The 534,669-nt window shown below is 58.6% G+C and overlaps 43 protein-coding genes across 135 annotated transcripts; 20 read left to right on the top strand and 23 right to left on the bottom strand.

Moving 5' to 3' along the window:
- The first annotated feature begins 25,704 nt into the window (after positions 1-25,704).
- ICAM4 (intercellular adhesion molecule 4 (Landsteiner-Wiener blood group)) lies at positions 25,705-32,340 on the top strand. 4 transcript variants are annotated; one of them, XM_090060463.1, is made up of 5 exons: positions 25,705-25,790; positions 27,368-27,640; positions 28,473-28,790; positions 30,133-30,456; positions 31,417-32,340. In XM_090060463.1, the coding sequence occupies exons 1-5, from the start codon at positions 25,730-25,732 to the stop codon at positions 31,563-31,565; spliced, it is 1,125 nt and encodes a 374-aa protein (XP_089916589.1). In that variant the 5' UTR covers positions 25,705-25,729; the 3' UTR covers positions 31,566-32,340. The 4 variants fall into 4 exon arrangements, with proteins under 4 accessions (XP_089916589.1, XP_089916592.1, XP_089916590.1 ...); XM_090060464.1 differs by lacking the exon at positions 25,705-25,790 and adding an exon at positions 26,755-27,104; XM_090060462.1 differs by lacking the exon at positions 25,705-25,790 and having other exon boundaries at positions 26,756-27,640; positions 31,417-32,339.
- A 1,957-nt stretch (positions 32,341-34,297) lies between these two features.
- Positions 34,298-44,770, top strand: ICAM5 (intercellular adhesion molecule 5). 7 transcript variants are annotated; one of them, XM_090060458.1, is made up of 11 exons: positions 34,298-34,495; positions 34,855-34,913; positions 35,490-35,768; positions 36,110-36,424; positions 37,131-37,409; positions 37,495-37,764; positions 38,200-38,442; positions 38,832-39,074; positions 39,622-39,864; positions 40,681-40,944; positions 41,854-44,770. In XM_090060458.1, exons 2-11 carry the CDS (start codon positions 34,862-34,864, stop codon positions 42,069-42,071), a joined length of 2,406 nt encoding a protein of 801 aa, XP_089916584.1. In that variant the 5' UTR covers positions 34,298-34,495; positions 34,855-34,861; the 3' UTR covers positions 42,072-44,770. The 7 variants fall into 7 exon arrangements, 5 of the variants coding, with proteins under 5 accessions (XP_089916584.1, XP_089916587.1, XP_089916585.1 ...); XM_090060461.1 differs by lacking the exon at positions 34,298-34,495 and adding an exon at positions 39,201-39,443 and having other exon boundaries at positions 34,703-34,913; XM_090060459.1 differs by lacking the exon at positions 34,298-34,495 and having other exon boundaries at positions 34,704-34,913; positions 41,854-41,964; positions 44,409-44,770.
- A 27,215-nt stretch (positions 44,771-71,985) lies between these two features.
- Positions 71,986-79,221, bottom strand: ZGLP1 (zinc finger GATA like protein 1). Its single transcript, XM_090061582.1, has 6 exons — positions 79,078-79,221; positions 78,733-78,839; positions 78,273-78,680; positions 76,565-76,671; positions 75,113-75,206; positions 71,986-72,164 (listed from the first exon to the last, which is right to left on the bottom strand). The coding sequence occupies exons 1-6, from the start codon at positions 79,219-79,221 to the stop codon at positions 72,029-72,031; spliced, it is 996 nt and encodes a 331-aa protein (XP_089917708.1). The 3' UTR covers positions 71,986-72,028.
- A 1,618-nt stretch (positions 79,222-80,839) lies between these two features.
- FDX2 (ferredoxin 2) lies at positions 80,840-83,676 on the bottom strand. Its single transcript, XM_090060208.1, has 5 exons — positions 83,535-83,676; positions 82,774-82,834; positions 82,120-82,226; positions 81,924-82,011; positions 80,840-81,461 (listed from the first exon to the last, which is right to left on the bottom strand). The coding sequence occupies exons 1-5, from the start codon at positions 83,638-83,640 to the stop codon at positions 81,305-81,307; spliced, it is 519 nt and encodes a 172-aa protein (XP_089916334.1). The 5' UTR covers positions 83,641-83,676; the 3' UTR covers positions 80,840-81,304.
- Positions 83,677-84,783: 1,107 nt separating this feature from the next.
- Positions 84,784-98,994, bottom strand: RAVER1 (ribonucleoprotein, PTB binding 1). The gene is made up of 14 exons (XM_090060525.1): positions 98,688-98,994; positions 95,445-95,511; positions 93,937-94,406; positions 93,106-93,297; positions 92,262-92,391; positions 91,542-91,642; positions 89,637-89,748; positions 88,961-89,211; positions 88,732-88,825; positions 88,232-88,374; positions 87,951-88,031; positions 87,502-87,636; positions 86,542-86,625; positions 84,784-86,441 (listed from the first exon to the last, which is right to left on the bottom strand). Exons 1-14 carry the CDS (start codon positions 98,925-98,927, stop codon positions 86,295-86,297), a joined length of 2,247 nt encoding a protein of 748 aa, XP_089916651.1. The 5' UTR covers positions 98,928-98,994; the 3' UTR covers positions 84,784-86,294.
- A 1,097-nt stretch (positions 98,995-100,091) lies between these two features.
- TYK2 (tyrosine kinase 2) lies at positions 100,092-120,665 on the bottom strand. 4 transcript variants are annotated; one of them, XM_090059071.1, is made up of 24 exons: positions 117,195-120,665; positions 114,154-114,366; positions 113,453-113,576; positions 112,715-112,859; positions 112,198-112,361; positions 110,721-111,099; positions 110,135-110,329; positions 109,338-109,495; positions 109,071-109,194; positions 107,882-108,074; positions 107,650-107,756; positions 107,202-107,378; positions 107,009-107,096; positions 106,350-106,477; positions 105,806-105,941; positions 105,023-105,174; positions 104,541-104,691; positions 104,264-104,361; positions 103,739-103,931; positions 103,234-103,352; positions 102,772-102,944; positions 102,371-102,488; positions 102,164-102,274; positions 100,092-101,892 (listed from the first exon to the last, which is right to left on the bottom strand). In XM_090059071.1, exons 2-24 carry the CDS (start codon positions 114,338-114,340, stop codon positions 101,758-101,760), a joined length of 3,555 nt encoding a protein of 1,184 aa, XP_089915197.1. In that variant the 5' UTR covers positions 114,341-114,366; positions 117,195-120,665; the 3' UTR covers positions 100,092-101,757. The 4 variants fall into 4 exon arrangements, with proteins under 4 accessions (XP_089915197.1, XP_089915196.1, XP_089915198.1 ...); XM_090059070.1 differs by lacking the exon at positions 117,195-120,665 and having other exon boundaries at positions 114,154-117,012; XM_090059072.1 differs by lacking the exons at positions 110,135-110,329; positions 117,195-120,665 and having other exon boundaries at positions 114,154-117,013.
- Positions 120,666-120,797: 132 nt separating this feature from the next.
- Positions 120,798-130,503, bottom strand: CDC37 (cell division cycle 37, HSP90 cochaperone). The gene is made up of 8 exons (XM_090059074.1): positions 130,319-130,503; positions 124,458-124,739; positions 124,244-124,349; positions 123,350-123,465; positions 122,761-122,883; positions 122,024-122,206; positions 121,480-121,551; positions 120,798-121,293 (listed from the first exon to the last, which is right to left on the bottom strand). Exons 1-8 carry the CDS (start codon positions 130,418-130,420, stop codon positions 121,150-121,152), a joined length of 1,128 nt encoding a protein of 375 aa, XP_089915200.1. The 5' UTR covers positions 130,421-130,503; the 3' UTR covers positions 120,798-121,149.
- Positions 130,419-140,936, top strand: LOC149858771 (uncharacterized). Its single transcript, XM_090061581.1, has 5 exons — positions 130,419-130,751; positions 133,997-134,210; positions 136,490-136,665; positions 137,873-138,105; positions 140,767-140,936. Exons 1-5 carry the CDS (start codon positions 130,419-130,421, stop codon positions 140,795-140,797), a joined length of 987 nt encoding a protein of 328 aa, XP_089917707.1. The 3' UTR covers positions 140,798-140,936.
- Positions 140,937-141,416: 480 nt separating this feature from the next.
- Positions 141,417-166,972, top strand: LOC149858770 (3',5'-cyclic-AMP phosphodiesterase 4A-like). Of its 2 annotated transcripts, none has more exons than XM_090059748.1 (15): positions 141,417-141,968; positions 157,030-157,215; positions 157,288-157,324; positions 157,471-157,544; positions 157,722-157,771; positions 157,964-158,076; positions 161,635-161,728; positions 162,606-162,784; positions 163,067-163,165; positions 163,585-163,749; positions 164,070-164,169; positions 164,820-164,974; positions 165,682-165,804; positions 165,990-166,172; positions 166,555-166,972. In XM_090059748.1, exons 1-15 carry the CDS (start codon positions 141,688-141,690, stop codon positions 166,900-166,902), a joined length of 2,187 nt encoding a protein of 728 aa, XP_089915874.1. In that variant the 5' UTR covers positions 141,417-141,687; the 3' UTR covers positions 166,903-166,972. The 2 variants fall into 2 exon arrangements, with proteins under 2 accessions (XP_089915874.1, XP_089915875.1); XM_090059749.1 differs by lacking the exon at positions 141,417-141,968 and adding an exon at positions 151,843-152,301.
- A 120-nt stretch (positions 166,973-167,092) lies between these two features.
- Positions 167,093-177,677, bottom strand: KEAP1 (kelch like ECH associated protein 1). Of its 3 annotated transcripts, none has more exons than XM_090059752.1 (6): positions 177,540-177,677; positions 175,767-176,388; positions 174,346-175,031; positions 173,714-173,919; positions 173,451-173,627; positions 167,093-167,229 (listed from the first exon to the last, which is right to left on the bottom strand). In XM_090059752.1, the coding sequence occupies exons 2-6, from the start codon at positions 176,307-176,309 to the stop codon at positions 167,222-167,224; spliced, it is 1,620 nt and encodes a 539-aa protein (XP_089915878.1). In that variant the 5' UTR covers positions 176,310-176,388; positions 177,540-177,677; the 3' UTR covers positions 167,093-167,221. The 3 variants fall into 3 exon arrangements, with proteins under 3 accessions (XP_089915878.1, XP_089915876.1, XP_089915877.1); XM_090059750.1 differs by lacking the exon at positions 167,093-167,229 and adding an exon at positions 172,556-173,092; XM_090059751.1 differs by lacking the exons at positions 167,093-167,229; positions 177,540-177,677 and adding exons at positions 172,556-173,092; positions 177,044-177,267.
- SPC24 (SPC24 component of NDC80 kinetochore complex) lies at positions 170,015-172,618 on the top strand. Of its 3 annotated transcripts, none has more exons than XM_090059780.1 (7): positions 170,017-170,155; positions 170,621-170,709; positions 171,163-171,360; positions 171,708-171,853; positions 171,949-172,040; positions 172,209-172,285; positions 172,374-172,618. In XM_090059780.1, the coding sequence occupies exons 3-7, from the start codon at positions 171,195-171,197 to the stop codon at positions 172,556-172,558; spliced, it is 666 nt and encodes a 221-aa protein (XP_089915906.1). In that variant the 5' UTR covers positions 170,017-170,155; positions 170,621-170,709; positions 171,163-171,194; the 3' UTR covers positions 172,559-172,618. The 3 variants fall into 3 exon arrangements, with proteins under 3 accessions (XP_089915909.1, XP_089915906.1, XP_089915908.1); XM_090059782.1 differs by having other exon boundaries at positions 170,100-170,194; XM_090059783.1 differs by lacking the exon at positions 171,708-171,853 and having other exon boundaries at positions 170,015-170,155; positions 171,950-172,040.
- Positions 177,678-179,196: 1,519 nt separating the features above from the next.
- CRB3 (crumbs cell polarity complex component 3) lies at positions 179,197-182,505 on the bottom strand. 3 transcript variants are annotated; one of them, XM_090059785.1, is made up of 4 exons: positions 181,991-182,505; positions 181,219-181,414; positions 180,109-180,167; positions 179,197-179,942 (listed from the first exon to the last, which is right to left on the bottom strand). In XM_090059785.1, the coding sequence occupies exons 2-4, from the start codon at positions 181,292-181,294 to the stop codon at positions 179,742-179,744; spliced, it is 336 nt and encodes a 111-aa protein (XP_089915911.1). In that variant the 5' UTR covers positions 181,295-181,414; positions 181,991-182,505; the 3' UTR covers positions 179,197-179,741. The 3 variants fall into 3 exon arrangements, with proteins under 3 accessions (XP_089915911.1, XP_089915912.1, XP_089915910.1); XM_090059786.1 differs by lacking the exon at positions 181,991-182,505 and adding an exon at positions 181,776-181,897; XM_090059784.1 differs by lacking the exon at positions 181,991-182,505 and adding an exon at positions 180,505-180,619 and having other exon boundaries at positions 181,219-181,411.
- Positions 182,506-184,700: 2,195 nt separating this feature from the next.
- On the top strand, positions 184,701-195,223 carry SLC25A23 (solute carrier family 25 member 23). 2 transcript variants are annotated; one of them, XM_090059754.1, is made up of 10 exons: positions 184,701-185,003; positions 186,539-186,665; positions 188,362-188,449; positions 189,267-189,378; positions 191,418-191,576; positions 191,698-191,850; positions 192,218-192,325; positions 192,693-192,860; positions 192,989-193,139; positions 193,299-195,223. In XM_090059754.1, the coding sequence occupies exons 1-10, from the start codon at positions 184,851-184,853 to the stop codon at positions 193,481-193,483; spliced, it is 1,404 nt and encodes a 467-aa protein (XP_089915880.1). In that variant the 5' UTR covers positions 184,701-184,850; the 3' UTR covers positions 193,484-195,223. The 2 variants fall into 2 exon arrangements, with proteins under 2 accessions (XP_089915880.1, XP_089915879.1); XM_090059753.1 differs by having other exon boundaries at positions 189,264-189,378.
- Positions 195,224-195,318: 95 nt separating this feature from the next.
- RAB3D (RAB3D, member RAS oncogene family) lies at positions 195,319-202,670 on the bottom strand. The gene is made up of 7 exons (XM_090059779.1): positions 202,617-202,670; positions 202,367-202,471; positions 202,058-202,224; positions 197,150-197,377; positions 196,718-196,836; positions 196,457-196,581; positions 195,319-196,082 (listed from the first exon to the last, which is right to left on the bottom strand). Exons 2-7 carry the CDS (start codon positions 202,464-202,466, stop codon positions 195,895-195,897), a joined length of 927 nt encoding a protein of 308 aa, XP_089915905.1. The 5' UTR covers positions 202,467-202,471; positions 202,617-202,670; the 3' UTR covers positions 195,319-195,894.
- CCDC159 (coiled-coil domain containing 159) lies at positions 202,156-206,085 on the top strand. Of its 17 annotated transcripts, none has more exons than XM_090059776.1 (12): positions 202,156-202,291; positions 203,049-203,132; positions 203,308-203,335; positions 203,545-203,633; positions 203,760-203,841; positions 203,922-204,072; positions 204,516-204,583; positions 204,937-205,013; positions 205,161-205,310; positions 205,424-205,491; positions 205,664-205,778; positions 206,043-206,085. In XM_090059776.1, the coding sequence occupies exons 4-12, from the start codon at positions 203,559-203,561 to the stop codon at positions 206,058-206,060; spliced, it is 804 nt and encodes a 267-aa protein (XP_089915902.1). In that variant the 5' UTR covers positions 202,156-202,291; positions 203,049-203,132; positions 203,308-203,335; positions 203,545-203,558; the 3' UTR covers positions 206,061-206,085. The 17 variants fall into 17 exon arrangements, with proteins under 17 accessions (XP_089915902.1, XP_089915887.1, XP_089915900.1 ...); XM_090059772.1 differs by lacking the exon at positions 202,156-202,291 and adding an exon at positions 202,721-202,887; XM_090059765.1 differs by lacking the exon at positions 202,156-202,291 and adding an exon at positions 202,721-202,887 and having other exon boundaries at positions 203,308-203,404.
- Positions 206,083-210,085, top strand: PLPPR2 (phospholipid phosphatase related 2). Of its 6 annotated transcripts, none has more exons than XM_090059758.1 (9): positions 206,083-206,133; positions 206,927-207,004; positions 207,332-207,520; positions 207,781-207,907; positions 208,167-208,414; positions 208,779-208,952; positions 209,069-209,206; positions 209,496-209,593; positions 209,768-210,073. In XM_090059758.1, the coding sequence occupies exons 2-9, from the start codon at positions 206,945-206,947 to the stop codon at positions 209,871-209,873; spliced, it is 1,140 nt and encodes a 379-aa protein (XP_089915884.1). In that variant the 5' UTR covers positions 206,083-206,133; positions 206,927-206,944; the 3' UTR covers positions 209,874-210,073. The 6 variants fall into 6 exon arrangements, with proteins under 6 accessions (XP_089915884.1, XP_089915882.1, XP_089915883.1 ...); XM_090059757.1 differs by lacking the exon at positions 206,083-206,133 and adding an exon at positions 206,388-206,747 and having other exon boundaries at positions 209,768-210,071; XM_090059756.1 differs by lacking the exon at positions 206,083-206,133 and having other exon boundaries at positions 206,387-207,004; positions 208,278-208,414; positions 209,768-210,085.
- Positions 210,086-213,694: 3,609 nt separating this feature from the next.
- SWSAP1 (SWIM-type zinc finger 7 associated protein 1) lies at positions 213,695-216,022 on the top strand. The gene is made up of 2 exons (XM_090060054.1): positions 213,695-214,316; positions 214,711-216,022. Exons 1-2 carry the CDS (start codon positions 214,092-214,094, stop codon positions 215,218-215,220), a joined length of 735 nt encoding a protein of 244 aa, XP_089916180.1. The 5' UTR covers positions 213,695-214,091; the 3' UTR covers positions 215,221-216,022.
- Positions 216,023-216,083: 61 nt separating this feature from the next.
- EPOR (erythropoietin receptor) lies at positions 216,084-220,442 on the bottom strand. The gene is made up of 8 exons (XM_090060053.1): positions 220,259-220,442; positions 219,856-220,003; positions 219,395-219,567; positions 218,804-218,955; positions 218,554-218,707; positions 217,815-217,902; positions 217,485-217,584; positions 216,084-217,247 (listed from the first exon to the last, which is right to left on the bottom strand). The coding sequence occupies exons 1-8, from the start codon at positions 220,341-220,343 to the stop codon at positions 216,771-216,773; spliced, it is 1,377 nt and encodes a 458-aa protein (XP_089916179.1). The 5' UTR covers positions 220,344-220,442; the 3' UTR covers positions 216,084-216,770.
- On the bottom strand, positions 219,867-226,745 carry ODAD3 (outer dynein arm docking complex subunit 3). 3 transcript variants are annotated; one of them, XM_090060047.1, is made up of 14 exons: positions 226,290-226,494; positions 225,890-226,011; positions 225,531-225,608; positions 225,008-225,166; positions 224,574-224,675; positions 224,369-224,494; positions 224,083-224,205; positions 223,834-223,989; positions 223,223-223,383; positions 222,950-223,106; positions 222,592-222,747; positions 222,126-222,210; positions 221,063-221,236; positions 219,867-220,003 (listed from the first exon to the last, which is right to left on the bottom strand). In XM_090060047.1, exons 1-13 carry the CDS (start codon positions 226,372-226,374, stop codon positions 221,106-221,108), a joined length of 1,641 nt encoding a protein of 546 aa, XP_089916173.1. In that variant the 5' UTR covers positions 226,375-226,494; the 3' UTR covers positions 219,867-220,003; positions 221,063-221,105. The 3 variants fall into 3 exon arrangements, with proteins under 3 accessions (XP_089916173.1, XP_089916174.1, XP_089916172.1); XM_090060048.1 differs by lacking the exons at positions 219,867-220,003; positions 226,290-226,494 and adding an exon at positions 226,620-226,745 and having other exon boundaries at positions 220,970-221,236; XM_090060046.1 differs by lacking the exon at positions 219,867-220,003 and having other exon boundaries at positions 220,970-221,236; positions 226,290-226,493.
- Positions 226,658-234,238, top strand: PRKCSH (PRKCSH beta subunit of glucosidase II). Of its 3 annotated transcripts, none has more exons than XM_090060052.1 (18): positions 226,658-226,779; positions 227,767-227,879; positions 228,415-228,531; positions 228,852-228,947; positions 229,257-229,314; positions 229,559-229,676; positions 229,956-230,085; positions 230,372-230,459; positions 230,554-230,632; positions 231,184-231,270; positions 231,552-231,680; positions 231,798-231,882; positions 232,398-232,467; positions 232,707-232,796; positions 233,187-233,261; positions 233,385-233,484; positions 233,709-233,850; positions 233,956-234,238. In XM_090060052.1, exons 2-17 carry the CDS (start codon positions 227,792-227,794, stop codon positions 233,847-233,849), a joined length of 1,551 nt encoding a protein of 516 aa, XP_089916178.1. In that variant the 5' UTR covers positions 226,658-226,779; positions 227,767-227,791; the 3' UTR covers position 233,850; positions 233,956-234,238. The 3 variants fall into 3 exon arrangements, with proteins under 3 accessions (XP_089916178.1, XP_089916176.1, XP_089916175.1); XM_090060050.1 differs by lacking the exon at positions 226,658-226,779 and adding an exon at positions 226,875-227,027 and having other exon boundaries at positions 230,375-230,459; XM_090060049.1 differs by lacking the exon at positions 226,658-226,779 and adding an exon at positions 226,875-227,027.
- An 871-nt stretch (positions 234,239-235,109) lies between these two features.
- Positions 235,110-248,772, bottom strand: ELAVL3 (ELAV like RNA binding protein 3). 4 transcript variants are annotated; one of them, XM_090059476.1, is made up of 7 exons: positions 248,639-248,772; positions 241,237-241,456; positions 240,904-241,007; positions 240,599-240,752; positions 239,999-240,224; positions 239,634-239,672; positions 235,110-238,906 (listed from the first exon to the last, which is right to left on the bottom strand). In XM_090059476.1, the coding sequence occupies exons 2-7, from the start codon at positions 241,439-241,441 to the stop codon at positions 238,558-238,560; spliced, it is 1,077 nt and encodes a 358-aa protein (XP_089915602.1). In that variant the 5' UTR covers positions 241,442-241,456; positions 248,639-248,772; the 3' UTR covers positions 235,110-238,557. The 4 variants fall into 4 exon arrangements, with proteins under 4 accessions (XP_089915602.1, XP_089915601.1, XP_089915600.1 ...); XM_090059475.1 differs by lacking the exon at positions 248,639-248,772 and adding an exon at positions 246,505-246,745 and having other exon boundaries at positions 235,110-238,885; XM_090059474.1 differs by lacking the exon at positions 248,639-248,772 and adding an exon at positions 246,505-246,744 and having other exon boundaries at positions 241,237-241,453.
- Positions 248,773-249,258: 486 nt separating this feature from the next.
- On the bottom strand, positions 249,259-254,912 carry ZNF653 (zinc finger protein 653). 2 transcript variants are annotated; one of them, XM_090059467.1, is made up of 9 exons: positions 254,503-254,912; positions 253,404-253,447; positions 253,001-253,135; positions 251,810-252,343; positions 251,354-251,507; positions 250,928-251,039; positions 250,552-250,666; positions 250,080-250,179; positions 249,259-249,650 (listed from the first exon to the last, which is right to left on the bottom strand). In XM_090059467.1, exons 1-9 carry the CDS (start codon positions 254,808-254,810, stop codon positions 249,473-249,475), a joined length of 1,680 nt encoding a protein of 559 aa, XP_089915593.1. In that variant the 5' UTR covers positions 254,811-254,912; the 3' UTR covers positions 249,259-249,472. The 2 variants fall into 2 exon arrangements, with proteins under 2 accessions (XP_089915593.1, XP_089915592.1); XM_090059466.1 differs by having other exon boundaries at positions 252,920-253,135; positions 254,503-254,907.
- A 303-nt stretch (positions 254,913-255,215) lies between these two features.
- Positions 255,216-260,352, bottom strand: ECSIT (ECSIT signaling integrator). Of its 4 annotated transcripts, XM_090059469.1 has the most exons (8): positions 260,277-260,352; positions 259,751-259,918; positions 259,067-259,472; positions 258,021-258,244; positions 257,551-257,608; positions 256,969-257,117; positions 256,305-256,410; positions 255,216-255,804 (listed from the first exon to the last, which is right to left on the bottom strand). In XM_090059469.1, exons 2-8 carry the CDS (start codon positions 259,847-259,849, stop codon positions 255,569-255,571), a joined length of 1,278 nt encoding a protein of 425 aa, XP_089915595.1. In that variant the 5' UTR covers positions 259,850-259,918; positions 260,277-260,352; the 3' UTR covers positions 255,216-255,568. The 4 variants fall into 4 exon arrangements, with proteins under 4 accessions (XP_089915595.1, XP_089915597.1, XP_089915598.1 ...); XM_090059471.1 differs by lacking the exon at positions 260,277-260,352 and having other exon boundaries at positions 258,021-258,299; positions 259,067-259,165; positions 259,751-260,110; XM_090059472.1 differs by lacking the exon at positions 260,277-260,352 and having other exon boundaries at positions 258,021-258,296; positions 259,067-259,165; positions 259,751-260,110.
- Positions 260,353-261,046: 694 nt separating this feature from the next.
- CNN1 (calponin 1) lies at positions 261,047-272,427 on the top strand. Of its 3 annotated transcripts, none has more exons than XM_090060226.1 (7): positions 261,047-261,161; positions 269,715-269,836; positions 269,968-270,034; positions 270,106-270,243; positions 270,697-270,807; positions 270,892-271,038; positions 271,586-272,427. In XM_090060226.1, the coding sequence occupies exons 2-7, from the start codon at positions 269,772-269,774 to the stop codon at positions 271,802-271,804; spliced, it is 747 nt and encodes a 248-aa protein (XP_089916352.1). In that variant the 5' UTR covers positions 261,047-261,161; positions 269,715-269,771; the 3' UTR covers positions 271,805-272,427. The 3 variants fall into 3 exon arrangements, with proteins under 3 accessions (XP_089916352.1, XP_089916349.1, XP_089916350.1); XM_090060223.1 differs by lacking the exon at positions 261,047-261,161 and adding an exon at positions 265,363-265,689; XM_090060224.1 differs by lacking the exon at positions 261,047-261,161 and adding an exon at positions 266,824-266,975.
- On the top strand, positions 261,073-265,443 carry LOC149858755 (TLC domain-containing protein 4-like). Of its 3 annotated transcripts, none has more exons than XM_090060227.1 (7): positions 261,073-261,161; positions 262,664-262,828; positions 262,959-263,048; positions 263,409-263,467; positions 263,614-263,708; positions 263,975-264,048; positions 264,275-265,443. In XM_090060227.1, the coding sequence occupies exons 1-7, from the start codon at positions 261,103-261,105 to the stop codon at positions 264,558-264,560; spliced, it is 828 nt and encodes a 275-aa protein (XP_089916353.1). In that variant the 5' UTR covers positions 261,073-261,102; the 3' UTR covers positions 264,561-265,443. The 3 variants fall into 3 exon arrangements, with proteins under 3 accessions (XP_089916353.1, XP_089916354.1, XP_089916355.1); XM_090060228.1 differs by lacking the exon at positions 261,073-261,161 and adding an exon at positions 261,251-261,357; XM_090060229.1 differs by lacking the exon at positions 261,073-261,161 and adding an exon at positions 262,179-262,212.
- A 639-nt stretch (positions 272,428-273,066) lies between the features above and the next one.
- On the bottom strand, positions 273,067-278,417 carry ELOF1 (elongation factor 1). 3 transcript variants are annotated; one of them, XM_090061235.1, is made up of 4 exons: positions 278,306-278,417; positions 277,593-277,714; positions 275,053-275,123; positions 273,067-273,516 (listed from the first exon to the last, which is right to left on the bottom strand). In XM_090061235.1, the coding sequence occupies exons 2-4, from the start codon at positions 277,706-277,708 to the stop codon at positions 273,452-273,454; spliced, it is 252 nt and encodes an 83-aa protein (XP_089917361.1). In that variant the 5' UTR covers positions 277,709-277,714; positions 278,306-278,417; the 3' UTR covers positions 273,067-273,451. The 3 variants fall into 3 exon arrangements, with proteins under 3 accessions (XP_089917361.1, XP_089917360.1, XP_089917362.1); XM_090061234.1 differs by having other exon boundaries at positions 278,221-278,376; XM_090061236.1 differs by having other exon boundaries at positions 278,171-278,338.
- A 1,323-nt stretch (positions 278,418-279,740) lies between these two features.
- ACP5 (acid phosphatase 5, tartrate resistant) lies at positions 279,741-284,786 on the bottom strand. Of its 2 annotated transcripts, none has more exons than XM_090061101.1 (5): positions 284,659-284,786; positions 282,334-282,591; positions 281,516-281,643; positions 280,822-281,167; positions 279,741-280,417 (listed from the first exon to the last, which is right to left on the bottom strand). In XM_090061101.1, exons 2-5 carry the CDS (start codon positions 282,589-282,591, stop codon positions 280,175-280,177), a joined length of 975 nt encoding a protein of 324 aa, XP_089917227.1. In that variant the 5' UTR covers positions 284,659-284,786; the 3' UTR covers positions 279,741-280,174. The 2 variants fall into 2 exon arrangements, with proteins under 2 accessions (XP_089917227.1, XP_089917226.1); XM_090061100.1 differs by lacking the exon at positions 284,659-284,786 and adding an exon at positions 283,199-284,578.
- A 225-nt stretch (positions 284,787-285,011) lies between these two features.
- On the top strand, positions 285,012-294,146 carry LYL1 (LYL1 basic helix-loop-helix family member). The gene is made up of 5 exons (XM_090061099.1): positions 285,012-285,211; positions 287,023-287,092; positions 291,225-291,594; positions 291,690-291,784; positions 292,525-294,146. Exons 1-5 carry the CDS (start codon positions 285,014-285,016, stop codon positions 292,842-292,844), a joined length of 1,053 nt encoding a protein of 350 aa, XP_089917225.1. The 5' UTR covers positions 285,012-285,013; the 3' UTR covers positions 292,845-294,146.
- A 145-nt stretch (positions 294,147-294,291) lies between these two features.
- Positions 294,292-374,424, bottom strand: NFIX (nuclear factor I X). Of its 9 annotated transcripts, XM_090061090.1 has the most exons (13): positions 374,220-374,422; positions 362,805-362,963; positions 328,189-328,259; positions 326,929-327,460; positions 309,335-309,397; positions 308,999-309,073; positions 308,657-308,777; positions 308,251-308,387; positions 305,760-305,882; positions 304,691-304,866; positions 303,551-303,698; positions 301,243-301,334; positions 294,292-298,547 (listed from the first exon to the last, which is right to left on the bottom strand). In XM_090061090.1, the coding sequence occupies exons 3-13, from the start codon at positions 328,189-328,191 to the stop codon at positions 298,533-298,535; spliced, it is 1,485 nt and encodes a 494-aa protein (XP_089917216.1). In that variant the 5' UTR covers positions 328,192-328,259; positions 362,805-362,963; positions 374,220-374,422; the 3' UTR covers positions 294,292-298,532. The 9 variants fall into 9 exon arrangements, with proteins under 9 accessions (XP_089917216.1, XP_089917214.1, XP_089917215.1 ...); XM_090061088.1 differs by lacking the exon at positions 328,189-328,259; XM_090061089.1 differs by lacking the exons at positions 328,189-328,259; positions 374,220-374,422 and adding an exon at positions 371,856-371,875.
- A 23,459-nt stretch (positions 374,425-397,883) lies between these two features.
- On the top strand, positions 397,884-399,223 carry GADD45GIP1 (GADD45G interacting protein 1). The gene is made up of 2 exons (XM_090060021.1): positions 397,884-398,323; positions 398,538-399,223. The coding sequence occupies exons 1-2, from the start codon at positions 397,983-397,985 to the stop codon at positions 398,854-398,856; spliced, it is 660 nt and encodes a 219-aa protein (XP_089916147.1). The 5' UTR covers positions 397,884-397,982; the 3' UTR covers positions 398,857-399,223.
- Positions 399,224-400,885: 1,662 nt separating this feature from the next.
- Positions 400,886-408,721, bottom strand: LOC149858748 (tetratricopeptide repeat protein 39A-like). Of its 7 annotated transcripts, none has more exons than XM_090059858.1 (18): positions 408,092-408,446; positions 407,121-407,225; positions 406,860-406,991; positions 406,434-406,498; positions 406,097-406,218; positions 405,823-405,887; positions 405,419-405,518; positions 405,270-405,335; positions 404,839-404,947; positions 404,680-404,747; positions 404,493-404,552; positions 404,162-404,323; positions 404,002-404,093; positions 403,586-403,706; positions 403,089-403,200; positions 402,808-402,922; positions 402,376-402,513; positions 400,886-402,079 (listed from the first exon to the last, which is right to left on the bottom strand). In XM_090059858.1, exons 1-18 carry the CDS (start codon positions 408,109-408,111, stop codon positions 401,962-401,964), a joined length of 1,770 nt encoding a protein of 589 aa, XP_089915984.1. In that variant the 5' UTR covers positions 408,112-408,446; the 3' UTR covers positions 400,886-401,961. The 7 variants fall into 7 exon arrangements, with proteins under 7 accessions (XP_089915984.1, XP_089915986.1, XP_089915987.1 ...); XM_090059860.1 differs by having other exon boundaries at positions 402,397-402,513; XM_090059861.1 differs by having other exon boundaries at positions 402,397-402,513; positions 406,097-406,164.
- Positions 408,722-408,924: 203 nt separating this feature from the next.
- Positions 408,925-414,628, bottom strand: RAD23A (RAD23 nucleotide excision repair protein A). 2 transcript variants are annotated; one of them, XM_090059863.1, is made up of 10 exons: positions 414,433-414,628; positions 414,229-414,270; positions 412,920-413,081; positions 412,490-412,659; positions 411,914-411,969; positions 411,541-411,668; positions 410,954-411,029; positions 410,741-410,871; positions 409,798-409,962; positions 408,925-409,342 (listed from the first exon to the last, which is right to left on the bottom strand). In XM_090059863.1, the coding sequence occupies exons 1-10, from the start codon at positions 414,502-414,504 to the stop codon at positions 409,229-409,231; spliced, it is 1,116 nt and encodes a 371-aa protein (XP_089915989.1). In that variant the 5' UTR covers positions 414,505-414,628; the 3' UTR covers positions 408,925-409,228. The 2 variants fall into 2 exon arrangements, with proteins under 2 accessions (XP_089915989.1, XP_089915990.1); XM_090059864.1 differs by lacking the exon at positions 414,229-414,270.
- Positions 414,629-415,226: 598 nt separating this feature from the next.
- On the bottom strand, positions 415,227-421,629 carry CALR (calreticulin). The gene is made up of 9 exons (XM_090060545.1): positions 421,462-421,629; positions 419,814-419,915; positions 419,219-419,422; positions 418,668-418,762; positions 418,346-418,555; positions 418,122-418,235; positions 417,045-417,188; positions 416,620-416,712; positions 415,227-416,166 (listed from the first exon to the last, which is right to left on the bottom strand). Exons 1-9 carry the CDS (start codon positions 421,547-421,549, stop codon positions 415,972-415,974), a joined length of 1,245 nt encoding a protein of 414 aa, XP_089916671.1. The 5' UTR covers positions 421,550-421,629; the 3' UTR covers positions 415,227-415,971.
- A 4,997-nt stretch (positions 421,630-426,626) lies between these two features.
- Positions 426,627-431,973, top strand: FARSA (phenylalanyl-tRNA synthetase subunit alpha). Of its 4 annotated transcripts, none has more exons than XM_090059443.1 (13): positions 426,627-426,818; positions 427,539-427,676; positions 428,322-428,420; positions 428,550-428,668; positions 429,020-429,112; positions 429,405-429,533; positions 430,028-430,143; positions 430,281-430,365; positions 430,454-430,571; positions 430,656-430,824; positions 431,046-431,123; positions 431,261-431,375; positions 431,571-431,973. In XM_090059443.1, the coding sequence occupies exons 1-13, from the start codon at positions 426,654-426,656 to the stop codon at positions 431,674-431,676; spliced, it is 1,530 nt and encodes a 509-aa protein (XP_089915569.1). In that variant the 5' UTR covers positions 426,627-426,653; the 3' UTR covers positions 431,677-431,973. The 4 variants fall into 4 exon arrangements, with proteins under 4 accessions (XP_089915569.1, XP_089915571.1, XP_089915570.1 ...); XM_090059445.1 differs by having other exon boundaries at positions 426,628-426,818; positions 430,472-430,571; XM_090059444.1 differs by having other exon boundaries at positions 426,628-426,818; positions 430,472-430,571; positions 430,653-430,824.
- A 6,219-nt stretch (positions 431,974-438,192) lies between these two features.
- SYCE2 (synaptonemal complex central element protein 2) lies at positions 438,193-448,232 on the top strand. Its single transcript, XM_090059456.1, has 3 exons — positions 438,193-442,034; positions 444,504-444,714; positions 446,699-448,232. Exons 1-3 carry the CDS (start codon positions 441,922-441,924, stop codon positions 446,891-446,893), a joined length of 519 nt encoding a protein of 172 aa, XP_089915582.1. The 5' UTR covers positions 438,193-441,921; the 3' UTR covers positions 446,894-448,232.
- Positions 448,233-448,387: 155 nt separating this feature from the next.
- Positions 448,388-459,715, bottom strand: GCDH (glutaryl-CoA dehydrogenase). Of its 8 annotated transcripts, XM_090059449.1 has the most exons (13): positions 455,553-455,853; positions 454,518-454,598; positions 454,138-454,249; positions 453,935-453,961; positions 453,662-453,796; positions 453,281-453,343; positions 452,787-452,957; positions 452,404-452,533; positions 451,690-451,906; positions 451,255-451,358; positions 450,784-450,909; positions 450,349-450,509; positions 448,388-449,644 (listed from the first exon to the last, which is right to left on the bottom strand). In XM_090059449.1, exons 3-13 carry the CDS (start codon positions 454,232-454,234, stop codon positions 449,571-449,573), a joined length of 1,305 nt encoding a protein of 434 aa, XP_089915575.1. In that variant the 5' UTR covers positions 454,235-454,249; positions 454,518-454,598; positions 455,553-455,853; the 3' UTR covers positions 448,388-449,570. The 8 variants fall into 8 exon arrangements, with proteins under 8 accessions (XP_089915575.1, XP_089915572.1, XP_089915577.1 ...); XM_090059446.1 differs by lacking the exons at positions 454,518-454,598; positions 455,553-455,853 and adding an exon at positions 459,571-459,715; XM_090059451.1 differs by lacking the exons at positions 454,518-454,598; positions 455,553-455,853 and adding an exon at positions 459,556-459,695.
- Positions 454,548-465,159, top strand: DNASE2 (deoxyribonuclease 2, lysosomal). The gene is made up of 15 exons (XM_090061580.1): positions 454,548-454,586; positions 454,688-454,794; positions 458,437-458,554; positions 458,884-458,934; positions 459,131-459,208; positions 459,287-459,343; positions 459,436-459,495; positions 459,687-459,751; positions 460,189-460,229; positions 461,242-461,353; positions 461,750-461,912; positions 462,380-462,476; positions 462,699-462,860; positions 463,302-463,499; positions 463,984-465,159. Exons 1-15 carry the CDS (start codon positions 454,548-454,550, stop codon positions 464,316-464,318), a joined length of 1,683 nt encoding a protein of 560 aa, XP_089917706.1. The 3' UTR covers positions 464,319-465,159.
- A 6,419-nt stretch (positions 465,160-471,578) lies between these two features.
- LOC149858741 (nuclear factor interleukin-3-regulated protein-like) lies at positions 471,579-474,192 on the top strand. Its single transcript, XM_090059455.1, has one exon. The coding sequence runs from the start codon at positions 472,199-472,201 to the stop codon at positions 473,381-473,383; it is 1,185 nt and encodes a 394-aa protein (XP_089915581.1). The 5' UTR covers positions 471,579-472,198; the 3' UTR covers positions 473,384-474,192.
- A 2,861-nt stretch (positions 474,193-477,053) lies between these two features.
- On the bottom strand, positions 477,054-504,617 carry MAST1 (microtubule associated serine/threonine kinase 1). Of its 3 annotated transcripts, none has more exons than XM_090059438.1 (27): positions 504,321-504,617; positions 501,613-501,644; positions 496,698-496,786; positions 496,456-496,531; positions 495,617-495,695; positions 494,912-495,075; positions 494,118-494,193; positions 493,297-493,506; positions 492,835-492,936; positions 491,555-491,687; positions 490,901-490,968; positions 490,572-490,654; positions 489,758-489,966; positions 488,773-488,911; positions 488,341-488,473; positions 487,725-487,890; positions 487,392-487,493; positions 486,544-486,666; positions 486,021-486,130; positions 485,385-485,530; positions 484,771-485,015; positions 483,681-483,965; positions 483,044-483,273; positions 482,605-482,727; positions 481,878-482,014; positions 480,899-481,086; positions 477,054-479,823 (listed from the first exon to the last, which is right to left on the bottom strand). In XM_090059438.1, the coding sequence occupies exons 1-27, from the start codon at positions 504,357-504,359 to the stop codon at positions 478,004-478,006; spliced, it is 5,307 nt and encodes a 1,768-aa protein (XP_089915564.1). In that variant the 5' UTR covers positions 504,360-504,617; the 3' UTR covers positions 477,054-478,003. The 3 variants fall into 3 exon arrangements, with proteins under 3 accessions (XP_089915564.1, XP_089915566.1, XP_089915565.1); XM_090059440.1 differs by having other exon boundaries at positions 483,681-483,872; positions 504,321-504,616; XM_090059439.1 differs by lacking the exons at positions 501,613-501,644; positions 504,321-504,617 and adding an exon at positions 499,432-499,543.
- Positions 504,618-507,851: 3,234 nt separating this feature from the next.
- LOC149858739 (riboflavin-binding protein-like) lies at positions 507,852-513,760 on the top strand. Of its 3 annotated transcripts, none has more exons than XM_090059427.1 (5): positions 507,852-507,923; positions 510,680-510,837; positions 511,229-511,319; positions 511,413-511,541; positions 511,812-512,352. In XM_090059427.1, the coding sequence occupies exons 2-5, from the start codon at positions 510,684-510,686 to the stop codon at positions 512,218-512,220; spliced, it is 783 nt and encodes a 260-aa protein (XP_089915553.1). In that variant the 5' UTR covers positions 507,852-507,923; positions 510,680-510,683; the 3' UTR covers positions 512,221-512,352. The 3 variants fall into 3 exon arrangements, with proteins under 3 accessions (XP_089915553.1, XP_089915554.1, XP_089915552.1); XM_090059428.1 differs by lacking the exon at positions 507,852-507,923 and having other exon boundaries at positions 510,000-510,837; positions 511,812-511,920; positions 512,210-513,760; XM_090059426.1 differs by lacking the exon at positions 507,852-507,923 and having other exon boundaries at positions 510,000-510,837.
- Positions 513,761-513,915: 155 nt separating this feature from the next.
- RNASEH2A (ribonuclease H2 subunit A) lies at positions 513,916-517,953 on the bottom strand. Of its 3 annotated transcripts, none has more exons than XM_090059423.1 (8): positions 517,797-517,953; positions 517,391-517,462; positions 516,867-516,993; positions 516,021-516,108; positions 515,737-515,874; positions 515,195-515,282; positions 514,506-514,629; positions 513,916-514,133 (listed from the first exon to the last, which is right to left on the bottom strand). In XM_090059423.1, exons 1-8 carry the CDS (start codon positions 517,906-517,908, stop codon positions 513,995-513,997), a joined length of 888 nt encoding a protein of 295 aa, XP_089915549.1. In that variant the 5' UTR covers positions 517,909-517,953; the 3' UTR covers positions 513,916-513,994. The 3 variants fall into 3 exon arrangements, with proteins under 3 accessions (XP_089915549.1, XP_089915550.1, XP_089915548.1); XM_090059424.1 differs by having other exon boundaries at positions 515,803-515,874; positions 517,761-517,939; XM_090059422.1 differs by having other exon boundaries at positions 517,761-517,931.
- A 64-nt stretch (positions 517,954-518,017) lies between these two features.
- On the top strand, positions 518,018-522,386 carry PRDX2 (peroxiredoxin 2). 3 transcript variants are annotated; one of them, XM_090059429.1, is made up of 6 exons: positions 518,018-518,038; positions 519,483-519,588; positions 519,889-520,042; positions 520,631-520,753; positions 521,296-521,426; positions 522,156-522,386. In XM_090059429.1, the coding sequence occupies exons 2-6, from the start codon at positions 519,486-519,488 to the stop codon at positions 522,239-522,241; spliced, it is 597 nt and encodes a 198-aa protein (XP_089915555.1). In that variant the 5' UTR covers positions 518,018-518,038; positions 519,483-519,485; the 3' UTR covers positions 522,242-522,386. The 3 variants fall into 3 exon arrangements, with proteins under 3 accessions (XP_089915555.1, XP_089915557.1, XP_089915556.1); XM_090059431.1 differs by having other exon boundaries at positions 518,031-518,051; XM_090059430.1 differs by lacking the exon at positions 518,018-518,038 and adding an exon at positions 518,428-518,579.
- A 1,483-nt stretch (positions 522,387-523,869) lies between these two features.
- Positions 523,870-526,036, bottom strand: JUNB (JunB proto-oncogene, AP-1 transcription factor subunit). The gene has a single exon (XM_090059425.1). The coding sequence runs from the start codon at positions 525,463-525,465 to the stop codon at positions 524,575-524,577; it is 891 nt and encodes a 296-aa protein (XP_089915551.1). The 5' UTR covers positions 525,466-526,036; the 3' UTR covers positions 523,870-524,574.
- Positions 526,037-534,669: the final 8,633 nt, after the last annotated feature.

Raw genomic sequence — 534,669 nt, 5'->3', positions numbered from 1 at the left:
TGGCAGTAGAGTACGGCAGGGTCATATGGCTGAACTGCACGTCAATGTGCCTGGACTCTGATGCCCAGCATAGCCCAGAGACCTCTCTCACAAAGTGCCAGGTTGAGATGGGGCCTGGCTGAGTGGCCGTGGAGCTGGCCAGTGTCAGCCAGTGGGAATCCCAGGTCTGCTGCTGGGTCTCCTGCAGCAAGGAGAGAAAAATGGTGTCTGCAGCTATCTCCATGTACCGTAAGTGTCCCCATGTAGCCTGGCTGCTGGCTCTAGGGTCCAAGCAGCATTGAGAAGTGGACAGCTGGGGTGCAGAACTAGAGAAAGTTTCAGAGAAGGGCTGCAAAGAAGGTTAGCAGTAAGGGTGGTTTGCATATGAGGAGGGACTAAAGACTGAGCCTATTCAGTTTAGAAAAGGGGTGCTTGAGGGGGGCATGAGAAGGCTTTACAAAATACTAATGGGTGAAGAGAAAGTGAATAGGGATTTAATATTGACTCTCAATGCAAAAGCGAGGTGTCACAAAATGAAACCAGCAAGCTGTTAGTTTAAAACTAACAGGAAGTTATTTTTCACACTGCCTAGCTGTAAAGTGTGAAACTCATTGTGGTGGAAGCTGAGAGTTCAGCCAGACTCACAAGGGATTGAACATGTTTTTGGAGCAAAGGGGCATCAGTCGCTATTGAGCACAGGAGTGAGGGACACAGCTTATGAATCAGACCTTCCTAGACCTCAAATAACTGGAAACTACAAGTGGGAAAGGAACAGGGGGAAATTCCTGGTCAGACCCAGTTCACTCTCCCTCTCCACATCTGTTTTCTGCTGCCCTGTGACACAGGCTTATTTGTTGCCTAGGGAAGGTGAGCAATGCCCACAAGGAAGTGCTATAAGCCTCCCATAGAAAGGGAGATCACTAGGTACACAGCAACCAATTTCTGGGGACAACTAAAGGCAATAGGGACAGAAGTGAGGTGAGAGGTTTAAAACTAGTGTGGCAAGGGGTGGGGGGGGCACCAAGCAGAGCACCCCAGACAGAGCCCACTGGCCTGCAGATGAGTCCAAGGAGCCAGTGAACATTGCCCAATGATGCCTGGAGACAGGATTGCTCAAGGCATGAAAAAGTGAGCTTGCGGTCCCTGGTCATCCTCCCAGGTACAGCCTCCTTCCTGGTGAGATATACCACTAGCTTAGCTAGGGCTAGAAGAAGGTTGACCAGGAGGTCCTGGGACTTGGTTGTGCCACAGGTGAGGAGTGCATAAATAAACAGGTGAGGAGAGAAGTGCTGAGGTTCTGGAGGAGATGGTGCAGGAGCTGCAGCCCGGTGCACTTCAAATATGCATGCGCCAGGTTGTTTCTCAGCTCACAGAAGGGGCAGGTGTTGAGGGGTGTCTGTGAACTGTGCCAGATACATCCGTGTGGCAACAGCTCCATGCAGAAGCCACCAGGGTGGTTTGTGGGATCAGGGTAGAGCAAGATTTGTCCACTGGGGACCCTTGCCCTCACTCTTGCCTAGGGTGTCCCAACACTTGTTCTCGGGATGGGATGCAAGAACGGGATGGTGGATTGTGCAGAGTACAAGCGTGTAGAGCTGGCAGCAGTGGGCTGTTTGGAGGCAGATTGGCTTGGTATCCCCCAGCCTGATTAAATGTTATGGTGGGGATTGTGGTGGAGCCTGCTGAGGCACGGGCCACTTGATGAGCTCTGGAGAGTTGGGGGATATGGGTGGGGGGGAGGGGAGGACAGCCTTCACACAGGACCTGGTCAATGTAGACAAGGACATTGTCCAGCAGGGCAGCCTTGACCTCCTGGAGTAGGTAGAAGGGTGCATACAGTGTGGGCAGTTCCATACACCAGGCCAGCACAGCAAGAACTGTCCAGGAGGTGTGTCACAGGTATCTGATACAGGTGATGTTGGCCAAGACCACCCTTTGGTGCACCCAGGGCACCTCCATTACCAGCACTACCAGTTGCAGGTTTTTCAGCAGGGACTTGGCAAAGATGTTGGTGTCCTGTCAACCTGGAGACGGAAACTGGCTTCCAGGCGCTGTGGAGGTCCCTGTAGAAATGTGGAAGGTGCTGCTTGGAGAGCACTTACAGGTAGAAAAGTTACCAGCTGCATTGGAATCCTTGGCAGGGGAAGGTGTGTCCTAAATGGCTCCATGCTGTTTTGCTACCGCCACCATGCAAGAGTCTCTGCAGGGCCTGCAGGCAGAAGGTGTGAACCTGGCTGGGGAGGCAGATCAGGCCCTGCCTGGCCTCCTGTCTGGGGATGCTCAGAACCTCTGCAGAGACCCAGGGCCATCCTGGCCAGAAGTACCCCAGTGCCTATCTCTGCTTCTGCCCAAGAGCTCTGGGGGCATGGCCAGTGTGTTGAAGTGATGCCAGTGCATGAACAGGACCAGCTGGTTGATGACCAGTGCTTTCCCACAAAGGGAGAGACAGTGCAGAAGGTCTGTCTACACCTGCAGCTGCTCCAACCCTGACCTCTAGCTGCTGCCAAGTCTCTGGTGGGACAGGATTGCTGTGGGACAGGTGGAACCCCAGACAGAGCAGAGAGCCCATGCCCCATCAGAAGCCCTAGAGTGCAGGTGGGAACAAGCCCACTTGCCACCCATCACCTACCGCCAGGCCAGAGCTCTTGACCCAGTTGACCAGGGTAGAGGAAGCCACTGAACAGATAGTCATCTGCCACAGCTGGCCTGGCAGAAGTGGCTAAGTGGATGGAAGGCAGCTGGGAGCTGAAGCCAGAGCCCCATGTGGTGGGACAGGAGCCACACAGCTGAAGCGTCTGGATGCTTTCCACTCACTTGGCCACCTGTGACAATCGGGCAGAGTGGGTGGAAGGCAGCTGGGAGCTGAAGCCAGAGCCCCGCATGCTGGAGTAGGAGCCACCTTACTGAAGCTTCCTTCTGCCCAGGAGCTGCACAGCAGAAACAGGTGGAGAAGCCGCTGGTGAAGGCTACGGGGGTGGAGCAGAACCCAGGCAGCTGCAGCCACGCTGAGAGCAGCCTAATGGAAGCTGCGTGCACTGGCTGTAGCTGGGCTGCAGGTGTGGCCTGGAGCATGGTGTGGGCTGCCCCAGGCTAGGCTTGGTCCCATGTGTGCTGCAGGGGCAGCCGCAGGCTTAATGGCGTCGAATGGTGGGCGCATCCTGCAGTCAGAAACCAATCACTTGGTGGCCTGGATCCGATTCACAAACTGCATTTTGCCCACCCCTGACCTAGTATTGAACCCAGGACTGTAGACGGAGGGAGAAAATATTTGGTGGGGATTGAGTGCATGCGTCAACCTGAGAATGCACAGTGTGACGCATGTGTGGTTAGCCTCTTTTTCCTCAGCTGCAAGGAGCTGAGTGTGTGTGGGGCACTGGCCTGGCTGCACAGCAAGCAGTGCTGTGGTGCTGCTGCTGGCTGCTGCAAAATTAGTTTGGTGGGGCTAAGCCCCCTTCCCCCCACCACCACCTTCCACTGCCTATGCCCAGGACATGGCAATTCTTCTGTTCTTATGTAGGAAAGCTGGGATTGAGGTCGGGGGAGAATCTGGCTGTCACAGGAGCACCAAGGTGTCCTGTGCCATGTAAGTGAAAGTAACAGAGCTGTCAATCAGCAGGGCAGCTCAGTTGTCGGTTGCCATCACAACCAAGCAGGTCAGGTGGCCAGAAGGGGGCAGGGTTGGGCCTTTATAAACAGCCCAGGCCGGAGCCTGAGCAGCAGTTTCCTTCTGGTAGCTGTAGGAGGGCTGAGCAGCAGGGTCAATGATGGTGGTTTGGTTGGCTGTGATGATGCAAGGGGAGAGACAGAGAGAGTCTGGATAGCTGTATGACTGAGAGTCAGCACTCTGTGAAATTTGGATTATAAGCTGGTAGGCCTTTTGTTGTGTCGTAGCTGGCCGGCTGACTGTTTAGTTTATTTATGATTACGCCGGAGGACTGGGTGAGGCTGTAGGGGCGTGAGGAGGCCTCACAGGAGTGCCCCAGCAGCTTGGGGGGCTCCTGATGCCCAGCGGGGGGCACGGAGTGTGTGACGCAGTCGGCACAGCAGACGAGTGTCGGAGAGGCGCTCAGCAAGTAGGGGTTGTAGCCCCAGCGCGGGAAGCACGGAAAGGCCCTGGAAGGGGGCAGTGGGTGCGAGAGGTGTGGCATAAGCCCTAGGGAGGGCAACGGGCACACAGACCGTGGCATAGGCCCCAGAGACGGGCAGCAGGGCGCGTGAGGCGCGGCTTAGGCCCTGGAAGCAGGCAGTGGCCGCAAAGAGCGCGGCATAGGCTCCAGAGTGGGGCAGCGGGCTGAGTGGTAGCCCAAGGGCGCGACAGGCCTGGGGCGCCGGTAACAGGGCGGTGGCTACGTGCCAGGCCCAGGGGCGCCGGTAACAAGAGAAGTTCTAGAGAGGGGTGCTGGGCGGGACAGCCTCGGGGTGCCAAGAGTGTGGTAAGCCCAGGGGTGCCAGAGAGGGGCACCAGGGCATGATAGGCCCAGGGGTGCCAGAGAGGGTGCTAGAGGGCAAGGGGCCAAACAATGTCCAGAGAACAGCTGTGAGGCTTGGGGCATGCTACAGGGGAGGTAGGAGGCACACGCTGCCCCTAAGGCTGGGGTGACAGCACCCCATTTTGGAATGGAAGTAATACCAGCATGGTGTCATGGGTGCAAGTAGGCAGCCTCCCATACTGAACCTAAGATCAAAGACATGGCGGGCGAGTCGAGGGTGCTGGATTGCCTAATTGACACAGCAGGGGGGCGCTAGCGAGTACACGGCGGCTCGTAGGTTCCCGCTCCGTGACACTGGCCCAGCCCTGGGGCAAGCACCTGGCCTAGTGAGGGCCTCTGGTTGTGACGCATTTTACTGCTTAGGTGCCACAAGCTCCTGGATCTCGGCTGTCTCTGCCCACCACTCTCAGGGGCCCCAGAGTGGGTGACACTGGAGCTGTCACCATGCTGGAGGAGGGCAAGACCTACCCCATGACCTGCAAGATGGGTAGTGTCGCATCCATGAGGAACCTCACTGTGACCCTGCTTCTCAGGGACCAGGTGCTGCACATGGAGAACATCCAGGGGGATCCCAGGGTTGGTGCTACCACATCGTGGCCATCTTCAACATGAGTGCGCAGCAGCGGTACCATGCCACACGGTACTGGACCTGCAGCCCCGTGGTCCTCTCCTTGAGATTGCTGAGGCTGGCCAGGGCGTAGGCATGCGTGCTGAGCTTGGGACCAAGCTGGGGGGCTCTGCCAGGCACTGGATACTCTGTGGTCCAGTATTTATTTCCCCTTGCTGTTTGAGGCATGGGTACAATGCAGTCTATTTGTAGCCTACTCCATGGACCACTCATTCTCTGTTGTCCACGGGGTCCCTTAATTATTTTGGTATTGAGATTATTTGTTGCACATAAGCAGTTGTCAATGTATTGTTTCATTTCCTCCTCCATACGTGGCCACCATTCCACTGCCTGTAGTCTTGTCAGGGTTTTGTCTATCCTCAAGTATCCATGTTTATTTGCCAGAGTTATTATTTCTACCCTTACTACTTCAGATACCACCCACACTGGAGCTCCCTCCTCTTCTTGTTTCTGGGCTAAAGCCAATCCTGATGACCCTTGCCAAATTTTCCATCCTTTCTACTGCCCTTTGTTTACCAAGACTTTTATTTCCTTGCTTTGAGCCTGTAATGCTACCAAATCCACTGCCTCTTGGGTTCTCTTAGCTCCAGCTGCTATTAATGCTTTATTAAGTATCTGTTCTGGTCCTTCTGTGGCTCCTATTTTTGCCTGTGAGTCAGCTTCTCCATTTCACTTGGCTTCTTCAGTTCCCTTTTTAGGAGCCATTACTTTACTAATATAGGTGGGTTCAATCCTTTTCTTTGCTAATTCCCACACATGCAATAAGTTGGTGGTATGTGCCACCAGTGTTCCACCAGCTGACATTATACTCCTCTCTTGCCACACTGGGAGCTAATGCAAAACAACTCTTGCTACCCAACCTGAGTCAAAAAACACTGCCACTCATTCATCTGTTGGAGTATTCTCTAACTAAGCTGCCATGGTCACAATTAATGGAGAATGCGTCTCTCGTTTTGTCTTAGGCAGTGAACATTCATGCTCTTCCTCTATAAGCAAGATATATGGGGCTGGAGATAATCTGGCTTGGCTTTCCACACTGATGTCTTTATTGGTGCTAAAGTTAATTTTGCTAATCTTGGATTAGATACACAGCCTTCATTTGCTTTTCCAGACAGCATGTATTTTCCTGGGGTGTGTGTTTGTTCCTAGTATTTCTGGAGCTGTTATACCCAGACTTTGATCACTAATTAAGCAAAGTCTACAACTGAAGGGTTGGGCGCAAATGTGTCCCTCAGAGCATTCACTGATCTAATCCACAGCGCCACTCTGGGGTGATTTGGGGATTTACATAAATTACGAACTGAGACCTGGATAGTAACTGGAACAAATCTAATGGTTTATTAATAACCACACAACTATATATATAAAATCACAATAACAGACTAAATCCTATATTTTATTTTTATATATATATATATATATATATATGATTTAGTCTGTTATTGTGATTTTTTTTTTTATAGTTATGTAGTTGTTAGTGGTTTGTTAGGATATATTTATATATATCCTACAACTAAGGTACTATATACAATATCTATACAAATATACAACCGCAGATATGAAAATTGCCAGACTCACAGAAATACAGATCTGCATGGGTACACCCACAATTCCCATACCCTGGGATTGGGTATACGTACCCTAAGGCCTGCCAGCTGCTTAAATTAGGTAGGTGATGCCTAAGAGCCAACTGGTTTCAGTGCCTTATCAGGGGAATAGAGAAGATCTTCAGATGGTCACTCTGCTGGCTGTCACTGCACACCCCCCACAGTTATAACCACACTACTGAAGGCCAGCAGCCTGACTGCCGGGTCCAATAGGGCTGTTCACAGGTCCAATCTGGCAATCAGGGATGACTTAATCAGGGACCTAATGATCAAAGGGAAGCTGGGTGACCCTGACCATGAGCTGATCACCTTCACCATCTGCTATAAAGCTGGCAAGTCAGTCAATAATACAGAAGTCCTCAACTTCAGGAAAGCTGACTTTGACAAGCTCAGGAGGCTTGTCAGGGAGGCCCTAAAGGGCCACAACCCAAAGGGGAGGGGAGTTCAGAATGAGTGGCTGCTTCTCAAGGGAGCAATCCTAGATGTGCAAGCAAAGTCTAACCCATCTCAGAGAAAAGGCAGCAAAAGGGCACAGCATCCCCCTTGGCTCTCCAGGGAACTAGCGGACCTCCTGCATCTTAAAAGGAAGACTTACAGAGGATGGAGGACTGGAACCACCACCAAGGAGGAATACTCTGCTCTAGTCCGGACCTGCAGAGAGAAAACCAGGAAAGCCAAGGCTATGATGGAACTCCAGCTAGCTACAAATATCAAGGACAATAAAAAGTCCTTTTTTAGATATGTGGGAAGCTGGAGGAAAAGCCAGGGCAACATTGGACCCCTACTAAACCAGATGGGACAATTGATGCCCAGGAAAAAGCAAACTTGCTAAATGGGTACTTTGCATCAGTTTTTCACCAGCGGCCATGGGATGCCCCTGCCCACTGTGGGACAGGGATGCCTGGGTGAGGAGGATTCCTTACCCTCCATTGAAGCCGACCTCGTGAAGGAACAAACACCTTGACAAGCTGGATACCTTCAAGTCAGCCAGCCCTGGCAGTTTACACCCCAGGGTACTCAAGCTGGTAAGCATCATAGCTCAGCCCCTAGCATGGATCTTTGAGAACTCCTGGTCCTCCGGTGATGTGCACAAAGATTGGAAGAAGGCCCATGTGGTGCCTATCTTCAAGAAAGGGAGGAAAGTAGATCCGGCAAACTACGGGCTCATCAGCCTGACCTCTATCCTGGGGAAGGTCTTGGAAAAGATTATCAAGGAGGCCATCCTTAACAGACTAGCTGACAGCAATATCCTGAGGGATACCCAGCACGGGTTTGTTGCAGGTAGGTCTTGTTTGACCAATCTCATTTCCTTTTACGACTGGGTGACCTGTCACCTGGACAAGGGGGAAGAAATTGATGTCATACATCTTGACTTCAAAAAAGCCTTTGATCTGGTATCCCATGATCACCTCTTGACAAAACTGGCTAACTGCAGCCTCGGCCATACCATAATCCTCTGGCTGGGGAATTGGCTCCCTGGTAGGACCCAGAGGGTGGTGGTTGAAGAAAGCCAATTGTCTTGGTGTGCAGTGACCAGTGGGGTCCCTCAAGGCTCTGTCCTATGGCCTGTACTGTTTAATATCTTCATTAATGTAGACATTGGTGTCAGAAAGCAGACTGGCCAAGTTAGTTGATGACACCAAACTCAGGGGTAAAGCATCCACACCTGAGGACAGGAGGGTGATCCAGGCAGATCTTGACAGGCTCATGAAATGGGCGGATGAGAACCTGATGGTGTTCAACACTGAAAAATACAAGGTTCACCACCTTGGGAGGAAAAACCTGCAGCATGCTTATAGGCTCGGCAGTGCTACGCTGTGTTAAAGTGAATTTATTCAGGCTTTTGGCCTTTCTGACTAAAAAAAAAAAAAAGAGACCAGAATTGCTAATACTGCTTATTTCAGTTATATGTTTTAAGGTAAAAAAAAAAAAAATCCTGCATTATTACTCTGTGCACAGGTGTCTAATTAAGTAAGTTTGCTTTAGTTTTTTCAAGGTTGTATTTTTTTATCTGTCTTAAGTATAAAAATGCTTAGAAACTTAAGGAGGGGAAAAATTCTTTTGAAACAGACAAGTGAGTGATTCCCCTTGCTGTATGAAATCCTCCCTGTAATCCCAGTATAACCCTAAATAAAGAAAAGCTGGCTCTGTCAGTTCTGATTCAACCACAACACGAAGTTTGATTTCTTCCACAATTTGGTGCTGTGACTTGGATAGAGATGCCTGGAGTGATCAGTTGGGACACAGACATCTCTTCACTGAAGCCCTGGCACCAAACCAAGGTAAGAGACCTTCTGAAATCTCTTTTGGGGCTTTTCAGTGAAAGGCTATCTCTGTATCTTCCTGATTCACTGCTTGAGGCTCACCCTATCCGAACTTTTTCTGCCACAACTGTCAGACCCACCGTGTAAGTAGTAACTGTGAGTAGAAAGAGTTAAGGTTAAAGACTCTGTGTTGGTGTTGTCAATGAAAGTATTTCCCTGTGTGAATTGAATTAAGTTCTGTAAAGAACTAGGAGGTCTCTCTGAGGCCAGAAGTGGAAACCTTGTGCAGCCATCCCGAAGACACCGGACTTGTTCTATGTGCTCTTCAAAAGCAAGGGTGCAAGGTGGAAACTCTTAGAGTGTGAGTGTTTTCCATGATAAGCGTTGACCAAGGCTGAGGCTAGAGATGCTCTTGAACCTCGTGCCTCAACGCATAAATTCCCCTGTGTGAACTGAGAGTATAAATTGAGAAATATAAGCCACTGACCAGGTCCGAGACTAAGGTTGAGTTCAGCTGCCCCAAGGCTGTCCAGAAGGGCAGTTTTGAATGCAAGGGGGCCCAACTGGAACCTCATGACCCAGTGGACAGGTTTACCCTTTCCCCACCCTCATAATGAGCCATGTCTAACCATGAGTAACTGCATTGTGTGCTGTTACTGCCATGGAGTCCTGTCTTTGGACATTAGCCACAGCATCTCTGTGCCACTAGCAAATCTCACAACCTGACCAGACTCCCTGAATAAGCCATTCCTGTATGAAAGACCTGTGTGAATTGAGTTTAAAGATATGGGGAGCGGAGAGTCTAAAGACATACCAGCTCCGCCAAAAGGGACTCCAGCATTGTACATGTAGGTTTCCAGATAAATGGAATTGGTATACCAAAGGTGATTTTAGCCGGCCATTTCCCCTGGAGGGAACATTTGATTTAAGTAAAATTGTTCATCTCTGCAGAGACCTTGAGTTAAGAGGTAGTAATATACCACAGACTCAGTGGGACACATTTTTTTGATTGGTATGAAGAAGCTTTCAAAAGACATCAAGAATCTCAAGTTTGGTGTCTTAAGGACTCCCAAGAGAAACTGAAATCTCAAATAAAAGAATTAAAACAGAAAAGTGCACCACAAGGGGGCCCCCATGAACAGTATCATCACCACCAAAACAACTTTATCCACAAATAACTGAGAATGAATCTGCAGAAGATATAATAGATTTTCTTAATGTGCCACCCCCATATCAGTCCCAGGCACAATCTGAACCTGAAGAAGTCCAAAGTAACCAAATAGGCTCTTCTGGCAGGATTAGCCCACCTCACCCGAAAACTATCACTCAACAACCATCACCTGCCCACAGGGCATGCCCACATTCACCAGAGGCATGGCATCTGTCTCCTGAAATCTCAACCCCCTCCTCTTGTTTAAGGTCTGGTACCCAGTATGGTCCAGCCCCTTCTTTAAAATCTAAAAAGGCTCAGCTTATGCCTTCACGCCAACTTCCAGGACAAGGTCCAAACGGGAAAACTACAATCACAGTCCCTGTCCCCTGGACCCCAGGAGATCTCCTAAACCTTGTTAAACAATTTCCCAACATCAGAGAGGAACCCCAAAAATTTAAAGATGAATTAGACACTGTAATCCAATGTTATGATCCAACATGGGCAGATTTGAACCAATTAATGAGAACTGTTCTGCCGTCTGAGGTCCGCAACTTCCTCATCGCAGCAGGCTACTTGGCCTACTCAAGACCCCGGAATAGGAAATCACTTAAAAGATGCCCAAAGACACCTCCTTGAGGCTGTGCTTAAAATTTGCCCCAGGAAAACTGACTGTGCCAAAATACACAACTGTAAACAAAATAAAGGCAAAACCCCAGCAGACTACATGGGCCGCTTGAAACTAGTCTTTGAAAGAGATTCTGGTATTGAAAATGCAACTAAAACTGCCCCAGAATCAGTTGTTTCCACTTTTGTCCACGGACTTCTTTCTAAAGTCCATGAACAGTTGTGCACAATTGCTGTAGGTTGGCAGACTAAGCCACTAGCAGAACTAGTCACCATTGCAAATCATTGTACAACCTGCCAGGAAAAGAAAAAGGAATCCACGGAAACTAAGCTAATGCCACTACAATTACAGACTTTAGGCAGGGGCAAAAGCTGAGGTTTCCATCAAGGACAGTTCAGAGGCAGGGGACGTGGTCATGGAATGGGACAAGGAGGATTTCAGTCACAAAATAATGACAGTTGTCATTGTTGTGGCCAACCAGAACACTGGAAGGCTCAATGTCCTCACCAGCCTGGCCAGCCGGAGATGACGTTTGACCCGCCACCACCTCCCCTCACTCAATTCTTTGTTCCGAACCAGGGAGCTTCCTGTTAGGCCAGCCTGAGGAATAGTAACATCATCACAGCCCCGCTTCTCCCACTTAATCAGGATGATCTCTTTGTTTCCTGCATGATAAATGGCATCTCTACAAAATGTTTAGTAGATACCGGTGCAAGCTGCTCTACTCTTTGAGTTGAAGAATTTTCCACAACTCCCCTCTCCTCTGCTGTTGTAAACGCTGTAGGAATTCCAAATCAAATAGTTCCTCACCCTGTTTCCCAACCACTACATGTTTCTCTTGGTCCTGTTTCTGATCAACATGCCTTTCTCCTTAGTCCTTGTTCTCCTGTTAATTTATTAGGCAGAGATTTGCTTTGTAAACTCGGCTGTACTATCTATTGCTCTCCTAATGGTATTTATTTAGATGTCCCCTGTGATAATGAGATAGCAGTACTTGCCGCTTTAGCTAGTTCACCTCCTAAGCCTGAGTTCCCTAATCTTTCTGTGTTGCAAAAAGAAATCATAAAAGCTGTCCCTTCGTTTCTCTGGTCCCAGCATGCTAATGAAGTAAGACAAATCCACACTGCCCAGCCTGTAAAAATTAAATTAAACCCAGCTAAGCCTTTACCCAAAGTTGCTCGATACCCTTTACGTCCAGAAGCCGAAGAAGGGATATGCCCTGTTATAACTGCCCTTTTAAAACAAGGTATCATTGTCCCGAATAAGAGCCCTTGTAATATGCCTATTCTTCCTGTAAAAAAACCTAAAAAGAATACCTATTGCTTTGTACAAGACCTTCGTGCAGTAAATTCTGCTGTTTTACCTCCTTTTCCTGTTGTACCAAATCCAGCTACTAACTTAGCCTGTATTCCTCCTCAAGCTTGTTATTTTACTGTTTTGACTTGTGTTCTGCATTTTTCTCTATTCCTATATACCCTGATAGCCAGTTTCTTTGTGCATTTACCTATCAAGGACTTCAGTATACCTGGACACAATTACCCCAGGGTTATACTGAATCCCCTTCTCTTTTTTCTCAAATTCTGAAAAAAGATCTAAATGACATAATATTTAAAGAAAATTCTGTGCTTGTGCAATATACTGATAATTTGCTCTTGGCATCTACCTCCCTTGAAGCCTGTCAAACTATTTCTTTAATTCTCCTCACCTTTCTTGCTCTGAAAGGCCATAAAGCATCTAAAGAAAGGCAGCACACCTCCCTTGGGGGCCGTTTGTAAATTTACAATTAAATTTTATTCAAATGCAAAAATGTTGTTCTTATGAATATGTTCTTGTTATTGTAGGTATGTTTTCTGGATGGGTAGAAGCCTACCCATGTGCAAAAGCTGACACCATCACTGTAAGCAAAAAGTTCCTCAAAGACTTTATTCCAAGGTTTGGTATTCCTTTATCCCTAAACTCTGATAGAGAAACTCATTTTACTGGACAGATAATTAAAAAAATATCTGTAAAGTCCTGCAGATCCAACAGAACTTTCATTGCCCATACCATCCACAGGCCTCGCGCCAAGTGGAACGCCAAAATGGCATTCTAAAAAATTAACTAGCCAAAATTTGTGCTAAAACTCACCTAAAATGGCCAGATGCACTTCCCATAGCCCTTATAAGTATGAAATCTACTGCCAACCGAAAGACTGGGCTTAGCCCACATAAAAATCTAATGGGAAGACCCATGAGGCTTTCTGCCTCGCCACCTGTTGCCTCCCACTTTTGCAATATACGTTCACTTAATGATACTATTCTGGACTATTGTAAGGCACTAATAAAGTGTGTTAAGGCTTTTCATTCACAGGTACAAGCAGCTCTCCCCAAAAAACCAGATAAGCTGTGCCATTCTATCCTGCCTGGAAATTGGGTCCATGTAAAAGTCCATCAACGAAAGTCATCGCTGGAACCTAGCTGGAAAGGCCCATTCCAGGTACTCCTGACCACCAACACTGCAATAAAGTGTCAAGGACTCCAGACATGGATTCACACTTCATACAGTAAGAAAACATCAGCCCCATTAAACCCAGAGTCTCCTCTATATCAATCTTGTAATCAGCCTCCACAGACTGGTAGTGAGCCTAGCGCCTGCCAGCAGGAGAGCTCAAGACCAGTAGTGAGCCAAGCGCCTACTGCCAAAAAGAATTTGCCACTACAGAGCAAAAAGGATGTGCCCCAACAACACCACTATGCCCTTCAGGACAGGAAAAAGGCCTCTACCTAGTTCCTGGTTCCTGAGGTGGAGTTGGTTAGTCGTAATTTGGGTAGTTCTCAGTATTTCCTTTTGGGCCATCTTATATGAACTTGACTCATCAGTTATAAAAAAACTCTGTAAACCAAACTACACTTCTGCACCAACAAAAAAATCATTCCATGAAAATATGTTCTTATCTTTAGTTAATCAAATTGAAATAAATTTAAATGTCTCTCGTTGTTGAGTATGTAGTCATGTCCCTATGTATTCTACTGGAGAAAAACCCATGATACCAGTACCCTTGAATGCAACTCAGATGTTAGCCCTTTACTATTCAGATTTTCATGGAAACGAAACTTGGCAGAATGTAAGTTGCAGCCGGTCTGACCATGTACGATTAGCTTATGCCACCCCTGCAAAGTTCTGTTGGACCTGTAATGAATCTTGTGTTGCAGTAGGAGTCAGTGAGTGTGAGGTAGAATTTAAAATAAATGGTGCTTGGTTTTCTAATGGTTCCTGGATATCTAATTACTCCCCTGCAGGTCAATTTTCAGGCTATTATTCACAATGAATGATGTCCCCCCACTTGTAATACAGGTGAATATACTGCACTAGCTGGTCACTATTTTGTGTGTGGAGATAAGGCCTATAAAAATCTCCCTCTGGTTGGAGAGAAATGTGCTGTCTCTGCAGCCTATCCTGCATTTACTATTAAATCTCACTTACCTAAAGAAAGAATTTGCAATGTTCACAAAATTACAAAAAATCAAAGGTTTTGCGGTATAATGTTCCCCAGCTATGGTGCAGGCTTAGCTTAGCTATGTCTGAAATAAAAAAAGTTGCAGCATCTTTAAAAAAGATTGCTAATGCTACTGCTGATAGTTTAAATAAAATACAGAAATAAAAAAACAAGGCAAATGACATTGCAAAACCAACTTGCATTAGATTATATACTAGCTAGCAAAGGAGGAGTCTGTGCTTTATTAGGTAAACAATGTTGTACTTATATTCCTTATAATTCAAAAGAAATCCAGGATTTAAGTAAACACATTCGAAAAGAAGCAGCTAAATTGCATAAGTCAGATAGTTGAAATTTGAGTTCTTGGTTTAGCTCTATTTTCAGTTCCTTAGGCTCTACTGTCATTCATAGTTTGTTGATATTGTTTGTTGTTTTTATTGAAGTATGCCTAGTGTTTATATAATTCAGTGTTGCTTAACCTGTGCTGTTAAGCAAATGAGGAATAATAGCCCATCAACCAAAAACCAAGTATATAATTTGTATGTTGAAGTAGCAGAAGTAAAAAAAACAAAAAACTAAAAGTTGAAAGGCTAATGGCTTTATAAATATCTAACTTGTTGAAAGAAAAAATTAGGGAATGTTAAAGTGAATTTAGTCAGGTTTTTGGCCTCTCTGACTGAAAAAAACAGACAGAGACCAGAAGTGCTAATACTGCTTATTTCAGTTATATGTTTTAAGATATAAAAAAAAAAAAATTCCTGCATTATTACTCTGCACAGGCGTCCAATTAAGTAAGCTTGTTTTAGTTTCTTCAAGGTCGTATTTTTTTCTCTTTATCTGTCTTAAGTATAAAAAAGCTTAGAAACTTAGGGAGGGGAAAAATTCCTTTAAAACAGACAAGTAAGTGATTCCCCTTGCTATATAAAATCCTCCCAGTAATCACAGTATAGCCCTCAATAAAAAAAAGCTGGCTCTGTCAGTTCTGATTCAACCACAATGCAAGGTTTGATTTCTTCCACAGCTGGTTAGCACTACAGTTAAAAGGGACTTAGGGGTCATGATTGACCACAAGATGAACATGAGCCTTCAATGTGATGCTGCAGCTAGTAAAGCAAGCAAAACGCTGGTTTGCATCCACAGATGCTTCTCAAGCAAATCCTGGGACATCATTCTCCCCTTGTACTCAGCCTTGGTGAGGCTGCAGCTGGAGTACTGCATCCAGTTTTGGGCTCCACAATTCAAAAAGGATGTGGAGAAGCTTGAGAGGGTGCAGAGAAGAGCCTCGCACATGATCAAAGGTCAGGAAAACAGACCTTATGATGACAGGCTGACAGCTATGGGACTCTTCAGCCTGGAAAAGCACAGGCTCAGGGGTGATCTGGTGGCCGCCTATAAGTTTATCAGGGGTGTTCACCAGGACCTGGGGGAACATTTGTTCACCAGAGCACCCCAAGGGATGACAAGATCAAATGATCACAAACTCCACTGTGACTGATTCAGACTGGTCATAAGGAAGAATTTCTTTACTGTCTGAGCCCTCACGGTCTGGAATAGACTGCCGCCGGAGGCAGTTCAAGCACCTACTTTGAATGCCTTCAAGACACATTTGGATGCTTATCTTGCTGGGATCCTATGATCCCTGCTGACTTCCTGCCCCTGGGGCAGGGGGCTGGACTCGATGTTCCTCTGGGGTCCCTTCCAGCCTGAATATCTATGAAATCTCTCTCTCTCACAAGCCACAAAACACAGTCCACCAAACCAAATCACCAGACAGAGTCAACTGTCAGAACCCACATTCCCAAGCCCACATGTAGGGTTACCAACTCTGACTGAAGCTGTCCTGGGAGATTTTTTTTTCCCCCAGCATGACATAATGTCATTAACTGTACTGTTCAACCCATTTACAATATCAGTCTCCTGGATTACTTTCAATGGTCACCAGGAGATCAACACTGATTCTGGTAGACTCCAGGCCAGTCTGGGAGGGTTAGCAACCTTACTTACACATGATCCCTCACACTCGCTATTTAAAGCCTCCTCTCAGAAGGTTCTAGAAAATTACATCATGCACACACATGTGCACAGCCAGTCTTGCACCTTCCAGCCTGTCACACATGTGCCCTCACATCACAGGTCAATAGTTCAGGGCTTCCAGCACCTTCTACATTCACTGGGCCTGCATCAGTGACCTACATACAACAAGGGGATCATGCAGGGGTCATCATACTCTCACATTACATCAAACATGGGGATACCTTAACATAAGTGTAAGGGAGCTGGGTTGTGCTGCCTGGAGCCAAGTTGTGTCTCTTCTGTAACAGTTGTGTTCTGTCCTTTGAAAATTTTCTGCCACGCCTTGAATGGCTGATGTCGGAGAGTTGAGCACGGACAAGGTCAGCAGGGTGTGGAGAGGGTTGGTGGGGAAGGAATGGAAAGGGGAGCACGAGGAGCTGGCCTGGAGGGCCGTGAGAAACGCACTGCCAGTGCGACAAGTACTATATCGATGGGGACTCACACGGTCCCCCAAGTGCCCAAGAGAACTTTGTGACGAACCTGAGTCCGTGGCGCATGTTTTGTGGGGTTGTTTTTATGCACAGAAGGTGTGGGGGAGGGCAGGGGCTTTTTTGAAGGAGACAGGGAAGGCAACGGGGATCACGAGTGAAAATGTGCTCTATGGTTTGACAGAGGGGACGGATGGGTCATGGGGTGTGAGGGTGCTTGTCACATGTATTAAAGTAGCAATTTGGAAAGTGCGTTCCCTCCTAGCACTAAAGGGCTCGTGCTTTTCAACGGTAGAGTGTCTGCAATTAGCTATGCACGAGTTGTATTTCTATAGAGGAAGAGGAAAGCAGAGAACGCAAGGAGGGGATACAACGCCCTGGGAAGGGCTGGACTTCAGAGGGTTGTTTCAGCCCCGCGTAGGCATAGGGTAGTTTAAGCGACAGCATATTTGCCAGCAAGGGGGGGGGGGGGGGCTTTCAGCAGGTCGAATGCGACATTGAATATGTGAATATTATGTAATAAGGTGGGATTCTGGTTCCACAATGTGTTTAATAGTGCCTGTTTTTGTTTTTTTTCCCCTCTGATAAAATGGATAAGGGGCTCCAAGAGTGGGTGAGGGAACTTGCATTTATATAAGAAACAAGTTAAATGATTTCTAAATGGGTTTTTAGGAATTCACAAGTGATTTTATTTCTTCTGTGAATGTTAGGAAATTTTGTAAAAGTGAGTTTGTATTAACTTTGTGAAACCTCAGGTGCGTTTTGTTTATTTGTAGTTTTTCTTAATGTGTTTCATAGTGACAGCTTTTTCTAATAAAATGTTTTTAATATAAAAAAAAAAAAAAAAGCCTTGATGATTAGAAAGAGAGCTCGGTTAAAGACTCAAGAGGTTGGCTTATCTTCGCAGGGCTCCACCATTCTCATGCCCTGCCCTAAACACACCAGATGTTCCCGGCTTGTTGTTGCTTGCCTACTGGATGGAGAGTCTGGTCTTAGTCCCACGAGCCCCTTAGTTGGGGTCTTCTGCTAAGTTGGCTGCTTGCCCTGTTCTTCCCCTCACAGGTCCCAAGACAGCTGCTTCTCAGTTCTAATCTCACCCTTACCTTCAGGGTCAGGATGGACTCACCCCTCCTGGAGGTGTAATCTCATCCATGTCTCTTCTTTCTTCTAGGGTCCCAAAGCAGTTATCTTCACCCCTCGGCACTGGACCCACTGACACAGTGGTCTCCTTTGTTGCTTTGCTGGCTCTTCTCAGGTAAGTTCAGGGACTGAGGCTTTCTTCCAAGCCTCAGGGTCGGTTCCTCCTCTCGTCTTCTATCTGCACCTCACTCCCCTTTTCTCCGGACCAGCCCCAGATGCTCCCCAGCATCCTTTTAAATTCCCTTTTTCCTCCTCTGCATTCCCTGTGGCTGCATCTGAGTCTCTGTCTTCTGCACACAGCTGTTTTCCTTCTTCTTTTTCAGTGTGTTTTTCCTTTTTTCCATGTGCCACGCTGTTTCCCTTGTCCTGGACTCACACTCTGGCAGCCAGCTGGGCTTGCCACAGCAGCCTTTGAACTGCCATGGCCCCACCTTGTTCCTTTAATTAGTCAGGGTGCAGAGTCTTTCCCACCTTAGCTTAGCACATTTTCTTCAGCATCCCCCAGTAAGTTTTGTTGCCTTATATTCTTCCTTGCTTTACTGTGACAGGGTGTCTTGTCCACCCTGTCACAATAAGCAAACAGCACAACTCTGAACATTATCAACTTAGGAGACAAGGTAGGGGATACTGAACTGTGGCTACAGGCCAGACCACCTAGGTACTCCCAGTGCTGCAGTGCACAAAGTAATACCAGAGCTTCCTTCTCACATTTAGAGTCCAGGAAGCAAATGCTACAGGCCAGATTCACGGTCTTGACTCAGCACTGCTCCGGGTCCTCGCACAGTGGTTACTGACTGGAGGACATATGGTTCATTCACTTGCGGATAAGCCCGAGGTGCTTGTAACAAGCCTTCCTTAAGGGTCTTGACTACTTCTTGTTGCTCCACACCACCATTCCCATGGAGATTCCTTTTTTCAGAGCTTGTATTGAGGAGCTGCTTTTTCTGCATACCCCTCTATTAACTCCTGAGAGAATTCTGTCAGTCCCAGGAATGACAGCAGGGTGGTAACATCATTTGGGGCTGCTAAGTTCTGTATCAGCTCTATCTTTTGCTGGTCTGGGGATCTCCCTTCTTGCCTAAAAGTTACTGGGATAGAAAACTTGTCGCTGATGTAGCTGTGTCTTGCTAGGGCTAACCTTAAAGCCTGTCTGTTTTATCAGTTGTAGGACCTATCCTAACAATTCTAAATGTTCTTCTTGCGTACTGGAGTGTATCAAGATATTACTTACATATAAACTCACTTTTCCTTGGTTATCCAATTTATTCCATATGCTCATTACATGAGCATGGCATATAGCAGGTGCGGTATAAAATCCCTGTGGTATCTGAGTAAAGGTGTACTGTCTCCCCCTGAATGTAAATACAAACTTATACCAGGAATCAGGGTGAAAGGGAATGGCAGAGAAGGCATAAGACAAATCTAGCACCAATGACCACTTTGTTCCTCCAGCAGTTGCTGCCATCACTTCAGAGTACTTTGCTAGCACTGGGGTTGTCATAGGTGTGACCTTATTGAGGGCCCTATAATCACTGGTTAGCCTCCAGGTTTTCCCACCTGCTTTTCTTACAGGTCAGACAGGGGAATTGTTGGCACTCTGCTGTTCTACCACTACCTCATGTCCTAGCAAAGCCTTTATGGTTTCCCATCAGCTGCTTTCAGCCTCAGTTGGATATTTGTATTGTTTTTGGGGTGGAGGATCAGGTCCATCAGTTAACCCCGGGCTTCAATTCTCCTATATTCCAATTTGTGCTGTGCCCAAATCTGCAGGAAATTATTGGTTACAGTTTGGACATCTTTTTTCCTAGGGTTTAATTTTGCCTTCTTTAGCTTTGAGAGCAGAACATCTATACCTTGCTGCAACTATATGGGGGAGCTCATCCACCACGTCACTTGCCATCTGACAAAGCACAGTGTTATTACTCAAATCCACAGTTATTTGTAATATTTTAAAGCTATCTATGTCCAGTATTCTTTGCTGCTCCAGTTCATCTTTCCAAATGTGCCTTGGGGACATTGGGTCGCTATTCCAAATTGCTTCCCCTGTGAGAAGGGGACCAATGATTCTTTTCCATTAAACCCTTCAAGCCACTTTCCATCTCCTTGCTTCCATTGTGAGAATGGAGCCTTCTCTACATTCACAATTGAAAATGAAGCACCCATGTCTCAGTGCTTGACTGTTTATATCACTTTCAAATTGCACATTGACTAGAGGACGCTCCCATGTCATATTTTGTGGGTGCTAGAAAAAGGAGGCTATCAGACTTCAGGCTGTCCTAACACTCTGGAGGTACAGCACTAGATTCTGGCCTTACTCTTTCATGATGGGCTAACTGTCATCATCACTTCGGAGTAGGCAAGCCATCTATCGCTTCTCCTTTTCCATATTTACTAAGGCGATGCCAGATTTGTGCTCTCCAGGATTCTGATTTCCTGTTGGTTCCCTAAAAACCTTTCCTTTTTTCACCTGCAGACTGCTCATTTCCCTTTGGTCTGTTACTACGTAAGGTGACAGCTGAGACTTTTACTTTCCCTTTTTGAAAGGCTTCATGACTGCATCGCACACTCAAAATTGCATTATGAATTGTCTCCCAGTCTGACCCTAAATTACACAGCAATGAGAGCTTGCTTTTAGTTTCCCTCTTAAGCACCCCAAATAGGAGCTGTTTAAACAACAGATTAGCATACCTCATATCTGGCTCCTGTCAGGATGTGGTTAATTTGCCCCTCAGCGGGAAGGGTAGCAAGAACTTAGTTGTAAATATCATAGCATCTTCACCTGGTTTCTGCACATGCCTGGCCACCATAGACAGAGACAGCATCCCATCCTTTCCCACAAATATCCTGCAACATCCCTCAGGATGGCCATTACACTTTTTTCTTCATCCTTATAAACCTTTTCAGACAGTCAGGAACTATTTTCCTCCATGACCACTTTTACAATTTTTACCATTTCTCCCACTGTCATCTTATCTGACTCCCATACCTGATTTAGGGAATGTAACCAATCCCATAAATTTATCCCCATTCAAGGGTCCCAGATTTTTAGCCGAGATAATCAGCTCCTATCTGGATAGGAGCTGGGTGATGAGAGTGGCAGAAGGCCCATTCCCTTCTGGGTGGAGGACTTTAAAGAAATGGGAGCCATAGTTCCTTGACAAGCATTATTCAAACTTTGCAAATTTCTTTTTAAGGGGGCATATGGGGATGGTGGACAAGGAATTTCACCCCAATGATTATTTTTATAATCATAATAAGGAAAATTTATGTTTGGGTTGTGGTCATCCCAATCCTCCAATTCATTTTCATTAGACCCCCCTGCTCTCCCCCTCCCCCAGCCATGCATCCCACTTGTATTGCTCCATGATTCCTCATTATGTTTCCAATCTAGTTTCTAACTCCCTTATCTTCTGGTGGCATTGTTTATGATGAGAACCAGGTCTATTTTCTCATCTGCCCACACTGCACTTTAGGTATTCAGTGCTTTCCATTTCCCCAATGCCACTTCTTTATTTGCCACCTCCTTTTGGTTTTTTAAGTCTTCCACCTGTTTTTTCTAATACTGTAATTTCCACTGCATCCTTTAAAGGTGTTCCTTGTGATGCTTTTACTTATGCCTTCAAGATGACTGCTTTTTGCTGCAGCATCTATGACTCCCTCTTTTGCTGTCTTTTAACAGCTATACCTTTTATTGGAGCCCTTTAAGTTAAAGTTTGTATGTCAATAGCATCCCTTTTAAGTGATTCATTTCTTTGTCTGTTTATTCACCTAGGGTTTATGCCCGGAGATGATCTAAGACCACTGGCCACAAAATTGTACAAACACATCTGGTCCACAGAACATATCCTTATTCCAAAAATCCAGAGCCATTTTACTCAATACCAATTTCTCTAGTTCCAACAGCTCAAGAGGGATGTCGACAGCATGGAGAGGGTCCAGAGGAGGCCACTCGTATGATCAGGGGACAACAGAGCAGACCCTATGAGGAGAGGCTACGGGACCTGAACCTGTTCAGCCTCCAAAAGAGAAGGCTGAGGGGGGATCTAGTGGCCTGTTATAAACTAGTCAGGGGGGGATCAGCAGGCATTGGGGGAGTCCCTGTTCCCCCAAGCACCGCCAGGAGTGACCAGGAATAATGGTCACAAGCTGGCAGAGGGTAGGTTTAGGTTAGATATCAGGAGGCGCTACTTCACGGTCAGGGCAGCTAGGGTCTGGAACCAGCTTCTAAGAGAAGTGGTGCAGGCTCCTACCCTGGGGGTATTTAAGAGGAGGTTAGATGAACATCTTGCTGGGGTCGTTCGACCCCAGTATTCTTTCCTGCCATGGCAGGGGGTCGGACTAGATGATCTGCTCAGGTCCCTTCTGACCCTAGAAACTATGAAACTAAGCTCTTTTATTACTGAGCCTGCCATATCAAGTCAATCCAAAAAGGGGGGAAGAAGGGGGAGGGGGTGCTCCTGAATTCTTAATCTGAGCTCTCTTCCTTGCAAAAACAGTTTGGCAAGTTTAAGTGAATAAGCCTCCTAGCCACAGGATAGATTTGGAAATCCTCAACAGCTCTCAATCCAAACAGTTTTCAATTTTTAAGTCCAGTGTTCAACAAAATTTCCAAGTGCACAATAAAATCTTTCAGTAAGCAAATTCAGTAGGCCCACCCAGGGACATCAAAATCTGTTACCATACTTAATATTAGACTTTAGGCAGTGGCACTGAATTCATAAATGCTTGAACCAGAATAGTCCATTCTCTGAAGAGAGCATTTATTGAGCACAGTAATTTGCAACTTCAATTGCATGACAAAGAACAACAGAAAAACTTTGCCAAAGCTAAGACATTGCCCATTAAGACACAGCAACAGCACACACAATTTAGAGTAACTTAGAATACCACATAATAAGCCAAAAAGACAACAGAAAGCCTTGCATAGGTGTGGCAGGTTCATGCCCCAGGGGTGCCTATTATAGCCCTCCCTTAATTACTTGCCCACCCTGCCTTGTTCTTACTAGGGGTTAAATGAGGAAGGCTGCCACAGACCTTAGAGCGAGTCTTAGTCCCACTGCAGTACCACTGCGTCCCTCCTGCACCCTCAGCTGCCTTGATTTGACCCTTAAGCTCAATAAACTGTCTCAGCTAGCCTGTGCCCCTGCAGGGACCCTGTAGCTTCAAGGGCTACATGTGTATCTGTGCCCCTGCAAGACACTGGTAGCTTTAAGTGTTCAATGCATGGCTTTGATTCCTCCCCTACACCATGCCCCAAGCCTCACATGTGGTCTCTCTCTTTGTTATCAAGTATTTGTACACTCAGCCCCCTTAGATCCCCTGGTCCCTTATGTAGTCTCACTCTGAGCTCTTGGATCCCTGGCCCTACACGCAGCCCCTCCTCTGCGCTCTCAGACCATCTAGTCCAGCTTAGCCCACTCAGGTTTGCAGACCCTCTGATCTGGGTTTCGGCCTTTTCCTCAGCTGCTGGACACCTGATGGGGTCCCAGCCTGACGGCTCCTGAATGAACAGTTCTCTAAATAGGCCTTGCACTTCAGGGCTCAAGGCTAAACTCTATCAGTGTACCTTAAAGAAACAAGAAGCATCTCAGACCAGTAGGGGTTTAACATAAACAAAGGCCACTTGGCTGTAAAACCTAATCTTTCTTAGCCCAGGGGACTTGCCTTTGTTCCCAGGCCTGCAGAGCTGTTTAGAGAAATCTAGGTCCCTTCTGGGGCCCAGCTGCTTTGCAGCAGGAGCACCTCACTTTGTGATGGTCAGGGAGAGAAAGACTAACTGACCCATGCAGGATCTGGGCTTAGCGTAAGCCTGAGCCCTCTTCTGGTCAGGTGAGTGCCTCATTACCTCCCCCTGCCACTAGCAAGCAGCCTAAGAGCAAGCACATACCAGTCCCCTGCTACAATAGGTCTGATGTAATCCCTAGGGCAGAAGGTTTCTTTGCAGCCAGGGATTCAGGGAATCCTTCTGGGGGGATCTGTAGGTCTTCTGAGGTTTTCGTAGATTTCATAGACATTCGGGCTGGAAGGGACCTTGGAAGATCATCGAGTCCAGCCCCCCCCGCCCAAAGGGCAGGAAGTCAGCTGGGGTCATAGGATCCCAGCCAGATAAGCATCCAATTTGCTCTTGAAGGTGTTCAGTGTAGGTGCTTGAACCACCTCTGCTGGCAGACTGTTCCAGGCCTTGGGGGCTCGGACAGTAAAGAAATTCTTCCGTATGTCCAGCCTGAAACGGTCTCGCAGTAGTTTATGACTAATGAGGAGGAGATCCAACAGGCTTCATCTCTGCCTGGGTTGTTATAGGTGAATTTGCACCTCGTTTCCCACCTTGGGTGCCTTGACTATAGGATACTTCTGATGTACCTCAGCTATGGCATACCCCACACCAGTCTCATGTATTCAGTGTCTCTGTCTTAGGTATTCCAGTCTCTTGCCCCTTACAGGTTTTACCTTGAAATGTAAACGTAGTTCCCTGCTTTCTTTGGTCACAGCAGCCCAGGCAGTGTGGGGCCATCCCCTGCTACCGTGGGTCTGTTACATAGCTTCAGCCCACATTTGTGATGACTGTGCCAGGTCTTTGTAAATAGACCCATGCCCAGGCAGAATAAGGCATCCTGGGTGCTGCTGCTGTCCTCAAAGCCGGGGCCCTGGAGCCTCTGGGTGGCTGAGATCCTAGAACATAGAGGGGCCGGGACCTACCATTAATACTAATGCGGGAGCAACAATGTCTTTGCAGAAGGGCCGAGCCCCCACTGACACTACAGAACCATGGAGCAGGAGGGTACAAGTGTCATGGACACAGTGATCCAGGGTAGTAATGGGCACCTCAGTCTCTTCCTGCTTGGGAGGAGATCTCAGGGCAGCAGCCTGGCACCCTGGTATGGGCTGAAGGGTTCAGGGACCTCGGCTTGTGTGTGAATATGAATTAATGTTACTGCTGGTTTTAAGGTTTGGGGGAGGAACTCCCAAATAAACAAGCTTTAACCAATGGCTTGAAGTCCAATTGCAGGGCCCAGCACCCAGAAACTTGCCGGGCCTAGAGTGCTGCTGAGCCCAAGGAGCCAGGCAGTGGGACGGAGATGGAGCTGGGCAGCTGGGAGGGGTGGCAGCACCCCTTCGTGGCTCCCTGTGGGGACTGCGCTGCCAGCTCCACCCCAGAAACAGCTACATCTGGGTAGTGGGAGGTGGAATGAGGCAGGCGCTTTCTTTGCACAACTGCCCCTGGGAGCTGTTAGCTTATCACAACCCCCAGATGGGCCCTATCCACCCCCATCCCCACCCTCCAGGACTGTGCAAAACAGTGTCTTGCCTACCCTGTGCCCTTCAGCCATGACAGCCAACAGCCTCTGTGGTAGGACTCTTGGGTTCTCTCCCTGCTCTGGAAGGAGAGAGCAGGAGCGGGGCAGTGTGGGACCAGGACAACTGGGTCCTCTCCAGTGATGGGAGGGAAGGGGGAGCTGAGAGTAGGAAATCCAGATGCCAGGTTTCTCTCCAAGTGGGGCCTATGGGGCAAGAGCAGGCACAGGCTGGGAGCCTGGGCACCTGGGTTCTCTTCAGCTTGGAGTAGGGGGGCAGGGGAGCAGGGGTGCAAGCTGAGGGGAAGCTGGAAGCCCAGATTCCTGGTTCTCTTCAGCTCGGTGAGGGTAGTGGAGGGGATGCAGTAGGGGTGGGGGGCTAGAGCTAGGACACCTAGGATCTCTTCCTACTCTGGGAGGTGAATGGGGTCTGGTGAGGTAAGGGGGGGAGGGTGGACTGGGGGACAGGACGCCTGGGTTCCTTCCTTGGCTGTGGGAAAGGACATGAAGGAGAGATGCCTGCTGATGCCAGGCATCCAGCCCAAGTTACCAGCCACCCTCTCCCTGCAGTCACGATGCCTTGGTACTGCTCCCGGCTCCTGCTCTTGTCCTTGCCCCTGCTCCTGGCCCTCTCAGGTAAGCACCCCTCCCTCCATGAGGTGGTAGTGACTGGCTCTGGGGCTGGAAGCCAGGACATATGGGTGCCATTCCTATCTTGGAGTTGGGGTTGCAGAGTTTGAAGGCTTAAAGAGCAAGGGGCTGGGACCACGGGTTCTTGGCTTCCCCCCAGCTCTGAGAGAAGCGAGGGGTCCGAGCAGGGAGGAGCTGGGAAACTGGACGCCTGGGTTCTCTCCCCGGCCCCGAGAGGGGAGAAGAAGTCTGGGCATGAGCTGTGCACTGACTGCCAGGCTGGCAGGGGCCCCTGGGGGCTGCTACAGAGAAGCCCGTCGGGGAAGGGTGGAGGCAAGATCCGGGGCGCGGCGGGGCTCGGAGCCTGGCTCCGTCCTGCGGCTGCCTGCCCCGGCTCTCAGGCCCGGGCCCGGGCAGGGTGCCCGCGGGCTGGGAGGAACCTCCACGGGCAGCCGCTGGCTCCCAGCCCGTGCCCGCGGGGGCGGGGCGGGGGCGCTCGGCCTGTGCCCCGCGTCCCACGGCGGGTCCCGGCGGCTGTGCTGGGGGGGGCGGACGTGCCCGGCCGCGCTGGGAGGCCGCCCCGACGGGCCCCGTGGCCACCCGGGAGCCCGCGCCCCCGCACTCGGCCGCGTCCGGCGTTTACACGGGGTTGGGGCCGGGCTCCGACGTCACCCGCAGGAGTGCGGGAGTCTGGAGAGGGGCTGGGCCGGGCTCCAGCCTCCCTCCCCCGGGAGCTTTCCGGGAAGCGGGGCGGACTCGGCTGGACTTCCTGGCGGGCATTTCCAACGTCCCCGCGGGGATTCCCCGTGGGGTCAAGACTGAGTCAGGCAGTGCCTGCCTCTGGCCCGCGGGGTGGGCGGGGAGCAGGGGGCCCCGCTGGTGTCGGCCCCTCCCGTGCAGGGCGCTGTCACCAGGAGCCTCCAGTCCACCAAGAAGGCTGGATCCCAGGGTTTGGCCTGTTAAGTGCTTTGCTGGGGGTTGGGAGTGGCAAAGGCAGGATCCGGGCCAGGTCCCACACCGGGCGTGGCCCAAGCTGCAACCAAGGGACAGCAGAAGGGAGCTGGGGGTTGGGGCCTCAGTCCCAAAGCCCTCCCTGGAAACAGCCCTGGAACGTGCCACTAGCTGCAGGCCTCCTTCCCCGCTCTCCAGCACCCAGCAGCATAGGCCCCTCACAGCCCCTTCCCGAGCTTGGCCAGGGTCTGACAATAGGGGCTGCACTGCCTCAGCCTGCAGCTGCCAAGGGGTGGCTTTTTGGCAGCCTGGAACGTGGCCCTGGGCCCTGCATGGACATGAAGGGCATCCTAGCAGCTGCACGAGTGTGTGAGGAGATTGCAGGCTAAACTGACAAAGCAGTTTCGGGGCTGGGGGAGCAAAGGAGGGGGAACTGCTGGGCTGAGCCATGCAAGGACTTACCCAAGGTCACTGGAAGCCCATGGCAGAGCTGGAAACCCCACACAGAGCCTGGGATCCTCCTCCAGCCTCCTCAGAGCCTGCCCTTGCTCAGTCTGGCCCCATTGCCCTGGGCACAGTACGGCGACTGTGGCAGGTAGAGCTGTTGCCTGACGGGTGCATGTGTGTTGCAGTTGCAGGAGCCCAGGTGGAGGTGAGGATATCGCCCAGCAACCCGTTGGTTGAGTACGGCAGGGCCTTGAGGCTGAATTGCTCGTCAACATGCTCAAACTCTGGTGCCCGGCTAGGCCTGGAGACCGCACTGACAAAGCACCTAGTGGAGACAGGACCTGGCTGGGTGGCTGCGGAGTTGGTCAACGTCAGCGAGTCGCAATCCGTGGTCCAGTGCTGGATGGCCTGCCATGGCACTGACAAAACAATAGTGTCTGCCGATATCATAACATACCGTAAGTGCCCCTGTGCGGCCCGGTCACTAGCTCTGGGGTCCGACCAGTGCCAAGAAGCGGGCAGCTCAGAGGAGGAAGTAGAAGAACTAGAGGAGGTCCAGAGAAGGGCAGCAAGGATGCTTAGCGGTATAGGGGGGCCTTCATCTGAGGCGAGACTAAAGACTAGCCCTATCCAGTTTACAAAAGAGGTGCTGGGGCGGAGGGGGTGGGGTGAGAAGGGTTTACCAAATACTGTATGACGAAGAGAAAGTGGGTCGGGATTCAGTATCGAGAGAGAGTCAGTGGAAGAGCGAGGGGGTCACAAAATGAAACCAGCAGCCAGTCTAAAACTGACAACAGGAAGTTCTTTTTCACACTGCCTATCAGTCAAGTCATCATCAGCGGTGACAACAATGACCAGTAACAGTGGAAGCTGAGAATTCAGCCGATTCACAAGGGATTGGACACGTTCTTGGAGCAAAGTGACATGAATAGATATTGAGCACAGGAGTGAGGGGCACGGCCTTTGAATCGAAATGTCCTGGACCTTAAATGCTGGAGGCTGCCAGTGGGAGAGGAAGGGGGAAAATCCCTGGTCACACCCAGTTCACTCTCCCTCTCCACATTGGCTATCTGCCACCATGTAACACAGGAGACTGGGGAACTTGGACTTTGGGTCTGACGCAGGTCATAGCAGGTCTTATGTAGGAAAGCAGGGACTGGGGTGTGGGGAGGGTCTGGCCCAGACCTGGGCCAGGGGTCCGGCTGAGTGAGGGGTTCTGGCTGTGACTCATTGAGCTGCTTAGGTGCCATTAGCTGTTGGGTATCAGCCTGCTTCTTCCTTCACCCTCAGGGGTCCCAAAGCAAGTGACACTGGAACTGCCACCCCTGCTACAGAAGGGCATGACCTACCCCGTGACCTGCCAGGTGATCAGTGTGGCACCTGTGAGGAACCTCAGTGTGACCCTGCATCTCGGGGGTCAGGTGCTACACACAAAGAACTTCCAGGATTATACCCCAGCTAATGCTACCGACGTCAAGGCCACATTCAACGTGATTGCAGAGCGCGAGTACCATGGGCAGGACGTCACCTGCCACACGGTGCTGGACCTGCGGCCCCATGGGCCTGTCCTCAAGAATGCCTCCACCCCAGCCAGCCTCAGTGTGTACGGTGAGTTTGCGATTGAGTTGGGTGCTCTACCAGGGGCCCCCGGAGCTCTCTAGCCTGGGGCCTGACACATTGCTCTGCCTTCTCCAGGCTCCGAGCTGGTCCCTGGGCCTGAGCCGCTGTCCCAGGCACCCTCTGCGCGGTGCTGCCTCAACCACAGCCAGGTGCCCCCCATGAGCAGACTGTTGAAAGACAGGATGCAGTGGGTACTGCTGGGGCCTGCCTGGACATGTAAAGGGGCAGGGTCCTCAGAGGGAAAACATGCTGGCCACCCTCTGTCCAGCATCCGTGGGGGCAAGGTCTGAGCATGAGTGGTACCTAGGGTGAGCAGGGGACTATGATGGAGACAGGGCATGGGAAGCCATGCAATTTCGGAGACCTTGGTGCTTTCCCGGGTTAGCTGGAGGGGAGATAGGGAGTCTACATGTGAAACTGAGCAGATGCAGGTGGGGCAGGTGCTGAGTTCAACTTACTTAGGGCCTGTCACTGCCCAGCTGCGCCCCCAGGCCAAGATTTGGGCTGTGCCAGGTACTGTACAACCCCTCCAAATCAAGGACAGGGCCTTGTCATTCTGGGCACTGGCCTTACCACCCTGAGCCAAGACTGGGGCCCTGCCTTGTCCTCTTCCTTGTTCCCCGTATGAACAGCAGGTGACTTGTTCCCAGCAGGCTTCCCTGGACCCCTCCTAACCACAGACCTGTTGGAGATCATGAAGGAAAAAAACATGAGCATCTGGTGCATGAGAAGTAGGGGGCCAGGAAACCCGAACACCTGGGTTCTCTTGGCAGCTCTGGGAGGGGAGTGGGGTTATCTGGTGGGTTAGTGCTGGGGTTGGGCAGTGCCCGGATGTCTGGGCTCTACATGCCTTTTGGAGTGCTGCAGCCCAGTATGTGTGCCCCACCCCACCTCCACTGCAGGTAGGCCAACACTGGGCTTTGTCCTGTCAAAGACTGTGTCACAGGCAAGATGCAGGCCCAGGAAACCTGAGTGGTGTTGTATGGGAACTCCATATGGATTGACCAACATGCAAGGACCCCAGTGCTATGGGTGATGTGGAGACTTCGCTCGCCAAGCGCTACCTGGACATGAGGCTGGGCTGACTGGCTGTGGAGCTCCTCAACATCACTGAGTGACACTTTGTGCCCCCATGCATCTTCCACTGCTTCGGGCAGCTGGAGAAGTCAGCAGCCCCCATAATCCCATACCATATGTGCCACATATGGGTGGGTGGGAGGTTTTGGGGGGGCCTGTGCTCTGTGCTGCCTCTAGGAGGGAGCGGGGTGAGGAGCCTCTGGGGTGCAAAGAGTGCCCCTGTCTCAGCCTCACTCCCCCTGTCTGCCTGCAGAGACCGCAGGTCGAGTGGTGCTAGTGATGACCCCAGAGATGCAGCAGGGCAGGACCTACCCCGTGAGTTGCCGGGTGGTCACTGTGGGGCTTCTGCAGAACCTCACTGTGATGCTGTACCGTGGGCACCAGATCCTGCATACAAAGACCTTCAGTGATGACCTGGGGGCTAGGCCCCATGACAAGCTCATGACCTTCAACATGACTGCGCGGCTCTACGACCAGGGCCAGAACATCAGGTGCCATGCAGTACTGGACCTGGACCTGCATGGGTACAGGCTGGTGGTTGAGGAGATCAGCCCTTCAACCAGTGTTAGAGTTTATGGTGAGCTCCCACACCCATGCCCTGGTCCCCTAGTTTCCTGCCTAAGCCCCCACACCCCGGGTTTCCCCACTGCCGCCAGTCCCCAGCTTCTCCCTCTGCCCCAGCTGCTCCCTGACGAAAGCAGGAGACTTCCCCCTCGCCCCAGGCAGCAGAGTCATGTGCTAGGGCAGCACAACATATGGGGTGGGCGGGGGTGGGGGGGCAGAATTTCCTATGGGTCCAGATCCCATTCCCTCTTAGGAGTGGGTAGGAAAGGGTGTGTGGGATTTAATCCTTCGTGTTTCCCCTTGCAGCCAGGGGCAGTACTATGCCCCCCTGCTGGAAGCCAGCAGCTCCCCTGGCTCTGAGCAAAATGATGTCTATGTTACATGTTGAGAAGGTCCAAAGGAAGGCCACTCGCATGATCCTGGGACAGCAGGACAGACCCTATGAGGAGAGGCTATGGGACCTTAACCTGTTCAGCCTTCACAAGAGAAGGCTGAGGGGGGACCTGGTGGCCATCTGTAAACTTACTGGGGGGGACTAGTGGGGAATGGGAGAGACCTTGATCCCACAAGCACCTCCTGGAGTAACAAGGAATAATGGCCATAAGTTGTTAGAGGGTAGGTTCAAACTAGACATTAGAAGGCAGTACTTCACAGTCAGGGCGTCTAGGATCTGGAACCAACTTCCAAGGGAAGTGGTGCTGGCTCCTACCTTGGGGGTCTTTAAGAGGAGGCTTGACGATTACCTAGCTGGGCTCATTTGAGCCCAGTTTTCTCTCCTACCCAGGGCAGGGGGTCGGACTAGAAGATCTGCAAGGTCCTTTCCGACCCTGTATCTATGAATCTATGCTAGGGCAGCAAGACACAACTTGAGGGAAAGGGGAGCGCGGGAATCCTGTAGGTCCAGATCCTGTTCCCTCTTAGGAGTGGGTCAAGGAAGGGGCACGGGGTTTAACCCTTTGTGTCTCCCTTGCAGCCAGCAGCCAGGCGCAGATCGTCGCGCTCAGCAGCATTGTGGCCTTAGTGACACTGCTGTTGGTCACTGCGGCTAGGGTGCTGGGGTGGCGGCTCCAGGCCCAGCGGAGAGAAGAGTGGAAGCCTAGGAGCCTGACACCGAGAGAGTGAGGACAGAAGCCTCAGGCTGCTGGGTGGGGAGTGGGGAGTGGAGCCCAGAGGAGACATTGGCGCAGGATAGGACAGAAGCTCTGTTTGTGGGGTTAGCAAGGCCTCATTTAGCAGTGAGCAATAGAGATTAAAGTTCTTAAGTATGTGAAGGCTAGATCGTGTGTGTTCCCTGATGTGGGCATGTGTGTCTTGTGGCATATGTGTGCGCACCCTGGCATGTGTGCCCTGATGTGTCTGTGTTCCTTGCATGTGTGTTCCCTGGCAAGCATCTGTGTGTGTGCATGTGGTAGGCATGTGTGTTTTGGCATGCAAGCATGTGTGTGTGCTCGCGCCCTGGCATGCATGTGTATGCACCCTATCATGCAAGCATGTTGTGTATGTGCTCCCTAACATGCAAGCATCTGTGTGCACACACGTGTTTCCCAACATGTGTGTGCATGCATGTGTGCATGTGCTCTGACATGACTCCACCACCTTGCTCCCAGGTCTGGTGCATGCAAGGTGGCCATGCCAGGAAGGTACCAGAGTGATGCAGGCTCCCCCTGCTCACAGTTTTCATGTCTAGTCCACAGCTCCAAGCAGGACACCTGGGCCATGCCACCCTAACAACTGGGGGCACCTACACCCATTGAGGACATCGTGGCAGCTCTGAGGTTGCCCTGGGCTGGAGGCCTCCAAGTGCCATACGGAGGCTTAACAGTATCACCGGCCCTAGGCACTGCCAGTAGCAGCTGCAGGGCCAGGGCCTGGCCACGAGATGGTGCCAGGGGCCTGTGCAAGGAACCAGCGCTTGTTAGTAGTGATTCACCGGCTGCAAGGAGTTCAGCTGCCCCAGGCTGAATGAAGGGGGGCTGGGCCCAGCCTTAACCCACACTTCTCCCTACCCCCACCTGCCTGTGGCCAAGGGCTAGGTTTGCAGGGAGATCATTACCTGCTAATAACACCTTGGCATCCTGCTCCCCTCCTCACCCAGCAGCACAGGCACCAGGCACTGGTGCAAGCCCTGGAACTGCAGAATGGTTTACTATGCCTTCTTGCAAGCGCCTGTGCCATGATCATACACTCATGCAAGCACCAGGGCTGTACATTACACACTCCTGCAAACACCAGGACTGAGCACTCAGGGGAGCCCTGGGACTACATGCTTGTGCAAGCCCTGAGACCATGCACTAATGCAAGCACTGGGACTGCACGATGCACCCATGCAAGTACCAGGATGATGTGCTGCACATTCATGGAAAGGCTATGACCGTGAATGTGACTTCAGGGCTGTGAGCATAAGACCTTGGTACCTGCACCAGCTCTGCTGCTGCCTGAGTGGGGACCTTGGGTGCTTCTTCCCTTTCCCTTCACCCACCAACTGCAAAGCTCCTGGGGGTAGGGCCTGAGTCCAGCCCATGGATCCCATTGTCTGCAGGGGGCAGACCCTAGGCAGTAGCTGGTCTGGTGCAGAGCAGGGCCTACAGCCTTCTGCCCTGTGCCAGGACCCCCACCCTCGGTCACCTGCCATCTCAATTTCCTCCCTCCCAGGCACCTTCTGGGAAGCAGGTGATACCTCCTCCACCCCGGGTTGCTGTGGCCTTTCATACCCCTGTTGCAACAGCCCAGGCAGGGCAGCCCACACTGCTGGGGAGGGAACAAGCAGCCAAGGCATCTTTAGCTGGTTGCAAGCTCCCTAGAAGCCTGGCTTTCTGCCAAAGGCAACAGGAGAGGCTGGGCCCAGCTCAGGAACCTTGTTCCCCACACCCTAGAGCTGCATGGGCCAGCGAGGGGAGGGGAAAAGGAGCCAGAGGGGCCATGTTTTGGGCTGTGTGGGGCACAACGTACTGGGTGCCTGGGCTGGGGTGGTCTGGGCTGCTTTTTATATAGGAAACGCATCACAGAGAGAAACAGTGGCTTGACTTCAACAGCTGTTTCTAAAGGAGGGAATGAACCCCGCCCCTCTGGAGAGCTCTGACCCCCATGCAGCAGCAGAAGGAGGAGGAGGAAGCTAGGCACAAAGCCTCTTTCTTCTTCTTTCTTTTCTAGAGGGGAAATAAAATTCTTTTCCCCACAGCATCCCTCCACCCTGCCCCCCGACTGCCAGCACCTGTGGCCCAGCTGCCTGGGTCATACTGAAAGATGCCGGGCAGTGCCAGCTCCTTCCCTGGCATCTGCTGGTACTGTCCCTCCCTCCCTGGCCTGTCACCAGCCCCTGCTGCGGGAGAGGCCATGCTGGGTGGACAGAACCCCCCCCAGGCCCACATGGACATGCATGCCCATGCTTCTTCCCCTCCCCCTGCAGCCATGGGCGACACATGTTGGCGCAGGAGGACTCATGTGCAGGGCCCTGGGGGGGCGTGTGGGCAGAGGCCCCCGTTGCCAGGCTGCGTGGGCTGCGCCAGCCTGAGCACTGTGATACAGGACTGCTTTCTTTTCATTGTCACGCGTGAGTCATGCACTGCCAGCTCTTGCTGCTGGCAGCTCCCACGCGGGGTTGGGGGTGGGGGGTCTGCCCTGCCTCGGGGGGGAGCCCTGAACTCATGGCACAGGGCTGGAAGGAGCCTTGTGAATGTGAGAGGACCCGACTAGAGGCAGCCATGCACTCAGCAGCCCATGGGCATGAGCGAGCCTTTGCCCACACTGATGGGGACGTATGTGTTGGGAGATGCTGCCACATGCGCACGGGCTGCCAGGACATACACAACACCCCTGCTTCTAGCGCTGAGTGTCTGGCCTGCAAAAGCCAGGGCCCAGCTCCCCCGGTGCCACCTGTAGCCCACCACAGAGCTGCCCCCCCGCTGGCCCCTACCCGAGGAGCTGCCTCCAGGGCTGCAGCTGCCCCGCCCTGGGCTTGAGTGGGGAAGTGCTGGGAGACAGAGTCCTGACTGGAACAAGCTGAACGCCGCTGAGCCGGAGCCATCTGTGCCCACCCACGAGTGGGGAGAGCGGTACGGTGCCCGCCTCCACCCCCACCCCCTCGCTGGCACCTGCCCCAGGCCCAGCCCCGGCCCCCTCCAGGCTGGGGCCCCGCGCTGGGGCAGGGTCCGGGCACGGCGGCCCCGCGGGGGTCCCGGCTCGGGGAGGTGCATGGAGGCAGCCGGGGGGCGGGGGGGCGCTCGGGGCCCTGGGGATGCCTCGCCCGGCCCGGCCCACCTGGGCGGAGCAGGTGCTCGCAGCGGGGGACCCCGGCCCGGGCCCGGCGCCGCGGGTTGGGAGCTGCGCCGCGGGGGCGGGACCCGCGTGGCCCCCCCGGGGCCGGGGCTGGCGCCGCCTCGGAGCGCTCAGCGCTGCTCTCCTCCGTGCACAGCCCGGCCATGAGGCTCCGCGCTCCGCCGCCGCCGCTGCTGCTGCTCCTGGCGCTAGCGGGTAGGAGCCGGCCGGATCGGCGCCCGGGGGGCAGGCACCGGGGAGAGGGTCGGACCGGGCGGGGGGAGGGGGCGAGGCTCCTGCCGGGGCGGGGGGAGGAGTGGTTAGAGCGGGGGGAGGGGGCGCGAGGGCTGCGAGCCCCGACGCCTGGGCTCTCTCCAGCTCTGGGAGGGGAAGGGGCTGGGGGCGCGAGCGGGGCTGGGGGGCTGGGAGCCGCCGGGGTTGTGTCCTCTAGTTTGGGCAGGCGGGAGCTCGGATGCCGGGTTCCTAGGAGGGGAGACAGGTTCGGGGGTGGACGGAAAGAGGGGCTGGGGGTCGGTGAGGTGAGGCGAGGTGAGGTGAGGCAGGCTGGGGGACTGAAGCGCTTGCCAGTCTCCCATGCAAGGGAAACTCCTGTCACAGATTTTCTCATGAGGTTTGTGTGTCACATGCTGCTCTCTGGGGAGGCTGGGGGAGACGTTCCTGGGGTTGGACAGCAGCCCAGGGCATGAAGGGCATTGGCCCGGCCCCACATCTCCCCAGGCAGGGACCCCCTGAGCCTGAGTTGTGGTGTGACAGGGCCGTGGGTGTGCTCAGTTCCAGGGCCCACGTGGGGGGCCTTTGAGGTGGACGTGTGGCCGGTGGAGGCTGTGGTACCATTCGGTGGGACACTCTGGCTGAACTGCAGCACCACATGCCTGGATTCCAGCACCCATGGCAGCCTGGAGACATCCCTTACTAAGGGCCAGAGCCGCCGTGGGACTGGCTGGGTGGCCAGGGAGCTGGTGGGTGTCACAGAGTGGGAGTCTTCCCCCCTGTGCTACTTCAACTGCGGTGGCACCAAGAAGACAACGGCGGCACGGATCTCGCTGTACCGTGAGTGCCAGGCTGCAGAGCTGGGGGATCAGAGGCCCATGAGGAGTGGGGGTTGCCACAGAGAATGCCTCTTTGCAGGGGGGTGAAAACACAGATCCGGGGCAGAGCGGGTCTTGGGGACTGGGCTCCATGCTGCAGCTGCCTGTCATCCTGGGTCTTGGCAGGCTGTGCATGGCTGTGTGGAGTCTCATGGGTGTGTAACTGGGAGGAGCCTTCATGAACAGCCACTGGCTCCCACGCTGTGCCCACCAAGGCAGGGGTGGGCTGGACACCTCAGCCACATGCCGCACTGTAGGAGTTGCTTCCCTCATGCTGCTACTGGAGTCTCTACCCTGTTCCAGGGGTCCCAGAGCAGGTGATGCTGGAACTGCCACCTGTGCTGGAGGAGGGCAAGACCTACCCTGTGACCTGCTGGGTGAGCAATGTGGCACCCATGAGGAACCTCACCGTGACCCTGCATCTTGGGGGCAAAGTGCTGCACACGAACATCCAGGGGGATCCCAGGGTCAGTGCTACCAACATCACAGCCACCTTCAACATGACAGCACAGCATGGGTACCATGGGCAGGATGTTGCCTGCCACACAGAGCTGGACCTGCGGCCTCACGGGCCTCTCCTCAAGAACACCTCTGCCCCCATCAACCTCAGCGTGTACAGTAAGTCTCCTTCCCTGTGAGTTAGAGCCGGGGGGCTGGGAGCCCAGGTGCCTGGGCTCTCTCCAGCTTGGGGAGGGGAGTAGAATCTGCTGCACTGGGGCATAGGCTAAAGCAGCATTTCTCAATCCATGGATCACAACCCAGATTTGGGTCACAAAAATATATGAAAGGGTCATAAACAACCTTTAAAAATGGATTCTCCTTTAAAGGAGAAAAACGTGGGAAATGGTGGCTTTTCCCTTGCATCTGTCAGAGTTCCAGCCTACAAGGGGCTGCTTGGGGCCCCCCATGTGACCTACACACATACACCCCTGCCTCATACACTCTGGGGCTAGGGCCTGGGGCAGAGAGGAAGCAGGTTGGGAGCGAGGGGCACTGAGTCAAGACTGGCCACTGATGCTTACAAATGGGTCCTGGTACAAAAAAGGTTTAGAGCCACTGAGCTAAAGAACCTAGTACAGCAGCTCTCATTTTGCTGCCTGGCTGGTCCTAGCCCAGCCCTGGGCTGAGACATGAGCTCTGCCCTTTGGGGCTTCCCTCTACCAAGACAAACACCAGAGGGTAAACTGAGGCATGGAGAGATGATATGACCTGGCTGTGAGACACCCAGGGGGCAGTGGCAGAGGCCTCCAGCTGCCTGCATCCTAGGCAAGGGGTCTCTCCAGCTTCCTTCATGGCCAGGGCTGGTTCTTTTCACCCCCTGCAGCCTTCCCAGCAGCCCCACAGCTCCGAGCCCCACACCGCGTGGAGGCTGACACAGAGGCAAACATCAGCTGCTGGGCATCTGGTGTCTTTCCGGCTGTGGTGGCCCAGGTCAGCCTGCGCCTTGAGAACCAGAGCCTGGAGGTCTCCATCACTACCTCAGGGGACATGGTAATGGCCGAAGCCACAGTGCGGTTCCTGGAGCCTGGAGAGCAGGAGCTGCACTGTACTGTATCCATGGGGCCTGTCACCAGAGCCACTGAGGGCCATGTGGATGTTTACCGTGAGTAACCAGTACTCTGCCCAAGCCGTGGTGGGGTCAAGTGACACTGCCCCCTTGTGCAGCCTGACTCTGCTCTGCCTCACAGGCTTTCCTGCCCCCATCCTGGAACTCAGTGACCCTGAGCCCCTTGTGGGCACCAATGTCACCGTGACCTGCCGCTCCCCAGCCACCAACCCCCCTGGCGTGTGGCTGCAGTTGCTTGAGGCAGAGCAGATCTTGGCATCTGGGTCACAGCCCCAGCTCCAGCTCATGGTGCACAAGGGGGACCATGGGCGCCAGTTCATGTGTGACGCAAATCTCACTGTGGGCAGTGGGTCCGTGGTGAAGAGAACATCTGCTCAACTCACCGTGCACTGTGAGTCCTCATGTCTGCTCTCTGCTGCCCCAGGTCCCTGGGAGCCCTGACACCTGGGTTCTTTCTCTGCTCAGGGAAAGGAGTTTGGTGCAGGGGTTGAGCGTGGCTGGGACCCTGGACGCCTGGGTTCTCTCAAGCTCTGGGAAGGGAGTGGGGCATGGTGGGGTTAGAGTGGGGGGGGGAGGGCTAGAAATCTGGATGCCTGGGTTTCACATCCAGCTGTACCTCTGGCACTGAGAAGTCACACTCCCTGGTCTGTGGCTTGGTTTGCCATCATCATCCCAGCATTCGCTGACTGCTAGGCCAGATCCAGAAGGGAAATCTCTGGCCAGGGGGGATGGGGAAGGGAGGGGCTGTGTCCCATGTGGGATGTGTCTCTGGGTGTCAGCCTGGACCCACCCACAAGAGATGCCTTCCCTCCCCCATGCCTCTCAGCACCTCCAGAGCTGCCTGAGGCCAGTTGCCCAAGTACCGTGACGTGGGTGGAGGGGACGCAGCACGCCCTTCACTGTGTGGCCACAGGGGTCCCAACACCGGCTGTGGCCTGTTCCAAAGACGGCATGGAGCAGCAGGTGGGCACAGAGCTGCAGGTGACCCATGACCACGCCGGCACCTACATCTGCCATGCCACCAATGCACTGGGCACCCAGAACCGCAGTATCATGGTCCACGTGGAATGTGAGTGGCAGCACCATAGGGACCACATCCAGTGGGGGAGGCCAGGAGAGAGGCTACAGCCAAAGCGTCCAGCCACCCACAGGGGCCTTCATGTGGGGGGATATGGACCCTGGGAGCTCCCCAGACAGAGCTGGGGGCTGGTGGGGAGGGATGGGGAGGGATCCCAGCATCTTCAACCCATAAGTAATGGCAGGAGCATGGAAGCCTCAGGGACCTGTCTCCTCTGGACTTGCTGCAGCTCTCGAGAGAACATGGCAGGTGGAAACATGACCTGAGGTTTCCTGCAGGCTCCAGGAGACATAGATAGTCCCTGCCTGGCCCTCTCCACCTTGCCTGAGACCTCTGGGGAAGTCAGGGCATTGTCCCACATGCTCCCCTTCCCACCACAGACCCGCCACATCTGGATGATGCCGGATGCCCCCCACAGCGCACGTGGCTGGAGGGCCAGCAGCAGCAGCCAGTGTGCATAGCTGATGGCAACCCCAAGCCCAGCATGGTCTGCAGCCTGGATGGCCAGCCATATGACATCGCCCAGGAGCAAGGCACCACGCGGAGCCAGGCTGGCATCTACCAGTGCCATGCCACCAACACCCATGGATCCACTGCCCGCAACGTCACTGTCAGGGTTGAGTGTGAGTGCCAGGGAAGCTGGGTCGGGGGTTTTGCTCGGGGAAGGGGAGGTTGGCCACAGCTATGGCCTTGAGGGGAGTACTACCCCACGGCCTGGCTACAGCAGATCACAGCTCTGCCCCTTCCAAATGGGCCTGAGATGGATGACACCAGCTGCCCGCAGAACTGGACCTGGGTAGAGGAGCTGGAGGAAGCCCTCACCTGCGAGGCCCAGGGCAACCCCACACCCAGCATTAGCTGTAGCTGGGATGGGGAGCACCAAGCCCTTGAGGTGCCACAGCTGATCACAAGGGAGCAGAACAGGACCTACATGTGCATCGCCACCAACCGGCATGGGAATTTCACTCAGGTTGTTTCTGTCCATGTAGAGTGTGAGTGGCAGGCACACACCGTGCCCCCTACCCCTCCTCTCCCCTGCACCAGGCACTGCACAGACTGACCACTGCAACATGGGATGGGGGAGCCCTGAGATCTAAGCACCATGGGGTGGGGGCCCCCGGGGACCTGAGCACCAGGGGATTCCTCAGTTTGTCTCCCCATGCCTTCTAGACAAACCTCACATGGATGAGTTGAGCTGCCCCAGCCACCAGACATGGCTGGAGGGGACAGAGCTGGTGCTGGCCTGCAGAGCTGATGGAGAGCCATCCGCATGGGTCCAGTGCACCCAGAATGGGACCATGCGGACACTGACTGGGTACCACAATGCCTCCAGGAATGACTCTGGCCTCTACTCATGCATGGCCACCAACAGCCATGGCTCAGCACAGAGGGCGGTCACCGTACAGGTGGACTGTGAGTCCTGACACCACAGGCCTTACGCAGGGTGGGGAGGAGGGACATGGTACCTTTGTGAAAGGGGGGCATGGCAGAAGGGCTCTGCAGCCATGGGAGGTTGAGTGAGTTAGAGTAGCGCTGAGGCTGCTCCAGTTTATGCTTTAAGTCTGGCACAAGCCCTGCACTGGCAGCACTGCAGGCTGTGGAGAGATGGCCCTTCTGTGCCTGTACTCCCAGCCTGCCTCACCTGTGTCTCTGCTTGGTCCCAGGCTCCTTGCCCCTCCCTAGAGCTGCTTGAAGCCAGCTCCCAGGTTCTGCAGGCTCTCTTAGGCCCTCTGTGCATGTTCCCAGCAGTGCACTCACCACCAAGGACTGCAAGATGCCTGTCTAGAGCTTCTTGCACTCAGAGCAGCACAGAAATGCCTGTGGAGTGGAGGCAAGGGTAACTGGGAGCGACCAGGATCGTGGCAGCAACAGATGTGGTCTGACCCCCAGTGGCACCAAGCACTGGATACGTGGAGAGAAGAGAGATGGCCCCTGCCCTGGTCCCAGGGCTGAGTGTAGAAGGAAATCCCTGCTCCCAGTCCCACGAGCCCCTTGTCTTCTGCAGCTCTATCTCCCACTGTCTGGGCAGCCCCATACACCAAAGAGGAGGCCAAGGGAAGCGCCCAAGGTTGTAGCAGTGCATCAATGGCAGAACTGGGAGCAGAGCCCACATCTCCTCAGCTTGTCTGGATGCTGAGGGATGGGGAGGGATGGCACCCTGGGGGCTGGGTCTAAATGGAGCATGGACCAGGGTCTGAGCTACCTACAACTGCCACCCTCTCTTCCCAGACAGTCCCGTGGTCTTGGCCCTTGATGTCCAGCCATCCCCTACTGTCCCACAGGGCTCTGACTTCAGCATCCACTGCAGCGCTGAGGGCTCTCCAGTGCCCACTTACAGCTGGGTGCTGCCTGTGGCCCCTAACCTCAACTACTCAGCTGACAACAGCACCGTGATGATATTGGGTGCTGGAACTCACAACTCTGGGTCTTATGTCTGCACAGTTGCCAACCCCTACGGTTCGCACATTCGGAACATCACCATCCAGGTGGCAAGTAAGGATGTGGAAAGGGGCTGGGGGCACAGGGGAGATTGGGGGTCCTTTCCCTTTTCCCTCAGGAAAAGTTTCTTTGCTGTCAGAGGAGGGAGGTCGTGGAAGAGACCCTCAGGGAAGCTGTGGCCTCTCCATCACTGGAGGGGTTCAAGACAAGGGTGGAGAGCCCTGGTGGGGGATGATCTAGGTTCAGCCATGCCTGTGCTCTGCTGTGGGGATTTCTCAGGTATCTGGGCTTTGCTGGCTTGCTCCCCACTCCCCCCTTTTCTGCTACATGTGTCAGCGGGGTTTTAAGCCTTCCCCAGAGACACTGGGTGTTGGTTGCAGCCCAGGCTGGGGATGGGAACTGGGCTGTGCCAATGCTCCTGCTCCAACTCAACCCCAGAGGTTCCTGGCTGGAGGGCATTGCCCTCCACTCAGGGTCAGACCAACACTGGCTTGGGGTCAGGAAGGAATTTCCCCCCCCAATCCGATAGAAACAGACTGGGAGGGTTTTGCCTTGCTCTGTAGCAGGGGCACGGTCTCTGCCTGGGATCTTTTGAGCATCTATTAACCTTGTATAGAAGCAGGACATTTGTAGCTGCAGTTCTCCAGCTTTCCATGCAGCAGGCTCAGGTGTGATGCCAGGTGCTGTGTCAGGGCTGACAGTACTTTTATGTAGAGGTTGGATGATGGATGCATCTGAGATGGTTTGGACATGGCTAATTCTGTCTCAGGGAGGGGGTTGGACTAGATGTAACCCCATAGGTCCCTTCCAGCCTGTATGTCTCTATGTTTCTGCTCTCTCCTCAAATACTGGAGCCACTTGCAGCCAGGGCAGTGCTGTGCAGGAGTTGTGAGCCTTTCTCTACTACTGCCCCACTCATTAACCTTTGTCATGTCCTCTTGTCTCCCTTCCCAACTCTGGCAGGAAGCTGGCAGTACAGCCTGACAGTGGCGGCAGTTGTGGTTGTTGTGGTGCTGGCTCTGGCTGGAACAGGCGGCTTCATTTACTACCTCAAGACCACTGCCTGCAAGAAGGGTGAGTACAACGTCCGTGATGCAGAGAACTCCTCTGAAGCCACCTGCCTGCACCGCGAGCCGCCGGCTGATGGGGAGGTCTACGGCATCCAGCTCACCCAGACCTGAGTGGGCCAGGAGCCAGCCTGACCCCTCCTACCCTGCCCTGTCCTGGCCAGCAGCCCCCAGCCCTCCAAGACCCTTGGATCCCTGCCAGGCTCCTGCTCTGCAGCTTGTGGCCCTCCACAGGGGCTAGGCACTGTTGGCTCTGCGCTGCTTCTGCCATTTCTCTCCTGCTCTCTCCAACTTTGGGAGGGGACTTTTGGCCTCAGCGATATCTGACAAGATGCCAGGAGATGCCTGCCTTCACAGGATATGCCAGGAAGTTGCGTCGAGTTCCCCGGGGTGGAGCTGGCAGCCCTCACTCCACCACCCACAGCACTGAGGTGCAATGAGTCAGGTCTCCACTGCATCCCTGGCAGGTCCCTTGCGCCCTCCTCCCCCAGTGCCCAGAGCAACTTTTACCTCCTCAAGTCCTGAAAACTCATGCCAGGAGGGCACCTTCCCTGCAGTGCTGGTCACTGCTCATGCCTGGTCCCAACCTGGGACCAGGGACCCCCAGTTCCCCCAGACAGTCTCCTCAGAGGTCTCCCTGAGCAGAAAAGCTGCAGATTCTCCATCAATGGAGTGGTTCAAGGAGAGGCTGGATAGCCCTGTTTGGGCAGGATCTAGGTGCAGTGATGCCGGTGCTCTGCTGTGGAAATTTCCAAGGCATCAGGGCTTTGCTGGTTGCCTTCTGCCCTTTTTCTGCTACCTGTATCAGGGTTTTTAAGCCTCCCCCAAAGGCGCTGGCTGTTGGCTGTAGCCCAGGCTGGGGGTGGCGACTGGGCGGTGCCAATTCTGGGACCAAAGTCTGAAGTTCCTGGCTAGAAGGTCTTGCCCCTCTGCTCAGGTCAGACCAACACCAGATTTGGGGTCAGGAAGGATTTTAACCCATGGTCAGATCGGTATGGGCTCAGGGATGGGGGAGGAGGACGTTGCCTTTCTCTGCAGCAGGGCCATGGACTCTGCCTGACATCTTTTGAATGTATATGAATCCTCTTTACAGCAGGATTTTGGTGGCAACAGCAACCCAGCTGTCCCTGGGGCAATGTCTGGTGCTGTGTCAGGGGTGACTGTTGTGTTGCTCAGAGGTCAGACAGTGGGTTTGTCTGGGATGGTTTGGATAGGGCTGCTCCTGCCTCAGGTTGGGGTTTGGACTCAGTGTGCCCTCTGGAGTTCCCTGCCAGCACCACTTCTCCACGACTGTATGAATGCTGTGAACACAGCTCCAGCCCAGGGCTGAGCAGAGCTGCTGCATTACTGACGACACTTGAGGGGCAAGAAGATTCTCCCTGAGCTGGCTGGGGGTGGGGGACGGGCCGCATGCGTTATTTGCTGCCCGCCTGGTCTCTAGCAGCTGCCGCCTTCCATGTGGCGGGGATGTCTCAGGGATGCGCCTGCAGCGATGTGGGGAGCAGAGAAACACCCCCCACCATGGCCTCAGCTTGTGGCTGGCACAACCTCTCCTAGCAGCTGGGACCTGAGTCCTCTGGGGCTAAGGGTGCTCTGGGAGCTGGAGCACTGCCGCCTACCCTGCTGCCTTGGACCAGCCCCCAGCGTGGATCTGCCTGGCACAAGGGTAAGCTCTGACTTCCCTTCAAGGGGGAGCTGTGGGAATGGCCTGGACGCAGCCCCAGACTGGTGCCTTGCCTGCCCAGTGCTACTAGTTCTTGATGCAACTGCCAGAGGCCCCTTTTTTCTCCCACTATTGCACAAACAAAACAGGCAGCACTCAGCCTCCCTCCCCTGCCTTGGGCCCAGGCCCAGCCTGTCCTGGGGCTGGGTTTGAATCTAGTGTCTTCCTAGATGCACTGGGTTCAGTGCCTGGTGTGGGAGGAAGAGGTCAACCTGGAGGTCCTCTGTCCAAACCTGGGACAGCCAAACTGTTGCTTCGCTGCTTTCTTGCACTTGCCATGGGCTGGGAGGGAGAATGCAGGCACCTTGAGGCAGAGGGAGACCAGGTTATTCCTTGGTGTACGCTAGATCAGCCCAGGTGCTGCTGACTTGGCTCTCTGCCTTGGTGCTTCTCTGTGGCCCTGACCTGCTCTGGTCCCCTCCATCCTCTGCCCCTGCTCCATGGGGGAGCTTTCGGGAGGCTGCTCGTGGGGGCATGGGGTGCTCCAATGGGAGGGGGTTCTGGCAGGGGGGTCCATTGATGGGAGGCTTATGGGGTGCTGTGTGTGTGTGTGTGGGGGGGAATCTATGGGCAAAACCCGTGGGGGGGGTCTCCATTGCAGGGGGGTCAAAGCAGGGAGGCTGAGGCTGGTGCTGCATGTAGGTTTGAGGGGACAGGACCGAGCCAGGCGAGGTCCGGGTCCATTAAGGGGCTCAGGTCCATTAAGCAGAGCCCATTTCTCACTGCAGACACTGAAATGGACAGCATCATGCTGTCACCACGCCTTTCCTAGACACAACTCCAGGGAGCAGAGCCCCTGCCAGCCTGGTGAATCTCTCAGCTGGGGGTCTCTGCACTGTCACAGCTCCCAGTGAAGATGTGGGTGTCACCGCTGCTTCCTGCCTGTGGGGCACTTGGAACAGGCCACGAAGGGAACTGTGCAGAGCAGGGACTTGACTGGAAGGATGAACATGAGGACACTGCTGTTCCCCCAGTGCTGGCCACATCTGCAAGAGATGGATTTGGCTGCATTACACAGGTGCTGCATAGACCAGACCCTCAGGCTTGAGTTGGTATTAAAGTAAGCGGCGAACTGGCAAGGTCCATCCCAGCAGCTGTGAGTGTCTGTGAAGCGTCAAGAGCAGCCACATCGTGCGTGGCACTTCGCACATATGTATGAGTTTCCTTGCATGGGTCTGAGTCCTTGGGTCCAATGCAGATTTGTGCTCGTCACAGCTGCAGCGTGCAGGTGGAGGGCAAGTCACCCCATGTGCACAGAGCTGCACATCACAGCATGCGTAGCAACAGCTTCCCACAAGCCAAGCCAGCTCTGTGGGGTAGCTGTGTCTACACTAGGGTTCCTGCCTTCACATTGTGCCCCCTGGCCTGGCAGGAAGCCTTGCTGGTGTCCCTGGGGGCAGGGACAGTGCCCTGCTCAGCCTCTCTTTTTTGGCACTGAGTGGCCCCACTCTTCCCTGGCAGGTTCAGTGCACAGCACACTCAGTCTTTATCTCCCCCCACCCCCAACCCAGCTTCTCCAGGAGTTGCTCCCTTCCTTCCTACCTGGTATCACCCTGAGTGAGCCTCTCGCTGAGCTGCACTGGGATTGTCTCATCCCCCTGCCACCTCTTGACTATTACTTTTGAGTTCCCATGAAGTGCAGGGAGATCCAGATACCAGCCCCATGTGCATGTGGAGCTGCCTTCACTCAGCCCCAGAGCTGACTCTTGCCCCTGCTGCTGGGGCCTATGGACCCTGAAAAGCCCATGTGCATCACATGAGTGAAACCACACATGCCCAGGTCCCTGCCATATACAGACAGCAGCTTTGAACATGCTGCCACAAGGCTTCAACAAGCACCTTCCCCCCACCCTGTGCCAGGTGCTCCTCCAGAGCTTAGGGCACACGCTTAGTGTATGTTAGGTCCTGGGTGGGCAGCTGGTGCCTGGTCTAGGCGTGGTGAGGCATGTGCTCCATGTCCCTGGCTGCCAGGCTCCAGCTGAAAACAGGAATCTGTGCAGAGGAAAAGCTGTGCCCTCTGTTCTGCAGGGTGGAGGGGGAAACCATTCGCCTTGTGCAACTTCCAGGAAAGCTGTTTCAGAGCCTCCAAGTGGTAGAGAGAGCAGCACCATGCTGTGGCCTGGCTCTGAATTGCAGGACATGCCTAGGCTACACCAGGCACATCCAGCCCAGGCCCCTCTGCAGCAGGGCTGGGTCCTGGCTTTGCCCCCCCAGGCAGGGAGCTGGACCAGGTGTGAGCTCCTGTGGTCCCTTCCAGCTGGTATTGGAGCTGTGGCCTCTCACCCCACTCTGGCAATGGTCCCAAGGATGGAGCCTTCCAGCAACAACCAGGAAGTTTTATTGCAAAGTACAATGCTGCTCACAACACAACTTGCTGCCATGAAGCCTCCAGAACATTCCCTGTCTTACCCCTGCCCCAACCTTGCCCCCAATGCCCCCCTTTTCCCCATGCAAAACTCATGCACCCAATAGGATGTGAAACATGCACCCAAAAAGAAAACATGTCACCACTTCCAACAGACCTCGCACCATGATGTTGCTGTCCAGTGCCCTGCTGCAAAAATACAAAGGCAAAGGATGCACATGCATGCAAAGCACACACATGCACCATGTGTGATATGAATGGGCTCTCTCCCAGGCTCTGGAGGCTCAGAAAGGGCATGGGTCCCCGGGGTGGCCACGGCATGAAGGCAGCTCCATGGGACTACTCCACCTCACCGGCTTTGTGGCTGAACAAGAAACTAAAAAATTTGCTTCAGTCCAAGCTGGAGAAAAAAACTGTTGTACAGAGCCCAGAAGAAACCCACACATCACATGGGGAAGGTCTCTTCTGTGGGGATGGTGGACATCACTTTAAAAATGAGGCAAACTCTGGAGTAAAAGTCATCTTTGTTCCATCGTTGCAGGGCTTTTTCAGACTTCAGCAGCATTTGCCTCAGGCTGCCACACAGGGTGGTTGCCCATGAGATGGCAACGAACCAGTTTAGTGAAGCAAGCTTGCTCTTTCTTTCTCCTGAGTGCCTTTGGCAGCTTGTTCCACTCTCTCTATTTGGATTTGTGTGCTGGACCAAGGGGCTCCAGAAAGAGCTGGCTGGCAGAGAGCTCCAGGATCGTCTGGGCAGAGAAGCCAGATTGCTGCTCGGCTGGGGGACGATGGTGCTGGAAAGTTTCCTCTCCCCATGGCCTCACATTCTGCTGTTGCTCCATAGCTGATCTCAGAATACAGTCCCATGATGTCTTGCCTCCAGTGCTACCTTTGAAACGCTCTCAACCCTGCAAGACTGGGGGGTTGCCATCATCCTCTGCCATCCAGGCAGCCCGTGCAAGCCAGATCTGTACTCATGTGCTGCAAGGTCAGGGGAGGTTCATGAGGGCAGCCAAATGGAGCTGGTGCCTGCTTTGTAGCCATGCCCAGTCCTGAGAATGATGCCCTGGGCCTGCCAAGGTGGCCAAACCCTTCATCGAACTGCCCCCATGCAGTTAATAGAGGACCTTGATGAGAGGTCTCAGGATGTCATCATCGCCTTTTCTGGAAGACAGAACAGAAGGGGCCTCCTTGAAGCTGATGGCTTGTAAAAGAGGGGTCAGGCCAGTGGATGCCTCCTTTACAGAAAGAGCCAGGGGTCCTCATCTACATGTGCCACAGAAGCCCCTAGAGGCTTTGGGAGAGATTGGAAAGCAGGAGCTGTACAAGCCCATGGGCAAAGAGCATCCCCAGCCCACAGCATTCACCATGTAAATAGTTGGGGAGTAGGGGCTGGAGGGGGGAACTGAGGCACAGCAAGTAGTGACATGGACAAAATCACACAGTCAAGTGGTGGTAGAGCCCATATCTCCCATGTCCTGGCCCAGGGCTCTCTGCAGTGGGCCAGAGAATGACAACCTGGAAAGACTTCTACAGCAATGCCGCCTCTTGTAACCAAATCACAGAGTAGGAATTCCAGCAGGGGGTGGATGCATGGGGGAAAGTGGTGTTTTCCAGGGAAAAAAAACCTATCTTTGGGCAAACTCATGTGCACCAGGCCACTGGCTCCAGTGGAACCGCAGTGCCTGGGCATTATTCAGGGAAACTGCCCAGTTCATTTGAACACAGACACTTTGCTGTCGCCTGGAATGGGGGCTTCATTTAGAAGCACCCTCCCCTCCATACTTCCCAGGTCAGGCCCAGGGCTTCAGCAGCACAGGGAAGAGGGGGAAAGCCCCTGGGAAACAAGGCTGAGACTTCCCCAGCCTCAGCACAGTTTCAGAAGTAAAAGAAAAAGGAGGAAGTCCCCTTTTCCTGCTTCTCATCATAGCTGCTGCCAGATGGAGATTTTCCCCGCCCTTAGGGCACGATGAGCATGACTCCGTTTTTTCCTCAGGATGTTCCAGCAGCAGAAACATCAGATCCGGTACTTGTACCTGTGGGGAAATCCCCATGTTGCCATTTCAGAGAAAGAGTAGAGGCGAGGCAAGAAAAGGGCCAGGAGAAGGGGAACGATTTTTGGAAATGAGCCTCTAAGATGAGCTTGCTGAGCCCATGCTGAACTTGGTCACCACCAGCAGTGAAATGTGGACCCACAACCATGAGATCCACTCAGAAAAGGAGAATTTTACAAAAAAGACAAAACAAACATTGGTTTCCAGCCCAGCAAGGCATAAAAACTTTGCTGTGGGGGAAGGTCACTTAGTATCATAGAATCAAGGCAAAATAGGGCTGGAAAAGGTCCCCAGAAGTCCACCCCTCTTCAAAGTAGACTCATGCCTGAGCCATCCCAGAGCTGAGTGTGTCTAACCCATGGGGGCTGGAAGGCTGCAGCCCTGCTTCTCAGGTGCCCACGGGCTGCACCTGGTATTTGTCATGGACACCTGTGATCTCTTCAGCTGGCTCCATCTGCACTTGGATGCACATTATGTATTTTGCACCTCACAAGCCAGTTTCAGCATCTCTCAACCCTGAAATCTGTGGGTCTATAATACTGTGCTGCAAACTGTTCTTGGGAGGGGGGGATATTATTTATGTTCAACAAACACTTCCTGCAGCTCTTGGAAATGGCACAGAGGAATTTGAAACAATGAGCCTTCTGCAAGCACTTGGCTTTCTCTAACCAATGCCCCTGGACGTTTGGCACCTCTCGGCCACAGCTACCTCCATGAGTTTTGCCAGTGAGGTCTGTGCTGTGGCAATGGGAAGCTACAGTGGCCAGAGCCAGGGCAAGAGCTTGCCAGGCAAACGTGTGACAGCCCTGGTCTGAGCTCTTCTAAAGACCTGTAGAAGTAAGTGCTCATGCACTGCATCAGTCTGGGGCTGGGGCTGGGGGCTTCACATGGCTTATGATGGAAACTGAAGGAGTCAATTGACTTTAAGCTCATTGTCATCTCCCTGGTTCCTGCTAATCTTTCTCTACTCCACAGGTGGGAGTGACTCTCTCTCCTTTTTAGTGGTCTTGATTTTCCACTATTCAAACTACCCTTTCTTCTGCAAAGCTCCTGTCTGCTAGTCCTTCTGGTCATGTCTCTGCTATTTCACAGCCCTGCAGACCACTTTTAGCTCTAGCTAAAAATCTTAACTCAGGTGTGGTCCTGTTAACTCAGGTGTAGAAATGACTAGGGTTGGCAAGCTGGCCAACTGACCAGTCCAAAATTGTCAATGGACCAGTCAACTGACTGCATATTTTAAACACCCTTAAAATGATCTTGCATCATCTTGTGGAGCAGAGGTTAAGAATTTCTCCTCCAGCCCACTGACAGGCCGCATGGATCATTTCTGAAGGTTGGGAGGGAACTGGTAGGGGATTCAGACCTCATGTGGGATTTTCTTTTTTTTTTAAGGAAAATTTTTCATTTTCTGAGCCAAATCAGCCAAATCAATTCAAAATCTGTCAGTCATTCAAGAATCATATATGGCCCTACTACTAGCAAACATCCTCCACCCCCACCTGAGGCTTCAGATGTTTCCAAGTGATTTGGCCAGCATCCTACATGTAGGCCCAAGCCCAGAGGCTTATGCTTCGGATGCCTCTGGGTTTTGCTTGCCCTCAGCCATATGGCCACAGGAGCAAGCTAGGGAGGAGTCTCTCAGTTCTCTAAAGAGGGCACAGAGCCAAGATCTTCCCACTGGAAATGAAAGTGGGAAAGTAACATTACATAGGCCAATGTAGTGCCTATCTTCAAGAAAGGGATGAAAGTGGATCCAGCAAACTACAGACCCATCAGCCTGACCTCTATCCTGGGGAAGGTCTTGGAAAAGATTATCAAAGAAGCCATCCTTAACAGACTGGCCGATGGCAACGTCCTGAGGGACAGCCAGCACGGGTTTGTTGCAGGTAGATCTTGTTTGACCAATCTCATTTCCTTCTACGACCAAATAACCTGTCACCTGGACAAGGGAGAAGAGATTGATATCATATCTTGACTTAAAAAAAGCCTTCGACCTGGTATCCCATGATCACCTCTTGGCAAAACTGGCCAACTGTGGCCTCGACCTCACCACAATCTGCTGGCTGGGGAATTGGCTCCATGGCAGGACCCAGAGGGTGGTAGTTGACAGAAGTCAATCTTCATGGTGCCCTGTGACCAGTGGGGTCCCCCAAGGCTCTGTCCCAGGGCCTATACTATTTAACATCTTCATTAATGATGTTGACATTGGTATCAGAAAGCAGACTGGCCAAGTTTGCCAATGACACCAAACTCTGGGGTAAAGCGTCCACACCTGAGGACAGGAGGGTGATCCAGGCTGACCTTGACAGGCTCAGCCAATGGGTGGATGAGAACCTGATGGTGTTTAACACCGAAAAATGCAAGGTGCTCCACCTTGGGAGGAAAAACCTGCAGCATCTTTATAGGCTTGCCAGTGCTATGCTGGCTAGCACTATGGACAAAAGAGACTTGGGGGTCATGATTGACCACAAGATGAACATGAGCCTGCAATGTGATACTGCTGCTAGTAAAGCAAGCAAAATGCTTGCTTACATCCACAGATGCGTCTCAAGTAAATCCCAGGGTGTCATTCTCTCGTTGTACTCGGCCTTGGTGAGGCCGCAGCTGAAGTACTGCATCCAGTTTTGGGCTCCTCAGTTCAAAAAGCATGTGGAGAAGTTTGAGAGGGTGCAGAGGAGAGCCACACGCATGATCAGAGGTCAGGAAAAGAGACCTTATGAAGAGAGGCTGAGAGCCACAGGACTCTTCAGTCTGGAAAAGTGCGGGCTCAGGGGTGATCTGGTGGCCACACATAAGTTTATGAGGGGCGCTTACCAGGATCTTGGGAAACACCTGTTCACCAGAGCACCCCAAGGGATGACAAGGTCAAATGGTCACAAACTCCTCCATGATCATTTCAGGCTGGACATAAGGAAGAACTTCTTTACTGTCCAAGCCCCCAAGGTTTGGAATAGACTGCCACCAGAGGTTGTTCAAGCGCCTACTCTGAACACCTTCAAAAGACATCTGTATGTTTATCTTGCTGGGATCCTATGACCCCAGCTGACTTCCTGCCCCTGGGGCAGGGGCCTGGACTCAATGATCTTCTGAGGTCCCTTCCAGCCCTAATGTCTATGAAATCTATGAAATTACCTCTGTGGGTACTACCCCATGCCAGAAAAGGTGGTTATTCCCTGTCCCTGGGAAAACCACTGTGTTGATCATGGTATTTCATGTGGGATGGGGTGGGGAGGCCACACAGGGCTGTTTCTTCCAGAGACACAGGCTCACTCCTGCCATGACAGATGCCCTAAAATGCAACTTAATTCTGTGCTGAGAGGGAGTCCAGGTCATCCTCATAGCTGCTGGCTCTGATGAGTTCCCTTGATAGGCAGAGCTGCTTAATGAGATTAGCTCAGTGGCCTCTTCTCCTCCAGCGTGATGGGCTGGGAACAGAGGAGACTGGTTATGTCTCACGGGCATCAGGTATTGCTTCAAATCCAAAGCAGCAGTGAAAGACCAGGCAGTTGAGTGTGGTTTTAAAACAGCCTCCAAAGAAGAGAAAACAAACCATCAGTGGTTGAAAGACAGCTTCCCTGCCTCCCCTCAACACATCCACATGCTTCCAGACCTGACCACAGCACATAATGACAAGGGGCCACATGAGCACAGCACAACAGGAACAGGTCAGGCCCACAGTGCAGTGCCCAGGCACTGGCCTCTCCAAAGGAAGGAGCCAGGAATGTGGCAGGTGCTGCCCCATGGACCCCCAGTTCCTGGAGCTCTGGTTTCAGGCCTGGAGTTTGGCATCCCTCCTCCCATGGCTCTGTCAGCCTCTGGCCAGCCATAGCTGTGCCTGGTCCCTCCTGTTCCTTTGCCAGACTCAGGGCCTCCACAGAACCCCTGGCAGGGAGTTTTCCAGCTGTTTTGCCCCCTTCTCTGCTCTCCTGGTCTGTGCTTGTCCTGGGAGCTGCTGGGGAGGGTAGCTGAGAAACTCATCAATAAATAAGTAATTAAATGCCCTTTGCCTTCAAGGAACAAGTAGTTCCTCAGTTACAGGCTGAGCCTGGTGAGGGCAAATCAGCCCTCAGCCTCTTGGACACCTAGGGAGAAGGTCTCCACCAACCGCTTGCAGGGAGATAAGGGCAAGATCCCTTCCAGGAGCCTCTCTCCAGCAAGGCAAAGGCAAACTCCTGCTTCTGGGTACTGCTGGGCTCTGCTGCCCCCCAAAGCCTCCCAAGGTGCTGGGCTCTGCTCTGAGCCAGTCTTCCCCCCTGCCATCTGAGGCACCACCAGAGGCACCATTAGGGACCAGCGCAAGGTTGGAGGGAGGAAGAGAGAGAAAGAGACAGACAGACAGCCCAACAGGTGCATAAGGGGATGGGCTAGATTTACAAACTGGCAACAGGGACAGAATCCAAAACAACCCGCTTTGTGAAGAATATTGCAGGGCAGCTACTGTGACAGGGCAGGTGTACACAGCAACCAACATGAGCCCATGGGCCGTGGAGTTCCTGTGGTTCTGCGAGGTCCTGAAACGCTTCCAGAATAAATACAAACTTCACAACAAGGCCCCAGCAACCCTGATGAACCACTGGAAGATGCAAGAGGTGGTAAGGGCAAGAGACATTATATCACTCTTGGAGTTACTACCTGGGTGACAGCTGCCAGGCTGTGTAGGAGCGAATCTTCCACAAGGACCTGCAGAAACAGCACAAAGACTTGAACTGGCAGGCAGCCCACTGGATACTCCTCATGCAGGCATGGAGAAACAGGGAAGAGAAGTCCATCCAGCTGCCCAAAGTAATCCTGACAGTGCCAGGAGAAAACAATCAACCATCTCTTCTGGGACTACCCATACACCAGAGAGGTGTGGAAGGAAATCTGTGCACTCCTCCTGGTGGTGACAGGTTTCATAACCCTGACTAGAGAGGCAGTTCTGTAAGGGCACTTGATCAAACAGCAAGGGACCCCGACAGCCACTTTGAACAGTTCAGCTCCTGCTTCAGGTATGCCCTATGGAAGACCAGGAACTTGCTCATAAATAGGCACACAGACTTCCCAGTCAAGGACTATATTAAAATTGGACTGAGTGAAATGTACTGGTACTAAAGGAAGATAGAAGATGATGACAGGAAAGAGACAGTGGACCTCATATGGAAGACAGGGGACTGGCATAGGCCTTTCCAAGGTGAGCCCTCTGGAGAGAACAATGAGGTTGATGATGGCAAGGACAGCAACGATGACGGCAATGAATATGATGATGAGTGAAAGGACTGGACATACAGGAGGAGGATTTGGGAGCGGGGAGGAAACTGAAGTATTCTTTTATGTAACTGTGATGTTTTCAAGGGGACGGTGATGTGTGTATGGGCATGCGGGCGTGCAGTGCGGTCTTTGTAACAGGACTAAGAATGGTGTAACAGTAAAAGTGTGTTTTTGGATTGTCAAGTGAACCACAGCAGTCACAAGACAGGTATTTAGAGGTACAGTTGCGTGTGTAGAAATAAATATTTTTGCAAAAAAAGGATAGACAGACGGGGTGTGAGGGGATGGACAGAAAGACAGATGTGTAAGGGAATGGACTGAATGGATCCCTGCTCCACTACAAATGCAGGTGGAGGGACAGAGAGAGGGAGAGAGACAGACATGCTTAAGGGAATGGACAGGCAGACAGGTATGTAAGGGAATGGATAGATAGATAAATGCATGAGAGAATAGACAGACATGTAATGGAATAGACAAAACAGACAGGCACATAAGAGGATGGACAGACAGGCAGACAGGGGTGTAAGTTAGTAGACAGATGCCTAAGGCAATGGACAGGCAGCTGCACAAGGGGATGGACAGACAGATTGACAGGTGAGGGGGTGGACAGACAGATGGATGTCTAAGGACTGGATGGTTTTACGAATATCAGCAAACATAGTGCCCATATTTAAGAAAGGGGAAAAGGAGAATCCAGGGAACTACAGATCAGTCAGCCTCACCTCAGTCCCTGGAAAAATCATGGAGCAGGTCCTCAAGGAATCCATTACTAAGCACTTGGAAGAGAAAAAGGTGATTAGGAACAGTCAGCGTAGCTTCACCAGGGGCAAGCCATGCCTGACCAACCTGATTGCCTTCTGTGATGAAATGACTGGCTCTGTGGATGCGGGGAGACTGGTGGATGTGATGTTTCTTGATTTCAGCAAGGCTTTTGATACCGTCTCCCACAACATTCTCAACAGAGGCTTGAAGAAAAGGAGACCCAGAGACTGCTGGGTGTGGGGCTGCTGCTTTCCCAATAGAGGTGGCTGGAGCCTAGGGCCTATGGAGGTTCTGTGACTGCTTTGGCTCCAGGTGTGCTGCATCCCCTGGGCAGAAAAGGCCCCTCTCCAGCAGCTGGGCCAGGGTGGGAGTGGGGGGACTTTTCTAGGGAGTGGGGCCCATGCTAAGAGCTGGCCTGAACTCAAGGTTGAGGGTTCTCAAGGTGGGGAGGGTGTCCCAAACCAGTGCTCCCCTTCCTGGCAAGCACTGTCACTGGGCTTGGGCACTGGGGGTCCTCCCAGCATAGACCATCTCCCTGAAGACCAAACACCGGTAAGGCAGAGCTGCATCTGGGGTTGGGGTGGCTGACAGCTTGGGACAGGAAGTGTTGTGGGGCAGTAGGAACTGCCTGCAGCACAGCGGAGGCATCACTGGATGCCCAGGGGCCCAAGGCCCCCACACACAGCTCCCTCCACTACTGTAAACACAGCCCAGCTCACTGTGGGGTGGGGGGTCTCCACTTTATGTTAGCCAGGTAGGACCAGCAATGAAAACCCCACATGTCGTACTGTGCTGCCCCACTCCCCAGCCACCCTAGTCTGTGGGCAGCTCGGACCCTTTAGGCCCTGAAGCACCAGACCAGAGACTTCCACAGGGCTGGTCCTCCACTGAGTGGCACCTTCCCATCAGGGCTTCACTACAGCCCAGTTATGAGGACCCAGGTGTCCAGAAGGCCTCCCTGGCCTTCAATGGGACTTGGGGATGTGGCCACCCACATAGAAGTTCCTGGTGATCTTGGGTGGGGTGAACTCTGTCCTCTCCAGCTTTGGGGTGAGGATGATCTGGCAGCCCAGGCAGGAGTTCTCCTGCAGCAGTGGGGGCTGGGCCATGTCCAGCATGTCCTCCTCCCTGTGGGGCGAGAGGTGTTGGGACTGTGTGGGGGAAACAAGACTCCTCATGGCTGCTGAGATGGGGACATCCACTACACCAAGGAGGGGGAGCCCCACAAAAATGGGGTGCCACAGCTGGTCACACTGGATCAGAGCAGGACCTATAGGACTGAGTAGAGGCAGGTGTCAGACTTAGGGCCTGAGGGAGCCCCTGACAGGGCTGAGTTCCACATGCTTGAGGGCTAACAGAGCTGGGAGTAGGATACAGACCCCAATAGTTGGGGCCTCTCACTGCCCAGCCCCCGCCCCCAGGCCAAGATTTGGGCTACACCATGCACTGTACATCCTCTCCAGACAGAGAACAGGGCCTGTCATGCTGACCACTGGCCAGATCACTCTAAGCCAAGTCTGAGGCTGTGCCTACCATGACCACTGGTCCTGTTTTCTACCAGACCATCCTGTTTTAAACCCTTTGTCCCCTGTCCATTTCTGAACGAGAAAAGGACTGCAAAACATCTTGTTTTTCGTTCATTAGTGGAAATACATGTCAATCATTTCATAATTCTAGAGGTAGAACCAGGAGGAGCGGCATTTGTAGCCATCTAGAGAGGGAGGTGGAGGATCCCAGGCGCTGGTCCTTCTGTGCCTGTGGAGGAGCCACATGCAGGCACCATGAGAGCCAAGGCGCTGCTGCACCAGAGGTCCCTGAGCCTGGGCTGGCGTGTGCAGGTGGGCCTGGGCCCCAGGGCCAGCTGAGCTGAGCTGCCAGGGCCAGGCAAAGCAAGGTAATGGTTTTGAGAGCAGGCAGGTGGAGCACTGCATTTTTATCTGCTGGAGCACGGGTGGGACTGGGAGGAGGCTCTTCTTACCATCTTGGCACCCACAGAGCAGTCCAGTGAGTCCCTGAGGTGTGCTGCTGTAGGGGGAGAGGGAGATTTGGGTACAGGGGCTGCTGGACTCCTGGGAGGTTGGGTCAGCTCACTGAGCCATTATTTCTCCTCTGGGACAGGCAAACCTGTCTGTCTCCCAGGGAAGGAAAAGGAGGTCCTGTCGGGCAGCTGGCTGCACTGACACAGGCATCCAACACCCACCAACCCACTCAGCCCATCTTGGACCAGAATGTGGCCAGAGCAGATAAATATATTTATTTATTTATTTTTAAATACAATGTTTGTGTTCCAAACCAATCAGCCAAATCCAATCCAAATCCAGGAGCCAGTCCAGAACCATAAGTGGCCCTAAAACCAGCAAACATCCTCCACTCCCACCAGGGGCTTCAGATATTTCAGAAGTCTTTTGGCAGGTATCCTACCTACATGCAGGCTCAAGCCCAAAGGCTGGGGGTTCAGATGCCCTCAAGTTTTGCCTGACTCTCAGCCATATGGCTGTAGAAAACATCTAGGGAAAAGCCTGAGTGAGATGGTGGCAGAGGACATATTCTGACCAGCATTCCCTCTAAGCTGTGTGGCATGCATAGCCACGCAGGCGCGCCTGGCAGCATGGCATGAGCGCACCTGCATGGCCACTCACACCACGTAGCTGAGAAAAAACACTGACCCTGACCAAGGTAGTGCAATTAAATTGGCACTGTGTAGTGGAGGGTTGCACCCTTGTCTGCTTGTGGACAGGACTCTTTACAAGAGCCCAGTAGCTAGCTTCCCACTGGCCAGATTCTAGTGGGAGGATCTCAGCTACACAAAGACTGTATGGAAATGGGAGACTCCTCCCTAGCTTGCTCCTGTGGCCATACAGCTGAGGGCAAGCAAAACTCAGAGGCATCCTAACCCCAAGCCTCAGGGCTTGAGCTTGGGCTTGCATGTAGGATGCCTGGCAAAGGATCTGGAAGTATCTGAAGATCCAGGCTGGGGTGGAGGATACTTGCTGATAGCAGGGCCACATATGGTTCCTGAATTATTCAAACAGATTTGGACCTGGTTTGGCTAATTTGACTTGGGATACAATTTTTTTCTTTAAAAAAAATGTAGCTAGAGCAGATTCGGTGGGGGGGGTGTTGTTTTACTTTATTGGTATAGTATTAAAATGAATAAGTATTATCATAAAAATAGTTATAATCATTACTGTTTATTAATTTGGTTCTCGTGAACCAAATGGCTACTGTCTGCATTCAGTGTCGTTAAAAGTACACAATAACAGAGTTAATATTTTATTATAACAGTCACCAATAACCCAAGGCTGGTGCCATTTTCCCAGTATTTTTGTGGTGGCCCACCCCTTGCTGCCGATTGGCCACAGGGCCAGTGATCCTGTCCTACCCCTCAAAGAGTGGTCCTGTATTCTGGGGGTGCATCAGTGGCCACCCTAGCTGCACTGGGTGCTGTACAATCCCCCAAGCTGAGATTGGGGCTGTGTCAGGCACTGTACAACCCCTCCAGGCAGAAAACAGGTCCCTGTCATACTGGGCACTGCCAAGACCCTTCCACCCCACCCCATGCGACCTCCCTGGCCCCAAACCAATATTAGAGCTACACCAGATGCTGTCCAACCAGGTACTTCAGCAAGGCCTTTGACACCGTCTCTCACCCCATCCTCGTTAAAAAACTAGGCGACTGTGGCATTAATGCCTACACAGTCAGATGGATTGCAGATTGGCTGAAGGGTCGCACTCAGAGGGTGATGGTGGATGGGTCATATTCAACCTGGAGGGATGTGAGCAGAGGATTGCCCCAGGGCTTGGTCCTTGGGCCTGCGCTGTTCAATTTCTTCATCAGCGATTTGGACGACGGTGTGAAATGCAACCTGTTTAAATTTGCTGATGATACCAAAATCTGGGGTGAGGTGAGCATGCTAGTAGGGAGGGAAAGACTGCAGCAAGACCTGGATAGGTTACAGGGGTGGGCTAACAAAAAGAGGATGCGTTTCGATACTGACAAGTGCAGGGTGCTGCACTTGGGCAGTAGTAACCAGCAGCACACTTATAAGATGGGAAACCCCCTTCTTGAAAGCATGGAGGCAGAAAGGGATCTTGGAGTCATTACTGACTCCAAGATGAACATGGGCCGACAATGTGAGGTCACAGTTGGCAGGGCTAACCGCACCTTGTTGTGCATCTACAGGTGCATCTTTAGCAGGGCCAAGGAGGTGATTCCCCCCCCCCCACACACACACACACACAACACTGGTCAGACCACAGCTGGAGTACTGCATCCAGTTCTGTGCGCCCCATTTCAGGAGGGATGTGGACAACATGGAGAGGGTCCAGAGGAGGGCCACCCGCATGATCTGGGGACAACAGGGCAGACCCTACAGTGAGAGACTGCGGGACCTGAATCTGTTCAGCCTCCACAAGAGAAGGCTGAGGGGGGGAATCTGGTGACAGTCTATAAACTCACTAGGGGGGACCAGAAGGGTTTGGGAGAGACCTTGTTTCCCCTTGCACCCCCCGGCATAACAAGGAATAACAGTCACAAGCTGGCAGAGGGCAGATTCAGGCTAGACATCAGGAGGCGCTACTTCACTGTCAGGGCGGCTAGGATCTGGAACCAACTTCCAAGCAAAGTGGTGCTGGCTCCTACCCTGGGGGTCTTTAAGAAAAGGCTTGATGCCTACCTGGCTGGAGTCATCTGAGCCCAGTTTTCATAGTTTCATAGTTTCTAGGGTTGGAAGGCACCTGAGCAGATCATTTAGTCCAACCCCCTGCCATAGCAGGAGAGAGTACTGGGGTCAAATGACCCCAGCAAGGTGTTCATCCAGCCTCCTCTTAAACCCCCCAGGGTAGGAGCCAGCACCACTTTGCTTGGAAGTTGGTTCCAGATCCATAGCTGCCCTGACCATGAAGTAGCGCCTCCTGATATCTAGCCTAAATCTATCCTCTGCCAGCTTGTGACCGTTATTCCTTGTCACTCCTGGTAGTGCTCGGGTGAACAGGGCCTGCTGGTCCCCTCTGACTAGTTTGTAACAGGTCACTAGATCCCCCCCACAGCCTTCTCTTGTGGAGGCTGAACAGGTTCAGGTCCCATAGCCTCTCCTCGTAGGGCCTGCCCTGCTGCCCCCTGCTCATGCGAGTGGCCTCCTCTGGACCCTCCCCATGTTGTTCACATCCCTCTTGAAGTGTGGCGCCCAGAACTGGATGCAGTACTCGAGCTGCAGCCTGACCAGTGCTGCATAGAGGGGGAGGATCACCTTTTTGGACCTGCTTGAGATGCATCTGTGGATGCATGACGAGGTGCGGTTGGCCTTCCTGACTGCATCCCCACACTGCCGGCCCATGTTCATCTTGGCATCAGTGTTGACTCCAAGATCCTTTTCTGCCTCCGTATTGATGAGAGGGGAGTTCCCCAGCCTGTAGGTATGGTGCTGGTTTTTCCCCCCCAGGTGCATCACCTTGCACTTGTCAGTGTTGAATCCCATCCTATTCTCATCCACTTCGTCATCTGGTGTGATGACCAAATTTTTCTTCTGCCCAGGCAGGGAGTTGGACTTCCCTCCCGACCCTACTTCTATGATTCTATGAACCCCCCAGACTGAGATCAGGACCCTGCTGTGGCTGGCACTGTGCAGACCCTGGCCATGAGACCATCCTGGCCCAGAAAGCTCTTTGTCTGTGCAGAAGCTCTGGGGGCCAAGAGGAATCCATGGCCAGCAGAAGGGAAGCTCAGCTGCTGGGGTACATCCCTGGCAGTCAGCACAGCCTCACCTTGCCTTCTTGTCCCTGCAGTTCATGATCTTGACCTCCTCCTTTTATGATCCTGCCTATCTTGGCTGTGGCCACAGTTTTGACTGGTGGTAGTGCCACCTACACTATCTACCACTGCAAGCAAGCAGAAGATCCACAAGTACAAGCAGCAGTTATTATGGGCAGGGGCATCTGGAGACCAAGTGCCCCTGACCCAGTGCCAGTGCCCCCAGGGCCACATGCCTGACACCCGCATGAATGTGGTGTGTTACCCAACATAATATTAGATTTATTTAGTGGCACTGCATTCATAAATGTTTCAACAAGAATAGCCTGTTCTCTGAAGAGAGCATTTACTGAGTACAGCAATTTGCAGCTTCAGGCACACTACAAAGAACAACAGAAAAAATGTTGCCTAAGCTAGACACAGCCCAGCAACAGCACACACAACTTAGCCCAACTCAAAATGCCATATAATAGGCAAAAACACACACACAACAGAAAGCCTTACATAGATCTTATGTAATCCTGAGGGCAGAGTGTCTCTTGCAGCCAGGGGTTCAGGAAGTCCTGCTAGGGGTATCCACAGATCTTCTGAGGTGAGGAGGAAGAGATCCCATAGGCATCATCTCTGCCTGGGCTTTTATAGATGAATTTGCACCTCCTTCCCCACCTTGGGTACTTTGACTATCGCATACCCCTAACAATTCTCATGCATTCAGTGTTTCTGTCTCTTCTCAGGTATTCCAGTCTCTTGCCCCTTACAAGTTCCACTCTGAAATATAAATGTAGTTCCCTGCTTTCTTTGGTCTTACCAGCCCAAGCAGTGTGGGACCCTCCCCTGCTACTCTGGGTCTGTCACATAGCTCCAGCCCACATTTGTGATGATTGTGCCAGGTCTTTGCTAACAGACCCATGCCTAGCCAAAACAAGGCACCCTGGATGCTGCTGCTACCCCAAGGCAGGGAGCCCAGGTGGCGAAAGCACCAGGACATTGCAGCTGCAGGGAAAGTGGGAGCTGGTAACTTGGGCTGGATCCAGACCCCTGGCATCAGTGAGCATCTCCCCTTCACATCTCTTCCCATAACCAGTGAAGGAACCCAGGTGCCTGAGCTCCCAGCCCCCGCTTACCCTGCAGGACCCCATTCCTCTCCCACAGCAAGGAGAGAACCTGGGTGCCCTATCCTTAGCCGCCCCCCCCACCACCACTGCCGTACCACTCCCCACATACCTGTACTCCCCTTCCAGAGCTGAAGAGAATCCACTTATCTGGGCTCCCAACACCCACAGCTCACACCCTCCAGCCCCCTTCCCTTCCCTTCCCAAGCTGGAGAGAACCCAGGTATCCCAGACACAGCCCACCCCAACCTGCTCTCACCCCCCAGCTCCTCTTCAAGAGCAGGGAGATAACCCAAGTGTCCTAGCCCCAGGCCCCCCTCCTCTCACCTCCCAGAGCAGGGAGAGAACTCAGGAATGCTACCACCAAGGTTGCTGGCTGTCAGTGGAGACGGATGTGGGGAAGGCAAGACACTGCCCTGCAACATCCCAGAGGGTAGGACTGCCTCTGGGGCCCACAATAAGCCAATGGCTCTAGGGGGCAGTTATGCAAGGGAAGTGCCCACCTACCTCTGTCTTGGACTACCAAGATGCAGCTGCTTCTGGGGTGGAGCCAGCAGCGCAGTGGAACGGGGTCACAGGAATCCTTGGAGCTGTCCCAGGTGCAGCTCCCACAGGGAGCTACGAAGAGGTGCTGCCACTCCTGCCAGCTGCCCAGCTCTGCTTTTATCCCACTTGCTGCCTCAGTTGCCCCTCCCGACCTGGCCCTCCTTGGGTTTGGGAATACGCCCTGGGCCCTGCACCTGGGCTTCATTCCATTAGCTAAAACTCATTTATTTGGGGGTTTTCCACTCACCTTAAAACCAGCTGTAGCAGGGGCTTAGGCAGGAGCCCTGTTTCATAGATTTCATAGATTTCATAGACATTAGGGCTGGAAGGGACCTCGGGAGATCATCGAGTCCAGCCCCCTGCCCAAAGGGCAGGAAGTCAGCTGGGGTCATAGGATCCCAGCAAGATAAGCATCCAATTTACTCTTGAAGGTGTTCAATGTAGGTGCTTGAACCACCTCCGATGGCAGACTGTTCCAGACCTTGGGGGCTCAGACAGTAAAGAAATTCTTCTTTATGTCCAGCCTGAAACGGTCTTGCAGGAGTTTGTGACCATTCGACCTCGTCATCCCTTGGGGCGCTCTGGTGAACAAACGTTCCCCCAGATCCTGGTGGTCACCCCTGATAAACTTACAGGTGGCCATCAGATCACCCCTGAGCCTATGCTTTTCCAGGCTAAAGAGTCCCATGTCTCTCAGCCTATCATCGTAAGATCTGTTTTCCTGATCTCTGATCATGCGCGTGGCTCTCCTCTGGACTCTCTCAAGCTTCTCCACATCCTTTTTGAATTGTGGAGCCCAAAACTGGACGCAGTACTCCAGCTGCGGCCTCACCAAGGCTGAGTACAAGGGGAGAATGATGTCCCGGGATTTGCTCGAGAAGCATCTATGGATGCAAGCCAGCATTTTGGTCGCTTTGCTAGCCGCAGCATCGCATTGCAGGCTCATGTTCATCTTGTGGTCAATGATGACCCCCAAGTCTCTTTCTTCTGTAGTGCTAACCAACGTAGCACTGCCAAGCCTATAAGGAAGCTGCAGGTTTTTCCTCCCAAGGTGGAGAACCTTGCATTTTTCGGTGTTAAACACCATCAGGTTCTCGTCTGCCCATTTGCTGAGCCTGTCCAGGTCAGCCTGGATCACCCGCCTATCTTCTGGCGTGGATGCTTTGCCCCAAAGTTTGGTGTCATTGGCGAACTTGGCCAGTCCACTCCTGACTCCAATGTCCACATCATTAATGAAGATGTTGAACAGTATGGGTCCAAGGACAGAGCCTTGAGGGACCCCACTGGTCATAGGGCACCACAATGAGTGACTGCCATCAATCACAACCCTCTGGGTCCGACCACGAAGCCAATTTCCCAGCCAGCGGATCATGGTGGAGCCAAGGCCACAACTGGCCAGTTTGGCCAAGAGGTGCTTATGGGATACCAGATCAAAAGCTTTTTTGAAGTCAAGATATATGACATCAGTCTCTTCTCCCTTGTCCAGGTGATCGGTCACCTGGTCATAGAAGGAAATGAGATTGGTCAAACAAGACCTACCCACAACAAACCCGTGCTGGCTATCCCTTAGGATGTTAGCCTGGGCCAGTCCCTCAAGGATGGCCTCCTTAATAAACTTTTCTAAGATCTTCCCCAGGATAGAAGTCAGGCTAATGGGCCTGTAGTTAGCTGGATCCACTCTCCTCCCTTTCTTGAAGATCAGCACCACATTGGCCTTCTTCCAGTCTTTGGGCACTACACCAGAGCGCCAGGAGTTTTCAAAGATCTGTGCCAGGGGCTGGGCTATGACACTCGCTAGCTCCCTGAGTACTCTGGGGTGCAGATTGTCAGGGCCGGCTGACTTGAAGGTATCCAGCTTCTCAAGGTGTTACTTCATGAGGTCAGCATTGAGGGAGGGTAGGTGATCCCCTTCACCCGGATCTCCCTGTCCCATAGCAGGCATGGGCGTCCTGTGGGACTGATGAAAGACTGATGCAAAGTACCTATTTAATAGGTTGGCTTTTTCCTGGGCGTCAGTTGTCAGTTGCCCCATCTGGTTTAGCAGGGGTCCAACATTGCCCTTGCTTTTCCTCCGGCTCCCCACATATCTGAAAAAGGACTTTTTGTTGTCCTTGACGCTTGAAGCTAGTTGGAGTTCAGTTGCAGCCTTGGCTTTCCTGGTTTGCTCCCTGCAAGACCGGACCAGCGCAGAATAATCCTCCTTGGAGGTGAATTCCGTCCTCCATCCTTTGTAGGCTTTCCTTTTTAGCCGCAGGAGGTCCGCTAGGTCCCTGGAGAGCCAGGAGGGCTGCTGTGCCTTCTTGCTGCCTTTCCTCCGTGTTGGAATAGATTTGGCTTGTGCATTAAGGATTGCTTCCTTGAGAAGCAACCACTCTTCTTGAACTCCCATCTCCCTGGGGTCATGGTCCCTGAGGGCCTGACCGACTAGCCTCTTGAGCTTGTCAAAGTCAGCTTTTCTGAAGTCAAGGACTTCTGTGTTGCTGACTGACTTCCCAGCTTTACGGTGGATGGTGAAGGTGATCAGCTCGTGGTCGCTGTCACCCAGCTTCCCATCAATCACTAGGTCGCCAATTAGGTCGTCCCCCGTAGCCAGTACCAGGTCGAGCAGCGCTTTGCCTCTCGTTGGCCCATAGACTTCTTGAGTCAGGTAGAGGTCATCCATGCACGAGAGAAAGCTTTGCGACCGCTCGGATTTTGCTGAGTGATCTTCCCACGAGATGTCCGGGTAATTGAAGTCACCCATGACAACCAAGGTCCTGGAGCAAGCGGCCTCAGTCAGTTCCCGGGCGAACTCCTGGTCAGGCTCAGGACTTTGAGTGGGAGGTCTGTAGTAGACTCCCACCGGTGTGTCCCGTGCCGTATTCCCCACAAATTTTTACCCAGAGGGTCTCTAGCTGTCCATGCTGGTTGCCAACATCAGCTTGCAGGGACATGTAGCTTTCCTTCACATAGAGAGCTACACCCCCGCCCCTGTTACTGTACGGGTTTCAGGTGAGGATGACCTGAGATTGCACCCCGAAGTGACAGGAGTGTCACATCAGGGGCAGGGCGGGATGCTTAGCCCGCCACAAATCCGGCCACAGGACAAACATCTTTTGCCTTCGAGCCCTGGAGGATGGAGGAGAGACCGCTGGGACCCTGGGAGAAGAGAACCCTTACCTGTGACCCTGAGGAAAGCCGGGATCCTGGGGCGCCGGACGACGACAAGTCGCCCACAAGTCTAAATCCCCCGCAGGAACCCCAGCCAATGCGTGGAGAGGCTGCAGCTCCGGGATACAGCTCTGCTGGGCGCCTCCGAGCTCCAGAGAGGCCTCGGCACGGGGCTCGGGCGGCAGGAGCTTGCGGAGGCCAAGGCGCCAGAGCGGCGACTCGAGCCAGCGGGGCAGCAGCAGAGGCCGGTCCCGCACAAGCCGGGGAGCACGTTCCGCTCCCGAGACTCTGGTCATTACACAGTATCCCTCGGGCACCCGGAGCCGAGAGTCCTTATCTCGGCGTGGAGTGAGGCAGTTAGCGAGGACATTGTTACAACACAGTACAGACTCCTGCTGTGCAAACAGAGGCTACTCTCTGGGAGTTTACTAGCCAGGTGGCTGAAGTGATTCCTTGCTCAGATACCGTCACTGGATCCCTCTCTTCTTTTTATCTAAGTCGTGGCGGGTGAGTTCAAAGGGAGACTGAGCTGGGAGTGATCCCCCCACAAAACTGGTTTAAAAAAATACAAATTCTTCTAAAGCTGACATCTTCGGCCTGCCTTGGCCTGGTGCTCCACGGTGTCATCTTAGCTTCCTTCCATGCAGGAGGGGAAGCCGACTTTCTCGCTCGGTGTCTTGCTGTAAAACAAAAGGGTTGTAAGGCCAGGGACCATCGCAACAGTCTGACGTTATCCAGCTTGGCTGTTCGCAGCCAGCACAGAGGGGTATGATCTGTAGTTAACAGGTGCCTATCTAGTCTCCTCTTGAAGATCTCCAGGGAAGGCGAGAGCACCACTGCAGGCTGTCTTGGCCCCTCTGTCCATGCTTCCAGCAGTGCACTCACCACCAAGGCCTGCAAGATGCCTGTCTGGCACCCAGAGCAGCATAGAAATACCTACAGAGCAGGGGCAAAGGTGGCTGGGAGCAATCAGGATTGTAGCAGCAGCAGATATTGTCTGACCCCCAATGGCACTGGGTGCTGGACACTTGGGGAGAAGAGAGATGGCTCTTGGCCTGGTCCTGCAGCTGTGTGGAGGGAAACCCTTGCTCCCAGCCCATGTGCCCCTTCGCTGCTGCAGCCCTAGCTCCCGCTGTTTATGGAGGCCCTCTGTGGCCAAGCAGGAGGCCAACAGAAGCAGGGGTGCCCCCTAGGTCATAGCAGGGCATCTGTGGCAGAGCTAGGAGTAGAGTCCCAGTCTCCTGAATCCACATCAGCCTCAGCCTGGCTGGAGGCTGCGGGATGGCACCCTGGGGGCTGAGGTCTAAGCCCTGTGTAAGTGGAGCATGGACCAGGGCCTGAGCCCACTATGACTGCCATCCTCTCTTCCCAGACAGTCCTGTCGTCTCAGTCCTGGATATCCAGCCATCCATCAGGGCTCTGACTTCAGCATCCACTACAGTACCAAGGGCTCTCTGGTGCCTGCCTACAGCTGGGTGCTGCCCATGGTCCCCAACCTCAACTACTCGGCTGACAACAGCACTGTGTAGTACATCACTATCCAGGTGGTAAGTAAGGATGCAGGCATGGAGGAAACTGGGGATCCCTTCCCTTTTCCCTCAGGAAAAATGTCTTTGCTGTCAGAGGAGGGAGGCAGTGAAAAAGACTCCCAAGGAGGCTGTGGCCTCTCCATTACTGGAGGGGTTTGAGAAGAGGGTGGAGAGCCCCTGGTGGGGGATGATCTAGGCTCAGCGATACCTGTGCTCTGCTGTGGGGATTTCCCAGGCATCTGGGCTTTGCTGGTTTGCACACCCCTCCTCACCGTGCCCCCTTTCTGGTATGTGTGTTAAGGGGTTTTAAGCCTTCTTCAGAAGTGCTGTGTGCTGGCTACAGCCCAGGCTGGGAATGGTGACTGGGCTATGCTAGTGCTCCTACTGGGACTCAGCTCTGGAAGTTCCTGGCTGGAGAGTCTTGTGAGCCTTTCTCTGCTATGGTCCCACTCGGTAACTGGTCTCCCCTCCCCAGCTCTGTCAGGGGGCTGGTGGTATGACCTGACAGTGGTGACAATTGTAGTTGCTGTGGTGCTGACTCTGACTGGGACAGGCTGCTTCATCTACCTCAAGACCACTGCCTGCAAGAAGGGTGAGTACAACACCCATGATGTAGAGAACTCCGAAGCCACCCACCTGGACAACGAGCCACCTGCTGACAGGGAAGTCTATGGCATCCAGGTCACCCAGACCTGAGCGAGCCATGGGCTGACCCAAGGCCCCTACCCTGCTTCAGCTGGCAGTCCCCAGCCCTCCAAGCCCCTTGGATCCCCACCAGGCCCCTGTGCTGTAGCTTTCAAATCCCCACAGGAGCTGGGTCCCTGCTCCCCTGCTGTGGGGAAAGGCCTAGCTGAAGCTGTCAGAGCACAGGCTTGAGGGAACAGAATCAAGCCAGCTGGGGCTTGGGTCCATTAAGCAGAGCCCATTTCTCACTGCAGACACCACAATTAACAGTATCAAGCTGTCACTGCAGCCTTCCTAGACATGGCTTCAGGGAACAGGGCCCCTGCCCACCTGGTGCAACCCACACCTGAGTCTCAGCTAGGGGCCTCTGCACTGTCAGGACTCCCATCGAGAATGTGAGAGTCCTGCTGCCACCTGCCTGTGGGATGCTTGGAACAGGCCACAAAGGCAACTGTGCACAGCTGGGACTTGACTGGAAGGATGGACGCTGTTCCCTTAGCACTGGCTCCATCCATGGGAGATGGATTTGGCTGCATTGCACAAGCGCCATGGACACTGCATGGACCAGACTATGGGCTTGAGTTTGGTATTAAAGCAAGCAGCGAGAGCTGGCAGGGGCTATCCTGGTGTCTGTGAGGTGTCAGGGGCAGGCCCTGTCATGCATGTCACTTTGCACGTGCATGTGAATTCCCTTGAACAGGTCTGAGTCCTTGGGCCCTGTGCAGAAATGTGCTGGCCATGGCTGCAGCATGCGGGGAGAGGTCAACCCTCCTCATGCATGGAGCTGCACCTCACAGCATGCCTGGTAACATCTCTCCACCCCTTCAAGCTAAGCCACCCTTTTGGGATAGCTGCATCTACACCATGGTCTCTGTCTTCCCTTTGTGTCCCTTGGCTTAACAAGAGCCTTGCTGGAGTCCCTGAGGGAAGGAATGGTGCTCAGCTCAACCTAGGGCTGCCCCTCTTTGTCACAGGGACAGAAGAGCAGAGCTGACTTGTGTGCAGAGCATGGGGGTAGGACTTGAGGGCTCTGGCAGCACAGGGGGTCTGGAGCCATTTGGGGCTTGGGGCAGGGAGTCACCATCTGAAGGGGGCAGCTGTGAGAAGGGGCCTTGAGTAAGCCCAGTAATAGGGTAAAATCCAGGGGGGCTAGAACCTGGCTCAGGTGCTTTCCCACTGGAGCTAGGAGAGGTCCGGAGGCAAATGCAGCCCCAAGCAGTTGTGGGGGGTTGGGGCCACTGGTGATGGGGATTTGATGGGGGGCTCTGTCCCAACCTCCAGAGGTTATGCCCACTCCCTTCTCCTGGTGGGGGCAACTTGGACCCCCACAGACCGCTCCTCCCCCCAACACTAGGCTGCCCTGATGAAGCCACAGTGCAGCTGTCTCCTGAGGCCAGACAGCCCCCTTCAACCCTGGATATTCCCCACACACACACGCACACTGCCCACCCCCGCCACCTGCCCAGACACAGGCAGAGCAGCACCCCTAGCCACCACCCCCTCAAGAAATACTGTGACTCCCACCCTGCCAGCACCACCCCCTCAACCTGAGTAGCCTCACCATAGCCATCCCCCACCAGATGCACACATTCCCCTCCCATTGGGACCAACCCATGCCCCCACCCCCATGTCTCATCCCCTCTCAACCTCTTCCAGACACCTACATGACCCTCACCCACAATGGACACCCCCTTCCTTGGACCCTGCCCAGAGATCCCCCATGCCAGATTCCCACCCCCACAAAGAACCCCATGGCTTTCCACCCCCTACAGAGCATCCCATAGGACCCCATCAATAGATTCCCCCTGCCAGACCCCTCTCCCATTGAAGCACCTCATGCTCCCCAACAACCCCCTAAGACCCCCCCCATGAAGCACCCCATGGCCCCCCCTGCTAATGGACTCCCCCCACAACCAGGTGTCCCCACCATGGAGAACCCCATGCCCCTGGCTATTCCCCCACCAACTCCCCACTATGGAGAACCCCTGCCCCCAACCCCTTCCCAATCAGCAACGTGTACTTGCTGCCCTGTGGCCACGGCTGCCATAGCCAGCATGAAGTACTGCCCCGCTTCCAGCCCTGCTCCCCACCCCTGCACCTCACTCAGACCCAGAGAGTGGAACATGGCCTTGAACATTGGGCAGGTTGTGTGCGTTCAACCCCACCTTGGGCCAACACTAGTGCAGAGCCCAAAGAGGCTGCAAAAGCTAGAGGTGGGAGTGGGGGGACACTTCCTGGGCTGCTGCCATGTAGTGGGGTGGTCCTGACCCCCCTCCATACTCAAATCTTCTTTCTGCCTGCTCAGTCCCCGGTTTGGGGAGCTGGCAGTGCCCTTCCTTTTCCCTGCCCAGGCTTAGTGTATCCTCAGTACTTGTCTCTCTCCCCATATGCACCCAGTACTCCCCGCCCCCATCTCTGAGAGCCACTCCCTTCCTTCCTCCCTGTCCTGTCTGGTGCCACCCTGAGCTAGCTCTTGCTGAGCTGAGCTAGGACTCTGCTACCTCCTTCCCCTTCCCCTTCCCCTGCCCCTTGACTTTGACCTTAACTCCCTGCACTGAGCTCCCAAGAAGGTTGGGGAGATCCAGGCCCAGCCAGGCACCAGCCTCCCACCCCCAGGTGCATGTAGAGCTGCATTCGCTCAGCCCCAGAGCTGACTCTTGCCCCTGCTGCTGCGGCCCATGGCCCCTGAAAAGCCCATGGTTATCACATGAGCAAAGCCACGCGTGTGCCCAAGTCCCTGCCATGTGCAGACAGCAGCTCTGAACATGCTGACACAGGGCTTCACCAAGTGCCTTTCCCCCCATCCCGTGCCAGGCGCTCCTCCAGAGCTCAGGCCATAGACTTAGAGCGTGTTGGGCCCTGCATGAGCAGCTGGCGCCTGGTCTAGGCGTGGTCAGGCGTGTGCTCTATGTCCTTGGTCACCAGGCTTCAGCTGAAAACAGGAATTCCTGCAAAGGAAGGGCCTTGAGCTCTGCTCTGGGTGGGGCAGAAATCTTCCTGCAGCTTCCAGACATGGTTTGGAGCCTCCAGCTGGCAAAGGTGGCAGCACCACCCTGTGGCCTGGCTCTGAATCACGGGACACACACCAGGCGCATCCAGCCCAGGCCCCTCTACAGCAGTTCTGGGTCATGGTTTTGCCCCCAAGCAGGGAACCAGACCAGGTATGAGCTCCTGTGGTCCCTTCCAGCTGGTGTGGAGCCCTGGCTTCTCACCCCACCCCAGCACCAGCCCTCAAGAGAGAGACCCCAGGGCTGGATCCCTCCAGCAACAACCAGGAAGTTTTATTGCAAAGTGTAACTGCAGCTCACAGCATAACTTGCTGCTGCAAAACCTCCAGAAGTCCCCCTGCCCCAAACTCCTCCCTCTCCCCACCCCCTTCACCACCGTGCAAAAACTTGTGCACCCAAAAGGAAAACACATCACCGCTCTGAACAGGCCTCGCTCCTGGACACCACATTCTGGTGCTCTGCTGCAAAAATACGTAGTTCCACTGATACACAAGCATGCAGAGCATAGGCATGCACCACATGTGACATGTGAATGGGCCTCAACCTAGGCTCTGGAGGCTCAGAAAGGGTCCCCAATGTGGCCAGGACATGAAGGCAGCTCCATGGGACCGCTCCCCACCTCACCGGCTTCCTGTTTAAACAAGCAACTAGAAAGCACATTTTGGTCCATGCTGGAGAAAAAGTACTCTTCCGAGTCTGGGAGACACCCACACGTCACATGGGGAAGGTCTCCACTGTGGGGGCAACAGATGTCACTTAAAAAACTGCACAAACCCTTGAGGAAAAGTTGGTTTTGGTCCATAGTTGCAAGAGTTTGTTGAACACTGGCAGCATTTGCCTCAGGCCAGCAGCCAGGGTGGCCGCTCTTGAGACAGCAACAAACCAGGGTCACAGTTTAATAAAGAAATCTTATTCTTTCTCTTTCCCAAGTGCTTCGGCAGCTGGTTCTTCTCTCTCTGGGTCTTCACGCTGGACCAAGGGGCTCCAGAAATAGCTGGCTGGCAGGGAGTTCCAGAACTATCAGGGCAGAGGAGATGCAGATTGCTGCTTGGCTGCAAAGTGACCAGGCTGAAACATCTCCCCTCCCCACCGCCTCACATTCTACTGTTGCTCTAAGGATGATCTCAGGATCTACCTTTGCAGTGCTGTCAGCCCTGGAAGACCCAGGGGTTGCCATCAACCCCCACCATCTGGGCAGCCCATGCAAGCCAGAGTTGTGCTCTCGGTACTGAGCGGCCAGAGTAGGCTCAGGAGGGCAGGTGAATGGAGCTGGTGCCTGCTTTGTAGCCATGCCCAGTCCTGGGAATGAAGCCCTGGGCCTGCCAAGGTGGCCAAACCCTTCATCGAACTGCCCCCACACAGTTAACAATAGAGGACCTTAATGGGAGCTGTCAGGATGTCATCATCGTCTTTTCTGGAAGACAGAACAGAACAGGCCTTCTTGAAGCTGACAGCCTGTAAAAGAGGGGTCAGGCAGTGGGCGCCTCCTTTACAGAAAGAGCCAGGGGTCCTTACCCCTTATCTACATGCACCACATAAGCCCTGAGAGACTTTGGGAAAGACTGGGCAGCAGGAGTTGTACAAGCCCACGGCCAAAGAGCATCCCCAGCCCACAGTGTTCACCATGTAAATAGAAGAGGAGTGGGGGGCAGAGGGCAAAACTGAGGCACAGCAAGTAGTGACATGCCCAAGGTCACACAGCAAGTGGTGGCAGAGCCCACATCTCCCATGTCCAGGGCTCTCTGTAGTGGGCCAGAGAATGACAACCTGGGAAGATTTCTACAGCAATGCCACCTCTTGTAACCAAATCACAGAGTGGGAGTTCCAGCAGGGGGTGGATGCATGGGGGAAAGTGGTGTTTTCCAGGGGAAAAAAACCCATCTCTAGGCAAACTTGTGTGCATCAGGCCACTGGCTCCAGTAGAACTGCGGCACCTGAGCATTATCCAGGGACACTGCCCAGCACATTTGACCACAGCCGCTTTGCTGTTGCTGAGAATGGAGGCTTAATTCATAACTATGACCCCCAGGTCAGGCCCATGGCTTCGGCAGCACAGGGAGGAGGGAGAAAGCCCTTGACAACAAGGCTGTTGGACTTCCTCAGCCTCAGCACAATTTCAGAAGAAAAAGAAAAAGGAGGACATCACCTTTTCCTGCTGCTCGGCATAGCCACTGCCAGATGGAGCCTTTCTCCGCACTTAGGGCACCACGAGCGTAACTTTCTGTTTTTCCTCGGGATGTTCCAGCAGTGGAAACACCGGATCCGGTACTTCTTGTACCTGTGGGGAAACTGCCATGTTGCCATTTTGGGGAAAGGGTGGAGGCAAGACAAGAAAAAGACAGAAGAAGGGAAAAAATCTCTGGAAATGAGCCTCTAAGATGAGCCTGCCAGGCTTATGCAGAGCTCAACCACCACCAGCACTGAAACATGGACCCACAGCCATGAAATCCATTCAGAAAAGGAAAATTTCACAAAGACAAAACAAACACTGGTTTCCAGACCAGTGAGGCATAAAAACTTTGCTGCCGGGCAGGGGGACATCACTTAGAATTGAAGCAAAATGGGGCTGGAAAAGGTCCCCAGGCGTCCACTCTCTTCAAAGCAGACTCATCCCTCCCTGAGCCATCCCAGATCTGGGTGTGTCTAATGCATGGGGGCTGGAAGGCTGCAGCCCAGCTTCTCAGGTGCCCACAGGCTGCACCTGGCATTTGTCATAGACACCTATGATCTTCTTGGTTGGCACCATCTACACGTGTATGCACATCGCTATTTTTTTTGCACCTCAAGAGCTGGTTTCAGCATCTCTCAACCCTGAAATTCAAGGGTCTATAAAACTGTGCTGCAAACTGCTCTCAGCAGGGAGGATATTATTTATGTTTAACAAACACCTCCTGCAACTCTTGGAAGTGGCAGGTAGGAGTCTGAAACAATGAGCTTGCTGTGAGCACTTGGACTCCTTTCACTAATGCCCCCAGAAACCTAGCACGTCTTGGCTGCAGCTGTCTCCACAAGATTTGCTAGTGAGGTCTGTGCTGCCATAGTGGGAAGCTACAGTGGCCAGAGCCAGGGCAAGAGCTTGCCAGGCAAATGTGTGACAGCCCTGGTCTGAGCTCTCCTAAAGACCTGTAGAAGCAAATGCTCATGCACTGCATCAGTCTGGGGCTGAGGGATTCACATGGCTTATCATGGAATCTGAAGGAGTCATCTGACTTCATGGCTCATTGTCATCTCCCTGGTTCCTGCTAATCTCTCTCTACTCCACAGGTGTGAACAATCCACTCTCCTTTTTGTGGCCTTGATTTTCTGCTGTTCAAACTACTCTTTCTTTTGCAATGTTCCTGTCTGCGAGCCTTTCTGGTCATACCTCTATTTCACAGCCCTGAAGACCATTTTTAGCTCTAGCTAAACATTTTAACTTGGGTGTGGTCCTATTACCTCAGGTGTAGAAATGACTAGGGATGGCAAGCTATTCAATTGACCAGTCAAATATTGTCAATTGACCAGTTAATTGACTGCATATTTTTGACTAGTGAAAGATGGCAATTTTTCAAAAAAAACCCCACTTTTTGTAGTTTTCTTGACAGAAATATGTTATTTTATTGTTTTTGACACATTTCTTAATGGAAAATGTGTGCTTTTTCTGTGCATTATTGGGACCTATTGACAATTTTTTACAATGTTTGATCAATATTTGACCAGTCAAATACCCAAGCACGGAAATGATGTATTGGCAGTATTGATGCAAAGTATTGGAGGTACTGTCAAGACGCACAAGAAGGCTAGTTTTTGTTTTATGAATCTGAATAAGAGACATTCATGTAACTATAATAACTCCAGGACTAATGAGACAATATCCGCTGATTACATTTTACCTAGTTTTGTTTTTTGAAAACTTTACAGATATTCTAGCTAATTAGTGCATGTTCCAGTAGCTGGATCCTAAACTGAATTATACAGTGCCAACCACCCTAACATATTAGTGAAGCATCTGGTTTTGCTTTAACTGGAGAAAAGTGTGCATGTTCATAGATTCATAGATGTTTGGGTTGGAAGAGACCTTAGCTGGTCATGGAGTCCAACCCCCTGCCCTGGGCAGGAAAGAGTGCTGGGGTCAGATGACCCCAGCCAAATGCATGTCCAGTCTCCTCTTAAAGATGCCTAAGGTAAGAAGCCGACTCCAGATTTTGGCAACCCTTACCATGAAGAAGTTCTTTTTGATGTCTAAGTTAAATCTGCTCTCCATCAGTTTGTGGCCATTGTTCCTAGCTACTCAAAGAGGTGCTCTGGTAAACAGAGCATCTCCTACACCCCCTTGATGAATTTGTAGGAGACCACAAGATCATCTCTCAACCTTCTCTTGTGGAGGCTGAAGAGATCCAGGGCCCTCAATCTCTCCTCATAGGGCTTTGCCTGCAGGCCTATAACCATATGAGTGGCCCTCCTCTGGACCCTCTTGAGGTTGCCCACATCCCTCTTGAAGTGTGGCACCCAAAACTGGATGCAGTACTTCAACTGCAGCCTGACCAATGTCTCATACAGGGGGAAGTATCACCTCCTTGGACCTGTTTGTCATGCACCTGCTAATGCATGATAAAGTGCAGTTAGCTTCACTTATCACTTTGTCACACTGACAACTCATGTTCATCTTGGAGTCAACAGTGATTTTCTGCTGCTGTGCTGCTGAGAAGGTCTTCCCCCAGCCTGTAAACATGCTGGTTATTCCTTCTCCCTAGGTGCAGCACCTTGCATTTGTCCTTATTGAACTGCATCCTATTCTGTTCTGCCTACTTTCCCAACATATCCAGATCCACCTAGATTTGTTCCCTACCCTCTGGCGTGTTAACTTTACCCCATAATTTGGTATCATCTGTGAATTTGGACAGAGTGCTTTCCACACCCCCATCCAAGTCACTGATGAAGACATTGAACAGCACCTGTCCAAGGACTAAGCCTTGTGGGCTGTGTTGTTAGATGTGCCACCCATCTTCACTCCCCTTTTCAAAATCCTAGATCTGTCCATGGTAAATGGTTTCCTGTCCCAGTGCTGGATGGGATGAGCCTGTGGTACCCTGCAGCCCTGGGACACCAGCGCTGTGTCCACGGAAGCCACAGGGCACTGGGCCCTCAAAGCCTAGTCACTTAAATTAGTACCTTAATCTGGATTAAGACCCCTGTCCTCCTCCCACACAATCAGAGGTTGGGGTGACTCACTGTCCCCCCAGGTACCTGATGCCACAAGCATTACAAAGCGGGGTCCCATCCTCTGCAATTCTCCACAGAGGTGTCTTCTGCGTCTTGCAGGAAGCACAGCACTTGCCCCCTGAAGGAAGAGAGGAAGTGCTGAACCCAGGCTGCCCTGTGGCTGTGCTGTAGCAATCCAGCCAGACCAGGTGCTGCCATCTCCCCAGACCAACCTCCCACCTGGTCCCCTGGCACAGAGCCCCATCACCTGTCTCTGGCTAAAGGCCTCTTCCAGAAAAAGCCTCCAGTCCAGGCCTGGAAGAATGAAAAAGTGAGGACTTGGCTTCTGGCCGCAGCTGTCCCAGTAGCCAATTGCCCTCCTTGGTAACGATGGATACCTCACTTCCAACCCGCGTTCTATCCTCACAAGGGAAGGCAACAGTTTGCTTTCGAGGTTGTTCGCTGGGTGAGCCTGAAGAAGTGGTACCTAATAGACCAGTGATTCCCGGTCCCGGTAGGGCAGTGCCTTTGGTTGCCTTGAGATCTTTTCAAGGGTGCTGTGGGAGGTGGAGGAGCATGCCATGGTAGCATGGTGAAGTGTGCAAACCAGATTCCACAGGGGAGCCCAGAGATTTCAAAGACTCCATTATGTTAAAACCTGTCTGACCTGTCAGGGTCTACCTGAGTTCTTTGCAACAGAAAAATTGCTCTAGGATTTTCTGGAGTCAAAAACAGTGTAAAATAAGAGCAGGGATTTTTCAAGAGGAGCCCGGAGTCTACCAAGGTTGAGAACTACTGCTGTGGATTAACAGTAATGAATGCCTCTGCAACAGTTAGTCCCTCAGGTGCCCCTGCCCTGCCTTTGTGTCATTTGTGCTCCCAGACACAGAGCAAAACAACGCAGGGTGGTAGCAAAGAGGCAGCTGCAACTTTGCCCCATTCCATTCCCCCCAGGTCAGCTGCCTCTCTGAAATGAAGGAGGGCACCACAGCATGGGGCTACCCACCTAGCATCAAGCCTGGGGGTCTCACCCCTTTCAGCCTCCAGACTCTTATTTGTGACTTCCCTGAAGGCAGCAGCACCCTAGTTTTAAAAAAACAAAACAAAACAAAACAAAAAAAACAACTTCACCTGCTTCCTAACTATGGAAAAATCCTACCTAGAGCCATTCACAGAGCAGCAAAGCACTTGGACAGGCACCAGCAGGGCCTGTGGATTCCTCCTGGAAATTGCTGGGCTTATCTGGGGAAGGTGGTGCAAGGTTTGCATCCCTAACAGTGCTAGTACTGTGTGGCACCCTTAAAATGATCCTGTGTCTCTCCGATTGAGAACTTGTGCTCCAGCTCACTGACAGGCCACATGGGTCATGTCTGAAGGCTGGGAGGGGACTGGCAGGGGATACAGACCTCATGTAGGATTGTGGGGTGGGGGACAGGACTGTTTCACCCAGATACTGGCCCACTCTCCCCGTGACAGATGCCCTGAAATGCAACCTACTCTGTGCTGACAGGGAGTCCGGCTCATCCTCAGAGCTGAGTTCCCTTGATAGGCAGAGCTGCTTAATGAGATTAGCTCGGTGGCCTCTTTTCCTCCAACGCGCTGGGCTGGGAACAGAGAAGATCGAGTAAGTCTCACTGGCATCAGGCATTGCTTCAAACCCAAGGCAGTGACAAAATACCTGCAGCCAAACATGGCTTTAAAACAGGCCTCCCAAGCAGAGAAAACAAGTCATCAGCAATTGAGAGGAAGCTTCCCTACCTCCCTGCTTCCTCCCAACCACACATGCACATGCTCCCAGACCTGACCACAGGTCAAGGGGCCATATAGGCATGGCACAGCAGAAGCAGGTTGGGTCCGTAGTGCACCATGCTTAGGCGCTGGTCCCTCCAGGGGAAGAAGCCAGGTAAGTGGCAGCCAGCAGGTGCTGCCCCGTGGATTCCCAGTCCCTGGAGGTCTGGTTTCAGGCCTGGAGTCTGGCATTCCTCCTGCCATTCTTCTGTCAGTCTCTGGCCAGCCACAGCTGTGCCTGGTCCCTCCAGTTCCCTTTGCCAGTGTCAGGTCCACTGTGGCATTCCCTGGCAGGGAGCTTTCCAGCTGTTTTCTCCCCTTCTCTGCTCTCCTGGTCTGTGCATTGTTCTGTACTTGTCCTAGGAGCTTCCCTGAGCCTATGCTGGGGAAGGTGGCTGAGAAACCCATCAACAAATAAATAAATAAATGCCCTTTGCCTTCAAAGAACAAGTGGTTCCTCAGTTCCAGGCTGAGCCTGGTGAGGGCAAATTGGCTGCCAGCTGCCACGACACCCAGGGGAAAGCCTCCATGCCCTGCCTGCAGGAAGCCAAGTGCAAGAGCTCTTCTGGGAGGCACTCCAGCAAGGCAAACTCCTGCTCTCAGGCTACTGCTGGGCTCCTTCACTGCCCCCCAAAGCCCCACAAGGCACTTGGGCTGCACTCTGAGCCAGTCTGCCCTCCAAGGTGCCACCAGGGACCAGTGCAAGGTGCAAGCCCCCAAAGACCCACCCCTCAGCCCAGTCCAAGCACAGTGGGTGCAGGAGGTGGAGGGAGAACTCAGCCAAGGGAGGGATGGATGGATGGACACACACTCACACACAGGGTAAAGGAGAAGCAGTCTTGCACAAGGAGCCCTGTCTGCTCCCACCAGTACCTGGACCCTAGTTGGATCCCTACTCTGTGACCAGGGTGGGGGGAGGGAGAGAGAGACACACAGACAAACAGGTACATAAAGGGATGGACAGGCAGACACCCAGGTGTGAGGGGTTGGGCAGACAGACAGATGTGTAAGGGAATGGACTGAATGGATCCCTGCTCCACTAACAAAAGGGGTGCAGAGAGAGGAGAAAAAAAATGCTTAAGAGAATGGGCAGGCAGACGGACAGGTATGTAAGGGGTCTGAGGTAACAGATGCCCAAGGCAATGGCTGGGCAGGCAGACAAGGGTGTGAGGGAATGGACCGACTGAATTCTTGCTCCACTGTCAAGGGGGTGGAGGGTCTGAGACAGACAGGCAGACAAATGCTTAAGGGAACGGTCAGACAGGCAAGTGTAAGGGGATGGGCAGGCGAACGTGTGAAGGGGCCTGAGGTAACAGCCAGACGAGGCCTAGGGAATGGAGAGGCAGGTGGAGGGGTGTGAGGGGAGGGAGGCAGGTGTGTCAGGGGCCGGAGACAGGCGCGGCCAGGCGGGCAGTACCTGCTGAACCGCGGGCGGATGAGGAGCGCGGGGCCGGCGGGGCCCAGGCGGAGCCGCATGCGGAGCGTCACCCCGCAGAACGAGGGGTCGCGGGGGTCAGCGCCGCGCCGCGGTCGGGGCTGCTTGCGGGGGACGCGCCGGCCGGCCGCGGGCCCGGGGCCCGGCTCGGCGCCCAGGCGGCGGCACTGCAGGCTGATGAGGCGCAGCGCCTCCATGGCGCCGCGGACCGGGCGGTGCTCGGCGCTGCGCCCCGACGGCCCCGATCCCGCCGCCGGCCCGGGCGGGGGCTGGCACGGGCCGGGCGCGGGGGGCAGGCGCCGGGCCGACTCCCGCAGGAAGCGCAGCGCGCCGCCGTCGGGGGCCGCCGGGCCCGAGGCCGCGGCGATGGGCGGCGGCGGCGGCGGGCGCCTGCGGGGAGACGACACGCGTCACGGGCCCCTCAGGGGAGCCACCCACCCACCGCACCCCCGCCCCGGCCGATGACAGCGGCGGCAGAGGCTCGCGGGGATCCGGATCTGACCCGCGCCCCTTGGGCGGGCCAGGGTGGCGCAGGGGCCGGATTCCTCCCTGCTCGGAGCAGCGTCGGGGCCTGATCCTGACTGACACCCCTCCCTCCCCGTCCCCCGGGAACAGGAGCACGGGTCTGATCGAGATTGAACACCCCCCTCCCGCCGGGAACAGGAGCACGGGGCTGGTCCGGATTGACCTCCCTCAACCCCGGGAACAGGAGCACGGGGCTGATCTGGGTTGAGTCCCCCTCCCTCGCGCTGATCTGGACCCCGCCATGCCGCCTGCTAGGCCTGACCTGGGTCCCCCCGCCGAGCTGGGCGGGGCCGGGGGGGGGGGCGGGAGCCAGGCTCCAGGGCTCCGGCTCCAGGCAGAGCAGCTGCTGCAGGACGGAGAAGTCCGGAGGGGAGCCGTCGAGGAAAAGCTCCCAGGAGGGCTCCATCCTGGGGAGCCGGGCGCGACACCCAGCTGGGCCCCGGACAGGGGCGGGGGACGATAGGCCGGAGGCGGGGGCCTTAACCCGGCACACCTGGGCAGCCGGTGCCGCGGCCATAAGGAGCCGCAAGGAATGGCACAGCCTCTGGCCCTGGGATGTTGCCCTCGCCCTGCAGCCACTGCCCCGGGCACCACCATGTAAGGGTGAATCTCATCTAGATTGGGAGCAGCAAGGGGATTCCCCCCTCATCACTGGGAGCAGGCAGGGGGGCTTGGGACAAGCCCAGGAGACTAGCTGGGGCCCTGCCCGGCTCTTGGGTGCCTGTGGAGGTGTCCTGCCAGCACTGGCTTCCCAGGACCACATAAGTGGAAGTCCATTGTCTCACCCCAGCCCCGCAGCAGGGGTGGGGGGAGAAAGACTGGAGGGAATCTGGGCAGAGGAGGCAGCTGGGGTGGGTTCCAGACTTCCTCCCTCCCACCTACCTCTGAGCCCCATCCTGACTGGCATCCAAGGCTCAGGTCTTGCCCTGGCAGCTGTAAGCAACCTGGGCTTTGTTGGGAGGCTTCCTTGTGCACCTCAGGACCTGCCTCAGTTTCCCTGATTGCCTTCTTCCCTTGAGGAAAAGATGAACCAGCACCTGGGAGACTGTCTGAGCTCCTGAGTACCTACTAGGTGCTGAGACCCCAGGGGAGGAGCCATGTAACACTAGCAAATCCCCACACCTGTTTCCTAGGGGAGGTTTCCAGCCAAGATACAACCTTCTACCCTGCTGTAGGTCCCTGGAGGCAGAAGTGAAGTTATTCTCATTTCTCTGCAGTCGGATACAGCATAGAAGCCGAACACTGGGGCTCTCTCACAGGAAGGGGGTCTTGGTGTAAGCAGGGCGGGGGGGCTCTGGTCTAATGAAGTGGAGAAACACAGGCCTAAGGGCTTCATCTGTGTGTAATTGGCCTGGGCTGACCCCATTAGCAAGCTCCAGACAAACACCTGCTGGGACCAGCCTAGCCTCAGAAGATGGGATGCTCCAGTGCCCTAAAGAGGCAGACACCCAGAGACAGGACCGTGTAGAGCAGTGAGTGTGGGGCAGCTGCTTTCCTGGTGGAGGAGGCTGGAGCCTAGGGTCCATGGAGGTTCTGTGCCTGCTTTGGCTCCAGCCGCACTGCACCCCCTAGGCAGAGAAGGCCCCTTTCCAGCAACTGAGCCAGAATGGGAGTGGGGGGAGTTCTCTGTGGGGCTGGGAATCATGTTAAAGCTGGCCTGGACTCAAAGTGGGGGGTACTCAAGACAGGGAGGGCCTCCCACCCCAATGCTCCTCTTCCTGGAAGGTGTCATGAGTTACAGGCACTAGGGGCACTCCCAGCATAGAACCTCTTTGTGAAGACCAAGCCCTAGGCAGGGGTCCTTTGCTCACTGGTACTGTGGAACAGCCTCTGGGGAGGGGGTGGCTTACAGCTTGAGACAGGAAGTGTTGGCAGCAGGGGCCACCTGCAGCATGCAGGAGGCATCGCTAGATGCCCAGGTCCTGATGCCCACATGCACAGCTCTGTCCCACTACTGCAAACCCACCCCAGCCTCATGTGGTGGTGGGAGGGGGGTGCCTCTGCACTCCCTGCTGCCCAGGCAGGGCTGGCAATGAAGAGTCCATATGTCATGCTCTGCAAACACCAGCTTTATTGTGCAGGAGGGCTGCAGCCCTCATGCTCAGGTCCAGCCTGAGCTGCAGGCACTAAGGGAGCGATAGCAAAGGGCCCCAAATGGCTGAGAAGCAGCAAGTGCTGCCTGCCAGCACCCCACATCCAGCCAGCCAGCCCCGGGCTGGGCGTCTCTCCCTGCCTCGGCTCCACAGTTCCCTTCCAGACACCCCTTGGTGTGTGGGGGAGGGGGGGACCCTCTAGAATCACTGCAGGCCTGCTAGCTGGGGCTCTGCTGCCCCACTCCCCAGCCACTCTCTGGGCAGCTTGGACCCTTTAGCCCCTGAAGTACCAGAGTGGAAACCCCCATGGAGTCAGTCCTCCATTGAGCAGCACCTTCCCACCAGGGCTTCACTACAGCCTAGCCACAGGGACCAAAGCGGAGGCCCCCTCCACCTTCAGTGGGGTTTGGGAACATGGCCATCCACGTAGAAGTTCCTGGTGATCTTGGGCAGGGTGAACTCTGCTCCCTCCAGCTCCGGGGTGAGGATGATCTGGCAGCCCAGGCGGGAGTTCTCTTGCAGCAGCGGGGCCATGTCCAACATGTCCTCCTCCCTGTGGGGGCGAGAAGGGTTGCTTCTGCATCTTTCCCACCCAGGGAAGGTAGGGAAGCTCCTCCTGGCTGCTGGGACAGAGGCATTTTGGGGTGTGCAGCAGTGGGGAGGATAGGAAGGGGCCTATATTCATCAGGGTCTGGCCAGCACTTGGCATGACGGAGGCTCCCATTTCTGGTCCCAGCTGCAAGAGTGGGGCATGGTGAAAGCTACAGCCTGCAGGAGCCCCTGGAGCACCCAGCTCCTGTTCGTGATGCCCCATGGAGGAAGGGGATACCCTGGCTGAACACAGCCAGCTGTGGGGGGAGGACATTACCTGGCTCCTAACACTCATGCTGGGGGTGTTGCCAGCCTGGAATCCTCTTTTCCTCCTGCCAGGCTTGGAGCCCACAGAGGGAACAGGGGGAAACTGGGGTGGTAGGGGGAAGGACACCAGCTGGACTGTGGGTACAAGGGCCATTACCTCTCATCAGGGTTCGGCAGTTTGTCCACAAAGGCCTCTTTCACATAGACATGGCAAGTGGAGCAGGCCAGGGAGGCTTCACAGGCACCTGGGGGGGCAAAGTAGGGTTCACCCAGGGAACCTTGCACCCAGAAGAGGAGGAGGCTGGAGTCACCTGCCTCCCTGCCCTGCTGCGGGGTCAGAATGGGTCACTCACCTTCCAGTTCAATGCCATGCCTCTGTGCCAGGTGCAGCACATTGTCTCCCACACGGCCCTGCACGGGGATGCGGTGCCCGGAGCGGTCGATGAACACCACATTCACCCTAGAACAAAAGACAGGAGCATCAGGGGAGTGGGACCAGGCTTGGGACTTCTTGCCAGCAGCAGGCACTGGCAATCGCTGCCTTTGGGGCTATGGGGAAAGGAAGGGCCCCACATGGGGGTGGCCTGGACACAGGAAAGCTAGATAAGAGTCCAAGCAGCAGGGCTCAGCTTGGGTGTCAGTGCCTTGCACTTCCCCTGGGGCTGGGAGACCTGCCCAGACTGACTGCAGGGTGGCTCTCGCGCTCAGCAGCACCTAACTTCCAAGAGCCAAAGTCAGTTGTACTCTGCATGGGAGAAGCCACCAAGGGACGGCTGTGCCCAGGGCCAGCAGAAGAACCCAGGTGTCCCCAACCCTCACCCCTCCTATCCTGTGTAAACAGCAGAAGGATTGGGGGCAGGGACAGCCCGTAGGGGCTGGGAGGAAAGCAGAGGTCCCTCAGCTCTGCCAGGCTCCTGACTAGCCCCAGACCACTTGGACCTCCCTCCCCCTCCAGGATGGCTGCAAAGGGGCCATGGGTGTGGCTCTACCAGGGTCCTGGTACTCACAGGGCACCCACAGTCTTGGCTGGGCAGGGCTCCTCCTCCTGTGCCTGGCTCTGGGATGGTCCTGGGGAAGACACTGCTGTTAACCCCATGTCTCCCACAGAGGCTTTATCCTCAGGAGGATTCTGTCTCACCAGTTCCATCAGCCCCTCCCAGCACAGGACTAGGTGGGAGGGGTTGAGGAGCCAGCTGGTTCCTTTCACTTTCGCTCTCAGATATTGTTTACATGAAGCAGTCTGGAACTGCTCCCCCAGCCAAGGGAGCGAGCTCTACCTGCCAAGGGCCTCTAGCCCCCCCACTCTCAGGGGGGACTCAACCCTCCCCTCAGCAGTCCTGTCTGCTCCTGGGGTCCACCCACACCCCATTTCCAGGGGTATCAGGTCCCCCAGCCCCCACTCTCCTGGCCTGTCCCAACTACACAAGACCCCCTAGATATTTCTCTCCATGACAGTGAGCCCTGCCCCACTGCCATCTCTGTGGAGACCAGGGACCCAACCCCAACTCCCTCACCTGGCCCTTCCCATCTCCATGGAAACCAGGTCCCCCTATCCCTCCATCTCCACAACAAGATCTACCCCCACCCTGCCTCCATCTACATGGATACGAGGTGCCCCGCCCCCAAGATTACTCCTCCTCTGGCTCCTTCCATCTCCAGGTCCCCCCACACCCCTGTCTCTCCTTGGAGACAGGTCCCCCACCTTCGTCTCCCGGGAGACCATATCCCCCCACAGCCTGGTCTCCATGGCGACGACCCCCGCGCTCACCCGCCACGCGGAAGCCCCGGACAGGGCCCAGCCGCAGCCCCCGGCTCGCGCTGCGCAGCAGCCGCCGCGTGACACCCACACTGCCCCCCACCATGGAGGCCGCCATGACGGGCGTCACGTGACTCGCGCTGCGGAGGTCAAGGGGGTCACCGGCAGTCGCTACTTCCGGGCGGGGAGCCAATCGGGGCGGAGCCGAGAGGGGCACCTAAGACAGGAAGCGAAGCCTCGAAACATGGGGGCGGGGTATAAGGGCATCGGGGGCACCCAGGGGTGGTAGATGGGGCAGGGCCTGTGGGGCATTTGAGGGTGGCAGCACCCCCTCCCCCCTTTCTGGGAGGCACCAAGGGGTATTTTATAAACTGCCCCCTCCACCCGAGGGGTTGGACGGAGCAATGGCAGGGATGGGGGCAAGGCAGAAACAGTACCACTGCTCCCCAGGGGCAGAGGTAGACCAGGCACCAGCACCCCACCCCACCCCTGCCAGCAGCCCAGGTGCTAGCTTACATGAGCAACCACTCACTTTTAAAAAGTTAGTGTGGAAGGTGCAACTGCCCCGGCTGCTCCCAGCTGAATGCCTCAGAGCTTGGGGGATGGTACTCAGCTCCCTGCAGCATCAAGGGGCAAAGCCAGGCCCTCGGCTGTCTGCTTTTCTCTGGAGACGGGGGTTGGAGTAACACCAGGTCCTAGGGGCCCCAGCACTCAGCTCAGACTGCAGCTCGCAGGCAGGAACACTGCAGCTGAGCTGTGGGCTCCAGGCTCAGGGCAGGGGCCCAGGAGAAAGCTCAAAGCTCCAGTGCAGAGGGAGAGTAGATGAGCTGCTGGCCTTTCCTGACCTGTAATTCTATAGAGCCCAGGTCTCAGCAGGCCTTGGCCAGTGCTCACAGCAGCTGTACCATGTGCCCCCATTTCTGCCTCCCCAATGAGGACAGCAAAACTCAGACACACTCAGGATGGAACGACTGTGCCTTTCTGTGGTATGAAGGGATCCCCACAAGCCAGCAAAGCACGGAGGGGGCCCAAATAATTCACTGTCACACCCACAGTGAAGCAGATCTGGCAGTGCCCTGAGGGGTCCAGCTCATTGGTAGAGGGACACATGAACAAGCCCCTGTCAACCAAACACCTGAATCACCGCTGAAACCAGCCCAGCCAGCTCCTGGACCTGGCCCAGCCTGAAGTGGAAAGTGGCTGCTCTCAGTGTAAGGAAAACGATGACATGGCTGCAGCACGTGTACAAAGAGAACAAGGCTTGATATAAATATAGTTTTACTTTAGAAAGGCAAGATCCAGCTCGGGAGATTCTGAATCCCCAGACAAGTACAGCAACCCAGACCATATCTACAGTAGAAACATGATAGCAAGTTTAGAAACCCAAAAAAAGTGCTGAGGAAGGGAGGCTCCACAGGCCCAGCACCACACACACACCCACTCACAAAGGGGCAGGCAGATCCATCCCCAGCGCTGCACTTGGTCCTTGGCCACTGGGGGTACAGCCCTGCTTTGGAAATCCGCAGGCTCCACCCAGCGCTCAGAGCCAGCTGTTTCTCTGTAGCTTGCAGTTAAGATTGCAACACCTGAAGCTCCTCCTGGTCTGCCACTGCAGCTTCAGGGAAAACGTAGCTGCAGAGAGAAAGAATGCTAGCAGCTTGAATGTTGTGCTCCATGGGCCTTGGTCTGCCCCACTTGGGCTTCAGCATGGGGCTGGGAGGTGTGGACACACCCTGAGATCCAGCTGGCAGGGAGCCACATCCAGGATGGCTGGCACACAGTAGTGGGTTCCAAGTACCAGCCATCACTGGGAGAGCACACGGGGGACCCTTGCCCCCAACAGGAATCTCAAAAACAAGGGCTCCTGCCCAGTAGAAAAACTAAGGAAGCTCCACTTCCAGCAGGCCAGGATCTCTGCCCTAACAAGTCAAAAAAGAAAAGGAAATAAAAGCAAGCGGGAAATTACAGGGCCAACTTATAACCCCCATTGGCAGCAGCACTGCAAGCAAAAGGCAGCGCTGAAGTTATTAAAAAAAAGGGGAACAGGAGTGCAAAGAGTCAGAGGCTGGGCTGAGCCACAGGCTTGACAAGGCCCACAGTGCACTGCATCTTGGGCACACACTGACGGATCCCACAGGGCAAGGCAGGGAACCCAGCAGTTCCACCTTGGTGCTGCAGCATCAACAGGATCCTGCATGCTTCTCAGTTGTCCCCAGCATGGGGCCCACAAGAATCAATGCCACTGCAGGCATCACGGTTGCAGCAAGGAACCTCAGAGAGTCCAGTCATGTTTCTTTCTCTGAAGCAAAGTTTTTAAGGTTGGAAACACGTGGGTCTTCCTGAGGCCTCCTGTCCTGACCCAAGACCTCAGGCAGGGTGGAAATACAGCTCCCAGTGACAGCACTCCAAACCCAGCAGCTTCTTCAGGCCATCACTTAGGATCCCTGGTAATGCCAAAGGTGGCAGACACGGCTCTGCTCTCGCAGGGATGCATCTCCATGGCTGAGGGAGGTCCAGTTCAGTCCAGACATCCACCTCCTCTCTGCTGGTATCACAGGGCAAGGAAAACAGCAACCACTGCAGAAAAACCCTGTCCCCTGGCTGGGAAATGCGTAGGGCAGCTGAATCTGTCACATGCACACTTAAAAAACTCAAAATCCAGACGATGTTAAAAAAAAAGGTTTTTACAAGATTTACACTTCAGGGGATGGAGAGGAAGAAGGGGAAAGGGGGTGGGGGGCTAGAGCATGAGTGAGCTTTGGCGTGAAGGGGTTAAAATATCCTCTTCCGCTTCAGGTAGGAATCTGCATAGTGGCCACCTAGGCCCTGAGAATGCTGCCCCACGTAGCCACCCTCTGGGCTGGGCTCTGGAGATGGTAGCAGGTGGGAAAAGGCCCGTTTCTGCCCGCCAACTGGAGTCTGGAAGAGACAGATGAGGGGGGGCTGAGTGTGCAAGCATGGGCAGGGGAACCTGCAGAGCCAGCAGCCAGCTACCCCCCCCCAGCTCCCAGCCACTCACCTTCATGTGGGAACCATGTGAGTGACTGTTTGGTCCCAGACCCAGGATGTTGTCTCCAGTGCCCACTGGGGGCATCCCAACAGCCTGGAAGAGAAGCGGAAGGTCAGACTATACTTTCAGGGATTATTTAGATGAAGTGTAGATCAAGTGGGGGTATCTCAATCCCAAGATCCTTGGGTTTAAGCCTGCACATAGGATGCCTGCCAATGGATTTGGAAGTATCTGAAGTCCCAGAATGAGAGCCTGGGATAGAGCATGCTCACCAGTTATAGTGCCATACATGGTGTTTAAAATGTTTGAGTTCTTCCTGCTCAATCAATATGGGTTTTGGAACAACTGAGCTCTGGTCAATCAATGTGATTTGGAACTGATTTGGCTGATTTGACTTGGAACATGAAATATATTAATAAAAATAAATAAGTAAAAGAGATGAAATAAAAAAAGGGGAATGTCAGTGCTGCCATGTTGTGCCCAGGGGGCTCCATGCCTCTTTGCTGTGCCAGGCTCCATGCCCTATGGCAGAGGCAGCCATGCTCGTGGCCAGCCTGGCAGTGAGGGCCAAGCCCAGGGCCCAAGTAGGCACCAACTACCCTGTGGCCCAGGGATGAGGGACACAGGGGCCATTCAACCCCAGGTGGGGCTGAGAACCACATGAGCTAACTGGACATGGATGGTCTACAAGGGGATGTAGAGCAGCAGCCAGGAGACGCCTGGCAGGGGAGTCAGGTTCTGCCTGCCCCCTGCAATCCAATGACACCAGACAGAGCATGATCAGTCCCGTGTTGAGCCCTGCCTGCTTTAACAAGACTGGGACTCAGCCCCAGCCCTGCTGGAAGGCAGCTCAGACTGGGAATGACACCTCACCATCCCAGCTGGAAGCAATTGCAGATAAAGTCCTCACTTTGCCTCAGCCCCAGTCCAGTCTGCACTAAGGCCCAAATGCCGCAACAAGTGCCTTACTTTGTTCAGGTGGCTTTGCTTCAGCCCTGCTTGTAGGCCACTGGTGAAGTAGGAGCTGGGGGACCCTGAGTAGAAGGGTGGCAGGGGCGACCCCAGACTGCTGCGCTCAAATGCAGGGGATGATGGTGCCGGTGCCTGGAAGAGAAGCAGCTCCACGTTATGGCCCTGGGCAGAACTTGGAGATCCGTGTGCCCTCCCCACCCTGGTGCAACAGACAGGACAGCAGGCCAGAGGCAACTGCCCCAGCACCCCAAAGGCCCCATGGATCACTTGGAATGGCCCAGGCACCACAGGCTAGAGGTGTGTAGCAGTACAAGCAGAAGTGGAAGAACAGGGCACTGAGGAGGGCAGAGGTGGAAGCAGCAGGTGGATGTGGGCCCGGGCACCCCACACACAAGTGGTAACTGACAGCTTAGTTCCTGGAGCTTTGGAGCCTCCCCGGCACTCACCTTGTGCCGGCTGTGCCCAAAGCTGCCCAGCAGGGGCCCTGCAGGCTCTCTTGTTGTGGGGTACAGACGGGATCCCAAGTCCTGCCCGGAGAGAGAGATAAGGTTTGTACACAAGCAGCAGCCAGAGGGAACCCTGTTTGTAGGCTGCAGCAGAAAGAGGGGGAACTAAAGGAGAGGAATGTGTGTGTGTAGAACTTAGGTGTCCCACACCATTGTATGCACCCCACTCCCCTTGCCCCATGCCTGCAATCCTGTCTATGGGGCAGATGCTACACACTCACTGGCTGGTAGTCGAAGACGTAGCTGTCTCCTGCCAGCCCAGGTGAGGGCAGCAGTGGCTCTGACAGGGATGATGGTGGAAGCCGGGGGTTGGAGACATTGCCCAGCATGCCAGTTTTGAGGCTGAAGGTTTTGCCAGCTGCACCTGCAAGTAGAGCAGAGCCCAGCATCATTACCAGCACCCAGACAGGCAGCCAAGGGCAGGCTGAGCCAGTTGGGCAGGAACAAAGTAGCAGAGGAGCTCATGGCACCTCCCTGCTACCCCTCTCCCCCAGGGAGCAACTGCCTCACCCCAGCTGAATCAGCCTTGCTGTTCCTTTCCCTGGCAGGAATCTGCCTGCCCAAGGCTGGTCCCTAAAGAGCAGAACACCCCTGGATCTCAAGTCAGGGGTGGAGGATCCTCACCCATGCTCATAAGCCCAACACAGGGGGGCCTGGACTTGCTGTCGATGGAGGTGGGACAACCAGCCCCTTGCAGCACCCCCTGCCCCTTGCTGCTCACCTCCAAGGCTGCCAGCAGGCAGGAGGCTGTGCAGGTTCAAGTAGGGGTTCAGAGGAATTTTGAAGTCTTTAGGTGGCTCCCCCAGGAGCGAGACCTGCAGGACAAAGAGCCTGGGTGTGATTCCCAGTAGCACTGAACTGCTGTGGCCTGCCATGCTCACAGGATGGTCAGGGTGGTGCTGGCCCCCACTTAAAGGCCCAAGAGGTGGGGGTGCTGCTGCCCATCTTACCCCAGATGCAGGAGATCCATTCTCACTCTGCTTTGGTTTCTGGAGCCCACTGATGACAGATCCCAGGAGGGAGGAGGTAAGGCCCTGCAGGGCTGGTGGTGTGCCTGGTGCTGGACTCAGCTGGGCACTCAGCACAGGCGTCTCCCGCTCCACTCCCATGGGCCCCAGGAAGGGTGCCAGGGGCATGTTGGTGGAGGGCAGGATTGGCGACTTTACATGCCCCTGTGCCATGTCAGCTGGGAGGGGCCCACCTGCAGATAAGACAATGCGGCTTCACTGACAAAGCCCCTGGACGGCTCTAAGCAGCCTCCAGCCAGGACCTCCCTTCACACCTCAGCCCGCACCCTGCACAACCCTGCCCCAGAGAACTGCCACTCCCACGCAGCCCTGGCCATAGGCCCCATCTGCCACCCAGAGGCAGTGTTGCTGATGTGCCAATGGACTCAGACCCAGAACCTACAGCTCCCCCCACACCCTTGAGCCACAGCTAGCCCAGAAGCTATCTGCTGCCGCTCAGGGGCTATTTCTCCAGCCAAGGAATGTTGAGTTGCATGAGCAATGCACATAGTGGCCAGCTGAATGTCTGCACCACTCGCCACAGAACATCACTGCCCCCACATGGCTAGGAAGGACAAGCAACTACTAGTGGAATCCCTGAGCCCTGATGAGCCATTACCTGAGGGGAGCTCTCCCAGCAGCTGGCTGGCAGGCTGTGCTGCAGTGCTTGCCATCCCCAGAGCACTGTGCTGCAGCGAGCTGAGGGGAGAGTCCCCCAGGATCCCAGGCTTCTGTGGGAAAGACACAAGTTAAACATCAGGGCAAATGGCACAGCTGGAGCCCTCAGCTCTGGATGCCAGCATGGTGTCAAGCCAAGGAACCCTTGTTAGAAGCCACCCCAAACATGTGGATGCCCATGGAGGCCCTGGGCTGTGAGGGTGGCAGCATGGCACCACCAGCTGCATCTCAGGTAAGCAAGAGGCTAAACTCCTTTGCCCTCCAACCCCAGGGCAGTGGCACCCAACCCCATGCCCAGACAGTGCTATCGCAGAGGCACGTGTTTCCTCAGTGCAGAGAAGTGAGGCGTTTATATACATGCAGAGACGTTGGGGGAAGAAGGTCCTGGCATGCATTGTGCTCAGGGCCTGGCAGTGTGTCCCTGCTTGGAGGCTCAAGGCTCTCCTAAAGTAGAACAGGAAGACTTGGGCTGCAACCATGTGGGATTGAAACCAGAGCAGCCAATGCTCCCAGCCTACCGAATTCCCTGCCCCGGCCTGCGAGGACGCAGCAGTGGCACTGAGGCCTGTGTGCTCTGGCTGCCGTTCTCCCAAGCCACACATCTATGTCACCAACGCATCACACAGTTGCTGACCTCAGCCAAACCCAGGAGTTGGCATGGCTTGGAGTCAGGCTCCAGAGCCCAATCAAGCAGCCCGTCAGAGCTCATCAAGCCCCTACTGATGTTCAGGTCATTATGGGCCAGGCTGTGACAGGATGCCTGCCCTCAGGTCCTGGCTCCCTTGATCCAGTTCATAGAAGTCTGCTGGCTGCAGCCCTGCCTAAGTCCTACACTGGGCCAGCAGGTCAGAGCACCCTGGCTGTGCTCCCCTGCAGCTGGGCCAATGGTGAGGTACATTGCTGCTACCATCAGGTGGATAACAGGGGCAGATGAGCTTCTGGGCCAGTACCATCCACACCTGCTCTCAGCCCTGGGTTGGCTGCAGCCATGGCCAGGCACAGGGCACTGCATGGCACAGGCTGCCCGACCTCTGCTGATGTACATGTCACACAGAGGCCACTCCTACCTTTCACACTGAACATAGATTGATTTTCCTTGTTCTGCAGCAGCCTGACAGACCTGGGTATGTAGTAGTAGGGCACTCCTCAGCCTTGCCAGCTAGGGCACAATGCAGAGCAGGAAAGACTAGAAAGATATAGGTCACTTGGGGACGGCTGAGGGAGCAAGTGGAAGACAGCAAAAGCTGACATTGTGCCAGCCTCAGCATGCTGCGTTTCCCACTCACTGTCTGGCACAGAGCATAACACTACCAGGGGACAAAGCCAGGAACATGGCAAGGCAGTCCGCCAGAAGTGGAGGTGGTGTGACGCTGGTTGGAAGGGAGGGCTTGGGCCTGTCCCTCCCCCTATGGTGCTGGCAGCTGAAGAGTTGTGATTAAACCTTTTGGAGTAGGTGAGTGAGTGCTGCATGCCTAAATTGAGATGCTGGGTGTGGGGTGGGACACGGACACTTGCAGTGCATGTACAAGAGGAGAGGTCTGCTCCCCAGCCAGTGACAGCCTCCTAGAGACCCAGCTGGAATAGAGTGTGGGAGGGAGAAGCCCATTCCCCTGTGAGTCAGATGCTAACCACAGCTGAGAGGGGACAACCTGGCAGGCAAAGTTCTCGGCACAAATCCTCACAGCCGCAGGTTCAGTATGTTCCTACCCAGCGCAGGTTGGCCTTTGGCCCCCAGGGTGTACTCATCAGTGCTTCCCAAGCACTACCAGCACCCAAGTATGGAGGCATAAGCAGCCGAAGGCAGCCCAAGAACCTGCCGAGGTAGAGGCAGGGGGTTGCCCAATACCTGCTGAGCTTGTGTCTGGTGCTGCAGTGCCAGCTGGAGCAGAGCTGTGGACAGAGCTGGGCTGGTCATGAGAGGCAGTGACGGGGCAGCACCGAGGATGCCTGAAAAGAAAGCGGGTAGCATGGTCATTTTGGCAGCCTCCTATGATGGAGCATGTGCAGCTATGCAGGGATATCTCATCATCCAGTGTTAAATGGTCTCCAGAGTTGGGACTCTGTGCCCATCTGCTCCCTTACTACCTTTCAAAGGCCTTCACAAAGGAGATGGTTTGGAAAGCCCCAGGCAAACAGGCAGGAAGTCCCCCTACCTACTGCCTGCCTGTGCCCTGACCCAGTATGGCCAGGCCACAGAAAGAGTAGCCACAGTATAGGATGGGGGGGATTGATGAACACTGAGCCTGCCCAGGGGTCAGGTTCCTGGGAAAATGTGCCTGGCTCATACATGAGTGCAAGTCTCCCTGCCCAGGGACCAGCCTGAAGCCTACTGCCTGGCAGGTTCATTACTGGGTCACTCTGCTTCATGCACCAGTTGTCATCCTTAGTGTAAAAGGAGAAAGCCGAAAAGTGCCACTGATGGCTCACAGCCACCCCCAACCACCCTCAGCTCATGTAGCCCAGAGCCACCCCCACAGTGGCCCTCATGAATGAAGAGCTCAGCGCCCCAGCATAGAACCTGTAGGGCCCTTGGGTGCCCCACAAGAGGGGCCAGACTCAGTCTTACCCTGCTTTCCGCTGACGGCACCATGGAGCAGGGGGTTGAGCAGCAGCTGGAGTGAGGCTGGGTTCCCCAGGCTGTTGAGGATCTGGAGGAGGTTAGGCTCAGGCAGGAGGCCTTTCCCACGGTTAAGGGCCTGGGGGAAAGGTCAGAGTCATAATCAAGTGCTCGCTTTCACCCGTGCCCATGGTTGGACCCTGGATGCTTCTTGCAGGTTCTCAGGGAGGGCAAGGAGTTTGCAACAGTTCCAGAGTTGATACCTATGGCCAACGTAAGGCCAACGGCTTTCCACATCTAGCCCTCACAGTGGCTGGGCCTACGAGACCTTTGATGCCATGGCTGCCAAAGGCAAATGTGCCACTGGGAGGGGAAGGGAAATTCCCGAGTTCTGCTACTCCATGGTTTGGTTTGTGCTGAAGTAGCATGGACACCCCTCCCCCCACACAAAGAATACAAGCATCAGGGCCCTCTAAGCTTCTGCTTCAACAAAATTGCCATTTTAGACCTTGCTGCTGGCACCCCTGATCCCCATCTCAGCCATGGGGGCCTGTGTTCCCCACTGCCATCAGCCAGGTTGAGAATCAGGCAGAGCCTGCCCAGTCACAGCAGCCAAACCAGCCTGCGCAGAGCAGCATACCCCAGCTTCCTGGAAGAAAGCTTGGGACTGGGCTGAGGGACGTTTGCAAGGACAGGTCACTACGTCCATCAGCTGGACAATCAACAACAGCCTGCTCTGGGCTGCAGCAAGGACAGCGCTAGGACCAGACAGGAAGGGGAGCAAGCAGGAGGGAGAGAGCAGGGACAAGACTGAGCTCTATGAATGTCTGAGAGGGGCCAAGCATGGCCTTACCGTTGCTTGGGCAGCAATTAGCGCAGCTAGCATGCTGCGGCCAGGGGGACCTGGGGCACAGAAAGACACTCGAATGTGGTTCCCAGCGAGCAGTAGCCCATCCGTGGCCTGTTGGACCGTCTCTGTCATCTCTGCTGACTCATACTCCAGTACTGCAAAGCCTTTCAGCTGCCCATCCTGTCCATAAGCCAGCTACACAGGGATGAGGTTGGGAAAAGACACTGAGCACAAGAGAACATGGGCTGCTAGCACAGAGACTGCAAAGTCAGAGAGGGGCACCTATGCCAGCTGGACCTGCAGGGGCTTTGCATGCTTAGGGCTGCCCATGTTCCCTGCATCCTTGCGCTGGATTTTGCCCTTATACCAATGCGCCTGGCCCCCTGCTCCAGCATCCAGATACCACGTGCACTGGCAAAAATCTCACAGCAAGCTGGAATGCAGCTCAAAGCCCACGGCTGAGCTGGAGGTGGTGCCACAGCTTCGACATCAATTACAGACAGGACACACCTCAGGCCTGGGGCAAAGGCCAAGCTCAGTGGGGCTTGAGCTCTCTGCTCCCCTGCACTGCTTTGAGTCCCAGCCCCAGAGCTCCCCCTAACCTGTGGGTCTCCCATGAAGGCCCCCACTAGAGGGATATGAGCACATTTGTGCCCTATCAGCCTGGATTTGCTTAAGTGGGAAACAAACTCAGACTGAGAGGGAAATCTCCCTTGCACAGCTGGTGAGAGCATGTCTGCAGCAGGCACTGAGCTGTGGAGAGCACCAGCTGCTAAGTCCCTTGGGCTTTGGTGGCTGCACCCTTCAGGGAAGCCCTCCCCTCCCATGGCTCACCTGGCAGAAGGTGGGGGCACCAGCAGCCGAAAAGGCCTGGCGCAGCTCCTCCAGGTCCCCATAGTTGTGAGGCAGCTTGTCTACGCACAAGCACTTGGAGTGCAGCAGGTCAGGGGTGAGCTGGCTGACATCTGTCCAGTGCACATACAGTGTCCGTGTGCCCAGCTGTTTGCCTAGCAGGTCAGACTTGGCACGGGCAGCCGAGTCCTTCTTCATGTACTCCACAAAACCATAGCCCTTGGAATGCCCACTGTGGGCACTGTACACAAGGAAACAGCGCTCCAGGTTGCCAAAGGGGCGCACCAGCTCCTCAAACTGCTGTTGGGTGTAGAGCCGTGGCAAATTGGCAATGCAAAGCAGTGCATCTGTGGGCTGCAGCTGCACCGAGATCTCTTTGTCCCGCAGCTTGCTCAGGTGGAACTTGTGGATGGCTGACTCTGCCTGCTCCCCATTCAGCAGGGTGATGAATGCTGTCGGGACAGTCAGGCCAAAGAAGGTGGTCAGCGCTTGCCAGCCATGTGTGTGGACCCACCCTCCACCATGGTCCTCAGGCCCAACATCACCACCCCCATCCCCCAAGATTACAGGAAATGTTGTGCTAAGGGCTCCAAGTTACTAGGAAGGACTCCACTTGCCAAGAGGCAGTTCCCGCCCCACTGGCGTTTTTCTGACTACCTCCATACACTCATGAGCCCCTGAAGGACAAGCCAAAGCCTTGGTTTAAGCTGGGGGAGGTGCCCTTGATGTCCTCAGAGCCCTCTGCTCCCCAAAGCCTAACAAGTGCAGACTCATGCAGTGTGTCCGACAATCCAGCCCCAGCACTTGCTGCTCAATCTCTTGGTTAAGGGCCTAAGGGGACAGGTGCCAGGTAGACTTTGGCTGTGCTACCCAACCATGGCCAAGGGTTCTATCCAACCCCAATTTAGTTGCCTCCACAGCAGGCACACAAGCAGCCACGAGCCACAGAGGTCCCATGCAACTCCCAGAGCATTTTCTGGCCACAAGACTGCTGGGCAGCCAGGGCTGAGAGAGCACTCAATGGACCTGGGCAGCCAGGAAGGGCAGTCTGGGAGAGCTGGGACCTGAGCAAATGCCTGTGGCTCAGCAGCCAGCAGGAACTACAGCCCTGGAGTTTGGAAAGCAAGGCAAACCCATGCTATACATAAAAATCTGCTGGGGCTTGAAGACCCACAGCTCCTAATGTGCCTCCTGCCAATACTAGCTACATTGTTAAGAGGATCTGAGGGGGAACTGAAGAAAGCCCACATACAAGGCACAGTGAGACCCAGACCCGCAGCTCTGTCCTGGCACAACACCCCAAGCCCAGCCAACCAGGTCAGCCCTGAGACTGCACCATGGTGCTGAGCCACTGCCTGGGGCACTGGGAGCCCATTCACTCCTGCACCCTGCAGGGGCCAAGCCGTCGGAACCCCTACGAGGCGCTCCCTATGGGAACTCCATGCCAGGCAGTCTGGCCTGTACGTGAGGTGCCTGGGAGCCCAACTCACCCGTGCCCTTGTACTTGTCCACAAAGCAGTACTTCAGTTCGTAGTCGCTCAGCAGGTCGTGAACTTCCTGCGCAGACAGCAGAGGTGAGAAGAGGGAAGCCATGTCACCAGCCAGCACAGTGCAGTGTGCTACCCCTCAACCCCAATAGTACAGGCAGCCTGCAAATGCCACCACATCCTGACCCAACCCCAATGCTATGTTCCAAGCACCCTGAAATCCTGCTCAGAGCCAGCTGCAATAGCTCTCCTCCAGCAGTCTCCCCTGCCTACAGCAAAGTCCATCCTTTCTGGCTAGAAGCAGCATCTGCCAGAAGACACCAGAACCAGGGCTAGTGCTTCTCAGGTGCCAAGACAAACGTCTCAGCAATTCCTGTCCAGAAACGCCCCATATGCTCAGGCAGGTCTGGGCTCTGTGCTCAACCAAACATAGCCTGACAAAGCTCACCACCTTCCAGCAGCTCCAGTCACTTCCTTCTGGTCAGCAGAGACCAAGGTTTGAAAAGGGCTTGCTGCCAGGAGTCTGAGCTACAGCTCCATGAGAGGCCAAGACTGGGCCCTGCTGCCACTGCCTGGACATTTTCACCATCCCTAGTTCCTGGATGACTCAGAGCTCTTTGGGCTGCACTCGCTTCTGGGCTCTCCATGCTCAGTGTCATCTCCGACAGCCCGAGACTGTCTTGCCTGGCCCAGAATAGGGGGGCCTCCCAAGCCATGCTCAGGGGATGATACCACACAGTAACAGGCAGCTTCACTGCTCTGCCTGGAGCAAAGTTCTCTGGTTGGGACCAGTCCGGGAGCCAGGAAATGTTTTTGCCATGGGACAGGAGAAGCTGAACCCAGGACAGGAGACTGGGGGCAATATGAACAAGGGGGGGGCCACAGCCTGACCCACAACAAGGAGGCTGGATTTCCCAAGTGACTAAGTTGACAGAAGCCCTGGCAGTGAGGGAGCCCTACAGCACCTAATCTCCCATTAAAAGTGGCTCTGGCAGGCAAAATCATCTTGGGCAAGAGGCCCCCCCACATGCTTTGGCTGCTTCCCAGGGCAAAGAGGTCTCAGCACTCCCAGAGAGATGTCTCAGCTGCTGGGTGCAGTAGGCTTTGGCAAGACAGCACAGGGTGGAAGGGGGAGGGGCAGGCTCCACCTTCCAGATACGCCTCTGCACTCAGCTGCTGCCTCGGGGAGTACTTTCATCCAGCAACCTGCTCAAGACTTTGCCCTTTGGAGCGACACTGTCAAGTTCCACGCCTAAAGTCTCCCAGTTGCCCAGGGGAGAAGTTGCCTCCACCAGCAGACAGACACGAGGGGGCAGGGAGGGAATGGAAACCTCATGGCACAGCCAGGAACAGAACCCTAAAATCCCACCACAGGCTCCCTGCCCCACCACAAACCTGCCTGCCTTGGAGGAAGGGCATGGGCAGAGTATAGTGGAGACAGGAGCCTTCTCCACAGTAAAGCCAGGCAGCACCAGATGTCCCAGCCACTGTGCTGCCCACAGCTGCCTGCCTGCCCCCCACCCCAAACAAGCCCTAGCCCAGGCCATCAGCACAACTTAGCCCCTGCGAACTGCTGCTGCAGAGAGATCCCAGTACATGCTTCTTGCTTCCGGAAATGCTAGTGGCTTGACTTCTGGGGCAGTGGACTGTGCCAGGAAGTCAAGTGACCCCCCTACAACAATGAGGGCAGGTCATGGGACCAGGCCATTACCTGCTGAGCTCATCGGAGGAAGCACAATAGCCATGTGGTACACAAGGACTTCCTGCAAAGTCTCATTGTTCTTCCCAGGTGCCCTCCACCAAGTGCCTGTGGGCAGAGCTGGGCATGTCAGCCAGGCAAAGAGAGGACAAGGAAAGGGCATGATCTCACAGCAGTGAGTGGGGGCAAGAGCCGTGTCAGGTTTAGGAAGAAAGCAACCCCCCCACCCACACGTGAATTTTGCTAAACAGGGTCTGAGTTCCAAGATGCTCCAAGCAGCGCATGACTAAAGCCATGAGACACTCACAGCTTCCTCACAGGGCTCGGCATGTTAGACACATGCAAGGCCCTGGGCACTGTGCAAGGCTCAGCTGGTTACACAAACACATACGTGTGCACACACTCATAGACTCAGGAGCAAAAGAAGACACAGCAAAATACAGTGACTTTGGCTTCTTCTTCAGAACTACCAGGAGCCAGGCACAGTTTGCTAAATGCAGCTTAAACTACCCAGGCTCCCTGCCACAAACTCCACCCAGCCACGCCCTCAAATCCCAAACCGAGGGCCATATGCTGGAACCAGTGAGTAAGACGCACAAGATGCAGAAATCTCAAGAGAGAACCAACTAACCACTGGGGCAAAAGGAACTACTGCTCAGCCAGGTTGGCTGGATAGCAGCTCCCCAGACGACAGAGATTTGTTGCTGAGGGGAGAGGCTGGTAATCGTAGCAGAGCAGCACAGCCAGCTACTGCTCGGAGATGCCCCAGCCTCACTGTGTTCCCAGCGTGCTGCTGAACCCTACCTATGGCTGCACCTGTTTCAGCACCACAGCGTGCATGACTCAGAACTTGAATGCTGCTGCCTCTTAGCTTTGGGCAAGGCATTTTTGCTGCTCTGTTGCATCTACCTGCCAGGAGGAGTGTGTGAGAAGGGATTAACCGAGGCCTGTAAAGGGCTCCTGAGCACCATGGGGGTGGAAGAGGTAGGAGCTCAGGTCTCAGCCAGAGAACGAAGCAGCAGTGTCGAGTAGCACCGAGGCCTGGGGAGCTTGTTAAGCTGACAGTGCCCAAGGACCCTGGGAGGAAGCTGGGACAGAAGTGGCACCCCAGCAAGCCAAGGAGAAGTGGCTCACCTCAGTTTAGGGAGTTGCCGACCTCCCACCCCAGCACCTGGACAGTCGCATCCTGTAGTCTTCTGCTGCTAAATGCCACTCCCTGGTGGGACCCACACCCCAGGCTGTCTGGGCTGAGACCTGGGCAGTCACAGCCCCCAACCACAGCCCTGCCCCACACAACACAAGCACCTGCTAAGCAGGTTCCCAAGGAGTCCCTGCATGGCCTCCTCCTGTCCCATCCCAGCCGCAAACCCTGACAGATACCTGCCCCTCCATGCCTGATGATCACACCCCTCCCTCCCACCCACAGCCCCAAAAACCGGCACTGCCCCGGCAAGGACCTAACTGTCCCCCCCACGACCCGGTATCTACAACCACCCCGGCAACCGCCGCTGTGCGCCTCCCCCCCCGGCCCCGTTAACCGCCCGCACCTGGTTGGTGACGTCGGCTGGCAGCCCACGGATCAGCACCTTGCGCCGGTTGCGGAACTGGCGCGCACTACGCTCCAGGCGGCTGTGCACCTCGGCCGCGTCCAGCGCGGGCAGCTCCTCCTCGGGCGCGCGGGCTTCGCCCGGGCCCGGCCCCGGCCCCGGCCCCGGCAGCGCCCCAGGGGGCTCAGGACTGGGAACTGACACGACGCCCGCCGCCGTCACCGATACCGCCGCCGCCATCTTGGGATCTCGCCGCCGCTCGGGACCATAGAGACGGGGCTAGCAGCAAGAGCGGCCCCAAGATGCCGCCTCCCGATTGGACCGACGGGGCGCTGCGCGGCCACTAGTACCGGGGCCACTCATTGGCCTAGGCCAAACCCAACCCACAAGGATTCGGGCAGCGTATTGGCCAGAGAAAGCCTCTCCCGCCTGGTAGCATCGCGCCTCTTGATTGGCTGGGCAAGGGTCGGCCCGGACGTCCAACCCTTAGCATACTGGGGGGCGCGCAGAGCCCCCTGGGTCGTCCAAAGCCCACAATCCCCTGCATTAACTTTCCAGTCACCCAGTATCCCACAATGCCTTTCATTGACTTTCCCAGCCCCGCAATATGCCATAACTCCGTGCCTTTGTTGCCCCCATTCTCCTGCATTGATCTCCCCTCTTCTGCCACTCCCCCACAGGACCTTCTCTGTTTTAATAACCCTCGTCGGCACCCCCACTTCTCTCCTCTCCTGGGGCTTGAGTTGTTTGTAGGATCCAGGCCACCTGGGAACTAAACAGGGCTGGGCCTGGCAAGCACTGGAATGGGAATCCCTGGGAGACTGGACAAGGAACCATGACCTGACACTTGGCCATGTTGGAAGCCAGCCCAAGACATGGTTCCAAATCAGGCCCTGCTACCCTCGCCAAGTAGATCTCCCACCACCCATGAGCACAAGGTGCTGTCCTGGCTGGTACTATAGTTATTTTCATACCACGCACCTGGCTCTGAAAGGGCATAAAGAAGGACGAGCTTCCCTTTGAACCAAACTGCTGAGAATCGCTGCCTCATGAGATGCACCTCAATTCTTGATCCTTTGCTGGTGGGTAAAAGCCGAGCATTGTCCGCTAATAAATCAAGTAGGACTTAAAGTAGCTAACAAATAAAGTAGCTTCCCATCCAGAACTGGCCAGGAGTGAACATGGCTGATCAGCTGCCCTAGCCATGCAATTGAAATCCTGCAACAAAGCAAAGCCTGCAGGCTGTAGGGCAGACTGCATGAGTGTAAGGGAGCTTACAGCTGATCTCACTTCATACTGCAAGTGCAGCAGCAACACAAACACCCAACACCTTTGGCAAGAGATGGCCTCCTTCCTCTGCCAACTGCCTTGCAGCCCATCCCCACACAAGACAGGAGTCATCACCATTCTTGACAGTGATTTATTTGGAGACAATTGAGAGTGGCACCAGCAACAAGCTAGCTTCCTCAGGGAGCAGCTATGGCTGGGGCAGCATGAGGAGCCGTAGGTTCAGTCAGGTGATGTCTCCCATGCCCTGATAGAAACCTGATAGAAAACAAGTCTAGTACAATAGCTCAGGCAGGGCAGGGAGGCTGTGGTGAGCAATGTGCCCCAGGCCCCTACAGGGCCAAGGGAGCCGTAGCCTCTGCCCAGTGACAGAATGCAAGGCACGCAGCTGGGTTGTTTTTGCTTAAAAGGCTCAGGCACAGGCTGCGGGAAGGTGGGCTTGGGTGGCTGGCAGCTCTGCTCTGTCCTCCAGACAATGACACAGGTGAGGAGGATTCAGTGACATTTGCAGGGCAGACAACAATAAATACAGGGGAGCTGTACAGAGGGACAGTGTGGATTGGGGGCCAGTAGCACAGGCTGGGAGCAGCTGGACATTGGCATGATCTCTCCCTCCTCCATAGGGCATTGTAGTCACCTGCTCTGTCCACAAGTGGGAGCTGACAATGCACTGAAGGACAGAATTCGAGAGCCAGGCAAGCAGAAGGAAAGGAGGGTGGAAGGAATGATGTATGGTGACCGGCTGCAAAAGGGTTTCCATAACATCTGCCCCTGCTGTGCTCATGGCCCATGGTAGGATCCCCCAGCTGCAAGGGATGGGGACAAAGAACTCAGAGACTCACATGTGATTAGAGGAGTGAAGTTAGGGACCCCCCCCTCCAAATAAAGTGCCATAAACATTGTTTGCTAGGGGCTGCTTTCCCCCCACAGAAGGGGGGGGGGCTGCTGCCCTGGAGAAAGCCCAAGCCAGGTGTGGGTAAGGGAGACAAAAATGCTGAAGGGAACTGGCTTGGAGGTAGGTGGAGCGAATGCCTCAGGATACCATGGTTCAGGGCATGGCCCCAAAGGCCTGGTGTCATCACAGCACTGGGTGCCAGGCCTGAGACCAGAAGGTTACCAGCCAGATTCACAATAGGTGTATGGCCCTGGCCAAGGGCCTCTGGGCTTTGGTCAGGCTGTGTACAAAGGCAGCAGGTGGGCAACAATGGGTGCTGCCAGGGCAGGCACAAAGGTGATGGGGAAACAGACTGAGGTGCAGGAGGGCACTGCAGAGACCAGTGGGGGCTGCACAGGGCTTGCCCTAAGGCTTTGAACCCCAGCTCTCCTCCCCTTCTGCCAGGTGCTGCAGAAGGGTCCATGCTCCAGTGGCCTCAGCTGCCACTCTCCCATCCCGCCAGGCAGAGGCAGCACAGCTTGGACCCCAGACAGGCAGAGGCTCTTCTCGAAGCCTGACAAGCTGCAGCAGCTGATGTGCACCAGGCTACAGCCACACCTCCAAAGCCATGTCCAGGGCCAAAGAGACCTGCAGGAGGGCAAGGAGCCACAACTGGCTGCATCCACGGCACTTTCCTACAGTCCTGGTTGGACTGCAGACCAGAGGCCTCATGTCTCGTCTGCTCCCGCAGGGCTGGTGGACAGAGGCTCTGTGCCAGGGGAGCCAAACTCCCCGGCCTCTGGCAAGGTCCATGGGCAGCTGCCTGACCCAGCAGCAGCCCTGTGCTTGAGGCAGCATGCAGCTGGACTACGTGACAGCCATCCCCCGAGCACATCTCAGGTATGCAACTCAGCACAGGCTGAAGACTGAGGGGGCCTGAGCCTTGTACTTCTCATGGAAGGCCCTGAGCACAGGGACCAGGTTCTGGAAGGCTGGACGGAAGGAGGCTTCAGCCTCCCAGCAGTTCTTCATCAGGCGGTAGATCTGGGGGAAGGGAAGGGAAGAAATGGGAATGGTCTGGGGACCTTTGATGCATGTCCACATACACACTCTCTCCCTCCCCCTACCCTTCACAGCCCCAAGCAGCTGCCTGCCCTGATCCAAACCAGGTATGTGCTAGGCTGCAGGGAAGTTTCTCCCCAGCCAAGATGGACCCCATGCCTCTGCCTGGCACCAGGAGCTCCCTGAGGCCATAGAAGCACCCATGGTCCTACTAGGTTCTGGGATGGGGAGGGAGGGACGTCGGAGACCTCACCTCACAGGGACAGTCCTTGGGGCTAGGCAGGCGCTTGCCACGATCCAGCAGTTCGATGAGGCGCAGCACTGTCATCTGACCCTGTGTAGCCCCGATCATTTCAAGGAATTTCTAAGGGGGCAGGAAAAGTGCAGGCCGTGAGTGAAGCTGGGTTGTAGCAGAAGAAACATTCCTCCCTCCACATGCCCTGTGCTGCTGGGAACTCACCGCTGGGGGACTCTGGCTGGGGTCACAGCGCGTCAGGAGCTCATAGAGTGTCACCCCAAAGGACCAGACATCAGAGGCATAGTAGAATTTGCACTCCTTCAGGCACTCCATCGCGTACCTGCCAGGGGGGGCCGGAAGGTGGGAATCATGCTGAACCCACTGCTGCCTGACAGTGCTGCCTGGAGCTGGAAGAGCCCTGGGGGGCTCAGTGCTGCCTGCAGTCATGGCAGTTCCTGTGCATGGCAACCGGTAGGGACCCTGAGCAGAGCAAGGCCCAACAGGCAGGGACATGGGCCGCTGCTTCCCTGAGCCACACCAGGTTGGAGGGGGTATACACTGGCTGCTCTGCCCCAAGTTGGGGCCCCCTGCCCTTCCCTCCAATGGCCCCCATGCCCACTCACCAGAAAACAGGGCTGTCGCCATCCTCACGGACCCGGTAGTACTCGTGGCCCTCAGGCACAGCCTTGGCTAGTCCAAAGTCCCCAATCTTCACCACGTTCTCATTCTCCACCAGCACGTTGCGGGCAGCCAGGTCCCGGTGGATATAGTGCAGCGAGTGCAGGTATGCCATGCCCTGCATGGAGCACCAGCAGCCTCAGCTTCAGGACATGAGGTTGCACAGGCTCAGGAAAGAACCCAGGTGTCCTGATGCCCATCCTCTGACCATGGGACCCCATTGCCCTCCCAGAGCCAAGAGAACCCATGGTGTCCCAAAATCCACTAGCCCCTCAACTTTACAGCTGGGGGAGAAAACACAGGTTTCCTGACTCCCAGCTCCTCCCACTATGACCCAGAGACCATGCTCACTTCCTCTACCTTAGCCCCTGGGAACCCAGCCCCAACTCTCCCCCCAGGGCCATCACCTCACAGATCTGCTGGGCAAAGAGGAGGATGCGGGCCAAGCCAACATTGTGCTTGGGCAGGTAGTCCCGCAGGCTGCCCAATGGTACATATTCCATGATAAGCTGCACAATCTTGTCCCCTGGAAGAGATGCAGGAGGCACATGAGGCCCCAGCCCCGTCCTGCCTGAGGCTGAGCCCCACACGGCAGCACCACCACCTCCCACCAGCAGCCAGCCTCTGCATAGCCATTGGGGCAGCCTGCTCACACATCCCTCCTGCCCCGTGGTGCCATGTGCCCCTGCCCAGAGGCCAGCTGGGCCTGCGCCTGTTGCTAGTGGTACATCTGGAAGTCCTAAGCAGGCACTGCACTTCCCTCTTGACAGGTACTGAAGGGACAAGAGGCTCGGGGTGGGGGAGGCACGGTAGCTAAGGGAGTTGAGAAACCCAGGGCTGGGCAGTGCCCCCTGTACCTGGTCTAGGGTTGGGGACTAGGTCAGGCCAGGGCTGCGTTGAGGTGGACAGTACCTTGTTCACTGCAGCATCCCTTGTACTTGACGATGTTCTCATGATAGAGTGTCTTGAGGATCTCTATCTCCCTCTTCCAGCTGGCCAGGAGCTGCTGGCTGCAGCCAGACTTGAGTGACTTCACAGCCACCATCTCACCAGTGCTATCATTGGTGGGGTCATAGCAGTACAGGCTGACCTTGCCAAAGTGGCCCTGGGGAGGGAAAAACATGGGCTCTGAGCTCCTGGCATAGGGCATGGTCTCCTCATGCTGCAGCCAGAGCCTGCATGGGGACACCCTGTGGTCCAGTACTCCAGGCTAGAGCAGCACTGAGACATGGGGCAGCTGTGATAAGTAACTGAGCACAAGTGCAAGGGCCCTGTCCCTGCCAAGCTCCCGACCAAACTGGCACCACCCCATGGCCCAACATCTGCATCCAACCCCCCGCACTCAAGGTTTAGCTTGTGTCTTGGGTACACAACAGCATTTCCACCCCCCATTCCCCTCCCATCCATGGAGCTCAGGGCAGTCACAGCCCCACTCACCTCCCCCAGCTCCCGGATCTTCTTCAGGTAGCGCTTCTGGAAAACTGTGGGGTCCGACACAGGGAACTCAGGGTTCACAGAGCTGATGTCCAGGAGGTCTGCAAAACAGTGCATGGGCTCCAGGTGTCAGCTCAACATGCTCCAGACTCACCAGGGAGAAGCATGGGATCTCAGCACCCTGCACCCAGCTCCTCCCCTGGCCAGACAGACATGGAGTCCTGGGCACAGCTGGAGCAGGTGGCTGCTGGGGGAGTGAAGGGGACAGTAAAGCTCTTACTGTGTGGCTGCAGCTGAGTGAGGTCCCGCAAGATGGTGCGGAAGGAGGGGCGCTCTCCAGGAGCATAGTTCAGGCACTGGCTGATAAGTGTGGCCAGCTCCCGGCACGAAGGTTCAGGCAGGTGATGCCTCTTCTCGTAAAAGCGCTCCTTCTGTAAGGCGGCATGCACCCCGTCAGCCCCTTCAGGCTGGATGGTGGCTCCATGTCGTCCAGTCCCACACCCCACCCTCCCCCACCTGGCTCCTTTCAGGCCCATGCAGCACCCCCCTCCCTCCATCTGTCCCGAAGCCCCATCTGCAGTCCCCAGAGCAGTATGGGGCTGGAGGCTTTGCAGTGTGGTTCTACACACATGCCACAGGGGAAGACGGGACTCCACAGCTGAGTTGGACTCAGAGATGCTAAGCAGTGTGTCCAGCTGTCAAGGGCATCATGTCAGGGCCAGTGGGCAAGCGCCCCTAAGGCTGTTATCATGCGGGCCTTACCTCTGGCTGGGTGCGCTCCTTCAAGGGGACATCAGCATCAAAGCAAATCTCTAGCAGGGTGGTGCCAAAGCTCCACTTGTCAGCTGCAGGGCTGAGGCTGCTCACAACCTGCACGCACTCAGGTGCGATCCACGGGATCCGGTCCACACGCTCTGTAGGGAAAGGAGGAGCATATAGGGTTATGTTTGGGGCTGTGCTGGTGGCGGTGGGGGAGAGGACAGCTGCTACACCTACATCCAGGAAAGGAACCCCTCCTTCCATGAAGGGCTGTGGGGGACTGCAGGCATTTGTCTGTCCATACAGACATGCCAGGCCCTCAGGATCTAGGACAGTTCAGGCTCCACACTCAGCTCAGCCCATAGCCTTGTGCCTTCAACTCCTCCAGACACATTCTCCATATAACCCACTTCCTGTCCTAGGCACCATTCACAGCAGCTGTTTTCTTAGTCCTCAGAGGCATTCACCTGTCAAGTGGTGATGACACCTCCCCACCTATGCTCAGGGCCCCAGAAGTGGAAAGCCCTGGCTTCAGCTTGCTGGTGATTCCCAGAACTAGACTGATGCCTGTACCATCAGCCTCACTGGGGCTCAGGATGGAATGGGGCTGGGGGCTTGGGGTGCCTTCTCAGCACAATTCAGCCCCATGCATGCTCCTTACCCTCATCTGTGGCAGGCTGGGAGACCCCGGGGAGCCAAGGGGGAGTTGGGGGCAGCAGGCGCCAGACCTCTGAACCAGTGAGCTCCAAGCTATGGCCCCAAGTGCCTGGAGAAGGGTGGTATTACCTTCTCGAGAGAGCACAGAGAAACTGATGCCCGGGTCACTGAGCTTGATGAAGGGCATGGCCCCATCCTCCAGCCCCCGCCGGGCCAGCAGGATGTTCTTGGCACATACATTCCCATGCACCAGGTTCTTGTCCTCCTGCCAACACACAAATGCAAAGTCAGCCATCCCTGGCCCCACATAGACCGCTAGGTCCTTCCTGCCCCACCCCGATGTGCGAAGGAACAGCTGCCCTGCCTCAGTTTTCCCACCTGAGCAGCAGCAAAGGAGCAAGGGGGACCTGAGAGGTAGGAGGACAACTGCATTCCTGGTTCTCCCTGGGTCTGCCTATGGTGGTCTGGCGACTGGAGACTGAGTGTGTGACCTGAGACGCTTCACCCCCAGGTGAGGGGAAGGGACCAAGGGACCAGTAGACAGGACTCTATGTTTGGACACCGGATGCTGGAGTTCCAGCAGAGCAAGCCCTGCCATCCACTGGCTGCTGGTACAGCCCCAGGACCCCACAGCCACCCTGGGGGATGCCTGGGGCCAGATGCAGCCCCTCACCAGGTAGCTGAGGGCACTGGCCAGCTGCTTGGCCACAGTGATCTTCCAGCTCACGGTTACCCGGCCCTTCTCCTTGCGCAGCAGGACATCCAGAGGGCCATGCTCCACAAACTCCTCCACCATGATATCTGGGGAGACAGCACAGGGGCTCCTTATTGACAGCCCAGGGCCCTAGACAGCATCACAACCACTCAGGCTGGCAGCCTCACCATCTGGTGCTGAGGGCAAGATGGCCCTGGGGAGGAGAAGAGGGGGAGGGAAGGAGAGGGGAGGGAAAAGAAGGGCTCCCCGGCACTCTGCAGCAAGGGGAGAAGAGCAGGTGCCACCTCTGTGCATGTGTTGTGTCTGTGCATGCTGTGTTTCCGCATTTCTGCATGCTTGTGCCACGTCTCTCCATAAGCCACATCACATCGCTGCATGCTGTGCTGCATCCGAGTGTGTGCACGCCACATCTCTGCACTTGCATGTGCCATGTTCCTGTGTGCGTGTCTGGATGCTTGGGCCGCATCTCTGAGTATGAGCCATGTCTCCACTTGCACATAAACACAGGTGGCACATCTCTGAAAACATGCCATCTCTCCACATCATGTCTGCATGTGCCACATCTCCATAAGCAGTACCACACAGCAGGGGAGGGGGGCACTCATGCAGATACTCACTCTCAGAGCCCCGCACACAGACACCGTGCACAAAGGCCAGGTGCACATGTGAGACCTGGCTCATGAGGCTGGCCGTCTCGAAGAATGCCTGCAGGCACAGGACAAAGATCAGGACAGGATCCACAGAGGGAGAGGCACCCTCCTGCTGCCTCCCTGCCACCCCACCCCCACCCTGTGCCCTACGCTTGCTCACCAGCGCGATGTCCCTGTGGCTTGGGTCCAGCACCTTGAGCACCACACGCAGCTCTTGCCCGTTGTTATTCGGCTCAGGGGGGAAGGGCTCAGCCTCATCATCGGCTCCCACACCCCCGCACACATGCAGCAACCCCTCATAGATGTTGGTGCATGTGCCCTGCCCCAGATGCGCCCTCTGTGGGAGATGCCTGTGAGTGCCAGGCTGGGCATAGCCCCCCTCCCCTTCACTGACACCCTGCAGTAGAGCAGAGCATCACCCAACGGCTATAGGTGCCCTTCAGGTGCCTCCCTCCAGTCCAGGCCTGGTCTCCCAGCTCCCTCAGCCTCTTCTGCTGAGAGGCCAATCTGCATCCCACAGAAACACGTGCCCACATTTATGCTGTTGGGGCCCCCTGCAAACCCTGCAGTCACCTACCAGGTGGAGGTGAGAAGGGGCATCCACCCACCTGAGTGATCTCATCCTTGCGGATCTGGTGGAAGCGCAGCTGGGTAAAGTTCAGCACAGGCTTGGCACCAGCCTTCACCTTCCGTGTGATGATCAGGTCTGAAATCTCTGTAGGTGAGAGTGCCCCTCAGCCTGGTGACCCTGTACCTTCCCCTGCCCACGTCAATAAGAAGCCCAGGGGCAGAGATCAGGCCGCATCCCCAGTGCCCACCCCATGGCCTCCTGACTCCTACCTCCCGGCTTGGGTGGGCAGCAACGGCACACAGTGAAGTTCTCATTGCCTGACTTGAGGGTGCAACCCTTGAGTGTGTCCAAGAGCTGGCGCACAGAGAGGAAAGCCCGGTCCCAGCCCTCCAACACGAAGGTGTCGCCCTTCTGCTGGATCCGGAACTGCCTGTACTGCAAGGAGGCCTGTGTCCCAGAGCCCTGGGATGGGCAGATGGGAGCAGGGCCAGGCATCAGGGGCTGAGTCAAAACCCCATCAGGCAGTAGGAGGTAGCGTTGAGCCTCAATTGCCTTGCCTGGGCAGCCACAGCTGAGCTGACAGCCATGAGCACCAGGGCAGCCAGATGAAGAACATGTAGATCCCTTACTCCCCCGCAGCTCCCTCCCAGAGGGGACAGGGAGGCACCCACCAGCTGTACACAGCTCAGTCCTAAGGAGACCGGCCCTCCCCATGCAGCCAGCAGCTCAGGGGGGTGAACTTCAGCCCCAAGGATGTGTGGCTCCCAGGTGAACCACCATATGCGGCCCAGAAGCTTGCCTCAGTGGTTCACAGCAGCTGCTGGCTAGAATATGCAGCCTGCAGGCGAGCCTGAGAACTACAGGACAAATCTTCCAGCCCCAAGGCACAACCCCTTCAGACAGATCCCCACTTCTCAGCCCTGCAGAAGCCTCAGGGCTCTGTTGAAAGTCTCCACTCCTAGTTCAGTTGCAGCTGTAAGGGCCAGTGGGCCACCCCATCCACCCCAGAGGTGGCTGCAGGCCAGTGGAGGAGCAACAGCTCCTGGTGAGGGAGCGAGGGGGGCAGGGGAGGACAGGCAAACAAATTCTAGAGAGCTGGAACACAGACCAGCCTCATTGCACCAAGAGCCACATGTTGGCTCTGGGGTAAGTGGCAGGCTCAGGCCAAGGCCAGATAAGGGAGAGCTGAGTTCCAGAGACTAGCAGCAACCATAGCATGACAGCTCAGAGTAACACCCCTCAGTACCCTGCTACGGGGCTGAGCTTGGCTCTGCAGAAGACAGAGTCCAGAGAGCTGGGACCAGCGTGACTCTCACCACCTCCGCTTCCTGTGCTAGCACCAGGCCCATAACTCAGTCACCTAGAGGCCCCACAACCCATGGTCAGCCTGGGCCAGGACGAGGCAGCCAAACCAGCAGCCGGGGCAGAGACCCCACACCCGGGAATCCCTCACCTCACCTGGGGGCAGCTCCTTTTAGCCACCAACAGGATCATTCTGTCAAAGTCCATGCCACTCCAGCGCAGCATGTACAGCCCATCCTCCAGTGGCTCCCGCCGCAGCTTGGCCAGCACAAACTCCTCCCTAGGGCACAGAGAAAGAGCAAGGGAGATGCGTCTTACAGGCCCTGGTGGTTGCTCCAGCCCCAGCACCACACAGGGCTCTGGGCCATGCTTCCTGGCCCCGGCACCTACCCCTGCCCCTGCTAGCAGGAAGCAGCCACTTACTGCATGGGGCCATGGATGCCATGGAGGATGCTCATGATTAGGCGAGGGGGGGCCACCTCGTGGCAGAGGTAGTGGCTGGCATCAGCTGTGAGCCGGAAGTAGCCATCCACCAGTGACACCAGGGACAGGGCGACCTCAGGCGATGGCAGCACCAGCTCCTGGGGGAGGGGGGACAGGGGTGTTGGCAAGTCTCAGGGCCCTGCCAAGTTACAGCCATTGAGTGGGGCTGGGTCCCCCAGCAGCAACTCCCACAGGCCCTGATAAGGGTCAAATAGAGAGTCAGAGCTGTGGTAGAGTCAGGGCACTGCGAACTTGGAATCTATCCTGTGTACACTGCACCCAGCATCACATGAAAACATGCATATACAAATGTCCACAGCAGCCACAGCCGTGACTGCATTTTGCTGCTCCTCCATTCTGGTGTAACCGATGCAGAAGGAACCAACTGCCCTGGGGGTGCTGGGTGGAGCTGGGAGAGAACCAGGTGTCTGGGCTCCTAACCTTCTTGGTTCTCACTCCCAGCCCCCACTCCCCTCCCACAGCAAGGACAGAACCCAGGTATCTGGGCTCTCAGACCTCTCAGCTCTAACCCACCAGTCCCCAAAACCCTGCCCAAAGCAGGGAGGGAACCCAGGTGTCCAGGGTCCAGCCTCCTCAGCTCCAACCCACCAGACCCCACTCCCCTCTCCCATGGCAGGGACAGAACCCAAGCATCTCAGCTCTCGGTGGCCAGCCCCACCACTCTCCCCCAGCAGAACATGAGGGGTGGATTAGGGGCATCGGGGACCAGCACCCACTAGGCACTGATTGTCCTGGCGGTGGATGCCAACACAGGCACCGGTGAGGACGACATGTGTGATCTCCTGGAAGTCGCAGAACTGCACCCACTTGGGCTCGTAGTGCTCAGCCAGGGTAGGGGGTGCCCGGGAACTTGGCTCCTTGCTCCTTCCCTTCCGCCCAAAGTAGCCCCGGTGTGGGGGACTCTCTGTCACCTGTGGGGCCAGAACGTGGCTGGGTCACAGTCATGGCCCCCTGCATTGGGTCCTGTCCCCCCTTCCCTCTTACAGCTCCTAGGGGTCTCCTTCTCCCAGGGGGCTGGGCTATACTGTCTGCAGGCCTGGGAACGCAGGAGGGCCCAAGGGAGGTGGGAGGGACACATCCATGGTTCACACCAGCAGTGAAGCTCCATAGGCCACACCAAGGACCCTTCCGTAGCCAGGGGTGGAAGGGAGGGCTGGGGTCCCCCACGCACTACCTCTCTGTGTTTCCCTGTCTGGGGAACCCTGCCCTGGTCCAAGTAGACATGGCGTTAGCTTGAGGCGGGGCTGAGAGAGGCAGGTGTCTGTGGGGGGAGGGGGGAAACTAGCATGGGGTGGCACTTACCTCAACAGGCACAGACCGCCACCGGATGCCATCAGTGCCGGTGACCAGGACCTCGTGGGTGGACAAGCAGTCACCGGGTGGGATGGCATCCACAGGCATGGGGGGCCCCCCATTGACATATAGTGGAGTCCGGTCATCCTCACGGGAAGTGTTGAGGGCAAGAACAGGATAAAGCTCAGCACCAAAGCGGGGTGCTAGGGTCTCCAATGTAGCCAGGTATTTGTACATGACGTCCTGCTCTGTCAGCCGTCCGGCACCCACTGTGTGCCGTTGGAAGTGCTGCACGAACCTCCGGAAGACACTGCGCAGCCGCAGGCGGGTCAAGGAGCTGCTCTGCTGGATCTGCCGGCGAAAGGACCGCGGAATGCAGTCCTTGAAGCTGTTGGTGGGGGCAAAGCCTGTGAGTATAGTCATCAGGCCATGGCCTTGAACCTAGGACCTTGGCCTATCTGGCAGCACTGCTACCTATCCTGGTCTACCACCTCTTCAGCAGTGCACTGGGCAGATGAGGGCCCAGCTAACCCTTCACACCTTCCAAAAGAAACCCCGGAGCTAGAAGAGGAAGTATCTGGGCAGCAAGGCTCGACCTGGTATTAAGGCTGCTGCACCCTCTCTTTGTGCTGCTCCTGGTTCCAACGGATTCTCTAGCTACCTGGCCCCACTTGCTCATGGACCCTGAGTCTGGCTAATCCTCCAGTTCTCCAACTCAATGGACTTGATCTCCTGGCTCCTTGACCTGATTGCCTCCTGACGCCATGCTCACCCCAACCCTTTGGGGTTGATGACTTGGTTCCCCAGACAGATCTTCCCCACACAGACTCTGCATATTCCCCTCAGGTCTTGGCTGCTTCTCCTGACCCTAGGTGACCCCCAGGCTGGACTGCCCATGGCCTGGCACCACAGCAGCTCCAGCACCACCGTGTATGACAGGGAGGGCCATGGCCATTGCAGAGGGGATGGAGGGTGGGACAGCTCAGGCCAGACACCTGCTGCAGCCATGGCTCTAACCCACCAGCCTCTACACTGTGCCTAGGGTGGGCCTGGGCCCCATGACCAGCAGCTGGAACCCCTCCCCTCACCTCCATTATGCATCACTATGGGAAAGCAATGTGAACCAACCTTGTAGCAGCAGGACTAAGCATAGAACCCAGGAGACCAGGCTCCTACCCCAACCCTGTGCTTCCCCCCAGACAGGGAGTGAGTTGGGCAACCTGGCTCCTGGGCATGTGTGCTCTAACCCCTAGCCAATCCCCTAGTCTGGTGGGGACACTAATACTGACCTGGACTGCATTGAGATCTGCTGCACCACCCTTCTGGGTGGCTGATCCCAGGGCAAAGCCCATGCAGAGGGAGCACAAAGCATATGGCCATAATCAGACCCATGCAGGCTCCATCCCAGAGGCATCTACGGGCTCTACCCATGGGGTGGAGGGGAGGTAGGAAGAGAGGGAAGAAAGGCTGGGCCCCGGGCACTGACCTGCACTTCTTGGCTGCCTCCTCAAGGGAGAGGCCACGGCGGAGAGCAAGGTGGGAGAGGTGCAGCACAGCCATGCCCAGGCTCTCGTTCTTGAAACGATGAAGGTCCTGTTCAGTTGCCAGGTCCCGCAGCGATGCTACATCGTTCACAAATTCAAACTTCCCCTGCCGGGGGTCATGCAATCATAATCAGGGGGACCTACTTTCCCCACCCATACTGAGGCCTTCTTCACAGGGGGATGGGAGTGCCTGTAAGGGCCAAGTCCTGGCCTCCTACTAGCTTGAGGCAAGGGGGCGCAGATACAGGTGTGCTGACTCCTGGGGCCCAGCATGACCTGTTGGAAGTCTGAGCCCTGGGAGCGGGGGCTCCTGGCACATGCTGTGGGAAAGGGGCAGGAGCTGGGAGCAGGGTGGCAGCCTCATCTTTGGAAAGCAACAGCCACATCCAAAGGCCAAAAACCCCCAGCTTTAACCCTTTGGGGCATGTAGCCCTGGCCTAAACCCCCCCCCAGCCCCACCTGCTCAAAGAGGTACTCAAAGGAGGCACGGTCCAACAGCGCACTTCCAGGCGAGCGCTTGTCGGGGCCATCGCTGTGGCGCAGGGCACTGCGATACACAGTTGGCTCCTTCTCACTCAGTCCATGCCAGTTGCGAAAGTAGAACCTACCAATAGGGGATAGTGGGGCAGTGTGAGGTATAGATGCTGTAGGGCCCTGGCAGGCTAGTGCCAGTGCCAGAACTCACCCTCACTGCATTGCCTGCCCCGAACAACCAGCAAGGGAGAGAAGCTATAGCTGCAGCAAGCTCTGATCTCCCGCTGTGCTTAGGGCCTGAGACTCCAACCAGCTGCACTCCTGTACCCCAAAGGCCACATCACAAGAAGCATGGGCCCCTCCACCCACAGGCAGCTGTAACTGGGTCTGGGGAAGTCAGGGGGGCTAGTGACAGCCCTCATGCCTGTCTCCTACAGCCACAAGCAGCTCTTCATAGAGGTGTTCACAAGGCAGCTGTAACAGGCTGAGCTTGGCAGTGCCTGCATTCTAAACGGGAAGCTCTGAGCCAGGGTTGGCAACTCCTTCCTCATCCCCATGGTGCCCAGTGTACCTCTGTGGGTCTTGACTAACAGCAATGCACATTGTGCTGCAGTTGTCCCCATCCCTCCTGAGTCCCTCCTTGCTCTGCTTTGGGGGCCTCAGCCTGGGCATCATACTAGATTTGCCCAGGGTCCCTGCTGCTGCCCCCACCCCCCTGTCCACCTCATGCGGAAGAGCAGGCTAAGGCTGGTGTCCTTGCTGATCTCAAAAATGTGGTTGGGTGGGAACCAGAGCCGCGCCTGGGGGTCGTAGAGCGCAAAGAGGTTGTAGCACAGTGGTGTGATGCCTGTGGGAGAGAGACAGCACTGTCAGCCATCCCCATGGACCACCACTCCTCTTTCCGCTGCCCCCCCCCACATCCTCCAACAGCCCCACAAGAGCAAGACCACTGCGGGGGCTCAGTGATCCAGGGCTCAGCATGAACCCTGCCCCGAGAACATGGGGCTGGTTTCCTTCCAAAGTGCTGGAAGATCTAAGCAGTGGCTGCTCAAGGCAGCCCATGTTTGGTGACCACCCCACAGCTCCCCTGTGGAGGGAAGGAGAGAGGGCAGTGATGACAGGGCAGGCAGTGGAGCCTGTGGGACAGGAGCTGGGCCATGAGTCGAAGGTGAAGTCACCACTTGCTGACTCAATCAGTGCCAGTCACTCAGCCTTCCAGGAAGCACCTCGTTGCCAGAGCCAGGGGAAGACACTGGCTGATCACTGGGGACCCCCATCCTGCCCCTGCCCAAGCTCTTCTCCCCCCTCACCCCTTATCTGGATCCTAGGGATGGCACCTAGAGGCCAAGCGGCTGAGCTCCCGCTACGCCCTGTAGCCCCCAACCTGTACCCACCACCAAGCCAGGTCTGAGCTCCCTGCTCACCAAGCCTGCGGGCCACATCGATGCAAATGTCCTCAGCACAGAGCCGGCCTGGTGCGTAGCTGCGGTGCCGCTCGGGCTCATCTGGGCCACCCCAGTGCAGGTGCACACGCAGGCCACTAGCTGCTGAGAAGCAGCAGCCCTCCATGTCCGACTCACTGCGCTTGGCTGCACACTGGCACAAGGGCATCGTGCCTGCACCACTGGGTCTCCCACCTGCCAGGGCACAGGGTGTGAGGAGGGGGCACAGACATGACTGCTGGTAGCCCAAGCCAGGAGAGTGCATACACAGCTGCTTCCCTCAGGTCCTTGACCACTACTGACTTCTCTCACCTCCATGCAGCAACACCCTCCCCAGCAGGGGACAGTCCCATGTCCCCCGGATGCAGTTACCAAGGAGGCTTGGAGCCATGGGAAGGTGCTCATCCCCCACCCCCCTCCTCCCCAGTCTGCAGGTCCACACCCTGACACCAGAGCTCTGGGGCTTCCTCAGCTGTGTCCCTCACCTCCTGCAACAGGGCAGAAGGGTCCACATACTCCCATCACCACCTGGGAGGAGTCCTGGCTTCAGGCTCTCCTGCCCTACCCCAAACCTAAGATTCTACCCCCAGCTCTGAAAGAGAAGTGGAACCCAGGCATCTGGGTCCTCCCACACCAGGTTAATCTGTGGCTCATGCTGCCCATGGTTATAGTAACGCTTCCTCCTGTGGGGCTATGTCCCTACCAGGGCCCCAACCCCACGCCTGTCAGCACCTTTTTGCTGATGACTGGAGCCCTGAGGCAGATGACACTGATTTCCTCTGCCAGCGAGAAGCGCTGGAGTCAGCAGGGAAGTCCCACATAGGCAGAGAAGTCCTTGACTGTCTGCCCCAATGCTAAGAAAGCCTGAAAGGGGCCCAGCAGCCACAGGGACAGAGAACTGTGCTACCACCTTCCACCCTCTCTCATGCATCAGCCTGGGCCTGGGCTCTGCCCCGCTGCATGCCTGCCAGAGCTCCAGGGTGACGAGCACAGGATGCAGTGTGGCTGCAGAGGCAGCCCCCGGCCTCCACGGGATATGGCCACAGCTGGAATCAGGCCTGGCCATGCAGAACCAACACCCCCTGCAATTCAGGGAATTCAGCTGTGTGCGTCTAGGATGGCTGACAAAGCCCAGCCGAATCATGGCACTCGTCAGTGCCCAACCAAGTACTCCAGGGACAGGGGGTTCTATGGGAACCTGCCTCCCTCCTGATTCAGCTGCATGCACAGGTCTGGGCCTGAGCTATAGGTGCCAGATTTGTGTGATCCAGTCAGAGCAAAGAAATCCAGAAGCGGGGCCGTTCTTCTTCTCAGTGCCAGCTTCCTCATTCCTGTAACCAGCAGCTGCAGGACACGCAGGTCTGTGAGACAAGTGCTGAAGCCAGCAATAATGGACCTGAGCCTGGAGGGCACTGTTGGCTCCTGGAGCTGTGACACTGACAGTTGTCAAAGCTACTGGCACCAGGGTTAGGGATCCCATGCGTCTGAGCATGCCCCCCTTCCCCTGGCCCTGAGCAGGACCAGGACAGATAACCTGTTGCCACAGCCCTGCGACATCTCCTCCAGCTCCTGCTCTTCACCCAGAGCACTTCCCCACCCAGAGACAAGGTGATGGCCAATTTCAGCCTCTGGCCTGACCTGACAGAAACTTTTATCACTGCTGCAACTCCAACTCCCAAGACCATAAGTAATGCGAGTGCCAGGACAAATGTATCCCAAGTTCAAGGCTCCCAGGTACAGAGGGGGCTGCACACAGGCCCAATGGAAGGTCCACTCACACCTTCCCCAAACCCATGGTCACAGAGACAATATCCTGACACTTTGCCCAGGCAGACACACCTAGGCTAGCCACAGCCAGTCCAGAATGTCTCAGCTGGCATATTCAGGGGGAATGCTGCCCCTGCCCAGCCAGGCCTGGCCTCACCCAGGCAAGGAGATGGTCTAGAACACTCAAGGGCCATGAACACTGGCTCTGAGCTTACAGGACACACCCCAGACTGACCCAGGCCACTAGGATGCCCCACAGCCCTCATTACAGCCAGACTCATATCTCTGCCCCTGCTGAGTCATCGCATCATAGATCCAAAAGCCATGAAGGACCTAGGCTCATCCCGCACAACTCAGCCTGTTGCCCAGGCTCCTCTACACCAGCTGGGCAGACAGCCAAGCAGCATGGGAAGGGCAGAACACATGGGCATGTCTATGTGACCTCTGCCAGCTACTGAGTGGTGGCAGAAGCCTGCTTTTGCTAAGGGAGAATGAGGTAGGGTCACTGCAGGCAGTGGAGGTGGGCAGCCACCACAGAGGGGCCAGAAGAATGGACTCCATAATGCTCTGGGGGCAAGTCTGGCACAAAAGGTAACGCAGGGAGCAAGTGAGGAGCAGAATGAGCCTGTGGCTTCCCCAAGCCACAGGCCTGGCTGGGAACCAGAAGAGAGGAGCACCTGCCAGGCACAATGACCCAAGCAGCTCAGAGGAGCCCTTGGGCAGAGCATGGGCACCATAACCAGTCCCAGCAGCCAAGGGGCCCCAGTCTGGTAGCCCGGGGGGAGTGGGGGGAGGGCAGAAGAAAGCTGCACCAGGTAGGTAGAGATCAGCTAACATTTCCCCCCACCACCCTGCTCTGCAGCAGCCGGCCTGGCCCCTCATCATCCTTGACACCCTCCTGCTCCTCTCTCCACCCAGGTGAAGGACAGCTGCCATCAGACTGAACACCGGGCTCCAATACCACTGCGCCCACACTCCCCGGCCTCCAGCTCACATATGCCTGCACCTTTGGAGCCACAAGTACACCCCACAGCTGCCCCAGCCTCATTATTACAGCCCACTGTCCCCTCACAACTCCCCACCGCCCATGCCCTCGCAGGACTTCCCCCAGCCCCAGAACCCCCCAGCCACTACATGGCCATGCCCATAGGACCCCCCAAACCAGGGCCCCCAACTATAACCCCCCAAGGACCATCCACTACAGCCCCAGTGCACACCACCCGCAGGGAGCCGCGGCCCCAGCAACGCCCTCGTACCTGGGAGCGATCAGCACCCAGCCAGAAGGCCCGGCCGCAGCTACTACCCGAACGTCCTCCGCCCCCCTGAGACGCCACCTCCCATTGGGCCGCTGAGACAGCTGCTGCCATTGGCGGACGTATCAAGTGTTCTGCCCGCCGCTTGCCTCCCTCATTGGGCGGCGGCCCAGCTCAGCCCGCCCCAGCTGGAGAACCCGGGCAGGGAGGAAGGGGAAGCCGCGCCTTGCGAAGAAGAGCGAGTGATCGGCCATTGGCGGCGGGACGGGCACCGCACGTCCGGATTGGCCATGGTGCGGTTGAGGGGGCGGGGCCGGGCACAGCTGGGTCAAAGGCATGCGCACACCCATCCAGAGGCCAGCTGGACTGTGGCTCTCCGTGAACGCACAGCTGGAGAGCAAGAAGGTACCACTCTGCCTCTATGTGCGCTGGGGTAGGGCAGGACAGTCGGCTGCGGAGCCTGTCTGCCGCCTCTGTGGAGTGAAGCTGGGCCCCCCGAGACAGGCACCGGCCTGGCACTCGCGCGGCCAGGGTAGGTTCTGCAACCAGGCGCACATGGGCAGAGTCGTGCCGAGCCGTCCATTGCTGCGCACCGCTGGAACGACTCGGAGGCAGCAGCCTGGAACCTTTCCAGCACCCAATGGCGACTCTCGGGTCACCCCCACCAAGGCAATGCTCGTAGCTACATTAAGGGGACATCAATTTGTTCTGCTAGACATCTCACACGAGGTGCCCAGCCTAATCCTAACCCTGGCACCTTAGGATGGGGGAGTCCAGGCTGAGGAAAAGGAGGGCAAGACAAAGCCCTATGGCATGCCCCACTCTCCCCGGAGAGCCCACTGCCTCCAAGGAAAGCCCCTGTGGGCAACACTTATCCTCCCCAAGTTCCCAGCCAGAAAGCTACCCACCCCAACACTGGGTTAAGATGGGGTTGGTCTCCAAACTGGGCCCTGCCCTGCTCACGAGTGCTGGATAACTGAGCTGTTGTTAACCCACTCTCTCCCCTCACAACTGGCAGCTTCATGGAGAAGCCCAGAGGCAGGGTGTTAACACAAACAGCTGGACTGCAATGCAGCTGGGTCCCACATTACCCCTCCACTGTGGGCATTTACCAAAGAAAGGCAGAATTACCCATCTCTGCCTGTGCAAAGATGCCCATGAATAGACCTGGTGGAACCTACACCCTGGCCCTGCTCTTACTCTGTTCCCTCCCACCACAGAGGCCTCTACACCCTTGGCTGGCAGGCACAGGCAGGTTGGCATGTCTTCCACTCCTGCTTCTTTCTGTCCCAGCCCCTGCTTGCCAGGTGACTTGGGCTGTTCCTTAAAGGCTTTGGCTGCTATCTATCTGCCCTCCCCTCCTAAGAGAAGTTTCTGAGACAGGCCTATTCAGGCAGTGTCTACAACAGGTGCCTTTAATTTTCCACTCAGACCCCGCTTCTCCTCTGTGCTTATTCAGCAGGGAGTGAACACAGGAGCCCAAGCCAGGGAGCAGGCCTCCATACAAGGGAGCAGCAAGCAAGACAGGTTCCACTTTGGCACATGGGTCTGCACCAGGCAAGGTCTAAGCTCTACAAGATTTCCTGAGTCTGCCGCTTCCACCCTCCTCCCTGAGCCCAGCTGATCCACAGCTTCTTGTGAACAGCACATAGGGTTTTCACCATTGCCCACACAGCCTACCATGCAGCTTCCCGCTGGCAGAAGGCCCTGCAGAAACATATGTGGGCAGAGAAGTGAAAGGAGCTGGAGGGAGGGCACAAACAGAGGTTATAGCAACAGGGGAAGCCAAGGAAAAGGCAGGGGAGCTGGGTGGGAAGGAGGGAGAGAAAAGGGGAGGCTACTAGTGCCAGCTTGGAGCAGGGGCTGACTGGTTGGGCAGCAGCTCTGCAGAAAAGGAGCTGGGAGTTACAGTGGACAGACGATAAGCTGAAAACGAGCCAACAGTGTGTCCTTGTTGCCAAGGCTAATGGCATACTAGGCTGCATTGGTAGGTGTGTTGCCAGCAGGGAAGGGAAGTGATTCCTCCCCTCTACCGAACACTGGTGAGGCCACATCTGGAGTCCCGTATTCTGTAGTAAGGGGTCCAAAACTGAAAGGACGTAGACAAATTAGAAAAAGTCCAGCAGAGCATAATGAAAATGGTGAGGGGGCTAGGGCACATGACTTGCGAAGAGAGGCTGAGGGAACTGGGTTCATTTAGTCTAGAGGGAAAAAAAATGAAGGGAGATTTAATAGCAGCCTTCATCTACCTGAAGGGGATTCAAAAGAGGATGGAGCTAGACTGTTCTCAGTAGTGACAGATGACAGAACAAGGAACAATGGTCTGAAGTTGCAGCTAGAGAAGTTTACATTAGATATTAGGAAGAATTTTCTCAGTAATAGGGTAGTAAAATACTGGAACAGGTTGCCCAGAGAGGTTGTTGAATCTCCATTCTTGGAGGTTTTTAAGACCTGGCTAGACAAAGCCTTGGCTGAGATGATACAGTTGGGGATAGTCCCGCTTTGAGCAGGGGATTGAGCTAGATGACCCCGAGGTCCCTTCCAACCCTAATTTTGATTCATGAGACTGGGATCCAGCTGCTAGTTGCTCCGATAACTCTCCATGCCCACATGCTGGTAAGAATCCTCCAGCCAACCCTTTCACACTTGGGTCTCTAGGGATAGGGAGCCAGTACGTGGCTTGCCCTGGTAAGCCTGTAACCCACAGCCCTTCCCCAAGCAAAGAAATGGTGAATGCTCTTGAAGCAGGCTGGAACCTGCTCCTACAGAGTTGGGATTGGGCTACCTGATGCCACCCCATGAGTTCTGTAAACCTTCACCTCTGTGACTTCCTAATCTTCCTTCTGTCTCATGTCCTACAAGGCCAGGGAAGGAAGACAGATGCTCAGGAAGGGAGCCAAGGCCATGCACAGCTGGCACAGGAAGCATTTATGGGCAGTGTGGAGGGGCCAGTTCCCCATTAAGCACACTGAACCAAGTCTCCTGTGGGAAGGTTTTTCAGCCTGCCCCTGCAGCTGTACCCAGCATGTGCTGGCATTCAATGGCTGCAAAATGTCAGCATTAGGTACACAAACTCCCAGAGTCAAAGGAACCCTGTGCAAGCATGGCTCTGATCTGGGCTATCGCCTGGCTAGTGGCTTGAAGGCTGATGGTGCCAGCTGTACCAAGGCAGAGCTGCCGCCCAGGTCAGGGGCAGATCAGCATGGTTGAAGAAGGTGCCAGGCAGTACATGCAGCAGGCCAGGAAATAACAGAGGCACTGAGCTGCCTACCCTGGCAGAAGCCTAAGAGAGGCAGACAGCCAATGCCTCCTCCAAAAACAGTGCAGCCACAGGGCCAGGAGACAGCAACTCCCCATGGCCGACTGAGGATACAGACCCTGGCACGGGACTGCCTGGCACAGGACTGCCCACGCAGCTGGTTGAGGTGCAGAGACCCAGCAGGTGCTGAGTAGACACCATGTCATGTCTCAGAGGTTGGTCCCACTCCCTCCCCCACCAGAAGACATTCCTGGAGCCAACACTTCTGCATCCAGCTGCCCTGAGCAGCCACAAGCCCAACCCAGTACACTGGGTTCCCCCTGTTCCCAGTCTAGGCGCCAGATAGCTACGTCAATCTCTTTATTCAGGTAACAGCCTCACCAGTGACTGCAAGAAGAGAGACAACAGCACATGTGTAACTATGGTGCCAAGGGCATTGCTGGAGCAGCACCCCACAGCCTGAGGGGTGCTGACAAGTTCCCGCAGGCTCCTGTAGCGCCAGAGACTGCCCAGTGCCCAGAGCAGGGGTTCCCGCTGGCTCCCAGAGGTTGGCAGGGGGAGCAGGACACCGGGCACCAGCAAGTGAGCAGCTCACACATTCACCAGCGTCTACGCATGTCAAGCGTGTGTCGCAGGGGTTGGTGCGAAGGGGGTTGGAGCCATGGGGGTGGGGCAGGACATCCCACTTCACACCTTTCCTCACTTCTCCTCGCCGCCCTCCTTCGACAACTCCTCGTAGACGGGCTCAGCTTCGGCGCCACCCTTCTCCGCACCCTCTGTCGCCTTTGCATTCGGCACCCACAGCCCAGAGTCAATGCAACGCTGCATGTGGTACTTAGCTTCCTGCAAGGGGAAGGGGCTGCTCAAGGCCAGGTCCCTTCCAGGCCCAGCTGCCCACTCCCACCCCCACAAAAGGCACCTGACATCTTCCCACAGCTGCACATGTTGAGGGGACCTGAAGCAGACCCATCACAACAGGCAGGTACAGGCTGCCTGGAGCTGGACACCCAGAGGTCTTGGGGTACTCACAGTTGGGTCCATCTTGCTGATGGTGTCCTGAAGCATCTGGACATCCTTTACATCAAAACACTTCTGCAGCTCCTGGGGGGAGGCAGGACGATGATAAGAGGAAGAAGAGCAGACCCTGAAGGGAGCCCAGGCCTGAAGGGCAGAGTCCTGCCTTGATGCCTAGCATTTAGCAGCTCCTGCCTCAGGCCTCAGCTTGGCTAAGACACGAGGCCCAGGATGGGGCAAATGTGCAGGGGCCTCATGTGCCTCAGCCCAGACTTCTGGGCATGGATCCCTGTCCACTGTAGACCATGGGCTGGCAAGGCCAAGTTCAAGTCCTGCTCTGCCACTGACTGCCCATGTGACCTTGGGCAGAGCCCTGGGACCTCAATGCCTCAGCTTTCCCACTCGGCTCAGCACCCCCCCCCCCACTCAAGTCCACTGAGGGAGGGCAAGGAAAAACCAAAAGGGGGACAACGAGACACAGCAGATAGCAGAGGCCAGGAGATGAGGCAGGTGGGAACAGAGCCCAGGGGGACACAGGTGCAAGCACTGCATGACTCACGGAAGGGAGTGACTCATAGACCTCCACAGGGTCAAGCCCACCAGGGCCCAGCCGCTTCTGCCGCTCCTCCTCCTCATACTCTTTCATGGCCTTCTCGATGCGCACCTTGGCACGGCCTCGTACCCGCTCCTTGAAGGCTTCCAGCTCATCATTGAAGCCCTCCATGTACTGCTGGTCAGCTGTCTGCAGGCAACAGAGGCAGTGGGTCAGGGGAGCGAATGCAAGGGTCAACAGGCTGCCTGGGCAGGGGTTACTGAGTACCTCCTCACAGGGACATGTTCCTCTGCCCCATGTAATGCCATCAGCCCTCATGCGACTTCCACTCAAAGCCACCACCCAAGACCCTTGCCAGGTACAAGTGCAATGGGCTCAGGCAGCAAAACCACAAGGTCCAATGGGGTTCTTGTGCTAGGGGTGCCTGGGAAGCAGTGGCCAAGAGGGACTGAGTATGGAGGACAAGGGCTGCCCAGAGAGGGTGACTCTGGCCACGTCCTCCCCCCAGGTGGGGCACATGGGAAGGAGGGGGGCAGGGGGCCACCACATGGTACCAAATCAGAGGCAGAACCAGGCCCCAGACCCAGTGAGCCAGGTGCTCAGACCAGTGGGCCACTGGGAGGGGGATGGCCCTGGGGTGGCATGACACCCCTACCTGTAAGCTCCGCAGTCCCTCAGCACCGGAGAAGGGAGCAGAACCCCCCATTACAGTGGACAACGAAAGAGAGCAGAGTTGAGCTCACCTTGATCTTGGTGAAGAACTGCCTGAAGCAAGCCCTGGGATCCACCTTGAGGCTCTTAGCCAATTCCAGGATGAACTGCATGACGATGGTCTGGTGGGCCACCTGCTCCATCAGTGCGTGTTTCTGGGGGCAGGGAGAGAAGGGCACTGGTGACTGAGCTGCACACTCCCAGCCAGTGCAGGACCAGGAGGGGCATGCCCCCAGCCTCCTCCACACCCTACAGCATCTAGGAAAGGGGACACTGGCTGGCCTGGAGCCACAAGCCAACCCAGGCGAACTCATCTCATGCCCTCTGTAATGGCAACCAGGGATTCCTGCTGTGGGGCCAGCCCCAGAGCCATCCTCCAGGAGGGCAGCTGCAGAGTGAGGGTGTGGGCCTAGTCCAGACTAAATTATGATTGTTCCAGAAATGCAACCACAGCTGGATCAGCTCTGCAGGCAGGTAACACATGAGCAGCACCAAGTTCAGGACTGAGCTGGAGCCAGCACCAGGGGAGGGACTCAGGGTAGGGATGCTCTCACCCAAGGCAGGCCAGAGCCTGGCATGTCTCATTGAACTGTGAGCAGCCACACCCCACATGGGCCTCACCTCCTCCACCTCCAAGTCGATGCACCAGATAACCAAGTAGTTGGCTGTCTCTTCACATACAAGGTGTGGGTTGTCAGACAGGTACTTCTGGCTATCATCCCAGCGCCGCAGCATCCCTGAAAGCAAAACAGTCCCTTCAGCCCCTGTCTCCAAGAGAGACACCTCTGGGCATGCACTGCTGCATGCAGCCTCAGTGGAACCAGGCCACAGCCAGGGCTCAGGACACCACTACTTTCCTGGGCCAGGCATATGGGGGGCTGATGCCATCTACCACTATGCCAGAGATGTGCTCTGGGGCCCTGGCAGTGGGATGGCAGCACTGCCCAACTGCATGGGGCTGCAAGGATTGACACTGGGAGACCGAGGAGCTCAGGGGCCAAGGACAGACCAGATATGAGCAGGGTTAGCCCTTTTCACAGCTGACTGTGATGGTTGCTGTCAGCAAGGATAGCCAGGCCCCAGCCAGGATTGCCAACTAGCACCATTCGTTTGGGCTGGGCAGGAGCGGAGATGGACATGACAGTGATGGTGGCAACTCAGTTGAGGAGTACAAGATATTCCAGGCTCATTGGTTGGGGGCCCAGGCAAAGACCCCAGCCCAGCACCCTGCAAGGGTACAGAGCAGACATACTGCCTCCCCAAACCAGGCAGACCAAGGGGGTCTCAGGGGCTGGGTGTTAAGGCATGGGGCAGGGGGAGGCCCTCAGGACTCCACCCAACTGCCACACATCAGAGGACCCAACACACCTGAACCTCAGCCCTATGTAGTCTGGACCACATGTGGCAGCATGGCCTCGCTCCCAGCCCTGTGCAACCAAACACAGCAAAACTGCCTGCATGGCTCCCTCCACCAGCCCTTCCCTTCCCATTAACCGACCCTGGGCACCACCTCACCGAAGTGCTTGATCTGCTTCTCGTACTTCTGCACGAAAGTCTTGTGCTTCTTCTCCTTCTGCTCCTCTGACTCCTCCTTCTCCTCAGTCTTGATGTTGAAGACACTCTGCAAATGGGAAAGAAAGGGAGGGATGGTGCAGTGAGTGAGGTTGTGCCATGCGCCCCCTCCCCAGCCAAGCCATGGCCCAGCTCAACCCTGCCAGGCAGACCCTACCTTGCTGAAGCCATCCTTGCTGAGAGTGTCCACATTCCATGGCATGTTCTTCTCTTTCTTGCGCAGCTCCTCCAGCTTGTTCTCCCAGCCCCTCTCCTCACTGCGCAGCTGCTGTGCCTCAGCCTGCAGCCGCTGCAGCTCAGCCTGCCCACTACCTGGTGCTGCCAGCTGCAGCTCCATCATCTTTCTCTGGCACTCAGCCAGCTTGCGCTTGCACTCCCGACAGCCCTTATCCAGCTCCTCCTTCTCCTTTTGGAACTGCTCCATGCGCTCCATGCGGGCCTGCCAAAATGGAGACCTTACAGACACCTGCCCTCACCCTGCACCAGGCTCCGGGCACTTGAAGACAGGGGCAGCAGAGCAAAGAAACCGCTTCCCCACCAACAGGACTGCAGCAGCAAGGAGCTGGACTGCCCCTGCCCCTGAAGGGATCCAACAGAACAGAGTGTGGGAGGAGTGAAAGCTATACTACCACAGCCTAACATACAAGGCTCTGGAGAGATCTGAATTCCTGCTCCTGCTTTGAACCCAGGGTGTGCCCCGCCATCCCTGAGGTGGTTCAGGGAAGCTGAAGGCAATGCTGATAGCCCCTCTGGGATAGGGGCCCATAACTACACTTCCTAGCTCTCTGCTTAGCCCAGGATCAGTGAGTGCATGGCAGGTCTCACTTGTTTGCAGGATTCCCAGTGCCTCCCTCCTGCCATGTCACCACCCACTGAGCTGCCCCACATGGCTGGAGAATGGCTGCAGGGCCCAGTGCACCAGGGTGGATCCACACTGTGTTGGGTAAGGGGAAGCCCAGGGGGGTGGCAGAAGAACAGACTCCCCTCTCCCAAGGTCTCCCCTTCCTTCATGCTCCAGTTGCCCATGTCCTGCCTCCCAGCACTGAGACTCCCAGCACTGAGGGAAAGACTGGGAGTGAAGTGGCTGGTGGGCCACTCACAGGCCCAAGTATGCACAGGCTGGGGGTGCAGCAGAGAAAGAAGGGGATTTCTAACCAAGCCACAGACTCAGTCTTCATCTCCTCTGCCTGCTTTTAGTGCCACACACACCGTGCACCGCCTTAGGGGGGTCCAACCAGTGGCCCAGGTGCCACAGAATGGTCTGTGTATGTGTAGTACATGGTGGGCTGGGGAGAAGACAGGCAGCACAGGGAGGGGAGCAGAGCAGCAGATCTAGCAGGGAACTGGACTAGAGCAGCACTGAGGGAGGGCAGGGGGTTAATGTGAAGGGCCTTCTATGTGACCCAGGCACTCTACCCTCAACCACAGCCCTTTAGGGCAAGGGATTTCCCCTCACTTGCAAGAGGGAAAGGATGCAGTAATCCACTCAGCAGAGCACAGGTTGAGTCATGTCTGGAGCTCAGGGTAGCATTTTCTCCTTTGGGAGCATCTGGAGGGGGTGGAAGGCCAAAGCTCCTGCCTGCCACCCAAGGCCACTGGGAGTGCTCTACCACAGCAGCCATGTGCCAGAGCTTCAGCTCTGGTGCATATCACCGCTGAGGCTGGAGCCACCTCAGCCAAGGGGGTGGGTTCCCAGCCCTGGACACAGCTCCAGCCAGGACCAACACATGTGAAACACAACCTCTGCAGTGACCTGGCCCAAGCACGTGGCTCTTTTAGTCCCTAGGGCACGTGGGATGCTGCCGTCGGATGTCATCTGCTAAATGGGGACCAGTTAAAAATACATGGACTTGGCCCAATGCCTTCCTACACCCCAACCCCCAGGCTGGATTGCAGCTAGTAAGCTCACATTCATATCTCAAGCTAATAGCAGTATCTACAGCTATGGGGGCCAAGCTCCTTGACAGGCATGCCATTCGTCACCCCTACACCCTCCCCAGGTGCCACTGTGATCCCCTTCCTGATCTGCTCCCTGCCCCACCTGCTGCTGTGCTGCTTGTATCCTCCCTGATCTGCCCCATGCCACAGCTTAGCCACCTCTGATCTAACCCTCTTGCAGAGGCTAGTGGAATCTTGTAAGGTTAGTCTCTTTCCTGCTGGCAGCTGGGGTGAGAGATAGGGTTACCAGCTGAAGAACAGGTCTCCACCTAGAGAAAGATCCCTGGTTTGTCACAACAGAGCTCAGCTGGGATATTCCTGGTGCTGTGTTAAGCCACTTCCCCCAGCAGGGACTGGGCCCTGAACCACACAGGAAGCTCAGGTTTCTCTTCCAGGAGCTGCCACTGACCCACTGCAAGGATTCAGGCCTTGCCCAGGGGAAGCACCAGTTTCCAGCTCCCGCTCTACCCATTTGGTCTCCCAAGTGCCCAGTTCCACTATTCCTTTGTACAGCTGCAGTTGTCTACAGCCCCCACCCCCACCTCCCCCTCTGCCAGCATTGACCCCAGCAGCCTCTAGTACCAAGGAACATGTTTGAGTCATGGAGAAGAGGTCAGAGGGGGACAGACACCAAGTGACTACAACTGCAGGTACACAGAGGCAGTCAGGCAGTCTCTCTCCTCCCCTGCGCTTCAGTCTCCCTGCCTATACTACAGGTCTTTACCTGCAACTCAGGCTCCACATTGTAAGAACATATAAGAAATGCCATTTCCTGGGTTGGACTATAGGTCCATCTCACCCAGTCTCCTCTGTCATACTGCGCTGCCCAGTGTGCTCTGCTCAGTGTCCCTCCTTGGCACTCTTGTTTTGAAACTATGACCAACACTCCCATCACTGTTGTTTTACCATGTGTCCATGGAATCTGTTGGCACCTTTTCCTGTAGCCTCCGCACCTGAGGGAGGCTAATAAAACACTCGGTGAGCTATGCCTATGTTCTTAAAGGTGACAAATAGGCCTGTCACACTGCAACAGAGAGTAGATGCTAGAAGGGAAAATGAACAAGGGTTTTCCCCACTGTTCCTCTCTAGCTTGCAGCCTCCAGCATTTAAGGCCTACGGAGTTTGGATTCAGAGGCTCACACCTGTGCTCAGTCATAACTAATGCTCTTTTCCTCGATATCTTACAAAGCAGCTGGGAAAAGAGGGGTCACCAGAGAGGCCCTAACAGTATGGCATATACTTGGGGGGGGGGGCGGGAGGGAGATCCAAGAGACACCCCTGAGCATGCACTGCTACATGCAGTCTCAGTGGGGCCAGGCCACAGCCAGGGCTCAGGGCACAACTACTTTCCTGGGCCAGGCACATGGGAGGCTGATGCCATCCCCCACTATGCCAGAGATGTGCTCTGGGGCCCAAGCCAAGTTCCTCAGCCCCACAGCTTCCAGCTGCACAATGGGATGGCAGCATTGCCCAACTACATGGGGCTGCGAGGACTGACCCCGTGAAACCGAGGAGCTCAGGGGCCAAAGACAAACCAGATAAGAGCAGCATTGGCCCTTTCCACAGCTATCTGCAATGGTCAGTCAGTCATGATAGCCAGGCCCCAGCCAGGACTGCCAGCTGGCACCATTTCATAGATTTTTAGGGTCGGAAGGGACCTCAATAGATCATCAAGTCTGACACCCTGCCCTGGGCAGGAAAGAGCGCTGGGGTCAGACGACCCCAGCCAGGTGCTTGTCCAGTCTCAAATATATAATAATACTATATGTACAATGCTATACCTTAGTATAGCCACACTTAAACCACTAGAACTATATTTTAACCAATACAGTTCATTGCACCCATGGGTATGGTTCTACTTTACCTGCACAGAGCTCCCTTTTCCTGTATGGTATACCCGTATTCCTATACCAATAAAATGCTTTCCATGTAGGCACAGCCTTAGCCAAACAAGTTACTGGGCTCAGTATAGAGGAAATCGGTTGAAATGTATACAACCTATGAGGTACAATCATAGAAAAGTAGGGTTGGAAAAGGGCCTCCAGTCTAGCCCCCTGCCAGGAGGCAGGACCATTGCTATCCAAACTACCCCAGGGAACCCCTTTTCTAACCTACTGCTAAAATACACAAGCAACCTGCCACACAACCATAAAGCATAGCACCCTAACTTGCCACAGGTAAAGCAGGGGGACAACAGCAGCCAGTGCCTGCTGCTCCAAGGGCTGTTAAAATACACTTGCGATATCCAAGGGAAAGTCACAAACCACGCTACAGGGGAACGTAAAAACCCTTGTAGTCTGCACCAATTTGACCATGGGGTAAAATTCCTTTTTGACCCCAAATGTGGTGATTGATCTGACCCTGAGCAGAGCAGCAAGACCCTCTAGCCAGGAGGAACCTCTGGGATTTAGTCCTAGAAGAACTGGCACAGTCCAGTTAAAACCCCAAGCCTTGGCTGCAGCCAACACCTAATGCTTCCGAGACAGGTGCAAAATCAAAACCAAAAAAACCCATGGGGGAGGGGGGGAAATTCCTCCCCAGCCCAGTACAGCAAATCAGCAAAACTCAGAAGCTTGAGAGATAACCAAAGTAGAATTTACTAGATCATCCCTGACCTAATGATCCAGCCTACAGTTGCCAAACCTCCCAGATTGGCCTGTTGTCCTATGGGGTCAGGCCAACTCTCAGAATCTCAATATTGCACTGTTAGACAGGAAGGTGTGACAATTGCACATATACAAACACACAAATCAATTAGGTACATACACACACACACACACACACACAAAACCAGCTCAGGCACACATACATCCAAACCAACTTAGGTACATGCATACCTATCACCAATTCAAGTACCTACACTATGCACCCCAAAAGTTAGACACAGATCACCAATTTGTATGCACACAATGACATACATATACATACATATATATACACACACACACTCACCAGTTCACACACATACAACCCATCTACACATACACACAGGTAAGTTCCTAACTTGGATGGTACAGTGTGTATGTGTGTGCTTGGGGTACCTGGGATACTTGGGGGAAGGTTCAAGTGACAGAGAGAGAGAGACACACACAGTGAGTGAGTTAAAGTGTGGGATGTGAAAGTTGCCAGAACCAAGTTATTTCTCCCTCCGGCATCCAGTGGTAGGGACAACAGGGGACTTATTTCCCCCACAGCGACTGAGCGGGCAGACCTGGCTGACAGTGGGGTAGAAGGGAGACTAACCCCCTCCCATTTGTTTGGGCTGGGCTGGGCTGGGCCGGGCCAGAGGGGAGATGAACACAACAATGATGGTAGCAACTCAACTGAGGAGTGTGAGATATTCCAGGCTTGTTGGCTGGGAGCACAGGCAAAGACCATAACCCAAAACTCTGCAGGGGTAAAGTGGACAAGCTGCCTCCCAAACCAGGCAAGATGGGCCATACAGGGGGTAGGGGGCTGAATCCCTCGGGGCAGGAGCAGGTCAGTCATAGCACTGACACAAGGGCACAGATCATAGAGCTTCCTTGGGGCCATGCATCTGCAAGCCCCAAGGAGACCAGGTCTATGCTGGGCTAGAAACACGATCTTGGGAGCAGGGGTCCTTAGGGGAGCCAGCCCCACAGAGAGGAGCACATGGGACGGTGCAGAGCACAGCACCTGAGGTGCAGGGCAGTTGGAGGGGGATCCCATGGAGAAGTAGGGGGGAACCCTGAGGACAAGGATGCAGCACAGGGGGATACCTACAGAGTCTCTACAAGGCTGCCCCCACCAGGACCTAGTTTCTATGGAAACGGGTCTCCTCAAGGACTTGTCCCTGGGGGAGAGGCTTGTTCCCATGGGGAACGTGAACCCTGGGCGGGGCGGGAGCTGGCTCCCATGCAGAAAGACCTCCCAGGGGGTTTGCATGGAGCTAAGGGAGGGCTCCTAGAGGAGGAGACAGAGGATCTCCCCAAGGCCAGGCCCGGGACGGGGGTTCCATGGAGAAGGGACAGGGCTCCTGGGGAAGCCCTCCATAGCCTGGTGCGGGGGAGGTGGTTGCCATGGAGGCAACCATGGGGGGGAGGGAGGCTATACAAGCACCTGGTGCCTCCATCGGAAGAGGCTGGCGGTGTCGATGTTGGGGTGAGTCTCATCCTCGTCGTCCGACACCTCGATATGATCCCACACGCTATAGTCCACCATGGTTGCGCAGGACCAGCCCGCGCCGCTCCCGCCGGGCCCTTCTGGAACCCTCCAGCACCGCGCACGCCCACTTCCGCCCGGCCTCTCATCACTTCCGCTGGCCTTCCCCCCCTTTCCGTTCCGCACCCAGTTTCGGCTTCGCCGGCGCCACTACGCACGCGCGCCGGTGTTCACCCTGTGTCTGCCCTGCGTGGAGCGGGTACCTCCCTGCCTTGACTTTGCTGCGCATGCGGGCGACCAAGAGGCTCATTCCCCCTCCCGGTTGCTGAGTGTGTACGCGTCGTCGTCCCAACTCAAGATGGCGCGCGCATTAAAGGCGTACACACCTCAAGTATAGTGTGATGGGAGGGCTTCCCCCCCATGTGTCTAACATGGTGGGAGAGGGAGGAGAGCCCCCTAAAGAGGCAGATGCTGGGGCACCACTCCAGGACACATGCGGGGTAGGGGAGGGGACTCCTCACTGCTACCCCCAAAGTGAGCTATGCATACAGTGGGGTGGGACAAGGGATTGCCCCTCTCCCTCCCCCCACCCCTCCTGCCATGCACATAATGGGGGAGAGGAAAGGTCAGTGTGCCCTTGCCCTAGCCCCCATTTTGGTGCTTATAGCCCTCCAGCCCTCATCCTGCTTTGGTGCTGGGGCTGGCCACGAAGGGCCCCATCTGTGGTACTTTGAGGCTTACCTAGCGACTGCAAGCTGGGAGGTCAGGGCTGGATCCTTCAAGGCTGGACATGGGAAAGCCTCCTGGCCTCACCAGGGTCACAGCTACTGGCGCCTGCCATGAGGAAAACCCAGTGCCTGCAACCATAGGGGCTGGGATGGGCAAACCCCTCCCCACTTGCATCCATGACCAGAACCTTGCATGGACTCAGGACTGGTCCCATCCATTGCATTGGTCGCGGGGTTGCTCTAAGCCTAGTAGCCGCTAGCAGGGCAGAAACAAATGTGCAAACAGATAAGTACATGTTCCCTGCTGAAGGATCTCAGCCAGATATAGATCCCCCTTGGCTGTCAGCAGCCCCCAGAGCTGGGGGGACTGGCTAGGAATTACCCAGACTTCAGGAAAACACTTGTGCCCAGGTCCTGAGCCTCTTTAGTGGTGTTTGAATTATGTCTCCCTACCTCCAGAGGCTGGGTGCAACCCCCAGCAGATCCCCAGTGTTTTCCCCATTAGCTTGGTCCCCACAGTTGCAGGTCACCCAGTTCTCTGCCCCACCTGCCTCTCAGTAAGGAGTGTGGATCTAGCCATGCCAGGACTGTCATTGCCTCATCAAGGCTGCAACCAGCCCTGCCTGCAGCCATGAAGCTGTTGCTTGGTATTCCAGCATTCACCAGCTCTGCACCGCTTGGAGACTGCCTCCACTCAGAGTTTCATAGTTGGTAGGGTCGGAAGGGACCTGAGCAGATCATCAAGTCTGACCCCCTGCCATGGGCAGGAAAAAATGCTGAGGTCAAATGACACTGGCTAGGTGATTATCTAGCCTTCTTTTGAAGACCCCCAGGGTAAAGAAGACCCCTCCTTTTGAAGACTCCTTTTGAAGACTCCCCAGCTCTGTGCTTGGACTCAGTGGGCCTTGATGCAATAATATCTCAGAACCAAGGTCTGGAGACGGATCCCTTCATGGCCTGTGGCTGTGATGGAATATAGGACACAGGATGGGTGAAAGGAGCTGCAGGAGATTCTTCCTGCACCAGAGGTAGCTGCATGTCAGGGTGGTGGGCAGCATGGACTTCAGCTGGGTCCAAAGCCAGCAATGCTGAGTCCCTGCTTCATTCCACGCTCCCAAACCCCCTGGATCAAAGCTTTCTAGCCCTGGGCCTGTGATGAGACCTCACTCCCTGACCTGTTCTTCATGACCAAACTGCTCCTAGAGATGCTTCCAGAGCTCTTAGCTGTCTCCCAGGCAGCCACGTGGAGGAGCAAGGCAGGCCTGCAGATCCCACACCCCCAGTACCATCATCCAGAGCAGCAGCCAGGGCCAGACTAGGGGATCTTCCTGCTCAGGCCCAGATCCAGATGCTGCACTGGCCCTCAGTGCCTCCCAGCCAGATCTATACCCCCTCCAATGCAGCACTGGCCCCACGTACTTGGTCACTTCCTATCATGCTTCCTTCCTCCTCCCCTGAACTCCAGCAGGGCTTTGTGCTGTTTCAAGGCTCTGCAGACCAGGCAACAAATGCTGGCAGATCCCCCTTCCCCAGGCTCCTGCTTTTTGCCATCCCAGACCCTCCCCAGCACAGCCAGGCCAGTGCAGGGCTGCAGCTGATCTGGTGTCTGGCCCTGGTGCTAGCAAAGGCTAGTGCCAGGCCATGCTGTGGGGCATCGGCTGTGTGCCAAGGCAAAGGTCTGGCATGGCCAGGACAGGGCCTAGGGGAGCAGGCAGGTGGTAGGAGCATATGGCAGAGGCCATGGGGAGCCAAGAGGACTGGAACGAGGCCTGCTGGTGGTGAGCACTGCACTGCAGCCACTGAGGCCTGGCTGAACTGGTGGGGGCAGGGCAGTTCAGACCTGCCACTGCCTCCCTGCATGGCTGTGGCCACATCCCCTGACCCCTGCAGGTTGCAGGTGTGACCTATTGAGGTGCCTTGCCCTCCCCCAGGCCAGATCCAGATGCAACAGGGCTGCTGCAGCATGGTGGCTCTGCCAGGGACCCCTCAGACTTTGGCATGGCCTGCCTCTCACAGGGCCTGTGCAGGGCCTGGTACCACCAAGGCACTACCAGGGCAGGCCTCCTGTTGACAGCCCTGTGACCGGATCACAAGGCCATAGGAGGGAGTGGAGAATCAGATGGGGAGGCAGTATGCCTTGGTTTTGCCCCTGCCCTGTGGGGTGACTCCCCTCCCCCCCAAATCCCTGAGCCTCAATTTCCTAGCCTGGTCTGTGTCCCACAGCTGCACTACATGGGCTGCTTGTCTGGTGGGGAGTCTCCCCAAGGTTGCATGGTCCATGCAGTCCCATGGCTGGGAGGAGCAGCTGCTATTCACCCCAATGGGCATCCCCAGGGCCCTGGGGCTGGAAAGTGTTGGCATTTCTGCCTCCATTGATTTCCCCTCCCCCCACCATGGTCCAGGGTGTGGTGCAAGCCTGACTGCCCTTGACATGTTGCTGCATAGGACAACTGCCCCAGCTGCAGCTGGCTCTCAGGCAGGAAGCAAGTAGCAGCCCCTAAACCCCCTTCCAAAGTAGGGGGCAGAGGCAGGGAAAGACAGAAGGGCTTTCTTACAGAAACCCAGGCCTGGGACCCCCAAGCCCCAGCCAGCATGGGGCTAGTGGCCACAAAGGCCTGATCCCAGCCCCCATCCTGTCCCTGGCAGCTGGGGAAGGGTGAGTTAGAGCAGCCCTGAGGCTGCTCTAGGTGACACTCAAAGTGCCGAGGAGCCCCGGGGGGAGGAAGAGATGCAGCCAGAACCCAGACCCGGCCCCCTGCCCCCGAGCTGCGAGGGGAAGAAGGGAGTGAGAGAGGCAGGGCTGGGCGCAGGACCACCCGGGGAGACAGTCCTGCCCCCGCTCCCCCGCCCCGGGGACCTGCGCCGGCGACTCCGTTCACACGCTCTGGCCGCTGCCCTCTGCTCCCAGCGCCGAGCACTCGCTGGGAGCCCCGGCGTCCGGGACACACGCGTCCCCTCCCGGGGGAACCCGGGCGTCCGGGGCACGCACGCACGCACGCATACCCGGGGAACCCGGGCGTCCGGGGCACACACGCGCACACGCGCGCGGGGAACCCAGGCGTCCGGGGCACAGCGGCGGTGCCTGGATGGGCGGGCGCTGCGCGGCGCCCCGGCCCGGCGAGGTAAGGGGCAGAGCCGAGGGCGGGGGGTCCTGGGGGCGGGCCGCAGTCTCCCCCCGCCCGGGGCCGCTGGGGCGGGGGGATGCTCCGGGGCTCGATGCTGCGGCAGCACCTGCGGGTCCGGCATCCGCAGGCGGCTGCATGGGGAGAGCCTGGCTCTGGCTCCGGCTCCAGATCCCTCCGGCCCGGGCGCTGGAGCCGGGCAGGGACCCCACCTCCGCAGGGAGGCGGCACAGGATGGAGGCGACCACCACCCCGGTCCCTGCCCAGCTCCCCACACTCGGTGCCAGCCCTCTGCGGAGGCCGGGCCGGGGCCAAAATCCAGCCTCCCTCGGGGGTGGGGTGGAAAGGGTTAACGCAACACCCTACTATCACCCCGGCGGGGTAAGCCTCGGCTCCAGTTGGGAGGGAGGTCTTCCTACCTCCACCTGCTGCTCCTGCCTCAGTTTCCCTTCATGAGGGTCCCATGCTTGCCTGATGGAGCCCAGCCTACCTGGCTATGGGTCAGTGGGGGGCATGGGTGGGGAGCAGGCAGGCTTATGGGGGCCTCGGGCCCTCCAGCCTCTCTGCTGCCCCTCATGTGGCACCTCAGACCATCCCCAGAGGAAGCTGCATGCCCTAGGCCTGCCCCCCCCCGGCCGTCCCACCACTACACCCGGGCTTCCACAGTACCAGGCGGAAGCAGGCAGCTCACATATGCTAGTCAAGTGTCCCCTGACAAACCTGCTGCATCACATAGACCCCACATTGCAGGCACCGTGTGGGGAGTTCCCTGTGGCTCCAGGAGCAGCGGATGGGCTTTCCTATCCTACCCATGGGAGGTAGAGGCCCGGTGCCCCTGGCCCCAGCCCCTTCTGGCTTCATCCAGCCCTTGGGGGTGGGTGGGGGTTCAGTGAAGCTGCCCTCAGGTCCAGCCCTGCTGGAGCCTTCTAGTTCCCTGCACCCACTGCCAGGTGCCTTGGGCACAACTGCTTTCCCAAGCCCAGGCCCCTGGCTGCCTCAGCTGATCTGGGGAGAGGGGCTGGTGCCATGTCCTTGCAGCAAGCCAGCTTTGGGGACCCATTGAGCCCCTGTGACCCCTTCACCTCCCATAAGCCTCTGTGGTGCCCAGGCTGGCACAAGCTGGGAAAATACCTATGGCCAGGCAGGTGGGAGGTCCAATTTTTCCACTGATTGCTGAGGGGCCCCAGATGCCTGGATTCCAAGCCTGGCTCGGCCCCTTTGCCTCCCTAGGGCACAGGTGCTCTGGCTGTAAGACCCATCCTGGCCCAGCTAGCCCCATCCCAAGTATCTGTGCCCTGCTGCAGCTGCTCAGCCATGGGGCGAGGGGCAGGGACAGGGGCAGGGGCAGGGGCAGGGCCAGCGCTGGGGTTCCCCCCAGCGGGGACCCGTGATGCTGAGATCCCAGCCCCAGGTTTCCTTGGCAACGCTCACCAGGAGGAGCCGCGGCACGCACAGGAGGTCTGACACAGCTGCATGGGGCTGGGGGGCAGCAGGGAAGACTTGGGGGACAGCAGCTCCCCCTGCTCGTGGGGTGGAGCACAGCCCCTCTCTGCCTGGGAGCAATTTGGGGGCCTGGGGAAGCGGCAGGCTGCGCTCCTGACTCCAGGCCTTGGCCCTGCTACTAGGAGCAGGCATCACATTTTCAGCTGGAGGCAGGAGGAAAAGGGATGGCTCTGGCCCTTGGTCCTTAACCCCCATGCCCAGGACCCCCAGAGCTGTCAGTGTCAGACCCTGCATGTCCTATCCTGCCCCACCCCACTATACACACATCTCCCTTGCTGCCTACTTCCTGCTTTCCCTGTGCTCCTACTTGGCAGTGGGGTCTGCGTTCAGGGGCTCCCCTAGGACGCAGTGCTTTCAATAGTCTCCCCGGGAGGAGCTCAGGGCTGGGGGGGCAGGGGGCTGCAGGTCAGGAATGAGGGGCACCAGCAGGGGGCTATGGATCAGGAGTGAGGGGGCAACAATAGTGCTGGGAGTTTGGGGTGAAGCTGTGGGTCAGGAGTGAGGGGCACTAGCAGAGCTGGGAGTTTGGGGGGTTACATGTCAGGAGTGGGGCACTGGCAGGGCTGGGAGATTGGGAGGAGGTATGGGTTAGTAGTAAGGAGCACCAGCTGGGCTGGTGGAGCAGAGGACTGTGGGTTCAGAGTGAAAGACACCAATAGGGCTGGGGGAGAAGGAGCCAAGACCCCTAGCTGGGACAAGACCCTGGGGAATAGCGAGGGAAGGAACAGCCTCTAGTCCTCCCCTCCGCAACTCCATACTTCTGCTCTCTGTTGCAGGCTCCAGACCGCCCTGGGACACCTTCTGGAACACAGCTCACTTGCCCTTGAGCCCTGGGTACTCCTGGCCTGGGGCAACTGGGGAGGTGCTGCAAGCACGGGGGAGCTCAGGGATTGCCAGGCCAGAGGGAGACATGAAGAAGAGCCGGAGCGTCCTGGCCATGACCCCAGACGAGGTGAGATCCCTGGCCAGGGAGCAAGGGGGTGGGAAGGCTGTTCAGGCCTCGCACACGTGTGTGTACAGCTTTGCCCACACATGGACTTGTTGCCCAGCTGCTGATGCAGCAGGTGCCAGGAAGGGCAGTGTGGTGTGCCAGTGCCCTCCTGTGCCTGGAGCACAGAGAGATGCTGGGAGAAGAGAAAGGGAATACAGTTATAGCTGCATGGGGGAAACTGAAGGGGCTTTGGGAGCACATTCATGGCAGCATGGACCCAGCCCAGGGGTGGGGCTGGGAACCAGGGCTCCTGGCTTCCCTTCCTGGCTCTGAAAGAGCAGGGTCTAGTGCTGAAAGGCACTGAGTGTCCAGAGTTCTGGGCTCTGCTGCTGGGAGCAGCTGCTAGTGCAATGGCCTCGATCCTGGCTGGGCTGCATGTGTGTTTGTTTGTGATGGAGGGAAGGGGGTTAAGGGAGGGGGCATCCTGCAGTACCTGTGCTCCCGCTATAGCCCAGCAGAGGGCAGGGCTGCCCGTCTCTGCCACCCCTTCCCCGGGATGTGCTGCTTCCTCAGGCTTGCCAGTTAAAATGCAGCAGCAGGAACCCGGCCTGGACCAGCCTGCACTGTTGGTGAGGCCAGAGCCTGGGGCTCTGCACCACAGGGGTGCTTCCCTCTAGGACCTTACATGGCCTTGCTGCCAGCCCACACTGTCAGGAAGGGCTGGAACCCAGGTGACTGGGCTCAATCTCAATCCCACCAGACTCAGTCTCACCAGATCTCACTGTCTCCTAGAGCTGGAGAGAACCCAGGTGTCCAGGGTCCCAGCTGCTCCCCACTGTCAATCCCCACTCCATCTCTCCAGACACTACTGGTTACTAGCCTTGGAGAGAACCCAGGTGTCTGGGCTCCCATCCCCTCCCCGAGCTGAGATGGGATGGGGACCCTGGCATCCTGGTTCCCTTCCTGCCCTGGACAGCTTTCAGACTGCAGCCACATCCCTCCCCAGAGATGGCTGCATGGGTCTGCTCCACGCCAGCTCCACTAGCCATTGCAACTCCTGGCTTCAGCACTGGCCCCATCCTCTACCCTAGCGGGATCCAGCTGGTGGGAGAGACTGGGGGGGGGGGCTGTGAGGTGCCCCCTTCCTATGCAGGGGGAGGCTGGTGCTGAGGGGAGAAAAGGAGCCAGCAGCCACCCAGTCTCCCCACAGCTATGCTGTGCCTTGCAGAAGCCAAGGGAGACACCGGAGTCAAGCTGCTGCAGCCGGTCATACACGTCCTCGAGCCTACTGGGTGCAGAGCTGCGGCGCAGCCGGCGCCGTCTCTCCTGCAGCCTGCAGGTGCCATCCTGGAAGCCGATGGAACGGTCACGTTCCCCTGAGCCCAATTGCGTGGCCCGACCCACGACGCTGCCTCTGCGCATCCCACCCCGTATCTCCATCACCCATGCAGAGCCAGACAGGTAAGGTGCACTGGTGCATGAGGCCGGGGGTAGCGGGGCTGCCAGGAAGGGGTCAAAGGTTGTGGGGAGTGTGCAAATACCCTTGGAAGGGCACCTGAGGGACAGGACCTGGTGCTGGCTCCATGGGTGACACAGGCCACAAGAGGATGCAGCAGGGGTGGGCAAAATGTGGCCTGCAGGCCAGATGTGGCCCACCAGGCCATTCTATCTGGCCCACGAGGCCCCTAAAAAAATTTGGAAAATTAATATTTATCTGCCCCTGGCTGCTTGTCATGCAGCCCTCAATGGCTTGCCAAAACTCAGTAAGCAGCCCTCTGCCCAAGATAATTGCCCAACCCTGGGACGCACAGATAGACAGGGTGGGCAGGGAAGAGTGTCTGCAGTGCTGCCTCCTGGCCACCCTGGGGGGTTTGTTGCTCACTGATTAACATAATGAAGCCAAGTCAACACTGTGCTTCTTGGATCCCCAAGGCCAGGACGAGCTGTCCAGACAGCTGCTAGGTCTGAGGGGCATCAGGATGGATGCTGGGGCTTGACTCCTGCCTCTGCTGGGTGCAGCCCTTGCACCACAGCCAGCCCTGCCTGGCCATGCCAAAGTCCCCAGGTCCCAGCCCCATCCTAGCCGCCTGCTCGCACAGGAAGGAAGGAAGGAAGGAAGGAAAGAAGCTTCCCGCCGCCTCCATCTGCCAGGCTGCAATTAGCACCACTATGCAGAGAACAGGTGCTCCCCTTCCTGTTCCCAGCTGGTGACACAGGCCAGGATCTGCCTAGGGGAGGAGCGGAGCATCGCTTGAGGCCTCCAGCTTTGAGCAGGGACCTGGTGGTGATAGATAGGCTATGGGGGTCTCTGCAGGCTATGGGGAGCCCTCCAGGACCTGTGGGGCTACTTGTGTGCTGGACATGTGGAACAGGGGCTGGGAGCAGAGCTACGTGGGGGCCAAGAAGGGGGCTGAGTTTGGGTCTGCCTTTTGGGGAACCCCATAAAGCTCCAGCACTGGGTCCCTGCTCTTCAGTGTCACCCTGGAGAGTTGAGGACAGGGAACCCAATGTCTGGGCCAGTGCTGGAGTCCATATGGGGCTTAGGTCAAAGGACATTCTACCCTGCTCACCCCAGGGGATGCTAGGGAGGGGTGGGGAAATGGAGGATTCTGCCCGCCTGCTGCTGCTGGCGTCAGCCTCCTTCCCAGCTCATCCTGGCAGTAATTGGCTGTAATTATCATGCCCTTTTCACTCACCGCCCACACGCCACTTGCTAGAGCTGGGCACCACCGGCCGTGGAGGCGATGCACCCAGGTACCAACCGAGGCTCTGGGGCTGCTCTAGCCTAGCCGTGGTGGCCATCTCAACCTCTGCCTTCCTGCCATGCCTTGGGGCTCCCAGCCTGGGCATAGCTGTCACTGAAGGGTCTGCTCTGTGGGGGTCAGGACCTCTGCTGCCATGAGCAGCAGGGCCTGGCTTGATAGACTTGGGCTTCTGTTCTCCAAACATCTTCTCTGGCGCTGTGACCCCCCCCCCCCCGGGGCCTATAGCTGAGGCTGCAGCTATCCCCCAGGGCCATAGAGCACCTGCTGGCTGTGCTGGGCCTGTTGAAGAATTGCTGGGCAATTATGGAACAATAAGCCAGTGAAAAAGACATGGGGGGCCTGGATGGGATGCTGAATCCTGCCCCCCCCTCCCCCAGCCTGAGACCCTAGTCTATAAGCCAAGGGCCTGGCCTAGGCATCATGTCACCCCCCCTCCTCCCCCCACTGCTTCTGGAAAGTGCAGATGGTGCTAGCAAGGAGCTGGGTGAGCAATGAGGGATGGCTGGGACGTGCCTGGGAGAACATGAGTGTGCTAACAAGTGCCCTGGACATGGCATCTTGGCAAAGCTGGGAGAGACTGCAGGGCTGTCTGGGGATGGGAGCTTTGTGGAGGTGTCGGGGGAGATGGTAGAAGCTCCTTGTCCTCAGTGGTGGCACTCGTGGTCCAAGCTGAGATGGGGGGCACTGCTCAAACCCCACCTTCCCTTCCTAGGCTTGGATGGGGGCCTTGCATTCGAACCAGCCCCTCTGCTCCTTTTGGTGGCAGGAGGGGACACATACGCCCTCTCCTCGCGTGGCTGCTGCTATATTAAGCGTGCGGCTCCGGGTGGGTGACGTGCAGTGACGTGGGAAGGGGGAGGAAGTTAATTGAGCCCGATCAGGGCTGTGCTGCCTTTGAGCTGCTGGGGGGGGGGGGTGCTGAAAAGAGCACCCCAAGGCAAACCTGTGGCCAGGTGGGGGCAGGGCTGGGATCCCAGGGTCTAGCGTTAACCCTGGGAGCTGGAGCTGGAGCTGGGGATCGGGACATCTGGGTTCCATTCCTGGTTTGGATGCTGCCTGACCCTTTCCCCATGTCCTGTAGCACCTGGGTGCCTGGCCATCCTGCTGACAGTGTGTGTGCACATGTGTGCACAGATCTGCCACATGACCTGGGAAGGGGCAACTCCTTTGCTCCTTGTTGGGCCCACAGCTCCCACCACCCCATGGAAACCCCAGCAGGAGCTACCATCTATTTCCCTGGTACCTTGTGCCCTCCAGGAGGGATCCACCCCCCTCTGGCTCTGAAATCCTCCTTCCCTTTGGCTCCAGCTGGGGCTGCCCCTGGATGCTAGGCTTGCCTCTGTCCATGCCCATGCAGTTCCTGGCACGTGGGGTTGAAGGGATCCTGATGCTCATCACTGAGAAGGACCCACAGATGCAGCACCAGGCCCCTCCAGCACCCGGGGCAGGTGAGCACTTGTGGTGTCCATGCCAAGGTGCCATGCTGCACCCCCCCAGTGTCCATGACCATTCCCCAGCCCTGGGGGGCATCAGTGCCGAGGGACCGTGAGCTGAGCCGGTGGCAGCTGTGCTGGCAGTGACTTGCAGAGGAACAGACCCCAGGGGAGGGACCCTGCCCAAGTGGTGGCTGGCACTGGGGTCCCCAGGGCCCTGCTCCCAGCGGCGCTGCCAGCCGTGTCCCGTGGGGTGGGGGAGAAGCAGGCCACGTGGGCGCGGCCAGGGCCGGGGACACCGGGTCTCCTTGTGGGGGGGTTCCCCTCCCCCGTCCGGCTGGCGGCTCGCTGGGGCTGCAGCTTCGGGGGCCCGATCGTGGCCAAGATGAGTCGCCCGAGGACTCGGGGGGCACCCAGCCGGGCCCGCTGCCGGGGGCGCGGCTCCGTGCGGGGGCGGGAGGCAGGTGCTCGGTGCTGCGGCGCGGGGGAAGCCGAGCCCCGGCCCCGCCCCCGGCTCCTCCCAGGCGCGGGGCTGCGGGGGGCGGAGCGGCGGCGGCGGCGGCTGCGGGCTCGGCCGGAGCATGCGGGGCGCGGCGCTCGCTGCCTAGAGCCGCCCGGGCCATGCTGCCCCCCGGGCCGGGGCGCCCGCCGCCGCCGCCGCGCCCCGCCCCAGCCCCCGGCGCGCGGGGCCCCCCCCGGGCTGCGGAGCTCGCCGCCGCCACCCCCTGCCCGCAGCCGCCGCCGCCGCCTCCCGCCGGGGCCATGCAGCGGGAGCCCGGCGCCGGGCAGCCGGAGTCCCGGCGCGCCGCGCGGCTCTGAGCCCGGAGCTCGCAGCCGCAGCCGCGATGGAGCCGCCGGCGGCGGCCAGGAAGAGCCTGTCGCTGTCCCTGCCCGGCCCCGCCACGCTCAAGCCCCCGCAGCACCTGTGGCGGCAGCCGCGGACGCCGATCCGCATCCAGCAGCGCGGCTACTCGGACACGGAGCGCGGGCGCCCCTCGCACCGGCCCATGGAGCGGGCCGACGCCCTCGACGCCAGCGACCGCCCGGGGCTCAAGAAGTGCCGTATGTCCTGGCCCTCCTCCTTCCAGGGCACCCCCAGCGCCGGCGCCCACGGCGGGGCTAAGCGGTAGGTGCCCGGGTAGTGGGGGGCCCCCCTGGGCTCCGGCACAGCCCGCCCCAGCCTGAGCACAGTGGGTTGCGGTGCAGTAGCGTGGGCACCCGGCACGTGGCTGTGGCAGAGTAGGGGGGGCACACATGTGTCTGCGACGTCTTGGGGGGCTCCTGGCCGCCAACACCTCCAGGTTTGGGAGCCCAGTGCCCAGTGACATGCACAGGGGCTCCGTCCATCTGCCATGTGTCACTGCCATGTCCCCCCGTCAAGGAATCGGGACTGGTGGCTGTGGCTAACCCAACCCAGCTTTGCCTGGGTTCACAGGGGCCCAGTGGCAGAGTGCCACTGTCTTGCTCTGGTCTCATCCAGCAGGGGGAGGAGGGGCTGGTAGTGGCCTGGGAGAGCTCCTTTCTCAGGCCCTGCCAGCTCGAGAGCACCGTCTGTCCCTCGCCATCACCAGTGCCTTGGGCTTCCCTGTGGTCACCTAGCTCCAGGACCTGGCGGTTTGTTGACCCCCACGTGCATCCAAGCTGCCAAGAGGGGTCATTCTCCCAGTGCTGACCCGCCTTGGCCACATGTCCTGCTGCTTGGGGAATGCAGGGTCTGGCATGCTGGCCATGGCTGACTGGATGCTCCAGGCTAGTCTCAGGAGTTGGCCATGTTAACTCCTGTCTGGAGCAAGATGAGGGCTTCTCCCTGGCCTCTCCAGGTATCCTTTGTGCTAGCAAAGCCCTGAGCCTTTGATGTCTCCTGGGAGGTTGGAGGATTCTCATCCGGCCAGTGCTCTCTGGACACCCCCACCTGACTCTGTCCCAGGCAGTCTGGACTGGAGCAGATGTGAGGGGTCTGTGGGGTTCTTCACTGGGGAAGGGAGTGGCACTCTGATCTGGGGAGGGGGCTGGAATGGTACCTTTTGGCCTGGTGGGGACGAAACCCAGGAGGCAGTCAGGGGCTGAGTCCTTGTGCTGCCAGTTGCCTCAGTTTCCCCTGTTGGCCATGAGGGACAAGGACACTGCCTGTGCCCACAAGCTTGTACACTGCATGGTGCCATAGCCAGAGCCTTGGGCAGCCCTGGGTTCTCCTTGTCATGAGCCAGCCAGTGTCAGTAGGGCTGGGGTGGATGGTCAGGCCCTAGCTGGGGAAAGCTGCACCTCGCTGAATCCCTGCCTCTCCTCCCAGCCTTGCCGAGCCTGGTGCCACCTGAGCTCCTCTGCCAAAGGCCCCCAGCCCAAGCTGGACCCCGCGGACAGCTCCCATCCTCTTGCCTGGCTCTAATGGTGGTGGCCAGGCCTGCAGAAGGGAAGTGGGCACCTTGGTGTCTGGTGCCCAAAGGTAGCAGCAGACAATGCCTGGGAGTACCTGACCCAGCATTTTGGTCCAATGGGAGCTGTTTCTGCCCATTGCCCTTATCTCTAGCAGCTCCAAGGCCTCACTCAGAGTCATTCTTCTCCCCTTTCATCCCTTCAACCATTCAGAGTGGTCCCGGCAGTCAGGTCAGGCTCTGTCTGTCACAGGCTGTGAAGCTGAGGGAGGTTGGCTGTGGACAGCTGACCTTCAGTGTCTGCTGGAGCAGGTGCGACTTGCAGGAGCTTCTTAGTCAGTCTGTATTTGCACCACTCCCCTCTTGCCTTCTGCTGAGTGTTTCTCCATGCCAGGACTTCCCCCCCTCACTAGCATTCTGCTGTCAGGAGCAGGAGGGATAGAACCCATGAGTCCTGGCTGCCAACTCTAACCCCTTGGCTCTGCTGCCCTCCCGGATGTGCGTCTTGCAGATGGCCCCACAGAGCTGGGTGCTGGGTGGGGAGAGCGCACTGCTGCCTCAGGGCCTGGTGCCATGGGGGCGGACAGACAGCATGTGAACGCTGGTTAAACAGGATTGGGATAGGGCTGGGGGGCGTGGGAGTCAGCGTCAGGTTCCTAGAACAGCTTCATCCCTGCAGTGCCGGGGCAGTTCCCCCCCTGTGCTCACGGCCTGGAGTAAGCAGATACCCCAGAGCTGGTTACCCCAGGGTAACTTAACACTTGGGTCATAGCTACGTCTGCCTGAACCTCTGGGTAGGAGGGATTTGGGGCTGGATTTTGGGGGGGAGGGGTGAATTGGTGCAGCTCCAGTAGGCGAGCTTGTGGCCCCCACGGGGTTGAGCAGCCTTAGGGCTGCCTTGGGTGGCCACCACAATACCACCCATCACTGCTCTGTGTCCCCACCAGCCATGGAGGGTTGTGACTGCCTACCCCGTGTACACATGTGTTCAATGGCTTGTGGACATGGTGCTCTGGGCAATGCACATACATGTAGATGGAGCCAGGTCCTGACTCCAGAGTGAGGCCAGTTGGCACTTGCCGTTCCCCTCCCCCCTCTCTGGAACCCACTGGCAGCCAGAGCCGGCGCCCAAGCCGGAGTGGAGCCGGTAGCTCTGACTCACTCCGCGCCTGTTTACCAAGCCTCTCTTTCGGCAGGCAGCACCGGCCCCACCACCCTCCCCTCTCCCACAGCAGAGAGGAGCCCAAGGCAAGCCCGAGTCTGTGCCCAGGCCTATGTGTGCCATTATGGCCGGAGCTGCATGTACACACATGCACATGCTCCATATTGCTGCAGGGCCCTGCCCAGAAATGGGGTTTTAGGGCAGGGTGCATGTGTGTGCATGTACCCCCTGTGCCAGGGGCTGCACAGACCAAGAGCAGAAGCCCTGGCCTCAACATGGCTCTTTGGCTACCACCACAAGCATTTATCTGCACGGCCTCTGTCCTATTTCCGCCCCTTCCCCCACTAATCCCAGATCTGCAGTTGCTTCATCTTGGTCCCCAGCTCCCTAATGAACACCTCCTGGGGTGCCCCTGGCTCCCAGATAATGAGGCTCGGGCAGTCAGGCTACTGGGGCTAATGGCTGGTGCCTGGGCATACTGAGTTAACAAGCTCTCCCATCCTCTGCTTATTAAGTGGTGATGGAGAGGAGAGGCCTGAGGCAGGGGTAGCAGGCTTGAGAACCTTGTAGCCTTGCCACTGATCTCCTCAACAGCCTTGGCCATGTCTCTGTCCTGCCACCCAGCACCTACAGGAACCTCCATCTCCAGTCCAGCACTGCCTCTGCCCCAGGGGGCTCTGGTGCAGGGGTTGGTGGTAGCAGGGGTGGGGGGGGACGGCGGCGCAGTGCCACCAGTGCTGGCTGGGGGCAGGGTTAAAGTGCAGAAGCCTGGCAGATGGTCAGACATGCTTCTCTTTCCCATTTCCCCTGGTCCCCATGAATGTAGCAATTAGCATGACAAGCAATTTCCTCTCCCGGTGCTTGTGCCAGGGAGGTTGGGGGGTGGGGGCTATAAATAACCAGATGCATCACATGTGCCAGACCTGTCATGGACCCTTTGCCCTAGTCTGAGCTTCCCCTCCAGGGCCACAGGTGGCTTGTCTGGGCCATGCTCTATGCTGGGGACAGGACAGGGACAAGTGTGTGTACATTGACTCTGTTGGGGTGTCTGGGATGGGGGGACTTTAAAGAAGGGGGTCTGGGAGCCGCCTGGATGCCTGGGTTCTCTCCCAGCTGTGGGAGGCAGTAGGGGCTGGTGGGATGGAGCAGAAGAGCTGTGAGCCCAGATGCCTGGGTTCTGTCTGGGGTGGGAATAGGGTGTAGTGCTTCCCCGCCCTGCCAGGTGCTGGGCCACTGCCTGATGGGATAGGGCCTTCTCTTCGTGCTTGCTGCCAACTGCTTGCTCTGCCCCAGAAGCAGCCACATTTCCAGGGGGCAATGGATCTGGGCAGGCAAGCAGCTCCAGACCAGAGCCACAGGTGAGGTGGGTGTCACGACCCTTATAGCAATAAGGTAGCACTCACATGGGCCCCAGCACCACAGCACAGAGCTGGGGGCTCTGAGAAGCTGGCATGAGTGAGTCATCATGGCTGGAGGGAGGGGGGGAGATTTGATGCGGCGTCAAAGAGCTCCAGCATGATGGAAAAGGTGGCCCTATGCCCTGGGGAGTTGTGGGACCTGGCTAGAGCAGGGACCCATGGGTTTTATCCCCAGCGTAGGGAGGGGAGTGGAGGAAGGGAGAGCAAGGAGCCAGGACTCCTGGGTCCTGTCCCTGGCTCTGGCCTCACAGTCAGGAAAAGAAGGGGTCACATCCAGGATGCTTGCATTCTATCCTGGGGGGTGAGAGAGGAGCAGGGTCTAGTGTCTGAGGGCAGGGTAGGGGTCTGGGAGTCCAGACATCAAGGTGGAGCTGCCTTCCTCCAGATGGGGAAACTGAAGCACAAGGGAGAGGAGCATATTATCTCTTGGCTTGTGGAGAGAGCAGGGAAAGGACCCAGGGGTCCTTATCCCCCCCATCCCTGCACTAACCTGATAGACATCCGATGCTGCCATGCCTAGAGCTGTGTGGTGCCCAGTGCTGCACATCTGCCAGCCGCTGGGAGTTCAGAGGGAGGAGGGGCCTTGGCAGGGGAACCCAGGTGTTCCCATCTCCCCCGGGCAGGGTAGCCTGGTGAGCACCTGGAGTGCGAAGTGAAGTGCTGGCACTGCATAATGACATGCACAAGCTAATTGGCAAGGCACAGCCCCCACAGAGCTGGTGCCTGCCCAGGGGCTCTGATACCTCCCTTGCCAGGCTGGGGATGGGGGCTTCCTCTGCCCTGTGCCTCAGTTTCCCCTGAGAGATGGCTCCGGCAGAGGGAGACTGCTGTTTGCAGGCAGGGCCACAGCAGCTGCAGCCCCATAATGAAGATGGATGAGCTGCTGCATGGGGACTCTTCATTAGCAGGATCGATGGAGGCCTGGCACGGCCGGGGGAAGCTGCTGCTGCAGCTATGTGGCATGGCTGGGATTGGGGCCCTGGCAACAGATGCCCCCCAGCCAGGATCAGGGCCTTGGTGCTTTCTTTTGGTGGGGAGGGGTGGGGGGCATCTGAGCCATGCTAGGTACCCTGCCAGTGAGGGATGGCTCCTAGAATTGGGGGAGTGGGACAGTAGGCTGCCATCTTCCCTCCTGCCAGGTGGGGTCCCGGCCCCCCTAGCACTTTTGGGCAGGGTATTTGGGGACTTAACTCCTTCAGAGCCAGGCTGGACTGGATAGTGTCAGGGGCCCTGATGCCCAACTGTCCTGCTTGACCTGTCACCACTTGGCTGCGGCTGGCTTTGGGGAGGAGCATTCCCCAGGGGCTGACTGCACTACCCTGTGCTTCAGCCTCTGCACCTGTGTGTGCTGCTGGATGTGTGTTTGTATGTGTGCACTTGCTCAGGAGTTGCACAAGAATGCCTGGGCATATATACACACACCTAGCTGATCCGGGGGCCTGTGCATGTGTCTGTGTGTGCATGAGTGTACTTGCTTGGGGGGTGGGGGGGCAAGCATGTCTGTGTATATATTGTACACATACCTACTGGCCCTGGCGGGGGCTGTGTATGTGTGCACATGTGCATGGGCACGCATGTACTTGCCTGTACAGGTGGTCAGGAAGGAATTGGAATGGGCTGTTCCCTGGCACTGAATGGGATGGCAACAAGGGGCCCGGGCTCCCCATGTGCTCGCACACACTCACATGACTGTTGGGCCTCTTGCCACCTCCTCCCCCATCTGGTGCTTTCCAGGGCCAGGATAAATAGATGCAGCAGTAAACAAACAAACCTGGTGGGGAAACCAGGGCTGTGGAGCAAGGGATGGAACCCAGGCATCCTGGCTCCCCGGCCTCCCCTTCCTGTCTTAGCTGGTGGATGCCACTTGCCCACCCAGAAGAGAGAACCAAGGCGACCTGGAAGCTCCCAGCCTCCCCTGCTCCAGCCCAGGGGACCCTCGGCCCTCTCCCAGATGGGGGAGAGAACCCAGGCATCCTGGCCAGATCCCTCTCTCTGCAGACACCGCCCCCCCCCACAACACCCTCCGCCCCAGCCTTCATGGTGCTAAATTTACCACCAGTGACTCAGCCTCTGCCTCTGACGCAGCCGCGCCCCCTCCCCGCTGCCACTGCCACAGCTGCCATGGGGCCACATTGAGCCCCCCCCCCCCCCAGCACTGCACAGACCCTGGCAGAAACCCCCTCTGTCCTTGTGGCCACCCAGCTCACACCCTAGCAAGGTGGGTAGGGTGGAGGGGGGAGTGTCCTATCACCTGCCGTTGGCTGCTCCACTAGGCCCACCCCCCGGGATAGGTGTTTCCAACATGACCCTTGGCATGCATGTATGCAGGTGTACATGTATGTGTGCATATGCATGAATGTACTTGCATTCTCTGCTGGTTTGGGTTGGGTCTGTCCACATTTGAAAAGCAATGGTTGGGGATGTTTACCTAATCTCCATCTCTAGCCCATCTGTCTGGCACTTCATCCATCTATCCCTGGGCCATTGGTGCTGCCTGGAGCAGGGACCCAGAGGAGGGGCTGGCTGGGCTCAAGGCAGCCTCCCCCACCCCCGCCCCATTCAGACACTCAGGCCCTGTGCAGAGCTGCCCCAGCCCAGGTGGCTCTGGCTCTCAGCCTGGCTCCAGGTGGCTCCAAGTGTTTCTTGGGGGCTGTCGAGGGTTGGCACAGGCTGCTTGGGCAGTGCAAGGGGCACTGAGGTGTGTTCTACTGTGACAGCCATGTGAGGGCACTGGGGTTTGCATGAGTGTGATGGCTATGCAAGGCCACTGGGACATACACTGGTGCAATAGCTGTGCAAGGATGTTGGGGTGTGCTCTAGTGTGAGGGCATTGGGGCGTGCACAAGTGCAATGGCTGTGCAAGGGCTACTGATGTTGCACTAGTGCCATGGCTGTGAGAGATTGTGAGGGACAGGTTGGGGGCAGGGACACATGATCAGGGCCCCCTCTTCCCCCTCCCCCCAAACAGCTGCTGTCCTTGGGAGCTGGCTGATATCACTATCATCCCCATAGCAGACCAGTGTGATGTCACCAGGGAGTGGGGGGGTGGGGGCTTGGGGAAGAAAATCTCCCACCCCCATGGCCTCTGAGAGGAAGGAAGTGGCCGGTGGCTGGGAGCCCGGGTGAGGGTGGGGTGGCTACTACACACATTACAGTAGCTTCCTTCACCCCCCGCCAGGCCCCACAGAGCCTGTGTGTATGTGTGTGTGGGGGGGCGGGTGGCACTCCAGAAACGGGACACAGGGAAACTGAGGCACAGGGGGCATCCTCCACACCTGCTGAGTCCAAGCCACCTGGCACATGGGGGAGGTCCTTGTCCCCACCACCATTCCCATCCCCTCCCCCATGCCCTTTCCTTCCAGGCCAGGGTCACATCCTTTCAGCTGGGAAACTGAGGCAGGAAGGGGCCTGGGCTGTGGTTCCTGTTTCATGTTCCCCATCCCCCTGCAACATGTGCTGTGCACACACATGCATGCACATGCACATGCACACAGGGCTCCAGAAACAGCTGGGCAGGGCCCCGTGCAGGGGGCGGGGCGGGATGGGGCGGTGGAGCAGGCAGCACCCATGGTGCTGACTGGTTGCTTGTGTTTGTACTGTGGGGGCTCAGCCCAGTCCTGTCCTGCCCAAGGTCACAGAACAGGCGGGAAGGAAGCAAGTGGAAGCTGCCAGGCACTGGTGCCAGGAGGAGGGACTGGGCTGAGCTGGACTGGACTGGGCTGGGCCTGGCTAGCAGGATTCCAGGCAGGGCCAGGCTGTGGCAGAGCACAGTGCCCTCCTGGCTGGTGACTCCCTAGTGCCCACAGAGCCTGGGCCTCTGCCCTGACTGTGGTGTTCCCTGTTACCCAGTGCTGGCACGGTCATGGCCCAGGAAGGCAAACACAGGGCTCTGCCACAGATCCCAGAGCTGGAGCAGCTGCCCCAGACAGACGAGGATGCCTTCCTGCCTGGCCCCAGCCCTGGCCCCAGCCCCGGGTCTGGGCAGTCCCCACTCACCCGGCGTGGCTCAGGCTGCCACTCACCTCACTCACCCATCTTCTTCCCTGGCGGCTCCTCCAGTTTCCTTCAGCGCCTGCGGCTCAACCGGAGCATCCAGGAGCACGGCCGCAAGCTGAGGGGAGGGTAAGGAGCAGGCGTGGGTAGCCCAGGGTTAAGCCCCCCTCCTCCACAGGGTCCTCAGTGGGCCACACTGGGGTGCTGGGGAGGGAGAGAACCCAGTTTTCTGGGTTCCCAGGCCCCCCCTACTCACCTTCCAGTCACCCCCATTCCTTCTAGTGCTGGAAAGAACCCAGGTGTCCAGGCTCCCCAGCCCTAACCCATGAGATCCACTTGCCCTTCTGAGAACCCAGCAGGGAAAACCATGGGCTGCAGCATGGTATTGCTATAGAGAAAGGGGGAAGTTTGTTGCTACTGTAACCACTGGTCCCCACTGCCTTCCCAGAGCTGGGAGAACCCAGATGCCTGGGCTCCCAGCAGACCCTGCTCCAAGCTCCTAACCCCACTGCCATCCCAGAGCTAGATAGACCCCAGGTATCCAGGCTCCCAGTCCCCCTGCTCTGGCCTGGGGTTCATTCCTCTCTGGGTAGATGAGACCTGGATGCCAGAGACCCCCAGAGGCAGCTGCCTGGGCCCAACTGGCCCTGGGGCCTGTGGCCTTGCCTTCCCCTCCCCCAGCCTGGGTGGTCCAAATGTGGAACAGCTGTGTCTGTCATAAAAGGTCTGGACAGAAAGCTGGGAGCTCTGGACTGTCCTGCTTCCCTCCCCCCCTTAGTGCCAGCAATCCCACCAACATCAGCAGCTGGGACCTGGGACACCTAGGTCCTCTCCCTGCCCCCCATCCCCACAGCTGTGCTTCAGTTTCCCACCTTGGACCATGCAGCACCTGGCATGAGATGGGGGCGCAGGGCAGGGGGGACAGATGGACAGGCAGGTGGGGAAATAGCGAGAGTGGGAGGTCGGGTATGGGGTTTCCCTCCTCCCCCTGCCCGCATGTCCTCACCCGCCAGCTTATCGTGCTTGAGGCCCGGACAGGGCAGGATGTTGCAGTGCCTGGGAGATCAGGACTGATAGCGGGTGGGAGGGGGGCAGCTGTGAGCCTTGATGGGTCTGGGGTTTCTATTGGGCTGGAGGGGGTTAATCCCCCTCCCCAGCTGGCACATGGCCTGGGCAGTGCTCTTGTGGGGCATGGTGGAGGGGGAGGCAGAGGGCCCAGTGTTGCTGCTAAGGGGGTGGGGTGGCTGTAAGTGTTGATGATAAGTGGTGGGTGGTCCAAAGTGTTATTACTAAGGGGGCAGAGGGCCCAGTATTGCCGCTAAGGAGTGGGGGTGGCCCTGAGCCTTGCTGCTAAGGGGTGGGGAACCCAGTGTTGCTCGTAAGGGGCAAGTGGCCCAGAACGTTGCTGCTAAGGGGGCATGGGGCAAGTATTGCTGCTATGGGGTGGGCAGACCCCAGTGTTGCTGCTGAGGAGGTGGGGTCGCCCCGAGCATTGCTACTAAGGGGCCGGGTGGCCCAGTGTTGCTGCTAAGGGGCGGGTGGGTGTTGTGTTGCTGCAAAGGCGGGAGCTAAGCCCTGTGCAGTCCCCGATGTCGTCCACCAGGGGGCAGCGCAGCCGCGGTCCCCGCCTGACCCTCGAGCCCCCGGGAGGGACGGGGGAGAGCCGCCAGTGGGACCCACATTTCCCCTAACCCGGGCCCGTCGCTGCCCTGCCCCCCTGCGCCGAGCTGTGCCCAGGGCGTTGGGGCAGCGGAGCTGGCAGCCGGGACGCCTGCGGGGAGCGGGGGCGCTCAGGGGCTGAAGCCCGGGCGCCTGGGTTCCCTGCCCAGCTTCGCTGCCGCGCGAGGGGGGCCGGGGCCGGGGCCTCCTCGCTCCTGCCTCAGTTTCCCCAAGCGGGCGCGGGGCAGCCCGGGGGGCGAGGAGGGATGCCGGTGGGGATCGTGCCCTGCATGCCCCGCCCGGGCAGAAACGAAGGGGTTAACCCCCTCATGCTCACACGCGTGGCCCCGCGCCCGGCCCCGCCCTCTCCCCCGTGGGTCCGGGATCTGCCGTCAGCGCCGGGCCGGGCCTCGCCGCACTCAGCCCCGCGCCTGGCGGCTGCCGAGAGCCGGAACGGAGCCGAGCCTGGCTGGACCCCGCCGGCTCGCGCAGCCCGTCGCCCCCGGCCCCGGACTCCTGGGTCCCCGCAGGGCGAGACACCGGTCCCGCCCCCCGCTCCGAGCCCGGACTCGCGGGTCCTCTCCCGGTTTTGGAGCGGGGGCAGTCGCGGGGGCCCGGACGCCGGGGCTTTCCGGGGGCGGGGGGAGGCAGCGGTGTGCCCCGCCCTGGCTCCACCCCGCGATCCCGTCCCGGCTTTGCGGCCGGAGCCGCGCTGGGGCCGCCCGGGGCGCAGCCGGCCCGGCCCGCAGGCCCGATGTCCCCGCGGCCCGGGGCCCGCCTGGGGCCACCCCGCGCCATGCACTTCTCCTTCAGCGACGCTGACATCGAGCGGCACCGCCTGGCCAAGGCGCGGAGGTGGGTGCCCGGCCTGGCCCCCAAGCTGCTGCGCCCCCTCCCCGTCTGTTTTCTGCTGGCACTTTGGATGGGGCTGGGGGGCCTGGCTGGCCCTGGGCAGCAAAGCCCTGCTGCCCCCTTCCTCCTCCTGCCCCAGTGTAGAGGGGAGCACACGCAGGTGCCAGGTGCAGGGTCACGGTGAGCAGAACCGGGAGCTTGCGGGGTGCTGCTTCATGCGAGGACATTGGGAGCTTGTGGGGTGTTGCTTTGTGCAAGGACATTGCATGCCCCATGCAAGTGATTTTCATGAGTGGCTGCAGCTAGGACTGGGGGCAGAGGGGACGAAGCCCTGGGGACCCCCCTGCCTGCTTCAGCCCCTGGCCTTTAGGGGCTGGCACATGCGTGTGTAAGGGGTAGCCAGGGGAATCATTGGCTCTGCTCCCTGCCTGTCTCTGCCAGCCAGGAGCAGCTGGGCTCACTGGGAAAGGTCAGGCTGGAAACCAGAGTCATGAGCTATATATAACCCCGGTCCAGTGCCTGGGCCAGGCCATGCCCCCCAGGGGGGCTGGAGGGTGAGTCATGCTTTGCTGCAAGGCCCCATTGTGCACCAGAACTCATGACAGGTTTGCATACTTGTGTGAGCACACTGAGGCTGTATGGTGGCACCATCTGTGCAGGGCTGGGGGCAGTGGGGGTAAGTGTGTGGCACACAGCTCTGAGGCAGAGGCAGGCACATGGCAAGGGTAGGTGTGAATGCATGCATATGTGATTTGCATGCACATGCAGAAGCATGCATGGACACACGTGCAGAGACAAATGTTGGTACATGAATGTACATGATAAACACTTCACAATGGGCACAGAGGCACCTGCTAACACACAGGCAGAAACCTTGTGCCATCCAGCAGTGCCCACAGGGACACGCATGCCCACAAGGGATGACAGGCACCAGGGCCCCAACTCTCTCCTGGTACCACGGGAGCACATGGATGTGCTCCCACACACCACTGCACACCTGTATGCACCCAGAGGCACCTGGCCACACTCACATCAGTGCACATGGACTTACACACCTGCCTGCCCAGGAACATGCACGCAGACACACAAATGCAGAGGGGCAATGTGCCCACTGGTACAGAACCCCATGCTGGTGCATGTGGAAACACTCTTGTGCACACACACACGCACATGTGCATGCACCACCCCCTCTCCTCACACCCAGACACACCTCCCTAGAACAAGCACATGCCAAACTACCCTGTGCACCAGACCCTCCCCCAACCCCGATGCCAGGATTCTGTGACTGGGATGAGCCTGGGGTGTCTTGCTTATGCCCCAGGTCTGGGGGGGAAACAGACTTTGGGGAAAGAGCTTCCCCCACCACAAAGGGGGAAACTGAGGCATGGTTGGGGACCCGCACCATCCAGGGAAGATCACAAAACTTCCACCCCCTGCTCACGTTTGCTCTAACCACTAGGGTCCAGGGTCCTCTCTGTGCCAGATGGAAAACCCAGGAGTCCTGGCTCCTGCCCGGGGCACTGCCCTGGATTAACCCCCTCCCCAGACCAGGATCAAGGCCCCTTCTCTATCCCAGGCTGCCTAGGGTCCCTTTGAAGGCTCTGTACTCCCCCCAGGCCGTACTGCTGTGGGGCAGCCAGGGACAAGGCCGAGAGCTGTCAGGGCTGTGCTAAGCTGATCAGTCCTGACACCAGCGGCTTTCACCAGCACCAGCTGCACCCTGGCCCCCCTCCCCCCCTCCCTGCATTCCCACTCCTTCAGCACCCCCTGCATATGCCTCACCATGCAGGCGGTGTGGGCTCATGCATGTGCTTGGCCTGGCTCCCCAGGGCAGGGAGTTGTGGCCAGCAGGAGTCCTGTCTATCATCAACAGCTCCCCCCCCCCCGCCCAGAGGTCACCTTGAGGCCAGCACTGTGCTCCTGGTGAGACCTAGAACTGGATTCTCTGGGAAAAGAGAGGACTGGAGCAGGGAGGCTGGGAGCCTGATGCCTGGGTTCTTGGGGGCAGAGGCACAGTTGGGGATAGTGGTTAGAGCAGTGGGGGCTGGGAGCCCAGATGCCTGGGTTCTCTCCCCACTCTGGGGAGGGGTAAGAGTGTATTGGGGAGGGGTTGTCGGGATGCCTGGGTTGTCCCCCACAGCAACCACACGGTTTCCAAAGCCATCTATAGAACCCGGGTGTCTGAGCTTCTAACCACCACCACCCCTCCTGCCCCACAACTACCACCCTCTGTGCTTCAGTTTCCCTGTGGGGGGGCAGGGAGGGGGCACGGCAGTTTACAGCCCCCCTTCCCACCCCAAAGTAGGCTGAGACTTCCCCCTCCCCCCAACTTCATGCAGCGCGCCAGGGGTTGTGTAACAGGCTTAGCTGGGGGTGGGCCAGACCACGTGTGTTCCCGGTCTGCGCCCTGGTGTCTCCAAGAGCGCCCCCCCCAGCTGACGTCACAGCTGGAGGGAAACCCAGGCTAAGGAGGGGGCACGGGGCAGGCTCTGTGCATGGGGGGGGCTGCATATGCCCTGCACATCTGTGCATGTGTATCACGTATGTTCTGTATGTGCATGCCTGGCACACCTGTGAGGCACGTGTGCATGCATCATGTATGTGCTGTGTGTATGTGTGCTCTTCATATCCCTGCTGAGTGGGCATGCTGCGTGTGCAAGCATGTGCCCCCTTGCTATGCACATTCAGTGCATGTATGTGCCTGACCTTGCAAGTCCCAAGCCATGCCACCCCCACACACACACACTGCTGGGCAGGCCTGTCCAAGCAGTGTCTTTGGAGGGAGATAGCAGGGGGGTTCCTCAGGGTCTCGCTCCACCTTGTGGCAGCAATTGGCAGCTGTGGGCAAAGGCAGCAACAGATGAAGGGTTAATGCTGGGTGCTGAGTCATGCAAACACCTGGAGCCTTGGGGGTGTGGGCTAGGAGCAGGTGCTTCCCCCACCACTCCAAGGCCTCTCCCTTTCCAGGTGCAGCAGTTTAGGGGGGCAGGGATCCCCTGACAGGAGCCATGTCAGGCACTGCACAAACAGCCCCTGTCCCATGGAGCCTGGACACAGAAACTGAGGCACGGGGAGGGGGCAGCTGCGATTCCGAGCGGGAGGGGAGCAGTGAAGCCTGCCCAGTCCTCCACATCCCTTGGCTGGGTCCCTCCCAACCCCCCCCATCTCCCGCCTTGCATGGCCCATGACTGACACATGCACACACCAGCTGGCTCAGGCCACATGCTGATGTCACTATTGCCACAGACACCGAGACCCAGGCGGGGCCTTGGGCTTCCTGTGAGAGTTCCAACCCAGCCCCCGGCTCCCCCTCTACCCACCCAGCACCTCCCTGGGTGTGCGTAGGTACACACATGTGCATAAGAGGGATTGTGTGCACCCGCATATGCGTACATTGAGCTTGCACATATATGTGTACATGTGTCAGGCTTGCCCAGCGCAGGTGTGTGCCCCAGGCTTGCACACCCAGTGGCTGCTGGCACATTGGGTATGCAAGGGTGTATGTGCTGGGTTTGCACACCCATGCTGGATTCATTGCATGGGAGGGAGTTTGCACAAGAGGGAGCTGGGCCAGGATGTGTGAGGGAAGGGGGTGATACATGCATGTGAACTGGTGCAGGTGCCTCAGGCTTGCACGTGCAAGCGCAAAGGACCATGTGCTGCTGCCCTCTGCTGGGAGACTCCAATCCAACCCGGTCAAAACTGCAACCCAGGACCCTGATCCAGGCCTCCTCAGGCCTTGCTAATGAAGACATAGCCCTGAGGCCAGTGAGATGAGGGCTACGGGTCAGGAGTGAGGGGCAGTGGCAGAGCTAGGACCTCACAGGGCTGCGGTTCAGGAATGAAGCCATGCCAGGCTATATCAAACCCCATCACCATGGTCCTGTTGGCACCAGGGCAGGACCCTGAGTGCACGGGGCGGGGAGCCTGGGTGGGGCGGGGCTGAGGGGGGGCAGGGCGGAGCCAGGGGGGCAGGACAGGGGGCTGAGGCCTGGGGTTGCTGCTTTCTTTCTGCTGCAACTGAAAGTGAAAGGGTCCTGGGGCAGAGGAAGCCCTGAAGCAGGTGCTTCCGGGTGCTTTCCCTGGCCCCCGGCCCTGGGGGGCCCTGTCATTGGGGACAGGGGGAGCTGTGCTCTACAGCCAGGCTCCCTGGCCCTTTCCAGCCTGGTCGCGGGCACTTCTGCCCTGCACAGAGCCCAATGTGGCACGGCTGGGGAGTGGCCAGGCACCCGCATGGCTTTGGGCTGGGCCCCACGGGATCCCCCCCCACCCCGTAACCCCCTGGGCCCTCCCCCCTCCATGGCCCTGCCCTGCACTTCACTGCACCCCCGCAGGTGAGTGGGTGCCACCACTGCCCATGGGCCCTGGCCTGGGGGGACAGGGTAGCACCCCTCTGGCTCCTCCCTTCCAGGGAGCAGCAGCTGGAGGGGAAGGAGTCCCCCCAGGTGGGGGCAGGAGGGGTCTGTGCTGCACCGTCTCTGAGCAGGCCTGCAGGAGTGAACGGGCTTATGGAACATCCGCAGAACGGGGCTGTCACTGGGTTGTGGGTTGGGAGTGAGGGGAACTGAGTTTGTGGCAGAGGGCTGTGGATCAAGAGTGAGGGGCACCTGCTTGGCTGGGGGCTGTGGGTCAGGATGGTGGCTGCAAGTCTGAAGTGAGGGGCACCCCCTGACATGGGTCAGGAGTGAGGGGCACCATTTCACCCATTCTCGCCCCTTCTCTTTCCTCTAGCCTGGAGTCAGAGAATGGGCCGTGGGGGGGCCGGAGCCCACTGGAGCCGCAGGCGAGCCCAGGGCTGGTGCTGGCCCCCAGCTTCCCACAGAGCCAGCGGCGTGAGTCCTTCCTGTACCGCTCTGACAGCGACTACGACATGTCGCCCAAGACCATGTCCCGCAACTCCTCAATCACCAGTGATGCGTGAGTCCCCCTTGGCCCCTCCCCCCCAGCTCTCCCCCCACCCCACACTGACCCCCTTTCCTTCCCCCACAGCCACGCCGAGGACTTTATCGTCACCCCGTTTGCCCAGGTAGGTCAGGGTGGTGGGTGGAAAGGTCGCAGAGGGTGGGAGTGGCAGCGCCGCAGGGCCTGTGGAGGAGCCAAGCAACAGGGGTCTCAGCCCTCAGGGGGGTCCTGCCCCGCCCCCCAGCACTAATCTCCCACCCTCTCCTGCAGGTGCTGGCCAGTCTGCGCAGTGTCCGGAGCAACTTCTCCATCCTGGCCAATGTGCCCACACCCACAGCCAGCAAGTGAGTGACCCCCATCCCCCAGGGACTCCCAATCCAGCAGAGCTGCCCTGAGATCACCCTGGGAACTGGGCCTCTGCTGCACCCCCAACCCAGTGCCCCCTAGTGCAGAGGCATCCCGTGTGCCCTTTGGGGGAGTCGAGGGACCAGCGGGCGCTGAGGGCATGTCGTTCCCTGCAGGAGGTCGCCTGTGTGCAGCCAGCCGCCTGTGTGCAAGGCCACACTCTCAGGTAATGGGGTACAAGGGGTTAATTTCCCCCTCCCTGGTTGGGCCTGGGTCACCCCAATGTGGGGGAGGCACCTTTTGGTGCCCCCCTCACCCTATTCAGTTAATTTTCACTATGCTGGGATGTGCAGGGAGGCAGCCTCTGCCCCCGTGCCCCCCCCGAACCCTCCCTCACTGGTCCCTGCCCCCCGCCCAGAGGAGACATACCAGCAGCTGGCCAAGGAGACACTGGAGGAGCTAGACTGGTGCCTAGACCAGCTGGAAACCATCCAGACCTACCGCTCCGTCAGCGAGATGGCCTCCAACAAGGTGGGCACAGGGCGGAGGGGCAGTGCAGGCAGCCCTACTGCATTGTGGGTCACCTGGGGTGGGTGGTAGCAGTGGGATCCCTGGGCGGGAACTTGCTTAGCCAGGCATGTGTCCACATGTGGAACAGTGCCTGTGGGGATGTCCTGGCATGCGTGTGCCCTGCCCCTCCGTGGGCAAGAGCGCACAAGCCCTGGCACATGTGTGTGCGTGTGCGGGTACCTGCTGCTGAGTGTGCAGGGGTGGGACGTGTGCAAAGGTCTGAGGGCATGTGTGGGCGTGACTCCATGTGTACGTTCCTGACTGCATGTACAGGGGCGTGACTGCTTGTGTATGCATATTGGCATGGAAACAGCCCCCACTTACACCAGGGTTTGGGGCAGGGGCCTTTTGAGGGAGACTGCAGAGGGGGCAGTGGCACCCCCTACTGGAGATGGCGGCTGTAGCTGGTGCAGGGACCACTGGGGCTGGGGGCTGGGGGCAGGAGGCTGGGGCACAGCTTGTCTGGATGTGCCGTGGGACACATGGATTCTCAATGCAGTTTAAGGGTCCTGATGCCCAGGCCATGATGGGGGAGTGGGCGGCTGGAAGCCCAGATCCTTGGGTTTTCTCCAGGTATAAGAGAGGAGTGGGATTGGGGTGGGGGGGTTAGAGCAGGGAGGGTGGCTTTGAACCACATAGGGGAGGGGGCTGGGAGCTCAGACACCTGGGTTCTCTCCAGCTCTGGGAAGGCAGGAGGGCTGAGGGATCAGAGCAGGGGGTGGAGGGAGGGCCTGGGAGCCAGGACACTGGGGTTCTTCTGCCAAGCCCACCCCTCCCTATGTCTGGGGGGAATCCCATGTCCCTGTCTTGCTGTCTCCTGGGGGGGCAGTCCCTTTCTCCCCTATTCCTGGGGATCCCCCCACCCCCAAGTGCACAGGCCCCTCCCCTGCCGGTGCAGCCCCTCCCCCCTGACATCACAGCCGGTGCTGCAGTGAGCCAGGCCTGGCCGGGATGCGGCTGCCAGGGCACCCGTCGCCCCAGTGACCACGGCCCGGCGACGGGGGCGGAGCCGCCGCATCCCCCATCCCGCTGGTCCAGCCCCCCCCTCCCCCAGTGCCCCAGTGCATTGTGGGCATCTCCCTGCTCCTCTATCACCGCGGCATCCCCCCCGGCGCAGGCCACGGCCCCCCCCAGCCCCCAGCCTGCCCCCTGCCACCATGTGAGGGGTCGCCGGGGCCTGCGCCGTGGGGGGGAGGCCTTGCCCCCCCCCCAAATCCCACCATGCTGGGGGCCGGCTGGGGGCAGTGAGCGGGGGCCAGGGAGACACGTCAGGGGGGCCAGGGGGGGCCCCAGACCCGCGGAAGATGCCCCTGGTCGACTTCTTCTGCGAGACCTGTGCCAAGCCATGGCTGGTGGGCTGGTGGGATCAGGTAAGGGGGTGCTGGGGGGGGCACAATGCAGGTTGGGGGGACCAAGGGTTGTTTTGGGGACCTTGGCAAGGTCCAGCGGGGGGGGGTGCTGGCACCAGGTGTGTGGGGGGGAGGGATGTCACGTCCTTTCAGCGACAGCACAATGTCACATTGGTGGCGCTGAGGCCCCTGCAGCCCCCGTTGGTCCCCAGCTGTCCTGGGGGCAAGGGCAGGGACAGGAGCAAGGTGGGGGGATGTGGGGCCTGGAGTGGGGGATACAGGCTGGGGTGGAGGTGGGTGTCCAGGCCCCTGATGTTTGGAGGGTGCCTGTGCATCCGGGGGGGCTGGGCTGGGCTGGGCTGTGTGCGCGCACGCGTGCGTGCGTGCGTGCGTGTGTGTGGTCAAGGAAGGCTGGGTTGTGTGTGTGTGCGCGTGCGCTTCAGAGGTTGGGCTGTATGCATGTGTATGCGTGTGTGTGTGTGTTCAAGGAAGGCTGAGTTGCATGTGTACGTGCGGTTGTGTGTGTCTGTCTGTCCAGGGGATGCTGGGCTCTGCGTGCGCATCTAAGTGTGTCTGTGAGTGTGTGTGTGTCCATGGGGGGTAGGAGAGAAGGGCTATGGGTCTGCATGCCTGTTGTGTGTGCATGTACATATACATACGTATGTGCACCCAGGGCCTTGGTGCTGGGAGGTTTTGAGGCACGCCTCCTGTAGCTCTGGGCATGTTCCTGGGGGTTGTTTTGCTCCCCCCCACTCCCTTCCTCCAGGCCTGGCAGTGGCAGGAGTCCTGGCTGGGATGTGACATGGGGACAGGGCTGTCCATTCCTGGGTGGAGGGGAGACCTGTTACCTCACAGCCCCACCCTCCATGATGTTGTGCCCCACACCAAGCCCAGCTGTCCCCACAGCCCCAGAACCAGAGAAAGACCCAGGCATCTGGACTCCCAGCCCTCCCTGCTCCACCCCAGCCGCCACTCCCCTGTCAAAGAACACAAGTGTCTGGGCTCCCAGAACCATTGCCTAGTTGGCCATAGTTTCCAGGGGGGGACCCATTGCAGGGGCCCCTTTAACTCCTCACCTGCTACACCCAGCTAATGCCTGGCTGCTGTGGGGCACTGGGCTGGCACTGCCAGGCCCAGGCCAGGGGTGGGGGACAGGGAAAGGGAGGCCTGGCCCAGCCCAGCAGGAGTGGTGGGCACTCAAGGCCTTATGCAGCACCACCTTTGCCTGGGTCCCAGGAGGAGGGGAGAGGGGGGCTGAGACCCGATAGGCTGAAGAGAGGGGAGCAAGTAGGATCTGGCACCACCTATCTGCTGGGACCCCTGTCTGTTCCCCTACCACAACCCCCAGCCACATACACTGCTGGGTTCCAGACCCAAGTAGGCATGGTGGGGGTTAAACTATCTTGGGGATGGGCAGCATGGCAGGGGTTAACACCCCCACAGGCTCTGGGCAACCACAGCCTGGGGAAGAGGAGAATGGGGCAGTTGCTAAGGAGATTCTAGTCGCTATGGAGATGGGGCAGAGGGCTCTGATTGGCTGGTGAGGAGGAGGAGCCCTCCCCCCCTCCCCAGACTGGAGTTGGGGGGATGCTCTGGGCTCTGGGGGAAGGCAAGGAGACAGGTCCCCCGCTTCCCCCCCAGCCACTGTCCAGCACCAGGATGAGTCACCACGGTGCCTGTGCCTCAAGGACAAATGAGGACTTGCTGGCTGCCCACCCTGCATCTTGGGAGGGGAGTGGGACCTAGCAGGCAGAGCAGAGGGGTCTGGGAGCCTGGATTACCTGGGTTCTATCCTGCACTGAGGAGGAGAGTGATTGAAGCTGGGGGGATGGGGAGCCTGGACATCTGGGTTCTCTCCTGTCTTGGGAGAGGAGTGATTGGAGGTGGGGGCATGCAAAACTTGGACACCTGGGTTCTCTCCTTGGCTGTGGCCATGTAGGGGTGGGGGAAGGGGCGACAGGTCTCCTGGGTTCTCTCAGTGACCTGAGGCTCCGTCCATGGGAAGGGGACAGGACAGGGTCCCTCCAGCTCCTCCATCTGGATCTCAAGGGAATCCTGCCTAGTGGGGCAACTGGGGGAGAGGGGGCCCTCTGGAGCAGTTTGGTGGGGCTTGCATGGGGATTCATGGGGAAGCGTGCAAGGCCTGACTCACCCGCTCCCTCCCCCCCAGTTCAAGAGGATGCTGAACCGTGAGCTGACCCACCTGTCCGAGATGAGCCGCTCTGGCAACCAGGTCTCTGAGTACATCTCCAGCACCTTCCTCGGTGAGGGCCCATGGGAGTGGGGGGGGCCACCAGAGGCCTGGGTCCTCTCCAGCACCCAAGGGAAGGGGGGCACTGTGCTCCTTTGCTGAGGCCTGGCAGAGCTCCTTGTATGCATGCACCCTCCCCTGCATGCATTCTCTGCTCTTGCACATGTGCCCCAATGCACATGCCCCAACATACCTGCGCACATGTGTGCTCTTGCATGCAGAACAGTTCTTTCACATGCAGCCTCCCATGCACATACACATGCACACACCCAGCTCACATGTGCGCCCAGTGGCTGTGCCACCATGCACATATGCTCCCTCATCCTGTTGCACATGGAGAAGTCCTGTGCACACCCCACTCCAGCACATGCTTTCACGGATGCCCTGCCTGTGTGCACATGCACACATATGTGTGTTCTCGCACACATGAGCATAATCTCACACTACCTCCTGGGCTGCTGCCTGCCTGTCCTTGCACATGTTCCCCCCACTGCCTCTGGCCTGAGTCAGTGTTGATGTAGTGCCATCAATGGGACCTTGTGAGCACTGGGGCCAGGGCCAGAGCTGAGCCTACGTGGCTGGGGCAGTGCCAGCCCTCCTCACCCTCCCTGCCCAGCCCTGCTCCTGCCCTCCTGGTGCTGCCTTTCAGGCCAGGGGCCCGCTGCCTGGGTTCTCTCCAGCCCTGGGTGGACAGTGGGGGTGGCAGAGTTGGGAGTCTGGAAGCTTGGGTCCTCTGAGACATGGGGAGGGGAAAAGAGATAGGTCTTGCCCTAGCATGTATGCCTGTTTGTGCACCTGCTCACACATCTGGGCATTCATGGGTTTGCACAAGGGCTCCAGGCCACTTACCTGTCCTGATCCTGCCCCTGCCCTCCCCCCCCCCCCCCCAGACAAGCAGAATGATGTGGAGATCCCATCACCGACCCCCCGTGACCGTGAGAAGAAGAAGAAGCAGCAGCCGATGGCCCAGATCAGCGGTGTCAAGAAACTCACGCACAGCTCGAGCCTCAGCAACTCCAGCATCCCCCGCTTTGGCATCAAGACTGACCAGGAGGAGCTGCTCAGCAAGGTGGGCTGGAACTGTGGGGCAGGTGTGAGGGGCACCAGCAGGGCTGGAGGGGTGTGTGTGCAGGGGGTTGCAAGTTGGGAGTGAGGGGCACAGGCCAGGCTGGGGGCTGCAGGGCGGGAGTGAGGAGCACTGTCATAGGGCTGTAAGTCAGGAGGGGCACTGGCAGGGATGGGGGCTATGGGGCAGGAGTGAGGGTCATCGACAGGGCTGGGGGTTGCAGGGGGCTTCAGGTCGGGAGTGAGGGGCATTGGTAACCCACACCCCTGCTCTTCCTCTCCCCAGGAGCTCGAAAATTTGAACAAGTGGGGCTTGAACATTTTCCATGTGGCTGAGTTCTCCAACAGCCGCTCCCTGAGCTGTATCATGTACACAATATTCCAGGTATGTGCCTAGGCCTGTGGGGAGTTGGGGGGTACATTCCCCCATCCCATCCCAGCAGAGTCCACCCTACCCTGCTCCACCCCACACTGGAGCTGGGACCCATCTGATGTGGTCTCCTGAGGGTGAGGATGGCAGTCTGGACACCTGAGTTTTCTCCCTGCCGCTCTGTGAGGGGGTGGGGTCTAGTGAATTAGAGGAAGTGGGGTGGGGAGCCGGGATGCCTGGGTTCTCTGGGAGGGAAGTGGGTTTGGGGGTTGGAGGAGGTGCTGTGAGCCCAGATGCCTGGGTTCTGCCCCAGCTCTGGATCAGGATCAGGGTCTCGTGATTAGAGAAGGGCTGGGGGCCTGTCCTGCCCCATGGCATCCCATGCCATGGCACTGCCAGGTCACAGCCCCCCCTCCACTCCAATTCCTATCCAGGAGCGGGAGCTGGTGAAGACGTTCAAGATCCCAGTGGACACACTGCTCACGTACGTCATGACGCTGGAGGATCACTACCACGCCGACGTGGCCTATCACAACAGCCTGCATGCCGCAGACGTCACCCAGTCCACGCACGTCCTGCTTTCCACCCCTGCCCTCGATGTGCGTGCAAGCTTGGGCTGGGGGGCTGGGGGTTGAGAGTGAAGAGCACCAGCAGGGCTGGAGGGGCAGGGTGCTGTGGGTAGGAAGTTGGGCAGGGGGGTGTGGGCCCTGTATCTCAGTCCTGCAGAGGGCATGGGCAGAGTGGCGGCCCGGACGCCTGGGTTCTTCTGCTGCCAGGTGCTGGCAGCCCACAGATGTTGGCAGGTGGCCAAGGCCCTTCCCACAGGCCACCTGTCTGTGTTGGCTAATCAGGCACTGAGGGTGAGGGAGGGGCAGAGCCAGGTGGGATGTGGGTGGGGCTCACACACAACTACTCCCAGGCTGTCTTCACCGACCTGGAGATCCTGGCCGCGCTTTTTGCCGCCGCTATCCACGATGTTGACCACCCAGGCGTTTCCAACCAGTTCCTCATCAACACCAGTAAGTACTGGAAGGGAGGGAGGGGCCTATGTGCCTCCTGCCCTCACTTGTGCATGCACACACACACACATGCAATGTTTTGTGCACTTCTGAACATACTTGTGCACTCACCCCCCCGTGCAAGCCATACTTCCTGCTCAGCTCCTGCATGTAGCCCTGCCCCCAGCTAGGACAGACCTCCACCCCCCAGAGAGAAACCCTGGTCTTCCCCATAGTTTCATAGTTGTTAGGGGCTGGAAGGAACCTTACAGAATCATCAGGTCCAGTCCCCCTGCACTTGGGCAGAAAAGACTGCTGGGGTTAGATGACCCCAGCACGATGGGTGTCAAGTTGTCATCCCCCAGGGGCCTTGGTGAATAGATGCTCCCCCAGGCCCTGATGTAGGCCTCTAATATACTTACAGGCTGCCACTAAATCCCCTCTGAGTCTTCTCTTCTTCAGGCTGAACAGTGTAAAGTTTTTTAGCCTCTCCTCATGACCTGATCTCTAGGCCTCTAATCAGGTACATGGCCCTCCCCCCTGTCCCCCAGGAATCCCAGCCCAGAGCTCTGGGGACAGGGGAGTATGCAGGGACTGTATCCATACAGCTGGGGAGGAGTGGGGAGAAGACCTCTGAGCCCCCCCACCCAACGCTGCCCTGTACCCCACAGACTCGGAGCTGGCACTGATGTACAATGATGAGTCAGTGTTGGAGAACCACCACCTGGCCGTGGGCTTCAAGCTGCTGCAGGAGGAAAACTGCGACATCTTCCAGAACTTGAGCAAGCGGCAGCGCCAGACCCTGCGCAAAATGGTCATCGACATGGTGAGGGGGTACTGTTAAGCAGGGAGAGACCAAGGGAGGGGAGACCTGTGCCCCCCCTGTGTGTATGGGCGACCAGTGCGTAGCTGAAGCTAAGCAGTGCCTGGCAAGTTCCATGCCTGGGTGAGAGACCACATTGGCTGCTTTCTCTCTTTCCCCCTTGCCCTTCCAGGGCTTCTCTGAGGAAGAGGCAGGGTCCAGTTCCCAGGAGTCCCCAGGGGTCTTGCTTTACAGCCATGCCCGGAACAGGCACTGAGGAGTGGGTTTTGAGGGCTGAGCCTAGGTCACTTCCCTCTGCTGGGGGGTTCTTCCATATGGTTTAGATCAGTGGCTGGGAGGAAGCAGCCCTGCCAGGGGGCTGGGGGCTTAGATACCTGGGTTCAATCCCAGCTCTGGAAGTGAGATGAGGAATCTGACAAGTTAGAACACTGGGGGGCTAGAGGCCTGGAGGCCTGGGCTCTTTTCCTCAGCTCCTTGAAGCAAGTGGGGTATAATGTGTAAAGTGGGCGGGGAGTGATGGTTCAGAAGCCTGGGTTTTATCCCAGCTCTGGGGGTGGAACTAGCAGCCAGGACTTCTGAATTCTTTCCCAGCTTGGAGTGCGGCAGGAACAGGCTGGCAGGTTAGAGCTGGGGGACTGAGACTGGCAGTGTGGGGTGATGGTCTCCTTCCTCTTCCCTGTCACTCTCTTCCCTCTCTCCCCGCAACCCAGGTCCTGGCCACAGACATGTCAAAGCACATGAGCCTCTTGGCCGATCTCAAGACAATGGTGGAGACCAAGAAGGTGACAAGCTCAGGGGTGCTGCTGCTGGACAACTACACCGACCGGATACAGGTGGGGCTGGCTCAGAGACTACTCCCACCCAGCCAGGCCTGCCCCTTCCACCTCTGACAGCCTGGATGCATGCACATTCCCCTTGGCCCCTCAATCTAGCCAGATCGTTCTGTGGGTCTCCCAGGCAGACCTCCTGGCAGGGGAGTGGTGGTGATGGGCACCCCTGACATCTGCCCCTGGCCCAGGTGCTGAGGAACATGGTGCACTGCGCAGACCTGAGCAACCCCACAAAGCCACTTGAGCTGTATCGGCAATGGACGGACCGCATCATGGAGGAGTTTTTCCGGCAAGGCGACAAGGAGCGGGAGCGTGGCATGGAAATCAGTCCCATGTGCGACAAGCACACGGCCTCCGTGGAGAAGTCCCAGGTGTGTGTGTGGGGACAGGGCCTCTGAGCAGCTCAGACCCCTCTAGCTGGGATCAGGGCCATGTTGGGTGCAGTACAAGCCCCCCCAAGCTGAGATATGTGGGCCTCAGGCACTTTACAGACCTCCCAGCCTGAGATTGAGGGGTGTTGGGTGCTATATAGACCCCACAGGCTGGGATCGAGGCCTCCATCTTGCCAGTCACGGCCATGTCTCCATATCCTTCAGCCTCTCTGACCCTTTCAGACCTGTGTGACCTGCCCACATCTGGGTGCTAGACCCAGGTATCTATCCCCAAGCCCTGTGTGACCTGTCTGCAGCCAGATGCGGGACCCAGGGATCCAGGCTCCCCTGGCTGATCCATCACCTGCCCCCCCGCCCTCAGGTTGGCTTCATCGACTACATCGTGCACCCCCTGTGGGAGACATGGGCTGACTTGGTGCACCCAGACGCACAGGAGATCCTGGACACGCTGGAGGACAACCGGGACTGGTATCACGGCATGATCCCGCAGAGCCCATCACCACCCCCGGAGCCTGGCCCTGGCGTCGACCCCACACTCGACAAATTCCAGTTCGAGCTGACACTGGAGGAGGAAGCCGAGGCTGAGGACTCAGACCTGCCCAAGTGCGCCCAGCCCCTGCCTGGCACTGCCCTGGAGCCCCTGGGCCCTGGGGACCAGGAGAAGGACGGGAACACAGGACAGGACACGGCCGAGCCCGGGGGCTCGTGACTCAGGGTTCGGCCCTCCCCAGCTCATGGGGCAGAGACTGAAGCCACAATGCTGCTCTCCTCTGTCTGGATCTTTCTTTTTATGGGTTTTTTTTGCGTTCCGGCTCCGGTTCCGGGCTCTGGCCTCTGGCTCAGGTTCCTGCTCTGGTTCTAGCTCTGGTTCTGGCTCCAGTTCCTCATTGTGGTTCTGGCTCCGACTCCAGCACGTGGTTCTTGCTCCGGTTCCATTTCCAGCTCTGGTTCTTGGTTTTGGTTCTAGGACCAGTTCTGGTTCCCAGTTCCAGCTCTGGGGGGTTTTATCGTCTCTTTTTCTTTTTTTTTTAAAAAACTTTGGAAAAAGGAAAAAAAAACAGGAAAAAAAACCAAAATGGAGAACACGACAAAAAGGGAACACGCACATGCACGCACATGCGTGAGCCTACGCCCACGCACTCACACACACCAACTGTAGAGGTGGGACCCCCCCCCGCCCCCTGGCACTCTGGACACTTCTTGTTTCAGTTGTTATTAAGGTTTGTTCCTGCTCCTGTGTGTGTGTGGGGGGGGAGGTTGGGAGGATCCCTGAGCAGCTCCCCCCTACAGCCACACCCCCAAGCCATGTCCAGCCCCAGAGATGCTGATTTTTAAACTGAGTGTGCATTGATGCTGGGGTGTGAGGGAGCAGCCACTTAGACCTCTCTCACCCCACCCCCCAAGCCTCTGAGCAGTCCCCTCAGACCCAGCGCAGTGCCTTGGGCTGCCCCCCACCCCCCTAGCACCTCTCTTTCCCTCCCTTAACTTATGGGGAGGGAGGTCCCTGGGGGGGGGGTTAATCCTTTCCTTCCCTTTGCAGTGGTGAAGCCTGAGAATTGATCTTGGAGGGGGAGTACCCTCCCATGGGGGGCAGGGTCTGTTCTCAAGGGTGACACCCCCTGGTCCCCCCCATGCCACAACATCCCCCCCCACCGCCAAGTCTTCCTGTCTCCACCTCTTTGCACAAACTCGGCAATACGGCCACAGGGGACAAGTGAGAACAGCAGGAACCTCCTGCCCCCGCCACAACCCCCTGCAGCTTCCCAGTTTGCCCTGACTTTTGCCTCATGATCAAGCCAAGATCCCATCCCTGCCCCCACCAGCCCCTGCCCCACAGAATGCCCCTGCCCAGTGCCTCCCTCCCCTCAAGAGGAGCTCCAGGCCTTGTCCCCCACATCCCTCTCCATTGCTCCAGCCTGGCTTAACCAGGGGACTTGGGGAGCACATTCTCCCCCAACTCAGTGCAGCTGGATGCCCCCATGCAGTAGGCAGGAGGAGAGGGTGCCCAGTGCCCCTGGGGTCTAGCTGGGGATGTTTGGAAGGGGGACGGTGAGGCCACAGCTGGGCCCCCCCTTGGGGCAAAAGGTCAGTGCAACCCCCCCCAGTGCACCCAGACCCTGACCCCCGCCCCCAAGCTCTTGAAGCCATGTCCCTCCTTTGCATGGAGAGGCAGCCCTTGCCCCACACTGTCTGGGCCAGACCCCACCATGCATCCCCACTAATTAGGAGCGAAGCAATAATAAGCACCCCCACTCTACCCTGCTTTATCCAGCTTGCCACCAAAGCATCTCCATGCCAAGTCCCCATCCCCGCCAACCCTCCCCTCCAGGGCTGCAAGGGGGGAGTGGGCTGGGGGCTGCTCCCCCCCAACACAGTACTGTAGCAATCGATGTGTCTGCTCCAGCCTCCCGGGGGGGGAGGGGGGGGCATCCCCTTTCCCATCCCCCCTCCCCACCGTAGAGCTTTTATTTTTGTATGCGGGTCGGTCCGTGCGGGGCCGGGGTCGCCCTGTACATACTGTGAATAGCTGCTGTAAATGCCCCCCTGGGAGAAGGGAATGCCCCCCTCATGGGGGCAGGGCTTGGGGAGCGGTGCTACCTGCACCCCCTGCCTGCCCCCCACACCTCTTGTACAGCCCCCCACACCATGTATCATACCCCCCTCCTGGGCACTGTCCGTTCTCCGTCACAATGTCCTTGTGATGTTTGCCCCTCTCCAGCCGGTCACAATAAAGCCAGGAGGAAGGGAATTGCCTCTGATTGCTGGGGGGTGCAGGGTAGGGGCATCAGCACAGGTGTGCACCACCAGGAGGCAGGTGGGAGGGCAGGCAGGGCAGGGGTTCTAGGTGTGCAGGGTGGTGCAGGTAGTGCAGAGTGGGGGCAGGGGCAGTACCACCTGGGTTTGCAAGGGGGTGGACAGCAGTGTACCACCTGGACAGGGTGGGGGCACAAATATGTGCCACTTGGGCAGGGGAGAGGCACAGGTGTTTACCATCCAGGTGTGCAGAGCAGGTAGGGGGACCATGGCTATGTACCACCTAGGGATGCAGGCTGGGAAGGGGGGGAACGCGGGGAGGGTTCGGGGGGAGGGGGCCATAGGTATCACTTGTGTGTGCAGGGCACAGATACACAACAGCCCAGCTACACGGGGCGGTCCCCTTAACTGTGCCCGTCCTGCCCACTGCCCCAGCCTGGAGCTAAGAGCGAGCCCTCTGTCAACCCAGCCCCAGCGCGGCATCCAGAGAAGACGCCAGTAAAACACCCGCCCAAAGAAAGAGCTACTGCCCCTGCCAGCCTTCACTAAGGTGATCGGTACCTGCCCATAGGTTCGGCCAGCCAACCCTATACAGGCTCCACGGCCCCCTATAGGTCCAGCTGCCCTTTAGGTAGGGTGCAGGGGGCACCTATAGCGCGGACTCTCCTAGGCACCGTGCAAGAGGCTTCTTTAGGCTCGAGTTCCCCTATGCACAGTGCGGGAGGTATCTATAAGCCTGGGCCCCCCTATGCAGGGTCCAGGGGCACCTATAGGCGTAGGGTCCCCTATGCACGGTGCAGGAGGCGTCTACGGGCCCGGGCTCCCCACAAGGTGCTGCATGCTCTCCTGCCATCTGGTGGAGGTCGACTGTGACAACACCCCGATCAGACGGAAGCAGTTAGCGCATGCACTTCAGCCCTCTGACTGCAGAAAACGCGCAGGCGCAGTCGGACCCGGCACAAGCAGGGAGGCATTGCGCATGCGCAAGGGCCGCTGGCGGTTCGTGGCTTTCGAAAACGCTAGTACTGTTCATTGGGCGGCGCGGGACGCGGGCGGCCAGTGGCGTGGGTGGGAGGGGCGGGGGCCGCGCTCCCATTGGGCGGCGTGGGCTGCTGGCAGCCAATGACATGGCGCAGGTGGCTGGGCGAGAGGCAAGGCTCCGCTCCCTGAGGTGCGGTGTTGGCATCGTATAGGGTTGGGGTGCAGCGGTGAGTGTGGGCTACCGGGACCGGAAGACCCCTGACCGGGTATTTCTCCTCCTCTGTGTGGGAATCCTACGTTTCTGGGACCCCCCTCCTGGAATCCCCACTTCCGGTTTTCCTCCCCTCAGCCGGACCAGAAGCTCCACTTCCGATCCCCCTTCACCCCCAAGGTCCCCGCTTGCCGCCCCCCAAGGCCCGTGGGTCGGACCCCCGGGGTTCCCTCTTTTTCCTTGGGTCTGGAGGTGCCCAAATTAGGGTCTTGCAGGCAGGACAGGGGGCCTGGTTTCAAGCCTTGAAAGGGTGCTCAGCTTTCCTTTCCTTCATCTTGGATCAGAGGGGCCCTAGACATCCCTACTCAGCAGAGCCAGCCAGATTGTGTCCCCTCCAGACCCGAGCCTGGGGGGGTGGATGAGAGGCTGCCACTAGGGGGACTGCACCCATTCTAACAGCCCTGTCAATGTTTTATTGCAGACCCAGCAGGGCCACAGCCCCTGGACACCTTGCTCTGCACAGGTGACATTCCTGCCAGAGCATAGGGAGTGCTGGGACATAGCTCGCAGGTGGGTGAAATGGGCTGGGGGGTTGAATCACCTTCCTGGATGAACTCAACTGAGGCTCTGGGGAGAGATGTGGGTGGGTTGGATGTGGGCCCTGAGCTGGGGGAGGTGTTTGTCATCTAGTAACCTAGCCACATCACTTGTTGGGAACCCAGGGGGCTGGGCTGGGGGTGGGGGGGTCAGGGTTTGTGCTTAAGACCCACTGCAGCTGCTTCCAGGAGCTCCCAGGGCTACATGTTGGGGTCTCCAGCACATTCCTTCCTGAGCCAGTCTGAAGACCCAACCGCACCAGGCTGGGAGCAGCCAGGATAGGACCCAGGGTGTGCTCAGCTTTGAACCCCTGTATCCCCTAAGTGCTTTGAACTAATTCCTGGGGCTCATCCAAGCTGTTGGTGTGAGGCATGGGCAGGGTGGAAACTATAGCAGGAGCTGTACCCACCCCCCTGCCTCCCACAGGGCTGGAGCCAAGGGAGGGGCCAGGGGCAGCTATGCTCAGTGAAGGGATGCAGGAAATGGAGGTCATCAGCACAATGCTGCTGAAAGTGATGGCATCTGGGCGTGTGGAGGCCCAACTGCACCACAGCCTTGAGCAACAGGAGCAGGTGCTGGATGAACTCCTGGACACACAGGCCACTGCTGCCCAGCTCGTGAGAGGTACACCCCCCTCCCCCATGCCCTTGAAGGGTATGGCTGGGCCCTTTCAGGCCATTGGACCAGCCATATCAAGGACATCTAGCCTCTGCTGGGAGCCCTGAGGTCTTCTGTCTGTGTCAGGGGGGAGGTGGGGACACGATGGTTCAAACAGGGAGGTGGGGCAGGGCAGCTTGGACACACCTGGGTTTTCTCTTGGCCATGGGACCAGCCATGCCAAGGATGCCCAGCCCCTGCTAGGAGCCCAGATGCCTGGGTTCTCTCCCAGCTGTAGAAGAGGGGATGGTGGAGTGGAGACTAGTGGCTAGAGCAGGGTGGTGGTGCTGGACATTTGGATTCTGTCCCTGAAGACCTCATGGGCACGGAGGAGAAAGTAGCCCATCAGCTTCTAGCCAAAGAGGAGGAGTTGCAGCACTGCCTTCAGCGGGTGCAGGCTCTGGAAGCCAAGGCACAGACAGCCACTGAGGAAGGCATAAGGCTGCAAGGCAGTATGGCATATCCTTCCCTGGTGGGAGGTGGGGGGCAGGTGGGGCTCCGTGGGTTGTGGGAAAGGGCCCAGCCACAGAGGAAGCTCCTTCACTGCCTGGCACAGCACTGCGCCTGGAGCTGGAGCAGCTGCAGGAAGAGATGCAGCGCCTGGACCAGGATGTGCAGGAGGATGCCAGTGCTGTCCCACCAGCCACGTGAGTCAGGGACAGGGATGGGGGGTGCACAGGCAGGGGTGGCACCAGGCCCCCTCACCTGCCTGGAGGGGCAGCACTCTCCTCAAGGCCTGGCTCAGCCCCTGTAGCTACAGGTGAGCCACTCCTGCTGCCGCCCCGCCTCCCACAAACTGACACACACTATCCCAGGTACACAGCCCAGCTGTACTACAAGATCAGCCGCATCGACTGGGACTATGAGTGTGGCCCTATGCAAGTTAAGGGCAGTATCCTTTCCTGTTGGGGGGGGTCACCACCTCCCCTTTCCTACCCAGCTGCTGTACCCTGAGTTTCCTTAACCCCACCCCTCTCCAGTTCATTACGGTCCAACCATTGCACAGCCTATCAGTATTGACAGCAGCCAGCACTCACGCAGCTTTGTTGCTGACTACCTGTGGAGCCTGGTGGACACAGCCTGGGATGGGACGGGTGCAGGGAGGGCTGGAGGTCACAGTGCCCCCCAAGGGCTACCCCTTGCCAATGCAAGTGGCTCAGGCTAATTGCAAAGGGGTTTATTGGTGTCATGGTGAAAATCAGATAATTAAACAGCCAGGTCCAGCCCCACAGCCTCATGCCTCTTTGGAGCCGGGGGGGGCATCCTGGGGACTTCCAGGCCCTGAGAAAGGAAAGAGGCCACGTTCCCCAGCATCCTGATTTGTGCCTGAGGGTGCTCAGTCCGGTCCATGCCAGTCAAGGCCTGTCACTGTAGTCCTGCCCTGGGGCCCAGGGGGGCTGCACACAGCTCTACCAGCAGGCAAAGGGTCCAGAGAGCAACGCCGCCACGGGGGAGGGCGCCCAGAGGCTCCAGGGGCACTAGGAGCTCTGCATTGGCAGCCCCAGCCCCTCCCCGGCCCAGGCACAGTGGCGTCGCCAGTGCTAGCAGCGGCAGCCAGGCTGATCACGGCAGGGCTCCATGGTGACAGCCACCCCCACGCCACTGCGGCCCGACGTCATGCATGTCACCTCAGTCCAGGTGTCAGTGGCTGGGTCATAGCACTCCACGCTATCCAAGAATGTGTGGCCATCATAGCCGCCTGCCAGGCAGAGATGGGAGGCATGCTCAGCATCAGGCCTGGGTCACACCCCACAACCCTGCACAGGAACCTCTGGGGTCATAGATGAGTCAGACTGGCAGGGTGCTTGGGGTGGGGTCACCTTCAGCTGCAGAGACACAGCCCTTCCTGGCCTGCAGGTCCAGTCACCCCTGACCCCAGCCCCAGCAATGCCCAGGCCCAAGAGCCACAGGTTTCACACCTAGGACCCGAGCCCAGGGATGGCAGCATGGTACTGGGGGAGACCAGTGTCTATGGCTGCCTGGAGCACCCTCCCCCACAATCCAGGAATAGAGTCCCCCACACAGGCAGCTCTTGGGGGAGGCAGGGAGGGGCTCACCCAACACGTAGATCTTGCCCTGGTACATGGTGACGCCAAGGGCGCTGCGCCGGTGCCGCATGGGGGCGACAAAGGTCCAGGCATCAGCCTCCACATCGTAACGCTCCGTGCTGTTGAGCTGGTCTGTGCCATCATAGCCCCCCATGGCGTAGAGGCAGTTGTTCAGGGCGCAGATGCCTGGGGGATCACAGTAGGGGAGTCAGGACTCTGCACGCTCCCCCTGCCTTCCCCTGCACCCCCATCAGCTCCCCGCCCCTGCTCACCAGCGCCACTGCGGATGGTCTTCATGGGGGCAATAGGATGCCACTCATTACGCTCAGGGTTGTAACACTCAGCTGAGCGCAGCCGGGCACTGCCATCAAAGCCACCCACAGCATAGAGCAGTCGGTTGAGCACAGCCACACCCACCCCGATTCGCCTTGTCTGCATGGGTGCCACACGCTCCCACACATCACGCTCTGGGTCGTACCTGCAGTCCAGGGAGACAGGGTCAGGGCCTGGGAGGTGGGGGTGGACAATGAAGCCAGGCTGGGCTGATGCCTTCCTGGGACTGGAGTCTTCCAAGCCAGCTCCCCTCAAACTCTGCCCTTGCTCCCTTCCTATTACCCATACGCCCGGACTCTACTTCCCCCTTGAGTACCCAGATGCCTTGCTCCTTCATTCCCACCAGGACCCCTGGTTTTCCCCCACTCCAGCAGCTGGACACTTGGCTCCCCTCCACCTCTGTCCCTGCTTCCCTAGGCCAGGACAGCTTGCTCCTTGCCTTCTCTCTCCTGCACCTGGATACTTAGCTCCCCTTGCCCCTGTCCCTCCATCCCCACGTCAGGTCCTCAGCTCCCAACCCCAGGGCCCACTGGCAGCTCTGAAGTTGGGCTGGGACCAGGACCGCCCTGACCTCTCGACGCTGTCATGGTGGACACAGCCGTGGGAGCCGCCGACAGCGTAGATGAGGCCGTCGATGACGCCGACACCGATGCGGTTGCGGGGAACGCTCATGGGGGCACAGGGCGACCACTGGTTAGTCATGGGGTTGTAACAGTCAAGGGCACCTGAGTCTGTGTTGCCATCAGGCGAGTTGTTGCGCCCGCCCACGGCGTACAGCAGCCCCCCCACAGCACAGCTAGCCAACCCGCTGCGAGGCACCTCCAAGTCAGCCAGTCGCAGCCAGGCACCATCATGGGGGTTGTAGGCTTCCAGGAAGCCAAGGGACTGGCGATAATAGCCACCGGCCGCGTAGATAAGCTGGCCCACCTTGGGCGTCCGGCTGGGCAGGCGCTGTGTGGGCTTATGCAGCGTCAGGTCCTGGAAGATCTGGGCCAGGTAGTCCTGGCAGCGCGTGTCACCCTGCAGCACCTCACACTCGCGAAGCTGTAGTTGTAGGAAGCCAGGGCTGAGTGCATGGCACCGTACAGCCTTCAGTAGCGCCTGCACATAGGGGCGCCGGCTGGCGCAGTCGTAGCGCACCCAGTCAATGCAGGCATGGAAGACCTCAGACTCACAGCGCACATTCAGCTCATCCCGGCTGATCAGCGTCACCAGCTGACAGTGCGACAGGTTGAAGAACTCCTCCTGCTTTGCCACCTGTTGACAATGGCGGCATGATGAGGACATTGGGGGCACCAGCCCCATGGCCCCCTCCCCCTTCCAGTTCTGGAGGTATGTGGTATACAGAGGCCCAGGTCCAGCCCCCACTGCCCTGAGAAGGGGGGCACTGAGAGGTCCTGAGATGCCCATACGGGCAGGGGGAGGTCAGGGCATCTTCTCGCCTGCTGTTTTGATACCTCTGTCTCTGCAGATACTCTGAGTGCCCCCGTCCCCCAGCTGTGGCCCACCTGTGCCCACGTTCCCCCATCCCAACTCCAGGCTACTCCAGCCTTACTTCCTATATGACCCTGGTTGCCCCTTGTCATGGCACATCACTAGCGCCCTTATAACCTCCATCACTCCCCCATTACTGACTCCCAGGAACCCAAGAGGCAGCCCCTTGCTCTGCCCTGCCTGGGTCAGCCACCAGGGTGAGCTACACTGACCTGAGCAGGCTGCACTCCACCCCAAACCAAGGAGGGAGTCTGGCCAGAGCCAGTCCCTCACCCTGGACTCTCCCAGACGTGGAGTGAAGCCTATCTCTGTTGTGTTAAGGCTGTTGACTCCCGGCAACCCCGCCATGCCCCTCTCCTCCCGAGAGATGTACTTACTGAGGGCCCCTTCCCTGCCTCCCACCCCTCCTCACCTGCCCAGAGTGCATGGAGTTGTACTTGCTGCAGCCCCCTCCTGCCCCCTGGCACCCTCCTGCCCTGCTCTTCAGCCCCCCCTGACCTCCGCGAAGTGCCTGTAGATGTACTCCCGTGCCCGTTGATGCAGCTCGCTGCAGTCAATCTGCTCAGCAAAGTTGGCGATGCCAATGGCGTTGCTGGGGTCTAGCTGTTGGGCAAGGAAGTCAGCACAGGCACGGACCACACTGTCGATCTGGTACATGACAGCGCCGTTCATGACATGCAGCACACACCGCTCACCCACAGCGATGGAGGCTGTGTAGGCGAACTCAATAAGACGCTCCATGACCCGTGGGTGGATGCCCTCGATGGGCACCACCTCCATGCCCTGTTCCCGCAGCCCTGCCGTGAACATGGCACGGAAGACAGGGCTGGATGAGGCCAGCACCACCTTGTGGGCCTGGAAATCAGCAGGCGGTGCATCGCGGTAACGCACACGCAATGTCACATCGCAGAGCTGCTGGCTCAGCCGTAGCTCGTTCATGATGGCCAGTGCTTGGCATGGGTGCTCATCCAGTGTGTAGCTAAAGGAGCGTGGCCCTGCCGGTGAAGGTGTCACCTCTGCCTGGCACTCAGGTGCATACATCCTGGCAGCTCTGGCGGAAGGCAGCTACACAGCTGAGGACAGCACTGTGGAGCTTGGATGCTGAATGGTGCCATCACACCTGCAGGGGAAGAGGCAGGGGGTTAGAGGGGGGACCTCAAAACTGCTCCCCCACTTAAACCAGAGGGAGCCCAAATCTGCCACTGCACCCCACCCCCAGGTCCTGGAGTGTGAGGACTACAACACCCTGCCCAAAGTGGGAATAGGGGACCCAGATGTCTGGGAGGGAAGTAGGGCCCAGTAGGCGGTAGGCATGAGGGCCTGGACACCTGGGCTCATTTCTAGTTCAGGGACAGCAGTAGGACCCAAGGGGTTAGAGCAAGGAGTTGCTGGGAGCTCGGACACCTATGTTCCCCTCACTCTGGGTCCTAGATCCCCCTGTCAGGTTGGTTTCAGGGAGGACCCTAAACCTGCTCCCCACCTAGAACCAGGGGGACCGCAACCCTGAAACCAGGACAGGACCTGTCTGGCACCCTCTTAATCACCAGGCTGGCATCACAGCTTTGGCCTGTGGGGACTGGGTGACCGGGAGTGCAGGCCCAGCTGTTAGGTGCATTATGGTAGCAGGCCCCAACCACCTTTAAAAGTCAGGGCCCTCCCATAGCCCCAGGCACTGGGCAGACCCCCTATGCCAATGGTCCCCCCAGGGCTGAGCACCGCGGGGACTTCCCCCCCAGGGTTAGGGGATACACCTAGGACCTTGGCCCCCCACCCACCTGCCTCCACGCTTGGGGGGACTCGCTAGCAGGCAGGAGCAGCACCGGGCCCGTGACACAGCCGCCATGCTGAGGGTGGCGCCTATTCCTGTCTCCTCCCCAGAGCCCTGGGCCGGTATGGGCTGGCGTAGGGAAACTGAGGCACGCTCGCAAGAGGGCGGAAACACGGGGCCCAACGCCCCCAGCTCCATCCCTGGGCCGCACTCCCCCCCCAAACCAGCGGAGAACCCAGGCGTCCGGACTCCCAGCTCCCCGCCCCGGGCCCTGCTCCCCTCCCACCGCGGCGGACTGAACCCAGCCGTCCGGACGGGGGGCGGGGCCGGACCCCCCACTCCGGCGAGCAGGGCGCGATGACGTGTTGCAGCCGAGGGGCGCCCCCCACTCAGTGCCCCGTTGTCTGACTCGGGGAGGGGGGGAACCGCCCTCCCCCCGCAGAGCCCCGCTCCCCCCACAGGATCCGGCCCCCCAGCCAGGGAGGGGGGCGGGGGGCACTCACCCGGCCATGGCTGCGCTGCCGGGCCCGGCTGCCGGGGGGCGGGGGGAGTCACCGTGACTAAGCAGAGCGCGCGGCGCTGTCAGAATAAGAGTCCAGTCCCGCCCTCCCCAGGCCCCGCCCCCCCGCCCCACCCCCTGATAGAACGCGGCGGTGCCAACTTTCGACCCGGCCCCGGCCCCGGGTCCGCTTGTGGGAGCGAGGGGTCTTGCCGCGGGGGGGGTTCGGGGTTCGCCCTCCCCCGGACCAGGAAGGAACTCCAGGCGTTCAGCCTCCCAGCTCTACCCCTCCCGGAACCCAGGCGTCCGGGACCCCTATTCCCACCCCAGGACGGGGGGCGGCGGGGAGGGGAAGGGAGGACGAGCGAGCTCCCAAGCTTCTCCCCATCGCCCTGCCCGGAGCTCTGCTCGCTGCTCCGCCGAGGTGGGGGGAAACTGAGGCACGGAACGCCACCGAGGACTCCTCCGTGAATCCGGGTGTCTTCCGCGCAGGCTCGGCGCTCTACTCTCCTCCCCGAGCCGCGGAGGGAATCCAGGAGGCCGGGACGGGTGTGCACTGGTGTGTGTTGGAGTTTAGGCTGCTGCTGGTGCTGGGGTTTAGACACAAGGGGTGGGGTGGGGTGGGGGGGCGGGGTTGTGAGGTCCCAGCCCTGGGGGGAAGAGATGCAGCCACCTCTGGGGGGGGGTGGGGGGCTGGGAGGAGAGTTGGCCCTGTCCTGGGGGCTTCCATTAACACCCTGAGCTGGATTCAACTGGGATGGGAGGAGGGCACCACTTGCCCGGGTTTAGGGGCAGGCAAAGGTCACAATCCTTGGATAAGATCACTGGGTACCAAGCTCAGCTGCCTGGGCCTTAAGGGAGAGGAGCAGTGGCAGGTGCATGGCTAGGAACCACCTGGGGTGGGGAAAAAGCACCAGGGCTCCCCAGCCCTGAGTGCTGCCTTCCTCCCCCGCAGCCCACCCCACCCCACCCCACCCATGGCTGTAGGATCTTGGCCCCTTAACACCAAGCCCACCCCCCACTGTAGGTCCCAGTGCATCCTGGAATGCTGGGGGTTCCCTGGTGGGGGGTGGTACAAAGCAGGGGGCAGTGCTGGGGGTTGGACCAGAACCTTTGGGGCTCCCCCACTGTTGAAGGGTCTCTACGGGTAAAGAACCCCACCCTGCCAGGTGCTGCACCTCAAGCCAGGTCAGGGGGGTGCCCCCCCACCCTATTCCCCAGCCCCTAGTGACACTGGCTAGCAGCTGGGGGTGGAGGGGTCTCTGCCCGTTCTTCACTTCCCTGCTACAAGCAGGACCCAACTGGGTAGGCCACAGGGGATGGGGGACAGGCTCTCAGCTGTGGGGCAGCAGAAGAGGATTCGGGTGGGGGTGACCCCTGCTCCAGCTCCTGGAAGGCAGGAAGCTCCCTGCTTGCTTTGACCTGCTGCCCCAAGCAGGGGTAGCTGAGCCTCATCCCCCAACGCAATATGCAGCAGCAGGAGGAAGTTATTATCCCCCTCACACACACCAGCCTTGGGTAGGGGGTCATCCCTGCACCCTCAGAGCATTCCTGGAAGGGGACATAAGCACCACTTCCCACATAGGCATGACAGGGTATGGAGGTGGAGCCAGCTAAGGCTGGAAGAGCAGCATCCCCACACCCCAGTCCCCCTGTGACAATTCAAAAACAAACCCAGGATTTTATTAAACATCCATTCAAAGCCATTAAAAGGGGAGGGGAGTGGGGGGACAGATTAGAGCAGCATCAGCCTGACCCCCTACTCCCCCTCCCAAGACAGACACAGGAGGCTGCCCCCAGGGGAGCAGGGGTACAGACCAGTTCAGCGGGCAAGGAGCAGGACCCCACCTATTGCTTTGGCCACCAGGGAGCATAAGTCCAATCCCCACCCAGAGCCTGGACAGACAAAGGGACACTGGAGAGACCAGTGTGGGGTGGGGGGCTGTCAGAGACCCCCTTCCTTGGGTTCAGCCACCAGGGAACACTCATGGGGGCAGATCTAGCCCCAGCCTCTTCTGCAGGACAGACAGACAGATGCAGGAATAAAGACCAGTCCGGAGGGGGTACTGTCTGGGTCCCCCCTATTGCTTCCACCACCAGGAAGCACCACAGGGTAGCAAGGCAGCTGCAACTGCCCCTGGCCCCAGCATGGTTCCCCATAGATGGGGGGCAGGAGTCCAAGGTGGGGCAGAAGTCTGGGAGGATCTCAGATGAGTCGCTCCTCAGGGGGCAGTTTGAGGTGGGGGCTGGGCCCAACGCGGGCACCTGCTTGCTCCTCGCTGCTGGGCCGGTAGGTGCCCTCTGTCTGCCGTTTCTCCCGCAGCTTCAGCACCCCAAAGACCAGGAGCCCCAGGAGCAGCAGCCCACCGAAGATGCTGCACACACTGATGGCTGCCACCTCCCCTGCCTGTGTGCGGACAGAGGTGGGGCGGGGGGGAAACAAAATCAGTGGAGAGTATTGGACCCCCCCAGCTTCCTCTGAGGTAGGACCCAGAGCCCACCACCACTCCCACACCCTGCACCCAGTCTGGCACCCTCCTACCCTAATCCCCCCTGCACTCCTCTACACTCACTGTGAGCCCTGAGGAATCAGCGGGACCATCTGTGCGGTTACTGCTGGTGGTATTGGCCTCTGGGTTGGAGGGAAGCAAAAGAAAGGAAGGGGTTAATCTCGGGGGTGGGGGGAGAGGAATAAGCAGCCGTGAAGAGGCATCTGTTGGAGTCACCCCTCCCCACACACAAGGCAGTGCTGTGCCTGGATCCACCCCCTCAAGATGCAACCAACTCTGGGGTGGGGCAGCAGCCCAGGGGAACAGGAAGTGAAGGACCCCCACACACACCCCACAGCTGGAGGCAAGCAGCACATGCCCCAGCCCCCCACCCCCAAAGGACAGGTGCCCCCAGGCCTACCACCCCCCACAGAACCCAGATGTCCTGTCCCCCCACCTCACCAGCTCTGCCCCACCCACCTGACGTCTGCCCGAAACTTCCAGGTCTTGAGCAATGGGTAGGCTGGTCAGGCCTGATACCATCCTGCAGTTCTTGAGGGACCCATCTCCCGGGAGAGCCCAGTTGTCTGGCCTCCTGCACCCCCCACCCCCAGTCAAACCATATCCCCAAAGTAGAAGAGTGGAGAAGCCAGGCAGCCTGGCTCCCATGCCCCCCTGCTCCAGCCCAGCAGACCACCCCCACCCCACACAATTGGAACACAGGAAACCCAGGTATCCTGATACCCCCCATGCCTGGGAAGTGGGAGGTGGGCATTTACACAGGGGTCCATGGAGGGGGTCCACCTACCCCAGCAGAGCCCCTTTGTGCCTCACCCACCTGGCTCTGCTACTGACATATAGCCACCTCTGGAGTGGGGCAGTGGCAGTCATATAGCACAGAGAAGGGGGTGGGGGTCCATCCTCCATCCAGGCCCACTTCTCTGGCCCCAGGTGCAAGGCACTGTACATTTTCTTCTCCCCTCTCCCATGAGCGGCCCCCTAACCCATCATCTCTGGGGTGGCTGCAAGCTGCTTCTGGCTCTGGTGTGGAACAGAGCAGCTGCACAATATGAAGCCAGCTCATCCTGACTTGCAGGGACTGCCCGGGACCCTGGCCCTCACCCCCTCCCCTCCCTCTGCCTGGAAGAGAACCCAGGTGTCCTGGCTCCCATCCCCCTTAGCTCATTCACTTACCATGGCCCAGGGCTGGATGGACTGTGGTCTGTAGCATCGCTGCTAGCAGGAGAGCCAGGGGGGGCAGTTCTGCCATCGCCCCCAGCTGGGGGGGATATAGTGACCCCCCCAATTAACCAGCTGCTCAGGGTGGTATACGTAGCCAAGCCTTCTGTGAGATGCAGCTGCTTCTGGGGAAGACCACAGGGTCCCCTACCTGGAGAAGGGGCAGGGGTCAGGCTCAGGAGCAGTGATAGTAGTGGGGGAAGGTGCAGCACAGGGCGCTGTACGCATAGGGCAGAGACCCCACTGCTCCCTGTGCTGCAGAGGGAGGGGAAACTGAGGCACAGAGAGAGGCCGCAGCACACGCAAAGACTCCCCCGGCCCAGGGCATTCTGGGATATGCCAGTCTCCCCCACCCATCCTGATGGTCAATTTTTAAGCCCGCAGAGGCGGCCCCACGCGAGGGGGTAACCCCTTGCTTGCCGCCCCGCCCAACCATGGGTGTCCCGGGGAGGGGGGAAGAAGTGTAGGGGTGGTCTTTCTACTCCCTGCACGGAGAAGAGGGGAAGGGGCACCTGTTCCCGGCATGAGTGGGCTCCAGGCTACGCGATCTCCTGGGTTCCCGACGCGGGGGAAGGGGTTAACCCCTGCTGTACCACGGGCTGAAGGACACGGTCCCTTCCCCTCAGCCCCCGGGTCTGGAGTCCAAGCCACCCCCGGGGCAAGGGTTACCTGGCGGATAGGAGGTAACCTCTACGCCCCGCCCCCACGCGTGCCCCCTCACACTCACCCACCGCCGCGTCCGTCGGTGCGTCCGTCTGTCCAGCCCCGCTCTTCCTCCTGCTCACGTGACCCGGGGCCCCGCCCCCTACACCTGAGACCGACAGGTACCGCCCCCCTGCACGGGGCGGGGCGCACACCTGGCTGCCAAGGCCCCGAGGGAGGGGCTCACCTGAGAGCAGGTGCGTGCAGCCGAGCGGAGAAGCCCGGCGTCCGGGCAACGGGAGCGGGGGGAACCCAGGCGCCCGGCCTCCCCCGCCATGCTCCAGCCCTTCTCAGGGAACCTGGACGTCCTTGCTCCCAGCCCCCTCCCAGCTGCTCTAACTCCGCTCCTCTCCCAGGCTGGAGAAAACCCGGGTGTCCTGGTCCCCCGCCGCGCTCCTTCCTGGCTAAGTGCGACGACCCGAAAGTGCCCCCCACCCCCCGCTCTCCAAGCGCTTGGCAGGTGAATGGCCCCGCGCGGGGGTAAACCGAGGGGTCGGGAACCCAGGAGTCCTGGCTTGGCATCGCTTCCTTCAGCTGGGCTCCACTTCCCTCCCAGAGCAGGGAAAGAACCGAGGTGTTCGGGCTGCCTGGTCTAGAGGGAACCCAGGTGTCCGAGGCACCTCCCTACCCCCTTGAAGCCTTCTTGGTCTGATCTCTTCTAGGGAAGATTTTGGGGTGGGTGACGCCTCTGAGATCCCCCCCAGACTCCGCCCTGGTTCTGAGGGGCCCTGGCGCTGGAGGCGGGGCGAGGGGGGTTTATCCCGGGCTAAATGCATGTGTCCGGGCCCTCAACACCGATCAAATGAAACGGACCCTAGAGAGGCACGCTACCAGGCTGCCTCAGTTTCCCCCTGGTACCACAGTGCTGTGCCCCCCCTCAGGGGAGGTGGCTGGTTTAATCTTGGGCGGGTTAATCCAAGGTAACTCGCTAACTGCCTCCTCCAGGACCCCGGGTTAAATGCGGACACACGTAACATCTAACCCCCGCGGCCGCTGCGCCCTGGGTTCTAGGGGCGGTCCTGGATCCCGGATGCCTGGGAAGGGGGGACAGTGATTGGATAAAGTAGGGGTGGCAGACAGGGCCCAGATACCTGGATCCTAATTCCCCAAGGCTGAGCCCAAGTCCGCAAGGAGCGCTCCCTGCCTCAGTTTCCCCAGATGTAAGAAGCAAACAAGTCGCTTTGGTGGGGGGGCTGCAGGCAACCAACGCGCCCGGCGTCTCCCACGCAGGAAGGCGGGGTACCCATATTTCATGGATGGAGTTTGGGGGGGAGGCTCAAAAAAAGTTGTCTGTATCTTTAAGAGGGACAGGCCCTTGCCCTCTGTAACGGCCACGGAAGGGTTAATGGCGCCTAGCTCGCCCCTCACGGCTGCAAACCGCTGGGAAGGGGGGGCGGCTCCGCCAATCAGGAGGCGGGAGAGTGGGAGAAGTGGAGGCGGCGACATTGAGTTTCGTGTCTCCTCCGGGAGGGCAGCGCGGTGCGGGCGGGCGAGAATTCCCCTCCCTTGCCCCGGGAGCGGGCCCCATGGCCCCGGCTGCCCCGGTTCCTTCCCGGACCGCTGCTAAGCGACGCCGCTGGCGGAGGAACAAACCGACCCATTCACGGCGCCAATATCGCGGATTAAACCCATTCCCCCCGTGACCGGCTAATACGCTGTAAAGGGGATTAATGACGTCACCAGGGGCATCGTGGGAACCTTTCTCCCGCCCCCAGCTCCAACGCCTCTTGGGTGCGTTGCAGCCGGGGCCGGTATCGCTCCCTCACCAGAGGTGGCTGCATCCCAGCCCCCGCCAGCACCCATGCCTGCATTCCCTCCTCTGGGTCTCTGCCCCCGCCCCCACCTGTTTCCCCACGTGACCGGAGCTGCCCTTTCCCAGCCATTGTTGTGCCACACCCCAGAGCTGGTTGCATTTCAGAGCCCGGGAACGACGTGCACCTGCCCCCGCAGGTGGTTGCACCTGAGCTCAGGGCCAACAATTGTGTCCACGGTCGTCTCCCCGTCCTGGCGGGGCCGTGGCCCACCCCAGAGATAGCTGCTTTTCGGCGGCTTTTTTTTTTTTTTTTTTTTTTTTTTTTTTTTTATTAAAAACATTTTATTAGTAAAAGCTGTCACTATGAAACACATTAAGAAAAACTACAAGTAAACAAAATGCACCTGAGGTTTCACAAAGTTAATAGAAACTCACTTTTACAAATTTTCGGCGGCAACTCAAGCCTAGAACAGAGCGCCCCCCAGCTGAGCCTGGTGGGCAAACCCGAGCACAGAAGGGGGGAATCCGCGTTTAGCTTGTAGGATATGGTGGGTAGTCTCTAAGGAGAGGGATTAATTGTACCACGAGGGCGCCGGGGAAAGAACGCAGGAGTCCTGCCCCCCACTCCCAACCCACTCCATGTGGTTCCCTTCCTGGAGCCGGGGCAGCGGTTCAGAACCCAGGTGTCCGGGGTACCGCCCCTCCCAGAGGGATCCCAGGGGTCCTGCCCCCACCCCCCATTACCCCTTAACCGTCTAGGCCCCACTCAGCCTGGAACAAGAGCCCAGGCATCCTGCCCCCCACCCCTTCCAACTCCCCCAGCCCAGAGGTAGAACCTAGGGTCCTGCCCCCCAACTGCTCTGCCCTTTTGACTCCACCCTAGGGCTGAAACCCAGGCGTCCTGACTCCCTCCCACTATCCGCTCTAACCACTTGACCCCACTCCTCCAGGGCTGAAACTCAGGCGTGTCTCGAAAAAGCGGGGCGGGCGGCGACGCCAAGCAGCGCGTGGCGCAGCGGCAGCAACCGGTTCCGTACCCCCCAGCCCCGGCACCAGGCTCCCGGCCCCCGGCGGGCATGGCGGGACGGCTGTGCGGCGCTCGGTGCTGCACGGACCAAGCTTGAGCGGGGCCATGCGGGGCGCGGGCGGGGACGCCGAGCGCCGGCGGCAGTGGGGGGCCTTGTTCGACGAGCTGGACGCCAATAAGGACGGGCGGGTGGACGTGGAGGAGCTGCGCCAGGGCCTGGCCCGCCTGGGCATGAGCGCGGGGGCCCGGGCCGAGGAGGTACCGGGGCGCCTTGGACCCGGGAAGGCTGGGACCGGTCGGGTTCCCTATCGGGGTGGGGGTTGTGGGGAAACTGAGGCAGGGGGTGGGACCCAGGCGTCCGGGATGCCGGCTTTGCCCCCCCCCACCCGCTGGGCCTCCGTCGGTCTCCCACAGCTGAGCAGGGAACCCAGGCGTCCGGGCTGCCGGGCCTCCGCCCCCGCTCAGACCCGTTAGATCCACGCTGTTGCCGGCACTGGGCGGGGGGAACGTCGCTGGACCCTAGTGTGCTGCCAAGGCTGGAGCTAGTACCCAGGCATCCCGGCTGCCGGTCCCCGCCCCGAACCTGCTCCACTCAGAGCTGCAGAGGGAACCCAGGCATCCAGCTGCCCCCTACCCCTCTGACCACTGGTTCCTGCTGCCTCCTGCAAGGAGTGGGGGGAAGGGCTTGATACGGAAGCGGAGTGGATGGCGTGTGTAACAGGCCTAGACACGTGTGCACCCATGGGGTCCAGACACGCGTGTGCAAGGCGAGCCCAGTACCACATGCTTTCATATGCCTGGAGGAGGCACATGCATGTGCCCTCCCTGCCTTGCGGAGGTGGAGGGAATGACTACCCATGGGGGCTGTGACACACCTGTGACGTGTGTGACACATGTGGTGTACAAAGCCCCAGGCTTCCTGGGCCAGTGAGAGCAATGGGAGCCTGGATACCTGGGTTCTCTCCTGCTGTGTGTGGGGAGGGGGTGTGGGGCTGCCAGATGCCTGGGTTCTTTGTTCTTCTTGCAAAGAAAGAACCTAGGTGTCCAGCGTGCCGGGGGGCAGCAGGATCTGGGGAGGGAGGTGCAGCACCCCATGGCAGAGGTGGGGGAGTTGGCTGGGCCCCATGCAGTATAAATAGTGCCTGGCATGGGGCTACACAGTATTTTTAGTGCCTAGAGTATCTCCTCAGGGCAGAAGAAAGTGGCTGACGGTGCCCCAGGCACTCAGGACTTAAAGGAGGCACCCCACAATAGGACCCAGGAGTCCAAGCTTCCAGCCTTCCCCTGCTGTAACCACTAGTCCCCCCTTCCCTGGAGGGAACCCAGGCATCTGGGCTCCCACGGGTGCCCCTGCAAGCCCCAGTGGTCCCGTGACTAGCTGGGCACGCACGGAATGTAAACATATGGGGCCCAATTCTGCATCTGGATCCTGGCCTGAGCACACGGGAAGGGGTGGGGCTGAGGCTTCTTTATTCTATAAGCTGCTGGGCTGGGGGCAGAGCTTGACGGGTCGGAGGGCACCTGAACACCTGAGTTCCCTCCTGCTCAGGAAGAGGGGTCCGGTGATTAGAGAGGGGGGTGCTGGGAGCGCAGACACCTTAAACCCTCACTGCCTGTGGTGCTGCCAGCTGATTCCTTCCACTGTGAGGAGCTGCAGGGCACTGAAAATACCAAGCAGCCCCAATGGGGGGACAGTGAGACAGAGGCAGCCCCAGCTTCCCTGTCCTGCAACCCCCCATGTTTGTCCTGTGCACTGACTCCCACACTGAAACCAACCCCTTGTGTCCCCCCAGGAGATCCTGCGCGAAGGTGACACAGACCACGATGGGCAGCTGGACTTCGAGGAGTTTGCCCGGTTCTTGCAGGAGCGAGAGCGGCGCTTACGCCTCATGTTCCACCACCTGGACCGCAACCGTGATGGTACTGGGACCCCCATACCCTCCCCATGACCCCCTGTCTGCCCCTCATGTTCCAACAGTACCAACGCCCACCATGGGACCCCCCCTTGACCCCTGACTCATACCAGAACCCCTTGGGTCCCCCCATCCTGTCCTAAGCACTGTGGTGATGGGAACCCCTCCCAGACCCTCCCCACCCCCAACTAGCATCTCATGTTCCACCCCCTCATTTGCAGCTGAACATACCAGCACCCCACAGGACCCCTTGGACCCCCTGCCTGCACCTCATGTTTCACACAGCGATACCAGGACCGTGGACCCCACCACAGCCTTCTCAGGCCCTCTCCCCACCCCCAGCTAGTGCAACCACAATGGTACTGGGGGACCTCCCCTTGCCCCCACTGTGGACCCTCCATGGACCACCCCCCCCCGGGACACCTCCCCATGTGTGCCTCATGCTCCACTGCCTAGACTGCAACCACAACAGTACTGGGACCCACCCCTCTGCTCCCAGGGACCTTCCCCAGTGTGCCCCATATGGATCCCCCCTGCTGCTCCCAGGACCCCTATGTGCCCCATGTTCCAGCCAGTACAGTAGTGGGGCCCTCCACCTTCCAGGGACCTCCTGGGACCCCTCCCCTACCTGTGCCTCATGCTTCACTGCCTGGACCACGGCCAAAATGGTACCGGGACCCCCCTTACTGCCCCCACACACCCGCTGCCTCCATTCCCTAACCTAAAGCCCTCTTTTCTGCCCCTCAGCCTTGAGCTTGTGTGCTGCATCCAAGGGGCACAGACCACTCCCAGACCTCCCAGATCAGGACTCCTGGGTTCCCCACCCCGCCATAGTCCCCACCCCATTCCTGGGTGGGGGCAGCTAGGGGCTGGTGGGGGAACCTGGAGGCTGCTGCCTGGGTGGACTGAGGCTGATGGAAGCTGGATGCTGCCAGCATCACCCCCCATCAATCCCGTCTGCCTGGGCATCACCAGGCTGGAGTTGGGGGCAGGGGCAGTTGGTCTCTGGGGCTGTCACTGATGCTGGGGCAGGCTGGATCAGGTCTCAGTCTGGGACATGGGGGCATCCCCACCTCCAGGGGCCCCTGTGAGCATTGGGCTGGCCCCTGTTGACATGTGTGTAGAGGGTGGCACACTTGTGCTAGATGGGCTGGAGGGGTTTGCCCAGGTCTCCCAGTGAGCAACAGTGAAGCTGGAGGAGGGGAGGAGTTCTGTCAGGGCCTGAGTGGGGAGGCATGTGAGTGCATTCTCACATGTGTGCGAGCAGGACCAACCACTCCCTGAGCAGTGCGTGATGCCCAGTGGGCACGTGCCTCAGGTGACAGGGGCACTGGCTCCTGCTCCCAGGGGCCAACTTGTATGCTTCACACACCTGCACACATGTGCATGAATGACACATGCCTCTTCAGGCTGGGGGGCGCGGCAACCACCTGCAGGTGGTGAGTGGGGACTGCCTGTAGGCACCTGAGGTGGTGTCAGTGGCGAGAGAGGGAGGGTGGTAGGCAGTAAGGGGTCCTAGCAGTGGGGGGAGGGGCAGCAACTGCCCACAAAAGCTGGCAGTAGCCTTAGCAGTGGCCAATCTCAGGGGTGGCACATGCCCCCCCATGCCTCCCCTACGCATTGTATATGAACATGTGAACCTTTACAGTTGTACACTCTCTATACACATGTGCTGATCCCCACCCTCCTGTACTTGTCCCCAGGCCAAATTGATGTCTCTGAAATTCAGCAAACCTTCCGCAGCCTGGGGGTGCCCATCACTCGCGCCCAGGCTCAGAGGATTCTTGCCAGGTGAGTGCGGACCTTTGAAGCCCTCTGAAATCCCTGTAGCCCTGGTGCCCCCCCGCACTCGCGAGCCCTGCCAGACCCCTCAAACCCTTAGGTCCCACCCAGAGCCCTCCTAGCCCTCCAGACCATCCCAGAGCGTCTGGACCCCTCCATACCCGTGGAGTGCTCCCAGCACCCCCCCTGCATTCTCCTGGGACCCTCTATACCGCAAAGATGCCCTAGACCCCCAGACACCCCTGTATCCCTGCCCCCTTTCCCATAGTGCCCCCACCCCTTTGGGACCCCCTCTCTGGCCCCCACACCCTTGGGACCTGCCCCCAAGCCCTGCTGGGGTCTCTCCCCTCCCCCGATGGTTGCCACTAGCGGGGGACAGGTCAAGGGGGGCTGGGAGCCTGGACACCTGGGTTCAATCCCTGTTCTGTGGGGCAGTGGGAGCTGAGAGTCCAGATGCCTGGGTTCTCTGGGAGGGGAGTGGGGGACTGGGAACCCAGATGACTCATTTCTCTTTCTGCTCTGGGAAGGGAGTCAGGACTGGTGGGGAACAAGGGGAGCTGGGAGTCCAGACACCTGAGTTCTCTTTGCAGCTCTGGGAGGGATGGCGGGGGGTGGCCTGGGAGCCCGGATGCCTGGGTCCCTTGGCCAAGTCTTCCCTGTAGGGTGGAGTCCTGCCACAGCTGCAGCCCCAAGATAACCCAGTCCTGCGGCAGGGGGGGTCAGGCAGGGCCGTGGCCTTGGCCTTGGCCTTGGCCTTGGCCGTGGCCATGGCAGGGGCAGCCCCAGGCCCCGGCGCAGCCCTCATGGGGTCGGGGGGTGGCGGCAGCGTGGACCGGGATGGCACCATGACCATCGACTGGCAAGAATGGCGCGACCACTTCCTGCTGCACCCGCTGCACAACATGGAGGCTGTGGTACACTACTGGAAGCACTCCATGGTGAGCCCCTACTTGCCTCATCTTTGGGAGGAGTGGGAGCCCAGGCTCCTGGGTTCCCTTGCTGGGGGCTGCTGGAGGCAAGGAGAAAAGGGAACTGGATGCCAGGGTTCCAGAGTTTGGTTTCTGCCTCTGAGGAAGGCAGAAGGTGGGTCCAGGACGGGGGACCTGGAGCCCCGACTCTTGAGTTCTGTTCCCAGGGTTGGGGAAGCTGGGGTTGCATCCAGCTCTGGGGTGGAGCCAGGAGGAAGGTCGGGACTGGGCTCTGGCCTGACACTGTGACACTTAAGGAGCTTGGGGAGGCTGGGGGGTGGGAGGGAGGAAGGTGACACTCCTGAGCCAAGCAGCAGTGGTCAGGGGTGGAGGGGTTCCATTCCCTCCTAGCCCTATCCCAATCACCCTCCATCTCCATGTTCCAGGGCTCTGGCCTGGGGTCAGGGAGGGCTTCCCCCTCACCTCCCCTTCTCCTGGGGCTGGTCCTATCAGGGGGAGTGGGGATGTCACCTCAGAAGCTCATCTAAGGGGGAGGGAGGCTGAGAGCCAGTGGGGCTCGCTGCCCAGACTCCTGGGTTCTCTGGTCAGGCCAGGTGGAGATTACGGGTTATAATTAACTGGGTTGATCCCCTGGCAGGGACTGGGGGCGGGGATCATGTCCTGCCTCCAGCATCCTGGGGACAAGCAGTGGGGCTCAGGATGGGGTGGAATGATCTGGGTCCCCACTCAGCAGGGGGTGGGGAGTAGTGGTTAGAGCCCGGATGCCTGGGTTCCATCCCTGAGTTTGGGAAAAGGGTGGAGACGAGTGCTTAGAACAGTGTTGGGGGCAGGGGTGGGTCCAGGAACCTAGACATCTGGGTTCTGTCATAAGCTCTGGGAGTGGAAGGGGGTCTTGTGCTTAGAGCAGACCAGATTGGACACCTGGGTCCTATCCCAGATTAGAGAGGGGGTGGAAGTCTGGGAAGCCAGAACTCCTGGGTTCCTCCTTCCTCAGCTCTGGGGGTAGAGGGGCCTGGACTCCTCAGTTTCCTCCCCAGCTCCTCTTTGTATCCTGTGACAGCCACCCCATCCTCCACCACCCCCCTTGCCTTTTTCCTCTTTGGTGACACAAGAGGTGGGTGGAAGGGAGGGATGAGCTGAGCAACCCCCAGCTTTGATTGAGCATCTGCCCGGCTGATCCCATTAGGGGGATTTCACGGGGTTTATTGCCCAGCACTGCCCTGCACCTGCCCCACTGCCCTGCGCCTGCCATGGACAAGCTGGTGCCCCGACCCCTGCCAGACCCTGAGCTGGTAGGCTCCCAGATACCTGGGTTCCATCCCCAACTCCAGGAGGACACTGGGGGCTAGAGCTGGGGGGGGGGGTGGGCAGGGAGCCTGGATACATGGGTTCTATCCCAACTCTGGGCAAGGAGTGGGGTCTGTGGGGGGTGAGGTGGTAGAATAGGCTGTGGGAGTTTGGGAGCCTGAACACCTAGGTTCTCCTTAATTTGGGGAGGGGAGGGGGGCCTAGTGAGTTAGAGTAGGAAGGATGAGAGACTTCCATCCCTTATGAGCACGTTGGGGAGTCACCGGCCACTGCCCCCCCCCCCAAATTCCCCCATCCTCCTTCACTCCCTGCTTTTGTTTCCCCAGCTGCCCCCCTCCCCCTTCCACACTCTTCTAAGCCCTGAACTGGGATCTAGGTGAATGGGACATTCAGGACATCTCCCTCCCACCTGCAGATGCACCTGGTCTCCATGAGGGGGTATCACTTCCATCCTGGGAGGGGGGATATGGGTCGGTTGGGTCTCAGCCACCTCAGGTCCCATACTGGGAGGGACTGCTGGAGCAGGTAGGGAAGGGACAGCCTCTCCCCCCCCCCCCCCCTCCTCCCATCAGGGGGAAGGGGGCAGTTAGAGATCAGGCTGTGGTCAAGCACAGGCCGTGGGTGGGCCTTGATCTGGCCCCAGGGTGGAAGTGGAGCCAGGCCTGGTGTCAGTTCTCAGAGCTCCCGGGGTAGAGAGGTGGGCTGTGGTCCTGATCCTGATCCCCGCCCCCCCCCACCAGGTCTTGGACATCGGTGAGAGCCTGACGGTGCCAGACGAGTTCTCGGAGAAGGAGAAGACAACGGGGATGTGGTGGAAGCAGCTGTTGGCTGGAGCCGCGGCCGGGGCCGTGTCCCGTACTGGCACCGCCCCCCTTGACCGCCTCAAGGTTTTCATGCAGGTACCGCCCCCAGTGCTGCCTTTGACCCTGCGCCCCATGCTGCGCATCTACCTGGGGCGGTCCTGGCCCGCTCCAAGGGCCAAGGACCTGACCTCTGACCTCAGGCATTTGCCCCCACCAGGTGCATGCCTCCAAGTCAAATACAGTGAATGTGCTGGGGGGGCTGCGAGGGATGGTGTGTGAGGGTGGCATCCGTTCGCTCTGGCGCGGCAATGGCATCAACGTTCTCAAGATCGCACCTGAGTCAGCCATCAAGTTCATGGCCTATGAGCAGGTGGGGGCTGGGCTGGGCTGGGCTGGGGGAGGAGGGCAGAGCAAGGTGGGGAAGGAGTAGCAGTCGGAGGAACACATCTCATGGACTGTCCAAGCTTTGGGTTTAGCCCTTGTAGAACCTGTGTCTGTCTGTCCTTCTCACCTCCCAGGCATCTGCTCACACTGGACTTTTAGTGCAGCTCCGTTATAAAGGGGAACCCAGGTGTCCGGGCTCCTACCCCTGTTCTCCTTCCCACCCCCCAGACCCCACCCCTCTCCTAGAATATGCCCTCCCCCCGACCCCACCTTGAAGCTTGCCCCTCAGGGAAAGGGCTGGGGCAGGCCCCAATCCATGATGCCGGGCAGAGGTGATTCTGTTTCTTCCCCAGATCAAGCGGGCAATTCGGGGGCAGCAGGAGACTCTGCGGGTGCAGGAGCGCTTCGTAGCTGGGTCACTGGCTGGCGCCACCGCCCAAACCATCATCTACCCCATGGAGGTAAGAGCTGAGACAACAGGCAGGGGAACTGCCCCTGCCTCACTCCCAGTGCCTGCTGCTTGCCCTTGCTATAGCAGGGACCTCTCTGGGGTGTGTGGGGGCAACTGGGGATGCTGTGCTGCAGTGGGGGTGGTTTTGGGGGAGAAACACCCTTCTCCCATCCCCAAATCTTCTTATCTTCTTACTTTCCAGCCTCCCCCCTAGGGCAGTGCCTACCCTTCACCATCCTCCACACTGCATCCCAGGCTCAGCCACATCTTAGTTCTTAGACGCCCTGCTAAACAGCACTCCCGGGGCAGCTGTTCTCCTCCCCTCCCCAGGGGTCTGCTGGTTCATGCCTCCTCCCCTCCCTGATTTCATCCCCCAGGTGCTGAAAACACGGCTGACACTGCGGGCCACGGGGCAGTACGTGGGCGTAGCTGATTGCGCCCGTTCCATTTTGCGCCGTGAGGGTGTCCGGGCCTTCTACAAGGGCTACTTGCCCAACATGCTGGGCATCATCCCCTATGCCGGCATTGATCTGGCCATCTATGAGGTGGGACACAACCAGCACCAGGCACCTAGTCAGGGAGAGCAGGGGGAGGGAGGGGGAAGGCTGGAGAGCTTCCTCCTGGCAGCTGGAGATCATCCACCCCCCATTTTCTGACCCTCCTCCTCCCCCAGACCCTGAAGAACACCTGGCTGCAGAAGTATGGCAAGGACACAGCAGACCCAGGCGTCCTGGTGCTCCTGGCCTGTGGCACTGCATCCAGCACCTGCGGGCAGATTGCCAGCTACCCCCTGGCACTGGTCAGGACCCGAATGCAGGCGCAAGGTGAGGGGCTGTGTGTAGTTGTGACCTTGGTGCCTGCCACATTTCTACCCCAGAGGTGGCTGCAGCACCAGCCAGCTGCCTTGGGGATGCAATGAGAGGCTGGGGGGTGACTGGCCCCAGGCTTAACCACGTCTTCCCCCCCGCCCCCTCTTTGTGCAGCGTCAGTGGAGGGGGCCCCGCCGGCCACAATGCGGGGGTTGTTCCGGCACATTGTGGCACGTGAGGGGCTGCTGGGGCTATACCGCGGCATCGCCCCCAACTTCCTGAAGGTTATCCCAGCCGTCAGCATCAGCTATGTGGTCTATGAGAACATGAAGCAGGCACTGGGTGTGGTCTCCAGGTGAAACTGCCACCCCCCCTGGTGGGGGGCACCACAGAGCCCTCCCCCAATGGCCTTCTGGAGCCCCTGCACCTTGGCTGGATCGGGGTAGAGAGTTGCAGGGGTGGGAGGGCAGGAGGCCTCAGCTCCCCTGTTGCTGCTCAGAGCTTGCTGCATGTAAGTAGAGGCCTCCCAGGCAACACCCCAGTGGTGGCTGCATGTCAGGGCCCTGGAAAGGGGCTGGGAGTCCCCAAGGTGGAGCTGCCTCCCTCTCCCCAAAGCCAGAGCCACTCTGTCCATGCTGGATCCCAGCAAGAGATCCAGCCAATCAGCACTTGCCTGTGTAGAGACACTGGATCCCATCCTGGGATCCCACCTGTCAATGCTCGCCTTGTGTGGTGTCAACGTTGGATCCCAGCTGGGGATCCACCCAATCAGCAGTAATTTGCATAAAGGCACTGGATCCTAGCCTGGAAATCCCATCTATGAGCACTTAGTGACAACACTGGATCCCAGCTGGGAATCCTGCCAGTCAGCACTTACCTACATGGTGATGACACTGGATCCCAGCCCAGAATCCACCAGTCAGTGCTCAGCTCTGTGCAGGTGCTGGATCCTGGTGGGGAAATCCCGCCCCCTGAACCTGCTTCTGTAGTGATGTCACTGGATCCTGCCCATCAGCACTGGATCCCGGGGGGTCCCCACCTCCCACACAGGCCCCCAAAGCTCCATGCGCCCTTCCCTTCTGACTCAAACTGGCCTGGAGTCCAAAGGAGGAGCAGCAGGGGCCACTTGCTTCCCCCTCCTCCCATGAAGTATGCACCCCTGCTTAGCTTGGAGGGATCCCCCCTCAACCTCCCACATCCCAGGGGCTGGGGCCCGATGAAGGAGCTGAGCTGAGTGAGAAACTGGGGGGGCACTGTACATACATACACTGCCAGAGAACCCAGGCATACCAGCCACCTTCCCCACCCCAGGATTCAGGTATCCAAGCACATGGAGGCAGCAGGTCACACACACACACACACACACACACACACACACAGAGTCTCACCCCCACCCCTCACAACACCCCCCCCAGGCTAGAGACAAATGTGTGCATTACCCCCCCCAACCTCAAGCCCTTTCCCCACTCTGTATATGTTGCATGTGGATTGCACTGCATGTGTCCCACTCCCCCTCTGACCCCCATGGGGGGGCACATCCCCCTGCCTCCCCCCAAAGCAGGGGGTCCTGAGGGCAGTCTGCAAGGGCTATGGGGGGGTTCACCTTTGTTTCCTCCCAACATTCATTCCCCAGCCCCTGGTCCCATTCCCCGTTCTGGATACAGCCTGGGGGGAGTGGGTGAGAGGGCGTCGTGACCCGACCCCCCGCTCCAGCCCAGCGCAGATGGGGAGTCGGGGTCGGGCCGAGGATCGCTGCACAGCGCCGCAATACCCTACACTCGCCGCTAGGCAGCGCCGCGGGGGGCGGGGCTTCCAGTGTCAGGCAGACTCGTACCCCCCTTCAGCAGGGGCAGGAGGACGGGGGCGCTGTGGTCGGAGGGTCAGAGCACGTAGCTGAGGACGCGGGAGATCGTGACGCGAGCGGGGAGGAAGAAACCTGAGGCGTGGGACGACGCTTCTGGAGTGTTTTGCATAGCTAGTGAATTAACATTAATGTTATGTAAATGAAGCTAGTGTTGTGGAGCTGATCCGTCCGGTGGGCGGGGATCGCAAGGGGACAGAGATGAGGACAAAGCCGCTAATAAAGGGTTTGAAAACGTCCCGGCTCACTTGGGTTTTCGGCGGGGGCAGGAGCGAGGCATGGGAGCCAGAGGGGAAGGGGCTGGGGGGGGGTCATTCACACAGTCACACGCGTGATGCTCAAAGGACGTTTCCTCTTTACTCGGTGCCCGGCGCTCCACAGCCAGGGGCTCTTTGCCCCCACGGCAGGCCCCGATCCTAGCTGGACGAGTCTAAACCTCCCCCCGGCACATACACTTCGGGGAACCACCTCTTTGGCCACTCCCACGGGCGGGGAGAGGCGTTTAAATGGCAGACGCTTGCGGGAGTGGAGGGTCCTCTGGGCTTCCAGAGCCCAGCTTCAGTCTCCTTTAAAGGGTGAAAAGTGGGCGGGGCCAGCCCCCTCCCTCCATTGAGAATTCTTAAGGAGGCGGGGCCTCGGTTAATGGGGAGCTGCGAGGCGCGGAGCGGACCCCCGGGGGCTGCTCTAACTCGCTCTCGGCTGCAAGGGAAGGGGTTGGGGCGGGGCTTCGAGCCCCCCCAACCCAGCAGGGAGCGAGAACCCAGGGGGGATCCTGGTTCCGCCCCCGCGCCTTGAAAGGGGTGGAGCCAAGGGGGGACTTGATGCCCCACCCCTTTCAGGCCCGCAAAAGTTTTGGAATAGGTGGGGGATTAATGGAGGACGGGGCTCCGTAGTGGGCGGGGCCTGCCCCTAGCAAGCGCAGGAGCGGGTGGGTGCGGCCGAGGCTTCGCTGAGCCCCGCCCCATTGCCGTCGGCAGCTGGGCCATCGCTGACGTCGAGGCTCTCGTTCATCTTCTCGCAGATGACGTCGACGAGGCGCTCGAAGACCTGTTTGACGTTGATGTTGTCCTTGGCACTGGCCTCGAAGAACTCGAACCCTGTGGTGGGGCGGGAAACCCGGAGGGCTTGCACGACTGGGCTTTGCACGCCTGGATTTGCACAATGGGGGTTGCTTGCATGGCTTTGCACGACTGGGGCTTGCACGTCTGAGCTTGCGCGTGCGGATCTGCACGAGTGTGATACCCACGAGCGGGGCTTGCAAGCACGGCCCGGGGCGGAGCTCCCCGAGCAGCAGCTGCAGTAGTACGGCTCTTCTCTCCCGCAAAGCTGCGGGAGGGGGCGGGGAAGCGACGCGCGGGAGCTCGGCCTGGAGTAACCCTTCCATGCCTGGCGTGAACAAGGATGCCACGCAAGGATAGGGCCCGGAGAGCGGGGGGATGCCCCGGATCGGCGGCGGGGGTTGGGCACCTACCGAGGTCGTGTGCCAGGCGCCTGCCCTCCTCCGTGGGCACCGCGCGGTCGTCCTCCAGGTCACACTTGTTGCCCACCAGGATGACCTGGGCGTTGTCCCACGAGTACGTCTTGATCTGAGTCGCCCTGGGGGCGGCGGGGGCGGGGTGAGATCCTGCAATCCTGTTTCCCCCACACCGAGCCCATCAGCCCCCACGCCTTTCCCGCAGCTGGGAGAGAACCTAGGCGTCCGGGCTCCCGCCCCCATCCCCGTGGCCCTCACCAGTCCTGCACGGCGCTGAAGGACTCGGCGTTGGCCACGTCGTAGACGAGCAGGAAGCCCATGGCGCCGCGGTAATAGGCTGTGGTGATGGTGCGGTACCGCTCCTGCCCTGCCGTGTCCTGCGAAGACGCCGCCCGTCCCTGTCTGAGTTTCCCTTTCTGCTCCAGTGCGGCCGGGAAGGGGTTAATCCTTCCCTTGGGCCTCCACGTTCTTGCGGGCTCCGCCAGGAGGCTCGGAGCCGGGGGCTCCCCCTGCTCCCCCCTCCCCGGAGTCGCCGAGATTCTCCCATGCCTCAGTTTCCCCTTGTGCCCCAGCACAGCCTGGAAGGGGTTAATCTGCAAGTGCTGACAGTGAAGGAGGGGCCGCACCCGTTGGCCCGGCTTGTATGTCCCCCCCACCCACACCCCCCGTGGTGCGCGGGCCTGGCCATACCCATATCTGCAGCTTGACGCGCTTGGCCCGCCGGTACACGGTCTTGACCTTGAAGTCGATGCCGACGGTGCTGACGAAGGAGGGCGTGAAGGTATCCTCGGCGTAGCGGAACAGCAGCGATGTCTTGCCCACACTGCTGTTCCCGATCAGCAGCAGCTTGAACATGTAATCGAAGCTCTGGTCCGCCGCGTCGGGCGGCGCCGGGCGGGGCTCCCCGGCCGATGCCATCTGGGCGGGGAGGGGGACAGGGCACCTGGCTTCTGTCCCTGCTTCGGGGGTGTCCTGGGTACCCGCACGCCTGGGTTCTTTTCCCAACCGGGTGATACTGGTCAGCTCATTCCCTTGCACCGTGCCTCAGTTTCCCCTCCCGACCCATGCCCTGTTGCCGGTGATGTGCAAGAGACACTGCGTAAGCCGGGGGTCCCCGTGGCACCTGGTGTTGCATGTCCACAGCCTACCCCACCTGTCTAGGGGTTTCCCCCTCTCAGCCTGGGGGGGAGAGGGGATAAGTGTTATGCCTACATCCCCGTTCGCAAGTGTGGAAACTGAGGCGGGGGCCTCAGTGACGTACCCGGGGTCATCGGTGACAGAAGGAAGCAGCCCAGGTCATACTCCTTCCTCCCTCCCTCCCCCAGTGCTAACCACTGCACCCCCACCTTGCGCTAACCACTGCACCAGATGACCTTTCCACGGGATCCTCCCCGGCAGCTCCAGCCTGAGTCACGGTGTGTGCACAAGGCTTCGCTCACCCGGAACCAGGTAATGCTGGTGCTCCCCACCCCTATTGATCCCAACACATGGTGGCTACAGGGCCCAGTTAAGCCGTGCCAGGTGCTCAATCCTGGGAACCTGCTTGGGGGCCTGGGCAGTCCCCAGAAGCCCCCCTCCCCCGCCCAATCCTGGCCTGGGGAGCCATGGCCCTGTCACTGCCTAGGTCACACAGTCCAGCCGCAGCTGCCTCCCAACCCGCCTGACCGGTTCTGAGCCTGGGGCACCGAACCAGGGGCCTTCCCCAGTCCTACCCTAGTGTCTCCTCCCCATGCTGCCCCTGCCCAGAGGTGGCTGGATTTGAGGGTCTGCTACACCTGGGGCTTGATCCCAGCCTGAGGAGTCTGCACAGCTCCTGGAATGGCCCTTATTGCAGCCGGCGGGGGCGTGGAGAGTGTACAATGCCTGGCATGGCCCTGATCTGAACCGCGGGGATCAGTACAGCGCCTGGCACAGACCTGATCCTAGCCTTGGGTATGGCTTGGGGGGGCAAGCTGCCTCTTAGCCCTGGTCCTGAGGGTAGCAGCAGTCGGGGGCTGGGCGGGTTGCAGCTGCTGGGGCTATTTACCCTTCTTGCCCCTCATTGTCTGATGCTGGCGGGTTCCCTGAGGTCATAGTGACCTCGGAGGCCGCTCAGCCAATCCCTACCTCCTCCCCCTTGCCCGGTCCGCAGGACACTCTTTGATTGGCTGGCACTGCGAGGGGGAGGTGTTCGCATTGGTCCACGGCACGGCCAATCTGTAAGGAGAGGGTCTTCGTCGCACAGTGGGCATGTGGCGGGGCGGGGCCCCTCTGGGCATCAGGACAGGGGAAACTGAGGCAGGGGCCTCATCAGGGACTCAGGGAGGGCCCGATTCCTTCCTTACTCCTTGCCAGTGCCTGTCAGTGTCCGCCCCTGCCCCACAGGGGTTGTGCCCCCCCGCCCGGGCCCTGTTGATTCTACAGGGAAGGGCCTGTTGACACATGGCGCGGCTGCTCCTGGTGCCGGGGGCTGAGCTGCGGTTGTCTCTGAGGTGTGGCAAGACCAGGGCTGGGTATAACGGGCCTAGCTGTGCTCCCGTCTCCTGGCACAGACCCCCCCTCAGGGCAGGGTTGGTCCTGCCGCACCAGGTACTATCCAGAGCAAGCTGAGGGCAGCACCGAGCACCCCCCAGGCACTCCTGCCTGGGGCCCGAGCCCCACAGCGCGGGGTGCTAGAGGTCTCTTCCCCACCCCGGTTCCAGCTGGGAGCTCCCTGGAGGCCATGCCGGGGTGGATTTACTGCCAGCTTCCGGGTGTCTTATCACTCAGCACCCAGCCAGGCTGGCTGGGAGGGGGGGCACTGGGGGCATCCCCCAGGTTGAGAGCAGATCCCCTGTCCCCTGTACCAGGTGTTGCACATGCCTTGCTTACATCAGGGCTCCGAAGGCAAGCACCCCTCCACCCAGTCCTCTCCCCCTACACACGCCCATATCCCAGGTGAGGAAACTGAGGCAGGGAACCTCCAGTGACTGAGGGAGGGGGCAGCACCTAGCCCCTCTCCCCAGAGACCCTGTCTGCCCCCAACTTTCAGTTCTACCCCCGCTAAGGGCCACCGCCGCCCCCTCCACAGCCCCTCTTATCCTGAGTCAGCAGCGCCTACAGCCGAGGGAGGGGGCAGGTTGCCTCTACCTACCCCCTGGCCTTGCGGAGGCGGGGAGGGGCAGGAAGCAGGCGGGAGCAAAGCAGAATGTGCTGGAGGAGAAGGGCAGAGGTTCCAGTCCAAAAGGGGGGTGGTCTTGCCTCCCCCACAGCCGCCAGCAGACCCTCTACCCCCTCCCCTCCCCTCCCCAGTACCTGGCAGGCGCCTCTGCCTTACGTGACTGCTCCAGGGGCAGGAAGGCAGCGCGGCGCCAGCGCTGGGCACCGCCTCCCCGAGCTCCTCCCAGTGGCCGGGCGTCTGGCTCTGGGCGGGGGTTGTAGGGACGGGCTGGCAGGTGCGGAGTGGGGGCAGGTACGAGGCACAGAAGGCCGGTACGAATCAGCCCCGCGGAGCAAGACCCGAGCCACAAAGATTTCATAACCGGCCGGTGGGCGGGTCGCCCTGGCCCTGGCCCTGGCCCTGATCTACCTCTTCCGCCTCCCGGGGCCGTCCCTGCTTGTGGGGTGGGGCTGGGACACCCCCGGTCTCCAAACTCTCCCATTATAGAACCTGTCTCCGCCCCCACCCAGCTCCTTACAGGTCCTGCACCCCGCCAACCCGGTACCCCCTCAGAGGCAGTTGCCCTCCCCCTCATCGAGGCCCCTCCCAGCAGCCAGGAGCCACGAGTGCCTGGGTTTGTGCAGCACCGAGCACAGGGCTGCCCTGGGAGGAGTGGGTGGCGCAAGCCCCCACCTATATTGTGGCAGCTACGGGGGGGAAGCTGGCACCACCTGGTGCCCCCTTGAGGCAGGGCACGTGTCTGTCCCTCTGAAAGAAGGATGGGGGCACTGGGGCACGAGCTGGTCTGCGACCCCACCCCCACTCAGCACACATACACCGTGTATTCCAGCCACAGGCACATAGGAGAGTGGGTGTGAGTGCACATGTGGGTGAGCATGTATGAATGGGGTGCAGACATACGTGTGTGAGCATGTGCAAGTATGGGAGTGAGTGCATACGAGTGTCAGTACATGTGCATGTATATGAGTGCACATGTATGTAAGTACATGCATGAGTGCACACGTGAGTGCATACACATATATGAGTGACTGCACATACGGCTGTATACGAGTGCAGACGTGTAAGCATGGCACTAGCACACAGGAGTGCAGATGTGCATGTGTGAGTGCACGAGTGAATTGCACATACCTGTGAACACATGAGTTTGAGGGAATGTATGGGTGAGTGCCTATGAGAGCACGGGCAACCAGACGTCAATATGAACAAGTGCACATGTGTGTGCGCATCTGAGCAACCGTGAATTTACAGAAATGTGTGCGCCCAAAAGCGTGAGTGCACACAGGTGCAAATGCATATGCACGCAAGCATATACCAGTGCGAGTGAGTGTGAATGCAAGTACGTGTGAGCATGTGAGTGCACGTGTTTCTATCCGCTCTTCCCGTCGCGCAGGCCCAGCTCCAGATACTCTTGGATGAATCTTTATTGACACTAGAGAATGGAAGCCGCGGCGCCGGGAGCATGGATCCGCTACCAGACCCCACCAGGGGGCGCTGCACAGCTCGGGGGCCAACACACCCGGGTTCCCTCCCCAGCTGGACCCCCACCATCCTGGGGGGCTATTAGAGCTCCCCCCTCGCCCACCCCACGTGGGGACAGAACGCCTGGAGAACGGCCCCCTGAGGAGGCGGAACTACACCTCGATGTGGGCAGGGCTTCCAAAGTACATGCCCACCCCTGCGGAATTGGCTCCACCCGATGGGGGCGGGGTTAGCGGAGAACTCGCCTCCAGAGGAGGAGGGCTCAAACCCGATATGGGCGGGGCCGCCGCACTGGGGTGGGATTTACGGGGAACACGCCCACCAATTCCAGAGGCGGGGTTCCGCAAGGCTCCACCCTGATGCGGGCGGGACTTCCGAAGGACCCGCCCACTCCTTGACGGAGACAAGGCCCGCCCCGGGTCGCTGCAGCTGGCTAGGAGCCGCGACGAGCGGCGATGAGTAGGGCGGCGCCGTTGCAGAGCAGCGCGCCCAGGTTGCCCAGCGCCGAGAGCCCGTGGGCTGCGGCGAAGGCGCGGCGGAGCTGGGCGTAACGAGGATCGGCTGCCCGCAGCTCCTCGTAGGCAGCTGCCCGCGGGCCCCGCGCCGCCTCCGCACCCAGCCCCCGCTCCCGCTCCAGCGCCTGCAGCTGTGCCGTGGCCCGGGTCGTTGCCGGAGCGAGCCAGCGGGCATTGAGACCGGACAGCACCAGGGAGCCGCCGAACAGCCACACCTGCGGGGGGAGAGGCGGCGGCGTGGGGTCCGGGACTGCTGGGTCCAAGCCGCTTCAGAGCCCCGGACGCCTGGGTTCCTGCCTTGGAGCCGAGAGGCCTGGGTTCTACTCCCGCTGAGAGCCAGGACTATCCCCGCCTGGGGCGGGATAGCTACGAGCTCCGACGCCTGGGTTCCACCCCCGTGGCAGGCTGGAGCTCGGCCCCCTGGGTTCGGTCCCCACGGAGAGCAGGGGCGGGGCCAGGCGGTACCTGGAGGGTCTCGGCGGAGCTGAGCTGGTGCCAGGGGCGGCCGGCGGCAGCAGCAAGGGCCAGGTTAAGGGCGGCGCAGACCAGCAGCGTGTGGAAGTACCAGGGGAAGAGCTTGCTCTGCACCTGCCCGAACACGTGGCGACCGACCCCACGGGCCAGCACGAACCCTGAGGGGGCAAAGGGGAGAGGGCGCGGGCAGCCGGCCTCCTAGGTCCTCTTCCCAGCAGTGACAGGGTAAGGGGGAGGGGGTAGTGGTTCCAGCAGGGGGGAGCCTGGACACCTGGGTTCCTCGCCCCCAGCCGCCCCTACCTGAGATGAAGGTGACCCAGACCTGCATTCCCCAGGCCGTCGCTAAGACGAAGAGCTGGGCCACCCCCGCCAAGCTCCCGCCGTCCCCGTCCATCTGCATGCTCCCTGGGGCAGAGAGGACAGGGGCTGGGGATCGGGCGGGAGACGGAGATCAGGGTCCCCGGGCGGGGCGGGGTGCAGCGCGGCAGGACTCCTGGGTTCTGCCGGCGCTTCCGGGGGGACAGTCGCCCCCGCCCTACCACGCACCTACCTCCCTGCTCAGACCTGCTGCCCCGGACACGCAAGCGCCTGCTGCCCACCAGGCCCCGCCCCCTTCCGGGTTCCCACCCAATCCCGACGCCAGGGGATAGGCGGGACCAATGGCTGGACGCCGCGGTGGGTCCGTGTCCCGTGCCCCACCCCCTTTGTGACAGTGGCGGGGATAAAGGGGCGGCGGGGTAGCCCGTTTGAGCCAAACTTCATGGCCTGGTAGAGCCGGGCGCTGTATGGAGGCGCTGCGGGGCTTTGTCCTTAGCACCACGGTACTGGTACCGGCCCGGCGCCCCAGGAGGGGCCCCGCAGCCCCCTGGCCCCCCTTCAGCCTTGCTACTACCCCTCGCTCTAGACCGGCAGCCCCCTATCCCCAGCCCTGCCGGTGCCTTCAGCCCCTAGTCCAACTGGTCCGAGCCTCCATCTGTTCCAGGAGACGACGCTGATCCAGGGGGAGAAGAGCAGAGCCCCCGGGCCCAACTGCTATCTGTCCCGAGCCAGCAGCAACACGGGCCTGGTAAATGCCCCTGTCTCGGGGGTGTCCCCCACCGCCTCCCACCTGCGGGGGGGGGGAGGTACGTGGCCCTTGGAGAAATATACCCCTGCCCTTAATGTCTCCTGGTGTGGATGGAGCTCTGCCTGGGCCGGCTTTGACCCTTCCTTTCTGCTCCTCCCGTCTGCCGCCCGGGCAGCTGCAGACAGATGCCTTCAAGGCTGATGGTAAGAGGAGCCTGGGGACTGGACCGAAATCAGGGGCGCGGCCAGTCTGGTCACACCCCCTTGGGGCAGGTGGGTTGCGCCAGGTACTCTGAGCATCCTCTACTGGGAAGGGGTAGGTTCACGGCAGGATTGTGGGGGCAGAGAGACCCCGGTTGCGGGGATGGCAGCGGCCACCCACACAACTCCCAGCTTCCCCTGCTCCGTGCCAGGTCTGATCCCGCCCATGCCCCCCGACACCCAGACACCCCTGAAGGATGAGTTGGAGATTATCAAGAGTCAAATGCAAGCCCAGGCCCAGGTGAACCCGGAGTGGAGGATTGGGGGTGTCAGGCCCGTGACTGAAACCCAGGAGTCCTGGCTCCTCTCTAGAAAGCCCCTCGGACCTCCTAGGTAAACTGAGGCAGTTTTGCCCGGTCCCCTACAGGCGTTCGAAGCCCTGAGCCACTCGCTGTCGCTGCTGGAGCAGGAGAGTGGGCAGCAGCAGCAGAAGATCCAGCACCTGGAAGGTGAAGGGGGAGACCCCATCCTCCTGCCCCAGGGCTTGGGGGTCTCTGCTTGCCCTTCACCCCACTTTCTTCTCCCCCAGAGGAGTTGCGGCGGGCAGGGCCGGAGCGGCTGGAGCGAATTCTGGAGCAGCGGCTGCAGGAGCTGCGGTTGGCGCTGAGCCGGGAGCTTGAGGCGGCCCAGGGGCAGCACCGAGACCCCCTGGACGGGCTGGCCAAGGACGTGCTGCAGAGGTGCGAGGGGCTTATTTGCATTGGCCACGCCCTAAGTTGCAGAGGCCTTGCGTTGGCACTGCTGCGGGGCGCCGCTCCAGGACATTTGCATTGTGGCCACACCCCACGATGTCCCGCCCTCTGCAGCTGTAGACAGACCCGAAGGGCAGCGCGCACTTCGCCCAGCTATTTGCATTAGCCCCACCCTCTACTATTAGCCACGCCTCCTCCGGTTAATTGCTTACCTGAGTATCACGGCTTACTTTTGCCCACGTATTTGCATTAGCCTCGCCCCCTGCTAATAGCCGTACCTCCTCCAGCCATGGGGAGATTGCCCACCTTCTCCCAGCTATTTGCATTAGACCCCCCCCATCTCCGTAGCCACTCCCATTACACCATGCCTATCCGCCGTCCCCCACCCTCTTGGTGGGAGGTAAAGTGACCCCCAACCCATGTCCCCCCAGCAAGAAGCTCCTGTGTGAGGAGCTGGAGCTGGTGCAAGGGGAGATGCGGAGGATTCACCAGAAGCTCGGTAAGTACCCGCGGCTCCCCTCCGTCCCTCCAACCCCGAGGGGAGGGCGCCCCTCCCCGGCACAAACCCAAAGCGAACAGCCCTGAGCTCAGCCCCGCCTGCGGAGCGGAAGTGGCCCAGGGATTTGAACCTAGATGTCCCAAAACGCAGCCCTTTCCCGTGCTCCCACTTGTAGCCAGTAGGCCATAGTGCCTAACCCCGAACTAAGAGGGGGCGGGGAGCGGAACCCAGGCGTCCGAGCTGCCAGACAGCTGCCCCCTAGTCTGCCCCATCGCCCCAGCTACCCCCAAGTCTCCCCCTGAGGCACGGGGGGAGGGGGGCAATGGGGGCCTAGGTGTAACCCATTCTCGCAGAGGAGCAGGAGAGCGACATCACCCGGAACCTAGCGAGCATCAGGCGGATGCAGGAGAACCAGGTGAAGTGCCGGAAGGTGAGCGAAAGCCGGGGACCCCACTCCCCTCTCATCCCGGTAGGGCACCTCTAGTGGTCCCGAGGGGGCTGCACCCCAGCCCTATGCCCCCCTCCTGTACCCCCCAGTCTTAGCTGGACCCTGATACCTCGTGTTCCCCCTTCCAAGATCCTGACCCAGCTGAAAGCCCGGGGGGCAGCGGGGTCCCCGGAGCCGCCGGGAGGCAGCGGCCGGCAGGTGCAGGTGGAACTGAGCCACATCTGGTACCTCCCCCCCTTCCCGGCACTTGGGACCCCGATCCACCCATTTGCCTCACTGGTACACTGAGGCACACCAGCCTGGTGCGGCCGGCCCTCTCCCGGGAGGGCATGACTTATTACACGGGGGGCAGGTTGGTAACCAGGGGAATCCCCCTTTCTACCCGCACTCAGGTCAGCCCTCCGCACCCTCCAGAATTCCCTGCCCGGGAGCGAGGCCATGGGGGGCATGAGGGTGACGGGTGAGTAGCAGCACCTTTGGGCGGGGGGAGCAGAGTTGGGGACTTAGGGGCAAAGTAATGGTGCAGAGCTTGGGGGCAGGGAGCAGCGTGGGGGGAGCAGACTGGGAGATGATTTGGGGCGCAGGTAATTAGGGGGCAGAGCTAGGGAGCAGCTAATCCCCGTCCCCTCCAGGTCGGAGGAGCCGCCGGCTCCGTCTCTCGCTGTCGGCCACCTCCCCGCCCCCCGAGACGACAGCAGCTCCGAGTGCAGCTTGTGTGACGTCCCCAGCCCCTATGGGCGCCCCGCGGTGAGTGAGTCCCCCCGGGCTCGCCCCCTCGTGAACACGGGGTCGCAAGAGTGTCAGGAGAACCCAGGTGTCGGAGGGTGGGGGGTGCTGAGGGAAGGGGAACAAAAGATCTAGGTGTCCTGGGGGGGGTCACTGGAAGGGAAAATGGAACTGAGGACCCAGGCCTCCTGCCCAGCCCCCCAGGGGCTGGATGTGATGGGAGGCGGGGCACTTGAACGATCAGCACCTTCATTTCTCTCCCATCCCCCCTCCCCGTGTCTCCAGCAGGAAGCAGAGGCTTGAGGCTGATTAAACTGAGCTGCTTGGAGCCACCGGACTATTGGGTTCCTTGGAGGCGGGGAGAGGCGCAGAAGAGGTCCTTAAGGCGGGGGGGGGCAGTGTAACCACCCCCCAGACCCTGGTGCCTCTTCACCCTCCGTTGCCTCAGTTTCCCCGTAACCGATACCTACCAGGCCCCGCGGGCGGATGGGGAAGCCGGACCGGGGGGAATGGGGAAACCTTCGGCGATGGAGCTGTTCTCTCAGACCGCCCCCAGCCTGGGCTCTTGGGGAGGGGGCGGGCTTTCGGAGGGAGGAATCTCTGGAGGGGGGAAATATCCTTTGGCAGTGGAAAAGGGGAGGTGGGGGGAGGTCTGCGGGGTAGAGGCTAGGAGCCCGGACGCCTGGCTTCCATCCCTAGCTCTGCCTCGCTAAGAGAGCCCCCCGTCCCAAATGAAGGGCATGGATGTCGTCGGAGAGTACGGTCACAGCCCCAAGCAGGATCCTACCCCACCCCGCCTCGAGGGCAGCTGGGGTGGGGCGGTTTTATCCTAATGAGGGCGCCTGATGCGCGCGCCCACCCCCCATCGCCGCCCCTCTCGGCGCCTGCGCGCTGAACCCGCGGGGCCGGATCAGCCCGGGATCGGGGCCGCCGCCTGCCGGGGAGTGATGGCGGCGGCCTGAGCGCAGAGGCGGAGCGGAGCGGCCGCGGGTTGGTGCAGGGGCCGGATGGACAGACTGGCCCCACTGGCTTCCAGCCCCTTCCTCTGCAGGGCCGCGGGGGCAGGGTCCCAGTTACCCAGAGTGGGGGAACGGGGAGGCCTGTCCCCCAGGAAGGGGCGTTGGGGGGTGGGAGAGGCTGGGGGAGCACTGACCTCCCCCGTCCCGCAGCCCCCCAGCGCCTCCGCCATGGCCGGCGCGAAGCCGAAGCGAAGCGTCTCCATCATCCCCTGCTTTGTGTTCGTGGAGGTAAAGGCGAAGCGGGTCTGACTCCTGGGTTCCCCGGGCCAGGCTGGGGTGGGGCGGTGTAGAGCGGGAGGTGGAGTCGTATTAGGGGCGGGGGCTCGGCAGGGGGCGTGACAGCGTTGCAGATGGGGTGGGACCACAGAGAGGGGTGGGGCACGTTCCACGAGGGGCGGGGCCGTGTAGCGCATGGGCGGGGCCTAGTGCTCTGGGGCGGGGCCGTGTTGCACAAGGGGGGGAGTCACGAGGGTCAGGGGCTATTGCACGAGGGGGCGGAGCATCAGGAGGGGAGTGAGCTGCCCTTCTTCCTCCGTGCCCTTCTTCCCCCTCAAGCTGGGCATCCTTGCGGGCACTGTGCTGTTGGCCTACCAGCTGGAGTTCACCGACACCTTCCCAGTGCATGAACGCGGCTTCTTCTGCCATGATGGCGCTGTCGCCAAGCCCTACCCAGGCCCCGAGGCTGCCAGCCGTGCTCCCCCCCACCTGGTGCATGCCCTTGTGGCTGCTGTGCCCACTTTGGCTGTGAGTGTGTGTGCAGGGCCAAAGGCTACAGGTCGGGAGCGAGGGGCACCAGCAGGGCCAAGGGCCACAGGTCAGGAGTGAGGGTCACCAGCAGGGCTAGGGGCTGCACATTGGGAGTGAAAGGCACCAAAGTGGGTACTGGGGTTTGTCCCAGCCTGGAAGATGGGACCAGAGGCAGGGGGATGGCAACCGGGTCTGTGGATCTGAGTACAGCAGGATCATGGCCCCAGGCACTAACCCCCCTTCTCCCCATCCCCCAGATCCTTGTTGGGGAAGTTGCTGCCTTTGTGCGCCAGCCCCGGTGGCGCCGGGATGAGGAGGAGACAATCGTGTCGGGGGCCTGCTGCGCCTTCACCCCCCTGCTGCGCCGCCTTGTGCGCTTTCTTGGTGAGACACCCTCCCCACCCGGCCAGTGCCCCTCACTCCCAACCCACAGCCCCTGCCCTCCAGCCTTGCTTGTGCTCCTCACTTATTCCCTGTGATTCTCAGCCTTACTTATGCCCCTCACTCCTGATCCACAGCTCTCCATCCCCCACCCAGGCCCAGCTGATTCCTCTTCCTCTTGCCCCACAGCCCCATCCTCCCTAAGCCCTGCTGTTGCTCCTTGCTTCTGCCCCACAGCCTTGCTGACTGCCTCCCCCTGCAGGTGTCTTCTCCTTCGGGCTCTTTGCCACAACCATCTTCACAGGCGCCGGGCAGGTGGTGTCGGGTGCACAGGCCCCACATTTCCTGGCCGTTTGTCGCCCCAACCTCACAGCGCTGGGCTGCCACCTGCCTGGGCCACGCTACGTGGCTGCTGCCTGCTCTGGGGATCCCGTGCTCGTGAGGGCTGCGCGCCGTGCCTTCCCCTGCCGCGATGCTGCTCTGGGCGCCTATGCCAGCATCTATGCAGCTGTGGGTGTCTGGGGAGGGAGAAGGCATGGCTTAGGAAATGGAGCAGTTGGGTTGAGGAGAGGGTGCAGCTTGATGGCAGAGTCAGAGCCTGGGAATGGAGATGGCAGGAGAGGTCTTGGCAGGTGGGCCCTGGGTGGTGAGAGGGTGTGGCCTGGTGTCAGGGGCAGAGCTCAATGCAGGGGGTGGGGCATGTGGGTGGGGCGGGGCTTGGGTGGTGAGGGTGCGGCTTTACAGTTGACAGGATACAGCCTACTGTAAGGGCAAGGCTTAGGGTGCTTATGGGGGAGAATTGGGGTGGGGGCAGAGTCCTGGATGGGGACAGTAGGAGGGGCTGATGCCTCCCACCTGCTCTCCCTGCCTTCAGATGTATGTGACCCTGGTGGGCCCACGGGGTTCCCGGCTGGCACGACCTGCGCTGTGCCTGGCACTTCTGGCTCCCACCTTCCTGCTGGGCGTTGTACGTGTGGCAGAACACCGCAACCACTGGGCCGACATCCTGGCTGGCTTCCTCACTGGCACTGCTGTCGCTGCCTTCCTGGTGAGTGGAGGCTTGGCTGAAGGCTCTGTGCTGGAGGGGACTAGCTGGTGGGAGCTGATAAGGAGGTGTTCTGTGCTGGGAGGCTGATGTGGGGCCTCTGTCACTCTCCCCACCAGGTGACGTGTGTGGTGAATAACTTTGGCAGCCGGCCAGCAGGGCGCCGGGGCCGAGAATCGGGGCCGGTGGGGGGTGAGGCCCCAGCTGTGGTCTCACCATGCCCCCAGAGCCCCCTGGAGAAGATCAGTGTGGCCCAGGTATGGATGGACCCCTGTTAAGTCCCCTTCCCCCACAACAGGAGCCTCAAGGGAGCAGCACACCTACCACCCCTCCTACCCACTCTGTGCCATGAGGCTGCAGCTGCTCGGTGGGACCAGCAGGGGCCTCCACTGGGGGGGTCAAGGGGGCTCTATTACCTATGCTGCCTGGCCTCTGCCTCCCCCAAGCAGCTGGGATCTGGGGGACAGGCCTGAGGTTGGGGGGTCCACCCTACCTCCCTAACCCTTGTGCATGCGCTCTCTCCCTCTCCTCCCTGGTGGGTGGCAGGGAGTCCGGGCTCCGCTGGATGAGCCAGATTTCTCCACCCTCCTGACCCGGGGGCTGGAGCGGCAGCTGCGCACAGTGCCTCCCGGAGGGGCCTACCCGTAAGTGCCTGTGCCCCTTTAGCTATGCCCTCTACCAGGGAGGCCATGCCCCCAGGGGGAAAGGGGAGGGAAGGAGGGGGCTGCCTTGAGGGTCCCCTAAGGGATGACCCCTGCTACCTGGGGGGCGAGGGGGCCTCTCACTCCCCTACTAACTCCTTCCCCACCCCCCCGCAGAATCCCGGAGTTGGGGCCATGCCTGTCCCCTGAGGCCCGGCTGAGCCTGCTACTGACACCTCCCGATGTGCTCCTGGCTGCCCGCTCCGTCACCAGCCAAGTCTGACCCCTTCCTCGTGGGGGGTCTTACTCAGGGCGGGGGCCAGCAGGGGGGGGAGAGGCTCCCTGATTCCCTGGCAGATCCTGCACCCAGGCAGTGTGTAATAGGGGGTTGGTCTGGAATGGGGGCTGATCCTGAGGCTGTCTGGGGGGCAGCTCTGGCTTGGAGGGGACTGGTTACCCCTCCTAGAAAGAGGGGGGTGGTAAGCTATGAGGGGGGGAGGGTATGGACACGTGTGCTCTGGCTACCTGGGTTCCCTGTGTAAGTGTGGGCATTCCTGCTGGAGAGAGCAAGGACTGTGGGGTGGGAGTGGGGGTGGGGGGGGACACAGAGTGGGTAGCTGCCATCAAGCCTGGACTCTTCTGCCAGAAGCTCAGGGTTGCTGGGAGGAAGGGAGGCCCCACACACTTGATAAGCTCCTCCCACCTGCTTGTGGGGCTTGGTGTAAGGGGGGACTTGGGGCGTTCAGGCCTGCTCCTCAGATGATTGAATAAAGCCCATATTTGTAACCGTGCCCATCTGCCTGCCGCCTGCTTCCTTGGGGGAGATACCATAGACCTGCCCCTCACAACCTGCAGCTGTGCTGGAACTACTAGCTTCCAGCCCCGCTGTCCCCCTTGGCTGCCTTCATGCTTTTCTGCCACCCTTGAACCCCCAAGGGATCTTCCATCCTGCTAGTGCCTCTCACTCTGGACCTGCAGCCTTTCCAAGCCCTGCCCCCGGTGCCTACCCCACAAGGAAGGGGCTCCTGGTGCATCTGTGCCTACTGTCCCCAGATCTGGCCCCGTTCCTCCAGGGGGCAAAACCCTTTCCCAGACCCCCACCACAGCTCCATGGCAGGGGGCTGCTATTCCTGACACCGGAGCTTCTACCACAGGCTACAGGGTGGGAGTCCTAATCCACACATCCATCGGCACAGGGCAGGGGGCGGTTTCTGGGGCATCCCCACCTTCCATGGCGGGAGAGTATGGCTGGGAGCCGGGACAGACGCCTGTTCTCCCCTTCTCCTTCAGCTCTGGGCAGGGCTCAGCTTTGCTGGAGTGGGGGGTGAAAATCTCAGCTACCGCCGGGCTGTGCTGGACTGGGAAACTGAGGCACGATGCAGGGAAGGGTATATTCAGCCGGGACCCGAGCGCCGTGAGAAGGATCCACCCACTGCACCGCACTGTTCCCCCCGCGTGTGCGTGGGCCCCGCGTGGGCAGCGGCTGGGGCGGGGGTGCGCACGCGCGTGTGCAACACGTGTCCCCCCCTGCGCCTCAGTCCCGTGACTGCCCGGCTCCGCCCCCCCCCCAAGCCGGGCGGTGCCTCCCTGCCCAGACCGGGGCCGCCGGGAGCCGGCAAGGGGGGGCCCGCTCCACCCCCCCGCGCGGCGGGTGCAAGGTGCAGGGCGTGGCCGGCGGCACCGCAGCCTCGGCTCCTCCCCCGCTCGCACCGGGCTCCGGCCGCCGCGGCCCCCCCCCGCCCGGCGCAGCCCCCCCGGGACTGCGGTGCCGCTGGGGGGGCACGGGGGGGGCCGCGCCCGGGGCCGCTGGGGCGGGGACGCGCGGACTGAGCCCCGGAAGCGGCGGCACAAAGGGAGGTGAGTCCGGGCCGGCCCCGCGCGGCGGGTCCATGCTCCCCGGCCCTCAGCCCCCTCCTCCTCCCCAGTCCTGTCTCCTCCGCCCTCCCGGTGCGCCCCCCGCCCGCGCCCTGTATCCGGCCCCCTCCAGCAGTGCCATCTCCTCGCACCACCTTATCTCTCCCTCCAGCTCCCCCGCGCTAAGGATGGAGCGGCCCCGACTGCCCCCCCCACGACCCCCTCTCGAGCGCGGCGCCCTGGGTCGATCAGGGCTGGGAGGGGTCGGGTCCCAGTCCCCCTGTTCCGCCGCACCCGGGGCCGAAGGGCTGGGCGGGGTAGGGCACTCTGGCCCCTGCAGGGCACCCTCCCCTCCCCCGCACCACCGTCCTCTGCCCCGAGGCCCCCGAGGTTGCCAGTTTGTGCTTTGCTCTGTGTGTGTGTGTGTGTGTGTGTGCAGGGCAGCACGTGTGTGCAAGCGTGTGTGTTTGCGTCTATGTGCGTGTGCCAGTGTGTGCGTGTGCAGGCCGACGTGTACATGCGTGTGCACGTGTGTGTGGAGGCGAGCATTTGTGCGAAGGGATGCATGTGTGCAGGGAACACACGAGCGTGTGCGAGCGTGTATATGGCTGCACGAGTGTGTGCCGGCGGACATGTGTGTACTCGTGCGTGTGCGTGAGCGTGGGAATTTGGCCGGGGCCAGGCGGCTCGGGGGAGCTGTCCGCGGTGCTGAGGGGAGCGGCGGAAGAGGCGGAGGACCCGAGCTGCCCAGGCGGGGCGTGGGCTGGGCAGGGCCCCGATCCCAATCCCGGCCGCGGGCGCCGGCCCCGCCCCGCCCCGCCCCGCTGCTGCCAAGCCGGGGACGCGGGTGGGGCCGGGAGCCCGGACCACTGGGTTCCCTCTCCGCTGCGGGAGGGCGGTGGGGTCGAGCGTTTGCCCGGGCAGCAGCCGGGCTCACGACTCCTGGGCTCTCTTCCCAGCCCTGGGAGGGAAGGGGCTTCGGGTGGAGAGTTGGGGGGTGCAGACTGATGCTGGGCCGGGGGCTGGGAGTCCGGACTCCTGGGTTCTGCGCCAGAGTCTGGGTGGGGAGGGGATCTCAGGGCTTCGTGTCAGGGCTGGGGAGGGGGTTCTCTCCCGGCTTGGGAGGGCCCGATCCTGCCTAGCTGGGGGAGGGAGGGAGGGGGAGGTCTGTCTGTCTCCGACCGGGTGCGTTTGTCCCCGCAGGCCGGCGAGCCCGGAGCCAGGAGGCGGAGGAGGCTCGCGGAGCCCAGCTCCCTTCGATGACGGGTATTCTTGGGTAGATAATACGGCTGGCGTTGTTATTGCTTGAGAATACGCGTAGTCGAGGGGAGAGACACTCGCCTCCCGCCCGCTGCGGCCCGGGGGGGCGGGGTGGGGGCCGGAGCCAGGCTCCCCTCCCCGCTCGGCCCTGCCCCCCCCAGCACCCGGCCACAGGGCGCCAGGCACCGACGACAAGGGGGCACCCCGGGGAGGAGGAGCGCGGGGGACTTTCGGGCAGTACCAGGAAGGGGGGTGGTCCTGGCGCCTTCTAGAGGGCCGCAAAGGGTGGGGGTGTTTGGAGACGAGGGCTCCCCAGAGGTCAGGGCGCAGCCCCCCCCCCCCGCCCATCCCAGCAGGACACCAGCGCCTCGGGTGGGACGGGGCGTAGCTCTGGGCGTCGCCTGCCTCCATGCGAGCGGGCGGGGGCAGCCCCAGAAAGTTAATAGGGTTGGGGGGGTTATGCCCCCTTTATAGGTCCACACCGCGCCCCTCATCCCCTTCCCAAGTACTGGGCCTGTGCACGAGGGCCACCCTGGGCAGGGATTCAGGGCCAGCGGTGCTTGGCTTCCATCCCCCGCGACCCCTGAAAGCTCTGGGGGTTCCCGGGCAACCGGAGCAGCAGTCGCTAGGCAACACAGTTGCTAGGGAGCGCGGGTGATTGACAGCCTGGAAAAAAATGGCACTGGGCATGAGCAGCCGGAGACAACCCAGCCGCCCCCCGGCCCCCGCCCCTGGATGCGGGGGTAGGCGCTACCGCCACATCCTGGCCAGGATCCACGAGCCCCAGCGTGTGCTTGTACACACGGGGCTGCGGGTCGGGAGTGAGGGACACTGGCAGTGCTGCGGGGGAGCGCTGCAGGTCGGGGGGGGGCAGGGGGCAGCGGGTAAGGAGTGAGGGATACCGGCAGGCCTGGGCGGAGCTGGAGTAAGGAGAGGAGCCTCCCGGACTCCTGGATTCCCTCCGCGGATCTGGCCCGGGTAAGGGGCTCGGAGACAGGGCGGGTGGGTTCCTCCCATGTGTGCCCCAGTCCCGCTTTGTGGCACCGCTGGACTAAGGGCAGGGACTGGGCGTGCCCTCCTCCCCTTCTGATTGGTTGAGAAATCGAGTGGGCGGGACCAATAAAAGGGCGGGAACCCTCAGCCAACGGTATCGGATTGGATGAGCGCGGGCCAATCGCAGGCGGAGTGCGAATGTCGTACTAGCGCAGCGTTAGAGGGACTGACTGCTCGGATTGGCTGTGAGCCCAGTCAGTAAGCCATTGCTCCACACGGATTGGCCAGAAAGGGGTGAGCGTGGGATCCCTGGGGGGGGTGAGCGTAATCCACTGGCTCTGATAGGCCCCGTTGCGGGTGGAGGGCGGGTCTTTTTCGCGTATTGGCTGGACTGATGGCGGAGGCGCTAGAGCGGGCGATGGGTGAAGCCGGGGCCCCGCCCGCTGCCCAGGCCCCAGTGCTGATCTTGGGCCCTCCCCGCTCGGGCCGCTCGGCGCTGCTGATGCGGGCGGCGCTGGCTGCGGCCGGGCCTAGGACCCGCGTACTCTTCCTGGCGCCCTGCGCACTGCAGCAACTCCCTGGAGTTCCGGCCGGAGCTGGCGCTGCGCATGCACTACAGGTGCCGGGGGTGGGGCCTGACAAGTGAACGTGTCGCGGTTGGCAGGCAAACCCAAGCAGGGGCGGAACATTGGCGGGAGAGCGTGTCGTGATTGGCTGGAGCCCCGAAAGGGGGCAGGATAAGGTGGAGAGGGGAAGGCGTCGTGATTGGCGGGAGGATGCAAAAGAAGCAGAGTAAGCTCTGATTGGAGGGGACTTGTAAGGGCGGGACTACTAGTATAGCAAGGACAGGCAGAAGGCTCGAAGCGAGGTTGGGGGCGGAGCTTAGCGGGAGGGAGGAAGCAAGGGGGGGACTTTGGAAGTAGTCGGGGTTTAATGAAGGGGAGGGCCTTAGAGGAGGTGGATTTGGGGTGGATGGGTCTGGTCCCCCGCGGCTCACACCACCTCGCCCGCAGCACGTGCAGTTCCTGTACCCGCCGTCGGTGCGGGCGCTGTTGTCCCTGCTGGCCGCCCTGCCCGGGGTGTTGCCCCGCAGCCCTGCCCTGCTGCTGCTGGACGGTCTGGAGCACTACGTGGATGCCTGCCCCTGCCCGCGGGGGGCCGCCCGCCTCGCCGCCCTGCTGGTGGACACTGCTGCGGCCTGCGCCACCTGCCGGCACGCCCCGGGTCTTGGCTGCCAGCTCATCGCCTCGATCTGCAGTCCCGGGAGCCCCGACACTGCCCAGCGCCTGGCCACCCTCGTCCGTTACTTCCCGGCCCGCTGTCGGCTCAGCCCTGCCCCGGGGGAGGAGGGTCCTGGGCAGGCATGGACGGCCCACCTGTGCCAGCCGGGGGCCCCCAGCCACACCTGGACAATCCTCTTCAGCCCCTATGGGGAGCTGAGCGTGGTCCCAGCACATGGAGAGGAGGCCCTGGGGCTGGGGAGCAGCTGGGGGGAGGGAAGGGAGCTGGCAGGGGTGGATTGAGATTCAACCTCTGTCTCAGATCCTGCCCCTGCCCTGGCTGCTTCTGTGGGGCTGGGGTTTGGGGGATTACAGCTGGGGCTGGGTGTTTAGTTAGAGTTATAGCACCCATGTGTGCCCAGGTGTGGGGATGCCAGAGCTGCTCCCAGACCAGGTGGAAATGGGGGGCAGTTGGGTTGGAAGCTGTATGCAGAGCCCCATCTCTTCCCTGAGTTGAAGAAACCTAGGCATTTGGGTTCCCAGCTTCTCCCCACTCTTACCTATCCACACCCCAGGCATCCGGTGTGGTTGGCAGAGTGCCATGGCTCTAACCTGGATAGGGCTGAGCCTGGGCTGTGGGGGTGGGGAAAGGGGGGCAGCTGCAGGTTCCCCGGCTCCCCCCAGCAGCCTGATGGCCCCTGAGGAACGGGAAGGGCTGGGCCTGAGGGCCTTGATCCCTGAAGTGCCCTTGCCTAGGCTGGGGCTGGGCTTCCCTAGATGGGGCCTGATGATAAGGCCCCAGTGATCTGTACCCTGCAGATAAGTGCTATCAGCAGGGAGAGGCCTCCTGGGTTGAACGGTTCTTAGGATGGAGGAGGGGCCCACAGCCATGCCAGTGACCACCACCCTCCCAGAGCTGGAGGAAATCCAGGCTCCCAGCCCCTGCTTAGCCCAAGAGCCCCCTGCATCCTCTCCTAGAGCTGTTGAGAACCCAGGAATCCCAGCTCAAAGCTGCTGCTTAACCCCCCAGCCCTCACTCCCCTCCCAGAGTTGGAGAGAACCCAGGCATCCAGGCTCCCAAACCTGTTCCCCCCCCCAAGCCATCTCCAATACAAAAAACCTCCATTTTCAGAGTTGCCAGGGTTTTTTTTTCCCCCATTCTCCTTTAATACAAAGAAAACAACAGTAATGGGGTTTCCATAGGAACCCAGTGACCCTGGCTGGTGGTTGGGCTGGTGCTGGGCCTGGCTGGCACAGACAGGCAGCTGTGGTGCCCACCTTCCTAGGAGTTGCTCCAGGCCGGTCTCTGACCCCCCCAACCCCCTTTTCCCTTCATGGGGCAGCTCTGCCATTAGCCATCTCAGGCTAGTTTGTCCTGGTCCCAGTTCCCATGGGAGACTGGGTAGGGGTGGGGCTCCGTGGCAAGTGGGTAGGAGAAAACCTAGGTGTCTGGGCTCCCAGACCCTCTGCTCAAGCCCCTCGGACCCTGCTCTGCCCCAGAGCTGGGAGACAACCCAGGTGTTGGTGGCCCCAGCCCCTGCCTGTTCTCTGGCCCTGGTACCTGCTGCAAGGTGGAGGATTAGGCTCTGTCCTGGGGTCCTGGGGAGCAGTTGCCCTCGCCCCCTGCTGGCTGGAGGTGGGCTCTGCACCCTTCCCACCCCTAGGGGCTGCTCTGTGCCTGTGAAGTCTTCCCTGACCCCCACACAGGGGCTCCTCTCCACGCCACTGCATGCTCCTAGACTTCCCCAGCCCTTTCCAGGATGGGGTCATGCCGCGCTTCATCACCCTCCCAGCTCCACAGGGGCCTAGTCCCCCCCGCCTTCCCCCAGTGCCCAGTCCTATGAGGAGGCCATCTAGCTAGGCAGAGGTGGGGAGGTGAGGTTGGAGTAGAGGCTGGGCAGGGAAGATGAGGTGCAACTGGCTTTGGAAGAGATGCCCAAGTTGGAGAGTAGCAGGTAGCTGTACTTGAGGGCCCTGTGGGCTTGGGGGCTGGGTGGGCAGGGCTGCAACTGGGCCGAGTGGGGGTCAAATTGTGTGTACTCGAAGCTAGATGAGGGTGAGACCTGTGCCAAGTGGGTCACTCCAGAGGAGTTCAGCTGCCCCTCCAGATCAGGGGACAATGCCATGTCCTGGACAGGGGGGCAGGGCACCAGCTGCTCGTCCAGGACCAGGTAGTCTTCAGTGGAGGCAGGAAGTATGTGTGAGGGTGGGTAGGGGATGTCAGGAGGGTCAGAGGCCTTGGAAAGAATCTCCAGCGGGACCAGCTTCTCCTCTGCATTGTTGGCATTCTGGCTCTGCCTCCGGTAGGAGCTGTTCTGCCCCACCCACAGCTGCAATGGGACAGTGTCAGTGTGGGGTTCTGCCCCGCCCCATGGATTCCAGCTTCATGGTTGGCCCCTGATGTTTTGGTAAGGTCTGTGTTTGGCTTCGTGGAGTATGAGAGCCCAGTGCTGGCTCTGACAGGGCATGACCAGGCCCCCTAGACCAGCCTCCACTGATGACCTGCCCCAGCTTCTCCCTGCACCTCCCCCACAGCTCCCCAGCAGGGCTTGGGGGACGGATCTTGCCTGGAAATTGCCCTTGTAGACATTGAAGAGCTCGTCAAAGCTGCGCTCTGGGCTGGGGATCACCGGCCAGATCTTATTCTTCAAGAACCTGGAGGGAGAGCTGCCATGAGAGGGGTGAGGCCTTCTCCATGGCCCAGCATGGGGGGGGGGGTTCACACTCCAACCCCCTCTCTGTGCACAGCAACATGCATGCACATGCACATGTGTGATCCCACCACCCTGATGCATGCACATGCACACCCCCACTGGCAGCCACACACTCATGCACGCGCATGACTGGACACCTGGGGTTTTGGGGAAGGTGGGATGGTTGAGGTCCCCAGGAGGTACCTGCAGTGGCAGAACGGGGTGATGAACACCATCAGCAGAGTCAGGAACACCACGATGAGGGACAACGTCAGCACCAGTGGGTCCAGGTCTGCAAGGCAGGAGGGTAGGGTCAGCCCAGCTGGGACCCAGGGAAGTGGGATGTGGTGGCTCCCACAGCACTACCCACTCTGTAGCCAAGGAGACAATGGGCAGGAGGCCAGCAGGCTGACTTCCCTGCCACCCCACCCCATGCCCGGTTCCTGCCCCTGCCCCTGCCCCTGCTGTCACTGGTACATCCATCCCTGCAGACCACGGTCCATCCTATCCCAATGGCCTTTCCCACCTCCTTCTCCAACCCCCAATGGGCCATCCAACCCAGTGGTGCCATTCCACACCCCCATCTTACCTCAGTGGGCTATCCCGACCCCCCAGCAATGGTCTATTCCACCCCCCTTTCTCAAATACCAGTTTTATTTCATTTCCCTACCCCAATGGTCCCTCTTACTCCCACATCCAACCTCCAATGGTCTATTTCCTCTTCCAACCCAATGATCCATCCATAAACCAATGGTCCGTCCCTGTCTCTTTATCCCTGTGGCCCATCCCACCCTCCAGCCCAGTGGTCTTGCTCATCAATAGTTCCTCCAACCCAGTGGTCACGCCCATCCCCCAGGCCACTCCATGGCTGTCCCATGGTGCTACCCGCCCAGCTGGTCCATCCATAGCTGCATTCTGCACCCATCCCGGCCCAGTTGCGCACCGCTGGGTGTGACTAGGCTCACTGGCTTGGACCAGGCGCTCCAGTAGCCTTTGTAGCTGATGCCATCGGGCTTGACACGGATGGTGAAGGTGTACCGCGTGTGCCCGCGCATGGCCAGGGACAAGCACTTGGGCCCGTTCGCAGGGAACTGCACCTGGGGGGCAGAAGGAGGTGAGTGCCGAGGCCCTGGTGCCCCGTGCCCCCACATCCCATCCACTGTCTAACTCCCGGCAGGGCCAACCACACCTACCATCTGGGCGGTGGCCCCAGGGGCAGCAAAGGACAGCTGGTAGCAGAGGCTGGGTTCCAGGTACCGGTTGCGAGGTAGCTGGCAGCTCACGCACACCTGGCCCCGCATCTCGGTGGGCCGCACGCTCAGGTTCGACGGCGGCTCCAGCAGGACTGTGGGGGGCAGGCGTTAAAGGGTGGCCCCAGGGCACCGGCAGGGAAAAGGCCTGGGTGCGGGAGAAGGGGCTCGGGGGAGCGTGGGGTGAGGGCCCTGATTCTGGCACGCGGGGATGGGACAAGACCCCCATTCGAGAACCGGGTGGGACTTGGGGGCAGGGCCCCGATTCGGGCCTGATCCGGGAACGCCAGCCGGGTCACGGGAGGCTGGATTAAGGGCACGATCCTGGCTGGGTCCGGATCCGGGCCCGTTTCAGAAACACTGGCCAGGGCTGGGGACGGGCCCCGGTTCTGGCCCAATCCCAGGACACAGGCTGGGGCGCTGCGGGGCTGGGTGCGGGCCCCCATCCGGGCCCCGTCCCCGGCTCCTGCCTATGGTACGTGGGGGAAGGGGCCGGCGCTGGAAGACCCCCAATTTGGGCCCAACCCCACCTACCCACTTGGTCCACCTGAATGGTGCGGTTGTGCAGGAGGCTTCCGTCGCGCAGGACCCGCAGCTGCAGCGGGGTGAACGCGGGCGTGTAGAGGGCGGGGAAGGCGCAGCTCAGCAGCGTGCGGTTCCCGGGAGCCCGCGCTGCGCTCAGGTTGCACGAGCGCCAGGCCTCGTCCCTGAGGGGACAGAATCAGCGGGGGTATGCTGGGGGGCATGGGGCAGTGGTTGGGGGTACATTAACCCTGTTTGCCCCTGCTCCTGCCTCTTCCACTCTCGTGTCCTGCCGTGCAGTCTCCTGCCCCCACCCCCAGCCTGGTCGGTGCCCCTCACTCCTGACCAGTGGCCCCTTGCGCACCCCATCCCAGCAGCGCAGGGAGAGGGGAGCACAGGGTAATTGGGGGGGCTTGCCTTAGGGGTGGGGGGGCTGGTGATAGCACTGGGGGATACCCCTGGGGTGCACTCACTCCAGGCGGTACTCCAGCTTGTAGCCGCCGGGGCTGAGCTCAGGCTCCGACTCGAGGTCGTCTCTGGTCTCCCAGAAGCAGGTCAGATCGTCCTGCAGCCGTGTGAAGCACTTGGGGTCCCGGGGCTCCTCGGCCAGGAGCAGGGCGGCTGCGGGGGGGTTGGGGGCACCTATTAATGCTCTTGGGGGGCAGGAGCCCGGGGGCGCGCGTGGGCAGGGTTCGGGGGGAACCAGCCAGGTCCATCCCTCCCTGCTCCGGAAGGCTCAGCCCCCCTTTCTCGGCAGGACTGGGGGGCGGGAAATCTGGGCTCTAGCGCCGGGGTCTGGATCGTTGCTGCAGACCCGGACCTCGATCACGTGTGAACACACGGGTGACCCGGCGACCTACGGCCCCCGGCCGGTACCTTCGCGCTGGAAGCCCCCCGGGTCCCAGGACGCCCCCGCGGCGCAGAGCAGCAGGAGCCCGAGGACGGCGGCGCTGGGGGCCATGCCGAGCCCCGCGGCTCTGCTCCGTCTGGCGGGCAGGCGCCCGCGCGGCCCCTGATAAGCGCGGGGGGGTGGGGACTGGTATAGGCCCCTGGGGGCAGGATTTCCCCCGCCCCCCCCCAGCAGCTCACCCGAGGCCGCGTCACGTGGCGCTGTGGCACGCCGGCAAGGGGCGGGGGGGGGGCAGCCGGGGCTGTGGGGCAGCGATAAGGCCCCCCCCCGCACGGTTTACAGCCGCTGCCCGGGCCGGGGGGAGCGGTATCGCACCTCCCCGGGCAGCTGAGCCTTATCTCCCGCGGGAGCAAACAACGTCCCCGCGTCCAGTCCCCACCCCACCGTTAACCCTTCTGGAGCCGGCGGGGAAAGCAGGGCAGCGGGCTGGGATGCCCGGCTCTGCGAGGGTCGAGGGGGCAAGGGATGGGGAGAGATGCGGTCCTTGGCAACGGCTCTCCACAGAGCGGGGGTTTCCAAGCTGTTGGTTACCGTAGCAACGGGGATGCCAGGGCGGGGCTTGCCCCCGAGGTTCGGAGGGCCCAATGCCCCCTCCTCTGCCCAGGGACCCACCAGTGTCCCTCCCTCCTGACCCACAGCCCCCTTCCCACCCCAGGGGTGGCACCACACCGTACGGGGGCTGTAGGGTTCAGCTTTATTGAGTGTGGGGGGAGGGGGATGCGGGGGACAATGCCTAGGCAGGGTGGGCTCTAGGACTCTATTCCTCCTACCACCACCCTGATTTTTGCCCCATGACCCCAGGGCAGGCAGGCACTAAGCCTTGGGCTCCTTGCGGCGGGCACGAGGGCGGCGTGGGCCACGGGCATCCAGGATCTGCTGCGCCTGGCGCTTGAGGGCGGCACGAGTCAGCACCTCAGTTTCATCCTCCCCACTTGCCTCCTCCTCTGTGGGGGGAAAGGAGGGTAAGGGGCAAAGGGACACCTCCCCCAATCACCCTCATTCCCCCCCAGGGGCTGCACAGGATATGCAAGCTCCCCCATCATGCCCGTGCATGTGCCTTCTGCCACCTTGCCTGTGCTTGTGCCTACATGTGTGGCCCATGCTGCTGTACACACACAGTTTCATAGTTGGTAGGGTCAGAAGGGACCTGAGCAGATCATCAAGTCCAACCCCCTGCCATAGCAGGAAAGAGTACTGGGGTCAAACGAACCCGGCAAGGTGTTCGTCTAGCCTTGTCTTAAAGACCCCCAGGGTAGGAGCCAGCACCACTTCTCTTGGAAGTTAGTTCCAGATCCTAACTGCCCTGATGGTGAAGTAGTGCTTCCTGATGTCTAGTCTGAATCTACCTCTGCCAGCTTGTGACCATTATTTCTAGTCACTTTTGGTAGTGCTCGGGGGAACAGGGACTCCCCAGTGGCTGCTGGTCCCCTCTGACTAGTTTGTAACAGGCCACTAGATCCCCCCTCAGCCTTCTCTTGTGGAGGCTGAATAGGTTCAGGTCCCGTAGCCTCTCCTCATAGGGCCTGCCCTGCTGCCCCCTGATCATACAAGTGGCCCTCCTCTGGACCCTCTCCATGCTGTCCACGTCCCTCTTGAAGTGCAGCACCCAGAACTGGACGCAGTACTCCAGCTGTGGCCTGACCAGTGCCGCATAGAGGGGGAGGATCACCTCCTTGGACCTGCTTGACATGCATCTGTGGATGCATGATGAGGTGCAGTTGGCCTTCCTGACTGCATCCCCACACTACCGGCCCATGTTCGTCTTGGCATCAAGATGCTTCCTTGCATGTGCCCCTGCCCACACATGTGCCCCCTTATATGTCCCCTACTCACCATAGTAGGCATCTGGCTTGCGGGGGCTGGGCAAGGCCACGCGGACATTGGCGCTGGGCAGACACTCCTCCAGCTGGGCCTGGAACTGCAGGAGATGCCCTGTCAGCTCAGGCACAGTGCAGGGGGGGACTAGAGGGGTGACAGGGACAGGATGGGGGACATGGACAATTGGCACGTGCCATGTGACACAGGTGCAGTGGGTGTGGGGCATGTGGGCAGGGCTAATGCGAGTCAGGGCATGTAGGCCTGGTAGTGGGGCCTGCAGGGATGTGGGTGGAGCCAAAGGGGTGTGGTAGTATGGAAGCAGGTAGGGCTTGTGGTGGGGTGTGGCTGGGGTGGGGCCTAGGCAGGGCCTGGCACTTTCTGGGGCAGGGTTTGCTGTGCGATGCAGCTGGGGGCAGGGACAGGCATGTGGTGGCCAGGGCTTGCTGGGGCACAGCCAGTGCATGTGTGGGCTGGGTCTCACCTCTTCATGGGCCATGGCTTGACACAGCACAGTCTGATCATGCCCCTCCAGTGCTTCCTGCAGCTGCTGCAGCCGCTCTCCCGTGCGCCCCAGCAGCTCAGGCAGATGCTCACGGGAGCCTGGTGGAGGCAGTGGTTCTACCCAGCGCCCACTCTCCTGGAGGGAGAAGGGGGCTCAGGTCTGTGCATGGTGGGTAGGAGAGAAATTGAGGCATGCAGAGGGGCTGGACACCCCTCCTGGAATTGGGGAGGGAACCCAATTATCTGGGCTCTTCACACCCCCTCCCCACCCCATGCCAGCTGTGCATGGACCCCCAGCACTGATCCCATGCCCCAGAGGTGATCAGGGGGGCACTTACCAGGGGCAAGTGCTGCACCTTGCTGGCCAGGTGCTCCAAGCCAGCACCAGCTGCCAGCAGCACCTTCGTAGCCCCCTCCAGCCGCTGCCGTGTTGCATCACGCCGCCCCTCGGCTTCCTGCAGCTGCCTCTGCAGTTCCCCCAGCAGCCGCTGGGCTCTGGCAGGGGCAGGGAGGAGAATGAGTAGGGGATCCTGGCCCCACTTTCTTGACCAAAGAATCGAGGCCTTGGGCCCTGCTTTGTGCAGTGTGGGGGGGTTCCATGGGGGGCTTACCCTGTGTGTCGGGCATCCCCCGAGTAGGCCAGGGCCTGACGTTTGACCTGGAGCTCAGCTGCCTGCACCCGCCGCCGCTCCAGCTCCTTGGCCTGGGCCTGGCCCAGCTGTCGCAGTCGTCCCTGTGTCTCCTCCTGCTCCCGGAACCGTGCCAGCACATCCTGCCGCCACAGGGGGAGAAGGGGTTAATGCCCCCCAGCCCCACTCCTCTGGTAGAGCTGGTTAGCTCCCCCCACCCAGTCCCCTGCCCAGCCAGCTACTGACCTCTGACCCCATCCCATTCCAGTTCTGGGGGACAGTAGTTATGATGGAGAAGGGGTCATAGTGCACCCAACTCTGGGCAGACACCTGTAGCTGCCCTTTGATTCTGGCTGGGGAGGGGAAGCTGGGGGCCTGGACTCCTGGGTCCCAGTCATGGGGACGACACCTCTGAATGCTGTTACTGCCTTCAAGAACCAAGCAGTCCGTTGAGGTGGCAAATGGGAGGGGGACCCAGGTGGGTACTGTGGGGCAGGTCTCAGCCACCTGGGTTCTGCCTCAGCTCAGAGAGGGCAGTGGGTCAAGCTGGGGTGGGGTAATCCCAGATATCTGGGTTCCCCCTGTCCTGTTACCTGGGCACGGGCCACACCAGTGGCTGCCTTAACTTTGTCGAAAGTCTCCTGGGCACCAAGTAGGCGCTGAGCAGTTCCGGGAGAGGGCCCTGTGGCCCCTGCCCCTCCGCTGGCTGCCACATCCTCGCCTGGCACTGATCCCCGCTCCCGTGGCACCTGGGGAGGATGTGGGTCAGTGCAGGGGTTCCCCAAGCTGGGGCTGGGGGGGCCTGGGGCTGGCCATGTCCTGGAGACGCAGCAGGTACATACCCGGCGCTCAGGCCGTTCAGCCTGTGCCCGCCGCTCCTCAGCCTGGCGCCGCAGCTCAGCCAGTGCCTGCTCCCGGTTCTGCCGTTCCCGCAGTGCCCCTGCCTCCTGCACAGCCAGCTGCTCCTGGGGGGCAGATGGGGGTAGTGAGTACCTGCAGGGGGCAGGGAGTGCCAGGGGCAGTGGGGGGTTAAGACCCAGGCACAGATAGAAGGGGCCCTGTGGTATGAGGGGGGGGGGCAGGGCTCCCTGTGCCCATGGGGGGGCCCAAGACAGCCCTTTCCCGTACCCGTGCAGCATCACGGGCAGCCTGGGCCTCAGCCCTGGTGCCCTGTAGGTCACAGAGCTGCTGTCGCAGGTGCCGGAGCTCAGCCTCTAGTACATCCAGTCGGGGTCCCCTGCTCAGGCTCTGCTCCTGGAGGGCGGGGGGAGGGACAGCAAAGGTCAGTCTGGGGGTCCCAACTTGGCCCCCCAGCCTCCTCTACTGTGCCCACCTGCATGTGCGCCTTGAGCTGCAAGTACAGGGCACCCACGCGTGATGCCTCCTCCACCTTCAGCTGCGCTTTCTCCAGCCGGTTCTCCAGTCCCCGCAGCACCTGGGGGGGGACATTTGTTTCCACAAGGCTCACAGAAAGCCCGTGCAACAAGGGATCCCCTCACCTTTCCCCCACAAGGTGAGGCATGCATCCTAGCAGCCCCCAGGGCACCCCCACTGCATCCAGCTGGGGCAGGGGGGTAAGAGGGGCATGGGGAGCTTGGTACAGCTGGCAGAAGGAGGGATCTCCTCTTTCCCTTCCCCCAGCTTCATGCCCAGGCTCCTGCCCCTGCAAACCCACAAAGCCGCAGCCTGCCCAACTGCCTGCTCCCACACCCCAGGGAGCTGCCCCACTACCCAGCCTTGGGGACCCAGCCCCTCCGTGGGTCTCACTGTGGCAGGATGGGGCTGGTGTGACTCCTCCCACACCCAGGCATCCCATTGCAGCTGCAGCTGGGCCAGGCGCTGCCTCCGTGTTCCAGTCTGATGCCGCAACAAGTTCAACCGGTTCTGCTGCTCCGCAAGGCGGTGTTGCAGCAGCTCTGCTGCACCCTGTGGGGGAAGAGCAGGAGAGGAAGGGGGCCGAGGGGAAGCTCCAGTCCTGGTGCCCCCCAGCTTTGCTTGGTGTCCCTCACTCTCGATTCACAGTCCCTGTCATTCCCCCCCAGCCCTGCCAATACCTCTCAGTCCAAAGCTAGAGCCCCTCACTGCCTTCCCCCAGCTGTACTGGTGCCCCTCACTCCTAATGCACAGCTTCACCCCTCTCCAGCCCATCCAGTGCCTCTCACTATCGACCCACAGCCCCCTTGTCCCTGCAGCCTGGCCAGTCCCCTCACTCCTGACTTGCAGCTCCTTGCACCCCCTCATCCCTGCCAATGCCCCTCACTCCTGCCCCACAATCCCCTGCCCCACGCACATCTCCAGTTTTGTTCTTCATTGCAGCCTTGTCTGCTGTCCGGTCCTGGAACACTTCTCTGATCAGCTTCTCATCTCCCTGCACAATCAGACACAAGGGGTGTGGCACTCCCAGCCATCAGGTGGGGTGAGCTATAGGTGGGGACTGGGAGTGAGTCCACCCTGTGACCAGGATCAGCCCAGGATGAGGTGCTTCTGCCAGGATACCAGGTGCTGTACATTGGTATGTGTCATCTCCTCTTGCAGCCCCCAGAGTGTTTCACCCCCTCTCCCAGCCCAGAACCAGGCCTGGATTGCATCTCTGAGGGTGCTTCCCCCACTCCCTTGCACTCCCAGCCCAGCCCCCTTTGCCTCACACACCACCAAGACATCTGCCAGTCTCTTGCGTAAGTGCTTGTTGTCGCGGCGCAGACGCAGCACCATTTCCCGGTTCCTTTGCACAGTGCCCTGGGCACTCTCATAGAATGCCTTGTGGTCACCCTCTGTCATGGGAGACAGGAGGCACCTGGTTACTGCTGCACGTAACCCACAGGTGTCCCTAGCTGGAGCTCAGCACCTGGGGGCCAATGAAGCCTGCCCAGCCCAGCTGCCTTTTGACCTTGCTTGAGCCCTGATCGGTGATTTGGGGGAGCAGCTCTGCAGCCCCGATCCCCATGGACATCAAGTTTCTTTTTGTATTGCCCCCACCCTGGCAGTGCCCCTCACTCCCGATCTGCAGCCCCACCCACCCCCGGTTTCCCCCAGCCTCGCCCCCCCATACCCAGCAACTGGATCTTGCTCTGCAGCTCCGAGATCTGCTCGGGCACCGAGCCCTTCACCCCGGCGTGGTCCAGTGTGGCCGGCATGGAGGCGGCGAGGGCCGGCAGGGGCGCCCCGGGGCAGCTCAGTTATGGGTCAGCGAAGGGGAGGGGTCTGTCCCCCCTGCCCTGGGCTCCTGCCCCTCAAAACTGACCCCCCAGGATCTCCCCCCGAAAATCTCCCCCCTCAGGATCTGCCCCAGAGATCCCCCCTCAGCCTCCCTGGCTCGCCATGACAACCGCCACACAAAGCTTCCCATTGGCTGTTCGGGAGGGGACGTGTCGCCAAGCACCATGGGAGGAAGGTCGCTTCTGGGTCCTCCCCACTCTCCTCCACTCCGCCGGCCCAGACACGCGCGGGCGGGAGGCCACTCGTCATCTGGGCAGGTCCTGCCACACTCAACATGGCCGCCAGGCGCGGCGCGTCCAACCTGGCCACCCTCCGCCGTCATGGTAACTAGTAGGGAACACAGCTTGCCTGCGCGCCGCCGCCACATTCAAGATGGCTACCCTTTCCGGGCCTTCGCCACTCTCAAGATGGCGGCGGAGCAAGGCCGTTCCCTTTGTGTCACCCTCCCCCAACCCCTCCGCCGCGCGCTTTCCTGAAATCCGTCCAAACCGGAAGTCGCTGCGCTGTTCGCTTCCGGTTTGTTGAGCGTGCTCCTGGACTTGGCTCTGCACGACTCCCGCCCCCGAGACGGGTACCAGGAGGGGCGGCGCGCGGGGGCTTGGCCCCGAGGAGGCCTGATGGGGGCGGGATGGTGGCTCCAGGGCTGGGGCGGGGGTTGCTCTATAAGGGTTAACGGGGGCTGTTCTAAAGGGGCCCAGCTGGAAATGTGATCTGGAGGTTTTATAGGGATCTGGAGGATCTATAGGGATCTGGAGGTTCTCTTATTGCGGCCTTACTGGGTGTGAGGCAGGATCTGTAGGGGCTGCAGTCTGGTCTATAGGGGCCTTGTTGGGCCTGGGGTGGGATTTATAAGGGCCGGAGAGGGATGTTCTCTAGCCGTCCTGCTGGGTATTGCCAATAGGGACTGCAGCTTGGTCTGTAAGAGGCCCTGCTGGGGCGGGGCTGGCACGTATGGGAGCCATAGGAGGTGTTTTCTAGAGGCCCTGCTGGGTGTGTGGTTTGTAGGGCTGCAGTTTGGTCTATGAAGGCCCTGCTGAGGGTGAAGCAGGATCTATAGGGTCTATAAGGGGGTGTTCTGTAGGGGCCTTGCTGGGGTGGGGTAATATCTGCAGGAAGCAAGCAGTGAGGTGGCAGAGTATGGTTTATAGGACTCACCTAGGGGCAGACAGAGCTGGATCTACAGGGGCTTTGATGGGAAGGGGATTTCTATAGGTGCCACAGGGGAGGGGCTGGCTCTGCAGGGTGGCCTTTCCTCCATAGGGGTCTATATGGGATATGCAGGGAGGTACTGATCCTCTCTCTGCCCCCAGGAAGTGGCCCTGTGCGTTGACTGTGATGCTGCTGACGCTACTGCTGTACCCCTTGCTGGGCACCCTGGCTTGTGCTGTGGAGGTGATGCGGCCCCGGGGCGTCTCCCTCACCAGTGAGTGATGGGACCCTGGTAGCAGGGGGGAGACTGAGGCATGGTCCAGCCAGCCATAGAGCCCAGGAGTCTGGCATGGTGCCTTGCTATCCACATCCGCTAACTGGAAAGGAGAAGTGAACTGGCATCTGGGCCCCCAGTGTCCCCTGTTCTAACCCCTCCAGCTCCCATTCTCCTCCTACAGCTGGAGAGAAGCCAGGTGTCCAGGCTTCTGCCCCGCCCTGCTCTAATCCCTCTGCCCCAACTCCCTTCTCAGGGCAGGGAGAGAACTCAGGTATCTGGATTCACAGCCATTTCTGCTGTACCCACAAGTCTGTGCACCTGTAGCTGGGGGGGAGAACCCAGGTGTCTCAGCTGACAGGGGAAACTGGTGGGTGCTGGGGAGGGGTGCGAGCAGGTAAAGGTTCCTCCTCACAGGAGGCAGCATGCCTAGTGGGCAGAACTGTCCTGGGTGCTCCCTCTGTTTGGGGCAGGCTCTGGGGAACTCTGGGCTGGTCCCTGCTCAGGTGGTTGACTCCTTGTTTTTGCCCCCAAGATCATCAGTTCTATGATGAGATGAAGCCCTTCACATGCCTGGATGGGTCAACAACCATTGCCTTTGAGTGGGTCAATGATGACTACTGTGACTGCCCTGATGGCTCCGACGAGCCAGGTGGGGAGGGGCCCTGCTTGGGGAGAGGGGGGCAGGAGGAGGTAAAGCTCTGAGCTTCCCATCCAGGGGACCTGTGAGGGGGACCTGGTCTACTTTGTGCCACACCAAGCAGGATTGTGTGAAGACCCTGGAGGATTTGTTGGGAGAGAGGGCATCTGGGGTCCCCAGTCCTATAGCCCTGGGATTGGTGGTGGGAACCCATATGATCTATGCCAGCAAGCGGGGTATGGTTCCATTGGCTGCCCCCTTACCCCTGGCAATACAGACATCCTCCCCAGGGGGGTGGGAGTAAAACTCAGGTGTCTTGACCACCCCCCCAGGGACTTCAGCCTGTCCCAATGGACGTTTCCACTGCACCAATGCTGGGTTCCGGCCCCAGTACATCCCCTCGTCCCGTGTCAATGATGGTGTCTGTGGTGAGTGGGGGAGGAGTGGCTTGGGAGGTCTGTAGGGGTCTAGGGGGGTCAGGAGGGGGATGGGTAGTTCAGGGGGGCAGGAGGAAGCTGGCAGGGGGATCAGGAAGTACACAAGGAGGTCTGCAGGGGCAGGAGGGGGCCTGGCAGGAGTAGAAAGGAAGCAAGGAAGGCCTAGGGGTGTCAGGAAGGGGGTGGGAAGCCTGTGGGGGCAGGAGGGGCCTTGGGAGGTCTATTGGGCCAGGAGGGGGATGGGGTCAGGAAGAGGTTTGAGGACCAGCTGAGCTCTGTTGCCTCCCCTCCACCCCCCAGACTGCTGTGATGCCACAGATGAATACAACAGCGGCTCTGTGTGTGAAAATACCTGCAAGTATGGCTGGGGGGGGGCGGTAGCTACATGGGGGGGAGCAGGGGCTAAGCCCCATGAGTCAGGCTACTGGGCAGATACTTCCTTTGGCTTGTCCTTATGGGAGGGGCACAGGCCTTGGCCCCATTTGAGGCCCCAGCACTGTTCCTTGGGTGCCCAGCACCTGGCAGCTGGTGCTTAGGGAGTGGGTGGGGTCGGTCTGGGGTGCACAGGGCTCATGGGGTCACCTCCCCCCTGCCTCCCGCAGGGAGCTGGGCCGGCGGGAGCGCGAGGCACTGCAGCAGATGGCTGAGGTGGCACGTGAGGGCTTCCGGCTCAAGCAGGTGCTGATCGAGGAGGCCAGCAAGGGCCGTGAAGAGAAGCAGGTGAGAGATTGGGTGGGGCTCCTGGATGCCTGGGTTCCTTTCCCAGCTCCATGCTAGGGTGGAAGGTGATGATGGGGTCATGCTGTTGTGGAAGGACACCTGAGTCTTTTCTTCAGCTCAGGGGTGGGGTGATGAGATAATGGAGGAGCTTGGAGCCTGCACATCTGGGTTCCTTTCCCAGCTCTGGGGGTGGTTGTGGGGTCATGCTAGGCAATGGAGGTGGCTGGGCTGGGGAGGGGGAGCAGTCAGCTGGCTCACCCTGCCCCCCATCCCCCCCAGAAACAACTGGGGGAGCTGCAGGAGGGCAGGCGGGTGCAGGAGGAACGGGTGGGGGCACTGCGCCTGGCTAAGGAAGCAGCCGAGAAGCCTGAGAAGGAGGCCAAGGACATGCATCGCAAGCACTGGGAGGGTGAGTGTGCTCCCCACATCTCCTTGCTTCCCCCTTCCCCCCTAACTTGGGGCAGTGGAGGTTGGGGAAAGCCAGGGGGTGGGGCGTGGTAGATGGACAGTGCCAGGGACAGGGTTTGGAGTCAGCATCAATTGGGACCTGTTTCTGTGCTGGGTGGGGTCTTGGGAGTGGGGCTTGCAGGGAGTGGCGTTGGTGCTGGGTGGGATGTAGGCTTAGTCCTGGGTGGGCCCAGGGTCAGGGTGGGGCCGGGTCAGTGCTGGGTAGGCCCTGAGTCCTGGTGTCCCAGCAGAGCAGCAGGCACTGGTGCAGGCAGCCCAGGAGCAGGTGCAAGCCCACGAGGCCTTTGAGGAGCTTGACAGTGACAGCAATGGCCTGTGAGTGGGGATGGGGGTGGAGGGGGGCAGACATGGCCCCAAGGTTGCCCCAGCTACCCCTGGCTCACATTCTGCTCCCCTCTGCCCCGCACAGGGTGACACTGGCTGAGCTGCAGGCCCATGCAGAGCTGGATGTGGATGGCGACGGGACCCTGTCAGAGGCGGAGGCCCAGGTAGTGGGGAGGGGGGCAGGGAAACTGAGGGACCGGCCGTGGAGGGGGCTGTGCCGAGCCTGGAGCTGCCATGTGCCCCTGCTGGGGAGAGAACCCAGGTGTCTAGATTCTCTTTCCTATCCTATCCCAAGCTGTTCAGTCCCGTTGTTTTCCTACAGCAGGTGCCACTCCTGAGCATCTTGACTCCTATCTGTGCTGTCCCTAACCACTAGTCCCTTTTCCTGCTCTTTGTCTAGCCACTAGGTACCACTCCTGTTTCAGAAATGGGGTGAACCCAGATGTTCTGAACAATCCCTCTCCTCCCCCCATCACTTGCAACCCTAGACTGGCACCAGTATGTGGTGATAGCAGCTCATAGCCATATCCAGCCCCCAGCCCCTTTGCTGCTGGAGGAAACTAAGGCACAAGGGGGTCAGTGTCAAAGCAGGACACCAGCTGTTCTCTGCCAGAGCTTGGGCTCCACAGGAGTCCTGAGGCCCCCTTTGCAGGGGGGCGGGAAACTGAGGCATGATGCAGCTGAGAGGCTGTGGTGATGGGGCCTTGTCTGGCAGACGCTGCTGGGGGACACGGTGCAAACTGACCTGCCCGGCTTCCGTGACACCGTCTGGGGCGCAATCAAGGAACGCTACAAGTCTGAGGTCAGTACTGGGGGACAGAGCTCTGGACACCTGGGTTTCCCCCTAGGGGTAGGCAGGCGTGTATGCATAGAGCCCTGGATGCCTGGGTTCTTTCTACTGGGTGGGGAGGGGCAACAGAACAGACCTCTAGACACCTGGGTTCTCCTGTGGGTTGGCTGTCCCTTCTTCCCATGGTGGGAGATGCTGTGAGCCCAGGTGCCTGGTCCCATCCCCATGATGGGGGAGGGTGTGGAGGGGGCACTGGTGTCTGGGTGCTGTGCCAATGCCTCCTTCTGCCCCAGGGCCCAGCTGAGGTGGCACCTGAGCCCGAGCCCCCCACAGCTGAACCCCCAGAGCCAGTGCCTGAAGAGGAGGAGGAGGAAGAGGAAGATGAGGATGATGATGAGGGGGGCTCAGAGGATGACCCCATGGTATACACTCTAGGATTCCCCACCTCCAACTTGTCTGCTCCCCCAGGGGACAGTGGGAAGGTGCTGAAGTGCTGCAGGGGCCTCCCTTGGGCTGATCCCCATTTTTCCTGCCCCCAGGTGGCCCCTGCTAAACCCCCCTCACAGGAGAGCGAGGAGGAAAAGATGCCGCCCTATGACGCTGCCACCCAGGCTCTCATTGACGGTAGGGGAGGAGCATGTCCCACCCTGGACAGCAGAGACAGGCCCAGAAGGGTCTGCCCTCTGTGTATGTGTCCCTAGCTCCTCCCACAGCTGGTCTTGCACGTGTGCCTCCCGCTTGCCACACATGGGAGCCCCCAAGGGTCAGCAGTCGGACATGTCTGCACTCGCCAGCACTGTGGCACCAATACTGATGGGCTACAAGCCAGTGAGGGTTGAGTTGGGAGTAAAAGGACTAGGGGAGGGAGTTGAGGGCCCAGATGCCTGGGTTTTCTCCTGGCTCTGGGGGCCTGAACACCTGGGTCCCCTCTCTGCAGAGGGGCAGAGGCCTGGGGTATCTGTTGGGGCACACAGTGAATCCCCAAGGCAGCGAGCAAAGTGTGGGAGTTGTCAAGAGTCTTGGATTTTCTCTTTCCTCTTGGTGGGCTGAATGCTGGGACCTGAAGTGGGGAGAGGGGGAACTCCTCCCATCCTAGGCCTGCCACCTCTCCCCTCATCTCCTCTCCCCTCCCTTTGCAGCTGCCCAGAAGGTGCGGGAGGAGTTTGAGGAAGCTGAGCGGTCCCTGAAGGAGATGGAAGAGTCCATCAGGTAGGAGGGCCAGGGCAGGGGCTGCTTTTGAGCTGGGGAGCTCCAATTCCTGGGTTGTTCATCTGCCTTGAGCAGGGGAGAAACCCTGGGTTTCCAGGGTTCCTGGGTCCTATCTCCAGCCATGTGTCTCTCTCTCTCTCTCCCCTCACTTGTGTCATGGGCCCATGGCCTGTTCTGCCCCCCACCGAGGCCACAGGGATGGCATGAGCTGACCCTCTACTCCCTTCTCGGCCTTCCAGGAACCTGGAGCAGGAGATCTCCTTCGACTTTGGCCCCCATGGGGAGTTCTCCTACCTCTACAGCCAGTGCTATGAGCTCAGCACTAGCGAGTAGGTGCTCAGGGGGAGGGCAGTGGGGGGCAATGGGAGACCTGTGGGAGGAGCCTGGTTCAGTTGTCTTAATTTTTGTCAGGGGCCCAGACTCCTGGGTTCTTGGCCCAGCCTGGGAATGGGTAGGCGGGGAGGGGCATGAGAGTCTCAGGAGAAAGGTTGGGGGTTACAGCTGGGAGCCATGATGCCTGAGTTCTTTCCTGATCTTGGGGAGAAGCTGACAAGCTACAGGTCCCCTGCAGCCTCTTTGCGGCCCGTCCAGAAGGGAGGGGGCTCAGAAAACCTGTCACAGCAACGATGAAACTTTAATGTTTGAGAGGGGACTGGGCTTGTGAGCCCCCATAGGAGTGGGCTGGGGCTCACTGCCTCTCTCCCATTGTCCTCTGACAGGTACATTTACCGGCTCTGTCCCTTTAAGAGAGTGTCCCAAAAGCCGAAACACGGAGGGTCTGAGACCAACCTGGGGTAAGAGCTGCCTCCCCCCCATTCTCCCTCTACCCCTTGGGCCACCCCTCTATCCCCCACCCCTGCCCACCCACCTTGTGCTGCGGGGGTCAGATGCAGCCTGTGGTTCCCCTATACCCACAGGACGTGGGGCTCCTGGGCTGGCACTGAGGATGACCGGTTCAGCATCATGAAATATGAGCATGGGACGGGCTGCTGGCAGGGCCCTGCCCGCAGCACCACGGTAAGACCTGCCCCTGACCCCGTCCCTGCTTGCAGCACTAGTGTGAGTGCTCCTCCCCATTCCCCTGCCACTGCTATGACTGCCCACCCCACCTCCAGGCTGGCATCCAGAGGCTGTGGGTCTGGTCCAGCACTGGACCCACCCCTTTCAAAGCAAGAAATTGCTCCCCCCTAGCCCCAGCAGGGTGGGGCTGTAGCCTGTGCCCCTGGCTTCCCTCACCACAGGTAAAGCTGTTGTGTGGAAAGGAGACAGTGGTGACAGCAGCCACGGAGCCCAGCCGCTGCGAGTACATGCTGCACTTGGAGACCCCAGCCGCCTGCCAGGAGCCCCATGGAGTCCCCCCTGGTGACCATGATGAGCTCTGAGGTACCACCTGCGGAGGGGCACTGCCTGCCTGCCTTCATTTTTCCCTTGGGAGCCCTGTTCCTCCCCCAGCAGGATCTCAGGGTCTCTTCCCTCCCTACCCTGCAGGCCCATGGATCAGTGCCAGAAAAGCCACAGAGGATGTTTCCCTGCCAGGACCAAGGCTGTGCTCCCTTCCCTCACCTTGGAACTACCCTGCACAGCACCTGGCTGGACCTGTGGACAGATAGACAGATGGGACCTGCCTCAGTGCCTCTTGCACCCCTGCACTGATGCGTGGTGGGGCAGGGAGCAGCCCCCACTTCATCCCAGGAGCTGCTGCTCCCAACTGAGCCAAGCGGGGTGGCTGGGGGTGGGAGGGAGCATCTTACCCAATAAAAGAGCCCTTCTTTCCACAGTCCTGTGTATGTGTGCATGCATGTGTTTGTGCACTGGCGCTGTGGGTCGGGAGTGACGGGGACTGGCAGTGCTGGCGGGGTAGCCCCCCCCCCAGCTGCCAGCTGCCTGGGGCGGGGGGGGGCACATCCCCTTTGTTGGACCCTTTCACCTGCTCCCTCTTATTTCCATGACAAAGTGTAGCCCCTTGGGAGGGTGGTTTCCTTGCTCCCACCTGCCTCTGGGGGAGGGGTGCCCTCGGCCTGCCCTAATCCGACCCTCCCTAGCTCAGCACCATCCCCCAGCTGGGACCCCCAGCTCACAATGTGGGGGCAGGGCTGTATCCCAGACAGTCCCCACACAGGCAGTCTTTACACACACATCCACCTGCCCATCCCTCTATGCACATGCAGGCCTTAACCCTGAGGGCCTCCCAGCCCCCCTCCCCCCACGGGTTTCACTCCCAACCTGGAGGGCATCTTTGTCCCTTACTTAGCCCCCCATACACTCTCCCACTGACACTCCCTTCAATTAAGGGGCTCTGAGCAGTGGCTGGTGTGATAGGGCCCTGATTGTAGCCTAGGGGATCATGCTCCCTGCACAGCAGAGGGAGTTCTTGAAATCTATACACACATGTGTACGCACCCTTGTGGGCATCTGGGAAGCATCTACTACAATGGGGACCCAATCCTGGCCTTGGTGGGGATCTTGATCCCAGCTTGGGGGTGTCTGGCCACTCACCCAGGCACCTCAGCTTCTGCCCCCAGCCAAATCTTCCCGACCCAAGCCATTCCCCCCCCTCCAAAGACGCATCCCGAAATAACGTGGCTGGGACCCTCGGCAGCAAATTAAAAAATAGTTTCCTTTTTAACTTGCAAAGGCGCCGGGGCAGCGCCGCACATGGCTCCGCGCGGCAGGAGAATAAATAGTGACATTAACAATAAGTTAAAACTACAAGAAGCTAAAAAAGGTCCCATCCGTCCCCACCACAATGCCCTCCCGGGGCCAGGCCTCAGCTGGCTCTTGCCCCCTGGAGGGGAGAGGGGTGGGCAGTGGGGTTTTTTTTGTCCTTTTTTTGTTTTTGTGTTTTTTGGGGGTTTTGTCCATTTTGGGGGGAGGGGGGTTGGGGGGGGGTCTTGCTCATTTTTCCCCGCAAACAGTAGCTCCCACGACGGCACAAACACAAGTGAAGCAACACGGCGAGAAACTCAGGAGAAGCCTAAGAACTAAGGCAGGAACCGAGGGAAATCGGAAACGAAAGCCAAAGGTAGCAAGGAACTAGAGGGCTGAGTGTCCTTGTGACAGCAGCTGGCGGCATCCATGGGGGGCATCTCCCTGGCACAGGCTTGGGGGGCAGCTCAGGCCCATCCTTGTCCTGGGCAGGGGGCATCTCTGCTCCCACGGACAGACACGACGGCAAACCAAAGGCAGAATCAACTCAAGGCAAAACCCACAAAGACGGCAGCAAACGCAAAGAAGGAAAAAGAAACACACGGCGGCTCGGGCAAGCAGTGGTGGAGCCGAGCGGGGACAGATGGGCTTGGGCATGTGTGTGGGGGGGGGGTCCCGGACACCTGGGTTCCATGTGCATGTGTGTTGGACACCCAGGTTCCTTGTGTGTGCATGTGTCCCAGACAGCTGGGGGTGGGGGTGGGGTGTGCGCGCGCATGAGATGCCAGGGTTCTGCATGCACACGCATTGTGTGTGTGTGTGGATGCATGCAGGCATTTGTGATTTGTGTGTCTTCCTAGATGCCTGGGGGGAGGTGAGTGTGTGTATGCATTCATGCCTATGTGCATGTGCATCAGACTGTGTACTTGTGTGCATGTGGACAGATGTGTCCCCATACTGGCTTGTGGTGTGCACATGTGGATGTGTTCCATACTCCTGGGTTCTGCATGCATCTTGGACAACTGGGTTCCATGTCTATGTGCAGGTATGGGCTGTATGTGTATGTGCATGCATGTACACACATGTTCTATACTCCTGGCTTCTGGGTGGGTGTATGTGCATGTCTTACACACATGAGTTCTCTGTGTGTGTGCACACGTGCATGTCAGTTTGCATGTCCATGTCCTGGATGCCTGGGTTCCATGGGTGTAAGACACTTGTGTGTGTCCCCCACATGTCTGGCGTGTGTGTGCGCACGCATGTGTGTGTGTATCTCAGCTGTGGGTGGGGGTGTGAGTGTCCTGGGTTCTGGGTGTGTGTGCATGTGTGTCCCCTAGATGCCTGGGTTCTGGATAAGTATGTGTCCCCTAAATGTGTGTGTGTATGTGTCCATCCCATGACCCTGCTCATTAGCTCCACCATCAAACTCCCACAACCCCACACCCCTCCGCTCGCCAGGAGCAGCCAGCACGGCCAGGGGCAGACAAGGTTTGTGGGCATTGGCCCCAGCCCCAGACCCAGCCAAGCTGCCTTGAACAGAAACAAGGGGCAGTGTCTCGTCGGTTAAACGGGGGTGGGGGTTTTTTTTGTTTTGTTTTTTTGTTTTTGTTTGTTTTTGTGGATTTTTTCCATTTTTGTCGAGAATCCCAGTAAAAAGCCCGGCAGGCGGGCAGGGGAGGGTTTTTTTTTTTTCTCCTTTTTTATAAAAATAGAGGTTTTTCCCTTTTTTTTTTTTTGTCCCTTTTTTACATTTTTAAACTGTTTTCAGCCTTTTTATTATTATTATTTGTTTCGTTAGTATTTCTTGTCATCTTTATTTGTTCGGCTGCAACGTGGCATTGAGGGAGGAGGAGAGAGAGGAAGCTCTACCCTCCCTTTGGCAAAAATCACACCCCCCCTCGATTTTTTAAAGGGAGGGGTCCCTTCCTCTCTCTCGCCCACCCCCAGTTTTTGGCCAGTACCACCCTTTGACATGGGGGAAGAAGGGGGAAGACCCCCAATGCCAGTCCTGAGGCTGGGAAAGGGTTCATGTGGCATGCCCAGCAGAGGGTGCTGGGCCCAGTTCAGAGGCCAGAACCAGCTCTACTAGCTCTAGGGCAGGCTGAGGGGGGGGGCAATGGAAGGCAGTGCCCCACTGCCCCCGAGCCCCAAAGGAGTTCAGGGCCTGAATCCCAGGGATCAGAAGTCCCCCTCCCCGCTGCCCCACTGGAGCTGATACACCTGGGGCATGGAGAAAATATGCCCTGTTCTGCAACTGAGAGATGGAAAATGGCCAGGCAGAGCCAGGCCCTGGCTTCCCCACACCCCAGCCCCTGGCTTCCCCCCCAGCCCCACCCCCAAGCCCTGCCCTGACTTTGGGGTTGAGCTGGGGGTGTTAGAAAGCATGCAGATCATCCTCGGGGGTGGACCAGCCACCAGCAGAGGGCAATAGCAAGGCAGGGGGTGTGGCCTGCTTGCCGGGGTGGTGGGACTTACACACCAAAAAGGGTGCATCTTAGCCCCACTCCCTGAACACACACAAGCAAGCACCTACTACCACCCCTTCCCCCCAGCCTTGAAGCCTGGTGCCCCCCTCTGCCCCCCAACACATTCCACTCTGGGCATTCCTGTCCCGTCCCCCACCCCCCCGTGGTGGTCTCCTCCACCTCTGGCCATTGGGGGCAATTACCCACACCTGGGACATCAAGCGGAGGAGGTGGGGGGGGTGAGCCAGGGGAGAACAACAGAGAGGCTGTGTGGTGTGGGGGGACACCCTTCCCAGAAATGCTTTGTGCATGTCCCTGCCCACACTAGTGGGCTGGGCCAGAGGTTGGAGGGGGGGGCATTACTACAGCTGTCCCACTGTTGCCCATAGCAACTGGTGATACAACAGCAGCACATGCCCCCTCACCCCCCCCCCACGCCACTGTTTCTCCATGAACCAACCCCCCCACCCAAAATGGCAGCAACAGGGGACCCCCCCCCCCACAACCCTTGTTCCACCAGTTTGGAGTGGTGGGGATAGGTATGGCAGGGTCTCCTGCCCTGGGGGCGGGGGTTGTACCTGGCGGGGGGCAATATTGTACCTGCAGAGGACACCACCTCCTGCCATCCCGCCCAGAAGGACTGGTTTGCCCTTCCACAAATGGGGCTGTGGGCATCTCTCAAAGACCCCTGTTGGGGGAGGGATCGCCAGTTTATTGCCCCCTTCCACTGGCATTCAGGGGGAAATATCCAGCTAGCAGGGGGCACCACACCCCCCACCCCACCTCCCAGTTGGGGAGAGGCTAGGGCAGGGGGGTGACCCCCAACCTGGGAGAGGGAAATAGCCAGACAGCAGAGGGTGCCACCCTCCAAACCAGAGCAGAATGAGGAGGCTGCCTTGCCTCCTTCAAAGAGCCGGGGGGGGGGGCACTGCTCTGTTTCCCCCTCCCTACTGGGGGGGGTCGTGGGGGCAGGGGGGGCTCAGGCCTTGTGCTGCTTGCTGGTTTTGAAAGAGACCTGCAGCACACGGTCACCCAGGCGGTAGCCGTTGAGGGCAGCAATAGCCATGGCGGCCTCTTCATAGTTGGTCATGGTGACGAAGCCGAAGCCCTTGCACTTGTTGGTGGCGAAGTCACGGATGACCTTGACATTGGTGACGGCGCCGAAGGGCCCGAAGAGCTGCCACAGGACGCTCTCGTCTGCCTCAGGTGCTAGGTTGTATACGAAGATGCACCAGCCGGCGCTGCCCGCGCCCGCCAGCCCCACGCCCGCCAGCCCTGGCACGCCCTCCACCGCCACTGGCGAGAACCTGGAGAGCAGCGACAGCGGACTACCCTGGGCGTCACGCCACCGCACACCCGGGCAGGCCCCCCCCACATGTGTACCCACACACACACACCCATGCACTTGCATGTGGGTACAGCCACCCCCTCAGCACAGTCCCCACCACCTCCAGGCTGGGGTGGGCACTGCCCTGCCCTGGCTCACAGATATCACCCCTCCTCCACATGCCTCCACATGCAGCAGAGACAGGTCCCCCCCACAACTATGAACTGCTCTCCCCCAGCTTCCAGGCTGGAATAGCCCCTTCCCACCCACCCACATGCTGGTGTGGGCATCACCCCCCCTTCCTGTCATGCACATAGACCCCCCACCCCCAATTACTATGAGAATGCCCCCCCCCACCAGGGCTTGGTTTGGGCACAGGTGCCCACCCCTCTCGCCCCACCTGACTTGTGCATGCATATGCTCACACACACATACACATGCAGCTCCTCCCTTTTACCCCTGCCCCCACCCTGCAACACATATATATTGGCATAGGTACATCCCCCGCCCCCCCAGCATAACTGGAACCCCTTCAACAGCTTTACCTCCTGCCCCATCCCCACAAATGGCCTGGCCTGGCCTGGGCATGCCCCCTCCCCCGCAACGAAGCTGGCCTGGTCACAGCCCTCCTCCCCTCCTTTCTGGGCAGCAGGCCTTTGGCAGGAGGGGTGGGGGTCTGAGAGATGCCCAGGCTTGTTGAGTGGGGGCAGTTGCAGGGTGATATTTACCTCTTGACACCATAGGCCATGTTCAGCAGGTTGTCAAGCCTGTGAAGCAAGTGTTGGGGGTGGGGTGAGTCAGGGCCAATCCCAACCGGGGTGGAGGTAGTAGGGAGGGGGCCAGGACCTGTGTTGGCTGGGTCAGGGGCACCTCATACATATGTGCACACACACATGCGGGGTGGGGGGGGGCAGGTCTAGCAGCTAGGAGTGATGCCGAGGCAGGGGGGCTGGCAGCAAGGTGGAGGGGTCTAAGGCCAAGGGGTCGGGGCTTACTGTGAGATAGGCATGGCCAATTCCCTGGGGCCAGTCATGAGGTAGGCACAATGCGATGCCAAGTGTCTCCCCGAAAGGCGGGCAGGGGTGGGACTTACCGGAAACGCTGGGCATGGTGGTGCAGGGGCCCTGGGTAGCGCCGGGCTGAGCCCTGGTAGAGGTGGCTGAGCAGTGCCTGCCCCGTCTTCTGGCTTGGGCTGTTGGCAAACTTGACGGTGATAGGCTCAGCCGCACCCAGTGGCTTCTGCCCATTCAGCCCCTTGATGGCCTCCTCAGCCTCCACGCGCTTGTCGAAGCGGATGAAGCCCACACCGCGCGACACTCCTGCCAGGGGGCATGGTGGTCAGGCCTGTGGAGAACCCAGGCATCCGGGCTTCCTGCCCCTCCTGACAGCCCCAGGGCTGGCCCTGATGTCCAGAGAGAACCCAGGCATCCAGGCCCCTAGCACTGACTCCACTACCTAGGGCTGTCTCTCACTGAGGGAGAACCCAGGCATCTGGGTTCCCTACCCTCCAGCCCTGGTACCCTAGGGCTGGTAAGACCCCAGGTGTCTGGACTCCCTGCCTCTCCCACCAACCTGAGTTGGACCCTGCACTGAGAGAGAACCCAGGTGTCTGGGCTTCCAGCCTTCTGACCCTGGTGCCTATGGGCTGGTGAGGACCCCCAGCATCTGAGCCATGCTGGGCAGGTGGGGGTACCTGTAACCTGGTCGACCAGAATGCGGGAGGTGATGATACGGCCGTACTGAGAGAAGAGCTGCTCCATCTCCTTCTGGCCCATGGTGCGCGGCAGCCCACTCACATACAGGTTGGCATCGCGGATAGAGGCTGAGCTGGGCCGCGCGTACGACACCTGGGGGTTGGGTGAGCATCAGAGGGGAGGACATCAGGGGGTGGCTGAGCCCCCAACCCACTCCCTTCCAGAGCCCAGGCACACCCCAGCCCCCACTGCCCTCCCAGAGCTGGAGAGAACCCAGGTGTCTGCCCCCCAACTCAGAACCCACCTTGATGGTCTTAGTCTGCAGCTTGAGCCCGTTGAGGGTGCTGATGGCCTTGTCGGCGTCATTGGGGTCCACGTAGTTGACGAAGCCATAGCCAAGGCTCTGCCCTGGGAGGGGGGAGGGGTTGGGGGAGGCCTTGCATGCCCCTGCTGATGCCCTTTACTCCTGACCTGCAGGCCCCAACCCACCCAGTGCCCCTCACTCTGGACCCACAGCCCTTTGTATCCCAAGTGCCCTTCACTCCCAACCTGCACCCCCCTGAGTTGCCAGTGCCCTTCACTCCCAACCTGCAACTCCCTGCCCCATGGTGCCCCTCACTCCTGACCGCAGCCCCACCAGTGATCTTGTCGCGCACGAGCTTGCAGCTCTCAATGTCGCCGATGCTGCCGAAGAGGCTCTTGAACTCCTCCTGCGTCATGTTCTGGGGCAGGTAGTTGACAATGAGGTTGGTCTTGGAGTCATCGGCCCCGTTGGCAGCCAGGGGGGGCCCGGTGCCAGTGCCGCCCGTGCCTGCGGGGCCATTGGACGCCTGCGTCTCCATGGTGCTGATTATCTGCTGGAGACAACACAAGGCCGGGCCCATGTGACTGGGAGGGCAGGCATGGGGCACAGGCATCCAGGCTCCCAGACCCCTATGCTACTCTAACCCCGCTCCCAGAGAGCCCAGATGTCTGGGCTCCCAGACTTCCCCCTCCCCCCCCCAATCCAATCCTTTCCTCCCAGAAAACCCAGGCATCTGGGCTTCCACATCCCTGCCCTGCTCCAACCAACACTCAGACAGTGCAGGTGTCTGGGGTCCCAGACCACGTGGTCCAACGCCTCCCAGACCCCACTCTCCCCAGGGAACTCAGGCATCCAGACCCTGTCCTCAGCTCCACTCCCAGAGAATCCAGGTGTCTGGATTCCCAGACCCCCAGTCCACACCCCTCCCCACTCAGACTCCACTCCCCTGCCAAAGAACCCAGGCATCTGGGCCCAAGCCCCCAACCCTAGTCAAAACCTCCCTCCCAGAGAACCCAAGCTTCTGGGCACCCAGCCTCCTTGTTCTCACCCATCAGAGACCACTGCGCTCCCAAATGTGGGAGAGACCCCCAGCCCAGGCCAGTCTCCCCTGCCCTGCAGTGGCTTAGCCCAAAACCCACAGATCCAGCCCAAAACTTGCCAAGAAAATAGGCTTAAACGCCTCATTTCTGCCCAAAAAATAATTTAAACACCTGCATGTGAAGTGCTCAACGGGGATCTCTCAGCCCCACACATGGCCCCCTGCAAGCCCCCCTGTGACTTCCAGGAGCAGGTTTGATCAATATGGCCCCAAATCCCCCCATCTGGGGCCCCTGGAACTAGCTGATGCTGGAGGCCAAGGGCAGGAGGGCAAGGGGGGGCTTTATGGAGCCAGCTTGGCATTAACCCTGGGACCCTCAGGCCAGGGCCTGCATATCCCACAGTGCACTGCACAGGCTTCACTCCCCAACCCCAAGGGCTGGGCAGGGCCCCGGGTGCAAGGCAGCAGCACCTGGGCCTGCATCTATACCAGGGATCCCCAGGGCCACGTCCTCTGCAGCCTGGCACCCCTGCCCCTGCCAGCCCCCACAACACTGCTGGCCCCCTGCTTCTCCCACCCCCACCTGCCCCCTGGACAAAGCAATTGGCTCCTGCAGAACCACTGATTGAGCTTCATCGATGCCACTGTAAGCCACAATGGCACCTTGGGAGAGACACTGACGCCAAGACAGCCTCCCCTTACAGTCCTGCTGGTGCCCCTCACTCCCGACCAGCAGCTTCCAGCCCTCCAGCCCTGCCAGTGCCCCTCACTCCTGACCCACAGCCTCTGGCCCCAACGGCCCTTCCGGTGACCCTCAGCCCCCGCCTCCTGGATGGATGGGTGGACAGATGGAGGAACAGGCCCAGTCCCCCGCCCCCCCTCATAGTATCAGTGTCGCCTGAGCCCCCTAAGCCGAGCTAAGCTTCTAACAAGCGGATCCCGCAAACGAGCTTAGTGCCCCCCCAGAGCACAGATGCCACGGGAGGGGGGGAGGGGCCAGGCCCCGCATGCAGCCCCCCTCCCCCCTGGCTGGACCCCTGTTCCCACATGATGGCCATCTGTCCCAGCCCCCGGGCCCCAGTTGCTATGGCAACCATTCGCCCAGCAACCACGCAGCAACCATGCGGCCATCCCCCTAATCTGGGGCCCCCCCAGCCCTCCCCTCCCCCCCAGCCCTATAGGCCCCTAGGCAACCCCTGTGGGATTTATAGGGGGCCCCAGAATATCAGCAAGGGGAGCAAACCTTCTATAGGGGGGCTCACACAGGGAGAGGCAGGGCTGGGCCTCTGTTAGCCACCATAGGAGACATTCCCTATAGGTCCTGGTGACCCCAGAGGGGTCCCAGAGAGCCAGGAGCAAGGGACGGTTTATGTGCGCACTCCTCTGCCAGAAGCAGGGCGAGAACCCAAGCATTCATATGCCCAGACCCCCCTACCCAAGCTCTAACAGCCCAGAGCCCCTCCTCTCCCACTGCTGGGCGAGAACCAAGGTGTCCGGCTCCCGGCCCCTGTCTGCCATACTCCAACCCCACCACAACCCCAGGGTTGGAACCCAGGTCCGGGCTCTTGGCAGGTCCCTGGGCTAACAATCCCCCATTGTGCGGGGTGGGGGGGAGGGGGGAGCTGGAGGCCCCGCCCCTGCCTGCAGGGGGGGTGGTGCACTGGGTACCACTAGCTCCCCACCTCACACAATGGGCCTTTCAGGCCCAGCCTGGGGCTGCCAGCCACGGAGGGAAGTGTTGGCCACACATCCGACCCCCCCCCCATGACTGGGTTCCTTGGTGGGGAGCAGAGGGTGAAGAAGGCAATGTAAAACCTGTGGTTGGCCCTAGGGAAGGAGCTATGGGCACTAGTGGGAGGGAAAAGGCTGGACACCTGGGTTTCACAGCTGGCTGGGGGCAGGGGTCCTGAAACCTGGGTCCCTTCCCTTCCAGGCTGGGAAATAGGGTCACAAGACATGTATAAAACATGCATGTGCTAGGTACTGAGCACACCAGGTGGGCCTACATGCTTGGGGTCACCTGTGTGCATGTGCATGCACATGTGTATGCTGGGGCCAACACTGCTGACTCCCCAGGAGACTCTCTCTGCACAGCAGGAGTCAGGACACAGACTGTGCCAGGGATACTAAGTCATACTGGGGAGGCAGCTGGGAGGGAACGCAGCCATCCAGGCTCCCCCCAGCCAGAGCAGGCCTGGAACCCTCATCTAGGTTCCCAGAATCCCCTGCTTTCACCCGTCCCAGAGCAGGGAAAGGGACTGGGATCCTGGATCCCTGGGTTCCACCCCAGCTCTGGGAGGGGAGTGGGGCCCCAGAACCACCCCCACCCCCCCGCCTAATGCTGAGCGGTAAACAAGCCATGTGCATGTCCCCAGGGTTCCTGGCCCTGTCACGTCGCCCAGGGTGACCTGTAGCCAGGAGATCTGGGTCCCCGGTCGAGAGATGGCACCTGGGATTTGCTCTGAAACCAGCTGTACAGGCTCCTGGTCCTGCTGGTGCATCTCACCCCTGAGCTGCAGCCCCCTTCCCCCCCTCTCACCCTGCCAGTGCCCATCACTCCTGACCCGCAGCTCCCCCCACCCCCTGCGCCATTCCCCCCCAGCCAGTTCAGGCTTTGCAGCAGAGACCCGAGTTGTGGGGGCAGGTGCCAGGCAGTGCCAGGCCAGCTGGACATGATGGTGGCAGGGCTGCCAGGCAGAAGAGACTGCCCCCCCACCAGCATCTCCGGAGACAAGGAACCCAGGCGTCCAGGCTCCCCCTCCCCACAGCTGCCACCTCCCAGCCCCCACTCCCCTCCCAGAGCAGGGGGAGAACCCAGGCGGGCAGCCATGGTGGCTGAAAGAGATCCAGGCTGGGAATGACACTGATGGGGGTGGGGGAGGGAACCCTCGTGGGCTCCTGGGTCCTTTGCCCCTCACAGCCCCCAGAGCCATCAACATCCTCTCCAGGAGAGATCGTGATACAAAGACCCCAGTGTTAGAGCAGCAGGAGGTCAGGCTGGCTCTAGGAGGGCTTGGACACGTGTGTGTGTGAGTACATGTGTGCACTTGTCCATGCCAAAAAACCCACATGATCCCTCATTCATATGGGGACTGGTGGGGGGGGGGGCTCAGCCCCACTGAATTGGGTGGGCCAACACACAAGCTGAGGGAGCATGGGCATATGTGTGTGTATGTACACGTGCATGCAAGTGCATAGGGCATGGGGGCACGACCTGCTCCCATGGGGGAGAACTGGGGCTTGCCAAACCAAGCACCAATGTGTGAAACTAGGCCATGAGTGCAACACACGAGTGCCCCCCCTTCATACATGCGTGTTCAAGGCAGGAGGAGGGACCTGCAGGCTCTGCACAGGAAGGGAGGAAAAAACACTGGATGGACAGGCAGAGATATACACGGGCCCTCCATGTATGTGCAGGCGTGTGCATGTGTGTGCGAGCCCAGAGCCAAGGTGGCACCACCTGACCTCATTACCAGGCCCAGCTCCCCCCCTCAGGTGCTCGCTCCATGGGGGGCAGGAGCAGGCCCCAAGTGTGGGGGGAATCGGGGGGGAGGGGCTCCATGACACACGCAGTTGACACGGACAGGCCGTGTGACCCCCCGCCCATCCCCCGTGCTCCCCACCATCACCATGCATGTCGCCTCTTCGCCCAGCCAAAGCCAGCCGGATCCGGCACTGGGCACATAAGTGTGCGCTGGGCCCCAAGCACGCTGCACACGCGAGAGCCCATGGCCACGGATGCACACGGAGAAAACGCTAGCATCCCCTATAGAGACGTGCACAGAACCCCTATACAGAGCACGCAGTCATTCCCTATAGAGCCCACAGCCGCCCTTTAGAGATGTGCATAGAGACCTCTATAGCTGCACCCGCCCATCCCCTAAAGAGACACGTCGAGCCCCCTACAGGGCACGCACAGCCATCCCCTATATGTGTGCATCGACCCCCTATAGAGAACACACCCGGCCCCCCCAGAGCCAGTGATGCCGAGCACACGGCCACCCCCTACAGATGTGCCGAGCGTTTCCTCCAGCGAACACGCAGCCAGCCCCAACCCCCTACAGAGAAGTACATCCATCCCCTATAGATGTACCCCGCATCCCCATGGAGAACACACCCCTATCCCTATAGAGATAACCGAACTCCATATAGACGACACGTAGCGCCCCCCTTCCCAAATGTTCCCCGAACTCCCTATAGAGGACACGCAGCCATCCCTATAGAGACAGCCATAGAAAACCTACGGGCGTCCCCTATAGAGCGCCCCCCCGGAGCGCTCAGGGCCGTCCCCTATGGATGCGCAGCGCCGCCCGGAGCTCCCGCCCTTCCCGCGGCAGGACCCTATAGCGAGCAGCCGCCGTCCTCTATAGACCCTCCCTGCCTTCCCTCGCAGCTATAGACGCCGTGCAGCCCCCGCGGTCCATAGGCGCCCCCCCCGGTCCCCTATGGATGCTATACCGCAGCCGGCGCTGAAAATGGCAAGGGCGAAGCCGCGCAAGCCCCGATGGCGGCGCCAATACAGCCCCCTCCCCCCGCTTCACCCGCCCGCCGCGAGCCCCTACCGTGACCATGCTGAGCGCGGAGCCGGGTCCCCCCCGCTGCTCCCCGCGCTCCGGCTCCGGCTCCGGCTCCGGCTGCGGCTGCGGCGGCCCCGGGCGCGGCTCTGCGCGGAGCGGGGGGGCGGGGAGGGGGGTGGAGCCGGGGGGCGGGGGTGCCCGGGGGGGCCTCGGGGGCTGGAGCGGAGGGAACAAAGCGGGGGGGGCGGGTCCCGGTCTGTACTCGCGGGCCCCCCCAGCGCTGCGGCCCCCGTGCTGCTGCTGGATCCGGCCCCGCCGCCCCGCGCCCCCCGCGCCCGCCTGTAGCGGGGACCCCCCCGGCCCGGCTGCCCAATGGGCTCGCGCCGCCCGACCCCGCCCCGCCCCCCCCGCCCCCACGACGCGCGCGCAATCCGCTCCCCCCGATGGCACCGCTGGTGGCGCCCGCAGCCCCCCCCCCGCAAGTGCCCCCCTCCCCCGCTCTATGGCACGCGCAGCTCTCCCTCCCCGTGGCACGCCCAGATGTGCCCCCCCCGTGCCTAGATGTGCCCCCCCACCCCTCCGGGTTCCATCCGGGGTAGGCAGCACCCCCCCACCACAAGCTGAGTGGGGCGGGGCTGGGGGGCGCGTCTCTGTACTGGGAGAGAAAGAAAGATATAAATAGAAGCGGGATATAAATAGCCCGGGAGGGAGAGACCCCCCAGAACCCAGGCATCCCGGCTGCCCCCCCCCCCCACTCCCCGCGGGCTGCAAGCCCCAGCCACTCCCCGCCGGGAGAACCCAGCATCCTGGCACGGCGCAGCGGCAGGATCGGCCCCAGCTTGGAGTAAGGAAGAGGCAACAACTGGAAAGGGCTGCCTCTCTCTGCCTCCTTGTTCGAAAACCTAGGCTTGTGGAGGGGAGGGGAGCTGGGAACCCGAAAGTCTGGGTTCTTATTCTCAGCTCCTCCCCAGTTTATAGCCGCCTCCCACCCCAAAGCTGGGAAGGGAACCTACGAGTCTGGGGCCTCGACTCCCGCTCCCGGCCCCGCTGCCCCTCCTCCCCCGCGGCGGAGCTAGGGATGGAACCAGGTGTCCCGACTCCCAGTGCCCCCCCGCCCATTGCTTCAGAAAAACCCCAGGCATCCTGCTCCCCTCCCGGACCTGACACCGGCCCCCCTCACACACACACCCCCCGCACCGCCCCCAGAGGACCCAGGAGTCCGGGTTTCTCGCACTCCTCGATGCCTGGCCCAGATAGGACCCAGGAGTCCGACTGCGAGCGGGAGGGAGCAGGACTCTCCGGATCTCGCAGACACTTCTCGAAAGTTGCTGTCCCTCCGGAGCCCGGAGTCCTCCTCCCCGGAGGCCAGGACATCTGGGTTTCCCCCCCGGGGCCGGGGCCAAGACGCCTGGATTCTCTGGGAAGGGAGTGGGAGCTGGTGGGATAGAGCAGGGGGCTGGGAGAGAACGCAGGCGTCCGGGATACCCTCTCCCCATCCCCTCTTCAACTGCGGGGAGAGAACCCAGGCGTCCTAGCCCTAGGGCCCAGCACCCCCCGCCCAGCCCCGCCCCGCACTCGGGCCGCATTCAGGACCGCGGACAGCGCCGAACGGCGCCGCAGTCCTCCAGGCACCAGGGGCTGGACTGCATCCCCCCCACTTCGGGAACAGAACCCAGGCGTGCGAGCTCCTAGCCCCTCTAGCCCTCAAACCTCCCCCAGAACAGGGAGTGAACCCAGGTGCCCGGACTCCCAGCACTCCCCACCACCATATCTTGAGGGCAGGGCCATATGCCGCAGATTCGCCTGAAAGCGCGGGGGCGGGGGGCGTGCAGAGGCAAGAGAGAGCGTCCAAGGGCCTTATGGGGAGAACGCGCCTGTGGACCTTCCAGACTCCTTCAGCAGAGAACCCAGGCATCCTCCTCACCCCCAAGGTCTGGCTGGAGTCTGGGGGTCTATTCCCTCCTCCCAACACTTGCAAAGGTCAATTGCCCCCACCTGTGCCCATCTTGGTTTCCCTGCTGAAGCCACTCCCTGCACTGAGTTGGGGGAAGCAGGAGCTGGGAGACCACCTCAGACCCCTGAGATGACCTCCTACCCCCCACCGGCATCTTGGGCCCAGCCCAGTCACCCCTAACGTGCCTGGAGGTCATTCACAGAGAGGGTTTCAATAAGCCCTTACAGGAGGAGGCTTAGCTGGTGGGGGGCTCCTACCCCCACATCCACCACCTGCTGCTGGACTGGGGTCAGAGACCTGTGGAGGGAGGGAAGAGGGGCAGCAGGGGGGAATGCTCTGCAGAAGCTGTGGAGGGGGGTCAGCACCCCCAGGCTGCAGCTGGAACAGTTGAGACCTCCAGTGCAAGGTGGCCCCACTGCCCCAAGGGAGAAACTGAGACAGGGAGCAGGGGGAGGGGCAAGAGCCAGTCTGCAGCCCTCCAGGACCACCCCCCTCATTCAGGCCCCCTCACAGCAGCAGACCTGGCCCCTCCTGCTGCTGCACCTGGTGCCCTCATTTCCACATCAAGGGCCCTATACTACCTTGGTGAGAGGGAAACAAACTGGTACCACAGCAGGTGCCAGCACTGGGGGAGGTGGTATCAGCAAAGCAGAGGCCCTGACCCAGCCTTCCTCTGTGCCCACAGCCCGGGGCAGTGGGGTAGGTGGCAGGTTCAGTACCCCAAGGCCAACCTGGATACCACCAGTAACCAAGGGGAGGGTGACCCACAGCCTGGCACCCCCCTGCAGGCCTGGCCAGTGTTCTGGTGCCCCTTTTGCCCCCCGGCAGGAAGATGCTGGCAGGCGGCAGGTAAAAGTAGTGTTGCTTTAATGGGCCAGGCCTGGCTGATGCCAGGCTGTGCCCGGGCTGGGGGCCGCAGTCCTGTGTGAGGGGAAGGCTGTAGCTGCCCCCAGCCCCGTCCCCTCAGCTGCTGGGGACTTGGGGTCATCACAGGTGGCCACAGTCTGGGTGGGGGGTTGGGGGGGCAATAAATAAGCTGTGGGAGGGGGCTGGGTGGGGTCAGGGCGGCTTGGGCTCGGGGTGGCTCTTGAGCTTGTGGAACTTGACGCTGTCAAGGCGCTCAAAGCGTTTGCCGCAGAGCTCGCAGGGAAAGGGGTAGTGCAGCTCCCCCCGGTGCTTCTTCATGTGCCAGTTGAGGGAGGCGCGCTGCCGGCACTGGTACCCACAGATCTCGCACCTAGAAGGGTATGGGGGGAGAGGGGGTCAGGCTTGGGCACAGACCCCCACCCCACTCCTCCACAGCTCCCAGCATGCAGTGACCACAGACAACACACCTCTGAAGTCCCATATCCTGGCCCCGGCATGCCTGAGGTGGGGATCTACAACCCCTCCACCTCCAGTCCCAGCTGGTGCCCATGCCAGGCACCCCAGGCTCTATACAGTCCCTAGCATGCTCATCTTGAGGGCACCTATAATCCAGATGCCCCAATGTGTGCTCTACAAATGCCTCGATACCGGCTCTATATGGGCACAGTGGATGACTTGATCCCAGCTCAGCAGGTGCTTCCACATGGGCTCCGTAGGTGCATGGGAGAAAGCAGCCGCATGGCCAATGCCTGGAGAGGGCCCAGCCGTGCCTCCAGCTCCCAGCCCAACCCCAACTCACTGCAGCGGCGTCTCCCCGGTGTGCGTGCGTCGATGCACCTCCAGGTGGTTCTTGCGCTTGAAGGACTTCCCACAGGTCTCACAGGTGAATTCACGGACACCTGTGGGGGGGTGGAGTTCATGGAAGGCCTGGGAGCAGGTCCCCAGCAGGGCAGCCTGGCCCAGCACCCAGACCTGCCTGAAGGGGGCAACTGGCAGGGTCTCTGCTGCCCTCTAGTGGCTGATTGATGCCAGGCCCAGAGCCCAGGCTTGTAAGGAGCTACCAAGAGGGCACCTACACCTGGGTCCCCGCACCTGTGACACTCATGGGGGGGGCGCAACCCTAAAGGGTTGTGGGGTGGGGAGCAAAGCATGGCCTGGGGAGTGGAGGAGACTCCCTGCAACATCCAGACAGGCAGTCTGAGGAAGTCAAGGTAGGGAGTTGGGAATCCCACAGTGCCCTGGGGACGGGGCAAGGTGGGGAGCAGCCACACCTGAGTGGATGATCATGTGCCGCCGCAGATGGTTGGACAGGTAGAACTTCTTGCCGCAGCCCGGGTGGGGACACACCTTGGTCTTCCCTTTTCGGTGCACCAGGTTGACGTGGTTCTGGGGTGAGGGGGCAGGAGAGGCTGCCACTGAGCCCTGCTGCCCCAGCCTGCCTCCCCAGATCTGGACCCTTCATGGCAAGAGATTTAACTCCCCCCTGCCCCCCAGCTCAGCTCAAACTCGCCCTGCATAAGGTGCCACTGACAATTTCCAAGCCCCTGTGAACCAGGAAGTGAAGCTAACCAGAGCAAGGGCGGTTCCCCCTTCCTATGGTGGTGGAGAGGGCACAGAGCCAGGGATCCCCAGAGGCAGGGCCCTTACCTGGAAGCTGCTGAGGGCCACGTAGACCTGGCTGCAGCCCTCGTAGGGGCAGTGGAACATCTCCAGTAGGCCGTCAGCATCTGTCACCCGCCCCCGCTTGCTGCGACGCCGCCTGTATACAAGACAGCCAGGGCACATGACACGCAGCACACAAGTGCTTACATGTACATGCTGGCCCATGAACCCAGCCTGTCTGGCAGAGTTGCTGTGGGAGGGGAAGGGGCTAGTGAAGTCACTGGGAAGTGAGTGGGGGGTCCTTATGAGGCAGGAGCTACAGATCCCCCCAGGCTGTGCCCATAGGAGGGAGGTGTGAGCACCTCCCTGGCCCAGCAAGGGAAACTGAGACAAGAGCAGGGGCCAGGGCCAGGGCCAGGGCCTTCCATGCCTGCTGGGCCAGGATGCCATGGCACCCCACCCCACACTCACTTCTCAGGCTCCTTGGGGATCTCATAAATGATGGCTGACATGTCACTGGCTTCAGGCTCCATGCCCTCAGGGGACAGCTCCGGCTCAGGGGGCAGCGCTATGGCTGTGGGGGGCAGTGGCTCCTCCTTCTTCAGCCCAAACAGCTCATCCTTCTCTGCAGGGGAGCAAGGTGCTCGCTGCTGCCTGGCCCCAACAACTCCCAGCCCCCCTCTGCAAAGGGAGACCTGGATGCCCCCAAATTGCAGCTGCTTCCAGGACTAGGGGCAACTCCAGCTGGGTGCCCTGTCAGCTGCCCTCGCATCCCACAGCACAGTGGCACCGGCAGGGGGCACCCCTACTGTGGCCCCCCTGCAGCACAGCACCCATGTATTCCCTCCGCCCCCTACTGTGCCCCCCCTGCAGCTCAGTGCCTGGGGCCCCCGTGCTCCCAGGCCTCCCCTACCCCAGCCCTGGTACCTTTTTTGGTGTGGATGTCGCTGGGATCAGGGCCAGGGCTGGGGGCAGGAGGGCTGGGGGCAGGGGGTGCCGGCTCTGGCTCCGTCTGGGTGTAGGCGGTGACACCCTCGATGAGGGCACAGGGTCCATCGTTGAGTTGCAGCCCATCGTAGCCAGGGCCAGCAATGATGATGACCTGGGAGCCGGGCACCACGCCCTGCACAGGGCAGCCAGCCACCACCTCGCCCAGTGCGTCTCGTGCCACCCCCTCGAAGAGGGCACCAGGTGCTGTGCCCACCTGCATGGGCATGGGCACACAAACCACTGCTTCCAGTGCCTCGGTTGCACCCAGCCGCCGCCCACCACCCACCTCGCCCGCCTCAAATGGGATGTGGATGCCGTCTGGTGTGATGAGCCCGCTGCTGGCACCTGTGCCCCCCTCTGTGGCTGCTGGGCCCTGCCCTGGGGCCTGGCGCGGCTCTGTGGGCTCTTCCGAACTGGAGCTGGAGCTGTCGTCTGAGGAGGCCGAGCTGCTGGGTCCCACGCCATTACCAACTGTGGGGGGGCAGGGGTGGGAGCAGCACTGAGTGTGATGTCTGCCCCCAGGAACCCTCACTTTTCCCCATCAGCTCCCAGGGTGCCCCACCAGTGCAGAGGGACAGGCTGCCCCCATCAGCACCCCTCACCTCATCCTGGTTGCCCCAGTGCTCCAGACCCCTATCAGTGCTGGGGGCAGGAACAGCCCTGGGGCAAGGGGTTTAGCTCCCACCTCATCCTAGTGGCCCTAGTGCCCAGTCAGGCCCCTTTGGGAGCCAGGGGGGAGCCCTGGCATGGGAAATTTACCCTAGCACTGACCCACTTCTACCAAGGGATCCTGTGAAAGAGCTGCCCAAGGGCCCCCATCTTGTCCCAGTTACCCCAGTGCCCACTGAGGCTCCTCTGTGTTTGCAGGGGCACAGAGCTACAGCCCTAGCACCAGAGGCTTAGCCCAGCACTAACCTGCTTCCACCAATGGAGCCCATGCAGGAGCTGGGGCAGCAAAAAAGATGTAGTTGCCTCAGGTGGAATACAGCAGCCCTGACAGTGCCCTGCAGACCCCCCACCCCACGATCACCCCAAGTCTCCCCTGACCGTCATCACTGTCATTCTCCGAGTCGCTGAGGGGCTTGAGGGGCGAGTGCAGGTCCTGGAAGTAGCGGTGCCCAGCCTCACATTGCCACACGGCTGTGGTGTAGAGCCCGAAGGTGGGGTCCAGCTCCGCCAGGTGCGGCTCATACGGGCACCGGTTCTTGTGGTCCTCATACCAGATCACCATGTTCTTCAGGCAGTTCACATTGCGCCGCCTCCCTAGGGGCGGGAGACATTAGGGAGGGGACATGGGTAGAGAAGTCCTAGCACAGTCCAACCCCCAGCCTGCACCTATAGCGAAGGGCAGGGCCAGGGCTGCCCAGGGCTTTGCTCCCAGACTGGAGTCTCCCAGTTCAGGTCTGGGTAAGGAGAGTGGGGAACTGGCCCCAAGGCAGCCCTGGCTGTGGGAACTAGGTGACCTAGGGGGGTGGGAGGTCTCCATGCTCCAGCCCAAGCGCCCCATGCCAGCACTGTGAACACCACTTACTTTTCTTCCGCTTTGGCTTCTTAGGGATCTGCTCCCAAGGCTTCCTGTGACAGGGTGGGCATGAAGAAAGAGGGAGTCAGCTCAGGGCAAGGCCAGTCCCTGTCTGTGTGACATCGGTTGCTCAGTACATTTAATAAGCCGAGGCCCCAGACAGTGGGGGAGATGCAGCTCTAGGCCCAGCAAAACTCAGACCCAGCCAGCAACAAGGTCATGAGCCTTGACAGCTGGCCACTTCCTCACCCTATCATGACCATTATGCAAGAGCCCTTGACACCCACTGAACCCCATGGGAGAAGAAGGTTGCAGGGAGGTGCAAATAATGGGACGGTATTGGGGGATTGTAGATGTGGGAGGGGATGTGGGTACAGAGAAGCTGCAGGTGGGAGCCAAGACAGAGCACAGGTGCAGGGGTGCTGAGGGGGGTGCAGAAGGGGGGGGGCACCTCCCCTGCAGCACCTACATGCTGCCCATTCGCCAGCCCCAGCAGAGGGAAAGGTACAAGGGTGTACAGGGGTGGGGGCAAGGGGCTGGAAGTGCAGGTAAGGGGGTGCAGGGGGCCCATCTCACCCAGGGCAGCCCATGTGCTGCCTGTGCTCCAGCCCCAGCAGGTAGAAGGGCTGTGGGTGCCGACGACGTAAGTGCAGCGTCCAGGGAAGACACAGGAGTCTCACCCATGGGCTCCCACGTGCTGCCCGTGCTCCAGCAGGTGGGAAGGGGCTGCAGATGCAGGTGATGGGGCACAGGTGCATGCGGGCCCCACTCCAGCCCCAGCAGTGGGAAGGGGGAAGGGGCTATAAGGGCAGATGATAGGGGTGGGGAGGTTCCAGCACAGGAGGGTGCAGATGCAGTGCAGGGGAGGCATCTCACCCACAGCAGCTGCCTGGCAGCCCCGGCAGGGGGTCAATCCGGGGGGGGCTTCCCTCGACACCCATGTGCCACCCATACTCCAGCCCCAGGAGGGAGGGGGGGGAGGCAGGTGCGATGCAGGATGGGGCTCACCCCGGCGGCCCCGCAGGTCGGAGGAGCCGGAGGCCAGGGCGAGGGGGGTCGGGGCCGAGCAGAGCCCGGGGACGGGCCGGGGGCGGTGCGGGGCCCCTACCCGCGGCGCCCCGCGCGCTGGCCGCGCTCCAGCCCGAGCAGGTAGGCCGCCAGCTTGGCGTCGCTCCAGCCGCTGCGGCGGCGCAGGTCGACCCAGGGCCCGTGCGCCTCGCCCAGGTACACGCGCCGCACGTCGTACTTCTTGCGCGACTCAAGGCGCCGCCGCGCCCGGTCCGACTCGGTGAGGCGGGGCCGCCCCCGCGCCTTGCGCCCGCCCGCGCTGCTGCCGCCTGCTTCGCCCTCCTCCGCCGCCGCCTCCCCCTCCCCGTCGGCAGCTGCCGGGGCCGGGCCCTGCTCCGGGTCGCTCATCCCCCCCGCGCCCGTTGCTACCCAGCGCCAGCCCCGAGTGGCCCGTTGTTAGGAGCTCCCGGCGCAGCAGCAGTGACGTAAAAGGCCCGCGCCACGTTTCCGGCTGGAGGGGGTGGACAGGACGCGACGATGGCACGAGAAAAGTCACTCCTGCTCGGGGGGCGCATGCGCAGGAGACGGGGAGCGTGACCGCTAACAGGAAAGTGGGTGAGGTGCGCGTATGCGTCGAGTTTCACGCTTGCTGCATATGCGCTACGGGAGGAAGGGGCTCAACAGGTTCCTCCAAGTAGTAGAAGCATGTTGCCCTTACTCTGGTAAGGGTATTGCTGAGACACAGGGTCCAGGGAGCGCCCCCCATTGCAAAGCTCCACTTACACCCCAGACAAAGGGCAAATGCAGGCAAACTGAGGAAGGAGCACACTGCTTTATTGGAGGAGCCTTAGGGGCAACACCAGACCCACACTGCCACAGGCCAGGGGTGTCCCCCAACACTCCAAGCATCTCTGTCAGGCCCTTGCCCTCCCAGGCAGGCACAGGCCCCATCTAGCATTTCTGCCATCACAGCAAGTGCCTAAACCCAAGGCAGCATGGAGATTATTAAAAGCCCTGTTTCCACAGAAAAGCAGCATAGAGCAATGTAACCAACTGCTCCTCTCACCCCCCACCCCCTCCAGGGTGGCTGGAGCAAGCTGACCCCAGCTTCTAACCATCCCCTACAACAGCTCTGAGCCACTCAGTCTGTGAGGCTGATGAGGGTTTTAAGCTTCCCTGGTCCTCCATTGTGCCTGTGCCTCTTCCTCCTCCTCTTCTTCCTCCCTGCTCTTGGCTGCACTGGGTGGCAGCTGGAGCTCCTGGGGCCCTGGGCTGAGGTGGAAGATGACGGAAGTCTGGCTCAGAATGGGGTTGGTTTCCTGCAGGCCCACAATCCACTTTGCCAAGGTGACCTGGTCTCCTGCACCCACCATACACATGGCAAATAAGGGCCCCTCCTCCACTGTGGGGGGAAAAACAGCATCAGCTTGGAGTCATGCAAGACCGCAGGGAGGCAGTATAAGGGAGCTACAAGTTCTGGTATTCCAGGCTTGGGTCTTGTACAAAGGAATCAGCCCCAGCAGGGGGCAGGAGCTACAATCTGCTCTGTGCAAAGCCATCAGCATCTCTGTGCCCCTCCTCCAACCAAGTCCATGCATCCTGGGATTAGCCAAGCCTGAAACGAGGCCAGTACTAGGGAGTGTGCTGCAGCTACAATAGATCACCCAGGCAAGCAGATGACTGCTGGAAGTCCTGCTGCTGTTTCCAATTTCAGACCATAAATTGGGCTGACGGGAATTTGATCTTAGGGCCCCTTCTCTCCCAGGGAAGACCCAGAGTATAAGGACCCTTCCCCACAGGCTGGCCTCATCACTGCCCAAAGCAGTGGGGGAGTGAAGAGGCAGGAAGCGCACAGGGGCCCCAAGAGCCACAGAGAAGGTTCCCACCCCTCTTCCCCCCCACCTTTTTCCACGTCAAAAGTCTCCTTGTCCCAGATGCCCCGGTCCAAGTCCAGGTCCTGGTCCAGCTGTAGTGGGTAGTAGAAGCTCCGCTCCAGATCTATCACTTCCTTGGGGGAAGAAGCAGAAGGAGGGGGAAGATGGGGCAGCTGCTACCTTGGGATCACCTACCCCTGCCCCACAACTAGGACCTGCAGCCCAAACCAGGAATAACGGTCACAAGCTGGCGGAGGGGAGATTTAGGCTGGATATCAGGAGGCGCTACTTCACGGTCAGGGCGGCTAGGATCTGGAACCAACTTCCAAGAGAAGTGGTGCTGGCTCCTACCCTGGGGGTCTTTAAGAGGAGGTTAGATGAACACCTCACTGGGGTCATTTGACCCCAGTACTCTTTCCTGCCATGGCAGGGTGTCGGACTAGATGATCTACTCAGGTCCCTTCCGACCCTAGAAACTATGAAACATACCCCCCACAGTAGGCCCCCACAGTTTACCGCCTGCTAGGAAACAAGCTGAGACTTGACAAGCTTGCTGCAGGCTGGCGATGTGGTGCCACCACCCTTGAAAGGCTTCCACCGCATCTGTACCTTCCAGTCCTGGAAGTGCCCCCTGCCCAGCTGCTGTCTCCCCCTCCCCAGCTGCTGTCTCCCCCTCCCCTGCAAAGCCATACCTGCTGTTCCGGGGGCAGAAGCTCAGCACGCAGGATGTAGTAGTAGACACATGTTGTCTTGAGCCACAGTCGGAAGGGGCCCTCCACTAAGACAGGCTGGGCAGGGTTGTGGCGGGCCAGGAGCTCCTGCTGGTCAGGACTCTGGATGCCTGGAAGGTGGGGACACAGGATGAGATTAGCAGCCCTACTCCTTGGTGCAGCTGCTGAGATTTGCTATCAGTAGTTCCCAAACACTGACAGATTGGACACCACCAATTTAAAGCAACACAGCCTTAAGTACCACCAGCAAATTTTTGTTATATGAAGTAATTATAATAAATCTGTTAACATATACCGCAGACAGGTTATCTGCATACCGCTGGTGGTACACATACTACAGATTAGGAACTGCTGTGCTACATTATGGGTGGGGGAAGAGACCATATCAGGGGAGGGGGAAGACCATGGCCCATTGCAGCCTCTCACCAGCCCATGGCTGTAGGTGGGCCCTCCTGTCAGCACCTACCCCCTGGTCCAACGTAACTGCCCCACTCCCACTCCCCGCCCCCCGCCAACAATGCACCCAATTGCAGGAATCCCTACCTACAATGTAGGGCTGTGCGGGATCCATCCCTGCTTCCTCCTGCTCTGGCAGGGGCATCTGCAGGGACATGAGCACTATGAGACCCACCGAGCAGTGCCAGGCACTCAGAGGTCACTCCCAGCCCAGCCCCTGCATCCCATCCCAAATAGCCCAGCTCTGGGACAGTTAGAGGACCCCCCCCCTCCCCCAGACCATCCCTGGTGCCTGTCCCAGCACCAAATCCCCCTTCAAAGAGGGAAGTTCTGCCTTGTTTCCAGCCTTGACTTCCCTGCTATAGTGCAAGCCCATTGCTCCTTCTCTTGTCTCCTGTGGGCAGAATCCATTCCCTCCTGCCATAGACTGCCCCCTGCCTCACCCAGCAGGACTAAGAAGCCTGGCACCCCCCTCCCCCACCACCAGGGACCACAGGGTGCATAGCCTGGAGTCAGGAGGGTTCTGAAAAAGGTAGGGAGGCCAGGGATGGGCTCACCTGGTAGATGGTGACACGGGCACTGGCATCAGCAGCGATCCTGGTTAGGCTATGCCGTGCTAGGTCAATGGGGTCGTGAGGCAGGGGATTGGGCAGCGGGTAGGGGTTAATGTGCTTGAACTTTGGGAACCAGTACATGATGCGCTGGTACTTGTATGCAGGGTGACTCTGCTCCCCGAAGATCTGCAGCAGCAGGAATCTGGTCTTCTGGTCAGGCATGATGCCTGCAGGCAGGAAAGGGCTGGCACTGAGGCAGGGCTCCCTGGCACTGGGGTGCTGCTGCAATGGGGGAAGCTGAGGCACAGACCAGCCAAGCAATGTGCCTCACTCACACCCTGAACCAGTGCTGGGATGAAACCCAGGCGTCGAGACTCCCAGTTTTTCTTGCTCTGGCCCACCAAACCCCACTCCACTCCCAAATTGGAGACAGAATCCAGGTGTCTGGGCTCCCAGCGCCCGTTGCTCTAGCTCCTCCTCCTCCAACACTGATGCTCTTGGTCTGCAGGCTGAACCATGAAGGGTGCTAACAGCCTTGTTGGCACTGTTGGGGGAGAACTCAGGTGTCTGGGCCCCCAGCCAGCCCTTGCCCTAGCTCCCCACTCTCTCCCAAAGAAAGACTAGAACCCAGGCATCCAGGCTCCCAACACCCCCATTTTAACCTACCAGATCCTGCTCCCCTCCTACAACTGGAATGAAACCCAAGTGCACTGCCCCACCCCTTTTGCTCTAAGCTAACCAGCTCCCTGCCATCTCCTAGACTGGGCCCAGGTATCTGTACTCCCAGCCCTCACTGCTCTAACCCAATGGGACAGAATCCAGGTGTCCTAGCCCTAGCACCTGCCTTCTCTAACCCACCAGGCCTTGCTCCCTGCATACAACTGGGATGGAACCCAGGTGTCCGGGCTCTCAGCCCACCTTGCTTTAACACCCCCCAGCCTCCCAGTCCCTTCCTACAACTGGCATATAACCTGTGTCCTGGCCTCAGCCCCACTTCCTCTAAACCCTGCGTCCCCGTGCCCTCCAAGACCCCCAGCAGCTGGCCATACCATAGGTCTCCATCTGCTCAAGCACCTGGATGCCGCACAGCTGCTGGCGTGGGTAGTGGTGGAACATGCGCTGGATGTAGTTCTGGGGCACGAAGACACCTTTGGGGAAGACATCCAGCAGGCAGTTGTAGGCGTCAAGGTCACGCTCCACACCGAAAATCACCATGTGCCGCAGTGCTGCGTATATGAACTCCACATGCTCGCGGCGCCGCACATCCCGTTTCTGGAAGGCCTCCACCACCTGGCACCAGGTTGCCTTGCTGCGGCCCTCCTGGGCCGCCTGCCAAAATATGTTCTCAAAGGCCACCAGCTCCCGGGATGTCTGCTCCCCATCTCCATCATCCCCAGGCCTCAGGGTCAGCTTTGAGCCACTGCTACAGCTGCGCAGGGGCCCTGCCCAGAAAGCCTGCGGGGCACAGTCAACAGGGCATAAGGGCCGCACAAGCCCCTACCCTTCACCCTCCATCCCATCTCAAACCCTTCCACTCCCCACCACCCCTGGCAACTCAACATGCCCCCTCCTTGTCCTGGGCTGGATAACCCAGGACAGGGCAACTTCCTTATGTCATAAGCCTGCTGGGTCTCTGCAGCCCCACATGCTACCCCAGCCTCCTCCACTGCCCACCCCACCAAGCCCCTACCACACCCTGCCGCAAGCCCAGCTCCCTGCACTGCCCCCAGTACCTGAACACAGCCAGGGCTCTGCAACCAGGTGTAATCCCGCCCCAGCACTGCCCTCCACAGTGTGCCCCGGGCTGTGGTGAGCAGCCGCACACTGTTCATGGTGGAGGGTCTTAGGGACCCGCGACAGGTACAGGAGCTGGGTCACTCACGCTGGATGTCCAAGAGTAGCTTGGGACAGAGCCGAATGGTGCCTAGTTTAGCCATGGAGGGCCCTGGCTTGGCTATACCCCACAGGATGCCCTGGTATGGCTTGCACATGTACACACATTGCAGGCACGTGCACCCTGCGTCCACACTCCAACCCTCCTTCAAACCTTCCGCAACCACCCCCTGGAGCTGAGGGTTCCCTGTTCCCCCAGCGCCCCCACTCCCTGCCCCCAATATGTCCCCCGGCCTCAGGACACTCCAGGCAAGACCCCTGTCCCAAGAGCCCCCACCTCCGAGCAGGACCCCTACCTCGCTGAATCGCCCCAACTCCGCGCCCCACCCCCGCAATTACCCCCAAGACAGTCAAACCCAACCTCACCCCGCTACCCTAGACCACCATCTTGCCCCGCTGCCCACCCCCGCCGGCAACCAATTCCGGGTCACAGGGAGAGGGGGCGGAGCGAATGCGGGAAGACGAAGCCAATCAGAGCGCGCCGCCCCCAGCGGGCCCCGCCCTGCATAGAAGCCCCGCCCCTCCTCGGCAAGGGGTGGGGCGACCGGGCGCCTGGGTTCCTCCTAACGCGAGTCTATCGGCCTAGTGCCTCAGTTTCCTCGTGACCCGCCCCGCCCCGCCCCGCCCCCGTCCAGCCGGTCGGAGCCTGCCCGGGGCTACCGGGAACAGGCCGCCGCGCCCCGCCCGGCCCGGGGCTGAGCGGCCCCGCCTAGCGCCCAGCCACCCGCGGGACGGGTGGGTGGAAAACAGAGGTGTCCGTGGGGCTGCGCGTTTGAGCTGCAGCTCAGAACCTAGGCGTCCGGGGCGGGCCCCTCGCCTCCCAGATCCAGGCGGGAGCCCAGGCGTCCGGGCCCTTGTCCCAAAGGGCCCCCGCGCCCCACCCGGGCAAGGCTGGCATCTCCACGACGCTGCCGCTGCCCTGGGGACAACCGGCGCCGCCGTGACCAGTAGACCCCACTCCCGTCCCATAGCTGCGAGAGAACCCAGGCGTCCGGGCTCCCCACCCCCACCGCGGAGCTGCGAGAGAACCCAGGCGTCCGGCCCCTCCCCCCATCCAGGTGGCGCCGCACCCCGGGAACCTGCCCCGGCTCGCAGGGAGGGGGCGGGGCTATCCCAGGAGGTGGGCGTGTCCTGCGCGGGGATTGGGTGCAGCGCCCCCACTCCCCCTCTCAGCTGGCGGGGGGGGGTCTCTATGTGGCAGTCAAGGGGCTGTACGCGTGGCCGGGACTCGTGTGACGCAGGAGCGGGCAGGTGGGTGCCCCGTGCGGGGGACGGAGCGGTGGTGGGGTGGGAAGCCTGAGCCCACATGGGAGGAGCCCCGCACTGCCGCTCCCCCACCCCACGCGTGACGCCCCCGGCTCTGGGATGCCCCCCGGATTGCCCGGCTGATGCCCGCCCACCCCCCAGAGCCCCTCGCCCCGCCCGGGAAGGCCCACGCGTGACTCAGGTGAGAGCGACGTGGACTGGAACTGGACCTCGGGCCTCGTTTGCATAAGAATTAATATTAAACAGCCGGTCCGCCCGCGCCATTGGCCGTCCAGTCCCTCAGAATATTCCGCTGTTAAACAAAAAAGCCCCCGCGCACATTTTTCGCCACCCCTTTATTTAAATATGCAACAAGCCCCTACAGCCGCGGTCTTTCATTTGCATATGATCACTATGTAAATAAGGTGCCGGAACAAATCACGGCTCATAGGGGATTCTGCGCCTTATTTGAATATCGGCTCGTGACAATGGCTTTTTGGCTCCTTATCTGCATATGCAATCAGCACCCTCCGCTTTCCCTGTCACTGACAAATCCAGGCCGCGGCCAATAGGCAGTTCCGTGGGTGCATATTAATTAGGCCAATGAGGCGCTGCTCTCAGCGATTGGTCCGGCGCCCGCTCCCGGTTCCCCACGCGGGACTGCAGGGCCGCGCTGTATTTGCATGTCCGTGAGGTCTTATGTGCATAGATTTGCATAAAGCAGCAGTGGCAGCAGCCTCCCCCCGTCCCCTAGCCACACATACACACGATCCACGCGGGACCGGGGTCATGCGGGGCAGGCGGGACGCGGCGGTCCTGGGCCGGCACCAGCTTGTCCGCCGCCGTGTGGGGCAATAGCCCGCCCAGGGCGAGTCACGTCACTGGGTGGGTCCCAGGCGTCCGAGCTCCCAAACGCCCCACCACCACCACCACCGCAGCCGTGGCCTTTGCTCCCGGGGGATTATCTTTGCTCAGCCCCGCACACGTGGCCGGACAAGGGTCGCCGGGTTCCGGTGACAGCAGTGCAGGGCTGCGAGCCGGACCTCTGCGTCCTCTGGTCGGCTGGGGGCATGTGGGGATCTGGGAGCCCGGACTCTCAAGTTCCGCCCCGAGCTGGGAGAAAGGGGTAGAGGGCGGGGTGGGGCCTCAGGGCCGAGGGCTTCTGGGTCCTTTCCCCAAGCCGAGGAGGGGGCTGAGGTCCGGGGGGCGGGAGGGGGCAGCACCAGGCTGGGCGCCAGTTGGGCCCTGGTCCCAGAAGGTCCCCGCCCCCCGCCCGGGCAAGGCTGGCATCTCCGCGGCGGTGCCGCTGCCCTGGGGACACCGCGGCTCCGACTGCCCGGGAAGGCGAGAGCCAGGCACCGTCGGGGGTGGGGGGCGGCTGCGGGTCCGGAGTGAGGGGCATCAACAGGTCTAAAGAGGGTGCTGCAGGTCGGGTGTGAGGGGTCCCGCGGGGCTGAGGGTCGGGAGTGAGGGGCGCCGCAGGTCGACGCTGACGCGGGCCCCCGCAGGCCCCCCGCCATGGAGGACTCCACGCGTTTCGGCTACTGCGTGGTGGCCGCCAGCTTCGTGGGCTTCCAGTTCTGCTTCTCGGCCGTGAGCCCCCGGCTGTCGCTGGCGCTCTGCCCCCCGTACTGCGCGCTGCCCCCCGCCCGCCGCATCGAGTGGGACTCCAGGTACCGCCCCTCCCCCGGCCAGGATCGGGACCCCGGAGCCAGTAGAGAGCCCAGGTGTCCGGGCTCCCCGAGCCCGAACGTCAAGGGATGTGGGGTTGACCTGTCCGTGACGGCCCCGCGCTGCCCCCAGGTGCGTGTCCACCCTCCACGCGCTGCTGGTCGGGAGCTTCTGCCTCTACATCCTCTGGTACGAAGAGGCCGTGAACGCGGATCCTATATGGTGAGACACCCCCCGCCCGCCAGTGCCCCTCACCCCCGACCCGCAGCCCCACCGCTCTGTAACCGCAGCCAAGTCCGCGAGTCGGGCAACTTTCCCAGCCCCTCTCTGCCAGCCGTGGCAAGAGGGTGGGGGGCGTGGGCGGAGGTGCCAGGCCTGGACGGCGGGGTGGGGGTGGGGGGGCGTCGTCACATGGCACCGCGGGCATGAAAAGCCGTTTTGTGCTGGGAAAGAAAGAACTCCTTGTTCCCGCGGCCGGAGTCGACCTAGAGGAGCGGGGGCAGGGGCCTGGCATTGCGGGGGAAGCTGTGGGTCCCTGCGAGCTGCCCTTCATGAGCTCACCCCCCCATCCTGTGCCCGCAGGGGCGACCCCCGCCTAGTGAAGCTGAACGTGGCCATCATCAGTGGCTACTTGCTCTATGGTACGTGCCCCCCCCTTGAAGCTGGGGGTCCCCCCCCTCTGGAGCAGGTCTGAGCCCCCGCCCCCCCCCCGGACCCCAGAGCAGCCGGGGCTGTTTGCAAGGGTTGGACCCAGGGGATGACTCCTCCCTCTCACCCCGGCCCCTAGACCTGCTGCTTCTCGGCCGCTACTGGAGGACGATGGGAGACGCGCTCTTCGTGTGTCACCACGTGGCGGCGCTGTACGCCTACGGCTACGTGCTGGTCAGTGTGGAGGGAAGGGCTGCGGGTCAGGAGTGAGGGTCGCCGCCTGGGGCAAGGGGCTGCTGGCCGGAGTGGAGGCACGTTCCAGCCCGGTCTAGGGGTGTCGGTCGGGAGTGAGGGGCATCGGCTGGGATAGGGGGCAGGGGGCTGTGGGTCGGGAATGAGGTGCATCCTCCAGCCTGGAGGATGGGGGCTGTGGGTTGGGAGCGAGAGGTAGCGGGTCCTGGAGGGGCTGGGCAGGGGCTGACGGTGTCCTTCCCCTCCAGAACCGCGGGGTGTTACCCTATTTCGCCAATTTCCGCCTCCTCTCCGAGCTTTCGACCCCATTCGTAAACCTGCGGTGAGTTTGGGGGGATCTGGCCTGGCCCGTCCTACAGCCCCCTCCCCACCTCTGCTGCCCCGGGGCGGACCTCGCCCCAGTCTGGGGGGTCCCCACCCCCCTCCAGCACCAGGCGCAGGCTCTCAGCAAATTCAGACAGTTAAACCCCGCCCCCTTTCTCCTCAGCCAATCCCCTGGCGCGGAGGGGGGGGGTCTTCTTAAAGTGACAGCGCCCCCGTTGTGGCAGGTGGTTCCTGGAGGCGGCGGGGTGGCCGCGGGGCTCGGGGCCGGTGCGGGCCAACGGGGTGGCCATGGCCGTGGTCTTCTTCGCCGTGCGCATTGCAGTCATCCCCACGTACTACGCCCGCGTGCTGGCCTGGCACGGCACGCCCGAGTACGTCCGCCTGGGCCCGGCCGTGCAGGCCGCCTGGATCGGGCCCAGCTTGGCCCTGGAGATCCTCAACCTGGTCTGGATGTACCGCATCCTGCGGGGCGTCTACCGCGCCTGCCGCGCGCCCCGCAAGCAGCTCTGACCGGGGACCCCCGTGCCACCCACCTCGCCCCCGCAATGACCCGCACCAGCATCCGCGAAGCCTGGGGGCGTCTAAACTGGAATTGCCTCCTAGGGGCACCTGAGTTGGAATTACCCCTAGTGGGGGGTATCTGGCTAAAACTGCCCCCACCCAGGGAAATCTGGATTGGAATTACCCCCCAGGAGTATCGGGGCTGGAAGTGCTCCCCCCTGGGGCTTCTAGGCTGGATTTACCCTCCCAGGCATCTGGTCTGGAATTACCTCCCCAGGGGGCAACTAAATTGGAATTGCCCCCAAGGGGCATCTCGGCCCGTGTGGTCCTCCCTCGGTCCCTCCCAGCTGCTGGGGGCCGTGCAGAAAAAGTAGCCCGGGGGAACCTACCATTGCCCCCATCATGTCACTGCACCATCCTCGTGCCCCTCTGCCAGGCTGCGTGCCTCAATTTCCCCACCTACAGGGTAGCAGTCCTGGCTTTCATTCGTTCCTTCCCTGGGACCTCCTCTGCTCCGGGGCCCCGATCCTGACGCGGGGGGGGGGAAGAGTATCGATCCTGGCTGGGGTCTTGAATTGGTCAGGTCGTTCCCTGCCTCAGTTTCCCCTCCAGGGGGCTGTGCACCCCACGCCCCGGGCCCCGATCCTGCGTGGACCATCTCACTTCCCCCCACGGGGGTGCAGGGGGTGGGGAGGGGCCGACCCCGGGGGTCCCTGGCATACGCGGACGATGACGTCACCACCGATGGCCAGGGGGGCTATACATGGCCATGCTGCACGGAGAAGGGAGCCCCCTACGTCACCGTCGCGTCATCAGGGAGGAAGGGAGAGGCTGGGCTGTGATCTCACTCTAGGTGTGTTTCCCCCCTCATGAATAAATCACTAGATGCTAATGAGCCGTGCACGCCCCCTGGCGGCCGGGGAGGGAACTGGGGGCGTGGCTTGTTATGCGATGGGCGTGGCTTGGTCGAGGAGGGACGTGGCGTGAGCAAGCCGCGAGTGGGCCATACCGGGCTGTATGGACCTGGCACTGCGAAGCCCCCCGGGTTGGCCCGGCCCGGCCCGCGGGCTCCATCCCCGCCCCCCTCCACCCCCAGATTTATGGCGTGCCAGGGCCACGAGGAAGCCGGACTTATAAGGCAAGAGAGGCCAAGGCTGGGGGCGGAGCTTGGCTAGGACGCCTGGGCTCTCCAGGGTGGAGGGTCTAGTGGTTACAGTTGTGGGGAGGGGGCCTGGGGCCTCTCCACAGCTCCAGATGGGGGGGGGGCTAGGAGCCCCAACACCTGGGTTCCAACTACCTCTGGGAGTGGGGGTGGAATACATGGGACTAGAGCAGGGGGTCTTGGGAGCCGGGATGCTTGGCTTTTCTCATCAGCTGGTGGGGGGAAATGGGGAGGCCTGCGATCAAGCCGGAGGGCCTCGGGTTCAGGACTCCTGGGTTCTGGTCTGGGGGTCTTCTCCCAGCCCCAGCCCCAGCCCCAGGCGCTGCTACTGTAGAGTGGGGAGAGCTGAGATGCAAAGGGGGGGGGGCTGCTGGACAGCTCCCCCCCAACATAGCATGAGACAAGTTTGCTGGGTCTCCAGCCCCTTCATGCAGCATGTCCCCCCATTAATCCCCAGCCCTGGCTCACTCCTGTCCTGGCCCCATCCTCTCCTGGACTCTTCTTGGGGGAGTGGGGAACACGAGCGCACCCCACTCTTCCCATCGGGGCTGACTCAGCACAGTCCAATACAGTGAAGGGGCATGGGCTTACGTCAGCTGAGGGGGGAGGGCCTTGCTCCTAACCCCCCTTGCCTCTCCACAAGGACCCTACTCCATAGGGAAACTGAGGCAGCGGGCAGTGACTGCCCCCCCACCGCATCCTGAGTGAGGGCATGGTGAGTGGGTGGGAGAACCCAGGTGTCCTACAGCCCAGGTGGCTGCCTGATAAGTATGGGGAGGTGGAAAAGAGAGGCCCCCAGAGTAGCCCCCAGGGGCTGGGGAAGACAGGAGTTGAGCAAGTGGGGAGGGAGGAAGAGAAGAGAGGAGGAGCAAGAATGGAGCATGGGAGGGAGGAGAAGGGAAAGCAAGGGAGAGGGACAGATAGCAGGGGAGAGAGCAGGGATGGCAGGAGCAGGAGTGGGGCTGGGGGGCAGGGGAGCACCTTGCCCCCCTCTGCCCGCCCAAGCCTGCCCCCCCACCTTGGAAAAAGTGACACCATCCTGCTAATACCAGGGGGCTGAGATCAGCTGGGGGGAGCCCCGCCCCCAGCTTGCGGGGAGAGGAGGGGGGGTTGGGTGGGGGTGGCCGGGCCCAGCCGGGGTCTTAAGGGCTGGGGCAGCAGACGAGCAGCAGCTGGGCAGAGCAGGTCCAGACAGCACCATGTCCAGCGCCCACTTCGTCCGTGGCCCAGCCTATGGGCTCTCCGCTGAAGTCAAGAGCAAGGTAGGGCCCCAGGGCTGGCCTGGGGTGCTGCCTCCCCCAGCAGGGCCCTGGGGGGGCACATGGGGGCGGGGAGATAATACTGGGGTACATGGGGCAGTGGTGCGGGGGCTGGGGTGGCAGCAGGTCCCAGCTCAGACTGGCCCCAGGGCCTGAGGATTGGGCCTGTTCATTCTTAAAGCCCCACAGTACAGCTTGGGGCACCCCCAGGATGGATATGGGGCAGACCACCCTGGTGTCCCCTGGTTCAGGGGCTTGGGGGAAGCTTGGCACCCTTGGGAGGATTCATGCCCTCTCCCTGTATGAGACTAACCCACAGGGGAGGCATCTCACCCCATTTACCCCAGGGGGGGCAGGGCCTTGCGGCAGCTGAGTCTGGGGAAATGGCAGGTCAGGATGCCAAGGTCTGTCTCAGTGGTGACTCTGGCCCTTCCCTGCCCCTTGCCTCAGTGTCCCCATTGATGATAATGTGGGGCAAATCAGAAGTCAGAGGTCAGAGTTCAGGGCCTGTGTTATCCATCCACTCTCGCCTCCCACACCCCCGGCCAGAATGCAGCCACTTCTGGGGTGGGTGCAGCCAGCAGTGGAGTGGTGGGAGTGGGATAGTGAGGACTGGCTGGAGCTGACCAAGTGCTGACAGACAGATGGACTGAGCCTCCCCCCCACAATGGGCCCTCAGTGCCCCCCAGCCCATCCTCACCCCTGGTAGGATGCTACCATCCTGCCCATGTGCTGGGCCCAGTAAGGGTTAAACACACACGTGTGCACACACAAGTACACTTGCAGCCCCCACACCAGCCATGCCCAGTGCCTTGCCAGTGACCCCCTCACCCCTCCTGACCCCTGCTCCCCGCAGTTCTGGCTGCCTGGCTCCCCCTCCCCTAGTCCCCCCCAGTCCCCCCAATGCCCCCCCATCCAGATTCCTGCTGGAGCTGCTGCCCATATAAGGCCGGCTTTGGGGAATCTCTGTGGCGCAGGGAGACACTATATAAGGCTTGGAGCCACATTCAGACCCTGGCGCAGGACGCCCCCGCCCCCAGCGCCCCTGCCAGCTGGCCAAGGCCCTGCTCTGACCCCCCGCAGGAGACTGAGGGACCCCCTAGTGGGGGCACAGTGACTCTCCCTAATCTTCCCCTAGCCAGATGTAGGCAGGTATTTGTCCTCTGTGGGGGGGGTTGAGAGCAGTGGGGGCTGAAAGCCTGGATGCCTGGGATCTTGATTCTGGGAGGAGGTGGGGATTGAGGTGTTAAAGCAGAGGGGTGTCCCTGGAAGCTCGACACCTGGTTCTTCCCAGCTCTGGGAGGGGAGTGGGGGCCTGGCAGGTGAGAGCAGGTGGGGCTGGGAGCCTGGACATCTGGGTTCTCTCCCAGCTCTGGGTGGGGTGTGGAGTGCAAGGGTTAGAGCAGGATGTAGGAAGCCTGGATGTTTGGGATCTGTATGTGCTCTGGGGAAGTGGCAGCCCAGGCCTTCACTGTGCCAAGGCCCCATGGATGTAACCGGGGAAGCCAAGGCCCAAGGATATCAATTCGCTTCCCACCCGCCCCTCAAGGAAGCAGCACTGTGCACTGGGATGGAACCCAGGCATCCGGAGTCCCCATGAGAGCCCCCCTCCCAGAGCAGGGAGAGAACCCCCCCATCACCCCCAGCAAAGGTTCACCCATTCCCCAGCACTGCTGGGGGACACACCCAGTTTGGAGGGGGGTAAGACAGGCAATCATATGGCCATGGTGGGGCTGCCTGGGGTGGAGAGGCTTCGCGGGGGAGCAGAGCCAGAGGTGGGGGGGTGCCAAACAGCAGGGTCTATCACCCCCTCCCCCACCTCTAGCTCCTACGTCTCCCTCCCCCGCCCCTCGCACCTAGGGCCAAGGCTCCAGCCCCATTTTTCTCCCTAGTTTGGTGAATTCCTCCCACACAGCGCCTGCTGCTTGCCTTGGCAGGCAGCCCTGGCACCAAGCACCGGGAGGGGGAGAGGAAAGGGGCGAGGCTGGCCTACCCAGCTCCACTTTTGTGCCTCAGTTTCCCCACCTGGTGCCAGACCCAGGGGGCTTCAGGCACGGAGCAGTAGGAACACCCAGGAGTGTCTGCAGGATGCCAGGGCTGTAGCCGAGGCAGGGAGGGGGGAGTGAGAACTAAGGCATCCTTGAGCTGCACCCCCCACCCAGCAATGCTCCTCTCAGGGTGGAAGGTGACATAAGCAGCACCGGTCTCAGCTGGGATCAGGCAAGGCCCCAGGGCCCTCAGCCTTGGCCAGTGCCAGCAGCTTGTTAGTGAGGAAGTGTTCTCCTAAACCCTACAGACAGTGGACCGGGTCCAGTTTCATGCCTGGGCAGGCAGGCAGCTGGGAACAGGTGCAGTGGAGGCCTGACCCCTACAGGGCAGGAGGGAATGGGAACCCAGATGTCCAGGGCCATCTTAGACACCCCCACCCCTCGAACACCTCAGAACTTGTCCTAGCCTAGAGCTGGCTACATCTCAGCCATGCCAAGGATTGTCCTGGCGCCAGGCATGGGAGCCTCACCCCCTGACACCCCATAGGCACTGTGGGCTCATAAACCAGTCAGCCCTGGGCTGTCACTTTTCGGGGAGAGTGGAGAATCCTATGGGGGGCATGTGGAGTCTAGCGCCCCCCCACAGGCACAACAGCCCAGGAGTGCGGGGTGGGGGGCTGGCAAGGGGCAAAGGGGTTCACTCTCAGTGTAATGAGGGGCCAGGCTGACCTCTGACCCCTGTCCCTCCCACCAGCTGGCCCAGAAGTATGACCCCTTGCGGGAGCAGGAGCTACGGGCCTGGATTGAGGCAATGACAGGCCGGCGCATTGGAGACAACTTCATGGAGGGGCTGAAGGACGGTGTCATCCTGTGCGAGTGAGAGCCGGGTGGGGGGTTGCTTGGGGGGGGGGGGGGCACCACTGGGAGGCACCATTCCCGGCTGTGCTATGGTGGCTGCCTGTGCCCTCCTCAAAAGCAGTCACATTTCAGCCTCCACCTGTCCACAGACTCATCAACAAGCTGCAACCGGGCTCCGTACGCAAAGTGAATGAGTCCACACAGAACTGGCACAAGGTAAGTGGGAAATGCCATGGGGGGGAGGGACAGGGGGTGGTGACTGGCAGTGATTCTGTGTCCCGTGGCAGCTGGAGAACATTGGGAACTTCATCACTGCCATCTCACGCTACGGCGTCAAGGCCCACGACATCTTTGAGGCCAACGACCTATTCGAGAATGCCAACCACACCCAGGTGCAGAGCACCCTGCTTGCCCTGGCCAGTCAGGTAAGATCCCCCCCTTCCTCCGATCCACCAGGTTAGACCCCCCCCAACCTCCCCAGCCCCTGCCCCTGCCCCCAGTACACCTAACCCCAGCCAGGTGAGACCCTCCTGATACCCCTGCCCAGTCAGATGAGGCCCCCCCAAGCACGTGAGACCCTCACAACCTCCCCAGCCAGACAAGACCCCCAACCCACCCAAGTGCCCAGCGTGCATAGACAGGAGACTTACTGTGCTTGGAAGAGCTGCCCTTGGACAAATGCTATGGGTGTCCATGCCAGCCCTGGGTGAGTGGGAACTGCCCCCACACACCAGTCCCAGCCACAACACTCAGGGTTGGAGGTATTTGCCCTAGAACAGGATGTGATGCCAGTTGTAGGAACCCCAGCTTTGCAGTGGCTGGGGCAGCTTTTACTCTTCCCCCTTGCCCTTCTCCCCTGGGGTCTCCCCATTCTGCAGGCGAAGACTAAAGGGAACCAGGTAAATGTGGGGGTCAAGTATGCAGAGAAACAGCAGCGCCGGTTCGAGCCTGAGAAGCTCCGGGAAGGACGCAACATCATTGGGCTGCAGGTGAGGGGGCTGGATGCTGGTTTATGGGAGGGGGATCCTGGATACCCCCACGGCTTGGGATGAGCCCCCTCTGCCCCCCTGCAGATGGGCACCAACAAGTTTGCAAGCCAGCAGGGCATGACGGCCTACGGCACCCGCCGGCACCTCTACGACCCTAAGCTGGGCAACGAGCAGCCGCTTGACCAGGCCACCATCAGCCTCCAGATGGGCACCAACAAGGGTGCCAGCCAAGTGAGAACCCCCTCCCTCACCCCAGTCAGGGTGCCAGCCCCAGCTCCACCCCCAGTAAAGCCTCAGGTCCCTGGTTCTTGGATCCACCCAACTCGGGGCAGATGGAACAGGATGTGCTGGGGAAAATCCCCACCCCCTCTGCCTTCCAGCCTGGCCTGGGGTCAAGAGTGAGTGCCCCCTCAGTGCCATGGACCGGGGGGGGGTGCACAGAGTCCAGCCCCTATCCCAGGCAAGCTCAGCCCAGTCTGCCTCAGCCCAGGAACCACTCTACACCCCCTGAACCCACTCCAGGATAGCCTTGAACTCCCCCATGTCTTGCCCTCCCTGCCCCCCAGGCCAAGCATACATGGGTTCAGACCTAACCTGGTGCCCTCCGCCCCCACCCCCCTAGTCCAGGCCCATTCCTGCCTCACCCCAGTGTAACATCAGGCAACTCCTCCCTGCCAGGGTCCCAGCTGCTGGCAAAGGGAAACCCCAGACCCTACAGCAACAGAGTGGGGGTGGGGACAGCCTGTGGGGCACCATTAACCACTTCTTCCCCCCGCAGTCCGGCATGACAGCACCAGGCACCAAGCGGCAGATCTTTGAGCCAGCACTGGGCATGGAGCACTGTGACACCCTGCATGTGTCGCTGCAGATGGGCAGTAACAAGGGCGCATCCCAGCAGGGCATGACCGTGTATGGGCTCCCACGTCAGGTCTACGACCCCAAGTACTGCCTGAACCCTGGCGACGAACAGCTCTATGAGCTCTACAACTCCGCCTGAGTCCTGGGGGCTGGGGATAGGGAGGTGTTGGGGGGTGGGGGCTGAGGGGACTGGCCAGGGCCCCCCTGCTTGGCTGCAGCTTTAGGCAGACAGACAGCAGCTTCCCACAATTCACAGCCCCCAGCCCAATCCCTACCCCCCCCTTATTTTAGTGCAAAATACAAGCAGAGCCCCCATGGTAGGACCCCCAGGAGCAAAGCAGAGAGGAGAGGGACTCACCAGTGTGTGCAAGAGCCTGGCTTCAGGGACCTGAGGTTGAGGGGGCAGTGAATGCTGCTCACTAGTGCAAGGTGGGGAGGGGGTGGTGGGGATGCTGGGCTGGGTTGGGTTGGGCTGGGCCTCCTCACGTGGGGATCTGTCCAAGCAAGGCAGTGGGTGCAAGGGGCCGGGGCTCAGGGCCACGGGTGAGAGGGAAGGGGGAGGACACCTGTACTTGACCCCCCTGCCCCCAACACCTTCAGGCCTGGGCAGCTCCTCAGCTGGTGCTCGTGAACTAACCATGCAGCAATGCAGACGCTCGGGAGAAGCCTCTGGCCCGAGCCCAGTCCCGCCTGCATGTGCTGAACACCCCCTGCTCCCAGCACTGTTACCCTTACTGTGGCACAATAAAGAGAGAGAGAAAAGCTGTGGTACTGCTGGTCTCTGCTGAGGGCTGTGGGTGGGTCTGGGGACCGAGGTCATGGCCCCAGGTGGGGCAGAAGGGAATCTAGAACCTGTTCTAGAGATACCCTAGGAATGGGCATTAGCCACACACACACCCTAGCTCCCTGGCACCAGGGGCTGGGGAAATGAGTATAGGATGAGAGGGAAGAGCTAGGCTGCCGGGGGGGGGTAGGGGAGCAAATCCCACATGTGCACACACGTCACTGCTGACAGGCACTGGGGAAGGCTGATGCAAAGGCATTGGCCGCTAGAGGGTGCAACGCTCCCATGGTTTAGCTCCAAGGTCAGCTGGCACCAGGGGAGGAAGAGGCATGGGGCATCTACAGCCCCCTGCACACAGGGATGATCTCCAACCTAACACCACACCTTGCCACCAAAGGTAAGAACCTGGGTTCCCAGCTCCATCCTGATCTTCCCTTGTGCTGGGCACTCACCCCAGGACTGGAATGAAGCTAGGGGCAGGGGTACCAGCCAGTGTCAGGAGCCCTGACCTAAGGAAGACCCTGGCTACAAACTGCAGGGCAGAGGCAGGGAGCAGTCTGTAAAATGGGGCTGGGGAAACCCAGGCCAGCAAGGATAGAGCAAAAAAAACGGTCAAGACACAACAAGAAGGGAGTTTATTCACTGCATCGTGCCTGGGGGAAAAGAACCCAGGAGTCTCCAGAAGGCTTGGTCCAGCCTGGCTGCCCAGGTGCCAATGCCACAGCTGTGGGGCCACACTCCCCCTACCCCGATCCAGGCCGAGCACAGCACGACCCCCACCTCCCCTCCTTTAACTACCACAACAGTGTCTAAACTGCTCCCAGCCCCCAGCAGCACCCCAATGCTACGCCCCAGTCCCAGAACAGCCACATAACATAAAAATTGCTATAAAAAGGCCCTTTGCTTTCCTAGCCCCCCCAGGCAGGGGCCTGAGCTCCCTCTGCCATGGAGGAAATACTACTGGGGGCAGACAGAAGCTTCTCCCTGCCCCCTCCACCAGTCCTATTGATTAGCAGCTTCACAGGCATCGATCCAGTCGCTGTACACATCCACCGGCTCCGAGAGATCTGAGGGCCACGGTCAAGGGAAAGGATGGAGAGGAGAGTGCTTTCCTCAAGGCTCCAAGGAAAAGGGTTCCAAGGCCTTTTGGAGTCTTTCCTGGCCCTCAAGTTGATTAGCAGTGAATCTGTGGACTAGCAGGTTCAGAGACACGGAAACTGAGGCACAGAGCTGAGCTGGGTCATGCCCAGATAAGTATGCTCCCAACCCTGAGGGAGAGAAGGCTGCGGCTTCTCACCAAGGTAAGAGGAGGAAGGAGTGGTGTTTTTACTAAAGGTGCACCCGCACATCACATATCTGATCCGATATCAGATCAGCACCAATATAAAGAAAATGGATGGCATTAAAAATCAGCTTTTTTTGCCTGATGTGGCCGATAACGTGGCTGATAAATGCCCCGTGCAGCCGTAGCATGCATGGAGCCAGGAGCACAGCCCAGCAGCTTAGAGAGCTACATCCAGCTGGTAAGTCTGTTGTGGTGGAAGGGGAGAGGGAAGAGAAGGCACGTGGGCACAGATCGAGGCCTTCACGGTGAGGAAGGGAGTGGGGCTAGGGCTGGAGACACTGCCCAGCTGGGGTGGGGCATGAGACGGAGCTGTGGCTTGGGGGGAGAGGGGGTACACCAGACAGATGTGTGGGGCAGAGCAGCTGCCATTGTGGGCTGGGGCTCTTTCCAGTGGGGCCTGGGCTGTGCTCAGGGCAGGAGGTGGCAGCACTGGGAAAGGGGTACGGGGGGGACAGGGCTACGGCAAATTTTGGGGTGGCTGCTTCTCCCACCCCTGCAGCCCTCCCTCCCAGCGCTACCCACCCTGAGCACAGTGCAACCCAGCCCCCGCCAGAAAGAGCCCAACACTGGCTCCAGCCTGCAGCAGCAGCTGCCCAGCCCTGCACAGATCTGGTGGGCATGCAACCCCCACCATGCCCTGAGGTGTGTGCAGCAGTGTGCCCCACCCCCGCACTTCCCAGATGAGCCGCAGCTCTATCCCATGCCCAGCCCTGCCCCAGCAGCACTTGGCCCAGCTTCTGCCTCACTCCTTCCCTCACTGCGGGGCAGGGGGTCTCAATCTCCAACCCCTCCATATGCCTTCTCTTCCCCCTCCCCTTCCATAAGAGACTTAACAGCTCTTCAAGCTGACGGGCTGTGTATCAGAAATTGGACCAGTATTGGCTGATATGCTGCCTTAAAAACTGGCTATTGGTATTGGCCCAAAAAATGTCTATCAGTACACCCCTAATTTTCACCCCCCAGAGGCTCTGGTGTTTGGCCCTTCCTGCCCAAGACTTTCTGCTGGTGTCACCTGCTTGCCCACATGACTGGTCAGGACCTTGCTGCTGCCAGACACTTCCCATTTCCAGGCAGGCTGAAAGGAGAAGTCCTGGGGGGGAAGCAGCTCTCCATACCACAGCCCTGGGTCTGGGCAGTGAACATCAGGACCTTAACAGAGCAGGACACCTCCAGACACTCCTGGTGACAAGACCCACTCAAGCTGCTCCCCTGTACTGAGACCACACCCCTCCCCACCAGCCCTGCAGCACAAGGATACATGTTATGGGTGTCTGAAACTCTTCCAAGCACACGGTGCAGGAAATGACGCCTGTGTTTCTAGCCCGGTCCCTGGAACAGAGACAAAGAGCAGGCCAGTCGTGAGCAACCCCAGGCAGAGGGAACTGCAGCTCTGATGGGGATACATGGTAACTGCCCCCAATCTGCTGTACCTCCAGTTACTCCCAAGGAGACATGCACCACTTACAAATCCAGCATCATCCCCCATCAATCCCAGCCCTACATGTCCCAACAGCCTGGGAACAAAGAGGAGGTGAAACCGCAGGGCCTGGCTTGACACAGTGAGGCTGAGGCACTGAAGGTGGGAAACTGGCTGTGGGTCGGACCCAGAGAGTACTAACAGATGGATCTGTGTCGACCTGGTGGAAGGTAGCCAGGGTTCAGTACTTAGATCAGTGCTTTTCAACATCTACATCAATGATCTGGATGTGGGGGTGAAAAGCACACTGACAAAGTATGTTGATGACATTAAGCTTTGGGAAGTGCAACCACACATCAGGATAGGTTGACAATCCAGGAGGACCTAGATAGATTAGGTAAATGGGTGGACCAGAACCAGATGCTGTTCAAAACTGAAAAGTGTAAAGTGCTCCACCTGGGGAGGAAAAATCCACAACAAACTTAGAGGCTCAGTGGTGCTACACTAGGTAGCACCACGTCCGAAAGGAACCTCGGGGTCATAATTGACCACAAAATGAATATGAGCCACCAGTGTGATGTTACAGTTAGCAGAGCAAACAATATGCTGGCATCCATCAACCGATGCATCTTAATCAAAACTAAGGCAGTTTTCCCACTCTACTCAGCATTGGTGAGGTTGGAGCAGGAGTACTGCATCCAGTTCTGGGCACCACACTTCAAAAAGGATGTGGAAAAACTTGAGAGAGTCCAGAGAAGAGCTCATATGATTAGAGGCCTGAAGAGCAAGCCATATGAGGAAAGGCTGACAGATATGGGACTGTTCATCCTAGGAAAGAGAAGACTTTGGGGGGATTTGGTGGCAGCTTACAAATATATCGGGGGGCATCAAGGGCTAGGCAAATATCTATTCACCAAAGCACCCCAAGGAAAAACCAGGGGCAATAGTCAAACTCCTAGAAGAAGGTTTCAGACCGGATAAAAGGAAAAACTTCTTCACAGTTCATGTGACCAAACTCTGGAATAGGTTCCCAGCAGGGGTCGTGCAGGCACCTACCCTGGAGATCTTCAAAAGAAGACTGGACATATACCTTGCTGGGGTTACTGGACTCCAGCAGTTTTTCCTGCCCAGAGCAGGGGAGCTGGACCTGATAATCTCACAAGGTCCCTTCCTGCCCTAAACTTCTGTGAATCTGTGAAGATGATATCCTGAGAGTCCCAGCTGACAAGAGGGAAGATGGGATCCGGGGAGGGAAGGGGCCTGCTTAGATCCCAGTACAGTTGAGTGAAGACTTGGGGAGGGAAGCAGGGACAGGGGAGGTGGGATTCCTTATGGGGAAGTCATGGGCAGCCACATGCCATGGGGCCATGACAGCAGAGGCTACAGGTAAAGGGTCACATGAGTGCTTGCTACTCCCTGGTAGCTCCAGCTACACACATCATGCATGTGCCCCACACATCAACCATCAGGTGCTTTTTTCTTTTTTTAAACAGAAAATCTGTTGGTGTCCCAAGTCAAATCAGCCAAATCAGTTCCAAATGCATGAGAGTCATTCAAGAACCACATGTGGCCCTTTTACCCACAAGCATCCTCCAACACTGCCTGGGGCTTCAGATACTTCCAAAACCTTTGGCAGGCATCCTACATGTAGGCCCAAGCCCAGAGGCTTAGGGTTTAGATGCCCCTGAGTTTTGCTTGCCCTCAGCCATATAGCTGCAGAAGCAAGCTAGGGAAGAGTCTCCCATTTCCATAAAGTTGGCACGTAGTCGAGATCCTTCCACCGGAAGTCAAAGAGGGGGGTTAACTATGCATTACTTCAGTCAGGGTAATACCCCCTGCCATGTGTATGGTTTTCCCCGGCCAGTAGGAAAACCACCTTGGTGGTCATGGTATTTCCCCTGCCAGGTAACAGGTCTACACTTGTTCTGAGCCAAAACACCAACACGCATCAGGCACATGCTGATCAGAGCAAGGGGGGCCACAGAACTGGTTGCAGCCCACCTCCCCTCCTGGGACCAGCCGGCCTCAGTCAGAGCTGTCGTACTGGCACAGGTCACCCCACCCCCAGCTAGGTCTGGGCTTGGCTTGGCTCCATGGGTCTCTCATCCCAGATCAGGCCACAGGGGCCACTGGGCCCCTCCCATCCTCCAGGCCCAGCTGAAACACACCAGGAGTCCAGGGCAGGGCACCTACAGCCCCACATCAGCCCTGGTGTCTCCCAGTCACACCCAACAAACAAGTCCTGGAAACCCTTCCTGCCTGGCCCGGCCAGCACCAACCAGGTCACCCCTGGCCCTTGTCACTTCCACCCCACACCCCAGGATCAGCTCTCTCACGTGGAGACCTCTCTACCGCCTCCCCCAATCACGCCACCCACTCACATCTTGACATCACAGGACTTCTCATGGTTGCAGAAGGGGCAGGTGAACTGTGTCTCCAACGTGCCTGTCATCTTTTTCTTGGGCGGCGGCTTACGCTTTGACTTCCGGCGCCCCATCCCAGCCTGGGGGCAGAGGCAGGGCGGGGGTCAGGCACTGACTAACCAGTGGTGACTCCTGTTTCAGGGCACCCAGAGACTGACTGGCACGCAGGGCCATGAAGGGACTCCCCAGGACTGGGGGAGGGGGGACCAGGAGTGGGAGCACCTGCACACCAGAGTGGTCAAACTTTCTCTCCTGGGAGGGGGAGGCCAGAAACACTCTGGCCCCCAGCCAGGCCAAGCCGCTCCCAGCCTAGGGTCTATACCTCCCAGGGACCAAAACCCCCTCTCCCACTCCACCAGGGCCCAGCCCCCCTTTCAGCCCAAATCGGGGGTCACAATCCAGCCCACCCCTCCCTCCCCGTCCCCAGCCTAGACCTGAACCCAACCCCTCAGATGCAGGCGCTCTCCAGGCCAGGGGACCCCACCGCCACCGCGGGACCCAAGGGGCTCGGCCCATTCTGAACAAACAGGGCTCACAGATAAGGCGGGGCCGGAGCCTGGGCGTTAAACCCTTCGTCCCCACACACCTGCTCCCCCGCCCAGCAGCCCCTCCGCAACTCCAGATCCGGGGGGGGGCACTTCCGGGTCAGGGGGGTCGCGCCGAGCCCCCACCTGGCTCCAGCCTTGCACCTAGGCCGCGTTTCCAAGAAACCAGTACTTCCGGTCCCGGCACCGGAACCAGAGCAGAAACGCTCTAAGCCCACCCCACAGCAGCCAATGAGGCTGCAGGACTTTGTGTGATTGGCAGGCGGGGCTAACGAGGGGTGGGGCTCCCAGGAGGCGGAAGTGGCCGCTTGTGACGGATTTAGCGGTGGGAGACCCTTCAGGACCTGGCTGCAGCCTAACCCTTGTATAAGCATCTGGCTCGCCCCCCCCCCGGCCGGCTGCAGCCTAGCATCGCGGGGGCTTGTACAAGAGCTCCCTGGTTCTGACTCCCCTGGGCACAGGCCTGAGTGGGGCTCTGCTGCAGGCACCGGGGCCACAATTGCCCCAAATACACTCTAGAGCCTGGAGGGGGCCCAAAACCCCCAACACTGGCCACGGCACCAGGGCCACTCTGCTCCCACATCAGGAGACCCTGGACCCCTGGCTACCACTGCTCCCCACGCTTCTGCGCCGGAAGTCTCTGAGGTGCTGTTCCCTGCCTACACCCGGGGTTATTCCAGGTGGTGCCTGTATGGGTGGGGCTTCAGGAGGCTGGCTGATAAGGGGCCGTCTGCCCTGCCCCGTGCAGCTGATAAGTTCCCAAGCCAGGCAGGCTGTTCTCAGCCCCTTTCTTCCCACATTGAGAAAACCCCTGCTGAAACCGCACTCTCTCTGAGATTGACCCCCACAGGCCCAGAGCATGGCTGCCCAGTGTGGACAGCAAAGGGTGGCCCTGGAAGGGGCCTCCTCACACTCCCTTACAGCCTCCCTCCCCCAAGCCCCTCACACCCCCAAATATCTGCAACCCACTTTGGCCCAGTATCTCTGCAAAGAGCCTTGGCTCCAAGGCCCCTGGAAAGAAGCTGCCTGCCCCTAACACAGCTGCCCTGGGCTGGGTGGGGATTCAGCCACTCTGTCTCCTTCAGGGCTGGTTTGGGAGGGGGATTGCAATCCCTCTGAGATCTCCCTGGAGGAGCTGGGGTGGTTGGAGATCCCCCTGGGAGCTAGGAAATGGGTAGAGGTAGGGGAGCTAGGGGGAGGCTGGAGCCAGACTAGGACTTATCTGTGCCCCAGCAGTGGATGGAGGAGGTGCCTAGGTCCAGCCTCCACCCAGTGCAGAGCCTGCAGATCCTGCCTGCCAGCAGAATTAACACCCCCCCTGGCACCTAAGCTGGGCACAGTGCTGGGGTCTCACCTCCCCAGGACCCTCTGTGCTCTGCTTCTGTCAGCTCTGGGCACAGGGGTTTGGGGGGCAGGCACAGGAGTCCCCAGGGACTCTGCCTGGGGCTGGGCAGCCACTATGGAGTGGGAGGTCCGGACCCAGACAGCAGGGCATGTCCGAGCTGCCCCCTCCCTTCCTCCCTCCCCCCTCCCCCCCCAAAGCAGACACAGGCAACAGCTCCATAGGAACATCCTTTATTGATTCCCATGGCAGTATCCAGTCCCTCCCCCAGCTTGGGGGTGGGGGTGGGGATGGGAAAGGGGAAGGCTGAGGAAGGAAAACATGAGCCAGGTTTAAAATCCAGCAGTGCAGAGGCTTCTAGCAGCACTGTCTATTCATCCTGCCCAGTCCTGGGCTGGTACCTGAGGGGTCTGGACTGGGTGGGTATGGGGGTTGGGGGCTGAGGTGATGCCCTCCCACAGTCATGGGGGGCAACTTGGGATCCCCAGAGTGGCACCTCAGGGGAGCTGCATGGGGGTGGGGATCAAAACAAGGATTGGGACATGAACTGGTACACTGCCACAAGCCAGGGCTGCAGTGGGGATCCTGCCCCCTGTCAGCTGTCCTGGTCCAGCTCGGGGGGGGGGGGCAAAGCCAGCTGCCCCAGGGAGTGCTCAGGGGTGGGTGCGGCGGGACAGGGCTGTCTTGTAGAGGACCTTGCCGCCAGCCTCGATGTAGGTAACGCTCAGCTCCTTGCCATTGGCCTCCAGGTAAGCAAAACCACCAAGGGAGCTGGGCTCACCATAGAAGAATTGCAGGTAGCCGGGTGGCACGCGGCGGGCATGGCTCCGTGACCGCTCCATGAAGTTCCCTGCACCACTCAGCACGTAGCCAATGCCTGCTTTGTCCTGCAGGTGCTGGGGGGAGAACAGGGGGTGGAGGGGTCACAACCAATTACAGGGACGGCTGCAGACCCTTCCCCACCCCAACCGAAGTGGGATGAGGATGCTAGAAGCCTGGACACCTGGGTTCTCTCCCATCTCTGGGATGGGAGCAAGGGATGTTACTATGAGAGTGGGGGTTTCTGGGAGCTTGGACACCTGGGTTCTCTCCAGCTCTGGGAGAGCAGTAGGGGCTGGGGGTGAGAGCAGAGCCCAGCACTCAGCACCATACCACTCAGGGGTTCAGTGGCCAGAACTGGGCTGTGCTGGGTGCCCAGACTCTGGGTCCTCTGCTTCTCAAACCCACCCCTGGGCATCACAGAGAAAACTTCTGGCATCAGCCCCCCTCCCCCAAACCCTGTCCAATGCCCCCAACTCACCTGGAGGTTGTGGTCATGGCCACAGAGGTAGGCGGTGACATGGTACTTGAGCAGCAGTGGCTGCAGGTGCTTGAGCAGGCAGCGTGTGGGGCCATGCTCAGCCACTGACCACACGGGGTAGTGCCCAGCCACCAGCAGGTAGTCATCACGGGAGGCAGCCAGCACCCGCCGCAGCCAGCTCAGCTGCCCTCGTGCTGCCCTTGCATCCCGTGGCCCCTCTGGCTCCGCACCCTCAAAGTCATCTGTGTTGCCACACAGCAGCACTGTGTCGATCAGCACCAGCCCCAGCGTTGCGTTGGAGCCCGGCACTGGGAACTGCTTGCTGTAGTAGTAGTTGGGGAAGTTCCTGGGCAAAGGGACAGAGATCAAAGGTTAAGGGAGGGATTCTTACCCCCCGCCCACGCACACAGCATCCCCTGCTTCCCAGTCCCTCTTGCCACTGGCAGCAGGGGACAGTGGCAGGGCTGGGGAGTGGGGGTAGGAGGCTGCAGGTCAGAAATGAGGGGCACCTGGGGGCTATGGGTCAGAAGTGAGGGGCACAAGCAGGGCTGGCAGAGACAGGAGGGGCTGTAGGTTAGGAGTGGGGGCACCAGTGGGCTGCACCATAAAGCTTTCATGTCAAGTCACCACCCTCATCCCCTGCCTCCATGGCAGCTGTGGGGGGGAAGGAGCGGGGGATAGGGCAGGTCCTCACCAACGTTTGGAGACCTTGCTGTAGGCGATCTGGGCTGAGACATTGCCTGAGTGGTCATGGTTTCCAGCCACCACATACCAGGGCACCTTGCGCAGGGACTCAGCTTTGAACACAGACTCAAAAGTGTCCTGGAGGTGGTCAGACAGGATAAGGCCACATCTGCCTGCCCAGCACAGCACCTCCCACCCTGACACCCTCCACTTGGTACCATGGTGCAGCCAGCTCTGGGGGGGGGGTGTTCAGCAGGGGCCTGACAGCCCCCAGGGCAGCAGGATGGGGCCCACAGATGATTTGATGCCCAGCCTGTGCCCCCCATAGGCAGCTGTACTTTTCAGGGCCCAGTCAGGTGCCCTGGGCAAGTAGCCCCTTCCCACCCCAGAGGTGGCTGCATCTCAGCCCTGGGCAAGGGGGCCCTGTATGAACACTCTCCCCCCTCATTGCCATCTTCCTCCCCAGCTGCATCTCAACACCCAGCAGGGATGCTGTCTAAGCAGCACTCCCCAACCTGCTCCACCCCAGAGTCAGTTGCAGCTCCTGGGCAAGGGGTCTGAGGATAAACAGTGCCCCCAGGTTCCTCCCCCCCAGAGCCAGCTGCATCTAAGACCTGTATAAACATCCTCTCCAAGAGCCAGCTGCATCTCTCCCTTGCCCCAGTTCCCCTCTGAAGCCAGCTGTATTTCAGCCCCCAGCAGAGGCCCTGTCAAAGACCCCCCTACACCTTGTTGCTCCCCAGACCCAGCTTCATCCCTGCCCTCAGCAGGGGCCCAGTCTAAGCCTTTGCCCTGGCCCCCCAGTGCCAGCATCCTCTTGGCCCGTACCTGGAAGCGGGTGTCGGTGACGCTGCGCACACCACTGTAGTAAAAGTTGTCACCCAGCGCCAGCACAAAGTCGGCACCCCGCGCAGCAGCTGTGCGCCCCATCTCGGCGGCTGTGGCCACCTCCCGTGCCGTGTGGTACGGCGGGTTTGAGACACCCCCCCAGTCCCCCAGCACCAGGAAGCGCAGCCCAGGGCGTGCGCCTGTGGTGGGGGCCACGGCCAGGGCCACGGCCAGGGTCACCGTCAGGGTCAGGGCCATCTGCAGGAGAGACCAGTGTGAGAGGCCAGCACTCCTGGCTGGGAGGGGAAGCCTGGGAGCTGGGACGCCTGGGTTCTTTGCTCTGGCAGCCGGGACACCTCGGTTTCCTGCCCAGAGGGGAGGGGAGTGTGTCTAGTAGGAGGAGCTAGGAACCAGGACGCCTGGGTTCCCTGCCAGAGCTGGGAGAGGAAGCAGGTCTGAAGGTGGGGGTGGGGGGAGAGGAGAGGCAGGACGCCTGGGTCCCCCGCTCTCGCGTAGCTCCGTGCCTCAAACCCCCTTCCTGCCCTGCGCCCAGGCAGCACTGGGCGAGGGGAGATAGGAGCTGAGCCCGCCACGGTGCCTCCACCTGCCTCCACCCCCACCCTCCGGGAGCGCCCCGCCTGGCCCATCGACCTCGCCTGTGCACCGGGTGCGGAGGCAGGTGCTTCCCGGTGGAAAGCGAGGACGGGCCGAGCCCTGCCAGGCCCCGGGGAAGGCGGCCAGGGACCGCCCGAGGCAGCGGGACCCCCGGCCAGGATCGGGCCCGACGCCCCAGGCAGGCGGAGCCGCGAAGAAGCCAGGCGTCCCGGCCCCGAGGGGGGGGGGGCGGGGAGGCTCGCAGCGGTACCTGCTCGGTGCGAGGGCCCCGATCCGGCGTCTGAACCGCGGGCGCCGCCGGGAGCATCTTATCAGCCCCGAAAGGGGAAGTGCTGGGGGGGACAGCAACCTTCCCCCCGCCCGCGTAGGCACGTGGCTGGGACCGGGCGGGTGATGGTAACGTCCCGTGTATCCCCCCGCATGTGACCCCGAGCCCGGGACAGGGACTGCGGGTCGGAAGTGAGGGGCACCGTCGGTGGGGGGGGAGCCCGGAGCCGGCGGAGCTTGGGGCGAAGGTCGCTCGTGTGACTCAGCGGCTCCTGCGCCCCCGCCCCCCGGAACCGTCCCCAGCTGCCCCGCGGCCCGGCCCGGCCCGGCCCGGCGCAGCCCAGTCCGGGACAGGCCCCGGCCCGGCCCAGGCCGCCCCCTCGCGGCCCCCCGCGGCGGAGCAGGGCGAAGAGGCAGCAGTGGTGGTAGGAAGCCGGACACCTGGGTTCTCCGGGGGGAGTGGGCGCTGGGGGCCCGGATGCCTGGGCTCCCGGGCCTCGTGGACACCCCGCGCCCCGGCCCTGCCCGCAGACACCTCAGCCTCTCCAGCGCCGGGTATTTTTAGCGGGGCAGAGACCAGAATAGCGCAGCCCCGATGGTCCCCGAGGCTCCGCCCTGAGCAGGACAGGCCTTGGTTGGGAAGTCAGCTGGGGGCCAAGTCAGAACCGAGCTCGCACCCCAACTCCGCTCCCAGAGAACCCAGGCATCCGGCCTCCCAGCCCCCACTCCCGCTGTAACCATCAGCCCCCAGGTGTCTGGCAGGCCCGGGTCTGATCCCATTGGCCCATGGTCTGGTCGCCACCCCTCCACCCCGACGGGGCAGGTCCCAGTGACTCAGCCCCACGGGGCTGGAAGGGCTAGCTCACGGGGTGGGGTGGGGTGGGGTGGGGTGGGGGGCGGTCTTTCCACAACGGGACTCCTGGGTTCCACATCGGGGGGTTTCCAGAGGTGACACTGGGGGCCCGGACGCTGGGTTCCATTCCCAGCATGGTAGGGGCGGGGACTCCTGGGTTCCCTGCAGGCCGAGGGCAGCGGGGGACACGCACATGGCTGCCTCGTGCGGCCGGAGACAGGGACCCAGCGCGGGCCCCTCGGCCTGGCAGCGCCCCCGTGCCCAGACGCTGCCCCCACCCTTGGGGCGGGGCCAGCTCTGACCTGGTTTGGCCTGGGCGGAGGTGGGGGGCCTGGAATGGGAGCCAGGGTGAGATCCCTCAAGGCTCCCTGAGAGAGGGCAGAACCCGGGCGTCCGGGCACCAGCCTCCCTCCGCTCTAACCACTAGACCCCGCTTCCCTCCCAGAGCTGGGAGACGACCCAGGAGTTCAGGTTCCCAGCGCGCGCCCCCCCCACCCCAACCCATCCACTAGACATCACTGTCACCCCGCCCCACCCCGAGCTGGAGAGAACCCAGGCGTCCGGGCACAGGCCCTACCCCCTTCTCTGACCCTCAGCCCCGACGTCCCCGGTAGCTCCTTGTAGTCGGGTCACGGGGGGTCGGACGCCTGGGTTACATCCGCGGCTCCGGGAAGGAAGCCCGGTGCAGTAGTGAGCTGGGCACACCGGGATGCCTGGGCTCCTTGCCCAGCCCCGGCCACGCCCCGGCCCGTTGGTGCGGAGCGTCACTGTCGGGGCCCGGCCCAGAACTGGACGGAACCCAGGAGTCCGGGCTCCCAGCCCCCTCCACCCAAAAAGACCCCATTTCCCGCCCAGAGCTGCAGAGAACCCAGGCGTCGGGCCGACCCGGGGCTGTGGGCGGGGCTTGCACTCGCATTACCCGTGCAGAAACACGCCCCTTGTCCGATGCCCCGCCCCTCCCCGGGGGTCCCCGCCACCTGCCCCCCCTCTGCATCCTGCCCCCCCCCGCTGCAGGAAACACCCGGTCCCGGCCGCGTCCGCTCCGGGGCCAGGTGCGTCCGGCAGGAGAGGGGGGCGCCACGCGCGAGCACCGCCACGCGAGACACCGCCTCGGGACCCAAGCGTCCGGGCCCCCTTCACCCGGTGGGGCCTCTGGGGGTCCCTTTGGGGGGAGCGTTGCTGGGGGGGGAAGCATCCGTCGCTAGGGGGAGTGGCCGTTGCTAAGGGCAGCGTTGCTAGGGGGAGAGTCATCTCTATGGGCGGAGTGTTTCCATGGCGCCCCCCAGCCCCACCCCAAGCCGGGTGGAGAGAGGGAGGGAAACTGAGGCACAGGGGAGACAGCACAGGCGCTCGGGCCCCCTACTCGCCCCCAGCCCACCTCGCAGAGCTGGGAAAGAACCCAGGCGTCCGGACCCCAGTTGGGGGTGGGGGGAGGGCTAGCAGTTGGGGGCTGCCACAAGACAGGAACTGCCAGGGAAGCAGAGGAAACCGGGAGTGAGGCCCGCTCCCTCCACTCTGACTCAGTGCTCCCTAGTCACTAGCTCTCCCGGCTGCCCTGCCCTCCCCCGCCCCCTCCGCGGGTCCTACCGGCCCTGTCCAGCTCCCTGCCCCTGCCTGCCACCACCCGGGTGCTGAAATGCAGCCACCTCTGGGGTGGGACCCAACAGCAACAGAGAACAGCAGGCAGCCAGGGGGAGGGAGGGGCACCTGCTGAGCTGGTGTCATGGAGACAGGGAAAACTGAGGCAGGGATAGGGGCTGGAACTCACCCCCCTTCCTGCAACAGGTAGAATGGAACCCAGGTGTCCTGGTTCCCAGCCCCTCTGCCATCTCACAGCTAGATCCCACTGCACCCCCACAGCTGGAAGAGAACCCAGGTGTCCCAGCTCTTACTTCTAACCTACCCAACCAGCCCCTTTTCCCAGAATCAGGATAGAAGCCAGGCATCTGGGCTCCCAGCCCCCAGCTCCTGGTGCCAGGCAGGCCCTGGGCACAGAGGCCTCTTTAAAAAGCAACCTCCAACACACTAGAAACTGAAACTTCTTCTGATTTAAGAGGAACTTCCCCAAAACACCCGTTGGAGTGGGGGTGGGGAGGGGACCAGGCCTGGGGGGTGGGGGGGAGCTGGGGGGCTCCAACCCCAGGGCAGTGTTTCAACCTGGAAGAAGTACTGGGTGCTGTGGATGGAAACTATCAGGCGACTCTGATTCCAGGTCCAGCTCCAGGGGCTGGGGGTGGGGGCCAGGAGACAGACAGACAGGGTGGCAGGCCGTCCAGAGTGGGGTCCTGGCCAGCCTGACCCCAGGAATCCCGCCTTCCCTGAGCCCAGGCACCTCTCAACCCCTGTTCCCAGGTCACCCTCCTGCAGTCAAGGGCCTCCAGGCAGCCTCCACAGAGTGGAAACTGAGGCAGGCCGCAGCAGCCTGCCTGACCAAGGGGCCTGGAACCCAGGAATCTGGCCTGTGTGTGCATGGGGAGGAGATTTCTCCAGCCCTCCATTTTCCGCCTGTGCCCTGACATGGTCTCCTGAGTGACCCCCCAGCCCTGCCCCAAACCAGGCCCCCCCTTTTTCATTTGCCACTGGGCTAATGAGTAGCACCCCCCCCCCCGCAATAACGCTTCCACGACGGTTTCCTCTTATTTCCCTTCCAGGCCTGGCCCGGGAGGGAGCTTCCTTATCAGCCGGGCACAGGCAGCTCCGGGCCTTATCAGCCGGCGGCAGAGAGCAGGAAACATCCCAAAGGGGCGGGTGGGGGGGCCGGGGGGGCGGAGCAGGGAGGGGGGGGGCGGGGGACCAGACTTCTGCAAAGCAGCTTGCAGTGACGGAAAATCACCATCCCCAGCAGCACAGCGGGGGGGAGGGGGTGCCTGGGGGCCCCACACCGCCATCCTGCACCCAGTCCCCGCCACCCATTTGGGGGGACACTCTCCTGTTACCCCACCCTTGATCCCAAGGCAGCAGCTGGCAGAATACGGAGCCCAGGGACCCCGAGACGGCCATCGGGCCCTGGGGGTGACAGTCACGGTGAGTGTAGCGTCCACACGCGGCTGGAGAACCCCCCCAGGTCCCCTTCCAAGATGAGGGCGGTGTCCTGCTGCTGGAGACAGCCCCCCCATTGTACACCTCTCTCCTTGCAAAGATACCCCTTTTGCAAAGATTACCCCTCCCAACCAGCCTGGGGAGCTGGAGCCCTCCACCTGCCCTCAGGGGGGTTGCTGGAGGGGGGCAACACATGCACAGGGGATGGGTTCCCATGTGTGCACGTGTGTGCAACAGGGAGCCTCCGGCAAGGCAGGCCAGGATAGAGCTGATGACCACGGTGCAGCCCCTGAGACCAGGCCTGAGGGTGGCTCCCAGCCTTGGCACAGGGAGTAATGGGGGTCCCATGGCATGGAGAATGTGGGCGTGCTGGGAGTTGCCCCCAGGTGGGTTGTGTGGGTGTCAGGAGAGGCCACCGGGGACACCTGTGGGGCAGAAGCTGCCTGAGAGTGGGGTACAGGCCCTGGTGGCTGTGGTGGGATTTTGTCCCCTAGGAGAATTTGAATCCAAGCCCCAGGTTTAGATCTCCAATCTGAGGCTCCAGCGAGTCTCCGGATTTGGGTCCCAGCCACTTCCCGAGCCCATTGCTCTGGGCTCCAGCCCCATCTGGCTCCATCCGGGCTCAGGCTGAATTCAGGCTGGGGCAGGATGGGGGCACAAACACACACCCTTTGGTCCCAGTTCAAGGGGCACCTGGGAGTGTTTTGGCTGTGAAGAGGTCGGGCTGCATGTGTTTGGTGTGTCAGGTGCATGTGTATGTGTATGCCTGTGTGGGTGTTTCTGGGTGCATCCTCCTATCCCCCAAACATGTGCCCTGCTCTCTAAACCCCCAGCGGATGTATACACGTGTTGTGTAAACCTCTCTCATGTCATCATGTGTGCGGTGGTGTCCTATGTGTTGCCCACACAGACTGCATGCACCAACATGAATGGGTATCCAAGGTGGGTGTGTTATTTCCCCACAATTAGATATCACTTGTCTACTTGTATATAACAATACATAACTACAACCACATAGTAAGGGGATATGATCATGCAGTCATATTGTAGACAATCACACCAAATTCTATTTAAAATTATAAACATATAAATGATACACACCAGTATTATATCTATCTATCTAGAGATGTGTATAGACAAAAATAACATTATACATAGAATTATAACCACATCTAAATAGGATAGTATTATGCAATTTTGTCATCGTCATATAAAATGTGACCTACAATTATATCACATCTATAATTGTAAATATTATAACCACACATACATACAATATAATTATGCAATTGTATCTGATACCATCAGCTTGCCCTTTAAACACAGCTATAACTATGTAAATACAATGTGTAATGATAACATGTATATCATCGCATATAATTATGAATATGATTACAGATATGTTGTCATGTTTTCTCGTATAGAATCCTGTCCTATAGGATACACACACATAAATGCATGCATGCATCCTGTATGATGTATGTGGTTTCTACATATAGATATCTATATACACATGTATATATGTGTATGTATATGGATTTTATATTGATATATATATACACATACATGTATGTATCTGTGTAACATATCTATAGCAATGCATTTTTGTAAAACTGTATTGTATTACAATATATTATAATTTCCCTGCAGTGCAAAAATACATTTATATTCTGTTTATTTTTATGTGTAATATATTGACTAACAATTAAAATAGGTGCATGTAATATAATATAATATAATATAATATAATATAATATAATATAATACAATATAAGCACTGCGCAGCTCTGAGCACTGAGAGGGAGCCAGGACCCACACACCAGAGCTTTGGTGTGTGGGTCCTGGCTCCCTCTCAGGTCCGTGGACCTATTACCCATGGCCTCACCTCACTGTCAAAGAGGGGGAGGACTGGGTGAGGGAGTTAGTTATAATAAGGCCTGTGCACTTGAGGCTACATCCCCAGGAGCAGAGGCCAGGACCACCTTGTCCGTGGGAAACCTCACAGATGTCACAGCCGTGTGGGGCTCAGCTTGGGTTGTCTGGCCACCCAGACCCCTCTGTGCCACCCCAACGCCCCCCCCGCCTTCCTCCCCGAGTCCCTTTGAATACCCCCCAGGAGGAGACAGGCACAGAGGGGCCTGGAGCTCAGAGCTGCGTGTCAGCAAAGCCTCCCACCACTTCCCTCCAGTTCCCCAGACCGCACCCCACCCCCAGCCCCAACCCCCTGCCTGCCCTGGGTCGGGGAGTTCCAGGACAACTTGGCCAGGGCCAGTCTCGGCTTCACACCACCATTTTCTTTGCTGCCACCACTGGCTTTTATCTCCATTGGGCCCTGCCCAAAGATTGCAGAGACCGCATGAAAAGGCCTCAGGGTGGAAGTGTGGCCGGGGATCGCCTCGTGTACAGATGGGTGCATGTGTGGGTGTCCATGTGCACATGTCAGAGTGCGCATTTGTTGCCTGTTAGAGTGTGGTTGTGTGTGCATGAGTGGGCCAGAGTGTGGTTGTGTCAGAGCATGTACACTTAAGTGTATATAGGTACATGTGGGGGGGTGCATGTGTCAGCATGCACGTCAGAGCATGCACGTAGTGTATATGTATACAAGCATGTGGGGGCAGGTGTCAGAGCATGTGGGTCAGTGCATATGCATATGTGCACAAGCATGTGGGGGCAGGTGTCAGAATGTGTGTGTGCATATGCATGTCACAGCATGTGTAGGTGTGTGTTAGAGCCTGTGCCTGTGTGTGTGTGGCTGTATATACATGCATATACACAGAATGTGTGTATGTCTGTCAGAGTGCATGCGTGTGTGTGTGTGTGTGTGAGCATGCCCATATGCCCCATGCACCACCAAAGTTTACATGCATCCTTCACGCACGGGGCTATTACACAAGAGCCCATACACATAACACATGCACAGATGTGCAAGCGGTCTGTGTGTGTGCATGTGCCTGTGCATACAATGTTGGCAGGGGGCAGTGGGGTGTGCATGCAAAAGAGGTGTTTGTGCACGAGATACAGGCATGTGAATGTTTTAATTCTCCCCACATTAACTCCAGTCCACACATTCTCACACGCATACAGTCTCACACACACACTTGATCACATGCACAGCTTACATTCACACACATGTTCACACTGGCATACTTTTATGTACATTCACAGAATGTTCACACACACATTTGCATACATTCACCCACACATGTGCATAGTCACACATGAATCCACAACCTATGTTCACACACTCATTCACACACTCATGTGTTGACATGCTTGCATACACTTGTATATGTTCACTCACATGCACACATACACTTACACACACATGCAACTAGTCACACATGCACACATGACCTATGCTCACACACACATGCACACACACTTGTGTAAATTCTCACACGTTTGGTTGCATAGATGCACAACCTGTTTACACATGCATGTACACCACACACATTCACACATGCACACACACACTTGCATACATTCACAAACACCCATGTTCATGCTCACGCAGGCACACAAGTGTACACTCATGTTCACCCACCCACACACGTGTGGCCCCCAGGCCCCACTCTCCTTCCTGTGGGATGATGCCCCAACTACGTGTGTATTTGCACACGCATAGGCCTGTGCGTCCCTGCACATGTGTGTGCCCAGGTTCGCACCAGCTGTGTCCAGGTTTGCATACACGCCTGTCTACGGATGGGAGTGTAAGCACACACGTGTGCAACAGGTTCACCCGCTCGCTTGCGCACGGGGCTGGCTGGCTGGTGCTCCCCCCCACCTCCTGACAGTGATGGGGGAGGGTCGGAGAGGGCGTGCTACGCAGCGGAGAGCCACCAGGGGCCGCCCCGCTGCCGTGCACACCGGGCCGGTTGGCACACGCGTGTGTGCGTTGGTACACGAGGCTCCGGTGTGTGTGGGGAGGGGCTCGAGCCGCCCATGCCCCACCCAGCCTACAAGGGACTTTGCTTCCAGCCCCACCAGCGCTGCCTGCCTCAGTTTCCCCAACTCCGGATGACATCAAGGAGGGGGGAGTCCCATCTGGGCAGGGAGGAATTGGAGGAGGTGGCAGGGATGCCCCCCCGGTCTCAGGCCTGTCCCCCTCTCTTCGCAGATGCCCCCCAGCTCCAGCAGGAGGCACCACCGCCGCGACCCCCCGGCCCAAAGATGATGGAGAAGCTGAAGGACGCTCCGCCGGGCGGGCGCCCCAGCCCCCCCGCGCCTCCCCGGCCTAGCCCCCGCGTCAGCTCTCCCGCCCCCTCGCCGCCCTCCCCACGGGCCAGTCCCGGGGCGCCCCCCCCGCAGCCCCCCGAAGTGCCCGTCATCAGCCTGGCGCACAGCAAGCGCCCCCCGCCGCCGCCCGTGCCCACCACAGAGCTCACGGCCCTGCGCCCCCTGCCCCCCCTGCTGCAGCTCTCGGCCGCGGCGCCGCCCCCGCTGCCCCTGCTGCCCCCCCAGTACCGCCCCCATCCCTTCCTCAACAGGTCAGTGCCGACCCGGGCGGGACTGGGAGGGCGGGGCTTCCTAACCCCGCCTCAACTGGCCCCGCCCTCACCCCCCATTTCTACCCACCCCCCAGCGTCTACATCGGCCCCGCGGGGACGTTCAGCCTCTTCCCCAGCAGCCGCCTCAAGCGCCGGCCCAGCACCCACTTTGACCAGGACCTGGGGGACGGTGAGTGCCCCCAGGGCAGGGACCCAGGCGTCTGGGCTCCCGGGTCGGGGGGGGAGCAGTGTTGGGTGAGGGGCCCCGTTTCCCCAGCTCCGACGGCCCCCCAGAGCCAGCTGCACTCCAGGGCCAGGCAACCGTCTCCCCAGCCCCGACATCCCCTCCAAAGCCCCCGTCGCGGGTGGGGGACAATTCCCGGGAGCCCGGGGCACTGGGGGAGTCACGGGGCCTGTCTCCTCAGTCAGGACCCTCCCAGAGCCAGTTATACCCAGAGCCAAGCAAGCGGGGTCCCCGTCTCCACAGCCCTGGCACCCCTCTCCCCCAGAACTAGCTGCACGCTAGACCCAGCGAGGGAGGCTGGGGGGGCAACATGCCCTGGGGACCGGGGAAGTTAGGGACGGCACGGGGCCTGTCTCCTCAGTCCTGATGTGGCCCCCCAGAGCCAGCTGCACCCCAGACCTGGGCAGGAGGGTCTGGGGGGGTAAGATGCCTTGGGGGGCGGGGAGATTGGGGGAGGGGAACGGGGCCTGTCTCCCTAGCCCTGATCCCCCGACCCAGAGACAGCTGTACCCCAGGGCCAGGCAAGAGGGTGGGGGCCGGGGGGATGTCGGGGGCACGGAGCTTGTCTTCCCCCCCAGACCCCGCCCCCCCGCCAGCTGCAGCCCAGACCCGGGCAGGGGGGCTGGGGGGCACGGTGCTCTGGGGCCGGGGGCACGGGCCTGCAGCTGACCCGCGCCCCCCACCAGGGCAGCCGCACAAGGTGGCCCGGCGGGTCTTCACAAACAGCCGCGAGCGCTGGCGGCAGCAGAACGTGAACGGGGCCTTCGCCGAGCTGCGCCGCCTGCTGCCCACGCACCCGCCCGACAAGAAGCTGAGCAAGAACGAGATCCTGCGCCTGGCCATGAAGTACATCGACTTCCTCGTGCGCCTCCTGCGCGACCAGGCCACGGCTCCCGGTCCGGCCCCGGCCCCCGGGCCCAGCCCCGGCCCCGCAGCGCCGCCCATCAAGCAGGAGCGGCCCCCACGGCCCCAGGCTGAGGGCGCGACGGAGACCAGCCCGCGGTGATGATACTGGAGGAGCCATCGGGCCCTGAAGTGCGTCCGGTCTCAGCTGCTGTGAGCGGGGCGGAGGCCAGCGGCGGCAGAGGGCCCCCCGCGAAGGATAAGGCAAACTGTTACGGTGGGGGGGCAGCACCCCCTCCCCCCACGCAGCTCCGTGGCTCCGGGACATTGGAGGAGTCGTGGGTGTGATGAAGTGCGTTGCTTCTCAGCTGCTGTGTGCGCTTGGGGGGGCGGGGTAGCGTGGATGAATGCCCCCCCCCGTTCAGAAAGGCAAGGCAACCTGGGGGGGGCACGAGCCCCCCTGCCGCCCCGCCAAGATCCGTTGGAGGAGCCATGGGTGTGACGAAGTGCGGTCTGGTCTCAGCTGCTGGGGGATGGTAGCCCCCGCAGTGTGCACGGATGGAGCTGCCCCCCTCCCAGTGGAAGGACTGAGTCCGTCCGTCCCCCACTCAAGCTTTGAGCTGGAAGATTAACCCTCTCCGTGCTGGAGAGGGGGGTGCCCGCCCCCCCGCACTAAGTAGAAGGGACTATGACGTCAGCATCGGCGGCCCAGAGAGGTGCCCGCAAGGGCCACAAGAGGACGACAGCGACTGGAAGCGGGGGGATGGGGGGGCTGCAGGTCGGGAGTGAGGGGCACCGGCAGGGCTGCGTGACCTTCCGCCCCCTCCGTGCCTTGTGGGCGCCCCGGAGGTAGGGGGTGGGATGGGGCTGCTTAACCCCTCCGTGCCCGCGTCTCTGCCGCTGTAACGAGTTGGGGACGAGAAAGAAAAGCCGAGAGCGCCCAGGCCAGCATGTCAGTCTTTCTTTGGTGTCCTTCTTTTGAGAGGCGACACCTGGGCGGGGGGTTCGTCGGGGCGGAGCGCAGGAGGGTGACCTGCCCCTGGTGTCCCCCAGTCCTGCAGCCCGCTATGAGTCGAGAGGACGAGTTTCCATGGAGGGGTGCACCGACCACCCCCAAACTCCTGCTGAGACGCTGCTCCCTGCCCGGATCCACCCCCCACCACAGGCCAGGCCCGAGACCCGCCCCCCTAGGCCAGAATCAGGGATGCCCCGTGGCCAGGAAAGGCCCCATAGCTTGAGAGGCTGCCAGGACGCCTCAAGCCCTGGGGCCAGGATCAGGACATCCCCAGGCTGGCTCAGGGCCCCTCTACTGGAATTAAGACCCCCTCAGGCTGGGATCAGGACCTTTCAGCCGGGATCGGGGTCCCCAGGCTAGAATCAAGACCCCCCAGGCCAGTTTCAGGACCACCCAGCTGGACTCAACCTCCCCAGGTCGGGATCAGCCCCTGCCCCAGCCGGGCTCAGTCCCCCAGGCTGGGATCAGGACCCTTCCCCAAGCCAAAATCCACGCCCCGCCAGGCCAGGCTCAGGAGCGCCACCCTCCCAGGCCAGGATGGGGACTCCCCCCTCAGCCCCGGCCGGGCGCTGTGAAGAAGGCGCAGAGGCGGCCCTCAACGAGAACTACGCTTTATTGTGGATGCGGGGAGGAGCGGGCGGAGAGCGAGCGGGGCGGGCCGGGCGATATCATACTGTACTGCACGGATACATACTGCGTCTCTTCGCCTAGGAAGAAACTTGTTCGCGAGAGCGGGGGCGGGGGGCGCAGCCCGGGGGCCGCGGCCAGGCCGGGGGCGCACGGGGCTTGGCCTGGAGCGAGAGGCGGGGGGGGAGCAGCGGGAGCGAGGGGGCGACCCCGGGGCGGGGGGCTGATGGGGGTGGGGGATGGAGGCGCCTTTCAGGGGTCTCCTGAGCCCAGCTGGGGGGCGGGGAGGGACAAGCACCCTCTTCCATCCGGATCAGGATCAGGACCGGGATCCGGACCGGGATGCGGATCGGGGCCCCCCAGCAGCGCGGGGCGTCCCCTGCCTGACCCCGGATCTTATTGCTTTGCGGGTGGGGTGGGTTCGATGAGGGGGGGTTGGGGGAGGGGGGGTCGATCGCAGCCCCCCACCCCCTCCCCGCCGGAGCCAGCTGTCTGGCCGCCCCGGCGGGGGGCGTGGAAGGCACAGCGGCCGCGGCCGGCCGCGATAAGGCACCCGCGGGATCGGGCCCTCCCGGGGCGGGACGAGGAGGGAAGGGCGGGGGGGCAGCTCCTGCCCCGGGGGGGGGGCAGCTCCTGCCCGGGGGGGTGCTCCGTGGGGGTGGAAATGCTGGTGAGATGAACTTGGCGCTTGGCTCCAAAGAAACCCACGGGGGGAGAGGGAAGGGGCCCCGATCCCGATGCGGGGCGGACCTGCGGGGCAGGTTTGGCGGGGGTTGCTGAGAGCGGGTCAGGGCCTGGGGAGGGGTCGGTCCATGATGCACCCAGTGAAAGGGCCGGTCCCCGCCCCCTCCATAGGCCCTGCACAGGGCCCGGTCCCCGCTCCATGGGCCCTGGAAAGAGATGGGTCCCCTGCTCCATGCGCTCAGGACAGGGGCCAGTCCCTCTGCCCAGTGCCCTGGGGAAGGGTCTCCGGGGTCGCTCCCGCTGCTCCAGTGCCCCCTGAGCCCCCAGCGCTGCCCCAGCCCCCCAGGCTGGGGGGACCCCGGCTCCGGGCCACTGCTCGGCCCTGCCTTGGCCTTAACATAAAGGAGGATAATGCGTGTTGCCTAACATGTGCTTTATGATAACAATTAATTGGTTCATAAACTATGTATAATAGAGTCTTAATGTCCTTTATATTGGAAAAGCACCAGGGTTTGTGGGTTCAGTTCTTCTTCTTTTTTTGTCTTTTTTAATCATTTTCTCTTTTTTTTTTTATATATATATGGTTTTTTCAGCCTCTTTTTTTGTTTCTTTGCGGCTTTGCTTGATTTTAAAAAAAATTTTCTTTTTTTTATTTTCTGTTATTTTTTTCCCTTTTCCCATGGTTTATTTTTTTATTTTTGCCTTATTCCTGTCCAGGTCCAGAGGGAACCTTGCTCTTTCTTTTTCTTTTTTTTTCTTGGTGGGAAAAAAGCCTCCCCCCCATAAAAAAAATGAAACCCAACCCCTTTTGCCCCCCCCACACCAAAAAGAAAGAAAAACATTCCCAGGAGGACAAAGAAGGAGGAACAGAAAAAAAAAGAAAAAAAACCAACAGAAAAAAAACACAACAAACCCAACAATAATGACATGGCTCCTGGAGGAAGAAACCAGGAGTCCTTAGGAGGAAAAAATATATGACAACAAATGAGAAGGAAAAAAAATTATATATATATATATATATATATATATTTATATATATATATGGGAAATGGATGCAAAAATAAAGGGACAAGAACTCCCCCAAGAAAAGGGCTTTTCCCACACTTCCAAAGGCTGGGCATCCCCGCATTTTTAGCGTCCCCGGGATGTGGGACAAGCACAAGAAAAAAAATAGACTCTTTTTTCCTCTTCTTCTTAACAATCTTTTAACATACAAAGTTATTAAAACTAGGCGATCATTGCACTTGGCTCGAAGGAAAACCCCGTGGGTTCATTACTGGTCTTCCCATATATAGCTCTGGTTTTAGCTCTTTTTTTATTTTATTTTTTTAATTATTTTTATTAATATTATTATTTTAAGGGGTTTTTTTGTGTGTGTGTATGTGTGGGGGGGTTTTAAAGCGGTTTTCAATAGTCCCACGGGGGAGGTGGGGAATCCATGAGTGATCACGGGACCCCGTGGAAAGCTCCACTCAGTGCCCCCGCCCCAGCCCAGGGATCCTGGCTGAACCTGGGGGCAACAGTCAACAGCTCCACCAGGGTCTGGAGCCTGGTGCCAGCTGGCTGAGGCCCCCTCTCATTCAAGGAGGTGTCATACCACAGGGGTCTGGGGTCGGTGTGTCTAGAAGAGGGGCTGGGGTGGGGGGGAACTTGAGACTGCAGGGCATCAATCTTGCAGCATCAGGTCAGCTCTGGATCTCCCTCCCCACCCTACGGGGGGCCTCTTGGATCTCCTAGGAGCCTAGTTCCCAGCTGATTGAGGGCAACCCTATGCCCTTGGGGACAGGTTTATTCTGGACCTTGCCCCCACCCAGCTGCCCCAGGGGTGCCCAGCTGTCCTGCAGCTGTGTGCTGGGGTGGGCGCAGGGGGGACTGGCAGGGCAGGGCTCCAGGCTTCCCCCCAACAAGCTGGGAGCTGCTCTGTGCCAGGCTCTGACTCCTACCTGGGAGGGAGCTGTGGTGGGGAGAGGGGTGGGGACTCAGTAACAGCACCCCAGTCCTCCCATCATGACCCTGTTTCTCCACTGGGACTGGAATATCATTGCATTTCAATTCAGGGGGGGAGGCAGGTTTCTGCCCCACCCCCCAGCACCTCCCTGCCCCCTACCCAGGTGAGCAGAGCAGGAGGGAGCGACCCCCCCATGCCAATGAGAAGAGGGGGGAAGGCAGGTGTCAGAACTGACAGACCATACACAGCCCAGCAGGCAACTCATTGGTTTCTCCCATGATCCTTTGAGGCAGGGGGGCAGAGGGGCAGGGATTCTGACTACAACAGGTTTCACTTTTAGGGGATTCCAAACGAGAGCCCATAATTAGGGCCAAATTCTCCCCTTTTCCCCCCAACCTGTCCTCCCTCCTGTGGTTGTTATATGCGGCTGCTGCAGCATTCTGCCCCAAAGGCAGCTGCTTTGGGGCAGCGGCTGCCCCCGTAGGGGGAAGTGGTGGGGAGGTGAGGGAGGGCCCCATCCTGTCTACACTGGGTTTCCTTTGGGTTTTTCAGTATGCGAAGGAGAAGATGCGGTGTGTGTATGTGTGTGTGTGCGTGTGTAGCCATGTGATCGCTGCATGTGTGTGCGTGCACGCGCGTCATCGGCACAGATCCCTTTCCGCCCGGCCCGGACGGCACCAGGGGCTGCGGCGGGGAAGGGGGTGGTGGGGGGAGGGTCCCGGCTCTCGCCCACGGTTTATGGCTGGATGGTGGCAGCCAGGACCCCGTGGGCAAGGCATGTAGGTGGAGGGGGCGCACATGTGTGACCATCCCCCACCCCAGACCCTGGCCTAGCGGCTCGCTGTGGTTCAGGGAACGTCACAGAAACGCGTCGTGTCAAAACAATCATCATAGAACTCAAACACGGGATCCAAAGCGCGGGTGGGAGACACAAGGGGGGGGGCAAGGAACCGGCCAGTCACGCCTGACACAGAAGGGAAGCAGGGGTAGGGAGGTGGGGGGGGGCTGCCCCAGGGGACTTAGCTTGGGGGCCTCTCTGCCCCCCCCCCAGCAGAGACCCCTGCTCAGGCTGTGCCCCACTCCCAGCCACCAGCACCCCCTGGCCTCTGGTTGTACTGGTGCCCCCTCCCCTGTGGGGGGGAGGAGGGCTGGCATGCGGGGAGCCAGATACTCCTCCCAGGTCCTGGTGCTCATGTTTGCTGGGAGAAGCCTCTGGCAGCCCCCACCCTACGTCTTGGCTGCTGAGCATGCTGGGAAATGTCCAGAATCCTCAGCGGCCCTGCTCGTGGATGGCAGGGGGAACTCACTCCCAGCACACATGAGTGCTCTGAGCCCTGGACGCTGCTGGGTCTGGGCGAGGGGGCGTGATCCCCCCCCACCCCAAGCTGCCACAGGGGCTGGTGCCAGCAGGTCCAGAAGGCGTTGGGAGTCTCCAGGTTGGAGGGCACAGACCTCGTCGGTGGTGGCTGGCTCCGGCGTGCGGGGGCAAGCGAGCAGGTGGGGACCCCAGGTCTGGACGGAGGTGCCCGCGGGCGGTGGGGATGGGGGCGCAGGGGGTCTCTCCCTGGGAGATTCCATCAGAGGAACCAAGACTGGAAGAGAGAAAAGGGATGGGAGAGAGGGCAGGTTAACGTGGGCAACAGGCCTAGCTACTCACACCCACCCCTGCCTATCCCCATCTTCCCATCCCCACCCAGGCAGCTCCACGTACCTCTCTCCATCCTTCCATCCATCCATCTGCCATAAAGTCAAAGTCTGTCATAAAGTCTTTCTTTCTTTCTTTCTTTCTTTCTTTCTTCAATCTGTCTGCCTGTCCTTCCTTCCTTCCTTCCCATCCATTCTCACTTCTATGTCTGGCTGTCCATCCATCTGTCCATTTCCACTTATATCTATCCATCTGTTCACCATCCCCAACTTTATCTGGCCTCCCCTCCCTTGCCAGCATCTCCCCTGCTGTGCTCTGAGGCCCCCTCCTTCTCTCCGTCCCCTCCCTCTGGATGCCGGGGTTCCTGCTTGTGAATTTGGGGGAGGGGAGGAATCCAGGGAAGGGGAGGAATGCAGGGAGCCGAGAAACCACTGGGGTGTGGATGGGGTGCAAGGTGCAGGCCTAACCACCAGGGGGCGCCCACAGTCTGTGACTGGGGATTTCCCAGCTGGGGCAGGCTGGGTCTGCATGCCCCATCTACCTCAGGGTCTAGGGGGTGCTCTCTGGGGCAGCTCCACACAAGGGCAGAGACAGGCAGAGAGGCAAAGAGTCCAGGTGTCCCCCACTTCCCCCTTTGCTCTAACCCCTTGGGACTCCTGCTCAGATTTCAGCAGAGAACCCAGGAGTCTGGGCTACCACCAGCCCCCTGCTTTAGCCATGAGGCACCACTGGTCATTCACGGGTGGCAGGGCTGCAGGAAGAACCCAGGTGCCCGGGCCCCCTGGCTCTGCCCACTAGGCCACACTCTGCTCCCCTGCTCTGAACTGGGAGGAGAACGCAGGGGTCCTGGCTTGGACCCTAGACTGTACTCTTTGTTTCAGAAGTAGGAGGAGAACCCAGGCATCCAGCTCCCAGCATCCTCTGCTTTCTGGCTGGTGCCCAAGGACCAGGCCTTGTCCCCCCCACAGAGTGGGGAGAAAACCCAGGTGTCCAGGCTATAACCACCGGATCCTGCTGCCTTTACCCTAAGGCTTTGTTGGCCCTTTGCTCCTCAGTTTCTTCCCATTGGCTACCCACCTCCCCGCACCACTGTCCCTCAGCCAATCCTGATTCCTCCCACATGCTGCGGTGCCAGTCTTGATGCCAAGCGGTGCCCATGCCAGCCAATGAGATGGCAGCTAATCACTCACTGTCATGATACCCTTGGCCAATTGGGTGCCACCTTGCCCTGGAGCCAGCTTCCCTGATTGGATGGGGCAGCAATGATGCCCAACCCTCCCCAACCAATGGAGGGGCACTATGCCAGGTGGCCTGGCCAAGCCAAACCCAGCCTGGGCACCATCCCTTCTCTGCCATTGGCTGGCATGGGTGCCGCGTGGATGGCTACAGCCAATCCAACAGTGGCGATGCTGAGAGGGGCCAATCGGGAGTGCTCACGCCACTTCTGCGCAGCCAATCTGGTGGCAGAGACCCGTTTCCCCACCCCCGGGTACCACGGGACCAGGCCACGGAATGGGTGGGGCTTGTGGCTGGGGGTGGAGCCACATGGGGCAGGTACACTCACTCTGGGGTGCCACAAAGGGGTCCTGGGCACTGCCACAGGGGTTGTCCTCCTGGGTGCCACTAGTTACCATGGAAACAACTTCTTAGCCCCCAAGAGTACCCCCATGATGGAGAGAACGGGAACGAAGCTGGGAGGGGGGGCAAGGCCCCCCCCCAACTGTCTCCCTCCACCCCCACACACACCCTGGCAGGGCTCTTGGGCCCTGCTCCAGCCGCGGCTTCGGCCCATTGTTTCCCTGCTCAACACCCCCAAGTCCAAGTTCATCTGGGTGTGACATCATGTCTGGTTGCTATGGGAAACCAGACGGGTCAGACGTGACTGGTTATGGGATGGGGGGGTGAGCCCCTGGCCACCCCCTCAATTCTCCTCCCCCAACCCCCTGCTCTGGGGATCTGGGAGCCCCAGAGGGTGGCAAAGTTTGAGAAGGAGGAAATGGGTCAGGGCTAGGGTTGGGGGGCTCTGCCTGTATCCCCCCACTGTGCCTTAGTTTGCAAGGGGGCATTAAAACTGCTCTCCACCCAGCCGGGATGAGGCAGCATTACCCCAAGAGAGGGGTAACAGCTTGGGGCAGGGCATCCTTTTTGTCCCCTGGAAGATGGGGTGGGGCATTTGCAGGTGCGGAGGGAGTTAATAGCTCTGTATTTCAGGGCAGGAAATGGAGGGGGTGGGGGCTACAGCTCGGGAGTGAGGGGCACCAGCAGGGCTGTAGGCTGTTGCACTGAGACTCTCACCTTTTTCACAAGACCCCCCTACCAGTTTCTCAGCCAAGGCATGGGTTTTTGCGGGTCCTGGACATGGGCACCCCTCTCCCCCCCTCATTTATTGGCTAATTATCCAATTAACTTATTACACAGTAGAGTAGGGAGGTTGCTGGGGGCAAGAGCCTGGGGGAAGGGGGCGTCAGAACACCGCCCTGCCACAAGAGCTTGACAGAGGGAGAGAGAACCCAGGCATCAGGTCTCCTGGGTTACCCCATTTCAATACACCCACATTCCAGTCCCCTGCTGGAGCTCGGAGAGAACCCAGGCATCCAGGCTCCTAGGATGGCCCAGGGTCTGAGCCCAGGGGTGCCTCCTACCTGAGACTGCTGGGGGATGTTCAGAAAGTTGCCGTCCCGGGGTCCGATGCCGACAAACCGGTTGGCAGTGGAGGAGCCTGGCGCTGCGAATGCTGTGGAAGACATAGATATTAAGGCCAGGGCAGGGCAAAGAGCAGCCGTCACTCCTGGGGCTCAGATCCCCACTCCCAGCCCAGGCCCTATGTGGGTCAGGAGTTAGGGGCACTGGCAGCGTTTGGGCGGGGGGGCATAGGGCTGTGTTTTAGGAGGGAGGGGCACCAGCAGGGCTGGGGGGAGTAGGGGGCTGTGGGTTGGGAGGGACCCTGGGGCCATTCCCTCCTGGTCAGCGTGGGGGGGGCACTGCTTCCCTCCTGCAGCTGCGACTCCCCGTGCCAGAAATAACTGAGCTCAGGGCTCTGGTATTCAGCTGGGGCTGTGCAGAGGCTGGGGCAGAGAGGGCTGGGCCCTTCACCCCCATAATATCCCCCCGGCACATAACACACCCTGGCTGCCCCCCCGCCCCCAGCCTGGGGAAGATGTGGAGTGCCCTGTGTCCCTTTCAGATCTGTCCCCAGCCCCCTCCCTCTGCAGGACTCTACCCTCTGGGTTGAGGGGAAGAAGAAGACAGACCCAATCCCAGACAATGTGATCGATCCCGATCCTGTTCCCCCCTCATCCTCCCCCATGCAACCTCCTGGGCTTACCTCTCCTCTGAGCTGCCCCCCCATTGAGGGCAAGGCCGGCCGGGCAGTGGTGGGCATACACAGATTTCCCCCCCCCCCAGCCCCCACGGCCGCCAAATGGAGAATGCAGAGGGGATGTCATGGGGACGCATGGAGAGATTGAAAAAAAGGAAGGAAGAAAGAAAAAGAAAACTCAAAGAGACATCCCCACCCCCCACACACACTCCCAGGAGGGGTGACAGACCCCTGGGAGCAAAACCCAGGCCCCGCCCCCACCCAAAGCTGCTCTAACCACTAGAACCCCAGAACCCCATCCTCCCATCTCGGGAGTTGGGAGTGAACCCAGGCATCCTGACCTCCCATCTCACCTGCTCTAACCTGCCAGACCCTGGCCTCAACCTTCCCAAGCTGGGAAGGGAACCCAGGAGTCTGGCCTCTGGCTCTTGGTGGAGGCCAAGGGAGGGGGAGGGGGAGGGGGATGTGGGGCCCGCGCCCCCCCCCCCACGTCCCATGGAATAAACATTCCTCTGAACTGTGACCAGTTTGGGATATCGATACGTTTATTGTTGGTGCTGGATTAGGCCCCGCCCCCGAGTCGCCATGGCAACGGACAAAGGGATAACGCTGAAAAATAATAATAATAATAATAATAATAAACAAAAGGAAACCAAAGGGCAGACGGGGAAGGGGGGGCGGCGCCAGCCCTGGTGGTGGGATGGAGCGGATGGCACTGGCGGACGGGACACCAGGATGCACAAGACGCAATGATGGCATGGACGGCCGGCCCTGCCCCCGCCCTGCCCACCGCTGGCCCCGCCTCCAGCTGTCAGTCCAGCCATCTGGCACAGGCACCCCTCTATCTGTCTGCCACATGCACTCACTCACTCTGTCCCGCCACCTCCAGACCCCCATCTTTCTCTTGGTCCAGCCCTCTATTCATCCATTTATCCATCACACAGAAACCTCCTCCACAATCTTCTGCTTATCCACCCTCCTAGACATCTGCCTATCCATCTATCTGTCCATCCATTCACTCTACAGACCCCTTCTCCATCCATCCATCCATCCATCCATCCATCTTTCCTTCCAAACCCTCCCAAATATCCATCCATCAGAAACCCATTCCACACACTTGTCCGTCTGTCCAACCATCCATTCACCCCACACATATATATCCATCCATCCATCCATCCATCCATCACACAGGAAACCTCCTCCACACAATCATCTGTCTAGCCACTGACCCACTCTTCCAGACACTCATCCCTCCATCCATCCATACACCCATCCAAAAACACCCTTTGTCATCCATCTATCTACCCCCCCCACTGCTATCTGCCCATCCATTCATTTCTGTAGACACCTCCTTATCCATCTATTCCCACACACATCCATATCTATCTATCTACCTATCTGTCTGTCTAAACTACCCTTCTCCATCCATCTATCCATTCACCCACCCCCGCACACATCCCTATCTATGTATCCTTCCATCCAGACTGCCTTTTGCCACACACCCATCCATCTGTCTGTCTCCTGTCCCCTCCAGCCTGTCTGCCTGCTTGTGTGCCCAGCGTGGTGGGTTGGCGCCGCAGGGCCCCGAGGGCGGGGGCGCATGGCCCGGCCATGGCGGGTCGTCCACTTACAGGGTGACGCCGGCGTCGGGGCTCCGCCCTCGGGGTTGGCGCTGCTGGCCTTTGTGTCGGGCATTGGAAGGGGCACGGGTCTGGCCACGGGTGGGGGCGGCGGCAGCAAAAAAGACCCTGGGACTTTGCCCTGCCCGCCTCCGCTGGGCTGTGAACGACACAGATACAGGGGTGAGCGGCAGCCAGCACTGCCTGTGCCCCACAGCCACGGGGGTGAGGCCGTGGGCCAGGAGGGCTGGGCTGGGCCGGGCTGGGCGGGCATGGAGGGGCCTCAGCCCCGTAGTCTGTGTGCCTTCCACGGTTGGCTTCAGCTGGTGAATCCGGCCTGCGGGCATGGGAGGGGTGGGTCGAGGGCTTTGAGAGGCTTGACATCTGTGGGGGCTCCATGGCACGCAGCTCCCGGACGTCCCAGCAGGCACTGTGTTCCACGTTGTGGCTCTTCTCCGTGCCCAGCAGAGGCTGCCGACAGCCTCGGACTGGCTGGGGCCACGGGCTGCAGCCATGGGGTGGCCCCTGGTGCTTGCGGTCAGCTCTGGACCACACTGCCCTGTGTCCCCCATACCCAGGGTGGCGGGGGAGTATCAGAGGCCCTGCCTCCTGGCCCCACACAGTGATGCTTGAGGTCCTGCCTCCTGGCCCCCCTGTGATGCTCAAGGCCCCACCTCCTGAGTCCCCCAGTGATGCTCAAGGCCCCACCTCTTGAGGCTGCATGATGTATGAGGCCCCATCTCCTGGCCACCCCACTGATGCACAAGACCCCACCTCCTGGCTCAAAGCCCTGCCTCCTGGCTTGAGATCCTGCCTCCTCAGTGGATGTCCCTGAGGCCCCGCCCTGGCCCCCATCTGCTCTGCCCCCTGGGCCCCCACCTGCCTAGAAGCCCTGTGGATATAACAGCCTGGTACCTCCTTGTGCCCTGGGACTGGGGGGGCCTGCAAAGCCCCCACAAACCCATGATGCTGTGCCCTGGAGCACACACAGCCCTGCCCCTGCCCTGGGGCTCCCAGCGCCCTCAAGAGACACAGAGAGAGACAGACAAGAAACAGAGGAGGAGAGAGGGGCCGTGGGGGTCCTGTTGCCCGGCCGGCGTCCACCCCATTCCTACCCCCCCATGGCCCACAGCACCCCTGCCTGGCGCATACCTGCCCGGCGCCCTGCCCGGAGCCGTCAGAGCAGACAAACTGCACAAACTCCTTGAGCGAGTCCTGCCCATGGTGGTGGTGGTAGCGGATGGTCGGGTGGGTGAAGTAGGGGCTGGACTGTTGGATGATGGACGTCGAGGGGAAGTGCAGGGCCGAGGCCGTAGCCCGGGGGCTGCCTGAAACCAGAGAAGAGAGAGAGAGATGGAGTCAGGGGGGGCAGCTGGCATTGCCTCCCCTGCCCGCCATGTCCTGGTTGGTGGGGTCTGTCCAGGGCCCCTGGGGTTGTTACTAGGGAAGGCTGGATAGGGCCCCAGTGCCTGTTCTGGTTACGTACTGGGGTAGGGAGTGCCTGTGGGAGTTGGGGAGGGAGAGAGGGAGGGCTAAGGGAAATGTGGGTCTGGGGGGGCTACTAGAAGTGACCCCTCCTAGGAAACAGCTATGGCTGTGAGTACACGCTTGCACTGTCACACACTCGTAGCACACGCACTGGACACACGAGGCACAGCCAGCACTGCCCATGCATGAACATGCATTTCACGCAACCACGGACAGACACCGCCCCCCCAAAGCAGCCCAGACACCCCTCCACCTCAGCCTCAGACACTGCCTGACGCCTGCCCCCCATGTCACACTCAGACAAACTGCACCCACTCACCCCAGCCCTGCCAGTGACCTTCATTCCCAACCTGCAGGCTCCTACTCCCCTGATGCCCCTCACTTCTGACCTGCAGCCCTTTATCCCCTGGTATACCACACTCTGGACCCATCCCTGTCACCCACCAGCCCTGGGAGGAAGGACCCCAGCCTTGCATTATCCAGAGACAGACAGGAGTTGCTGCAACCTCCTAGCTAATCTGGAGTCACTCTGGTGTCACTCCCAATTGGCTGTGCCCCAGGGTTGTGGGAGTGATGCCCAGCTCCAGCCCCCTCCCCTGTGACCCTTGGGTTGAGTGAAGAGAAAGAGAAAGAGGGAAGAGAGGAGGAGACAGAGGGACCCATTGCCAGAACCGCAGGGCTGAGGGCAGGAGGGGGGCAGTGCCCGGCCCCACCTGCCCGCACCCGTTCTCACCTGGTCGGACTCCAGCCAGGACGGGCAGCGGGTGGTGGCTGAAAGCCATTCGCGGGGAGCTGGTGTGGGTGGACAGGGCGCTGCAGAAGTCCAGCTTCCCAGACTTCTTTAAAGACGCCGGTCCTGGCAGGGAATCAGCGAGAGAGGCCGGGGTGAAAGGCAGAAAGATGGTTAGTACTTGGCCCACAGGATGCCTGGGGAGGGGGAAAGAGGGCATGGCTGGGGCCCCCAGGATCGCAGGATCACCCAGGGAGATCTCACAATTTGCTTTAAGGTCATGTGTGGATCAGACCCCACCAAAGAGCTGGAGGTCCCTGGCCTGGTCCCATGAGCACACACTAGGCTGGAGGTCCCTGGCCTGGTGCCACCAGCACACTGGAACCCCACCCTGTGGTCTGCTCTCTTCCCTGAGCTGGGAACAGAACCCAGGCGTCCCAGGCCCACAGCACCTCCTGCTCTACCTGTAAATTGCCCACACCAGTCCCAGAGCTGCAGAGAGAACCCAGGAGTCCTGGCTCCTAACTCCCCACTCCCCTTCTCTAGGCACTGCACCCAATTGTCCCCCCATCCCATCAGAGAAAGGGTATTTACTTATTTATAAAGAACAGCTCAGACCTGCATGGCTGGTTGGATAGATGGAGACAGACAGACACTGCAAAATCCCAGCAGACCCCAGCTACCTAATGCTCTCTGCCCCTCTCCCCACAAGCCCTGCCAGCGTCCCTCACCCCCAGCCCCCTGCCACCCCTACTCCAGTGTCCCTCACTCCTGACCCACAGCCCCTTGCCACCCCTGCCAGTACCCCTCATTCCCAACCCACAGCCCCCTACCACTACCCCAGCCCTTCTTTCCCCCTGCTCCAGACCCCTGACAGCCTTTGTTGATGTGCTGGCCCAGCCACACCTTGTCCTGGGATGTTCCTGTACTTCTAGGAGCTCAGAGACCAGAGTGGGTGATACCAACACTGTCCTGCTCCCCAGCCCAGTTCAGCTGCCCCCTGCTGCAGTGCCTTCTGTGCCCCCATCTCCAGCCTTTGCAGCAGCCCCAGCTCCGTTCAGGCCCTGGGGTCTCCATTCTATCCTCCTGCCCCTAGAGCTGGGCGCCGGGGAAGGGATGGGGCAACTGAGACAGGTGGGGGGGTCCAGCTCATGAAGAGAGAGCAGAAAAGCTCCCCAGGGTCAGGGCTCGGCTAGGCAAGGGCTGGAGATGTCACAACCATCTGTATACAGATGCCTACACCTCCAGCTGTCCCCACAGATCCATGCACACACACACATGCATGCATGCACACAAACAAGGACATGCAAACACACTACTCACATACCAAGGGGCTGCAGTTTGAGAGTGAAGAGTACCAGCAGGGCTTGGGTGGGGCAGGGAGCTGTGGGGCAGGAGTAAGGGGCACCAGCAGGACAGGGGGCTATGGGTTGGGAGTGAGGGACACCAGTAGGGCAGGGAGGCAGGGGGCTGCAGGTCAGGAGTGAGGGGTATCCATAGGGCAGGGAGGCAGAGGGCTGTGAGTAAAGAAGGGCACCACATGCTCTGGCTGTTCTCCCTTGTCCCTGGCTGGTGGGTGTTCTGGGGGAGCTCACACCCACCGAGGGGATGCCTAGCACTTGGGGCCATGATACACTATGGGCATGGCTGGCATGGTGAGATTACCATGGCTGGGCCAGGAGACCGAGGGTTGACCCTGATGAGGTACCTTGGGTGGGCACTCAGTCTCCCTGTCTGCTGCCCTGCCAATGTGCCTGGAGGGGGTCCCACAGGGAGTCACCAAGCTAGGCCATGGGCAAACATCAGCATCAGATGAATAAATAATCATGGGGCTGCCAATCCACTCACTCCACAGAAGGAACCCAAGCGCCTGGGCTCCCAGCTCCCCCTCTCTTTACCCGCTGCAGCCTGCTTTCCTCCCAGAGCTGGCAACTGAACCCAGGTGTCCGGGCCCCCAGAGCCTCTTGCTCTACCTGTAAATTGCCCACACTAGTCTTGGAGCTGCAGAGAGAACCCAGGAGATCTGGCTCCCAATTCTCCCCTCCCCTTCCCCGGGCACTGAATCCAACTGCCATCCCCTGCCCCGGTCAAGAGAGGGTGTTTGCTTATTTATGCAGAACAGCTCAGACCCGGATGGACAGAGACAGGCACTGGCAAGGTCTAAGCTCTAATGCTTACTGCTTCCTGGCCCTGCCTCAAGCCCTACTGATGCCCTTCACTCCTGACCCACAGTGCTCTGTCCCCCTCCCAAGCCCTACCAGTGTCCCTCACTCCCAACCTGCAGCCCCCTGCCCTGCACACCCCCAGCTCTGCTGGTGCCCCTCATTCCTGAACCTGGAGGAGAGGGGACCCATCTCCTTCCAGGGTGCTAAGGCATGGAAGGTGAGAGGAGGAGCAGGGCTCTGCTGAAGGATGCCCAGGGGTGGGCCAGGCCTGCTGTTGATGGCTGGGCTGGGGGTCCACAGTGGGGGGATCACTGGGAGAGGGGCTGTACCTGCGTCCACGTCATTGGGCCAACCGCTGGCCTGGCTGCTGCCAGCGGCAGGGGAGCGCCCGGTGCCGGGGTAAAAGACATCATCCACGGGACTCTCCATTTCACTGTCATCGATTGACTTTGGGCGCTTGGTGGAGCTGGGGAGAGGGCACAGGGTCAGGGGGGACCGTGAGCACCAGGCGGTGGGGGGGGCTGGCCTGATATGGCCCTTATCCAGGAGTGGGAATGGGGCAGAGGTCCCGGGTTGGTTACTACCCACCCCCACTCTGCACCATGAAGCTGTGGTGCACACAGCGAGGTTGGCAAGTCTCTGCAGCCAGGTCCTGGCTGGCACTGGCAGGGACAGGTCAACAGCTGGACCCCCCCCATGGGTGAGGGGTGTGGGGGTACAGGGAGCTGGTGGTACCTGGTGGAGGGCGGCGAGGTGATGGAGCGCCGACCCAGGGTCACCTGGTTGATGTTGTAGTAGCTGGGGCTCTCCAGATCTGCCAGTGAGAAGTTAGGGCCTGACGCCGTGGCCACGGGCGCTGGGGGAGGACAGAGCAGTGAAGGGCATGTGGGCACTGCCAGCCCCCACCCCCACCCTGCCCCCTCCTGAGCAATGTGTGCAGGCTCTCTGTGGACCCCAGTAGGTAGCCACAATCCCTCCCACACCCCCTGCCTCTGTCCCTGTCCTCTACCCCCTACCCGCTTTCCTACCTCCTGCCCCCACCTGCTCCCCCCTCACCCACTGCCACCTGGCACTTACTCTGTGACACTCTCACCAGCTCGGTCACATTCCAGACGCCCGACGTCACGAAGCAGTCCTGGAAGGTCAGGTGCCCTGGGGGGGCAGATGGACAGACAGATAAACACAGGTCAGAGGGCAGTGATACCTGTCCCAGCTCCCCCCTCCTCCGCCTCACTGCCAGGGACTGTGGATACCTGGGGGGGTCTCCCATGACCACTGGGAAGGGGTCTGTGGGGTGGGTGAGGGGTAGGGGGCAAGGGCAGGGGAGTAGTGGGTACCTGGGGGTTTCTCATGGTTGGGCAGTGGCTTGATGTGGGGATGGGGGGCAGAGGTTGGGGAGGGCAGGTTTCTCACCGTTGGGCAGTGGTTTGATGTCCGCATCACCTTGCTGGTTTGAAGTGTCTGATTGTCCGGATTCTGGAACACAAGCAGAGGTGGCGGTGTCAGGGGGTCACACTGCCAGCACCTCCTGAGCCCTGAAGCCCCCAGCCCTGCCCCAAGCCCTGACCCCTGCTTCTGCCACACGGCCCAGGAGTCCGGGTGGGGTGGGGCTGGCAAAGCCGGAGCTTGGTCTGTTGTGGCTTGTGCCTGAGCCACGTGTGTGGAATGACAGGGCCCTGATCCTGGGGAGGCACTGCCACAGGGTTGGGGTGGGGGGAGAGAGAGGGCTCCTACATGACCTCTCTGCATTCTGAGGTAGGGCCTGGACACTGTGTCGTGGGTGCTGGGGGGCAGATACCCCCAACACTGGGCAGGGGGCACCAGAGCCACAGGCCCCATGGGGCCTAGTCAAGCCTGGGAGACGTGAGGAGGCCTTGGCCTACTCATGCCAAGTAGACAAGCGCTGGCCTGGGCAAGGAGGGTGTCACTAGTGTGGGGGAAACTGGGGGGGGGCTGGTAGCTCCCCTCCCAGCCCTGGGCTCCCCTCAGGGCCAGCCTCAGCCCTGCGGCGCCAAGCTGCAATGGCTGGCAGCCATCTTAGGTCTTGGCAGCCATCTTAGTGCTGGCGGCTCTCAGCCACCTCGCCAAGCCAGCAGCCGCCAGGGGCCCGGGGGGGTGGGGAGGGGATAATTGGAGGGGCGGTCTGCAAGGTCCACAGGATATGACATGGGGGGGCAGCTGTGCCACAGTTGGGATGGGGGTGAGGGCTGGCAGCCAGGACTTCTGGGTTCTTCTTGGGGAGCAGAGGGTCCAGTGATAAATGAAGGGGAGGGCAGGACACCTGGGTCTCATTCTCCACTCAAAGGAGTAGTGGCCAGGAGGTTATAAGCAAGGGAGGCATCACGGTGGCAACTGCTGACACCCCGAAGGCCAAGATCAGGGCCCTCGCTGTGGTCTTCCCAGCCACAGCCCACTCCACACACCCTGTCCTCCCTGCCACACTGGGAGCTGAGGGGCTTTATCTTCACCCAGTGGAGACATGAGGCCAAGATTACTGCGGCCCCACAAGCCAGGAAGGGGCCTATGTCCCCAGGCCATGACAGGAAGGGGCCTATATCCCCAGGCCATGACATCTCCACCCCAGGGCCAGTTGCATCCAGGCTCCATGGGGTGATACCCCTGAACACGTCTGTACACACCAATCTCCCCCACACATCTTAGCCAGCACACACTCTCACTGGGGTACACAACATTTATGAGACAGGTGTACAATGAAGGGCCCATCTCAGGGCCGTAATCAGTGGGATGCAACATGCCAAGCCCATGGGGCTGGTACCTGTCACTGGCATGTCTGCGGCTGGTGGCAACATATGGATGCAGGGAACACACGTTGCACACACCCCAAAGCAGCCCCTGAGAATCACCCCCTGCCTTGAAACTCGGAACCCCCCATGACACCATCCAGTAGGAGGCGCTGCACTGCAGGGATAGGGTTGGGGGCAGGAGCCCGGACACCTGGGTTCTCTCTCTGGCTCTGGGAGGAGCAGAGTGGGGAGTGCAACACAGGAACCAGACTGGGGGGTGGCATGGGAAGGGCGCAGAGCTCCAAGCCCCCAGTCTGTCCCTACCAGCAAGAAAGGGGTGCATGTGCCTTTAAGAGGAGACTTGGCACTGCCCAGTGCCCGCTGGCAGCTGGGCAAATGTGCCGGCTGCAGCCATTTGATGGAGGGAAGGAGGCAGTGGGGGGGGGTGCTCCCCTGAAATGGCGGCATGGTCACGGGGCCCTGCCTACTCCCCTAACCCCAGCCCAGCTAGTGCCCCTCACTCCTGACCCCAAGCCCTTCACCCAGTCCAGGAACCTGGTAGCCCCAAAGCCCCTCAGCCCAGCCAGCGACCCTCACTCCAGACCCCCAGCTCCCTGCTCTGCTGCTGCCCTTCCCTCACAACCTGCCCCCTGCCACCCTGCTGGTGCCCCTCACTCCTAACCTGCAGCCCTCTGCCCCCCACCTGGCCCTGCTGACACTTGACAGCAGCCCCCAACCCTGCCGATACCCCTCGCTCCTGACCCATAGCCCCCTGCCCCACCTCAGCCCTGATGGTGACCCCTCACATCTGACCTGCAGCCTTCTGCCCTGTCAGTGCCCCCCATTGCCAACCTGCAGCCCCCAGGCCCTGCTGGTGCCCTTCACTCCTGACCCACAGTCCCCTGCCCCCCCCCCATTTGTGGGCAGCCCTGGAGCAGGGGTCCCAGGGAATGGGGCTGCAGGAGTTGTGGGGGTGCCCCCTCCCCTGCTCCAGGAGTGGTGGCCCAGTCCCTCAATCATCTTGGGCTGATACCAGACCTTCACCTGCTTAGCAGGCACCCAGTGGGGGCAAAGGTTGCAGTGCAGGGGAGGGGGCTCTGGCTGCTGGGGCAGGGGGGCCTACAGCCTGGCCTGCTGAGCGCCCCCCCACTCCAGCCAAGCCCCAGGGCCTTGTGCTAGCCCAGAGACACTGACTGTGGCCCCCAGGCAGGTCACTGGGAGTGGGGCTGGGGTACAAGCAGAGGGGGCTGAACTAGGCCCAGCTGGGGGCGGGGAGGAGGGGGGAACCATCCACTAGGCCTCATGCCCTGCCCCTGGCCCTGGCCAAGTGAGGCAGACAACCCTGGCATCTGGGCCCCCAGCTGCTCTAAACTACCAAGCCTCCTCCTCCTGGGGCTGGAAGGGAACCCAGGAGTCCTGCCCTCCCCCGGACCTCTAAAGGGAGGCAAGAGACCCAGCACCTGGCACAACCGGGCCCTGCCCAACCACCTCCAGTTTCCACCCCCCAGGGAGGCAGGTGCCTGCAGTTCCTCCTGCTGGGGCTAGGTGGCGCCAAGGCCCAGAGCACAGCCCAGGAGCCTGCAGCCCCCAGCTCCCTCCCTCCCTCCACCCAGCCCTGCTGGTGCCCCTCACTCCTGTCCCCATAGCCCCTGTCTCCCTCAGCCCTGTGGGTGCCCCTCACTCCCACCCTGCAGCCCCCTGCCCCCCTCAGCCCTGTAGGTGCCCCTCAATCCAGACCTGCAGCCCCTTACCCCTCCAGCCTTGCTGGTGCCCTTCACTCCCAACCTGCAGCCCCCTGCCCCATCCTGTCTCCCCTGCAGAGGGTGCTGTGGCTCTGTGCTGGGGGCCCTGTCCCCCCACCCCAGGCGCTGCCAAACCACCCCATAAACCTCCCTCTGTGCCTGCATCAGGCTGATTGGGAACAGCTTGTGGGGCCGGGGCCAGGCGGGAGGAGTGTGTGGGGGGAGCCAGGCTGGGGGCCAAGGCTGGGGCTGTGCCAGCCTCCTGCCCCTCCCCCCTGCCCGGGAAGGTCTGAGTCACTGGGGGCTGTGGAACAACCTGTGCCCAAGGGGGGGGGGCGGGCCTCAATGGGCCTTTGTTCAGTGGCAGGAGGTCACCCGAGGTAACGGGCTTCCAGTGGGGCAGAAGCTGTGGGTCAGAAGTGTGGGGCACTGGCAGGGCTGGGAGGAGGGAGCTGCAGGTCAGGAGGGGCACCAACAGGAGAGAGAAGGGCCAAGGGGCAGTGGGCACTATGGAGGAGGGGGGCACAGGCCCAGCCTGGGCAGAACCCAGGGATCCAGACTCCCAGCTGGTCTCTGCCCAGCAGCCCCCCCGAGGCCAGGATAGAACCCAGGAGTCTGGGAGCCCAGATTGCCCTTCCCACTTCCTTCCAGGACAAGGGAAACCCAGTCATTCGGGCCACACCCCCCCCTCACTCCCTGCTCCTGTCTGAGGAAGTGGGTGGTGTCAGGCAGGCACTGGCATAGGGTCTGGGCCCCCCAGGGGACCCTGTCCTGATCTGTCCACAGGGCTGGGGAAGTAGAGCAGGACCCAGTGGTTAGAGCAGCAAGGTGCCATCCTGCCAGGGAGGGCTTACCAGCTGCCCCCCTCTCCCACAGTACCACCCACCTGGGCCTAGAAACACCATGTCCTGACAAGGCCCCTCCCTGCCCCCGCCCCCAATAATTTAATTAGCTGGGAATGAGACAGGGGTCAGGTAGGGAAGAGGGCTTTGAGTCGGAAGCGAGGGGCACTGGAAGGTGGGAGGGGGGCAAATTCAGAGAACCCAAGGATCCCGATGCCTCCCCCGCCTTCATAGAACCCAGGGCACAGGGAGAGAACCAGGCATCTGGACTGCCTGTCTTCCCAAATTCAAACCATTCAGCCCCAATTTCCTCCCAGAGAGAACCCAGGTGTCCCCATGCTGAAATGGTTGGGGGCTGAGGTACTCTGCGTTTGGGACAAGAAGCGGGGTGCCTAGCTTCCCGCCTGCTGCCCAGCCCCCAGGCACGGAGTCTGGGGCACCAGGGAACCCAGGAGTCTGGCCTCCCAGCCACCCAGACCAAAGAGTGCCAGGGAGCCCAGGAGTCCAGCCTCCTGGCCTGCTCCTAGAGCTGTCTCACTGCCAAGGCTAGACCAAGGACCCAGGTGTCTGGGCTCCTGATTCTCCCTGCTTTCATTCTGACCCCCAATCCCCTTTCAGAGGCAGAGAGAACCCAGGTGTTTAGTCTCCTCACTCTGTCACCCCAGGGTGGGGAGGTGGCAGCCAAGGGCCTGGCAGATGCAGCTGGCTCTGGGGTGGAGCAACCCAGCTCCATCCCCCCCACCCTGGGGGCTGGAGGCTGCAGTGGGGCTGGTTGTAATTTGGAGCCTGGAAGCAATTTGCTCCTAGTAGCCCCCAGCTCCTTGTTCTTCACCTCCCCCCAACCCCTGCAGCCCATCCCCACCCCAACACAAACAGCACCCCCACCTCGGCCCACTGGGCTGAACGGCTCACCCCCCTAGAAGGAAGCACCCCCTCGCCAGGGGAAACTGAGTCATGGAGAGAGCTGGACCAGCTCCGGGCCCTTGGCAGTGGAAGGGGTGGAGAATTCAGCTGTCCTGGCCAGGAGCCCCTCCTATGGGTATACCTGGCCTATCATGCAAGGCCAGACACGGGCACAGAACCCAAGCATCCAGGTTCCTAACAGAGCCTCTGCTCCCTGACCCCCTTATTAAATCCCACACGCGCTGTTTTCACCTCCATTTAATGAGCAAAGAGGCAGTGCCCACCCCCAGCACTGGTCAGGGACTCATTAAGGCCCAGGTGGGGGAGGGGGGATATGAGCCCCCTGCCCCCGCAAGTCTTGGGCTTCCTCCACCCCCAGCCCTGCTGGTGCCCTTACTTCCAACCTCCAGCACCCTACTGCCCTCCAGCTCAACTGGTGCCTTTCACTCCCAACTCACAGCCCCCTGGGCTCACCTGGTGCCCCTCACTTCTGTCCCGCAGCCCCTGCCCCTTCAGCCTTGCCAGTGCCCCTTACTCCTGCCCCACAGCTCCCTGCCCCCCCAGCCCTGTCAGTGCTCCCCCCCGCCCCACAGCTCCCCAACAAGGCTGTGGCTGCATCAGGGGTGTGGGGGGGCTGGGCAGGGGCCGGCGCGGGGGCCAGGGCAGAGGAAGTGTGTGAGGAATGTGCCTGGCGCGAGGCCAGCGGGGCCAGCACAAAGACACGATTGTTGATGTTGGGTCCCCAGGGCCGGCACCGTGCAGAGCTGCCTCCAACCCGGACGCCTGGGTCCTTGGGGGAGACAGGCAATGGCCCCTCCAGTGCTGGCCCCCAGCTCTGAGGTGAGCCCCTCACCCCCTTGTAAGACACCCTCACACCCCCCCTAGATCCAAGACCCAGTGTGGGGGGCCCTCCTGTCCTACCAGGGGGCACAGAGGAAGAGCAAAGCCCCCACACAGCAGGGCCACAGGCAGGATAGGGCATCAGGATGCTAGCAGGAGCCCAGGTGCCTGTGTTCCCTGCCCCTTCTATGCGGGCAGCAGGGGCCAGAGGGTTAGAGGTGGGGGCTGGGATCCTAAACACTTGGGTACCCTTGACTCTGGCCTTGTCATTCACCTTGGTGCTGGCTGGGCACAGGGCTGAGTATGGGTGGGAAGCATGTGCAGTCCCAACCCCTCACCTCTGACCCCAGCCTGGGGGCACTAATTACCCTGTCAGGAGGCACGTGGCAGGTGGACATGTTCCCCGCCCTCTCCCAGATGGATGGATAGATGCAGGGAGGTGGCAGCCCTGGGCTCCTGGACCCCTGGGGGCCTGTTGACACAGATTAGGTTGGCGGGGTCAGAGGTCAATAGAGCGTGCCAGGGTCATGACCTCGACAAGTTGAGCAATAAAGAGGCGTGTGGCAGGGGGAAGGGGGCGGGGGAGGAAGCGGGGGCAGGGCTGAGGAGGAAGACCCCGCACCCCCTTCCCCCACACACAAGCACAGTGATAAGGGCAGGACTCCTGGATCCTATCCAGGCTCTGAGGGGGTTAGTGGCAGCCCCAAAGCACCCCCAGCCCTGCCAATGCCCCTCACTCCCGACCCTCACCCCTGCTTTGCCCCTTCCTAAGCCCTGCTAGTGCCTCTCACTCCTGACTCTCAACCCCTTCTGCCCCACTATGCCCCTCACTCCCAATCAGCAGCCCCCTCACCCAACTACCCCTATTTACTCTCCTCTAGGGGGCACTGTGCTATAGGGAGTTGGGCAGGGGACTTCCAGTGGGGGGGTGTCCAGACTTACCCACCCTGATGCCCCAGCCCTAGAAGAGGCCCTGCTGCGGGAGTGGGGGCACCAGATGCCTTCCCCTGTCCCTGCCAAGGGGATGCAGGTATGGGAGTCGTCCCAGGGCCCCCAACCTCCTGGAGGTTGGGAGCAGTGGCAGTGATGCCATCTCCCCCATCCCCTGCACTGCACTCTGCTCTGGCTCCCAGCTCGCAGATGGCCCCCGGCTGCGCCCAGCAGCTGCCACTCTGCGTTGGCAGGCATCCGGGGAGGCACAGGGACTGGGGGCAGCATGCGGCACATGGCCCAGGGTGGGGGGAGGGCTGAGGGGCAGCTGGCTGGCAGCTGCCCCCTCCCAGGGCACAGAGCTGGGGAGTGGGAAGGGCTGGATGCACAGAACCACAGGCTAGAGTGTCACACACCTGAACACGTGTGCACACCAGGCCATACTCCCTGCCGCTGCCTCCCCCTCCCCACGCCCTGGCCATTTCCACTGTCCCTGGGTTTCCCGCACATCTTGCTCATGACACCAGCACAGATACAGCTCCCATTGCTATCTGCCCATCCTCTCTGTCCCGCTCCAGCACAGTCCCGGGCTCAACCACATCCAGCTCCCCTTTGCCCACTGCTGGCAACAGGTGCCAACATGGGTATATGGCCTTTCCTGGTAAGGACCCCTTCTGTGGCCCAGGCTCTTGGGGATGATGGCTGAGGGCTGCAGGGTCACCCAACCTAGCCTGGCCCCCAGGGGTGAGTGCCCTCAGCTTAACTGGGCCAGCACAGTACCCACATCATCTCCTGGCCACCCCCCTATCCCCAGCAGTGCTTGCACTTTGCGTCCCTGCTGAGCCTGTGATGGTTCACATGGTTTGTGTCGATCTCTGGCTTGGTCCAGCCTCTGGCCCTGCTCTAGCCCCTGCCCCAGCCCCAGGCCAGTGCGAAGCTAAAGGGGCCAGGTGTGAGTCGTGCCACATATGTCTGTGCTAGGTCCACCCCTCCCCATCCACGTCCCCATGCAAGAGCTGTGGGTGCCGAAGAGCCTGGGTGCCTCAGGGGAGCCCGTCTGTTCAGTGGTGGAGAGGTGCCCACCACGAGCTGGGGCAGCAGACGGTAAAGCCGGCGCATCGGGTGCTGGGGGGCAGCTGCTGGGCTGGGAGCCCCTGGAGGCTACATTCCTGCCTCCACTTACAGCCAGTGAGGCCAGGGAGCGGGGCAGAAGTCAACACCTGCCGCTGGGCTGGCTTGTGCAGCTGGCTTGGGGTGCCCGTGCAGCCAGACGGCCCCAGGCAGGGCCCCAGGAGGGCGGTGAGGCCACCGTGCCAAGTACAGACAGAGCCTGGGCACTGTGGAGGCCATTGAGGCCAAGTCATCAGGAGGCAGCAGGGAATGCAGGGGCCTGTCAGGGAGCTGGGGGGGAGGGAGACCAGTGGCAGGGAGAGCATATGGGGCCAGGCACAGTGAGGTATGTGTGTGAGCCATGCACCCAGAGAGGGAATTGTGACAGGGCTGCCTGATGCTATGGGGGGGGAATCTAACATGTGTGCACACATGCAGAGACTTATAAGTGTGCGTACACGTGTGCAGAGCAGCTTGTGCATGTGTGTGCATGCATGTGTGCAGAAAGTTTACACGTATGTGTATGCAAATATGTAGGCAGAAGCTTGTGCATGTATACACACATGCAGAGCGGCTTGCACCTGAGCGTATGTGTATGCATGTGTGTGCACATATGTGCAGAGGCTTGTACACAGGCCCCACACACAGAAACAAGACCACTTGTTTCAGGGCTGTGTGATATTCTTGGGGGGGTGCATGTAAGCATATGTGTGTGCATGTGAGCATGAGCACATATGCATGCACATACAAAGCCCATGCAAGAGGCCCACATGCTGCCAGAATACCTGCACAACATCAGCATGAGTCCATACACCCTGAGGTCTGATGATGCCAGCAGGTGACATGAACTGGCCAGGTCTCAGCCTGACACTGCAGCCAGGGGGAGACACAGCACTGGTCTCCAGCCTTATTTCAAAGCTTCCTGGTGTCTCCAACACTACTGGGCATGGAAGGGATGAAGCTACCAGGCACCTGTGCCATTTAGCCTTGGCCAGTACTATCTAGAGGATCCTTCCATCACTGACACCCCCCAAAAACTAGAACAGTGTCTTGCTGGGGTAAGAGGACAGGACCTGGGTCAAGGAGTTGGGACCCCTCACAGGCAAGACGCTTCCACCATGAGTCCTGAAACAGCCCCAAATGCCACCCAGCACAGCCTGGAGCCGGGGCCTACATGTCCTTCTGCCATGCATGACTGCATCCTGTGCCACATGAATAAGACAGAGCCTGGGGCACTGCATCAGAGCTACATAACATCCCTTATCCAAGTTGCCTGACAGGCTAGATTTATACCAGTGACACCTCATGCAGTGATGGCTCTGGTGAAATAACCCCCTGGCCTTGGTGGTACCTGTCCTGGGTGCAGATGGGTGCTAAAGTGGGCCCACACCATGGAACAACACCTAGGGTCAGCCTCCCGGCATGCACAAGGACAGCGGTAGGGGCAGGTGTCAGGCACTGATGCTTTTTTGATACAGAGAAACCCATGGCATGGGAAAGAGGGCTGGCTTCGTACATACGCGTAACATGCACACACCAATCTGAACTGAATGTGGATAGCTTCATTCACAGGTAAACACTTCTTGGGAAGAGGTCGACATCCACAGTAATTTTAAGGTGGAGGAAAAAGCCCACACCTGTTGGTTTTACCCTCCCGCAGCTTCAGACAAAGCCAAAGTAGCTGCTTGAGCCCCCCCACCCCAGGTCCTGGATCTCCAGGTTTAACACCACCACGTGTCATCACCTCTCTAGGCATCTGCCTTCCCTTCCTGGAATGATTTAACAGAACGAAAAGGAAAAAAAAGGGGGCAGGGATAAAGGCCAGGGGAGTTTCTGTGCTGCCACCCTGCCCCTGGGGGACTCTTACAATCCTCTGTCATGTAGCCGGGGAAATTTCCTCCCCACAATAGGGACCCTGTTTTACAGCCAGGGCTAATCTTAACCCCGCACCTCTGGTGCCCATGGCTGGCTCTGCCCCCCCAAGTCTGGGCAACATCTCAGCTTGGATGGACTCAGGCAGGCTGAGGCCATGGACTGAATGATGCAGCTGGGTTCCTGGCCCAGCTGCCTTGTCTTGGGGCCAATGCCGGGGTGCCAGCGGCGGGGGGTAAGAAGGGTACTAGATTGTCCTGAGGCTGTGTGAGGCCCATGGCAGGGCCAGGCTCTTCCCACCAGTGGCTGCGGCCCTGCACCATGCCTGGCAATCAAAATTTAATTTTCTGTGCACTCCATGATTGTGGGTTGTTGAAGTAATTGCCCAGAGGTATGTGCGGCATGCAGGGAAAGCCAGGTTCTGCCTCCAAGGGCCCGAGAACCCGGCCCTGCATGCAGCCACCACCAGCAAAATGCCCAAGAATGCCGAGGACAGTCCTGGATGCTGCGTTATCCTGTAGCCAGCACCCTAGGTCCCCCTTGTCACCCTGCTGGTGCTTTCTGGCCTGCAAATAATCCCAGTGCCTGCCACAGGTGTGGGAGCTGGAGATGCCCTGAACAGCAAAACCCCTAAGCCCCCAGGGTCAGGGGTCCAGCCCCCAGGGTCTGGAGTTCAGGCCACATGGGAAAGCCCCCAGTCATGGGCGGGGTGCAGTTACCTACCCTGAGGTAACAGGAACCCATCCCTCCAGATGCTACACCAGTGCCAGGAGTCTAATGGGGCACAGGGAGCCAGAGGAAACACTGTGTGGAGGGGACGGCACCAGTCAGGGAAGCTTGGCCCCATGTCCTGTACTTGGGGGATCTCACAGAGGACCTGGGCCTGGACTGCCCATATAGTCAGAGGGCTCTGAAATGAGCCCTAGCCTGGAGGCTGAGCAGTGGCCAGTGTGTACCTTCTTCCCTGGAAACTCAAGAGGAGACTACATCTTCCTCTCTGCATGGAGATGCATACATACACACATGCATCATCATGCACACACAGAGGTATGTGCACTCATGCACACACTCGCATGCTCATACTCCCACATGCAAGCTCGTGCGCACACAGGTGCTCACACGATCATGCACATGCACACACATATGCAGGCACCCATATGCACAAGCAGGCACATGCAGTTATGCATGCACCCACATAAATATGCACACACAAGCAGTCATGGATGTATATGCACACATGCATGTACACAAGTGCATACACATATGTGGATGCATGCACATGAGTCATGCACAGACAGATGCACACCCCAACACACACAAAAGAGAAGGAATAAGAACCTCTCCATGCCATTGCATGGCTGGGACCCCCCTGGCTGTGACCATAGCTGGACAGTCTCTGGCCCATCACTGGAGCTGTGCCATAATTCTGCTTCACACCAAAATACCGGAGTAGAAAATCGAACAGGGGGGATACCTGGTTCCCCCAAACCTACCCAGACCCCAGAAGCCAGAGGATCTGCACCCCAAAAGGGGCCACTGGATGCTGCTGTCCTGGATTCCCCACACACTGGCAGCCTGTTGGGGTCAGTCCCCAAACTAAGCAGTCTTCCCCTAAACCCCCTGGTCCTGAAGCACAGGTGTTAGGGTGGCACCAACTTCCAGCAACCCCCCAGTTGCAGTGTCTGACCTTTCCTGAAGGAGTTGGAGGGCATGGGGGCAGGGGCAGGAGGGGAGTTCACACAGAGGCATATGGCACTAAGGTCCCCACCCTGCCCTCTTGCTGGCATCTGTTTTCCAAGAACCCAGAACTCCTCTCCACCCATTAGAGGCCAGTAAATAATTACATTTACAAGCCCCATGCATTGCTGCCATCATCTATGTGCTCAGAGCTGCAGTCCAGCTTCATGAGCCAACCAACCTAACCAAGGGCCCAGCAGGCACAGCCTCACTCCCAGCCCCCATGCATCAGAGGTGAGAACAGGAAGTCAGACACAATAGCACTGGGGTTATAGGGAGTGGAATGAAGAAGAGCCAATGCCATCAATGAGGACATCTGGGTGAGACAGATGCTAGCAAGGAATGGTTTCCCTGGCCAGGGGGACACAAGAGATGGGAGACAGCACAACACTGGGAGTGGGAGCCGGTCTGGGCAGGTGAGATGATGCCCACCGGGCATGTTGGGACTGGAGCAGAGCTGTGTCAGGACACCCAGAGGGCAGGGATGGGCGCTTTGATCTTCTGTAGTGTCATTATGAATACTTAATAATTCTGATATCATATAATACTTTATCTTAGCATACCATACCATAACATCTTAAATTGTCATATCTTATATAATCTTAGATTATATGGCAATCCCTTGATTTGAGGATGATTTCTACCATGGCTCATTGATGGGGTATAATATAATACAATATAATATAATATAATATCCCCAAGGCTGTCCCCAGCTCACCCAGCTGGGCAGTTGCCAAGAGCCCTTGGTGTATGTAAGGATGATGAGGGCTCATTTCAGGTGCTCATGGGCTCTGGTTGTGGCCTCCAGGTGATGATGGCCATAAGCAGCATGTACCCTGCAGGGTGGAGAAGCCATGGGGGTGCATGGGGCCCCTGGGAAGAGAAATGGGGTACAGGGGTGGCCAGGAACTCAGGGTTTTTGTCAGGTCTCACATAATATAAGGAGGACAAAGTCCCCCCTGCAGTGGGATCCACAGAAGCCAGGCCACAGGGAGCAAGGCCATGGAGAGGGGAGGCATGGAGCCCAGCCAGGCAAGATGCTCATCACCATGGTAATGCAGCTCATGGGGAAGTGTGGCTATAGAGATGCTACTCAATCCCACTACTGCCTTCTGAGCCAGAGGGCTCCATCCTACTACTGCCCTCCGAGCCAGAGGATTCCCCGCCCCAGCTTCCTAAATCCATTACACTCTTCCTCTTGGTCACGCTGCCGGGCCAGTACTGGGGGGGCATGGGACAGATGTGCTCACAACATCCTCTGCTGCCCCAGGGCAGAGGAAACTGAGGCACGGCCATGGGGACAGGCTGAGCCATAATCACTTGGCAAAACAACTGCACCACAAGGAAGAAGTGTCTTCACTCTAACCATTAGGTCCCAATCTCCTCCTTAATGCTAGGAGCAATTGCCAGGGGCCCCAACTAATAACACTTCCCACCCCAGCAGGACCCCTCTTCAAGCTGGGAGAGAACCCAGGAATCCTGCCCCACCTCTGTAGGTACCACCCTGCAGCCCTACTCCCGAACAGTCTCTGTGCTACGTCCTATGGAGAATCTCCGTCCCCTGCTGTCTCACAAGGCTGCTACTCGCTGTCCCATCAGGATGTGCATAGTTTCTGCCACTGCTAAAACACTAATTTCTCAGACGAGTGGAGTTACAAGTGTTTGTACCCACAGAGGCAGTGGCCAGGAGGCACAGGATGGAGGTGACCAGCTCAGGGCACCCATGACCCAGCCAAAATGTATTCCAAAAGCAGGGCAGTTGGAGCCTTGAATGCTGACTGTAGAATCTAACCCAGGCCCCAAGCTGGTCACAAGTGTCAGGCTGGTCTCTTGGTGTGGCTGCTGGCCCTGTTGGGGGGCCAGGGACTGCCAAGGATGGGGGCTGACATCTAGGCACAGGCCAGCTACTTGATGGTCCATGGAGAGGGCAACATATGTAGCATCTAGAAGCTCTGGGCAGGGCCCATGTGTCCCCGGGGTCTCATGCCAGCCCATGCCCAGTTGATACCAGCCACTCAATGGGGTGACTGTGAATGACCCTGGCGAGACCCTCAGGGCTACAAACAGGGCAACGGGAAGAGATACTCAGGTCATGTCCAAGGCTGTGTCTGTGGCTCTATGATTCAATCCCCCCCGAATAGTAATGATATGGGTTAGATGGCATCAGCAGCTGGACTGGCCACCATCCTCTAGAGCCACCACTGTGAGGGGTACAAAGCCCCCCTCCCCAGGGAGCTGGGAACGTGACATCATGTCCTGTCCATAGGCGAGCAGCAGCTGTGCCTGAAACCCGGGTTTCCTCCCTGACCTGGAAAAAGCCATGGTTCAAGCTGGATCCATGGCAGGAGCACAGAGCAGAGGGGGAGTGAGCTGCAGCTGCGGGGATTCCCCGCCCCAGCTTCCTAAATCCATTACACTCTTCCTCTTGGCCACGCTGTGGGGCCAGTGCCAGGGGGGGCATGGGACAGATGTGCTCACAACATCCTCTGCTGCCCCGGGGCAGGAGAAGGGGGAGAGAGAGATCCCCCTGCTCGGGGTGAAGGGAGAGAGTGGAGTGGAGCTGGGGAATAGGGTCCCTACGGCACTAGGTACCCCCCCTCTTCCAGTGCTGCCTGGTCCCTCTGCCTGCCACCCACTCCCTGGTGTAAACACAAACACACACAGGAGAAAATCAGGCTTTGTGGGGCTGTGTTGATATGGCCAGGCCCCATGAAAGGCACCTTTCAGGCCGGCCCCCTCAGCCAGGGAGTGCTGAGCCCTGAGCAGGCCAGGGACTCTGCACAGGCTGCACCTAGCATCACCTGCACCCACTGGCTACATGCTGCCTGGATCCCATCCCCTGCGAATGCTGCCCAGTGCTGGAATCTGGAGTCACTCCAGTGCGACTTAGACTGGACCTCACTGTGATCAGGCAAAGCCCCCTGCCCTCAGCTAGGGAAGCAGAGCAAGGGGCTCTGGCTGGGTGGAAAGGGACTAGGAGCAGCAGTGAGACCTGGTCTGGGCTTGGCCCCACTTGTCCCAGGGGTATCACAGCACCCAACGCCCCTTGACAGGCCCAAAGACCTCCTACAAAGCCTTGGCCTGGCCCAACCTTGGCTCCCAGGCTACAAACCCCTGCCCTCAATGCATCCAGGGGGACGCCCTGTTGATGAACAGCCTGCCTGGCAGGGCCTGGTGGGGATGGCAGCTGAGCCCACAGGGGCTGGGAGGGTGTTGATCTTAACTAGGCTGGCCCAGCCCTGGCACCTCCCTGATCCTCATCTCCGCCTGGATCTGTGCCAGCTGCCCCAGCACTTCCAGGAATGGGTGCGCACTGGCAGCTGAGGAGTGAGGAATTTGCCTTGGGGACAGGGGTGGGGAGGGTGCCCAAAATTCTCCAGCACATCTCGTGCCCCCACCTGCCCACTGCAGGAGTCTCCACTGTCTCCTGATCCCTATCTCAGCCTTTCCAAGCCCAGGCTGTGAGTCAGCAGAACCCAAGTGTCCTGGCATGGGGCTCCTTCAAACTCAGGTGTCCTGTCATCTGGGGCCTCCCTGGCCTGCTCTACCCAACAGGTTCCACTCCCTGCCAAAACTGTGAAGAGGCAGGGAGGCAAATCCTACCAGGAGGGCAAGGGCATTGGGCTCCCAGGAGGGAACATGACACTGCAGGGGATCCTGGTCTGCTTGGCCCCTACCTGCCAAAACTGGGCACCTGCCCCAGGATCCTGCTGGGGATCCAGCAGGCTGCAGCAAAATGTCTCCCAGGACTCTCAGCACCCTCCTTCCTGGGTGCAGAGCCAGCAGCGGGGACATAGCAGGATGGACAAGGGAGGCCGATGCTGTGTTCCCATGGTGCCGTGATGGAAGGACACTGGGATCCCTACAAACTGGCCAGGGCACTAAGTGCCATCAGCCATGTCCCTCCAGCCACACAGTGCCTGTGGCTGAAATCACTGACAACCAGAGGCTGAGCCACAAGTCACAGGCCCCCAGGGGAAAGGGGGCAGTTATGGACGCTAGCCTCTGGTCACTCCTGCCCAGGGCAGGTTCCTCAAGTGACATAGTTCACCTCAGCCAGTCCCCTTCCCAGGCCCCAGCCCCACCACCATGAGGTCCTGCATCAGACAGGCCATGACAGGACAGGAGGGGCCAGAGGCTCCAACCACCCACAGGTGCCTGGGAAAGGGACTCATGTTAGCATGAGCCCTGCCATGGTGTCCTGGTAGCCCTGGGAGCCCTAGCTGGAGGAGACAGCAATAAGGCTACAACCAGCAGAGCTGCCTTGGGTTTGTGGCGGGGACCTTTGCTCACCCCAGGACCTGCGAGGCGGAGGGACAGACATGCATACAGTATCTGCTAGGCCCCTGCGCTTTTGTAAAGAAACGGAGGGCAAGGATGGGTTCATGAGGCCCCAAGCAGCCAGCACAGCTGGCCCCAAGTGTGTGACGGCGCTGACAAGCCAATGGCATAACTGGGTGCTCTGGGGCCTGATGTGAGCAGAACCAGGCTGCACATGTTGGAAGCACAGGGAGGAAAGACCAGGGCAATCAGGCCAGGCAAAGCTGGGACAGCTCCCTCCAAGATGCAGCAATAAGGGGTGAAGGTTACCAGGCCAGAGCAGCCAGGAGGGAAAGCAAGAGAATTACTAGCATGCAACGAACATGAGATAATGTCACCCTGAGCATGTGGCATCATGTGCTACTGTGAACACACGCATGTGGGTACAGTGTATGCACGCACGGGCTCTGTGTGTGAGTGCATGTGCCCACGGTGCCACTCTGGGTGTGCCTGTGCACACGCCGAGGGGGGGTGCTCTTTGGTGCACACCTGAGCAGGCAGGTTGAAATGACGTGAACGTGGTGCACACACATATCGAGGCAGCAGAAGATCATGGGATACAAACCACTGCAGCCCTGTGAGTCGGCACGGAAAGGATCTCGCTAGGAAGCTCCAGAGCTAAAGAATTAACGCAGCTGAGATTTGCTCTTATTCTCCTCTGCTTCCTGAATGTGACAGAGGGGCGAGGGAACAGGGAAGGGAAGAAAAGCAGGGTTACAGCAGCAAGGAAACATGTGAAGCTGGCAGGGAAGTCGGGACACCAGAACCCGGCAAGACAAGAAAGAGACGAAGGCAAGAGGGAAGACAGATCGAGTTGGAGCTGGAAGGGGAAAGGGGGAGAGAGGAGAGGACAGCAGGTAAAGATCCCAGGGTAGGGGGAGAGGGAGACAATAAGACTCAAATGGAAGAGGCACAAAAACCAGAGGGAAGAAACTGCAGGTGGCTGTGGCCTCACAAGTGAGCCCAAAGAAACCTCCACGAGCTCCCATTCCCGGAGCCCAGAGCCAGCAATGGGCCGCGTGTCAGCATTGGCTGGAGCCAGAGCTGGCATCTCGGGTGCCGTGGGGAAGAAACAAACAAGACTAAGGAGATCGGAAAGCCCCAAGCTAGCCCTTCAGCCTGACCTTCTGCCAAAACACCCCCTGATTTCACAGCACGTGGTTAAAAAAAATAAGAGGAGGCCCTGAGGAGGAAATCCGAGGCATAATGGTTCACGGAGGTGGCAGCGCACGGCGTAAGGGTTTTAAAAGGAAAGATTAGGACTCAACCCCCTACCTCCCCTGCCTCCCCCCTGCAGCCATTCCCTCATTCCCCTGCCATAGCTCTCTGGTGAAAGAAAGAGAGAAACTTTTCCTGGCCTGGGCCAGTGCCTTTGGCAAATGCCTGGTACTTCTTAGAAGTGGCTGTGGCGAGGGCCGGGAGCCGGGTTTTGTGGCTGGTTTGCCATTGCTGCCACCCTGCCACCCCCAAATCTAGGCAACAAAAGAAACAGCTGATGCAGGGAGGGGAAAGAAGAGAACCCCCCCTCTCCTCCCCCACCACCCCCAGGATTCAGAGACAGTAAAAGAAAACACAAGAGCAGGGAAAATTCCCATCAGAATCAAATTGCTTCTCACATCCCAAGTCATTTCTCTCTCTTTTTTTTTAGTACCTCCACCCCCCACCCTGGTTAGCCTTAACATTTGCCCAACATTCAGGTATTTCACATGCATGCACATGGCCCTGTTGTGTGAAGAGCAGGCTTTTCACAGGGGCAGAAACCATGCATCCCAGGGACATGGGCAGTCGGAAGGTCTCCATGAGGTCGTTTCCCCTACCCTTGTGTGGTGGGGGGAAGGTTGTGGATAATGAGAGGCCAATTAATGCCAGGGTGCAGGGGCAGGTGGGAAGGCACCTCTGCAGTGGGGACAAGGGGGTTTTACGCAGAGGGGGGAGGGGGGAGGAGGGGATTTTAAAAGAGGACTTACCAGGAGTGTGAACAAAATACGCCAAGTAAAGATCCAGTTCTTTAATTGTGACTCCAATGTGGTGGGGCTGGACGCAGAGGCCCGGGTTTGAGCACTGCGGTGATTTGTACAACCGCTCCCCATCAGTACTTTCGAGGGGGATCCCTTTGAACAATATGACCATAACCAGGTCCAGTCTCCACACCTTGTCGGCCTGCCGCAGGCAATCGATGCGCCGGATCTTGCCTTTCTGGTCGGGGTTGGAGAGGACGCAGCAAGGCGGCTTCTTCCCAGTGATGGTCAGCACGAAGTCCTCGCGGAACTCGGGGCGGATGTCTTTGCGCAGCTTGGCCAGGAGCCGGGACGCCCATTTTTGCTTGATCTCAGGCTTCTCGCCCAGCAACTCATCCTTCACAGCACGCTCCTCGTCCTTGGACATCCGCTTCTCATGCTTCTTGAAGTACTTGCGCTTGCGGGCTTGCAGGTTGAACCAGGTGTAGGAGAAGGCACGGACGTGAGGGAGGAGGGCCTCGATGAAGGGGTGGAATTCATCCTGGCAGGAAGGGGGGCCACAAGAGAAGGGGACGAGACAAAAGGTGCGGGGGGGAGAGAGGAAAACACCGTTAGGTGGCGGCGAGCAAAGAAACACGAGTCCAGCCCAGCCCTTGCCACCCGCCTGGGCCCCGGCACTACCGAGAAGCCGAGGTAGAACCGAGGCACTGTGCTGGCTGACATTGCACTGGGTGCCAGGGGGGTGGTGATTTGCCTTCCCAGGTCTTTTACCTCCCCCACCAGCCTACAGCCTTCAGCCTCAATGTGGGGGTGGGAAATCGCCAACCAACCCATCCACAAACACACCCATCCAGCCACGAAAATTCTCCCGGATCAAAACAAAACTAACGATTTTCTCTGCCTGGATTTTTGTCCAAAAAAATAAAAGGGAATAAAATTAAACAAAATAATATCAAAATGAGTAAATATAAATAAAATAAAATAAAAATAAATTAACCAAAATAAAATTAAATCAAACAAAATTAAATTAACCAGAGGAGAGTTTCCTTTGGCAGCAGTGGAGTTAAAGACAAACCTGACCCCACTATGCTTCCTTTCCGCACCCCCCTCCCCCCGCCCCTGGCTGTACCCCAGTGCCTAGGTTCAATGGCAGGTGGGAGTCCAGGGTGGGAGGAGAAGGAGTTGCCTGGTTTCGTTCAGGTGTCGGAGATCCAGTCTCACCCGAGCGAATGACCCCCCAAAAAACACGAGCCCGCTGCACATAATTACCATTGCTCCTTCTCATCCCGGCAAAGCTAGGCACCAGGTTCTGAAATTCTGGACTCAACGGAGTTGCGGGGCTGGGGGGGAGTGGAAAAGAGGTGGGGGCTGTGAGGTGGAAGCAGGGAGGAGGGGAGAGAAAGGGGGAAGGTAAAAATTTTAAAGGGAGGAGGGAGGGAGCGAAGAGAAGAGAATGGGGGGGCTGTGCTAGGGGCGGGGGACTGGGGGGGCCAGGGTTTTAGTTGCCACCCGGCACGCGGGAGAGAGGGGGAGAGGAGAAAAAGAGAGAGAGTGAGAGAGGGAGAATATTTCTTCCTTCCAAAAAGGTGGGAGTGGGGGATAAAAAAAGGAGGAACGAAAAATAAATAAACGGAGGCAGGCGGCTCGTGATGGAGGCGTCAGGCGAGAGCAGCCACCACCCCCCACAGCAGTGGGGAAAATAATAAGAATAAATTCCCCAAACAGCTCCGGGGGGGGGGCAGAGAAAAAATGAAATAAATAAATGGAGGAAGGAAGGAAAAAATAAAAAAGCCAGAGAGAGAGAGAGAAGGGGGGGAGCGGCAAGCAGGGAGGGGGAGGAGGGAAGGAGAAGCAAGGAGATGGGGGGGCAGAAAAATAGGAGGCTTTTTCGGCGTTGGCAAAGGCGCAAAGATGCAAACTTAGATGCGTCTCCCTCTGCCCGGGAGCAGCCGATTGCCGGCCGGGGGCAGAGGGAGCGATGGCAGCTGGAATCGGTGGCCCTGGCCACTGGCACAGCCCGCATGCCCAGGCGGCAGGGCCAAGGCTGACTGGTTTTTTTGTTGGGTTTTGGGGTTGGTTTGGGTTGGGTATTTCCCGCCTCCCCGGCTGGTTCCCCCCTTTCCCTTTCTCCTCTCAAACTCTCTCTCTCCCGCTCGCTCCTTTCATGCTCAGCCCTCAAACGGTTTGCCGGTGCCAATGCCAGAGGAGGAGAAAAAAAATAGAAAGAGCGAAAGAGAGAGAGAGAGAGAGAGAGAGAGAAGGATCCACCTATTTGGCAAGGAGACACATTCGCAGAGCAGCCAATGGCTGCATCAAAGGGACTGGGAGGCAGTGGGGGGGGGGAGAGATTGGTGGAGCAGAAACCGAGCAGGGCGGGGGGGCAGCTGGCTAGGGGGGCCGGGGGGGCCAGGGGCAGGGAGCCTGTGCCGTGAAGAGCCTGCGAACAATTTGCCAAATCGACAAGTTTCTATCTAATGAATAAGCAAAGTCCGGCCACGATGAATTTTTTATTGGGTGGCGGGTTTTTGGCACCGGGGAGCCCGGCGAAATCTTGCTAAATAAATAAATAGGCTCCTTTCCATTGCACCCCCCCAAGCAACCGAAAAAAAAAAAGGCAGTCCCACAAGGCTTCGGAAAAAGCAGCTGTTCTCTCGTTCGGTGGCTCCGAGGCCCGCGCTCACTCGCTCGCGCTCTCTCACTCGCTCACTCTCTCCCCGTCTATTTATAAAAAAAGGACAGAAGAAGATTTCATTCCAAAACCACCCCCCCCAACACACACACGCATGCACACACGCGCGCACACACGGTTCCGATTAAGCCATCGGTACTTTTTTCTCGGCAATAGAGTTGCCGAATCCTAACCCCCACCCCTCGTCACCGCAGCACACAGAAAGCTGGCTGCCGGGCCTCCGGGGACAGTGCGGCCCCAGCCCATGCTGTCAGGGGGCTGCAGGATAGCCCCCCAGACCAGCCCTGCCTGCCTTGTGCCGCAGAAGGGAATGTCAGCTCCTGCCCTTCCCCCTGGATCTGCTCTCACACGCAACACCACAACGGGTCAACACTGTCCCGAAGCCCGAGTCCCCGGCAATCCCTGTTGGCTAAAAAAGCCCCCCGCAAGATAATGCCCCCATAAATCCCACTACACGAAAGCCTCCAGGTTTAGTGCTCCCTGTGCACCAAGTCACCCCATTTCTTGCCCCCCAGTATGGCCCTCTTTTCAGGGCGTGGCTGTGGGTTGTTCTACTGAGAGGAACTGGGGGGCCAGAAGAGGGGGAAAACACCCCCAAAGGCAGCAGAACTGGGGATAGCAGGGCACCATGTGAGGACAGAGGTAGGATAAAGGCTAAAGGGAGTGTTTAGCCAAGGAGGGAAGGAGTGAAGAAGGGGGGAAAGGTGGAGGAGAGAAGATGGTTCTGGAAGTGGGGGACAGATGAAGGGGGAGTGAAAGGGAATAGATGAGGAAGGAGGAAGCAAGCAGTACCGGGATTTGAGGAGCAGCCCTTGGCTTCCCTAGCGATGCCACAGAAGTGCATAGAAAGGGCCAGGCCATGAGCAAGCACGACTGCCATCCCCGCCAATCCCCCAACCTGTCCACCTGCCTATCCCACTGGACACTTACATGGCTCCTGTGGCTGTAGTATCGCAGCATCCTGGGGCCCAAGGCGGTGCGCCTAGAGCAGCCGGCCAGGCCAGCGGCAGGCTGAACCGTGGCGCTCTCCTGGCGCCCGCAGCCAGGCCCAGGCCACGCTGCCAGGCTCCCAGCTCCCAAGCCAACTGCCAACGCTGCATGCGCGTGGCTGGGGGGGGAGGGCTGCGATGGGGGCGACGGCCTGCATTCCCCCCACCCCCTATCCCAAACCTACTGCCACCCGGTTGTCCTATGGTAAAGCCGGCTGCGGCAATGTTTGCCTGCCAAGTCTCCCCCTTGCACACACGCACACGCACATGCAACACACACACGGAGCTGCAGCATGTCAAGGTGCTCGCTGGGGCCTGGCTGTGTGGGTACCTGCAGCCACGGCCCAAATGAGGCAACACGCCCCTGCCAGGAGCCAGACAAAGGTGCACCGGCTGTTCCCGGCCCCCGCTTTGTTCGGGAAGTGAAAGGCAGTGTTATAAAATACCTGTCCCTGCCAACTCCCCTCCACCAGTGAGATTAAAAGAAGGCTGGGGGGGAGGGATGGACTGGTGCCACTGGGCACAAAAGCTTTGGAAGGTTAAAAAGAAAACAGAAAGAGAGAGAAGGGGAGAGAGGGAAAGTGAAAGTGAAAGAGAGAGGGGGGAAAGAAGTAAAGAAAAGGGGTTGCCCCCCAGAAGAAACTCTCCCCAGGGTTGGGCTGGGCCATGCCACCAGCTGTCCAGGGAGGGCTGGGAGCCTCTCCCTGGGCTGGGGATCAGAGCAGGGGACACAGTCACAGCTGCTGGTGTTACAGCAAGACGAGCGAGCGGAGCGTCCTCAGCCGAGCCAGGAGCGTGAAAACAGCAGCCGGCGAGAGAACAGAAGGAGCAGAGAAGTGGTGGAGAAGGAGGGGGAAGAAAACCCCAGAGACCACAGGGGAAAAGAGAAGTTCCCAACCTGGACAGAAGAGGAAGAAGGGAATGAGGACAAAAAGATGGAGGGAATACGGGAAGGAAGAAGGGAGAGAAAAATGGAGGGAGAAGGGGGAAAGGAGAAGAAAGAAAAATGGAGGGAGGGTGGGCACGAGGAAAGAAAGGTTTCGCAGGGCGTTCCTCTCCTCTATTGTGCTCTCCCACAGCGCAGCCCAGGCACAGAGCCCTCGCCGGCGCCAGGAGACGGGGCGCTGCCTGGGCATGGGGCCCTAGTGCTGCCCACCCCAAGCTGGCCCGCTTGGCATGTGAGCAAAGGAAGGAGGAGGGGAAAAGCCCCCGGTGCCCCCAGCTGCTCGGGCCCTGTACTGGAGAAGCCCTGATGGGCACTGCACAGTGTCTGCAGGGCTGGCCCAGAGCCACTCTTGTTAGCTAGGAAAACCAGAAAGTACCAGGGCAGGCGACATCGGTGAATCTGCCATGTTCAGCACCAGGACCGTGGTGGGCACGGGCCTCTGGGCCGCAAGTGAGGCTGGATGGCAGGGCCTGGCCAGCCTCACCTGTCACCAGTGCTGGGACCAGCTGAAACTCAGGGGCATCTTGCTTTGTAGGGGGCACAAAATCAAGGGGCTTGGCCTATAATTTAGCTCCTCGTAGGGGTGTAGAGAGGTTCACCAGGGGGGTGCAACCTGGCCCCACGGAGGTAGATGCCCCCCAAGGAGGCAGGGGGCTGGACAGGGTGAGAGTGGGTGTCTCTCTGGTCCCGGGCTGCAAAAATTAAAACAGATCAGCGGGGAAGCTTCTCTCTGGGAAAGGAAGGATTGGAGAGGAAAGACGACAGAGAAAAACGGGATGGCAGGGTAGGTCTAACAGGAAGGGGCAGCTAGACATAACCTGAGAGTTGGAGAGAAAGGGGGATGCAATGGGACAGAAAGAGGAGGGATAAAAAATCATTCAGACGGGGTGCAAAACGTCCTGGATTGTTTAGCCCAGCCCCGGAGCTTGGCCCGGCTCCCTTGGCTGTACAGTGCAGGGTGACGCCCTGCTGCCCTGAGAAAGCCTTTTCTTTTGGCGGGGGTGTGTGTGTGTGGGGGGGGGGGGACGACACACCCAGATCCCCCCCCCCCGGGACTTGCCAGGATTTTAATATCATGGTTTTAAGATACCTCTTTCAGATCCCCACACCCAAGGACCTGCTCTGAGCCCATGGGCTGGCTCCCAGTCTCTCACTCCCACCCCGCTTCCCTCTGCTGCTCTCAGGCCCAGGAGATGGTTTATGAGTTTTAATAACTCCCAAGTCAAACTTTCCAAGTCTGCCCCCCACCCCCGCAACACATGCGCATGTGCGTGCGTGCACACACACACACATACATACACACAAACACACTCTTTTCATTTTGGGTCTCACTCTTTTGCAGCGGCCGCATGTAAAGCTTTCCCAGGGTTGCCATAGAAACAGCCAGCGGCACCCTGGCTAACGAATCCCCCCCCGGGAATGAATAGCGTATTGCCACTGGCTCTGAGCTGGGTTGAGCAAGACCTGGGCCTCAGTGGCCTGCAGCTTGCACTTGCTGTTCGGGTCTGAGCCTAACTGGAGGAGGAAACAGCGAGAGGTGGGGAGAAATCTTAGACCCAGAAAGCCGATGGCGAAATGCAGGAGGCCTTCTGGCAGACAACTGAAGGACCAGGAGTGTGGAAAGGGCATGCCAACTTCTTTGCAAGAGTTTTTTTGGGGGGGCAGGAGGGGGAAAAAAAGGCTCAGAGCCTGGAATAGTTCCTGCAAACTTTCTCCGCCACGCACACACTTTGCAGCCGCGGCTGCCCAACCACAACACACACTGCGAGCAAACCGCTCCCTGCCTACAGAAATCAACCACCGGGCTCTGGTGTGGGGGTGGGGAGTGGTCTCCCAGGCTGCCATAAGTCAAGTGTATTTCTCTTGCTTCTTTTTTCTTAATGCTTGTCTTCCCCCTATCCCACAAAACCTCCCTCAGAATGCTGGGCCCAATGCCGGCACTGAATTGAGGGTCCCTCGGTGGTGAGAATCAAGCAGGATGTGCAGCTCCATCCTTGCCATATCCCCGTACACGCGTGGCCCACACGGCGCTGGAGCTGTATCCCCTTCCAGCCCCACGCCAGCGCCTATACGTCAGTGCAATAATTATATCGGTCTGTTTTCTCTCTGCATTCTTTCGCTCTAACACAAAGTGTTTGCTTGGTAAGTTTTTTCCCTCTCTGACCTGCTTTGGGTCGCACAAGAGAAAACTGCAGCAGACTCAATGTCCTAACGAACTTGAGTTAATTAATGCTAAGAAAGAAAGAGGCTCCCCTCAGACACTTGAATCATGGTTCACTAGCCCTTTCAGCGGGCTATTTGCAAAAAAAAAGGGGGCTGCATTCAAATATTTTTTCGTGTGTGAGCAGAGAACACAAACAACGCCAAGAGCAGCAGAAGGGGAAAATCCGATAGCGGCGGCAAAGCCCCTGCTTGCAGACACTTATGTGCAGTAGGAAAGAAAAGGCCTTGATGTTCAGGGGATAGATCTATATATACATTTTTCTCTCTCTTTTTTTTTTTTCCTTTCGCTTCAGGACTGTTGGCAACAGCAAGCAACAACTAACAGAGGAGAGGCACAAGCTCGGCCGACATCCCCACCGTGCCGGCCGGGCACGGCAACAATTCATACATAATTGAAGAAAATGTTTTTAACGCTCCGGCATGGGGGGTGGGGGCTGAACCAGGGGGATCCGTCGGGAGCTCAGGACACAGCAGCGGATGGGGGAAGAATTGCACAGGTGGCTCAGTAAGAGGCAGGGTCGGGGCAACGAGGGAGAATGGCTGTTGTGATGCCGGCTCGTCATCCTGACCTCGATGAAACTTTCCGAAACCAAACTCCTGCCAGGAGGATGACATTGGGTCTGTTCTCAGGGGAGAACTAGGAAGGAGCGTCTAGGTCAGGAAGGACGGTGGGGAAGGAAAAACCAGCCCTATGGTGCATGACGATAGGAACATCAGGGCTACAGCCTCACCCCAATTTGAAACAGACAGTGAGACGGTGAACCCAGGGAGTCATCCCTGAGACAACTGCCCCAAGATAGTCCCCCCGCCAGTCCCCTCGTTACTGCCCCAATTGCAACCTGGAATCTGTTTTATAATGTTCAGGTGGTTGTAGCTGCTGTGAAAAAGTGGGATGCTCATGAACCCAGCCCCCCACTGGCTCTCAATCTCCCATCGGCCCTGTGAACACCATGCCAAGTTCCCTGCCTCCTGTAGGAAGTATGGGGCTGTGTCGACCAGGGCCCTACACAGAGTTCAGAGCATAATGGATTTTGCTGGCACAGTTCGATTAAAACACATTTAGGCTTTCAAGGGGCCTGGAAAGCCCCGCTCAGATGGCAAGTGAGCCTCATCTCCCGCTTCGAGTTAATTAACGAGCATAAAGTGCTTGGAGGATGTAAAGCGCTATATAAATATTATCATTGTTATTATATGATTAGGGGCTCCTTTTGTGCTCGTTGCAAAACCACTCCAGAGGCTGGTGCAATGGGTTCTGGGCGCACCAGGGCTTGGGAGGGAAGGCAAGACTGAGGAAGCAGGGAGGATGGCAGCCCAGTGTGGAGGGGATGAAGCAGCCGTAGGTGCAGAAAGTCAGGGCTATGGCCTGGGATGAAGGGATGCCTCGGCAATGGCATGGCTGGGCTGCAGACCGGGATGAAGGGACGTGTATGTGTGTGTACACACGTCAGATGATGGAAGTATGTGTGTATATAAGTATATACACATGTATACACACACACAAGGCATGTGGGTATACACAGACTCATATACATGTGTGTATAGGAGTATACACATGTGAATATGTGTGTGTATATATGAGTATATACATATACGTGTATGTGCGTGTGAGTGTGTCTATATATGTACATACATACGTACGTGTGTATATACATACACATGTATATGTGTATGTGCATGCATGTGTGTATACACACACACACACACACACACACCCTGGAGCCAGGGCCAAGGGCTCTGTATGTCAGAGCAAGTCTCTCCAGCCGACTTACGACGGTTGGGGAAGAAAAACAGCTACCACAGCTCTGGCCAGCCCCCCCTGCCCTTTGTTCCTATGAGCCCTTAAATTCACTCCTCGTTTTAAGAGAGGAGGGAAGCCAAAATAATGGAAGCACTGAAGGCAAAATACCTCCCACGATAGCTCTGCCTCAAGCTGGAAAGAAGGTTTCGCTCCTGTAAAAGCCCAGGCAAGGGATCTTTGGCAGGCACAGAATCCACCACAGTCAGGAGAGAAACCCCAAAAACTACAGGAATTTAATTAAACGTGAAACGGCTGAGAAAAATAAAAAGAGAAAGCCAATCCCCCCATGTGAAGAGGAGCCGGGCCCAAGAGCTGCTGCTGAGGTTGGGGCCCACACCTTTGGTGGGAGCTTTTTTGGAAACACAATATTGTTCCACAGCTGCTTTTTTTTTTCTGCACAGAGTAAAAAAAAATCCTCCGCACAGCCACTGCCTGCACCTTGGCCAACCTAGGGTGGCAGCGCGAGGCCGCCGAAGAAACCCAACGGATTTGCACCAGCTCCATTTCCCTTCCAGGCACTGGTAACTTACCATTGGAGCTGCTTTTATTGCCCCTTCTTCCCTCCCCCCCAAAAATAACATGCCCAGTGAAAATCTTCCAGCTCCCTCTGAAATGGGTGAAAATGTTCCCTGAGAATTTAGCCATAAAAAAAAGGAGAAATTTGAAGATGTTACTGAAGTTTCTTTGATAGAAAATCAGAGCTGTTATATTATGTATATGTGTGCATGCATATGTGCACATATACATGTGTATGTGTACGTATATATATGTGTGTGTGTATATACACAGACAAGTGTGTATGAATGTATGTATATACGTGTGTGTGTATACTTATATATAACATATGTGTGTGTATGTATGTATATATACATACATACGCACACACACACCTTTTAAAAATAAGGGTTTTTTTTAACCAATAAATCATTTTAAAAACAGCCCCCTTTTTCCCAGGGAAGAGAGTAGCACCGTTGGTCACAAAGTATAACCGGGTCCTATCTGACTCACAGCACTGAACAGAATTAAGTCTTTGGCATCCATTCTATTTATTTCTGTCTCATCTTATCCCTCCTATCCCCACCACTCCAACCAGTGTCCCCAACCTAGCAAAGCCTCAGCTATGGAAAGAGCAGAAATTGCCTGCCTGTGATTTGCCTCTGTGCATAAGCAATGCCGATGGATGCACCACGCCTGCTCCCTGATAACCACACATGACAGCACCAACTCCAGAAGAAAGGTGTGTTGCAACCTGCCCCCTTGCTGAGCTGCATTAGAGGGGATGGATGCAGGGCTCCCAGAAAGCAGGCATCTGCCACTCCAGGTCTGCAGCCTCTGGAGATGAGGCGGAGGAGGAGGGTTTGCCGCAGTTTTGACACCCCTCAAAAATCGATGCAGCACAGGGAACAGAGCCCAGGCCCTGGCCCACAGCCCTGATGGACCTCAGGCCTTTGCTTTTTAATATTCCACTGGCATAGCCCTGAGGGAGAAAAAAGTCTAGGGCTGTTTGCAGAAAATGTGATGGCCGACCCATGCGTCAGCTCTGCTCATGTTGGAGCCCTGCCTCCAGCCCCTGGGGCAGCCACCAGGAGGAAGGAGGGAGATGAGAATGGCTTGGAAAGCCAGCATGAGGAAGATGGCTAGATCCACTCTGCACGTGAGGCTGCCTTCAAAAGGAGGGGAAGAGGGAGAAAAAGTTCCTCGCTGGAGGAATCAGAAGTTCTTGACAGCAGAGGAGACAATGCAAATGCCACCAGAGCGAGCAGGGCAATTTATCCCTCACCTTTTAATTATCCCTACTGAGAACGCTTCTTAGATAAAAAAAAAATCTATTCTAGCACTTACAAAAAAGCTAGTTTCCCCCCCACACTTCCCGCACTCATCAGAGGATTTCAAACAGCAGCAGAGCACAGGCATTTGCTCCAAGGGGAGGGGACCTTGCGCTTTCAAACTGAAAACATGTTGCCATGAAAAAGGAGTTATAAATTCTCGGCGAGGCCAGAGGCTGGGAGCGTGCGTGGCCAGTGCTATCCATATGGGAGCAAAGTGGATGGCCCCCGTGTGGAAGCAAATGCCCTACACAAGCCTGGCGCCCACCTGGGCCAACTCTCCAGGGTTTCCAGGCCCTGCGCCCTCGGCATTCACTTCTAAACAGATTGGGCTTCAGTTCAGGGCTGACTAGCGACAGCCCCCTCGAAGCTGCTGCAGCTTCCCAGACAGGTATTGCTCTGTCTGATTTTTACAGACAGAAGTGTTTTACAGGCCATAGAAGTGTTTTCTATGGCCTCATTCTCACCTGCTGGCCCTGACTGTCAAAAGGAAAAGAACTGAATAAACTACGTTTGCTTTCATTTAAATCACTGAGAAGTGGGACTGGAAGGGACCTTCAAAAGTCACATCTAGTCTACCTGCTGACTGAGGAAGGATCACCCCCATCCAAACTATCCCAAACAAATCCATTGTTTAAACTCTTAGCAAAGCTACTGTCTACCCTAACACAGCACCAGGCATCACAATCAAACTTGCCACAGGGCAATTAGTGGCCAACTTGCAAAAAACACCCCCTATTCTCCCTCCTCTAAAAACAGTAAGCCATGGTGTCCAAGCTGGATCTCCTCAGTGAGGGCCTGGAAAGGGTTAATAATGTGTTATGCGACGTGATGTGTGCTGTGAGCCAACAGTGCCTGCTGCAGGTGACTGCAATGCCCTGACATGTAGTTGCAGGTAATGGCTGTGCCAGTCCATTGCCTTTGCCTTGGCACATCTGAACCCTTTAGCTGCCCCAGGAATGAGAATCTCAAGAGGGGCAGAGGTGGCAAAACTTGGTGTCTGGCCTCAACAATGGGCTTCATTTGGCACTAGACAGCAGGCCTGTGCTGTTCCCTGAGCGAACCCAGACATGGGTGTAAGACAGCGACAGAGGAATTAATGGAAGACCCAGAAGAGGGCAATCAGGTAGCGTGACACCCTGTTAAGAGCCCCTGGGCTTCGGCACCTTCTGAGAAGCTGAATGGGAGGAATGGGCTCCAGGGGCACTGGCTCCAGCCTCCATTTGCCTACAGGATATGGAGAACCCATCAATCCTACCCCCAGCTGGCTCCAAGGACAGGTACAAGAGGCTGAGGGGGGTGATAACAGCTCTGGGCCCAGTCCTGTCCAGCATCTTTCCCTCACAGCTGGTCCAACAGCAGGGATGATGAACACAGGGGCTGTTCACTCCTGGCCCCTGAGGCTAAGGGAAGTAGCAAGAATAGCCCAGGCTACATAGAGAGAGGGAAATGCCCCCATGCTCCCTGCTCTTGCCCTGACCCTGTTTTGACTGCATTCACCTACACAAGCCGAGGCGTTCCTGAGGAGCTTCCCATGTCAGGGTCCAATATGCTTTGTCTGGGCCTCACAAACAGCCCAACTGAATGTACCGAGGACAACTCAGCTGCTCTGTTCTCACTGGCCTCCGAGGGGGAAGGGCAGGAATCAGGCCCCCTCCAATGCCTCCCTCCAACATGTGAGGTTCCCAGCAGCGCCCAGAGGAAATCTGTGCATCTGCCATGGGCTCTGCATAATGGCCTCTAGACTCCCCCAAGTCCCTGTCCCCTTCTCTGTTCCCTCATGTGACCCCAGGGCCCCTGGCCTAGCAGACTCCTCTGGGATCCAGCCTGGGCTGCTGAAAGGGAAGAAGAAAGAACCCCGATCCAGCCCTACTAGAAACAAGTGACTCCTTCTCTCTAAAATCCGCTTCTTCCCTCACAAGGGCACAACATAGCTCCTCCATACCTGGCAAGAGTGTGTGGGGAAACCAGCCTTCCCCAACCCTGGCCCTGGCCTTGGCCCCATACAGCACAGCCTGAGATTGCAGCACACAGACAAGCCTTGGAACAGGGCTGTGAGGGGCTTTGGCAGGAGGGGGTGGGGTGTGAAAGCCTTTGGGAACGTTTCTGGATTTGGTTTCATGCACGGCCTTTGTGCCTAAAGAACAAGAGAGAAGAGCAGGGGAGAGAGAGTTTAAAAACAGACAGAGAGGGAAGAAGGGAGCCAGACCCGCCCTCCCCCCCAGTACAGACTGGCGGGGCCAGGATGGGTGTAAAACTGGCACCAAAGAGGATCAAGGCTCTGAAGGATGCCTGTCAAATGAAACTCATGGAGGATGAGCGGCAGGACATGAAGCAACGCAAACCCTCCTCTACCTCTTGCCCAGTCTCGGGGCAGAGGGTGCCAGAGTGGCAGAGGCAGCTGCCTGGCATGAGGCTCCCCAGGCTGGGCCGCGTGTCTGGACCTTGGGAAAAATGGGGGACAGCCGGGGAGCAGGGCATCTTGGGAAGCCCAAAGGCAGCCACCACAGCCTGGCTCCAGCCAAGCCTTTGTCTAAATCTTGGCGTCCATGCGGGAGGCGTACCCAGGGCCTCACGCATGGAGAGCCGCAGGACACGGGCACATTTTCCTTCCTGCTGGCACATGCATGTGCACATGCATGCACATGCAACTGACACACAGACACTCACGGTTCTGGGGGGCTCCATCCTGTTGGGGGTGGGGGGGCGGGGAAGGAGAACCACACGGCAGGAAGGTGTGGGCTGGCAAGAAAACAAGAGTGGGATGAGTCCAAAGCAGGCACTGGTGCGTCACGGCCGCCAAGGCCTGGAGCGAGATGAATTGGTCCGAATCTTCCCCAGGGCCTCATTAAGCTGAGCGGATTCTGCTGTCAGGCAGGAGGGGAGCCCTTGTTAGGGGACAACCAGGGAATGGGGGCACATTTTAGGGAAGGACTCACAGCTCTTCCCTCTCCCTCCTCCCCCATGGCTGCTAAGGTCTAAACCAGCCCCTGCTCCAGCCTGATAGACGATGGAGTTGAAAACGTTGTCTGCCCCATGTCTCCCCCCTCATACCACCTCACTGCTGCCATGGGAGGAGCCGCACACTAATGTGCACTGGGAAGTCCCAACAATGAGGAGAATAATTACCATTCACTGCACCCCCCAGCCCAGACCCCCAAGAGCTTCTTGTCCCAGGCACAAGCTTGGACTGCAGCAGGGACCCTCGTTCCCCCGCCACAATATACACATGTATGCACACACATGAGCCAATGCCCACAGCAGCTTGCAAGGCAGCACATCAAGCTGGCGTGGCCAGTGCTGCAGGATCCAGGGAGGTGCAAACTGCCCTGTCCCCCAACTACCATCTAACCCCTTTCCCCGGGGCTACACCAAGCAGAGTCCACTGAGCTGATTTTTTTCCCTTGGCAGTGAACTCAAACCCAACATAGGAGAGCAGGACAGGCTGGCTGAAGGGGAAGGAAACATCCGCTCTGAGCCTCGTGCCTGCGAAGAGGATGCTGCTGCTTCCTCTGGTGGGGAAATAGGGACGGAGGTCAGGTAGGGCTGGGAGGAAGTCAGGGCTGCAGGCTGGCCCAGGCGAGTCCACAGCTTCCTGCCCTGCTCACCTGGCCCCGGGCCACCACCTCCGGGATTCAGGGCCCAGTCCGGCCCCCAGCCCCCGGCACGAAGGGCAAAGGCAGGAGCCATACTTCAGCTGCAATGAGATGGACAGTTCTGGACCAGCTGGCACTGAGCTCAGAGCACTACAGCATTGTGGGTCCAGGCCAGAGCAGGCCCCTGGCTGTGAGGTCTTGCTGCATGGGGACTAGGACTGGAGCTGGCTTGGGTGTCTATTCCTGACCAAGTGTTGGCGCCAGGGTTCTTCTCCAGGGCCAGGACCCTGCCCCTGCAGCTTCCCCTGCCCACACAACATGGGATCTCTGGGACATGGGTGGGGGAGCCTTGATGGGCCCAACAGAAGCCTCACCTGGGGATCCCAGTAGAATAGACAGCTGTTCCCATGTCAGCTGGAGTGGGAGGGACACACATACCAGCCAGGGCCAAAGCCTCACACTGCTGAGCTCCTGAGCCTAGCAAGCATGCGAGTTAATGAACAATGGATGGACAGAAGGACAGACAGCTCTCCTGCTCCCTCCATGGGTGCAGAATTGCTACGGCCGTGCACAGAGCTGTGAGGCAGGGGACTGGTGCTGGCTGAGGTCCTGCTCCCCAGGAGCCACGATCAAATATTCATCGCTGGTCACCCAGCACCAAGTGTCTCCATCCCAATGCCCAGGCATCCCAGAGCCACACTGTTGTCTCTGCATACCTCCCTGCACCCACCAGCTGGGGAGGAGGGGCATGGGGAGGAAGGAGCAGGGCCACCACAGCTCATCCCCCACAAACCTGCTGCCTCAAATCCCAGCCGTGCTCAGGCTGTGACACCTGCATGCCCCTGGTCTTGGCCCCATGGCCGCTGACGCTCATGCTTCTCTGCCACCAGGGAAATTACAAACACTGCCAAACACAGGAAGCTACTGTGTCACCCAGAAGCCTGTGGGCACCTGCTGTAGGAAGAACAGGGCCTGGCATGTCACAGAGTCACCGGGGCACCAAAGGAGCCCAGGCATGTTTTACCAGGAGCAAAATGACCTGCTGGCAGCCACAGAGCATGGGCAGGAGGGAACCCAGGTGTCTGGGACTCACCTCTAGCAGCTTCCTACCCCTCATTCCTTGCTGCCTCTACATGCAGGGGGCAGAGGCTGAGCAAGATCCTCCTGGCACAGGGCTCCTGGCTTCCTTCAGTCCTACACCAGGGCCCAAGCTGAGCAGTCCTGGGATGCCTGGGGCCTGTGGGGAGGGCTAAGGGCGTGGGGGAGGGGCCCAGGGAGCTTATGCTTTGAATTCAGAGAGATGCCGAGATAGAAGCCTCGAGCCCCAGCACCACAAAGAACAAGTTTCCACAGGGCAGGCCTGGGCTGCAGCCAGAACGTCCTCAAGTAACATCAGATGCTGCTCTGCAAACTTTGTTTTGCTCAGGAGCAAAAAACCAAGGAAAGAGCTGGAGAATGAATGAACGGTGGGACAGGGCCCTGGTTGACACGCAACATGCATGCACATGTCCATGCATGCACAGCAGCCCCTGCTACTGGCACACGGAGTCTGAGTGCAACCGCAGAACATGCAAGGGTGAGAATAAGTGTGCCCCAAGGCAAGGGAAAGTGTGGCCATGCTCAGCAGTGCATGAAGACAGCTTGTGTGTGATTGTGGACACGCATGTGTACAGTGGAAGAACATGCCTGAGCAGGTCCAGGACCCCACCTGACTGCATGCAACTGTGTGCATGTATGAGAACACACATATGCAAAAGCAAGCATATGTACACATATGTGCAAAAGCCAGCATGTCTTGTGCACAAATGGGTGCCTGCGGGGAGGTGTGTGACTGCTCAGGCAAATACACATGTGTGTGCATGCCCTGAAGGGTGAATGAATGGTGCATGCCCTGGAAGGGGAATGCCTGCACGCATCAGCACAAGCAAGCATGTGCAACCGCACACCTGTGTGCATGAGGGGGCATGTGGGTACCTGTGCAGGCCAGCCCCCCCACCCCCCGGCACCTTCCCCCACACCTCCAAGCTAAACATAATCCCTTCTCTGGCTGGGCCCCACCTGGGCTCTGCACACAGTTGCACATGGTCCACCCAGCTCCTCTAGCACACACCAGCCACAGCCCAGGCACCCCTGTGACCCACAGTTTCCCTTGCTGCAACCACTGCTGCCTCCTCCCCTCCCAATACCAGGGATACAACCCAGGAGTCCCAGGCTCCAGCCTCCCTCCCTTGTCATGCTCTAATGTGCTGGTCCCCAGGTGGGCCCAGACCCACCATCACAGCCCTCCCTCCAGCCATTGGGTCTCAGGAAGGATCCTAGACCCTGTGGGAAGAAGCTGCTTTGATACAGCCTGGCTCATCCGGCAGCTCCAGTCTCCCAGCGCTTCCCACTGCCTGTCACTGCCCAGCCAGGGGACAGACATTGCCCCAGAATGGGAGAGATGCCTCCCATGTGCTCAGGGCATGGGGCGAAGCTGTCTGGTCCCCCTGCAGGAGGTGCTGGATCCAGGCCAGGAGCTCAGCTCAGCCTTGGCCCAGCCTGCCCAGAGCCAGAGCTGCTGGGGCCCTGGCCAGGCTGGTGCTGGGAGTGTGCCTCCCATCCATAAAGGGAGTTTAGAAAGAAAATGCAGACATTTCACCTCAGAAACTTGGTCTTTTCTCAGTGAACCTTAAAATAAATAAGCAAAACCCTGAACCCTCAAAAGAAAGCGAGAGGGAAGGAGGGAGGGGAGGGAGAAGGCGGGAAGGAGGAAGTCAGGCTACGAACCACAGGCCAGGGGTGCCAACAGGCCCATAAAAAATCTGGAATGGGGACAATTTATATAAGAAGAAAGGCGGGGGGAGCGACCGGCCATTTTGGGAACCAATGACAAATCACTGCTGCATCGTTCTGGGGGCGGGTCTCACACACACGCATGTAGGCACATACACACATGCATACTGACATGCACAGGCACGCAGGCACATGCACACAGACATGTGTAAGTGCACAAACATGGACAGACACATGCAGGCATGCACAGACACATGCCCATAAACACATGCACACACTCACAGAGCCAGGCAGCTACATGCACACACAGGAACGTATACACATGTGCAGACACATGCAGGCACACACACACAAACACATATATACACATGTGCACAGACACATGCACACACAGGATCACAGAACCATAGAAAATTAGGGCTGGAAGGGACTTCAGGAGGGCATCGCATCCAACCACCAACTGAAACCAGGACCATGCCCAACTATCTCATCCTAGCCAAAGCTTTGTCTACCCAGGTCTTAAAAACCTCAAAGGCTGGAGACTCTACAGCCCTCTGGCTGTTCCAGTGCTTCCATTCCCTCCTCGGAAGAAAGTTTTCACTCATATCTAACCTAAGCTTCCCTTGCTGCAACTTGAGTCCATTGCTCCTCCTTGTTCTGTTACCTGCCACCACTGGGAACAGACATGCGTGGCTCTCTCCACTCTGGTGCCATATGGGGGCCAGGGACCAGATTGGGAGGTGCATCTGGGAGCCCCTGAGCCAGGTGGACACCGACATGGGCAATGGGGCTACTGCCCACGGGAGACAGCAGCTCTGCTCTATGTCCCAGGAACTGTATCAGTGCCCTCTATGTCCCTGTGCCTCAGTTTCCCCCTGGGGAACAGGGCTCTGAGGTCAATAGAGGGTGAGAGTGCAAGATTGCAATGATGTTAATTGGGATTATCTCACACCCACACACATGCCACCAGCCCTGCTGGCTCAGGACAACCCCAGGGAAACTGAGGCAGGAGCCCCCCCCCCCCCCAGTGTAGCCATGATCAAGTCCACGCAGACAGGCAGCTGGGAAGGGGCCCGGCTCGTCTCCTGCTGGCCCGGGCAGCTGCGGGTGGCCAGGGCTCAAAGGATCCCGTTGTTTGCTAGGGACAATGGGACCAGTGCTGTGACCGCCTGTCCGCCTGCCCCTCTGCACCGTCAAAGCCACCACCCAAGCAAGGCCTAGCCATGTCCTCAGAGGACCCCCTGCTCTTTAGCAGGCGGCTCATTAGCAGCCCTGGCCTTTCTGCCACAGCTGGCATCCTGGGTTGAGGCATGGGGAGATTTCTCTGCCCTGTGGAGCCGGCAGGGTTCCCCACTACCTGGGCACCAACTGCCCAGGAATTCACATGTGGAGCTCATTAATGAATGGGCTTAACAGACACAAATGAGGGTTGCCTCCCACTGGGGAGAGAAAGCAGCTGCATGCCCATGGTGGGGCCCCGGCTGGGAGTGCAACTCAGGAGTCCTGGCTCTCAGCAACCAGTCCCTACCCAAAGCGAGGAAGTGAACCCAGGAGTCCTGGCTTCCAGCACTCCCCTCCTGCAAATTCTAACTTGGCTCTCCTGTAAGGGGAGAACCCAGGCATCCAGGGTTCCCACTACCCCCATTCCACTCCAACCCACCTGTCTTCCCAGAGCCAGGACACAATGCAGGCATCTGGACTCCCAGGCCCTGTTCCGCCCTCCCCCGCTTTAAACCACTAGATTCCACTCCCCTCCCAGAGCTGGGACAGAAACCTGGCATACAGGCTCTAAGCCCCCTGCTCTAGCTACCAAACTCCCCTCCCCTCTGTAAAGTCATCCTGACTCCCGTCCACCCTGCTCTAACCCTTAGGCCTTGCTCCCTTCTCAGAGCTCCCATCTCACCTTGCTCCAGGAAGGGAGCTTCAAGCACATGGGAGAGAACCCAGGAGTCCAGGCAGGCAGCTCTCCTTCCTGGTGGTCCTGCCGGACTTGGCGTCCCTGGGGCAGCTCGGCTTAGCGCCACACGGCTTTGAGTGGCCCGTGCCCGGGGCTTTGCAAGCCCCTAATGAGCTCTTAGCACCGCTTTGTGCTGGGCGCCTCGGCTGCAGTAATCCTATTAGGGACAGCTCAGACTGTCACTCCCAGGAGCCCGAGGCTAGCCCCTCACTAGCCTTGCCCTGCCCGGCCCCCAGGGGCCTGCCCTGCACAGCAAGAAGGGGAGGAAATGCTGGCCAATGGTTAGAGCAGAGGAAGCTGGACACCTGGGTTCTATCTCCAGCTCTGGGAAAGCAGTGGAGTCAAATGGTTGTGGGGGGTGGGGCAGAGGTACATCCAGACACTTAGCAACTGTAGCAGGTGTGTGGGGTCTGGTAGGTTACTGCCAGGGGTGCTGAGAGCCCAGATGCTTGAGTTTTATCCCAAGCTCTGGAAGGGCAGTGGGGACTAATGAGAGGGAGGCATCCAGATACCTGGGTTTTATCCCCAAAGGCAGCAAAAGGGCTTGGGGCCTAGTATGTTAAAGCCAGGGGGTGTCGAGAGCCTAGACACCTGGGTTCTACCTGCAGCTGTACAGGGAGGGAGCTGGGGGTCAGGGCAGGGGGCTAAGGGTGGCCCCTGTCCTGGGAGACCAGGTATAGCTTAGTCTTTGCCCTGGCACAAGAAGGGTCTTGCCATTGTTGTAGGAGCCCAAACAAATCAAAGCATGAAAGTGCAAACGGCTGGGTGACAGGTCATGTGTGCCATGCGTGTCCATGTGCGTTGGCCCCCAAGCACACGCATGACCCTGTGCCCACAGACCCAGCACACACAGGGCTGCCTGCAGAAGTGCACAAGCACGGCCTCCCTGTGCAAGGAGCCATGCACCTGCTCAGAGTCAAGACATGTGATTTCAAGGGAGAGAGGGGGGAGGCAGCTCTGAGCAGCACTAGCTCCCGGCTGAGGTCAGGACCGGGTAATTAGATTAAAGAGTTGCTGCCTGCAGCTTGATAGGCAGAGGTCAGCTCTGCCTCTCTGCTGCTCTGAGGCCTCCAGCAGAGGCAGCCCCGCAGCTGCCACCAGCCTGCTCAGAGCCAAAGGCCCATGTCCTCACCGGAGCTGGGGAAAGGGGAGAAGGAAGCCAGGGATAGTGGGGACAGGAGCCTGGAGCAGAGGGGAGGGTTGATGGGAAGACCAAACTTCTGGGTTCTTTTCCCAGTTCTAGGAAGAGCAGTGGGGTCTAAGCCAGTTGGAGCAGGGTTTAGTGCCCAAGTCAGCTGCCCACTCCCTGTAGAGCTGTCAGCCCCAGCCTTGGCAACACGGACAGACAGAACCACTATGCAGACGGACAAAAGGACAGACCCTGGCAGCTGGGCCAGTGAAGGGTGAGGGGAGATGGGGCAAAGGGCAAAAGATAGATACTCCACACCCACCCCTACTTACCCTGGTCCCTATCAGCACCTTTTCCAACAGAGCCAGCCAATGCTAGGCAGGCGTAAGGGCCATGATGGTCGCACTGCCGGGGACCGGAGTGCTGGGTTCTGTCCCCATCCACTGGCAAGCGTGGTGGCAGAACTAGGAGCCAGGACTCTGGGGTCCTGGTTCCAGCTCTGGGAGGGAGGCGGGGTCTGGTGCAGGGAAAGCTAGGAACTAGGAGTCCTGGGTTCCAACACCAGTTTGGGGTGAAGAATGGGGCCTAGCCATGGCAGCAAGTGTGGCTGGGAGCCAGGACACGTGGGTTGCAGTGCCACCCACCCCCCCACTAAACGCAAGAGAGAGGACAGGTGTGGGGGGAGCAGCAGGTGTAGCTGGTACCCCTGGCCCAGAGAAGAGGGGGACCCTTTGTGTGGAATGGCCCCCCCTCACCACGGCAGGTCCGGCCGGCGCCGCGCCTTCCTATTGGCTGCTGCGGCCCGCAGTGCCGCTTCCCACTGCAGCATGGCCACGTTGCTGAGTCCACAGCTGTAGCAGCCCGGCAGAGAGCCAGGCCCTGGCTGCCGGCGAGGCAGAGAAGCTTCTGCACTCCCCAACCCACCCCCCTGGAGCCCCCACTGGGCACTGGGACCCCCCTGGTGCCCCTCCCCATGCCCCAGCACCCCCGGCTCAGCCATGTCCCCCCAGCACCTCGTGACTCTGAAGACACCCACCCCTCCTGCCTTGTGCCTGCCAAACACATTCCACCTTTCCCAGACAGCTCCTTCTCACTCCCCACCGCTGACGGGCACGCAGGGGCTGCCCCCCAGGGTCAGGGCTTGGCGGGCACAGGCCCAAACCAGTGCCAAAATATGGGGAGGGGTGGGAGGGGTGGTATTCATCCTCAGCCAAAACGTGGCCGGCAGCAGGATGGAGAGAAAAGGTGGAAATACAACAAGCAGGGGAGGCGGCAGGCTGGGCTCTCAGCCCTGGGGCTGCGGGGGGCCACAGGGGCTCCCCAAGAATGGGGGTAGGAGGGAAGGTGGAGGAGACAAGAGTGACCAAGTTGGGGTCAAACGGGGGAAGGGAGGAGAGAGACGAGTGAAGGGACAATATGGTTGCCAGGACCAAGTAGGCTGGGCTCAGCAGACGGACAGATGAAGAGACAGGGTTCTGTCCCCCACCCTGTGCGTGTGTCCCTGGGTTGGGGACAGCTCTCAGAGACAGATTCCACATGGAGATGGGGCAGAGGAGAGGTGGCCACTGGCCATGGGGAAGCCCAGCTGTCTTGTCACTACCCCACCAGACCCCACTCCCCTCCCAGAGCTGGGGGAGAGGCTGGTCATCCAGGCTCCCAGACCCTCACCCCTCATAAATCCAGCCCCCGCTACACTAGCTCCAAGTGGAGCCAGCAGGCCAGACATGGGGCTAACGCTGATGGACCCCAGAGGCATCTCCAGTCCAGGACACTAAAGCGTGTGGGTGCCAGGCACTATCCGGGCACATGGGGAGGACATCAGGAGTTCATGAGTCAGCAGCCCAGCACTGGAAGGAGGAGTCCTTCTCAGCCCATGGGGGTCCCCAGCAAGTGCACAGAGGGGCAAAGCCTGCCACAGAGAGACAGTGACACACACTACCCGGCAGCCACGCAGAGAGTCATGGGCTGGAGGGGAAGAAGCCAGGAGAGCCAGGGCTGGCAGGGACAGCAACCCCCTTTCTCCATCAACTCCCCGCAAAATATCAGCTGTCCCCAGGCCCAGCTACCAGTTCTAAGCCAAGCATCAGATCCAAAAGACCCACCCCCAAACACACCTCTTGAGCCACATATGGCCCAGCTATCCCAGCCCCTCAGTGCCAGCATCTGGCTCACAAGGACCCCCACACTCTCCTCAGCCTCCTGCCTCAGGAGCTATGAATCTGACTCATGGGTATCCCCACCACCTGCTCCACCCTGAGAGCAGAGCAGTGGGCAATACTGTCTGCAGCTCCCCTGATGCTCTGCTTGTGAACCAGCCAATGGGGCCCTACTGCCCTGCCCTGTAACAAGGGATAGGAAGGTCAAAAGAGCCCCCGCTCCCCCTCGGTAAGTCTCATGCCAACTGCAAATCAGGAGCCATCTGGCCAGAAGGCCCCCCCCAGTCTGCAGGGCTGGGTTCTGGGGAGGGGAAGGGGGGCCCCTGTGAGGATTCTGCCTGCTCCTGCCAGGGGCTGAATGTGCCATAGGAGCCTAAGGGGGGCTTAGTTCACAGGGCTGTTTGGCGATTAAATGGCACCAGGATAGGGCCCAGGCAAAGAGGAGAGGGGTGGGGAGGGGAATCCCAAAGCCTACCCCAAGGAGTAGGGTGCATGAGCAGCGCCCCCAGCCAAGAGTGGTGAAGGGGCTTCCAAGCCAGGAAGAACTCAGGTGTCCTGGTTCCCAACTCTCGCTGTTAGCCCCTTGCCACCCTCCCAGACAGACCCAGGAAAATCCTGATCCTTAGTCTCCATCTGCTACTGCTAAATTTCACTCCCCTTCCAGAACTGGGCTAGAACCCAGGTGTCCTGGCTCCCTGCCCTCCCTGCTCAAATCACTAAGCTCCACTCCCTCCCTAATGCAGAGGATAGACCCTAGGCATGAGGGCTTCCAACCCACACTGCTATAACCACTAGACCCCTTTGTTTGCTGACAAAGACACCCCCCTAACTGACACCATACCATGTATTTAGGGCAGGAGGAGGAGCAGCTTCATCTCAAGGATCACAGGGCCCCAGGCACTCCCACAGCAGAGGACAGCGCCATACATACTGCCTGGTATGGGGGACAACAGCAGGGGAACCCAGGGCGGGACACGGCATCCCCCAGCCATGTGTGGCTGTCCACATCCAGGCCTCCCATGGCCACAGAGCTAGAGCTACTGAGCCACCACGGCCAAGTGCCCAGAGATGTACTCACCTGCTCAGATCACCAAGGAATTCCTCCAGATGCGTATTTGAGCCATCTGGGTGCCAGGAGGGTTCCTAAGCTGGGTGTGGCCCCATCCCCTCCCAGGGTAGAGGTTCCCTTTGGCTGCTACTGTGATCTGTGCTGGGGGGAGGGGCTGAGAAGTGGCCTTCGTTCCAAGTGTCACAGCGTCACCCATGTGAAAGCTAAGTTGGAGCTAGACCCTCTGGCTCTCTTGATGGACACCTGGCAAAGGGGTCAAATGCCCTAGAATGTAATTGTTCCTGGCTCAGGGCTGAAGGGCACATCCCCCAATGGGGGCAAGCCAAAAGTGGGGAGCCGGGATCCCAGTGGCCCCATCATGGAAACTACTGCATAGATCAGGCACCTGCCTGTCAAATCAGGCACCTGGGGCAGGAGGCTGCTGCTCAGGACACCTATGTTCTATGCCCTGACCTCCACCTGCAACAGGCATGAGGAAACTGGGGCTTTTGGCAGGCTGGTGGAAGACACCAGGAGAGCCAGGATGTTGGGGACCATGCAAGGATGTACACACTCATGCGTTCACAGGCAGGTGGCTCTACCCCAGGGGCAGGAGAATCTCCTCTCTTAGCCAGAGCAGGTTGCACCCTCTGCAGTCTCCATGGGCTGCAGCCACATATAACCAGAATCCTGAGCCCCAGGGCTGGGGGACAATTTATCTGCACAGACAAGACCACACACACACACACATTGTCTATGTCATTCACGCCGGCCCAGCTCCAAAGGCACCAACAAACCTGTGACCCACACATAGAGGAACTGCCCCAAATTCAATTTGCCCCAAATTGAATTTAAATTTGAAAACAACTGCCCCAAATTCTCCCATGGCCTGTGAGGGGTGAGTGAGGGAAGCGCCCAGTGCTGGCTTGGGCCCAAGAAAGCTAGAAAATTATTTGCCATAAATCAAGTCTCTGCTCCCACCCAATGGTCACGAGGCTGAGAGGGAGCAGGAAACCTGCCCATGAAAAACTCCCCCGTTCCCACTGCTGGCCTGGCCAAAAGAAGTAGCTCACACCCAGAGCGCTGCCCGGAGACGGGCCCGGCGCCTTTGCACGCCAGACACAAGAGCTGGGATTTCCCCCCCACCAGTCTTTCTGGGCTGCGAGGAGCAACGTTGCTCTGGGCTGTCACCCAAGGCAGCGGCGGGCAGCTTCGTTGGGCCACGGATTAGATGCGTGCATGGAGCTGCTCGCTGCTCCCCATGTTCCCAACTCCTCCCAGCAGGCACACAAAGCTGCAAAATCACTCGCAAAAAATCAGAGGTTGGGGGAGGCTGTGGCAGGTGTGGGGGGGAAAATCTGTCGCTGTTAAAAGCCAAACAAAAGACCCCTCCTTTCTCCGCTTTTCCAGGAGGAATTGCATCGCCATCCAGCCTTTTCCAAGAAAGCTTTTTGTTCCCCATCAATTATTAATTACTCCCATCTCCCCCACTCCCCCGCTGCCCCCCAAACTGTTTCAGGTCTCGTCAATAATTTAATTCCCTTAAAAAAAACTGAATGGGGAAAAAGAACAAGAAAAAGGCAGACGAATCCAGCAACTTTAACCTGAGCCGAAAGACAGAGGGAAACAAGATTTCAGTCCCTGAAGATACCAGCCCTTCTCCCCTGGCACTGACAAGGTTTGGGACTGAGGCCTTCCCCCAGCTCTAGGACTCTCATTTTGGAAGCTCCATTCCAGTTTGGTTTAAGTTCCCAGGGGAGGGAGGTGGAAAACCCCAACTTGGATTTGACCTGGCCAAGAGCCCCAAGTGGGCAGCCAGGCCTGGGGTCCTTCCTGCCACCGCGGCAGCGACCTGACGCTTGAAACAGCCTGCCTGTAAAGTTGGCTGAGTTTGCTATTGCTGGCAAGAGCGCCAGCCTGCTGGTCTGATAAGGATGGGGGAGAGTATTACCAGCTGCACGGACAAGGAGAGGAGCGCAAACAGCTGCGGCAGCGCCTGCGAGCTGTCCCAGCCGGGAGAAGGCCCCATTCACACCTCTGGAGTTTGCAGACGCCGCCTGACCCGGCTGGGCACATGGCTAACACATGGAGAATGGATGCGAGCCATCGGCTCCAGGACAACAATGTTCCCTGCCCCCTAGCCCCTGGAGCAGGAAGGTTTTCTCTGGAGCACTGCCTCTCTCTCTGCAGAGGGAAGGAAAGTAGAAGTGTGTTGAGTGAGGCTTAAGCTGAAGTCTGGGAAAGCATAAGTCACCCTGACTTAACGCACTTGGGTGGTTAGACTCCAGGAAGCAGGGCCCAACCACCGCTCCATGAGGGACTCACTACAACTGGGGAATGTAGCTTGGGCAGGAAGAGGACGTCGGCAGCATCAGAGCCCAGAGGTTCCAGACCAGGGCGTGTCCCAAGGATGCATCTTGCCTCGGCCAGAGCTTGGCCACTGAGCCAAGCCAGGGGCCAGGGCTGCGATGTGGACCGAGAGCGGCTGGGATAAGCTGGGGACTTTTTGACGTAGTTTGCATCCACCAGGGACCATGACCTCATTCTGGATAAACGAGTTATTTGGAGAACCGGAGCTCAAATAAACAAGCTTGCAGCGCAAAGATTACACACACACACACGCATGCACACGCTGTGGCCAGATGAATGTGCATGAAACAGAACACACAATAGTGACCAGTCTGTTTCCAAATGAATCTCTGACCTGTAGTGTGCCTGGCTCCGTTTGTGAGAAAAGCCGTGTGAGGAAAGTCAAAACCATTTCTCTCTAAATATTATATTATATTATATTATATTATATTATATTATATTATATTATTGCATGCATATTTGTACATTCTGTGTGATGTATAGATATGCACAGATACACACACACAAATATACACATACACATATCCAATTACATATAGGTTCATCATATGCATGTATGTACACAGTTCATGTGGCTCAGTGCTCAAACATATTGCATCTCAAATGTATTATATTTTATATTACAGGTACAGATTTATAACATATCATATGCACATAGGTAGACTTAATCATGTTATTATCTCATATCAACCAGCATATGAGGTATTTACTTTATACACTTCCCATAATGCAATTGCATCCCTATCTCTGCATCCCTATCTCTGCATGCTATGGACACGTCATACACATATGTATGTGCACAGTTATATCAATATAAGGTGACACCTATATCATTATATAAACCCAAGTGCCCACTTTGGGCAAGGTATTTCATATACACACATGCCTGATTGTATCCTAGGCTCATGTATCCAGGCCAGGCATCTCTTGCAGACACAAAATGTGCAAAGACACGAAGAGATTTTATAGATTCACACCACCAAAAACCAGGTTTGGTTTCTAGCTCACCCTGGTTGTTCCTCCAACTCGGTGGGAAGAGAGGTACAGTGTGGAGCACATCGCTCACACATCGACCCACCAGGTTGGTGTCTCTAACACATCCTGACAGAAAGATCCCCGTGCTACAAACACAGCTATGAGCTGCAGGCAGCCACATGCCCCTTCCTCCAGGTCAAAGCTGGGCACTCAGGCTCAAGCCCAGCCATCTAATTCTGCCTTTGCCAAGAGTTCCCCCTTGCATCAAAGCCACAAAAATTTCAGCGGGACGCAAAACTAGGATTGAAGCTGGGATGAAACCCCTCAGCCTCGAGGCTCAGAAAACACTGGCCTTTCGCTTGTCACCAGCTCTGCAGCTGAGCTCAGCTGAGCCAGTGAAGAAGGACCCGGGCAGCTATGAGAGAGCACAGCTTGTCATTCCTAGAACATGTATCCCTACAGGAGGGAAATCCTCAAGAGACATAAACCAGCACCAGCCTACGTACACCAGTATATAAAGATCATCTGCACTGCTGAAGACATGTGTATGGCAAAAATTAGTGCCTCTGATTTGCTTGTGAAATATGCCTGTCAAATATGAACTGTCTCTAGATTTCCTGGACACATCTGTAGTTTACGCAGGCCCCCAAAAAACTCCAGCTGTCCTAGGTGGCTAACTTCTCATTTTATGAACCATTGCTCCTTCAAAAAAAAAGGAAAAAGAAAAGAAAGAAATAGGCAGCATGTGTTTTCCTATAGAACTGGGAAATTAAATCCCAGGGCCCAGAGCAAATTAAAAAAAAAAAAAAACCAAAAAAAGGTCTTTCCCAGGAAAGTTTACACACACACAAAATTAAAAAATAAAGAGCAAGTGAAAACTCAGCAGAGGGGGGAAATTCAGCTCAACAGGACTATTTCATTTCTTCTATTTGGAAAAAAAAATTGTTCAGCCAAGGGGAAATCAAAAAAAAGCCAGAAGCCCATTCCTCCGGCCAGGGACTGTGGCTGGGATGAGAATGGAAAGTTGTTTACGGCATGTAATTAAGTTTCTATTGATAGCCCCAAACTGTGAAAGTTTATAAATATCTTAATGAATTGTTTGTAAACTCACCTGAATATACTCATCAACACTGCATAAATGTTTAGATAGAGGCATTGCTAATTCCACTCTCTCTCCTTTCTCTATTGTTTCATTTTAGAGATATAATATTTTCACCCTTGATCCCTCCCCCCCACCCCTCCAACATTTGTATTCCCTCCATTCTCAGCTATTTTTCTTCATTCTGACTTCCCCTTCAATCCTCCCTTTGCTGTGCTCTTGCCGACGCATTTTTCTAGAAAGCCCGCTGGCAAAAGTCCCACTGACTCGAGCGGGTCCCGGCGGCAGCTAAAATAAGTTGTTACTGCGTTGATTAGCGGGGGGGGGGGAAGAGGTCTTGGAATAAAAAAAAGAATTTCGGATGGGCTTGGGTAGCTCATTTTGCTCTAAAAAACAGAGGGAACCAAGAGGGAATAGGCTGGCCGGCAGGGCTGGATGCAAAATGTTTAATAGAAACATTTCCAGTGGGGCCGGGCTGCTTGGAAAAGCAGGCGAAATCTTACTAGGATTTCTAGTAACTCCTCCAAGGTTCGGGTGCTAGCAAGCAGTCTGGGCTTGTGCTGGGGAAGCCGCCAGGAAAGCTCAGCGCCTATTTTTTATCTACAGAATCCAGCTACCCGCCCCAAGAAGAGGGTAAAAAGGTATCGAAGGCTTCAATTCTCCTCCCGCCGCCCCTCGGCATCCTGCTATATAAAACCCATTAAGGACTGGAAGGCTGGAATGGAGGGGCCACAACAGGGAAGGAGATGGATTGATTTTCCATCAGCAGAGCAGGGGAATTTAATATATAGCAATGCGTTTTTTTACATAAAAATATCTTCTGAACCACTTCCAGGCACACAATGTAGCTCCCCGCCACCGGCCCCACTCTCTTGCTGTCCAAAGCCAGGGCTCATTGAGTGCCCCTCACTTAAAGGTGACGGAGTCCCACCAACCACAGACCTGTCCTGAATCCCCAAAGTTAACAAAAACTCGCACTGCAAAGGGGGAGGAAAGCAGCGCGGTTGGTTAAGTAAATTGGATTTGGAATGTGTGACTAATAATTGCTTTAATGTATGCCATGTATAGCGCGGGTGTATTACACACATGTGAGCGACACGCTTCCCCCTAGATTAGGCTCATTTTATGTAATAGGTTCAGGGAGCATGATTATATATATTAGCGTAAGGGGAACAATGCCCTGCCCTGGAAAATATGGCCCAATGCTTTCGGGTGTTCCCCCTTTCACGCCAGGCCCCTCTGAAGAATTGCACTGGACACTGAAACACAACTTGAAAATGCAGGCCCACGCATAGATATACAGACCCAAATAACCCCTCTACTAAGCATGCATACACACATCCTACACATGTTCTATCAGTGCATGGCTCTATTTATATGATATATACATATAGAACAGAGATGTGCAGTGTGCAGAGGTGACTGCATTATTATTTATATTGGTAGGACACGATGATATAGCTATACGCTAGCCAGACTATAAACCAACCCATTTTAACCACAGGTATATTATGTATATGGGATTACACTTTATATTCACACATACACGCTATATGTATGCATATATTCACACACATAAATGTATGGATTAATGCATTATATATGTGCATGTGCACCAATTAAATAAGATTATGTTTTATATTCATACATAGTCTATACTAACCTGTATATACACTATGCACATTTATAATGTGGGTTGATATTAAATATGGACATTTTATACATAAATATCCATGCACATGTGTGTGCACACGCTTATTATATTTTATATAGTATGAATATTAAATATAATCCCATATAATTAGTACACACATATATAATATATGTCTATAGTCTATACAAATCCATATATATATATATTTTGTGTGTGTGTGTGTGTGTTTATGCATATAAAATAGAATCCAATAGAAATAGTATAAAAACACATAACATGGGCTGGAATATAAAATACACAGTGTACGATATATCACATCCATTCATACCTGAGTCTACATATGTAATTATACTATTGTTATAGACCCACAGTCAAATTATCATACATACATACCATGCATTTATAATATGTAAATATACATGTAGGCCCATATATTACTGTATGTGATTTAACTGTAATATGATGTCTTTATGATACTAAATATACTATATAAATGTATTAATTACAAACGTGCATTAGGCACTATATAAATGCATTAGTTACGAACCTATATTATATACTGTGTATATAATATGTTGATTGTATTACATGTATCATATAATAGAATAAATAAATAAATATATGTGTGCATGAGTGTGTATGCAAACCCATATTACATACAATGTGTGTAGTTTGTGTATGTGATAATACTGTATACAAAAGCTAGAAATACTACACAGAGGCCCAAGGCCCATATACAGAATGCATGCACATAATATGTGGATCTGCTTATAATGTATGGTGGGTGCATCTGTAATATAAAGTAGATAGACATGCATATCATATCAAATTATTTATACATGCACACACGCAGACTAACCGCATATAAAAACAGTATTGATTACATTTGCCTAATCACACTGAAGCACATGTGGCATGGCACTAGGTATCTAAAACACACACGCACACTTGTAATATTGTTGGTAAGATGCGTATTCAAAAACAGGCATATTCATTATTGCATGCACACACTGCCATGTGTGTATGTGCACGTGTGCATGCGTGTGCCTCCATGAAAAAAAGGCCAACATCCGGTACAACTGGCTCCGTCATGTTCCAGCATAACCATGGGCCAAAATGTTGCTTCAGCCCAGCCAAGCCTACCCCTGCTGCCTGCCCCCACTTCTGCCCTAGAAGCCCTAGCTAGTAATTTCACACTGGTGAGTAACAGGACAACTGGGGTGACAGCAGCACCAAACAAAAGGCAGGGGGAGCCTGTGAAATGACGGAAAGAGGTTTGGTGAGCCCAGCGGCAGGTGCCCCTGTGAGCACACTCCTCCCCTGATAATACAACCCACACTTGGACAGCGCATGCCCCTCCAAATGTCTGTGGGACCCCTACCACCACTGCTTGAAACCCTGATCACTTCCATTCCACCTCCAAGGCTACTCTACAACCTCAGGCCTGCCCTGCCACTACTGAATTCCTGCCCCAATCCCTCTCGATCCAAAGAGACAGCAGCATGAGGGCAGAGGAACCCCTGGCATGGGGTTGGGGTGGAGGATGTAGGATTGGGCCCGTCAAAAAATGAAAACAACCCAATTCTAATCCTCTTCTCAGCCTGGCACACGGGCAAAGACTAGGGCTGCCCCTCAAGCTGGGAATGAGTGGGGCTGCTCCAGCAGCTGAGGTTAGACAAGGCTCAGTCTTCAAAGGCTAATAAGAGGGGGAAGGAGAAACCCCAGGCCAAACCTTTGCTGGGAAAACCAGATCAAAAGCAAGAGGCTGAGAAAGAAAAAGAGGTGGGGGGCAGCAAATGTGCCAGGCTGGTTTTAATTCACCGGGCACAGACAAGGGGCAGCTCCAAGAGTGCAGGCCTGGCTTTCCTTCCCAGAGGCAGAAATGAAAGTGTTCTCTGCAGCCTGGCAGCTGCCCAAGGCCAAGACGGCCAGCCAGGAAAACAAACAGCCAGGGGAAGATCTCCCCCAGAAATGGCCCGAACTGCCCCGGCTGGAAAGGGAAGGTGTTGGGAAAGTGGGGACTGGAAAAACTGGGGCAGGAGCTGTTCCCAATCCCCAGCTCTGTGGCCAGAGTGAAAGCCAGGTGGGTGGCACCAAGGGACAGATCACTCCAGACAGAGCTGTCTACGGCCTAATGCAGCTTAGGTATATAGTGATGAATAAATAAAAACACTGATGCTGGGGAGACAGTGAGAAGCATGGGCCTGGACACTAGAACTGTTCAGCTGAAGCCTGCACCACTGCAGACAGCAACAAGTTTGGAGCAGGATGGACGGGGTGGAAATTATTGAAGTAAAACCTAACAGCAAAACTCCTCCCAAGGAAAAGAGGTTTCATCCCTAATTAATGGAGCCTTGCAAATCTGCCCACAATCAGCTATTATCTTTTTACTGTTTTTTTTCCTGTCCTGGACCCACTGCATTTGCCTGTTTTTCTTCATCCTTTTTCTGTCTCATCCAGCATTGCCTTATAGCCACAGGATAGACGTGCCTGTCCGTGCCCCGGCCCTGCCACCGCCACCACGTCAGGACTGTTTTATTAGGAGCTATTGGTTTTTAATTGTTCTCCTGGCACCCCAGAACGTCGCGGCAGGGGGGCAGGGAGGGGGGGAGATGCCTTTATAAATGAAATTAATATCATTAACAAGGCTGCTGGGGCACAATAGGAGCCTCTTACACATAACAGAGAAACATAAGCCATCCCGTCGGCGATACAGGAGGCAGCACAATAAATCACGGCATAACTGGAACAGGCCTGCATTCTAGCAACAGCCAGAAGAGCCCGTGTATCGCATGGGTTATATATATGCATGCACCAGTGGTGAGCTGCATCGCCCACTCACAAGGGCATGAGAATCACGTATTCTAGATGCACATGTACTGGCCAGGCATGGTGCTGATGTGATACAAATGACTGAAACACCCACATGCTATATTATATTATATTATATTATATTATATTATATTATACATTGCATTATCTGTGCTGTGAAACAGAAGTGGCACTTAATATATCTATTATATACGTAGGTATGTATATACATATATTTTATCTATATATACAGCAACACAAGCTTTTAAGTACAGAACTATGAGATGTGTGTATGTTACACACAAGGAAAATAAGAGGCTTTATCTTTTGTTTATACAAATATATCTATATAGATATTTTTGTAGCTATATATTTATAGAGATATAACTCCCATGCAGTATTGTATTATCCATCCATCTATATGTGTGTGTAGATAGATAGATAATGTATAGAGAGAGAATATGCAGCCTCCCCGATATAACGCATATGTACACGCACGCGTATGCACACACACACACGTACATATGCACAAACTGTCTTTACCTATTATTTAGATAAAGAACTAAATTTGCCCAAGCAGTGATAACATTACAGCAGTTCCATTTCTCCTGCTTCCACCAACGAAATACTGCTGGGATCTAGAACTAAGAAATGTAGAAATATAAAAAAATATATAGATTCTGTACGTTCACACGTCTCTAGATGCAGACATTATACCAAAGGGAGTGCTCTGCACTATCTAAGTGTCTCATACCTTGGATACAGCTCACAGATGCATGTATATACAAACATGCAGTACCTACGAGACATATTTATGGAAAGGTTTTCCTGTAAGAATAAGCAAAGGTTCCTTATTTCTATGCCTCCATGTACCTGGCAGCTGCTTATTTATTACTAAGTTGCCTTACTGCTGTTTGTCTCTGGAGTAACTTGTAAAACTTAGAAACTATGCTCCGAAAAGCAGAGGCTGAGCTTTCTAAGAACTGTGCTGTCAGCACCTAGGAGGGAAATGTGCAATGGTTTATTTGCCCTGTCCTCAAAGCAGGTCAATTGCCGTGAGCCCGCACTAGCCCGTAATCAATAATCACGATAATTCAAGCCGACGCTCTCCAGTATGCCTCTGTGAAGAAACCAGCCAGCACTGAAACGCCTGAAGCCCCATTTTCCCTGCATCCCCCCAAATGCACAAATCACCTCGCAAAGGTTTTTATGCCACACGCTGCAAAAGCAGTGAAAAACCACAGAAATTACAGCCAATTATAAAGCTCCATCTCTGTCAAACCTCAAAAAGGCCAACATGGGCAAAAAAGAAAAGGGGGAAAAATACATATAATTAAAAAAATCCCTCCTTGCTCAAAAACCAACACTCCTTCCTAATTGTGGGTGCTGCTCACATACATTTATTTACTTGGCTACTTAGTCAAGCAAAAGCAATTTAAAACAATAAAGGGGCAGTGAGATTTTAGAAGCCTGCAATGGACGGTGCTATTTTGCAAAGCAAATAAAAGCAGGGAGTTTTGTCCTGAAGAGGAAAACCAATGGCTAATTTGCAAAGATTTTTTTTATCATGATAATAAAAAGATGGTAAAAATGCTCAGAATTGGCCTTTTATTAATTTAAAAAAACGTGAATTAAAGGGCAAAAATTCAGCTCCTTTCATAAAAAAAAAAAAAAGGAAAATAATTTACACCAAGCAGGTTTTCTTCACAACCTAAAAAAACCCCTCCTAAAATATTCTCTAGGAGGAGGCTGGGCTCTAACTCACCGCCTGACAACTTTGCTCTCTTGCATTTTTAAAGAAAATTTGGTCCAGTCCCTGGACCCCTCTTCCCGTCTGTCCCTAGGAAATATTCCATCAGAGAGGATGGGAATTAGCAGGAGCTGCAAGGCTGGCTTGAAGCTGAGCAGTTCTTCCTTTCTGAGAAGCTTAACTTAAAAACAATTCCCCCACCTGCTCTCTAATGCCACAAGGGCTCTCGGACAGGTTTGGGGCTGGAGGTTTTTTCAGCAAATCTCAAAGCAAAAGTGCTTTCGCTCCCCTTAGCCTTCGCCACATTGCTTTTGGGATGGGGAATGATATCCATACAGCCCCCCAAATGGAAAAGGATTTCCCTTTTCAGTCCATCTTAACACCCTGCAAAATAGGTTACCTGCTCCGAATACATACCCTCAACCCTAGGAGCTGCTAAAATGCCAGCACTTGCTTTAATTTTCACTCATTAGGTTACAAAGAGAGTTATCCTGGTGGTGGTTGTTGTTGTTGTTGTTAATAATAATGATGATAATAATTTTTAAGAGTTACAAAATACATTTTCTTCTGTCTCCAAACAGAATCTGTCTTTGCTCACAATGTCTCAGACTTCCAGCTGACCACCCCAACCAAACTAATTATGTGCTGTGACTTGTCTGAAAACTGAGCTGCAAAGTTAAGTCATCTCAGTCTCTTGGTTTTAAAATATTACAATAAAAAAAATCCCCTCGTTCAATGAAAAGCAAAATCCAACACTACTTTGCTCCCCAGATTTGTGGGCTGAGCAAGGAAGAGGAGGGCAAACAGGGGGAGTATGAACTATTTCCCAAGACAGATCATCCACAACAGACTCCAAAAGGGACAAACTTTATCTTTCTCCCCCTCTCCTGCTTGGTTCCAAATACTGCAAAGGTCCCCACTCTTTTTGTCTCCTTTTCTCTTGGCAGCTTGTAACATTTCAGCTCTTTCCCAGTTTGGATGAAGGCATGAAGCCCCAGCAAGACGGCTCAAATAATAAAGAAAAAAAAAAGGACTTCTGCAAACTCTCCCCGCAACCCCCCTCGCTTGAACCAAACCCCCTGGACTTGCAGGTTGCACTTTCTGCAACTCCCTCTTCCACCCAAGCCTTGGGCACAAGGAAGCCCCCTGGCTTTTCTCCCCTTCTTTCGTTTTTCTTTTTAAAGTTCTGGTTCCTGAAGAAGCAAAACTTTTCCAGCAAGGAGAGACAGGAGGTGAAAAAAAGGCAATGGGGGAAAAATAATAATAAATCTCCCCTACCTGCCCCCGAGAAGCGAGAGCCAAGTAGCAGGCACAGGAGGGGGAAACAGTAAGGAAGCTTTGGTTTGATTCTGGATTTGGAGAGGGGGGGGATATAGCTGTTCCACAGCAGAGGACGAGGCTGGCTTGGCTTTGCCTCTCCTCCCCTCCTTGGAAAAGAAAAGATCTCAGCTCCTTGCATCTGCAGACACCAGAGGCAGGGAACTCCCCGGCAGCTCGATGCCAGACAGAGCAAGGGGGGGGGATTAAAAAAAACAAACCCACCCACCCAAGTGTGCCCAAGAAAAGGCCACTATTAACACCCCTCCTTCAAAGTTTGCCCTGCTTCCCCCCCCGCAGTTTCCAAACCAAACTTGCAAGCCCCTGCCTTGCCCTGCCTTGCAGCCTCCTCTCTCTCTCTTTTTTCCCCTCTTTCCCTTTCTTTCTTTTTTTTTTCATTTTCCCAATAAATTTGGGAGAAGCGCCATTTTCTAAACTCCTAAACCCATGTGCAGTGAATATAACAAAGACCTTGGAAAGATGCCATCAAACCCTCTCTCTGTGCAGAGAGAGGGAGAGGGAGAGAGAGAGAGAGGGGAAGAATTTTTGTTTCCAACAAAACCGCACGGAGACAGAAATAATCCTCGGAGCGGCACCAACAACACTGACTTTGTGCCGGGCGAGGGGAAGGGGAGAGAGGGGGGGAATGAAGGAGGAGAAGAAACCCAAGAAGAGAGGGAGAGAGAGGGAAAAGGAAAGAGAGCGTGAGGGAGGGCAGGAGGCAGCAGCCCGGCTGCGGATGGATGCGGGGGAAAGGCGGTGGGGCGGGGGCTCTGTTACCTGGGTCAGGCAGTAGGGGGAATACATGGTTATTTGGGGAGGGCCGATGTTGCGCCACCGTGTGTCACCCGGAGCCCGGCTGGGGGAGCCGCCGCATCGCTAGCGCCGCCGGCAGAGAGGCTCCCGCGCCGCGCCGCGCCGTGACCCCGCCTCGGAGCGCTGAAAGTGAAAGTTTAGACAAAGTTTGGAACCGAGGAGACTTTTGCCTGGAGAAAGCGGCGAGCTCCCTCCCACCACCCGCCCCGCCCCGCGCGGGACCCAGGAGTCCGGGGCGTGCACGCACACGCACGCACACACACACACACAACACGGGCGGCGGGGGCACACGCACGGAACCCAGGCGTCCGAGACACACTCATACACACGCACAACACAGGCGTCGGGAGCACACGCGCAGGAGCCCAGGACACACGCACGCACACACACAACACAGGCATCGGGGACAGCACAGCACCCAGGAGTCTGCGACCCCCCGACACACACGCAGGCACAGAACCAGATGCCTGGGATACGAACACACAGGCATACAACCCCGCCATCACGGACACACACGCACACTTGGGCTGCTTGGGTGGGGGGTTGCATGGAAGGTCAAGTCCCTCGGCTGCGTGTGTGTCGGACTCCTGGGTTCTGTGCGTGAGCCCGTGTGTGTAGGGGGGACGCGGGACTTCTGGGGTCTGTGCGTGCGTGTGTGGCCCTCCCGCACTCTGGGACACGCGGACACACACACGTGGAATCCCCCCCGCCCCCGTGTACTGCCCAGCAGCGGCAGCCCCGGGCGGGGGCAACTCGGGCCAGGCCAGGCCGGGGCGGGGGCCGGGGAGCCGGGGGATGCGCTGGGACTTGAGCCGCGGCAGCGCTGACACACGGGCGGGGGGGGGGGCGGGGGCAGGACGTCATCCTTGGCCGCAACGTCAACGATTCAACGTCAAAGACTGCCAAACCACCACCATCACCCCCCGCCGCACACACACACACTCTTCCCCGGGACACCGAGACAACGCGGCGAGGTCGGACAGACAGACAAGGGGGGGGGGGGTCACACAGGAACAGACAGACTGGCCGCGGGGAGGGTGAGGAGGCGGACAGACCAGGGCAGCCATGGACCGGCATAAGCGCACAGACGGCTGCTATATCGAGATAGACGGCGGCTACATCCGGACAGACCAGGGCAGGTGGGGACGTAGACGGACGGAGCCGCCACCCCCTGCCCCGGGGTTGGAGAGGTGGAAGGGGCCCAAGCCCTGAGGGGTACCCATCACACTGTCCCTAGCCCCCCAGCCCTGTGTACGGGGGTACAGCGGCTACACCAGGACAGACAGGCTCAAAGCCCAGCGCTGCCTACGGGGCAGACGCTGGATCCTGCACACAGGAGCCGACAGGTACATGTTGGGGTGGACACACACACACACACACACACACACACACACACACGGCTGGTCACACACCTGCATGCACATGATATACACAGAGACAGGTACACATAGGGACTGGACACATATGTGCATACATGACAGACACACAAACACAACCTACACATGACCCACTCACAGGTAGACAGGAGATCTACACACGGGCACAAGTGCTGGATACACACCAGGGAAGCGTGAGCAGATGCAAGCATGCACCCGTACATGCCAGATCCACATTCGCAGCACACACCCAGGTGCAGAGAGCCAGATCAAACACACAACGCACAGAGATACAGCGGATGCAGGGCCATGGAGAGCAAACGCATGCATCCACACGCACCCTGGGTCCAAATGCATGAAATACACAGTGCACACAAGCAGAAACCCAATACACAGGCAGTGAGCATGCACGCGCACGCACACACACACAACGATCGCATGCACATACATGCACACGCACAGTATCCCAATGCAGACAGTGAACACACATGTATACGCATATGCAGGATACCATATCTTTGGCATCAGGTTATGGCTTTGAGGAACACCTGAGCTCTCCCGGGGCCAGAAAAGCCCCAAGTCCCCTGGGGAATGCCCTCCCTACCACCCCACCCCCACCCCCCACAACATCCCTGCCCCTTTCCAACATGCTGGAGCCCAGGGCCAGGGTCGAGCAGGTGGAAGGGGATATGGACAGCCAGGAGCCAAGCTGGAAATGGAACCCAGGGATCTGGGCTCCTGGTTCTCCCTGCTCCAGCCATGCAGCCCCCTTCCCCCCCACAGAGCTCAACTCAGGCCTCCACAGCAGCAGCCCCTAAGGCACCCTATAAGCTCTGGGGCCTCTTGCACCCTGCCAGGATGCACGTGGAACCCTTTCCCACCACAACAGGGTCCCCTGAGGCCAGCTGCCCCCTGGCCCTGCCCAGAGACAGACACCAAGGACCCCCACATCATGAATGCATCCAATCCCTGTCACATACAGCCCTGCCAGTGCCCCTCACTCCCATAGCCCCTTGGCCCCCCAACCCTGCTGGTGCTCCTCACTCCCAACCCACAGCCTCTGACCTCCAACAAAGCCCTGCTAGTGCCCCTTACTCACATCTGACAGGCCCAGCTATTCCATTTCCACCCAAAGGCTCTGCCACCATCGTACCCATTCCCAAGGGCAGTGCCATCTCTGAACAATATGCCCCATTCAGAGGGAGGAACCAGGGCGCAGCAAGGGGGATGTGGGTTAGAAATTAGGGGCACTGGCAGGGTTGTGGGGGGGGGGCAGGGGGCTGTGCATCAGGAGTGAGAGGCACTGGTAGGGTTGTCAGGGGGCAGAGGGCTGTAGGTCAAGAGTGAGGAGCACCAGCAGGGCTGAGGGGGACAGGGGGCTGCGATCCAGGAGTGAAGGGCATCCTATTCCTGGCACAGCTCCCCTCACTCCTTGGCTGACTCCAGCTTCATGAATCCCACCCCCACATCCCCATTGCTGCAGCTGTGCCCCTGCCCACGGGCCCCACCACACTGGGCTGATGCCCACATTGGCCCAGCCGTGCCAGGAGCTGCCAATGATTTTGGGGGTGGAGTAAGGGTCTCCCCCACTCCATGGCTCACAAGTACCAAAGGGAGAAGCCCACCAGGTCCCCCTACCCTGCCTGGGCCCAGCCCCCACCAGCACCCCCTCTTCCAGCCCCCACCCCGTGCCCCTTTGGGGTACAATAGAGACCATCTGTGCCCCTCCCCCCATTCCTGCGGCTGCCAAACCTCAGATGCCAGGGTCTGTCTCATTGTGCCCAGGCCTGGCAGCTCCATGCCATGTGCCGGTGCCTCTGGCCCCCGCCCACCCTACCCCCACCCCAGGGAGGTTGGGCACTGGGGGAGGGGGGCACTGGGCATTTCCCTCCCTCTTTTTTTTTAACTGAAGCTTTTCACATTTGGGAGGCGAACATCAGGTGGCTGCGGGCAGTGTTGGCACAAGCCTGGCAGAGGGAGGGGCCAGACTGGCAATGCACAGAGCCCCACTGGTGCCCCCTTACTCCTGACCCACAGTCTCCTACTTTTCCCCAGCCCTGCCACTGCCCCTCACTCCCAACCCGCAGCCCCCCCACCCCTCCTGGTGGCCCTCACTCCTAACCTCCATCCCCCTGTCCCCCAGAAAGATAGTATCATCACTCTGCCAGCCTCTCTAACCCAGAAGGGGGCAGGGGGCATAGGACACCCCTGGACCCCTATTGAAGGAATGTGCCAGGAGCCCCTCAACCAGGCCCCATTTCTTACTCCTGCCCCCCACAGTATTTTCTCCCTGCCCTAGAGAGGTCTGGAGCATGTAACAGCTGGGCTTGGGAGCCAGGGAAACCAAGGCAAAGAGAGGTGGGAGGTTGCAGGATCACAGGGAGAGGAAGGTGGAGGGAGCCCAACAGGCCAGGCTCCCAGTATGTTCTGCTCTAAGCCTGCCCCATCCCCTCCCAGACATCTCGGGGGTCTGGGCAGTGCCCAGTGCAATGGAGCCCCATTCCTGGTGCCATGGTAATCCTTTTCCCAACTCCCATTCCATGGACTCTAGGCAGCAGCTCTCACCCCACATGTTCCACGCTGAGTTCACAGGACCCGCCATGCCCCTGCTGTGTCTTTGGTCCATGCCAAGGTTTCAGCCCCCCCTGCTCCCACCCCCACTGGGTAAACCTGAGGCAGCCCCAGACACTGGCGCTGGTGATGAACCCTGAGCACTTGTGCAAGAGAACAGCTGGAGTGGAATTATGTCCTGACATCAGCTTCACATACCTCCAGTGGGGAAATTGAGGCACAAGGCAGGATTGGGCAGGACCCCTGGTCACCCAACAGGTAGCTAGCAAAAAAAGGAAGTGAACCCAGGTGTTCTGAGCTGGCTGAGATGAAACCTCGGGGGTCCTCGCCAGGCCCAGCCCTGGGTTCAGTCACCTGAGAAATGCCACTTAGTCATGAGGGTCAGGAGGCATGATTCACTCCTGGGCAGGATGGGCCCCCAGGGGCTCTACTGTGGTGGTATTAACCCTTGGTTCGCCAATGCCCAGGGGCTATCAGCCCCGATGCCTGGCCCCATAGACTATTTCATACCCTTCTGGGCCTGGCTGGGACGAGAGACAGAGACCCTCAAATCTCCCCTGAAACCTGCAGGGCCAGAATGGTGATATAGGTGTCTCCATCCCTGTCACATGGGACCCTGGACATGTCCAAGGAGTCTGCATGGAGCTGACCCTGACTGGAGCTGGGATCTGGACCAAATCTGACCCCCATGGGCCCAACTGCCCTGTGGGTCTCCAACCCCACTGACAGGGTGCAGCAGCTCTGAGGGCTGGATCCAGCCTGGGCCGTCAGTCTCCCATGGGTTCCCCCCCATCTCTGGGCACCTGAAGCATCACCCTCCCCCGCATGCTCCCATGAATTCCATGGGGTTTTAGCCAAATCTTGGTTTAAAAAAAAATCAAGCCCTCCCTCCTTCTCTCCCTCCCTCAGCAGCTGACGCAGGCGGCGGCGACAGGCTTGAACTTTGCTCTATCCAAACTCGCGCTCACTCTTGCCAACCGGGGTGGGGGGAGGCAGTATCACTTCGGTGCCTGCCTGTGAATCTTGTCGGCGACGACTGAGACACTGCTGTCAAAATACGCTGGGGCTGCATATGCTTCCGGGCAGGGGACGGGCGGCAGCGAAAGTTTCTGGGCAGAGAGGGGAAAAAAAACCCAACACACACACATCACACACACACACACACACACACACACACACACATGCGCGCAAACACACGCAAGCATACACGGCACAAAAAATCTCAGCGGCTGGGAATAGCAGCCAGCCCGAAACGTCCCCCTCTGCCCCCCCCTCCCCGGGTGTAAGCCAGCGTGCCGTTTCCTTTGCTGCCTGCAGATCTGGGCTGAATATTTTTAATAGCGTTGGTTGAATTCAGATGTTCCCGTGTTAAAATAAGCCTGTCTTGGTTCTGGCAGGCCAAGCACTGACGCAGGCCTGGCATTCCCCCCCTACCCCGCCAACCTTCTCCACAAACTGGGTTCAGGCTGTGTGAGACCCCCCCCCACTATATCCCCAGCCTAGCCTGGGGAGACACTAGGACCAGACCATGGGGGACCCCCAGCCCTGAGCCCAGGTGGGTGCAGGGCCCAGATGGCTACAGCTAGGAATGTGCAGCACCTAACACCAGACTGCACCCATAGGGGCTACCATAATGTGCTTAGTAATGCCCAGCAATTGGGGGCCTGTTCCCCAGGGGCTACCATAATCCACTTAATATTGAGCAATACCCAGAGCAATGGGGTCCTGGCACAGGAGTAGGGGAACAGGCACTACTATAATTAACTTTGGGTCCCTGTCCCCCAGTGCTACTGTAATAAGCTTAATACAGCACCCAGTATGGGGTCCCAGACCAGGACAGGGCTACTGTAATAGCCTTAATAAAGTGCTGCATCCATGCCTCCTTCCCATGAGTGATCAAAGAGGATCATTTTAATCCTGGCCTAAGGCTCCTCTTCCAGGCACCTTGCTGGGAGCCCTGCCTGAACAAGGGCTGCAGGGTTTGTTTGGTTTAGTTGTCGGGCTTACTGGCTGATGGGGCAGCATGCTTGGGCATGGGCCCCAAAGAGGGGGATGGGGCCTGCCCTCATCCCCCACACCCCTGACTCTGATTCCATCTAGGCCACAAGCCCCATGTCCCAAAGACTCTGAGAAACATAAGACCCAGCTGTACAAATCATCTCTGCCCAGGAGCCAGGACTGACTGAGACCTTCACGTCCTGAAACCTCTTATCTCCTCAGGGAAAAAGGCGAGGCCTGACTTGCTTTCCCATGAAACACAAGCCCCACCCCCGCAAGCCTCATGAGGTACCTGTCTGCCTCATGAGGCTTTCACTGGGCCAGCTGTCTAAGTCCCGAGGAAACCCAGTATGACCCTGAGGGATGGATGAAGGAAGGGAAGTCCCCACTCCACCAGGCACCTGTGAGCATCTAAATCACTCAGGGCACAGGCTGGAAGCATTGGAGCCCCAAAGAGCACACCTGCCTGCCCCATCCTGGGCAGGAGCCACCAGGTTCACCAACAGGCCCTGACAGCTTCTGGACCACATTCTTCCCACAAGCAAAGATTTCTAAGCAGCTGGCCTCAGCCCGCCAATAACATTAGTCAGGGCTTGGTTTCCAGCCTGAGTCTGCTTGCTAATGTTGACCCATTAAATGCAAATCATTAACCCCCCGCCCCACTCCTCTGCCCACAAACACGCCCTGCATCGGAGACTTTATGGCAAGGCAGGTGAGAAGGGAATTGGGCTAATGAGATTGTGATCACTGCTTACACCTGCCCCTTTGATTTTTTCCAGACACATCAATTTTGCATTCTTCCACAACCTGTCCTGTTCCCAACCCTGACTAAAAATTGCTCAGCTCCAAAAAAACCCCAGAAACTTAACTGATGTTGCAGATACCTGTGTAAAGTTTTTAGGATATTTCTCTGGAGTGGAAGGGAAGGGGAGGGAGGAAGCAGCTTGGGGCTGCTTCATTTGAAATAGACTCTTGACCGATTATATAAAATCGAGGTGTCGAATCTTGATACAATTCATAGATGGGTGGTTTTGATTTGCTGCCACACACGTACACACAAAGTTGTGGGTGTGGAAGCAAATCCAAAAATTGCCTTGTTTGAACTTTGACTTGTTAGTTTTGTACTGCAGATCAAAAGCAAACACATGTGAACGCACACACACACACTCCCAGACTCTGTGTGTGTGTGTGTGTCTGTGTCTGTGTTTGTGTGTGTGTACATATACACACAGAATATAGGACACTTAAAGATGCCTTGTGGGTTTTTAAGCAAAGATTAAAACCAAACACACACATAAGCTGTATGTATATCTGTATGTATTTTATACACACACACAGGATATAGGACACAATTTACTGCTTGCTACAGAGACCCAGCAGGATCCCAACCACATCATCCAGCCTGTCTGGATTTCAGGCCCTGATCAGTGAAGGCTTTTTCCCCACCACCCGGTAATCTGCTTCCTTTTTGAGGCCCTGATGCCACAATCAGCCTTTCCCAAAGTGAGCGTCACATGTAGCCCGTTAAAAAAATCAGGATCTTTCCTTTCAGATTTGGCTCCAATCTGTTTCAAACATCGAACAGCCTACAAACAGCCGGCAAAAGCAAACATGGCGTCTTCGCAAACTCTTGAGGCCAGCGGCTGTCTCTAGCTAGATATCTGTACAGCTCCCAGCACAAGGGAGCCAGCTCTCATCTGAGGCCTTTGGCAGCAACACGATACTCATGCACAATAATGTCGCTCAGGTACATACACACATTGCTGTGCTCATGGTGCACAGAGCTGCCAAGGCTGTATCTCTTCCTGATCTGAAATCCAACTTCGAAGAAAGTTCGTTGTTTTAAACAGAGCAGGGCTCCAATTGAATTCAGCTGCTGGCATTTGCAAATACAACCCCCACCCCACCCCAGCTTTTTTTTTTTTTTTTTTTTGGATCTTTCCAGAGACAAGAACAGCCCTTATCAATTTTTTCTCCTCGTCCTTTTTTTTTGCCTAGTGATCAAAATGGGATAATGGCGTCAGCAGGGAGGGAAACGCGCATTAAAAAACTCCGGCAATTGGGTTTTGGCCTGGGCAGAAAGAAAGAGCCTTTTTCACCCCATTTCCAACTAAAATTAGCAGTCGATGCCGAAAAGCAAGACCTCCTGCTCAGCCCAGGTGACTGGCTAAAAAGCACCTTGTCCAAAAGCCTCATATGCCGCCTGGATTAAGAAAGGACCTGGGCACAAGCCAACACTTAAAAAAAAAATCCTGCCCATATCCCAGCAAACCCCCCCCAAAAAAACAACAACCTTTGTTCGAAAACCTTTCTTCTGGCAAAAGAACTTTGTTTTGTGGCCACAACTTTTAGGCCATGTTTTATTTTTTAATTCACTTTCAAAGCCCGATGCTGCCAGTAAGCACATGTCACCAGGCCCTTGGCTGAGATGTGAGAATCCCTCCCTCCCCCAAATAGAGGAAAATAAATAAAATGGTGCGCCCCCACCTCCCTTAGCATTTAACTTGCTTTTTATCTTAGTGAAAAGAAAGAAAGAGAGAAAGGAAGGGGGAAAAACCAACAAACCCACAGCCTGGAAAAAAATCTGGATTTCTCCCAAGTCTCCTGGATTTTCTCTCCACACTCTCCCCCACCACAAACATTGCTTCATGGTGCTGCTTTAGTCCCCCTCCCCGCAAGCCAAGGGGTCAAAAAAAAAAAAAAAAAGGAAAAGACAACTTCTTTGAAACAGGGCTTCAATTCAAAGCTTTAAAATGATTTGCTATGGAGCCGGGTTCCTCCTGCGGCATCTACGGTGACGGCTGCCTGGTCTGGGAATTGCAGCCCAGCTTCTCTTGAGAGAGGATTCGGGGTTTCGTTTTAAATAAATCAGTGCATCCCTTTGACATCTCCCTAGCCATCTCTACCACACGGCCACTGCCTTGCTTGCAGCTGACCAAGGCCACTTGGTGGTTCAAATAATAAATGAAAAAAAAATGGAGCTACAGATAGAAGGATCCACAAAAGAGAAAGCACCCATACCCCACTACCAGCACTGCCCCCACAAACAGAGATGTTCACAGGCACTGACCCCACAGCAAGAAGGGGCTGGAAGAGGAGACTTCAAGCCTCTGGTTAATTCTCCGCTTTCCCGAGCTGCGTCTGATCACTCTGCCATCCAAGTCTGTATGAGGGAGGGGATGGATGTGTTGCCTTAGACACGTGGAAATGCCTTAGACCTTTTGCCATCTGCAACACCTCAAAGTATAAACAAGTGCTGGGCAGTCCCATGGCTCCCGCACACACAATTACATGTGCACACAAATCCACCATGTGTAGAAACCTGTGCTGTCTAGCCACACATTTGTTACATGTGTAACCCCACAGATCACACTGGAGATATAGATGAGCTAGAGACATGGAAGTGACAGTGCTCTATGCTGCTAGGTGGGTGACAATACATGTTTACGGTTACATAAACATGGTTTATACAGCTATAAGTATAGCTGTATTGAGACAGAAACACACACAGAGAGCTGCATCATGCTATACATATACTTCTATGTATTATAATTTAATGTATACATTGTTATAAATACTGCCACCTCTTATATAGTTGTATATGTTCCGATCATAAAACTGCCATATATATATATATATATAGTAAATATACTCTCTCTATATATATAGTAAATATACTTTCATATATTATATAGCACTGCATGTAGTCATACTGCATGTAGTCATCCTGTCATCTATTCTGATAGTATAGTAAATATACTCTCAGAGATTATATACTGTTGCATGTATTCTTATTATAATGTTGCCCTATAATGTATCCTGTTATCTATTCTTACAGTATAATAAATATATGCTTCATTAGTGTAGCATTAATTTATATTATAACATTGTCATAGAATACATCCAGTTATCTATTCCTATAGTATAATAAATATAGTCAGGTATATTATATGCTGTTGCATGTATTCATACGCTAACACTGTCATATATTCCATCCTGTCATCTATTCCTATAGCATGGTAAATATACTCTCACATATTATAAACTGGTGCATGTATTCTTATTGCTGTTTTGCCCTATATAGCATACTGCCATATATTTATATTGTATAATAAATATATCCTGACATATTATATACTGTGGCATGTATTCATATGAGAACACTATTATATAATGTGTTCTGTTATCTATCGCCACAGTAAATATACTTTGACATATTATATGCGGTTGCATGTATTCGTATAGCAACACTGTCATATATGGCATCCTGTCATCTATTCCTAAAGCATGGTTAATATACTCTCATATATTATATACTATTTAATATATTCTTATTATAATGATGCCCTATTTTGCTTTCTGTTATCTATTCCTACAGCATAATAAATATACTCATATACTATATATTGTAATATGTATTCAAACGAGAACTGTCATATAAAGCATCCTGTCATCTGTTCCTATAGTACAATAAATACACTGTCATCTATAATATACTGCTACATGTATTCTTACTGTAACGTTGCCACACATTGCATCCTGTTATACGTTCATATAATAGATATATTCTCATATAATTTACTATATACTGTGGCATATATTCATATGGTAACACTGTCATCTATTCTGGCCTGGCACCTATTCTTGTGGTATAATTAATATATTTGCATACAAGACATACAGGTTCATAGTATAATGCTGCCTAGCGCATGTCACATACTCCTATAGCTTGGTAAATATGCTCTCATATAGGAATGCATGCAACAGTGTGTGATATGATGCCACTGTCATCTACTGCATGCTGTTACCTCTTCCTATACAGTAGTACAGTAAATGCACTCTTATCTGTTACATTCTGCTGCACCTATTTGTATGAGGAGGTTACCCTGTGTTGCACTCAGTTACCCATTCCTCCAGCAAGGGAAATGTGCCTTTCTGCACCCTACACCATGGCACCTCTTCATGTTGGCACACTGGCATTTGTGTCCCATCCCCAGAGTGGGCAGCTGCCCCCCATTGCACGCCCTCACATCCACGCATCAGGATTGCTAGGAAAGGCCCCCCGTGCAGCCCGTCCGCTGCCCCCCTCCCTGCCCCAAAGCTGGGGGCCTCACAGCCCTCTCCGGGGCTGCCGACGGCGGCATGTGTCCGGCGCCCCAAGCCGCCATCGCACGCCGGAGACACCGGCGTGGGGAGGCAAAGAGAGGAGCCGAGCCCTGCCCCGTCCTGCTCCCGGGGGCCCTCGCCTGCCCCCACCCCCAGGCCCGCCGCCTGCTTGCGAAGCCCGGGCAGGAGCGGAGCCAGCTCCTCCTCCTCCGGAGTTTGCAAAGTCCGAGCCGGTGCCCCGGTGGGGCGATCGGGGAACACAAAGGGGGGCTGCTGGGAACAGCGCAGGGGAAGGGCGGGGGGGGCGGGGGCCGCCGGGGCAACATACCATGAGTCCGGCCGAGGCTCCGAGCGGGACGGAAGGGGGCAGAGGCAGGAGGAGCGGAGCCAGCGGCCGAGGTGCAGCCGGCCCGGCCCGACCCGGGCAGGGGCGCGGGCTGGAAGGGGCCTCGGGTCCGGCTCGGTGCGGATCGGCCTGCACAGCCTGGAGCCCAGCTGCCTTCTGCGCCGCGGCTCCGGCTCCGAGAGCCACTTTCGGGGCGGGGGGGGGGGGGTGGGGGAAGGAGGGAGTGAACCAGGGAGGGGGAGGGAGGGAGAGAGGCAAAGACCGAGCCGGGCCAGTGCAGCTCTGGCCGTCGGGCTGCCTCTGTCCTCCGGGGCGGCTCTGCTGAGCCCTCTCCGGGGGGGTCCTTGAGGGGGTTGGGGGGTGGCCTTGGGGGGAGGGGGAGAGAAAGAATGACAGGAAAGGAGGGAGAGAAAAGGTTGGAAAAGGGGGTGGGGGGAGCTGTACTGGGCTGGGGGGGTGGGGGGGGCCTGGGTAGCAGCACCAGGGGCTGCCAATGCCCCACGATGGCTGCGGGGTCGCCAGGATCAGCCGACCCCCCCCCCCACGCTCCACAGGGGCACGGGCCGGGACGTCCTGAGCCGGAGGAAGTGCCCCAAGCTCAGAGCCCTCCTTCTGGGGGAGGGGGGGCGAGACTAGAGGTGGGGGACGGCTCCCCCAGGCCCGGGAGAGCGGGGCTGGGGACGGGGGCCTGAGTGCGAGGTTTCGCTGGAGGAAAGCTGGCCCGAGTTCATGGGGACGGGCGCAGTCCGCAGTGAGCCCCCGGGACACGACCCCCACCCGCCGCCTCGGCTGCGCCCCCGCCCCCGCCCCCACACAAAGATTGGCCCTCGGCTCCTGCCGGGTGGTGCCTGACAGCAGGACCCAGCCTGATGGCAAGCGCTGCTCCTTCTGGAGAGGCACGCGGGACACCTGCTGTCACTCACACGGAGAACCCAGTCGTCCCGGACACACATACACACTCACACACACTCACTCTCTCTCTCGACCCAGATAACCGGGTCTCTCTCTCACACATACACGCAGAACCCAGGCGTCCGGGACACACTCATGCCCTCTCCTCTCCCCGCCGGCGCGCGTCAGAGGCCGCTCTCCCCTTCCCTCGGAACAGAGAAGTTCTGGGGGTGGTCTCTGCCCCGGGCTGGGCGAGGGTCCTGCCCGGCTGCGCTGCAGCCCTGCTCCTCTGCGGCCCCGAGCGCGTCTCCCCCTGAGCCCGGGGCCGGCAGCTAGCGGAACTGGGCTGGGAGGGGCTGGTGCACCCCCCCGCTCCCCCAACCCGTTTGGAATCCAGAGAGCATCTCCCCCCGGCTCAGCCGCCCCCTCCCCGGCTGTGCGGGGCAGCGAGCTCGGTCCCGCGCCGTCTGCGGCGGAGCCCTGGAGGTGGGGTCCCAGCCGCTCCTTAAACCCGCCTGAACGGCCCCACATCCTCGCCAGGCAGTCGGGACCCGGGGGGCTGCAGGGACAGAGGCGGGTGGCCCGGTCCGCAGCATGGCAGAGTACGGGCTGCGCAACGGGCCCGGCCCGGAGCCCTGGATAGGTGGACCCGCAGGGCGAGCCCAGAGCCAGCCCGTGTGCGGGGGCGGGCAGACAGCCCCACGGCCCAGCTGCTGCCTCGGTGGGGTTCAAACCCACCTTGGAGGTGGCCAGGAAGTGAATAAAGTGCCTGATGGCTGGGGGGCAGGGCCTGCTAGAGGGGCACGGGGGGACTCTGAAAGGGGCCCCCAGCAGCCCGGCTAGGCCAGAGATCATCATGACTATCATGATTACTGCTACCTTTATTATTATTACTATTATGTTTATTATAATTGCTATTGTCCTCATTAGCTCTAGGATTACTACTTTTATTATTATTATGGTTATTGTCATCACCACTATTACTATTATTACGACTACTGCTACTGTCGTCATCACTATTACTACTGTCGTCATTATTACTATTGCTGCTATCGTAATCTCTATTACTATTATTACTATTATTGCTATTGTCCTCGCTACTATTACTATTGTTATTACTATTATTATTTTTGCTATTGCCCTCTGTTACTAATATTATCACTGTTGTTATTGCTCTTGTCAACTCTATTATTACTATTATTACTATTGTTTTTTTTTTGTCACTGTCGCTATTACTGTTATTACTATTGTCATTGTCATCACTGTTACTATCGGTATCATTACTGTTATTGTTGTGGTCGTCATCACTATTATTACTATTATTGATGACGACGAGAATAACAATAACAATGAGGAGGAGGAGAAGGATTGCAAATCCCCCCCCCCTTCTGCGGCTGCGGTGCGGACGAGGTGAGGGTGGCGAGGGGCTGCGCTGCTGCGGTTATTTCCTGCGTGATCCCCGCAAGAGGCCAGCTCTCACCCTGCCCGTTATTTCCGCTAGGATCCGGACTACGGCGGGGAGGAAGGCGGGATCTGCGGTCTCCTCCTCTGCCCCGTCCCCGAGCGCGGAAACTTTTGGGGGAAGCTTTTGTCTGCTCTGCCTCCAAGAAAAAGCCGGTGTCGGCACTCCCCCTAACCCAGCCCAGTCCTTCTCCCGCCGGGTGCCCCCGCACCGCCGCCCCCAGCTCGGGCTGGGCCGGGCCGGGCCCTGATCCCCGCGGCCGGCTGAGAGGAGCGGGGCCGCCGGGGCGGGCGCATCCTATGTTTATCCTCGAGCGCGCTCCGCAAATGGCTGTTTGCTCTCGCTCCAATTTGTTTGAGTTTCTAATTAATTTGCCATCAAGATCCTAATCCGCGCTGACGCCTTCAACTTCCCCGAGTGAGAGAGGCAGCCCCGGAGTTGCCGGTGGCAGGCTAATGATAATAATTACCGCCACCAGCTTCTGCTCGGGTGGTGCTGAGCCGCGAGCTGGGGCTGCTCCCCAAATCCAGCCGCTTTTTTCTTGCCTCGCTTCTTCCGGCAGCTCCCGGAGGAGAAGGCGGCTCCAAGCCGGCGTGGAGACGGACCCCCGAGCTCGCGCGCGGGCCCGAGCCTTTCGGCCGCACCTCGTGCAGGCGCGGGGTGCCGCCCTTATGCTTTTCCCCTTGCAAGACCTTTAAACACCCCGTCCTCATCGCACTCCTCCGCCGCCGCCTCTGTCCTGCCGGGGGAGACTCTCATTCCCTCGGGTCTTCCCGGCCGAGGCGCTGGGGAGCGGGGGGAAAGGGCGCTTCTCCGCTGCTCGGGCGGGCAACAACTATCGGGGTTGGGAAGGGAGGAAGCGAGGATCTGCCACTGTCTTCAGCCACCCCCTGGGGCTCAGCAGAGCTGGGCTCGGGGTCCTGCTTTAACCCGAGCGGGGAGAAACGAGCATGGACAAGGGGGGCGTTAGAGATGCAAGGCGAGGTTTATGGTCAGCAGCAGCGTTATTATGAATAAACACATCAGCAGCAGGACGTTACTACCATCAATCTTCATCATCATCGCAATAACAGCAATCGTATTAATAAAATATTAAGAATATTAACTATATTAATAATTCTAATACGAATGCTATTATTAATAACAATAATAGCAACAATAAATTATTACTACCATTCTTACTGCTATTAGTGCTATTCCTATTCCTATTCCTATTCTTATTGCCATTACTATTATTATTGCTATTACTATTACTGCGACCAGCATTACTTTTACTATTATTATTGGTATTACCACTACTACTTTTACTGTTATTACTATTACTACTATTATTGCTGCTACTATTAATACTATTATTGTTGCCGCTGTCAGTATTGCTGTTGCTACTACTATTACTATTATTACTATTGCTACTACTATTACTTTTACTATTATCACTATGACTACTATCATTGCTGCTATTATTACTACTATTAATGCTATCGTTGCTGCTGCTGCTGCTACTATTATTATTATTACTATCACTACTACTATCATCATCATCATCATCACCATGATTGCATAGGAAGCTACGCAAAGGTGCATCCCGGGCTCCACGTGGCTCTCCACCCGCTGCAAATTCGCGTAGCTCAAATTGGGAGGGTTTTGCGAAGGATCAAACATAAAAGTGGAGAAGATCATACAAAACCGGGGACCGAAACAGCCGTGTCCCTTTGACTGAGCAGGGGCGGCAGAACCGCACGGCCTGGCCACGGGATTAGAAGCTGGCCTGGGGGGGGCGGGAGAGGGACCCACCCTTTCCAAGGTCCCGTTAGGATGCGAGACCTTTTCAGGAGAGAAGACCCGCCGGGCCGGGAGCGTGTGGGCGCTGCAGCCGCCGCGGAGGGGCAGTCCCTGCTTGTATGAGTGAGGCGGTCACTCGGAGCCCCCCACACAGGACCAGACCCCCCAGTGGACGTAGGGCTGGGGAATGTGCATCGGATTCTCACATCGAAGGGTCTCGTGAAATGTCTCTCCGGGGGCAGATACAATTAAAATCCAAGCGTGTTTGCAGTGCGAGCTGCGCCCCCCCGGGCCGAGCCACGCGTGGAAAGGGCCGGGGGTTTCCCAAGAGCTGGAAAGCCCTTCCTGACCTTTGGAGAGAGAGGGGCGGGTGGGAGCTGGGCTGCCAGAGCCTCCTGCTGCCTCTTTGATTTTGAGAAATAAGCAGCACAGCAGCCTGTACCCCCCGGACACTGCCATTTTCCACCCCACTCGTGAATTCAACGCCGAAGAAGGGGGACTGGGTGGTCACAGAGCTGCCGAGAAAGCCCTGCGCGACTTCCCGGCGACTTTGGGGAGGGTTTGAAGCCAGAGGCTTCGATGGTTGGGGGGGGGGGGCGGGATAATACCCCGTAGAGCGGCTCCCTCTCCCGCGGGGGCTCAGTTTTCCACGCAAAGAGGGAGGAAAAAATACCACCCCCTACCCAGGTCAGAGCAGGGAGGGATCTCGGCTGTGTGGGCTCCCCTCTGCCCTTCTAAAGCTGGGGAGAGCCCAGGCGTCCGGACTCCCAGCCCCCTGCTCTCACCCCCCCCAAAGCTGGGGAGAGCCCAGGCGTCCGGACCCCTGGACTTTGGGCACGAACATCTGGGCAGACCAGTGCAATGCCCCACAGGCCGTGGCTGCACCAAGCTAGAGGTGTCCCCCCCCCACGCCGCCCCAGTCGATCGCGAAATACCCGGAGACAAAAGTTTCCCGGGCGCCGTGCAGAAATGGCCCCGGATGACCGGGCAGGGTGCGGAGATCCGCGCTTGGATACAGACACTGGCTCAGGAATGGATCTCATTTACCCCTTGCAGATCCTGAGTCGGGGCTGGGGAGGGAGTGAGGGGCAGACCTCGGCACTGAAGGGGGCCAGATGGGATGTACCCGCATCGGGGCAGTTGATCTGGGGCAGCAGGTCTCAGGATTGGGACACCCAGCTATCCCGGGGGCGGGAGAGAGCCAGGGACAGACGGACTGGAGGGGCAGACGAGCCAGGAAGACGGGCAGACAGACAGAGGGAGCGGGGGTCTATGCCCCTCCCTCCCCGCCAGCCAGCGGGGTGTGAGGATGATCCCTGCCCCCTCCTTATGCAGTCCCCATCAGAAGGGAGGGAGTTCTCTGAGGCTCACTGGGGAAACTGAGGCAAGGAGCAAGGAGGGAGACAAGCTCGAAGTGTTTAGGGAGGGTAGGGGGGCAGCCAACACGGGGCAGAACCCAGGTGTCCTTGCTGCCAGGCCCTGCCCAGCTCTAAAGGCTCCCCTCTCACTGGGGCAACCACTCTCCCCTTCCCCCCCCCCCCCCCCCGGCTCTGACCCACGAGGCCCCCACATGCCCAGACCTGGGTATGGGACCTACGTATGCGACCCTGCCCCCGTTCCCCCCGCCCAACCAGACCACCTCCTTGCCCCTAGCTCATATGTAGCACTTTCTGTCCCTGAATGAGCCACCTGCTTTCACACTCTGCTCAGTGCCTTGCACATGCGCTTGGTCAACAGATGCACAGCCCCCTGCCCCCATGGGCCCTTCCGTAGTATCTCCAGAGCCTGGCTGGGACACATTGTGGGCATCCAGGACCAGGGGGGACAGGTCAGTGGGTACCTGCTGGGGAGGTGCCCCCCAACCCCCCAGGCTGGCACCCAGGCAGACTCCTGGAGGAATCCCCCAGCTCTGGAAGGGGAGAGGGGACTGGGGAGTTAAAGCGGGATGCCTCAGTTCTCTCCCTGCTCTGAGAGGTGAGTGGAGGCTGTGGGGTTGGAACTGGGAGCCCAGACACTTGGGTTCTCTACCCACTCTGGGAGGATGCACAAGGTTATTTCATGACAGTCAGGGTGGCTCTGCTGGCCAGTGCAGGCTGGAGCCTGCTCAGGGTCCCGACTGTGGGAACCCTTCGGGTGCCCTGGCCACACCCTTCCACAGGCACCTGCCTGGCTCCTCGGGCCAGCCGAGGCCGCATGGAACTGGCTGTACTTATAGCAGCCGGGGGCAGTGGGAGGGAACCCAGAAGTCCTGCCCAGCTCAGAATTAATCTCAGGAGGTCCCTGAGGGGCTGTAGCACCCACATGCCCAGCCCTGCCCTGCCCCTTCCCCTCAGTGCTGGATTGTTCAGGGACGGGCAGGTACACAGTACTAGGGGAAAGGGGCCAGGCTGGGTCACAACAGGTCCCCAGCAGTCACAGCCTGATGGACCAGAGGGCTCCTCACACACAGAAAGGGCAGGTACTGCAGAGGCGGTTGGGGGCTCCCTGCCCTCTCAGAGCAGGGAAAGAACCCAGACATCCTGACCCCTTTTCTATTTATTCTGTATATGTCTCATCGCCCCCCATGCCTCAGTTTCCCTCTTTATGAGAGGCCCTGGCTGGCCATGTCATGTTGGGGCCTGGCTGTGGCAGGGACAGGAGGATGATGGACCAAGGCTCCTTGCCCTGTAACAGCCACTCTGAGCACCAAGAACCCTGGGCTTGGTGCTGCCCTCCACAGGCCAGAGCCCCCCTGGCTAAGCCCACAAACCTCTCTGCATCACATTCAGCCTGCAACCACCCACCACCCACCACCCACCCAATCTCCCCAGTTTGTGCTGGTGCCCCGATGCTACCATCCCAGTGAGGGGCCCAGCTAGATCAAGCTGGATCCCACACCCAGCTGCAGCCAGACTCAGGGGCATGGGGCAGAGCCTGGGGCCATGCACATAAATCCCCAGCCAGGCCCAGAGCCCAACTTCCTGCCCCACATGGCAGCCAGCCCTGTCCCTGTCCCCCGCTCCACCAGTTTTACCAGCTCCAAGGTCGTTCTCCACTGCCCCATTCCCAGGCTGGTGTCCAGCTGCAGAAGAAAGCCAATTTCATTATGTTCCTGTAAGACCTATGCCAGCTGCCACTTGTCCCCCCATTACCTGTGGGCATGGAGCTTGCTGCAACCCCCAGCCTGTAAAAGGGGGGATCAACTGGAGCCTAACCCCCAACCTCCAGAGTCCCCTGACAGCAGCCATGGCTCAGTCATTCCCTTGGCCCATTCTTGGAGGACCTTTGGCTGACTCACACTCAGCCCTGGTGGCTCCCAGAATGCAGAGCCCTGTCCTAGCTCCTTGGCTGCTGGAACCCAGCTGCTCTGGTTAGCCCAAGGGTTAGAGGTCTGCTGTAGGACCCAGGAACCCCTGAGGGTCACCGTGACTGTTTCCCAAGCTGGAGAGGCTAACTCTGCCCTGCCCCACAGGGATTTGGGGGCACAGGCCAGATTCTCCAGTGATGGGCCCCCACATGGGGAGGGGACTGGAATGAAAACTGGCATGAGTGTGTGGATGGGGTGGAGCCAGATGCCTGGGTTCTGTGTTAGTGGTGCCACACAGCAGGTGTGAACAAACCTCCAGCAGCAAGTAGTCATGCCCTGAGGACCTACCCCACTCCTGTCTTGCTCTTATTGGTCACAGGCACTCAGGGGCATCAGATACCTGGATATCATTAAGGACCTGGCAGCCAGGGCAATAGTCCAGTGGAAGCCTGGTAAGCCTCTCCCCCTGCAGCCAAGAGCTCCCTGCCCCTGCACCCACCTCCCTCCAAGCTGCTGAATCAGACCATGCCTCAGTTTCCCCAGGGCCCTATACTTCAGTTTGGTTGGGAAAGGAGTCAGATCCAAGGGCACCTGGGGACAAAGCAGCTACCCGTCACACCTGACCCCCTGCCCCTACACCCCCAGCCCTGATGGTGCCCCTCACTCCTAACCCACAGCTCTTTACCTCCCCAGTCCTGCTGGTGCCCCTCACTTCTGACCTGCAGGCCCATGCTCACTCCAGCATTGCCAGTGCCCCTCACACCCAGCCCTCAGCACTCAGCACAGCCCCCTACCAGCTCAGACCTGCTGGGCTGGTGAGATTGGCAGGCAAGGTTCCTGAGATGAGGATGGACTGGGGAATGGAAAGAAGCTCTAACCCACAAGAACCCACTGCTCTCAGAGCTGTGAGAGGACCTAGGAATCTGGGCTCCAAGCTCCTCATTGCTGTAACCCACTCCTTCCACTGAGGCACCGCCCCAGCACCCCCTTGCTGCCAATGGAGAGGCTGATGTCCCCTCCCCTCAAATACATCCCTCTCCCCCCCTGTGGTGCCCAGTGGGCACCCAGCCAAGGGGGGGCAGCTGCGTCAGGCGCCAGGCAGTCAGGGCCTGCCCCACCTCTGTAGGGAATGCAGGAGGAAGCCCACCCCACACCCTGTCCCACCCTGGTGCCCTCTGCTCCTCTCTGGCATCTGAGGAATCCTGGGGCTGCCTGGCATTGCATAGGCTGGGGGTAGGAAGGGAAACACCCTAGGTGCCAAGGAGCCAGAAACAGAACCCAAGAGTCTGGGCTGCCAAGCCCTCCCAGCCCCCTTGTCCTCCAAGCCTTAGGAGACACCAGTTCCCTCCCTAAGCTGCAGGTAGAACCCAGGCTTTACCTAGTACCTCCCACTGTTCTCCCAGAGCAGGAACCAGGCATCCGGGCTCCCAGCAGTCCATCAATCTAATCCACCAGCCCCCCTTCCCCTTCCACAGCTGGGATAGAACCCAGGAGTCAAGGGCTCCCTCCCCAAAGCACTATCTGCTGCCTGTCTCCCCAGCAAAGGGGTCTAATTTGGGTAATTAACAAAGGGTGGGATCCATTGGTGGGAGACGGGGGTGCTGTTACCATGACACAGATCAGTCCAGCAACCAGTGGCACCCCCACCCCGCAAGTCTGTCTGTCACTGTCCCTCTGTCAGACAGCCAGTTCCATCCTGCTGGCAGGTGGGTTGGGGGGGTGCAGCTGTCAGCTCCACATGCCAGCCCCCCCCTCACACACAGTGCCCCCTCCTCTGCTACTGCAAATGGCCTGCCAGGTGCTGGTGCCAGTGAACATCTGTGGCCCCCTCCCCACCATGCCAGGAGAGATGGGGGAGGGGTTGTACCAGCCCTTCCCAGCCCCACCCCTTGGGAGATGGGGGAGGGGTTGTACCAGGCTCTTGTGGGCTCTGCAGGGCTCGGCACAAGGGGACTGTGTGGTGGGGAGGTCCAGATGCCTGTCTTGGATCCACACCCCTGGGAGGGGAGTGGGGTCTGGGGGGGGGAGATTATAACAGCGAGGAGCCCAGATGCCTGGGTTCTACACCCAGCTCTGGAAGGGGAGCTGAAAGAGAACCCAGGCATCCTAGCTACCACCCCCCATCAGGGCAGCACAAGGGCACTGGGACGAGAGGCATGGAGTTGCTAGGGGAGAGGGTGCTGAGACCTCCTCTGCTAGGACTAGAACTTGGGAGGGCATGAGGGATGGGGGGGCAGGCAGACTGGTTGGCAGGTGGGGGGTGCTCCCCTGGCTGCTGTGAGTCACAGGCTCCTCAGGCCTTTGAAAGGGGCTAAAAATACCTCGGCGAAGGCCCAAAATAGCTGCCTTTTCTCCCCAGCTTCCTGTCCTCGAGCACTGATGGGGCTAAATATAGAGGATGACTTCATCCCCTGCTGGAGGGTGGCTGCCTCTGGGGTGGAGCACATGGAGGGGTCAGGGGAGACAGTTAGAAGGGAACCCCTCAGTGCAAGGCTGAGGCTGTGGCTGGGGTGGGACCTGTTAGGGGCTGGTTAGAAGGGAACCCTTTGCCTGGTGCTGGGATGCAGCTGGCTCTGGAGTGGGCATCAGGGGCTACATACAATGATGTTCCTTTGTCACTCTGGGATGTGGGTACCTCTGGAGTGGGACACTGTGGCTGGGAATAACAGGACCCCTCACCCAGCCTGGGGTGTGGCTGGCTCTGTGGTGTCCATGTACTTACCAGGCTGACGTGTCCATAGCAGCCCCTTGAAGCCAATGGAAGGGGGGTGGGGGCTAGGGAAGCCAGGCCCTGCTGTGTCCTGACTGGAAAGAAAGACAGGAGATCATGATGGGGGTGTGGAATATGGAGACGCAAAAGGCCCTCAGAGCAACCTCCCCACCCCCCACAGCGCAACACAAACTCAGGCCACAGCTCTGATGCTTGCCCTGGGAAAGCAGTGGGCTCTAGTCCTGCTGGGGGATGAGTCCTTAAGCCCCCTCAGCCTCCCAGCTGGGGACACATGGGGAAACCAAGGCATGGGGAAAGGGAGGAATGTGGATGAGGTCACGGGGGTGGGGAGGCCTGTGGTAGAGGCAGCAAGAGACCCCAGGCATTCTGGCTCCCAGCCTCCCCTGTCCTAACCTGCTGGAGCCCACTCCCTTTGCAGAGCCCCAGAGAGATCCCAGGTGTCTGGACTCCCAGCCCCCCAGTCTCTAATCCATTAGACCTCACTGCCCTCCCAGCAGCAGGGAAAGAACCCAGGCATCCTGGCTCCCAGGCCCCCCGGCCCCACCCCCTGCTCCTCCCTCTTAGCAGGACCCCCTTCCCTTCTGGTCTGGTGCCAGGCCAGGCCAGGCCAGGCCCCCCCTCCCCACCACTGCAGTCAGCATCAGGATTGGGGGGGGGGCACTGGCACCAGGGCCTGGCAGCATTTCCCCACCAGGCCAAGCTGGATCAGTGCCACCAGCCCAGACCCACTAGACATGAACCCCCCCCGCCCTGTTCCCAGACACCCCCTCCCCTCCCAGGAGCTGGCACAGGCTTCAGTGTGGAGGCTGTGCCAGCTGGGGGGGCATGCCAGCCTGTGCTAGGGTATCTGGGGAAAGCAGGGGGGCTCCCCTCCCCCAGCATGGTGGGTGTATGGGGGGGGGCTTTGCCCATGTCGGCGCCTTGCATCTCTGAGCGCCCCGCGGGCGTAACCATGGCACCCCCTTGGCACATGCTGCCCGCGTGAGACGGAGCCACCGTTGCCATGACGCTTCCTCAATTGGGCCTTTGTTCCCAGGCCGGCACCCCCCAACCCGCCCCAGACCCTCCTGCCGCAGCTGGGGGTTGGGAGGGGGGCTGCCTGACAGACAGGATGGCAGGGATCCCCCTTCCACTACCCATGGCCCCTGGGAGCAAATATAGACTCCCCCCTTCCTGCCTAGGACCCAATGCAGGCCCTGCTGTCCCCCAGCCCCCACACAGTGCCCCCCAGGGAAGATGAGGCTGGGACTGGAGCCATAAGGAGAAATCCCCCCTGCACCCCAGAGCACAGTGCCTGCCACTGGGCCTACATGGGGTGCATGGGGGCAGCAGGGGTCACCATGCTGTGGGAAGCAGCAGGGGGGTCAACTGCCACCAAGCAGCTGCTCTGGTCACGAAGGCTTCAGGGGGTCCCAGCCTTTACCCACAGGTCCTGGCCTAAGGGCCCTGGCTCACCACCAGCCTCCTCATCTCAAAGCCCCTCCCAGGGGTGGTGAGAAAGGAAAATTCATGGCCCCAGATCCATTTTCCAGGTGGGGGAACTGAGGTGTGAGCCCCAGTATGCAGGGGTCCATCTTGGGGTAACTCTGAGCTCACTGGTCCTGAAACAGGAGTGGCCACCAATCCCACATCCTCCCACCCTTCAGGCAGGGGTGTCCTGCCAAGTAGCCCCACTCCTCCTGCCCTAGCGGCCCTCCTCCCTCCACCATAGCAAGTGATGTCTCCCAAGGCTGTGAATTCATTTGCACCCCTGGGCTCCTCCTGAGCAGTGCCACCCCCACAGTGGCAGTGACTGGAGCAGCCACAGGAGAGGGGAATTCCCCCAGGACTCAGCAGTGTTGTGGAAGGGATTGGTGGGGCTGGCTGGGGGCTGTGGGGGCCAGGCTGGGGGGCTGGGCATAGGAAGCCGGAGCACGGCTGTTTTTCCTGGCAGCACTGGGGCCCTGGGGCGGCTGCGTGCAATGCATGGAACAGATCCATGGTGGGAGGGCTGCCAAGGTGACCATCTGCTCCAGCCCCCCAGCCCCCATTCCCCCCCACATGGGGCTGCTCGCCCAGCCACCTCCCCCCCCAATGTGCCTGCATGTGCAGACGTGTGCATGTGCAAGACCAGGCCCCATGCACACAGGATCTTTGGCCCTGGTGGGGGTGGGGAGGAGGTCCAGAGCTCTGGATAAGGTATGTATCATGGGGATGGGGAACTGATTAGAAGGGCTGGGCAGAGTGGGAGATTAGTGCCCAGGGGTGTCTCCAAGAACTCTGCCAACCCCAAGGAAACAGAGAACCCAGGTGTCCCGGCTCCCAGTCTGACTAGGCTCCAGTCACTTGCCCTCAATGACATCCTGGAGTTGGGAATAGAACCCAGGAGTCTTGGTTTCCAGTTCTAGCATGAGCATACACACATACACACACACACTCTCTCTCTTCCCTGCTCCCTGCTCCCCCCCCGCTTAATCTGCTAGACTCCACTTCTCCCTCAGGCACAGGGAATCCTACCCCCTTCCTGATCCATCTCTCACCATCATGCCCTGCTCTGGGCTAGTGAAGGAACCTAGGAGTCCTGGCTCCCAGACCCCTTCCTCTAATCCATTAGATCCCCCTCCCCTCCCAAAGCTGGGGACTCTGAGCTCCCAGCCCCCCTGCTCTAACATTGCAGACCCCCCTCCCCTGCCAGGCTGGGGACAGAACCCCACCCTGCTCTCAAAGGTGGGACAGAACTCAGGCATCCTGGTTCCCGACCTCTTGCTCCCAGCCCGCCCTGCTCACATGCGCACACACACACTTGGGCATGGTTAGGAGCTCAGATGCTAATTTTCATTGTCTCCTAAAGAGGTTGAGCTCGGAGAACCTCTTGCTTCCTCTGCCCTCACTTACCTTCTCCCTTGGGTGGGTGCCAGCAGGAGGCACCTCCCGCTTTAAAGCCTTAAAGTGCCTACACCACAGCTTGGGCACTTTCTAGAAACTGAGACAGGACTTCTGGCATGAGACTGGTATGAGACTCCTCTCCCCATCCTGCCCTCCCCAGGGTGCCAGCCTCTGTCTCTGTATGCAGAAACTGAGGCACAGGCAGGAGAAGCCACATGCTCAGGTCCTGAGGCTGAGCCAGGGGTCGAACCCAGGCATCTAAGTCCTCTGTGGCACAAGCCACTGTGAAGAACAGGGGCTTCCTCCCACCCCCCATCTCTCCATGTGTACACAGCTGTAGCATGTGCTGTCTGCCCAGGGGCACAGGCATGACCTCACACCCCCAGACTGGTGCCATGAATGTGCCTGTAGCACACTTATGTTCACACAGCACCTGCCTCATGCATGTGCCCCTTCCCCCACCTGCCCACACAGCCCCCCAGCACGTGTGCAAGGCTTTGGCCTGGCCCCATGCCTCCCGCTGCCCAGTGAAGGCAGGGAAGGAACTCCCCACACTCCCCCAGGCGCCTCCAGATGGTGGGAGCGAGCAGAGCCGGCTGTGTTTGTGCGACAAGTCTCCGCACCGGCAGATGTGCCAGGGCGGCAGATTGCGGCCGCAGATGCGGGAGGTTGGAGTGGCACCGGGGACCTGCAGGGAGGGGGGGTGCCCACACCCGCATGTGGGCTTATGCAGACACACACACACAAGCATGCATACAGATGCACGTATGTACAGACATCCCTACATCCCTACATGCCTGCACACACACACAAGCATGCACACAGAAGCGTACCCATATGTCTGCACATACATATAAGTGGATGCACATACAAGCAGGCACACAGATGCACACTCGCATGGAGACATATACATGCCTGGACACAAATTATACATGCATGCACACACACAGAAACATGTACACAGATGAACACATGCACATGTACACACACAAATATGCACACAAGCACACATCAAACCCACATGTGCATGCAAACACATGCAGCCAGGCACACAGATGCACACACAGGTGAACGCTTGCATAAATACACACACACAGAGACATACAAGCATGCATGGACACACACCCCTCCTCCCCAGATATTGTGCCCCATCATGCTAGGCATGGCTCAGACCACCCCAGCCGGGATAAGGGCCCCATTGCTGACAGGCCTGGGGGAAAACCAAAATGACTCTTTGCCCACCTCAGCATGGAGCAGCCTCATGGCCCTGGGGTTCCAGGCCCTCCTCCCTGTTCCCCCCCCAACACCCCCTCCCCCACATCTGGCCTGACCTCTCACACATGTGGCACACACGTGCCAGAGCACCATGGCCAGGCCCAGTGTCACTCCTGGGCTGGAATAATCAGGATGCAGAACCCAGCTGGTCTGGCCCAGGTCATCCCCAGACCTAAACACATCTCCTAGCCCTCCCAGGACCCAAGCAATCAGCTCCCAGCCTGAGGCCTCCCACATCGGCTGCTGGCTCAGAACCAGTGGCCCCCACAGCCCTGGCTCTTTCAAAGCAATGCCAAGGTGATGCCAGGACATGCCTGCAGGCTGGTGGCACTGGGGAACAGGCCTTGGCGCTTTAAGGAGGGGGAAAAAACTTGGCCAAACAGAGGAGGAGGAGACGGAAGCTGGGAGGGGGTGCGGCGCCGGGTGCAGGCAGCCACAATTTATGGAGTGCGAGCTAAGCTGGGCTGGGCGGAGCAGGCGAGGGGCCAGGGCTGGGAGTCACAGGCTGCAGAGGCACCCAGAGAGCTCAGATACTTCAGTCCTGGCTAGACAAGGGGCAGGGGGTTGGGTGATGCCATTGGTGCCCCCCAGACACAGCCTCCCCAACAATGTGCCATGAGGTATGTAATGGAGTCCTAGATAGTGTGGAGCCTTGTGGCTGGAGCAAGGAGCACTGGGGGGCTGGGAAGGGATCTCAGCCATGACCTGTTAGCCCCCCTAGCATTTGCAGGCAGCCAGATGGGGGAACTGTTTTACCAAGACAGTGGCAGCATCAGACCTCCTAGCATCACTCCCATCCCAGGGCAGGGATTAGAACCCAGGCATCTGGGCTCCTAGCACACCCTGCTCTAACTCACAAGCCACTCATTCCCTTCCCAGAACAGGGACAGAACCCAGGCATCCAGGTTCCCACCCATCCCCATTCTAAGCCCCCTCAGTATCCACTCCCCCACCCAGAGCTGAAGAAAACCCAGGTATCCATGCTCCTGGCCCCATGCACTCCCCACTAGGCACAGCCTCCCTCAAGAAGCCCTGCCACTGGGGTACAGAAGCCTTGAGGTGCCTCTAGCTTGGAGCATGTCCCACGGCAGGGCACCACCCGGCCATGCCAGCATCCAGTCCAGCCCCTCCTCCCCATCCCTTGGCAGTGCCCGGCCACTGCACAAGGTCTGTGAGCTCTGAAGAAAGGAGCAAAATCCCTGGTGTGACAGGGAACCCAGACGCCTGGGTTCTCTCATGACTCTGGGAAGGGAGTGGGGTGTAGTGGGCCAAAGCAGGGCAGGGCTGAGTGCCCAGACGCCAGGATTCTGTCCTCAGCTCTGAGAAGGAAGTGGGGTCCAGTGGGTGTGCTGGGAGCCCACTTGCCTAGGCTCTTCCTGACGAAAAGAACTCTTGATCCCTGGATGACTGGGGGGTGGGAGGAAGAGCAGAGCACCCCCTGGCGCAGTGCCCCCCATAGTCGCCCCACAGCCTCCTTCCCCTCCCCTCCTGTGTGTCTTTAATTAAAAGCGGGTTTGGGGCTGGCTGCAGCTCTGAGGCCTGGAACCCATTACAGGCCTGAAGGGGGCGGGGGGAATTAACCCCTCCTGCCCCAGGACAGCCCCGGGGGGTGGGGCTAGGGAGGAAGAACTCAGGGCCTGCAAGCTGGGAGCTATGCTTCACCCACTAGGCCCCACTTCCCTCCCAGAGAACCCAGGCATCCAGGCTCCCAGCCCCCACTGCTGTAATGTGCTAGAGCCCCACACTCTCTTTCCAGAGCCAAGAGAACCCAAGCATCCTGGCCCACAGCCCCAGCTCTAACCACTCATCCTCTCTCCCCCATGCATCAGTGGGCCACACAGCCTCCACTGGGAGGGCAGACGGCAGTTAGGCCCCAGTCTGGGGGGGGAGGGGGGCATTCAGGGCCCTCCCCAGCTGAGCCAGGTGCGCGAGCCCTGGGCAGCAAAGGGTTAACAAGCCTTGGCCGGGTGCCGGTGCTGGCTGTGCTGAGGGGGCGACAGGGGAAAGCAGCCGGCCCAGCCAAGGGGTTTGTTCTGCTCCACTGGGCTACAGGGAGGGGAGCTTGAGTCTGCTCCAAGCTCAGCCCCTTCTCCCTCCCCAAGCCAAGGGAGAGGCCTGCACTAGGAGAATTACGGTACTGGCCCAACTCAGACCAGGAGACGCCCCTTAGCGGCTGCACCCAGAACTGCAGGCCTGTGTGCCCCAGCCCTCATACTGCCAGAGGGGGTGGGTCTCCTACAGTGCCAGGGAGGGCCAGGGTGCCGTAGTTGGGTCCTGCCTCATAGGCTTGTTTATGCCAGCCCGAGGGGGGAAACTGAGGCACCCAGCCGGAGTGGGGCTTGGGGAGGTTTTGGGGGATGGTGGTAGAATCCCAGCCCCTTCCAACAGAAGCCAGGGCTTCCAGGGGGCTCCAATCCCCCACAGCCCAGCATCTGTGACCGACTGCATGCTGGGGTCCTGAAGTGGTCCAGGATCAAGCCCCCCCACGAATCTCTATGACACAAGAAGACTAGGTGGGCAGTGGCACATGAGCTGGACCAGGCCAAGGAGCTCTGGGATGATGAGAACAAAGCTGGGGGGCAAGGGGCACCCCTGGGTGCTACCCCCAACTCCACGCAGTAGCCCATCACTCAGCACAGCAGAGCCCTGCCCCCCACCCCCACCTTGGTGGGGGAGCAACCAGGAAACAGGCCTGAGCTGGGGAAGGAAAGAGCCCTGATGGTCCCTGCCCTATGTAGGGTGTGGGAAGACTGCAGATGCAAGTCAGACAGAGGGCGGGTGGGGGGGGAGGGCTACCACCCCTCAGCCCTGCCTGTGCCCCTCACTCCCAGCCCACAGCCCCCTGCCCCCCCAGCCTTGTTGGTTCTCTTTACTCCTGACCCACAACACTCTGCCCCACCTTGGCCCTGCTGGTGCCCCTCACTCTCAACCTTCAGCCCCCTGCCCTCAGCCCTGAAGGTGCTGGCCCTCATTCCCGACCTACAGGCCCCTTCCTCCCCATCAAGCCTTGCTGATGCCCCGCACTCCTGACCTGCAGCCACCTAGAACAGCAAGTCCCAATGGCTGGTGCATGAAGTGCTGGACAAGGGCTCCCCCTGGTGTTCAGCTGGGGGGGGGTGCCTAGAGGTGAGTGCAGGACAGGGCAAGACAGGGCGCCCAAACTGGGAGGTTGCGAGGTGGGGTCTCCAGGTCTTGACATCAGGGATTGAGAATCCTGTCTGCCAAAGAGCTTGCTGCACACACTGGACCCAAGTATCCAGGTCACACAGACACTTACACACATAAGTTTGTGCATTTGGATCAGTCTCTCTCACTTGTGCGTATGAGTGCACACACCCCTCTCCCAGGACCCAGGCATCTGGGTCACTCGGTCACACACACACAACCCTAGCATTTGGGGCATTCACTTTCACATACACACACACACAGGACCCAGGTGTCTGGATCTCACACACAGATCTAGGAATCTGGGTCACTCACGCTTGCGCGCATGCACGCGCACACACACACACACACACACACACACACACACACAGAGCCAATTCCCAAGGACAGAGCCAGGGGATGCTGGGGGAGGGGGGAATCACAGTGCCAGGGAGCTGGGGGGGCTGGGGTCCCCAACACAGTGGGGCTCAGCTGAGCAGTATCCCCAGCAGTACCTCCCCCACCACCCCAGCTGATCCAGATGCTAGGCGCGGAGCACTAACGCAGGGCGATGGGGTCACCTTGGCTCCCAGATGCTCACAGCCTGACAGATGGTGCTGGCAGCTCCAGCCCCTGCCAGCGCCAGCCTGGGCCACCTGCCTCCTCCCCTTCCCCCCTGGCCGTGGTGGGCAGAGTGGGGGTTGGGGGACCCCTCCCCACCTGAAGGGTTGCTCCCAAAGGGGCCTGGAGGCTGAACAGACATGTGGGCAGAGGTGAGAGGGAGGGGGCATGGAGACAAATGGACAGACAGAGCTTCCCACAGAGACCACAGCCCAGACCCCACCTTGGTAACCACATACTCCCTTTTGCCAGAGGCTGATGTAGCAGAGATGGCTACAGGCTGAGCATCACTCCCAGGCGGCCCACTGGGATGGCTGCCTGGGTTGTATAGGCAACACCAGGGAAGGAAGTTGCGGGGAGGGGCACGTAGCTGGGAAACCTGACTCCTTTCCCATTCACAAGGGTCACAGAACTGGGTGCCAGGACTCCTGTGCTCTCTGCTGCACTGGGGAAGTGAGGACTGGGTGTCTGGCGACAGACGGATGGATGGACAGATGCAAGCCTGCTCACACTGCTCCTCTCCCTCCCATGTTGCAAGGGGTGTGGGGGAGGGAAGAGAGGCTCAGTGTCAAGTCCTAGGGGGGCTCCTCCTGGGCAGAGGCTGCTAGAGGGAAGGTCCCTTTCTGGGCAGCGGGTGAGGCAGGCTGGGCGCTACAGTGCCAGCTCCTGCCATCTGCTGACATGACAGATGCTGAGAATCCTGCCCAGCTGCTTGCTTGAAGGGGCGAGGGGAGAGCACTGTGTGCAGTCACTGCCCCACCCCCACCCTGGGATGGGCAATGCACCTGGCACCTGCTGGGTAAGTGGTACCTTGCCCCCCATGGCATCAAGCAAGGACAGGTATCAGGCTGTGGCCAGCTATCTACAGGGCAAGGGCTCAGGATTTTCCACCTCTGCAGCTTCTCTGCAAGCAAGGCTCCCCTAGGGCCTAGACAAATCCAGTCCAGTTGCAAGTGAGGGGTACCCGCAAGGCTGTGGGGGCATGCGGCTGCAGATCAGGAGGAAGGGACACCTGCAAGGCTGGGGGTGGCAAGGGCTGTAGGTCTGGAGTGAGGGGCACGAGCAGATCTTGGAGGGTAATATAATGGCTGCGGATTCGGAGTGAGGAGCGCCACCGGCAGGCTGTTTGGTCCCCCTGGACCCTGCTGTCTCATGACCAACACATGCCCCCACTCCACCCCAGCCCACACTCTGCCACCTTCATACAGAGAACTCTCCCAGGTGACCCCGTTCAGGTGTCACGTCCCCCCCACTCCAGGCAGCAAATGACAGTAGCCAGAGCTGCCAAATTGCTCCACGAGGATACTGAGCCATGGACGGGGAGGATGGACCAGTTCTGCCCCAGGCAGTGAGCCCCCTTGGCCCCCCCTGTTCCCATGGCCCTGAGGCTGCTCTGCTCCATGGCCTCCTGACACCATGGAGGAGGAGGGGATGCAGGTGGGAGCTGCAGGCCTGACACCAGGGGCTGACGCCAGGTCTGGGTGCAGAGTGATTTGTAGCTGTATTCAGCACACAGCGTCCTGGCCAGACCCCTCCATTCCCCTGTAGCCAAATCACTGATCTCTGCAGCATCCCACAGAGAGGCAGCTGTGCTCCCAGGACCCTAGCAGGTTTGGGTCCTGACCTTGGGCTGCAAGGAGGCAGCGGTGGCAGAATCCAGCATAACAGAGCCCCCATTTTAGGCAGGCTCTGGAGCTGCACCAGCCCAGGCCTCAATCTTACAGCTGGGGGAAAGGATGGGTGCTGGGGATGGGGGGACTCCCCTGCCAGTGCCCCTCACTCATCACTGCAGCCCCTGCCCTTCCCATACCCCTCACTCCCAACCAGCCAGGCTGGGACTGTTGAGGCCTGCAGAGGAGGGGACAGCATGTGGGATATGGCTGCCCATGTCCAGGGGTGGGGCCCTGCCTGTTTCACTGGCTGGGCGCTGAGGTGCTAGGTAGGGCGTAGGAGCAGCCACACATCCCAGCACTGGTGCCAGGCCTGACCATCTGCCTCACATCCTGCCCAGCCCTGTGGAGCTGGGGGGTGAGGTGGGGGTGGGAATGGAGGAGGCTGCCAGCTCCCTGGGGGCAGGGGAGAGTGACAGCTTGGTGCCAGGCCCCCGGGGCCTCTGGATCCTTCCCTCTTGGGATGTCCTGGGCCCTCACTGATAAATACCTATGCCCTACAACAGGCCCCATGTGCCCAGCCCACCCCTCTCTGCTCCCAGCCCTCAGCTTCATTTCCTGTCCTAAATGGTCACTGGTCACCTTCCCTTAGCAATCTGTGATCTCATGTTAAGGGGGGGAAATGACATACAATATCTGAGGCAGCAGGAGGGAACCCAGGCATCTGAGTCTTCATCCAGCCCCATGGGAAGCTGCAGGTTGGCTGTGTGGGGAGCTGCACTCAGCCCCACCCACTCCCTGCTAGAGCAGGGCCAAATGGAGGAGGGGCCAGGAGCTGCAAACAGGTCCATATCAATACTGGGGGTTGAGGTTCTGTTCCATTCCCTCTGTGAGCCCCAGTAGCCCATCCTGCCATCTCCCCTCAATGAGGCCTGCTTTAGGACCCTCGGCAAAGGGCCTGGGGCCTGCTCAGCTTGACATGAGTGTGAGGTGGGGCCCAAGCCAGGCAGGGGCAGCCAGGGCCTAAGGAGCCACTGGGGAGGCCAGGGCTTTGCATAGGGACTATCAGCAGCACTCAGCAGCTTTGGTGTCACTGCCTTGTGAGGTTGGCAGACAAGACACTGCTGTAGGCCCTGTACCCAGCCCCCCCGGCAACCTCTGCCAGCTTCCTCAGCCATGGGTCATGCACCCCGTGTTGCTGACAGTTAACAATGTGTCTCCTTTAACCCAGGCTGTGCAGGCAGGGAGGGTACCAGGCTTCCACCTGGCCAGGCACTTGACAGGGACAGGTCAGGGGCTGATCTTTGTGAGGGATTCACAGGGTAGGGAAGTGTACAGATCAGCAAATAACCCCCAGCCGGGGGGGAGAGGGAATTTGGAAGGAGGAAAGGGAAGGCTTGAGGCCAAATCTGGGCCAGGATGCCCAGGTTGACACCTTGGCTCTTGGGACATGTAGAGTTACCATACATCTGCGTTTTCCTGGATGTGTCTTCTTTTTTGGCCCCCTGTGCTGGGTCTGGGCAGGTTTTTAGAGTAAGAGAGAGAGAGAGAGCAGGTGCAATGCAGGAGCTGCTTGTGCAGCAGGGCTGGGGTGTCAGGGGTCTGCAGGTTGGGAGTAAGGGGCACCAGCGGCGCTAGGGGGGCAGGGGCTGTGGATTGAGTGTGGGGTACCAGCAGGGTTGCGGGCTGCGGGTTGGGATTGAGGGGGGCTGGTAGGGCTGCAGGGGCAGAGGCTTAGGAGTGAAGGGCAGAGGTAGGGCACAGGCCTATCACTGCCCCACCAATCAGATGCCCCTCCCCCCCTCTCCTTTTCCCCCTTCCCAGGTGTCCTCTTTTTTGATGCTGGAAATATGGTAATCCTAGCTGGACAGGGACCTCATGATACTGGATGGCAGAGCTGCCCTTGAACAGAAGGCATGTTTCCGAAGCAGGACCAGGCAGCACCGCACTTCTGCTCTTCTCAGCGCAGAGAAGTGGGGGACCACATTTGAAACGGTCAGATCAAGCACTGCAGGGGCTGGAGAGGTGTGGGGGAGGAGAAATGATTACTCCTGTGGAATGGATGTAAAAGAAACTCATAAAACTCGAACCATGTTTCCATGGGGGCTTCAGAAGATGTTTGGTGTGGGGGTGGGGGTGCGCACAGAGGGGAGAGTCAGTCAGCTCTGCAGCACAGGAAGTCACCAAAAGACGAGACCTCACATGGACTGTGAGGTGAAGGCTCTGAGCTGGTGGTGGCAAAATTTTTCTCCTACAGACCCACCTGGGAGGTGTTACCACAGGCAGTAGCATGAGAAGCAGTAGTGTTTCATGAGCATTTCAGGTCAGGCATATGTGGCTGCCACACAAGCCAGAAAGTGCCCATTCCAAACAGCCTCTGTACAACATCACCATACCATGATGTTACATGGCCCCCACAGCATCAACTGCCTGTCAAGATGCCTGCATGTCATTCTAACACCCTGTTTGACCCCATGCCTTGCTCTGAGATGGTGCCACCTTCTGATGTCATCCTGTGTCTCTCTTGACAGAGTACCACATACAGCAACTTGGCTAACAAGGTCCATGGTTACATCACTCAACAAGCTACATAGTTGTATGATCCTCTTGCCCCAGTTCAGTGCTGTGTCCAGACCTGTGGCTGGTAGTCGATGCAACACCACTTCTCTAGGCAACAGCGCTTTTTTCAAGGAAACCTCACCATTTTGCTTGGCAAGACAACACGTGAGCATACTGATAATTCCCCATTTCCGAACTCCACTGCTCCTGCAACTATTTGCTCCGCACCTAATGAGTGCATTTCCATCTTCCCATCTTGAATAACTCCTGAGTCGTGCTTCCTGCCTCAATTGACAGGGTGACTGTGGAGTCATTTCTGTGTCCATCTGGGCACATCTCCAGGCAGAGTTTCACTGAGTGGCGTCCATAAGCTCCTTGGCCACAATCAAGTGGGAGTCCACACTACCCAGTGTGCCCTGCTTGGTGCCCCCCACTGGAGCACTCTTTATTGACCTTTGGCCCATCATGCCCATCCCTTGCTTCTCATTGGTTGCCCCCAGTACCATATGTATCCAATGGCTGTAGAGAAATTTATAGCTCTCTTAGTGGGCCTAGAGCCACTGTCCTCTACTTCCCTAACAAACAGGTCTGCTTCAGTTGAGCCACCATCCCTGTATAACAAATAGGCCTGTCCCAAATTATATGCCCAGGGAAATTTCCAGCACCCACTCCCCCCCTACACACCCTCTAACAAAGTCCTACTTCCCATCTCCACTGACATCCAGCCTTAGGGATAGACAGGTTTACAAAGCCCTCCAACACCTGCCCCTTCTGTGTGTGTGGCCCCAGCATGCCCTGTCACAGCCCCCTCTGGACCCCCTCTGGGAAGTTCAGGCCACCCCCAGCCATACCATTTACACCCACCCCATCCAGAGCCCCCAGAAACCTTGTTAACTTCACTCAAGTGCAGGCCAAGGCCAAGAGGGCTAATCTCCCAGACAAAGGGGGAGATGCTTGACTGGTGGTAATGGGGTAAGGGGGGTTGGGGACCCCCTGTAGTCCATTCCTGTCCTCTTGTTACCTCAGGTCTCTGGCAAAGTCAGCAGGTGGCAGTGCCAGGGCCTCCTCCTCCTCAGGGTCCTTCACACTGAGCCTGGACCCTGCCTGTGGCCTTGTCCTACCCTGTCCCTCCAAAGCGTGACCCTAGCCCACCACCTTAAAGCCAAGCAACCACCCCAAAGCCCAGTCTACCTCCAGGGGTACTTATCTCCTGTCTCAAAAAAACAACTTCCGTCCTCCCCACCAGCACTTCTGGTGGTCTTCGAGCCTTCCTCGTCCCCACTTCCGGTCATCTGTGACAATCTCCCTCCAAAAAGACAACTTCCGCCCTATACCCCCACTTCCGGTGGCCATGCCTATTCCCCCCCATCCCCGTGCCGCTCAAGCTCTACTTCCGGTCCTCCTTAGCCAACCTCCAATCTCCCTTAGCCCACCTCAGCATGTTGCTTCCGGTCAGGCAGCTCAGAGGCAACCCAAGGTCCCCGGTACCGCGCTGTGCTAGGTCACGTGACGGCCCAATATGGCGGCGCCCATGGAGCGGGTTTGCGTGTGGCTGCTGCGGGCAGCCACCCCAGCAAGGGGGTATCGCGCGGGCCCGCTGAAGTATAGCCTGGGCGGTGTTTACCGGCCCGACTCCGACGACCCCAGCACGCCCAAGTGGCAGCTGCAGCCCGCTTACAAGGCCAAGATGTTCGGGCGCTATGGCTCCGCCTCGGGCGTGGACCCGGCCCGGCTGTGGCCCAGCCCCGAGCAGCTGCGGGAGATGGAGGACGAGGAGCGGGAGTGGTACCCGGGGCTGCGCGAGATGGAGGCAGCACTAGACGAGAAGGAGCGCGAGGAGAAGATGCAGCGGATGCAGAGGTGGGGGGGGGGCGTTGAAGAAGGATATGACCCCTGCCATACCCTTGCCCTGGGCTCCATCTCAATTTGCCTAGGTCAGGGCCTCTTGTCTTATAAAGCTCTCTAGGGAAGAGCCCATTGCCCCAGTGCTCTGTAGTAGAGCTGACCCATCTCCAATCCAGTGCCCCCCCAGAGCCTTCTGCTAGCTGCCCTTCCCCCTTTGCTTTGGCTGTAGGGAGAAGCTGATCGCAGCCAAGATGGACAAGATGCCACAACTGATTGCAGAGTGGAAGCAGGAGAAGGCAGCACGCAAGCAGCAGGTGAAGGAGGAGAAGGCACGGCGTGCACGGCTAGTGGCCAAGGCCCACGAGCACTTTGGCAACAAGGTGAATCCCGGCAGCCCCCAATTCCAGGAGCTGGTGCAGGAGCTAGACCGCAAGGAGCGTAAGGAACTCAAACTCCTGAAGAAGCAGCAGAAAGAGGCAGCAAAGCAGGCGTTAACTGAAACCACAGCCCCAGCCCCCATCTCTGTTGGGGAGGACTCCTCTGCCTAGAGGGGGTCGGGGGCTGGGGAAGACAGTTGTCATGGAAATCAATTCTGTCCCTGGTTCTTGCTGAGCCTGGAGTGCAGGACTAGCCCTTGCTGGTTCCCAGCAGCCTCTGCCCCACTCTGGATGCCAGCTCCTCTTCTTAACTAGCACAGGTGCTTGAAAGGATGTGTCCAGACTTAATGCTATGTATTGGGTGTCTTCATGCTTTGTGGAGATGGTCAGCAGAGCCCCCCACACAAAGGGGTAGTCCTGCTCCCCCTCCCCCCATGAAGCCACTACTGCTTGGAACAGTGTTGTCCTTGCCCAAACCCCAGTGACACAGCCCCACCTCATGCCTTTGTGTTGAAATAAAAGCCTCCCAGGCCCTAGACTCTGTGACTTCCTTTCATGCCAGCAGCTAACCTGGATTTGGGGAGGAAGGGGAGCACCTGCTTTCCTTAATGCTCATTAGTGATCTCTGGGGATATAGTCAGGTGAGGAGTTTTCCTTATTCTTTTTACACTTGATTAACTTTCCCACACCCACCTCCCACAAACCCCTCCTGCAGGGTGGTGCTTTTCACTGAGTCCTGAACAACAACTCGGGATCAATAAACAGCAGCTGGGTCCTACCCCAAAAGCAGCTGCATTTCATTACCAGGTAAGTGATCCATGTCCCACTCTAGCTTTGAAGCCCTGCCTGGATAATCACAGGTCAAGAGCAAAATGTCAGGCCAAGGGTTGGATTCCTTCATGCTGATGCCAGGAGCATGAATCACCTGTGAACATTGTTTGCTGCTTTTCCTAGAACAAGCTGTGTTCTTCAGTGATTGGTACACTCTTGCCCCACCCAGCAACAGCTCCATGTCATTGGTCATTGTCCAACTGTAAATATGGGCAAGTACCTCATGCTACAAAGAGGAAAAGCACTCCACACTGGCAGTAGAACCCAGGAATCCTGGCTCTGCATTTTGTCCTTTGTGCCAACCTATCAAGCCTCCTACTCAAATCTTTTCTTGGCTGCAGGGGACCAAAAAGGTGCTACAGCAAGTGGGGTCTAGATGGAAAGTCAAGATGCCTGGGTTCTGCCACCAGCTCTAGGAGGGAAAGGGGCAGGGTTTAGAGAAGCCACGTGGTTAAGAGTTGGGAGCCAGGCCACCTGGTTTCTCTTCCCAGCTGGAGACAGACAAGTGGTTAAGGGGAGGGAGAATGGAAGTGAGGATACCTGGTTACAACCTCCAGCTCTGGGGATTCAGGGATTAAGAATGGAAAGGGGATTAGGAACCAGGACACCTGGGTTCCATTCCCAGCTGTGGAGAGAGGTATTTCATGATAGTACCAGCAGAGACCAGCCCTGGTGCAGTAGGGTGGGGAAGGGACAGGTGCTTTCCTGACTGGTGCCAGCACCCCCTCCACCTACCCCCTTTTCTTGGCAGGGTTCCCACACTATCTGGCACAGCTGGGCCTGGCAGCAGCTGTAGCACCAGCTCCCCCCCCTCCCACTAAGCAGGTGTTTGTGGAGAGGCAGAGCCCTCCCTTGCTGATACAGCAAGGCCTGTTCTCAGCACAGCTGGAAGGGGGGTGGGGAAGCAGGGGGGAGTAGAGCTGTACCACCCACCCACCCCAGCTCACAGCTGCCAAGCTCTAGTGCTGGCTCAGGGTTGCAGCTCCTGGCAAGAGCTGCTCTGTGTGCCTGGAGGCAGTTGCCTGAGCCCTTGCCCCTACCCCAGGGCAAGCAGGCTTGGCCACACCTTGGGGATGTTTTGTTTGCTGAGGCAGGGAGTTGCCAGCTGAAATCATCCAAGAACCTCAGTGGGGAAGGGAGGGTTGGTCAGGCTGGAGGAGCAGCAGCTACATGTGCTGTGTGTATGTATGAGCACACAGAACCTCTCCCCTCACCCCACAATACAGCTGTATGCAACATGCCAAATGGGGGTGGTATATATACATGGGTGCATTTGATGTGGCAAACAGCTGTGTACACACATCTGGGTACATGTGACATACCAGATGGCTGTATGTATACAAATGTACATGCATGTAAAAACACAGCCTAAGGATACAAACATCAGCACTTTTATTTCCCAGCTCTGACCCGTATCTTCCTGCTGCACCTCACCTCATCAGCCTCTTACATGGCATGAGAAACACCCTGCCCCGGACAAGAAGCCCTAGCATAAAACACTCGTCCCTTCTACCACAGCCCAGCCTGCTTAGCTCAGTCTGTTCATACCAGCAGGGAGACAAACAGCTCAAGTCCAGTGGTCTCTGAGGCATAGAACCACCCTGAAGCGTTGTCCATGGGTCACTGACTGCCACCGGCAGGGACCAGGTGCCAGCCCAGTGCACTGTCTTCTTTCTGCTCCATCCCATACCAGTGACATCAGGTCAGGCCTGTGTATAGGTCCCCACAGCAAGGGAGGCACTGAAATCATGCTGGGCCTGAGGACTGAGACTATTCTGCTCCAGCTCTCAGGTGTAGGGATGGGGATATATGCTGATGTCCTTCCAGGGTGCAGAAAAGAATTACATGGCAATGCCCAACAGGTGGAGTCTAGGGCCCACAGAGGGGTAAAAACAGGTGCATCTTTGGCTACCCAGAATCTCCCACTAGATCCCCTGGGCTTCTCAGGCTACCTGCAGACACCCCTCTCCTCTTTCCCATACCTCTGAAGCCTCAAGCCAGGAGAAGAGAGGGGCAGAGAGATAAGAGCAAGACCTCCTCTGCAATGAGATTGCTGCTGCACCCATTTTGCCACAAAATATCCTTGGAGGAAGGAAGGGGAGGGCTGGGATACACAGCACCACCCCACACCCAGGTGGGAGGGCACTATCTGCCCTACTCTCCCCTGCTGGGGGAGGGGAAGGAACCAAGGGGTTAAATATAAGCAAGGAGGGGGGGGAAGCAGGGGAAGGAGCCCTTACCTTTGGAAACTAGGAGGGAGATGGGTAGACAGAGTAGACCCTACCCCTTCCCCAGTCTGGGTAAGCCACACACAGTTGTGCATACAGCTCATATAAGCAACAGAGAGGTCTAATCTGGACATGAGAGTGCAGGTGCTTTGGCTTTGTTAGGGGTGCAGGCAAAAGTCCATCATTGCAGGTGGGGATAAGGTATGGCCTAGAGGGCTCAGGGAGGACCAGCCCCACCAATGCCATTCTCCTCCGGCACAGCACGAAGCCGGGTCAGGGCAGCGTGGATGCGGAAGAGGGTTCGTGACTCCATGGAGTAGTTTTTGTAGCTGTTCCTGTGCCCCAAGAACAGCTTATTAGTGAGGGGAACAAGGAGGAGATCCACCCTGTTCCCAGTACTCCCCTGCCCACTCCAGGGTCAGACTCCAGACCTTGCCCCCACTTCCATCCTCTGCCCCAGGACCCTCCAGCCCTGCCCTGCAGCTTATGGGGAATATGGACTCCAGGCAGGAGCAGCCATTGGTGGGTTAGAACTACTGCCTCTCCACCCTGCAAAAGGCACGGTGTATCGGGGGTATAGGCCAGGAGAATGCAGTGCCCCCCCCAGGGGTTGCTGTGGCAACAGTGCCACCTTGGTGTAGATGGGACGCACTTGGCTCGCCGCAGCAGGGACACTGCCTCAGCCCCTCGGCCCTGCGCCGCCCACAGCAGCGCCTGCTCCACCAATGCATTGGGCACCAGGTAGTGGTCATAGCGGAGCTGCTTCTCGCTGCAGACAGACAAGGATGCTATGACTATTGCCCCCACCCCTGACCCTTAGCTCCCACTCCCACCATGCAATCCAAGGGTGGGGCAGAGGGATCTCAGGGCAAGACCTACCCCATTAAGCCGCTCCCCCCCACCCCGGGCTTGTTGCAGACACCTCCAGGACAGAGGGAGGGACTGCCAGGGGTGTAGGGAACAGCCAGCAGGATCCCCCAGCCTCCTGCTCACCACCCCAGGGAGGGGTTGCCAGGGTCCCTGTGTCCCCATCCAGACCCAGGAGGCAGTGGCAGGGTCGCACCTAGCCTGCACAGCATGGAAGCAGGCCTCTGCTTGGCCCAGGCTGCACAGGTGCCGAAGACAGAGGCCTTTGAGCAGCAGCACCAGGCACCGGTCATCCACATGATGCTCACCACCTAGGGTGGGGGGGAGGGAGGCTCAGTGAGGGGAGCCCCCCCATGCACACACACACCTAAGGCCCAACAGGGTCATGACAGGCACCGCAACCTGGGGGGGGCCACACCCCCCCAATCCCCTCCCCCAGCCAGCAGCCCCTTCCCCCCCACCACTACACCCCATTACCTGGAGACTCCTCCAGCCTCTTCTCAGCCTGGAGCAGTGTCTCCAATGTCCCCTCAAGCAGGTCCCGGCGCCGGCCCAGCACAGAGAACCCATTCCACATGTACATCATCTCCTGGGAGGGGAAAGGGGGTGGGTCAGGAATACCACCCTCGGCTGGAGGGTGCGCACGCACGCACCCACCCCAGGCAGGGGGGCAGAGAAACTGAGGCACAGGGCAGAGCCACAAGACATCAATGAGACTGACTGACTGACTGACTGATCTCAAGGCTAACAATTCCTCTTCCAGAGCTGGGGGAAAAAAAAATAAAAGGTGTCCAGGCTCTCAGCCTCCTCATTCTACCACATTCATCTCCCACTCCCCAGCCAGAAGAGGGGGGAGAACCCAGGCATCCTGGTCCCCACCCCCCTGCTGTAACTCACCAGAGCCCACTCCCCTCCCAGAGCTGGGAGAGAACCCAGGTTCCTAGCTCCCCTGCCCCACCCATCCCCAATCTCACCAGGGCAGGCACAGGCAGGGGCATGGGGGCACTGCCCTTGTAGCGTCGGGCTTTCCGGATCGCAAATTTCTCTGTGGGGGGTGACTTGCCCGCAATCTTCTGCTTGAAAGAGGACACCTGCCTGGGGGGTGCAGATGAGGAGGAAAGATAAGCTGCCAAAATAGATCAGGCCACAACCCCAAAAACAACATACAAGCACTACCCCCCAAGCTCCAACACTGGACCCCAGTCTGTAGAGTTTGAAACCCTGACTTAGCACTAGAATCAGCTCGGGGCTGTGTTAACTCTTGAACCTATTGATGACACAAAAGTGTGGCAAGGAAAACAAAGGGAATTTGCCTGGGTACAGCCAGGCTGGGCACCCCACAATGTAACGCCCAGTCCTGCTGGTGCCTGTTATGACCTGCAGGCCCTACCTGAACAGCTCCACTTCATCTTCTCCAAAGGGCCGGGGCTCGCCAAGGGGCAGCATGCTGAGGAATGCGGCTTTCATGTATACATACATGGCCTGCAGAAACATACAGTGAGCTCCTGCCCTCACCTCACCCCCTGCTGCCCCCCAGTACTGGGCCCCACCTTGGACCAACGGCTCTCCTGGCTGAGCAAGTCGGCATAGAAGTAGGCCATCTTCCAGAGCCCCTTGTAGGCAAAGCACCACATCAGCTCCCAGTAGCACATGTGGTGGAACTGCTTCCAGGCCTGCTGGGCTGTGCACACCTCCTCGAATCGGGCCACGGCCTGCAGGCACCATAGGGTCAGCGCTGCCCCTTTCAGAGAACCCTATCCAGGCCCCCCCCCCACCTCCTTTTCACGACCCCCCCGCTCCAGAACCTACCCCCCATAACCCTCCATCATAGGATGCCCCACCAGGCCCCCCATGACTCCCCTGGCCTTGGGGACCCCTCACCTTGTCGATGTTCCCTTTGATCTCTTCGATCCGACCAGCAAAGAACAGGAAGATGGCACTCTGCAGGGGGAAAAGAAGAGACATGGGAGGGGCGGGGGGGCAGGTTGAGAGTGAGGGGCACCACCAGGGCCACTGGGGGAGAGAAGTCAAAGGATTGTAGGTTAGGAGTGAGGGATACCGGCCATACCTGGGGGTAGCGGGTAAGGTAGGGCTGCAGCAGGGTCTCGGCCTCTGTGAAGTCATCGTCCCCGAGGCCTGGGGAAGGGGGTGGGGGTGTCACAGCTTGGGCTCCAAAACAAGCCCCCCCGCCCCCTCCCGATCAAGCCAGATGAGGACCCGCACTCACCCAGCACGAAGGTGAGGAAGGTGTGGTAGCAGAGGAGCAGCAGGGTGCACAGGAGGCCACGTAGGTTGGGGCTGGCAGCCCCTGCCTGCAGCTGCCGCAGCCCCAGCTCCTGGGGGTGACAAGCCATGAGGACTGGGGGGGTGCTGCACCTGATGCAGCCACCTCGGGAGAGAAACCCCATCCCCAACCCTGCAGCAGCACCCAGGGAAGGGAGACCCCCTGCTCTCACCCCCTTTCCAGAGCTAGTCTAGAACCCAGGTGCCCAGGCTCCCAGCCCCACACCCCAGAGCTTCAAAGAACCCAGGCATCCAGGCAAGTATGGGGGTGTCCCTGGCCCAGTCTAGCCCATGGTTCAGGGGCAGCTCAGGGGTGCCTCTGTGTGGCAAGAAAGGACCTAGAATGAGGGGGGGCTGAGACCCCCCTGGGGTTACCTTATCCCCCGAAAACCCAGCAAACTCCAGCAGCCGCAGGATGCGCGGGGGGAAGAGCGACAGCGTCTGGAGAAAACATGGGGGGCAGTAAGACCGAATGAGGCCTACGTCAGGCCCCGGGGGAGGAAAAAGTGGGAAAAGTCACTCACTAGGTTGAAGGCGCCAGTGCCCAGTGCAACACCCCCCTCCAGGTGGGGGCGGGCAGGACCCGCAGGGCAGTGCCCCGACTGCAGCACCCCACTCAGCTCTCTGTAATGGGCAATCAAGGAACTGCACTGGGGAGGGGACCCGGGCATTCAGGCTCCTGGCCCCCCTGGCTATACCCTCCCAGCCCCCCTCCCCTCCCCTCCCAAGGAACCCAGGTGTCCAGGCTCCCAGCACTCTCACTCACCACTACCCCTCACTTCCCTCCTAGGAAACCTAGGTGTCTGGGCTCCCCCAGCCTGACCCCCACCTCAAAAGAACCCGGGATCCTGGCTCCAAGCACCCCCTGCTCTAACCCCTCCAACCCACTTCCCTCCCAGAGAGCCCAGGCATCTGTGGCTGTGCTCACCTGTAGATCAAGTAGCTGCTCCGCACCTTGATGCCACCTTTGATGAAATTCACCATGTTCTCGTCCTGGGGGATGTGATGTGGAGTAGATTAGCACCCCCACCCCACCCAAGACAGCCCTCCCCCAGGCACTGGGATGCAGCTGGCTCTAGGGTGGTGGTAGGTAGAACAGGGACCATGGCCCAACCGTCAGCCCCTAGCAGTGCAGGCTGGCAGCATCCTGTCCTGGCCAGGCCTGGGCAGGGCAGGGAGACAGGCGAGCAGGAAAGAGGTACCTGCAGGAAGGTGAGGGCCGCACGCTGCAGCAGACACTCTGCGTAGCAAACCTCAGCATGCAGCTCCTCTGTGGAGGAAGGCAGCGGTGGGGGGGAAGTAGGGTCATGCACCCCACCAAGGCCTGGGGAAGAGAACCCAGGCATCCATGCCCCCAGCCTCCACAACTGTCCCTGGGAGAACCCAGGTGACCGAGCTTCCAACCCCCCAGCCCCTACTGCTCTCCCCCAGCTGGGATGGAATCAAGCATCCAAGCTCCCAGCCCCACCCCTCACTGTCCTCCCAGAGCTGGGGAGAGAACCCAGGAGTCTGGGGTCCCACCTCACTGCACCACGTTACCCTCAGTGAAGGCATCACTGCTTGGGCTGGAGAAGGACGCGGCCACGCTAGATTTCCTGCGGAACCTGGGGCAAAAGGCAATGGGTCAGCCTGGGACTGGGGACCGAGGGCTCTGCATTCCCCTGAGCAATGTAATGGCCCGCAGGGGAGGCATTACTCCAGCCAGTGCCCCTCTGAGAGTCAGCAGCTTCCTTCTCCATACAGCAGAGGGAATGCAGCTGACTCTGGAGTGTAACAGAGAACCTGATGCAGGACCTGATGCAGCTGGCTCTGAGTGGACTGTGGGGAGCTATGGGCATCAGGGACCCCAATGCAACTACCTCTGTGGTGAGGCATAAGGGGTAGGGATACCATGGACCCCGATGCAGCTGGGTCTGCTGGCAACCCTACTGCCTCAAGCCCCATGCCCTCCTCCACCACCCGCACCTGTGGCAAACCTCCTGTGCCTCCTTCATGGTGTGCCCAGCCTGTGCCAAGTCTCCATGCTCAAAGGTCATCATGGCCTGCATGGCCCGCAGTGTGGCGTAGACCAGGGCATGGTACATGCTCTCCTTGGTCCTGAAGGTCAGGGGGGAGGGGGAAGGTGAGAAAGGTCACAGGGGGCACCTTCCCCACTGAGCAGCATCCCCCCCACGTAGGGGTTGGGGCAGCCAGATTGCCCCATCCAGGATCAGGTCCCCCATGCACCTGGGCTGCAGCTGGTCTAGGCTCTCGGTGAAGCGGTTACTGAGGAAGGCATCCAGCGCAGCCGTGCACTCCTCCAGGCTGCAAGTCAGGTCGGGCGGGGGGGCACTGGGAGAGGGAGTGTTACACAGGCTCCATCCAGACCTCCCTCAACCATTCCACCAGGACCCCCAGCAGCAGGTCACCCCATTTCCTGTTTGGGACTCAGATTCAGCCTCCTCCCCCGCAACCCCAACGGTCTCAGCAGCACCCCCACATTCCTCAGCCGACTCTTCGGGAACAGCACTCCCACCTGCACCAGTATTGCCCAGGGTTGGCACCGGCAGGAGCTGGAAAGGACCCGGCCTGGAGCCCCACTAATCTGGCCCAGCCAGCTTCTCTCCCTGGCAGGGAATCAGAGTATGGGTGGGGTAAGGTGGGGTAGGATAGGGCTGGGCATGGGAGGGTACTGGCTGGCTTCCAAGAAGGGAACAGAGGGCTGCAGATCAAGAGTGCAGGCACGGGGGGGTGGGGGATGGGGATGGACAGCAAGGGCTGCAGTGTGGGGCCCCACTGGGCCAGGCTAGGCCGAGCTGTGTTTGCTCAAGGTCCCAGCTCCATTGAGCAAACAGGGGCAGGGCTGGGGCCACATCCTGCCGCCTTCAGCAAACAGGCAACCAGGGGGGAAGGCAGGGCTGGGCTGGACAGGGCCCCCCCTGCCCAGGGGGTTCAGGAGTCGTCCCCCCCCAGGATCGGGGCCCAAGCCCCCCACGGGGGGGTGATGTAACCCTTCCCTTGTGGTGGGGATGACAGTGGACACATCTCCCCAGCCACAGTTTTCCCCCCATGCACCAGGGTTTTCTCCAGTGAAATTGGGAGGGGGCAGGAAAGACCCCCTGCCCCCGCATGGAGCTCCTTCTTACCACCTGCCCCCCCCCCCCGGGATAGTGGGGGGGGGAGGGGGAAGAATCAGGCTGGGATCAGGGCTGTGTTACCTGTCGCTGGCCCGGGCCATCGCGACGCGGCAAGAGGAAGCTGTGGCTCCACCGGAATGTGCCAGGGGGCGGGGGCAGTTCCACCCTACAGGTGCCCAGGCAGGTGGGGGGGGGGGGGCGGGGCACCAGGACCCGCCTAGCCACGTCACCTGGGGACACCCCCCCAGCACCCACGTCACTCAGGGAACCCCTCTCTTCCTTTGTGAACAACTCCTTTGGCACCAGGAAGACTCCCCATAATGTCACCAGCCATGTGACTAACCCCACCCCAAACTCACCTTCCCCCTCCCGGCAGTACAGGGCCAACAGCCCCTGTCCCAGGGCCGTTCAACTCCTGGGTTTCCTAGTCTTGCCCCATAACCCACCCATATGGGGGAAGGCATTTTCCTGAACCAGCAAAGACCTGGGTGACCCCCACATGCACCAAAAGCTGCTAGAAAACCAGGAAGGGGGAGCTGCCCCCTAGGCTCCTGTTACCTTGGAGACACAAACTCACCCACTTTTGCTTTTCAATTTGCCTTTAATCTCCCTGCCTCTTTCACACAGCTGTCCAAGCCCTACCTCCAGCACTCCCAACCCTGCCCCAGCATGGAGGGCAGCCCATGGGAGGGAGGGGGTTAAAAAAATATTTCAGTTCCTTTCCCTTTAAAAAATAAAACACAGATTTGAGGTGAAGGACCCTGCCCCCTTAAGAGCCCTGGCTCTGGCTAATAGGTGGCTCTCAGGTGTGGGGCAGAATCTGGACCAATTGCACCCTGCCTCTCTCACCTCATAGGGTAACTTAAAGCCATAGACCTTGCTTGTGTGTGTGTTTGGGGGGTGGGGTGGGGGGGTGGTTCTGTGGATCAGGAACGAGAGGCATGGACAGGGCTTGTGGGAAGGGGAAGGGGGAGAGAATTGGGTCTCGGGCTGGAGGTTTAAGCCCCCCGCCCCCACGTCTGAGAAAGGGCTCAACTGCAGGTGCATCTTAAGGGGGTTTGGGGCTTGGTTTGCTTCTTGCTGCCCTGCACCCAGGGGTTGTGGGGAGGGGGTGCAGGGCACCATGAGGGGCCACCCCCCCTTAAATAGACAGGGCTGTACACTCTTAGGAGGCTCTGGGCCAAGATCTCTCATATAAAACTCTCCCCCCTCCCCAAATCACTCGTCCTCCAGGTTCTGGCTCAGCAGGAAATTCGCCGCCAGGTTCTCATTCTTTTCGCAGGCGAAGTAGGCCTGGATGACCAGGCTCTCAGGGAACCCCAAGGCTTTCAACTGGGGGGGGACAACAAAGGGACATGGGTTAATAAACACCCTGGGGGGGGCATGATGCCACACCCCCAGCCCTGCCCACACCAGCCCTATTAGTGAAGGGAGGTCAAACACCATCAGTAGGTTTCAGAGGCAATGCTCAGCGCAGACCCGTGGGCTGGTGACTCCCAGCTTGGCTCAATGGCAACCCAAATGCTATAGTAGCAATCAGAAGTAGGACCCAGAGGCCTGGGCTCCCAGCTGTGCTCTACCCACTAGACCCATCGCCTCCCACAGCTGGATGCAGAATCCAGGCTCCTAGCTTTGCTCTCACTATTGGATACTCTTCCCTCCCTCAGTGGGCACAGAACCCAAGAGTCCAGGTTCCCAGCCTCCCTGCTCTGACCTCCAGGACTTGTCCATTCCCGTAGTCATGGGTTAGAACCCAAGACTCCTGGCCTCAGGCCCAGCCCTCTTACCCTCTCTATGGCTTCTTTCTCCTGCGGCGTGACCTGGATGTAGTTCATGTGCGGAGTGTCATCGCCCATGGCCCCTATCTCACCCTCCAGCTCCGCCACTTCGCCCCCCTCACCCAATGGCTCGTTCAGCATCTGGATGAACTGCTCCTGGTGCTGGCTGATTTGCTGTGGGAGGAGGAAGCACGGGGTGAGGAAGCACGGGGTTAGGGGGCAAACCCATATCATACACGCAAACCTGTCCACCATGGGAAAACCAAGGCATAGAGAGAGAGGTGGGGACTCCCCAGTGTTGCACCATGCTTTGGGAGTGGAACCCAGGCATCCTGGCTCCCAGTCCCCTTGCTCTCAACCCCAACTCCCACTCCTCTCCCAGAGCTAGAGAGATCCCAAGCACCCAGGCCCACTTTGGTCTGACCCACCAGCCTCCACTGGCCCCCAGAGCTGAAGACAACCCAAGGATCTGAGAGAATGTCTGTTCACCAGAGCACCCCAAGGGATGACAAGGTCGAATGGTCACAAACTTCTCCATAACCATTTCAGGCTGGACATAAGGAAGAACTTCTTTACTGTCCGAGCCCCCAAGGTTTGGAATAAATTGCCGCCAGAGATGGTTCAAGCACCTACTTTGAACACCTTCAAGGAGACATTTGGACGTTTATCTTGCTGGGATCCTACGATCCCTGCTGACTTCCTCCCCCTGGAGCAAGGGGCTGGACTCGATGATCTTCCGAGGTACCTCTCAGCCCTACTATCTATGAAATCTATGGAAATATCTAAGCTCCCAGTCCCCTTGGCTCTAACAGACCAGACCCCCCACAACTCCACTCCCAAAGTAGGGAGAGAATGCATGCACCTGGGATCCCAGGCCCAGCCTGCTCTGTCCCATGGCCCTCACTGCCCTCCTAGTACAGAAGAACCCAGGTGTCCAGGTGCACTGTGGTACCTGCAGGAGCTGGGGGTTCTCCTGGCCAAGCTGCTGGAGGAGGGCAGGCAGCAGGGCTGGGTTCTGCTGAATCACCTGCCGCATGTTCTGGAACTGGGGCTGCTCCCGCAGGAACTCCAGGGGGTTCTCACCTGGGGGAGTGGGTGTGGTCAAGCCTAGCCACACCCAAAAGGGGCAGAGCCCAAGCCCCCCCCCAATGCAGGCCTCACCCACCTTCAGGTGCCAGTGGCTCCGGGGCCTGGCTCTCCTGGATGGGCGCTCGCTCCAGCTCTGGGCTGCCTGGAATGCCCTGTGAGGCCCAGTGGCAGAGGTTGGAACCCAGACATCCTGGCTGCCAGCTCTACCCCCTCCCAATTTCACTGGAGAAAACCCAGGAGTTCTGGTCCTTTTCTACTCAGGGCTATGGCCAGACCCCCGGTGTTCCCCACACCAGCACTTCCCTGCATTTGCCCACAGGAGAGAACCCAGCTGTCCTCGCTCCCAGCTCCCACTCCTCATTCCAGGCCACCCCTCCTCTCCCCTTCCCAAAACTAGGGATAAGAGAACCCAGGTGTCCTTACTCCCTGTCCCCTACTCCCAGCACTACCCCAACTCCTCCCCAAAGCTAGGGATAGAACCTAGGCATCCTGGTTCCTGTGTCCTCACCCCCAGCTCCTACCCACACCTCCCCAGAGCTAGGGATAAGCCACCGCAGTCACGGTGACTTCCATGTCTCCCTCTGCTCTGATCCCTCATCCTTGCTCCCCTCTATAGAGTTGAAGCAGAATCCAATTGTCCTGGCACCCAGGGGAGGGTCTCACCATAAGCAGGTACTCTACAGCACGGTGGGGATTGTTGTAGCTGGCTCGGAGTGCAGCCACCACCCGTTCTCGCTCGTAGCCCATTGACATGATCTCGGCCAGCATTGTCTCGTACTCTGAGCCAGTCACTGGGGAGTGAGGGTGCGGTGTCGGGGGGGAGGGGGGAGCTTTGGCTATGAGCCAAACCCCCCTCCTCCTTCACTACAGGGAACCCTCCCTGCTGGAGGAGAGCTGCAGAAAGGATGGGAGAACCCAGGAGTCCAAGCTCTTCGCTCTATGCCCCCTCCCCCACCCCAGACTGCTGCCCCTCACCCCCACGCTGGGAGTCCCAGCCCCCTCCTAATGGGAAGTGGGGAAAGCTGCCTTCACCTACCCAGGGTGGAGGCTGCATCTTCACTGCGCCCGGCGCTACCTGAAGAGGGAACAGAGCTGCAGATTTAAGAGAGAGAAATAGTAGCCGGGTCCAGGATGATCTGTTCCCCGGGGTAAGTTCTTTGAGACCCCCCACATCCACATCTCCTCTGGCTGAGCTCCTGGGCTCCTGCTACAGAAGGACCTCCTGGTGGGGAGGGGTGAAGGCACCACCCCTCCCCAGGAAGTCCCTTCACCTGCCTCAGTTTCCCCAGCTGCAGCCTTCACAGAGGGACCTGGGCTTCCAGCACAATGGGGGAAACCATAAGGGGTTAAACTCTCACAACAACCCTCCCAAAACTGCCCTGTTAACACAAGGTCATTCTTCTTCTTGGGGAGGGGGACCGCCACTATGTGAAAACCAAGGCACAGACAACAGCAAAGCTGCTTGCATGCAGCTGGGCTGCAGAGAGGCAAGAACAGAACCCAAGAGTCTGGAGCCCCATTGGGCATGCCCTGCCCCTTCAAGCTCATGGATGCCTGGCTCTAGCCACCAACCCACCATGGCACAGCTGCATCCATATAGGGGGTGCCTTACCCCACAGTAGACTCCAGGGGGTTGGTCACCACTGGCTCCTGGGAGGGCTTCTCACTGGGTGCTGCTGGTGGGGCTGGGACAGCTGCAGGTGCTGTGGGGGGCTGCTCAGCCAGGAGGGACTGGGAGGGCTCTGCAGGAGGTGGGATGGGGGCCCCTGAGCCAGACTTGGCCTATGGAACAAGCAGCAGAGTGAGGCAGCTGGAACCCCTCCAGCCCCCTGCACTCCCATTTCAAGCAGCAGCCAACCCCTCCAACCCTCAGGGGTAGCAGCAAACTCTGCCCACTAATGTCCCCAGCAGCACAGCATCCCCTAATGCCATCCCAGGGAATCAGGGAAGCACCCCAGGGGCTCCTGGCACCCATTTGTGCTTCCCAGGATGGATGCTGGTGAGACATGGGTCTGGGGGTGTCAGGTGGGAGACACACCCACCTTGGTAACCATAACAACCACAAAGTTCTTCTCATCGATCTTATATTCCCTGATGGGCGCATCATCACTCAGGATCTTCCCGGCGTAGATCAGCTTTTGCCCAGCCACAGGGAAAGCTTCCCGACCCTTCTCCGCCTCAATCTTCTCCTTCAGCACCCGCACCTGCCATCGCAGCCTCCATCACCCAGGGGTCCAACCCAGAGACCTGCCCCCGCTCCCCCCCACAACTTGCAGTTCCCAAGCCTGCTCCTTGCAATGCAATGCCCCCTACTGCCACCAGGCTGAGATGCAGCCACCTCTAGGGTGGAAAGGCAGGCAGAAAAGCTCTTCGAAGCCTGTTGACCATGTTGCCAGTGGTGCGAGGGGGAGGACACACTCAATGGTTAGGGAAGGTCCCTGCCAAACAGATCCCATTCTAGCAGTCTTTCTGGAGGCCAATCTATAGGCCTGGACACCCAGCATGGCACACCTTCAGGCCAAAGGTGCCATCCCCCACCCGAGAAGAGGGCGTAGAATAGATGCAGCCCTCCCCGTGTCCCCCAGCTGTGGGCAGGGTCTGGCGATATTTTTAGCTCCTCCTGCCCTGGAGGGAGCCAAAATTAAGCCTGATGCTGCCAGGGAGCTGTGGAGGATGCCAGCTATTTGGAGAGGGACTTGGCATCACCCCAGCTCCAGCTGCACCCTGCGGCCAAGGACTCAGGCACTGGTGACAGGCCTTGAGACAGCGAAGGTGCAGGGTTGTTACTTACAGACTAAAATAAGGGGAGTCTTCCCTGGGTTTGGGATGCAGCCACCTCTGGAGTGGGCCACACTGAGAAGTGGGTATGCAGCACTAGCAGTGTGTGCACGTGCACCCCTTGTCAGGCTGTGCTCCCTGTTTAGGCAACAGGCAGGGGGGCGGGCAGGAGTGCTGGTGCTCACCCTGCAAGTGCCAGCCAAGGAGCGGGACCACCAGCAAAAGCAGCTGCACAGCTTCCAGAATTGGCGTGGCTGCTCTTTGGTGAGACTGGCTGTGGGGAGACCCCCCACATCCCTGACTAGTGTCGGGAAGGCATGTGTCCCCCGTGACCCGAGGCACCAGTTGTTCATGGTATACAGGCTCCCCCCCTCCCCTCACATTGAGATAAGAGCTGGTTCTGGGGAGGGGAGCCCATATCAAGGGCTGGGTATACAGATTCTCCCCCACTACCACCACTGAGATGCAGCTGCTTCTGAGGTGGTGCAGCTACACAACTCCACATGGAGATGGCATGTTCAAGGCCAAGATGCAGCCACCAGGGGGGGGGGAGAAGAGAGACAGCAGCAGAACCTGGACCACGAGGGGGTGTTCGGGGGCAGTGCCTGGCCACACCTGCTTAGGAGGCAAAAAGAGGGGACCTTAGACTGCACGTGGACTGTACCACTCCGCCCCTCCCGCTGGGCTTGGACCGTTCTATCCCCCCCTGCTTAGACCCCCATCCCCATTCCCCCCCGCAGGCTCGGACCGTACCATCCCGCCCCGCGCGCCCCTCACCGTCTCGTCAGGCTCCATACGGATCTTGAACGTCTGCTGCTGCAGCGTCTTCAGGGTGATAGTCACCGCCATGGCGGCCGCGGCCAAGCCGGGCCGAGGCTCGGGCGGCTCCTTCCAACGGACGCAGCAGCCCCCACAACATGCAACTCACGCCGCTGCCATCTTACTACCCCACGGCTTCCGGCCCCAAAACGCAGCAGCCCCAGCACGTGACAGGGATAAACCGGAAGTGATGTGGGGCTGGGTGGAAAAAACGCCTTGCTGACCGTCACGTGCTAAGGGAGTTCGCTGCGCGGGTCACATGACGAAGCACAGGTTATGTGTAAGGGGCCCCGGCCCTGAAGTGGTCATATGACAGAGGGGCATAAAATGGCAGCCCTAGTGGGCTAACATGGCGGGGGAGGGTTGGCCTGGTCGCAGGCGGAGCTAAGCCCAGGGGAATACAAGACTCCGCTCCATGGCTTCCCTCCCCCATCCTCAGGGACACCCCACAGCTCCCGCTGCAGCAGGCCTGACCCCCCCCCCCCCCCAACTCCCGACCCCCCTGGCAGAGCAAGGACAAGACAAGCACCTGGGTCAGACACGGAGTTAATTTAATAGAAATTTTCTTCAGTCCTCAATACATTCAAGTGTGACCAGAGCCCTCAAACACGGCCCCCCCCCCCCGTGCAGTTCCATTGGTAGGAACAAGCCTGGCCATGCAGTCTTCTACTCTCCACCCCCCTCCCCCCAGCTCTGCATCCTCACCCAGGAGAGATTCTCTTTACATTCTAGCCTATATGCTTCCCCCTCCCCTGTGACCTGACAGAGTTCCCAGGGGACTCTAGGCACCCGTTACAGAAAAAGGTGCTTTAGACCCCCTGACACAATAGGCTGTTGTGCAGGCTCTCCATTAGGGATAACAGCACAGGCTCAGGGGCCAGCTGGAAATAGGTGCCACTTCTGGGCCAGCTTTGGGGATGAAAGAGGCAGCAGGCAGCTGGAGTCCTGATGTGGAGAGCCAGCAGCTTCAGGCAGGAAAGAGAAACTCCTGCAGGATGGTGCTTGCCTGTTGCACCCCCCGCCCCCAGTATCAATCCCATCCCCACCCACTGCTTCCCCTTCTCATTCAGGAAGCCTGCAAGGGGCTAGGGATGGGTTTCCATTTAGAAGGAATAAGAGAATGGGGGTAGTAGGGGAGATGCAGAGATGCTGATTTCTAGCCCCCATGCCCTGCTTTGTAGAGAGCAGCTACCAGAAGCCAGCCCACTGCTAATCCCTTGCATCCAGTGCCATCAAAAAGGTGAACTCCTGGAAGTTAGACCCTGGATACTGCTAGGGGCAAGGGAAAACCTCTCTCTGCACAGGACTAGGGCTGATGGTGGCAATGGGACAGATTTCAAAAAGGGGGTGGGGGAATAAGGACAAAAAACCCCCAAAAACAAAAACAGAAACAAAACAAAAAGACACCAATAAAAAAAGAAAGTTCGGGTCTCATAGAGACATTACAGTATCCCCTTCCCACGGCTGCTGCAGGTGGGGGCAGCAATAGCTGCGTGCTCACAGCTCATCCTTCCCACGCCCCTCTGTCTCCTCTTCTTCCTCCTTCTCAGGCTCATCCTCATCCTCATCCTCTTCATCCTCATCCTCATCCCCCTCGGCCTCGCCCTCCTCCTCCTTCCGCTTCTTGTCCTCCTCCTCCTGCTTCTTGCGCTGCTCTTCATCCTGCTGCTCCTTCATCTTCTTCTCTGCATCCTAGAGTTCAAATGCAGCCACATTAGCAGGGGCAGGGAGGACAGGGCTACCGGCTGGGCATGCACTCCCAGCCTCTGCTACTTCCCATGTCTCCCTGCCCAGGGAACAAGCAGAGCTGCTGCCTCCAGCTCCAAGGCCTAGACAGAGGTTGCTATCACTGGGACCCAATTCACAGGTCTAACAGTTTGCTGTGGGGACCCTGGTCAGACTCCATGAGCACAAAGAAAGTTACCTCTTCAGAGCATCTTGTGCCCTCAGGCCTTGGCAAGGGCTTGATTTGTCTCCCACCTCTATCACCCAAGAGAAGTCTCAACTAGGAAAGTGCCAAGCAGAGGCCTAGAGTTCTGCTCCATACCCTGAGAAGGGGGCAGGTCTACACCCCCCTCCCTCCAAGCCTCTGCCCACTAACTCCTGGGAGACCAGGGTAGTGCCATGACCCTACAACTCCCGTACCTTGGTGGCCCCCCATGTCTCACTGCCAATCTCCTCTGCAAACTTCTCATCATCTGTCATCAGGAAGTTATCAAAAATGGTGCCAGACTTCACCTGGAGGGAATGGAGGAAGAAAGCAATGCCATCACCAAGCACCAGGAAGCAGTTAGACCCCTTGAGGGGACTTGCTCCATGAGAGGAAAAAGTCACCCAGCAGGGCCTGGAGGGGACCCAACTTCCCACACCAGAGCCATTTCCCCACCCCACCTCCAGCCCCCCAGAGAAGTACCTGCTTTGGCTCCATGACCAATACCATCTCACTGCTTGAGGACGCAGCAGAATCATTGAGACCCCAGCTACCATACCCCTGCCCCAGAAATCAGCCAGCCTCCCCCACCCTCAGTCTCTTAGAAAACACTGTTGCTCCCCACTCCCAGCCATCACACCTGCCACAGGTCAAGGCCAATAACTCCAAAGCTGTCATAAGCATATAGACTAGGGTCAGGCGTGTATTCAGGGTTGTCGATCTCAGGGTGCACCCACTTGCCCTTGTAGTCAGGGTTGTCAATCTGGCGCGGCTTCCACTCCCCCTGTAGAGAGGCAGAGGGAAGGAAGGGGGCATCTGGCTCAGGTCATGGAAGCTAACCAGGGACACCAGCACCACCACAGAGCCCAAGCCCCCACAATGGCAACCTGTGGGTTACACTCCCCCAGCAACAGGTGAGGCCACATCTAGAATCTTTTGTCCAGTTTTCGGTCCCCCCCACTACGGAAAGTATGTGGACAAGTTGGAGACAGTCCAGCAGAGGGCAATGAAAATAATTCATGTGCCCTAGTCCCCTCACTATGAGAACAGGCCGAGGGAACTGGGCTTATTTAGTCTGCAGAAAAGAAGACCGAGGAGGGATCTGAACCTTCAACTACCTGAAAGGTGGTTCCAAAGAGAACGGAGCTACACTGTTCCCAGTGGTGGCCAATGACAAAAAACAAGGACCAATGGTCTCCAGTTGCAGTAAGGCAAGTTTAGATTAGATATTTAGCTGGGGCCTAAGAGCAGCAGGTCAGGAGTGAGGGGCACAGGGGTGGTACTGGTCAATGTTTGCTGGTACAAAAAGCTGAAAGCCACTGGGACTAGAAAGCCTCCTCAAGTCCCTTCCAACCCTAATTTTCTAGGGTAGGTAGGGGCTGCTGCAAGAGACCAGCTCGCAGGACTGCTCATCTCTTTGGGTACACAGCAGATTCCCAACCCCACATGGACCCAGGAGCAGCAAGCTCCAAATCTATGAAGAGGGAACCTTTTTCTTGTTGAGCCCATACCCGACATTCCCAGCCAGGCAGCAGGACTCTGCAGGTGGTTTTATGGTACTCATGACTTCTACAAGGATGTGTGGCATTGGCAGTCTGGTTATAGCTCTAGTATGGTACCCTTATCTCCCCACCTCGCCCAACAAGGCCTGGGTGTATATAGCTCCCAGTACAGGCTGCAAGGAAAAAAAGGGATTGGAAGGCCTGGCCCACCTCACCTTGTACTCAGGGTTCTGGATAACTGGAGGCTCCCACTCGCCATCCATCTCCTCATCCCAGTCCTCGGGTTTCTTAGCATCAGGGTCAGGGATGTGCTCAGGCTTGTCCCAATCCTGGGAGTGAGAGTCCCGCATGAGTCAGACTCCCTCGGTGGGGCCTCACTGTGTGTTACCCTTCCCACCACCCAGCCCCAGTCAAGTCATTCCTGCCAGTCTGTGCCCACCTTGGGCTTGGTGTCTGTGGGGTCATCAATCTTGGCCCGTTCATCCCAGTCCTCAGGCTTCTTGGCCTCAGGGTCCTTGATCTTCTTGGGTGGCAGGAAGTCCCAGTCATCCTCCAGGCTGCCCGATTCCACCTTGCCATTGTCAATTTTCACTTCATAGGTATTGTCGGGTCGGACAATGAGAGTGTACAGGTGGGTAAACTCATCATCCTGCACGGGGAGGGGCCAGGTGAGCAAGGGCCAAGGCATCATGGAGGAAAGAGCATGGGAAGACAACGCTGCCCCCCACCCCCGCCCCCCACCAACTGTCCTGGGCACTCACCTTGCAGCGGATGTCCTTGTTGATGAGCACATTCTTGCCCTTGTAGTTGAAGATCACATGGACTTTTTTGGTCCCAGGCCCACAAATGTCAGGACCTGAGGAACAAGGCGCCATTAGGAAGCACTGTGGTGAGGAGGGCACCTGGGGCCAACCCCTCACAGGAGCTGGGATAATCTGCTCCAACCACCAAGGACAGTGAGCTCAGGAAAGACCCACTTAAGCTAGTTCCCCTACAAGCCATTTCTCCCCCTCCCCTAAAACCCACTGCTTGGTCCCCTGGGGGGACCCCAATGCACCCTGATCTGCTGGTCCCCTGGCCAGCATGGGAAAGGATTTGCATCTCCCCAGGGGCTCCCGGAAGCCTCATGTAGAAAAGATGCTGCATTCCCCTCTGTGGAGGAGCATGAAACCAGCCCCTGGATGAGGAGGAAGGAAAGCCGCTCTGAGCACAGCCCTGACAACCGAAGCCATGGGAGAGTGGAACACCATGAACCTGGCTGGGCCCAAACAGATTCATGCCTTGCAGCAGGTGCCCCTGCCCCTCTGCTCACCAAACATGATGTTGTACTCAGAGTCTCCATGCATGTCCTCCTGACTCAGGCTGGCCGGGAAGAGTTTGACATAGCCCCCACCACAGTCAATGTTCTGCTCATGCTTCACCGTGAACTGCACCACCAGCGTCTTGTCCCGGTTGCTGAAAGGCTCAAAGCGGGACGAGATAGCATAGAAGCGGGCATCCTGGCTTGTCTGGATTCCTGCAGGGGAGTGGGGAAGGGTGAAATCAGGACCCTGCCAAGGCAGAGCCCCAGTGGAGGTGTGAAGAGACTGGGCCCGCCCATCTGCAGTGAGGGATGAGGCCTGATACATGGTGTTTAGGTAGCAGCAGTCTGGACTCCAGGTCATGAGGCAGGGACCATAATTATCTGAGGGATCAAAGCTGCCTGGGGGGGGGGAGGGAGTGGGGGGCAGAGACCACTTCCCTGGAGAGAGTCCACAATGGGGTGCAGCCCCACTGGGCAGCATGCACCAGAGGGGACCCTGCAACTCATCCTAGCTGTGAGAACAGAGCAAAGATGCCAAGGGGTGGGCAAAAAGAGGGCCCATAGGCTGCCCCCTCCCTCCCTCACCAGCAGGAAATGCCCCCACCTTTGTCTCTCTCACTGTCCCCGTAGAACTTGCCAGCCGTCAGCTTGAACTTCCCATAGTCAGATTTGTGCTTTGACTCCACCCAGCGGCTCGTCCAGGTATCTGGGGAGGGGAGATGCAATGCTTGGAATTGAAATAGTGGGGAAGGGGGCAGGGTCTCCCCATGTCTCCAGACATAAGTAGGCTCCAGGTAAAGCTGCTTCCCAGTGCAGATGACAAGAATGATGAGAGGAACAGGACACATACCCACCAGGTAAACTGAGGCAGAAGGAAGCTGTGACCTAGGATGGTTTCAGTGCCGTGGAACTCAGAAGTTCATAAGCCAATGCCTTGCACCAGCCACTGGACCCTGCTCCCACCCCTCACAACTAAGTCTCTGCCTTTATTTCAGCAGGTCCATGGGGATGGAGTCCCTTGCTACACAAATCCAGCCACCTCTGTGGCAATGAACACCCTGGCAGGCAGACACCACCACCAAATCCGGTCCCTTCTCCACACTGATAGGAGATCATGTCTAAGCACATCTCCAGACAGAGATCACTCAGCTGGAGGCCTGGGCCCCATTCTGTAGGTACAAAGCCTGCCATGGTACAGCACCCAGGCCTGCTACACAATCCACCTGGACCGAGGCCCTGCCCCCTCCCAACCAGGGCATGATGGGACAGTCAGGAGCTGTTGTGGCCTACCCAGGACTCTGGTTAGTAGCAGCCCAGCTCAAAACACCGCACTTAAATCTTTGCTGCCCCTTCAGCCTCTTTCCCCCCAGGAAACATTGCCTGTCTGCTCCAGGGGATCTGGTTTTTCAGCTGGCTCAAGGCAGCCCCAGCTGCTTTCAACAAAACTAAGTCTGACCTGATGCTCAGTAACAGGCTCTAATTCCTCTCTGCTCAGGACAGCCTGAGGCAGGGGCAAAAGCAAAACCCAATCTACTTCCTGCCCAGCTGCTCAGGGAGCAGAGTGAAAGCAAGAGTAGGCTGCCCAGGGCCTGCGAGAAGACGTGGCTCTGGGGGGCAGGAGGGAAACAGTCACCCAGCCTATGACACAAAGGACCCCAGAGCCTGTGCCGCACTGGGTAAGAACCAGGCTCTGCCCAGGGCCTCTTCAGCCACTTGAGGCAGCAGGAAGGAGCCCATTGTAAGGGACTCTGCTCCATGGCAGACTTCTCTGGGGGCTGGACTCAGGTAGGGCACTCAGTACAGATGGGTTTAGAGAGCAGCCACCCAGCTTGACACTACAGGCCTTTCCCTGAGCCCTGGGTCAGCTCTTCTCCCCCAGGACAGCCTAGATCAGCCTCCACCAACCCCGTCATGATGCCCCATCCAGAGTTTTGCCTCCACCAGGCCCACACCCAGCTGACCCATGAGGGCCCCACCCCCCAGGCCCAGCCACACCTCAGGCACCCACCCCATAACCTGAGCAGCACAGAGCCACCTCTTCTCCGGGACCCATTACTCCCTGCCCACACCCCAGGCGGGTCTCCTATCTCTCGTGCTGGGGGGCCTGGCGGGGGTCGCCACCTGCACTTCCTACTCCTCTTCCATCACAACTCCCCCCACCGCCCTCCTAGGCCCCAAAGGGAGACATCCCATGTGCGCTCCCCGCCCTCCCAGAGGTTCATCTAACCCTTCAGGCCCTCCCCCGCCCTCACCTCCGTCAGCGAACTCCTCCCGGAAGAACTCCGCGGGCGTCGCCGTCGCCGCCCCCAAGAGGCCGCACAACACCAAGAACGGGCTCATCTCGGCGGGTCCCTCACAGTATCTATCCCTTAAGAGACACGACCAGGTCTAGCGGTACCTCAACACTGCAGTAGGCGCAGTAACGGCGACAGCTTTTATACGGGGGGTGGTCCGAGCCCCGGCCCGCCGCTGCCTCATTGGCCCGCGGCCTAGCGAGCCACGCACCCATTGGCCGACGCCCTACAGAGGGACTCCGGAGGCGCCCCCGAACGTTAGCGTCCCAGATGGCCGCTTCCTATTGGCTGCCGCGCCGGGCCAATGAGGAGTAACCACGCGTTCGGTGGGAGACGCCTCCTCCCACTCTGCCTGATGCGTCACCTTTACTTGGCAGGTCACATGACTAGCTGGGGGGCCTTAAAGGGCCAGCTCAAGGTACACTGTAGTCTCTACCCCTCGCAATTCACCTGGGGTGGAAGAGGGAGAGAGAGATGGGGAAGCCCCCAGCCTCTGAGGGGGAGGAGGCAGTGAAATCCCACGTAGGATGCTTAAATCCCATGTGGATTTCACTGCCCTGAAAACAGGCCTAGAGCTTAATTTTGCCATATGATGCAGTGTATCCTGATGTTGTCCTAAAAAACACAGGCTAAATTGGGGGAGTGGGAGGGAGGGAAAGAATCCCACCTCTAATCTCTCTTTGGCTGGGGGCAGGGCCTACCTTTAGGAAACGGGAGGGGGTCACCTGGACTCCTGGGTTCTATTCCCCAGTCCTAGGACACCCCAGGTTCTTTACCTGGCTCTGCCACATTCTGTCACATGCCTTAAAACACCAGGTACCTAGGCAGATATTAAATAACCCACCCCCTCCCCCACACCAGCCACGGACAGACTTGGGCAAGAGCCATAACCATCTCAGGTATTGTGAGTGCCCTCCACCAGCACATGGGAGTCAGCACCTGGCTGCTCACCATCCCACCCTTAACAATCTCCTCCTGGCAGAGCCATCCTTAGGGTATGGCAAATTGGGGCAGCTGCCCTGGGCCCTGCGTTTTGGGGGGGGTGCCACAGAGCAGCCATGACTCCTCCTGCGGGGCCCGCCTGGAATTGGCGGCTCAGCCCAGCACTGCAGAAGCACAGAGACCGCCCCCTCCCCCCTTTGCGGGGGTACCACAGCTCAATGTGTTAACAAGCCCCCACACCCCCCATAGGGTCGACTCTAACCCCTCCCCTGGCACTTCATTTCACCTCAGAGCCCCTGTTCTCCCTTCTCCTCTGAACATTGTGTGCTGCACCCCAGAAGCAGCTTCATTTCAGGTGGCGGTTCAAATGTTTGCAAAATCCTTATGAATCTTCTAAAGCCTGAAAGAGGCAAAGAAGAGGAAGACTCCTAATGATTCACCTTTCTGAACAGTCTGGCAAAGGAAAGCAAACATGAGCAGACCCTTGCCAATGCTGTGGGCCTAGGCCCAGAAGTAACACGCGGCACAGAGATAACAGTCCCAGCAACAGTTATGTCTCTTATGCAATCAACAGCATCTGGCAGGGCACCAGAACAAAGACTGTTGAAACCTGATGAGGGATCCATCTGCCCCCCTCCCCCTCAATAAAATACAGTATCCACTGGGGGGAACACAGCAGCTGTTCATGCTGGGATGGGAGACATAGCTGGTGTTGAGGTGGAGTGGGGCAGCAGCAGTGATAAAGTGACAGAGGATTTGGGGAGACCTGGGAATGCAAACACCACCCCCCATCCATCTCCCCTACAGACCCTTCCAGGCCTCCACAGTGGTGGTGACACCTATCATCCATCCCACCATGGCTTTGGACTCCTGTCTCTCCATATTTCTCCTTTCCCTCCCTCTCTCCCCTTATGCTTCTCTTCCTGCCACCAACCTGTCCTAGATATACCCCTTCCCTCCAGGAACCCCTCTCTGGCCCTGTCAACAGGACCTATCACTTTGGGCATCTGCCCCAGTACAACCATGTCTAGAGCAGACTTATGGCCTCAAGTACCCCCCACCCCTGCTAACCATGGCATCACCCAGTGACAAATGGTTCTTGCTTTTGCAACCCCCCGGTCAGTTAGTGCAGGGACCAGAGCTCAGTGGGGAAAGGGACAGGGTGGGTGTGTAATGATAGGAGGAGGAACGGAAAAAAGGAAGTGGCTGGGGCTTGGGGAAACAGGGGGGCACATGGGTCCACTCCAGAGAGCACTAAATAGACAATCCCACATGAGAGCAGCTCTTAGCACATGGGGGGCAGGGGGAAGAACTGAGGGGGCTGGGACTTGACCCCTGGGGTATGGCTGGAGTGATGGATCTGGAAATCAGGACTCCTAGGTTCTGGGCTGAGAGCTGGGTGTAATGGTGAGAGCAGGGTGGGCCTGGGAGCCAGGATGCTTGGGTTCTGTCCCCAGCTCAGAGAGCACAGTTCTATGCAAGGGTTGCAGTGATAGAGCAGATCAGACCGATCCCTGTACCTCCAGAGACATGAGTTCAAGCCTGGCTCCCTTCTCCTATGAAAGCTTCCTGTTTCTCCATTGCTGTAGCCAGCTCCCTTCCTTGCACCCTGGCTCCCAGCTCTAACTTCTTCTACCCTGCAAAACCCAGGGATCCAGAAATGCAGGAACTGGTTTCCAGGATTTCATGCATGGGGCTAAGGGAACTGGCAGAGAGGCAGCATGTTCATCTGGGTCCACACCCTGGTGCTAGGATCAATCCCAGGGAATGGGCTGCAGAGTCCAGGAGCTCCTGCCTCTCATTCATCTCACCCTGCTGAACCCCAGGGGTTCAGATCCTGATTCCCATTGCAGGGGAACACATGGGAACAGGCCCCCTGTCCTGCCATAGTGCCCAGTGAGTGTCAGAGGCCTGGAAATTTGGCATCAGGAAGCAGCCCCACAAACTCAGAGTCAGGGAACACTGCTACCAGGAGGCATCTGAGAGGAGTCAGGATCCAGCACCATGGGCTCTGGACTCCCCGGCTTGGGTCCAGTTCTGTCTAGAAACAGAACTAGGCCTGTTAGAGCCCAGCACTCCTGATCCAGTGCTGCCCCCAGACCCAGTTATCTGAGTAGCTGACTCTTACCCTGCACTGGGGAGTCCTGGGGTGGCTCTGGACCTGCCCCATTAGCCCCTCAAGGGCACCTTCTCAGGCAGCCCCATGGATCTGCCTCCACACAAAAGCAGAGGCCACTGTGCCACAGAGCTGGGTGCCTTAGGGCTGTGGTTTCCACAAGAACACCAGGTTGAGATCCACCCTCACAGAGCTAGGATCCCTCCTGAGAAAGGGAAGGGGGGCTGCCACCCCCTCAGCTGGATCCAACAGGGCAGGTTTTAGACTCTGACGGAGGAACAATCCCCTCTCTGCTACCTCTTCTGCCCCTCCTGCTTCATGAGAGGCCCTGCCAAGCCAAAGTAAAAGTCCATCAGCAGGGTGTAGGAACTGTCATAATTCTGCTGCTCTGGCCCTGGTTGCGCTTGTCTGTCCTGTGTAGGTAACACCAGTCGTTAAATGCCCCTGTAACTCGTTAACCCACTCGTAAAGCAAGCTGCAGTCAGTCCTGATGTAGAATTGGAGGAAACAGTCTCTAGTATGTTGTCACCCATAATTTATATGGCAGTAAATAAAATGCTGTGCTCTGTGTAACCCAGGGGGGTGTACAACCTTGGCTAAAGCTCCTAGCAGCCATGCATGACTGTGTGTGCAGGTAACTGTGCACATGTGCAATTGTGCACATGCATGTGCAATTTCATGTGTGTATATGTGCATTTGATTTAGTGTAAGACCTGCTCTAACACCCACATGCCTCATTTCTTCAAGGATCCCACACCTTGTCTCTGCCCCAGTTACCTCTAGGACTGCCCTTAGATGACCCATTCCTAGACGACAAGCTGTTGTGACCTTACAGCAAGTCTTACCACATGCAGTGTTTTTAAGCCCCATGTTCCAGAGTCCTGGGATAATATGCAATCAACAACTTGCACTGAGGGAAAAATAACTCTCTAGCCATTGTAGCAGCAGAGGAACCCTCGGCTGTGTCATGTGATGGCCCTGGACAGCCCTGAGATGAGAAAAGAAAGATCAAAGATTAAATCCAAACTTTCTTGACTTACTGAGTCCTGAAGCTTGCCCTGTTCTGATTTGTTGTCAGCTCTGTGGCTGCCCTGGCTGGCACGTGAATAAGCCACCCCTTCTCCATCAGAAGTGCCAGGTGTTTCAAGATCACCTGTATGATATCATACCCTCCCATAGCACCCAAGATGCCTATCCCAGGATCATCACTACAGTAACCAGGTGTCACACATTGTCTTCCTGGTGCCAGGTCCATTCTTAGGTATCAGTCCCTTACCCCTGTCACCATGGTGACAGACGGTTGGCTGCCTGATATCCTCCTGGTGTCACTCACCTGCAGAAGAGGCCTGCTGTCATGGCAACCTAATACCTCATGCTCTCAGCTGTTTGGTCACCACTGCCCAGGTGCAAAGGGGGCACCAGGACAGGACATTGATCCCTGCCCTGTTACTGGGGTGAAGGCTTCCACTTGCTTTTATGCCATGTGCACACCCTGGGTGTGTAAGAGGGGCCAGTAGCCATAGTAACCAAGCACCATCTGACCTCCCACTGCTGAACTATATCACTTTGGAAGTTCTTGGGACGCCCTCAGGAAAGGGAGCCAGGAGCCATCTCTAGGTAGCTCCAGCTCCCCCCCACCCCCGCCAAATATCTGGGATTATGGCCTCAAGGGCGGGGCTGGGGTTGCGCCAATTCAAAACGGCTGCTCCATTGCCGCCCAACGTGCGCCACACCCAACATGGCGGCGGCCGGAAACGGTGTGCAACACTTCAGGTAGCTGCATGGAAACCCTACGCCTTTCCGCCACTTCCAAAATGGTGCCGGTCACGTGCCTCTCCCTCCCTCCCCCCCACCGTGCTTCGCCCTCGTTCCTCATGCCACGCTCTACGTGGCACCGCTATAGCTCCTGCAGCCCAAACACAACTTGATCCAAACCTCTTCTGCCACGCTGGGGATATGCCGCCCCATTTAGCCACTCTAAAGATGGCTGACACCGCCCAGAGGACAATACCCCACTTCCTCCGGAAATCAGCTAGGGCAGATCTCTTCCGGGGTAAGAGGCTGCTATTTCCGTACCCTCCCTCCTGTAGCTATGTCGCCTCCCATGGCGGATGGGGTTGGTGTGGCTGAGCTGCTGCTGCAGCGTCTGGATGGAGCGGGTGGCGACGGACTCTGTAGCCTGGAGGTGGCTGCCGCGCTGGGCCTAAACCACCAGCTGCTTGTGGGAGCCGTGAAGAGACTGCAGGCGCTGGGCGAAGTAGGGTGGAGCGGGGGAGCCTGGCAGAAGGGGGCGGGACTCTGGGGAGCACTGCGGAGGGAGTGGGGCGGGTCTCTCTCCACTTCCCTCCGCTCTGGGGTTGATGGGAAGGAGTCCATGGGGGGCCAGGGGTGGCTCTGGGGGGCTGGCCAGTGCTGTCCGGGCAGTGATGTGATGTAAAAGTCCATGGGAAATCTGTCTTGGCTTCCCCTTTCTGAGCTGGGACATGCGGCTCCCAGCCAGCCCCAGCCCTGGGCTGTGGTAGCTCTGTTGTATGACCACGAGGACCGTGGGCTGGAGGGGACCTGAAGGAGCTGTGACCCCCAACGCCTGTTTCTAGTTGCCTGTCCACTGCTCCCCCCTCCCTCCCCACCCCCTGCTGCATCTAGCTTGTCCTCGAGCATATTCAGTAATAGAGATTGTCCCCCTTCCCAATCCCAGTGTCTTGCTGGTCCCTGTCCCTGAGCTCTGGATCGTGTTACACCCCAGGCTGGGAGCCCTCAGGCTTGTCTCTTGGGCTGCAGTCAGCCTCAAGAGCCTGCTGCCTAAGGCCAGGCACCAGAGGCGCATAGGTGCTGTGAGCAGGAGTGCCAGGGCCCAGGAGTGGAGAGGAGTGGCATCTTGTGCTCCCTGGTGGGACTCTGTGGGGCATGTTAACTGTTCTGGGGCATGTGGAGCTTCTCCTGAAGCCTCTGGCTGAGACCCAGCCCCCCTCCCCAGGTCATTGAGGCTGAGCAGCGGTCGTCCAAGCGCTGGGAGCTGACGGCCGAGGGGACAGAGATTGTGCAGGATGGGAGCCACGAGGTGCATGTCTTCAACAGCATCCCACCTGAGGGGCTGCCCCAGAGCCAGCTCATGGTGAGGTCCCCCTTCCTCTATATTCTTTTCCCTTCCCAGCTCCCTTTTAGTTTCTTCTCTGTAGCCTTTTTGGTGTTTTCTGTGTTAAAACATTGGATTTTTCATGGTCTCATGGTTAGGGTGTCTGAGTTAACTGGCATCAGGAAGGGGAATGTGGCATAGTACAATAGCATGACCATAGGGGTTGGAAAGATGGCCATGTGGGTTTGCTCCCCAGTTCTGTGAGAGGTGGTTGAGAGCAAAGGAAGCTGGGAGCCTGGACACCTGGGTTCTTTTCCCAGCTCTGAGAGGGGATGGTATTGGGTAGGGGGTGTTGGAAGCCCAGACACCTGGGTAATGTTCTTCCTTCTGGAAGCCAAATGGACTCTGGTCAGCAGAGTAGGGCAGGGCTGGGGGGCAGGGCTTCAGGGTCTCTTTCCCATTTCTGTCTGTCTTTATGCTTCAGTTTCCATATTCATAAAGTTAACAGAACCTTGATGGGGAGAGGGGCACCTAGCTTGTGAAGCACAGGCAAGTGCTTGTGAATCTCTGTGAATCACTGGGAGGCAGCTGGCTTCCCCTCCTACCACCTAACCCCTGCTGGGAGGGTCCTGACTCCCCCTGTCTGGCATTGCCCTGACTCCTTGCCACCCTTTGTCTCTGGAGGCACTTCCCAGTGCGAAGGTCGGCTTCAGCAAGGCCATGTCCAACAAGTGGATACGGCTGGACAAGGTGGCTGAGGGAGGGCCCCACGTCTTCCGTGCTGTGAGTATCCCTTACCTGGTTGGGGGGGGGCAGGGATCCTGCACAGAGCAGTTCCCTCCTGCCCTGAGCACAGGACAGGTACTGTAACTTCTAGGCTGCACTTTTGACCCCAGCCTTCCTACCCTGTAGGTGGAGAATGTGGAGGACTCCGTGCGGGAAAAGCTGGAGTGGGTGCAGCAAGGCAAGGCTGAGAGTCTGGATGAGAAGGAACGGAATGAGCTGAGGAAGAGGAAACTGCTGGTGGAAGTGTGCGTGTGTGTCCTGTTCCCATGATCCTCCCCCTCCACCCTTGCACCCTCCTATCTTGCATCAAGCAGTCAGGACTGCAGTGATCTCTTCTCACCACTGGGAGGCAGCACCCACTGCTTCTGTTCTCTGCTATGCTGGGCACCCACAAGCCCCCCTGTGCTCCCCTGTCCAGTGGGGCTCAGATGCTGCCTTTGGCCCCTCTCAGACCCCTGCCCAGCTGGAGCCTTCCTTTGCCATGTAGCTTGTGGAGCTGCTCTTCCCAGTATGCCACATTAGTGAGGGGGAGCAGTGGATGCTGGGAGCTAGAGACCAGTGGGCTCCCTGTAACCCCATCTTCACCGCTTTTCCAGGACCCTGAAGAGCTACTGGATCCGGAAAGGCAGTGCCTTTAGCACCAGGCTTGCCAGGCAGGAGACAGAGCTGACACCTGAGATGATTGCCAGGCAAGCCCCGAACCCCACCTTTCTCCCCTGGCCCCAGAGCCTGGCATAGGAGGGGTTCTGCCCACTCCATGCACCTGGCAGTGCCATGGGTTCAAGTTTTGCTGAGATTAGAAGTCCATGTTTCCTGTGGTCTGGTTCAGCCTATAGACCTGGGCAATCCCACGGTTCCCATTTCAATGATCTTACTCTTATGTGCTGCTACCCCCCGACCCAGAAATGGGTGCATTTTGGTGGGGTGGGAAGGGCTTGCCACCAGCCCTGATACCGCCACCCCTACCCTTCTCCCTCATAGTGGCTCGTGGCACAACCTGAGCTTCAAAGCATACAACTTTGCAGCACTGGGGCTGCCCCCCAACAGCGGGCACCTGCACCCACTGCTCAAGGTGCGCACCCAGTTCCGGCAGATCTTCCTGGAGATGGGGTGAGTGTTGCTAGGGGTGGGGGAAGTCATCCTTAAGCCTTCTAAAGCACTGGGGCAGGGGGGGATTTGCCACTGACAGTCCAGGGCAGGGGGGTGCTCCCTTTTGTTCTGCCTTCCAAGGCTGGACACCCAGCTGCCTGGCTTCTATCTGAGGTTTGGGAAGGAAGCAGGGTCAGGGGGAAAGGTGCTAGAGCAGAAAAGCTGGGAACCTTGATACCCGAGTTCCATTTCAGGTCTGGGGTAGGGGACAGAGCAGGGAGACTGAGATCTAGGACACTTGGGGTCTATTCAGGGTTTAGGTAAGCTGGAGCATTAAAGCAGGGGGCCTGAGAGCCTGTCTCAAGGGCGGGCTGTCTGGGGTCTTGGAGGGGCTGGAGGGTTAGAGTTGGGGGGATTGGGAGCCCGGGTACCTGGGTTCTTTCCACAATTCTGGAAGTGAGGGGCAAGTTGTACCCCAACCCTGCTGACTATCCTTCTCTCCCATTTCTCACCAGCTTCACAGAGATGCCGACCAATAACTTCATTGAGAGCTCTTTCTGGAACTTTGATGCCCTGTTCCAGCCGCAGCAGCACCCAGCACGTGATGAGCATGACACCTTCTTCCTGCTGGGTCAGTGCCCCCCAGTGCTGGGTGGGAGACCAGGGGCCCTTACTCTCTATAGAGTGTGCCCTGAAGCAGTGAAGGGCTGAGAGCTAAGAGAGGGGGCTCTGTCATCCCTCACCCCTGTGCATGTCATCCCCCCCCAGATCCTGCTGAAGCCACCGAGTTCCCCATGGAGTACCTGGAGCGCGTGAAGCGGGTCCATTCACAGGGAGGCTATGGGTCACAGGGGTGAGTGTCCTCTCCTAGCTGACCAGGGACACTGCTGAGGCAGGACCTGCTTTCCTTCCCCCCCCCCGCCTTGCTTACTGGGGCTCAGCCCCCCTGTTCCCTGCAGGTACAAGTATGACTGGAAGCTGGAGGAGGCACGGAAGAACATCCTGCGGACCCACACCACAGCCATCAGCGCCCGCATGCTCTACCGCCTTGCCCACCAGGTGTGGTCAACCCCCAGCACCTCCGGGGGGGGGGGGGGGCTTGGGAGGAGGCTGGCCATGATTGACATGCTTTCCCCCCAGAAGGAGAAGTTCACACCTGCCAAATACTTCTCCATCGACCGGGTCTTCCGCAATGAGACTTTGGATGCCACCCACCTTGCTGAATTCCACCAGATTGAGGGGGTTGTGGCTGACTATGGCTTAACCCTTGGTGACCTCATGGGCACCCTGCGCGAATTCTTCACCAAGCTGGGTGAGCCGAGGGGTGGGGAAGGGCAGATCCCTGCCTGCAGGGGCAGAAGGAGTAGGAGAGGGGTTAAGATCCTTGTGGGGGAGCATCTAGGATCCTTGGCACCTGCAGGGCTGAGCAGAGGTGGGGTGGAATGTACCAGGGCCCCAGGCTGGGTATGCCTGTGGAGCCCAGGGTGGCACCAGTGGTCTCTTGCAACCCCCCCCCCCCCCAACCTCTCACAGGAATCACCCAGCTGCGTTTCAAGCCAGCCTACAACCCCTACACGGAGCCCAGCATGGAGGTGTTCAGCTACCACCAAGGTGAGAAACTGTCCTTTTTCAGGAGTGGGGTGACCCCACTCCATTGGTAGCTGCTGGAAGCACCTCCCCCTAGCCCTATTCATGGGGGTGGGCAGTAGTACAGCAGGACTACTGTAGCACCCTACTCTTCCTCCTAGGGCTCAAGAAGTGGGTGGAGGTTGGGAACTCTGGCATCTTCCGCCCGGAGATGTTGTTGCCCATGGGGTTGCCCGAGGGTGTCTGCGTCATTGCCTGGGGCCTCTCCCTGGAGCGGTGAGTAGGAGCTGGGCCCTGGCAGCTGGAGATAGAGGGTAATGGTTGAGACCTTGGGGGGGGGGCAGAGGGCTGTGGGTTGGGAATGAGGGGCCCTGATAGGGCCTGGAGCGGCTAGGAATTGGGGAAAAGGAGCCCTAGTGGAACTGGGTAGTGCCTGGTCTGTGCCCACCCTGACACCCATCTCCCCTCCAGCCCCACTATGATCAAATACGGGATCAACAACATCCGTGAGCTGGTTGGGCACAAGGTGAATCTACAGATGGTCTACGACTCACCCCTCTGCCGCCTCGACTCGTAGGGCCAGGACCCTCTGACCTCCCCCTACTATTTATTTGCATCCCCTGTGCTGATACCCTGCAGCCCATCCCTACAGATAGCCAAGGATGCCCTCTCTCAGAGGGCACTAGAGCCCCCTGCCTGGTTCTAGTTCAGCTCCTGGGAGGGCTCTGGCTAGCGGGAATGCGGCTGGGGCTATGTCAGAGCTGCCTCTGTGGGCAGTGCTATAGCCTGGCGCATATCAGGGTGGGAAACTGGGCATACATGGAAGGGGATAGAATCAGCTGCTCAACTCCCCCAATAAAACATCATGCCTGGGTCTGGTGTCTCTGGGTGGTTGGACAGTGCAGGAGCAGGCAGTTCTGTGGGCGCAGGAAGCGGAGCATCTGGGTTTTGTTTTTCTTGCAGGGTCAGGTCTTTTGTTCTGATCCTTTCCAGTCCTGCTGGAGAAAGGGGGCCTGAGTGTGGGGTAGGGGATGCCTGTAATTTGAGGTGACATAGTTACTGCTGGGTCCATCTTGAAATCAAGCTTTTATTGTACAGAAAACTGCCTCTTGGTCCCAGCAGTGCTAGAGACCTCCCCTTCTCTCACCCCCCCCCCCCACACACACACATTCTACCCAGCTGCCCCCATGCTCAGAGATGCCCCTCAGGTTGAGGAGGGGGTGGTAGGCAGGGGGCAAGCCTGTTCACCCAGGGGGATCCAAGCCAGCCTAGCAGGCTGAGGCTTGTGTGGCTAGGGGAGGAGGTGAGGAGGTGGCAGTAGGGCATGGACTCCCCTGCCCCCACATGAAGGTGGAGGGACCTCACCTGCCCTGGGGCATTGTCCATTGTGGGTATCGAGTCCTAGCCCCTCAAGCCAGCATCCAGCATGGTCCCATGTGGCTCTTGCCCTATGTGGCCTCCTCCAGGGCAACCTGCACATCCCCAGGACCACAGGCCATGGGGCTGGAAGCAGCACAAGGGCCTTGTGCGTGCAGGGCTGTGGCCTCCCCATCACTGTCCTTGTTTGCCGGATTGGGCTGCAGTCGCAGCAGGCAGTCTGGGGTAGATGGGAGGGTATTGAGAGCTGTGCTGGCTCCTCCCTCCCTGCCTTGCCCCATTCCAGGCTCACCAACAAGGTCGTGCACCAGGTCTCTGAGCAGGTGTCCCACGATGGCATAAGCCACAACCACCACCACCAGGGCAGCCATGAGCAGATAGAGCACGGCCTTGGGCAGAGGTGTGAGGTTGTGGAGTGGGGTTGGTGAGTCGCTGAGCAGAGGACTCTCATGGGATGTGGCACGAGGGGACAGGAGCTCCGCTGGGTCTGTGCGGTGGGTGCCAGTCAGGTTCGTGGGCTGGACCTCAGATGCTGCTTCCATGTCTTGGAGCCCAGCTGCCAGCAATATAGACTGGGCTGTCTGCAGCACCAGCAGCAGAAACTGAAGCAAGGGAGGGAACTCGAGGTGGGCAGGCTGACTTTGGACTGCTTTCTTCATTCTTCCCCAAGCATCATGGATTCCAGAGGCAAGGGGGAGTGAGCCCCAAATATGACCCCAGGTGGATAGTCAAGACACCTGGGTTCTCTCCAGCTGTAAGAAGAGGGTCTAGTCTAATGGGTGAGATCCAGGGGTTGGGGAAGGGGGCAAGGGCTAGGATTCCTAGGTTCTCTTCCCAGTTGTGAAGGAGGAGTCTGGTCTAGTGGGTGAGGACCAGAACACCTGGGTTCTCTCCCCTGCTCTGCCAGGAGCAAGCGAGAGTCTAGCAGGGACCTGCTACTGTCACAGCCAGTACATGAGGTGCAGAGAAGGCCCACTGAAAGGAGAAAGCCCTGGCCTGAAGGTATCCATCACCTACCCAGATGATTCTCCAAGGTGGGAGCTGGGGGCTGTGGGGCACAGCGCCCACAGGAACAGTCCAGGGCTTGGCTGAATTGTATGAGGGGCGCAGCAGTCTGGGTACAAAACCAATGAATAAGCCTGAGATTTAAGGGGCTTAAGAAGGGCCACCCTGCCCCCCCCCAATCTTCCTGTGTCCTGCCAGGTCTCAGGAGAGTGGGGCAGAGGGATGGGTGAGGCAGTAATGGCACCCAGAGGGAACATTTTGGAAGGGAAAAGGAGAGAAATTTTCTGCAGCTGGAGAGAGAACAGCAGGACTGTAAGTAAAGGCAGAAGTGGGACCCCTGACTCCACTACCTGCCTCCCCCAGCCAGGGTCAGAACCCAGGATCCCTGGCATCCAGCCTCTAAGGAATGCTTTCCCACTCCGACTTTCCCCTGCCTCCTTACCTGGGCTGCCTGAAGTCTGCTCCAGTGTGGTTGCTAGGCCCTGGAGAGGGGCCGGGATCTGGAAGCAAACCCAACTCGGCTCAGCTGGCCCAGGGTGCAGCAAGCCCTGCCACCATCTGGAACAATTAGAGACTCACAGCTGGAGGTAAAAATTAAAGCGGGACTCCTCCCACTTGGGTGATGTCACAGCTGGGGCTGGGGTTGATTGGCTTTCCAGAGGAATTGGGGAATGGAGAGCAGGGAAAGGCTAGATGCAGCTCTAGGGCTGAGAAGAGTCTGGGGGTGTAAGGGCTAGAAGTCAGGACACCCTGGTTTTCTCCCTAGCTCTGGAAGGGGAGCATGGACTAGTAGGGCATGGAGAGGGTGGGAACCAGGACACCTGCGTTCCTTGCCTGGATCCAGGAGGGGAGTGAAGTCAAATGTTAAGAGCAAAGGGAGACAGGAGTCAGGACTCCAAGGTTTTACCTCCAGCTCTGTGAGAGGGTTAATTTGATGGGGGGTGGGGGGAGGGGAGAAGCTGAGAGTCCAGATGCCTAGGTTCTGTTCCTGGCTCTGGCCTGTACCTGCCTCTGGGACAGGCAAAGCAGATGTATCTAGCATAAGACAGAGATGCACCCAGTGGCAAGAGCAGAAAGGCTGCAGCACTAGGGAGCTCCTAGCTTTGCTATTCATGCATCTCGCCCCCATGGGAATTGAGATGAAGAGCACGATGGGGCTGGGTGTAAGGACTCCTGGGTTCTGGCTGCAGGAGGGGGTTAGGGTCTAGTGGACTAGGGTGGTGGCAGGGTCAACATTTATACTTGTCTTCTGATGATGAGTCTGTGCCCTGTCTCAGGGGGTCATTAGAAGGCTAGGACTCAACACAGGATCTACCTCCTCCAGCCTTAACCCTTTGCTTCCAGCTTAAAACACCATCTAAAACACAGATTTTAAGCTAAATGCTATGTCCAGGAGTTAGGAGCAGTAACAAGAGTCTAGTGTCCTCTATTAAAAGGAGATAAAGTAAGAAGATGTAGCTAGAGGCATCCATGAGGCCAGTGCTGTTAAGTGGTAGCAGCAGAAACCTCTGTTCAGTAGGCTGAGCCCAGGGAATACAGTCTCCTGCCTTCTATTCATCTGCTCACAAAAAAAACAGGAGCTGGAAGTGTGAAGAGCAAGGTGTTAATGAACCAGCATCAGCACCAGGCGCAGGGAGCTGGTGTAAAACACTGAATGCAGCACTGGGGCTCTCTGTGCAGGAAGCCTGGCAGCTTAGCACCATCCTGGTGAAAGGCACCAGCCTCTACTTGATGCTGTCCAGGTAAAGTGAAGTCAGTCTCATGGCATGAAGCAGGAGACTGGATCCTGGGATTGGGGCCCATATTGGGAGTTGCAGAGGTGGAGGCCCAAAGGAGTTTGGAGCACAACCAAAGGAATCAGTGACAGCTGCGCACAGTTCACATTGCCACAGCTCCCATGGCATCAGCTTAATTGTCATGAAGATGGCAGGATGGAGGAAGAGGGGACCAGTGGGGATTTGATGACACTGACAGGGACACACAGGCTGAGAGTCGGAGATGCTAAAGAGCCGGAGGGAATTGCAGTGGGGATAGGGTTAATGTGTCCAGCAACCTCAGTCAAAAAGGCCCCTTTGTATTAATCGCAATTGTGCTTTTGCCTCCCCCTGCTACCAGTGTAAAACTAGAGCAACGGCAGACAGATCCCTGGGGCAGGAGAGAGGAAACAAGCCCTCTGCCCCATCAGCCAGAAACCTATGGACTTGTTGATCAGACTGGCCTGGATTCAAACAGTCTGGCAACCTGAATTTGCAAGCAAACCAGCCTCTGTGCCAAAGTGGCCTAGCTCCTGTGGTGCAAGGGCAGCTGTCAAAGCTGGTGCTAACAGCATTCAGGTGACAAGGTGAGAAGCTGGGATGTCAGACACTGGCACCTCCACTGTTATAAATAGCACCCTGCTGCTCCCAGCATTGGTGCCAAGCTCCTAGGAAGCTTCTCTTGATCCTCTTACAGGCAAGGAAACAGCCCTGATGTGCTGAGTCCAGGGGAAATAAAACACCCACTGAATCAAATGGGTCGCTAACTGGCTGGAGGTCTGCACCCAGATGGTGGTGGTGGATGGGTCATTTTTGACCTGGAGGGATGTGGGCAGTGGGGTTCCGCAGGGCTCAGTCCTCAGGCCCACACTTCAACATCTTCATCAGTGACTTGGATGAGGGGGTAAAAAGCACCCTGTTCAAATTGGCTGATGACACTAAGATGTGGGAGGATGTGGGCATGCTAGAAGGAAGGAATAGGGTACAATCGAACCTAGACAGGTTACAGGGGTGGGTGGACAAGAATAAGATGGGATTCAACATGGACAAGTGCAAGGTGATGCACCTGGGGAGGAACAACCAGCACTAGACCTACAAGTTGAGGAACTCACTTCTTGTCAGGGCAGAGGCAGAAAAGGATCTTGGAGTCAACATTGATGCCAAGATGAATATGGACAGGCAGTGTGGGGGTGCAGTCAGGAAGGCCAACTGCACCTTGTCATGCATCCACAGATGCATCTCAAGCAGGTCCAAGGAGGAGATCCTCCCCCTCTGTGCGGCACTGGTCAGGCTGCAGGTGGAGTACTGCATCCAGTTCTGGGCACTGCACTTCAAGAAGGATGTGGACAACATGGAGAGAGTCCAGAGGAGGGCCACTTGCATGACTAGGGGGCAGCAGGGCAGGCCCTACGAGGAGAGGCTACGGGACCTGAACCTGTTCAGCCTCCACAAGAGAAGGCTGAGGGGGGATCTAGTGGCCATTTACAAACTAGCCAGGGGGAACCAGCAGGCATTGGGGGAGTCCCTGTTTCCCTGAGCACTCCCAGGAGTGACTAGAAATAACAGTCACAAACTGGCAGAGGGTAGATTCAGACTAGACATCAGGAGGCACTACTTCACTGTCAGAGCGGCTAGGATCTGGAACCAACTTCCAAACAAAGTGGTGCTGGCTCCTACCCTGGGGGTCTTTAAGACAAGGCTAGACGAACACCTTGCTGAGGTCGTTTGACCCCAGTACTCTTTCCTACCATGGCAGAGGGTCGGACTTAATGATCTGCTCAGGTCTCTTCCGACCCTACCAACTATGAACCATATTTGTAATCGTGGGAGCAGCGGATCTGGGGTGCCCCCAAACAAAGCCTTTTTCATTCATGTTTGGGTGTGGGGGCTACATTTTGAGTGCCCAAGCTGAGACAAGAAGGGGCAGAGGATGGATATGGGCTAATGCAGTGTGGTCTAGACAGAAAAGTAGTGCCTTCAGCGATGCAAAATGCCCTTTCACTCTGTTATAGCTATCTAGAATAGGCTTGTTTTTCCTGCTGTCCTTGAACTGAAAGGAAGCATTAAGATATAGAAGATGCCTTTCTAGGGAGGCAAGAGAGCAAGGAGCTGAGGATCAGCTGCTTTCTAGTTCCATGTTAACGCAGTGCCTTTCCTCACTCTTAAATCCTCTCAAAAGAAAAAAAATCCACACAAGCACACCAAGTCCCATGTTATATGAGGTAGAAGATGCTGCTATTCCAACCCCTAACAGATAACATGGGTAAAAATAACACAGGCTGGAAGAACTAGCCTGTGATGTCACCCTAATCCAGGACTACACAAGTCCTTAATGGGTGGAATTGTGTAGGAGGGTTTTTGGCTTTGACTGAAGTCCCCTCCATCCCAAACCTGTGAAATTAGGTATTTGCTGCAACTTTCTTGTTTAGATGTTTTTCTTTCATCCAGAACTGAAGTGAGCCAAAGATTGGGGAGGGGGGAGCTGCATTACAGATAGGGGAGAAAGAAATATCTATGTTGTGAGTAGGGTTGCCAAGTCTGTTTGAAACTATATTGGGAGGTTTCCAAAAAGCCAACATACCAGCAACACACAACGTTAATGTGCCTGTATATATCAGTTATGGATTATGGTACATAGACTTTACATCAGGAAAGCAAATGCACATTACTATTGCATTTTAACAACCCACTTGACTACTGTACAAATCAGATTCAACATCTGATATCTATTTTTATGAATGCCCTATAATTTATCTCCTGGGGATTTACATCCAATCCCTGGAGACTCCAGGGCAATCCTGGAGGGTTGGCAACTCTAGGTAGGAGGGAACCAAGGATTTTTCAGGTGATCTGTTTTGCTGAACCACCTATGTCGTTGGGATAAACCGACTTTTGAATACACGATGTTCTTCCCCTTTTAGGAAGGCAGACAATACCCTCGTCCGGAGGCAGGTTTGCTTTGGCTGCAAAGGATTTGGAGACCAGTTACTGGGAATCAGAGGCTCTTGCTACCTTGTTTTCTGGATGATGCCTTCCCCAAGAGAGCCTCTGCTCTCACCCAGCCCTCTCAGGATTTCCCATTTCTGCCACTCTTACCACACTCTGCCCCTCCATTTCTGCTCCTCACCTCAACCTGCACCTCCATTTCTGCTTCTCAGCCCAATCTGGACCCCCTCATTTCTCCCCTCCTCCTGCCTCCCCATATCAGCCCCTCAGCCCATCCTGCCCCCTATTTCTGTCCCCCTTTGCCCTGCCTTCATCTCCCACATTTTTGTCCCCTGCCTCCTCCCATTTCTTTCCCTCCTCCCTGGTCTGCCCCCTTCATTTTTATCCCCTCCCCGACATTTCTAGCCCACATCAGCCCCTCTTCCCCCTTTAGAGCCTCTCATTGGAGGAGCTGAGCGCAGGGCACACACTGATTGGCTGATGCAGGTGTCATTTAGCAAAGGTGGAACTGCCCACCTCCCTAATCTGTGATGGTGCTGGGTGAGGGGAGGGAAAATGGTGGGAAAAGCTGTGAGGGGTGAGGGGTGCCTGCCCCCTGCTCTGACACCCCTCAGCGATGAGGGGACAGTCTTGGGTCCCCCTGTGAGCCCTAAAACAGTCCTGCCATCCCCATGGGGGTGGCCATACACTCATATAGGGGTTTCCTATAGGGACCATATTGTGAGGCTCCATCTGGGGTCACCCCATAGGGTTGGCCCCTCACTTTTGTGGGGTTCCTTGTGTGACCCCTTCTGGCAGTCTGGGAGCCCTGGTACAGGGACATGCCAGGCCATGGCATCCATTCCTTCCACTGTTAACCCTGGTGTGGAGCACTCCAGGCACAAATCTCCTCTTCCTATGAACCTAATATAGGATCCATGCTCATTTGGGATCGACACAGGAAGCCCTTCACTCGTATCCAAGATCAAGCTCCTCCAGAATTCAATGAAAGAGTTAATTTAATGATGGATCCTGTATCCACTGAGCTGTCTCCTCTAATCTGATTGAACATGTTTATTAATACTCACCATCTCGAGTCAGACTGGGTCAAACTTCTCTTGGGGGCTTTTCTTGGACTGTGAGGAAATCTTTCTCATAGATCCGCTTTATTTTTAAAGCTGAAAGGAAGAAGCAGAGTATTGCCACTCTAAATACAGCCAGGCCAATTACCCTGAAAATGAGACTTGTTTAGGGGGGAAAATGAGATTGTAAACAATAAGGCTTACATCAAAGATTGTCTTTTAAGCTTTTCCACTTAACCATGAGGGCTAGAAATAAAGTTTTAAAGCAGAACTGAGCGTCTTATGTAATCCCGTGACTCCAGAAGCTGAGGCTTTTAAGAGAAACTCCAAATAATATGAGCATCGGCAATCCTGGAGTGAGGGTTTTGTTTTTTTCCCAGTAAAACTAACTAGTTGTTTTAAGGCATGGAGGACACCAGATAGGGACAGATTAAAAGGACTGGTGATGACTAGTTTCCTGCAGCATTTTGGCCTAGTAAATAATAGTTTTAATGCAAAAATAATTACAATAGTTACACTCACTTATCTTTATTTTTTTACACATTAATGTCCACAGTGTTTTGAAGATTTTAGTCTAGAAACACAAAGCCACACTTACAACCCCCGGTAACTAGTTTTGTTATTACATTTCTGACCATTTAGTATTAGTAACAGTAATATTTCTACTCCAGCATTGTGTATACCACATAACAAAAACATCTGAAATATTCTTTGCCTTATAACCTTTGCCATCTAAGTCTAGACGTACTGCTAAGTAAATATAGTGACAGATATATATTATTGCATAGTAAGAATTGCAGTGGCTTTCTATTCATTTGATTTGTTCTCTTTAAACTTAAAACAGTTATCATTGCAAGTTAAAAATATGGGGAGAGCTTCCATTTGTGGGTGTTTATAAATGTCATTTGTCAGGACTGAGTTTTAGCTGTTGTCATGTTCTCTGTAGATGAGGGTGATTTGAGTGGATTTCTCTTGATATGCACTCTTTCAGGTGCTTTTTTTCCCCAGCTACTTTCCAAATTCTCCTCTACATGGGATCTACTTTAATATTGATTATAAGTTTAAAAGTGACTCACGGGACAGTTTAAACTTGGTATGTCTGTTTTCAAATTCTTGGTTTAGTTTTTGTGCAATTTACACACCTACATCTGGCATCAGGTGGAAGTTTTAGATGACACAAGTATTTACTATACAAATCAGTGAATGTTTAGCTACAAAAAGATAGTCTACTGTAAACATATACTGTTTTATTGTGTCTTGATACAATATGTTTCATAATTTTATACTACTTGAATATTCACCCCTCCTTTATTTCCTTTCCCAATTATTGTAAATCCCGATGCTCCAGGAAAAAAACAAAACATATATGTGATATTTGCTGTGACAAAGATTTTTAAATAGCATTTTACAATGTGAAACTGTATGTGCATACAACGTTTTGAATACTATCTTCTCTATCAATTGTCCCATAAAATGTTAAGAGTTTCCTACTACTGAGTAGTTATGGTGGATTTTAACAAACCCAGCACAAACCAATGTTGCATACAAGCTAGGGAGTAGGGAGAGACATCACCTGTATAAACAGGTGGCACTAGGAAGGGTGAAGTCCATATGAACCATTATTGGTGTTTTGCTGATGTTTATCCAATAAACACAAAAGCAATGTTTTTTTTTACTGTGGGTGTTTTATTTGTATGTTAGTTAAAACTTCATCTCAGAAGCTCTGAAATGTATATCTGAGTCAAAAAGCTCGTCCTGCGAAGTTCCTCACAAAACACAGACTGCTTAAAACTCCCCTAGCAAAATCAATTCATAGATAAAAGTGGTAAGTTTGGCCACCCTATAGGTATCATGTACAGTTTAGGTACATTGGGAATGATCCCAGTGAATATAAATTCATGTAAAACTTGTGTAAAAGAGAAACAAGCTTGCTGTCAGAGAGAATCAGGGAGTGAACTTCCTGACTCTAAACAAATTCAAGATTTTGACTTATTTTTCCTTGTTCAGAATTGAGTGGAAAGGTCAACAAAAATCCTTCACTTTTTTCACAAATTGAAAATCAGAGAAAAATAATGTTGGATCAGTCCAAACATTTCCCTACAACACATGTTGAAATGATTTGTTTCAGTGTCTACCATTCCTAATTAAAATATTAAATGCAAAATAAAAATGACCAAAAAATTTAATTTCAAAATGAAAAATAGCCAGATGTCTTGAAATGAAATGCTTTGACATTTTTTAAACTTTTATTTTCTTCCCCCCCCACCCCTCAAAAAAAATTAAGCACATGTCCCATGGGAAGGTTCAGCTCTGACTGGGTAGAATTTACAGGCAAAAAAAAAATGTTTTCTAAAAATAAATGCTGACCAGCTCTATTCAGTGTATTTAAAACTCCTTATTTGATGTAAACACTGGATCTGGTGTAATGCTTTTAATCCTATTATTAATTACTTGTATTACTGGAGTGGTTGAAGCAGGGGCCTTATGTGCAAGGTGCTGCACAAACATTAATTATGAGACAAGTCCTGCTTGAAGAGCTTGTGATCTATATTCACAAGACACAGTGGACATGACCTGATCAGGGTCACAAGTTAGCTGCATGTACATGTCCTGGGTTGCGGGACACCTCCGGATTCATTCAGCATACTTAAAATTTGTGTTTTATTTTGAAAGGTTACTATGTCTAATCAGGAAGGTGAAAATGAGGAGCCAGCACACGAGCCAGCTATACCTGACAGCCTATTCTGTGCTACCTTGGAGAGAGATGAATTCTCCAGTGACAGCCCATCAAGGTAGGGATTTTTCCAATCTAATATTTTCCAAGAAAGGAACAAAAACTGCTGCATCTTTATCTATAAGTGTTTGTAACTGGGGGCACAGATATTTCGATTGAAACCTTCCAAAGGGAGAACCAAGGGGAACGTGTTTTTTTTAGTATTTTTTTAGTATAATTAGAAATAACCAGATTGTTCAAAACCCATAACACTAATTGCAATGATTTTTGCAACCTCAAACAGACTAAATCTACTAATGACTAACAGTTGGGTATGGAAAGTATTTGTCACCACAGCATTAAATCAACCGTGTTAGGAAGTTAGCTGTGGGGCCCATGAGTGTAGCACAGGACAGGCACTTTAGATGTCAATTTCTGGCTAAATAGGAATGGGGGTAGGATAGAGGCCTATATAATCCTGAAGGCCATGGGGAACATTCGAAGAATTTATCCTTTATTATTTACTCTCTCATGCCATACTTATAATGAAAGTGGTGGGGTGGGGGTGACATAATTCAATGATTAGTGAACTGATTTAAGACAAAGCAGAAGATTCCCAGTATAACTGCTTCCACATTAGGAGTCTTGTACCATGCTGGTTTAGTGGGATTCCTATATTGCTCCAGCACTTGCAGCATCCGTGAGAGGCACCTGCAGAGAGTTCACAAATGCAACTGTGCTTCTCTTTCACTTCCTATTGATCATGTTTAAATACCCCCCTTTACCATAGCAGCTGAACTGTTTGTCATCTTTTCCCATAATGAGCTTATTAGGTTAGAACCCAAGTCTCTAGGCACCCAGAGCAGTGTCCAATCTGTTGGAACACACAGCTTCTCTTACTGTAGCTCATATGCGCCATGTATTCAGGGGGAGTGCAGACAAAATGCCACCTGGCACATATGTTGTTTATGCATTGTCATGTACAAGAGTACTGAGCTCATCAGCCACAGGTTCTCTGGCTTTCTGTTCTGTCATTGAACTGTTCATCATGACTTCCCCTCAGCAGATGGCAGGGTTTACTTAGCCCCTTCCTCCATTGCAAAGGCCAAGACATGGAAAGTGAAAGGTTGAGAAGCTTTTGACACTGGAGCCCTTACTGGTAGCCTTAAGACCTGGGCAAAGACCCTGAGCTATGCAGAGCATCACGGGCTCTGGTGGTAATACATCCAGAAGCCTGATTCTAAAAAAGAATGCTGGTTTGAAACCTGAGTGGGCTCATCCTGTGTGCCATTTATTTCCCATCAAATAGAATTAGATGCCAATTTTGCTAGCACTGTAGAAGTAGTTTAGCAAACAAGCGAGTCAGCAGGGACTCTGCATTTTCTTTATTAAAAATCATTAGCCAACACAGAAGCTGTCAAGTCTATGATAAATTAGCATTCTGGTTAATAAGCTGCTTTATTATTGGATCAATAAATGGAAAAGCCTAAGATTCCCTCAAGAGAAAAATTAACAGAATAGCCACCAAAGGTTTCCTCTGGGTTCTGCCTTTTGTGGAAATATTTTGGCTGCATGCTTTGTCATTTTTCTTTGTTTGTTTAATTGCCGTGGCAGGTTCATACCCATTGCCTGTGGCTGTGAACTGACATATCAGGAGGGGTAGTAATTTTCCTGTTCAAATATCATAAAACAGCTGAAGGAGTACAAATGCCTCAGCCTGACTTAGTTACCTCTGCTCCTTGGGTCATTTTGTGACTCACTTTTGCCTGGCCCTTCTGGGCAATAATTCCCTGGTGTAAAGCAGCATCACTCTAGTGACTCCAATGGATGAACATGGATATAAGCAAGGTAAAAATCAGGCTGCTTCTGACCACTCTGCTTCCTCTAAGTATCTAAATGCTTTCCAGTCATCAATTGTTATCGTCATATCGCCTATGTAAGAGTGGAAAGCATTATCCCTGTTCTCCAAGGCAGGAACTAAGACACTGGGGAAAATTAAGCAACTTTCACCCATAGAAGTCAGTGGCTGAGTTAAGGTCTCCAGCATCCTAACTTCATGCTCTGTCTAGTAAACTTTCCCCCTTGTTCCTCAGCCTATCTCCCTTTCTGCCCCAGCCAGGTCCAATACCACCTCTGTCTACCTTCCCCCCTTTCAACAGAGCAAGAGTCTTCTTTTCAGTTCTTGCAGTCCTGTGTCTTTCCACAGTCAACTCTGATTAATTTGCCACTGCAAGGGGAATTCCCCAGTAGTGACAACTTATCAGGTGTCAGTAATTGTGAGGAAAGGACAAGAGCAGTGGTGGGGATGCAAAACAGTAGCAAAGTACCTCCTGAACTGAGAGAATCCTGTACTGAGTTTCTTAGAGTCACTGCTACGTTTCTTTTATAGAGCTGATAACTTCTTCCCCTGTTTGAGACAGAAGGGAGTAGCTGCCTCCCTGGGAAGCAAAGATGATCCACACCTCCACCTCAGGCAGATTTTTGCCTCTACATTGAAGCTAAATACAAACCTGGCTTTATTTATTTTTTTATTTACATTGAAATCCAGGAAAGAACCTCCCCATGCTTCCCCTACCTACCCTGGTGCTGACACTGCCATGGATGCTCTGGATGGAAAATCATCCAATTACTTTGCAGCCCTGGATGCAAGCATTGAAAACCTGCAGAAGAAGACACAGCAGCTGATTGATAAGATTAATGAGAACCGAAAGAAGGACCATACGGTCATGAGCAATTTCAGGGAGAGCCTCCTGCTGAAGGTGAATAACAGTCTGGGAGGAGCTGTTTTAGTTTGGTGAAGAGAAGCATTTTCAACCTCTGGGAGAAGGAAAATTCCCCATTCCTATCCTGGATTGTCCCCTCTTATGATACAAAATCCAGAGATGTGTGGGGGTAGGGAGAATTCCCGTGCATCATCCCATCTTTTGGGGCATAGGGAGTTCACTCTTGCCTGTAAAATAGCGACCAGAGATCCCAGGGGATCACAACCTGAGTGTAGATCTTAAGGTTTCCCATAATGCCACCTCCTCCCCAATCCCCCACACATACTGGAGCATTACTATAACTCCTCCTGACAACAGCTACCTGAAGACCCTTCTTAAAGGGGGAGAAAGGTAAGTCATCTTGACGCTATCTTGTCTCTTCCTTTTAATGTGAGTGAGGCCAAAGAGGGTGATATACCCTCCCCAACAAGACCAGTGCTTCCTATGCAGATCCATGGAGCTAGGCAGGAAAGAATGCCTGAACCCTCCCATTAATGTGACAAGAGCTGTGTGAGGAAGGTCTATAGATCTTCATTGCTTGGGACATTTGCAGCTAGATTGAACAGAACGGTTAAGAAGAACAGGTGGTCTCAACAAGAAAGAAGGTTGTTAAGAGGGAACCCGCTTGGCTTTCCTGTCCCCTCTTCCCCAGTTGTCCTTGCTGGAGCAACTCAGTCTAAAAGAGCCAACTTGTTTTAAATGCAAAACCACTTTCATAATCTGCAAACACCAGCAAAATCCTAACATCATGGCTCAGAGACCTCGAAATAAATCCCTGTGCAGAACAGCAACCCCTGTTTCATCTCCAGCCTGCCTAATCTCCTCCTGCCTCTGCTGCACATGCAAAGTTAAAGATTATGCAGTCACAGACTGTTTATTTAATATATTTTAATCATATTATTCTAACTGCATTAGTCATGGATCACTAGGCTTAGTGTCCTCTGTGCCTTAGAGACAATTAAGTAAGATACTTGGGAGCATCCTCTGCTTAAGCATAGAGGAGAAATAATGCAGCGCAGAGGTAAAAATTAGCTACAGGATCTAACGTGTAATTAATACACACACACCCCTTGTCACTATTATTCTTATGCAAACGGAACAACCACTTGGCCCTACTGAGTGAGAGTTAAGGTTGTGTCTAGACACCTCCTTCCCTACTGAAACATGATGGAAATCAGCAGCCGAGCTTCTTCTCCAGGCTTTGCCAAACTTTTTATTACCTAAATGCTGTTGGATCACACACTCTGGCGCTCCCCAAAAGCTTTCAGTTCCATTCCCAGCTGACAGAAAGGGATTACATGCCCCAGCTGACAGTTTGTACCTTTTGCCCAAAACCTATCAGACTTGGCCTTGCATATCAATGGATCAGCATATCTGACCATTGCATGTGCCAGATGTGCGGAAAGCTGTCCCACTTTAACACTGTGTGGAGGGGCCCAAAGATGGAGGGAGGTAGTGGGTGGATTGGTCCAAAGTATCCAAGGTTCGGCTACACACCAGAGTCATAGCAGCACAGTGCAGATATCCAACCTGGGGAGGGGGTGTGGGGGTTGTACTAGCCTAGGCCTGGCAGCATGGAGCTCTGCTTGAGCTAATTAACCCTGCCTCTTCTGTGACTGCAGTGTAGATGTGCCTTATGTCGTTAGGCACCTTAATCCCAGGACAGCTGGGAATAGAGCGCAGGCCCACATAAAGGAATTACAATACTAGATCAGATCAGTCCAGTCTGAGTCCAGAAGCCTGTCTGCAATGGGCCCTTGCAACAGGTATTTACATTTACTCCACTTCGCCTAAAAATCTCAAGCAAGATCACTCTCAGGGCCATATCCAGCCCTGGCCCCAGATGGCACAAGCCCCCCTGCAAATCAAGTCACTGCCTCCCCTTGCTCATGGTAGGTGTTAGACCTCTCACAGTCAGCCCCTTGGCTCTTCCCCTGTCCAATTTTGTTCCTAAGCCATGTTTTCCCTTGTACTCTGAAAGGTCTCGACATTGGCAGAGAAGCTGGAAGAAATGATGTTTCTCATTTATGATCTCCATAACAAGCTAATGCAGAATAAGCTCCAGGAGCTCTTGGATGCAATGGAAAGGATCAGCCAGATCGGAGCTGAGCTCAGGCAAGTCTGCCACACTGTGGAGGCAGCTTATAAGGACTTGTGCATTCAACCTGAGATGTGAGAATAGAGGAGGGGGACAGGGTTGGGGGAAGAAACCAACAGCCAAAAGAGCCAGCTGGAGCCAAAGCCTTCCATAAAAACCAGAGGAGTTAGCAGCCAAACCCACCTCACATCTGGTCCCCCTGTGCAAATGGAACAAGGGCAATACTGAGCTGATAAAGGCCCCTTCCTCCACCCTGTTGCCACTAATTTGATCTTTAAGGTCACAACAACCTCTTGTATTTCCATGTTCTAATGAGTGGCATGTTAGAACCAGGTGGGTTAAAGGAACATGTCGGGAAGATTCAGCCATAAGGAGTGCAAACTGCCTCATGTAGGGGGTGGTGGTTGTAATTAAAGCACTCTGAAGATAGACCAGGACTGCACAAGAGCTGAACAGCTGCTAGCAAATTTCCACACCCTGCTGCTTTTTTGGCATGTTTCTTCTCCAATGTATTTTCAGGCAATCTTTAGCCAGCTCTGTGCAGAAGACGTGTAACCCGCTTATGACATGTTATCTTAGCGCAAGGCATTTGAGAAAAGGTTTGCCAGTGCTACATTTTTGCTTGGCTTCATTCAGCAATTTGCCCATTTTGTTATCTCTAATTGTTACCTGTAGCAATATGTAAAAAACCCGGCATAGTTTAAAACAGCAAAATAACCAAAAATTGAATTGTTGTGTGGTTTAGGGTTTGTTTGTTTTTTTGTTTTTTTTACACAGAACAGATTTTAAACAGCTGTTTCCCATAAGCTTTGCCTGTTCTCTACCACAAGAGCAGAGATAGACTCTAACAGACAGAGGGGCTGAAAAAGTAACGTTTTGTTAATAGTCCTAACTACAACGAATGGAAAACAACTAGTAACAGAAGGAGATAAGAGGTGGATTTCATAATGCCTCCTGTCCTCTTCCTCCTAGTCAGAGCAGTAGTAATTTTCCCATTCCAAGTTCCTGGAACTCAGAGCTGGTGCACTGATGCAGGAGATGCTACCTTGGCAGTTAAGCTTTCAAGCAATGGCTAGCTCAGCTGTCTGATCCCCTCAATATTACAGTGAATCTCAGGCTTTTGGGCTAATTTCCATTTCATATAACCGCCAGCACAGACCAGATTTTCAAGAATACTCGAGAGGCTGGAAACTGGACACTTGAGAATCTGGTCCTACCTGTAGTCACAGGCCAATGCACCTGCCCATGTGAACTCTCCTTCCCTTGGAATCTTATCTGCCAATGCACCTGTTTCTGTAAATCTTAGTCTGTGTTCATCTACTCACCATTTATTCACCAGGCCTACATTTTACTCCAGAACTGACAGTCAGAAATACCACAGTTGTCTGAAATTCAGGAAATTTCCCTTCAGTAAAGGGTACAAAACTTGAAACGCAACCTGCCACTGGGGTGTTTGCTTGTTTTGCAATACAAAAAAAAAAGTTGATTTCCAGGACAGCAAGCAGTCTGGGCCCCGTGAAACATAAATGGGCAGCTTAGATTCTATCTAGTTGGATCAACGGTGACCACAACTGAGAAAGCAAGATGCATAACTTTTATTTTTCTTTTACTGTATATTTTTAAATTTAAGAAATCTAAGAAACTGAAGGAGCCTCAAACCAGCAGCACTCAGCTAAGGGTTACCAAGAGGAATTTGTAGTGACGGATCCTTGCTTCTGCAGTACCTCAAAGAGCTTGAAGACTCCTTGTCCTCCTCTTACATCTTGAGAAAAAAAAGAGGCATAGAAATAGAAAGCAACTAGCCCAAAGCCAAGTGGTAACTCAGTGATAGCTAGGAATTGAACTCCCAGCAGCCGACAGTGCCAGGCTTTCCAGGCTCAGCTGCTCTGTTGTATGGATTTGATGAGTCCCACAGGCAGAGTGCAGAGATGTGCCTCTTAGCATGGTCTGGTGAAGAGAAGGCCTGCTTGGTATAGCTAGGGGTCTGTGAGGTTGTGCCCACACAGAAACTAATAGCAGCCTCTTACGGGGGGCAGGGCGCAGCACTAAGTGTGCACCAAGTTCTAGGGATAATTAATGCAAAACCAGGGCTGTAGAGAGAAGGAAGCTCTCCACTGTATCACATCAGTCCAGATCCACAGAGCAAGTTTTAACTGAGCTTTGGCATCCAATGGAACTTAAAAAAAAAAAAAAGGAAGAACCATTGCAGATCTTCACAGCTGATCCCAGAAAGCTGTTGCATTGTGCCACTAAGGAGCAAACAGCCAGTCAAGCCAATCCTTCCTTACAAATTCATTGTGCATCATCCACTTGACAAAAGCGTTTCTAGTGTCACCCCTCTCACATACCCCCCCAAATACAGCAGTCAAAAAAACAAACAAGAAAAAAAAAAAAAGCAAAGACAGGGGTGTTATTGGGCCTGTTTTCTTGATAGCATTAGATCCTTTACCCAAGCTGAAGGCAAAGGGAGAACTTCTCTTGGCTTCCCAAACTTGGGAAGGGGGAAAAAAGTTCAAATCAACCACTGAGATTTGTGAGTAAATCTTGCTGCACATTACACAAGAATCACAGAAACAAACTGAAGATCAATTAAATCCTGTGTGACAGCAGCTTCACTGTAATGGCAGCAGCCTTTGGCTTGGAAAACTTTAACCTTGCAAGCAGAAAGAGACATGAAATTCTTCTCCCACTGTAAAAATTAAGGCAGTTATGAAGGCAATTTTTGCCCTCTCCTGGCTGTCCCAGTAAAGCAGATTTATTTGTTGACAGTGAAAGCCTGAAGCCCAGTGATCGCTCTTCCCAGAATCAAAGCGTGGATATCATGGGTGCCTGTGGGGTGAAGAAAGACAAGAGAGAAAAAAAACCCTGAATTGTTACTAGGCAACATTCAGATAATTGGAGAGTGCTGATGCTCCCTGTCTGTCTAAGTTTTGTCAGGTATTTGCATCTTGGGAGCTTGGCTGCTTCATTACAAGAGGAACGTTGCCATTGTACTGACCCTGGGTAAAACTGTATCTATTTATCAGGGTAGTGGGGGAAAAAAAAGCCCCTTTCCCCAGTAGCACTGGTTTTGAAGCGAGGGACCAAGAAGTCTATAAAAGTTTGTTTGAAACACAGAAGAATTGACAGAGAGCCTTATCTATACAATGGTAAAGCAAGGATTTGGGGGATATGAATTTCATCTCCCATAATCCCCCAAGCACTGCACTAAGATCCCACAATGCACTGAAGAAAAACTTAGAGACAACTACATGCCAGATGGCAGCACTGGAGACCAGGAGGCAGACCCACACGCTACCAGGATGTCCCTGCCCCAAGCATTATGTGCAGGGTGCCACACATTAAGCAGAATTCTCCTCTTCAGAGTCACCAACCTGCTCCCCACAGAACAAGGCCCGCTAACAAGGTACCTGCTATGCCATACAGAACATGCTTCTGCCTGCCCTTTGCTGCCAAGACACAAGGAGACACTAGGATGTTCCCTGAGCATTCCATATGGGGTGCGTGTATGTGTGGCAGGAGCAGGGAGTTACCTTCGTATGTGTTGACAGCCTCCAGGTTCATGACGTGCCGAATGATGTGGTACTCATCAGTGATGCCGTTCCCCCCCAGCATGTCACGGGCCTGGCGGGCGATGTCCAGAGCTTTGCCGCAGGAGTTCCGCTTCAACATGGAAATCATCTCAGGCGTGGCCCTGCAGGACAGCAGTAGCCATCAGAGACAGTGATGGGGACAGCACCCAGAGGGGCCCAAGGAGCTGCCCACAACCTGCTGGCCATGGTTGAGACTCAGTACAGAATCCAGCCGCTGGGTCACAGCATGACCTTTGTTCTCAACCCAAACGTTGTAGATGCCTTGGGCCCCTATATAGGAAATGGCCCCTGGAGCCATTCAATCTCTCCCAACCTTATGCTTTTCTAAACCCAAGAGAGAACAACTGTTCTAGTTGCCAAGAGGCCTCTAGGTACTTGTCTTCATCCTTGAGTCTCCCCAGTTGCAAGCAAGCCTGCAGGCCGATGGTGATCTCTGTGAGCATGTCAGCCAGCTTCTTCTGGATAAGCTGGTTCCGAGCTAGTGGCACCCCAAACTGGATCCTAGAAGGGAGGAACACAAGTCCTTTACTGGGGAGGTAGAAGCCCCAGCCAGGCTCTCTGCTGCACTGCCCAGACAGTCCTTGCTGCAAAGAGTCTAACTAGATGTATGAGGTGGAAACTGAGGCACGCAGCAAGAACGCATCTTGCCTAGCATCAGCAGCCAAAGGGAATAGATCCTGAGTTTTCACAGTATCCTATACTCAAAATTGCATTACTTGCTCCTCAGTTCCCCCCACCACTTTTAAGAGAAACAGGAAGCTTCACAATTGCTCTGGTTCTTTGACACACACTTCTGCACTGAGTGGCCAGGACAGTACAGGCCAGCATGGTGCTTGCAGCTCTCACCTGTCCAAAGCATACTGCCGAGCTGTCTCCAGGCAGAACTCAGCAGCACCCAGTGCTCCCCATGCGATGCCATACCGGGCGTTGTTCAGGCAGCCGAAAGGACCCTGCAAGATGCACAGCAGAACCTCAGTGGCTTTACCAGGAGCCCAGGGCATTACTCCCTGTAGCCACCCCCTTTGGGGCTGCATCTCACAGCACAAGTTCGCTGGCATCAAAAGCAGGCTGCTTCCAGCAGCCAGGAAGGGCTGAGCTATCTAACAGCTGGGGAGGAACTATTTTCTGCACTGAGATTCAGCTACTTCTGGGGTGCAGCACATCAGCTATATCCTCAGTAATGAGAGGCAGCACTGGCTGCAAGCAGTTGTCCCCACTGCAGCTGGCATCTGCCATCAAAACAGCACCCCAGCCCCGCAATGCAGCAGCTGCAGGACTCACAGCCAGGCCGGAGATGTTGGGCAGCAGGTTCTCCTCTGGCACATCCACATCTTCCATGAGGATCATCCCAGTGATGGAAGCCCGCAGGGAGAACTTGCCCTCAATCTTAGGCGTTGAGAGCCCCTTCATGCCCCGCTCCAGCAGGAAACCCCGGATTTTCCCATCCTCGCACACAGCCCAGACCACGCACAGATCAGCCACGGGTGCATTCGTAATCCTGGGAGGGGTAATGGAAGATCAGTCACACCCACAGCATCCATCAGCACAAAGCAGTCTGGGGGGGGGGTGCAAAGAACCCAGGCATCCTGGCTCCTAGCTCCAACTCCTAGATCCCACATCCTTCCCAAAGCTAGGGATAGAACCTAGGAGTACTGGCTCCCAGACTCACCCCTGCCTCCTCTTCCTCTCACCGCTCAACCCCACACCCCTCCCCAAGCAGAACGAACCCAGGCATCCCAGCTCTTACCTCCCCTTTCCTCTCGCACACTAGACCCCACTCTCACCAGAGCAGAGGAGAGAACCCAGGCATCCTGGTTGCCACCCCCTAACACAGCCGTCCCTGTTTGGCAGCCATTGTGTGGCCCTTGCATGAAGCAAGCTGGCCAGGTCTCAGCCCAGCTTCCCATGGCCCTTCCACAGGGAGACAAGTCACAGCTGAGGAGCTTGGGAGTTCGGGGGAGGGAGTGGGGGGTCCATAGGGGCACTGTCCCTCACCAGGTCTTGGAGCCATTGAGGGTGTAGGTCTTGCTGGCTGGGTTGTAGCGGGCTCTGGTCTCCATGCTCCCGGGGTCGCTCCCATGGTTGGGCTCTGTCAGCCCAAAGCAGCCTAGTAGCTCCCCACTGGCTGGGGACAGTGAGAACCATGTTCCTACCCTGGCCATGTCTGCTTTACCAAGCCCCCGGAACCTCCATCTGCCTCTCCCATACCCACCTGTCCCCCCTCTGCAGAGTCCCCCTGCAGACACCATGTCCCCACACCCCAACTCTGCAGCAGGATTTTCCCAGGACATTATTGAGCTCTGCTCCCCACAGCCAGGAGGGGCCAGTGCTACATGGAACTGTTGGCAACCCCATCCCTGCCCCTCAGTTCAACTCACCCAGCCGGGGCAGGTATCTCTGCTTCTGCTGCTCGGTGCCATAGGCATGGATGGGGTGCATGACCAGTGAGGACTGGACGCTCATGACCGACCGGTAGCTGCTGTCCACGCGCTCGATCTCTCGTGCCAGCAACCCATATGCCACGTATGTGGTCCCTGCGCAGCCGTAGCCTGGGAGATAGGGGCAGGATGTGATCTTGGAGCTCCGGTGGGACCAGTCAGTGTGAACCCTGCCAATGTCAGGGGCACTGGAAGCCCTCCCTGGCTCCAACCCCCCTGCCTGCTGAGGTGCACAGACATGAAGACACCCTCTCAGACCCATGGGTAGGGGGTGCCACATAGGTGCACTCATCCTGCTGCTGCAGGGACCCTCTGCCCCAGGGATGGGCTCCAAAGTACCCCGATTCAGCCCCCACCTGGCTTCCCACCTCCAGGGATCCTTCCCATGTGCCCCCACAATCCTCTTCATGCCACCTCCTCCCCTGCCTGCATACCTCTGATGGTGGGGCCCAGAACACCCAGCTGCCCCATCTCTGACACAATCTCCTGGTGGAAGACTGGAAGGAGGCAGGGGGAGTATGTCAGAAGCATGACTGCATGAATGGTGGGGAAAGGCACCCCGATCCTGCCCCCACATTCCCTCCTGAAACAGGCAACTCAGGGCCAGATTGTGCTCTTAATTCCCCCCCAGGGGCCAATCCAGAGCCCCCTCCCTCTCCCTTGGCCACTGGAGTGACTCTGGATTCATGCCAGAGGGTTTCATAACCTTGACTCTATGCACACAACTCCCTGCCATGGCTGACAGGCACAGTGCCAGCATGACTGCCAATGTCAGGGCAAAGGCTGGGGGGGTTTGGGGCAGGGATCAGGGGCACCTTCATTCCGGTTAGCCATGAGGATCCGCGGCATCAGCTTCTCCTGGCAGTAGGTGCGGAAGGAGTCCCGGATCATGGCCTCCTCAGGTGTCAGGAGCCGCTCCAGCTGCAGGGCATCCCGCCACTCGAACTGGGCTGGGGAGGGAATCAGAGCTGGACCTACCCAGGCAGGCTCCAGCCCAGCCCCAACCCAGGACTTTGGCCCCAGGAAATAGGAACTCCCCCTGCCCTGCCCACGCTGGGGTGGGCATGTGCTGGGGGGAGGATAGGAACCTTTGGGGATCTTTTTTGCTTCTGTCTCTGGAAAAGCACAGAAAAGACCTGTTAAGAGAGCTCACAGCCCCTGCTGGGACTTCCTGACCCAAACTCCAGCTAATGCCAGGAGGGGAAAGGGACCTAGGAACCCAGCCAGGGGTGCCAAGGTCCCAGTCTCCCCTCCAGACCCCTCCCCAGTCCCAGCCACACTGCCTACTCACCCCTGCGTGCTGGTGCCGTGCCTTGTGCCCGGGCAGCCCCGAGTGTTGTCCCAGGCCAGTACTGCAGGAGTCTCCTGGGGGCCAGCCTCAAAGCCATGGGGGCAGCGTCTGCCTAGTGGGACACAAGAGAGAAGGGGGCTGCTTTAGGGTCAGACCCGGGGGCCTCCTCCAGCCCCCGCTGTGCTAGAAGCCAGGACCCTGGGTTCCATCCACGCTCTAGGAGGTCAGCAGGTTTGGGGAGCAGGGCTGGGACACCTGGGTTCCATCCCCATCCCCATCCCCAGGGCCTGAGCTCCCAGGGTTCTGTGTGAGGGGGGGTTCTCCCGGAACAGACGCCCCCCCCACGACCAATCCCGGGCCAACGTGAGGGCAGTGCTCACCTTAGCGTGCACCGGGACGGAGGTGATGCAATGGACCCAGGGGTGCCCCGGGGTGTGACATCACACGGGGTGGGGCGACATCTTGAGCGTGGCGGAAGTGGGAAGGTTAACACTTTGCGGCCCACACTGGAGCAGCGGCTGCCACCCCGCCTCAGGGGCGCCCCCCGCAGGGACCCACGCGCGGGGGCAGGGGCCGTGCAACCGACACGTGGGCCGGCCGAGGCGGGAGGGACTACTGGGCCCACATAGAGCTTCCGAGGGGACTGTGGCGTGTACGGTATGTCGGGCGATTGGTCCTCGAGGGGGTCGTGTAAGGGGGCGGGGCCCGGCACCTCGAAAACGCCCACCAGGGGGCAGCAGCGACCGGCGAGGGTGGGCTGTGGGTCGGGAGTGAGGGGGAGTTGTCCGGGAGCTCCCAGAGTTGACAGCGAGGGGAGGAAGGGGACACTGGGGTACGGGGTCGGACAGAAGGCACTCCCAGGACTGAGGCGGGGGGGGGGCAGGAACCCAAGTGTCCGAGGTGCCAGCGTGGTGCCCAGCTGCCTCTTTTCCGTCTTCCTGCTGCTCCCTAAATCCCCGCCTCCCCCGGCTGTGCGGCCTGGCAGGTCTCAGCCCCCAGCAGCAGGGGCTTGGGGAGATACCCCAGAGCGGGGAGGGGGCATCATATGACCCGCAGTGGGCGCAGGGGACCCGGCCGGTTTGGGGAGCCATCGCTTCCCCTTTCCAGCCCCGCCCCCGTGCCAGAGCCGTGAACAGCCCAGTGGTGCCCCGCACTCCCTACCCGCCGCTCACAACTGGCTAGCTCGGACCCAGGGCACTGGCTGCTGCCTGCCAGGGCTCCTGGGTTCTGCCCGGATTCTCTAGGCGATCTCCAGAGAGTCCCCCGCCGTGCCCCAGTTTCCCCAACCCTGCACCCAGACCCTCCCGCTACAGCCCCGGGTGTTCTCACACCTCCAGGTCCAGGCTGACCCCCCTGCGCCAGGGGCTAATCAGCCCGCACGGCGGGGCAAGAGCCACCCCCACCCCGCTTGTCACCTCTGCTGCCAACGTGAAGTTGTGAGGCCGCTCCCGAAGCCCTCGAGGCAATAAAGGCTCCAGGGAGGCGGTGATCCTGAGGGGGGGCGGGGATCGCGCTGCCACTCTGGAGGCCCCCGGACCCGGGCTGCCCCCCGCCCCCCGCGGGGGGCGCCCCAGCCCCGCTCCCGCTCATCGGCACCTCGGTGGCGGCTTCCAGGACAAGCAGTTAGAGATTCTCGAGGTGCGGAGCCGGGGGGCACCCGCGTGACATCCAGCCCACTCCCCTTCCCGGGGCCTCTCTTCTACTAGGGTTGCTCCCCAGAAGTGGCTGCACTGCTGGGCTGGCTGAGGCGGGGCGGGGTTGTGGTCCTTCGTTTGGGGGCGGGAGACTCCAGGAGTGGTGGGGGAGGGCGCTGCTATTTTCTGTAAGGAGCCAAGTGCTGGGGCTGCCGGGGTCAGAGCAAGCGCTGTGGGGCGGCGGGGTCGCTTCGACGCCTGGGTTGCAGCCCAGCTCAGGATGGGAGAGTTTGTTTGAAAGCGCCTTAGCCCCTGCCGGAGCCCCTCACCCTCCGACCCGCTGCCCCCTACCCCCTCCGGTCCATCACGAGCTCAGACTTCCGGACCACCATCTTGCCCCCGGGACCGGCCACTGTGGGGACAGGCCCCGTTATCTGGTGGCTCCAGGGCCCGCGCTGGTGTGTGTTTGTGGGGGAAGGATTGGCCCTGACCCCCCTCCCCCGAACCGCGGGGGGACAGAAACGGTAGCACGAAGGGTACGAAGGTGGGCAACGGCGGGGCGAGAACCCAGGGATCCGGCCCGAGCTCCCCCCGCCCCCGCTCCCGCCAACCCGCTCCCACTCCTTCCCCAGAGCCGAGGCTGGAAGCCAGGCATCCGGGCCCTAGCCCTGCGCTGACGGACGTCCTCCATTGCTCCCAAGCGGTCCAGGGTGAAAGACCCCCGCGCCGGACAAGGCCTCCCGGGACCTACTGTCGGGGGGAATCACCGCGGAGCAGCCGGCCCAGGGCGGCTCCCGGGGGTCGGGGGCCTGTCCCAGACTTCCCGGCGCTGAGCTCCCCGGGCCCCCATCCCCTGCCCGGGCCAGTTACGCGCCCAGACCCAGCCCTGGGCCCCTGCAGCCCCCGAGCTGCGGCAAGACCCGACCCAGAGCTCGCACGTCGTGGCACATCTGTGCACCAGCCCCGGGGAGCCGCCCCGGGCCGGCAGGAGGTGGGGGAGTGGTCCTGCCTGCACATGAAGCCACCCGTGGGGTCCTGGGACCACCTCTTCACCTGGAAGAGTGTCCTTCCACCTCCCTGATACCCAGGCCTTGCCCCAGCTCGCTCTGCCTGAGTGCCCCCCTGGCTCTGAATCTCCTGCCTGGCTGCATCTCTAGGGGCACCTAGAACCCACCTCCATTACATAGAACCCAGGTCCCAGCTTGCGAGGCCTAGATCCAGCCCTGCTGCTCCTTATGCCCCCCCCCGGAGGCCTGAGGTGGGGTGGGATCCTGGGAGGTCAGAGCCCCCAGCCAGCCCACTTGGCCTGGAGCTGCCCTGAGCAATCATTGCAGCCCCTGGGGCCTCTAGCTCCCTCCCCATTTATCCTACCCCCTGTAGTGCAGGGGGGATACTCCTTGCTGTCTCCCAGCCACATCCCCTCCTTGATAGCCAAGGCCTAGGCTGGGGGTTGCCCAGGTGACCCCCCCCCACTCTGCCCCAGGTTCCGGGGTGCACCAGGTGCTGCCCAGAGGGGAAACTGAGAAACGGGCTATGGGACTTGGACCCAGGTCATTGAGAGGTTGCAGAGACGGAAAGGGAACCCAGGTGTCCGGCCTGCCAGTGGGGAAGGTTCTAGGGTGATGTTGGTTCTGGGGGCCAGGAGGGAGGTAGCTGGCTCACCATCCCATGATGAGTCAGCTCTTCTCCAGCTCCCCCTATCCCCCCCACCACTAAGCCGTGGCTCTGTAACCCCTGGGAAGAGATATGTTTTTGTTCTTAATTCAATTAATAAAGAGGATGTTTTTAGCTGAACCAGGCCCCAAATGGGAAGGGGAGAAGGGGTGGGGGCAATCCTCTGGTCTCTAGAAGCTTCCAGGCTCTGGCCTGGGGGCAATAGACCCTAAAGCGGGGGGGGGGGGTAATTGGGGCTGGGGGTAACTCGGGATGGGGGTGAGGGGGCTTGTATGGCTACCCCCTCATTATGGGAGCCTGGTTGCTAGGGCAGGGGTCACGGTGGTTTCAAGTTCTCCCCATTCTGTGTTGGAGATGGTTGCTAGACAACCTGGGCCATCCCCTCGGTGAACTCACCCGGGCAGGGGACCAGGCCCAGTGCGGGATGGACCCGGCGTGAGTGGGGGTCCAAGCCCCTGTGGTGCTGTCCGGGGTGTGGGGAGGGGGAGATTCCCTGGTCCCTGGCGGGGAGGGGAGTGGGGCAGAGACACCTTGTACTTCCATTGCCACCCACCAGGGGGCGCCCCCACCCCAGCTCCCTTCACTGTGGGAAGATTCCCGGGCTGGGGGCTCAGGGGACAAAGACTGGGCCGCCGGGTCCCCCGTACTGGTGGGGTTCCTCCCTGCACACACACCCCCAGCTAGAAGGCCGGGGCACGGCCCTTGAGTGCCGTTCACTTCCGACCTGAAGCCCCCGCTGACGTGTGGGTGGGGGTGGGCGCAGGGGCGCGGCGGAGGAGACCGAGCGGCTGCGGGGGGCTCTGGCCGCGGGGCTGGCCCGGGCCGAGCGCTCCCAGCACCGCCTGGATGAGCTGCGAGGGCGACGGGCCGGGCTGTGCGGGCGGCTGCGGGGGCGCAGGTGAGACCCCCGGGGGGCGAGGAGAGGGGGGTCCCAGTCCCTGGGGGTCCAGAGCCCCCATCTCCTGAGCTCCCGGTCACCCCCGCCCTCCAGCTTGGCCCCGCTGGCCGAGGCCGCCCGGGCACTGCGGGAGAGCCTGGAGGAGGCGGCAGCGGCCCGGAGGGAGCAGCGAGAGCAGCGGCGCCGGCAACAGGATTGTGCCCACCGAAGGGTGAGAGCCTTGGATATGGGACATCGCAACGTCCCCCGCTCCCGACCCCGGGGCCAGCATCGGATCCAGCGCTCCCCACCCCGGCGCTCGCTCCTTCCCGGATTGGGACCCTCGACCTCATCCCCCACAGATCCCTGATCGGGGCCCTACCCCTACCCCCCCAATCCCGTTGGTGCCACCCATTCCGGACCTGCAGCCCCCTGTCACCCATTTCTTCCCGGTGCCCCTCACTCCCGACCCACAGCACCCTGCATGCCTCCCTCCTGGCCGGGCCGGGGGCGTGGGCAGGGGTCCGAGTGGTCCAACCCACCCCACCCCCGTCCCCGCAGGAGGAGGAGAACCAGCGGCAGGCGGAGACCGTGCGGGAGCTGCAGGCCGAGGTGAGACCCCGGGAGGGGGGTGGCGGGGGCTTGGACACCTCGGGTCTTTACAGAGAGGGCTGGGCCGGGGAAGGGGGGCAGGACGCCTGGGTTGGCTGGGCTGGGGAACCCCGGACTCGGGTTCTCTGCTTCAGTTTCCCCACCCGGCTGCTCTGGGGGAGGGGGAGTTTGGGGAGCTCTGACCCTCCCCACACAGGCGCGCAGGCAGCGGGCGGCCGTGCGGTGCGCGCTGGAGACTGGGCGGCGGCTGCGGGCGCAGCGGGCGGAGCTGGAGGTGAGGGGGACGACAGCAGGTGGGCCCCCCGTGGGGCGACCGTTGGGAGCGGGAGCTGATGGGTGTGACCCCCCACAGCGGCACCTGCGGGAAACGGAGACCGAGCAACTGGGGAGGGGCGACTGCATCGCCCAGGTACGGGGGGGCGGTGCCCCTCACTCCCGACCCACAGCCCCCCCGCCCCGTCCCAGTCCGGCTGACTACCGGGGGGGTTTGGCGGGGAGCAGAGGTGGTGTCACCTGGAGGAGCTGAGCGGGGCCGTGCGGGATCTGTCCCTGTGGACCCAGGTAGGTGCCGACCCTGCTCCACCTTGTTACCCCCCACCCCTTCCCGCGGCCTTAGGATACCTAGGTTTCACCCACGGAGGTGCGCCGGGGCCGTGCCTCAATTTCCCCCTTGTCGGAGTGATTTTCAGGGGACGGACCCCTCGCCTTCGGGGGAGGCCCGATCCTGGCTCTGACTGTCCCCATCCCCCCAGACGCTGCGCGACAGCATCCGGTCCTTGGCCCCACGCGTGGCTGAGGCGCAGCAGGAGGCGGAGCTGTGAGTGGGGGGAGGGGACTCCTGGGGGGGGTCTGGGGCCAGCCCCTTCCCCCTCCCCCTCCCGGCTGGGGGTGGACCCTTCCCCTCGCGGCCCGCAGCAGTTGGGGGTCTCTCGGGGGTCACTCTAATCCCCGGGGCGGCAAAGGGGGTGGGGATTCCGAACCGCGTCCTTTTCCAGGGCCCGGGAGGCGCCGCCAGGCCCCGCGGGAGGTAGCGGCTGGACGGTACGGGGTCCCGGTGGGAAGCGGAGGGCAAGGGGCTGCAGGTTGGGAGTTACACCAGTGGCGCGGGGGGTGCGGTTCAGAAGTGAGAGGGGTCCAGAGACGGGCCTAGGAGGGCAGTTCAGGGGAGCGGGGCCAAGTCCTGGGGGCGCTGGGGCCGGAGGGGCTGTGGATGGGGGCGCTGGGGTCCCGGGTCTCACTGCCTCCCCCCCGCAGGAGATGCTGCTGCAGCCGGACTCGGGGCGGCGCCCAGCCAGGTGAGGGGGCTCCGGGACTACGGGGAAGGCGGGGGCGGCGGGGGTCGCTGCTCCCTTCACGCCGCCTCCTCCCTCCGCAGGTGCTCGGCGCTGCAGGCGGCCTGGGCCTTGCTCCGCGCCGCGCTGGGCCTGATCCGCGCGCTGGGCCCGCAATAAAGGAAACGGGAGAAACGTGCCCCCGCGCTTCGGGATCGGGACTCCCCGCCCTTCCGAACCTGGACAGGGCCCAGGAGTCCGAGCCCCCCCCGCGCCTACTAGATCCCACTGCCTGGCCCCCGTAGAGGATAGGACCCAAGCATCCTCCGGCTCCAGCCCCCCACTCCCAAAGCACTGGACTCCGCTCTTTCTAGCCAGGAGCAAACCCAGGCGTCTGGGTCCAGCCTTTGCCCTACTAGACCCTCCCCACGAGGAGAGGACTCAGGTGGTGCTCCTAGCAACTCCACCCACAGAGACAGGACCCAGGCGTCCAGCCCCGCCCATGAACCCGCCCAGCTCCCCCGGGTCATGTGCTCCCTCCACGGGGAAGTGAAGTGGGGGTGTCCCGCGAGACCGGAGGGGTACTTCGCGGACACGCAAGATAGGTGAGACCTCCCCTCGGCTGGCCGGGGGGCCCGGACACCTGGGTTTCCTGGGAAGGGGGGTGGTCAGGCACCTGGGTTTGCTGAGGGGGTCCCAGACGCTTGGGTTCTCTCCGGGCGACAGCCTGGGTACAGCAAGACCCGCAGGGCGCGGGCCGGGACCCCGTGCTAAGATGCAGCTACTTCTGGGGTGGAACTGGGATGCCCTCACTTTCATGGGATAGTGGTGGCTGGGGAACCCAGGCGTCTGGGCCTCCTCCCTCTCCCCTGAAAATGAGGAAGTCCGGGCTCCCTGCCCCCACGCCACGGGGCTCGGGAGAGAACCCAGGCGTCCTGGCTCCCAGCTCCCCTTATCGCCCCCCCCTCCCCCCGGAGCTGGGGAGGGAACCCAGGTGTCCTGGCTAGGGTGTCACTGTGCTGCTGTGTCCCCGCAGGTCTGTGCCCCACCCCCATGATGCTGCCTCTCCTGTTCATGGCTTTGTCCCTGACCCCTGCTGTGGGGGGGGGCATCTCCTGTTATGATGACAACGGGCAGCCTGTGGATTGGTGAGTGCCACCACCCCAAAACACTCAGGTGTCTGGGTTCCCCCTCCAGAACTAACCCATCTCCCTCACAGAGAACTTGGGTGTTTGGGCTCCCCACCCCCGCAACTCCAACTGCAAACCCACTTCTCCCAGACAACCCAGGAGTTTGGTCCCCCAACTCAAGTGACCCACAGGCCTCCCTCAGAGAACCCTAGTGTCCGGACTCCAACCTCACCCATGCAACCCTCAAGCCATAACCCCCCATGTTTCAGTTGGGGAGGGGGGGGCTTTCTCTCATCAATTGTCCCTTCCCTTTCCCAAATCCACCCCCACAAAGCTTCCTCCAGGCATGGAGGGCAGGGGGAGCCTGGCCATTGCCTTTGGGTTTAACTGGCCCCTGCCCCCTCCCTACCCCAGGTTTGTGGCCTACAAGCTGCCACACCATTCCCCAGGCCAGGGGCTGCGCTACCACTACCTGGATGCCCACAGTGGGGGCTGGGTGTCTGGCCGTGCCCTCATCAACAGCTCCCAGGGTGCTCTGGGCACCACTCTCCGCCAGCTCTACCAGGCTGCAACCACTGTGAGTGCGGGGGTTAGGGTTCATGGGTGAATAATGGGGCTTAGAGGGTATCAGGGGCAGGGGGGTGAGTGCCTAGAGGTCAGAGGGCATAGGGGGAGTGCATCAGTGGGGGGCAGGGGTCATGGGGGACAAGGGATGCAGGGGGAATGCCTAGAAGTCAGGGGTCATTAGGGTCAGGGGGAATGGGGATGAGTGCACAAGTGGGGGTCACTGGGGACAGGAGGTACAGAGGTGCATGCAGTAATGGGGGTCAGGAGTCATTGGGGTCAGGGGACATTGGAGTGCATGCACAGGTGGGGTCAGGGGTCACTGGTATCGGGGTACAGGTAAGCGCACGGGTGTAACTGCATAGGGTAGGGCAAGGGGTGAATACACAGGGAGTCAGCGCCAGGGGCATGGTTGGGGGTAAATCTGGGTTTGGGGGAGCATTGAAGCCAGCTCCCCCTGCTCCCCTCCCACCCCGGCAGGGTGCGGCTGTGGCCTATGTGCTGTACAACGACCAGCCCCCCCGGGCCAATACCAGCGTCAGCACCCGCCTTGCTGCCTCCCATGGCCACACTAAGGGTATGCCTGGACACTTGGGTTCTCCACCCTGTGCCTGCAGGGGGAGGGGGAAGCAGGGGGGATTCTATCCTGTTCTGGGTGGGTGACACCTGGGTCCCATCTCAGCTCTTGGTGAGGGGCTAGGGGAGAGGGGCATAGAGCCCAGACACCTGGGTCCCATCTTGGCTCTGGGGGTGGGGTGGCCTGGACACCTGGGTCCCACACTGGCTGTGACTGTGGCAGGAGTGGTGCTGCTGGATGGGACACAGGGCCTGTGGCTGGTGCACAGTGCCCCGCACTTCCCGCCGCCCACAGCTACCACCTTCGCCTGGCCCGCAACTGCCTCCCGCTTTGGCCAGACCTTCCTGTGTATCACCTTCCCCTATGCCAGCTTCCAGGACATTGGTACGTACCCCCCGGACACCTGGGTTCTCTCCAGAGACTGGGGCCTAAAAGCAGGAGGGGATGGAAGCCTGGACCCCTGGGTTCTCTATGTGGGTGAGCAGGGTTGAGAGCCTGGGCACCTGGGTTCCCTATGGAGGCTAAAGAGTGAGAACAAGGGGAGGCTGGGAGCCCAGCCACCTGGGTTCTGTATGGAGGCTGGAAGCCTGGACTCATGGGTTCTTTCCCACCTCTAGGAGGAGAAGTGGGGTCTCAAGGGGAGGGGTGGGAGCTGGGACACCTGGGTTCTCTGGGGAATAAGAGCAGGGGGCTCTGGGAGCCCAGACACTTGGGTTCTCTCCTGTGCTGGGAGGGGTGGGAAGGTTGGGCTGAGCGGAGTCAGCGCATTTGTCGCACCTCAGGCCAAAGCCCTGATGCCCGACCCTCACCCCCTGCTCTACCCAGGGAAGCAGCTGCGGGTGAACCAGCCACTGGTGTACGACTCCAGCGTGGGCGGTGCCTTTGCCCAGGACCTGCCTGATCTGGCGCTGGCAGCTTCCATGAAGCCAGTGAAGATACCGCCCTGGAACCGCAGCATCACCCTCCCCTCCCTGGGCGGGGCACCCTTCCTCAGCCTGGCCAAACACCGCCGCTTCCACGATGGTGAGCAGAGGGGGCTGGGGCACAGATGGGGACTCTTGGTTGGGGTGGGGTGGAAGAATGGGGGACTAGCGGGGCAAGGGCCTAGGCTGGGGGCTCCATGGCTTGGGAAGGCTGCCTGGAGCTATAGTGGGCAGGGGCCTGGGCTGGGGTCTCCAAGGCTCTTGGCTGGGGTGCAGGGGCTGGGAGACCTATAGAGGGAATAGGAGCCCTGGCTGGGCTCTCCGTGAGTTGGTGAGCAGAGTGGGGGTGGGCAGGGGCTCTAGGCTCTGGGTTGGGGAGTGGGTGCTGTGCAGGAGGGGAACTGCCTTGGATATAGTGAGGCTGAGAGGTTGGTAAGGCAGGCTGAAGGGGCTCTAGGGCCCAAGGCCTGGGCTCATGTCTTCATGAGGGCTTGGCGGGGTGGGGCATAGGGGGCAGCTGCCAGGGGTTGTGGGGGAGCAGGGGTCTCCAGGGCTTACGTGTGCACTCTGCCGTTTGCCCCCAGACCTGTACTCTGGCTGGCTGGCTGCGGCGCTAGGCGACACAGTGCTGGTGGAGTCGTGGCGGGACGGGACAGGAGATCTGCCCTCCAACTGCTCAGGGCCGGGGCCACAGGTGCTGAATGTGGCGCATGTGGCCTTCCCAGACATGCCAGCCTTCGCAACCACGCAGGACCATTCCAAGTGGGCAGTCACTGACACTGCCACCTGGGCCTGTGTGGCTGACACCAACCGCAATCGGGGCGAGGAGCAGCGTGGTGGTGGTGCTCTTTGCCTACCTCACCGCCCCCTCTGGAAGGCCTTCCGCAGCCTGGTGCAGGACTACGACCCCTGCCCCTAGCTGGTAGTGGTGTGGGGGGCTGGATGCTAGGATTCTCCTCCAGGCTGGGAGTGGGGCGGGGAACCAGGACATGTGGGTTCTGGGTGGGGAAGCGGGGAGCCTGCGGTTAGAGCAGAGAGGGGAGCTGGGATGCCTAGGTTCTCCCTGGGTGGGGGTAAGGGGTAGTAGAGTCATGAGGGCTGGACTCTCAGCCATGTTTGTGGGGCAGGGAGCCAGGGCCCCTAGGTTCTGTCCCATGCTGGAGGGGGCTAGTCAGGAACCAAGACACCTGCATTCTCTCCCAAGATGTGGACTGGGGCAATAGTGGTTGGAGCAGGGAGGGGGTCAGGAAGCCTGGGTCACCTGGCCTGGGAGAGGAATGCAAGTGGGGGTGGGGGGAGCCGGGACACCTGGGTTCTCTCATAGTTTCATAGTTTCTAGGCTCAGAAGGGACCTGAGCAGATCATCTAGTCCAACCCCCTGCCACGGCAGGAAAGAGTACTGGGGTCAAACGACCCCAGCAAGATGTGCATCTAACCTCCTCTTAAAAACCCCCAGGGTAGGAGCCTGCACTGCTTCACTTGGAAGTTGGTTCCAGACCCTAGCCGCCCTGACTGTGAAGTAGCGCCTCCTGATATCTAACCTACCCTACCCTCTGCCAGCTTGTGAGCATTATTCCTGGTCACTCCTGGCAGTGCTCGGGGGAACAGTGACTCCCCCCCCACCCCCCTAGGCAGGGGCCACTGGACCATCCTCATGTTTATCTGGGGCTTTGTTAAGTGGCCAGAGGATTGTGGAATTGTGGGGGGGAAGACACCTGGGTCCCTAAAGCTGCCAATAAACAGTCCCATTGCCAAGTGTCCATGCGCTGTCTCTAGATGTCTGTGCCCATCTCATGGTTTAGGGACTGGGAGGGGGGGAGTGTTGGGGCCTAGTTGAGAGCAGCCTGGTTCCCCTTGGAGGGGGTTGGCTGGGCGTCCAGATGCCTGGATTCTTTCTGAGCTGTGCAACAGGAGTTGGGTTGGGGGTAGGTTGGCGGGGAGGGGGCTGCCTGTGGGACCTTCCCCGTGACTGGGTCCTGCAAGGCTCCTCAGACTGCATTTCCCAGCGTACGCTAGCCCTGTACTAAGCATATTCTGGGAAGCTGAAACTCCCTCTCCCAGGATGCCCCGGGCTTGGGACTCCACTTCCCAGGCAGCGCTGGGTGGCATCGGAAGTGGCTCGGAGCTGCTTGGGGCCGGAAGTGGGGCGCAGTTCCTGGGCACAGGGGCAGGTGGGGCCTGAGTGGAGCTGTCCTGGGCCTGGATGCCTGGGTTGTCTGTTCAGTTCTGGGACCCCTGGCGGGGAGGCGTCACAGGCTTGCTAGGCAGCAGGGGGCGCTGCCCGGGGGTGTCGTAGTGCGGGGCGGCCACCAGGGGGCAGCACAAACCATGCGAATCTTGTGAGTTAGTGCTTTATTGACAGTCCGCAGGCCACGCCTCTTCCCCCGGCCCCTGTTCCACTCGGCCGCTCTCAACCGGACGGGGGTGCAGTCTTGTCGCCCTGATCCTCACTGGGCTCCGTGACATTCGGGAACCCCCCAACCTTCACCTTCTCACGGCCTGAAATGCAGCAGCCTCTGGGGTGGGACACGTGTGTGTGGGGGAGTTAAACAAGGACCCTGGGGGGGAGATGCAACCGCCTCTGTGGTGGGGCACGTGGGGGGGTTATACACGGACCCGGGGGGAAGATGCAGCCTCCTCTGGGGTGAGCTGCTGCGTGGGGGTGGGAGGGGTAGGGCTAATACCGGAGGGGTCTGGGGGTGAACTGCAGCCGCCTCTAGGGTAGGACCTCCGGGGGGCGGGGTGGTTCTGCCGGGCTTCCCGCAGTGAAGATGCAGCTGCCTCTGGGGAGGGACATGAGGAGCGCTGGCCGCATCCGGATCGCTGCGTGGGGACGTGCAGCTGCTTCTGGGGTGGGACCCGCGAGGGGGTGGGGCTGGATGTACCGGAACCCCGCTGCAACCGCCGCTGGGTGGGGCGCTGGCTGCGCTGGGACCCCCAAGGGTGCCGGGATGCAGCCGCCTCTGCCCCCCGCCCCTCGGGGCGGCCCTGGCTGCGGCCCCGCCCCACCGGTGCCGGCGCTGGAGCCGGGCGGACGCGTTATGCAAGCGCTGACCCACTAACACACATCGCGCCGCCGCCGCCGCCGCCGCCGCCGCCCGGCCCGGCCTAGGTACCGGGGCGCCGTGGGGGGCGGGTGCTGCCCACGCCATTGTGTCCCGGCGCGTTGTGTGAGGGGCTTGTGTTGTGTTGTGTTGTGTCCGCGGCCGCTTGTGCGGGGCTGCGCCGTGTGTTTGTGTGCATCGTGTGCGTGTGTTGTGTGTGTGTGATTGGGTGCATCGTGTTTGTGGTTGTGGGGTGTGTAGGGGGGTGGGTGGCTGTGAGTTTGCTTGGGGTGGTATTGGGGAGCCTGCATGCCTCCCTCCTAAGTGCATTGTGTGGGTTGTGTGGACCTGGGGTGTATGGCTGTGTGTGTGTGTGTGTGTGCATGTGTGTGTGGGGGGTGCATGTATCGTGTGTGTGTGTGTCAGGGGAATGGGCACAGGCATGCATCATGTGCATTGTGTGTGCCTGGGGTGTATGGTTGTATTTGTGCGGGGGGGGTGCAGGTATGCATTATGTATGTTGTCTATGCCTGGGTTTGGTTGTGTTCATGTGTAGGAAGGTGTGTATCCTGCGGGAGGGAGTACAGGCATGCATTGTGTGCATGGTTGAGAGTTTGCTTAAGGGGGTGCACACTGTGTGCATGTATTGTGTGTGTTGTGGGTAGGTGCACGTGCATGGTGTGTGTGTTGTGCATTTGTGTGGGGGTGCATGGTGTGTGTGGTTGCATAGTGTGTTGTGTGTGCATGCATGGGGAGTGTGGTTGTGAGTTTGTGTGTGGGGTGTGCATAGTTGCATCGGGTATGTTGTGAAGGTGTGTATGCTGTTGGTGTGTGAATGGGGTGTGTGCCTGTTATATGTGTGTATATGTGCATGCAGGCTTATCTTGTGAGGTTGTGCCTCCACGTGCACTTTGTGTCAAGCATGTCTTGTGTGTGCGTGCCTGGTGTATGGCTGGATCAGGCTGTGTGTGTCTGCGTGTCCATGTGTGGGTTGGTTGTATGTGAGGAGTTGCTATGGCATGTGCATGGGGGTTCCTAGGCAGTGTTTTATTGTGTGATATGGATGTTGTGTGTTGTGACTGCATTGTAGCAGGCACTGTGATATGTGTATGTCTGTCTGGAGTGGGCAGAGTTTGTACTAGACAGTTTGTGCTCTGTGTTTGTGTGTTGTGGTGTTGTGCAGTGGGTCCTTGCCATGTGTTGTATCCTGTGTCTATTGTGTGTGTCTGGCTGGGCTGGGCATGTAGTGTGTGCTCTGTTTTCTTACACATGTAGCATGTGTGTGGCTGTGTGACCGTGTGTCTATTTTGCTCATCCTGGGGTATGGACAAGCCTGCATGGTCTACACATGTTCCATGTGTTATGCCATGTGTGTGTGAAGTCTCCTGTAAGTTCTTTTTTTTTGGGGGGGGGCAGTGTATGATGGTTGCGTACTACACCAGGTGCATGTTGTATGCACGCTGCATGTGTGCATCATGTTCTGGGCCAACCAGTTGCATTTCTGTTGCATCTCGGGCATCCATGTTACATGGATGCAATTCAGTGATATTCTGTGTATGCGATTCAGTGTGTATGTCCATTTATGTCCCTCTTTGTGTCATGTGGACTCTGTACACACTTGAAGTGGGTTTGGGTCTCAGTTGGGCATCTCTGTTGTGTGCCCCTCATATGTCCATCCTCACGCATGGCATATTCATGTGTTATATCCACCCTGTGTGTGACTGGGGGGTGGGGGTCCCTGTCAGTTGCCCTGTGGCTGCCCCCACCTCCCAGCTCCCTCCATCATCCTGCCCAGCACCCTCTGGACATGGGAGCCCAAACACACACATGTACACACACATACGCACGCTGCTGTTGCTGCCTGGGTCACTCCCCTCAGTCTTGACCTACTTTTGCAGGACCAGGCATGTTCGGAGAGCCATGAAACCACTCTGGCAGCTAGATCTGGTTGCATATGTGTGTGTGTGTGTGTGTGTAGCCTGGCACCCAGCTCCACAGAACCCATGCTCACCCCCACAGAGCAGCCCCCCCCAGCCAGGGAGGGGACCCAGGTGTCCTAGCTTTCAGTGCCCTCCTTGCTGTAACCGTGACACTCCACTGCCTTCCTGGAGAGGGGAAGAATCCAGGCTTTGGGGCCTTGGTACAGCCCAGGCCCAGGGTTCCCCCCCCCCGCCTACCAACTGAGCATTCCACAATACCCCCAGTGGGGGGCAGGAGCTGGGGTCCCATGGAGCCTGGGGTGCAGCATTGTGGGGCCCTGCCAAGAGCCCTGAAAGCAGTGCCCCACCCCACCATCAGGCAGGAACAGGACAATTCCTGGATACCTGGTTTCCATCCCCAGCTCTTGGAGGAGTGTGGGGGCTGTGGGGTTAGAGAATGGAGAGAGCTGGGAGCCTGGATGCCTGGGTCCTCTTTCCCAGCTCCAGGAGGGGTGTGGGGTTGGCGGGGGAGGGGGTAAGAGCAGCAGGAAGCTGGAAGTCCAGATGCCTGGGTTCTCTCCTCAACTCTGCAAAATGAATGGGGTCTGTGTGGTTATAGCAGTGGGGCTGGGATCCAGGATGCCTGGATCCTTTCCCAGCTGCTGGAGGTCCAAGAGGGCTCGAACAGAGGAGGACTGGGAGCCCTGACACCTGGGTTCTCTCCTGGTTTTGGGAGGGGGAGTTGGGGTTGCCCCTCAGGGGGAAGGTGGGAGCCAGAACTGGATCCCTTTGGTGCCTTATACCCCCTTGGGTGGTATGTGTGTGTGGGGGGTCAGAATCCTGCCCTGATACCACCCCTACACCACACACATGTGCCCCCCCTCCAGCCATGGGTGCTATGCCCCAGGGCCAGCAAGAGCAGGAAGCAGCCTTTCCAAGCTTCTCCCAGCCCTGGCCCCTGTGATGCCAGCCTCAGGCAGGACCACACCCTGGCCTCCTGCCCTTCCCAGGTCAGTGGGTTAATAGGGCTCTCTTGACATTACAATGCCAGGGGCACAGACCCAGGGGGGCCCCAGTGGGGGATAAAGCACCAGGTCCTGGATTCAAGGGATAGTGGGTGTGTGCAGGAGTCGGCTGCCAGCCCCAGCCCTAGGTAGATCCTGTTCCCCACCATCCTGCCTGTCTCCCCTCCCCCCCAGTGGGTGATGGGTGACGTTACTGGGAAGTAGCTAGTACCGCCCTCATACCAGCTCTGGGGTGCGGCCCCAGCCCAGCCCCGCGGCTGCTGCACGTGCCAGCTGGGCACAGGGCCTGGTCTAGGAGCATGCTTGACCTAGAAAACAGAGCTGGGGTGTGGAGTTGAGGTTGGAGGGGTGGGGGGGAAGCAGGCCAGCGGGGGTGCCATGCTTTTGGGAGGCATTGTGGGTCAGCAGGGGGCATTAGGGGGTACCAAGGGGCATTAGGGGAAGGATCAGGGGGCAACTGCAGCCCAAATCAAGCCCAGACTACCCTGGTAAGGCTAAGAGAGTTGAAATGGAACCCAGGTGTCCTGGCTCCTGGCTCGCCCCCACTTCCTGGAGCAGAGACGGAGAACTCAGGCATAAGGGTCGGAACTGTGACCCTGGCTTAGGCCAAAGGCGTTCACCTGTACAGGGCAGGAGTAGGAAAGCTGATTGGAGGGAAGAGCTTAGCATATGTGTGCTCACACACACATTCACACACGTGCTGCAGTGCTTGTGTGTGTGTTAGGTACTGGGATGCCTGAGATCTTTCCCCAGCTTTGGGGCAGGTGTGGGGCAGGCTGGGAGCCAGGGCATCTGGGCTCTCTGCCTGCAGCTGGGGTCTTTATGGGTGGGCGTGATAGAATCTATGAGGAGGGGGCTGGGTATCTGGGCAGTAATAACCTCTGTAGGAGGGCAAGGGACTTGCTGTGCCCCAGTGCCTCCTGCCTTGGTTGCGAGTGACCCCTAAAGTGCAGCCAGGCTGGAAGGAATCCTGTGCCCCTTCCCAGCCCCAACACATGCATGCATACACATGCACACTCATGCCCACGCTCTTCTAGCCCCCCCAAGCCAGCAGCCCTGGCATGGCGCCTACTCCTTGTGCAATCAGGGCCTGTTGTGACGCGGCACCATGTTTACTGACCTATATTTCTGCTGCCTGCGTCCGCTGCGGTGGCGTCATGTGGTTGGGAAGGGAAAGAGGGATGCTGTGCCTGGCCCCACATAGGGCACTGAGCTTGGGGAGCGGTTATGATGCAGGGGGCCCCTTGCCCCCCCTTTGTGCCCATCAGGCCCCTCTAGGGGAGGGGGCAGGGGGTGCCTCCTGGCCACTAGGGGTCCTTGCAACAAGGGTATTGTCATGTGTGTGTTTTGCCAGGTCTAGGGCTCTGGGTGTGTGGTGCTATGTGCATGTGGCACAGTGTATCTGTTGTGCAGTGGGTGTGTTGTATGCCCTGTTCAGTATGTGGGGCAGCGTGGAGTAATCTGTGCTGTACAGTGGGGCTGTATATTTGTGTGATGCAGTGTGCCTAAGTGGTGCAACGTGTGTGCAGCGCATGCGGTGTAGTGTGCAGTGTGTGTGGTACAGTGTCCATAGTTCACCATATGTTTTGTGTAGTACTCACGCATGTGTATTTGTGTATATGGTGCAGTGTGTGTGTGTATGTGTGCAGTGTGTCTGTTCAATGTATTTTTGTGCAGCATGCATGTTTCATAGTGTGTGTGTATGTGTGGTATTTGTTGTGTGGTACAGTGTGTGTCTTGTGCAGTGCATCTGTTGTTCAGCGTTGTGTGTGTGTGGTGCAGTGGGTGCGGTATGTGTGTGCAAGTTACACATTGTGTCTCTGGTGTCTGCGGGCGCTGCTCAGACCTGCCAGGTTGTGCAAGCGTGGGGTGCGGAGGGGAAGGGGGCGTGCCAGGCTGGGCTGAGTGCTGGGTACAGGGTACAGATATCCAACCTGCCTCCGGTCCTTCCTCCTAGGTTCTTCTTCCTTCTGGTCCTCCCCAGGTCTGGCGCAACCCTGCTCCGTTCCAGCTCCTGCCTGTGCCCGCCACAGTCCCAAGCCTCAGCTCCCATCCAGGACAGGACCCTGCAGCTGCCACAAGGATGCTGCCCTTGCTCTCTGCGTGGCTGGGGTGGCTCGGGGGGGCCTGATGCCCATGGTGTACTGGGGCTTCCTAACCCCGCAGGCAACAGGGTGAGACGAGACCAGCCCATCCAGTGCCGGGACCTGGTGAGTGACACTGCAGCGCTTCTAGCCAGATTTCCAGCAGCCAACACCAGGGGGGCAACTCATCAGCCGTATAGACACCCCCACCACACACCCCCGAGGCAGGATACCGGCAGTAAGGAGCCTCCAGAGGGGCAATATTCTATTGGCAAAGACCCCTGGCAGCACTTTTTCCCCAGGGGCAATATACCAGGAGTACAGGGCCCTCCAGGGGACAATATCAGCTGTACAGACCCATCCACCAGATCCCAGAGGTCAGAACTGATCCAGAGGGCAATATTCCAGTGCTACAGACCTCTAGGGCAAGAGCTGACTAGCAGAGACCATCCCCCACCAGGGGCAATATACCAAAAGCACTGATCCAGGGAGCAATATTCCATTGCTACAGCCCCTGTGGAGCAATATTCCAGTGCTGAAGACCTCCTAGGGCAAGAATCAACTGGCAGAGACTCCCCCCCGGGGCAATAAACTGCTCCAGGGGGCAATATTCCAGTGCTGAAAACCTCAGAGTGCAATAGTCCATTGCTATAGTCCAACTGTCCAGAGCCCGGAGGACCATACGTCGGAGCCATAGCCCTCTCCGGCCCCCCCTCGAGGGCCAGGCATGGAAGGGCTGTGTTTTGCCCCTGAGGCAGGGCTGCCCCGGTCCCGGGGGCTGAAGGGGCGAACGGGGGTAGGTGGGCGGCGGCAACGGGAGTTCATTGCGGCTGAGAAGAAGGATGCAAGCTACTGGGAAAAGCGGCGCAAGAACAACGAGGCTGCCAAGCGGTCGCGGGAGAAACGGCGTTGTCAGGACCTGGCGCTGGAGACGCGGGTGTTGGCACTGCACGAGGAGAATACCCGGCTTCGGGCTGAGCTGCTGCAGCTCAAGCTGCGCTTTGGCCTCCTTGGTGCCGCTGCCTTCGTAGAGCAGAGCCGCCAGCTGGGCCGGCGCCGAGGCAGTGGGATGGGGGATGACACACCCTACGATCCCCATGCCCCCACCCCCAGCTCTGATGACTCCTCTGAGACCGAGTCCCGGCCCCGCGGGTCCCTCTCGGACATGTCAGATGGGTCTTCGCGTGACAGCCCTGTGCCACAGACATGGGGCGAAGCCCAGGCTGCCAGCCGGGCTCGTGGTCCCCCCGAGACCTCCCCTGGCTCTGGTCCCCGCAGTGTCATTCTGTTTGGTGCCAGCGGGCCCCCACCAGCCCCTCCAAGGGCCATCGAGATAGAAGAGGATGAGGCCTACGGGCCTTACACCCCCAGTTGCTGTGGTGATGAGGCCTACCACACCATGTCCACGCCTGCCGCCCTCCCTGAGGCCTGTGGAGCACCCCTCCTGCCAGTGGTGGCTGGGTACCCCTCGCACCCTGCTGGCTTCCTGGTGGAGGAGGGGGCTGGGGGCTACTCAAGTGAGGAAGACCCGGGTTGGGGCGGCCCCCCAGCCAGTGGGGACAGCCCTCCGGACATCAAGATGGCTGCCCTGCCCCACAAGCTGCGCCTCAAGGGTCGGGCGCACAGCAGTGGGGCACAGGAGCCAGCCCTCCCCACACCACTCCTGCTCCTGCCCCTGCCTCAGCCCCCCTCTGCCGCTGCTGTGCCGGGGGTCCAGGCTAGCGGGGGTGGGGAGGCAGCACTGCCTGAGTGGGAAGGTGAAAGACCAGAAGAGATGGCTGCTCTGGTGCGCCGGGCCCTGCTCCTTCATGGCCAGCCCTCAGGGGCTGGCGCCCTGGAGAGACTGCTGTGCCGTGGCCCCCCACCTGGCGATGTGGCAGGGGGCTGGGGGGCTGGGGCCCGGCCCACCTGATGTTCTTCCCCAGGACCTGTGGCCCCCCCCTAGCTCTGGAGTTGAGGGGTGGTCCCTACAAAAGTGATAGTGCCCAGCCTGGCACCCGCAGGGGCTGGGAGAGCCATCTGCTGAGCTGGGATCCAGCGAGCAAGGAGTGCCCCCCCCAATCCTGCCAAGCCTGTGATCCGCTTGGCCTGAGATATCTGGGCAAGGATGAGCCCCCTTATTCTGCTGGAGATGGGATCTCCTGGGTCTGGGATCCTGGGAGGAGGAGAGGGGTCTGTTCTGTGGGGATCTGGGGAGGGGAAAAGATCTCCTCCCTACCTTGGCTGCTTGGGTTGGGATTCACTGGGCTTGTAATCCAGGTGGCAGGGGGCAGATTCCTCTGTTGTGTCAGGGTTTGTAGGGAACTGGGGAGAGGAGAGATCTCCCTGTTGTGCAAGAGACAGGATCGACTGGATCTGGGAATCTGGGCAGAGGAAGGGTGTTTATCTCCCTGGGATCTGGGAGCAAGGAGAATCACCCCCTCATCTTACTGGGCTCAGAATCCACTAGCTTGGATTCCACTGGAGCTCAGAGGACCAATTTCCCCCACTCAAGCAAGGGGGGGGGCGGGATTTAGGGGTCTCACACCTTCCCTGCCAGCTTTAGATGCCCCCTGAGACTCAAGCAGGCTCTAAACTGCCAGCAATGGGGGTCCCCCAATCACCAGCCACACCCCATCCGGCCATGTGGGGGCTCAGGGAGGGGCTGAGGAGGTCATGGGCTCAGTGTAACAGAGTGGGGGAACAGACCACTGTGTATTTAAATTGAATCAGAATAAATGCCCCCAAATTCTTTCTCAAATGGCTTTGGAATTAGTGTGTGTGTGTGGGGGGTGCCTTCCCCTGCTGGGGGGCTGTGGGGGGGGGCTGGGGAACCCAGGCATCTGTGCTGCTCCTCTCCCCCCTGCTCCAAGCCAGGTTCCCAGCATTAGTAGGTCAGGCAGGTAAGTAGGGCAGCGCCAGGGCCCTGGGGCAGAAGCATAAACACTAGTGGGGGGCAGGGGGAATTCCTCTGTGGCTCAGATCAGCCCCCTACCTACCCTGGCCAGGGGTGGGGGGAGAGAGGATGAAGAACACCAGGTTTCAGAGTGATACATGATGCACAGCACACTCATGCACACAGGTGCACACACATGCAACCCAGTCATGTGAAGTAGTGTCCACATAATCCATGTGTAGGCTATGTTGGACACAGCACATTTATACATGTGTACAGCATGATTGTACAAAGCCACGCACATTTAACCCATGTGTGTAGTGGAAGGAAATGCAACACAAATGCTGGCACACAGTGGAAAGAGGGCATGTTACACAACGTGGATGCTGGTATATACATGAACATCTAGCTGGGGTCATTTGACCCCAGTACTCTTTCCTGCCATGGCAGGGGGTCGGACTAGATGATCTGCTCAGGTCCCTTCCGACCCTACAAACTATGAAACTATATAGTGCAGAGAGGGTAAGTTGCACAACACGGATGCTGATGTGCTGAGAAGGCATGTTACACGCAACACAGCAGCATGTGGTGCAGAGAAGGCACATGACACACAACATGGATGCCAGCCCCAGGGGCTCAGGATGGCTGCACCTGGAGGCAGGTGTGTGACGTGCATAACAATACAGACATGCTAGGCTTGGACACTATGTGCAGCACAAAACATGCAAAAAACCAATACAAATGCACATACCAGGCACATGGCACAGCCAAAAAGTCAACACACATGACAACAGGAGCACATACACAGTGCAAACACAACACACATGCATGCAGACATGCATTACAGACAAATACACACTGCCCCCTGCACAGCTCCCCTGAATGTGTGTGTGCATGTGTGCATTTGCACTCCTGGCCTGGAACTGGAGCCCAAGTATCTGGATACTCCCCCCAAACCCCTAAACCCACTGACCTCCCTGAGCTGGATAGAACCCAGACATCCAGGCTCCCTCCCACCCCACAATCCCCAGGTCAGTGTGGGATAATCCTGGCTTAGCACAGGCAGGAGGAACATGTCAGTGAAAGTAGGTCATAGCACCCCCACCCCAGCCTGTTGCCAGGGCAACGCTGCTGCAACCCAGCTGATGGGATGGAGGGGGGATATCACTGGCAGGGGATGGGAGGGTCACAGCGGGGGGGACCTGCTGATGGGGGGGGCAGAGTACCCTCCATTGGGTTTTGGTGGGGGGGTGCAAACAGAATGAGGGTGTCCCAGGGTGGGGCTGGGAGCCTGGATGCCTGGGTTCCATCCACAACTTTGGAGTCTCGGGGAGGGGGAAAGTGGGGCTGGGAGCCTGGATGCTTGAGTTTTTCCCCCAGTTCTGGGGTCCAGTGGTTAGGGGGATGAAGCTGGGAACCTGGACACCTGGATTGCCTCCTTGGCTGGGGGTTGGGCAGGGGGGTGTTTCCTGGTTCAAGTACCACCCAAGGGGCAGGGAACTGATGGGGGGGAAGGGCACCTTTAACCCTTGCGTGCCCAGGTCTCCAGCCTGGCACTTGTGGCCCAGCTCACATGGGCACTGGTGGGTGGGGGAGGGGGGACAGGAAATTGAAGGCAGCCCCACCCTGCAGGAAGTGGGGGCAAAATATGTCCCCCACCACTACCTGCACACGTTCAGCCAGGGAGAGCAGGGCCCAGCTTGCAGCCAGCCTAGGAGCACCTGAGTCAGACTCCCAACCCAGACCCCTGGGTTCTCTCCCAGCCTCTAGGAGCTAAATGGGGCCTAGTGGTTAGTGCAGAGTCGGGGGCACAGAGAGGGAGTCTATTGCAGGATTCTGGAGGGGAGTGGGGACTGCTGGTTAGAGCAGTGTGTGTGGTGCTGGGAGGTGGGCTGGGGCCCAGGACTCCTGAGTTTTCTTGCTGAAGCTGGAGTAGCTTATCCTTCCCTAGTACAGGTTGCTGGTTCACAGGATGGGGTTCCCAGTGCTGGTTGGGAGGGGGGACTGGTGTGTTTTGGGGTGCAGGGTCCTAGGGGAGTGGGGAGGAGATGGGGGGGGTCTTGGTTGGGAGAAGGGCTTCTGAGGGGGACAGAACAGATGCGGGGCGATCCTTAGGTTGAGGGGAGGGGAGGGTAGCTCCCACCAACCCTCACTCACCTGCCCTCATCTCTGCCCAGCTGGGCCTGATCCATAGGGGGTACATGAGCATTTCCTCACATGGCCCCTCCTCCCCAAAGGTCCTTGCATAACCAGCCACACTCAGGCCCTCAGGCGCTGGGATCCAGGCCAAGGCTGCGTGGGCGATGGCAGGGCATGGGAGCCGCTGTCACATGCCCAGGATCCCTGGACCTGGGGCGTGGGGGAGGCAAAGTTGTGCCCTCCCACTTTATGCTTACCCCCCACAAAAGGAGCAACCCCTTCCGTAGCTGCATGGCAGGAGGGCACTATTGGGGCACCCCCCTACATTTGGGGGGCAATATTAGGGACTGCCATTAACTGAGCAGGCCAGGGCGGCACCCCACGCCCCTCCCTCTGTGCAGAAGGACCTCCTCCTACCCCCGCCCTCCCTGATGGAGGTCCTCCTCCTCCTCCCCAGGTATTGGGGGGTTTCCTTCCATGAAGCAGCAAAAGAAGAAGGGCCGGGGGGGTCCCCTGTCCCTTGTACAGCCCTCCCCGCCCCCACAAAAGGCAAGATCGTGCTGTGCTGTACAGGCTTTATTCATACACATGGCCTTTCAGCCCAATGGGGGGGGGGGCACACGGACTACCCCCATGACACGAGGGGGCAGATATTTGCATATGGGTCCCAACCCCAGTGGTGTGCCTCAAGGAGTGTTTGGAGGGGGGTTTGGTGTCTCCCCCAGGAGAGTGCCCCTTAGTGAACCATGGGGGGATGTATATAGGGGGTAGGGGCTGAGCAAGGTGCCCGCTGCATGCTGGGCCTGTTAAGGCTTGGTTTGGGGGTGGTGGGGCAGGACAGGGGATCCCCCACCATGGTGAGGAAGGGGTGGGGCTCCCCTGTAGACGTGGCAGGGCCCATGGACCGGCTCTGTGGGCCCTGGGCAGTTGCATAGTGATCAGTGCCAGGGATGGGGGATGGGGGGGAGGGCAGATGAGGGGGACCAGGGCAGGCCTCAACTCTGCCCGGGTGACATCTTCCAGGTGACTAGGGTTCACTGGGAGTGACCTGGTGACATCTTCCTGCCAATAGGCAGCCTGGTGATGATGCCATGGGGTGGGGACATCACCCAGGCCAAACTGGGGCAGAGGACAGGTGGAACTGGGTATGGTGGGGTCACGGTGGTGTGCCAGGCTGCATACTGATGCCAGCTGATGTCACAGCCTGCCTTACGATGACATTAAATCTGGGAGGTAGCCCGGTAGCAGCACAATGAATATTACTGCCTAGGAAAGCAGGAGGATGGTAATATGGGACATGCCCCCCCCCACCCCAGCTTTAAGCCCCCTCCATTCCCCAAAGGCTCGAGCTGGAGCTACCTCTTACCCCACCACCTGTCCACAAGATCTGAGGACTGGGGGCAACTTTGGGGCAGTAGGGTGTCAAGGAGAGGGCTAGGTTTGTGACTGCAGCCCCCTTGGGGTGTTGGGGCAGGGGGATGATCACAGTATAGCTCCATTAGTGGATAGGGTATTGTCTCATATATATTTATATATGTATATCAGATATTTATATATGTATAGGTACTTTACAAGGCCTAATGCACACAGGACATGCCATTTGTGATGGAGGTGGAGCCATTGGACCACACAGGGATCCGGGGGTCTCCTCCATGCCTTCTCCCCATTGATATGGAGCTTGGATAGTTGAGGGGGTTCCTCCCTGACGTGTTCCCCCACACTTAGGGTTTCCCTGCTCTGGCCAGTGTCCCAGTAGCATGGACAGATGGGGGGGCACATGCCCCACAAGAGGCTCCCCCTTAGTGCCACACCCCATTCTTCTCCAGGGGGGGTGGGAAGGGGCCGATTGGGCTCAAGTGGACCCTGCCCCTTCCCCTCTGCTGGGGTCCTGAGTGGGAGGCCCAGCCCATTCTTGGCACCCTCAGTGCAGAGACATTTGGGGGGCTTGGCCCGGGACCCAAGGGTTGTATGCTCCTCCACCACCTCCACTAGCCACCGCTCTGGGATGACAGGGGGCTCCGGGGCCCCCCAGGGCTCCACCACAATGGGTGGAGGCCCCTCCGCCATGCCCCGCTGGCCCTGCTCATGCTCCTGCACTGGGCTCAGTGCTTTGGTGGGTGCCCGGACTGGGGTGGTAAAGCCCTCATCTGTCTGGAGTCCCTGGGGTCTCCAGATGCCACCAGAGAGGTCACGGGGGGCACTGAGAGCCTCCAAGCAGGCTGGCAAGGCATCCTTCACATGAGCTGGAGGCTCCTTGGTATGATATGGGGCCTCCTTGATGTGACCTAGAGGCTCCTTGACATGACCTGGAGGCTCCCTGCTGTGAGCCGGGGGCTCCATGGTAATAGCCAGGCCTTGCTTTGTATAGGCCAGAACCTCCTTGGCTAGGGACAAGCCATCCTTTACATTGCCCAGGGTCCCTTTGGTGAGGACCGGGCCATCCTTGGCGTAGGCTGGAGCTTCCTTAGCTACGGCCAAGGTCTCCTTGTTAATGGGCTCCCTAACAGTGGCTGGGGGCTCCTTGGCAATGACCTGGGGCTCCTTGGCAACCAAGGTCTCCTTGGTGATGACAGAGGTCTCCTTGGCAACAACTGGGCCTTCCTGGAGGTATGCCAAAGTCTTCTTGGCTCTGGCTGGGATCTCTGTGGTGATCCCAGAACCATCCCGGGAGTAGGCCAAAGCCTCCTTGGCACCAGCCAGGGTCTCCATGGCAATGCTGGTGCCTTCCTGGGAGTTGGCTGAAGCCTCCTTGGTGCCAGCTGGGGTCTCCATGGTGATACTGGCCTCCACGGTGCTGGCTTGATCCTCTTGGCGACCTGGGCACCGGGCCCCGGCTTGCCGGGCAGCTCCATCACCAGGACTCTCACCCTCGGCCTCAGCCAGGCTGTGCAGGCCGGGCTCAGGTGGGTGGAAGTCCTTGCGGTAGTCAGCATGGGTGCCCTCCAGGCTGAGCTTCCTCAGTGCTGCCTTCTTGTCAGGCCCCAGCTTCTCAGCTGACTGCACCCGCTTGAGCAGGGGTGAGCGGGGTGGCTCAGCGCTCTTGGGTCGGGCCCGGGCCACAGGGGGGGAAGCATGGAGCTTGGCAGGGAAGCTCTGTGTGGTGTGGGAGCTGCCCACGCTATGCCCAGGCAGTGGGGGTGGAGAGGCCTGCGTGGGTGACGGCGTGTGGGCCAAGGGCGAGAGCGGGATGTTGCCAGCCGACTTGCAGCGGGCCGATCGGTACTGCCGGTGTAGCTTGGGTGACAACCCATGCAGGGTGCTGGGCCGCATGTGGTGCGAGGCACCAGCCGGAGAGTTTGGTGTGCTCGAGGCCGGGGAGCTGCTCTGGGATGAGGCACCTGCCAGGGGGGAGGTGGTGAGAGCCTGTGGTGAGGGGAACCCCCAGCCTGAGCCCCCATCCCACACCAGGCCCCTGGATGCCCCTTTTCTGATGCAGCCCCCCTTGAATCATTCTCTTGCTGCAGAAGGCAACCAGGCCCCCATGACACCTCTCTTCTGACAGACTCCTCAGAATCATCCCATAGCTTCAGGGGCACTGGTCAGGCCCTATGACAGCCCACTTCTGACACCCCCCCATCTCTCTACTTGGGAGGGGGTCTGGCCATAGGGACCACCACCCCTCACACTCTGCTCCAGGCCCTGAATCAGCAGGAGGCTGGGGTGGGGGGAAATCTCTGCCACTGCCCAGTCTGTTCCCACCCTGATGGACAGACAGATAAACAGACCGTGACAGCCCTAATCTGGAAGGGGGTCCTGCCCTGTTGCAGCAGAGGGTGAGGGGGTTGGGGGCGGGTATTTACTGGGTGGGGGGTGCCACCTGGTGGTGAGTGAGATCCCTGCAGTCCATGCACATGGAGATGATAGGGGCCACTCCAACCCCCAAAGGCAGCTCCCCTCCCAATCACCCCTCCTGGGGAAATGGGGCAAAGGCTTCACAAGGTGTGACAGACCCAGACCCATTTCCCACCCCATATGTGCTAGGGAAGGAGGGGGCACACACTTTGGGACTCCTGTCACCCCAGGCCCCCACTAGTGGTGCCAATCCCCACCCCTTACCCATTTGTACCATTCTGCCTCCTGCTGCATGATCCTCTCAGGCCCCCTGACCCCCCACATAGGACTCTCTCACCCCAGTGCCCTCTGACTCCTCTCATAAGACCCCTCTCATGCTGTTATCCCCTGACTCCCAATAAGGGCCCCCCACCTTCTGATGCCCCTTGACTCCCCCTTTCAAAACCTCTTGGTGCCCCTGGCCCCCCATAAGACTCTCTCCAACCCTTGGTGACACCCATAAGGCCCTCCACTTCCCTGTAAGACCCCTCTACCCCCACACACCTCACACAATACATCTTCCCCCTCAACCCACTCCCACCACCCCTCCATTTTGCCCGACGCCCCTCTGCCCCCAGGTACCAAGGTAGGCAGGGTCAGGGGCAGCACGGTAGCTCTGGGTAGGCGAGCGGGCACCCAGGCCGTGGGTGGGTGAGCCAGGCAGGCTGTCACTGGATGAAAGTGAACGGCTGAGGGAGGACAGTGATCGGCTGGTGTGTAGCAGGTTGGCCTGCTTGGTGATCTTCCGAAAGAGCGAGCTGCGCTTCTTGCTGAGGGGGAGAGGGAGAGGAGAGGATCATGGGAGCATAGAAACCACAGGGATCATAGAAGCATAGAAATTATGGTATCATGGGAGAAGAAATAGAGATCATGGGAGCATAGAAACCACAGAGATAATAAGAGCACAGAAATCATAGCAATCATGGGATCCCAGGAGCATAGAAATAAAAATCATAGGAGCCAATCAGAGTGATCATGGGATCATAGAAATTGCAGTGATCATGGGAGGATAGCAATAAAGATGATGGGAGCATAGAAATCACAGTGGATCATGGGAGCAGAGAGATCACAGAGATCATGGGATCATAGGAGTATAGACACCTCAGAGAATTCTAGAGATGTGGGCCTGGAAGAGAGCTCTGGAGGTCCCTCTAGTCCAACCCCTTGCCTGAGGCAGGATCAACCCTTTCCAAGCCATCCCAGACAAATCCTGGGCTGTGCCAATGCTCCTACTGGGACTCATCCTGATGGTCCCTGCTAGAGGGTCTTGCCCCTCCACTCACACTGATCACCTGGGGTCAGCAAGGAATCTTCCTGCTGCTCAGGCTGACATGGACTAGGGGTGTTGCCTTCTACTGCAGTGGGGCATGGCCACACCCTAGGATCTCTCGAGAACCTATTAACAACTCTTTCCAGCAGCTGGACATTGGCTACTGCGGTCCCCTAACTTTCCCCATGGCAGGTAAGGGGGTGATGTCTGGTGTTGTGTGGGCCCCCAGTGGATGTGAGACTCCACTACACCGTTTCCACTGACCCCCAGGCCCTGGCCCTGCTCCCTCACCTGTCCTGCCCCTCCTTGCTGGCGCTACGCCGGTTCCTCCGTGCCATCTTGGCCTTGTAGCTGCTTTTCCGGGCTGGTCCCACACGAATGGACGTGTTCTCGAAGGGCGTTGTGGTCACCATCACCTTGTTCCCGCTCTGTTGGCAATGGGTCAGGGGGAGGCAATGGGGGGCACTAAAGCAGGGGGCGTGGCCTCCCCTCCACAGGCCATGCCCCAGTCAGGCCTGCCTCTGCTCTGCAGGCCGTGCCCCCGCAGCCTAGCCTACTCCTTCTCTCCATGGGTCACACACCCACCCCAAGCCCTACCTTCTCCCCACAGGGCCCACTCCCACAGCCTAGGCCCCGCCTCTTTGCTATGAGCCACAACCACAAGCTCCACCCTGTCCCCATAGATCACATCCACACCCCCTAGGCCCAGCTTCCTTCCCATAGGCCAGACCCACTGCATGCTCACCCCACAGCCTAGGCCATGCCCCCTTTCCCACAGAGCACACCTCCATAGCCTCAGCCCCACCTCCTTCCCACAGGCCACACCTACCCCATGCCCTATTCCCTACCTACAAGCCCCACCTCCCAAGTTCCACCCTCCCTCTAGGCCCCATCTCCTGAGCACAGGCCCCACCTCCACAGCCTAGGCCCTGCCCCTGCCATCAGAACCTGCCTCCCACCTGCATGCCCCACTTCCATGCCACAAGCTCTGCCCGCAAGCCCTGCCCCCAGCACTGACCTTGAGGATGAGCTCCACGACCTCGGTGTGCACCAGCCCGTGCACAGGCTCCCCATTGACGTGGGTGATGAGATCACCTGCACACAGGCCTGCCTCGTGGGCCGGACCCCCCTCCTCCACGTGCTGCCAGCCAAGGTGGGGTGGTTATCAAGGGTGATCCAAAATGCAGTGGGGCTTCCTTTACCCACAATGCTATGTACACAGCACACCTGGCAGCCTGCCCAGCATGCATAGGATAGGAGGGCCCCACTCCCAGCATGCCATGCTCCCCAGGGGACTGATGCCTGGCTCCCACTCTGTTCCCACCCTGCCTTGCTGCCCAATGGATGTGAAACTTCACTCCCAGCATGCCCTGCTCCCCATTGGTGTGAGCCCCCATTCCCAGCATGCCCTGCTCCCCACAATTCCTAGCATGACCCACCCAGCCCTCCCCACGCACCCAGACAACGTGGTGCACACTGTAGATGTCGCTGTCGCCCATATAGACACGGATGGCACGCAGTGTGAAGCCATACTGCTTGCCTGCACGCTGGATGGTGATGGGCGAGCGCAGGCAAGTAACGGCTGGTGACAGGTCCCGGCTGGGCGATGAGTCCCGCGATGATGGGTTGGATGATAGCGACCGCGGCGACATGGGGCTGGCCAGTGGCGAGCTGCCATGTGGCTCCACTATGGGAGGACGGACCCAGGTGTTTGGGCTCCTGGCTCTATCCACGCTGACCGCTAGCCCCTGCTACCCTCCCAAAGCTGAAGAGATTCCAGGTGTCCTGGCTCCCAGCCCCTCCTGCTCTTACCCAGCACCCACTCCCCTCCCAGAGCTGGGGGTTGAACCCAGGTGTCCAGGCTCCCAGCACCCTCTGCTGTAACCCCCTGGCCCCCACTCCCCACCTACAGCTGGGATAGAACCCAGGTGTCTGAGCTCCCAGCTCCCACTGCTATAACTACTAGACCCCAGGCCCCTCCCAGAGCTGACGAGAAAACCCAGGTGTCTGTGCTCCCCGTCCCCCCTTCCTCCAACCCTTCAGCCCCACCTTCCAGCTCCAAGAGAGAACCCGGGTGTCTGGGCCAGATGGTACCTGCGGGGATCATGACAGACAGGGCAGTGGCCGAAGCCGACTTGATGACCTTGCCGGGTGTGCGAGGGCTGCGCTTCTCAGGGGCAGCATCACTGGTGAGAGGGGGATGCCGGGCACGGCGCAGCACCAGGTCTGTAGCCCGTGGGCCCTGCCCTTCTGCACTCCCTGCTTCAGCCCCCTTGGCCATGTCTCCTGTGGGCACAGGGGTGGATGGAAAGGCTGTGGGGGGAGTGCCATGGACCCACAGGGCAGCCTCACCCAAACCTGCTGGGAACTTTCCTGGTACTGGGGAGAAAACACAGGCACCCAGGCACGATCAGGTCTGAGCTCCACAAGACTCCTCTCCCCTCCCAGATCTGGGAAAGAACCCAGATGTCTAGGCTCCCAACCCCCACAGCTACAACCCCAGCCTCCAATCCCTTCCTATAGCAAGGAGAGAACTCAGATGTTCAGGCTCCCAGCCCACCCTGCTCTCACCCCCTAGCCCCTACTCCCCTCCCAGAGATGGGGACAGCTCCCCCCTTTCCCAGAATGCCTTGCATTCCCCAGAATGCACTGTTCCTAGCTGCCTACCCAGAATCCTCCGACTCACCCACAGGCGTTACCCAGCATCCACAGCAACCCCCACCCCGTATTTGTCAGCCCATTACCCTGAATGCCCTTCCCTGGTGGGGGAGGCAATTACAGTGGGGCAACATGAGGGGCAGTTATCCCTAGGGTAATTACCCCTAGGGTAATGGAATACAAATACCCTGGGATAATAGAGGCAATTAACCCAGGACAACATGGGAGGACAATTACACTGGGGTAACTTGCAGGGGGAGTACCCCAACAGAATGTTGGAGGGCAGTTACCTTGGGATACTGGGGTTACCTGCAGTAATGGGGAGGCAATTATCACATGACAATGGGGGACAATAACTATGGGGTAACAAGAAGTAATTACCCTGACATAATGGGAAGCCATTATCCTGAGGCAACAGTGGGGCAATTACTTCAGAGCAATATGCGGGAATAACCCTGGGGTAATAGGGGGGCAATTATCCTTAGGCAATGGAGGGGCAATTACCCCAGTGTGAGGGGGCAGTTACCTGCATGGCTGGCGGGAGCAGGAGTCTCACGGGCCTCGGCATGAGGGGAAGCAGCAGGGCTGGGCCCAGGGCTACCGCTGGTGGTGCTGCGGGAGCCAGGGAGGCCACGGGACCGGGCCTCAGGGTCTTCAGGGCCGGGGGGGCCACGCCCGGGCTCCAGCAGGGCTGAGAAGCGCCGTCGGGTGCCCAGGGGGGGGCTCGAGTCACTCTCCCCAAACGAAGACTCTGAGGCTGAGAGACGCTTCCTGCAGGGGAGGGAGATGGGGTGGAGGCAGAAGAACCCCCCATGCTGCTGGCAAGGAACCCAGGCATCCAGATTCCTAGCCATCCTCCCTTCCCCTTCCCCTGCCATTGTGCTAATCGACCAGATCCCCACAGCCTTCCCAGGAGACAGCAAGGAACCCAGGAGGCCAGGCTCCCAGTCCTCCCAGTTTTAACCCCCAGGCCCCACTCTCCACCCTGACCTGGAGTAGAACTCAGGTGTTTGGACTCCCAGACTCTTCCAACTAATTCCCCCCTACCTCCAGCACTGGGAAGAACCCAGGTGTCTAGGCTCCCAGCCCCCTCTGCTCTCTCTCCAGCCCTGGGGCAAACCCTGGCATCCAGGCACTCACATCTCAGGGGACCCCGTGCGCCAGCTGCGGTCGCGGGGCAGCCCCAGCCCATCGCGCCGCCCCCGCTCGTCCCGGCCTTTGCCACTCCCAGATGTGCCTGGACCCTTGGGCTCGTGCTGAGACAGATGCTCCATGCTGCTGTATACCTGGAGGGGGCACATACGTGTGCACATGGCCCAGCATGCCCTTCCCTGCACACAACCCCTGACCACGCCTCGCATGCATCCCTGATCTACCTCTCACACATGTCCATGCACTGGGTCTACCCCTTGCACATGCATGTACACCCAGTCCACTCCTCACACATGCATGCACACACTCCTGGCCTGCCCTTTGCACACGTATATCCCTCACACACACATGTACTGTGCACCCAGCCTGCCCCTCACACATGAATATCCCTTGCACATGCACCTGCCCAAACCCTGCCCCCATGGCTAGCACATGCATGCACCAGGCCTCCAGCTTGCTCACACCCTAGCCCCGATGCGCAGACTCCCCCACCAGTGCAGCCTTGGCCCTGCCCCAGCATGGGGGAGCATTGAGAGAGCTCTAGAGGGTCAAGAGGATTGAGAGGGATTGGGGGTACTGGGAGGGGTTTGGGGGCGTTAGGGGAATTGGAAGAACTGCGGGTACCTTGCTGAAGCGGGGGGAGCAGGATGAGAAGTGCCGGATCTCCACGGGCTCATCCTCTGTTGTGTCATCTTCATCATACGAATTCACATGGTGATAGCGGTCTGAGCGCGCTGCAGGATACCTGTGTCACATGTGGCCCCAAGGCTGGAAGCAGCCTGGCCCTGATGCCCCTACAGAGCCAGTTGCATACTGGCCCCTGGCATACCCCAGAGCTGGTTGCCCCCTGCAACACTCCCCAGAGCCAGCTACATCCCTGCCCCCAACATGCCCCAGAGCTGGTCACACACCAGTCTCTGACACCCCTCAGAACCAGCACCATCCCAGCCCCTGATGAATGGTTACATCTCGGCTCTAACACCTCCATAGAGCCAGCCATACCCAGCTCCTGGCCAGACGTTCCACCCCAGTGAGGGGAGCCTGGATCCCCAGTCCCTAATGCACCCCCCACCCCAGAGCCAGCTGCACTGTGGGAGTTCCAAAAGGGGGAGGTCCCTTAGGAGGGACACAGGGGAGTGTCACTTGCTGTCGAAGTAGCTGGTGTCCTCCTCGGACTCAAGGTGGGGAATGAACTCGGCCTTCTGCCGCAGCAGCCCTGTCCAGTCCAAGTCCTTGAAGAAGGCATGCTGCTTCACCTCAAAGGCCCCGCCTGCCACACACACCCAACACATTTGCACATGCAGGCACACAGGACACAGAATACAGCATCAGTGTGACAGAAGGTTGGGCAAAATGGGAGTGGGGGGCAGAGGAGCCTCATGGGGCTGGGGGGGTCTCAGAGGTTAGGTCTGGCTGTGACAGAAGTGAGGGGGGCAATAGCCAGGTTCTGGGGGACTCATTGGAACAGTGGAGGGGAGAGACAGTACTGGGGAGCAGGGAGTGTGATGAGGGAATTGAGAGGCTCATTGAAGCAGTGGGGGGGGGTCCATGCTGGGGGGCAGGCATCCGTAGGGGGATCTGAGGGGGACGGTGGGAAGATGGGAGCTAGGGGGTTCTGGGGAGTCTGGGGGATCTGAAGAGAAGAGGTCCCTGGGCAGATCTGGGGGGGGTGGTTCTGGGATCCACGGGGGAATCCATGAGGGGGTCAGCGGGGTTTGTCGGTGGGGGTCAGGGTGCACATGCGGTCTAGTGTGGGTTCCAAGGGTTTCCAAGTCTGAAGGAATGAAGCAGTCTGTGGGGTTTGGGAGGTAGAGGCTGTGGGGGGGAGTCTGCGTTAGGCTTGGGGGTCTATGGGGCATCCATGGTAGCACTGAGGGGGTCAGGAGGGTCTGTGGGAGAGCTGGGGTGTACAGGGGACCAGGGTTCCCTGGGGGATGGGGGGGTCTGAGCAGAAAGGTGGTTCCTGGAAGATCTGGGGGGCTCCTGGGGTCTCACCGGCGCCAAGGCGCAGCAGCGGGTTAGTCTGCAGCAGGCAGGAGATGAGGTGCTGGGCGTCGGGGGGCAGCGCTTCATCCCCCTCGGGCCACAGGATGTCGTCTGTGGAGGGAGGAGGTCAGATGGGCTTGCTAGGGCCACAAACCTCCCCTGACACAGCCCCAGAACAAGACCCCCGCCCCCCATCCACCACCCTACCCCCCACCTTCCAAATCACCCCACATCCCCCCTTACTCCCAGCATCCCCCGACCCCTGGTGCACTCCCCTGGCTCCTCCCATCCCATAGTTCACTTCTCCAGCATGCCCAACCCTGCTTGCCCCCCCCGACGCACCGGTGATGACCTGGCCGAAGAGCTCCTCTGGGGTGTCCCCGAAAAATGGCACACAGCCCACCAGGAATTCGTAGAGCACAATGCCCATGGCCCACCAGTCCACTGGTTTCCCGTAGCCTTGGCGCAGGATCACCTCAGGTGCGATGTACTCAGGTGTTCCACACACCTGCCCCATGCCAGAGGACTATTCAAGCCCCACCCCTTGGAATCTCAAAGCCCCTAGGCTCCACCCCCAACAGATCTGAGGCCCCAACCCCTGGAACCTCCAGTCCATGCCCCTGGGGGCTGAGGCTCCGCCCCTGGGATTTTAGGGCCCCGCCCCTCAGGAGCCACCCATAGAATCTCCAAGCCACACCCCCAAGGCCCAAGGTCCACCCTTGGAACCTTCAGGCCCCATCCCCAAGGGATCCAGGCACCGCCCCCTGAACCCTCCAGTCCCCCACCCCCTGGAATCAGGCCCTGCCCCCTGGAATCTCCAAGCTCTGCCCATGAAGGACCTAGGCCCCACCCCTATGGACACAGGCACCCTGCCAACAAAGACCCACATGTCCTGGCCCTCCGTGCTGCAACCCAAGGGTCCCCACAGCTCCATGCCCCAGCCCCCCCACCCCCCGACCTGCTTGTCGAGGAACTCGCGGGCGTCCTTCTCCACATGGCCCTCATACAAGTTGGTTGTGAGGCTCATCAGCCCCATCTTGGACAGCCCGAAGTCCGTAAGCTTGATGTGCCCCATGGAAGTGATGAGCAGGCTGGGGGGGAGGGTACCTGAGTGGGGACAGGGGGCACACAACCTCCCCCTGGATGCCCTCCCCAACACACACATCCAGGGGGCGGATGGGCAGACGGGGAGGGGTCCACAGGGACCCAGGAGTCCAGGCTCCCATGACCCTGGTGATAATAACCCACACCTCCCTCCGCAGCTGAGAGAACACAGGTGTCCAGGCTCCCTGCTCTAACCCCCCCAGTTCCCACAGCCCTCCTAGAGCAGGAGAAACCAGGCATCTGGGCCCTGAGCCCCCCTGCTCCAGCCCAGGTGTCCAGGACCTACTTGTCGGGTTTGAGGTCACGATGCACGATGCCATAGTTGTGTAGGTACTCAAGGGCCAGCACAGTCTCAGCAAAGTACAGACGGGCCAGCTCTACTGGCAGCGCCCCGATGTTCTTCAGCAGTGTGGCACAGTCCCCACCTGCAGGGGGCCCCATCAGCCCCACAAACTGGTTTAGATGCTGCCTACCTGTTGGGGCCCCGCCCCGGTCCTTCCCCTACTGGGGCCATTCTCCCTAGCTCCCACTTGGTGGCTGAGATGATGCCTTGGCTCTGCCCACGCATGCCCAGTGGCCCTACCTACTTAGGCCATTCCCCTGGGCCCACTCCATTTTGGCCACACTCCCTGGTTCCACCCATTTGGCCACTCCCCCAGTTCTAACTGTTTGGGTCATGCCCCCCTGGCTTCAGCTAACCAAACACCATGCTCCTCACTGAGATCATGGCCCTATGGGCACTCTGGTCATGGTGCCCCTATCCCTGCCCACCTGCTGAGACCACACCCCTGGGCCTGGCACTGAGGCCACACGTCATGCAGGCACCCAGTTGGGCTTTGCCCCCCAGCCTCAACCACACCATGACATCACTGCCCCCAGCATGTGACATCATAAACCATGGCACATGACATCACCTCACTGTGGCGTGTGACATCACTTTTCTAGCACATGCTATCACCTCCTATGGCATGACATCATGGCCTGTGGTGTGTGGCATCAGCCCTGTTCTGGCATGTGATATCACCCCACACTGGTATGTGACAATATCGCACCCAGCATCTGACATCACCACCACTCCAGTGCATTACATCACAGTCCCCAGCATGACATCACTGCCCTGGTCTGTAACATTAATGCCTCCCTGGTGTGTGACATCACCCAAGTGTGGTGCATGACTCCATCTTCTCTGGTGTGTGACATCACCCACTCCAGCACATGACATCACCTCCCCTCCAGCGTGTGACATCACCACAGCCCCAGGGCCCACGCACCTTCCACATACTCCATAACCATGCAGAGGTGGCGGCGGGTGTCGAAAGAGCAGAACATGCCAACTACAAAAGGGTTCTGGGCAAAGGTGAGGATGTCACGCTCCACAAATGCCTGCCGCATCTGGTTGCGCAGCAGCAGGTTCTGCTTGTTGATCTTCTTCATGGCAAAGCGCTGCCGTGTCTCCTTGTGCCGCACCAGGTACACAGCCCTGGGGGGAGAGCAGGAGGTCATGCCCAAAGCCCAGAGCAGGGAGAGAACCCAATTGTCCAGGGACCCTACACCCCACTCAGAGCCCAGAGAGGGGAGAAAACACAGGGGCCTGAGCAGAGCCCAGAGTGGGGAGGGAACCCAGGCATCTGGGGACTTTGCACCCCACCTGGAGTGCAGGGCAGGGAGAGAATGCAGGTGCCCAGGGACCCTGCACTCTGCCCAGAGCCCAGAGCAGAAGGGAGCCCAGGTGTCTGGGGACAGTGTATCCGACCTGGAGCCCAGAGCAGGGAGGGACCCCATGCTCCACCCTCCACTCCAGCTGCTGCACCCCACTCAGGTCCCACAGTGCTGAGAGAACCCAGGTGTCCAGGACCCAAGCCCTGCACTCAACCTTGAATTTTCAGCAGGGAAAGAACCCAGGTATCTTGGTCCCCAGCCCCTGCTCTGTCCCTTGTACCCTGCCCTGATTCCACACCAGGGAGAGAACCCAGGTATCCTGGTTCCCAGCAACCCCTACCACCACCGGCCCTGCTCCAACCTGTAGGCCCCACTCCCCGGAGCAGGGAAAGAACACAGGCATCCAGGCCCCTCCTGCACACTCACCCATAGGCCCCATTGCTGATGAGTTTGATGGTCTCAAAATCTCCTTCTCCTGGCGGCTTCTTGGGCCTCAGTGACCCCCGGCTCTGGGGACAAAAAAAGGGGCCCGGAGTGACAGACCATGGGGGGAGCATGTACATGAGCATCTACATGTATGGTAGTGCACATATGTCCAAACCCTTTGCCCTGCTGCGGCCTGCCATGGGGGACAGCAAGATGGGGCAGGTCCAGATGCCCCAAGTAGGGGGCAGGGGCCTTGCCGACACCCCTCCAACCTTGCCCCAACACATATCCTGGGCCTCGCCAAAGATATGTATATCCTGGGGTCTGACCTCAGCCAAGTCATCTGTCTCCGGTGTGTTGGAGCCACCACTGTCCTGCTCCTCCAGGTGAACCACGTCTGGAACAATACAGGGGGGCGGGGGGTCATGGGAGTCCCTGGGGCAGGGACTGGGCGGGCACATATGCAGTCACATGCAATAGTATGCAGTCCTTGGGTGCACACATGCCCACACTCTGTGTGTACATGCATCTGAGCATGCTTCCACATGCACGTGTGTACAGTAGTACCCATGCAGTCCCACGCCCATGTGCACAATAGCACATATCCAGTCCTACACCCACGTGCACAATACCACATATCCAGTCCCACATCCATGTGCATGCTAGCATACATGCAGTCCCACACCCATGTGCAGCTGGCACATATGCAGTCCCGCCCACATGTGCATAGCAGCACACATGCAGTCCCAGTTGTGTGTGCCCTACCCAGTAGCACCCATGCAGTCCTACATGCATGTGCATGCCAGCACACATGCAGCCCTACACGTGTGCCCAGTAGCACGTATGCAGTCCCATACGTGTGAATGCTGGCACACATGCAATCCCACACACGAGCAGAGAAGCACACATGCACCCCCATATATGTGCCCAGTAGCACATATGCAGTCCCACACAGGTGTATGCCTTGCCCCCCCAGGAGGCACCTGGGAAGGGGTCACGGGTGAGGCCGAGCTGGCTGATGATGTAGCGTGGGATGTCAGTCTTGACCAGGTGTCCTTCCTTGGCATGATCTTCAGCTGCCTCCAGCAGGTGGTAGAACTCCTCGGGGTTGAACTCCTGCATCCCCCCCCAACCCCACATCAGCCAGAAGGCCGGGGAGGGGAGGGGGGGACAACCACCGCCTACAAGCCAGAGCCCATGGGATAGGGGCAGCCAGAAGGGGGTACAAACATGTGTATGAGGGGGGCAGGAGTGGTGGGCTGGGATCAGGCAGTGTGCATGTGTATGTTGGGAGGAGGGGGGTCAGAACCCTGTGCATGTGTATGCATCTGTCTTGTGGGCATCCTATGCTGTTTGGGGGCTGTTTGTAGGCACTGCCCTCTGTGGGTTGCTCCTGCTGTCTATGTACATTAGTGTGTGCATGCATGTTTGTGTGTCAGGGGCCTGTGGGCAACGTGCACATATGTGGGGTTGGGGGGGATGTTCCTGCAGACATGAGTCCCAGGTATCTGTGTGTACTGGGGTATGCACCAATGTATGTGCACAGCAGGAGAAGGCGGGGCTGTTTAAGGCATATGCGTGTTTCTTGTGCCATGCAAATGTGGTTCACATATGTGTGCGCTTGTGTGGCATAGGGTGGGCATATGTTTTGGGGTAAGGGGTTGGAAACACGTGCACATACAAGTGCACATGCACATACTTGCATACGTACATACATATACACCCTCCCTCCTAACCCTCCTATCTCTCCTGTGGGATGCTTCCCCTGGGGCATGGGCAGGGATGGGGTCCCATGTGCTTCCCCCCACCCCACCTCCCATGTCCCTGCCTGTGGTTGCCAAGGTGATCCTCTAGCAACCCAGTACCATGGCTGTTGCCAGAGCAACCTGCGGCATCAGCAGCCCCGCCCCCCAACCTGCTGCCTTGACCCATTGGCTTGGTGGAGGCAGCAGTTCAGCAATTGGCTGGTGCATTGCCAGGAGCAGCTGGATTGGCTGGCAAAGGTGGTGCAAGCCCTAGGGTCTGGACCTGAGATTGGGCCCTTCTCCAGTGATGTCACCCTATGGGTGGGGGACACACAGGAGGGAGGGGTCCAGTGGGGTGCCCGGGACTCCCACACAGCTGGGCTCCATCCTCAGTGTGGCAGGGCGGGGTTGGGAGCCCCAACGCCTGGGCTCTTTCCCTATTGTGGGAGGCAGCCTGGCTTTGTGGTGGGGGGTCTCTTGGAACAGCCCCTGGTCCCTCCAGCCCTGCCCCCGCTTACCAAGCACTCAAGCAGCCGGGCTGGGCGGGAGATGATGATCAGCAGCTTCTTCACCAGCTGCGTCACCTGGGCCACTTCCTCACTCTGAGACCGCTCATAGGCCTGGGGTGGGGGGAGGCGTGTGGGTGCAGTGCCCTGGGTACTTCCGTCCCTCCTCGATTCCCTCCAGGACCCCTACATCCCACCCTTGACACCCCCATTCACTCAGGTCACCCCCAGCCCCACTGGATGCCCCCGCCCTCCCCACTCCTCTCTGGAACACCCTCATTACACCCAGGCAGTCCTATGCCCCTTGGGTTCCCCCAGTTACCACCCCCCAGATACCCCCATCCCTCCACAACAACTCCATTCCCTCCCATTCTCCCCCACCCCCTCAGACACCTCCATCCCCCTTGGGACACCCCACAAGGGACCTCCCATGCCCTGCAGCCACTCCCCCCAGACATGTCCAGCCTTGCTCACATCCTGCAGCAGGGTCTCCACATTGCCCTGCAGCTCATGGAAGTAGGCTGAGGTGATGAGGCCACCACGGGCCTTGGCCAGGCAGTCACGGGCCAGCTCCAGCACCTGGTGCTGTATGAAGCTGAGGGCACCATCAGCCAGTGGCTCTGGGCCCCCCGTTCCCACTGTGCCCACCAGCTCCCGCAGCTTCTCCTCCATCTGCGCCGTAGCCTGAGGAGGGCGGGAGGCAGGTGTGGAGGTCAGGGCGGGACCCAGGTGTCTGGGCTTAGGTACCCCACAGCAAGCCTCGTGCCCAGGGCCCAGGAAACCCAGGTGTCCAGGTTCTTAGCACTATCCCCGCAACTGTAACCACTAGGTCTCATACAGGGGTCAGGGAACCCAGGCATCTGGGTGCCCAGCAACCACCACTGTAACTACTAGGCCTCATGCCTAGGGCCCAGGGAACCCAGAAGTCTGGGCTTCCAGCAGCCCCCCAGCACACCTTGTGCCTGGGGCTCAAGGACCCCAGGCATCCAGGTTTCTGGCATCCCCCCACTGAAACCATTAGGCCTTATGTCCAGGGAACCCAGGGGTCTGGGCTCCTAACACCATGCCCCCCCAACCCCCCCATTGTAGCCACTAGGCTTCATACAGGGCTCAGGGAACCCAGGCACCTGAGCTCCTGGCACCCCTGTCCACCTACATTGCAAAACCACTAGATCTCACCCCCAGGGCTCAAGAAACTCAGGTGTCCGGGCTCTCAGGCACACCCACTGCAACCACTATGTTTCATTCCCAGGACTCAAGGAACCCAGGTGTCTGGGCTGCCCCCAAAACCCTACCTTGGGGAAGCGCTCCTTGTACACATGGTTCATCATCACAATCTCGTTATCATAGGACGAAGGCGACCGCCCAGGGCTGCAGAGGGGAGGGAACATGTCACAGACCGCCTGGTACCGAGATGCAGCCACCTCTGGGGAGGGGCCCTGTGGCCACACAGAACTGCATCAGGGCTCTGCATGGACATGGCACCCCCTGGAAGTGATGTTCGGGAGACTGGCATTGCCTGTCCAGGCACAGCGCCCCCTGCTCCCTGCAGGACATCTCAGGGAACCCAGGTGTCCAGTCTGCCAGTCCCTCCCACTGCAACCACCAGACTCCCAGGCCCCTAGGAGACCTGGATCTCCCCTGAGGTCTCCCATCCCAACTACCCTGCTCTACTCAGTCCCACCTTTAAACAACCCCCAAGGCTCTGCCCACCCCACTTAGCCCCTCCTCCAGGCCCCAAAGCCCTATCCCATGCTGATTAGCCCCACCCCCCCAGAGGCCCTACCCATGTTGTAGGCTCCACCGCCAAGACCCTACCCCTGCCCTACCCTGCATAGCCCTGCCACTACCAGGGCTGAAGCCCTACCCACATTGTACGCCACTGCTCCCCCTCCCCAAGCTCAAACACCCTGCCTCACCCTACCCATTTTAGCTCCACCCCAGGGCCCCACCCTGCCCCATCAGTCATTGCCCCTCCCTGGTGCCCTACCCCTAACCCTGCTCTGCCTCACCCAGCTTAGCCCCACCCTAACCATGCCCCACCCCTGGCCACACCCTACTGTAGCCCTAGGTCAGGCCCCACCCCTACCTGAGGCTGCGGGAGCGGGGGCGCACGGCCGGAGAACGCCGCCCACCGCCATCATCATCAGTGATGCTCTCGGAGCTGCCGAAGTGCTTAGACAGGAAGTGCAGCTCATCCAGGGTGGGCTGAAAGGGCAGCTGGTGCAGGCGCTCCTGGGATGAGCACGACGACTGGGGGGTGGCACTGGTCACACTGGGGGAACTGGGGACCGCACCGGGCATGCACAGGGCACCCCTTACAGCCCCACGTGGAGGCCCCACCTCCCTGCCTAGCCCTAAGCACAGGGCCCATTTCCCCACCCCCAGGCTCTGCCCCCCCCCCCGAGGCCCTGCCTCCCAGCCCCAGGCCCCACCCCTCCCCAAGCCCCACTCTGAACCCAAGCCTTACCCCATCTTCAAGTCCTGCCCCCAAACACAGGTCCCACTCCCTACCCTAGGTGTCCCCCCCATTCTAAGGCACCAACTCCCAACTCAAAGCCCAACTCCGCTTAGGCCCCACCTCCTGCCCTAGGCCCCACCTTCAGCCCCAGGCCCCGCCTCTTCTCCAAACCCCTTCTGGACTTAGGCCCCAACTCCACCTCAAGACTTGCCCCACCTCCAGGTCCTGACCCCACCTCCTAACCCCACCTCCCAGGTACAGGCCCCACCCCAGCCCCATGATGAGGCCCCGCCCCTCCACCCCAGGCCCCGCCCCCACGATGCCCCCACTCACCGAGACCGTGGAGCTGGGTGTGTTGGTGCCATAGCCAGAGGAGGGCAGTGAGGCCAGCGACCAGCGGCGTCCGTCAGCCCTGGAGCACCAGGGAGCAGGGGGTTAGAGAGGGTTGGGCTGGTGAGATCCGGTGGTAGCATCCAGTCCTGGGAGAGGACCTTGCCTGGGGGATCCACGCTGGCAAGGCATCTAGCCAGGTCAGTGGGATCCAGTCTGTGGGGATCCACTCCAGCAAGGGGTCTGGCCTGCATGGGATCTGCTCCTTTCAGTGGGAACTAGTTTGGAGGCATCTGCTCTGCAGTGGGATCTAGCCTGGGGATCTATTCCAATGGGGGAGCTAGTCTCTGAGGGATCCTCTATATTTTTTACATCTAGTTGGTGCTGGATCAAACTTCCCCATGATGGGATCCAAGCTAGGGATCTGCTCCTGTGGAGGGATCTAGTCTGCAGAAGATCAATTCCTGCAGTGGGATCTGGTGCCTGGGGATCTGTTCTTTCAGTGTGATTTAGTCTGGGCTTTGGGAAAGAAGTGGGGGCTAGTGGCTAGAGCAAGTGGGGGCTGGGAGCCTGGACACCTGGGTTCTCTCCCCAGTTCTGAGAGGGGAGATTACAGCTGTGGGGGTGAGGTGGGCTGGGCGGCCAGACACCTGGGCTCTCTCCCATGTCTGGAGAGAGCCGGGTAGAACTGAGAGCCCAGACACCTGGGTTCCCCATCCTTTGGGGTGGGAAGGTCCAGCCCCCATTTGTCATGGGTAGGCACCCTGAGGCTCCCTGGGCCCAGGACTGAGACCCAGTACAGTCATCCCACCTCCCAGCTGGTGGGGTCCGGAGGGACTCACCTGCGGGAGGAGGCAAAGGAGAAGTGGGCAGGCGCACTGGGCGAGAAGGTGCGGGGGCTGTCCAGGGGACTGCTGCCTGTGGAGGGAAATGCAGACTCCGTGAGGATCCCATATCTAACACCAAACCCCACACCCCGCCCACCATGGGGAGAGGGGCAGGGCCACCAGGCCCCCCTGCTTTCTGATTGGCTGCCACTCCCTCCTGTCCCCATGAGCAGCCAATGGGTGGGGGGGTCACTCACCAAGGTGTCCAGGCAGGGGTGAGTGGGGGCGAGGCAGGGTGGGTGATGTGGACGTCAGGATCAAGCTCTTCCGGTTGCTGGTTCGGCAGCTGCAAAGAAGTGGGGGAAACTGAGCAGGGAACCCAGGTGGTTGGGTTCCCCCATCCCCAAACTCCAACCATTACACCCTATGCCCCAAGAGTGGGGAGGGAACCCAGGAGTCTGCACCCCCAGCACTCCCTGCTTTGCCTCCCTAGATCCTCCTCCCTGAGCTGGGGAGACAGCACAAGAGTCTGGGCTCCCAGCCCCCCAGCTCTCACCCCTAGGGTCTGCTCTCTCCCAAGGCAATGAATAAAGTCCAGGTGTCTCAGCCAGGTTTGTGCCTGGGGGAGGGACCTGTCAATCACATCTGACTGACAGCTCAGAGACTCCCCCCCAGGACACAGAAGGGGCAATGCTGAGAGCTGGCAACTCATCACACCCAGGGGCACAGCAAGGAGCCAGGTCCTGACCCCTCTCCCACTTGCACCAGTGCTAGAAAGTGGGGTCCAATGGTTATAGCTGGGGAGAGGCTGGGAGCCCAGACACTTGGGTTTTCTCCAGCTCTGAGCCCACACGCCTGGAAGCCAGACGCCTGGGTCCATCATCCTATGACCCGCCCCCACCCCCCCTGCCCTGCATGTTGCTCCTTGGCTCTCTCTGGGCTCCAGCCCAGCCACCAGGCTCCTCCCCTGAGGTGGCTGCATTGCAGTGGTGGAGAGCAAAGAGACTTCCACAAGGTCACATGGGGAGTCAGTGACAGAGCAGGGAGGAAACACAGGACTTCAGGTTTCTGCTCCCTTTAGGGCAGGGGGCTGCAGGTCAGGACAGAGGGCCACTGACAGGGTGGTGTCTGTTGAACCCATTAGTGATTGCCCCCTAAGCTTCACCCCCTTGTGATGTCAAAACAAGGGCACACCCAGCAGACTGCACTGGCCTTAGCATGTCATCAACAGAGCCATTGCTAGGGACCAGAGTTAACAGGGTCATTCCTGCTGTTCTGCCCCTTTCTGGAGGGCTGCAGGGGAACAGGGGCTCTGGGGGTCACATGTGTATGGCATTGGTGGCAATAGCATGTCCCAGAGCAGGTGTGTCAGCCTGGTATGATGGGGCATGTGTCAGGGTGGGACAGATGCCAGCATGGGCATGGGGTTGAGGGAGCATGGCAGGGGTATCCATCCATCTGCCCATCTACCTGTCCATCTACATCTGCAGCAGGATAAACAGCTCCAGTGTGGGGCTACAACTGGCAGTGTTGGTGATACCACAACAGGGAAAGGTCACATGTGTGCAAGCATGTACTGATGTGTGCAGGCCCATCTGGACACACACAAGGGGCAGACTCAACTGCAGTGGTGTGGACCGTTACCAGGAGAAGTGTGCAAGCAATGCACACACAGGGCCTGCAGATGTGAGACTGGGATGGGGAACATGTGTGTGCATGGATAGAGATGGAGGAGGAACATGCATGTGTGCACACACACATGCACACTTTGCACACACATAGATAAACATGTCCCACATAAGATGTGTCCTCAGCAACGCCCTCCCCCTCCTCCTCCTCTCCCCACCCCCCAATTGCTACAGGGCACCAACATGCACATATGCACACACAACACCACAGATTCACCTGCTGTGAGCACAGACATGGGAAAATGCACAGTGCAAACAGACACCATACACACACACTCAAGAGACACACCCGGACAGGTATGCACACACAGACACACACACAGACATGCATGGACACATGCTTCAGACTGATCTGCATCACAAGTTCCTGCCCCCCTCAACACACACACAGATGCATGCTCCAGATGGGTTTGCACCACAAATCCCCCCCCCACACACACACAAGCCCAGATTGGTTTGCACTACAAATCCCCCACAACACACACATGCACACACAGACATATGTATGCTTGTATACACACAAACACACGCAGACACAGGCAGCCACACACCCTAGACAGGTCTGCACTGCATATTTCTGCCCAGCACTGACACACACAGAGTGCACACACCCACACCCTCCCACTGGTCTGCATAGCAACTCCCCTGCCTCATCACTCCTGTGTGCACACATATGCACATGCACACACACACACACACACACACAGAGGCAGCCAGACACACACTCCTGACAGATCTCCACCACAAATTCTTCCCCACAAACACATGCACCCCCCTCCCCCACAGGTCTGCATCCTAAGTCACCCCAACACACAGACCCCCCCCCAGCCCAGTACATGAAAACAGCAGGGGGCTGGAGGGGGCACCTGCCGCCAGCCTTCCATCCCCCGCCCGGGCTGGACTCAGCCCCCCATCCAGCCTTACGAGGGACAGATGGACATGGGGGCGGGCACGGATGGCTGGACGGACAGGCGGCAGTGAGCCGCGCGGGAAGAGACAAGCCGGGGAGGGGTCTGTCTGTCCAGACGTGCCGGGGGCCGGTCACAGGGCTGGGGAGACTGACGGACAAGGGGATTGACGGGACTGGGGGGTTCGGATGGACGGGCGGGAACGAACAGACAGGGGGAGGGGGGCGCGGGACTGACAGACAGACGGACACCGCCCCCTCCTCCCCGCAGCCTGCGGCGCGCCGCCCCTCCGCCCCAAACCCCTGACATCCCCGCGGGGAGCTGCGGGGCGGGGAAATGGGGGTTCAGGGAGGGATGCGGGGGCCCGGGGGGTCCAGGGGGTGGGGGGGCGGTACCTCTTGGTGCGGCGGAACATGCCGCCGCCGCCGCCGGGCGCCGCGGTCCAGAGCGCCTCGGCCATATCCTGCCGCCCGCGCCAGCAGCGGCCCCGCACGCGGCAGCGGAGGAACCGGCGGGGGAGGGGGCGGCGCGACTGGGCTGCGTGTGTGCGCGTGCCTCGGACGCCTGGGTTCTGGGTGTGTGCGGGGCGGGAGGGGGCTGCGTGTGAGCCTGGGAATGTGCGGGGTTGGGGGGTTATATGGTGTGCGCATATATTGCAGTCTGGATGTATAGATGTGTGTGTGTGTGCATGAACATACGTGCTTGTGTGTTGTCGTTTGGGTGTGTAGATATGTGCCTGTATGTGTACATGTGTGCACGTCCATGCCAGGATACTGACTCTGTGTGCATGTGTGTGTGTCTGAGACCATGAGTGTATGTACATGTGTACTGAAGTCTGGATGTGCGTGTACAAGTATGGGTGCACATGCATTTGCCTGCACAGCATGTGCATGCTAGGACGCTCTGTGTGTCCCTGTGCAGGGTTTGCTCCGTGTGTGTATTATTTGGTGCCTGTGTGTGCACTAACATGCATGAATGTGACTGCACTACTGCATGTTGGGATGCTGTATGAGTGTGTCCATCCAGGGTTTGCTCACTGCATCTCTATGTGCACTTGTGTGTGTGTGAGACAGGATGTGCTTCTGTGTGCTTGTTTGTGAGTGCATGTGTGTACACACACAGGCTTGCTATACCAGATGAGGCTGTGTGCACATGCTGGGAAGTGCTGCGTGTGCATGATCACACTCTGTAGCAAGCCGCTGCCTTGAACGTGTGCCTGTGAGTATGCATGCACATGCGTGTGTTCCAGGGTGCTGTCTCTCCGACACACACATAGAGTCTGTCACGCCATTGCTTGCATCACATAAAATGTGCACACATGTCAGCCAGGGACACAGGCCCAGCAGTGAACTGCACCCCCAAGGGCTTCCCAACATACACATACACACCTATGTATATGCACTCATGTATTCTTTTAGTGTTATGCCAAACACATAGACCTTCCCTGCACTTCTGTCTCACACACACACACAGACACACACATGTGTGATAACACATACATGTACCCCCACAGCTATGACACCTCCACCCATCCCCACAGCCACCAGCCAGGCTGGTAGGGCCCCAGGCCCAGGCTTCATACCTCTCCCCACCAGCTCCTCACAGCCCCTGGTCTCCCCCCACCCCCCTGGATCCCTCACAGCCAGGAGAACACTGTGCTTCTGGGGTTGCAGCTGAGGCTGGGGTGGAGCCAGACAGTTATAGGTGACAGGCATGGAGCTCCTGGGGGTCTCATGCATGTCTGTGTGGGGCTGGGGACACTGAGGTGGCACCAAGAGGCATCAAGGGGGGGTATATATGTGTATCCCATGGGTGTATGTGTGTGTATGATCTGATACATGAGGTGTGCACATGAGGTGTTTATCATGCATGTGTGTTCATATTGCAGTCCTCTGTGTGTGTGTACATGAATGTGCACATATATGTGCATATATGCATTGTGCATGTGTGGGTTTTTGCATTTTTGGGTTCATGCCCATAGAATGTGTTTGTGCACATACATGACTGCAGGTGTGTGATGACCGTGTGGAATGGGATGAGCACAGGCACATATGTGTAGGTGTGGGGGCTGCTGATGGTAAGTGCTCACACCTGCCTGTGCACATGGGATCTAAATCGGGACCATGCACACATGTGGAGCAGCTGTGAGTGGCTGTGAGCACCATGTGTGTGCACAGAGGGCAGGGGTACAGAGGGTATGCACTCAAGGGGGGTGAGCGTGTACAGTTATGTAACACACATGGGCTTATATGGAGCCAGGTATGTCATAAGCAGTTGTTCTCAGAACATGTGTTGATGGCTGCATCCCCCTGCATGCCCATGCATGCAGCATACATATGACAGTGCATGTAGCTAGCCATATATGACCATGGCTGCCTGCACACTTGCACAGGTAGTATACACGCCTGTCTGAATGTGTATATGTGCATGTACAGCCTTGCGTATGTGCACAGATGTAGAGCCGCCTCCCACTTCCAGGTCTCCACTGTGGCCCAAGCCCCAAAAGGAACAAACTGGGCCCCCAGCCCAGACACTGCATGTGTGTACGCCCATGCCATGCCTGGGGCACCTCTTACCTGCTGCTTTTCCGGGGCAAGGGCAGGTCTTTCTGCAAGGCAAGCAGAGGGAGGGCATGAGGGTCTGGGTTGGTATAGGGGGAGCACAGAGGCAGAAGCTGCATTTGTACAGCATCTGGAGCAGGGGTTGGGGTGGGGGGGCAAGCCAGAGCTGGACTCCTGTGAATTGTGATGAAGTCATGATCACTGTTAAGTGAAGCAGAGGTGCTTCATCTGGCACTAGGAGATGGCTGGCTTTGGGGTAGGGCATTGGGGTTGGGTATAACAGGGACCCAGTGCTAAACTGGAGCTGGCTCTGGGGAGGGCATCACAGCTAAGGGATACAGGACCCTTCACCTGGTACCAACATGGTTTGAGGGTAGGGCATAAGGATGTAGCTGGCTTTGGGGTGGGCATTAAAGCTAGGGATATAGGCTCGTCACCTGGCACTAACATGTAGCTGGCTCTGGGGTGGGTGTCAGGGGCTGGGTATAACAGCTATGCCACTCCTGGGGTGCAGTAGGCTGTGGGTGGAGCATGAAGGCTGGGTATAACAGGGTCCCTTCGTCCAGTCCTGGCATGTGGCTGGCTCTGGGGTGGGTGTCAGGGCTGGGGGCACAGGACCCCTCACCTGGCACCAATATGCAGCTGAACCTGGGGTGCAGCATGTGGACAGCACCCCCTGCTGGAACCCCCCCCCAACCCAACTCCCTACAGCTGCAGGGGAGGGGGAGGGTTCATTTCTGCTGTGCTGGCAGTTAAGTGCTCTGATCCCATTATCCCCAGAGCTTCTCAGTGATCTAACCCGTTCCCAGGCCTGGCACCTGCTTGTCTGCACATCCCCATCTGCCTGTCCTTCTGAGTCACCCCCTGGCTGTGGGGGCTGGGACAGCCAGTCTTGGGGTGCAGGACCTGGGGTGTTCCTGAAGGGCATTTCACAGCCACACACTTACTTCATGCATGCGCTCTCTCATATGCACTCACACAGGTGTTTGCTCGACCCCAGCTGACCTCAAGGCACCCTGGGATTGACCCTGGAAGAGCCTGCCTCTGGGGTGAGGCATCAGGGGAGGGATGCAAGCTGCCCTTTCACCCCCACAGGCTGTGATGCAGACACCTCTGGGGTGGAGTGTGGCAGCCTCTAACCAACAACATATGGCTTCAGTTGGATGGAAACCCTCCCTCTGCCAGGCAGAAGGTACCAGGCCTGGACACTGGGGTACACACCTGCCACCACATACACAGGCCAGGCTCCCTGCTCCATGCCACAGCTACACCCCACTTCTGTTGCTTCTGGCTGGAGGTCCCCCTCCACACAGAAACCCCATCCAATCCTTCTTGGTTTCCAAAGCAGGGCCTATGCCCAACCCACCATACCACACCCTAGCCTGGCCTCCCCTGCTGCTGCCCCATCTGACTGTGCAACCAACATGTGTGTGAGCTGGGGACACATGACGGAGGCACCAGGGGATGGGCATGGCTGCTTCCATGTTTATGCAGGAGTCCAGGCCTGGACACAGACCACCACCCCTTTCCCCAATGGTGCAATATACAGCAGCCCCCAGATTTCTTTATCCTTCCTTCCACTGCTGCAAGGGGGGCAGGGTCCTTCCAGACCCCCCCCCCGCCCCCCTTCCCCACTGCTGGACCCCACTTCCAGGGCTCCTCCAGCAGGTACCCATCTCTGTCCAGTGCCTCCCCTCCACCTAGGGAATGGATCCAGGTGGGAGGAGTGCGGAAGAGTAGAAAGAAAGGGTACTGGAGCCTTGACAACAGAGGCCCCTTGTCTGGTGCTGGGATGTGGCTGACTCCAGGGTGGGGCATTGGGCGCTGGGTATAACAGGGGGCCCTTGCCCAGCCCTGGGATGCAGCTGGCTCTGGGCTGGGGTGCCAGGGGCTGCTGAAGACTTTAAGACAGGAAATGAAGGCAAAGCAGGGTGGAGTTTTCCAGTGGCCACCCCCAGGGGTTAACCCCTTGGCTGCTGGGGGCCAGGCAGTGCCAGGGGCTCTGAGGCACCTGGCATGACACAAACATGTTTACAGCTGTGCTGCAGCCAGGGGCCCTGGGGGGGTGGGGGGAGGCTCTAGGGGAGGGACTTTCCATCACACATCTAGTTGCAGGAGGGCAGCCAGTGATCCTTTTGTTCCTTACCCCAAATAAGAAGTTCCCCCCACTTCAGTGCTAGTTGCAGCACCCCCCCCCACAAGAAAGGGAGGTAGGGCCACAGTAGGGAAACTAAGGCAGAGAAGGGGATGGTGGAGCTGGGGCCCTGTGGGCAGTTGCGGGGTAAGTAGGAACCACTTGGGAGGTAAAGCCCCTCCCTGGACACCTGGATTCTCTATCCAAGATCCCATTTATTACCAAGCCCTGGTGGGGGGTGTGGGCAGGGGGGGACCTAGATGTCCAGACTCTCAGCTCCTACCACTAGCCCCTTGCATCTCTCCCAGGGCCCGCTTGGCATGCCCTAAAGCCCCACTGAAAGCCCCATTACCCAGCCCAGCTGTGATCCTCCAGGAGACAGGCCCCCACCCTGCATCCCCTGCCCCCCAGGCCCAGGGGATCCAGATTTTGAGGCCTTCTTCCTGCAATACCCAGGGGTGCCCCTGGGGGGCCACACAGGAGAGGTGGGGCATCCTGGAGAACACCAGCCCCACAGATGAACTGGGGGTGCCTACAGCCTCCTTCACATGCTTGTACATACATGCACACGCCTCGCAGGCCCCCTCACCTGCAGCCGCCGCCTCCGGATGATGCCCGAGTCGTCCATGACTGGTACTGAGGGGTGGGGGGGGCGGCTCCGGCGCTGCGGCGCCCGCACCAGCCTGGCACCGGCCTAGCTGCCCGGGGGTAAGGGGAGGAAGGGAGGGGCCTTGGGGGGCTCAAGGGGGTCCCTACTCCCCCCAGACTCAGCCGCCTGGCCCAGTTCTGCCCCCGGCCTGGGCATCACGCTGTGCCCCCCCCTGCCCGGCCATGCCGCCCTGCCGATGCAGCTGACTCTGGGGGGCGGCGCCTGGCTGGAGTGGGGAGGAGGGAGGAATGGATCCAGCGCCCCCCTCCCATCCTCCTCCAGCCCGCGGTGGGGAGGGTGGTCCTAGGCACTCCCTGCTGCCATAACAACAGCACCCCCCACCCCAAGAATATTAATCACTGCAAGCCCAGAGAGTGGCTGAGAGCGGAAGCTCCGCCCGCTCTGCAGATGCCCCCCCCCCCCCCCCCCTCGCAGGTGTCCGGGCTTCCATGAATTGCTTTGCATTATTTATTGCTTAATTAACCCCTCTCTTCCCGGAGTGCCCTAGGGCTGGCCCGAGGAAGGAGTGGGGGAGAGGGCACAGACCCCAGCCCCCTCAACAGAAGCCCCCCCCCATATCTCCTCCCCTCCCCTCCATTGGCTCCTCCCCCTTCCTTCCCCTCCGATTGGGTTCATCAGCCCCTCCCCCTCTCCGGCCTGGATATATGCTAAAAAGTTATGCATTATTCATGAGACCCTGCCTGGTTGGCCGGGGGGAGGGTGGGGGCTAGGCTAGCTCCTGGCCTGAGGTGTGGGGTGGAGGGGAGTTGACATGCAATGAGTTTGCTGAGTCCCCTCCCTCCCCCCCGCAGCCTAGAAAATTCCCAGCCAGGCCGGGCCAGGCTGTCGAAATTCGCCTCGATTAAATAAATATTCACGAGGGAGGTGCATTATTCATGAGAGGGCGGGGGCGGGGCCTGGGGCTGGGGCTCGGGGGGGGTGCTGGATGCGCCAGCCCTGGGCTCCCCGGGTGCTATGGAGATTCTAGAACCCACTCCCCCATCGGTTGCCGGGGAGACCAGAGAACATAGGTCCCCCCACTGCCCCACGTCGCCCGGGAGACTGGGGAGCAGGAGGCTGCTGTTACCGTGGAGACGCGAGAACGTGATCCCCGGTTGTCAGGGAGATCGGGGGCTCAGGCCTCTGGTCTCCAAGGGAGCTGGTTGCCGGGGCGACAGGGTCTCCGGGTGCAGGGCGGTGGGGATCGACGGGGCGGAGCGGGGCGGGGGACAGTGGGGGCAATTGCAGCTGGCGCCTGCCCGGGGGGCCGCGCGGCCTAATGGGCCGGCTAAAGGGAATCGATCGCGGCGGATGGGCCTGGCGGGAGGAAAGGGCCTGTACTGGGAAGGCGGGGGGCACGTGTGTGGCTGAAGTGGTGTGTATGTCTGTGTGTGTGTGCAAGTGCGTGTGTGTGCACCTTTATGCCTGTGTGCAAGTGGATGCGTGTGCCTGCGTGCGGATGTGTGAAAGTGTGTGTATGTGTGTGCACCTTTGTGCGTGTGTGCAAGTGTGGGTGGGTGTGCACCTGTGTGCATGTGGAGGCACAGCTACCAAAGTGTGTGTGTGCGTGTGCGTGTGTACAAGTGTGTGTGAGCACCTATATATATGTATGTGGATACATCTTTGTGTGTGTGTGCAAGTGTGTGCACGCACGGGTATAAGAGTGTAGGTGTGTGTATGTATGTGCAGTTGTACAAGCAGGTGTAAGTGAGCCTTTGTGCGTATATGTGCAAGTGGGTGTGTGGGTATGTGTACCTGTGTGCATGTGCATGTGAGTGCATGTGTACAAGTGTGCATGCAAGTGTGTTTGTCTGTGTGCATGTGTTTGTACACCAGTGTGCGCACAAGTGTGTGCAAATGTGCATGCATGGACTTTTAAGCATACGTGCAAGGGTGTGTGTGCATGTGTCTGTATGTGTGTGCATGTGTTCATGTGTATGCGTGTGTGCACGTGCATGCATGCACATGCACATCCATGGACAACTGTGTGCACCTGTGTGTATTCGTACAGAAGACTGCAGTGTGTATAACTGTGTGTACTTGTGCACATGCATGTGTATGAACATGTGTCCGTGAGTATATGTGTGTGCACATCTGTGCACTTCTGTGTGTATGTGCTTATGCCGGTGTGCGTGTAACAATGAATGTTTGCGTATGTGAACATTTTTGCAACTGTGCATGCGTGTGTGTATGCCCTGTGTGTACATCCACGTGCTGTTGGCTGCGTAGTGTAGGTAGCTGTGTGCGTGTACGCACAGTGCCTACATGCTGCATGGGTATGCCTGTTCGTGTGCCAGGACTCCTGGACCTGCCAGTGACCTTTACATATGTGCAAGGACCCCCGATGATTGCGCACACGGGTGTGCTAGCTCCTCGGGCTCAGGCCCTGGGTTCCCCCGTGGGAAGGGGCACCCCACATCCCTGCCCCAACCCTCGGCTGGGGAGATGGAGGGCTGGCGCTGTCCGCGGTTCTGCAGCTGCGTGAAGGGTCGGAGCTCTCCAGGGTCCTGCAGATGGGAAAGCCCGGACGCCTCGGTTCTCTCCAGAGTGTGTGTGTGTGTGGGGGGGGGGGTGTTGAGGGGAGGGTAAGAGCAAAGGAAGCTGGGGGCCGAATGCCTGGGTTCTTCATCCCAGCTTCGCCCCTGCCTCTCTGTGGCTCCCTGGGGAAGTCCCACTTCTCTCCATGCCTCAGTTTCCCCGCTCAGGAAAATACACGAAATAGCTTTGCCTCATACTCTAACCCCCCTAATCCCACTCCCCTCCCAAACCTGGAGAGAACCTAGGCGCCCAGACTCCTTTGGCTCCACCCCCTTCACAGCTCCAACCCCCCCAGGTCACCTCTCTTCCCATCAGCCCAGCGTGGGACTGACGGCCCCGGGGTGCTCGGGGGCGAGGCGGGGGCTAAACTACCCCCGCTCCCCCCCGGCACCAGATGGCCCAGGCGGGGCCGAAGGACTAATCCTCACCTGCTAATCCAGGCCGGGTTTACCGGCATCAGCGCCGTCCCCACACTGTCCCCCCCTCCGGCCTTCGGATCACGGCGAGGCCTGCCCGGGAACACCTCCACCCCCCCAGCACCCAGAGCCCAGGGTACCCCCCGCCCCGCCCGCGGGAGCCTCTGGGCTGGGCGGGGGGGACCCGGGGCTCCCACTCTCCTACCAGAGCTAAGGGTATGACCCAGTCGTCCGGGCTCGCAGCACCCCCTGCTCTAAACCTCCAGCCCCGACTCCTCTCCCACAGCTGGAGAGAACACAGGTGTCCGAGATAACCCCCCCCCCAAAACTGCGCTAACCCTCCTGAGCTTACTCCCCTCGAGAGCTGGGGAGAGAACCCAGGCGTCCGGGCTCCCAGCCCCGCCTCCCTTCGCCCCAAGCTAAGATGCAGCCGCCTCTGGGGTGGAGCACGGGGCGGGGGCTGGGCCGGGCGCAGCTGCAGAGCTGGGGGGGCTGGGGAGGGGGGTCATTGCAGCAGCAGGTGCAGAAGGAAGCGAACGCTGCCTCGTAGCCGCAGCCGTCGGGACCAGGACCCGGCACCAGCACCCAGGTAGTGGCCAGGGCCCTGTGAGGGGACGGAGAGGGGGGCAATTCCCCAGCCCCAAGGCCTCCAAGCCTAGAGGGGTTCCCCAGCCGGGGGGGGGCTGTAGATCGGAAAGACCCCTGCTCTGTGGGGAGGGCGCTGGCACCTGGGTTCCATCCCCAGCTCTGGGGGAGGGGGGCACTCTATCCAGGCAGATCCGGGCCCCATGCCTCAGTTTCCCCTGCCTGCGGCCGAGCCGTGCAGAATGTCGGGAAAGAAGGTGTCTTAAGGCAAGAGCGGGTCAGTGGACAGATAGAACCAGGTGTCCGGGGTCGTTCCCCCGCGGGTCCTGGCTCTAACCCACCAGCCCTCCACTGCCCTCCCAGAGCTAGAGACAACCCAGGCGTCCGGGCTCTGGTCCAGGGTTCCCAGGTCCAAAGGGCCTGGGGTTCAGCCTGGGGCGGATTCAGAGACTGGGGACGATGTGGGGGGCAGGCGGATGAGCACACTCCCTGCCTTTCCCCGGTATCCCCACATATGCATATATTTGCATATCGCCTCTACGTACAGGAGCATCAGTCGCTATTAAACTAATGCACATGTCATTTTACATGCCTTATCTCGCTTTATATGTGGGCATGTCTATAGGTCTGTGTCTCTTCTACATGCAGATATGCAAATATTGTGATGACTGTAGCTGTATTTATGCATATAGACGGGCAGAGGTGCCTGGCACAGCCTATGGGTTAGTGGCAGACCTGGGAGTTTACATGGCTGTGTTATATGCGGACCATGCTAAATACTACATGTGTGCACTTACACACGCATGTCATATGCATGCCTGATGCAAAGATCATCCTAGACTTACATGCACATATTTGCAGACATAAATACCAATGCTTGTACAGGGCTGTGCATGTCACATACACGTGCCTGTCATTTCACATGTGTTCATGTGTGAATTGACATGGGCATATGCAGATCCTTGTAGGCACACTTGCATACATATATGTAGAGAACAGTGCATACGTGATTGGTGTCATTATACCTGCATGTTACAGGATATCAAATTTCTTGACATGACTTTTTTAAGGGCCCAGCTTTGGCCTGAGCCTTCTGACATGTATTATGGCAGCCAGTGAGGGGTTTGCTTTATTTCGGGTATTACTGTAGGGCCTGGAGAACCAGCTCAGTTGAGCTTTGAGGACGGGGCACCATTAGGTGCATTACGGTAGTTGGGGGATGAGGAGGGGCTGCCGTAATTCCCCTAGTAACACATCCATTTGTCATCCCCCCCACGGCGCCATATTACTACCAAGAGAGGGCATCCTGAAATGCGGTCCTTGGGGTCACTGGTGTCTTGAGTGGGGTCCCCAGCTACACAGAACCAATACTAAAGCTCCCATCTTGAGCAGACCAAGTAAGAGGAAACAGAGGCATAGGACAATTCAGTCCAAGGACCCCACGCACCTGGGTTCTCTCCTTCCCTGGTGAGGGAAGGGGAGGGGGAAAAGTGACCCCATTCCCTCCCCCCACCAGCCATATCTAATTTGGGACTCACCTTGGCCATGGCTGGGCCCATAATCCCAATCCAATTAGGGGCAGATCAGTCCCAACCCTCCCCCTCCACAGCTCAGCCGAGCAGGGAATACATTGGAGGGGGGAGCAGTCACCTCCAAGGACTCCACCCACTCCCAGAGAGAACCAAGGTGTCCTGACCCCCTTCCTCAAGATCCAGGGAGAGAACCCAGGCATCCTGGCTCCCATTCATCCCCTTCTGTCACCCACCAGATCACCCCGTGTCCACTTTCAGCACCAAGGGGAGAACCCAGGTATCTGGGCTCCCAGCCCTAACTTTCCAATATCCCACTCCCTTTCCAGAGCTGGAGAGGTGGGAGAAGGGAGTAAGGTTTCCTGGGTGAGTGAGAGCATGGGGGCTGAGAGCCTAGATGTCTGGGTTCTCCCCAGCTCTGGGGCTGGTGGGAGGGAGGACTGGGGGTTTAGAACGGGGGGCTGGGAGCCAGGAAGTTTGTGTTCCTTGCAGTGATGGTTAACTGCCTTTGTTAACCAATTTGCTCAAAATAAAGAGTGAGACCTTTGTAAGAGTGGGCAAGGTAAGACAGCATTTATTGATTGAGCACTTAGTACACACGGACACCGATTTCTGCTCCGTGCTGGTATACTTTACCAGCCTCATCGGTGCTCAAGTTAATTTAATAGCCAGCTAAGTTGGTCATGAATGGGAACTGGGCTTCTGTCAGTGTGTCTCTTCAGGTGAACTGATGCTCCAGGATTTTATGCAGAACAAGACCCAAAATTGACATGTCTTGCCCCGCCTTTTATAGTCTTGTCAATTCAGTCAGTCCTCTGGGCTTTTGCTGTTATCACAGTGTTCCTCCTTGGAGGTCGACTGATGTTGCTCTCTCGCTGGTCTGGAATGGATTCTTCTTCTTTTTTTTTTTTTATCTGTCTGCATTCTTCAGCCGTTTGCCACCTGGTGTTTTCCTTTTCCATAAACACTCTCTCACCTATTCCATCACACATAAAGCATACAAAGGAGTGAAAGGTCAAGCACTTACGTCCAGCTACAGAGCAATACAAAATGGAGTTTCTTAAGGCAGTGCAAAAACCCAAGAAAATACACACACAAAAAAAGCATCAAGGTAATACACAAGATTAAGACAATAGACAAAAGTCTATCTCCATGTTATTTACTGAACATAAAAGCTGGTATTTATGCCATTTGTACAACACCTGCTGACTTCCTCTCTGCTTGTCCTTAGGACCATGGGTTTGCAGATGCTGGGCCTGGCCTGGGCGCTGGCGCTGGTGCTACCCCATGGGGAAGGCACTGAGGGGGGCACCTGCCTGCCCGGAGGGAAGCACAAGGCCCAGCCCAGTCCTGAGAGCAGCCTGGGACTCTGCCAGGCCTATGCACACAGTGAGTTGCAGGGGGGGGGTGGGGGGAGGGTGATGGGGCCCTGTTTCCACCCCAACACTGACTGACCAAACCTGGGCAGAGAACTCAGGCATCGGGGATCCCAGTCCCCAATGCCCACCCAAAGCTCGAGAGAACCCAGGTGTCTGGGTTACCCAATTACCCAAATTACCCAGTTACCCAATTACCCCTTCTCTGACCTTCCAGACCTGGACAAAGAACCCAGGTATCTGGGCTTCCAGCCCCCTCCTCCCAGCTCCAAGGCACCAGGCCCCACTGCCCTCCCAGAGCTGGACAAAGAACCCAGGAGTCCAGGCTCCCAGGACCCATGATGGGGGAGAAGGGCCAGCTGTGGCTCTGTGACCCCTGATTCTGCACCCCCTCCCCCCCACAGATGCCTGCTGCTCCCCAGAAACAGCTGCTGAGATCTCCAGTACAGGGGCCAGGGATGTCACCTGGGACTGCTGTGGACCTCTTAGTTCCAGGTGAGATCCCATGCTGCGAGCTTGTGTCCTGGGGCTGCAAGCTTCCCTCCAACAGTGCCCTAGGCCCTGACACTGTCTCCCCCCACTCTCCAGTTGTGCCAGGTACCTGCAACACCTTGAATGTTTCTACCGCTGCTCACCTGGTGCTGCCCACTGGCTCCACCCCGAGCGCCCTGCAGCACTGCACCAAGCCCCCCTGTGTCGGGACTTCTGTCAGCAGTGGTAGGTTGGGGGGCAGGACATCTGGGCTCTCTCCCCACTGGAGAAGGGTGCTAGGAACTCCCATGCCTGCGCTTTTCCCTGCTCAGGGAGGGCAGGGGCCAGGGTAGGTTGGAACAAGGTTGGAGCAGGGGAGGTGGTGCTGGGAGCCCGGACACCTGGGTTCTCTCCTTGGGGAGAGCTTGGGTGACTTCAGGCAGCAGGGGAAAGGGGGTGGGCAGGGGGGGAAGGACGGGGCAGGGGGGACCCCACTTTTCTCCACTTCCCCTCCAGGTATGATGCCTGCCGGGATGACCTGACCTGTGCCCGGGACTGGGTCCATGACTGGCGCTGGGGCCCTGAGGGCAACAACTGCACAGGGGGCTGTGCCCCCTATAGCCAGGTGAGAGGGGATGTGGTGGGAGGGAGGGGAAGACTGAGACTGAGCCTACTGCCCAGCCCCGCCTCCCCCATGATGTTCTATGTGTCTGTTTGCAGCTGTTCCAGCTCAAGAGTCAGCTGCATCCCAGCTGCAACGGTCCTTACAATGACCTGTGCACCCCAGAGCTGCCTGCATCCCAGCCCCATGTACCTCCAGGGTGTTCTATGTGGCCATTACCAGCAATCCCACCCCAGAACTGGTTACATCCACACCTCCCCTCACCTCTGCCTCCTTCTTTGTCCCCACTCAGATGTACCGTGATGGCCAGGACCTGTGTGAGACCATCTGGGGAGACGCTTTTGTGACTGAGGATCCCCCCTGCCCCTGCCTGACCCCAGGGGCTCCGGGCCTTGAGATGGCAGCAGTGGCAGGCACGCCATGCCCAGCACGGGTCAGGAGCCGGCGCACTGTCATCGAGGAGGACGTGGAAGGCAGTGGGAGCGGGTTCTAGGACACCTCCCTGCTTCCCCCAGGGGAAGATCCCACCCTGCACCGGGGGAACGGCTCATGATCTATGCAACCCCACCCCCCACCCACTAGGCGCCACTCCCCTCCCAAAGGTGGGAGAGAATCCCAGCATCCCGGAGCCCAGCACCCCCTGCTCTAAACACTTCCTTTCTCATGCAACCCAGGTGTCCAGACTTCTAGCTGTCACTGCTCTAACTACCCCAGAGAACCCAGGCATCCAGGGTCCCAGCCCCCTAGGCCTGCTGTAATACCTCAGCTCCACCTCTCAGATTAGACCACAGAGAGAACCCAGGTGTCCAGAGGGCCAGGCCGCCACTCCCCTGCCCAGGGAACCCAGGATTTTATTCCCTCTGCTCTAAACCCTCATCCCCCATTCCGCTCCCAAAGCAGAAAAAAAACTCAGGCACCTGGACCGCCAACAGCCCCCCCTCCCCTTTTCTCAGAGCTAGGGAAAGAACAGAAGTGTCCAGGCTCACCCTACATGCTCCCTCTGGCAGAGACAGCGATAGAGTCCAGGTATCTGAGACCGTAGGCAAGTCAGTAGTGCTTCCCCTCTCCCCCCTCCCCCCTGCCCCGATGGCTGAAGAACCCAGGCATCCTGCTGCTTTGCAGCCCCACAGCCCCTTATCTACCCAGTAGGCCACAAGGCCTGGCAAGACCTGCTCCCCAAGTCCTAGAAGTGGGGGAGCTTTGCTGCCAGCATCTGTCAATCCATCTAGACTCCCCCCCCCCCCCAAGATGGGCAGGAATAAACCAGCCAGAAGCTGACCATGGCTCTGTCTCTGCCAGCAGGCGGCACTGGGATGGGGGTGGGGCAGCCCCCATATTCCACCCCAGAAGTGGCTGCAGCCTGGCACTGGGGGAGGAGGCTCTGTTATACCCAGCCAGATGTTCCACCCCAGATGCATCCTAACACCACTGCGTCTCTCATCCCTAACTCATTGCCCCACCACAGAGCCAGCCAAATCAGAGCACTGTTGAGGGTCTACTCTACATTGTATCCAGCTGGTGCTCTGCCTCAGAGCCAGCTACACCTCAACACCATTGATGTTCTCAATTATACACAGCCCCTGTTGCTTCACCCCAGAACTGGCTGCATCTCAGCCCTGTTGAGGATCACTGCTATACCCAGCCCCTGATGTCTCAACCCAGAGCCATCTCAGCACTGTTGAGGATCCCCACTATACCCAGCTGGGATCCACCCCGCAACTGGCTGCATCCTAACACCACTGAGGATCTCTGTTACACCCAGTCCCTGTTGCTCAACCCCAGAACCAGCTGCATCTGAGCATCAATAAGGGTCCCTGTTATACCCAGCTGGTACTCCACCCCAAAGCCAGCCAGATCTCAACACCATTGAGGGTCTCTGTTATACCCAACCTGCTTTGCTCCACCCAAGCTGCCTGCATCTCAGCACTGTTGAGGGTCCCTGTTATACTCAGCCCCCAGTGTCCCACCCCAGAAGCAGCTGTAAGCTCAAGCAACAGCTACAAAACTCTGTGGGACCTTTATTAGCTCAAATGAAGCCCACAGGCTATGTGCGGGGTGTCTCGGCCCCCAGCCCCCACTACAGGCCACTGAGGGGTTTGAGGCAGCGCTCGTGGAAGTAGCGATGGGGCTGGTGCTGGGTGGGTGCTGGGCGGGCGAAGTAGGACAGCAACGAGGGGGTGCCTGGTGTGGGGGCAGCATCCCCATCATCATCATCCCTGCGGGGAGGACGACAGAGGGAACAGTTAGGGGAGAGCTCAAGGGGTGATGGGAAGCGCTGTGCCCAGGAACCCAGGTGTCTGGGTCCCCCCACCCTCTCCAGGGAAACTCAGGTGTTCAGGGCACCCAACCCCTGCCCTCAGAACCCAGGTGTCCCGGACCCATACACATACATGAGAGTACCAACTCATACCCCTGTGCCCTGGAAACCAGGCATCCACTTACTCACCCAACCCCAGAACCCTGGTGTTTGCCTGCCCCCCACTCCTCCCCCACTCTGAAAACCCAGGCACATCCAGGCACCCACTCACACATTCATAGAACTCATGCATCCAGCTCCCCCCAGACCAAGCCAGTGCATGGGCACATACCAGTGTACAGGCACAGCATAGCTATCCAGCAGGATCTGGGCAGTGCTCCAGCTGAACCGCACGAACTGTGGGTACCCAAAGATGGGGTCCAGGGTCTGTGCCAGCCACGTCTTTGTCTTGGGGTCTGGGGGGACACAGTAGGGAGTGACGGGAGACAGGAAGAGCCCTAGGGCAGGACTCCCACCACAGCACAAAGCTAAGAGCTTGGACAGCTGGGTTACTTCCCCAGCTCTAGGAGGGGAGGCAGGGGGGGACCAGGGCCAAGAGCAGGAGGTGCTGGGAGCCTGGATTCTCTCCAGATCTGGGAGGGGAGGGGGTGTGGAGGGGTCCTAGAGGAGATGTGGTGGGGCTAAGAGTCCAGACACTGGGGTTTTCTCTAGCTCTAGCAGAAGAGGAGAGTCCAAAAGGGTTAAAGCAGGGAGTGCTGGAAGCCAGGACACCTGGGTCCTCTCCAGCTCTGGGAGGGGATGTGGGGTTAGAGTGGGGGTAGCTAGGAGCCCAAATACATACATTCGCTCCCCAGCTCAAAGCAGGGAGTGGGTAGGGTGAAGGATGGGGGTGGGGCATAGACCCCCAGCCCAGGATAGGGGTGTACTAAGCTGGCTGTGCCCAGAAGTGCAATTTTGGGCAGTTGGGGAGGGGTACGGGGCTAATCTGGCACCTCCTCATGGCCAGCCCAGCCCCCTTACCATTGGGATAACCCGACCCATAGTCCAGGCTCACGTCATCCAGATCCTCCACAAACTTCCAGCTCTTCACAGCCCGGTCCCTTGCTACCTGCCAGATGGACACACAGACATATCTCAGAACCCCTACCCTGCTCCAAATGCAGCTGGCTCTGGGGTGGGACACAGGGGGCTGATATAACATAGATCCCTTAGCCAGTCCTGCGATGCAGCTGGTTCTGGGACGGTGTGTCAGGGCTGGGTATAACAGGGACCCACTGCATGGTGCTGGGATACAGTTGGTTCTGGGGTGGGACACTGGGGCTGGGTATAACAGGGACCCATTGCCCAGCCCTGAGATGCAGCCACATTTGGGGTGGGGCACATGGGGGTAGCTGGTTACCTGTGCTAAGATGCAACTGGTTCTAGGGTGGAACCCAGGGGGCCCCGAACCAGTTGCCCGGAGTAGGGCACGCAGGTAACAGGATAATACTAAAGAAGCTGGGAAGGAGTGGGGCTGAGGATCCCTGGAAACCCCCTGGGGTGGAGCCTGAACCCAGGGTAACCTTGGCACAGATGCTGGCAGCGCTGACAACGGGGAAGAGGGCATCAGCCTTGGCTCGAACGGTCACCTCCAGCTCGGGGAACCGCTGCTGCAGTTTCTCCTGGTACTTGTCAGCTGGCCCCACCGTGTCCACAAAGACCTGGAGGGGCGGGGGAAGAAGAGCTGCACTGTGGCAGGGGGGTCTGGTAGGGAAACTGAGGTGGGCGGATGGGGTTGGGCTCTGCCCTAATGGAGGCAGGAATTGATTTGCTCCTGAACATATTGGGGAAACTGAGGCATGCTCACCTCTGTCACCTGGACCCCGGCGTCCAGCGCGTATTGCACCAGGCCGATGGCTGTGTCATGGGACAGTGCATTGAGGTTGTACTTCGCCCTGGCCAGGGCAAAAGGACAGCCTTTTTAGAGCTCTTGGAAGGTGTCAGGGCAACCCCCAGGGGGCGCCAGCTCTGGGATAGAGCTTATGGACAGGCCTGAATAGGACAGGATGGGGGTGTGGCTACCTCTGGGGTCAAATAGATGCATAAAACACATGGGGGGGCAGGATGCGGCCAGCTCTGGGGTACAGTAGCTGGGAACACCCACATAGAACAGTGGTTCTCAACCTTTCTTGTACCAAGACCCATTTGTAAACATTTAGGGCCAGTCCCAATCCAGCGCTCCTCAGTCATGACCCACTACCCCTCCACTCCCAGACATCACCTCCCTAGCGTGTGGGGCAGCAGGGAGGGCCCAAGCAGCCCCTTGCAGGCTGGAACTCTGCCAGCCTGCAGGGAAAAGTCGCCGTTTCCCACATTTTCTCATCTAAAGGAGAATCCATTTTTTAAGTTTGTTCACAACCCTGTTATATTCTTGAAACCTACCTTTAGGTCACAACCCATGGGTTGAGAAAAGCTAACATAGAATGTCATGGGGAGGGGATATGAGACTGGAATGCAGCCAGTTCTAGGGTGGAATACATGGGAAGGCTGCGTAGAACATCATGGCGGTGTTGGGGCTAAGATACGGCTGGCTCTGGGGTGGAACTGCTGCACATAGCATGGGTTGGGGGGTAGAGCTGGGATGCGGTTGGCTCTGGGATGCAACAGCTGGGAACAGTGGCATACATCACAGGTGTGGGGGGGAAGGTCTCACCGCTGCTGCATGCTGGTGGAGATGAAGTCCGGGGACAGCATATGCAGGGCCCAGCCAACAAACTCCTTGGCCCCATCCAGGAGTTCAAAGAGCTGCTCCCGCTCTGCCTCTGACAGTGTCTTCGAGTCTGGGAGCAAGGGCACGGGGGGCAACCCAAGGCCTGGGGGGCTCTTAGGAGATTCACCCTCCTTCCCCCATCCCAGAGCGGGGAGAGAACCCAGGCATTCAGGCTCCTAGGCTCCCTTGCTCCACCATCCCTTCAGTCTCAGAGAACCTAGGTGTCCTTGCTCCCAGCACTCAGCCCCAGGTCCCCCTCCCCGCAACAGAGAACCAAGATGTCTGGCTCATGGCCTCCCCCTGCTCCATCCCCCAGACTGCACTCCCCACCCAGGTGTCCAGGTTCCTGCCACTATCCCCCCCAGCTCTACTCCTCCCACTGCAGCCACCCCCAAAGACCTGCAGAGACCTCCAGCCACTCCCCCACCATGCGTGGGGGGGGGATCTTGGGGTGACCCCACCGCTACCTGCCACCTTCAGTGCCTGCAGCTCCTCCAGCCGGGACACGGGGCAATAGCAGATGCTGTAGACCATGGGGCCTTGTGGGGCAAGGAGACAGATCAGGGGGGCTCTGTCCCAGCCAGGGAGGGGGAGCATCATCATCCTCCCATCCCCCAACACTCCCTCCCCTCCCAGAGAATCTACCCCCCCCAGCACCTCTCAGCTACTTCCCTATGGGGGAGCTGGTGGGAGAGGACACATAAGGGGCACTAGATGTACAGGGGGCTGTCCCCCCCCCCGTCTCCATATCCCGCGTGCAAAGTCCCGTACAAGACTCCATGCAAGCCCCCCATGCATCCCCGCGTGTGCAAGTCCCTGCAAAGCCCCGTGCCCCACCATGTTCCAAGCCCCGTACAAGCCCCCCGCCGGTACCGAGTACTGGCCCCCGCCCTGCCTCGTCGATGCCCAGGCAGCAAGGCAGCTCGCGGCACAACGTAGGCACCGCCGAGCCCACTGGGCCACCCCGGCCGCCGCCGGCCTCCATGCCGGGCTGCACGCACTCCTCGCGCAAGGGCTGCCGGGAACTGCAGTTCCGGGGGGGTGGGGCAGACCACGCGCGGGGGGGGCAGTACGGGCTAGTGGATAGAGCCAGACGCCTGGGTTCTCTGGAAGGAGTGAGGAATAGTGGTTAGAACAGAAGGCGGGGGAGGGGACCCCAGACGCCGGGTGGGGTTAGGAGGGGAGTGGGGGCTACGGCGGGGGGGCCTGGGGAGCCCGGGCTCCTGGGTTCTCTGCGGGGAGGAGGGACTCGTGGTTTTAAAGCAGGGGGTTGAGAGGCAAGGGCCCCTCCTCAGACTGGGCAGTGATGGGGAACGAGTGGTTGGGGGAGGATCCCAGACGCCTCTGCCAGGAGCATGGCGGGAGAGCGTGGGTTTGTCTTAGCCCCCACCTCAGTGGGAGGGAGAACCTCCGGATCCCCCCTGCACAGAGCGCACATTGCTCGGGGGAACTGAGGCTCTGTTCCCCTCCCCCCCAGACCGTAGCGCTTTGAATTGCCCGGGCTCCTCACCCCGCCCCCCCCCGCTCTGAGGCGGAATGGACCAGCCCATGTAACCAGGGTGGGAGGGGGCGGGGCCGGGATAAGACCCGCGCGCGCTGCCTCGTGCTGCAGACTTTGGGTGCTCTCTGTGTGTGCGTGCAACTCCCTGTGCAAAGGTGGGCGTGCGTGCAATTGCCCGGTGGGGGTCGCGTGCACGTGCGGGGCGCCCTTGCCCCCCTGCAGTGCAAGGGGGGGCTGACATTGGAATTGCATTGCATTGCATTGGTTACACGCATGCGGGGGGGGTGCACGTCTGTGGGGTGCTCTTGCACACGCTTGGGAGCTTTGTATCAAATGCATCTCCCAGGAATGAGCCCTCTAAGCTTCCCCCCCCCAAGCCGCGGGGCTGCTTTGCCCGCTGTTTGCCCCCCACGCGCCTTTGTGCGTGTCCGCTCGGCTCTGCGGGACTGTTCCATTGTCCGCCTGTCCGTCCCTCTTTGTGCTGGGTGGGGGGGCTGTATTGCCTTGAGAGGCTTCTTCCGCCCGTGCAAAGCTTTGCACCATTTTGCAGGGGTAGGTGCTTGTGCAAAGTAACCTTTGAACGAGGACCCTCCCCCCCACACACACACACAAACCCCTTCAGTCCCCTTCCCTTCCTTCTGGGACTCCCTGGGCGTGGGCGGGGTGGGGTGAGGTGGGGTGTCAGTCGGGTTTCCAGCCAGCCTGGTGCCTTGGCCACCAATATGGGTGCAGTAGGGTTACACGCAGGGCAGGGGTGGATACGTCTGCTGTAACTGGGATTATCCCAGGCTTTCCTCTTAATGGAGTGTTCTGGCCTGGCTTCTAGCCCCTCACAGCCAAGCCCTGAGCCCCTTTGCTGGGCGCAGAGACTGGGCAGAACTCATTACAGCAGTGGGGGGTAAGGCTTAGGGCCTTGGGAGGGTATGGGGGTGATGAGGGCTTTCAGCTGTTACCTTGCTGGGGGTAGAGACCAGGCAGAACTCATTTCAGCAGTGTGTGTGGGGGGGGGAATCCAACCTGCACTGACCCTTGACACTTCCCCCACCCAACCCTCCCAGGACATGGCCTCTGGAAAAGCCCGCATTGGGCAGCCAGCCCCTCACTTCCAGGGCACAGCTGTGGTAGATGGTGTCTTCAAGGAGATCTCCCTGGATGACTATAAAGGTGTGCATGGGGGTATGAGCTGTGCGTGAGGGGGGTACCACTCCACAGCACCCCCTGCTGAGGCTGCTGGGAGCCCCGCCCAGCAAGTCAGTGCTGTGCTATGGGGCCTCTGAGCCACTGGAGGGCATTGGGTGACTTGAGTTGCCAGGGCTCAGCTGGAGCTAGGCACAGTAAGAGGGAGGCTTAGATTCCCCCCTTCCTCCCCCCAATCCCTTGCCCTGGGGGAAGGGTCTGTAGATCCTGCTTAGGGTCAGCATGCACTGTGACCCCTGTCCCTGCCCCTGCCCCCTACTCCCCCAGGGAAGTATCTGGTGCTGTTCTTCTACCCTCTGGACTTCACCTTCGTCTGCCCCACGGAGCTCGTGGCCTTTTCAGACCGGGCTGGCGCCTTCCGGCAGCTGCAGTGTGAGCTCCTGGCTGTCTCTGTGGATTCACACTTCTCCCACCTGGCCTGGTATGGGTTGGGGGGCTCCCCCCTTTCCAGGGGGACCTTATCTTGGCAGGAAGGGAGGACTGGGGTGATAGTGGGAGGCTTTGAGGGGACTACCCCTTTCCAGGGGACCCCAATCTAGGCCAGACCTGGGAGGTTTCTGTGTCCTGGGAGGGTGGCTGGGGCAAGAACAGGCGGTTCAATGCCTGGGGGAGGGGGTGGGGGGCTGTCTTCTTCAAGGGGGCACAAATCAGGGGGGAGGGGACTCTGGGGGGGGGTCTCTGATATGAGGGGTGTGGGGTTCCCTATCCTGTGGGAGGGAGGGCAACCAGGGTGGGAGTGGGCGGGCTCAGGACCTATGGGAGGGGGTGGGGGGCTCCCCCCTTCTAAGGGACCCCAATTTAGGCTAGAGCTGGGGGTCCAGGCTCCCCCAAGGAGGCAAGTGGATGGGGTCAGTTCCCAGCACCCACTGTGGGGGTGGGCCTGCGGGTGTTATCAGGGCAGCCCGGTCCTTATCGGCCCTTGCCAGTGCAGGCGGGGCCCCTTTATCTGCCTGGAGCTGGGCTGGGGGCAAAGCCTAGTGCCCCCCTCCCAACCTGCCCCTTCCCCCAGGTCACAGCTGTCGCGAAGGGAGGGGGGCCTGGGGACCATGGCCATCCCGCTGCTGTCTGACTTGACCCGCACCATCGCCCGTGACTATGGTGTCCTCAAGGAGGATGAGGGTATTGCCTACAGGTAGTATGACCCCTCAAGGGCAGACTCAGCTGCAACCTCCAGCTCCAACTGACCTGTCTTCAAGGGAGTGCAACCCCCATCCCCCTCTTTCCCAGGAGCCTTGCACATGCATGTCAGCCTCTTGCACTTCCCCCCAGTGGCTGTACACACGTATCAGCCCCTTTAAGCCTCTTGCACATGTGCGAGCTCCTTGCATGTCTCCTGCAGCTGCTTTACATTCATGTGAGCCCTCACAGGTGAGCCCATGCATGTCCCCCCTTGTCCCCAGTTGTTTTGTGCATGCCTGACACACCTCTCCCCCCACAGCTACCTCACACATGTGAGTCCTTTGCTCACCACTTCCATGTCTGTTATATAGACGTGGGCTACTCACACACCAGTCAGCTCCGTATACTACCCTCCAGCCACCTTGCACATACATGAACTCGCATGTCCCTGTGGGCAAGGCAGGGGTGCAACAGAGGTGCTTGGGGCTTGCTTGGGGGAGGGGTCTTGGCTAGGGGTGTTCCTGGCCCTGAGCCTCCCACTCCCCCCCCAACCAGGGGCCTGTTCATCATCGATGCAGAGGGGCGCCTGCGGCAAGTGACCATCAATGACCTGCCAGTGGGGCGCTCAGTGGATGAGACCATGCGCCTGGTGCAGGCCTTCCAGCATGCTGACCAGCATGGTGAAGGTGAGCCTTTCCCCATGCACACCCTCCTTGGGGGTGGGGACAGGACACAGAGCCACTGGCTCTCATCCCTGCCCATCCCCCTTCCCCACACCAAGACCTGGGGAGAAGGTGAGGCCAGCAGGGGAGGGATATCTGGGGTTACATTCCCAACTACCTCAGTTTCCCTGCCTAGCCATGGACCAAGCCCTTAGCATTCTTCCCCACAGTTACTGTACCTCAGTTTCCTCACCACACCCTGAGCTCAGCTGTTACAGGAGCGTGGAAGGGAGGGGCAAGGAGTGGAGCCCAGGGTGTGGTGGGGAAACAGGAATAGGAAGATATGGAAGGTGCCTCAGTTTTACCACCCAGCCATGGGCCTGGCCCTTACCTCCCACCATCTGCCTCAGCCCCCCCACTTCCCCCAGGCCATGGGCATAACCCTTACCTCTTCCCCACATTCTACTGTAAAGCTTGGACCCACAGCCCAATATGGAAACTGAGGCACAGAAGGAGTGTGTGTGTGTGAGGGGGCAATGCCTCAGTTTCTCCATCTGGCTGTGAAACCAGCTTTACCCCCCACTATCTCCCAATTCTCCTGTTGGGGCTGGGCCCACAGCCAAGTGGGGAAACTGAGGCACACCCCCATCTTCCTGTGTCTGTTTCCCTATCTAAGACCTGAGGGGAGCATTCAGGATTTCGGGGGGAATACTGGTTCCTTCCTGGGTCTTTTAACACCCCCCTCCCCTCCAGTGTGCCCTGCAAACTGGCAGCCAGGTGGTGACACTATCAAGCCCACAGTGAAGGAGAGCAAGGAGTACTTTGCCAAGCAGCCCTGAATCAGCTGGACAAGGGGATGATCCTGAGCCTGGTCACACCTCTTTCTCCCTGGGGGTGGGGCTTCTTGGGCAGGGCTTGAAGCTACCCCACACATGGGCATTTGGAAGCTAATGATGAGAATAAAGTGAGTGTTTCATGGCAAAACCCTTCTGGGCTGTGACCGTTTGGCTGGGGAGTCAGGGGGCACAGGTTGTATGTAGTGGAAGGGATGGGGTGTCCACTAGGTGGCACTGCCAGCTTGGCGTTGGTATTTGGTGGCTGGCTCTGGAACAAGGTTTAGCTGGGGGGGTTGCTATGGAGACGTATGCTGCTGGTTGAGGGGGTGGGGCTGAGAGCCCAGGGCTAAGCCAGCAGGGGTTGCTATCTATTTGGGGGGGGTAGAGCCTCCAGTCTCCTCCCCCACAACACCATGGGGAGCCCACAGTTAACACCTAGGGGTGAGTGGTGGTGGGGGGGGTGTTACTGGAGCCCTGTCAGGCCACAAGGGGGCACTGCTGGCTTGGTTTCAGCATTTGGTTCTGGGCCTTGGGGGGGAGCTGGACTTAGAATGTGGGGGAGGGGGTTTCCAGCCTGCCAGGCTCAAGTCTCTGGTGCAGTCACTCCCCCCTACATTATATACAGGCACCAAGCTGAGGATGGGGTGGGGGCTGCAGGTCAGGAATGAAGGAGGGGCAACTCATCTGGCTGGTTGCTTGTTCTGGGCATTGGGTCCTTGCATGCTGGTATCAGAGGGGATGGGAGGGTCACCTCCAGTTGGGGGGGGTGGGGATTATGCCCAGCTGCTGAGTGGGTCTGGCTCCTAGCTTCTTTCCAGGATAGAGGCCCTTCCCCTTCTGCCTCAGTTTCCTCCTGGAGCAGCCATGCTCCCTTCTTTCCTGTGTGGGGAGGGGGCTATTAACTCCCATCAGGCCACAGACTAAGAGCCTAACAGGGCGGCTGGGACAGGGCAAGCCCTGCACAACTTTCCCTACCCAGACTCCATCTGCCTCACTCAGTCCTCCCCCAGCCTGCCGGGGAGGCTTCATAGAACCCCCAAGGAGCCCTCCTCAAACCCAGGCAGTGTCAGGAGCCCCGGAGCTGCCTCCCCCGAGGGGTTGGAGCAAAGGGTTAACAAGGGGGGCCCCCCCATTTCCTAAGGGTGGGGGCAGGGAACTGCCCGGAAGCGGGTCTGGCCCCGGGAAACTCCCCCCAGCCTGGAAATTGACGCGATCCTCGGGCCCCGCGCCCCCTGCCCGGCAGGCGTGGGCGGGGGTTCCCGGCACCCGGGTGTCCTGACGTCACACGCCCGGGCGTGACCATATATGGGCCCCTTCCTCTGCGTCACCGGGGAAAGCCCCCCTCCCCCTTACAGCTTCTCTCGCGCGCCTGACTGAAGCGGGGTAGAGGAGTAGGGTGGATCCGGCTGGGGAAGAGACCCCTGCATCTGAACGGGGGAAGGAAACCCCTCCCCGCAGAAGGAGAAATTAAGGCACGGGGCCCAGGCCTGACTGGGGCAGAGAGACACCCCAGTAGCTCCCTCCCCATTTGCAGGACCTCTTAGCACCCCCTCCCCTCATCAAGCAGCCCTCCACCCCTATAAGCCAGCTCCCGCCCCCAAATCGGAGACCCCCAGAGCCAAAACACATCCTTTTGTTTTGTTTTTTTTTTTATCAAGAAATGTCTCTTTTTACTTAAATAAGTGTCCATTAAAAAACAAAAACAAACAACAACAAAGCAGTAAAACAAGCCCCAAGAGGCTTATTATTAATAATAATTATTATCATCATTACTTTTTTCCCATTCCCTCCTTTTAAAACAAACATAAAAGGGGGAAAAACAAGGTGAAGACTCTGCCCAGTCAAACAGACACACGCACAGACACGAATCAATCCAGAGGTAAAAAGGGGGGGGGGAAAATAAAACAACATTCCTAGCTAGTCTCTTTGCTCCCCACATTGCTGAGGGGGGTCAGTCCGGGTAGGGAGGAGGTTATCTAGGGCTGTCTGTCCGTTCCAGGTCTCAGCCTTCATGGTCCAGCCCCATCCCCCGCTTCAAGGGGAAAAAAAAACAAAAAAAAACAACCCAACACATTGAGGCCTAACATATTGCACCGTCCAGCCATGCAAAGAGGCCCGCCGGCTCCTGCCACCTACCGCCGCCCGGGGGCCAGCGCCTGCCGCATTCTCCCGCGGGAAAAGTCCCCACCCCACCCCCCGCGCTAACTTTATCCCTTGATAAAGTCCCGGCTGGGAGGAAGGAGGGTGGTGGGGGTGGGAAGCTCGGTTTCAACCAGCTCCGGAGTCGTGGCGAGGTGGGCAAGGGGGGCCTGCCCCCTTCCCCTAGCCTCCCCGGGTTAGAAGGCCTGCATCTTGACGGCCAGGAGGAGCTGGCAACCGCTGTTCACGTGCGTGAGGACCTTCTGCTTGAGCTGGGCCACCTGGTCGCGGAGCAGGCCGGCCGTGCTGGACAGCCCCGCGTTCTCCGCTTTCAGGCTCTTCACCTTCTCCTCCAGCCGGGCGATGCGCTCCAGCTTCCTCTTGCGGCACTTGGTGGCGGCCAGGCGGTTCCGCAGCCGCTTGCGCTCCACCTTGATGCGCTCCTGGTCCTCCATGTCGATGGGCGACAGCGGCGGGCTGCCTGGCGCCGGGGCCGGCGGCTCGGGCACCGTCTGCGGCTCCTCCTTGAAGCCCTGCGGGCGGGGGTAGCCCGTAGGCAGGTAGCTGAGGTTGGCGCTGGGGTAGGGGGCAGCGGCGGCGGGCGGCGGGTAGCTCGTTAGCGTCGTGTAGACGGGCGCCGGCTCCGGATGCAGGGCCGGGGCGTAGGCGCTGCTGGCCGGGGCGGCTCCGAGTGACACGTTGGGCGGCGGCAGGTGGTTCAGCTTGTGCAGATCGTCCAGGGCCTTCACGAAGCCGTCGGCGAAGCCCTCCTGCTCCTCCGTGGGGCCCCGCGGGTAGAAGAACTGCCCGGGCGGCGTGGGGGTGGTGGTGACCACGCCGTTGCTGTTCTGGATGATGAGGCGCTCTAGCTCGGGCGAGGCCAGCTTCAGAGACGCGCTGCCGGCTTCGCCTAGCCCCGCCGGGGCGTAGAAGGCCCCGCCACCCTCTTCCGCCCCGGCCCGGAGCTGCAGCTGCGCCTTGAGGGCCCGGTACGGCTTGTAGTCGGCGTGGGAGCCCAGCTCGGCCCGGCCATAGCCCGGCAGGAAGGAGTCGTCGTGGTAGAAGGGCTGCTCCATCTTCGTGCACATCCACCCGGGGCACGCAGAGCCCGGGGGCGAGGCCGGGGCCGGATCCGGTGCGAAGGGCCCGGAGGAAGGAGCGCGGGGGAGTTGGAGATCCTACGCCTCGGAGGCTGCAGGCAGTCACCACCACCTCCTCTCGCCGGTGCCAGCCGGGTCCCGCCGGGGAGCGGCGCAATGATGCGGGCGCAGGAAAGCTCCCCGGTACCGCGCAGCAGCCGCCGCGTGTCGACCCCAGCACCACTCGAGTCAGTGTCATGCGCTGCTGCCACTGCCGGGGCTTGATATACTCCCCCGCGCGCCGGGCCGGCGGAAACGCACCGCGATTGGCTGGCTCGAGTGAGGCCACGCCCCCGCCTCCGCTTCCACTGCGAGTCCCGCCCCTCCCGAGCGGGTAGGGCGCATGGGAAAAGAGGGGGGAGGTTCACGCGTGGGGCGGGGTAGTTGTCTGCTGCCGACGTCCCCACGCGGGTCGCAGCGGACCCACGTAGAGACACGGGGGTCAAGGACACTGCCGCGACGGGGGTCGTGCGGAAGACCAGGGTAGGGGGCACCCCCCACCCGTGTACACAAAACCCAGGTGTCCTGGGAGCACCCCTGGAGAACCCAGGCATCCAACACCCCCCGACCCCCAGATCTGGGACACACACATACTTACACAACATACCCCTCCACATCTAGCATACACACATGTGCACACACACACAGGCATCTAGGACACATACACACACACACAGGCAACTGGGGGACACACACCCATAGAACCAAGGTGTCCAACACACACACACATACAGACACAGAACCCAGGCATTCACACACAGGTAACCCTGGCGTCCAGGACACGCACATGCATGCACATGCACACTGACACTACACAGGTGGAGATACAGACACACACATGGAGTCTTGTACACATAGTCCACATGGATGCAGACATGCACACCACCAGACACAGAACCCAGGGTGGCAGAGACATACACACATATCACTGAAACAGGCAAAGACATGTGAAGCCAAGGGACACATATGCACACATATACCTGGAGACACACACAGGGAATACTGGGGAGATGATGTGAATACAGAGACACAAAGAAACTCTCATGGGCACACATGGAGCCACATGGACACAGCCACATACACACTCCGAGATGCAGATCATACAGTCACACAGACCAACATGACCAGCTGCCCCCACAAAGCAAGAGGGGAGTGACTGGAGCCTGGTGTGGTTGGAGAAGTGGGGCTGGGGGCCTGCATGCCTGGGTTCTCCCCAGCTGTGGGAGGGGACTGGGCCTGGTGGGGTTGGAGCAGGGGGTCCTCTTGGAGCAGGATGCCTGGGTTCTCTTCCTGGCCCTGCCCTGAGTCATGGCCTGAAGTTGAATGAGTCACTTCCCAGTCTGGTGCCTCAACTTCCCCATCTGCCCTGGGGCTCTGGGAACAGCTGGGAGGCAACAGGGGGCACCTCCCACCCCTGATGTCTCCTCCCCGGGTCTCCCCCCTGACTGGCACTGGATGCAGCTGCCTCTGGGGTGGAGTATGGCAGGATCTGTGGAGCTGCCCTGGGCCAGGACACCTGGCTTGTAGGACAGGAAGTGAACCAGAATGAGAGTGAGGCTGGGGGGGAAGTGCCAGGCAGGGGGAATCCTGATTGACAGGGAGGGGAAGCCCTCATCCTACCTCAGGGTTCTTGGACTTAGGTTCAAGGCTGAGGGGATCTAGTCCAAGCTGGTCTGAATAGGGGATCCACTGGGAGAATCTGCTCTGCCCACAGATCTGTGTTGGAATCCCCTTGCCAGGGATGTCATCCAGGTGGGGATTTGATCCAGAGACCCCCCCAACAGCAGGAATCCACCCAGTGCATCAATGGGATCCACTGAGCAGGGTCCTGCTCCAACTGGGGGGGTGGGGAATCCGCTTTCCCGGTGATTCTACTCCCATGTGAGATCTGCGGGGGCGGGGGTTAGGGGGAGATACACCTGAGAGCTCCTTATCTCCCTCGTGCCTCCTCTTGCACCCCCCCAGGCACGCACCTGCCCTGGTGCACGCAGGCCCCGGGCGTGGCTGCCCTGTGCAAGGCCGCGGAAAGTGCCGCCACTCCCCCCACGCCCGGGCATGTCGGCACCAGCCACCGCCACCACCACGCCCGGACACGTCTGTGGGGCCAGACGGACATGGCCCCCAGGTAGGGCCATATGCAAGTGCACCGAGGACACACACCCATGCAGGCTCAGAGGCATCTCTGGACATATGATGACATGCACAGGGGGTGCAGGCTGGGAGGGGTTGGGGAGGGCTGGGGGCTTGCCCCCCCACGACAGTGCTCATCTCCCTCCCATGCTAATGAGGATGACGGCCTGGGTCCCCAAAGAGCCTTGTCGGAGGGGAGGATATGGATGGGGCTTTCCCGGGTAAAAAGCAGCTGGCAGAGGCCGCAGGCCGGAGCCTGTTGTGGGGGCTGCAGGTCAGAATTAAAGTGCATTGGACGGGCTGGGGATGGCAGGGGACTTCCGGTTGGGAGTATGGAGCTGGGGGGTGGGCAGGGGCTGTGGATCAGGAGTGAGGGGCACAGGCAGGGCTGGGTGGGGGGCAGGGAGCTGTGGCTTGGAAGTGAGGGTCACCTCCCCCTCCCAGCCCTGCAGATACCCCTCACTCCTGATCCGCAGTCCCCTGCCCTTCCCCATTCCCGGGACTTGAATTTTAGGGGCTTTTGGACCATGAGTTTTTCCTCTCTCCACACTTCTCCTTCCCTATAAATATCCTGTGACTCAGCCCGGGAGCGGGAGTGCGGGCCTGGCAAGGGGCGGGTCAAGGCCCAGTTACCTCTTTAGGGGAAGGTGGGGTGGGGGCTGGTAGGAGCAAAGGGGAAACTGAGGCAGAGAGCAAGGTCCAGATTTGCCCCCTTCTCCCTCCGCGAAAGGCAGTGAGGGGCAGGGCTGGGGTTGGAAACCCAGGTGTCCGGTCCACCCTCCCCAATCCAGGGTCCTGCTCTCCCCACCGAGCTCCCCTCCCCCACCCTGGGGTGAAGCAGAGGCTGCCAGGGCCGCCCTGAAACGGGGGCGGGGGAGGGGCAGTAGGAGCCCGGACGCCTGGCTTCTTTCCCTTCCTGTCTGGAGGGGAATCACAGTGGTGGGGGTGGGGCTGGGTGCTCGGCCGAGTCCCAGTGTCCCCCACTCCCAACCTGGCCGGGGCACCCCCCCTCGCCCCAGGCTCCGGCGGCTCCGGCCCGGCGGGTTCGGGCTCATTCCTGGGGCGCCGCTCACGTCCGGGGGGGGCGGGGCGGGCTGAACCCGGTGCCCCGGGAGGGGCTGCGGCTGAGTCACCCCGGGGGGGCGGGAACCGGGGCTCCCCCCCTCCCCCCCTCGTGTCTCGGGCGCGAGGAAGTGGCTCGAGCCGTTGGTGCTTCCGAGGCGCATCCGGCTGTTGGGCGGGGAGGGGGGACAAGACACGCGGGCTGGGGCTGCTGGTCGGGAGTGAGGGGCACGTGTGGCCCGGAGATGGGGTTTGGTTTACTGTGCATGTGTGTTACACGCATGTGCCTCCTACAGGCATGTGCAGCGTGCGCACTGCATGCATGGCTGTGGTGTGTGCAATTGCACATGCCCAGGACATGCGTTTCATGCCTGCTACAGCATGTGTTGCAGGCATTGCATGTGTTCCCACTGCATGTATTGCCTGGCCACGTCTAATACTTGTATGACACACGTATTGCACACTTGGGTCCAGTGCGTGTATTGCATGGGTGTCCAGGACATACATCTCATGCATGATGCAGGCATGTGTATTGCAAGTATTGCCCACCCATGTCTAGTATATGTATTACACACATGTCTGGGGCATGTATTGCAGGCATGTCCCATAGGTATAGTTCATGTATGTGCAGTGCATGTATTACACACACATCCAGGCATGTATCCTATGCATGCCACAGGTGTGTCCTGTGCAGGTATAGCACACGTGTCTGATGCCTGTATTGCACACAGATCCCATACATATTCCATGCATGCTACAGGCATATACAGGGCAGATGTTGCACGCATGCTACACACATGCAGACTGCACCAGCCATTTCCCTGACCTTGTATGTGTGTGGCACGTCACTTGTATATGCAGAGCTCATTTCATGTAAGATCTGCCTGAGGATTTCTGGGGCCTTTGCCCTGCCCCGGAAGCCTCTGCCTCCTTGCCCCACCCAGCTGAGTCATAGGGCCTGGAGGGCCCCCCCATGCCATGTCTCCTGCTGAACCCAGCTGGGTCTGCATTGGGGCTGCGACCTCTGGCATTGCAGTGCATTGTGGGAATATCCACTGCAGGATAGAGAAAAGGGGTGCATAGGGGGCATGAATCCTTGCCCCCTCCCAGAGTCAGGGATAGTGGGTCTAGAACCCAGGCATCTGTGCTCCCAGCACACCCCCACCATACCAAGCTCACCACCAGCACTAGGTTCCACTCTTGCCCCAGAGAGAAGGGAACCCAGGTGTCCTGGGAAGGGGCCTGAGGAAATCTCTTGCCAGCTCCAGCCTCTGGATTCACAAGATTTCCTGGGCAGTGTTGGGATGTGGCTGGCTCTGGGGTGGGTGTTGGGGCTGGGTAGAAGAGAGCCTTTCATCCAGGGGTAGAATGCTGCTGCCTCTGGGGTAGGGTGTCAGGGGCTGGGTATAACAGGGACCCCTCTGCCACTGGTGATACAGGGCTCCTTGATGAGTGCTAGGATGTGGCTGGCTCTGGGGTGGAACATCACGGCTAGGTATAACAGGGACCCCTTACTGGGGCTGGAAGGTGGCTTGCTCTGGGGTGGGACATTGGAGCTGGATATAACAGACCCCTCACCCAGGGCAAGGATGCAGCTGGCTCTGGGGCGGATATTGGGGGCTGGGTATAACAAGGTTGTTGCTGTGGTGGGGGTGCGGGTGTCAGAGGCTGGGTATAACTGGGCCCCTGGCCCAGCCTGGGGTGCGGCTGGGTCTGGGGTGGGACAGCAGTGCTGGGTGTAACAAGCCCTGCACCTAGGGCTAGGGTGCGGCTGGCTCTGGGGTGGGGCGCGGCCACCCCGCCGGGGCCGGGAAGCGCAGGCGGCTCCCGCTGGAATTTCCCAGGCTCCGACCTGGCGGGACGCCTGGGTTCACGCCCTGGCGGTGACGACAGGGCCGTCGTGACCACAGACGACTGGGGAGGGCGGGGGGTAGGCTGCGGTGCCCCCCATCCTGCACCCCCTAGAGCTGGGGGAGGCAGTGGGGGAGTCTCCCTGCCTCGCCCCCTCCCCCACCGGCCTGGGCACGGCTTTAAGCCCGCGTAGGCTGCACCCGCCTGCGTCAGCTCCGCGCCTGTTCCCAGCAGGGGGGGCGGGACCAGGCCCCAGCGCCGCATCCTGCCACCCCGACCGCAGCGGGAAGCGAATCTGGTGGGGGCTGGTAGCACCCTGCCCCCATTTCCCCCCGGGCCTGGGGTGCACTGGGCAAGGCTGGGAGCTCTAGACTTGGGTTCCTGGGGGAGGGGATCGGGAGCCCGGACTCCTGGCTTCTCGGGGAAAGGGGGTGCTGGGAACCTGGACACGTGGGTTCTGTCTTGCACGGAGGCAGGGGGAGGTCGCGGGCTGAGCCCCCGCGAACTCATCTCCCCTGTGGACCCAAGACATAGGGGGTGGACAGGAAATATGCCACGTGGGCAGCGCAGGAAGCCGCCCCTGTCAAGGTGACGGCGGGGGGAGGCACAGCGACCACCATGCCCCCGGACGCCTGGGTCCACGCACGGCTCCGGCAGCCGGAAGCGCCAGGGCCGGGCCGGGCGGGGCGCCTCGCTCCCCCGCAGGCGCTCGCGGGCACGCAAGGGTTAAGCAACGGGAGTCACTAGGTTCGGCATCGACGTCAGGGCAGGGCGCTCAGCCAATCAGAGACCGTGGGGAGGGGGTTGCTTTCCCCCCCTCGCGGGCGCCCACGTACGCCCTCCCCTTCACTGCGCGGATAACCCACGTGACATCCCCCCCGGCTCCAGCACGCAAGTACGTGCTCACGTAGACACATGCACGTCGGCGTCTCGCCCCCCCCCCGTGCCCTGCGCTAAGTCACGCATGTGCTGACCACGCGCGCAACCTGCGGGTTCGCCGCGCGGACCGTCCCTGTAGGGAGGATGCAGCCGTAGGCACGGGACCCACGGGACCCAGGCACCCGGGATGCACGCACACGGCACGTACACACGCGTGGAACCCAGGTGTCCAGCCCACACACAACTTAGGCGTCCGGGTCATACACACACGAAACCCAGGCATCCGGGGCACGGACACACACACACACAACTCAGGCATCTGGGACAAGCATACACACGCACAGACACAACCCAGGTGTTTGAGATGGATGCATGTACAAACATACACACACCATAACCCCCCAACGTACACCTAGTCACTACAGTCCACGCATGAGCCCATAACAGCTGGGTGTGCTATACTTTGGCTGAATATAGGCTGGTCCACAATCACATCCAGAGAACCAGGTGCTTCCCACACGCACACTATATGTGTCCCAACATGCAATAGTTCATGCAGCCAACGCAGGTACCCCATAAAACAGTGACATACACACATGTGCTACACAAAGCATACACACAATAGGCTAAGAGTGGAACACAGGTTGCAATGCACACGCATGGCAGCACAATCCACATCTCCACAACATAAGCCCTCCACCCATAGCATGCACACAGCAAATGCTGTGTCAGTGTGCACAAGCACCCTGACAGCTGCCACACAGACATGTTCAGTGTCATGTGAACAGCATGAACCAGACACACTACAAGAAGCAGATGCTCTAACACGGCGCAGGACATGGCATCCGTGTTGTGATGTATATGTTTTAAAAGCACATGCTGTGACAGTACATTCATATGCACACACACACAACTGTGTACACACACAGGATCAGTGTATGTGCACTAGCAAGGACAACACACATCTATGCAACCTAACACCCAAATGATATGCATGCACATAACGTACGCATGCACACACGCACACAGGGTCAGCATGTACACACATGTACACACACAGTGACTGTGTACAATCCCCCTCCAGTCAGCATACACCCAATAGCAAGGACGATGTACATCTATGCAACCTAACACCCCCCACTGATGTGCATGCACATGCTCACACATGCACACACACATTCAGGAAGCAAACATGGGTCTGGGTCTCTTGCCCCCCACCCCAAGCACCACACTTCAAAGGCCTGGCACAGGCTCAGCTGCAGCTGCCTGTGGGGGGGGGTGGCTGGGCGATGTGGCTGGCTCTGGTGGGGGAGTGGCTGGGCTGGGGAAGGTTGAGGCGGGTGAGTCACAGCCCAGACTTCCCAGCAGCCAGGGCGTTGTGCCCAGCGGGCCTTCCTGGAAGTCTCCTGCTGGCTGGGGTCAGTGCTGGGGAGGACCCCTGGGAACACAGCTGTGCTGAGTGGGGGAGGGGGGGCTCACTGCCTGTGCCTGGGTGTTCCCCAAGTGCTGTCCCCCTCCCTGGGTACCTGGGTTCTGTGTGCGTGTGCACGCATGTCATGTCTGGGCTCTGTGTCCCAGATACCGTTCCGTGTGTGTGTGTGTGTCCCTGGCACCTGGGCTCTGTGTGCATGCATGTCCCAGATGCCTGGGTTCTGTGTGTGCATGTATATCTGTGGGAACTTGGTGCCAAATTGCAGCTGCCTCTGGGGAGCATCGCTGTCTGCCCAGCCCCAGACATACCCCATGGTCTGTCCTTCCTTCCAGCTGATCTCTCTGTCCCTGCATCTCCAGCTTCCCCTATCTGTCCAAACCTCTCTCCAGTCATGGGCTGAGATGCAGTTGCTCCATGTTCCCCCCTCATCCCACAGGCCCCAGCTGCCTCCCCCACCTCTGTGTGCCCCTGTCTGTCTGTGCACCCAACCTTCTTCCTCCAACCTCTGCATCTGTCCTTCCCAGCCCCAAGATGCAGCCACCTCTGGAGTGCACCCCCCCAGGCTAGCTGTATTTACCCCCTCTGCTCCCCACACATGAACCTCCTCCTATTCCTTCCCCACTGCCATCTGTCCTTCTGCCCCCTCTCCCCTCCAGCATGGAGATGCAACCAGCCCTGTGCACTTGGGACAGGAAATACAGTAGCTGTTGCCAACTCAGGGTGGGGGAAGGGCCCAGATCCCTTGGTTCACACACAGGGCTGGAGGGGAGGAGGGGCATAGGAAGGGCACCTCCTGCCCCCATCTCTCATCCAAGCCCTGACCAGGCCTATCCCAGCTTAGCATGGCAGGAGGTGGCTAGGGCTGCCCAGCTCCTACCTGTTTGTTAGCTCAGCTAGGTAATAACTTTTAATTGCCTCTAATGATAGGCCAGGCCCGGACGTGCCCTGTGGGGTGACAGGTATGGGAGGGGGGTACTTCTTGGCCTGCCTATCTCAGAATCCTTTGCTTCCTTCCCCCCCAGCAGGTTATCACCAACCTTTGACGTGTTCAACCTCTGAGGCAGCTGCATCCCAACAACACCAGGCTGGGGAAGTGGGGGGGGGGCTTTGGCAAAGGGGGTTCCTGGTCTCTCCTGGCCTTTCACCCAGTGCTGGGAGCCACTTCCCTTCCCTGAAACCAGCTTGTTCCTGACGTGGGTGGATCTGCGGCTGGGACAGGCCGGGTGGAGGCAGGTGGCCTGGGGGCTTGCGTGTTGTCTGGGCACGTGTGTGCCTGCACGTGATGTGTGCAGCGAGCACTGGGTCTAACCCAAGCCAAACTCCTTCCCCCCACTGCTGTCTGTCCCTGCTGGCTAAGCCCCCCAGCTGGGGTCCCAGTAGACCCTAGGCCTGGTCCCAGCCTCATGAAGGTTAACACCTCACTGCTTAGGGGAGGGGAGGGGAAGCAGGGAGCAGATGGTGGCATCTGAATTGCACTTGAGTCATTGCCTGGGAACCAGCAGGAGCTCCCAGGGCCAGGGAGGGTACTGGGTTCCTCTTAGCCAAGGGGCTATGGGTCAGGAATGAGGGGCACCAGTAGGGGATGGCATCTGTAATAGAGGCCCTGAAGGAAGCCCAGACAGACGGACAAATGGACGGTGTTTCCGGTTTCCTGCCCCACTCTATTTTGAAGTTGAGCCAGACAGAGCCAGCTAAAGCCTAGGCACGGAGGGGAGTACAGGGGGTTGCAGAAATTAAGTGAAGGGCACCAGCAGGGCTGATGGGGGCAGGGGGCTACAGGTCAGGAGTGAGGGGCACTG

This window comes from Crocodylus siamensis, chromosome 8, assembly GCF_052110815.1.
Source record: "Crocodylus siamensis isolate JL-2025a chromosome 8, ASM5211081v1, whole genome shotgun sequence".
NCBI classification, from domain to species: Eukaryota; Metazoa; Chordata; order Crocodylia; family Crocodylidae; genus Crocodylus; species Crocodylus siamensis.
The sequence above is the reverse complement of the archived record's forward strand: the minus strand, read 5'-3'. Positions and strand labels throughout refer to the sequence as shown.

Bases quoted from the DNA above. Each gene is read 5' to 3' on its own strand.
- LOC149858755 (XM_090060227.1), top strand. From the start codon at position 261,103: ATGTGGCAGTCAAGGGGCTGTACGCGTGGCCGGGACTCGTGTGACGCA. The intron at 262,829-262,958 runs GTACCGCCCCTC...CGCTGCCCCCAG, and splicing joins CGCATCGAGTGGGACTCCAG to GTGCGTGTCCACCCTCCACG. The intron at 263,049-263,408 runs GTGAGACACCCC...CTGTGCCCGCAG, and splicing joins GTGAACGCGGATCCTATATG to GGGCGACCCCCGCCTAGTGA.
- ELOF1 (XM_090061235.1), bottom strand. From the start codon at position 277,708: ATGGGGCGCCGGAAGTCAAAGCGTAAGCCGCCGCCCAAGAAAAAGATG. The intron at 275,124-277,592 runs GTGAGTGGGTGG...TCTCTGTTCCAG, and splicing joins AAGTCCTGTGATGTCAAGAT to GGACCGGGCTAGAAACACAG. The intron at 273,517-275,052 runs GTATCCTTGTGC...CGTGGCCCTCAG, and splicing joins GTTTCAGACACCCATAACAT to ATCTCTCGGAGCCGGTGGAT.
- MAST1 (XM_090059438.1), bottom strand. From the start codon at position 504,359: ATGGACGACTCGGGCATCATCCGGAGGCGGCGGCTGCAG. The intron at 496,532-496,697 runs GTGAGTGACCCC...TTCCCTCCACAG, and splicing joins ACCCCTGCCTGGACACCTTG to GCAGCAGTCCCCTGGACAGC. The intron at 493,507-494,117 runs GTAGGGTTTTGG...CGCCCTCCTCAG, and splicing joins ACAAGGAGCGCTTCCCCAAG to GCTACGGCGCAGATGGAGGA.
- LOC149858770 (XM_090059748.1), top strand. From the start codon at position 141,688: ATGGAGCCGCCGGCGGCGGCCAGGAAGAGCCTGTCGCTGTCCCTGCCC. The intron at 157,772-157,963 runs GTAATGGGGTAC...CCCCCCGCCCAG, and splicing joins GTGCAAGGCCACACTCTCAG to AGGAGACATACCAGCAGCTG. The intron at 163,166-163,584 runs GTATGTGCCTAG...ATTCCTATCCAG, and splicing joins TCATGTACACAATATTCCAG to GAGCGGGAGCTGGTGAAGAC.
- RAD23A (XM_090059863.1), bottom strand. From the start codon at position 414,504: ATGGCGGTGACTATCACCCTGAAGACGCTGCAGCAGCAGACGTTCAAG. The intron at 414,271-414,432 runs GTGAGGGGCGCG...CCTCCTAAGCAG, and splicing joins GTATGGAGCCTGACGAGACG to GTGTGGCCAGGCACTGCCCC. The intron at 411,970-412,489 runs GTAAGGCACCCC...TTAAATCTGCAG, and splicing joins CCCCTGGAGTCTACTGTGGG to CTCTGTTCCCTCTTCAGGTA.
- JUNB (XM_090059425.1), bottom strand. From the start codon at position 525,465: ATGTGCACGAAGATGGAGCAGCCCTTCTACCACGACGACTCCTTCCTG.
- GADD45GIP1 (XM_090060021.1), top strand. From the start codon at position 397,983: ATGGCGGCGCCCATGGAGCGGGTTTGCGTGTGGCTGCTGCGGGCAGCC. The intron at 398,324-398,537 runs GTGGGGGGGGGG...CTTTGGCTGTAG, and splicing joins AAGATGCAGCGGATGCAGAG to GGAGAAGCTGATCGCAGCCA.
- SYCE2 (XM_090059456.1), top strand. From the start codon at position 441,922: ATGTCTAATCAGGAAGGTGAAAATGAGGAGCCAGCACACGAGCCAGCT. The intron at 442,035-444,503 runs GTAGGGATTTTT...ATTGAAATCCAG, and splicing joins TCCAGTGACAGCCCATCAAG to GAAAGAACCTCCCCATGCTT. The intron at 444,715-446,698 runs GTGAATAACAGT...GTACTCTGAAAG, and splicing joins GGGAGAGCCTCCTGCTGAAG to GTCTCGACATTGGCAGAGAA.
- GCDH (XM_090059446.1), bottom strand. From the start codon at position 459,678: ATGGGGACAGTCAGAGCCAGGATCGGGCCTCCCCCGAAGGCGAGGGGT. The intron at 453,344-453,661 runs GTGCCCCTGATC...GCCTCCTTCCAG, and splicing joins CATGGCTAACCGGAATGAAG to TCTTCCACCAGGAGATTGTG. The intron at 452,958-453,280 runs GTATGCAGGCAG...CCTATCTCCCAG, and splicing joins TCTGGGCCCCACCATCAGAG to GCTACGGCTGCGCAGGGACC.
- TYK2 (XM_090059070.1), bottom strand. From the start codon at position 114,436: ATGCACTCTCCTGGCTTGGGCTACCAGCAGTCATGTCTGTGCCCCCTC. The intron at 113,577-114,153 runs GTGAGCAGGGAG...TCTCTCCCACAG, and splicing joins CGATGTGGCCCGCAGGCTTG to GCATCACACCACTGTGCTAC. The intron at 104,362-104,540 runs GTAAGAGCTTTA...ACTGTTTTGCAG, and splicing joins CACTCAGCTGCAGCCACACA to ACCTCCTGGACATCAGCTCT.
- LOC149858771 (XM_090061581.1), top strand. From the start codon at position 130,419: ATGGTTGCGCAGGACCAGCCCGCGCCGCTCCCGCCGGGCCCTTCTGGA. The intron at 130,752-133,996 runs GTATAGTGTGAT...CTCTGCTCCCAG, and splicing joins TAAAGGCGTACACACCTCAA to CGCCGAGCACTCGCTGGGAG. The intron at 136,666-137,872 runs GTGAGATCCCTG...TGTGCCTTGCAG, and splicing joins TGGCCATGACCCCAGACGAG to AAGCCAAGGGAGACACCGGA.
- ODAD3 (XM_090060047.1), bottom strand. From the start codon at position 226,374: ATGCCGGCCACACTGGACCACGCCGGGGTGAAGGGCTCGGTGCCCGAG. The intron at 224,495-224,573 runs GTGGGCACAGTA...CCCGCCCTCCAG, and splicing joins AGCTCAAGGCGCACATGCAG to GAGCAGAGCCTGAGCAGGGG. The intron at 222,211-222,591 runs GTGAGACCCAGC...CATCTCCTGCAG, and splicing joins AAGCCATGGCCCATGAAGAG to TTCCAGGCCCAGCTGGAGGA.
- RAB3D (XM_090059779.1), bottom strand. From the start codon at position 202,466: ATGCAGATGGACGGGGACGGCGGGAGCTTGGCGGGGGTGGCCCAGCTC. The intron at 197,378-202,057 runs GTACCGCCTGGC...CTCCCCGCCCAG, and splicing joins GCTCCGCCGAGACCCTCCAG to ATGGCATCGGCCGGGGAGCC. The intron at 196,582-196,717 runs GTGAGGGCCACG...CGCCGCCCCCAG, and splicing joins TTCAGCGCCGTGCAGGACTG to GGCGACTCAGATCAAGACGT.
- ELAVL3 (XM_090059473.1), bottom strand. The intron at 239,673-239,998 runs GTAAGTCCCACC...CTTGCTTCACAG, and splicing joins CACCATGCCCAGCGTTTCCG to GCTTGACAACCTGCTGAACA. The intron at 238,907-239,633 runs GTAAATATCACC...CGCCCAGGGTAG, and splicing joins ATGGCCTATGGTGTCAAGAG to TCCGCTGTCGCTGCTCTCCA.
- LYL1 (XM_090061099.1), top strand. From the start codon at position 285,014: ATGCCCCGCCCCTCCCCGGGGGTCCCCGCCACCTGCCCCCCCTCTGCA. The intron at 285,212-287,022 runs GTGGGGCCTCTG...CTTGATCCCAAG, and splicing joins GTCCGGGCCCCCTTCACCCG to GCAGCAGCTGGCAGAATACG. The intron at 291,595-291,689 runs GTCAGTGCCGAC...CCCACCCCCCAG, and splicing joins CCCCATCCCTTCCTCAACAG to CGTCTACATCGGCCCCGCGG.
- ICAM5 (XM_090060461.1), top strand. From the start codon at position 34,862: ATGAGGCTCCGCGCTCCGCCGCCGCCGCTGCTGCTGCTCCTGGCGCTA. The intron at 39,444-39,621 runs GTGAGTGGCAGG...CATGCCTTCTAG, and splicing joins TGTTTCTGTCCATGTAGAGT to ACAAACCTCACATGGATGAG. The intron at 40,945-41,853 runs GTAAGGATGTGG...CAACTCTGGCAG, and splicing joins CATCACCATCCAGGTGGCAA to GAAGCTGGCAGTACAGCCTG.
- RNASEH2A (XM_090059422.1), bottom strand. From the start codon at position 517,908: ATGGAGGCCGGCGGCGGCCGGGGTGGCCCAGTGGGCTCGGCGGTGCCT. The intron at 515,875-516,020 runs GTGAGCATGCCT...CCGCCCCTCCAG, and splicing joins CCGGGGTCCAGGTGACAGAG to GTCTTTGTGGACACGGTGGG. The intron at 515,283-515,736 runs GTTACCCTGGGT...TCCATCTGGCAG, and splicing joins CTGCCAGCATCTGTGCCAAG to GTAGCAAGGGACCGGGCTGT.
- CALR (XM_090060545.1), bottom strand. From the start codon at position 421,549: ATGAGCCCGTTCTTGGTGTTGTGCGGCCTCTTGGGGGCGGCGACGGCG. The intron at 419,916-421,461 runs GTGAGGGCGGGG...TCCCCTCCCCAG, and splicing joins GGAGGAGTTCGCTGACGGAG to ATACCTGGACGAGCCGCTGG. The intron at 418,236-418,345 runs GTGGGCACAGAC...TCTCACTCCCAG, and splicing joins CCACAGACACCAAGCCCAAG to GATTGGGACAAGCCTGAGCA.
- LOC149858739 (XM_090059426.1), top strand. From the start codon at position 510,633: ATGCCATTTGTACAACACCTGCTGACTTCCTCTCTGCTTGTCCTTAGG. The intron at 510,838-511,228 runs GTGAGTTGCAGG...TCCCCCCCACAG, and splicing joins CTGCCAGGCCTATGCACACA to ATGCCTGCTGCTCCCCAGAA. The intron at 511,542-511,811 runs GTAGGTTGGGGG...CTTCCCCTCCAG, and splicing joins CGGGACTTCTGTCAGCAGTG to GTATGATGCCTGCCGGGATG.
- NFIX (XM_090061088.1), bottom strand. From the start codon at position 362,831: ATGTATTCCCCCTACTGCCTGACCCAG. The intron at 327,461-362,804 runs GTAACAGAGCCC...CCTTCCTGCCAG, and splicing joins CCCCCTACTGCCTGACCCAG to GATGAATTCCACCCCTTCAT. The intron at 303,699-304,690 runs GTATGCGCCAGG...TGTCGTTCACAG, and splicing joins CCGGGCAGGGCGCCGGGCAG to CCCAGCGGAGGCGGGCAGGG.
- CNN1 (XM_090060223.1), top strand. From the start codon at position 265,498: ATGCGATGGGCGTGGCTTGGTCGAGGAGGGACGTGGCGTGAGCAAGCC. The intron at 265,690-269,714 runs GCAAGAGAGGCC...CCCTCCCACCAG, and splicing joins GAGGAAGCCGGACTTATAAG to CTGGCCCAGAAGTATGACCC. The intron at 270,035-270,105 runs GTAAGTGGGAAA...GTCCCGTGGCAG, and splicing joins CCACACAGAACTGGCACAAG to CTGGAGAACATTGGGAACTT.
- CRB3 (XM_090059784.1), bottom strand. The intron at 180,168-180,504 runs GTGGGTGGGGCA...CCTCCAACCCAG, and splicing joins AAGTTTCGGGCAGACGTCAG to AGGCCAATACCACCAGCAGT. The intron at 179,943-180,108 runs GTGAGTGTAGAG...GTCCGCACACAG, and splicing joins CTGATTCCTCAGGGCTCACA to GCAGGGGAGGTGGCAGCCAT.
- EPOR (XM_090060053.1), bottom strand. From the start codon at position 220,343: ATGGCCCCCAGCGCCGCCGTCCTCGGGCTCCTGCTGCTCTGCGCCGCG. The intron at 219,568-219,855 runs GTGAGTGCACCC...CTGTCCCCTCAG, and splicing joins AAGCTGGAGTACCGCCTGGA to GGACGAGGCCTGGCGCTCGT. The intron at 217,903-218,553 runs GTGCGCAACTGG...CCTGCCTTGCAG, and splicing joins GAGCCTAGTCACACCCAGCG to ACCTGGACCCACTGGTGCTG.
- PLPPR2 (XM_090059755.1), top strand. From the start codon at position 206,765: ATGGACAGACTGGCCCCACTGGCTTCCAGCCCCTTCCTCTGCAGGGCC. The intron at 209,207-209,495 runs GTATGGATGGAC...GGTGGGTGGCAG, and splicing joins AGAAGATCAGTGTGGCCCAG to GGAGTCCGGGCTCCGCTGGA. The intron at 209,594-209,767 runs GTAAGTGCCTGT...ACCCCCCCGCAG, and splicing joins CCTCCCGGAGGGGCCTACCC to AATCCCGGAGTTGGGGCCAT.
- FDX2 (XM_090060208.1), bottom strand. From the start codon at position 83,640: ATGGCGGCCTCCATGGTGGGGGGCAGTGTGGGTGTCACGCGGCGGCTG. The intron at 82,227-82,773 runs GTGAGTACCAGG...CTTTTGTTCTAG, and splicing joins GCCAAGACTGTGGGTGCCCT to GGTGAATGTGGTGTTCATCG. The intron at 81,462-81,923 runs GTAATGGCCCTT...TCGCCCCCACAG, and splicing joins CTGCCGAACCCTGATGAGAG to GGAGGAGGACATGTTGGACA.
- ACP5 (XM_090061100.1), bottom strand. From the start codon at position 283,255: ATGCTCCCGGCGGCGCCCGCGGTTCAGACGCCGGATCGGGGCCCTCGC. The intron at 281,168-281,515 runs GTGAGGACCTGC...CCCTTTGCCCAG, and splicing joins AGCAAGGTCTCCAAACGTTG to GAACTTCCCCAACTACTACT. The intron at 280,418-280,821 runs GTGAGTTGGGGG...TTCTCCCCCCAG, and splicing joins GCCATGACCACAACCTCCAG to CACCTGCAGGACAAAGCAGG.
- DNASE2 (XM_090061580.1), top strand. From the start codon at position 454,548: ATGGACCCAGGGGTGCCCCGGGGTGTGACATCACACGGG. The intron at 454,587-454,687 runs GTGGGGCGACAT...CGCCCCCCGCAG, and splicing joins GGGGTGTGACATCACACGGG to GGACCCACGCGCGGGGGCAG. The intron at 458,555-458,883 runs GTGAGAGCCTTG...CCGTCCCCGCAG, and splicing joins AGGATTGTGCCCACCGAAGG to GAGGAGGAGAACCAGCGGCA.
- ZNF653 (XM_090059466.1), bottom strand. From the start codon at position 254,810: ATGAGCGACCCGGAGCAGGGCCCGGCCCCGGCAGCTGCCGACGGGGAG. The intron at 250,180-250,551 runs GTGTGGCTGCTC...ACCCCCCCACAG, and splicing joins GCACATGATCATCCACTCAG to GTGTCCGTGAATTCACCTGT. The intron at 249,651-250,079 runs GTGAGTTGGGGT...ATACCCTTCTAG, and splicing joins ACCGGGGAGACGCCGCTGCA to GTGCGAGATCTGTGGGTACC.
- RAVER1 (XM_090060525.1), bottom strand. From the start codon at position 98,927: ATGGCGGCGGCGGTATCGGTGACGGCGGCGGGCGTCGTGTCAGTTCCC. The intron at 93,298-93,936 runs GTGAGCCATGGG...ATCCCTGTGTAG, and splicing joins GTGCCCCCACCTTCTGCCAG to CTGGCTTATGGACAGGATGG. The intron at 92,392-93,105 runs GTAAGGCCATGC...CCTTTCCCCCAG, and splicing joins TAATTGCTGCCCAAGCAACG to GCCCTTAACCGTGGGAAAGG.
- ECSIT (XM_090059469.1), bottom strand. From the start codon at position 259,849: ATGAACAGTGTGCGGCTGCTCACCACAGCCCGGGGCACACTGTGGAGG. The intron at 259,473-259,750 runs GTACTGGGGGCA...TGTGCCCCGCAG, and splicing joins AGAGCCCTGGCTGTGTTCAG to GCTTTCTGGGCAGGGCCCCT. The intron at 256,411-256,968 runs GTATGGCTTTGC...TCTTCCCCCAAG, and splicing joins TTCTGCCCCCGGAACAGCAG to GAAGTGATAGATCTGGAGCG.
- SLC25A23 (XM_090059753.1), top strand. From the start codon at position 184,851: ATGCGGGGCGCGGGCGGGGACGCCGAGCGCCGGCGGCAGTGGGGGGCC. The intron at 185,004-186,538 runs GTACCGGGGCGC...GTGTCCCCCCAG, and splicing joins CGGGGGCCCGGGCCGAGGAG to GAGATCCTGCGCGAAGGTGA. The intron at 188,450-189,263 runs GTGAGTGCGGAC...GGGGGGTGGCGG, and splicing joins GCTCAGAGGATTCTTGCCAG to CAGCGTGGACCGGGATGGCA.
- CDC37 (XM_090059074.1), bottom strand. From the start codon at position 130,420: ATGGTGGACTATAGCGTGTGGGATCATATCGAGGTGTCGGACGACGAG. The intron at 122,884-123,349 runs GTGAGGCCCATG...CCCTGCCCCCAG, and splicing joins TCGACTTGGAGGTGGAGGAG to AAACACGCACTGATGGAGCA. The intron at 121,552-122,023 runs GTGAGTCATGCA...GCCTCCCCCCAG, and splicing joins TCTATGAGTCACTCCCTTCC to GAGCTGCAGAAGTGTTTTGA.
- PRDX2 (XM_090059429.1), top strand. From the start codon at position 519,486: ATGGCCTCTGGAAAAGCCCGCATTGGGCAGCCAGCCCCTCACTTCCAG. The intron at 519,589-519,888 runs GTGTGCATGGGG...CTACTCCCCCAG, and splicing joins CTCCCTGGATGACTATAAAG to GGAAGTATCTGGTGCTGTTC. The intron at 521,427-522,155 runs GTGAGCCTTTCC...CCTCCCCTCCAG, and splicing joins TGCTGACCAGCATGGTGAAG to TGTGCCCTGCAAACTGGCAG.
- LOC149858741 (XM_090059455.1), top strand. From the start codon at position 472,199: ATGGAAGGGCTGTGTTTTGCCCCTGAGGCAGGGCTGCCCCGGTCCCGG.
- LOC149858748 (XM_090059855.1), bottom strand. From the start codon at position 408,111: ATGGCCCGGGCCAGCGACAG. The intron at 407,226-408,091 runs GTAACACAGCCC...TCCCTCTCCCAG, and splicing joins ATGGCCCGGGCCAGCGACAG to TGCCCCCCCGCCCGACCTGA. The intron at 403,707-404,001 runs GTAGGGCCTGCA...TGCACCCCCCAG, and splicing joins GATGAAGTGGAGCTGTTCAG to GCAGGTGTCCTCTTTCAAGC.
- KEAP1 (XM_090059750.1), bottom strand. From the start codon at position 176,309: ATGTATGCACCTGAGTGCCAGGCAGAGGTGACACCTTCACCGGCAGGG. The intron at 173,920-174,345 runs GTCAGGGCGGTC...CCTGGACTGCAG, and splicing joins CACCATGACAGCGTCGAGAG to GTACGACCCAGAGCGTGATG. The intron at 173,093-173,450 runs GTGAGCCCCTCC...TCTGCCTGGCAG, and splicing joins GGGCAAGATCTACGTGTTGG to GCGGCTATGATGGCCACACA.
- SPC24 (XM_090059780.1), top strand. From the start codon at position 171,195: ATGCTCAGTGAAGGGATGCAGGAAATGGAGGTCATCAGCACAATGCTG. The intron at 171,361-171,707 runs GTACACCCCCCT...CTGTCCCTGAAG, and splicing joins TGCTGCCCAGCTCGTGAGAG to ACCTCATGGGCACGGAGGAG. The intron at 171,854-171,948 runs TATCCTTCCCTG...CTGCCTGGCACA, and splicing joins GGCTGCAAGGCAGTATGGCA to GCACTGCGCCTGGAGCTGGA.
- PRKCSH (XM_090060052.1), top strand. From the start codon at position 227,792: ATGCTGCTGACGCTACTGCTGTACCCCTTGCTGGGCACCCTGGCTTGT. The intron at 230,633-231,183 runs GTAGTGGGGAGG...CTTGTCTGGCAG, and splicing joins TGTCAGAGGCGGAGGCCCAG to ACGCTGCTGGGGGACACGGT. The intron at 231,681-231,797 runs GTATACACTCTA...TCCTGCCCCCAG, and splicing joins GCTCAGAGGATGACCCCATG to GTGGCCCCTGCTAAACCCCC.
- ZGLP1 (XM_090061582.1), bottom strand. From the start codon at position 79,221: ATGGAGCCCTCCTGGGAGCTTTTCCTCGACGGCTCCCCTCCGGACTTC. The intron at 78,681-78,732 runs GTGGGTGGGTGG...GTCTCCCCGCAG, and splicing joins TCGGCCGGGGCGGGGGTGCG to GCGCCCGCCGCCGCCGCCGC. The intron at 75,207-76,564 runs GTAGGTTGCATT...CTCTTCCTTCAG, and splicing joins GGACTCCCTGTCAGCACAGA to GGGGCAAGTGCTGTGCTTCC.
- ICAM4 (XM_090060462.1), top strand. From the start codon at position 27,184: ATGCAAGGACTTACCCAAGGTCACTGGAAGCCCATGGCAGAGCTGGAA. The intron at 28,791-30,132 runs GTGAGTTTGCGA...GTCTGCCTGCAG, and splicing joins AGCCAGCCTCAGTGTGTACG to AGACCGCAGGTCGAGTGGTG. The intron at 30,457-31,416 runs GTGAGCTCCCAC...TCTCCCTTGCAG, and splicing joins AACCAGTGTTAGAGTTTATG to CCAGCAGCCAGGCGCAGATC.
- CCDC159 (XM_090059761.1), top strand. From the start codon at position 203,137: ATGCCCCTGTCTCGGGGGTGTCCCCCACCGCCTCCCACCTGCGGGGGG. The intron at 203,405-203,544 runs GTGGGTTGCGCC...GCTCCGTGCCAG, and splicing joins GTCACACCCCCTTGGGGCAG to GTCTGATCCCGCCCATGCCC. The intron at 205,014-205,160 runs GTGAGCGAAAGC...CCCCCTTCCAAG, and splicing joins ACCAGGTGAAGTGCCGGAAG to ATCCTGACCCAGCTGAAAGC.
- FARSA (XM_090059441.1), top strand. From the start codon at position 426,654: ATGTCGCCTCCCATGGCGGATGGGGTTGGTGTGGCTGAGCTGCTGCTG. The intron at 426,819-427,538 runs GTAGGGTGGAGC...CCCCCTCCCCAG, and splicing joins GACTGCAGGCGCTGGGCGAA to GTCATTGAGGCTGAGCAGCG. The intron at 428,421-428,549 runs GTGAGTATCCCT...CCTACCCTGTAG, and splicing joins GGCCCCACGTCTTCCGTGCT to GTGGAGAATGTGGAGGACTC.
- SWSAP1 (XM_090060054.1), top strand. From the start codon at position 214,092: ATGGCGGAGGCGCTAGAGCGGGCGATGGGTGAAGCCGGGGCCCCGCCC. The intron at 214,317-214,710 runs GTGCCGGGGGTG...CCTCGCCCGCAG, and splicing joins GCGCTGCGCATGCACTACAG to CACGTGCAGTTCCTGTACCC.